This window comes from Marmota flaviventris, chromosome 10 (assembly GCF_047511675.1).
Source record: "Marmota flaviventris isolate mMarFla1 chromosome 10, mMarFla1.hap1, whole genome shotgun sequence".
NCBI lineage: Eukaryota > Metazoa > Chordata > Mammalia > Rodentia > Sciuridae > Marmota > Marmota flaviventris.
In genome coordinates, this window is record NC_092507.1 from 108,611,271 (window position 1) to 109,187,986 (window position 576,716).

At 37.7% G+C, this 576,716-nt stretch overlaps 3 protein-coding genes and 1 long non-coding RNA gene across 6 annotated transcripts; 2 read left to right on the plus strand and 2 right to left on the minus strand.

Moving 5' to 3' along the window:
* Nucleotides 1-118,967: 118,967 nt before the first annotated feature.
* On the minus strand, nt 118,968-172,851 carry Gdap2 (ganglioside induced differentiation associated protein 2). 3 transcript variants are annotated; one of them, XM_027940294.2, is made up of 14 exons: nt 172,658-172,851; nt 162,565-162,807; nt 161,236-161,375; nt 152,674-152,827; nt 152,186-152,274; nt 149,995-150,071; nt 147,095-147,254; nt 145,091-145,247; nt 137,570-137,646; nt 136,772-136,848; nt 134,005-134,144; nt 132,317-132,371; nt 123,232-123,375; nt 118,968-119,428 (listed from the first exon to the last, which is right to left on the minus strand). In XM_027940294.2, exons 2-14 carry the CDS (start codon nt 162,738-162,740, stop codon nt 119,381-119,383), a joined length of 1,494 nt encoding a protein of 497 aa, XP_027796095.1. In that variant the 5' UTR covers nt 162,741-162,807; nt 172,658-172,851; the 3' UTR covers nt 118,968-119,380. The 3 variants fall into 3 exon arrangements, with proteins under 3 accessions (XP_027796095.1, XP_071474332.1, XP_027796096.1); XM_071618231.1 differs by lacking the exon at nt 172,658-172,851 and adding an exon at nt 172,519-172,602; XM_027940295.2 differs by lacking the exon at nt 172,658-172,851 and adding an exon at nt 167,392-167,449.
* Nucleotides 172,852-172,904: 53 nt separating this feature from the next.
* On the plus strand, nt 172,905-199,342 carry Wdr3 (WD repeat domain 3). The gene is made up of 27 exons (XM_027940301.2): nt 172,905-172,982; nt 175,499-175,701; nt 176,670-176,879; nt 178,811-178,929; nt 180,448-180,526; nt 181,380-181,475; nt 182,262-182,375; nt 182,554-182,655; nt 183,079-183,176; nt 184,150-184,257; nt 184,774-185,004; nt 185,845-185,938; nt 187,540-187,641; nt 189,383-189,468; nt 189,634-189,769; nt 190,466-190,522; nt 191,292-191,392; nt 191,610-191,721; nt 191,858-191,992; nt 192,253-192,303; nt 192,722-192,787; nt 193,241-193,333; nt 193,826-193,873; nt 195,310-195,353; nt 196,627-196,755; nt 198,173-198,266; nt 198,570-199,342. The coding sequence occupies exons 2-27, from the start codon at nt 175,531-175,533 to the stop codon at nt 198,723-198,725; spliced, it is 2,832 nt and encodes a 943-aa protein (XP_027796102.2). The 5' UTR covers nt 172,905-172,982; nt 175,499-175,530; the 3' UTR covers nt 198,726-199,342.
* A 4,201-nt stretch (nt 199,343-203,543) lies between these two features.
* Spag17 (sperm associated antigen 17) lies at nt 203,544-415,927 on the minus strand. The gene is made up of 49 exons (XM_027940326.2): nt 415,841-415,927; nt 382,556-382,696; nt 381,872-381,958; nt 352,266-352,397; nt 340,286-340,472; nt 338,571-338,765; nt 336,640-336,821; nt 332,916-333,074; nt 331,804-331,867; nt 331,480-331,592; nt 326,117-326,254; nt 325,913-326,026; nt 325,208-325,358; nt 322,567-322,794; nt 322,289-322,468; nt 315,945-316,006; nt 315,242-315,355; nt 310,077-310,231; nt 292,323-292,495; nt 288,115-288,242; nt 284,500-284,742; nt 283,232-283,343; nt 282,153-282,308; nt 278,697-278,810; nt 276,058-276,233; nt 275,945-275,947; nt 272,776-272,893; nt 269,727-269,905; nt 267,881-268,040; nt 261,874-262,091; nt 260,553-260,697; nt 257,677-257,831; nt 254,195-254,377; nt 236,374-236,519; nt 236,140-236,270; nt 234,277-234,404; nt 232,183-232,365; nt 231,158-231,271; nt 230,574-230,619; nt 228,436-228,535; nt 227,836-227,883; nt 225,308-225,407; nt 224,302-224,407; nt 222,580-222,702; nt 217,264-217,400; nt 215,687-215,871; nt 208,286-208,346; nt 205,167-205,311; nt 203,544-203,683 (listed from the first exon to the last, which is right to left on the minus strand). Exons 1-49 carry the CDS (start codon nt 415,925-415,927, stop codon nt 203,544-203,546), a joined length of 6,645 nt encoding a protein of 2,214 aa, XP_027796127.2.
* A 193-nt stretch (nt 415,928-416,120) lies between these two features.
* On the plus strand, nt 416,121-421,734 carry LOC139707478 (uncharacterized). Its single transcript, XR_011709040.1, has 3 exons — nt 416,121-416,186; nt 420,499-420,546; nt 421,526-421,734. It is a non-coding gene; the product is annotated as an uncharacterized lncRNA (long non-coding RNA).
* Nucleotides 421,735-576,716: the final 154,982 nt, after the last annotated feature.

The window sequence follows — 576,716 nt, forward strand, 5'->3', positions numbered from 1 at the left end:
TTCCCAGCACCTGTTGGAGGATCTGAAAAGTATTTGCGAATTAAGTCAAGGAGGGATAGAAGAGAAAACTGAGGCTACCTATAGACTCTTATTCAGCTCGGGCAATGACTTAGAATTGATTAATTTCTATTGGCATAATGATACATGTTACTGGGAGTTACTGTGATAGATTCATACATGCACATAACATAATTTGGTCCATTTCATTCCCCAGGACCCCCCCCCTTTCCTTCCTTTCTCTGTTCCCTTGATCCCCATTCTCCACCCTTCCAATAATCTCTCTTCTATTTTCATGAAATTCACCCCCATTGGGTTTTCTTTATTTTTTCTCTTCTCTAGCTTCCATATGAGAGAAAACATGTGGTTCTCAACTTTCCTAGAGATGGCTAATTCCTAAAGAAATGGCTTATTTCACTCAATAAAATGTTCTCTAGTTCCATCCATTTTCCTGCAAAATGACAGGATTTTGTAATCTCGTCAACAGATGAATGGATACAGAAAATGTGAAGTGTCTTCTCAGTGGAGTTTTACTCAGGTATAAAGGAGACTGAAATGACGTCATTCACATGGTTCTCAAATCCCTTCTCCAACTCTCCTGCTTTTCTTTCCAATTGTTTGTCCCAGGTCACAGACTTCCTTAGGTGGTCACCCCTGTGAGAAGGAAGAGGGAGTAAAGGTTGGGAGAGGGCCCCCTACTCCTGAGCAGGATGACCAACCCTCCCCGTATGCCTGGGACTCGACTGGCTTTACCCCTGAAAATCCCATGACCTGGGAAACCTGTCGGTCCCTGGATGAAATGGGAAAGTTGGTCATTCTACTTAGTGGATTTGTTCTTGGACATCCTCATCTCTTCAAGGGAGTAACAGAGACTTGGACTGGTTTGGAAGGATCCCTGGATTAGAGACCGGACACCTCAGTTTGAGTCCCAGCTCTGTTCCTCACTGGCCTTGTTATTCTGTGGAAGCTGTATTTTTTTAATCTCTGTAGTGACCTTATCTTCTTATTTTTCTGTGTGGTTTAAGGCCTCGGGGCCCTTGAGAGACTTCTCCCAGAGATAGCTAATTCCTAGAGATAGCAGATGATTCTCCACCTGGGAGCATGCTTTTAATATGCAAACCAACCAATCCAAATTCCACACCCCCAACTATCCCCTTTATGAAACTCCCACACCAAACCCAGACTCTCCCTGCTTGGGGGGAATCAAGCACCCCGGACCCACTGCAGTTATTCAGACTACTCCATCCTAGATTTAATCAATGCACCTCACCATTCCCTCCCCAAGGAACCCCAAGGAAGGCTCTGGGTCAGTCATGCTCTCCTCTCCTCTGCTTTACCTCTTGACCAACCCTGGTACTTCCAAGTGACCTACAGAGTGCACCATGCCTGCTGTTTCTAAGGATCTGTGTCTAAACTTCTTCCTTTGTGACAGTTTTTTTTTTTTTTTTCTTTTTTTACCATTCCTGATTGAAACAAACCCCAGGTCCACTTTAACACATGCCTTTTTCTTATCAGGGCTCCAAGCTTCACATGGTTGGTGCAGAGCCTAATGAGATAACGTCTATAAAAATGCTTTATAAGCTTTAAAGTAGAAGATATTTTTATTATCGTTCTTTTTTGGACCATCTAGGTCTGGAAGGATACAGGAGAGCTGTTCCCGGGAGGCTGCTCCAGGTCACTGCTCTTGGCCTCTGCTGTGAGTGGCTGGCCTGCCAGGCAGCAGTAGCCAAGGCCCATTTGGACAGCAGCCTCTTGGACTCCTGGTCTGGTTGTCTCCTGTCCAGCTTGCACCTCCTTTTCCTTTCAGTGGGGGGAACAAACACATTTGGAGTTGAGAGGAATGAAGCCACTCTATAAAATGCTGGTGTGAGGAAGCAAGTTTCCCATTCCTTTAGAGAGCATGCACCCCACAGAGGAGGGCTTGCAGGGTGCTTCTCCAAGAAAAACACATGTGAGCTGTTAAAGCCAGAGGCAAGCACATTGGGCGGGACCCTCCTTGTAAAAGCAGGAGCCTGCATCTTCTCTTCTAAATCTCTTCCTGGAAAACCAGCCTTTTCTTTTCCAACCCGGGTTGTTGACTCTGGTTTACCTCCCAACAGGGTGGTTCATATCCACATAGCCAACACAAGAGCCATGTGGACCTGTGACCACCTCTCAGGCACCCAGGCTGTGAAATAACACTCTGAGCAGGTTGGGGGCCGTTTTGGGGGCTCTGTGGTTTCAAGGACTACTAAGTGGGCATGTCAGCAGCTGGTAGGGTCTTGGGACAGCATTGCCAGATAAAACACAGGGTACCCAAATATTGCATGGGATATACTTACGTGAAAAAAGTATTTATTGTCTATCTGAACTTCAAATTCAGCTGGACATCTTGAGTTTTTATTTGCTAAATCTGGTAGCCCTTACTTGAGATCCTATTTCTGAATCTCTTTTATTTTCTCAGTTCCTGGGTAGAATAGGTCTGTGACTTTCATTTCCTGTGGAGATTTCTGGGTCCAGCCTTTTGTTCCTGTCTCCTGATGCATAAGTCAGTTGACTTCCAAGCATCATCAGGTGGGCTCCAGAAGTAACCTGCTCTGAGGTTTGTAACTCATTAGTCCTATCTTAATGAGCAGGTGAGAGCTGAATGTGAGATTGGAAAGCAATCAAGCTGGTGCGTCCTTGTGAGGTCTTGAAGGGAACACTAGTAGACACAAAAAATGTGGTTGTGGTTGGGTTAAGTGATTTCCAAGGAAATTTATGCCAAAGGGCCCTTGTCTGGGTGGCGGCCTGTCACTGTGACACCGGTCCAGGGTTCAACACCACTACTTCTGCAACTTTTCTTTTGGCACTGGGGTCTTGGCTCTTACCACGTGCAGACTTATGTATCTATTTGTATACAGGAATGTGCAAGGTCCCAGGGAGAAAAGGTGTTGGTTTTCCCTGACTGAAAAGAATTAAAGCTTCTGTGGTAAACTAGGTAGGCTTGGCTGAGGACAGAGAGTAGAAAAAGCAATGGCGGACCCCACAAGGAAACACTACACAAAGGAAGGAGCTGGGAAGAAACAGGCCTAGTGATGGAGAGAGCCACTCTGAGACTGTGTGTGAACCATTTTGACCACGGCCGAATTGAGGGGCTTGGGGAAGGGAGGGAAGAAAACTACATGTATTGACAAAGAGCTGCTCATTATGAGTTGTGATTAAGGCCCAAGCAGCTCTTCATTAGGCTTCCTCATTGAAGGCTGTCTTTTCTCATTCCTTGAGGAACACCAAGACCGGGTGGACAGATTGGCATAACCCACACAGGCAGGTGTGGGGTAGCAAGCTGGGCCCGCGGATATGCTGGATACGCCCTTGTCTCTGGAGATTGGCCAAGACACTGGCACACTCTCAACCATACCTGTCGGTTGGAAGCTAAGATGGAGTCAGGGTTGTTTGGAGCTCAGTGGTCCATGCCCTTATGTCTGAGTTCCTTCTCTCCCAGTAGGTGACAGCAGGAAAGCAAAGAGAAGGACCGAGGTGGGGGTGAAGGGCACAAATGGTGTATGTGTGTGTGTGTCTGTGTGTGAGAGAGAGAGAAAGAGAGAGAGAGAGAGAGAGAGAGAATTTGTGTGTTTGTGAATGTGTGTGCACACATGCGCGCATGCATGTGTTGGGTGTGTGTATGTGTGTTTTAGGATCATTTGGGGAGGATAATGTGGGCAAATTACTGAGCTTCTCCAATTGGGCAGTTGGAGGCTCCAAGTTATTAGTTTGGTGATTAAAAGAAATAGGTCTTTATTTTGTCGACAAAGGGTTGGTGAGGTCAAGTCTTTTGGGAGATACGTGTTTCATTTGGCTACAAATTGACACCAGATTGGACTTCTTTTGATGAAATTTCTTCCAACACTATATTAAACTTCTCCCAAATGGAAGAACTTGCTCAATTTTGTCAGTTCTTATCGTGCATGAATGCTCAGTTCATGGAGAGGTAGGAAAGGGGAATAGGGTCAGGAGCTGTTTTCCAGACACTTATTTCTCTGAGTGGATGTGACTCTAACTAGTTTGGGAAAATGGAGTGTGCAGGCTGGATCTCAGCCCCTGCTGCCTCAGATGTGTGCCCCAGCACAATCTTGCAGAAATTCTTAAGAGAATGTTCTGGAATATGGATACCATTGGCCTATGGTGGCATTGTTATAAGAAGGGAATTAGTAAATACTTAAAGATGTTCCACTTGATCCTCCTACAGCTGTCTACAGACAAGAAGCAAAGCAACCTGCAAAGTAACCCAGCAATGATGGGCTTGAGTTTATTCTCCTATCCACCTGTTGTCCTGCTAGACATGCAAAGACTGACTGCAGCAGAGCAGGGCAAATGGGAAAAGTGGGGGCCAAAAATAAGAAAGGAGAGGTTCATAAGGAAATTCAAGCAAGGCAAGGAGACAACAAGGAGCGATGCGGAGCTTTGAGGGAAACTGGCAAAACGTGCGCCCTGAAGCCCTTGTTAGCAGAGATAAACAGGGAACCTGTTAGCACTGAGCTTTTTGTAATCATCAGGAAGAAGGAAATCAAAACCCCTTGATTTTGAAAATGAAGCATTTGCAAAAGTCCCTGTGTCTATAAGGCATAAAGTTCAAGAATCTGGGGAGAGGTCTGATTATTTGAGGAGCTCAAAGAAAAGGCAATTGTTTCAGCCCGTCTTTGAACAGGAGTTTAGGAGTTTCTGGAGCAGTGGAAACATCGTGGGGGACCTGTGGGAACGCAGTGGGATGCTGTGACACCCGTTCTCATGCAGGGGCTGTTTATAAATGATGGGCTCCTGCCTCAGGAATTACCTGCATTAACAGTGACTTCATCACATTCCCAAATATCAAGGCAGACAAGTCATTGTAAATGCACTCACGCTGGGAAGCAGCAGAGTGGTTATTGGATGTCACCCTTTTCTCCTGCAGAACCTGAGAATTTTCTTGGAACCAACCCCATCTAAAAGGAATTTCTCACTTACTCACGGGAGTTCGACAAAGACTCTGCCTCTCTTACTTTCATTCTCTCTCTCCAAGACTTAGAGGAACACAAGGCTTGAAATCAGATATTAGGCGGCTCTGACTGATGTAAAGAGGGACTATTATTATAAGTATAAAACTGCTTATAAAATTCTTATGGTAATTGGAAAGAAATTGGAAACATTAACCGCCAAATCCCAGTTCAGCTAACACTTTATTAAATAAAGAAATCCTTCAAACATGATCATCATTCAAAGAGAACCTTACTCAGCACGGTTGAGTAGAACCAAACTGAAGACCAGAAGGAAGGAAGCAGATGGCCTCGGATCCATAAAAGTCCCCGAAGCTCCATAATCAGGCTTGTATTTTCACCAAATAGAATCCAAAAATCTAAACAGAGCCCCTTAAACTGACTGCCTGAAGCTAACCCGACTGCGAGTCTGCCACAATCTGGCTGCACCTTTGGTCCTCGCATACCCCTTCTCTCCTTTGGGACCCACAACCACCCAGGGGGTTAGGTTGCTAAGTAGAGTTTTCCCTGTTTTATGGTTCAGAGCACAGGCTTAGAGAGAGAATGGAAATTGCAGACCTTGCAAGTGACCCTCTTGGGAACAAAGGAGCCTTTGGTCTCCTGGGCTCTCACACTCTACCTTCTGACCTCTGATCTCCCTGATGACATGATCTTCAGGACGTACTCCACCCCCCAAAAGTCCTATGATGGCAAAAGAGATGCCAAGTACCAACTGGGCCCTGCTCCACATCTCCTAGTGGCCCTGCTTCCTCGATGGTGAGGATGAAGAAGGTTATAACACCGCCAGGTCGAGTCTTTGCAATCTCCTCTATGACGCTCCACGCCAAGCACCCACTTGTGAGCTGTCCCAGGCCATGTCTTTCAGCTCTTTCCTCCTCTTCTGCCATGGCATTGATGCATCTGGGAGGTCTCACTCCCATCTGCACATGTGGGGACCCAGAGGCCTGCTACCGAGAGGCACCTGAAAACTCCAACTATCAGCCTCCTGCTGATCACCTTTGTGGAAGCTTCCCTGACTTTTCCAGGATCAAAGAAGGGAGATAATGTAAAAATAGCATCCAGAACTCTTCCTAGCATGTTAATTTGGAGTGATCCTGCTGCCCCTTTTACTTATTTATTCAGCTATCCATTAATTTGGCAATTTTTGTTGAGCACCTGTTATGTGCCAAACATTGTTCTTGGTCATGGGGATACAGCAGTGGAAAAAACAGATAAAAATTTCTACCTTTAAGGAGCTTACATGTGGGGGCAGATGTAGCTAATTTAAAAAAGAAAAACAAATAAAATAAGGAACTGTAGTGTGTAATAAATATAATGAAGAAAAAATTAGGTGATATGATAGACAATGGATGATCCTGGACACCCTCTCCGAAGAGGTGGCACTTTAACTGTGATCTGGACAATGGGAATAGACAGCGATGCAATGAACCTGGAGGTGATCTCACCAGGCACAGGCACTGCAGGTGCTGGGCCCAGGGTGAGAAGGACCTTAAACTTTGGAGCCATGGATGGTGAGTGTGGTTGAAGTAAGCCAGGGTGTAAGTGCCAGGAGACAGGGGTTAGGGACAAAAGCAGAAGCCAGATCCTGCAAGCCTCAGAGGATATACCCTCAAGAAAAAAGAAAAGAAAATGTTAAAAAAAAAAAAAAAGCAGCAGCTATCTAAACTGCAAGAAGAAATGGATAAGCCAAAAAACATACTTGAAGATTTTAACATGTTCCTTTCAGAAATCAATTTAAAGAAAAACATAGAAATTGTAAGCAATACAGAAACAGAGATCTGAAAATTATAAATATGTAGACATAAATGCACATACAAACACGTTATGTGTACATGAATTCTTTTTTGGTAGATACATTGGTTTTGAGTTAATGTGAAACATTTATAAAGCTATCCATGTACTAAGTTATTAAGGAAACCTTAATAAGGCAAAGGAATCAATATCATTCAGGCTGTCCTCTCTAGCATATGAAAGAAAATTAGAAGTAATAAAAGCATTTCATTTTTCTTTGTTTTTAAAATACTCCAATATCTGTTAATTTTCTCTGATTAAACCGACTCATTTCTCTATGTTTTCTTAAAGTTTGGATAGTTTCCTTCAAACAGCTATTCTTAAATTCTCTGTCTGGAGTTTGTACATATCGATGGCTTTATGGTCAGTTTCTGGAACATTATTTTTTTTTGTTAGGTGAGGATGTGGTTCCCTAAAAGTTCCTGATGCTTGTTGACATATGACAACATCTGCGCACCAAAAGACTAAGTATTGATCCCAGCCTTTGCAATCTGGCTTTGTGCCTGTCCTTACTGAAATTCTAAGCAGGTGGCTTATTTTCTCTGAACTGTGGCCATTGCCACTCTCTCAGCAGTAGATGGTGCTCCCAGTCCGGGTTTGCTGCTGGTCTGAGGTTGGTGTGTTAGCCTTGTTTGAGCACCAGAGGGTACTCCAAGTCTGAATTTGTCGCAAACCTGCAGTTGGAGTTTTCAGGATGGACTGGCAGGGTGCCTAAAAAGGGCAGTCGGTGTGTGCAAGCGTCAGTCCAGAGCTGGGGCAGGCCCAGATATCACCTCCATAGTTACCAGTCTGTGGTCAGGCACCGCGGGATTCTGCCCAGCACTGGTCCTCACTGTGGAGGAGTGGACCTTGGGTTCCTAAGTTCTGATTGGTGTCTACCTCCCTCTTCTTTCCCAAGCAGGCAAAGAGTCTCTCTGTGATGTGCTGCCTGGGGCTGTGGGAGGGATGGAGTGGGCAAAGCTGCTTAGGATCCCCCTTCCAGATCCTTCCTCAGTTTCTTCAGCCCTGCTGTGTTCTGGGAGGCTCATCTCAACGGGTGGCCACTCCCGGGTTCCTTTGCCCTCTGTCTTCCCTTTGGGCTCAGTTGGAGGTTCCAGCAGCAGACAGGAGAACAGAAGAGGACAGTGCATTCAGTGTCTTGCTGTAGTTGCAGCCCTACTGTGTTCCTCTATGCTCACATGTTCTGTCAGGCAGCCCCTTTTTCCCCTGGCATTAGCTCTCACGGGCTCATCAATCATTCTTCCCTCTTTTTGCCCCTTCAGGCCTGAGGAAGTTGATAGCCCTTCCTGCTGCTGGTCCCTAGGTATTTCCTGTGTCCACTGCTGTCTCTTACCAGTCTCCTTTGAGGGTGCCATCCATTTCTGACAGATCTTGGATACAAGGCCAAGGCATGAAGGTACTCCTATCTTTATTCAGGTGTTGAAAAATGTGAGGTAAGTGGAGGCAAGGAGAGAGAGAGAGCAAAAAAGAGAAGCAGCAGACAGGTAAAGAGCCACCTGTAAAATCTGTTGCGGTCTGACCAGAGAAGGAAGAGTCACGACTTCTCCATGACCTAGGTGTCTTCTCGCCTTGGAGTGGGGAGAATGCTCCATTTTCCGAGTGCAGAAAAGACTCAGATCAATGCTGAGAGGTGAGGAGGTTGCAAAGACCAAGCTCCCCAGCAGAAGGCCCAGGGGACAGGTAAAGATAGGCCTTACTCTTGGGCTCAGAGTGTTCTTGGAAACTACTAACCTATGGCAGAGTTGCTCAAGTTTTCCACAAGAGCAAAAAGGGCTTTTGTGTTCTTGCCAAGGACAGATCAACACATGGACCATTGATAAGGAAAATAAAAAATCATTGATGAGATTAGCCATGCATTCTGTCAGTAAGTCTCCAATTACAAGCCTTCCTATGGGACGGGACGCTCTTGGTAGTAAACGCCTTCTGTTGATTCAGCATGCCACTTTGGATTGTGTGCCGGATGGGAGTGGGGAGTCCAAGTTCAGGGTCTCAGCTCTGTCATGTGATGGACGAGGAAATCTATATCCCTCTATTTACCAAGTGAGGAGCCCAAAGGCCATTTCTGTCATCCTCACACGGCTTGCCCTGGTTCTTTTTCTAGCTTCTTCGAAGGAAGCCCACGGGCCCAGTCACAGGGCCAGACCTAAGAGCCGGGGTTAACTGTCATGGGGTGTTCATCGCCACCATTATGTCTCCCACTTGTCCAGTGGGGCAGCAGACCTAGCACCCAGGGGCTCTGACCTGAGCCCTGGACCTCTTTATCCCTCTCCCTGCCCCCATATAGGTACCCCCGGAGCAAGGCGTATGTGATTGAAATTGGGTGGACCTGATTGTCCAAAGTTAACTGCTTGCCTCTGAGCCTCAGCCTCCCGACCAATAAAAACAGAGGCATTATAGCTGCTCCGAGGCTTGCTCTGAAGTGCTGCTAGATGTCTGGCATCCAGAAGAAAATCCATGAGGAGTGCGTCTGTTCCTCTACCTTGGGCTTCCACTGCTGTCAAGAGGCCTGAGCGCCAGGCCCTCCCCCAGAATGAATATGCATGAGCGCTCCACTGCTGGGGCAGGCACTGGGGATGATGCCTTCACTGGATAGTCTCTGGTTGTCCCTGCCTCCCTCCTTTCAGCCCAAACCCGTCTGAATCACAGTATCTTTGAAGTCCAGAATTCCACATTTTTTTTGTTCATAGGAGATGATGCAACTCTGCTTTGGGACCCATAAAATAAAGGCAAATATTCTGTACTCATTGGTAGCCGAGGGTATCAGAGGGTGGGATGCCTAATGTCATATGAAATTATATATATACGTGGGATCGAAGGATGCAGTTTTATGCTGATACTGTTGACCTGAAATTAATACACCAGCTAGAATAACCTTTATTCCAATGTCTAATAAATAGTTATTTTTGTTGGATGCATTAAAATATTAAAAGATGTTTGGATGAGATTTGGATGATTCAGACCTCTTTAAAAAGCTATCCAAGGAGGTTTGATTTGTTTTCATTTGATAATATTTCCTGGCAGTAAATAGAGGCATTGAATATCATACCTAGCTCTGCACCAGAGTTAGTTCACAGAAACTGCCCTCTAGGAGAGGGGTTCAAAGAGGAAGAGTGGGGAGCAGCATTCCACACTCAGTGTTCACTTGGGACTGTTTGTAGGAGCTAACTTTACTTTTTTTTTTTAATTAATCTCCTTGAATGAAGTAAGTGTCATCAGTGATATTTTCAATCTCTTGCTAGTTTCCTGTTTTTGAAAACATTATAAATGCTGTCTGTATTTTTTAGTTTGTTAAGATATAATGATCAATAAGATGTTCGTATTTGATGGACTTTAACATATGGGTATACCTAGAAAACCATCCACGATCAGGACAATGATTCCGGCTCCCCGCAACCCCATCACCTCTCACGATCCAAATGGCTGCTCATCTGCTTTCTGACTATGATGACTTTGCATTTTCTAGAATTCAATGTGAACGGAACCAGACAATATACACTCTTTTGTATGCCATCTTTTACTTGGAATAATTATTTTCAGGTTCATCCATGTTGTTGAATGTATCACGGTTCATTTCTTTTTATGGTTGAAGAGAATTCCATTTTAGGAATATACCATCTTTGTTTCCACTTGGAGTTTTTAAAGGCTAGTACAAATAAAGCTGCTATGAGCATTTGTCTACAAGTCTTTTTGTAGACATTCTCTAGAGTAAATACGTAGGAATGGCATGGCCAGATCAGACGGAGTCAGCTTACCAACTGGACTTGCTTCAATGTTGTTTGTCTAATCCACTGTCACCAAGATTTTCTTGTTCTGGAAGTTTAATAATTTTAGGTTTAGCTTTTGGTATTTTAGATAATTTAAATCTTAAACTAATTTTCAGTTAATTTCGAATATGGTGTGACTATGGATTGAAGTTCTTTTTGTGGTTGTTAAATAAATAATGGATTGTTTCAGCACCAATTGTTGAGAGGATATCCTTTCTCTACTGGATTGTCTTTGCATATTAGTTGAAAGTCAGTTAACCACACATATAAGTTGTCCCTTAATATTTCCAGAGGTTTGGTTCCAGGACACTCTAGTGAATACTAAAATCGTTGAATGCTCGAGTCCCTTATCCAAGTCTGCGAACAGAGAACCTATGGATATAGAGGGCTGACTGTATACAGGGCAAATGGCATTTCTGGACTCCTTGTTGGGTTCCATGGATCTAATCATATATCTTCATGTCAGTACCACACTGTTTTGATGACTATAGCTTTATAATAAATCTTCAATTTAGGAATGTAAGCCTTCCAACTTTGTTTTGGTTACCTTAAGTCCTCTGTACTTTCATACAAATTTTATGCTTGTTAATTTTTACAAAATAAAGTCTAGAGCCTAATAGGATTTTGATTTGGGTGATGTTAAATTTATAAATTCAAGGATAAATTTTATTTCTAAAAACCTTATAAAATACTTTATTGCTAAAAAAAAAATGTTAACAATCATCTGAGCCTTCAGCTATTCACAGTTTTTTTTTCCTAATGGAGAGTTTTACCAATTTCTTAAATGAATTTCTTAAATTCAATGAAATTTGCTTCATCTGACTTCCTCTTATGAAAAATTTCTCTGTAGCATGTGATGCTGTTTGATATTGTTTTACCCACAGTAGGATTTCTTTCAAAACTGCCGTCAGTGCTCTCCGCCCTGCCCCTGCTCTTGCTTTATCAACTGAGAGCACAGGATAGTCCAGATCTTCTGTTGCCATTTCAACAGCTCACAGCGTCTTCCCCAGGGGTAGTTTCCATCTCAGGAAATCACTTTCTTTGCTTGTCCATGAAGTAACTCCTCCCCTATGAACGTCTTTATCATGAGGTTACAGCAATTCAGTTCCATCTTCAGAATCCACTTCTCAGTCTGTTAAAAAAAAAAAAAAAAAAAGAACTGTGACTTGTGAAGGCTCAGATGATTGTTAACATGTAATTCCCACCACACTTGAAATTACTGCCCCCACTGAAGCCTTGAACCCATCAAAGATATCTATGGAGTCTAAAATTGACTTTTTTTCCCCCAAATTCCTCTTAGTGTTAATATTTTGATTTCCTTCCACAAGTCACAAATGTCCTTAATGACATAAAGAATCTGAATCCTGCCAGGTGTGGTGGCGCACACCTGTAATCCTAGTGGTGTGGGATGCTGAGGCAGGAGGATCGTGAGTTCAAAGCCAGCCTCAGAAACTTAGCAAGGCCCTAAGCAACTCAGTGAGACAGTGTTTTTCTACATAAAATACATAAAAGGGCGGGAGAGGTGGTTCAGTGGCTAGGCGCCCCTTGAGTTCAATTCCTGGTTCAAAATAATAATAATAATAATAATAATAAATGTGAATCCTTTCCAGAAGGTTTTCAAATTACTTTGCCCAGATCTGTCAGAGAAATCACTGTATAGCAGCTATAGCTGTGTGAAATGGATTTGTAAAATAATAAGACTTGAAAGTCAAAATTACTCCTTGATCCGTGGGCTGCAGAATGGATATTGTGTGAGGCATTAAAATAACATTAATCTTACTGTACATCTCCATCAGAGCTCTTGGGTGGCCAGATGTGCTGTCAGGGAGCAGTAGTATTCTGAAAGGAATCATTTTCTGAGCAGTAGGTCTCAGGAGTGGACTTAACATATTCAGTAACCCATGACTTATGTTGGGGTTACATTCTGATAAACCCATCATGGGTTGAAAAAAATTGTACAAAGATAATGCATTTAACAGATAATGCATCTAACACACCCAAGATCATAGTTTAGCAGCACAGCACACTGCAGAGAACCAGTTGTTTACCCTCAGGACTATGTGGCTGATGGGGAGCTGCTGTTCCCTGCCACTGCCCAGCATCTCAAGAGAATATCATGATGCCTACTGCTAACTCAGGAAATGACTAAAATTAAAAGTACAGGTTTTACTAGGTGCATATTACTTTTCCATTTTCATGAAGTTTGAAGATTGCAAGTCCTGTCTGTAATTATCAAATTCATTTGCTTTAATTTCCTTTAGAGATTTTACATGTGTTTTTCAATGGATATTTTGTGTACTTTTTTTGTTATAGTTACTGATTTTTAGGCAAGTTTGATACAAGCGTGTTTTGAGAGTGTCACTGACACCCATAAAATTCAAGACCTGAGGTTTATCTCAATGTTTCGTGTCATTTTATGTCTAAAATCACACAGATAAAGAAAAATAGGGAGAAAATTTATCAAATTTTAATAGTAATTTCTCCTGGATAAAACTAATGGTCCTGAGACACTTGAAAAAGTCTTCCAATAGGAAAGATATGAAAAAAAGAAAAAAATAGAAAATGGGATTTTAGAGTAAGTCGGCTGGAGAAAATAAGCTTTTAAGAAGTTCTAATTAATGCTCTCAAAATTATTTGAGAATATATTCCAACCAGTTCAAAAGATCAAAATCAAGTGAAAAACAAGCAATCACGGAACTTAGAGAAGATTATCCTAATCTTGTAGTGGCCAAATAATTGAAAGTAGGCATAATTTAATCTAAAGTAGGTATATAAGCCCTCCAGCGCTGTGGTAACAGACTGAGTTGCTTAAAGAAGGGATATTTATTTTTTAAGGTTCTGGCGGCTGGAAGTCTAAGATGAAGGTATCTGCAGGTTCGGGTTCTCCTGAAGTCTCCTTTTTGACAGCCATTATTTCCACTGTGACTGCACACGGCCTTTCTTCTGAGCATGCACATCCCAGAGTCATTTCCTCTTCCTATATGGACAGATGTCCTAATGGATTAAGTTCCCGTCTTTATATAATTACCTCTTTAAAGGCCTTATCCCCAAAGATGGTCACATTAGGAGATGGGCTTCAGGATGTCGTTTGGTGGAGATAAAATTCTGTTCATAACCGTGGGCCATTGAAAAGAAGTCTAGAGTGAACGAAAAAAAAAAAAAAATAAAGTCATGGATACTTAATCAAGGAACTTAATCAAGGAACTAGAAATACTGACTTCACACCGTTGGAAGAGCTAGATAGGCAAATGCGGAGGTAGAGACTTAAATCTCACCTAAGAAAGAAGAAGTAGATGGGTGTTATTCTGAATCAGTAAGTTAAGGAATTATGATAGAAGCAGTTTATATATTCAGAATACAACAGTTAAAAGATTTAAAAGTGATTATCCCTGGAAGTGCCAGATAAAGGGAGCAGTATATTGTTTTTTCATTAGGAGTCTCCCCTTAATATTTTAGTCATGCTCAAGTGTTTGCTTAAAATCTAGGGAAAGAAAAACAAACCTCTCACAGAGCCATCTGCTGTTTTCTGTGCCCCTCTGTTAAGCTCTTCTTCTTCATACAGGGACCACTTTTGAGACTCAGGACTGGGAATGGTAAGCTGAACTCTATCTAGTTCAGCCTTAGCAGTTTTGTCTCTCCAATGGTTGGAATGTGTCCTCTCCTCTGCAAAAGGTGCCTGTTTGAAATGTGATCCAAAGCACCCATGTTGGGAGGTGGGGCCTAAGGGAAGGTGTCTAGTTCACCAGGGCAGGACGAATGCCCGATTACAAAAGGAAGCTGAGTTAAGCCTTTTGCTCTGTACTCTCTCACTGGTCCCCTTCTTCCTCTCTCATCCTCTGCCATGTGATTACACAGCAAAGAAAGCTCTTATCCAATGCCAGCACCTTGATGCTAGACTCCCCCACTTCTAGAATGGTGATAAATAAACCTCTGTTCTTTATAAATTACCCCATCTCTGTTACTCTGTCGTAAAAGCACAAGCCAGACTAACACATTCTATTCATTTTGGGTTTTATTTTTGTGCACATTTATTTCTACAACAGATTGTATGGCTCTTTGAAGACTCACCTGTGGTTCCTCTCCAATGACCTGAACAATAACTTGGCACATGTAGAGGCTCAGAGAATATTTGCATTTAAAAATACTGATCGTGTTAGCCCTCCGGAGAGGAATTCTGCTCAGCATTTTGGCATCAGTTCTATTCCAACCCTGGGAACTAATGCAGCAACTCATTAGGATCATTTAAAGGCAAAACACTTAATCTTCCTTATGCATGTAAGAATGTGAGTCCAGCAAATGCTGTTGGGAATGCCTGGGATAACGCTTTCCCCATTTCTGAAGCATGAGGCTTTAAAATTTTACGTGTATTTTCTGTTTCACTCATTGATTCATCAATTTGTGCTTAATGGGCCCTATTATGTGTAAAGCTCTATATAAATGCATAATTTTATAAATTATGTCCCTGTCCTCAGGATATTACAAATTGACCTCAAATGTGAAAGTCAAGATTGTTACATATATTAGTCAACGTTCTCCAGAGAAATAGAACCAATAGAAAAAATACATACACATAATAATTATAAAAGGGGATTTATTAGGTTGGCTTACACAGTCAGAGGCTGACTAGTCCCACAGTGGCCATCTGCAGGCTGGAAAGCCAAGGAAAATGGTAGCTCCTCAGTTAAAGGAACTGGCAGCCTCAGGACAAGAGAGAGAGAGGTCAATGACACAGCTCCAGTCCAAGGCCAGAGTCCTGAAAGCCCCCTGGAGAGACATTGGTTCAAGTCTTCATTCAAAGGCTGAGGAATCTAAAATCCTGTGTCTACTTGCAACATCAGCACCATAAAAACGTACCTGTCCAAGAAGGATTAGTGTGCAGGGTCAAAAAACTTGCTGAAAACTAAGCCAGATTTTTTTTTTTTTTAGTCCCTCATTGCTTAATACTGTCTCCTAGGAGTGCTTCTGCACCCAGGCTTCCAATATCCAGACGCTCAGATTCCTGGGCTATTTCCAGAGTTTCCTGGGGGCCAGATCAGGATGGTGGACAAGACCGAAGGATTCTCTCCAATGTCCTGAGTTAGCTCTGAGACCCCTATTCAAAAGATATTTATTGAGAACTAACACAGACTTTTAGGAAACTTCAAAGCCAATCTTCTTTTTATTTCCAAAGACATCAACTCTGCTGGTGAATGTCTAGCTTTAGACAAACATAGAGATGCATATCTAGAAAGCATTGTCTTCCAAGCAATGGGATAAGCATGAGATTTAGAAGCAGCCCATTAGAAAGAATGAGTGATTCTGTTTGTGTTGATTGGGTAAAGCAGGGGAGATCAGGTCTGTCTAGGTTTCTAAAGAATGAATAGAAGTTTGTAAAATAAATAAGGCAGAAAAAAATTCTAGACAGTGGGAACAGTCTGTAATAATAAAGATGGTTGTGACCTTGTGAGTTTTAAGGAATATCTGTTGTCTTTCACCAGATCTAATACATATACCTGTGTCATGGTTTGGGTGCGAGATGTTCCCCAAAAGCTCACGTGTGAGACAATGCAAGAAGGTTCAGAGGAGAAATGATTGGGTTGTGAGAGTCTTAACCCAATCAATGACTTAGTCCCCTGATAGGAATTAACTCAGTGGCAACTGAAGTGGTAGGGTGTGGCTGGAGGAGGTGGGAATTAGGGCGTGGCTTTGGGTTACATATTTGTATCTGAAGAATGGACTCTCTGCTTTCTCTTCTCTCTGCCACACTGTTCTATCATGATGTTCAGCCTCACCTCAAGCCCCAAGAAGTGGAGCGGGCCTTCTATGGACTAAGACCTTTGAAACTGTGAGCCCTCAAATAAACTTTTCCTCCCCTAAAATTGTGCTGGTCAGATCCTTAAGTCACAGCAGTGAAAAAGCTGACCAAAACAACTTGTGTCTGCATACATTTTATTATATTTTCAATTTACTTTTAAGGTGGAATGAGTATGCCTTAAGGAAACTGAGAGCTTTCTTCTAATATTGAGTTTTTCATCATTCACATGAAATATCTGTTCACTCATTTGGATCTTCTTTATTGTCTTTTAGTACATTTATATATTTTTTCCTACATGTTTGGGTGCCTTCTGTTTCTGGCTGTTGTGGGTGCTGCCATTTTAGGTATTAACTTTTAAAGAATTATTATTGGACTAGAGTAGGTAAATGCAAAAGACTTTTGTATAGTGTTCTTATATCTGACCACCCTGTTAAACATTCTAGTAATTAGAAAATTACTGTCCGTTTTATAAGTAGACAACTATGTCATCTTCATGTAATGATGAAATTTTTCTTCCTTTAAAATTCTCACACCTTTAATTTATCTTTCTTGCACTGTTTTACTGGTTAGGACCTGCAATATGATAGTAAATTGATGCAGTATTAGTAGGCATTTATGTCTCATTCCCAATTTTAAAAGGCCCCATTCGTTTTCTACCACCTCATAAATCACTTCTCTGAAATCACTCTTACAAAGGCTACCAGTGACCTCTATGTTGCTGAATTCAAAAGACATTTGGAGTGAAAGTTTTGTTGGACTCTGTTGCACTTGACATTATCCATCTCCTCTATTATTGAAATATTCTCTTCTTTTGGCTCCATAATGTCAGACTCTCCTTCTGTGGTCTCATTACTTCTTCTCAGGTATTGTTTTCTTACCATCCACTAAATGCTGAAGCTTCCCAGGGCTCCATCCTGGGTCTTCCTCTCACTTGGCACTCTTCTTCATTGAGGTTACCCCTTCCAGGCCTCTATGTGACATCTGTTTGAGAACACACACATGCACTTGCCATCTTAACAGGTTTTCCAGATGTTTCATGAACATCTTAAACTTAACATGTTCAAAACTAAGCTCTTCATCCTCTCACCTCCAGTGTAATCCTCAGTAGTCTTCCCATCTCGGCAAGTGCAAAAACTTCCACCGCTCAGTTTCTCAAGCCGTAAATTTAGGAGTCACCTCCTTCCTCTCTTTCATTCCCGACCTCCAACCTATTGCCAAGAATTGTTCATTCAGACTCCAAGATGTGTCTCCTTCTCCGTTTGCTCCTCCAGTGCTCCTGGTCTGAACCGCCATCCTTTCTTGCCCATGCTACAGTGAGAGTCTTCTAACCAGTAACGTTTGACTCTTGTTTCCTTACAGTTCCTTTGACAAAGCAGTGAAATGGTGTGTAAGAAGTATAACTGGATCATGTTACTACTTAGGGTAAGAACCTAAGTTCAACCTAAGTGGCACTGAAGTGCCACTGCACTAAGGAAAATCCAGATCCTCAGCATGGCGCACGAATGCCTCTGCCTTCCTCTCCAGCTTTGTCTCACGTTGCTCATCTCTACACTCACTGTCCTCTAGCTACTTGGATCTCCTCGTGGTCCTCTCAGCAGCCCCATTTTTTCCAGCTTGTGATCTTTATAAACTCCAAGGAGTCAGGTCTGTGACTTTCTTGTACCCAGTGATATACCCAGGTCTAGTCATGAACAAGTAGTCATCACCTTTGCTATATTTCAAGAAACAGATGAATGAAATGCTTGATAAATCTATGAAGGAATGAATGGGGTTTCCCCTACTTCGAATATACTGTCCCCACTTACTACCTGGCTACATACTCTTTGTTTTTTTGTCTCATGTCACTTTAAATGCCACTTCCTTAAAGAAGTCTTATACCACCCCTCACCCTACCCTTCCTTCTTGAGACAACTGCCCTGATAGCTGCAGGAGAAGGTGCTAATCCCCAGGCTGGACAGTTTCACAGTCTCCTCTTCCTCTGATCAACCAAAGTCCTCTCCTCAGGCTGTCCAATCAGGAAGCGGAAAGGGAGATCGACCCTCTTGTCCTTAGCCAGGATGCTGCACAGAACACGTGGGTCATGTTCTCTGATATGTGGAGAAAATGTCTCTGAAGTAGGAGAGAACGAAGCCAACTCATAGAGATGAAGAACAAAGGCAGGCAGAGAGCTCTGAGAGTGTGCCAGTCTCTGGATCTCATCACCCACCCTGGAAGCCGTCTCAAAGCCTGGGTCATCAACCCTTCCTTGCTTCTATGAGCTGCCTCAGTGTTTTTTTTTTTTTTCTTTTCCAGAAAATTCCTCCTTGTTCAAATGTGTTTTCTGTTATTTGTGATCAAAAGATTTCCGACTGATAAACTATATTCTTTGACCTCCCAATCTAAATTAGGTCCTTCTTATAGACTCCTTAAAATGCCCACACTTTTCCTTCCTAACATTGATCAGTATGTGTAAGAATGCACACATTCGTAGGTTTATTTGTTTAATGGTGGTCTCCTCATGGATGATAGAGACCATCTTTATTTTTGTTCTCTAATTTTTTATCCAACACACAGGATAGTGCTTTACCTATACCAAGCACTCAATAAATACTTGTCAGATTAATGAGTCAATGAATGATTTCGTGGTTGACGAGATATGAAGGGGGGCCAAAAAGGGAGGAGGTGCATGATGACTTGACCTCCTGGCTTTGCCAAGAGGGTGGGGGATGATATCATTAACTTGTATCAGGAACATATGAAGAGGAGCCAACGTGGGAGAGGAAGAATGTGAGCTAAGTTTTGGGCATGAGTTTGGGGTACTCATAGTACTTTCCAGCATGTAGAGGGTCTGCCTATGTCCAGCACACAAAAAAGAGGAATGGGTTGGAGATCTGATTAGGATCAGAAGCCTCGGGAGCAGATGAGATCCTCCCAGAAGATGAATCTTGGGACAGAAATGATGACTGAGGAGAAGGCCCGGAGGAAAAACCCCTCAGGCTGGTCTAGATCCAGCCCGGTCCAGGGATCCTGAGGCTCTCCTTAATTCCTGTTTTCCAACTAGGCCAGAAGAGTCACTGGCCAAAAAGTCGAGTCCTGGGTTGGGGGAGTCTCAGAGAAGAAAGTGGTGTAAAGCCATGTCCAGCATCCTAGAACCCTCTGGCTAACAGATACCCTCTGCAGCAGGACAGAGCTTCCTCAAGACAGAGCCTCTGGCTGTCTGCTCAGAACTGGACATCAAAAATTCACCAAAGATCTGTCTTAGGGCATCTGACACGTGCCAGGGACTCGCCCACTCTTCCATATGTGATCTAATTTGATCTTTTACCTTCTGAGATACAAACTACAATCATGTCCATTTTAAAGAAGATAGAGCAGAGATTTGGGAAGGTAAAAACCTTGCCCTCGATCTGACATCTGGCGAGGGTTAGGCCAGAATTCCAATGCCATGATCTTTCCAATGCAGGTTTTCTCTTCACCTCAGCTTTGTGCCATAGGGGAGGAGAGAGTAGATCTGCCTCATGGGAGCTTTGGGAATAAAAGGTCCAAGAGGGCAGAGTCAGCAGCCTGAGCTTTAGCCGAATGCCAACTCTTGTCAAGCCTACTTCTTGGAGGAGAGTGAGGTCAAAGCCACAAATCCACCTCATGCTGGAATCTCTCTTTTAGAGGCCACTAGCTAGATCTGTGTGATAATTCCTAGAGGCCCTTGTCTTAGGGAAGATCCCCTGACCATACCTGTCTTCCCTGTAGCTTTCTAGGCTTTTCTCTTCCCATTGACAGGAGATGATTCTTAAGGAGTCTTCTTGTTTTCCCCGGGGAATATCATGCAAACTGAGATCCAGCCTTCTGAACTGAACTGCACTTGGGATTCTTTTCCTAACTCCGAGAATGGAATCATTCATCAGGAGAGGTAAAGTTTCTGGAAATTTAAAATTTTAAGACACCCCTAAGAAAATCCTCTTGAAAGCAAAAAAACAAAGTTTTGGGAAAGTGTGCGTGACTTCAAGTACTTTTCAGATGCAATTGCTGATTCAAAGCCAAAACGTGAGGTTAGAGTCATTAAAGCACAGTAAAACTCAGCTTACTCCCAAAAATCGTCACATTTGGTATCTCTGGAGACAAAAACTTCTGGGGCAGGGGAGTACCATGGAAAAAATACAGGGGAGAAAAGGGATTCCCATATATCCCACTGAGTTTTCCAAGAAAACAGAATTTATTCTCAGAAGAAATCCTCCAACCTTCATATTTTCCCAACTTTTGCTGTGACCCAGAAAAAAATATGCTCAAAAAAGCTATCTCTCTTGGTCAGTATCCACCATATATTTCCATGCTGGAGGGAAACAGACCATTAACCACATTTTCCTTCCCCCCCATCCCCCCAACCCCACCCCATGAAGGCTGACCAGGCTAAGGGAGCCTCTCTGCTTATCTAGAACAGCCACGCCCCAACCCCAACCAATGCCTGGATAGGACTCACAATCTAAGTTTCTAGCTAAGACATAAATCTCCTGGGGAAGCTTTTATCCCTGTTTTATATATTCATAATCCAACAACTATTTCCCAAGTTTCTTTCAGGCTAGGAGTCAAAGAGGGAATGGAGGTATAAAGGTAATACTAATGTTTTCCCAGAAAGTTCTCATAGCCTAATGGAAGGAACTAACAAATAGAGAGTTTTGGTGCAATATGGTGAATGCAAAGATAGAGATGTACACAGGAGGCTCACCACCTGCATGTGAACCTGGCTGAGGGGTAGGGGCCAGGAGAAAGGTCTGTCTGAGTTGTGTCTTATTGGTTAAAAAAAAAAAAAAAATCCCAAACAGAGAGGGCAGAAGGACATTATGGGTAGAGGAAATAGCATGTGAAAAAAAATCATGTGAGGGGGGAAAAAGAGTAAAAGAGAGGATTTGGCATTCTTTTTGGAGCTATAAATAGTCAAGTATACCTCGAACCATCAGAGTGAGACAGAAAAAGCAGCTTACTCCATAATGAAAAGTTTGGATCATTGGAATTTAATTAATTTTTCTGTAAAGGGGCAAACAATATATATTTTAGGTTTCTTTAGCCCTATGGTCTCTGCCACAACTGCTCAACTTTGCTACCGTAGCACAAAAGTAGCCAGAGCAAAAATGGAACTCAGAGAGTGTGCATATGTTTCAACAAAGCTATGTGTATAATACCAGGCAACGAGGTGGATTGGCTGTAGGAGGTAGTCTGCAGGCCCCTGCTGTAAATTATACTGCCCAGAAATAAGCTGACAGACTCATCCTGATTTAGCCAAGGCCTCTTCAATTTTTAACACCTAAAGTCCCAAACCCTGGGAAGCCCCTCAGTGTCCCAGGTAACCTGTGTGGTTGATCATCTTACCTAGAAAGCTCGCTAAAAAAATACAGGCTTCTGTTCTGGCTTCTGACTCCATGAATTAAAATCTTGGGCTGGGAGAGCTACAGGTGATTGGGCGCCATCTATGGGCAAGAGAATGATAAGGTCAGTCAGGAATATGCACCCAAATACCACCACCCCAGAGCAGAGTCAGGGTGGCCCTGGAGTCAGCTGGGCAGCAGCACCCGAGCTGAGGTTGAATATTAACGGGTTTGTGCAAAACGTTGTCCTAAGCAATCACGGTTCCCTAGAGATAGAGGGTTCGCAGAATCCACTGTGGGGCCCTTGGCCAGGCACCAGGAGGGGAAGGGGCAGAGGAACTTCCCTCCTTCCTTTGCCTCACTGTTCATCTAGAGGAAATGAAGAAATGAAGAGGGCTACAACCTGGAATGAAGCCCCAAGCTATGTTTCCAGCTAAGGCACACATGCAGATAAAGAAAAGGAGCAGAGGGGAAAGTAAACTTTTGGGCCCAGATGTCAAGTTTTGGAAGTTTTTCATGGTCAGCCCTTATCAATAATAGCTCAGCAAAGCCAGGTCTGAAATTTTCCTTTCTGAAGCAACAGGTGTTTGACTTCTGTTCAGAAATGGCAACTGTTTGGCTCAGGCAAACAAAGAGTTGGCACTAAAAGGACTAAGAGTACTTTCCTTAATCAGCCCCTTTTTAATTTAACTTTGTAGTCATGGGGGAATTTTCCACTTAATTACAAACAGTGTTTCCTATCTGCTGGAGGGCTTATTTCCAAAGCAGGTGGGTCTTGTGCTAAGAATGTTAATAGACGAAAACTCATACTCACCGTACAGATAAGGTGAATTACATAAAAATTCTTAATGCTTAAAATAGATTCTCCCTGTTTATGAACCATTAAGCCCATTAGCCACTTGGCCCACATCTCTACCTATTGCCAAATGTGAAACAATCAGAAATGAAGATAAAACTCATTTTAAAGTAATGGAGGAATAAGTAGCCTTGTGGTGTTGGGCAGTAGAACTTGGTGGCCAGATGAAATGGTTCTTGAGTCAAACTGCCACTGGATGCCGCAGGATGCTGTGCTCCCCACTGGATGTGTGACTGTGAGCACATGAATCCATCTCCCTAAATCTCATTTTCTTCATCTGTGAACTGGCAATACTAATAATACTTCTTCTCCCATCAGACTCTTATACGGGCTATATAAAGTTGATGTAAAGTGCGTAGCATAGTAATCGCACAATGTTAATGGTCAGTATGACCCATGTTAGATGAGTTATTTCATCTCTATAGGCCTATTTTTTTTCTTACTAGTGAAATGAAGAAGTTGACCTGTGGAGTTTCTTTGATAGTTACCAATTCTCCACTTCCTGTAGAAAAAACAAGAAGGGAGGGCTGGGCTATAAGGATACCAAGATGTCACGCCCCAGGACAGCCTCTGAAAATCAGTAGGGACTTAGGAGACCATCAATGTGAGGATAGAACATTAACTCAATAGTGAAGAAGGAAGAAATAGGAGAGGTATTGTAGAGGGAGGATGGACCTAGATGACCATTTCCTAGTTCCACACAGAGGCCAGCTCAGAAGCTGGGGCAGTAGACGAGGTCCCGACCCATTGTGAACCTCTCCTTCTGCTAGGAGATGGTCTGGTAGGTGTAGATCCTACTTCACTGGCATTTTTATCATGTTGAGAATGAATGTATTAACAGAGCTGATCATATGTTGATCTTCATTTTCACCATCAAAGAGGAACAGGTTGGGTGCTGTAAAAATGTGAGGAACTTTGGGAAAAAAAATGGCTCTGTCAACTTCCCAAGTTATAATCACAAAAGACAGGTATCCCGTGTCTGTATCAGGGAGTATTCCAGACAGTGATGATTTTCAAAATGAAATTCTTCAACCACCAATTATACTCATTAAGAAAATAGCAGGCATGGTGTTGGTGGTATAAATTTACTCCAAGTGTTATTAAACACTTACGACCTTCTATGCTACATAGGGGAACACAGAAAATTTTTTTTAAAAAGTCCCTTGTCCTGAAGGAGGCTGCCAGGCTCACAGAGGATGACCATCAAGTGTGCAATTTCAATATAGTTTTATTTCTGCTAAGATAGAAACACGCACAGATTGCTATGGAAAACTTCTGACAGGTACCTAGTCAGATTGAGAAGGATCAGAGAAAGCTTTCAGGGGACAGCTTAGCTGTGTGTTTTTCCCCCTCCCCCTCCCCTTTCTCTCTCTCTCTCTCTCTCTCTCTCTCTCTCTCTCTCTCTCTTTCCTTTCAGCACTGGGAATTGAACCCTAGGGTGCTCAACCACTGAGTTATATGCCCAGACCTTCTTACTTTTTTAAATTTTGAGACAGGGTCTCACTGAGTGGTCTCGAACTTGCAATCCTCCTGCCTCAGCCTCCCAAGTTGCTGGGATTACAGGCTTATACCCATGTCAGGCCCGAGCAGAGTTTTGAAGTATACATGGAAGTTACCCAGTTACCAAGGAGGTTCCATTCAGAAAAATAAAAGAATGTGTGAAAGAGATCACTGTGGGAATTGGAAGCAAATTATCATTTCTCTGAGACTAAATTCAAATTCAAGAATGAAAGATGATGAGGTTGGAGAGGTAGAGAGTGGATCAAGTGATGGTCTTGTATAAAGAGAGGCTTTATGTTAAGAATCTTGCTAATGAGCTGCATGTTATTCTGTAGGCACAGGATACCACAAAGAAGTGCAAATTGGGGACACAGTACAGTCTAATTTGTCTTTTAGATCTGTGGTATTGAATGGGATGACTTTGATAGAATTGAGTGGTGAAGGGGAGGCAGAAATAGAAAAGAGATGAGACATAAATCAGGGAGTGACAAGAGGATGGAGAAGAAAGAATGGATTTGGGTGGTTTGAGGAGGTGGGACCAAGATGGCTTCACTATGGATTGAATGCAGGAGGAAGTAAGTGAAAGGGGTCTAGTGGAATTTCTAATGATGACAAAAAACATACTGCCAGTAGAAAGTACTATTTATCTACTACTAGTAGATAGTGCCACTAGAAGAGAGTAGGTGGGGTGGCCCAGGAAGGGCAGGTGGGACAACATGGATCCAACCAAGAGCCAACCAAGAAGGCAGTTGAGAGGAAGTAGCCAAAGAAGGAAGAAGCAAACCATAGAGTGGTCATGAGAAATCAGAACAGGAGAGAGTTTCCAGTAAGAAGCACACGGTGGCTAAGTTTTGGACTTTGCAATACAGAAGGAGTTTGGATCTAGTCAAGAGCAGTGTCAGGGGAGTAGTGGGGACATAAGTGGATGGCAGTGGGCTGAGGCAGGTCAGGGAGGAGAGGAGGTAAAGGCAGAACATAAGGTGCTCTCTCAAGGGACTTGACTGTGAAGGAAGGACAGATGGAAAGAGACGCTGGATGGGGAAGAAACTTTTTAAGGTCATGGAGAGATCTGTGCATAGTTACGTGGTGAGGGGAGGAGCCAGTAGAGAGGGAGAGGTTGAAGACAGAGGCTGGATGTGAGGGAGCTCTCTCTGGCAATGGCCACCCTGCGTCTCAATGGGATGAGTTCCATGTCAGAGATGCTAGAGGAAGGACTCATCATTTGATCATCCTAGATGAATACGATGGCACCTTCTAACTCTAAGATTCTCCAGTGTGATGTTGATTTATTGATCTTTCATCACTTGTATTATTGTATGCTAGCCCAGGGGATGTTCAGATAAATGGAGACTACATCATGGATTGACTCTTCCAGTTCTGAAGAAGGGGCTGTTGACAACTTGGCCGCCCCAGTCCCCTCTGATCCAGAAATTCAATGACTGAACTCAGGAGACCTTCACCATAGTTAGAGGTGATGGTCAGGCCAGTCATCTCCTTAGCCACCTTCCCATGTCTCCTGTGGGCTAAAGCCAGGACAACCCACTTCTCCAACTTCTAAGGCAATATGTGGCTCTGAACTTTGTCACTTTAACTTAACTCAATGCCATTCAAAGGGATTAAATGTCCATGGAGTGCATTCTCTGCTCTAGGCTGCACAATGATAGGAACACAGTTTCTGCCCCTAAGAAACTCAGTCTTTCCCCAGTCATCCATCTCTTCTGGGAACTGGAGAGAAGGGGAAGAGGAGCTGATATAACAACCACATTTGTGTTTTTAAAACTATGTTTAAAGAACCCTTGGTTCCAAGAAGGAGTTCCCTGACCTAGGAGGGGGACAGAGATAGGAGAAAGACGGGGTCCAGGCCTCCCCATCCAGCTACAGCTCAAGTAGCTCTACTTTCATCTGTTTTATATATTTGGGTAATCATGGGGTCTTTGTTTGAACTAAGGCTTTCATTTCACTGCCAAGAGAAGCTTTTGCTGATCAAAATCAATGAAGGAATAAACATTAATTCGGAGTTACTAAAAAACAAGATGAAAATAATTGAATTAATTTGCTCTTCCAAAAATCTTTTCATGAATCAATTCAAAAATACAAAGAAACAAAACAACCAACCAACCAACAACAAAAAACAGATGGCAGACTGGCACTGGACAGTCTGTGGTTGGGCATTGGTGAAACAGGTAAAGAAAACTTGGTTTCTGCTTCAAGGACCTCACAGGGGAACGGAAGGGGGGAATGATCCCCCTCTGGGATGGCAAGCATAATGGTCAAGATGTGGATAAAGGACAGTGAGGAGAAAAATGTGGGGAGGACCAGCATTGTTGGAGAGTTGGGAGAGAGAGGATGCACTGGAAAGGGCTACTCAGGACACATTCTTGAGTCTGAAAGGACGACCAGATGCTGGGGCTTCGTGGATGTGTGGGGACAAGCAGAGTGAGCAAAGTGGGCAGCTTCCTCCTTTGACTGAACCCGGGCATCTCTGAGGCCAAAATACTTTTCAGTCCCTTGTGTCCTGCAGGGGCTCCACAGGGCCGTGTCCTTCTGTGCACTGCCACCTAGTGGCCACATTCAATTTCCACATCTTCCCTGGAGAGCCCAGAGTCATCTGTCTCCCCATTCATTGACTTTACAACTATGAACACATAGCAGAGGACGGTGACTTCTCCAGTGGCATTCGGTTGGGATAGAGCCTTGCTCCTCCTGTAGCTTCACACCAGGTCCTGCATGGTCTCTGTTGCTTCCTGCCACAAGCTGGCTCTGGCAGGCTGATCCAGAAAGTCAAAGGAGACTCAATTGGGTGACTGCCCCTGAAGCTTGTTTAAAATTCCCATCCCAGGCTTTGGAGGGGTGGGGACACTTTCAGAGAAAAGAAATGGGGAGTAAATGGCTACGTTAGAGAGAAAAGAAGAGGACATAGTCTTCCCATCCCATTCCCATTGGTGTAGCCCTAAAAGCTGTATCTCAACATGAGAAAAGATGACTAGATAGTTCTGGGGGTGGGTAGAGGCTGTGCACTTGAGGCTATGGATGGTCCATGGCTTGAGAGGAGGGAAGAGGACTTTACAGTCATCTCCTTTCTGCCCATGGCTCAGGCAAAGGCAAATAACTCCAGAGGCTGGAGGCTTCTAAAAATACCTGCCAGATGTTGAATGTCCAAAAAAAAAAAAAAAAAAATGCATTCAAATATGATTCTCTGTTCAAGCTGAAAATTTACATGCAATATGTTTCGGGAGCCCATCTGGTGTTACAAAATCCACTGTGGTTTCCACCTGTTCATGCAATCAACCATCCTGGGTAAAACCTCACACGCCACTGAGTGCCTGTGTGGACATACTGCACGGGGCTTGCATAGATTCTGTGTTTTGCAAATATATTGTACATAAATATACATGATTGTTTTATGCCTAGCAGTTAGTGCAGAATAGATTTTAAAGACTTTACAATTAAAAAAAAAAATCTCAGGCACAATAAGGCTAATAGGATTGGCACAGTCCAGAGAAAACTGAAGTAGATTGGTTAAGAAGGTGGGAGAAAATCTATGCATTAAACAACAATAACTTTGGACATAGGAGGAAAATAAGATCAAGCCTAGCCCTCATCAGCCTGGGAGAGAAAAGCCCTGCCATTCCTTTAGCCCCGAAAGAGCAGGCGTTTCATATATTATTGCATAACATTCTACCAGGTAGGCCTCTTCATCTTCATTTTATAGAGGAGAAAACAGAGGGTCATAATAGTTATTTGATTTTTCTGAAGTCATGAAGCTTTTATATGATAAAGGCAATTTGTCAAATGGCAGAATCCTAAATTATTTCACTGGCACCTTGATATGTTTATCTTCCCAAAACTAACTGTTTCTACCCACCCCCACCCCCACCTTGTTCTTCTTTTTTTCAAGCATTCCCAACTTGAAGGCTTCTGGCACAAAGAAAATTTTCTGGCTGGGAGCAGGAAGAGTTGGCTTAGGCAATAGTTCATGGAGGGCCCTGGCCAAGGTGCATCCACATGGGAACGTCCCTCTCCATCTCCCAAATGAAAAATTCCCTGAGTTGTTTCTGAATGTCCCCAACTTGGGCAGTGTGGCCGTGGATCAGAGCGCTGGAACCTCTCCTCGTACCCATCAAGCTGAATTCATAGCAGGGAGAAGAAGGGAGGAGAGGCTGGGTGTGGGAAGCCATCCTGACACGTGACTGGGCGACTCCCGTTAAGGGTCTGAGGCTTCTGGCTGTGTCGGAATTTTCCCGGCCCTTTCCTGATGAGAGAACCCGTCCGTGTGGGGGTGTGACTGACCACTGACCCCGGGGGCCCAATCACTGACCCTGACCTTGGAGTGCAGTCCCCCCTCAACCTTCATTGGATGGAATTATCCCCTGAATTTCTTGTTCCCCAATAAAAGGCGTGTTCACTCTCTCTCTCTCCTGCTAGCCCTGAGTAATCCTTGCTGCCCTGCTGGGCGGTTAGAGGTCGGAGCCAGAGAGGGGAGCCGTCTCGGACCTAGCAATAGAAATAAGGTAACTGTGTCTGTGTGTTTTATTTCGATCTCTTCTAACTAACTTTATGCCTAGAACCTCATTAATGAAACCATTGCGCAGGCCGCGTGGTAGAGCTGGGGGCTGCTTCTGATTAGCCTGCATCCTCTGCCAAAGTGAGATGTCCTTTCTCTGTGGATAATTAACTGTTTCTCACAGACCCACCATCTGGGCTCAGCAAAGTGGGGAGCGGCTGCTCTTCCTTCTCTCCACCCTACCCCACTTCTGACTCAGGGGCCAGCCAGCAAGGGTCAGAAAAATCTAACCCTTTCTCCCCGTTCCCAGGATGTTGCTGCATACTCAATCCTCTGGTTCTCCATCTCTCAGGAGGTCAAGCCACATTGGGGCCACAATCCTCTAGTGGTCCTGAAAAAAGTCAGGGAGCCACCATGGTCACTGTGCTAGACCTTGGGTAGGGGCCGGTAGCCTCCCAAATTAAAGCAACATCAACTTCCCCAGTCACTTACAGGGGAGAAGTTCTTGGAGAAGAGAAAGACTGGCTCAGCCAAAGCTTGCAGATCAAACACGTGTCTTGCTGCTGTGGTTCACTATTATTAAGTGGACCAATGTGTGGTGGAGGCCAGCAGTGGCAGGTGGCGACAAAACCAGGCTAAATAAAAGAAATTCAGTTGGGGAAAGAATGCATGCCTTCTTTGCCTTGTTTTCTCAGGCCTCATCTTCTGCACCTGTACCCTTCAGGCCCATCCATTTGCAAATACTCACTTTGCTTACGTACTGTGTGCCAGGCACTGAGCTAGGCACCAACCCAGTCTGCTTGTCTCTTGGCCAGGAGACAGTGCAGGAACCTGTTATCAAGGGTGCTATAAAAATACAGAAGGAAGTATGAGAAAGACCTCCGAGCCAGGTCTTGAAGGATGCAGAGGATTTTTTTTTTTTTTTTTTTTTTTTTTTGCTCAGAGGGGAGAAAGAAGCACAAGAGATGTGCTTTTATATTTTATGTATATGCTTTTGTTTTACACAACGCTTTCTTCTAAATAATCTCATTAGTCTTCAAAACAATTCTTGTAAGTAGAAAGGAAAGAAGAGATTATAGTCCTGGCCCATAGACGATACTTCACCAAAATACACATTTTGAAATGATTAACACAATCAAGCTAATTAACACTTCTGTTACCCCGTACAGTTACCATTTTTGGCGGGGGCACTGAAGAACACTGAAGATATACTCTCAGCAAACTTCAAGTACACAATACAGTATTAACAACTATAATCACCATGCTATACAATCTCCAGAACAAATTCACCCTGCCTAACTGAAAGCTTGTAGCTTTTGGCCCCATTTCTCCAACCCAGACCCTGGCAACCACCATTCCCCTCTCTACTCATATGAGTTTGACTTTTTTAGATTCCTCATGTAAATGAGACCAATTCAGTATTTGTCTTTCTGTATCTGGTTTATTTCATTTAGCATCATGTTCTGGTTCATCCATGTTGTTCCAAATGGCAGATGGCAGGATTTTCTTCTTATTTAAGACAGAATAATATCTCCCCCCACCCGCCTCATGTGTGTATGGGTACATTTATATCCATTCATCCATCAATAAACACTTTTCTTACCATATCTTGGCTATTGTGACTCATGCTTGCCATGATCATGGGCGTACATGTATTTCTTCAAAATAATGACTTTATTTCTTTTGAGTATATAACTAGAAATGGGATTGCTGGATCATGTGATAGTCCTATTTTTATTTTTTGTTGAATTTCCATATTGTTTTTCATCATAGTCGTACCACTTTACATTCCCATCCACAGTGTAAAGGCTTTTCTTTTCTTCACATCTTCCTAACACTTGTTATCATATTACCGTCTTTCTAATAATAGCCATTCTAGGAGGTATGAGGTAATGTGACATTTTGCTGTGGCTTGTATTTCCCTGATTAATGAGGCTGAACACCTTTTCATTTTCCTGTTAGCCATTGGCATGTCTTCTTTGAGATATGTATATTAAGATCCTTTGCCCCCTTTTTTAAATCAAGCTTTTTATTTTTGTTACTAAATTATTTGTATTCTTTCTATATTTTGAATATTAACCCTGTATCAGATGTTTGGTTTACAAATATTTTCTCCCACTCTATTAAATTTTCTCTTCATTCTTTTGATTGTTTTCTTTGCTGTACAGGAACATTCCAGTTTGATACAAAAATACTAGTCTATTTTGGTTTTGTAGCTTGTGCTTTGGGATTATATTTTTAAATCATTTCTTAAACCAATGTTGGGAAGCATTTCCCCCATTTTCTTCTAGTAGTTTCAGAGTTTAAGTCTTACCTTTAAGTCTTTAATCCATTTTGATTTGATTCTAGTATGTAGTGTAGAATATGGTTTGTGGGTGTTTGGAGGGAATTTCTTTTTTTTTAAATCTTTTATTGATTTTATTTTTTTAAATACATGACAGCAGTGGAATGCATTACAATTCTTATTACACATATAGAGCACAATTTTTCATATCTCTCTATATAAAGTATGTTCACGCAATTCATGTCTTTATACATGTACTTTGCTTTTTTTTTGCATTACAATTCTTTTTTTTAATATTTATTTTTTAGTTTTCGGTGGACACAACATCTTTATTTTATTTTTATGTGGTGCTGAGGATCGAACCCAGCACCCCGAGCATGCCAGGCGAGCACGCTACTGCTTGAGCCACATCCCCAGCCCTGCATTACAATTCTTAATACACATATATAGCACAATTTTTCACATCTCTGTTGACACCCAATTCAAATCTTCATACATATACTTTGTATAATGATGCACATCACATTCCACCATCCTTGTTAATCCCTTGTCTCCTCCCTTCCCCTCCCTCCCCCTTCCCTATCTAGAATTTATCTGTTCCTTCCTTGCCATCTAGAATTCATCTATTCCTCCCTCCCTACCCGACTGTGAGTCAGCCTCCTTATATCAGAGAAAACATTCAGCATTTGTTGTTTGGGGATTGGCTAACTTCAGTTAGCATTATCTTCTCCAACACCATCCATTTACCTGAAAATGCCATGATTTTGTTCTTTTTAAATGCTGAGTAAAATTCCATTGTGTATATATGCCACATTTTTTTAATCCATTCATCCACTGAAGGACATCTAGGTTGGTGGAGGGAATTTCTGCATGTACTTTCATCAGAGATATTGACCTATAATTTTCTTCTCTTTCCTTATCTGACTCTGATATCGGGATGATGCTGACCTCATAAAATGAATTTGAAAGTACTTCTTTCTCTCCAGTTGTTTGGAAAAGGGTGAGAAGGATTAGCATTAATTCTTCAATTGTTTGAAACCATTGGTCTTGGGGGTCTCTTTGTTGGGAATTTTTTTTTATTACTGATTCAATCTCTGTAATCATTATCAGTTTGTTCAGGACTTTTGCTCCTTCATGGTTTCAGTCTTGGTAGGTTGAATACTTTTAGGAATTTATATAGGTTATCCAATTTGTTGATGTATAATCATTCATAGCAGTATTTTCTGGTACTTTGTATTTCTGTTATTTTCATTGGAATGTCTTCTCTTTTCATTCCTGATTTTATTGGTTTCTTTTTTCTGTGTGGTTTAGCTAAATATTTGTTAATCTTTATGTTATCTTAAAAAAATAACTCTCAGTGTCACTGATATTTTCTATTGTGTTTTTTTCCTATTTGATTTATTTCTACTGCACTCTTATTATTTCTTTCCTTCTCCTAAGAGTTTAATTTGCTTCTTTTTTCAAAGTTTTTGATGTTCAAAATAAGATTGTTTGTTTGAGATCTTTCTTAATCTCAATGTAGACATTTAATTGTTGTACACTTCTCTTTTAGAACTGCTTTTACTGAATTCCATAAGTTTTTGTATGTTGGGTCTCCATTTTTGTTTGTCTAATACATTTTTTATTTCCCTTTTGATTGATTTAACCTGTTGCTTATTCATTTTTAGATTTCTGCATATTTGTGAATTTTCCTCTTGTTTCATTTTTATAGTACCGTATTATTGTGGTTGGAAACGATACTTCTTATAATTCCAACCTTTTAAAATTTGTTCATACTTGTTTTGTGGCTTAAGATATGATCTGTACTGGAGAGTGTTCTGTGTGCCCTTGAGAAGAATGTGTGTTTTGCTGCTATTGGATGAAATATTCTGTGTATATCTTTCTTGTCCATTTGGTCTTTAGTGTTGTTCAAATCTGCTGTTTCTGTATTGATTTTATGTCTGGATGATCTATTCATTGTTGAAAATGTGTCATTGAACTTCCCTTCATTATATTGTCGTCTGTTTTCCCCTATGGTTGTGTTAATATTTGTTTTACCTATTTAGGTACCTGATGTTGGGTGCATATATACTCACAGATGTTGTATCTTCTTGATGAAATGAGCTTTATAAAGACATAGTTTGTCTCATATGATAGTTTTTGACTTACAGTCTATTTTGTCTGATGTAGGTATGATCACTCTTGCTCTCTTTTATTTGCATGAACTTTTTCCAGTTCTTCACTTTCAGACCAGGCATATCCCTAAATCTAAAATGAGTCTCTCATAAAGAGTATATTTTTATGTACTACAGACCTTTTCTTTGTGATTACCATAAGGCTTACATAAGACATTATATAGTTATCATAGTCTATTCTAAGCTGTTTAACTTCAAGTACATACAAAACTACACTTGTACTTCCCCCAACATTTTTTGCTATTGATAACCCAATCTATTATCTTTCTATATTATGTATCCATTAATAAATTATTATAGATATAGTTATTTTAATAATTAGTCAATCACTTTTATACTAGAGTTTAAAGCAATTTATGTACCAGCATTACAGTATTAAGTATTTTGAATTTGACTATATACTTACCTTTACCAATGAATTGTATACTTTCATGTTAATTAGTGACCTTTCATTTTAACTTGAAGACCTGCCTTTAGTATTTCTTAGAAGGCAGATCTTGTAGTGATGAACACTCTTAGCTATTGTCTGTCTTATCTATTAGTCAGTTTCTTGTTACTATAACAAAATTCTTGAGGCTGGGTAACTCTGTAAACAAAAACAGTATATTTTGGCTCACAGTTTCTTCCAAGATCAGAGGGACACATCTAACATTGGCCTTTTTGCTGATAAAGTCCTGAAGTGGTTCAGGGTATCACTTTGCATTTGTGTATTTCTGTCTTCTCTGGTCTCTTTCTCTCTTATAAAGCTGTTAATATTCAATAAAAGGATTCCACACTGTTGATCTTATCCTAATTGCCTCCAATGAGCCAATCTTTAAACATAATAATCAGATTAATTTTTCACACTTTTAATACCTCATGAAGGATTAAATGTCAACACATGAATCGTGGGGAACACCAAAATCCTATCTAAACCATAGAATCTGGGGATGCTTCTGTTTCTCCTCACTTTTGAAGCACAGATTTTCTGAATATATTTATTGGTTTATTCTTGATTGGCAGATTTTTTTTCTCTTAGCACTTCGAATGGATCATCCCAATTTCTCCTGGCATGCAAGCTTTCTGATGAAAAATTTTCTGATAAGTTTCATTGTGTTTCCCTTGTATTGTATGAGTCATCTTTCTCACATTGGTTTCAAATTTCTTTTTGTCTTTGGCTTTTGACAGCTTGATTATAATGTGTATGTCTGTGAAGATCTCCAGATGTTCAGTTTATTTAGGGTTCTCCAGCATCATGGACCTGGGTGTTTATTTCCTCCCCTATATATCTGAAGTTTTTGGTCATTATGTATCTAAGCTTTCTGCTGCTTCCTCATTATCTATTTCTTCTGGAACTCTCGTAATGCATACGTTGGTTCTCTTGATGGTGTCACATACATCACACAAGCTTTCTCCACTTTTTTTCCCTCTAATTAGAAAATCTCAAATGACCAGTCTTTAGTTAATGATTTCTTCTTCTACATGTCAGTCTGATGTTGAAGCTGTCTACTGAATTTTTCAGTTCAGTCATTGTATTCTTCAATTACAGGATTTCCATTTGTTCGTCAGGTTTGCCTGATTCTTCATGATCTGTGTAACTTCACATTGGTGTCTATGAATTTGAAGGTGCCTGTACCTTCTAGTGTTTATGGAATGGTATTGGGAAGTTAAAGACATTTTCCTGCTGGGTCCCTGGACTGATGGGACTTCCTTGGTGATCATGGTTGAGTAAGACCAGAGCCAAGTCTCATGGCTACTGCTGGGTCTACAGTTAGATCTTAGGTTGTAAGGCCTGCTACCAGGGACATGATGAGGTGTTGCTCCTGTAGGTTCTTGGGTGCTCTTGTTGGATGGATGGGGTGGTCTTTGGATGAGCTAGACTACCTCCAAATGGCAGTAGAGCAGGGTTGAAGCAGGGTTGAAGCAGGGTCACAGGGATGATTCAGTGAGTGCATTTGAATCTGAGATTCTATTGCCTGGAGTGCTTGTGGGTGTGGCTTCCATCAGGCCCCTGGGCAGTTTCCTGGGTAGGCAAGACTGCCTTGTACCATGCTAGAGTGTGGCTGAAGTCAGGTTATGGTACTGCCTAGAGCACATAGTTGGATCTGAGGTTGGCAGTCATGTTCTGGGGGACATGGATAGGCATGTCTTCTCTGGGATGCTTGGTAGAAGCTGTGGGTGGTAATACTGAGGACAAGTGAAGCTGAAGCTGAGTTTCACGGGGTTGGGGGAGGGAGAGGGTCCTTCATCCCTATAACTGAGACCTTGATCTTGGAATTTTCCAGGGTTTTGCAACTTCCTATCTGGATTCTTAAGGTCGCACAAAGGCGCTTTGGTGCTTGGATAGATGCAAAATATTTAATTCTGTGTTGGGGGTTTGTAGCTTGAGGATCTCCTATTGTGCCGTCTTGCTTATGTAATTCAGTTTATCTTTTAAGATAACTCCGAATGCTATGCGAAAAATGGATTTGGAAGAGTGAAAAGAATGAAAGTGGGAAGGCCCAGCTAGATTGCAAGGATCTAGGCAAAATAAACTTACCATGATTCTTGGAAAGCATATTTTCAGGGCCCTTCCCTAGCACCAATCCTTCATACAGACCCTAGGAGGGAGCCCATCAGTGTGTTCTAAAGCTCAAAGGTTTTGCAGAATTTATGAAAGATAAAACTGAAGTCTGTTTCAACTCTAATTCACTCTCTGTCACACTTGCTCTCATGACAAATCACACTGGCATGACCTGAAGGCTTTTGGAGTCTGGCTAAATGAAAGCTGGATTGGGAAAACATTCAGTGTGGGTTTGGTGGAGTGTATTTACATAGTTCTGTGATGTTCTGCCAGTGAGAGTATAAGCAATGAGAGAGTCTCCAAACCATCTTCTTTCTTGTCTTTATTTTTCTTTATGCTTACTGTATATCTCTCTGCCACCTCTGTGGTTATGTCTGAATTTTTCTAACATCCTCTTAACTAGTCTTTTTTTTTTCTAGTTTTGGCCCATTTCAAGTCATCCTTCACATTTCCCCCAGAGAAAACTTTCTGAAAAAAAAAATTGATTGGATATCATCACCACTCTGATTAAAAACCTTGGTGACCACTGTTCAAGGCTCACAGGGGAATGTTCAACTTCTATGACCTATTTTATTTTTTTTACTGCTTTTTAAAAATCTCCTTTTGGCATCAAGTGTTAATTACCCACTATTTTCAACTTAACCACATGTGGTTTTACAAAACTGTTGTTATAATTTGGATATAAGATGCCCTCCAAAAGCTCCTGGGTTAATTCAGGAAAATTCAGAGGTGAAATGATTGGATTATGAGAGATACGACCTAAACAGTGCATCCTACTTTGAATGAATTAACTGGGTGGTAATTGTAGGCAGATGGGTTGTCAGGGACATGCCCTGGAAGGGCACATCTTTCCTGCAGCCACTTTTCTCTGCTTCCTGGGCACCCTGAGTGGAGCAGCCTCCCCCTGCCATACCTTTCCACAATGTTGTTCTGCTTTACCTTGGACCCAGAACAATGGAGTTGGCTGACCATGGACTAACTCTCTGAAAATATGAGCCACAAATCAACTCTTCCTCTTCTAAGTTGTGCTTGTCGGTTATTTTGGTCACAGCCACCCAAAGCTGATTAACACAATGGATAACAAATTACAGTCCAAGGACAATGTTGACTCTTTTTCCATATAGTCACTTCTGGGCTTGCTACTCTTGTGTCTCTATGGTGTCACTCTGGGAAGTGTCTTTTTCACACCCCGCACCCCATTCACTTCCAGTGTAGGAGTGGGAGGTGATATCGACTGGTCATTGGTTCTTTTGGGTCACCCCTATGTTGGGAGCAGTGTTATCTAATTGGTTTGATAAAGAGTTATCACTGCAGAAGGTTCTGCCAAGAAGGGGTTAAAGCCTGTTTTGAGTGCTGCAGCTGCTTTTTGGGAAAGAGCAAAAAACTGTGTCTGGGCTGGCAGGAAAAGAGTGGGAAAGTACGGCCATTAAAAATTACCAGGTAGTCTGACTGAGGCTCAACAGGTTCAAAGTTTTCTGTTTTTTTTTTTTTTTTTTTTTTTTTGCTTGTTTGTTTGTTTTATGAATATATTGATAATGTTCATGGTACTCAAGTATAAGAAAGAGAACAACCCAACAGAAGGGTACAATTATAGCTCAACCAATCAAGAAATTTAGAAGACACAAATGACTAATCTAAAAAAAAAATAAATAACTTAAACAGTCTTATATGTACTGGAAAAAAATGGAATTTGTAGTTAAAAACCTTTTCATAAAAACTCAAGGCCAAGGTGGCTTTATTGTGGAAATTCAATTAAACATTTTAAGAATACTAATTAAAAATATTAATTCTATCCCGTATTGTATTGGAGGTTCCAAACAATGCAACAAGGCAAGAAAAGAGAAAAAAAAACAGAAAGAAAGTACATCTAGATTATCTTTATTTGCAGATGACAGGGTTGTCTAGGTGGAATAAATTAATCAGTTTATCAGGTACATAAGATACAATATTAATATAAAAATATCAATTGTATTTCTGAATCCCAGAAACTAACAAGTAATTGAATTTTTAAAAATGAACACTTAAAACACAATAAAAGAAATATTAAATATTTAGTGATAAATCTAATAAGATGTATAAACTGAAAGCTAAAAATCATTGCTGGGAGAAATTAAGATCTAAATTAATGCAGAGAGATGCTGCATTTTTAATCAAAAAATTTAATATTGTTTAGATGTCAGTTTACCCCCAAATAAATCTGCAACTCCAAAGCAAGCCCAATCAAAATCCTGGCAGTCTTTTTGTTTATTTTATTTTTTTAGTAAAATTTGATATGGTTGATTTCAAAATTCATTTGGAAATGCAAATGCACTGGAATTTTTTTTTAAACTTTGAAAAAGAATAAAGTTGGAAGACTAGCACTACCTGGCTTCCAGTCTTATAAAGTTTATGGTAATTAAGACAGTATGGTGTTGGCATCAAAATAAATTATCAAGGGAAAGAATGGAGTCCAGAAATACACTCACATGCATATGGTTAATTGAGTTTCCACAAAGATGGGAAGGAATTCAGTAGAAGGAAAATAATCTTTTCAACAAATTTTGGAATAGTTGGATATCCATATGCCAAAAAATAATATTTATTCATGCCTAAACACTGTATACAGAATTAAGAAAACATAATGAGAGGTTTTGTGATCTGGGTAAAGCAAAGATTTCTTAAATAAAATGCTAAAAGAAGATAAATAATTGATTAATTGAGTTTCATTGAAATTAAGAATTTGCTCTTCAAAAGCCACTTTTAAGAGGCTGAAAAGACAAACCACAGATGGTGGGAGGGGGAGTGGATAGATCTATAATATCTCCTATCTAAAAAAGCACTTGATTCAGAATATATGAAGGTCTCTCAAAACTCAATAATGACAAGAAAAAATGGGCCAAAGATTTGAGCAGACACATCACTAAAGTATAAAGATGCCAAATAAGCACACGAAAATAACATTAATATAGCTAATGGTTAGAAAAATGCACATTAAAAATCACAATGAGATACCATTGCTCTCCTACCAAAATGGTCAAAAATTAACAGTCTAATTGTACCAAGGGTTAGTGAGGGTGTGGAGTAACTGGAGCTCTTACATATTGCTATTTGGAATGTCAAATGGTACGACAACTTTGGAAAACATTTTAATAGTTTCTTAAAGATACATGTCTGCATGGCAGTCATCCAATCCATGCCTCAGTATTTACCCAAGAGAAATAAAATCACATGTTCATGTAAAAACTTGTACAGATTTTCATATCAGCATTATTTGTAAGAGCAAAAACCTGGAAATGACTAAAATGTCCATTAACAGTGCATAGATAATCAAATTAAGAAATACCACTCAGCAATAAAAAAAAGCTTTGATAACCGATGCATGCAAAAATGCAGATGATTTCTATTAATGCTGAATTTAAGATGCCAGGCAAATAAAATAATGCATATTATATGTTTCCATTTGTATAAAATTATAGGAAACAGAAACTAACATTATAACAGAAAACAGAGGTTGCCCACTGATAGGTGAGAGGTAGGGAAAGGTGGGATGGAGGGATTACCAAGGGACACAAGGGTACTTCTGGGGATAATAATGTGTTTGTTATCTTGATTAGAGCAATGAGATATATCAAAAATAGTAAAATTTTAATTTTAATTCTAAGTAGCTGATATATGTCATTTGTAACTTTGTAAAACAGTTTAACAAAACTTGAATGTAGCAAATATCTTATTTTTTCCTTTAAAGTGTCTTAGCCCCTCTTACAAAAATCTCCATAAGTGGACCATATTTTTTTTAAATAAACAGTGACCACCACATAAGTTAAACTCTTATTTCCAGTCACATTGGCTATTGGTCCAGCTGGATTTACAACACTGGATAACCCACATGGCTGCCTGACTGATCATTTGTTGGGGAAACCACCTATGTGGTTCAGCATTATTAGAAATCATCCATATTTTTGCATGCATAGGTTGTTGAAGCTTTCGTTTTATTGATCAGGGGTATTTCCCAATTTGTTTATCTACGCCCCATTAATAACATTAACCTGCTGTTCTCCAGATCAGTAGTTTTCAACATTTAGTGTGCACATACATTTCACTAGAGCTCTGCTATTTAAATTTAAATTAATTAAAATGAAATGAAATAGAAAGACAATTCTCTAGAGGCTGGGAAACCCAGGATTTCAAACATGCTAAGTAAGCACTCTTTTACTGAGCTAAATCCTCAGCCCATAAAAAGTTAGTTCTCAAGTGTCATCTGGTATTCAATAGTCACACAAGAGAGTGACCACTTTATTGGGCAGTGCAAAATAAAGAACATTTCCATCTTTGCAGGAAGTGCTATTGGACACTGCTACTTTGGAGTTTTGCATTACAAATGTGTGGTCCATGGACTAACCTTGGTATCACCTGGAAACTTGGTACAAATGCAGTTTCCCCTCCTGAGTCGGGGATTACACACATGAAAGTGTGAGAAACCCTAATCTAGAAACGATGGATTTTAAGGTAGAGAGGGATTCTGTGTTGCACATTTTCTTGATTTTTGTTTGTTTCAGTGATGTTGGAACCAGGGACATAGGCCTTTCCTCTGAGCTGCCAATTTAGAGTTGGGTAAAACCCAAAGAATGCTTATGAATTCAGGCTGGGTACTGGATGGAGCTAGAACACTGTGGGTCAAGTATGGGACACAAGAAATTCAAGTTTGATCACAGATGACTAGCCACTTAGCTGAGGGTGGGAGTATGAGTGGCGGCTCCAGGAAGGGAGGTGGATGCTCCACAAGTCAATTTTCATGGGAAGGGATGGGGCAGGCCTAGGCCCCAGAGCAGAAGCATGACAGTTTGCTTAAATACCTCGAAGCTCCTGTCTTGACTTTTTTTCTCCAATCACAGACACCGCAAATATCAAAGCTGGTTGGGCCCTTAGCAGAAATCCTCGCCCCGTTTTCTCACCTTGATTACAGATTTGCTAAGAACACCACAGGGCTTCTTGCATTTGTCCTCCAGTCACTGAGCACCTCCCATGTATCAGGCCCTATGTAGGTGACGGGACTTCAAACATTCTAGAAGTCTGACCCAGGAGGCCCAGATGTGCACCATTAGGTCTTGAGTGCTCTGGATATGTATAAAAAAGTCCAAATGGTACACTCCTACCTCTTTCCTCCCCCCTCTAAAACTGAATATATGGGTCAGTTATCATTTCACATTTGTTGAACCACGGCCACCTGTTGACCAACCTCAGTACCGAACTTCTGTTCTGCTGGGCTTCCTCGTTGTCCCGCTGCTATTAAATATTATTTACCCCCTGGGGCTGCTTTTGGCCACCTTTATTCCCCACTCTATTCCTCCGACCGCCCCACTCAACCTTGGAGAGGTATTATGTTTTGGTTTAAGATCATTTTCCTGGGCCACTTCAACCGAAGCTATTCCAGCTCCCTTTCCCAGCCCCTGTTGGGTAACCTTGCTGCTTGATGTGAGTGCTTGTCTCTCCTTGCTTTTCACATTTTCTTGACATTTGTTTGTTCCTGCTTTCAAATCATTAGCAAGGATTTTAAATAAAACCAGACGGGACCCTGCTCTCTGGGGAAGTGCCCTCAGCCCCCCACTCCTCTTGCTGGAGCCGACCCTGGAGGCTTACATCATTCTCCTTTATTTATGACCTCCCAGCCTGCTGTTGAGTCCATGTGACCACATTCTCTTCCAAAGTGATGTGAGCTGGCTTTGGAGTAGAAATGGCGTGGCAGGCTGAACATCACCCTTTACCCAAGTTCCAAATCCTTGGCTACAGACCTGGCTTTGCTCTGTTTTTCTTGTCTATGGAGTTTCTTGAACTCACTTCTTTCCATAAATCCTTGGTGTCTTTATCCTTTCCAGATGTTGATGGATTGTTCACTGCTAGCATCTGTTCTATTACTGTCCAATTTACTAGCCAGTGATTTCCACAATTAGCTTTCTTTTGCTTTCCTTTCTGAACATTAACACCATTAACACGGTATTAATGGCCTCTTCTCATACTCTGCCCTTGCTTTTCAGCTCCCTTATTAATTCTCCAATAATTTTTAAAAATTGTTCATACCTTACCTCAATATAGTGCTGCTCACATCTCTACCTTCTTGCGGTCCGATTTAGGCATCAACAGACATAGAGCATTATCTGAATTCAGAGCTATCCATCCATATTGCCAGTTAGTTAACCAGGGTTTTTAAAATAAGTACTTTTATCCTCACTCAGATAAAGAAAAAATCATTGTAGTTATGATATTAGTAGTAATTCTACTTATCCAGAAGACACTAATATAGTCACTTAGATATCTAGCAAAAAAAAAAAGGAAAAAAAAAACCACACACACACACAAATCAAAAAGTAGAAAAGAGGAGAAAACCCATAAAGAAGCCAAAAAGATGACCCAGATCTTTTCTACACCATTTGAGTTCCTGGCTATTATCCTAGCAGTTTTCCTGTATCCTCTACGTACAGCAAGAGGAGGGGTCTCTAGTTTGCAGACGCATTGCCTCTTGCAGCACGGGGGTGAGCAGGTGATTACTGTCTTTCAAGCCAATGTAGTGCAAAGACCTATGATCAGAGACTCGGGACCTCAGGATTCTGACAAAGGAAGAAGTCTCTGGTGGAATATTAGCCATTCAGAGTAACCCATTCTAGTGAAAGCATTGTTCGCACCGTTGGTAATTTAAAACAAAACAAAACAAAACAACTCCTGGAATTATCTTCCTGTCTCTACTTAGATCATTTGATTCAAGTCACATCAGGACAAAAGAAAGAATCAAAAGTGGGGTGTGGGGGGGCACAGTGGTACATGCCTGTAATCTCAGCATCTCAGGAGGTTGAGGCAGGAGGGTCACAAGTTCAAAGCCAGTTTCAGCAGCTTAGTGAGACCTGTCTTAAAATAAAAAAGGGTTGGGGATGTGGCTCAGTGGTTAAGCATCCCTGGATTCAATCTGTAATACAAAAGAAAAAAAAGTGTGTGTGGGGTGGTTGCTATGAGCACTCATTGATTACTATGAAAATTGATAGCTGTGAGGGAACAGATAGAAAAATTTAAAACGTAAGCAAAACCCCAAATCTCTAGAGGCCAAGCAGTTTTTGAGCCACTGAGTGTAGGAGAAAATAACTATACAACTTTAATATCTATTGGAATTATGCTATTTAGGAGCAAGATAATAATATTTACAATGACCTTGATTCACAAAGAAAAGCTAAGCTAGGTTCAACAACAATGTTAAAGGAAGAAGGAAGGGTATCATCAATTTAAAATCAATATGTAATAGATATATATGGTTCAAAATTCTAAAGTATAAAAGTGCACATAGTAAGAAGTTTGTTTTCTTCCACCTCCTATTCTAATCTCTTTTGGACTTTCCCATAGATATTCTAAATGTCTTTAGAAAAAGTATGTTTTTGTAAATCATTTAATTTTTTTAGATTCTAATGAGTAAGCTCCAGTGGCTTGGAAAATTCACTTTAGATGGAATGAATATTTCCCAACAATTTGGGAACAATTAAGCATCATTTAGTGTGAGTTTAATTTCCTATTTTTTTTTCAATTTTAGATTATTGGAACAAAAAAGCCATTGCAGACCTTAGGAAGACTATGGGAGATGTATCATCTTTCCCTGGATTGGGAGAGATTCTGTTACCCTTATTGTTACAGGAACCCAACTCTTTTCCCCTATGCTTTTAAAAATCTTACTAGGTGCACCAATGCACATACAGGGTGGTTGCGGGGACTTTCAGGGCAGGATGAAATTCAAATAAGAAGCTATGATCCCTGTACTTGGCATCTCATTTTTAAAGAGTTTGGATGCACACACTGCTATAATAAAAGACAAAGTATTTACTGCAAGAGAACTTAGAAGACTAGCAGAAGACAGATTCCTTGGAACACAGAAAGGCTTGGTGAAAGAAACTGCTGTTGGGTGAAAAGTAGGAATTCTTTACAGGGAAATGGATGGCATTAGAGCAGATTATGCTAAGTGAAGCTAGCCAATCCCTAAAAAACAAATGCCAAATGTCTTCTTTGATATAAGGAGAGTAACTAAGATCAGAGTAGGGACGAAGAGCAGGAGAAGAAGATTAACATTAAACAGGGATGAGAGGTGGGAGGGAAAGGGAGAGAGAAGGGAAATTGCATGGAAATGGAAGGAGACCCTCAGGGTTATACAGTGGAGGGGGTAGAGAGAGAGGAGGGGAGGGGAGGGGAGAGGTGGGGAGGGGGGAGGGTGGAGGATGGGAAAGGCAGCGGAGCACAACAGACACTAGTATGGCAATAGGTAAATCAATGGATGTGTAACTGATGTGATTCTGCAATCTGTGTATGGGGTGAAGGTGGGAGTTCATAACCCACTTGAATCAAAGTGTGGAATATGATATGTCAAGAAATTTGTAATGTTTTGAACAACCCACAATAAAAAAATTAAAAAAAAGAAAAGTAGGAATTCTATAGGAGAGAAAGCAGAGAACGTCCCAGGAAGAAGAGAAGGCAATGAGTAAAGACGTGGAGGCCACACAAAAGCACTCTGGGCAAGGAGTTGATGGGGATGATTTGGGGCCCACGTCCTTCAAGCCTGCACCCAGAAAGGAAAGCCAACTGGCACCCCCATCCTGACTGCAGCAAGGCTTCTCTTGGGGACAGATGCCTCTCTGCTGGCCTACTGTGCCTAAACTACGAGTCTAGGAAGAACTCCTTGTTTTCCTGGAATGGCCCCTGTTTCTGTGGTAATCGCTGGAGGAATATGCGTAGAATGTTCCCAGAAAGCCAAACTATCTGCTCCCTCTAGCTTGGGTCGCCTCACAGCTGCCTCACTCTCCTGAAGCAGAGGATTCCTGAGGCAGCCATCCAGGGCTAGGGCAAGGGGACAATGCCAAAAGGTGAACTTACCTGGAAGTGGGTTTGCTGCATTTTCGAACCCAGCCTCTTCCAAGCCTTCCTGGGAGTGAGGATGACCTGAGAGCATGTGTTTGATATTTTCCCCTTGGCAGAGACCCACAAGAGCTCTCATGTTCAAGACGGATCTGATTAATGAGGGAGACAGGCAAATTTGTTTGTTTTAGGCTGGGGGGGGGCGCTTTTTATAGGTGTTGGGGTCCTTTCTTCTTTTGTATTCAGTCTACCATTGCCAAGCCCCCGACAGAGAGGGCATGAAAAAAAAAACAAAAAAAAAATTTTCCTTATTAGAAGACAAAGGGGGTTTTGTTGGTTTGTGGTCCTGGAATCCTAAACTGGTGGGCTGTCAGAATGGAACTCTGAGTTCTCCAGTTCCAATCTCCACTCTGGGCAGAAATTCCCAGTGTCGACTTGTGAGGACAGAGACCTTATGACTTATTTATCAGTGTATTCCCAGTGTCTGGTTTGTGGTGGGTGTTCTGTGGATAGGTGCTGAGTGAAGACAATCCCGTCTCTTTTGAATCCTTCCAGGGACTGGGTTCAGTCTCTCAGATTACTGAGAGGACAGCTCATTCTGTGTTTTAAAATTCCTTCTTCATGATGAATGTATTTGGAAACTTCTGGACTGATCTCTTTCATTGATAGTCACCTTTAGTCATGTTTCCCCGGACCACTCTTATGGTTCCATGGAAAGGAGGGGGTCAAGTGCTACCTTGAGGAGGAGGGAAATTTCATACAGCTATTTTCTCTATTATACAGAAGCAAAAAATGATCATGAAAGGAAAAAAAAAAACCCCAACAACTACAATAAACGTTGTGGTCTAGACTGGGGGTGGGGGTGGGTGAAAGAAAATAGCACTGAATATTTTTGAATAAGTTTGTCAGCTTCTGCAAGTCCTGCTGGGATTATGTTTGGGGTGATGTGGAATTTTATAGATTGGGTCAGGAGAATCGATGTCTTCCTGATGTCGAGTTTTTCAATCCATGATCATGTAATATCTCTTCATTTATGTATACTTTAAATTTTGCTCAGCAATGCTTTATAGTTTTAAAGTGTACAAATATGGACATTTGGTCAAATTTGAGTATTTCATATTTTTGATGCTATTTTAAATGATATTTGGTCTAAATTTTTGTTCTTACTAATAGTATATATAGAAATAAAACTTCTATTATAAATTAATAAATTTATATTAATAAATTGATGTTTTCAATAATAATTGATATTATATTAATAAATTGATATTTTATTATCATAAATTAATAAATTAAGCTTTGTAAGATTGCTAGCCTTATTAATTCCAGTAGCTTTATTTAGATTCCTTAGGCTTTCATACATGAATGATGGTGTAATTTCAGAATAAAAACAGTTTACATCTTTCTTTCCAACTTTGTGCAGTTTAATTCTTTTTTCTTCTCTTATAGAACTGGCCAGCACCCACCCACACTACTGTGTTGAAGAGACCAGGTGAGAGTGGAAATTTTTATCTTTCTCCTGATTTAACAAGAGAAGCACTGTATATCACAAGTATTGTGTTTTGTTGTAAGTTCTTATAGATGGCCCTTATCATGATGAGAAAGTTCTCTGAGGTTTTTAGTTGGCCAGAGTTTTCATTATAGATGGATGTTAAAATTGTTTTAATTGCATCCTCTCCATCTATTGACATAAACATACCGGTTTGTTTTACTCTATTAATTCAGTGAATTGTATCGAGTGTTTTTCAAATGCTACACCAACCTTGAAATACTGGCATCAACCCCACGTTGCCACTTATTGTGATCATTTTCATATGTTGTTGCTAACATTTTTTAAAGCATTTTCCATCTGTTTTCACAAGGGGTATCGGTATGTAAGTTTCTTAGAAAGTCTTTTACTGGTTTTCTATAAGAGTGATGCTAGTCTTGTAATCTGAAGTAGGAAATATTCCCATCTCTCCTACTTTCTGAAAGAATTTGTATAAAATTGGCATTACTTCTCCCTTAATTATTTGGAAGAATTCATTAATAAAGCCATCTGAACCGTGTGTGTGTGTGTGTGTGTGTGTGTGTGTGTGTGTGTTTTCCATCTGCTTTTAATATTTTTTTTTTTTTACTTTTGGTTTGCAGAAGATTGATTATGTGACGTTTAGATGTGGATTCATTTGTATTTATGCTACTAACCATTTTAATGAGTTTTTTCATATCTGAGTGTTAATGAATTGCCTAAATTTGGGGGAATTCTCGACTGCTTTCTCTTCAAGTATTTCTTCTGCCTCCTTATGGCTCTGTCTCTGAATCTCACATTTTCTTTCTCTGTCCGTAATTACATTTTTATAACATTTGATGTGATCTCACTGGTGTGGGAGGCTCTGTTCTTGATATATGCTTTCCTCAGTCTTTTTTAGTTCTGTTGATTTACATTGACCTTTCACTTCAATAACTCTTTTATCAGATTTTCCCAGTCCACTGTTAAGTCCAGCAAATTAATTCTTTATTTAAGATACTATATTTTTCAGTTCTACAATTTCCACTTGTTTCTCTTTTGGGTTTCTTACAACCCATCATTTTCTCATTGCCTTTGTGTATCTCTTCCTCTTCATTTTATGTATACTTATAAAAGTTATGTTAATGTTCATGCCTGATCATCCCAAGGTCTAGGTCGTTTGTGAGCCTGCTTTATTTAACTCCATTCTCTTGATTATATATCGTATCATTCTGCTTCTTTGTCTGTTAAATTTTATGCAGAAGCTACACGAGGAGCAATAGTAGAGACAGAAGTAGATCATATCACCCCCAGAGAAGATTTGCCCTTTCTTTTTATAGGCAGGTAGTATGTTGGGCTTATCTCTTCTATTTAATTGGGAATTGAGTTGGGTTGATGTTAGATGGTTACTTTAGTTCATTTCAGTTCCTCTTGTTTTAAATGTCAGGTCTTTGAGATCTAAATCCTACAAAACTATGAAATCTTTCTTGTTTTTTTCCACATCTGGGCCCAGTTTCATCACTGCTCACTCAACAGAAAACTTGGAATGGAGACACCACTTACCCAGTTATCTCACTCCTCAGTCTATACCCAAAGGACTTAAAATCAGCAGCCACATCAATGTTTATAGCAGCTCAATTCACAATAGCTAAACTGTGGAACCAACCTAGATGTCCTTTAGTAGATGAATGTATAAAGAAACTGTGCTATATATACACAGTGGAATATTACTCAGCTTTAAACAAGAATAAAATTGTGGCCTTTGCAGGTAAATGGATGGAACTGGTGAATATCATTCTAAGCAAAATAAGCCAATCCCCCAAAACCAAAGGACAAATGTTTTCTCTGACAAGTGGATGCTGATTCATCCACTTGTCAGATTCCTCCATTTTCCCCTTGATATTGGAGATCAAGGGGAAAATGGAGGAATTTTGGATTGAGCAGAGGGGAGTGAGGGGGGGGGGAAGGCAGCATGGGGTAGGAAAGATAATGCAATGAGAGAGACATCATTACTCTAGGTACATGTATGTTTGCACAAATGGTGTTACTCTACATTGTGTACAACCAGAGAAATGAAAATTTGTACTCCATTTGTATACAATGGATCAAAATGTGTTCTGCTGCCACGTATGACTAATTAGAACAAATAAAATTAAAACATTTAAAAAAATCAGTTGGCTATAGATGCATGGGGTTATTTTAGTGCTCTCTATTCTGTTCTATTGGTCTGTATATCTGGTTTTATGCCCAAACTAGGCTGTTTTAATCACAATAGCTTTATAATATATTTTGGGGTGTGTTAGTGAGATTCTTCCAGTTTACTTCTTTTTTTATTCATTCTTTTTAGATACACATGACAGTAGAATGTATTTTGATATATTGTACATACATGAAGTATAACTTATTCTAATTAGGAGCCCATTCTTGTGGTTGTGCATGATGTGGAGTTTCACTGGTGGTGTATTCATATATGAACATAGGAAAGCTATGTCTGATTCATTCTGCTCTCTTTACTTCTTTTTGCTCAAGATGGCTCATGGTCTTGTGGATCCATATGAATTTTAAGATTGTTTTTTTCTAATTCTGTGTCATTGATATTTTGGAATTGGTATTTTGATGGAATAGTATTGAATCTGAAGATCAATTTGAGTATTGTGGGCATTTAAACAATATTGATTCTTCTAATCCAGGATCATAGGATATCCTTTTTGTGTTTATTTGCATACTCTTTGATTTCTTTCATCGATGTTCTATAGTATTTATTGTAGAGAGCTTTCACTTCCTTGGTTAAATTTATTTCAAGATATTTTACTTTTCATAGCTCTTGTAAAAGGGATTGGTCTCTTGATTTTTTTAAAAAAAGTATTTTTAGTTGTAGATGGCCACTACTTTTACTTCATTTATTTATTTTTATGTAGTGCTGAGGACCAAACCCTGTGCCTCACACATACAAGGCAAGTGCTCTACCACTGAGCTACAACCTCAGATAGCTCACAATTAACCTATGGGACTTCTATTGATTTTTGTGTATTGATTTTGTATCTATAACTTTGCTAAATTTGTTCATTAGTTTCAACAGTTTTGTTTTGCTTTTTGGCTCTTTAAGGTTTTCTAAATAAAGAATCATGTCATCACAAACAAGAACAGTTTGATTTCCTCCTTTCCAATTTGGATGCCCTTTAATTTATTTTTCTTGCTTGATTGCTTTGGCTAGGACTCCCAGTACTATGTTGAAAAAGTGGTGAAAGCTGGCATCTTGTCTTGTTTTGGATCTTAGAGGAAAAGCTTTCAATTTTTCCCCATTTAATAGGAATAGATTTTGTCATATATGGCCTTTATTTTGTCGAGGCCCATTCCTCCTACATCTAATTTGTTGAGAGTTTTTAATCATAAAGAGATATTGAAGTGATCATGTGGTTTTTATGCTTGATTCTGTTAATGTGCTATGTCAGGTTTAATGATTTGCGTCTGTTGAAAAATCCTTGCATCAAAGGATGAATCCCATTTCATCATATTGAGTGATTTTTTAATGTACTGCTGAATTTGGAATTGGTTTGATAATAATTTGTTGAGGGATATTGGTTTCCAGTTTTGTTGTTTTTGTTGAGTCCTTATCTAGTTTTGGTATTGGAGTACAATTGCCCTCATAGAATGAATTTAGGGTTACCACTCTTTAATTTTGTTAAATAATTTGAGAAGTATTTATACTAGTTTTTATTTACCCCTTTGATAGAATCCTGCAATGAAGCTATCAGGAGCTTTTCTTTGATTAAAGACTTTTTTGGGGGGTAGGAGTATGAGGGATTGAACTCAGGGGCACTCAAACATATTTTGTATTTTATTTAGAAATAAGGTCTCACTCATTTGCTTAGTGCCTTGCTTTTGCTGAGGCTGGCTTTGAACTTGAGATCCTCCTGCCTCAACTTCCCAAGCCTCTTGGATTACAGGTGTGCACCACCCTGCCTGGCGGATTAAAGATTTTCATTACTGATTCAATCTCATTATTCATTACTGGTCCATTCAGGTTTTCTGCTTCTTCATGATTCAATTTTGGTAATTTGTATGTGTGTAGTAATTTATCCATTTTTTCTAGATTTTCCAAGTTTTTGGTTTATAGTTGTTCATAATAGTTTCTAATGATCTTTTGTATTTCTTGTGGTATCAGCAGTAATGTGTACATTTTCATTTTTGATTTTACTTAATGAAGTCCTCGCTCTCTTATTCTTCATTCAGCTGACTTATTTCCCATTAATCTTTTATTTATTCACTCTGCTTCCATCACACTGGCCTCTTTGCTTTCCTCAGACATACCAGCAGGCTTCTGTTTGGGCTTTGAATTTATTCTTCCCTTTGGCCAGAACCCTTCCTTTCATCAGCTAAGCATGTGATTCAGCTTCTCACTTTCTTCAAGCGTTTGCACAATTTTCTCCTTGAAGTGAAGCTTTCTTGGGCCATCCTCTCTAAAATTTAGCACACACATACACATGCACTTACAAGCACATACAAGAGTCTCCCTTGTACATCCCTATTTTACTTTCACTCACCCTCTAATATATTATGTATTTCAGTTATTTATTTTATATATTGTCTTTTCCCCTCTAATACAATATAAGCTTCTTGAGGACAGATCATGGGTGAGTGACTGAATGGTAGATATCACACAATCATTTCAGTCAGTGCTTGAAGAATTGTTTTTTATATTCAGAAATGAATAGATTCCCTGAAGACTATTTTCTATTGTGCCACCATACATATAACATGAAGTTTACCATTTTTACCATTTCCATCATATTTAAGTGCACCGTTCAGTGTCTTAAATACTTCCATATTGTTGTGCAACTACAACTCCCGCTCATCTCCATTGTTCTTCTTCTGGAAAGGCTGAAAGCCTGTACACATTAAGGACTATGTCTTCATTCTCCCTTCCTATCTGCCTCTGGAAACCATCATTCTACTTTCTGTCCCCATGAATTTGATGACTCTAAGTACTCATAAAGGGAGTTATATTACATTTCTTTCTTTTATATCTGACTTCTTTTAGCATAATTTTTTTCAGGGCTTATCCATCATGAAGTATTTTTCAGAATTTCCATCTTCATTTAAGCCTGAATAATATTTCATTGTATGTATACATATTTTTTTAATCCATTCATTCTTTGACAGTCACTTGGGTTGCTTTCACCTTTAGGTTTTGTGGGTACAAATATCTGTTTGAGTCCCTGCTTTCAATTATTTGTGGTATATGCCCAGAAGTGGAATTACTGGGTTATATGGTAATTATATCTTTAATTATTTTGTTTTTTTGGTACCAGGGATTGAACTTAGGGCACTCAGCCATTAAGCCACATCCCCAGCCCTATTTTATGTTTTCTTTAGAGACAGGGTGAGTCTCACTGAGTTGCTTAGCACCTCACCATTGCTGAGGCTGGCTTTGAACTCCTGCCTCAGCCTCCTGAGCTGCTGGAATTTCAGGCATGCACCGCCACCACAACCGGCATTGTATCTTTAATTTTTTTAAGGAAACATTGTACATGTTTCCCACAGAATCTGCATCATTTTATACTTCATACCTTCCAGCAATGATCAAAAGTTCTAATTTCTCCACATTTTTTCCAACCACTTGTCATTTTCAGTTTAAAAAAAAAATAATAACCATAAGTGGTATCTGATGATAGTTTTGATTTGCACTTCCCTAGTAAAAAGGTATGTTGAAAATCTTTTCATGTGCCTATTGATCATCTGTATGTATCTTCTTTGGAGCAATGTCTATTCAAATCCGTGATGATTAATTTTATGTTCACTTGACTGAGCTTAAGGTTGTTATGATATCTAATAAGACATTATTTCTGGATGTGTCTGTGAAGATGTTTCCAGAAGAAATTTAGCATTTGAATTGGCAGTCCAAATACAAATCATATTCACCAATGTGGGTAGGCATTCTCCAATCTTATGGGCACCTGAAGAGAACAAAGAGGTGGTGGAAGAGTGAATTTGCTCTCTGGTTCCCTGCTTGAGCTGGGACATCTGTGTTCTCCTGTCCTAAGAAAACAAAGCTCTTGGTTCTTGAATCTTTGGACTGGGGTTTACATCATTGACTTTCCTGTCTATCAGGCCTACAGGTCTACTCCAGCTTGCAGACAGCAAATGGTAAGATTTCTCAGCCTCCATAACAGCATAAGGCAGTCACTCAAAAAAAAAAAAAATCTCTTTCTTTTCATAGCTACTTATCCTGTTGTTCATATTTCTGTGCAGAATGCCAGCTAATACAAAAGTTCTTGGTCCATTTTTTCAACTGGGTTCTTTGTTGTTGAGTTGTAGGTGTTCTTTATATATTTGAATATTTATTCCTTATCAGATATATGATTTAAAAATATCTCTCCCATTCTGTTGGGAGTGTCCTTCAATGCTCAAAAGTTTTAACTTTTGATGAAATTCAATTTATTTTTCCTTTTGTTGCCTATACTTCTAATGTCATATCCAACAAATCATTGCCAAACCAGTGTCATATCCAAGAAATCATTGCCAGTTTGCCCCCCCCCCCTTTTTTTTCCTAAGAGTTTTCTAGTTTTACATCTTACATTTAAGTGTTGGATGTGTTTAGAGTTAACTTTTGTTTGTGGTATAATAAAGTGCCCAGCTTCATCCTTTAGCAAAGAGATACTCAGTTTTCTCAACACCATTTGTTGAGCTATTAAAATCTTGGATTGCATGTTTCGCCTCATTAGGAGCACACAATACCTCATTAAGGATGCAGGGTGTTTACATTACAATCTGTATCCTTTGTGTATAAATTTGGTTACCAAATCTAAGAACTGCTCAGTCCTGGAAATAGTCAGTTTCATCTTTTCTATGAGACGAGCTTCTGATAAACCAAAGAGCGACATAAGAATTCAGAAGACCTGGCAGTGAGACGCGGTCTGCTTGGCTTAGAGGTACAGAGTCTGAACATAAAGACAGGATGTCATAAACTGCAAACAGATTTTGAATGAGCCTTGGAAGAACACTGATTTAAAGGCGTAGTCTGAGGGTGGGAGGGCCTGGTTCTGACTCCCACTTATGGGAGCCCTGGAGGTGGTTTCAGAGGTTGGGATAAAACAGAGAGATGTTAGAGGAGCACCAAGAAGAGGTTTAAAGTGATGAAAGAAGGTGCAGAAGAGTGGAATGGGAAGATCTGGAATTCAGTTCCATAGTAGCAGGAGGCCCAGAAGAAAAGAACAGTTTGGCTGAATGTGAATAGAGAAGAGATGGCCCCCTGGAGATGCATGTGGGCAGTAACCAGAATGAGGGAAAAAGAACAGAGAAGGAGACCAGGAACATCAAAATAGAATTAACCCTCTGTAGGGAAGGTTTCTATTTTGATGACATAAAGGTGATAGGACAGGTACAGGAAAAAATTAAATAATAATGAAATAATTATTCATCCTTGCTGAAATCAAGATGCTCTGTCACTGGTCAACAAAGATGAAAGTTAATAAAACAGCAGTAGACTTCTCAGTGCTAATGAGCAGAGCTGGTGCTTCGGGAATTGAGGGGGCACAAGGAGCTAGAAAAGTTTGTCATCAGGCACTGTGTGTTTGCTGGTAGGTTCCTGCGGCCAGTATAGGAAGCTGAAGTCGGGTGTCCACAGAGAGGCCTAATAGCTACACTTCTTTCTTCCTCTGAATTAGACAGATTTATGCACCTGGTCACTGACACAGAGTCTTCCTTCTTGGGGACAGGGTCCTTACTGTACAGCAGAAGAGAATATCTGAATGTTACCTTTTTACCAGCCTACAGATCTGGAGAGGGGTCTTACAAGAGATAAAGTCACCTTACTTAGAACCATTTCTCAAATTCATCTTTAAGATAAGTCAATTTTCCTCCTTAGGGGGAAAAGAAGATTTACCCTAATGGAAATTCTTCTGCATTACAGTGGAGGAGTGGGGAGGTGGTATTTCCCCTGAACAAGGGTAAATCAGTGAAATAAATGCATTAGAATGAAATCATGACATTAAAGTTCATTCAGGAATGAATCATCTCCCAATTTAAACAAGCAAAATACAACTGGGAAATCTAATAAAGGCATAATAGTGCAGAGGAAGATTGTTGCTGTCCTATTAATGGTATTTAGCAATCTGAGGTAAGAAGGATCACCAGGAGTCTAGACAAAGCACAGAATCTAGACAAAGAGGAGATAAAAGCTGTGTGCTGTTGCGTCTCCAGCATTCAGTCTCCCGGGCGATGGGGACGGATACAGCATTATGATTCTCCACTCACTCCATGGCTCAGATTCTGCGCTTGTCAAATAGTTCTCTGATGATAATCTTGCTATCCATGTGACTTTCCAACAAAGTAGAGATTATGCTGACCAGCTAACATGGATAGTCCTATTTTCTCACAGAGACACTGGTATCTGGCTATTATCAATTGCTTGTTATAATAATATAATACATACATACATACAAATGAAATATCAATGTATATGTTATTTATATATATATATATTCCTCCTGAACACAATCGCCTCTGGGAAGAACCAAAAAGTTTGAGTGTGTGAGTTCTGGACCTGGCAAAACTAAGGACTAGATCTGGGTTGCAGTTATCTCAGAAAAGATTGAAGGTTTTCTCCAGGATATTTTGATTTTTCACTTTGGACATCCATGTGTATCCTAGTCCAGGAAGAGATTCAATACTTAATAGGTTTGTGCCAAGCCTTTGTATTTAAATTTGATGATGTCATAGTAAATTGTGAAAAATAATGACCATCATCCTATTTTCTACGGTAGGGCACCTACCAACAAATGAAATGAAAGCCAGCAGCAGCTAGAATTTTCGAAGCCAGTACTACTATATTCCTTGGCCTTTCTAAGATCACAAAAGCAGCTTCCTTCTCCCTTCTCCTAGTCTCTTTGCTTCCCTTTCAGCCTTTCTGTCTCTCAACTTCAATGAGCCTTTCTTAACATGAAATGCCTTTAAGCCCTTCAATAGAAGAGATTAAATTTGGCCTTGAGGAATTAAACTGCCAGACAAGTCACAAAACTTCCTAAGTGTTCTTAGCTGGTGTTTCTGTAAACATGCCACATTCAAAAAAAGTAGTGCAAACGTCTCATAGACTGAAATATAATATCGAAATGTGGTAATAATTTTGCCTGTTAAGCATGAGGGTGAAATTTATAAAAGAAATTATACATTTATAACCACAAAAACTTGAAGAAGAAGGAGGAGGAGGAGGAGGAGGATAAAAAAATAAGAGTTGGTTAATTTAGCATATGCCTGAGAAATTTGCTTCAGGATCTAATTTCGGGTTGGGGGCCATAGCTTGTTGGTGGTGCCTCTGCTGAGAGAGGACCTCTCACCCCACTCCCCACATAGCTAGCTGCAGCTCTATGCTCAGGATCAATAGTTCCAGCAGGATTGCTGCATGGAAAAGCCTTTCTTGGCCCCATAAGAAGCTCATCCAGGGAAGCTATCCTGAGAGCTGACCAAATGCATAATAGAAAAACCACTAATAAGATCCAGTTGGAACAAGCAGCCTCTATTTATTTTAAGCAATCAATGCTATGTCATCATGGCATGTATCAAACCTTAGCATTTCCGACTGGACTGACCAGATCCGTGAGCTGTGATTCCAACCCTGGATGGTTCTTCTGCTGGAGAATGGATTTAGCTGGTTTCTTGGTCCCACTTCCAGTGTGCCTTGCATTAAGTAACCGTGTTACCTAGAACATCAAACTTCAAATACCAGAAATTTAGTCAGGCTGCTTATTTTACACAGAAAGAGGCCAGAACCAAAGGAATTGTTGAGATGTGACAAAGCATGAGTTTAATGCCAAATGATATGGGCTTTTTGAAATAATAGTAATTATTCATCCTAAGGAGGGAGGGATCCGCATTTCAAGGAGAAGAACCCCGTACAACCTAAGCAAATGAGACATTTCTGTACTCTCGATCTGAGAAAATATGACAGGAAATAAAGAGAGGCTATGTAAGGCTAGTGCCACAAAGAGGAAAGGACTGAAAGACAACTGTGTTACGAATGTCATGAAATACACTGCCTTGTTATGAAGGGGGCAAGATCCCCTGCAGGGTGAGTACGATTCTGCCCCAGCCATGTCCAGCAGGATAGCTGGTCACCACAGTACTTTCTGCACTCTTCCAGGGTGGATGGAGCCTGTGGGGTAACTGTACACTTGTGACCTGCAGATCAAAAGGGACTCAAACATGTGCTCCTTTGAACCACTCAGTGACTTTAAAAACTGAGCCATGCCAAAACTACAGATTTCATGCCCACACACATAGACACAAGTTCAGATTTCTAGTTTCTCTTGAAAGTTGAAAAATGAGCAGCTAAAACTGAATTCATATTCCACACAACACCAATTGGCTGGAGTTCTGTGGCTGACACTGCGTTACAGAACCAAGGTCATGCTTCCGTGCGGTAGCACGACGGGGTGATGGCAGGACTCTGGAGCAGCCTGCCTGGGTCCGTTGTCCCACTCCACCTCTTGCTACCTGTGTGAACTTGGACCCCATAGCTAACTGTTCTGTGCCTTCGTTTATTCATGGGTAAAATGTGGCTAATAATTATGCTTATTTCATAGGTCATTGAAAAGATTAAACAAATTAATAATAAGGGTCCTATATTTTCACTATTGCTGACTAGTGACTATAAATAGTATTAATAACCTTTAACTATTATAGTAATGTAGTACTTATTAACTCTTCTTTTAAATTTACTTACGCCAACTCTACAGTGTAGGTTCTATTATCCAGATTTTATGGGTGAAGTAAACAAGGCTTGGAGCGATTAGGAAACTTGCCTAGCCTTGTTACATAGCTAGTAAGTGATGGAACCTGCTCTGGGGTCTGTGATCTCAGCCCCCAAGCTACAGAAGCTACCTGCAGGTGTGATGCACACTCTCCTGTTGGCCACAGCCAACATTTACATGTGTACCATTTACATGTGTACACCTATGAATGTGCACATTGCTCTTCTTCTCCCCACCTCCCACCCAAACCTCCTGTGGGTGATCTCCTGGCCTCGGCATGCATTTGAGCTTGGAACCCCTCATCTATTGGTGTGGATGTGCAGGATAACTGGTTGTGCTATTTGTAGAGCATCTCTCCCAATTAGGCTTTTATGAAGAGCTAAGGAGAAGACAAATTGTGTCTATTGTAGTGAGGGTTATCTGCGATAGTGAAGTGTAGTCCCCAGATTAGCAGCATCCAACTGCTTAGAAATAAGCCAATAAAAAGGAAAACCCAACTTGAGAGTTTGCAGCCTTAGTGGGAAGGGTTCAGGGAAGATTCAGCCTGCTGGTGGCAGAGGGAACGGGGAGGGGACATACTGTACAAGTTTGAGGCCTGGTCATGGACCAGGTTCTCACTGGTTGGTAAAACAGTCATTAGATTTCGATTGCCCCGACTCAATGTTGTTCCTCTAATCATCCTAAAATAGACATTTATAGACCCTGCCATGGTCCTTTGGTCCTTTGTGTAAGGAGAGCCATTATCACAGGATCTACTGTCAGCCAAATTCATCTGGAGGGGAAGAATACCCAGATCTAGACAGCATTCTGCCCTGGCACTGTGGGAGAGCTGGGAGAGTGACAGCAAGTGCCACTTCCTTCTCTCAGATTAACACCACCCAACAAGTGAGTTCCCTCCTCCCTTCCTAAAGTGTGTGTGTGGCCTAAAGAGCTTTTAATTCGTTTGAAATTTGTAGGCAGGCCAAGGGATATTTAACTCAGAGGATCCAATTGCTCACCTGCAGCTTCATGTTAAGGAAATTGAACTTCATCCCAAGGGCAGTGGGAAACACTGAATGGTTTTAAGAAGAGGAACGGCATAACCAGACTCAAGTTTTAGAAAAATCAACTCTGGTTGCTGTGTGGAGATTACAATCATTGTAGCATTCAAGGCAACAGTTGATGGTGGCCTGAAAAGTCTTTTGAAAAATCATTATTTTAAACAGATTCTTTTTCCCCTTATAAAATATCAGCATAGTAAACCTGGTCCTATAATTTGTTAAACTTGTATGAAACTCAGTTGAAATCTCAGACAAGCTAATGATTTAGAGCAGGCAACTGTCAATTTTCTCAAAAAATAATAGGGAATGCCTTTGTTCCTTAGAGTTGGATTCAAACTCATGGAGTTAATTAAAATTAAATGATAGGAATCAGAACCCATAAGTTCATGGTTTTTAGTAGCACTAGTATTTATTAGTTTATTTAAACAAGTGACTTATGTAAGGCAGAGCTATAATGGGTCCAGACAATGGCTCTAGAACTTTAGCTAAGACAAACAAGCTTCTCAGGCATAGACTTATAGCTATAGTTTCATGGCTTTTCTCAACCAGAATAATGCCTTAAGTATGTGTTATTAACTGTCTATCAGTTAACTGTTACCTTCTGCACATTTTTATTATACCTAGGATGCAAAAAAACAAACTATATAGAAATATTTAAATTAGAGAGTTCTCTTTTACCAGTTAGCTCATCAAAGCAGAGGGTTTTTGTTTGCTTTTCCTTGGGTTTCCTAGTTTTCTTGTCGAATCAGGAACTGGGAGATTAAGGTCTTAATTACCCAAGAAGGGAACAGAGAAGGCTGGACCCAGTTTATCAACAGATCCTTTGCAAGAGAAAAAGAGAAAGACTTCTAAAGAAATAAAGTGAAAAAATCAAGTAAGTGGGAAAGAAAGCCATGATATATCCTACAAAAATTGAAAGTGTAACAGAATAGAGAATGCGGAAATAAACCTACAGCTCCACAGCCAACTGATTCTCCATAAAGGTATCAAAGGCATATATTAGAGAAAGGACAGCCTCTTTAACAAATGGAGCCGGGAAAACAGGATACAGAAGAGTTAAGTTTGACCCCTATATCTCACCTTGTACAAATATCAACTCAAAGTGGGTCAAAGACTTTAATGTAAGACCAGAAACTCTGAAAATTAGAAGAAAACATAAAGGAAGCAGTTCAAGATTTTGGTACAGAAAGTGATTTTTCTGTACAGAACCTCAAAAGCACAGGAAATAAAAGCAAACTTTGACAAGTAGGATTACATCAAACTTAAAAGCTTCTGCACAGCAAAGGGAACAATCAATAGAATAAAGAGACAATCTATAGAATGGGAGAAAATGTCAGCTATTTATCTGATAGACAGTTAATATCCATAATATATAAAGAACTCAAAAAAATTAACAATGCATTGGGTGACGTGATGCATGCCTGTAAGCCCAGCAACTGGGGAGGCTGAGGCAAGAGGATAGAAAGTTTAAGGCCACTCTCAGCAACCTCAGCAGAGACTATCTTAAAATTTAGAAAAAACATAAAAGAAGGGTAGGTCAGTGATTAAAACACCTCTGAGTTTATTCCTAGTACTAAATAATAATAATAATAATAATAATAATAATAATAGCAGCAATTCAATTTTAAAAATAAGCAAATGATCTGAACAGGCACTCCTCAAAAGAAGATATACAAATGGCCAATAAATATATGAAAATGCCCAATATAATCAGTCATCAGGGAAATACAATCAAAACTACAGTGAGATACCATCTCAACCCCCCCCCCCCCCCCCCCCCCCCGTTAGAATGACTATTACCAAAAGGATAAAAAGTAACAAATGCTGGCAAGAATGTGAGAACAAGAACTCTTATTTACTGTTGGTGGGAACATAAATTAGGATAGCCAAAATGGAGAGCAGTATGGAAAGTCCTCAAAAAACAACAAAACAAATAGAACTATCATATGATCCAGCTATCCCCCTCCTCAGGATATAGCCAAAGAAAGGAAATCAGCATAGAAAAGGCACTGCATGCCCCATGTTTGTGTAGGCACTACTCACAATAGCTGAGTATGAAATCAGCCTAGGTGTTTATTATAGTTTGGAGCTTAAATTTCCCCCAAAGAGCATGTACTGAAGGCTTGGATGCCAGCCTGTGGTGTGATGGGAAGGTGATGAAACCTTTGGGGGGGTCTACTGGAAGGAAGAGAGGTCACTGGGGGAATGCCCTGGAAGTGGGTGCTAGAACCTTGACCCTTGCTCCCCGCGAAAATAGAAATCCTGAAATTTGTAGCAAAAGGGTTGGCACTGGAGAACATCATGTCAAGTGAAATTATCCCAAAACAAAAAGGCAAGTACTTCATGTCAGCTCTCTCTCTATGGAATCTCAAGAAACAAGTCTGTCTGAAAGTAGAATAGTGATGACTAGGGGCTGCGAAGGGTGTAGGTAGGGTTGGGGGAGGAAGATGGGAAGGTGCAAGAAGGTTGGTTGGACATGATCGATGCGTATTGTATGCACAGATGCAAAGGTTACACTGAATCACCTTAATCTGTACAATTAATATTATTAATAAAGTAAGTGATACTAGTAACAAGAGAGAAAATAATATCAAGGTGGTATATGTGTAAGGAATGTTTCTGTCTTTAGGAGGCGACTGCTTTGCTGGGACATCTAAGCCAGCTGCAGCAGTGAGCAGAGCAGGCTCACTGCATCCTTGCCAGGTTGAGGTCATGGTCCTAATTAAATGGGTTCTGACCTTTTCAAAAGTTTCTAAATCAAGTCCTTCAGAAATCTGGCAGTGAGATTTTCTTCCTGCTCTTACCTCTCAGTGGTTGTAACGTCAGGGATTCCCAGACCTTCCTCTTCAGCTGAGTTCTCTTGAGGGGATTTGCACAATTCTTCTTTCTGTTTCTATTTATGAAAATTCCTTACTCCCCCAAGACATCTGTGTCCCTTCTTTACCCAAGGAGAGAACCCTTGTTCTCCACCCACACTCAAATATGCAAGGGACAGGTTCATGGCAGGACAACTGCCTGATTGGTTTTGTAATTCAAATTACTAGGTACTCAAATTAAAATTAGACCGATGCAATACAAAACATGCTCTCGTGTTTGGAATTATATAAGTTTGTGTTATCACAGAATTTTGATTCTTGCAGAATGGCATAAGCCACATAAGCAGAGGACTTAAAATCAAAGCCATCTTGTCTTGTTTGAGGTCATAAAGTGGCACTGATGGGTCCATCAGACCAGCAAGGAGTGGCCACTAAGGTCCTCAGGGATGAGCTCATATGTGGTCTCACCAAGTAGCATGCAAATGATGCTCACATGATGCTAAACTGGACTTGTATTCATTTCAAAGCCAGCGGCCCTCAAATAGACCATCCTCATGGCAAGTCTGTGATTTCCTGTCCTGGAGAATGAAGAAGCTTCTTTTCAGACATTTATGAGCTGCATAAAATTTCAATTTGCTTTCCCAAGTGAATCATCATATCTCTGGATGGGAAAGATTAGTTAAGGGACATGAAAATATCCCCAGTCAATATTAATTAAAAAGAAATAGACATATATCACTTTGGCTAGAAGGAAATTGCATTCCTATTCTAATATATGGCAGGGCCTGACAAGTCCCATTGGAAAGGGGGACTAATTTGACTCAGAAAGGCTTAATCAGAGAGGTATCCACTCCCCCTGAGCTGAATCAGACTTAAAAGAAAATAGCGTGGAAGAGTAAGAGTTAAGGTGAAAATCATCTCCGAGAAGCTTCCTGAGGCCAGCACTATCATGCTGAAGACTGAAATCCACCCTAAGGAGAAGTCAAGATTGTTGAGGACTGGCTTACCCAGAAGACTGCAATGACATAGTAACAGTAGTAAGAGAAAAAAATCAATATATTGTTCAATTCTTAGAAAGGATCTATTGGATGATATGCTGTCTTACTAAGAACTTCAAGATATAAGGAGTGGGTCTGGGCCTGGTGGCACATGCCTGTAATTCCAGGGCTCAGGAGGCTGTGGCAGGAGGATTGCAAGGTCAAAGCCAGTCTTAGCAACTTACCAAGGCACTTAGCAACTCATTGAGGCCCTGTCTCCAAAATATAAAAAAGGTCAGGGGATGTGGCTCAATGGTTAAGCACCTCTGGGTTCAATCACAGTACCAAAAAAAGACAGAAGGAGTGGGAAAAATGTGCTGACTCAAATCCTTTTCAGGAGCAACTCAACAGGTTAATGGATACACAAAATGCAACGTACCCAAATATGTATCCATACAGTGGGATACATCCTCATATTATTCAGCCTAAATAAGGAAGAAAATTTTGACACATGCTGTAATATGAATGAATCTTGGGGACATTACACTAAGTGAAATAAGCTAGTCACAAAAAGACAAATGTGGTATGATTCCATTTATGTGGGGTATCTAGAATAGTCAATCACAGAAAGTAGAATCATCATTGCAAGGGTCTGGGGAAGAAAGAAATGGGAATTTGTTGTTCAATAGGTAGAGTTTTAGTTTTGCAAGATGAGAAGAGTTCTGGAGATTGGTTGCACAGTGATGTGAGTGTACTTCACATTATTGAACTGTACTTAAAAATTGTTAAGATGGTAAATTTTATGCTGTGTGTATTTTATCACTCTTAAATTTTTTAAAAAACATATAAAATTGTACACTATATATATGTGCAGTTTACTAGATATCAGTTGTACCTCAATAAAGCTGTCTTTTAAAAAACAAAACAAAACAAAAACCAATTCCAGATGGCCCAGATGGGATCAGCAAGAATGAGCTCATTTTGTCTGCAGAGTCAGAGCACGCTGTACACATGATGTACCTCAGCTCCCTGGGGACAAAAGGACTAAAGAAGCTGACCATGGCAGACTTAATACTAATATTATTTCCTGAGCTCAACTCCTCATTTGTCTTACCCATGGTTTTTCAATAGTTTCCTAAACTGCTTCCCTAAGTACAAATGTCAATGAATTTGATGAATAGTGTCCTTTGAAAAAACAATTTCAGTAGAGGTGGTAGGACATAGATTTTAAGACTGAAGAATCATCATTAGAATGTATGGAGTTAAGAGTTTTACTTGTCTCTTTTCACTTAACCTTGGTAAGAATCCTGCAAAATTGTTTATATTTTTTGGATTAACAGTCTGGTGTTCAGAATAGTTAAGTAACTCAACCAAGGTCCCCAGCTGTTGTGTGAGATAGGGTCTTAGCAGAGATAGAATTTCACTCGGATGTTGAAATGAAATAGAGTTGAATGAGTGGGCCTTTTCCAGAGGTGGGGGCAAGGTTAAAGATACCAGAAGGAATGTCAAGGCTCCCAGGGTCTGATGTAACTGAGAAAGCATTGCTATCCTGATATGAGAAGTAGCAAAGTCAGAGTTGGCTAGTTATAGGATTAAGATCACATGAGAAGGCTTGTGAGTGTAGGGGAAGGAATATTAGAAAGAGACAGCTTAAAGAAGGGATATAACTAAGAGGGTATGGACTAGAGAAAGAAGGAAGGGGAAAGAACACAAGTGGAGGAGTTAGCATGGGGAAGAAAGAACATCTCTTTCCCTGAGACCATAGAGTGCTAGGAGAGGAATGAAGGAACACTGCAGTGGTTTGTAAAGTTGATGGTGAGACTGTCATCCAGGAGAAGAGAGCTTGAACTGGTATAGGATCCAGAGAAGAACTGACATAATAACATGGTACTGGGGGTCACACAGATGTCCATGCAACCCAAGTTTGCCACGTATTCAGCCATCAATGTCACCGGCAAAGAGACAGATCAACTGTTATTGATTTTATTCTTTCCTTAAGAAAATGTTGTGAATAACAGGGTTGAAATGATTAAAATATCATTTAAAAGACTTTTATATCTGGAATTATGACTACTAATATTCGAACATAGCATTTACATGGAATAACAAGTTCTTGGAGTAAATGCATTCTTAGTGATATGGCAGAGCTCTCAGGAAGGAAGGGAGGTCTTCCAAGGGCTTTCTCTCCACTCAAAAATGCCAATTGTAGCTTTGACAGACAGGTCTGGGGTTGCCCTAAGGACAATGACAATAGCTGCACCAATATTAAGATATTGATATTGTAGTCATGGTAAAACAAAGGAGGCATATAAACCATATATTTTACAGGATAAAAATGTGAAGATGGAATTAATAAATCTTTCATCAAATAAATGTTAACACATCTCTCAAATATTATGTTAACACATATCAACTAAACATAGTAATATAGATGATCTAAACAAAATTAATGAGCTTGATCTAACATATGGATCATATACAGAACTTTGCTCTCCAATATTAGAGAATCAACTTCTTCCCAACATTCCTCAAAATTGATCATACTCTTATAAAGTAAGTTGCAGCGAATTTAAAACCTGGTATATAAAGACCACTTTCTTTGACAAGAATAAAATTATAAAAAGATGGAAAATCCATATGCATTGGAAACATTTAAAACATCTTTGTAAGTAAATCATAGGTCAAAGAGAAAATTATACTGGTTATTTAATTATTTATATCAGAATAACAATAAGAACAATACGTATTAAAACTTATGGCACACAGCTAAAGTAGAACTTGGAAGGTAATTTATAGCTTTAAATGTTTACTTTGGAAAAGAATAAACCTGAAATGTAATGAGCTTAAAAAATTAGAAACAGGTCAAGAGAATGCACTCAAAGAAAGAAAAGATATGAGGAAGATAAGAATATAGATTAATAAAATAGAAAACAAATATACAATAGGAAGAATCAAGAAACGGGAAAGTTAAATCTTTGAAAAAGCTAATAAAATAGCTAAATTTCTGGCAATATTTATGAAGAATAAAAAGTAAAGCGCACAAATAAACAATATTACGTGTGGCAATGATTAAAAAGAAAAATATTATAAACAAATTTGTGTCATTTAATTTGAAAATAGAAACAAAATGGACAAATTTTTAGAACTTAAAACTGACTCTAAAAGAAATAAAAAGCCTTAACAATCCTATTCTTGCAAAATAAATTGAAGCATATTTAAAATGGTTCCCTACCCACTCCAAAAGCAGCATAGTCTAGAATTGTACAAGTGAATTCTACCAAATTTTAAAGAAATGGATCACTCCAATTTTGGAGAATCTGTTTATAAAGTAGAAGAAAAAGGAATATTCTCAATGTATCCTGTGAGGCAGAATCATCTCAATACCAAAACTAGACAAGAACAATACAAGAAGTATAATTACAGTACAAAACCACGTACAAGTGCACACACAAAAACATTAGCAAACAAAATATCATATTGTATAAGAAAAGAAACACAAAGGGATTGACTGCAAAGGGGTCTGAGGGAATTTTTAGGGTGATGATAATAACCTATGTATGCTTATAATAGAGGTACATCAAATGTATGTTTGTCAAAATTACTGAACTGTACAGTCTAAAATGTGAATTTATTTAAATTACACACCAATAAATCTATTTGTTAAAATAATAGATTTTTATAGAGTTCTTCATGCATTTCATGACAAAAATTCTTTAAAAATTACATGAATAAAAGGAAATATTCTTATTGTAATCTATCTGAAATTTACATCAGGCATCATTCTTTTGTTGTTTTAAAACTTTATTTTATTTATTTTTATGTGGTGTTGAGGATGGAACCCAATGCCTCACATGTGCTAGGTAAGCACTCTCTCACTGAGCCACAACCCCAGCTCCTCAGGTGTCATTCTTAATATGGATCTTAGAATCATTAAAATTAGAAAAAAGATAAAGATGTCCACTCTGAAAGCTTTCATTCAACCATGCGTTGAAGATTCTAGCCACTTGGCAAAACAACAAAAAGCAACCAGAAAATAAGAATGGATAATTCCAGATAATAGATTTGAATATATCAAAAAATCTAAACAAAAGAATTAGAACGATACTAGAATTTAGCAAGCTGACTGGCTAAAAAAAGCAAGATGATAGATATAGTTGTTTATGTGCCAATAAGAAGCAAAACAATTTTAAGACAGGAAATAATTTGTAATAACAAAAAAATGAGATGCTTAAGACTACAAATAATGTATAAGATTTACATGGAGAACTTTTTAAGATTGTATTAGAAGAAAGGAAAGAACAAATGGAGAGATTCTCTTAGTTCATGAATAGAAAGATTCAACATCATAAATATGTCAAGGATCTTCAAGTTAATTGATTCCAGGCAGTTTCAGCCATACTTTTACTGGTTTAGAACTCATCAGGCTGATTCTAGCAACTATGTATAAGATGGGAGGAATAAGATCTTAGAAAAGTGTATCTGAATCCTTGTCCTACCCATTTCAAGGCTTATAAAGCTGCCAGATGTGGTGGTGCCTGCCTGTAATTCCAGTGATTTGATTGTAAGTTTGAGGCCAGCCTCAGCAAGTCAGCAAGACCCTGTCTCAAAGTTAAAAAAAAAGGACTGGAATGTGGCTCAGTGGTAGAGCACTCCTGGGTTCAATCCCAAGTACCAGGGAAAAAATGATTTATAAAGCTTTGAAAATAGACAGATTCCTAGATAAAAACAGAGAACCCAGAAATCAATCAATCTATCTGTCTATCTATCTATCTATCTATCTATCTATCTATGTGTGTGTGTGTACATGGAAATTTGATACATGATATAGATGACTTCACAAATCACTTAGGGAAAGAAACGACTATTCAACAAATAATCTGGAAAAATTGATTATTTATATAGAAATATCTACTTCATTCATAAAATCAATTCTAGGTGTATTATGAAATGAAATGTGAAGATGAGACTTTAAAAATAATCAATAACATGTGGAGAAAGTCTTTCTAATCGGGATAAGAAAATAATGTCTTAAGACAAAACACATCTTTACCATAAAAGTAAAGGAAAAAAAAAAGTTAAAAACTTCTCTTCTTCAAAAGGCATTAAAAAGTAAGGAGAAACACAAGCCACAGGCCGTGGGAGTGCAGAACGATACAAGCACTCTGAAGAACCATCTGGCTCCTCTCATTAGCCTGAACTCATTTATCCTGTGGTCTGACAATTCCACGCCCAGGTATGGGAACTCTTGCTTTCCTGTGCTGGGAGACAAGGAAAAGAACGTTCAGGGCTGCAACATTTCTAAAAAGGAACAACCAGCAACCTCCTGTCACTTAGGAAAGGGGCTGGACTTATTTAGGGTATCTCTACGGGGCCTAACTTGGTTTGGTAAAAGGAATCTTCTGGAAGGCAGATTTTTCTTTCAGGGAAAAGAAGCAAACTTTCTAACCATCAAAAACATCCAACAGCTGAGTAGCCTGCCTCTCTCAGCAGTGAGCTCCCATAACTGGAAGTGATCGAGCCGTTCTGGGTGTTGCAGGGAGAATTCCAGCACTGGGTGGAAGATTTTAGCAGAAGACCCTGGAGATCTCTACCAGCTGTTAAGGTTCAGGAATTCCACACCTACTCCTCACAAGAATGCTCAGCCATGCTACCAAGACACCCCCGCAGCTGAAACACCTTATTTGGGTATCAGTGGACTCCAGGCATCCATCTTAAAAGGACAGTTGCTTCTGGGCAGTGAGCTTTAAGCAATTAGCTCATAACCCTGACCTAATTTATCAAAGATTGGCAAAATGGTAGACTAAAAAAATCTGGAAGAAAAGAGAGGGAAATAAAAACAACATTACTTTTATTAACAAAACATGATCATAATAACTGTAAAGGAATTTTTACGGCAGGAAAAGTCACCCTTATCCCATTGTTTTAAAACTGATCCCACTTTGACATGACTCCTGCCTGCATTTGTCTCTCTGCATGCTGGGGCTTTTCTTTTGAATATAACGGTAGCCAGAAATATTTTGACTGGAGAAGGCTTGAGGAATAGGTTTAGGGTCAGCGTACTGGCTCAATGTGGATGGAATATTGCTGAAGGACTTTTAGAGCAAAAGAGTTCTAAGACCATCAAAAGCAAAAGGGTAGACAGGCTGCAGGAAAGAAGAATTGGCTGGGTAGGCAGACGACAGGGCGAAGTTCCTACTCCTGGGTGGTGATTCCCTCCTTGCTGGCCTTAACTAGTAGCGGGGCTACTCCTGCCTTAGGTAGAAGCCACATGTCCCCTGCCTCTGATGTTCTTGCACCCTCTCCACCACTCTGCCTCCTGGATCTCTTCCTGCAGGGAAACCCAGCCAAGCGAGCCTCCTTTTATTGCAATATGTTCAGACGCGCTCCCAGTTCCAGATGTTGCTGGCATCAGTTGAACAAACCTCATGAAAACCATAAAGCCAAGCACAAACCCCAGATTAACTATTTTAGATGTTTTCTCTTCCTGAGAACTAGGACAGGGGTCTTCAATCTTCTTCGTGCTTCTCCCAGTTAAAGTTACGTAGGGACAAATAAAAGTCACAATTCTCAACCAGCTGTTAATCATGATTGTGTAAGAATGGTATCAGGCCCAGGACAGCATAGTGAACTTTACCAATGCTCGGTGGCCTCTAGCTAAAGCAGACTATCCCCTCACTGCTATGAGCCAGTAGTACCCTGAGCACCTAGAAAGGTGACAGAAAGGCATGTCAAGATCTGTTTCCCTACCTTATGATAACAAAACTCATCAGCAGCTATCTCTCAGCTAATGGGAAGGCCAACCCAGGCCAAGAGGACAACTGTCACCCATGATGCTAGGCTCTTGGCAGACCTCGAAGTCCTGGGCACTAGAGGTATAGCTGCATACCCCATCCATTAGGGAAGACAGAGATATACCACTTTTTCATCCCACAACTCTCTCTTAGGCCTCTAGGCCAATGTGTACACTACTCTTTTGCCTAAAATTCCACCTCTATCCAAAATCCCTTTGCCTGGCTCCTATTTAATTTTTTTTCCATATATTTTACTGGTACATAATAGTTGTACATAATGGTGGGATTCATTGTCACACATGCACACAATATAACAATATAATCCTGTTCATCTTTTTTTGAACAAAGAAAGGAGTCATACTGGGATTCTGAGGAGCAGCATCAAGAGACAAGATGTTCTAAAGATAGTTTGTCATCAGAAAGGGGTAGTGCAGCTCCTCTCAGGAACCTGGGATCAACAGTTCCATAGAGGTCAAGGATGAGGAAGAGAACCATCCTGGAGCTCAGAGACCATCACAGTATTAGAATTGAATATGCAGAGTAGTGTAGTTGTTCAGAGGCAACTTCTAGAGCAATGATGGTTAAGATCTGCTTTAATTCATGATGTCACCTCCACACAACATTGAAAGGGGACCCTTGAGATATCTGAACACGACAGTGTCTCAGGGACGCTTGCAGAGAAGGACCAACAGGAGCCCCAGTTTACCTATGTTCTGTTGCTAGATGCATGGGAGCATCCAACCAAACATGGGGACATTCCCTGTGGTGGGGGGTAGGACCTGAAATAAAAAAGCAATGGTGGAATCAGGCACTCTTTTGCATCAACCAAGCTCTCATATCTGAGGTGATCTACATAATTCCTGACAGAATAAGGAACACATTGTGTTTCAGTATGTCAGAGAAAGAAAGGTGCTAGCAATACATTTCTTACACCACTATTAATGAAACTGTTAAGCCCCAAATTATGATGACCCTAATGCTATGCAGACAATTAGGTGTGGATAGAAGTGTTGATTGTTAATGGCCTAAATAGTTTTATTGTGAGATGAAAAGGACAGGGACAAGTGGAAGCCATGAACATCATTCTGAACTTGATCTGCAAAGGACTGTGGGAATTTTTCATTTTATCAGTCAGTCTGACCCATTTCAGAAAGAAGTTCCAGAGATTTGTATGAAAGGGTTACTGATCAGTTTCCATTGTACTTTTGCTACTGTTTAACTAGAGTACTAAGAGGCTCTCACTGAGCAGAATGGTGAGAATATTACCTTCGTCATGGGGAATTGTTGACACACTCCTACCAGCCTTTGCTCTCTCTCTTTCTCTCTCCTCTTGCTCTCTCTTAGAGCAACAAAGATCCTGTCACTACAGGGGTGACTGTTGCTTTGTGGGTGCAAGAAAGCAACTGTGTTGGTGGGATTGTAAATAAGTACAACCACTATGGAAATCAGTATGGCAGCTCCTCAAAAGACTAGGAGAGGAACCACCATATGACCCAGCTATATAACTCCTTGGTATTTATCCTAAAGAATCAAAGTCATCATACTTTAGTGTTACATGCATACCCATGTCTATAGCAGAATAATTCATAATAGCCAACTATGGAACTAGCCTAAGTATTTATCAATGGATGAATGGATGAAGAAAATGCGGTATATATACACAGTGGAGTTTTATTCAGCCACAAAGACTCAGCAACTTCTGAAGAAAACATCCAGGAACCTCTTTCACATAGTAGATCTATGGTAGCCAAGGCAGGGAATATTCTAGGTCACAGGTTGGATTTTTTTTGGTTTTGTTTTTCTGTAAATAGCCAGAGAGTGAATATTTTAGGCTTTTTTACAGGCCATGAGGTCTTTATCACAGCTACTCAACTCTGCCAATGTAGCATGAAAACAGCCATGGGCAGTCTGTAAGTGAATGTGGTTGTATTTCAGTAAAATTTTATTGGGCCATAGCTTGCTGACTCCTGAGTTAGATCAACAAAAGGCTCTCTTTACTGAACTGGTACTTCTGCATTACGATGGGTTAACAGAGGGTTCTGGGCCCCTCTGGGGAACAGTGATGAGCGTGGCTGAGCAGGAGGGCAGTAATCAACAGGAGGTCAACAGCCCCGGCCTGGTTGATGCTCTGCAGGACACTCTGCCAAAGCAGCAGAGACTGGTCAGGAGAATGGGAGGAGCAGGAAGAGGGAATATTAGAATGCACGGTGAGGAAGGTGTCTCTGTGTCCCTTGTCCCTTGGATTTGAGAGAATGGGACACAGAAGGGGACTGGGGAGAAGTAGAATAGGGAGGGTTATGACCATGAGTGAATGGCAATTTCTGCTTTAGTAACCCCCTTTTCCTGGGACTTGGACTGGAACAAAGTTGCCTCTCCCAGCAGCTGCTATCAATCCTCCAACAGCTACATTTGGGCCAACCCTAAACTGATCCATAATCTTATGAACTAAAGGCCTGGTCCATTCTCTATGCCATCTCAGTTCATGAATTTCCTTCTCCCTAAAACTGCAGAATTCCCTTCATCTGGACTCAATCAAGTAGATGATACACTCAGAGGAATCATAGGGCAGATCCTCTTGCCCCAGGCCTGGTCTCCACTGTTGCAGACACAATCTTTAGGAGTATTGAGTTCCTAATCTTGTCATGTTCTCCCTGCGGGGTGGGAGGGAACACGCAGTAATTTTTTTCCCCCTCTCTTATGCTTCTGCTTCTTCCTCTTCACTGAGGATTCTACTCTGTTTGCTGCTGACAGATGCCAAGTAATTAAAGGTTAGGTCACAGGATGACTTCAGATATGGCAACCAGCTCGATGACAAAGAAAGTCCTTCTGAGGATATTTGTATCATGCAAAGCCTACATCTTGCCTGCATGGGAACTTGGGGTGAAAGGACACACAGGGCATGTGTCACTGCAGTTAAGATTTCTGAGGAAATACTACACAAAAGGGAGCCTATAGGTGACTGAGGGGCATTGGGGGATCCTTCTCTTCCCATTCCTGATTTGCTGTGGTATAAAAATTTTTTTCCCCATAAAATTCACATGTTGAAATTCCAACCCTCAATGTGATAGTATTCGTATTGGGTGGTGCCTTTGTGAGGTGATTAAATTATAAGGGAATTAGTGCCTTTATAAAAAGGACTTCACAGAATGGTCTTTCCCCTTCCACTATGTGAGGACCAGTGCAAGGGGACATCTATGAACTAGAAAATGGGCTGTCACCAGGATACTAACTGCCAGTGCTTTGTTCTCAGACTGCCCAGCCTCTTAAATTATAAGAAATAAATTTCTATTGTTTATAAGGTATTTTGGTGTAGCAGACCACATGGACTAAGATACCAGTCAAAGTGGTTTTTACATAGACGTAGTATAGAATGGCAGGTGCTTAAGGAGGTAGTTTCTAGTGTATGACAACTTGGGTCCTAAGTCCCTGTGCTGACACATACTCACTCACCCTCAGTGACTTTGGACAAATTATTTAACCCCATGTGAGCTGTAGCTCTCTCATCTTTAAAATGAGTATATTCATAATATCTAACTTAAAGGATTGATGTGAGAATTAATTGAAATAATCTGTGAATTGCTTAAGATAACACATTTTTTTTCGTATCTTCTCCTTCTTATTATTATCACATGGTCATGAATAAAAGGATGCAGATAAAGTCCTATAAAAACTCAGACCTCCTCCTCTGAGCCTATTTTAGCTGCATGATTTCTACCCCTGGAGATTCCCTTGGAATAAATGTCAATTCCTCTGGAGATAGAACAAGATATATTATCAGCCATTTATCTCTCAAGGAGAGTAAATGTGTCTCTCTACATGCATTATTCACTTTAACAAGCACATTCACATACTTCAGCATATTCAGAACTTGGGCAGTTTGGAGAAAAGTAAACTCGGGAGGGATTATTCTTTTTGATTTTCAAAAGGAAAAAATGAGTCATGGAGTCTCAGTCATTCTGTGGGAACCTGGACAAAAACCAAGTGCTTGTTGTGCTGAAGGCAGTGTTCCTCAGAGTGTGGGCCAAGGATGCCCCCTACTCCAGAATAATTTGGGGGGCTTGCTCAAACTACACATTCCTTGGTCACATCCATCTCAGACCTGCTGAGTCGGGCTGACCCAAGGTGGAGCTGGGGAATCTGTATTCTTAGCACCTTCTTCATGTAATTCTGACACGTTACAGTTTTGAAAATCATTGCTCTTGAGTCTAAACCAGTGAGTGGTTCTCAACCACTGGTAAACATCTCAATTACCTGTGGGGGATTCACTCAAAAAATATTCAAGCATCCCTGGGCCCCATTCCTCAGAATTCTGATTCAGAAGTGTTAGAGTGGATCCCTGGCATCCACAGTGATTCTGATTCCTACCCAGAGTTGAAAGTTACTGGTCTAATCATCAGTGCTAAAACTCTGCTGCAGATTAAAATTACCTGTACATACTGCACTCCAGTCCAATGAAATCAGAACCTCTGGGGATGGAAGTTAGCCATCAGTAATTTTGAAATAGCTCCCAGAGTTTCCTAATGTATAATCATTGTTGAAAAACAGTGGTCGAGATTTGGGATCAGCCAATTCTTTTTAAAGGTCTAGATAATAAATATTTTAGGCTTTATGGGCCATGTGGTCTCTGATACAGCTCAGTGCTGCTGTTGTAGCATGAAAGCAACCATGGACAATACATAAATGAATGGGCACAGCTGTGTTTCAATACAATTTTGCTTACAAAATTTAGTTCGTGCTCTAGACTTGGCCCGTAGGTCATAATACACTGACCTCTGGTCTAGTCAGCGTTTTTCAGACTATCTGTGATACTGGATCTTTTGTTGTTGTTGTTGTTCTGTTTTAAACTCCAATCTGTGGCAGACTGATTCTTTTGTAAAATATAATAAAAATGAGTTATGAGAAAAGAGAAATAAAAAAGATTAAGCTGTGAGCCCACTGATTATGTAAGTGAATGTCACAGCAACATCAGATTGCTATAAAAGTTTCTAAATGCTTACACTCATTTTTTTTCTACTTTTTCATGAACTGTTAAAAATCCTCTCAGATTAGACCTGTCTAAGGAGGACACTTTGGGTAGTACTGGTATAATTAAAGCAGGCAGCCTCCTGTCTAAGGGATGAAGTTGATCACAATCAATGTTTTGACAAATTCACGTAGTGGAATCAGTTGGCATAAACTTCATGGAAAAAAGTACCTTTGAATCCAACTTTGAAAGAGATGATGGACCTCAATTGGTGAAGAAGAAATGACAAGGCATCTTGGCATAATACATGTCACTTAAAAACTCCTCAATAAAGTTGTCTGGTATTGTTACTAGAGAGCTGTGAGGGACAGCTGAAAGAATTCAGTCAACTTCAACGCCAGGCACACCCCGGTACAGATTCTGCCTCTACTGCTTGTATGACATTGGGCCATTTAACCTCAGTAATTCTCAATGTTTTCATCTGTAAAACAGAGACATTAATACATGTCTTTTAGGTTGAAGTAAGGATTGGAGATTGCTGAAATATGGTTACATGCAAAAGAAGTAGTAGCTATTGAAGTGGTAGCTATTGCTTTTTTTTCTCATAGTTTTTAATTGACGTAATTCACATATAAAATCCACTCTTTTTAAAATGAACATTTCAGAAGTCTTTTGTGTATCCACAAAGTTATTCAGCCATTACCACTATCTATTGTTTTAAAACCAATTTAACTCAATAACTCCGAGGTTAGCCTCTGCCCTCCCACACCCCAAAATCCTCACTGAGGCTTGATAAGGGAGAAATCACACTGCACAGCTCTTAGCAACATTTCTTGATGGTCTCTTTCTAAAGTCCTACACTATACTGTGGCTGCTCCAATCTACTTCTCCTAAAGTGGTTCTCCTCCTCACCCTCTTCACCTTCTCTCAGGGATTTTATAATCTGGACACCCTCTAAGCTCCATGTCTTTTCTCAGGCAGAGAAATGTAGCCCATTCCCTGCCAATCATCATTTCCCTGTATCAGAGACAGCTAGCTGCTTTTCTGAGATCTGTGCTATGTTTTCATAAGAAGTAGTTCTTGCAGAGGGCTCTCTAACCAGCAGCTACATTCTCAAGTCCCCTTGTACATGGGTATAGCCACATGGGCTAGGGAGACTAATCCCCATTACTGGGAGGTGAGCAGAAATGATGTGGGCAATTTCCAGGCTAAAATGATTAAGAAGTGAGTTTGTCTCCTATATCTTCTTATTCCTTGTCTTCTAGCTAAAAGCAATGCACTCTGAGACCTTGGATGCCCCTGATCCATGACTAATCACACAGGAGGCCACCAATTCATGCTTGATTGGATAAACATGAGCAATTAATAACACTGTTCTGTATATGCCATTGAACTGTAGGATTTGTTTGTTACAGAGGGTTAGTCTTGCCTTATATCTGGTCAGCCTTTAGAAAACAACACCTTTCCTATCCTCAAAAGCCTTCAGAGGGAGAATAGTTATAAATAATTAACCTCTAATAGATTTTTTGTCATATTTTTATTACTCTTATTATACATCCCCATTCCATTTAGACAGAGACTTGCCAGGGTAACGTTAAGAAGTCTTTGTTGACAAAAGTATCGAGTTGTTCCTCAAGTGGGAGAAGTGCTCCTGCAGCAGCTAATGAGCTCCCATGGAACTCTCCATCCATGGGACTCGTGAATCTGGAAGTCAGAAGTGGGTGGCTGGTATGTACACTCGTGGAGAAGACAACAGGAGTGAGGAGCTGCCTCCAGGTAGAGAGGCCTTCACACTGACTCGGGAGTAACCAAGGCTGCTGGCTACCGGGTCTGTTGCCTTAGCACAATTGTCTCTGCCTCAAGCTTGAAAAGGTCTCATACTGAGGATTGGATGGTGACCTGTGAAGTGACTCAGAAAGACAGAGGGTTGGTAGTGGAGAAATGGGGCCCCCAGCAGGTGGATCTTGGAAAGGTCCAAGAGCCCAAGCTTATCCATGGAAAACCCTTGGTCAAGTTCCTATGCCCTGCAGCCATAGCAGCAGGATGGAGAGGGGCCATAGCCCATCTTCCTTGTGCTCACTTTCCCTTGACGAGCCCTGTCAGGACCTCTTTTCTTCTCCTGAGGCTGCCTTTCAATCTTCTGTATCCTTATATCACTGTCGTGTTGGGTGTTGTGTGAGTAGGCCGAGGGTGTTCCCAGAGTTGAGGGTATTGATATCCTACCCTCCACTTTCTACCATGGGGACTAAATACTCTAATTCAGCACCCTGACTCAGTTGGTTGGTGGTAATAAACACATTCCTTTGTTCATGCATGTGCTTGCTTATTTGCCAGACATCTTCTAAGACCTTCCTTTGTAATCAGTACTACACTGGGTGCCATGGGGGCATGGAGGAATGATGAGGTCCTGATCCTGGTCCTTGAAGAGGAGAACACGGAGACAGAGAGAGGAGAGTCACAGTTTGTAATGAATTCAGTGCCAAAGTCGGTGGCAGCCACCCTTTGGCAGTGTTCCAGGGAGGCCTGTGGATTTGGTGGGACCTATGGGCTGGCGGCCCTGGGATGCTGTGAGGACTGTGGTTAGGAAAGATGAAGCCTTTGGCAGTAGCTTCGTTGTCTTCAAGGCTAGGGTGGAGCTGATTGGCAGAGTGTTAAAGCATAATGAGAAGGAGATGCCAGAGTTCAGCTGGCTGCTCCAAAGCACTAGGGAGTGGGCTCTGGCTGACTTTAAACAGAGACAACACCTCTTTCTCCGAAGTTGGTCAGAACAGTCCCAGAAAAGAGCAGAAGAACCTTCCTTGGAGACAGATACCCAGGCTGAACTTCAGGCGTCAGGTTTGGCTCTCTCTGTGTTCTGCTTCTTTTGTCCTTGGCTCAGTGCCCTTGGTCCAACAATGCAGGTTGAACACTAATCAGACTCGCACAAAACTGCTGTGTCAGAGAAACCTCCATAGTGTCACTCAAGGGGAGGTCCATGCAGCTGTCTCCAGCATTAGATAATACATCTGTGTGGCGAGTACAGTGGGAGGTCACCTGCCACTTAGTAGGAATCCTCTGACACAGAGGATCAGGTTGGGTTTTCAGGTCACTTTACCTCTTCCTTTTTTCTTGAGAAGGGGAGTGAAGAGGACCATGTGTTCCCTAGCTGCCCAGTGAGAAGGCAGGACCAGCCCAAATTCCTCCTGGGATCTAATCCTGGGGCAATTCTGAGGCCAAGCAGCCTAGGGGCTTGGGTCAAAGCTCACAATTACACAGGGAAACATCTAGTGTTACTTTCTTTCATAAAGAGAGAGTCACGTGTAATCCCAGTGACTTGGAAGGCTGAGGCAGGGGGATCACAAGTTTGAAGCCAGCCTCAGAAACTCAAATGAGGCCCTAAACAACTTAGTGATACCCTGTCTCAAAAAAAAAAAAAAAAAAACAAATAAGGGATGGGGATGTAACTCAGTGGTAAAGTTCCCTTGAGTTCAATACCCTGTACCAAAAATAAATAAATAAATAAATAAAAAACAGAGTGAGAAGAGAGAATACTGGAAGATGGGTTGAAGGAGCAAAATCCCAATTCCATCCAGTCTCTTAGGTGGTCTTACAAGCAGGATTAAAGTACCCAGACCCATTGGCTGGCAGATTCCCAACCTATGAGACAGGTTCTGTGGACATAAATGCGTCCCCATAATCTTAAATTAGAACAGTTATTTTTTCCAGCTCAACTGACCCTCTGAGAATGGTTCCAGTGTTTTCCTTAGTCTGCTTTTGAGACCAGAGATTACAGAGCATATTACCTAAATATCTCTGCCATAGGAACTCAGATAGTTCCCACAGGGGGTCAGCTCAAGGCTCATCAGTCAGATGTCTGTCATCAATCTCTTTTCCATCCTGCCCAGGTCTAGACAGAGGGTTCTTTTGTGCCCTGTGACAAAATAGAATTTTCTGGGCCCTCCATACTGGATCACCATGATCCATGCCATGCGTTGGCCCTCAGTTTTGTGGGTCTGGAACTTATTTCCATCTGTTTCTCGGATAAGCAGGCCATCTGGAGCTGATTCTCTAAATAATACCTTTATTAACAAATGTGATCCAGACTCATCAATGAGTGGTATCAGGTAGGATCATTGATGCCCAGCCTTTCCTCAGAGGAATCCTCAGAATAATCCCACCTGGGATGCTCAGACATAAAGGAGATGTTCTTAGACAAGAGCACAGCACAGTTTCAAGAGCATTCTTGTTCATAAGGCAATGTCATCCTGCTGGAATACTGGGATGAACTATCCTTCTGCATTCTGGAGACATTTCTGGATAAAAATGTCTGATTCTCAGATCAGGGCCTGGCATAGTACTTGAGAAGCACCAACCAGTGTTGTGTGAATTTGTAGACCATCTCCCTTGGTGATGCCCAGTTGCCTCCAATGTAATTGGTACAGTTGAGTGGATGGCAACTTTCTTTTTAAACCAGGGTTTCCCAGCTTTTTGAACCTCATGCACCCCTGAAACAAGACTTGTAAGAACTGACAGACGGACTCCAGCCATTCCAGGTTGTTCTGCAACCCTGAAGTCTGAAGGAAGCAAAAATTCCCACATATCTCTGACTCATTGATGCCCATCCATAGGTCTTACTTAGTACATCTGTTGGAAAGCTCTGGAACATACCAGGTCCTCCCCCATTGGATTTGGGAGTCTTTAGTCGAATTGGTAAACTCTAGTCTTACTAGCAACAGATTTGTTATGATCTGATTCTTCTGATGTTGGGTCTTGGGTGTTTTTTTTTTGGGCTTTAATTTCAACAGGTGGATTTTCCTACTCTCCTCTCCGATCAAGAATGACTTCCATAAAGAATCCTTTCATATTCTGTTCCCCATTTCAGGGTTGATGCATCCAGCTACCAGCTGCTGATGGCTCACAGCTGTGTCCCTTTCCTAGGCAGTGGCCTTGGCAGAGAACTCCCTGGCCCCAGACTACAGCCCTCTAGAGGTTGGCTTATAGCCAAGGACTGACTAATGCAAGGATGCAAAGGTCAGGTCCCCTTGCACTACTGGAAATAATTTCAAAGGCTCATCTCAGCTCCAGAGCTCCCGGTAGAATTTGCTAAATCCCCAATTATAACAATATTGGTGGTCAGTTTCTCCCTCTTACCAGCCCCCATGGAGGTATCTCTTGAAACACACAAAGTAAACCTTTTGCATGCAATTTTCAGTCACCAAGAACACAATCTAAAGCACACCGTCTCTGAGATCTCTTTAGCATTTTGTACGCTCAGAGTCATACACTTTTTACTTTATAAAGTGACCAGATTTATATAAACACATAGAGTAAATTGTTAAAACTTAACAAGCTAGTGAGCAAGCAGTCAGAATGGGGAAAGATAATAGTTCAAACGAAAAATCTGACCTTTCCTGTGGGAAGGGAGGGAGAACCCAGAGATACGAAAGTTACCTATTCTTGGTGTTCTAGGACACGTCTTCTTGATTGTCTGGGCCTAACTTTCTTTGTCTGTTGTATGAGCCAATGAACACTGACCACCCACCTAAGACTTTCTACATTCTACATGCCCCTGTTTCTATAAGGCAGTGGTTCCCAACCATGAGCCTGGCAGAACATCTTCAAAGGTGTTTTAGAAACACATATCCCTAGGCTGGGCACAGTGGTGTTTGCCTGTAATCCCCGCAATTCAGGGGGCTGAGGCAGGAGAATTGCACATGAGAGGCCAGTCTCAGCAATTTAGTGAGGCCCTAAGCAACTTAGTCAGATTCTGTCTCAAAATTAAAAATAAAAAAGACTGGGGCTGGAGATGTAGCTCAGTGGGAAAGCACCCCTGGGTTAAATCCCCAGTACCCTCCCCACCTACACACACATATTTCTGGGCCACACTCCTACAGTTTCTCATTCAGTTGGTCGGCAGTAGGCTCCTAGAATTTGCAGCTAACAATTTCCAGGTGATGCAGATGGTAGTATTTTTGGTCTGGGGTTCACACTGTAAGAACCATAGTTCTAATGTTATCAAGGGGGTAAGGGTTATGAAAGAAAGACCATTTAAAACATTGTAACAGCATTGATATTATTACTCGGGTGGTTTCAAAGAGTTAATTCGACTACTTGATTTGCTTAGTGAGAAACTCTCTGTTAAGGAGGAGGGTTCCCAGCCTACTTGAGACCTATCTATCTAAAACTAAATCTTATATGAAAACGAAGTCATTTTTTCCAGAGGAGGCTGCAAAGATTACAAACTAAATAGATTTTGATTCATGGCATGATCCTCAAAGCAGAAAGGGAGGGAGGGAGGGAGGGAGGAAAGAGACTGTCTTTTAGAGAAGATCTTTTTGAAGACCCTGGCCACCTGAACGTGATGTGGGAAGCTGACAGGGTCTGAGGCTGAGCCTCACTGTGCACTAGAGCTCAGGCATCAGCCCACAAGGATTTCAGGGCAAGTGCTATCCCCTTCGAGGCATGCTCAGTGATAGCCGGAGTCCTTTGCACAGGGCTGCACGGCTGGAAGCACTCTCCCTTCTCTGGCCCAGGGCCTCGCCACCCAGTGTGTTTTTACTGGACATCACTGAGGTCTGAGAGCCCAGGCGTCAGGGCACTTCCCTCTAAAGAGTGTAGTGTCTGGGATGCTGAACCCAGGCCTGCCAGTTCCCATGCTCGCCTCCAGGCCATGACGTAGCCCCACTGGCTGGAGAAAGGCAGGCTTTGCCTGTTCTCACCAAACATTTGGTTGGATAATGCCCTGGACTATCCTCTGGAAGCACCCGGGCACTATGTGGAGCAGGAAAATCTTCAAAGAAATCTTTCCCTTTGTCTCAAAGGCAGTTTACCCATCTTTCAGGCATTGAAGGATGTCAGGACCCAGGGACCTTGAGAGGCTATCCAATCCAGCTCTTTCTCTTTAATAATCATTAGCATCCTAGACATAAGAATGATGCTAATATTTTATAGTTAATGAAGTTTATGAAGTGCTTTCATATATATTACGTTTTCCCTCACATACTGTTCTAAATCTGTTTGGAAGCCCTATTGACTCTTCCTGAAATGTGTGTCCCATGGATCTGTCCACCTCTCATCTTTCCTGCTTCCGGCCTAGCTATAAAACCTCTCTTACCTGTGTCCCCGTAGTATGCTGTTTTTACGAAAAAGCAAATGCCGAATGCTTTCTCTGATATAAGAAGCCTGATTTATAGTGGGGTAGGGAGAGGGAGTATGGGAGGAATAGACAAATTCTGGATAGGGTGGGAGGGGGGTGGGAGAGGGCAGGGGGTTAGAAATGATGGTGGAATGAGATGGACATCATTATCCAAAGTACATGTATGAAGACACGATTTGGTCTGAACATACTTTGTATACAACCAGAGATATGAAAAATTGTGCACTATATGTATAATATGGACTGTAATGCATTCCTTTGTCATAAAAAATTAAACAAAACCAAAAACAATCCTCCCTTAACCTGGACACAGCATCATCCTCTAAATTTGTTTCTTTTTTTGTGCTCTTGATCCCCACTGTTTTTAATTCACTGGGGGCTCTAACAAAAATACCACAAACCCGGTGGCAACAAGAGAAATTTTTATTTCCCACAGTTCTGGAAGCTGGCACAAAGACCAAGGTGGCAGCAGAAACAGTATTCTGTTTCCCGGTTCAAGGTGGAGACTTCTCTGGGTCCTCACATTGTGGAAGAATAAGACAGCTCTTTGGGGCCCCTTTTATATAGATGCTAATTCCTTTCAAGATGATTCTTGGCCTAACCACATCCCAAAGGCCCATCTCATAATTCCATCACATTAGGGGTCAAGGTTTTAACATACAGATTTGGAGGGGAGCACACAAACTTTCAGACCATAGCCCCCACCATCCATTTTCCTCATGGCAGTCAGAATGATCATTTTTTTTTAAAATAAATAAATTGGTGGGTGCTACACAATATTGTGAGTATGCAAAGTGTCACTATAAGGTTGAAAGTGGCTATTTGTGTTATGGGAATATGGCCTTGATTTAAAATATCTGTACATATGTACATGTCTATTTTTCCCTCCCCCATCAATCTAGAGAGGAGAGACCATATTATGTTCTGGCAAAACAAAAAACAACAACAACAACAACAAAAACCTCTTCAATAATTTTTCATTGTACTTAGAATAAAATAAAAATCCTCTATGTGAATATGTGAATATTAGACCGATGCGATGAAGCCCTTGCAACATTTCCTACCTCTTCTCCTACCACCTCTCTCACCTGCTCTGTTCCCAGGCACTCTGATTTCCTCTCTGCCCAAGCACACTGAACTCATTCCTAACTAGAGACCTCTGTCTGCAATACGCTTTAGATCCTAGATCTAAAGATGTTTCTGCGCAGTCATTATCAGCATCCCATTTTACTCATATCAGTACCTGATGTCGCTATTTTTGCATTTATTGTCTGACTCCCTCCCCTAAGAATATTTGTTCCCTGAGAGACCTTGTCTCTCTCAGTACCACATCTCCAGGGCTTAGAGATGTCTTACTCATAGGAGGTGCTTAGGGTTCTTCAGAGCAATAGAACCAATAACATGCGTGTATATTGCAAGAGATTTGTTATAAAGGGTTGGTTTGTGGGCTGGCAAGTCCAGACTCTGCAGTGTGGGTCAGCCAGCAGAGCCCAGGAGAGCTGAATGTCACATGAAGTCTGAAGGCAGCCTGCTGGACCCCTGCTTGGAAGTCCAGTCTTTTTGTTCTATTCAGGCCTTCAATTGACACACATTTTAGGGCCATCTACTTTGATTCAGAGTTCACAGATTTAAATGTTATCATCCAAAAACATCCTCCAAGTTGACACATAAAATCAGCCATGAGAGTAGGTATTCTTTACGTGTTTGTGAGCTGAATTGTGTAATTTGACCTTTGGACGTCCCATGAGGTAGGGATTGCTATAGTCCCACTTCACAGGTGTCTCTAGAGCAAGGCGGTGAGCTGGTTTAATTCACAGCTGGGGACCTGCGAAGGGGAAGTCATACACACTCTCACCACCAAGTCCAGAGCTTGCTTCAGTAGTTGGCAGTGTACTTTGCAGACATGTCATCTCATTTGTTATGAGTGAAGAGTTTCAAACCTTTTCCTCTAGAACTTCTTCCTTATGCCTCCCAAAACCTTCCTTTTAGGACAGTGGGCAAGAAGAATCAAGTCTGAATGACCAGTCATAGGGTTCTTCCCTAGGACTCTAAGCTTTTTGTATTTTTGTGTCTTTGGTTCCCAGTTTTCTTCAACCAAGTAAATCAACAATACATGCAAGAAAAAAAAAATCCACATTCTCACTCTAGACCATCATTTACTAAAATAGCTACCATGTATTAGACATCTACTGTAAGTCAAGTGGCTCTAATGAGTAGATAGTATTACCTCCATTTTGTAGTTGAGAAAGTGGAGATTCAGAGGCTTACACTTTGTGGAGGCTTATAATTTGTAAGCAGCAAAGCAGATTCAAATACAGTCTGCCTCCAAAATTAGTCTTTTCTTTTTACTCCAGGGTCTCTTGACAGAAGACAAATTCAGGACTGTACTATTTATTCATTCCATGTGAACCCCTTCCCCATTCCTTTTCTATTTCTCTGCCAAACTGAAGCAGTATGGTGTGGTGGTAGAATATAGGTCCTGGAGAGAGAAGCCCAGGACGCCTTCTGGGATGCCTGAGCAAGTCATTTGCTCTATTATTCCACAGTTTATTCATGAAGAATAAAGAAAAGGAAAAATGACCATCATTCAGATGAAAAGAGATGCCGTCTGGGATGTCTCTGAGGACTTGAAAGTAGCATATGTGTTAGCTGATATTGTAACACTCCAGATACATCACTTCTTCCTAAATCTGAAACAGAAACTTGCAGAAATTCTTTTCTGATTAATACAAACCCACTTAATCACTCATGTGATTTGTTTGCCTTGAGCATTAGCAAGTAATTATGAATTCATTTAAAAATGAATTCAGTGTTTGCCTTGTCTCTTCAAATGGATTGTTCAACTGGGCAGGGATTGAATTTTCTATTTCTTTTGTATTCTCTTATCATGCCCAATGCAGGGATCTTCATTTAACAGGATCTCAATAGAATCAGGTTGAAGGACTGACTCAAGAATGAGAAATTGTGGGAGATGACAAGAAGTCATTCTGGTCCTGGGGTGTCAGCCATTTGGTGAAGGCAACGATGGTGAATCCAGAGAATACAAATTGAGCTGGGAAGGCAGACAGGTTCCTAAGAGAATTAGCAAGGAGTCTTGGGAACATTGAGAGGGGTGAAATCCTGACGACCCGATGCTTCACACATTTTGAGAGGACAGGGATTGGTTAATTCTGTTTTGGGGCTGGCATGATACAGCGTAAAAATTGCCAAAGGAAGAAGCAAAAATCCTGGGCTGCCCTTTAACATTTGCAATTTATTTGACATCCTTAGATCAGTTTTTAAGTTTGGAACATGATAGTACTGAACTAGATTATTATAAGGTTATTATTTCCAGCTCAAAAATGTGATGACACCACACAGACAAATCAACTTTTAAAAATGCCAGAAGGGTGGGGTGGGGTGGTGGGGGAAGAAACCAGAGAGGTAAAGGGTAACAGAAGCAGAAGCAGCCAACTTACAGGGGAAAAAAAATGGTATATATACAATTATACATACCGAAAAACATTTACAGAAAAAAAACGTAAAGATATTCTTAAACAAAAAGAGCAATTCAAATTAAAACTATAAAGAAATTGGACATTTTCAACAGTCAGATTGAAAGTCATCAAAGAGTTCCACAACACATTGTACAGCTGAGAGACTGAAGAAGTCAATACTCTCAAAAATTCGTGGGGATAGATGTTGGCATGTCCCCTAGGGAGAACAATTTGGTGATTACTACTAAAACAAGAAGTTCACATTCCCTTTGCTGCAGCAATTCCACTGCTACGCGTTGATCTATAGGAAATGCACGTACATGAGAAGGGACCTGAGTACAAGGGCATTTTCTATAGCATTAGTTGTTATAGCAACATTTGAAATGACCTAAATGTCCATTGACATATTATTATTTAAATAAGTTATGATATACTCTGTCGCTACACAATGCAGTGATAACAACCTCTAAAAAGTTTGAGCCATCCTGAGAAAAGGGGAATCCTGAGAAAGGAAATCTACCAAATGATGCTGTGTCTATGTCTGAATACGCCATAATGAACCCTACCCATATATATAGTTGTAATGCACTAATTAACATAATAATAATAATAGTAACAATGATAAAAGGGATATCAGTGGGGTAGAGCAAGTAGATCATGGGGAGGGGTGAGAAGAGGGACAGAGAATGTACTAGGGAACGAGATTGATCAAAAGATATCATGTGCATGTATGAATATAATGCACCAATAAAAATATAGAAATGAAAATAAAAGAATGAAACATCACTTCATGTTTTAACATGGACAGAGCTTCAAGATATAGATTTAAAAAGCAAGAAACAAGACAGTGTGTATTGTACCAAGACAATAGTACCAAGACAGTTGGTACTATTTGAGTTACTAAAAAAAAAAAAAAAAAAAAAGCATTGCATGCTATTTAGTATGTCTATTATTTTTGTATATTAAATTACATGATTAATAAATTCTAACTTTAAAGAGATTTAGAATAGTATTAAAGTTATAAAATAGTATAAAAATGCCCCTTACCCGGATTTATTCATTTCTATCATTTTTATCCCATTGGCTTGATCAATGGTTTCAATCTGTCTGGAAACCTCATAAGAAACTTATAACAATGGCTGCCTCAAAGGGAACTGAAGCCAGGCACAGTGGTGTATACCTGTAATCCCAGTGATTTGGGAGGCTGAAGCAGGAGGATTTCAAGTTGAAGGCCAGTCTCAGCAATTTTAGAAGGCCCCAAGCAATTTAGGGAGACCCTGTCTCTAAATAAAATATAAAAAAGTGCTGGGGATGTGGCTTAGTAGTTAAGCATCTCTGGTTTCAATCACCTGTTACCCCCCCACTCCGCCCCACCACCAAAAAAAAGGGAGGGGGGGACTGGGTGGGGACAGGGGAGGAAGGTATTTTACTCTATGCCCTATTAAAACATTTGAATTTTATATTATTTACAAAAAATTTAAAAATTATATGAACATCTCTGTAAAAATTCTGGGGTCTGGACCTTTAGAGAAAATATTACAATTCCAGAGAAGGAAGTTTGTTATCTGAAAGGATAAAAGGGTAAGAATGAAAGTCAAAATGTAGCAAAGAGTGAATAAATGGTGACGAGGGATAGTTTCTTTTTTACAAAAATATTCAAGCTGATAAACAAAGAAAGAACAATAGAGTTCGTTTTTCTGCATTTGCAATCCCTAATGTCTGGATCAGTGGATCTGGGCATAGTCACCTAAAGCTAGTAACACCAAAAAATACATTTATATTTATATGCTCCCCGATGGAAGTACATAAAACTGCCTCTAAAGGTTTCATGCCAGAATAACTGATCCTGAATCGGATCAGCTTCTAGATCTATTTATCCATTAAAGAATGTACAGCAATCAGAGGGGACTGTTAAATGACATTGCCTGTCCCTAGGCAACTGCCACAGATGCAGAAAAAAATATTTAAATTCAATAATGCACAAAATTAGAATAAGAAAGGGAAAGTAACCATAAATACAGGAGAGATTTGAAATTAAAAAAATGTAGCACATGATTTGATGCCAATAGTCTGAAAATCTCAGTAGAGGATTTTCTTGGAAAACACAGATAACCAAAATTAATCCAAGAATTACGAGAAAAATTGATAATTAAAATTCTGAAGAAAGGGTCTGGGTTCAGGTGGGGTGCTAACCAGTTTACTACCCCATGCATCCTCTGCTGTAGGACTCTTGGGAGGCTTCCCTCTGCAGGCCCTGTTCCCTAGGCTCCTGGGTCAGCTGGCTTCTAGTAGATTCAGGCAGGGAGAGGTACCTGGAGAAGGGTGGTGGTGGGACAGGAGAGATGCCAAGGGCTTTTGGTCTAGTCTGCTCTGGCTGGTGGCGTCTCCCACGCTGGTTCTCTCTTTTCTGAGGTTTTAGCTTCTTCTAGGTATGAACCAGAACGTGATTCTAGTTCCATGTCATGGCTTTGCCTTTGGACTACAGTAACACCACCTCCTCCTACCGTTCCCCCCCTGGTTAGGAGTGGGAGCCGCGTGCTGTTAGTGCTACTTTCATTTGGTTGGCTTTTCTGCCCCTTTCATTAACTAATTAATTCCCTATGTCAAGTTAATTCCCTGTATAATTAATTCCCGATGTTAAGTTTCCTCATTTTGAACATACAAGGTTGTTTCTGTTTTCTAGATTGGACACTGACCTATACAGGTGGCTTCACAGGTTCAGTATTTCCAACTTTAAAAAGAACATATAGGGCTGAGGATGTGGCCCAAGCGGTAACGCGCTCGCCTGGCATGTGCAGGGTGCTGGGTTCAATCCTCAGCACCACATAAAAAATGAAATAAAAAGATGTTGTGTCCACCGAAAACTGAAAAATAATTATTAAAAAATTCTCTCTCTCTCTTTCTCTCTAAAAAAACAACAAAAAAAGAACATATAATTCCTGAAGTATGTATGTTTCAGAGCATAGAAAAGAGACCTCCAGGACTCATATTTTATGATATTTACATAATATGGATATGAAATGTGTAATGCCTGGCAAAACAAATAACTATAAAGACAGCATAATAAATGATTTTCCTTGGTCACCTGATTTGTGGCAAAGGTGCCATTGAAATTCACTGCAAGAAAAAAACTGGCCTTTTCAATAAATGATGTTGAGTCAATTAGAGTTCATTAAAATGAAAAGAATCATTGATTCTCTGCTTCACATTGTTATCAAAAAAATTGTGATGGCTTATATATGAAAACAAAGGCAATACGGCTTCTAGGAAAAGAGAACACAGGATAGTATCTTCCATTGCTTTAACCTGCTTTAGGCTTTAGGTGGGGTAGATTAAAAAAATTTTAAATGAGATATTAGAAGCACCAAACAAGAGAAATGCTAAATAAATTTGATCTCTTTAAAATTAAGAACTACTATTGGGTGCAGTTTTGTACATCTGTAATCCCAGCTACTTGGGAGGCTGAGACAGGATGATCGTAAGTTCAAGGCCAACTTCAGCAACTTAGCAAGAACCTGTCTCAAAATAAAATATAAAAAGGGCTGGGGATCAGTGGTAGAGCACACTTGGGTTCCATACCCAGTGCTAAATTAATTAATTAAGTAATTAGTAAAAATTAAGAACTATTCAAAAAAAGGGCAAAGGAGTGAAGAGGCATGGCACAGAATGAGAAATTTCCCCATCTGTTTTATGGGACTCTACTTCACAATATGAACTACAAATCAAAAGAATTCAGAAAAAAAGGGGAAAAGACTTGAAACAGGCACTTACAGAAGAGAAAATAAAAACAGTTGATGAGTATATGAAAAGGTGGTTGACATCATTAGACATTAGGAAAATGCAAATAAAAATCATAATGTGACATCATTACACTACCACCCAGTGGTTAAAACTAAAAGGACCGACCGAAACCAAATGTTGGCAAAGGCGGGGTAGGTCACTAGATTTCTCATACATTGCTGATAGGAGTGGACATTGGTTCAGCACTTTGGAAAACAGTTCAGCAGTTTTCTTATTTTTAATATCTTTGAGGTATAATTCAGTTATAATAAATTACACATTTTAATGTTCACAATTTGATAAGTTTGGATATAAGTATATACCCGTGAAAACATTACCCTATCAAGAAATTCAAAGTGTCCACCTCCTCAGAAGTTTGCTCACACTTTTTGGAATCCATCCCATCTTTTCCACCCCATCCCACTCCCTCTCCCTGATCCCGGAAAAGTAATTTCTAGTTCTAGGGGTCAGTTTGCATTTTCTAGAATTTTATATACCTGGAGTCACAGAGGGATAGAGTATGTGTACTTTTGTGTCTAGTCTCCTTTACTCAATTGAGATTCATCCATGCTGTTTATATCAGTAGTTGGTGTTTTTTGTTTGTGACTTTTTTTGGTTTTTGCTGAATAGTATTCCATTGTATGACCATAACTTATCTATTCACTTGTTGATGACAACATTTTGGTTGTTCCTGTTTTTTTTTTTTTTTTTTTGCCATTTATTACAAATAAACCTTCTGCAAATATTAGCATACAAGTCCTTGTGTGGTCATATGATTTGTTTTCTCTTGGATAAATATCTGGAATGGGATGGCTGAATCAGAGGTAGTTATATGTAGAACTTTTAAAGAACTTGCAGCAATTTATATAAAACGGAACATATTTATTCTCTATGATTCAGCAAGCTCCATCCCTGGGTATATTACCAACAGAAATAAATGTGTACATCCATGCATTAGTGTTCATAGCAGCTTCATTTATAATAGCCTCAAATGGGTTACCCATCCAAGTGGCCATCAATGGTGGCCAGGAATCCTCTGCCATGTTGCTCCTGAGGCAATTGGAGGCATTTTGTCACTCAGGAAATCTGACGGTTTTAATCACTCCATTATATACATTTTCAGTTCCCTTGCCTCTTTCTCCTTTCATGGCCCTTGACTGTAAAATCCCCACCTTCACAGAGTTTTGCCTACTCCTTGCCAACATCTGAGCAGCTGAGAGTGACTAAAGAAAATGATGCACCCTTGTAACTGGTGTCCCTGTGGTTTTTCAATCAGAAATGGTTCAGTTCCCAGGGGTATTTGGATGATAGCAAGGGTAGAGGGGCACCACCATGAGCCAGGGACACTAAATGCCAGGCAACATGCCTGCCCCAAACAACAGTAGTATCCCTGCTGAAATACACTAGGCCACGAACCTCTGGTGGTCACGGCTGTATGTAATCATACCCTTAACCTTTCCTTTTCCCACTCTCCTAAACAATTTTTCTCTCTGCTTCTTTTTTTTTTTTAATATATATCTTAGTTGCAGGTGGACACAATACCTTTATTTTATTTATTTTTATGTGGTGCTGAGGATTGAATCCAGTTCCTCACACATGCTAGGCAAGTGCTCTGCCACTGAGCCACACCCCCAGCCCTACTTCCTCTTTTTAAATCTCTAAGGTGTTTCCTCCTGCTCCTTTTAAGTTTCTTATTTAAGAGAAAAAGAGAAGTTCAGAAGAAAACTTCCAGGTGCTCTTGGTATCTACCCACCTACCTCCCTCTCCACCCACATCCTCAGTCTCCCACTGTCACTCTGGGTAAACTGCTCAGAGTATTTTCCAAGTCTTCTGTTTGTCTCTGGATCCTCCTCCTCTCGCCCATTCAGTTTTCTCCCTCAGCTCTATCACTCCCATCAGCATGTATGCAATTCACACTATTTCATAACCTAAAAATATTCTCCCTTGGCATCATATTTACCTCCACATTTTAGAAAGTGGTAATTTGCAGGGAAGCAGGTGACCTGACTCTGGCCCCCCTCTCACCCAATGACCTTGGGTGGCTGGCCTCAGCCCCTCTTAGTTTTCTGATGTATACAATGAAAAGGTGACACTTGTTAATCTCTAAGGTCCCTTTCATGGTTAACACTTGGCTGTCTATGACATGCTGCGTCATGATATCCGTATCTGGCAAGGCACAGAGCCAAAGGTAGGCTGCATAGGAAAGAACGTCAGTCAAGCTAAGCAAGAAATGAATAAGACACACAGTTTCCCACCTATGGGATGGTAGGGAACCCAAGACAGAAACACAAATGACTCTTCTTTAAGGGGGATTAAGGATGAAGGTCTAAAATAAGGATCCGGTTCAGACAAGGGGAGATCAATGCGATTAGGAGAATTGGGGACGTTCTCCTGGAGGTTAATATTTATGATAGATCTCAAAGGATACTCCAAGGAACAGAGCAAATTAAAAGGGATAGAGAGACTGTGGGAAAGGTTCACCCCAATTTAGAGGTAAAGGAAAAGAAAGTATGGAAAGGAAATGAGGCTGCAAAAGGTGATGGGAGTCATATTGCTGCGGACTTGAAGGTCAAGAGTGAAAGTTGTATTCTTCACCTGAAATGTGGAAATCAGCACTGGGCAAACTCAGGCTGATAGAAACCAATAGGTGTTGTAATGCAAGCTTGAGCCCTGCAGGGTATTTTTGTTTTTGTTTTTGTTTTTACCTTCCACACAAAATTGTGTAACCAAGGGTTCATGTCTCTCAAGGAGTGAGTGGGGATGAAGCAAACAGAAAGACATCTTTCTGTTTTATTTGGTCAAACTGCATCTGGGAATTATCAGAAGAGAATAAATAAATAAACCCCAAGTGTTATTGTAAAATATATTGTTTTTCTGACTGTGACTTTCACATTGAATTCTGAATCCTCGTTTCTCCTTATCAAGAACATTCCTTTCCAAGTTAGCACAAGGGAATGGCTGCTTCATCCAGGGCCATGCAGTTGTTTGGACGATGGCCACAAGGAGTTTTGTCATTAAAAAGGGCAGACATGACACGATAGAACAAAATACTCACAGTTCTATGATCCAATATACATTCCCATATAATTGCTAGCACATTCCTGGTTGCTTGGTGTAAGGCTTAACATTAAAGACTTCAAAGCCTAGCAACCAATGGGTTTGTAGCAGGGAGCCCTTGGTGAATTCTACAAAGCCCTTTGGGAGCCTGAGGGCTGGAATTCCCAATGCTTCCCCTGCCAATTCATAGGGTCTCCGTAGGGAAGTAAACAGCTATCCCTGTGACACACAAGAACTGGAGACCTCAAAGCTGGTTTAAATTTTGACCCTGCCACTTTTGTGATTCTCGGTCTTAATTCCCTTTGTACCTCTACATCCTCCTCTATAAAGTGGGATGGGAAAAATTCTAGTCTGATAGGATTGTTGCGAGACTCAAATGTGTTTATATATTTTAAGTGATGTTTGGAACATGCTGAGAGATGGTAAGTATTGGCTCGTATTATTCTCACCGCACTCAGCCTCTCCCTGAGGGTCTCCCTGCTTACTAATGATCGGATATACAAAAGGCAGGGAAAACACACAGGACCGTCCTGCAGAATTTAGGATGCTCAGAAATAACTTACACCTTCACATCTCACAGACTCACTGTTGTTTATCCTGTGAGCAGAGACCCCCTGGAAAGGAAAAGAGAAATTCTGTCAGGATTTCTTGCTTGAAGTAGTGTTACTCATTCTCTGATAGCATGTTCTTCCGGGTGACTTCCCCCCACCACCAACACCACTATGTCACTCATTCCCTCTGCCTTTTTCAATTTCTTATTCTTTCACCCTTCTTTTTACTTTGGTTGGCTTATTGACCTCAGGTTTTTTTTTTTCTCTTTCCTTGATAGCCCATTTTCAAATGTGCTTATGCCTATAAGATCAACAGGTCAAATGTGCCAAAGGTCAAACCCTGAGAAATTGGTTTAGAACATCTCTCTTTCTTATTACAGCTTGAGGGAAAAAAAAAAGTGCAGAGACTCTTGGTCTACTCAGTTACAGAAAGTGCTTTCTGGAACCATGCAGTTCCCTGAACTCAGAAGATTTTTGTCAACTATATTTTCCCATGAAAAATATGGGGAATATTAATTTCTGGTTCTTGTGTGCCTTCCTCACATCTGAAGCTAAGGTAGTTAAAAATTCAACTCGGGAGTACTCATGGGAATGCTCTTAGACATGTTAAAAATAAACTCAAGTTAAGCATACCTCCAAATCTGAGTTCCTTCAGGAAAATTATCGCAAAGCCCCACCTCACTAGAACCAGGCCCAAACAAGGACATCCTATGTAGAACGATTACGGGCAATCTACCTGGCATAGCCTCAAATTCAAAGAAAGTTCTAGTCTTCTCAAATATCTTTGCAACTCTTATGCCACATGCGCATAATTTGTACTTGGAAAGTGTTATAAGACAAGAAAGTGGATTCCTGTCCATAGATCACCCAGAATATTATGCATGGAACAAAGGTTCAGACTAGCAATTCTCTGCTGGAATGTGTTTGCTTTCAACACTTCACTGTCAAATCAGGTTCTTTAAATAAGAAAGCAACAATCTGGTGCAGAGACAGTCAGATATCCTGGCCTTTATCACTGAACACATTGTCCTAGACTGCTCCGTCTTGTTCCATTCATCCCATATCTGCTTGAGGAATCTTGACTTTATTGTCACTTCTTTTCTCAGTCTCCCACTACTAAGGTTGGCTGCCAATCCTTGCTAACACTGCAACAGGATGTAATCATTGACTAAGACGCTCAGGACTTTGTGAACTGCTTCTGAAGCACTGTGTTCTTTTAAGGAATTTGCCTTGGCAACGTCCTTGCATTTATTATATTACATTTGGGCAGACAGAGGCCATTCCTAAATGATATAATTCTGGTTAATCCTTAAAACGTCTAGGGTGAAGGGATTGGTCTTCGTTTACCAAGGATGGGATGATATTTTACTAGTTGGAAATAGTGCTTTGTAGTTTACACTTTCCTTTGGCTACATTTTGAGGGGGGATAAATTGTAATTACAGGAAAAGAGTAAGACCTGGAGATAAAGGGCACATAAGCAAGAACACTGAGCAGATGGCATCTTCTGATGCCACGTTCTCTCTTCCATCCTTAAAGGTTGGTAAAACTCCTCTTACTACTGCAGCAATGAAAAGAAGAGACTCTACCAAGGTGATTACTATAAACAAACAAGAAGCAGCAGCAGAAGAAAAAGAATATTTAACCCTTAAAACAGAGCACAATATTATGGCATTTTAAAAATAAGCTGGGACAAGAATGCTCTCACTTACCAAATAATGCATTTTAGGGAAAATGTCCACACTTGTCTCTTCTTTAAAAAGAACCCATCTAATGTCCAAAGTTACATTAATGCCTCTTCTTGATATTTAGACAAAGGGAAGACATTGAATTTTTTTGTTTTCTTTTTTTTAAAAAATATTTTTTTAGTTTTTGATGGACCTTTATTTTATTTATTTGTATGTGGTGCTGAGAATCAAACCCAGTGCCTCACGCACGCTAGGCAAGCGCACTACCACTGAGCCACAACCCCAGACCCCTTGCCTTCTTTTCTTCCTACTTTCCCAACAATACCCACCCCAAGTTGTAAAACATAGCTTTGTAATGTATGGCTTAGATATTTTTCATGATAAATTCATAATTTATATTATAAAGCAGAGAAAAACAAAATTATGTGGGATACAGTTAAATATCATTCACCCATTCACAGGCAATAAGTAAGCCAATTTACAAAGTGTAGTGTAATCAAGGAGTATATATTTATAATGTCTTTATCGGAAGTAACTATAAAGGGCAGGGCTTCCAATCAGCTAGTGAAAAAATATGTATTAAGTGCCAACATTGTGCTCAGTGCTGTAGATACAGTGTGTTCAAAATAGATATTGCATAGTTCGCCTTATTGGATGTGGGTGGGAAGACGTCTTGTCTTTCATCAAAACCTACCTGGAAGGTTAGTAGAACTCCTCTGTTACTGCAGCAGTGGGAAGAAGATATTTTGTGGTATAACCCACAGCCCTATTTCCAGGCTGGGAGAAGACTGGCCAATCTGATGACTACAGGGATTGCCCAAGTAGCAAATAGGTAGAGAAATGCCTGCAGCAATAGAAATAATATTGCTAAAGATTCTGTACTTTGAAGGCTAAACTTTTAGGAACCTCTCACAGGGACAAATACCAGTCTCCAGCCAACCTGAGGGGTCCCACACCAATCTGGATCATACGAGCAGATGGGTGGTGTAGACCAGCAAGATGAAAGAGAGAGGATCTAAGTAAAAACTGGGCTCACATAAATCATGTGTTAGGCTCCTGATGGTGACAATCTGCTGGAAAGGGGCTGAGTGAGGCGGGACTGGATGATCATAAATACAGGGGAGGAGTTGGTGGCTTCTCTTCTGAAAATGAGCATATGGTCTCAAAACAAGTTCAGAAGGACAACATTTGTATTAAGATGACAGAGTACAACACGGGAAGTTCTGGATAAGGATGCCTTTCAGATCATATGGAAAGGCAGAAAAATGCACAAGAGAGCGTAGAATCCTGGCCTTGCATGTTTTGATGATGTATTGATGTTCAACTCAACAGCTCTATAATTAATGACCAAACAAAACTTGTCTGACAAAGCTTAGCTATTCTTAGCTATTCTGGGTGACTCTGTCTCTACCACCACAGGAGGATGCCCAAAGCTCATCAAGATTACCTCATCCCCTGAAACACCTCCAGGCTTTGTTGGCTTAAAGTATAATATGACTAGTGTCCATTTCCAGGTCTAGTATTTCGTTACCAATTTGGGACCTGGAACCCAATTTTGGCTTACAACACCTTGCCTGAAAAACTAAAGTATTAAGAGTTAATGCCATGAGTTAAAGCTGCTAACCAAAGAAAAAATCTTATTTGTCTTCTATAAAAAAATAATAACTTAATCCCTAGGTCTTCCCTGCTTTCCTGACTGAGTGGTTCTCCTGATTCACATCTCACGTTTTTGGTACCATGTGCATAGATGCACTTCATTTCTTCCTTCAATAATTATTTGAGAGTCTACTGTCTGCTAAAGACAGTTCGAGGAGACATTGGGGATGATGCACTGAACAAAACAAAGAAGTCTATGCCCCTTGCCACTCAGTGTGTGTGGTGATAAATGTGAAATATAAGCTGGTATGGCGCTGGCACTGACCAATCAGAAATGATACCGGTGGTTGTCTTGGAGTGGGATCCTCGAAGGACATGAGGTGCTAACTCTGTCAGTGCTGGAAGGTAGAGAGATCCATGGAATCTGGAAGGAAGGGTGGGGTCGTGAAGGCACTGGAGGGCTTAGGACAGAGAGCCGCTCTTTATCAACTGACGTAGTAGTATTTCAATGATTCTAAAAATTGATGTGGCTGAATATGAGCTGGTAATAAATGTCATGGAGAAAAATTAAATGGCATAACATAACCAAATTATGAATACAGTGACTTGTCCTAGCAACAATGAAAGAAAATACTCAGGTTCTGAAATAGAGCTTAACGAGATGCAGTGAAAGAGGGGGAAAGCAGTGGATGACATACGAAGTGCCTTCATGTTTTCAAGCAACAGATTTTGTTTTGACACCATCTGTGAACACAGAACACCCTTGATCCTACTGTTGACTTGGAATGAGTCATGATCTCAAGGTCCTGATGTAAATGACAAAAGCATAAAATAACAGATGCTTAATAGGAGAAAATAAAATTCAGTAACATTGGAACTTAGGAATGTCAAGTTATTAATAACCCTTCCCATTGACTTACCATGAGGTCATGGGTAGAAAATAAATCTTTAAGTGATTGACAAGAGGCAGAAGCAGCAGTAGGTCTCTTCTGCATAGCACACTAGATTCACACTTGGTTGTTCTCCAGGCAATGAAGATTGGGTGCTTCCCTAACAGCTCTATTTTTGAAGACAAAAAAATTGCATGCTAATCTGAATGGGCTGTGGATCTCACTTTTCATTCTGAAGCATCTTGGATTCAATGAAAGTCATTTTTCAGTAATAATTCTTGAGGAAATGACTTTTAAGGGAATCGAGAGTTTTAAAAAGTATGCTTAGGAGCTGTAAAGCAGACTGTAGAGGGAAAAATTAGGCCTTAATCTCTAGGATATATAAGGAACTCAAAAAACTTAACACCAAAAACAACAACAACAAAAAAAAACAAACCCAAAAAATCTAATTAATAAATGGGTTAAGAAACTGAACAGACACTTCACAGAAGAAACACTATCAATCAACAAATATATAAAAAAACCTCCAACATCTCTAGCAATTAGAGAAATGCAAATCTACTCTAAGATTTCATCTCACTCCTGTCAGAATGGCAATTGTCAAAAATGCAGTCAACTATAAATGTTGGTGAGGATGTGGGGGGAAAGGTACACATTGCTGGGCGACTGCAAATTGGTGCAACCACTATGGAAAGCAGTATGGAGATTCCACAGAAAAGTTGGAATGGAACCACCAATTGAACCAGCTATCACACTCCTCGGTTCGTACCTAAAGGACTTAAAATGTGCATACTACAGGGACACGGCCACATCAATGTTTATAGCATCTCAATTCACAATAGCTAGACTATGGAACCAACCTAGGTGCCCTTCAGCAGATGAATGGATAAAGAACATGTGGTATACATACACAAAGAAATATTACTCAGCTTTAAACAAGAATGAAATTGTGGCATTTTCAGGTAAATGAATGGATTTGGAGAATACCAACTCCATTCATTTACCTGCAAATGGTGGAGAAAAGCTATTTACCTAATGGTGGCCATGAAGCAGAGAGAGAGGAAGAGTAGGGAAGTGGGGGGGGGGGCAGACGAGGCATAATCCCCAAGGGCACACCCCCAGTGACACATCTCCTCTAGCCATACCACACTTGCCTACAGTTACCATGCAGTACGGTAATCCTTTTGAATCATTATCCCAGCAAATGGATTAATTCTAAGCTTTAAGTTGATTTCTCTAGGCATTGAGAAGTCTGAATGCATGGGAGTATCCATACACATTTGTATGGGATTATATATACACATTTTGACTTGGGTAGAGAAAAGATTTTCCTCTCCATTTGTAAAGTTGCCATTGATTTTAACATGGCATAATTCAACAATTCTACTACATTGAGTGCCCTGTGGCTGTGTGAACTCAAATGTGAATGGTGCCTGCCTTACTCCTTTCCTTGAGAGAAAGCCATTAGGATGCCTTCCCCTTTCTCTCCCAGGTTTAAAGAATCTGATGAGCCTAAAGTCAACCAACCCAAATACCTGTGAACATACCTTAATTAAACTGGGACGTTAATAAATTACAATTTACTTTAAGAGAAAGAGGTGTCAGCCTAGTAAGCTGATGCTGGGGAGATTCTCCCGAGTCCCAGGTTGTCTTTGTAAAGCAGTAAAGATTCGGCCCTCTCTCTGAGAACTTCCTACACTGACCACATAGAAGGAAGAGAAACAGTGTGAAATGATGAGCCTGAAGCACTGAAAGAGCTGGATGTGCTTCTAAAGCATTACATAAAACAAACTTTAATCTTATTTTTAAGTGACTTTCACAGTTTGCTTTTTTTAAAAATTTGTTCTAATTAGTTATACATGACAGTAGAATGCATTTTGACACATCATACATTATTGGAGTATAACTTCTTCTCCTGGTTGTACATGATGTAGAATCGCACTGGTCATGTAATCATATATGTACATAGGGTAATGATGACCAATTCATTCTATTATCCTTCCTACCCACACCCTTACCCTCTCTTCACTCCCCTCTGCCTAATCCAAAGTGCTTGTATTTTTTCCCCTGGCCATGCCTCCTTATTATGAATTAGCATCCTCATCTGAGAGAAAACATTTAGCCTTTGTTTTTTGGGGATTGGCTTATTTCACTCAGCATAGTATTCTCCAACTCTATTTACCTGCAAATACCACAATTTCATTCTTGTTTAAAGCTGAGTAATATTCCATTGTGTATGTATACCACATGTTCTTTATCCATTCATCTGCTAAAGGGCACCTAGGTTGGTTTCATAGTCTAGCTATTGTGAATTGAGCTGCTATAAACATTGATGTGGCTGTGTCACTGTAGTTATGCACATTTTAAATCCTTTGGGAATAAACCGAGGAGTGGGATAGCTGGTTCAATTGGTGGTTCCATTCCAACTTTTCTGAGGAATCTCCTTACTGCTTTCCATAGTGGTTGCACCAATTTGCAGTCCCACCAGCAATGTGTACCTTTTCCCCCACATCCTCACCAACATTTATAGTTGCCTATGTTCTCGACAACTGCCATTCGGACAGGAGTGAGATGAAATCTTAGAGTAGATTTGCATTTCTCTAATTGCTAGAGTTGTTGAAGATTTTTTTTTTATATATTTGTTGAATGATAGTGTTTTTTCTTCTGTGAAGTGTCTATTTAGTTCCTTAGCTCATTTATTGATTGGGTTATTTGTTATTTTGGTGTTACATTTTTTAGTTATTTATATATCCTGGGGATTAATACTCTATCTGGGGTGCTTGTGGTAAAGATTTTCTCCCATTCTGTGGGCTCTCTCTTTATGTTATTGATTGTTTCCTTTCCTGAGAAGAAGCTTTTTAGTTTAAATCCATCTCATTTATTGATTCTTGATTTTACTTTTTGCACTTTAGGAGTCTTGTTAAGGAAGTCAGTTCCTAAGCCAACATGGTGAAGATTTGGGTCTACTTTTTCTTCTATTAGGTTCAGGGTCTCTGTTCTAGTGCCTAATCTTTGATCTACTTTGAGTTGAGTTTTGTGCAGGGTGAGAGATAGGGGTTTAATTTCATTTTGTTACATACGGGTTTCCAGTTTTCCCAGGACTGTTTGTTGAAGAGGCTATCTTTTCCCCAATAAATATTTTTTGTGCCTTTGTCTAGTATGAGATAACTATATTTATGAGGGTGTGTCTCTATATCTTCTATTCTGTATCATCTTCATGTCTGTTTTTGTGCCAATACCATGCCATTTTTGTTACTATGGTTCTGTAGTATAGTTTAAGTTCCTGTACTGTGATGCCTCCTACTTCACTTTTATTTCTAAGGATTGATTTGTCTATTCTGGGTTTCTTATTTTTCCAAATGAATTCATAATTGCTTTTTTTTATTTCTATGAAGAATGTCACTTGGAATTTTAATAAGAATTGCATTAAATCTGTATAATGCTTTTGGTAGTATGGCCATTTTGACAATGTTAATTCTGCCTATCCAAGAGCATGAGAGATTTATCCATCTTCAAAGGTCTCCTTCAATTTCTTTCTTTAGTGTCTGTAGTTTTCATTGTAGAGGTCTTTCACCCTTTTGTTAGATTGATTCCCAATTAGTATTATTTTGGAGGCTATTGTAAATGGGATAGTTTCCTAATTTCTCTTTCATGGATTCATCACTGATGTATAGGAACACATTTGATTTATGGGTGTTGATTTTATATTCTGCTACTTTGCTAAATTGTTAGTTTTAGAAGTTTTCTGGTAGAAATTTCTGGATCTTCTAAATATAGAATCATGTTGTGGGCAAATAGTGATAGTTTGAGTTCTTCTTTTCCTATTTGTATCCCTTTAATTTCTTTTATCTGTCTAATTTCTCTGGCTAGAGTTTCTAAGACTATGTTGAATAAGTGGTGATAGAAGGCATCCTTGTCTTGTTCCAGTTTTTACAGGGAATGCTTTCAATTTTTCTCCACTTAGAATGATGTTGGCCTTGGGGTTAGCATGCATAGCTTTTATAATGTTGAGGTATGTTCCTATTCACCCTAGTTATTCTGGTGTTTTGAACATGCAGGGGTGCTACATATTGTCAAATGCTTTTTCAACATATATTGAGATGATCAATTATTTTCTTTAAGTCTATTGATGTGATGAATCACATTTACTTAGTTCCGTATGTTGAACCAACATTGCATCCTATCGTTTTAATATGTTTTTGTATGGGATGTGCCAAAATTTTATTGAGAATTTCTGCATCTATGTTTATCAGAGATATTGGTCTGAAGTTTTCTTTCCTTGATGTGTCTTTGTCTGGTTTTGATATCAGGGTGATACTAGCCTCATAAAATCAGTTTGGAAAGGTTCCTTTCTTTTCTATTTCATGAAATAATTTGAGGAGTACTGGTGTTATTTCTTTGAAGGTCCTTATAGAACTTGGCTGAGAATCCATCTGGTTCTGGGCTTTTCTAGGTTGGTAGGGTTTTGATGGCATCTTCTTTTTCATTGCTTAAAATTGATCTGTTTAAATTGTGTATGTCCTCCTGATTCATTTTGGGTAGGTCATATGTCTCTAGAAATTTGTCAATGTCTTTCAGAATATTTTCTTTTATTGGAATATAAATTTTCAAATAGTTTCTAATTATCTTCTGTATTTCAGTAGTGTCCGTGGTGATATTTCCTTTTTCCTCACAAATATTAGTAATTTATTAGAATTTCTCTTCATTAGCGTGGCTAAGGGTTTATCAGTATCATTTTTTCAAAGAATTAACTTTTTGTTTTTGTCAATTTTTTTTAATTTTTTGTTTCAATTTTATTCATTTCAGCTTTTAATGTTTTCCAGTCCTCTACTTTTTAAATTAAAAATCAATTTTTTTGTAGATGTAGATGGACAGATGATTTGTTTATAAAAATAAAATTCATGCTAAAGCTCAAACCCAGGGCCTCACACATGTTAGCAAGCACTATGCCACTGAGCAACAGTCCCAGGCCTTCTACTGCTTTTGGTGTTGATTTGTTCTTCTTTTTCTAGGGCTTTGAGATGTAATGTTAGGTCATTTATTTGTCAACTTTCTAGTCTTTCCATGAATGGGCTCAATGCTATGAACTTTTCATCTTAGCACTGACTTCAGGGTCCCAGAGATTTTGATATGTTGTATTGGTGTTCTTTGTTTACCTCTATGCATTTTTTAAATTTCATCCCTGATTTCTTCTCCTATCCATTCCTCATCCAATAATGTATTATTTAGTCTCCAGGAATTGGAGTAGCTTCTATTTTTAATTTTTATTTTTTATTTTGTCATTGATTTCTAATTTCATTCCATTATGATCTGTTAGAATGCAGAGTAGTATCTCTATTGTGTGTGTGTGTGTGTGTTGCTAAGAATTGCTTTATGACATAAGATACGGTCTATTTTAGAGAAGGATCCATGTGCTGCTGAGAAGAAAGTGTATTCACTCTGATGGATGAAATATTCTATGTGTCCGTTAAGTCCAAATTATTGATTGTATTATTTAGTTCTATAGTTTGTTTAGTTTTTGTTTGGAAGATCTATCCAGTAGTGAGAGAGTGTGTTAAAAGTCACCCAGTATTATTGTGTTTTAATGTATTCGATTCTTGAATTTGGGGTGGGTTTGTTTGATGTACATAGATGCTCCATTGTTTGGGGCGGTTGTTATGTCTTGTTGATGTATAATTTCCTTAAGCACTATGAAATGTCCTTTTCTTTTTTTATATATTTATTTTTAAGTTTTCGGTGGACACAACATCTTTATTTTATTTTTATGTGGTGCTGAGGATCGAACCCAGCGCCCCGCGCATGCCAGGCAAGTGCGCTATCGCTTGAGCCACATCCCCAGCCCAAATGTCCTTTTCTTTAAATAATTTTTTAATTGTAGATGAACACATAATATCTTTGTTTATTAATTTATTTTTTATGTGGTGCTGAGGATAGAACCAGTGCCTCACACATGCTAGGCAAGAGCTCTGCCATTGAGCTCTAGCCCCAGCCCCCTGCAATCTCCTTCTTTGTACCTTCTAACTACCTCTGACTTGAAGTTCCACTTTATCTCATACGAGGATGGAAACCAATGCTTGTTTACATGGTCCATATGAGCAATAACAAACATTAATCTTTTTTCTAAATTATTTTTAGTAGTAGTTGGACACACAATACCTTTATTTTATTTATTTATTTTTATGTGGTGCTGAGGATTAAACCCAGTGCCTCGCATGTGCTAGGTGAATGCTCTGCCACTGAGCCACAACCCCAGTCCCCCCAAATTAACATTAAATATATATGTTTATTAAATGAGGCACAAAGATTATAATATTATAGCTCTTTTCAAGAAGGTAGAAAACCAGGTTGTTTTCTGGTTGCACAAAATTATCAGGTCTATTATTATCCTGTTGCCTATTTCTGTTAATCAAAGGGTACTACATATATGAATATAGTCCATTAAATAGTTAGTATCCCTCAAGGCTCAGCAAATTAGGTTGTTTCTGTGTACATTTTAAAGTTTATAACTTGATAATTCATTGATTGAAGTTATGGTGCTGTCTATATTAGGGCTTATTCAGACAAATGCCATTTGCTAACTATGGAAAAGCTTACTTTTCCTGTGTTTACTCATCTCCAGAGAACAAAGGCTAAACCATATAAATTACATTCCTCCCTACCATTTCAATAGGCTAAAATTAGGTGTAAATAATGGTAAGGGTTAAATAAGAATGAGTTCGAATAGCTACATTTAAAAAAGCTGCATCTTCTAGATAGGATCAAGTGCTCATATTTACATTTGATGTGAGACATTGATGTGTGCACATCTTCTGGCTGTACAAGGGGAATACCTTAATTTTCTGGGAACAGCCTTTCTTGCTAATATTTTAGTAGAAGAAATCTGATAATGAACTCTCTTTGAAACATCATGCTTGGTGAATTCTGTTGCTTTATGTATCACTTAAAATTGAGCATTATAGAAATATAATATTTCAGTTTTAACTGCCAATATGTCTATCTAGATAGTCCTATTACCTTTTCTGTCTTCAGTGAAATTTCTGTCCCCAAGTAAGGCAGGATTACAATTTATAATGGTTTCCTAACAGATTGAGTTGGTGTAGTACATTCTTGGTCATCAGAAATACCCATGTTGCTGTGAGATTTTGAGTTGGTAGCTATTCCTGATGTATAGAAAAGCATGATATATATACACTATGATCTCAATCACACAAAATGGGATATTATGTATATATATATGAAGGGCCTAGGGCACACTCAACTAAGATGGTCATGACCAGGACCACTGTGTTCTTTGCTTCTTGTATTTTTCTGTTTCCTGTAATGTACATAATAACTTTTTTTTTCCTTTGGTACCAGGAATTGAACACAGGGCATGTAACCACTGAGACACATCCACAGATATTTTTATTTTTTATTTTGAGACAGGGTCTTGCTAAGTTGCTTAAAGCCTCACTAAGTTTATCCTGAGGCTGGCTTTGAACTTTTGATCCTTCTGCCTCAGTCTCCTGAGTCACTAGAGTTATTTATGAGCCAGGTACATATTAGCTTAAAAAAAAACCTTTAAAAAAACCAAAAAGGAAAAGAAAAAAAGCTGATCTCCTTACAGTTATTTTAAAAAGTACTCACCATGTGAAAAAATCCAATGCTTAATTATTAGGTGTTATTCAACATTTGTATAAACATTATCTCTAGAAGATACCCAAATGCTCAATGACTTGGCCATACCCATTTTATAGATGAAGTGGAAACAGAAGATTAAGGAATTTACCATGACATTGCTAGTACGTGCTAGAGCTAGGATGCCACTGATGACTCTCAAATTTTGATGAGGATGCAAATCACCTAGAGGACCTTTGAAAAAAATGCATTGTCTGATTCTGTGGCTCTGAGGTGGAGCCTAAGAGTCTGCATTCCTAAAAAGTCAAAGCTCCTGATTCATAGACCTTAAATAGTAAGATATTACAAGATTCAGTAAAGGGTATGTAGATGACCCTTTATTGTTTGCTATAGAGTATATGCACATTTGATGACAGGGATTCTGAAAATGGAAGCTTCAGTTTACAGACATCCTGAGTAATGTCATTGAATATTGTTCAAGGTAAACCTGTGATCAGATGCCAGTGTCCTTCTCTGGGAAATAATGTGGTCTCTAATAAACTGTTTCTTTTATTGTTAATTTGTTTCTACTTGGCTGGAATATATCTTTCATAAAAGTTTTGTTTCTAGCCCCTAGCAGATTGCCTGGATTATGGCAGAAAGCTGGGCAACAAACTATTCTCCTGGACTCCCAGACACATTCCCTACTTCCCAACTGCTGCGAGCCATAGCCGAGTCGGAATGACGCATGGGCTTGCTGGTGTCACCTCTCAACCACTCCATTCTGGCAAAAATGCCATGCGTCATTCCTACTCGGCTATGGCTCTCAGCACCCAACCTTGCAGTGAGATGTAGCCATGTTATCAAGTTCAACACAATGGAATATGAATGCAAGTGGTGTCAATTCCTGTTTTTGCACATAAAACCCTTGAGTGCAAGTCCTTCATGTTCTCCCCTGTCTGCTAGTTGAAGCAGAAAAGCACAGATTTTTTTGGAGACTCTCATTGAAAGATGGTGGAACCACAATATTGAAGGAGCTTACGTCTCTGAATAAGGACTGGGAGAAGAGCTGCTTGTTCACAAGCAAGTATTTAGATCCTGTGTGAGAAATACATTTCTATTGAGTTTAAGTCATTATGCAATTTTACTTTGTTACAATAACTAGTGTTACTTTTACCTAATATATAGAATCTTAGTAACTATTTGCTGAATGTATGGAAAAAGTCTAGCGTCTGTAATGTGATCTTATTTATTTCATCCAAGAACAATTTAAAAAGAGAACTTTCTTTTTCTGGCATAAAACCCATGATGAGAGCCAAGGATCCAAGAGGGCGGAGTAGAGGAGATACCATTTCTGGCTGCCCTGTGCATGAATCCAAGAAAGCAGTCAGGCGGCTTCTCCATGGGGGTCTCTCCTAGATGGAATACAACATCTCAGAGCGTGGGACAGGACCCCTCTACAGTGGATTTTCGCAGAATCCACCAGATCTGCGAACTCCGAGCAGAACTCAGAGCCTCTGTGTTCTGGTAAGACTCCAGACTCTGGTCCCAAAGCCTGCAGTTTGAGCACAAGCGCGCCAGGCTCTCAAGAGGCGGAGCAGAGACACCAAATCTGCCTCTGTAGAGCTGCAGAACTCCAAACAGCGCTCTGCTCTCACGCAGGTCACCAGACCACGTTCTAGCCACAGCACAAGGACATCCCAGTTCCCTCCACCTCACTGGACACCCTGGTGCTGGAAACAGATGGACTCCATCTTGGAAAACCTTAATCGCCATTTTTTAGTGGGCGTGGCTATCAGCCTGGATCTGCGGATCTGCGACTGAACAGGTACCTGGTTTCCAACTCCCCCTCCCTGCAGCTGCCATAACTCGGCACAGTGACTACCCAACACAAAAACTGTTCTCAGTTGAACAGGAGCACAGTGCGACAAGGGCAACGCCCACCTGGTGCGAGCTTGTGGCTGAGAAGTCCCCCCACGTTGAGACCTGATAAGCAAGAGAGGGGAGGTGAGGGGTCTAAAAACCTGGAGCAAGTCAGAGAGACCAAGATAAGGGAAGCTCCAGGCAGGAGAGGGAGAGGATACCAGGAGCTCAAGTCTTTTCACACTGGTTACCTACACCACCCTGAGGGCAGAGACTCAAGCTTGGAATAGACAACTCCACCTACTGGAAAGAAGAGAAGGAAATGGAATTCTAAGAGTATTTTTTTTTTTCTCTTCCATTATCATTTTTCTTTCTCCTCCACCCTTCTGTCCTCTGGTCCTCACAACCCCTACATATGTGAAACTAAGAACTTTGCATGAAATAGAATTTTGAGAACTGAGTCACCAGAATAATATAATATAGATGAAATGCATAAGCCCCCCACTTTTTTCCCTGTCTTTTTTCTCTTTCTTTCCTCTTTTCTACCTTCCTTTCTTCCTCTTTCAACCTCCTAATTTTACTATTTTTACTTCTTGTAATTTTCTAAATACATATATGTGTTTGTTTTCACGTACTCTACTGTCCTCCCATGTAATTGTCTACCCTAAATTACCTCCTGTCTATTCCCCTGCTACTAACCCTCTTCACTAGAGTTCTCCTCCAAATTTCCTAAGTTATATTAACCCCATACCCTCACATCTTTCCCCCTAACCATAATGTCCCATGCCTGACCCCCAGTTCTCTGTCTACCCCCAGAAACTGTACACCTTGTATGAGACTACTGATTATATTTTAAATAATAATTGAATCCAACATTTCTGAACACTGAGACTAACTATAAATGTCTTAATAACAATCATTAGTTCATAGGTGATGTATTGTTGATATTGGGATCTGTTAACATTGTCCTTCTCCACAAAGGAGGGATCTTGGAACCATACAAAAGCACTACAAATCTATAGGGTAAAAACAATAACACACCAGACCCACAGAGCTGGAAATAAAGAAACGCAAGCAACATGAAAAGACAAGGGAAGAAAGTACCACAAACAATTCAAGACAACACATCATTAGAAGAATTAACAGCTACAGCAGACAAAATTACAAAGAAAGATTTCAGAATATACATAATTAAAATATTTTCGAATCTCAAAGAAGACATTAGAGAACAAATACAGGCAGTGAAAGATCACTTTGACAATGAGCTACATAAACAAATCCAAGAAGCAAAAGATTACCTCTACAGGGAGATAGAGGTTATAAAAAAACAAACAAACAGAAATCCTTGAAATGAAAGAAATGATAAACCAAATTAAAAACTCAAATGAGAACATCACCAACAGAGTAGACCACTTAGAAGATAGGACATCAGACAACAAAGACAAAGTATATCATCTTGAAAAGAATGTAGACAGCACAGTGAAAATGACAAGAAACCACAAGCAGAATATCTAAGAAATATGGCATAGCATAAAAAGACCAAATTTCAGAGTTATTGGAATACAGGAAGGAATAGAGGTCCAAACCAAAGGAATGAGCAATCTGTTCAATGAAAAAAAATATCAGAAAAACATTCCAGATATGACAAATGAAATGGAAATCCAAATCCAAGAAGCTACAGGATGCCGAATGGGCAAAATCACAATAGATCCACACCAAGACACATTATAATGAAAATGCCCAACATACAGAATAAGGAGAAAATTTTAAAAGCCACAAGAGAAAGAAATCAGATTACATATAGGGGTAAACCAATTAAGATAATGGCATATTTTTCAACACAGACCCTGAAAGATAGAAGATCCTAGAACAATATATATCAAACTCTGAAAGATAATGGGTGCCAACCAAGAATCTTCTATCCAGCAAAATTAAGCTTCAGATTTGAAGATGAAATAAAAACCTTCCACGATAAACAAAAGTTAAAAGAATTTCTCCTCTGAACTTTCTTGCATTGTCTTACTGGCACTACAAAACATCCTTGGCAAAATATTTCATGAAGAGGAAATGAAAAACAACAATGAAAACCAGCAGAGGGAGGTAGTACACTAAAAGAAAAACTAATCAAAGAGGAAACCAAGTCAAGTTAAATAACAAAAATAAACAAATATGGCTGGAAAAACAAGCCATGTATCAATAGTGTAACCCTAAATGTTAATGGCTTAAACTCACCAATCAAAAGACATATGCTAGCAGATTGGACTAAAAAAAAGATCCAACAATATGCTGCCTACAGGAGACTCATTTGATAGGAAAAGACATACACAGACTGAAGGTGGGAAAAATCGTACCACTCACATGGACTGTGGAAGCAAGCAGGGGTTTCCATACTTATATCAATAAAGTAGACTTCAAGTTAATCAAAAGGGATAAAGATGGACATTACTTACTGCTCAAGGGAACCATACACAAACACGACAAAACAATCATAAATATATATGCCCCAAACAATGGTGTAGCTATGTTCACTAAACTCTTCTCAAGTTCAAGAGTGAAATTGACCACAACACAATAATCTTGGGTAACTTTAACACACCTCTCTCACCACTGGACAGATCTTCCAAACAAAAGTTGAATAAGGAAGCTATAGAGCTCAATAACACAATTAATAACTCAGACTTAACTGACATATATAGAATATATCAACCAGCATCAAGCGGATACACTTTCTTCTAAGCAGCACATGGATCCTTCTCAAAGTCAGACCATATACTATGCCACAGGGCAACTCTTAGCAAATACAAAGGAGTAGAGATACTACCATGCATTTTATCAGATCATAATGGAATGAAATTGGAAATCAATGAGAAAATAAAGAATAAAAATTTCTGCATCACATGGAGACTGAATGGGTTAAATAAAACATCAAGGTGGAGATTAAAAAATTCTTAGAGGTGAATGAGAACACAGACATATTGAAATGTCTGGGACACTATGAAAGCAGTACTAAGAGGAAAATTCATTGCATGTAGTTCATTCCTTAAAAGAAGAAAAAGTCAACAAATAAATGACCTCACATTATATCTCAAAGCCCTAGAAAAAGAACAAATCAGCAGCAAAAGCAAAGGAAGGCAAGAAATAATTAAAATCAGGCTGAAATCAATGAAATGGAAACAAAAGAAACAACTGAAAAAACTGACAAAACTAAAAGTTGGTTCTTTGAATAAATAAATAAAATTGACAGACCCTTAGCCATGCTAATGAAGAGAAGGAGAGAGAGAACTCAAATTACCAGCATGCATGATGAAAAAGGCAATATCACAATAGACACTACAGAAATACAGATGATAATTAGAAATTATTTTGAAACCTTATACTCTAATAAAATAGAAGACAGTGAAGGCATCAATAAATTCCTTAAGTCATATGATCTGCCCAGATTGAGTCAGGAAGATATACACAACTTAATCAGACCAATATCCAGGGAGGAAATAGAAGAAGCCATCAAAAGATTACCAACCAAGAAAAGCACAGGACTGGATGGATACACAGCCGAGTTCTACAAGACCTTTAAAGAAGAACTAATACCAATACTCTTCAATTTATTTCAGGAAATAGAAAAAGAGGGAGCACTTCCAAACTCATTCTATAAGGCCAATATCACCCTGATTCCAAAACCAGACAAAGACACTTCAGAGAAAGAAAACTTCAGACCATATCTCTAATGAACATAGAAGCAAAAACCTCAATAAAATTCTGGCAAATCGAATACAAAAACATATCAAAGATTGTGCACCATGATCAGGTGGGATTCATCCCAGGGATGCAAGGTTGGTTTAACATATGGAAATCAATAAATGTAATTCATCACATCAATAGACTTAAAGATAAGAATTATATGATCATCTCAATAGACACAGAAAAAGCACTGTACAAAATACAGTACCCCTTTATGTTCAAAACACTAGAAAAACTAGGGATAACAGGAACATATCTCAACATTGTAAAGGCTATCTACACTAAGCCTCAGGCCAATATCATTCTAAACAGAGAAAAATTGAAGGCATTCACTCTAAAAACTGGAACAAGACAGGGATGCCCTCTATCACCACTTTTATTTAACATAATTCTTGAAATACTTTCCAGAGCAATTAGATAGACAAAAGAAATTAAAGGGATAAGTATAGGAAAAGAAGAACTTAAACTAGAACTATTTGCTGACGATATGATTCTATTCCTAGAAGACACAAAAAACTCTACCAGAAAACTTCTAGAACTAGTAAATGAATTCAGCAAAGTAGCAGGATATAAAATCAACACCCACAATTCAAAGGCATTTCTGTATATCAGTGACAAATCCTCTGTGAAGGAAATGAGGAAAACTACCCGTTCACAATATTCTGGGAAAAAAAAAAAACCTGAAAACTACAGAACCCTAAAGAAAGAAATCAAAGAAGACCTTAGAAGATGGAAAAATCTAAATTGCTCATGGATAGGCAGAATTAATATTATCAAAATGACCATACTTCAAAAGCACTATACAGGTTTAATGCAATTCCGATTAAAATACCAATGGCATTCCTCATAGAAATAGAAAAAGCAATCATGAAATTCATCTGGAAAAATAAAAGACCCAGAATAGCTAAAGCAATTCTAAGCAGGAAGAGTGAAGCAGGTGGTATTCTATACCAGACCTTAAACTATACTACAGAGCAATAGTAACAAAAACAGCATGGTATTGGCACCAAAACAGGCAGATAGACCAATGGTACAGAATAGAGGACACAGAGACTAACCCACAAGATTACAAATATCTTATATTAGACAAAGTTGCCAAAAACATTCACTGGAAAAAAAGATAGCATCTTCAACAAATGGTGCTGGGAAAAGTGGAAATCCATATGCAACAAAATGAAATTAAACCTCTATCTCTAACCATGCACAAAACTTAACTCAAAATGGATCAAGGACCTAGGATATAAACCAGAAACTCTGCATCTAATATAAGAAAAACTAGGCTCTAATCTTCATCATGTGAGATTAGGCCCCAACTTCCTTAATAAGACTCCTATAGCACAAGAATTAAAATCAAGAATCAATAAATGGGATGGAATTAAACTAAAAAGTTTTTTCTCAGCAAAAGAAACAATCTGTGAGGTGAACAGAGAGCCTACATCCTGGGAGAAAATTTTTACCCCTCACACATCAAATAGAGCACTAATCTCTAGGATATATAAAGAACCCAAAAAGCTAAACACCAAAAAAACAAAACAAAACAAACAAACAAACGAAAAAAACAAATAACAAATGGGCCAAGGACCTGAACAGACACTTCTCAGGAGAGGAAATATAATCAATCAACAAATATATGAAAAAATGCTCATCATCTATAGCAATCAGAGAAATGCAAATCAAAACTCTCTAAGATACCATCTCACTCCAATCAGAATGGCAGCTATTATGAAGACAAACAACAAGTGTTGGCGAGGATGTGGGGAAAAAGGTACATTCATACATTGCTGGTGGGACTGTAAATTGGTGCAGCCAATTTGGAAAGTAGTATGGAGATTCCTTGGAAATCTGGGAATGGAACCACCATTTGACCCAGCTATTCCTCTCCTTGGACTATACCCAAAGGACTTAAAACAGCATACTACAGGGACACAGCCACATCATGTTTACAGTAGCACAATTCGTAATAGATAAACTGTGGAGCCAACCTAAATGTTCTTCAGTGGATAAATGAATAAAAAATGTGGCATATATACACAATGGAATTTTACTCAGCATTAAAAAGGAACAAAATCATGGCATTTGCGGGTAAAAGGATGACATTGGAGAAGATAATGCTAAATGAGGTTAGCCAATCCCCAAAAAACAAATACTGAATGTTTTCTGATATAAGGGGGGTGACTCATATTCGGGTAGGGAGGGAGAGCATGGGAGAATTAGATTAATTCTAGATAGGGAAGAGGGGTGGGAAGAAAAGGGAGGGGGCAGGGGATTAGCAAGGATGGTGGAATGTGAAGGGCATCATTATACAAAGTACATGTATGAAGACTTGATTTGGGTGTCAACATTCTTTATATACAAACAGAGATATTAAAAATTGTGGTATATATGTATATTATGAATTGTAATGCAAAAAATAAAACACAAAGAACATGTATAAAGGCCAAAAAAAAAAAAAAAAGAAACCCATGATGAGTTTTATGGCTAATAATAATAATTTAGTTTCTCCTATGGAAGCAAGAGCTTCCATAGTTTCATTTTAGAGCCTCTCCTGAAGTACATTTGGTGCTTGAGAGGGCACACTTGCCTAAGGTAGCGTAGGTTTCTTTGTGGTATAAGTTCATCATATTCAGATTATCATTTAAAAATATTATTTAAAAAGTAATCACCAAGCAGATGGTTTAAGATGCCACCTTCTCCTCTGACTTTGCTGTAAGGGGATATTTTTCTTTAAGGGGTGGGACAGTGAATGAACATTTGGGTAAAAATTAAAATCCCAAATGTTTAAAGGTAAATTAACATTAGCCACTGCCTCAAAACACTTTCACAGTCCTTGAACAACTCTGCAGCTAGTTCCTAAATTCTGCTCTTTCCTTGGAACCTGGCTGAGGAAGCACAAGGTATATAAAAAATAAACAACATGTTTAAAAAACAGATGTGCAAACATAGCTATAACAATGAGCTCTATAGATGCAGTCATCCTAGTCTAGTTAGTATCTATGTGATGTGGCTATTAGTCCAACCTGTCTTTGGGGCCTGCATTTCTTTATCCATAAAATAGGAGGGTTCAGTGGTTCTGTAGTTTGAGAACCAATGTCCCTTCCTTTCATAATATTTCTTCATACCTACTTAATTATAATAAGTATAATTCATGGATAGCATAACTCATCTACACATCGATTAAAAACATATATAATAATTTATAATAGGCATTTCAAAATATAAAGGCCAATGTTTTGAATTAGAAGATATAATGAAATTGTCAAAAGCTTTCTGTAGCTATTAATAAAGAATTATTTGGAATTTAAAGAGGCAAAAGATCAAAAATATTCCATCCAAGTAGTAAAGGAAAAGTTATAAAAAATAATACAGTCTCATTTGTATTCAATAAATGAAAGAGGAAAATAACTTTAACTGAAGAAGGATTCCCAACTCAGTTTGAATAACAGACTGATGAAATGAAGAAAGCCAAGAACTGAGCCTTATCTATAAAAATGATGCCAGTCAGTGAGGCTGTGATAGAAAATCCATCTTCTCTCTTGATAAACCACACATATGGAAAAGCATGAATTCACTGAATTTAAAGACCTGGCAGAGAAGGAAAAGAGGCTGGGTAGAAAAAGAAATTAATTACCTGCACAGCAATATTATTATGATGTCACTACTTAAGATATAGGGAAATAAAACAGGAAATATTTTAAAGCTTCCTGAATTAACAAAATTCAATGATAGCATTATATTTCATGTGCCTCCACTACTTTAACAATTTGTGCAAATATGTTTTTAGTAAGTAGGGGAAGAATCTGAATTTGACACATGTCATCTTTGTTAATAAATAATTTAACTCTGTTACAACTCTCTCCTGGTATTTTCTACCATCACCAAATACCAGAAAAAAGCAAAAAAAAAAAAAAAAAAAAAAAAAAGAAAAAAATATCAACCTAGCCTGCAGGTAAGTAGGTTTGTTCAGTTTTCAGAAATCCAGAATTTATTTTAGAAAATTAGAAAGAAAGATAGAATACTACTAGAATACTACCAGAAACTACTTTAAAGGACAGTTAGAACAATTTTTTAGATGCTTCAGAGATGAAAATTAAGAAGCATGTATACTTAGAAGCATGCATTCATAGAATTGGCATGGGATATCAGAATAGTACTTGTGGGAGAAATTCCATGAAAAAGCTATTTTGCAAGTCAGGGAGAATATCATGTTATCTCATAAAATAATTTCATGTAACCAAAAAAGTACAAGAGCACAATAATGCACAATTTGAACCTAATGGTCATAATAGCAATAGTGTACCATGGCCTAGCGTGATAGTCTTTAAATGAAATTTATTTTTTGTTATTATAAGTATTAGCACATCACACGATCATTAAAAGGAAGGAACCATTTCCTCTCTACAGAAACATTGATTTTATATAAATATTTTTAAGAAAATAATTTAAGATAAAAACTTTTAAAATAAGCAACTCACATTGATATTCTATATTTATGAAAGCATGAGATTTGGTATCAGATTTGGATTTGAATATTGATGCTACAACTCAATAGTTAAGAAATACACACACATATTCACATACATATATATGTATATGTATGTGTGTATATATATATATATATATATATATATATATATATATATATACATACATACATACATACATACATATGTGGGGGGGGAGAGAAGTGGGGTAGAGAGAACGCTTAACAAAATTTGAGGCAAACAGCAAATCCTCAATGTTAAGCTAATATTATTTCTAATCCAAGAAGTGGTAACTGCCATTTATAAACAGTATGCTTAAGGGCCATTATTGCATTTATTTCTCCTAATCACTGAGTAAGTATTACCACCCCTGTTTAATACATGAAAATGCTGAGGTTCAGAGACGTTGAGAAACATGCTAAAATTCTGAACTTGGGCATGTGAGAAATCAAAGCACCAAAGCTACTAACCACTAAATTATTGCTTCTTAAAGTGAAAGCTATTAAAAATCCTTGTGGAGTGTGTTTGTGTGCATGTTGGGGGTGGAGTACCCATGATTTGACTATGAGAATTATATATTTTTCATGTTGATGAAACACTTAAAATAATCAATATTCATTTCCTGAATTATCTGGATAATTGTCTTAAAACCAAATATTGCCAAAATATTTCAGTGCCTAGGCTTGCATTTGTATTTACTTCCACATTAAAGAAAGCACAGTTCTGCGTTAGTTGTGGAAGCATATGTAGAACATTGCCTGACATAATAGGGAAATGATGCGCTCCTTCTAGAAGAAGACCAAATAACATTACTATGTGCTGAACACATGTAGTTTTAAAGAGGGAAAAGGGAGAGAACCAAGTTACTCACAACACATGGCAGGACATGCATGCTCAAGTGAACCGGTACTGTAGTATTCAGTGCTATAACCATTTTAGGAGTGATGTGGCAAAACAAACCATCCATCACATTTAATGAACACTCTTAAATTTGACTAGTTTTTATAGTTTTGCCTATTTCTAATTTGCAAACTTGTTTTGGTTTTATACTTGTGCATTTATGCCTAGTTTATACCTACCTATGTTAATACACATAATTAAGATAATAGATATAACAAATGGAAACTGAGGAGTTAAGAGATTTTCCCTTTTATTAAAAGGGGATTACATTATACAAGTTTGAGAAACACTGCTCTATGCTGCATTTCTTGTACATGTAGTCTTCAGCAGGTCACTTTAACTTCCATTACTACCTCACTCTCAGGACTTGCAGGAGTACTCAAAGAAATGAGTGTGAAAGTGCCTGGCCTACAGAAGGTATTAAAATGATAGTTCTGTCTCCTTTCTCTGAAATGGGGAAAATAATATGGAAGTTAAAGGCTTTTACTCTAAGTGTGGGCTGGGGAGTATCAATTTTACCTGAGAGCTTATTAGAAACAGAGAATCTGCAATTTAACAATCCCCCTAAGCTGACTTAATATCTGCACATTGAAGTTTTAAGGAGCACTAGTGTAGATTTCTATGGAGAATGTTGACAATAAAATTCAGTGTGTTCTGTACAACTCTTTAGGTTAACTTTGGTGATTAGAGAAAGGTCTAGTGTAAATAGCCCAAACAGAATGTCCTTCCTTGGTTTCAGAATAAATAGTATTTTCACTATTGGCTCTTTTTTTTTTTTTAATCTTTTTATTTTTTAGTTTTCGGCAGGCACAACATCCTCGTTTGTATGTAGTGCTGAGGATCGAACACAGGCTGCACGCATGCCAGGTGAGCGCGCTACCGCTTGAGCCACATCCCCAGCCCCACTATTGGCTCTTTATAGGCTTTATTTGCATACAGTGGAGCTCTCTTTGAAAGGGATCTAATTTCAAATCTACTTAGACAAAATTTCTTTTTAAATATAAAGTATTCATAAAAGCTTTCTGGATTTTGAATAAACAAATTTTAGGATCCTGACAATTAAGACATATTTAGGTTTCCTTTAACCAACAGCAATTCAAATAATTGATACATGTTAAGCTCTTAAATGTTTTAGCACATATGATATCTGGTCTAACAGAGTCGTGGCTCAGCTTATAACTATGTGCTTACATTAACAAAATATATTATAAAAAGTGTGATTGTGTATACAAAATATTAGCTTTACTGTTTGACAAAATATTATATTCAGCAGTTATGATTTTGTTAGTGAAATTCACCTAAAGAATACTATGATTTTGTTCCTGAATCCAGTGGCCCTATACATTTAAAACAAGTTGGACTTAAAAGATTCAAAGATGCTAGTCTTGCTAATGTAGAAAATACTTTTCATGAGAGCCACTAATGTCTAAACTAATCTTGATAATGTTTAGGAGTTAGTTTGGTAAGAATCAAAGCTTGAACTGTTTTATTTATTGCTCTATATCTTCACATATTGACTACAGATGTCATATTCAAAGACTGTAAAGCAAAGCAGCTCATGTATATGTATGTGTGTGCATATGTAAATATCTATGTTCAGGCCTACTAAGTGATCTTTATCATCTCTGGGTTTATAATATGATCCAGACTCTAGGTGTGTTGTGGCTTGAATATTTGTGTCCTGCCCCATTGTCCCATTCATCTGTTGAAGCTCTAATTCCCAGTGATGGATCTGGAAGTAGGGCCTTTGGTATGTCATGGGGCAAAGCCCTCATAAATGGAATTAGTATCTTTAAAAGAAGAGATAGGCAAGTGATGATCTCTTTCTCTGCCACATAAAGGTACAGGAAGGAGACTATCTGCAAACCAGGAAGAGGGCCCTCTTTGGGAGCTAAATTGAATGGTACTCTGACCCTAAGATTTCCTAACCTCCAAGTACATGTCTGTTGTTTAAGCCACCCAGTTTATGGTATTCACCCAAAGTGACAAAGACAAAGTAGGATCTCTTTTCTCCTGAAGGAGATCTCAGGTAATCACAAACCAAGAGTTAGTCATAAGCTATGAGGCTGCATTAGTGTGTGCAACTAAAACACTCTATTACCTATTGGTTATGATGATGACAAATTAAGAGAATTCCAATAGGAAGCTTACCTGACCCACTTCAATTTTAGAGGCATTTAGAGGTTATCTTATAGTGCTTTATGTCTTTAATATAATTAATCCACTGTTCCTAGAACTATATTCTTCTTCTGTACCCTGTATTTCAAATTGTAATTTCTATTCATATATTAAGCAATTTCTATTCTGTAAACATATAAACACAGACAATGTATTAGGGGAACACTATGTGATTTTTACCTCATGCTGAATACTACATTTTATTACTCTTCTATTAACTGTCGAAAGGTAAAGACTAAACTGTTACCTATAGTTCAAATTCATTAAACAATATCTAAGCAAATGAAAAAAAAAACAGGAAGAAACAGTTTATGTTTTTATACTAGAGTGATTATATATATATATATATATATATATATATATATCTTATTCCTTTAAGACTTCTGAAATTTGATTTAAAAAATCTATATGCAGAAGGTGGGGAATAACTCAGTGGTAAAGCACACAGCACTTGTCTGTCATGCTTGAAGCTCTGGGTTTGATCCCCAGCACCATTAAAAAAAAAAAAAAAGAATCTATATCCACTTTTTCCACCAAAAATACTCTATAAATACCTGTTGATTACTCTCAAAACACTATGGATTCCTTTGAAAAAGGAAATGTAATAAAGTATCAATAAAATAAGTTATATATTAAAGGAAAGAAAGTCTTTAAAAATCAGAATCACTTGCCCATAAGAGTCTGATAAGGACTATGCTCAAGAGATCATTTTCAGAATCATTTTCAGATCCAGAAACTTGGATGTGGGTGAATTAAGAACTCAAATATATACTGATGCAAGAAATATACTTGTTTCAAAAATTGTATTATGCCTTATAATTAATAAATTAGTATTTTGTAAGTTGTGTCTTCAGCAATTCAACTAGCTTCTGGCATGACCAAAGCATAATTGAACTAAGATTTTGGTGGTAGTTTGGATTAACCTCAGATGCTAGTGGTCATCTCCACTCAGTCACCCCTTTTTCCTCGAAGATGTCCTTGAAAATGACATGTGTAGTCCAGGCTATCCAACTTTTTGACAAAAGCATACACACACACACACACACAAAATGTTAATCATTTCAGTATCAAGGTCACTGTGTTTACCCTATAGGAAACAATTTCATTATATATAAGTGTTATAACACTTTCGACAACTATAAAAGAATGAACTTGGTCCCATGAGACCATAATTCCACTGAGAAGAGGTGGCCCTTATGTTTCTTTAGTCATAATCATTAAATTATGAAATACTGTTGATACATGTAGTCCCTTTATAGCTTAATATATCAACTACACTAGAATCTCAGCAGAGAATCTTGCGTTGCTAAACACTAATACACTGGTATAAATAAAGCAAAGGAAAGTTCTTTCAGAATTACTGCCTACAACAAATTGTATATATAAATTTGCTTCCTTTCAAATGGCAAATTAGCTGCAATCTGTACTATTTATAGCAACAATCATCTAGGCCAGTTTTAAGAAAGAAAAGTTGGCATTTTTTATAGCTGCTTCCAGTGAAAAGGATACTTCAGATATATCCAATAGTTGACTATGAAATATAAAGTAAGAATTCCAGATTTTAAGGCTCAAGGGGTTAAAAGAATACTGTTGGAGAGGAAGCTTAACATCAGAATTCTGACTGCCTTTTTGGAGCTAATGACCTAGGGAACATTCTAGGAAGTCCTTAACATAAAGTATATATGAGGAACAAGTAGATTTGATGTCTGACACAAAGCAAATGTGTCCAGTACATGCAAAAGATTGTTTATCCAAGAAATGTGAAGCCCCTTGTTGTTTACATGGGAAACACAGGATTGGAATAACACAAATATAGGGGATTTTCATATCATAATGAAGTGTGTTTCTGTTATCTCCACTGAAGTAAGTCTGGGTACAGGGGAATGGAATGTTTAGAAGCACTGATTCTGAACACATTGGAACAGATGAGTTCTACTTTGTCTTCTCTGAACTGCAAATATACATACAAATGGGGCGAGGGAGATGAGGTGGGTGGGTGTAGGAATCAAAAGGAGTATGAAGACACCCAGATGGAAATGAAAATGGTTTGACCTTAATTCAAGAAGAAATCCTTACAATGGCTAACAGATGTCTCCAATTAAAGTGCAGCACTGGGGAAGGAGAAGGCCAGAGGAAATTCTGGAAAAAGCAGGAAGGTGCTCATCAGGGCTGCACTAACTGTTCTTGCCCCCCATGAAAAAAATATCATTCCAAAGGTGATGAAGACAAGAGTGCCTTGTAACATTCACTCAAGTATATTTATTCCCATTTAAAAACTAGCTGAAGGCACCCCATCACACAAACTCCCTCAGACATTTTTCATCCAAAGTCTCCAAGTTCTTTCTAAATACTACCTTTTTCATACCTAGGTGAGGGAGGTAGCATATCCTTTTACTAATAAGTTAAGGCACAAATAAAGTGCAACTCAAGAGACACTGAGCCAAACAAAATCCTTCATGACTCTGGAAGACAGCACGCTCCTGAGGGATGAGTGATGAAGTCTTGGGATATGCTCGTAAGACTGCTAGCAGGTGCACTCTTATTGAATAAGATCAAATCATCCTCGATTGTCAGAAGAAGACTGAAGATATAGTCTTCTTGTTTCTCTACACTGTTAAAACAGTGGCAATCTTACTAAATTGTATGATCTTAAATCCTAGTCTCAACTTATGTAGTCAATTTGCAAGTCCTACATTTTGCTACTGATGTTTATGTTTTTCATTAGACATATTTCTACATTTTTGGTCCCAGATAATTTTCTTACAACTAGGTTATCTGTATAAAATATAATGGTATTATCAGCAGGATCTAAAGCAGACAATGCATCCAGTCAGCATACATTGGTTATATATATTTCAAGAAATATTTAAATACACAAAGGAAGCGTGCAATGTTTGAGAGAAGACATGAACATTGTTGGTGGCTTATGCAATGGAGAATCCAGTGTCCTTCAGGAAACTGAAGATACTCAAAGGTTGCTCCCCAATTCCTATTATCAACACTCTAAAAATGAACATTTCCATTTGATACAAATATACAAATTTAAAATGTGTGCAGTTCAGAATGGCCTACCATTTTTAGATTGCTTATGTGCCAGAAAATATAGTCAATAAAAAAATACCAGAGAGGTGGGGACAAAAGGCTCTCTGGATCTGTACAGCAAAAATGAACATCACTTTAATAGGTAGTGATTTGTGGAAGAAGTGGCATCCTTGGAATCAAGAAGCACTAGAAGATGGCAGGTCACAAATCTGGTGATGGGGGGTAAGATGTGTAGTAAGGCCCATTTTCCTGTGGAAAGAAAAACAGACAAGAACAATAAGTAACAAGACCAATTTCAAATGTGAAAGAAAGGAATGTATAGTCAACAAGGTAGGGTGTGTAAAATGTCTAGTACATGTCTGGCACTGAGAAGCTCTCAGCTGTTAGAGTAGTTTCAGGGCAGTGAGTCAGAGTTCATGTAAAATAAATAGAAGCAATAAAATGATAATATGCTTTGACAATGCCACTTACTGAATATTCCATATGCGAGACATGGTTTTTCACTATCATTTTAAATCCCCATATAATTCCATGCAGTAGGCAACATCCTCATTTCACACAAGAGGAAAATGATCACACATATCACATAATTCACCTAGTCACCTGCCAGTATCCAGCAAAGCCTGGATCTAAACCCAAATCTACTTGAATATAACATGCAGATTCTTTTCTGTTAGAATGTGTTGTCTCACTGTGTCCCAAATCTTAATATAGTTATGAAACAATAACAAAATTATCTCTGAGGAATGTAATAACTATAACTCTGGGCAGAAGTGAGTCTTCTTCATGACATACCCAAGTGGCAAAGCTTATAACAATTATAGTTCTAAAGGAATTTATTTCCAGCTCAAAATGGAGAATTAAATGCCATAACTTTAATGTCAAATGTAGAAAGCAACAAATCAGAGTAAGGAGAAAATGTCTGGCCCATACTTTGGCTGATTTTATCTTAATAAAAGCCAAGACAAGTTAATTTTATGGTAGGAGGATCCTAGATGGGATTTAATGAGACTTAAGTTTTCTCATTTTTAAGAAAGTTTCTTATTTTTAAGAAAAGTATTTCTTTGACAATGAACTTATTTTCAATAAAACATAAACAAAATGTTTGGCATTAATGTATAACAATAATTAGAAATGAACAATGAGAAGTAAAATGAAAATAGATTGCTTCATAGTATATTTACGTTATAATTATGGAATAGGAGTTGACACTGGTGCTATAACCAGGAAAACAAGTAGGGAAACTTATTTCTGATTATAAATATGCCAAGATATTAAAAAAATGGCTTAGATAGAAACACCCTAGGACTAGCTACATATCTAGAAACTTGAAATAAAACCTTTTTCATTTTAGCACTTCCTATCAGGATCTGTCAGTAGCCAATCCTGATTCTTCAATATACATGGAAGCTATGACAAAGAAACATTCCCTGAAGAGAGAAATCTTTTCTGAAGTTCATCTGAAAAGAAATAGTTTTACTTCCTTAGGTTTCTCATATCCATGTTGAACTGCCGTAAATTAAGAAGGTCAACTTTATATGTAAGGCCACAAATTAGGACTCACATTAATCTCACAAGGGACTGTGAAACAATCAAATATTTTTTCTATTTCTGGAAATAATCATAGAAATTTTTAAAAAATTGTTGCCAGGTAAGATTGTATACTCTCTGACTATATTTATAAAATTACTGACTAGCCCCCTTTCTGAAGTGGCTTCAGTATAATTTTTACCTAGATAAAAAATATCTTTTAAATACCTTGAAAGGTCTCTTTCAATCCTATAGAATTTATGTCACTCTTCAAAGTCATAAAAATCCCAGACAGGGGATTTTTCTAAACCTACATCCACCATGACTTCACTGCTTCACCCAATAATAAACCTACTAAGTGCAAGGCACAATTGAACATGGTAATAAAATAAATTGACTCCATACTTGTTTCTTTTCTTCAGTCCTATTTTTAATTCTTCCCATGCACTAAAGGAACACGTTTCCTTACAAGTCAACATCCAACCCCCTTCTGGTATCTCATCTCTATGTCCCACAGGGCACATCAAACCTAATGTGTTATAGAGTAACATACTGCCTGTCCCTTCCACCCAGTCTCCCAGTGCTTTTCCTTCATATTGATTCTCTGGGGTAATGGCAGCACCACACATCAAATCTCCTAAAGCATTTACTTTCTGCTTCATCTGTAGTGACTACTTACTTACCAAATCCTGCAGATTTTATTTCCTAGTGTCTATTTCTAAATATTTCTAAAATATTTGAATCTCCTCTGACTATATTTATAAAATTACTGACTAATTCCTCTTCTGAAGTGGCTTCAGTATCAAGTGCATCTTACCACAGTCACTATCACTGCCTTTACTCTAGTTTTATTTTTCCTCTGGCTTCACTAATAGACTCAAATCTCGTTGCCTATCTCCCTCTCGATTCATTCTCTCTACTGTTTCTGTACTTATCTTTTTAAACAGGAATGCAACAGCAGTTTTTCTTTGCAGAACACTCTCCAGTGACTAAGCCAAGACCTGCAACATAATGTGTAAAGTTCCAGGATCTAGTGATCTGCCTGCCCTTTCCTCATCATCTCCTGATGCCCTGTTTGGCTTCTTCCCCATTTTATGCATCTCTCTGGCTTCAATATACATATGACCTAATAAGTCAATTAATAGTTTGGAGGTTATTATATTTAATTTTAATTAATTATATTATATCTGTATTACATATACCAAAAAATAACAAGAAAGCTCAACAAGCATCCAAAACAAACCAGAAAAACACCAAATCTGAGTGTGGTGGAGTTTTAACTAATATTTAATAAAAGCTTACTTTACAGACCCTTAAGAATAAAGAAAATGCTTAGGCCTTAAATAAACAGTCCTTAAGGTTTTCTAACCAATTACTCAACTTATATATTTTTACCCCAGAAAATAAATTATAAATTCAGACACTAGCTTTGAATTGTCATTCCAACTTGTTGGTATTAAAATGTTCCTTGGTGCCTTCATATTTATTGTGATTAAGAACACTGAGTGCAGTTCAAAGCATAACAATAAGGCCACTTTTTACTCCAACAATCCGCAGTAAATAAAAAGTGATAATTTTTTTTTTCCTACCATATATTCAACAATCTTTGTATTTATGATCCAGCTGTTCCAATTACAAATCCTCTCTTTGCAACAGCCAAACATGAAATTTTATTAACTATTAGAACATATTAAACACTCTGCTCTTCACATAAGGGGAACAGAAATCACAGCTGAAGTTAGAGAAATGTTGGATAGAAAATGTGTTACAGGATTTTTATTTGACTATATGCATGTTACACAATAATTAGGGGAGAATAATTCATTTCAAACTTAATATAACTATCAAATACATTCTTTGGTTCATGTATAAAGACATGTAATCAGCAATAGTTAAACGATGAGCTTGCTGAGCTTCTGGCCAAGCATGTTACTTTTTTTTTTTTTTAAATTACTGAGGTGATCTTGTGAATTAATACAATGGAATAGAATTTTGGTGAAATTCAAGAGTAGTCCTTTAGTGGTTGAGTAACAGATCTATAAATGTACCTATAAATAATGGCAATATAATTGGTTGATGGTCTTAAAAACATTACACCAAGTGTAGGAAAATAAAAGTTTTAGCAAGGGTAAAGACTATTAAGATAGGCTGATTATATTATTGCTGAAAGTGGACAAAACTAATTCTGACTGGTTATATAGCTGAAAAGTCATTCAATCTAAAGAAAATTAGGCAGAGGTACTTGTCTCAAATGTGGTAGAAAACTGACAAAAGTACCAAGGGGTGCTTCAAACTCAGAGCAGAAAAATCTCACATTGAAATGTTTATCTGGAAAAAAATCCTCTTAGGACAAAGACTTTTCCTCAAATTATTGTAGGAAAAGAATATTAGTAATATTATCAAGCTTATTAAAACACACTATGCTACATCAGTATCTTCTAATGGTAGAATGTTGTGATCACAGAAACAGCTGTATAGATATTTACTATACTACACAAAGAGTGAGATTGAGAGGTACTTACCCTGGCATCATATTCAAGGACAAAGGGAGGAAAGTCAATTTGTTCCGGTGATATGGCAGAAAATAGCTGGTGTAGGCTGTCCACATGGTGGATTTTATCCTTCAGTCCTGAGACAGAAAAGGTGGTGAAAAACCATGTTGATACCTGATTAACAGAAGAGAAAAATATTTTAAGCTAATAGCCATAAAACCCATAAAACATGATTTTGAAAATTTATACTAGATAAAAACTGTATTTCAAAATCTTCTAGTAACTGGCATTTTCCAAAGTGCAGTTTGTAATTCATCAGTGTGATATGCAATCACTTTAAAAGATTATGAACAACACTAGAAACAGAAGAAAGTAGAATAACAATTAGTATGGACTGAAGTAAGGATAAGTTTTATTTCCATAACTTTTTGTTTCATTATATGTATATACACTCCTGTGTGTGTAGTATGCTTCTTCTGTGGGTGGCTGTGAAATCCACTGCATTATTTGCAATCACTGGTGCTCTGGTACTCTGAAAATGGTTAATATCTCCAAATCTTAAAAACCCCTTTTATATCTCCAAATGAGACTGAAAAGGAAACTTTTGCCAATATTGTAGGACAAATATATTTTTGGTTGACACTTGATATGTGGTCTCTTTCTTGAAGTAAATTAAAGTGAATCACCTAGAGAAGCAGAGCCACTTTGTTCATTTCACTGTACAATATATAAGTCTACATATGCTCCCCAAAAAGGAAAAATAAAGCGGGGGGGTGTGGGGGGAGACTTCTCCTAGCAAGGATTGACTTAAGGTACATGATAGCTAGAACTTAACACCTACTCTTGGTTACCTATTTAAATCAGCAATCATAAATTAGCTCACATTTACTAACAGTACTATGAGGTAGGTGATATAGTTGCTACCCCCATTTTATTAAGAAGTTGGTAACATGCATATGAACTTTCAGGGTACTGGAAAAACATACCGTGAATAGGTAGAAACTGGGTACATTATAAATACATGTCACTTTGGGTGCTTACCATGGATGCCAATCATTTGGTTCATTTCTTTTTGGCACTCTATATATTCTTCAGTGGTTGTTCCCAAAGCTTTTACATATCCTAGGCCCCTGACATGACATATGTCTTCATACTTACTTGTAAGAAGAGGCATAGAATAACAGAGAAAACACTAAACCTAGTTATTGCTATCAGAATCCTATTCGAACTTCCGAATCAGTACAAATCTCATCCTACCATTATTTCTCCCTTACCAATCCAAAGGGATTTTCCCTCGGCTATAATCATTTCTATAATCTCCCTGGTACCTAGCAGACGATCCTAGAAGGATAGTTTTATGAGGTACAGAAAGAGCCATGAGTTCACAAGTATTTGTTAAAGAATGAATGAAGATAAGGTCTATTTTACAGTGGTGTCTATGGCCTGGGTCACTTTTCTACATTAGATATACCATCAATGATCGATAAAGGGCTTCAAATACTAGCAGTATCCTCTGTACTCTCTCCCCTCCCATTTTACCAAGTTTATTTGAAGGGAGGCAATGGGCAGGTGCTAAAGGAAGTATTTGGCTTCACCAGAACCAAGTGAGTTTAACAAGTCACTGAATAACATGACAAAATCAGTTTGTTTTAACACATCTATTATATACTTTATTGCTATAATTTTTTTTTTTCAGATTAGATGAGTTGAAAATTCCAGATTAGGAGCTCCATAATTCATCACAGAAGACACTATTGCGAGTTTTGAGATTCTAGAAAGAGCAAGAAAATCAAAGATCATAGGGGTAGAACAGGGAAGAAACCTCAAGGATGTGTTAGGAGGTACTGTTGTGCAATGAGATAAACATCCACAGGTGTGTCCTAAGAACTGACCTGGGGTTGTATGTGACAGGATAACTCACATGTCTTTTCCTTTAAAGAGAGCTAAGATTCTAATAGAGCAGCTAGATCATTAATAACTAACAATCTAATCTTAACTACCTAAGGCAAAGCTTGCTACATGTGATGAATGGTCCAAAGGAAACATGTGAATACTTATTATATGCAAATACCTCTGCTACTTGGAAAAGATCTAAAATATGGAGCTAAGAAGCTATGCAGGGAATTTCTGTGTCATGATTTCTTACCTTGGGATATTTTTACATGCTTTTCATTTAGCCCTTGATACTTTTCCCTTCAATTCTTTGCCTGGCTAATTGTCCTTGAGAATTCATAACAAAATTTGTCTCCATGAGGAAGCTTTCTTTGACCACCCTCTATCCAAAGCTGGCAAGGAATCTTCATTCTAAGTGTCCTGACAAAGCTGTCTTTACTCATATTACTGTGTAATGAACACTGTGTATTGTATTAGCTAATCTCTAAATAGACTGTAAGCTTCCCAATACGGGGACTGCCTTATTCAATGTCATATTCCTATATACTCGTAAGAACTAATACACAACATCAAAGGAATTTAGTGTTTTTTGAATCAAAGAATAGATTTATAGGAGTCTCTGGCCTTACTATTTAGGAATGCTATAATATTCCTTCATTTTACAAGAGTAAATTACACTTTAGTCTGGGCTTAGTTTCTCCATCTATAAAATGAAGAAGTTCCACATAGTGATTTTTAAGGTCTCCCTTAAGTAATACAATTCTTTAAGAGGACTCTTACATATTTAAAAAACAACAACAACACTATACTGATATGGTGGGGTGGTGGTGGTGGAAGAGAGAGAGAGATTGGGTTGGGGAAGAACAGACACTGCTCTTAGGAATACAGTTTTTGAAAGAGGAACAATTCTCCCTGACATTTTCTCCCATTACATCTTTTACATACTCCAGGTATTGGTAGGAGAAAATTTCTCAAAAATATAAGTGGAAAGTCAGTTAAAAGTTTTCAGGGAGACCCAATAGCATTGTCTTTACCTTTTTTTTTTTTTTTTTAGTTTTTGAGTTTTATATAGCTTAACTTTAAATTTTCAGTATGTTTATAATGTAAACTAACAGACATTAATTTAAGTAAACTTTCACTACTTAGTATCTACTACTTTAAAAGTCAAGAAAATTTAAAATTTGGGAAAGGATTATTGATATATTTTGTGAGTTCTATGGATTCTTTCACTCAACTATTCAAAAATGCAAAACCAAAAATGCAGAATCACAAAACAATCAATATAAGCTATGAAAAGACAGTACACATGTGTGTCCTCAGATAATCTGCTAAGGCCAGAATCAATGGTGGGTTTAAATTCTATTAGTAAACTACAAAGAAGAAAAAGGGGAGTGATTTATACAAGCTGTCAATTTAATACCTCTTAGGGTGGAGTGGCCTAGAAAAGATCTGAACTATATGGAAATCATAATAGTGTGATTTGATGGTTTTATTATATATTAATTTCATCTCCTAATTGCAAACACTCCATTTGTAGCTTTGAGTTACTATAAAATAATGGTGGGTCTTATTACACATGGGTCTTATTCTCTCATTTTCTCCATTTCCCAAAATTATTTATCTATCCCTATATCCATCTATCAATTCATCTTATTTTTCTGCTATATTTCCAAGTACAAACTGCAGATATCAGCAAACTTTCCCCAAATACAGTACTTATGTCTTTAATTACAGTTTAATATTGTTAAGTTTCTTTGCTATAAATTTTCAGTCAATGAAATGAAAAGTGTACTTTTGCTGTCAAGCAGATATACAAGACTCTATAAACAAAACTACTATTAAGGTCAAAAACATTGTCCTCACCCCAGAAAGTTCCATCATGGCCCTTTTCTTCATTCTCCATACCCTAGAAGTAAACCCATGATTTTTTTTTCTATCACAGATTAGTTTTGTCTGCTTTAGAACCTCAAAGCATGAATGGAATCACACAGCTTGACTGTTACGTAACATTTCTTTAAGTTTATATAAGATTCATCCATACTGTTGTGTGTTATCAGTAGTAAATGTTTTTTTATTGCTAAGTAATTTTCCATTACAAGAATATACCAGAGTTTAATTATTCATGATCCTATTGACAAACACTAAAGTTGTTTCTAGACTTTGGGTATTATAAAAATGCTGCTATAAACACTGCTGTAGAAGTTTTTTGTGGGTATAGGTTTGCACTTCACCTGGGCATGTACCTAGCACTGAAATTGCCAGGGGATAGACTGGGTATATGATTTGTTCATAAGAAACTGCCATAGTTTTCTGCGCAGTGGTTGCACAAATTTCTCACTTCCACTTGTGATACAGGGAATTCCAGCTGCTCCAAGACACTGGCAATGTTTGGTATTGTCAACCCCTAATTTTAGCCATTCTGCTGGCAGTGTAGTGGCATTTTATTGTAGTTTTACTGAGATACCACTGCAATGTACAATTTAAGTTTTGACAAACACATACAAACCCCCACTCCCTTGAAACCATTATTATGACTAATAAAATGAACATATCCATCATTCCCAAATATATGGAACCATACAGTATGTACTCCATTTTGGTCTGGCTTCTTTTACTAACACATTTCTGAGATTCATCTATGTTGTTGTACATATCAAGTTTGTGGTTTTTATTGCTGAGTACTATTCTAGTGTATAGATATACCAGACTTTGGTTATAAATTCTCCCAGTGAAGGGTATTTGAGTTGTTATAGTTTTCACTATCACAAATGAAGATGTTGTTAAGTATTTGTGTATAGTCAGTTCTTATATGAATGTTTTCACTTGGCTTGGGTAAATGCCTAGAAGTGGGATGGCTGTATCACATAGTAGATGATGTTTTAGTTCTTTAAACAGACTTCCAAGTTGTTTGCCAAAGTACCTATAGCATTTTAAATTTTGATCAGCACTGTGAGAGTGTAATAATAGGAGTGTAATGATACCTCAATGGAGTTTAATTTGTATTTCTTAATGACTAATTAGGTTGAACATGTGCTTATGTGCCTATATGAATATCATATTTGGTAAAGTATTTATACAATCTTTGCCTATTTCTAAACTGAGTTTTTTCCTAATTATTTTTTTTAAGTTTCATTTTTTTCCATATTTTTATTGGGGCAATATAGTTGTAAATAATGGTGGGATTTGCTGTTATATATTCATACAAGCACGCAATATAACAATACAATTTGGCCAATCATTCCCCAGTATTTCCCCTTTATCTCCCCTTCTCTCTTTCCTCTATTCTACTGTGATCTTCCTTTGATTTTCATGAACCACTCCCTACCTTTTTTTTTCTTCTCTAGCTTCCACAAATGAGAGAGAACATATGACCCTTGACCTTCCAAGCTCTCACTTAACATAATATTTTCAAGTTCTACCCATTTTCCTGCAAATTACCAGTTAATCTGTTGATAGACACCTAGCCTGATTCCATAGTTTGACTATTCTCATTTTTCTTTATGGCTGAATAAAACTTAATATATATACCACACTTTTGTGTGTATATATACATACATACATATATATATGTATATATATATAGTATATATACCACACTTTACCAGTTAATCTGTTGATAGACACCTAGCCTGATTCCATAGTTTGACTATTGTAAATTATGCTGTTTTAAACATGGGTATGCATGTATTACTGTAGTATAATGGCTTTAATTCTTTAGGATAAATACCAAGGAGTAATACAGTTGGGTCGTATAGTGGTCCCATTCCTAGATTTTTGAGGAACCTCCATATTGATTTCCATAGTGTTTGCACCAATTTACAGCCTTACCAACAATGTATGTGTTCCTTTTTCTCCACATTGTCTTCCTAATTACTGGTTGTGAGACTTCTTTATGTCTTAGATACAATCCTTATCAGGTATATGGTGTACGCTGATTTTTCTCTTAGGCTGCAACTTGTCTTTTTATTCTCCGAACAGTGTCTATTAGAGGGCAAACACCCGGTTCTTTTTTTTTTTTTTAATGGATTATGTTTTTGGTATTATATTTAAGAAATATTTGCCTAACTCAAGGTCACAAAGATTTTCCTTCTATAATTTCTTCTGCAATTTAAAGTTTAAAATTTTACAGTTAGGTCTTTCTTTATTCTGTTCCATTGATTTGTCTATTTTTGTGCCATTGTATCACCATCTCATGTACTGTAGCTACAGAATAAGCTTTCAAAGCAGGTAGTGTTAGTTCTCTAACTTTGTGTTTCTTTTCCAAATGGTTGACTACCTTAAATTCCTAGCATTTTCCCATGAATGTCAGAGTTAATTGGTCAATTTCTACCAATATACTTACTTAAATTTTGGTTGGGATTGGAACTAGATTTACATGTTTATCAAGAAATAATAATATTAAGTTTTCCAATTCACAAATACAGTACAGGTTTTCATTTATTTAGGTCTGCAGTTTCTCCATTGGTGTTCTATAGCATATAAAACTATACAGAATGTAAGTCTTTTACATTGTCAAATTTATCTCTATGTACTTACTTAATATTTTATCCTCATATAAATGATATGTTTTTTAAATTTCAATTTGATCATCAGTTGCTAATAAATACATTTTATTTGTGTGCTGAGGATTGAACCTAGGGGCACTTAACCACTGAGAAAAATCCCCAATCCTTTTTTATTTTGAGACAGTGACTCACTAAGATGCTTAGGGACTTAGAAAATTGCTACTTTGAACATTACTAAGCATATCATGTTCCCTCATGTGATACCTACATGAAGGCCTAGATGAAGGCACCTAATGAGCAGTTCAATGCACAGATCTAGAGCCTAGAAATGATGATAACAGCTAACTTTATTGAGGGAACATGATTTGCTAAGTAATGTTCAAAGCATTTTACATGTAATAACTCACTTCATTTTCCCAATGACCTATGACCCTATTATTACCTCCATTTCATACAGGATGAAAGTAAAACACAGAAAGATTACACTATGTGCCTAAGATGATAAACTGGTGGTTGGTAGAGCAAGGATTAGAACTCAGGTCATCTCAAACCATGTTTCTAAACATTAGGATTCCTCATCATGTAATTGGGGATTGCATATAATTTGAAGGGTTTCTGAAAACACAGAGATGACAAAAAGATACAGAATGAAAGGTGAGGGCAGAGGTCTTGGGAACATTAGTGTTCAAAGGATGAGTAGAGAAAGAAGGTCCACAAAAGTGACTGAGAAGGAGCAGCTAGAAGCGGGGAGAACCAGGTGAGGTAAGTTTCAAAGAAGCCAAGATAAACTGTTTCATAGAAGAAGTGATCAGCCATTTAAGGCTGTAGGGAAAGCAGGTAACATAAAGACAGAAAAGCATTTACTGGATATAGTAACACTGATTATCAGTGATTTTTGTGTGAACAGCTTTAGCTGGCACAATGGGATCAGAACAGATCAGAGTAATTTAAAGTGTATGAAAAATGGAGATGGTGACTACAAATCATAGATTAACTAATAAGTTCTGGCTGTCAAGGGGAACAGACTAACAGATGCTGTGGCATGTTTAAGAGTTGGTGATTTAGATCTGGCAAAGTGAAAGAGGAGAAAGACGCTAATTGCTGAAGAGATATTTCCAAAGAAATGGAAACAAACACTCTGTAGTTAAGAGTGTAGAGGCTGGGCACAGTGGCACATGCCTGTAATCCCAGCGGCTCTGGGATGCTGAGGCAGTGGGATTGGAAGTTCAAAGCCAGCCTCAGCAACAGTGAGGCGCTAAGCAACTCAGCATGAACCTGTCTCTAAAAAAATACAAAATAGGGCTGGGGATGCGGCTCAGTGATTGAGTACAACATCAACAACAACAAAAGAGTGTATACTCTTAGATTAAAATGCCTAGATTCAAATTCAGCCAGTATTTGCTACTACTCATTGTTGGTCACCTTGTGGGCCTTGTGGGAATCTCATAATATAAATATTAATTCCCTTTTGTGTAAAATGGGAATTCTACCACTCTCTATTTTCTAGAAACATTGTACGGCTTAAACAAGATAATGCATGGAAAGAACTGGCAGATAGTAAGTGCTCAAAAAAACCAGCTAAAGTTATTACTATGGGAGCCAGAGCACACAGCACAGCAGTATCCATTGTTAAGAAGGAGCACATTTTTTTTTTTTTTTTTTTGGTGAAAGGGAAAAGGGAGGCAATGATAGAAACAGATGGCAGGTGAGTTTGAGTTGGGAGGAAGAAGGCAGAAAGTTATCTATGATGGTTTCAATTTCTTGATTGAGAATGAGGGAAAGCTACCTGTTGGGAATACGGAAAAGCTGGTAGGACGGGACTTGAGGAGATGAAATATTCTGTCCAGTGAAACACCAAAATACCTCTACCAGTGAAAGCAACTCTGAGTCTGTCAAGACTGCAACTCCTCATGCTGTGTGATTTCTCCACCAGTGTTCTTCAACTCAGGCGGAGAAGTAAAGAAAGCAGAGCAATGGATTAGGTCAAGCTGAGGTTTCATGGGCAGGTGTGACAAAAGAGTAAGAGGTCACAGGTTAGTTTAGGCATTGATAACAGAGTCTGAAGTGATGCAAGGTGTTTTAGGATAGATAGGGAAGAATAAAAAGCAAGAAGGATGGCATTTTCAGAAAAAGTAAAAGGACCAAGGGACTAAATGTCTTGATGAAGTTAAGGTGTCAGATCAGATACTAGGAATAAAACTGTGAGCAAGACAGCTATATTCTAGGACACATGGATCTTGCAAGCTAACATAAGGCAGAGAATTAAATAGTCAGAACAAAAGCATAACAATGATAGAAGACTATGGGACTTTAAGGGATATGATGCAGGAGTATTTATTACCTATAGGATTAATCAAGGCAGGCTCTGTGTAGACAATAACTATTGAACCAAGATCTTAAGGAAAGCAGAATTCAGCCATAAGCAGAGGAGTAAGTATATTCCATATTGACAGCATGAGCAAAGTCCAGATGAACAAAGAGCAACAAGAGGCACAGGTTGAGAAGTTAAAGGCTTAAAAGGTTGCTCCAAAAGATACTAACATCACACACAACCAAAACATTAGGACCACAACTTGGGATCAATTAAAAAGGAAGGGCAAACAAACAATTAGCAGTTACAAAGGTGGCAGCAATAAGTAAAATGCTGAAACTTTTTACCTTAATATTCAGAGCATGCAGTGCATTTAGAAGTTAGCCCAAAAAGAAAAATACCATACCTTTGAACGAAATGTTGGATGAACAAAATAAACAGCCTTCAAATTCCTCTTGTATCTAACCAAAACAAACAAACAAAAGGGTCAATATAAGTCATTCCTAAAACTAGTCACTATTACAGAAATTAACTCTTATATATATAAATATATTCAGGGAGGTTAAAAATATTTTAGAAGCAACTCTGTGTATTGAATTTTAGGTGAAATTCTGAGAATATTTCATCACTTAAAATGTCTGTTTTACAGAAAACACCAAGTTTCTGTGGGCTGTGAGAGAGACCCTACCACCTAAAGGTAAACACAAAATTAAATAAACTTATGTTTAACACATTTATCATGTGCTGTTTTTTATATAGTGATAGAATCACTTGGAATCAGATATAAGAATTAAATAACATTAAAACCACTTAAAATTACAGCAAAAATTAGAAACTAGAAGTTTCCATGGTCATATTTCAACGGAGTTTACGATATCCCACATATAGTATAATGGCTTTCTTTCTTAATACTTGTAATAATTCTGTGAGATGAGTACTATTATTGCCTGTTTTAACCCTCTTAAAGTCATGCAGCCATCCAATGGTAAAGCCAGGAAATAAGCCCTGGCCATACTGCTCCAGAATCATACTTATCCACTATTTCATCTAGCTTTTCTAAAAGGTGTGCGTGAGATTTTTTTCCCAACAGTTCAACAATTATTATTGAGTCACATGAGGCTATTGGTAAGAACTTCAGAGAAATAGTATAAACTGTTCCTTTTATATCTGAGGCCTATTCCAAGTTAAAGAGCTGGTTAGTGGCAGAAGGACAAAGAGAGCAGCATTAAGTTTCCATTTATATACATATATGCGCACACACACACCCCTCACATTCAGAGCAGGTTAAGACTGCATTTATTAGATAATGAAAACATTAATATTGTTAATTAATCTGAGATTTAATGGGAGGAGCAAAACAGCTATAAATTTATGGTAATTTTCCTTCTTTGTACCCTAATTGTAAAATATAATCCATGAAGACACTGTGATGCTAAAAATAACAAAATAGTTACTAGGAGCGTAAAGTGCCATTTTTATTTGGAAATACATTAATGAGAAAAGTTTAAAACATTACATTTGATCTTGCTGTAGAGGGGTGATATATATTTTCCATTAAATTTTCAATTGTCATTTCATGGGTAATATGGTTTAACATAAATAAATTTTCCAGCTCCAAGTTAGTAGGTAGTTAAGTCCAAACTCTGCATTTACTATTGTGAGTCCTTGGACAGCACACTTCACCTTTCAGAATGTCAATATTCTCCTATCTTTCAAATGCAGAAAGCATTTCTCCTAACAATCTCATGGATCATTAGATCAAATCAAATAATGTTTACATAAGTATATATTGGTAAGTATGATACACCATAAAAATAAACAGTAAGTTTTTATTACTTACACAAAGATTGGCCCAATCGTCTTTAAGGTATTTAAAAGTGGGAAAATAATACATATAAATCTAATTAATTTATTTAATTCATTTAATCAATTAATGCAAAATAAATCTGTTAAAGAGGGCCTATAACTAATTTATATGATAAAAATATTTCATATGAATACCCTTTCATAGAATACATTAGAATGTTTGCTATTGCTTCAAACTAGAAAATAAAGAAACTACATCTCCCTTTATAATTTACAAAAATAACTAACTTGACATCAACAACATCGTAGAGTTTCTTCAGGAAGTCAGAGTCCAGGTGATTGTATTCGCTGGTCAGTGTGTGAAAATATACTAGCACATATTCTTTCACAGCAATGTGATCCATTACATGGATAAAATATAAGAGAGCCTGGAAGAAAAAGGAGGAGTAATGATCATTTTGCACAGTAGTCTATTTACAGAGGCCGAGAGAGGGAAAAACCCAAAGACTAATCTATGCCCCAGTCATTGCAGATGAACAGGCCAGGGTGATGAGCATCAATTTTCTTTAAAAATATCTTCAGGAAAATGAATCATCCCAGAATTTAGTAATTCTTACAAAAGCTATGGTACAATCCCCCAATAGAAGAGAATAAACAGTCTATGTCTTGTGAAATAACTTCTCATATGTTGAAAAAAATTTATTTTTATTTTTTTAATTCTCTTTTAGTTGTAGATGGACACAGTGCCTCACATGTGCTAGGCAAGCACTCTACCACTGAGCCACAACCCCAACCCCTGGAAAGAATTTTTGAGTCAACTACCAGGTTTCTTCTCTTTTGAATAAAGATATCAGAATCTTTAGAAGTAGAATTTCTAGACTTTTAACAATTCTTGAACTTTCTGCCTGGATTTGATCAAATTCCTTGTAGTCTCTACTCAGATATAGACTCATGGCTCTGATGTAACCAAAGGATTACTATAAAAGAATATAATTAGTGCTTTATGTGACTCACTTTAAGGGCTAATTTCTTAGCATTTTTAATGCTGATCTAAATGAGAAAATTGGAACAAGTTTCGATGGTAGGTAGCAAGAGGTTGGGTAGCATTTCTAGTGCTCAAAAAGACTAAAATTTTGTTTGACACAGTTTGAAAAGAGAAAGGTATTCCACTACAAGAAATGTAAGAAAACACTAAAAACAAAAACAGAGACCCAATATGAGCAGGGCTGGTATGACACAGTGGTTTAACTGTAAACAATTATAAGGAGGAAGGTAAGAGGTAACAACCAAAAGGATTACCATAGAACAGGCTGGTTTCCAATTCCTCCTCAGATGAGACCTTGGCTTTAACATGGAATAGGATCCAACTGCTATCAGAGCCGACAGAGATGGGCATTAAGAAAATACAGTATCTTTCTAGTTGTTGCCTGGTTTGGACCTTACAATGTATCTATTATGTATATGAAATTTATATAATATCCAGGCTACCATGCAAGTACACACCAAAATCAAACAGAGGGATTTAAATTTTAATTGGTATTAGTCACATTATTTTCAAGAATGTGTGTCATACTCTTTAATAAGTACACAAAACAAATAGTTGTAAATAGAAATTAAATAATGTAGTTTTCAGCAGTTGGGCCTTTTCTCTGTGTGTGTATATATTTTTAAAGTTCTACTTCTCCTCTTACTAGACTTCCTCTTTGTATTTTTTCTGTCCACTTTTTACTCCCAAACCAGCACTATTAGGATACCTCTCTTTGCTTTCAAATTCCCCATCTTTAGCTTTTTTGTCATTATAAAAAGGTATGATGAAAAAATCTATAAGATAAATTCTCTCCCAAACAGCAAAATCCATTTTGAGATATTTACTTCCAGTTTTTACCTTAATGCTTAAAAAAAACAAAGAAACAAAAACAAAAACTCAATATCAGTTTAGATACAATTTACTGCACACTCTCTCCTACTGATATTATGTTGTAAACCTTTCTCTATTGTACTCCCCTCTATGACCATTCAGTTTGAGAGTTATAGAATATTCCATTTCTGAATGTGTCACAATAATCCATTAGATAATTAATTATAATTTAAATTCAAATTTATAACTTTTTGCTATAAATGGACCTTTGAATAATATTCCAGGTTCAATACTTTCACATTTTTTTCTCCCTTCAAACACCAGTGATGAAGAATTTGAGGGCTTAGCTGAAATACTTATTAGCTTTTGCAAAAGTGAATTTTATTTTACAATTATATATAATTTTGTATTTTTAGGTATATAATTTTTGTGTGGTTAATACTTATTGATCAGTTAAAGTTATTTTTCTCCTTTGTAGTTTCTAATAAAACTGATGTTCTAAGAAAATCTATATATTTATCTCATACATTTAATCATACCTTACCTGAATATTCCACTTTCGGCAATTTTAGGGCTTACACTTACTTCCGTACTTTAAATTATTTTCCTAGTACAATTTCTCATAAATGGAATTACTGGGTCAATAGGTGTGATCACTTTTATGTGTTGATTCATCTTTAATGACATTATTATTTACAAGTTTTGACTAATTTTCAAAAGGACAAAAGATATTTTGACTCACTTCTTTTGGACTACTAATCAGTTTGAGTATCTTATTTTTATTTATCAGTTGTCAGCTATTTTTTCTTTTAGGAATCATCTGTTTCTGTTCCTTGACCTCCAATGAATGGATTATGAAATTATGCTACCTTGGGTAAACTGTTTTTGTTTTATTCTCTTTTAGACAGCCAAGTATTAATTTTCTTTTTTCAAAAGAGTCTAAATTTGATTTTACCATTACAATACAGAATGGTCCAACCAAACACTTGCCAGTTATATCCAAAACAGAGCAGTCATGCTTTTGGAGATCATATTTCAGTTTTCCAGTACTTTAATACAGCTCACTCACAGAACCAGGGCTGCTTCCCTGATACACAGTTCAGCCTCACCATGTTTTTAGCCTTGATTCCCAATTCATATCCTACTTCTTTTAAAAATCAACACTATTTATGAACGAGAACCTCTTTTACAGCTTACCTTGTCCATATCAATCAATGTTACAGGAATGTTTCTTCCGACTACCACCATCACTGTTCGACCACAGTTATCCACACCTAGAAACAGACAATGTAATCAGCACCCAGAAACTTCATTATTGTCCTGGCTCTGACTACATAAAAAATATTCCACACATATTTAAAAGAATGACAACCAAGAAATCTGAGTTTCTCAAATTTCATCTTTAGATTTCTCTTACTGTAAACAAAACAACATTTTTTCTCTTTCTTTCCTTCTTTAGCTTTATGTGGTTTTGATCACTGCACTGACTTTTAAGATAAGACCTCTTAAAAATTTTAAATCAGGGATAGTCTATGATATTTTTATAAATAACATTTTGTTCAAGCTTACCACAACTTTAAACAACATCAGTGATCTAGGAAAAACTAAACAGTGATCAAATCTGAAAATTAATGAGTACTGTCAGAAAAAGAAATATAATTAAGAAAGAAAGGAAATCTGGAAGCTTTTGCTGTTGTCATTATATATTTATGTAAGGTCTGAATTTTGTAATAGCAAGTATGTATAAGATACTTATAAAAGCATTTTTTTTTTTTTTAAAGAAAAAGGACAATAGGAAGAAATAAAGTTGGCAATATAGGACCATAAGTTGAAAATGTTATAGGTTGGTACATTATTTTTAAGATCTAGATAAAGGCCATAGACTATCTGCATTAGCACTAAAGAAATAGAGAAAAATCAACTCTCAAATAGCAAGCTAGGTAGGATTCCTAATTCATGAAAAGAATAAGTCATCATATAAGTAATTACGCTTACCTGTTTGGTATAAGGCTTTCAAAGAAGCAATATCAGACAGATCCTCAGATCTTGCTTGACATAGCCAGCGATTATAACTACACAAATAAAAGAGAAAATGATTAAAATAAATTTTTGCAAATTGATTTGCAAATGGGACCAGTTTTTACTATATTTCCCTGATCCCCCAAATTAATGTTTTATTAAAATGAGGAAGGAGTTAAAGAGGCCATTGTATCATGCAGAATTGTATGTTAATTGTGAGTTAGAGAGAAAACAAGGTGTTCAGACTACACAACTGAAAGAATCCTTATGATCAAATAAAGACTACACGGATAAATGGCTAAGCTATCAAGAACCTGAACTAACACTGTTTAAAAATACTATTATTTTCCTTTACTACAAAAATTCAAATAGAGAAAGCCTGAAACAATGCCAGATCTCTAAAACTGATGTTCACTCATTCAATAAAGTTTTATGAGTGTTTACTTTACTGAGAATATTATAGTTAAGAGATAATAGGATCCCTGCCCTGAGGAGTTCATTTTTGAGAAAAACAGGCAAGTGCTACACATGTAATGTGGGACGACAAGAGAGCCAGGTAGTTTTGTGTAGGGAAGTCAAGGCTTATTTAATGATTGGTTAATCAAACTAATTGTATGGATACAAGATCATATGGATCACATTTGGTTTTGGCCTGGAGGATTTTAAAGCTAGAAGAAACAGTAAAGGTCTCAGAGGGAGAAGACTTGCAAAAGATTAATGGTCAAGTCAGTCTTAGAGTTGTGGCCAGTTCATGTTGCAGTTAAATTTGAAGTTGAATTTGGGTCTCTAGATTTCTAGAAAGCTCAGTTCCCCACCCCCTCCAAACTGTAGCTTTCAAGGTACCAAAATGTATCAAAACAATTTTGAAATGTCTGGGTCACAGATGGCAATATCCAATAACAAACAAAAAGAGCTCAACTGGGAGAGAGGAGACCTTAATTTTAATCCTATTGCTTTAGTGTAGTGTTACTGAAGTCCTTTTACCTCTACAGATCTCAATTTCCTCATCTGAAAAAAATGTTGCTTATGTGATACACCTTTCAGCTATAAACTACAATCACACAATTATGGATAGTTAACAGGAAGACTATTACATATAGATTATAATTAATAAGTAATTATGCCTGCTAGTTTTATATTATTTTTGAAAAACACACTTAGTATTGCATTAGTTCTACTGACTCCCTTCTTAAATTTAGTGACTTGCCAATCTATGGAAATTGAAGTCAAAAACAATAATTTTAAATTTTGGTTTAAAATATAACTGAAAAAATATATAATTTGAAAGTCAAGAAAAGACCTATGTTTATGTAATTCTCCCTAATTCATATGAACTATTCCATATTTTCATATTAATTTCCTAGGTTACACACATTAAGTCTTCAATTCCACTATTCTTTCTCCTTTTCAAAAACTTTATATTCTTTTTTTTTTAAAGAGAGAGACAGAATTTTTTTAATATTTATTTTTTAGTTTTCGGTGGACACAACATCTTTATTTTTTATTTTTATGTGGTGCAGAGGATTGAACCCAGCGCCTCGCGCACGCCAGGCGAGCATTACCGCTTTAGCCACATCCCCAGCCCATATTCTTTAATTGATAAAAATTGTACATATTTATGGTGTACAATATTATGTTTTGATATATGTGTGCATTGTAGAATGATGAAAACAAGATAATTAGCATATCTACTGCCTCACATACTTGTTATTCATTTTTTTGTGCGTGACAAGAACACGTAAAATTCTACTCTCAACCATTTTCAAGTATATAATGCATGGCTCTTAGTAATAGTCACTATATAGTACAATAGATCTCTTGAACTCATTCTTCTTGCCTCAGAGAAATTTTGTAACTTTTGATCAACATTTCTCCCCAGCTCCACTCCCCATCCTCAGCCCCTGGTAACTACCCTTTTACTCTCTGCTTTTATGGGTACAACGTTTTTAGATTGACATATAAGTGAGATCATGTGGTATGTATCTTTCTTTGCCTGGCTTATTTTGCTTAATATAATGTCTTATATCTTTAATATAAAGGTTAAAGAACAAAATTACTAGCAGCTACATTAATCTGTTAAGGGATACACAATATCAAAACATGGCAATCATGATATCAAAAAACATGAGAGAATAACAGCATAGAGTTTTTTTTAAAAAAAGAATAATTCTACCATTTTCTAGTTGGTTTATGATTAAATCATCTCCATAAGCCTAAAGAGAAAAATATATCTACATTTATTAAATATTTTATGGGTACCAAAGGTCCTAGTTCAAAGTATATAATCATTCTTGGGTATCAAGGGCCTACTTCAACAGCTGAATGTGGTAGATGCTAAAGACCCTCATATAACATACTGTAGTATGTGCATATATCCTATAAATAACCTCTTGTATACTTTAAATTATCTCTAAATTACTTATAATACAATGTAAATGCTATGTAAGTAGTTGCTGTACTGTATTTTTATTTGTCTTACTTTTTATTATATTGTATACTTTTTATTGTATTACTTTTTATTGTTGTATTGTTATTTTAACTTTTTTTTCCTTGAACATTTTCTATCTGTGGTTGGTTGAACCTGAAAATGTGGAACTCATGGATACAAGAAGGGACTCAATCTTTGCTGAATGAAATAACAGACATGACTATTACGCAACTATTTTTGAGGCTTGAGATGAAAAAAGACTCTTGGCTTCAGAGAGTTTAATGACGAATATATGAGACACATATTACAAAGACAATTGTGTAATAAGACAGAATGAGACAAGCAACCCAAAAGAAGTCTAGACTCTATCAATCAAATATGTATGCTGAGAAAGAAACCAGGGGTGGTGGGAGGTGGGGTAAGGAGTACAGGCCTGTCCCTCGTAGCTTTGCAGAAATAACTACATCCTTTTTTGTATTCCCCAAATTTCTCTGCTTGTCAATACAAGAGTTACTTACTTTTTACAATGTCTGCTTCCATTCTAATATATTCCCATAAGATAGGAATATATCTTACTTGTCTCTACAGTATTAAAAACAATAAAAAACCTATTATGTAATGAAAACTTTATCATGAAAAAAGCTGTGTTTAAGGAAAAGAACTATATTCTTAATTTTTATAAATCTCTTTAATTTCTGCTAGATTCTCTTATCTGTTTCAGCATTTAATTTATTGCCTACATTACAGGTTAAGCAGCCTCCAGAAAATGTCACTGAAACTGAATGAGACTGAAAAGGGAAAGTAAGTTTAGTAATAAGAAAATAGTTTGAACTCACAGACCTCCTCACATTTTTGAGAAGCACTGTTTATTTTACTGTTAAAGCAAAATGAGCAGGTCATTGCCTTGGGTTTGTTTCTGTACCAGGAACCCTTACACAGGCACACCCACACTTAATTAAGAGGTCTTCCTTTATCTGATTAATTTTGGGAGAAACAACCACCACCACCATCACCATCACTACCACCAAATTGAACTTCAGCCAATCACAACCTGCCAACTAGATGGATCATATCCAAATAAGGCGACAGTTAAGTAACTGACTTTGCTTCTGCATTGGGCCTATAAAAGCTCGTTGCTCACACAGCTAGAGAAAAGCTCTCTGAACCTCTTCTGGTTTTGAGTGTTGCCTGAGTCATGAATCCTTCTTTGCTAGAATGAACAAATCTCTTTCGTCTCAAGTTTTTATTTTAACATCAGTTATAAGTATTCTGCATTACAGATATAAGACAAGACCTCATCTTCAATCATCACACACATAAATATGAAATCAGAAATTGCTTGATTCAGGTATTGCATATCACTCAAGGGAACTGAATGGCAAAGGTGCTCTGTCTTTGTTTTCTGCTCTAAGGCTTTTGGATCCACAGGCTGTGCTACAACTATGTGCTAACTTACATGCACAACTCTGATGGCTGTTCAGAACGTCTGCCTCAAAGTGTCTTAAAGCCACTGGCATCTGAAGGTAGGTGTGGGTGACTCAAATGTTCAGAAATCAGGGACTACCTTATTTAAGTCTGTACCTAGAATATTATCTTAAAGAATAAGTGGCCAATGTCTCCCAGAACCAAATGGAAAAAGTCACTATGTAACACATTTGCCCCTCCAGATCAAGGCCCTCCACCCGCACAAAGGGCAATGTTTTATAGAATATGTATTTCTTCCTAGAAGTTATCTCTTTTCTAGGGACTCCTTTCCAGGAAGTGTGAACTCAGTAAATATATATTCATTTTAATAGTGGCTTCCTTTATCTGATTAATTTTGAAACAAATCAACTCTTTAGAAAAAAAAAAGATAAGAAACCAGCTCAAAGGTTATTTGTACCACTTTATGAAGAAATAAAAAAGGTATGTGATATGTAATTATGTGAGAGAGAAAATATGTTGACTGATTTGAGAAAGGTAACTATGTAGTTCTTTCTTTCTGAATAGAAAAACAAAATAAAACAAAACAATATAACAAAAACAGAAAAAATCTTTAGTCTTTTAAAACCCTGAACTTTATGTAAATGGGTTAAAGAAGGTAATAGAGAAGGGAGGTATGCTACAAATGGCCACTTTGAAGGCTCTTCCTCAATCAGCTGTACCTATGGTCAGCCATCTGTTGGGTCAGTTTACTCCATGTAAAGGGGTCACACAAGATCAATGATTTTGGATACAAGGTAATAAGAAGCTGCAAAAGGAAGATTTTTGAGTCCTTCTCATAAAGGTTCTGATTCAGGAGTTTTGGTGTGGGGTCCATGGACTTTTAACAAGCACCTCTGATGATTCTTACAGTTGACTATGAATTCAACTGTACCAGATGCTTCCCCAAATTCTTTCCAACTACAAAGTACTGGTGAGACCACAAACCAGGAAAGTGTGTTTTCAGATGGGTCTGAAGATGCTGAAGGACATCATAAGCAAGTTGCAAAGTTAAAACTATTTTCATAACAATACTAACACATTATTTCCATTTTCACTGTGCTGATGTTAGCACTGTCAATGCAAAAGCAACTGTTGGGTAAAAATGGCTGGTAACAACCTTGCACAAATCAAGGCAGTGGCACCAAACTATAGTGGCAGCCACTGGATTCTTCAATGCTAAATATTCATGGGGGGAAAAGCCATTTTCATATACGAATGTCTTTGATAAAAAGTAAAAGTTAATAATTTTATTAAATCAACTGCAGAGAACATCTTTTTAATATTAATGTGTGACAGAATGGGAAGAACACATAAAGCACTTCTGGATACTGAAGTATGTGGATGTCTTGAAGAAAAGCACTATGTGGTTATCTGAGCCGCAAGTTGAACTAGCTACTTTTTTTCATGGAATATCACTGACTTCAAAGACTGGCTGACAAACTGGTCATACAACATGAATTGTTGCCTCAAAAATGAATAAAACAATCCTGTTATTTCAAGAAAAATAACCAGCAGTTTTTGATGACAATGATAAGACTCATGGTTACACAAAATACACATATATACACAGACACACACAGACACACAGACACACACACACACAAAATACCCTGGAAAATCTGTATTGGCATGCTTGACAGTTCTTAATAAAGTCCTCAATAATTTCTAATGAGGCTGGTGCTGATACTAGCAAATATATTTTGATATTATATAATGAAATGTGTCAATATTAGAAGATCTGAATATTTCAGCGAATCAATATTTTCTAAATGACTTATGTATTATGTCATAAAGTCATGCTATAAATTCCTACTTTAAAATCTGTCCAAAGTACAGTATAGAACAACATATTTTAATCATAGTACAAATATTCATGGATAGGGCTTGGATCTCACAACTGAACTTTAAGAAACTACCATTTGTCAAATTCTAGTGCAGTGTCAAAGAAATATATTCCCGTTTGTGTGAAAAGATTATTAAAATACTCTTTGTCCTTTTCCAAGTATATACTTAGGTGAAGTCAGATTATCTTCATATACTTTTATCTAAAACAACTTATTGTAATAGTTTGAATGCTAATATGAGAATCCAGATGTTTTTTATTATGTCAAACACCAAAATATTTGTAAGATTAAAAAAAAAAAAAAAAAAAAGAAATCCAAAACAGTGGTATGCTCACTAGATGAAAAAGTTATTTTTCAAAAAATTATAGGTTATAGGTTAGTTTCTAATGGATCAATAAATCATTTCTGACACAATAAATATTGACAGATACAACCCATGTAGACAAAAGCTCTGTGGGAGTCCTCAACAATTTGTAAGAGTGCAAAGGGAATCTGAGATCAAAAAGATCCATTAGCAATGCATAAAGCATGATTGATGTGAACATGTTTTAAAATATACATAGGTCACAGTCATGTGAGGGGAAATACAGTCTCTGGATTTAAAGAAAACTATCTGCCAGATGATTCTTACAGAACCAACTTTAGAAACCATAGAATTATTTGATCCTGACTGTGTCCTTTGGAAAAGCTATTCACTGCTGCCCCCTAGTGGCAAATTTGCTTTTGTTTTTTAAAGATAAAATTGGAAAAATACTTGGGACTAAGGAGACATAAAATTTTAATTATGTAAGGGTCTCCAGGGATCGTTGAGTTCAACTCCCATTTTATACACTGAGGATAACAACATCCATACATCATTACAAAACAGTATAATAAATACTATGCTATGCTTTGGGTAAGCGTAAGTATAAGCTATGAAAAAGCATACAGGAGGAGACATCTATTCCAGACTTTAAAGTTTCCAGAGGCAGCTGCTTCTGAACTAAAGCCTGGCAAATGGACAGGATTCTGAAGGATGAGAGTAGTCCAGTAGCAAAGCTCAAAGGAAAAATATACCATGACTTGTTCAGTATTGAAGAGAATAGCAGTGACCAATTTTAAGAGCCTGACAAATACTAGGTACTGCATTAAACTCATTATATTATCTTATTTAATGCTCTCTAAGTTTGTGAAATGTTACCCTATAAGGTAATGAACTGTAGTTATTTATAGTTTATTATTTTTTTCTTTTAAATTTTTCAAAAAGCAGCTAGCTTTACTAAGACTATTAATCTTTGAAAAAGCTTAAAAGTACAAAAGTTGCATCTAGTTTTAGAAATATGTGGAACAATGGAATATGCTAGATGTTTGTAAGATCCTTGGGATAAGCTGGGGAGAAATAAAACTCTTATTAAGTTCAACAGAACTTTAATTAAAAGGAAGTAGAGTAAAAAATTTTGCAACTGCCTTTCTCTTCCTAATTTCTATTTTTAGACTATAACGTCACATGCAGGCATTACAATTAGTGCAGGTGGAGCAGGAGCTCTGAAATCAGAAATGCAATTGACCACTGGCTTCACCACATGTTAACTGTGACCAATGATAAATTACTTAACACTCAGCTCTGCATCTACAAAATGGGATAGTATCTTCCTCACTGAACTGTCAGGAAGAATAAGGAGAACACATTATATACGAATATAAACCTTTCAGCAGATGTCAGGTCCCTTTCTTGTTTCTCATCTCCTCATGTGTCTAACAGTCCAGAGAGGTTTGCCTTACTTTCTTTGATGCTGCTTCTGCAGGGCTGCTTCAGATAATTGTCCCTGAAGGATCAGTTTTCTTTGCTTATCAATATCTCCTTCCATTCGAGCGAAAGCATGAGAGCCAATGAAAGACAGATCGACTCCCAAGCCTTCATCCTCCTCTTCTTGGTTGTCTGTAACAAAAATCCTACTATCAACAGAGAGCCAAGGACAAAACTAGACAGTAAATGAAACAGACTGAATGCCGTGATTGGAATAACTGTTAGGGAACTCAAAAAATGGCTTAATGTTAGTTTTTGAGAATGAAACTGAAGTAAGATTTAGGCATTTGTGGAACTGAAATAATGAAATGGAATATGTGAAATCAAATCAAGATGAGTGTAGAAAGTGATCATAAGCAAAAAGAAGTAATTAGACTCTATTTGGCTTCAAAGATAGTTTATGCCAAAGCATCAAAAGGTAGACATATTTGACTGACTGGCACATAATCCCCACCCTTTTGTAAGCTAACACTCTAACAAAGATGGATGAACAGGATCACAGGATATGATCCATATTCATTAAGAAATATTACAGTTGTAATTTAGTATCAGTTGTAATTTCTATGCTGGTCATACCAAAATAATGATTTTTGCTTTTAGGAGTTATAATTCTTACTACAAATTAATAAGCAAACTTTCTGATCTATCTATGTGATCCTTATGAATTTGGCTAGTAGAAGCCACTCACTAAAGAACAATCATCTCTTGGTGTGGTGGCCACTGTCTTACTAGACCTGTTAATAACAAAAACAGATCAATACACCTTGGATCAATACAATTTCCCAAGGTAATGCCACCACTTGAATCTCAGCTTGGTAGACTATCAGCTGGGACTTCTCTACTTCCCCTTCACTGCTATTCAAACTGTGACTGGTCAACAACTTAGAAGAAAGGGCCTACTTTAATTAAAACTTACCCAAAATTAATCTTTCTTCAACTCCTCAAATACAGTCAGATACATATATGTGTGAAACCCATCTAACAATGTAATTAAAAAATATTTATGAACACTAAGGCCTCTTCTATAAAGTAAAAATATTTTCTAAGATATAAGTGCAAATTAAACCTCTTTGAGATGGGAACCTTTTGGCTAATGAGTTACTCTAATCTACTATTCAGACATGCCATTTCAAATTGGTTTTGCTGTTCCCTACTCCTTATCTCACTATATGCATTTTATGGAAGAAAAATTATATGCTATAGTGGTGGATGAGGATTTCTAAATGACTCTGGCCTTACTTCAAAGATCTACTCTTATTAGTGGGTCCTCCAAAGTGCATAGCTACTTGTCCAGCAAAGCTTGTGATTTGAGGCCACTTGTAATTCCCTCCACTTGATGTAATAATGTGATAAAAAGGAGCTGAGAAGCTTTCTACAGATTCTAACTTGGTGTTTATATTGTTTTTACAAAATTGTTCATGGTAGGTATCTTACAGTAATCCCCTAAGCTGCTGTTTCTTAAGATCAGGTCCCAGCATTGAAATGTGTAGAGCATATCTTCATACAATGCATTTATGACCTTTTGTACATATGAGCTGTCAGTACTGAATATTCGGAAGGGCTCCCATCCCAACATGCTCTACCTATTACTACTTGAGCACAAAACCTGACAACACAAAATAAATGATTATAGTAGTCCTGTCTTATTATTTATCATTACATATGAAATGTAGGGACACTATTAAAGCTGTTGAAAATTTTTAGATGTTAATGGTTAATGTACTTCACTGTCTCACCAATGTCCTTAATGAGACTATAAACTTTGTTAGTCTGAGAATGTTTGGGGTAAATTTAAAGAATGAATTTCTTTAACTAAAAATAAGACTGGAAACTTCAAAACTGGTCTTGATCTTAGGGTCATGCTAATAGAGAGTTTCCCAAAGGTCAAACTGGACTTCCTACCTCTTTGGTGGTTGGTGCTTCATTAGTACACAACTTCCTTAAGAAGGAAAGTGAAAAGATAGAACTCTAGAACTTACCTTCTGGAGCACCAGGTTTTTCACTTATTCTAATTTGCCGTTCAGGTACCACAGGCTCCCCTTCTGCATTTCCAATATCTGCAGGAAGGTATGGCAATGATCGACTCTCTTCCTTTAGTGACCTTGGGAAGTACAGAGGTAGCAGCTTTTGGTAAGTAGCCTGCATCAGAAAAGGAAAGCATTCTGTAAAAAATAATGAAGTAATGAAGAAACCTGAGCAATGCTTAGTGCTGTCTGTATGTGGTGAAGACAGTCTTCATCAAGGATAAAGACCTTGGGGCTGGGATTGTGGCTCAGCGGTAGAGCACTCGCTTATTATGGGCGTGACCCGGGTTCGATTCTCAGCACCACATAAAAATAAAGGCATTGTGTTGTGTCCATCTACCAAAAAAAAAAAAAAAAAAAAATCTCTCTCTCTTAAAAAAAAAAAAAAAAAACAAGGTTAAAGACCTTACAACTTCTGAGCTCACAATGCATGTGGTCTAGGACCCTCAATCACTTCTTGTATTAGATAGAACAACTGTTAGCCAGTGGGCAATTCTAGGCCATCAAACCTGCAATGTATAAGTCCCACCATTCGTGTCCTCACCTCCACCTTCATTTCTAGAGATAAGTGTCTTTCAAAACTCAGCTGAGATGCTACTTCCTTAAGTTCAGTATGCTTCAGGCTCCAGGGGACCCAGGTATAGTTTCTGAGAGGGGTGTGTGTGTGTGTGTGTGTGTGTGTGTGTAATACTTCTAACTATTTGTAAAAGTCTGTTATTTCATAATTTTTATTCTTTTTTAGTTTTTAAAACTTCTTATTTAAAAAAGAAATGGAATAAAATTCATCCTACTTTGTAATTTCCATATGGGTTGGTCCACTGCACTCAATTTAAACCCACAGTACCTTACAGGCATTGATGTTCTTATTTTTCTTATATCTTGAAGCATCTTGCTTTTTTATCACCCTAGGAATTATTTTATCATTGCTCAGTATTATTCATCAATTATTCCTAACTATATTTAAAAAGAATAATTCAAGTAGTAAGAAAATAAATGATGGCATAGCCTAAGGAACAATGAAATCATTCAAAAAATCATCTTTTGGTTTGCTTATTGTGCTGCACATAGGACATCATCTTTTAAATAAGCAAGTAAGAGGACTAGGAATACCAGTTTTATATGCTTTTCATTTAAAAAAAATAGATATAATCGACATACCATAAAAGTAACCCTTGAAAAATATATAATTCAGCACTGATATATTCACAAAGTTATATAATTACTACCACCAAATTTAATTTAATTACAGTATCACCACCCCCAAAATCCATTAGCAATTACTTCCCATTCTTCCTTTCCCCAATCCCTAGCAACTACTAATCTTTTTGTCTGTATAGATTTGCCTATTTTGAACATTTCAAACAAATGGAATACAGTATATGGCTGTTTGTATCTTGTTTCTTTCATTTAGCACAATATTTTCAAGGTTTATTCCTTTTTATGACAGAAAAACATTTTATGTATTTACTACATTTTGTTTATTAACTCAAGATGTGAATTTTTACTTTTTTGGCTATTATGAATAATAGTGCTATGAGTATTTGTATATAAAATTTTGTGTGGATATATTTGTAGTACTGGAGATTGAATCTAGTGATGCTCTTACCACTGAGCCATACTTCTAGCCCTTTTTGTTTTTTATTTTGAGAAAGGATCTCACCAAGTTGCCGAGGCTGGCCTTAAACTTATTGACCCTCCTGCCTCAGCCTCCTAAGTAATTTTGAATTTAAAGGTGTACACCTCCATTTCTATCTGGATCTGTGTTTCTAATTCTCTTCTCTATATAATGAAGAGAGGATTAGTGGCATTATATGGTAAATCTATGTTTAACTTTTAAAGGAACTATCAGTCTATTTTTTCAAAGCGGTGATACCATTTTTACATTTCTAGTAGCCATCTTTGAGAATTACAATTTCTACATCTTTGCCAGCACTTGTTATCATCTGTCTTCATAATTATAACCATATTAATGAGTGTGAAGTTACATTTCACTCTGGTTTTTATTTGCTCTTGCCTAAAGGTTAATGTCACAGAGAATTTTTACACTACTTACTGGTAATTTGTACATCTTCTTTGAAAAATGAGTATTAACCATGTTTGTTTATTTTGTTTTTGTTTTTTATATTTTATGATGTTTTCACATCTTAAAAAGCTTGTTGGCTGGGTAAGACTGCCCCTCCCATGGGAAGCTAATTCTTAAAATAGTAAACAACTTACTTGTATGTAACACATCTTGTATGTGCAAACCAACCAATAGTATTCCTATTTTTTTCCTTTCTTATTTTACCAAAGCACTGAGAGGCACAGTAACTTGCCTGAAGAAACAAAACTGAGAAATATTAGAAGCCGAATTAGACAGCTAAATAAAGTTTAATACGACAAAGATTTGATTTGCCCAATCAGTTCTGAATTAAACTGAAACACACTAAATCTAACTACATTCAATAAAACATAAAAATCTCACAACTTAATGCCAGCCACCACACCAGGCTGTAACCTGTTTCCAGGCCAGGACACACCAGAGCCTCACCAGCACAGCAGTAGTTTTCCAGCTATGCTGCCTAGGCATCCAATGCTCAGGTAACAAAGCAGTGTCCTGAAAGCCAACAGAGGCAGCAAACAGAACAGCACCAGCTGTGAAGTTTGCCCTCACAGTGAAAAATACAAACAAAAAGCTCCTCTTGACTTACTTTAGTTTCCAACATAATCTTCAATAAATGATGGTAAGTCCCATTGACCAGTATCTACACAATTAGGATTTATCTGCTGAAAATTCAGTAAATAAACAATGACAAGACAAAGGCAAATGCAAGTACAAATAAGATTTAAACAATGCAAAATAATTAGCAAACTACCTCTTCCAGTTCAGAGACAGCGAATACTACTTTTTCAATAGTTTCTCCATGAATCTCCAGAAACCGCCTTACAGTGCCTAATAAGAGAAAAAGAAAGATTATTCAATAAGAAATTATCTGTGCATAAATAAAAAGTAAACTCTTCAAAGTTTTATTTTTATAAGGGATTCTCCTTACTTAATTCAGTCTGCTCGGTGACCCCTTACCAGAGAAGCCTGCCTGGACTGCCCTTCATAAAAACTTTTCTGATTTGTGTTTTTCCAGAGGCATTTTATGGAGGTCCTTGCTTACTGTATATCCTCTCTGCCCTCAATCATTGTCCACCAGGATGAAAACTCCATAACAGCATACCTCCTTACTGCTCTTCTTGCAGTGTCTGTAACAGTGCCTGGCCAGGGAAGATGCCAACTCCAGACAATTCTACCTTATGCAGCATAGTTCTCTTATTCCCTGGGGCCTCTCTCTTTGATCAGAATGATCTAGCACAAGTGGAAAGTACAAGTGTCCTTCCATTCATTCAGTCACAGTATCAGATGCCATATTTAGTTCTTTATCTCTTCACAAAACAAAAGCTAAATTTTTTTCTTAATTTTGTGTTATACTGATGTTTCTCTATCAACTTTCTAATAACAAGACATAATGGCCTTTTTCAGCTTTTCATTTACTGAAGAACAAGATTTTATTCTTTAATCCCCATGCCCTACAGAATACTTTTTACAACATTATTTTCTTGATATACATATTCTCCTCAACTCACTATTTATTGGTTAGGTTTACCTCAGGTGCTGATGGCTCCCAAATCTTCAGATTCTGTTATTTGAACAAAAGAATCTGAATTACCTATGGCTTATTAGATATATCTGCCCCAATAACCCACAGATATCTCAAACTTGGTGTGTCCAAATCTTGACTTCTGCCTTCTCCCTGTATTCCTTATCTGAGTTACACATCAAAAACCAACTAGAATCCTCTGCCTTCTCCCTGTATTCCTTATCTGAGTTACACATCAACAACCAACTAGAATCCTGAATTTGTTTGACATTTCCTTCACTTCTTTCCTCATCCTGCATTTTCAAATGGTTCACATGATCATGAAATTCTATTTACTTCTAATATTTCTAATACCTACACCTTCTCCATTTTAACTGCTTTCAGGCTCTTAATGCTCAGCAGATGTTTTGGCAAATAAGCTCCTAAATGTTCACTTTGTTTTTCATTTCTAAAACTATACATTCACAGTTGCCTGAGTTATGCTAACTTCTTATTAAACACTTGTGATGGGTCTGTGCTGCTTATGGATTAAGATTCAAAGTGCCTAGCTGTGACCCTTGGAGCCGACACTGGTGGCATCCTCTGCCTTGATTAGCTGCTAACACTAAAACAGACTTTCTCAGCTGCCCAGGCCTGCATGCAGCATAAGCAGACCCTACCCACTACCAGAAGCAGAGAATTAAGTTTCATCTCAAGCTCTGGTATTACCATTGAGCTATACCCGAGGCCAACACAATATTTTTATAGCATATGTATTACATTTTGGCTCATATTGATTGGACCCATTCTTTCTTTTTTTGGTGGTGGTGGTGGGGGGCTTACAGGGAATTGAACTCAGGGGCACACAACCACTGAGCCACATCCCCAGCCCTATTTTGTATTTTATTTAGAGACAGGGTCTCAATGAGTTGCTTAGAGCCTCGCTTTTGCTGAACCTGGCTTTGAAATCATAATCCTCCTGTCTCAGCCTCCCAAGCTGCTGGGATTACAGGTATGCGCCACTATGCTTGGTGGGATCCATTCTCTTTTAAATCTAAATGCAGGGTTTTATATTTCAATAGCACACTCAAATGCTACTGTTTAAATTGCAAAGTGCTATACAAATATGAAGTATTTTGAATTCATTGTTGCAGCCTGCCTGTTAAGATTATTCTGAATCTGATTCAAACCCAAAGCGTCGGTCATATTTCCTAATTTGGTATCACTTTTGAATTTAATAAGTGAGTTTTCTGGGCTTTTATTCAAATGGATAAAAATGTTACTGAGAAAGTAAATTGAGAACTCCACAACCTGTCAATAAAAACTTTCTTCTAGGGTGCCACAATCATTTAATCAACTAAACTCCTTTGGCTGTAACTAGTTAAACAGTGATAAAAATATTTTAAGACTTGATTTATGTAGACTATCCAATATTACTCACGAAGTGCTATGTGTGTTGCATCCTCTAAAGGATAACCTCGTTTTGCAGAATTGATGACACAGAATCCAACAGAAGACATTGACTGCTCTCTGCAATCAAACAGAAAACACAAAAGTTGCATTACAAGCATTTATAATACGTTACAATTCATAACTAATTTCAAAATGCAAATCAATTTCTTCTTTCCTACCTTCTCACAAATTTACTGTAATAATTAACCCAATTGTACTATTCAATAATATATAATTTAATCACTCTCCTTGGGGGCTACACAATTCAAGTACAGACTGAATAAAATGGGAATAGGTTAAATTCCCAAGTCACTCAAATTTGCCCCATTTATCCTGCTGTTTCAAAAGATCTATCTTCAAGTCCTCCTAAATTATCAAAGTCCTTCAAAGTTTGATTTCGATAATTAGGTTCATCTTCAAATCCATGGCTTTTAAAACTGCATGGCATGCTATGTCCAGGAAATGAGTAGACTATACTTTGCCAGCTGAAGTACATTTCTGTAGCAGCTGTACAAGGAACTTTCAGCTGCTGTGCGATAGCGGCTCTTGTACTTAGGTCCCACTGTGTGAATGATGAACCGGGCAGCTAGATTAAATCCTTTTGTCAATTTTGCTTCGCCTGTTCGGCAACCTGGGAACAATGGAAATATACTTAAGTCAGGAGGTATTAGGGAAAACAATAAACCAAAGCATAAAAGAGAGAAAGTAACAAGAACTTTGAGAAATTTCAGTCAAAAATATGGATCAAAAATAAGCATTTACCTCTGTTCCTTCGGACAGTGAAGTAATACAATAAGTATAAGCACTAAGGAAATGGAGAGAACATGAAGCAGAGAAGCATCATCAAAATTTTAAGCAATAATAACAAAAACAGCATGGGATTGGCACCAAAACAGGCTGGTAGACCAATGGTACAGAATAGAGGACACAGAGACTAACCCAAAAAATTACAATTATCTTATATTAGACAAAGGTGCCAAAAACATGCATTGGAGAAAAGATAGCCTATTCAACAAATGGTGCTGGGAAAACTGAAAATCCATATGCAATAAAATCTCACCATGCATAAAACTCAACTCAAAATAGATCAAGGACTTAGAAATACAACCAGAGACCCTGCATCTAATAGAAGAAAAAGTAGGCCCTAATCTCCATCATGTGGAATTAGGCCCCAACTTCCTTAATAAGACTCCTTTGGTGAAAGAATTAAAATAAAAAAATCAATAAATGGGATGGACTCAAATTAAAAAGTTTCTTCTCAGCAAAAGAGACATTCTGGGAGGTGAATAGACAGCCTACATCTTGGGAGCAAATCTTTATCTCTCACACATCAGATAGAGCACTAATCTCTAGGCTATATAAAGAACTCAAAAAGTTAAACACTGAAAAACCAAATAACCAAACCAATAAATGGGCCAAGGACCTGAAGAGACACTTCTCAGAAGGGGATATACAATCAATCAACAAATATATGAAAAAAAATGTTCATCATTGCTAGAAATTGGAGAAATAAAAATCAAAACTACTCTAAGATACCATCTCACTCCAATTAGAATGGCAGCTATTATGAAGACCAACAACAATAAGTGTAGGCAAGGATGTGGGGAAAAAGGTACATTCATACACTGCTGGTGGGAATGCAAATTGGTGCAGCCAATATGGAAAGCAGTATGGAGATTCCTTGGAGATCTGGGAATGAAACCACCATTTGACCCAGCTATCCCTCTCCTTGGTCTATACTCAAAGGACTTAAAAACAGCATACTACAGGGACACACTCACATCAATGTTTATAGCAGCACAATTCACAATATCTAAACTGTGGAACCAACCTAGATGTCCTTCAATAGATGAATGGATAAAAAAAATGTGGCATATATACATAATGGAATATTATTTAGCAATAAAAGAGAATAAAATCATGGCATTTGCAGGTAAATGGATGGAGTTAGAGAAGACAATACTAAGTAAAATTAGCCAATTCCAAATAACCAAGTGTTTTCTCTGATATAAGGAGGCTGATTCATAGTGGGATAGGGACAGGGAGCAAGGGAGGAACAGATGAACTCTAGAAAGGGCAGAGGCGTGGGAGGGAAAGGGAGGGGACATGGGGTTAGAAATGATGGTGGAATGTGATGGACATTATTATCCAAAGTACATGTATAAAGACACGAATTGGTGTGAATATACTTTGTATACAACCAGAGATATGAAAATTTGTGTTCTAATAATAAGAATTGTAATGCATTCCACTGTCAAATATAAATTAAAAAATTTTTTAAAGGGCAGAGTCAATGGACTAGGAATGACTGACTGACTTACATAGAGAAACCTAATAATGGGGTAACCAATATGAAGCAAAGCAGATCTGTACAGAAAAGCAATACTGGATTCAAGATAGATTGCTGTGATTTAAATCCTGAGTCCATGATGTTTCTATTGTTAACAGTGAGCAGGTGCTTGACTCATCATTTCTTATTTAAGGGAGATATTAGTAGTATTTCACAGGATTGAGTTAATATATTTCAAGTGCATGCAAGCAGTAGCTATTACTAGTCTTGTTATTACCAGAGAACAGTAGAAAGATTCAAAAGGAGGAGGCCCTACATACTTTTATAGACTATGCATTGAAGTGGGACCAAAAAGACATTAGGGTTAGAGGTTTGCATAAAATCAGTAAAATCTCCAACAAACCCTCTCCTCCAACAGCACAGCAAGGCAATGATTTTGTTACCAACATGGCAGCAGGGAGAGAGTTTATTCTCTGGAGATGCTAAACTAGAGAGTTTCTGGGTTCCAGAACCTCAAGCACAGTTAAAAAGCGGAAATGTAAAATGTAATACTTATTAGTATTAGTAAAATGTCAAGGCCTCTGCCCCTGTTTTCTAAAAGTTAACACTCAGGCTTGTAATCCCTTGAGCATTCTTTTCTGGGAAATTATGAGGCCTAACCTAAAGGACTCAGAGATTGTGATAATTGAAGAATGTACCCCAATAAAACCATATGGCTTCTGCTCTATCACTTGCTTCAAGATTCCTTAAAAATAATCATTGTCCACTGTGATACTCAATGCTACTATACCCTCAAAACTCATATGTTGAAACCCTATCCCCTAATGTGATAGTATTGGGAGATGAAGTCTTTGGGAGGTAATTAGATGTGATCATGAGGGTCGAGCCCTCATAATAAAATTTGTATCCTTCAAAAGTATTCAGAGATCTTGCTTCCTCTTTTCATCACATGAAGATGCAAAGAGAAGTCTGCAATCTCAATACAGAAGAGCTCTCCACCAGAGCCTGAATTGCCGGCACCCTGAACTCAGATCTTCAGCCTCTAGAAATGGTGAAAAATAAATATCTGCTGTTTATGAGTCATCCCTCTGTGATACTTTGTTAAACCAGCTTGAACACATTAAGACGTTCTTGCACAAAAACTTCCCATTAGCCTTTTAGTTAGCCTTTAGCCTTTGGTAGCTCAACAAAGAAGTGAGGACAGCCTCTAAGTAAAACAGAAGGGGTACAAAACAAAGTAATGCCCAAGAAATTCATAAAGCAGGAAAGGAAACTTAAAAAACAACCCCTAAATCTTATACCATGAATACTACTCTCAAAGAGGTAAAGGAAGATACAGTACCTCTGAATCAAAAACAGAATCCTATAAAAAAAGAATCAGAAAATATGATAGGATTGACATAACTTTTATAGCAAGTGAAAACTGTGATAACAGAAAAAGCTAAAACTGAAGTTCAGGGAATTATTCAGGAATTAACAAAAAAAAATGGAATAATGGATAACAAAACTAGAAGATAAAATAAGAAATAACATCTAACAGGATTTCTTCAGAGAACAGAGCACAGAAGAAATTAATAAAGAAATAAAGCAGATATTTCTCAGAACCAAAAGACATGAAATTTTAAACTTAAAGAACCCACTGAATACCCAAACCAAATGAAGGCACATCACTGTAAAATTTCAGCATGTCAAAAATAAAGATGAGATCACAGAGCTTTCAGAAAGAAACGGATAACATACAAAGAATCAGGAATATCATATAAGATTTCTGAACAGAAATAGCCAAAATAGAAAACAAGAGAGTAAATGCCTTCAAAATTCAGGAAAATAATTTCCGAATTAGAATTCTATTTCCAGCCAAATTACCAATTAAGTCTGAAGGTAGATCTCAGCAATTCTGCCCTATTGCAATCTTCTCAGAAATCTGGCAGACTTACTGACAAAAATGAAGGAGTGCATTAAAGTAGGAAAGGGCAAGAGATCTAGGAAATGAAGGATTCAATCCATTAAACAGAAGAAAGGATTTCCTAGGATGAGGGTAAACACAGTTCCAGGACAGTAAGCATGGAGCAGGGATAGAGAGCAGTTTAAAGAGGAGAGGGGAGAATGGAGGGTTCGAAAAAGGACCCTGTCAAGACAAAAATGGACTGAAAGAAAAATTCAAGTGTTTGACTTTATTGAGAGGAGGTTTCTGCTTGTATTGAATGTTTGGGGTTCAGTCAGTGGCTCAATAATAATAAATAATAAGTAACTAAAATAATAAACAATCTTCAATTATTTACATAAAAATCAATCCATTAATAACCTAAAGGAAAAAGAAGTTGAATAAAAAGAATACTAATCTGTTTTCTAATCAGTTCTGAACAACTGTGTACATTAAAATTTGGTAAGATGGTGGTAATGGGGAAGAGAATCTGTATTATATGTATACATAAAAGGGGGCACGAAAAGGGACAGTTTAATCGTTCACTCCCACAATGAGAAACCCACTGATAATGAAATAAATCAACACTGTGGTTTTAACAGACAATTAGAAGGTAAATAACATAAGGCATTTAAAGGGTTGAAAGTATTTATCCCTGGAGAATAGGAATTGAGATAGGCAAGGGCAGAGCAAATGAGTGGCTTTTGTTCATATGGAACACAAACTTCACTGACTTTTAAAACTATATATGTTGATCAATGAAAAGCTGTTGGCATAAAATGATACTCAAAATTTAAGATAAAGCCAGTTTGAAAAACTCATTTGTCATCATTTGAAGCGGTTATTGAACTAATCCTTTATTTTTCAAATTGATAATTAAAAGAACCAAACATTTATCCTCTCTCTCTAACACAAATTGTAACTCAAGAGTAATCAAATAATACTGGTTAGTGAGGAAAAGCTCTACTTTATAGAATACCAGGTAGTAAACATGGATGAAATGATTGAAAACAAAACTTCATGGGCTTAATAAGTATTGATTCAGACAAAACTTATCAATTTGGTACTAAAACCAACAGGTGATTATATGATGGGGAAATGAACAATCGTAGAGTCTAAAGGCCACATCTGCCCTGCCCTTGCCTATCTCAATTCCTATTTTCCAGGAATAAATACTTTCAACCTTTTAAGTGCCTTATGATATTTATCTATGTTTCCAGGTGCATGTAGAAACTACAGTGTTGATTTTATTTCATTACCAGTTGACTTCTTATTGTGGAAGTGAAAGATTAAACTGTCCTTTGTCCACTAGTTTTCAGTAACCGAGGTAAAAGGTAAGTGCACAAATGTAAGGATCAAACTGCTATCACCCCAATCCAGATAGCAACTTTAGTATTAGTGAAGGATCATTAACAGGTCAATCAGGATTTACATGTCTTCTAATATCATCCAACATTAAGTACACAACACAACATCACCTATGAAATGCTTGACTCCATTAGATATGAATTTCAATTTATAGGATATACAAACTAAGTGATACCTCAAGTAAATCTGACAAATCTAAAAGGCAGGATATTTTGGAAAACAATTGGCCCAGTTCACTCAACAAGTCAGTGACATAAAAAGGGGACTGTTGAATTAAACACACACATACAAATTAATGGGCATAACAAAAAGATGCAATATGTGGTGCTGTACTGAATACTAGTTTGGCTCTGGATTAAAAACAGCTGCAGAGGACATTTTTTTGATCAATTAGAAATTTCTGAAATTAAAAGGTGGAATTCATTTGCTGAAGAAGATGAATTGTACATAATTCTTACTTTGAGAACAGTATACATAAAATCATTTTACTTTGGTTACTAAATACAAGGTATGTATACACCCACACCTACATGTAGAAAAACCTAGAAGGATCTGCACTAAAGTGTTAGTGAGGTTATCTCTGTTGGTGTAAATGTGGAGATTTTAGTTATTTTTAGCTTGTATGCATACAATTTACATAATACTATTTGCATAACTAGAAAATGATAATTAAAATAAGTAATAGGAATGTATTATTTTGTTTAAAAAATAGCAAGTAAGCACTGAAACACTGGAACACTCAGTTTGGTGAGTCAGTCCTGGAAATCTCAGATCAGAGCTCAGAAAGAGAAGTTTTAAGTGTCATGAATATTTTGGCTTGGAATCACACTTTTCCTCTTGAAATCTTTAATAATTGTTAGCAGAAACTCTGGACCCTGAATTATGGTAAGTCCTGCTACATTGCTTCCCCAGCTTTCACCTTTTCTTTCTAGTCCCAATTTTTTCTAATCCTAAAGCTTGAATTTTAAACATCACTATAAACATTTAAAACACAGTCCTGAAAGTATTCTTAATTCTTGTAAAATAAATATAAATCCACTAAATAACTTTACCTGGGGCCATAACTCTGCCCAGCATGCTGTCCTTGTCTATGTAGTGCTGAGGAACAGTGGTACAATGACAAGTTGAGTATCTGAGTATTAAAGATTAGCAGTGACATTTCACTTGTTTCTCTCCAAATTCTAGCTCATATACGAAGCAATATGTTATAGTTTGGATCTAGAATGTCCTACTGAGGTAAAAGGTAAGTGCACATTTGTAAGGATCAAACTGCACAAATGTAAGGATCAAAATGTAAGGACCAAGGTTCATGTGTTGAAAGCTTGGTCCCCAGTGTAGTAATTAATGTTTAGTGATGGGGCTTTTGCGAAGTGATTGGATCATGAGGATCTGATTTCATCAATGGGTTAATCTACTGATGTTTTCTCTCATCTACAAATTTTGGTTGAGTTATATTCTATAATCATTTATTTATTAATAAAAATGTAAAAAGGGAACAGAATTAAGTATTCAACCCTTCAGTGCATTACTGATACCTCTCCTCAGGTTTGCACTGATTTATTAAACAAGTCAATTGAGACCTAACAGCCAACAGGAACAATGATACTTGTTGAACATTTAGGATGTACACTCCTAGCTTTTAACATCCATTATTTCATTTAGTCTTCGTGATGTTAATTTTTATACTCCCAAATATTAATTAAGCTCTTGCTGTATGAGGCAGAAATACTATTATTATCCCTATTTTAGACATGAGAAAATTCAGACTTAGCAGTGAAGTAATTGGTCTTAAGTCATGCAATAAAGGGCAGAGTTATCATATGAATGCCAGCTTAAAGACTCCCAAACGCACTCAATTAAATATTGAGGCTTTATTTGTATACCTGAACAATAAATTAAATATTGTAACTATATTAACTTTTCTCATTTTCTTTATTATCTGTAAGTTTAGTTCTAAGTGTATGTGTACACACACATGCACATACATATTGCTAGGAATTATTCCAGATCAGCTTCTGTTACTTTTAGCAAAGAACATATTATTATTATCTTTAATATCCTTTCTAATTTCTACATGTTCTTTATGACATTGTGTTTCATCATTTAATTAAGATTTTTTTTTCATCCTCTGCTTTCACAGTTAAGATTCACTTTCTTGATCAGATAATACAATTATTTTTTTTTAAATTACTTTTTTCATGGAACCAACATTATAAGAAATCCTGTTCAAATTCTAATATTGTTACTGTATCAAAAAACAGTTGTCACTGTTAAAGGATAGACATCAAGGAAAGCAAGATTTTATATAGGTAGGATTTGCTGTTTACATTTTAATAATTATTGCTGTATTTCAAAAACACTTTTTATAAAATGGGTAGACAGAATTTCATTCAAGTTGGACTCAAGTAATATTTTTTAAAGAAGGGCTTTTAGGGTGGCAATTAAAAAAATTAATGCAGTTCAGGTGTGGTGGAGCATTCCTATAATCCCAGCTGCTCAGGAAGCTGAGGCAGGAGGATTGTGAGTTCAAAGGCAGCTTCAGCAATGGCGAGGCACTAAGCAACTCAGTGAGACCCTGTCTCTAAATAAAATACAAAATAGGGCTGAGGTTGTGGTCTAGTGGTTGAGTGTTCCTGAGTTCAATCCCTGATACTCCCTTGCCCGCCCCAAAAAGAAATTAATGCAAACAAGGTCAAATGAGTTTCTGAAAAAATACAGCTACTCCTATTCCTATTTCCAAAGAAATATTTACAGAAGCATGTTCTAGTAAAAACAAAAGTATCAAATACAAATTAAGTGAGAATATATGTGCTCTTGCCATAGACTTTGATTTTATCACTAAGTAAATTTTCATTTTGGAAATGTAATGCTCTATGCTCTGTATCTAAAATGTATGTAAGAAATTTTCAGCTGGGCATTGTGGCATACATCTGTAATCCCAGTGACTCAGGAGACTGAAGCAGGAGGATGGTAAGTTCAAAGCTAGCTTCAGCAACTTAGCAAGGCCCTAAGAAACTTAGTGAGACTGTCTCACAATAAAATATAACAAAGAGCTGGGATGTGACTCAGTGGTTAAGTACCCCTGGTTTCAATCCCCGGTATAAAAGAAAAAAAAATTCTTTATTGATATCAAATAATGATAAAAAAAATTTTCAGTTCAGGATAGTTGTTTTATAAGAACCATCAATGCAAGAAAATATATAACCAGGAAACTGCTACCAAAGATCTAATTAGCTATAGTGATTATCATTTAAAAATTCACTGACAAGACAGAGAAATTTGGTAGTAAAATCTCTAGGTCCTGCTTAATATATTTTGAGACTTTCAAAAGCTTTTTATTTAGTTCTATGAAATTTTCTCATTTAAACACTAAACACGCTTCAAGATAGAAGGAAATAAAAATAAATGTTTCCTTATTAGCAAATTCTATGCCTTAGACAATTCACTCACCACTCACCTTTAAGTTTCTGTAGGTCCTCTTTCAAATCAGGCCCTGCAAGCATGAAGATACTTTCTGACACAGGATTCTTATCTGTGAGACTTTCATTGCTGGTATTCACAATGGCTGTACAGTTCAGTAATGCTACATCTCCTTTCCTGAGGAAATAAAAAAGCAAAAGGGGGAAGAAGAGAGAGCTTAAGAGATCTAGTTTCTTATTATCTTGAAACATTCTATCTTTGCTCACTTTTCAAAAATGTTTTTGCTAGCCCACAAACTGAACAGTATTAAAAAAGAAATGGATGGCTCAAAAAATTAACTGGAATTTAACCAAAATTAATCAAAAAATGTATAGCCATACAATATTATTCAGCCACAAATAAGAAATGAGGTACTAATTTGTACTACATTGAAAACAGTATGCTAAGTCACAAAAAAAAGCCCACATATTATTATATTGATTCCACCTTTATCAAATGTCCAAAATAAGTAGAGAGTAAATCAGTGGTTGCTTAAAATTGAGATATTGAGAGAGCGCTTTGGGCTAATAAAAAACTATCTAGATGAAGGTGGTACATCTCCATAAATATACTAAAAATCACTAGATTATATAATTTAAATTGGTGAATTATATGGCATTGAACTGTGTTTCAATAAAGGTTTTTTAAAGCAATTAACTAATACTAATATATGTGCCGACCTACCTAAACTTAAAAATAATTATGCTGAATGAAAGAAGTCAGTTCAAAAAAACACATGGTTACATTTATACAAAACTCTATAACATTCAAACTAAAATATGATAGGAAGATCACTAACTATGCAAGGGTGTACAGACAGGGATGGGCATGATTACAAAGGAACAAAAAAACAACTTTTTAAGTTGATGGGTATATCTGCTATCTTAATTGTGGTGATATTTTCACAGATGCACATGTCAAAACTTATTAAACTGTAAACTTTATTTATGTGTTTATTTATCTTTGGGTACTAGGGATTGAACTGAGGGGGCACCTAACCACTGAGCCACATCCCCAGCTCTGTTCTGTATTTTATTTAGAGATAGGATCTCAATGAATTGCTTAGTGCTTCATATTACTGAGGCTGGCTTTGAACTCATGATCCTCCTGCCTCAGCCTCCCAAGCCACTGGGATTATAGATGTGTACCACCATGCATGACTGTAAACTTTAAATATGTGCAGTTTATTATACATCAATTTTATCAATAAAGCTGCATATGTATATGTAAGGCAATACTTTAATGCTAGAGCTTACTTAAAAGGAGTTTAGAAGAAATTATGAGAAAGTATTAATCACAGTATAATATGATATAATCAAAGAATTACCAAAGAACCACTTTTCCATTGATATTCTTATTATAAAGAAAAGGTGACCTAATACTATCTTCCTGAAATGTTTCAGCTGTAATATCAGAAGAATTTAATTCATCTTCATATGAGTCGCCCCAACTTAGTAGTGTATCCACATCCACAAACTGGGAAGGTGCTCCCAAAGGATCCATGGAATGGGAACTTCGGCTTGTCTTTTCCCAAATTCCTCAGCGATTCAATATTCCCTGGAGACTTCAGCTTAAGAGAAAAGAAAGAATCATTTTAATAGAAGATATTACTTTAATTCTACTAAGTCAGAACACAAAACTCTACTATGAACTGCTGTAATAATACATGATGTAATTATAGTCACTTAATGGTCAACAAAGAATTGCTACCGCTTTTCTAAAAACAGGAATGAAAGAATTATAGCCATTAAAATAATTATATGGCCTACAAGTTCTACTTTCCAGAAACAGAACTATTGATTCTACATTCACTGAGTGCTTACTATTTTTAAAAAAGTGCTAGATGCTACAAGAAATACCAAGATAAATAATATGTATAGTTTTAAAGAGTTCATCTTGATAATAATGTGGAAGACATATTTAAAATGACATGCTGGGAGGTTTCTATAATGAAGTAGTAAGATAACAAAGGTTTCAACTAGGCAGCAAAGAAGATAGAGGAGGCATGGATTTAAAAGGCAACATGCAAAGGAAGAATGAGCAGTATTTGACAATTTATAGGATATGCTGTATAACACAGTGACATGGCATAGGGTTGGCTGTATAGACATACAATATTAAAGGTGGGGGTTACAAAAGTATCAAGTACTGGAGAGAGGTCATGGGAGATTCTGCCAGAGAAAGATATTTAACTTGTTATTAAGTCTGACAGCTGTTTCAGTAAAATGGTTGATTGATTCATGCAATAATCTTTGTATACATCTGTTATGTGTTAGGTACTATTTCAGACACTGGGGATACACTGGTGAATAAGAGAAAAGTCCCTGCCCTTAGGGAGCTTGTTTCAGTGGAAAAGAGATGAGAGATGATAAAGAAACAAGTAGGTCTATTGTACCTTATAGTCTATTTGTATTTCATTAAATATTTATTAAAAGAAAAAAAAGAAACAGGTATCTAACAGAATGACTGGATGTAATAAGCTTTGTGAAAGAAAAGATGATATCTGAACAGAGAATTAATGTGAGAGAATAAGCCATATGAAGCTCTGCAGAGTGTCTCAGGTAGAGAAAATAGCAAGTGCAAAAGCTGACAGGGCAGGTAGGAGTGCGCTGTATTCCAGGAAGAGCCAGGAGGTCAGTCTGGCTACTGTAGAAAAGTGAGGTAATGAGAGGTAAGTGAAGAGGTTGGTAGGAGAGGAAAAGATCAGATGATAGTCTGTAAACTGTGGTAAGAAGTTTAAGACTTATTCTAAATATGAGGGGAAGCCTTTGGTGGATAATCAAGATAATTACTAAGAATAAATAATATTTGAAAAGATTACTCTAGTTACAATGAAATAAGAGGGGGAAAGTAGAAAGTAGAAGTAGAGGCCAAGTAGAAAACAACTGCAGTAATCTAGGTGAAGTGGCAGAGATGAATAATGCTAGACTTGGAATGTCATTTGAAGGTAGAGCCAACAAGACTTGCTAAATGAAGGTAGAAGTGAGGGGGTGGAGAGCAGAATCAAAGATAACTCCTAGATTATCTGTTGCATCAACTGTGTGGATGATAATACTATTTTCAGAGAAGACAAGAGAAAGTTGCCCAGTAGAGTGCTAATCAAGTGACTCCCCGCTAACCCCCACCTTTTTTCTTTTCCCCTTTTTGATGATACTGGGGATTGAATCTGAAGAGTTCTACCACTAAGCCACATCCCTAGCCTTTTTTGTTTTTTTTCTATAATATATATAGAAAAAAATATTTTTTTCTATAATATATATATTAAAGAGAGAGAGAGAGGAGAGAGAGAGAGAGAGAGAGAGAGAAAATTTTAATATTTATTTTTTAGTTATTGGCGGACACAACATCGTTGTTTGTATGTGGTGCTGAGGATCGAACCCGGGCCGCACACATGCCAGGAGAGCGCGCTACTGCTTGAGCCACATCCCCAGCCCACCTTTTTTGTTTTTAAGATGGGGTTTTGCTAACATGCCAAGGTTTGTCTCAAAATTGGGATACTCCTGCCTCAGCCTCTGGAGTTGTTGGGATTACATACATTCACTGCTGTGCCTGGCACTTTAAGTTTTTTTTGGACTTGTTAAGTTTGAGATTCTCATTATGTGGTCAAGTGTTTATGTCAAACATCCAATTAACTGTATAAGGCTAGAGCTCAGAGAAGAGGTTGAGCTAAAGGTATAAATCTGGAAGCGTAAGCAAATGCAATGGTATATAAAGCTGAAGGAACTAAATGAGATTGTCTACAGAGTAAATTCAAATAGGGAAAAAGAGCTCTTAAGACTAATTCCATTCAATTACACCATAGATTATGCTATGGTAAATTTGAGACTATTTTTGTTTGATACTAAAGACATATTTGAAATTATTTTGATATAAAGAAACTTATTTTATCTAGCAAAAATTAGAAATTAAAAGGAAAACAAGTCAGAAAGTGAGACAGAGGGGAAAAAAAAGAGTTAGAAAGAAAGGAAAACCAGAAAAAGTTTGGTAGCCCAAGGCTAAGTGAAGCAAGCATTCCAAGGAGTAGTACTGGAGGAAGATCAGCTAGAGTTAAATACTACTAAAAGGTTGAGCAATAGGACCAAGAACTGATTAGTGGGTCTAGAAAATTGGAGGTTGCTGGTAACTTGAACATACACTAGAGCACACAGATACTGAGGGGGAGAAAAGTGTATGTGTCTGTGATCCTACAGGGACACTCCCTGTAACCCTTCAAAGTAAAGACTTTTTATAAGGCACAACATTTTTAAAGTTTTTCATTATGATCCCAATGTTTGTTGTCTGAATCTGGGAAAACAAATGTGCCCTTTCACAGTTAATTTGGTGGTGTTTGTTGCTGAGACATGGGATACAAACTGGAAAGTTAGTGCAATATGCTAATTCCATATCAACATTATGGTATAGGAAGTGTGATCGTTTATGTAGTTGCAATTTTTTGTAGATTATACTATGGTAAATTTGAGACTATTTTTTGTTTGATACTAAATACATCTTTCAAATTACTTTGATATAAAGAAACTTATTTTATCCAGAAGTTGGTGTTCAGTTCATCTACTCAGCCTTTAAAACCAGAGGCAACCAAATTTTGCTGATCTAGCTACAAGTATTCAAACTTTATATGCACAAACTGAACTGAACTAAAACTGGACAAAAGGAGACTACACTCACTTATCATAGTTGAACTGCTCCAATCTCAAGGGAATGAGTCCTTGCTGAAATTCAAAATTTCAAAAAATATGCAAACTTTTGATGACCAGGACATGTGCTGAAAGTTTGTAACCATAATATTAAAAAATGCCATTAAATACAGTTTTCAGTTTACAAACTTGAATATCAACCTTCAGGATGGAATTGCTTCTTTAAAATAACCTTTCTTTCTAAGTAGAACCTGTTTGTAGAATATCTGAAAAGTACTAAAATATTAGAGATGGAAGAAATCTCTCAAATTTTGATGTAGTTTCTGTTTCTGTGATAGGTAAAATAACATTGTATGCACAATCTAAATCCAGCTTCTGTAGTATTTTAAGTTGAGTATCTCCACATTCAATTACATAGTGAAGCAGAGGTAGGAAAATATAACTTAAAAGCTCAGGTTCTGATATCAGATGGCCTGAGTTTGCATCCAGGACTTTAATATTTGTGTTATTTCTTGATTGTACCCAGAATTTATTCTTAAAATAAGGTTAATTAACTCCTTGGGTTGTGATGATTAAATGAGATAATCTGTGTCAAAATCATATAGCAGAGCAACAGGCACAAAGCAAAGCACACCAAAAGTTACTGGTTATAACTTTCTCAGAGCCAATGTAAGTTTCCTGCACCAGAGTTAAGATGAAGTTACATCTCTAAAAGCACATGCTTTTGACAAAGACTCTACCAGGCACCAAACAAAACAAACACAAATTGCTGAATTTAGACATATTTTTCCATATTTCAATGTCATGACTTTCCATTGTAATGACTTGTTAATTCCTAGATAAATCCAACATCTGTTTTCTCTGATTCTGTTCCTGTGCCACGAAGGGGGAAAAAAATCATGTAATCAGCAGTACTGACTGCTGCCAAAGCAAATGAATGTTTTCCTACATAAGCCAGATCATCCATCAACACTATTCAGCAATTGTCTTAATCATTCCTGGTCTACTCCCTGTAATTCCACACAGCATCAGTGGTAGACAGTCTCTAGGATGTCCTTCAATGAACCTGGCTCCTGGTATTCATGCCCCTGTGCTACTGCCTTCCACAACAGGGCTAGTCTACATAAACACAAGGACACTGCAGAAACAACAGTGTGTAACTTCCAAGTATGAGTTACAGAAGATTTTGCAGCTTCTACCTTGTTCTCTTAAACTGTTAGCTCTGAAAAAGCTAGGCCCCATGACATCAGGACATCAATGCAGCACATGGGAGTGTCAACCTGGGAAGAAATTGAGAGTTCCTGCCAATAACCAGCATCAACTGAGAGATATATAAATGAACCATGGTGGAAGTAGATCCTTCAGATTCAGCTGGACTTAAAATGACTTTAGCTCTTGCTGTCATTTTCACTATGACCTTAAGGAAAACACTGAATCAAAACCATGCAACTATGCATTTCTGAATTCCTGACATAGAGTTACACAGTAAAGCAGAGGATAATAAATGCTTATTTACTTACTATGTCCCATACAATGTCCCAGCATTCACTATTCAGGCACTGTTAGGTGCTGGCTTTTTGTCAGTAGAAGAGACAGAGGTACAAAAAAAGAAAAACAAAAACAAAAACATATAATCACAGAAATAAATACACAATTAAAGTAGGTGAAAATGTGCTATAGTAAGAACAATTACACATTCTGTCTTTTCTTCTCCTATTTATTCAAGCTATTGCAGTTTTGCTTCTGCTCCCCCCCAAATGATAAATTGCTCTTTCAACAATAACTTCCCAGAAGTCAGCTAATTTAGATTGGAGAAGCAGAGAATGTGTATTCCTGAAAGTGACAATATCAAAAATAGAAGGGTTTTACACACAGATGTCAAAGTAAACCTAGGAGCCTTAAGGTGGAAAATAGACACTAAAGAAGCACAGAAACACCACTGTGACAGGGACAGTAAGTCATAGAGTATTAGACATGTTACAAATATGTTCTTTAATCCTTGCAGAAAATCCATGAAGTACTTTTATTTCACAGTGAGGGCAGTAAGACCCAGAGGTTCAAGAAACATAAACAGAAAACATAACTAGTAAACATAAACATGTTATTCTCAATGCTCTTTGTTTTTTCTGATGTTCATAGTTCAAGTTACTTGTAAACTCTATTTTCATTCACTTTTTCCAAGTAATTTTAGTGTATATTCTGCATGTTTAAGCCAGTCCGATGGCCTTAATTTAAGCATTTACTCCATTAATTTGATTAGTTCTTCTTTAAAAGAATGTAATAACATCAATTCTCCCTTCATAACATCTCTTTTTATTGTTGTTGTTATTGGTGGTGGTGGTGGTACTGGGGATTGAACCCAGGAACATTCAACCATTGAGCCACATCTCTAGACCTTTTCATATTTTATTTAGAGACAAAGTCTCCCTAAATTGCGGAAGTTGGCTTTGAATTTGCAATCCTCCTGCCTTAGCCTCCGGAGCCACTGGGATTACAAGCATGCACCATCACACCTGGCTTCCCTTCATAACATCTCTCCTTCCTCTCATCCTCTTATTCTCAAAAATATTCCATTTCTTTTTCAGAGCAAAGTGCTATTTTTCACCACTTTTAAAAATATACGTATGTATAACTTTTTCCTTCCTCCCTCCCTCCCTCTCTCCCCCTCTCTCTCTCTTTCTTTCTTTCTTCCTGGTGTGTGTATGGTTCTGAGAAAGAAACCAAAGGGTGCTCTACCACTGAGCTACTTCCTCAGCCCTTTTTATTTTTTAAGACAAGGTCTCACAAAGTTGATGAAGCTGGCTTTGAACTTACTATCCTCCTGTCTCAGCCTCCCCAGTCACTGGTATCACAGATGTGCGCCACCATCTAGGCTACCCATTAACTTCTTAAGAATAATTTTTACTACTGGGCTCTTTTCTCCTATTTATTCAACATATTGTAGTTTTGTTTCCACTCTCCAGAAATGCTAAAATTTCTCTTTCAAGGTCAACAATAACTTCACAAAAGTCAAAGCCAAGAGTTAATCAAATTTTAGTCACATTTACAATTGATCACTTCCCTTCTTGAAATTCTATTATCTTCTTTGATATACACTAATAGTTCTCTTATATCTCCAATCATAGTTTGTTAGTACAATTTGTTGGATTTTCCTCTCAGTTCTTAAAAGTCCTCGTGACCCACAAGACAATGAGTCTTAAATGAGTAATATAATGCTCATAGTTCTCACTATAGGGCAAAATTTAACGAAATTTATGGAAAGGCCATTACATTTATGTCATAGTATTTAACAAAGTTTAAATTCTTTTTTATGGGTATTGATTTTTTTAATTTGTTTTAATTAGTTACACATGACAGTACAATGATCTTGACCTATCATACATTTGAATCAGATGGGATATAATTTCTCATTTTTCTGAGTGTACAGGTTGCAGAATTACATTGGTCATGCAGTCATGTATATACCCACAGCAATAACAAAGTTTGAATTCTTTTGAAGCACCATCTCCTAGCAGAAATTGATCTTTCTCATTAAAAAAAAAAAAAAAAAGATTTAAACTTCCCGTTCCCCTACACACACACACACACACACACACACACACACAGTAGCAATGAAGCAAAAAGAGTAGCAAACCCAAAGTAGGCAGCAAAATCTGACTTAGGAACAGTAGTTCTTAACATTCTCAAGGCCATAGACCTTGAACCACATGAAACATGAAGACCCTTTTACCCCCAAAATATGTTTGCGAGAACTCATACAATCACAGATCCGCAAATAAATTTGAGAGAGTTCTCAGATTAAAAATTCCAGTGATCAAAAAGAATGCAAACAGTGCTCAGGTGAGGGAGGGAGCAGGGAAAGACCACAATAATCTCCAGCTACAGCCAGAATTTTGGATAACATTAATGGGGAGCAAGATTTTCTGGTGAAAATCAAATGATCAATTTTGTTGTTTGAACAAGTTCATAAGCAAACACTAAGCGTTAATAGAACAGGTTTCTGAAGCATATTAATGTCCTCAGACCAAAAAGTCTACATAAGACAAAAATCAGAAGATTCCAGAATGGATCAGATCTATTTCCCTAGCCATACTTTCTTTGTATCTTAGTGGAACAGAAAGAACTTAAATATAAAGAGCATTATGTATACTACCTGTTCTTTATATTTAAAACGATCTAGTGTAAACAGTTCTCATTACACTGCAGCTCTTTCTCCCCTGCCCAAATCCTGTCATCTTTTAATTTAAGAAGTTCTCTAATTATTGTCTTATATGAATAACTGAGTTGGCTAGAGAAATTAAGAGTTTACAGTTAAAGAATGAGCAGGAAAAAAAAAAAGATGGGACAGAATCACGCAGAATATCCTGATCACTGTCTCAAAAACCTGATATTTTTCTAGACAAAAAGAAAATGGCATTGAAGAGAAAAATGAGAACTTCTATTTATTTGTCGTTCAAAATACTTACATTGATTAGACAAGTGTGGATAAAAGAACAAAGAGAGTTGGTCCATACACCTGACCTTCAATAATTACCACACTTATTTCACTGGTTTTGCATAAATTACAAGATTACCATGTCTTTGTATTTCAATATTTACAAATTCAGGGCATATTAGGATATTTGTACAGACCACCTCTATCCCAACACTAAATCTATTGTACTTGAGAATCATTTTATGCAAATAGAAGGAACATTTTTAAGTTGCTCATATAAAAACTAACTAGTCAAATGTATCAACAATAAATACAATAAAACATTTCTAAGTCCCATCAATGGGCCCATTTCAAAACACCATCATTAAAAAAAAAAAAATGCAAAAAGCACATGCCCTAATAGTGAATTAGCAGCACCACTTTCATATCAAACAAATCATGCCATGTTTCAATTGTAAGTATTAATACATTGAGCAATTCAAAATCTGAATATGAAAGTAGGGTTATAACCTGGATATAGTGTAAAGGAATTTTATAAGATCTGTTATCTTAGCACTCACAGTTGTTCTGATATCATTCTTACTAAAACTCTTTCTTCTGTAGTTACCCCTTCCCTTAATTTTTAATGGTAAGAGAACTTTTTTTCTTTTTGTTTTTGGTACCAGGGACTGAACTCAGTGGCACTTGACCACCTAGCCACACCCCCAGCCCTATTTTGTATTTTATTTAGAGACAGGGTCTTGGTGAGTTGCTTAGCATCTTGCTCTTTGTTGAGGCTGGCTTTTAACTTGAGATCTTCCTGTCTCAGCCTCCAGAGCTGTTGGGATTATAGGCATGAACCATTGTGCCCAGCATGAGCACTTTTTTTTTTTCTAAAGTAAAATTATGACTTATTTTTTTGAGAGAGAGAGAGAATTTTTAATATTTATTTTTCAGTTTTCGGTGGACACAACATCTTTATTTTATTTTTATGTGGTGCTGAGGATCGAACCCAGTGCCCTGTGCATGCCAGGCGAGCGCGCTAAGGCTTGAGCCACATCCCCAGCCCAAATCATGACTCTTTAAAATATCAAAATGGACACATATTCAAGATTTTATTTGCTTCAAAAGGAGCTAGACTGATGGCAGATAAAGTGAATATCAGAATTAGATCCATTAACAAATTAGTAATACTGAAATGAATATGCAAAAGGTGGCAAAATTTCCAATGAACCTCTAAGAGACAGGAGAGAACTTGCATGTCTACAGACAAATAAATTATTTATCATTAATATTATCTGCAGTTTACACAGTTGTAAAATAGCTTCCTCAGAGTCAGATAATCCAAGGGGTATCTTTAGGTAGAATTTAAACTATGTAGTTTGTTACTGAAGCACATACTTTGCCTCTATAAGAATGTGTAGCATCTATAGGAGATATTAACAATATACATCCATCTGAACTCTCCTTACAGACTTCTTGAAATAAGTCTAATGCCACCATTTCCTGCCTTCTCATTCATATAATTCACATAAATCTTGTTTCAAAACACCCATTTCTATGGCGATCCAGTATCCAATGTCATCTCATGTATTCTTACTGCTTTAATTTTCTTAAAAACACGAAGACAATCATATAAAAGTTCAATTTCCAGGTTGATTATAGATGTCTTCTTGTTCAATAAGCGATGGCAGGGGCTTACTTTAGTATATTATATGTTGGGTTTCATCTTGCACAGCTATAGATGTCAGAGTTAATTTTTAAAACTTCTATGCAGCACAAGAATAAAAATGGGCAGAACTGACAAAGAGAAAAACTAATTTTCACCTGGCAACAGAGCACCAAAGCCTCAGTCAGCAAACAAGGAGGAGCCAGCCCTGGTCACTTCCCTCGCAAATGGCCAGAGAGCGGAAACACAAAGCCAGACCAATGTCACTTAGGGATTGCGTGGACCTAGACAACTCAACATCCTGGGCTCAGCGTCTATCCACTCTTAACCTGAGCAGCTCTCACGTGGTGGAACGCCCAGCACACAGGGACGACGAGACGGACGAGACCTTGGACCTACAACCCGCAGAGCTCCCGGACGCCCAATTCTGTCTGCATCCCAGGACGCACACCTCCTTGGCTACCGCAGCACGGTCCGGGTCTGTGTACCCTCTTCTAATCACCACAACGACCCTGACAGCGCCTCGGCTGAGAACCTAACCAATAGTCGGGAAAGAAGTAGTACCACGCTCATTCTTGTCAAAGCCGGAGGAGGTAACCCCGCCGCACTGCACTCGCCTCAGGGGCCCGGTCCCGTGAGCCGCCGGCCGCACCCCCGCCCTCCCCACCCCGCCTTCACTCCCGGCCTCCGTCCCGCCTCTCACAGAACTCCGGCGGTCCCATCCGGGCGGCGGCGGGACGGGTTAAACTCCTCGTAGAAGGCTGCCAAGCGACATCTCCTGACAACCCTCGGCAGGAACGCGGTGGTTAACACCAAAGTCTCCCGAAGCTGGAATGACCAGCTGCAAATGCTCTGGGCTGCGAAACACCGGCTTCCGCTCACAGCACTGCCGCCCAATCAAGTGCCGCTCTCCCGTCACTTCCGCCTAGAAGGTGAGGGGAAGATTGGGCGGAAGAGGCTCCCGACCTGCCCGGAAGAGGCGGATCCCGGGGGCGGGTGCTGATGGCCGGAGCCTCGTGGAGGTTGAGGTGAGTCCTAGGGATGCACGGGGACTGCAGTTCACCTTTCTTAGGCGCTGTTGTTGGGTGGAACTTGGCGGAGGCCTTCGTGGTGTCAGGAGAGTTGTGCGGGGGAATTGGCGGCGGATCGCAAAGATGGGGCAAACGGGTTACTGCCGGGGTCCGCACAGCTGTACTTGGAGGCCTCTCTGCTACCTTCGCGGCTGGCGCGAGCAGAGTAGACCTGCCTGGCCACGCGTGTGCACGGGCTTGCCCGAAGATGCTGAGCCGTGTTGGTTCGGTGTGCGGAATCCCCACACTTTAATCCTGGTTTTCGGGACGTGACGAGTCCGTTCCCACAGACCACGCCTTAAATGCATTACAGAAACAGCGTGTTTGGGAGAGCTGTAAGATAGGAAGTGGTGATGGTGTAGTTTTGGAAGAAGATAAGGTCGTGAAGTCTCTCCAGAAGGAGGTGAGATCTGAGTACGCGAAACGAAAGTGACCAGTGCCAAGTTGCATGGAATGTTGTTTAAATATAGACTCCATAGAAGAGGCTGCAAGAATAGGGCTTGCCGGGAAAGAAGTGGGTGTTAGAGGATAATCTAAGTAAAATGGGTAGACAGGAGAATGCATGTTGTTGTAGGTGAGAAGATAATAGGAAAAAAAGCAATGTCACAAAAGGAAACCAGTCCTACAAGAGAGAAGGTTGAGAGAGAAAGTAGACTGAATAGGATGTTATTGGAAATTGGAAAACGACTTAGCCCTTTCAAAGGCTTTGAAGTAGGGACAGTGCATTTGAAAAAGATTAGTCTGGTAATATTGCTTTTGAAAGAAAATAATGAAAAACATGGAAGTGGAGGTGCTAGTTGAAAAACTGTGCAGTGATAAAAAACTGGAACTGAAAGTGCCAGAAAGAGAAAAAAGAATTTTTACTTCAGGAAATCGATCAGGTTGAGTTGACAGATATGAGAGGAGAAAAGTGTTTTAGTGTAGTGGTTTAAGGCAAAAATTTTGGAGTTAAGACTTGCTGAATTGGAATATGAACTCTGTAATTAGTATTCATGTAGGTAGACAGGACTGGAAATAAAAATAATCCTTTGGCCTAGGCATGCTATATGAATTCTCCATATGATAGAAGGAGGTGGTAGATGGATTAACCCGAGGAGCTATAGTTAAGAGGCTTTAGGAGTAAGAGGAATTGGGAAAGAATTAATCAAATGGCTAGGCCAAAATCATTATCACCATATCAATATTTTCTTGACTTTTTTTTTTTTTTTTTTTTGGTTGGGGATACTGGGGATTGAACCCAGCCTCATTCCCAGCCATTTTTATTATATTTCTTATTTTGAATCAGGTTCTTGCTAAGTTGCTTAGAGCCTTGCTAACTTGTTGAGGCTGGCTTTGAACTCCTGATCCTCCTGCCTCAGCTTCCCAAGTTGCTGGGTACAGGCATGGGCCACCACACCCAGCTTTTTCTATACTTTTAATTGGCTTTGTTTTAGTGTCTGTGAGTAGAGCCTTGAGGCCAGTAGATGAATACTAACAAATATTAGTAGAGTTTGGAATTGGGTATTTTTCTTTTAAAGTAGATTAATATGTTGATTCTAATCAGAAAGAGACACTTGTAGAGTTAAACCAAACAAAAAACAAAAACAAGAAACAGCTCCTGAAAAAGAGTATAACCTCTGTGGGTTGTTTTTTTTTTTTTTTTTTTAAGTTGTGTGGGTGTTTGGGGAACACTTTTGAATCTTCCATTGGAGAACAGAAATGATTGACTTACCCACTTTTCTTTTTGTACCTTTTATTCACAACCAGCATTTTTATGCATTTGCAGGAATCTTTCAAAAATTGTGTGCCAAGTTGCTCCACCATTTTTGTGTCAAGGGAGGTGCCTGTTCTGATTTTTGAAATCAAGGACAAACCTGCATTTAGTAGGACAGTAATTCTAAAAATGTGGTCCAGGACCACAATAGCAGAAGTACTTGGAAACTTCTTAGAAATGAAATCTTAGACACCACTCCACACATAATGAGTAAGAAACAGGTGCCAGGAGTTGGGGTGAAGTAGTTCTCAGCAGTTTTTCTGTAAAACCTCCAGATGACTTGGGTGAATACTATTTTGAGAACTGCCATGCTAGAAGGTAAGTACCATGGGGTCAGGGCTTTTGTCTTGTTCAGCACCATATTTCTGGTGCCTAGAATAGTGCCTATCTAATTAGTAGGTTTACAGTAAATACTCATTGATAAATACGTTCAATCTCAAGCTGCCAATCATAGTGTCAAAACTTTGTAATTCAAGGGGCAGAAGTGAATTGTTTAGATGCACTGAGGCATTGTGTCAGATATTTGGTATGAGGTTGATCTGACAGTTTAAACAATTTAAAGCTTAAAGCATGAAAGATCGCGTATCCTTAGTGGATTTAAAAATAATGATTTATTCAGTCTAAATAAAGGTTAAGAAACCACAAGTTATATGCTTTTAACTACATGATAAACAGAACCAAGCAACCTAAAGAACTGAGTTTTCTTTGTTTATATGCACAGATTACCTCCCCTGCAGTATCAGACATCATAACATGGGGCTTACCAAGCAATACCTACGTTATGTTGCTAGTGCGGTCTTTGGCCTGATCGGAAGCCAAAAAGGTAATATTGTCTTTGTGACACTTCGTGGTGAGAAAGGACGCTATGTGGCAGTACCAGCCTGTGAACATGTTTTCATCTGGGACTTAAGAAAAGGAGAGAAGGTGAGTCAAAAATCAACTAGGTTGATAATGATTTGTGGGTATTTGAAGATGGATACGTAGAAGTGGGAGAGCTGTGATTTATTTATCATCTATTGATTTTTTGTGTGTGTATGTGTCTTTAGTAAAAATGTCTTTTACCTTTGGATCTAGATAAACTGGCCATCAAATTTTGTTGTGTTCTTCACCAAATTCTGAAAATCATAACCAAATAGGATCTTACTTCTTAGATGTCTGGTAGTGATATTTGTAGGTCATTATTTGTGGTCTTTATTTATTCCTAGCATTCTTTGCATTTCTCTACCAGTTTCTCTGTTTTCCAAGTTCTACTTGCTCTTACAGTAAGTTATAAAATATTAGACATTTAAATGGTGTATTACTGTGTTATGTTGCTAACCATCTTTTTGTTAGTTATACAGATGAGTCTCAAGGGATTTTAAACCAGGCTTTGACTTTGTGTAACACTAAATTCCTTAAGCTTACCACTTCTTCCAAATCAAATATAGGAATTTTATTTTTGTCCATTCACTATCTGACTCCCAAGAGGTTATTATTTTGATACTCTTGCCACCCAGGGTTTCTTGGGATAAAACCACATGATAAACAGTTTGTTATACTACATGACCAGGCAGATTTATTTCTCATAAAATGGGGCTCAGTTAAAGCAAAGAGGAGTTTATAACCCTTTATTAAATATCATTTGGATGAAACTTATGAATTTATTACATTGCCCACGTAATTTTTGTATGTTATACCAGTGCACAGCTTTAGACAAAATAATTTTATTTTTTCTTAAATATTTTATTGCCTAGTACAAATAATAATTTCTACATTAAATAACTTTAAATGAATTACAGAGTTTTATCATTTATAAGAGCGATTTGGAATTATAGATTTTCAGTTATTTCTACAGTTTTACCTTGATAATATGCTTAATTTTTCTACCTTGTTTTTGATTTTTATGATTTCAGATCCTCATCCTTCAAGGGCTTAAGCAAGAAGTCACTTGCTTGTGCCCTTCCCCAGATGGGCTGCACTTAGCTGTTGGCTATGAGGATGGGTCTGTTAGAATCTTCAGTCTCCTGAGTGGGGAAGGAAATGTGACCTTTAATGGACACAAAGCAGCCATCACTATCTTGAAGTATGATCAGCTAGGTGGCAGACTGGTTTCTGGATCCAAGGTGAGACTTTGAAGCAGGTGCTCAGACTTTGATACTTTAAAGGCCTTATAATTTATGCTAAAGCAGGCTTTTCACAAAAATCGTTGGTTGAAATTATAGACTTTCAATGTTCAAAATCCTATACAAATGGTAGAAATACAATGAGAAGAATGAATGTGAATTGGGAGATCCATTTTTTTTTTCCTGTTATACTTTCTAATAAAAGACTGAAATTCAGGAATAAGACAGATACCCATGGCAACCATAACAGAACATCATGGTAGAGTACCACCCAAAACCATAAAACAAGAAAAAGAAAACAAAGACTGGAAAAGAAGAGACTGTGATGATTATTTGCCAATGAGTTCTGCAAAATTGGTAGCTTAGATTTCATTCCCAATAAAATGTTGAATAACATAAAAATACCATGAAACTTTACTGAAGAAAATAATAGAATCCTTTTTTGGGAAACAATTCATATTTTTGAATAGGAAGAGAATATATTGAGAAAATGTTAGTTTTTTTTTTTAATTAATTTCCATAAAGTAATTTAAATATCTCAAAGGTTTTTGTTTAGAACTTGACCAAAGTTTAAAAGCTTGTATGGAAAAATGAATGAATTGTTAACAACAAAATTTGTGGAAAGGAGAATAATAAAAGGGACATTTTAAAATATATTATAAAAACCATAATTTCAAAAGTGTCTTATCGATTTGTTACCAATGCAAAATAGGTTATTGCCATCAAATGGAAATCCTATGACCAAATCCACTTCTATATTTCTAATTAGTATATTTTCAAGATAATATTTCTGATAAGTGTAAAGACAATGGATTACTTATAAAATTGTATTTAGATAATTAACTAAGAATTTTCAATTAAGTCTTTACCTCATGACATATACAAAAATGAGTTGTACATTGAAGACTTAAACGTGAGAAAGTAGTATTTTAAGTAAACCAGAAAGTAAATATTTATCTGATATCAAGGTGGCAAAGGACTTCAAATGTGTTAGTAAAGAAAAAATTAAAGGAGAAGATTGATAAGTTTGATAAATTTAAAGACAAGAGACAAAGAGAAATAATATTTTTAAAGGATTAATGTATATCTATTAATAATTTACAAACGGTCAAGTAAAAGATGAAACCTGAAGCAAATTAGATGAAAGACATGAATTGGCAATTCTAAAGAGATGCAGTGGTCACTTGTTACCTACCATGGTGCATGTAGAAAAATTCTCAGTATTCAGATAATAAATGTTTTGACTGAGCATTTTTTATTTATGAAATTGGCAGTGGTTTTTGAGAAAATTAATAATACTCAAGAGTTAATCACATGAGAACTGGCCTTGTCATATGTATCACTATTGGTTCTATAGGTCAGTGCATTCTGGAGATTATTTCAGTACTGTGAATCAAAAACTTTAAAAATGAGCATAAGTTTTAATCCAAGAATTTCCCATTTTAATGTTTATCCTAATAGGTATATGTATAAAGATGTGTACAAAAGTATTCATTTCTGCATCTGTATAGTGATAGAAAATTTAAAACTATCTAAATATCTAAATTTGAAAAAATGTTAAATATGGTATATCCTTAGGAGTAATTATTATGTGAATACAAATAATGAGAACACTTTGGAATGATATGGAAATATTAAATGAAAAATGGTTATAAACTGGTCTCTGTTTTATAATAGGAAAATAGCAGAAACATAAATGTAAATATACATATTATGTACATGTAGGAATGAATAAGTGGAACAAAATAAAACGAAGTGTCTGCTGATTATCCCTGGGTGATAGGATTAAGGATGATGTTTATTCCTCTGTACTTTCTATGTGTTTTTCCAATTTTCTAGAAAGACTATATTTTGCTTTGTAGTACTTAAATACCATTGTTTTGTTGGAGTAAAGGAAATTATTTTTCTTCTGTACTATTCCATCCCTTTAGGATACAGATGTGATTGTGTGGGATGTGATCAATGAAAGCGGCCTCTACCGCCTAAAGGGCCACAAGGATGCCGTTACACAAGCATTGTTCCTACGAGAAAAGAATCTGCTAGTTACTAGGTAAAGAAATAATGGTTTTTATTTCTAATTTGTTTTCTTACTTTCTCAGCACCATGGTCATGCTTATTCACTAGGCTCTTTTGTGCTCTGCTTTTCTCTCTCCTCACCCTTCCCAAATAGTATCATGGAGCCATCTAAAATTATAGCACTTTAAAATTCTTTTTTCTGATTTCTCATTCATTTCTTTGATATTAACTTTTCTATGTTCCTTAATCTTTTGATACAACTTTTATGGAGGGAGCTTTGTTTACTTTCTAGAACTCTAGAAAGTCCGAAAAGCAAAATATGAAGCATTGGGCAGATATGAATACCAGGTGTTTAATTTAGCGTACCTTTTGAGAGAAGTGCTTCATAAGCCTTCTGAACATCTATAAGGTTGAACCATTTGAAATTTCCATTTTTGTACGTCAAAATGTTCAAATAGCAATTTCATATGTGGTTCAATCTCATTTAATAATAGTCTAATAATTATTACTCCTAAGAAATGACCAATCAGGAAAGACTGAGGTCTTAGTTTGCCTGGCAGTAACTATAAAAACTTTAGTAATGACTCAGGAAGAGTGAAAAAAACAACACTAAATGCTGCCCCAGTGGTGAAGTTGTTGCTATAGGACAGGATCCAGGTGTATTAGGATGTCTTGTTCATATAAGAGGTTCTGTGAGAGAGTGACACTAACAAGTAGGATTATATGCTGTGTACGTAAGTCGAATTTTTTGTGAAGTGCTTCCACTCCTCATGAAGGAGGATTTTATTTGGTTTATGTTGATGAGGAAATTGGAAAGAGGCATCTAAGCAAAAGAGTAGAACCATTGGGTATTACTTCTTTGGTAGGAAAGAATTGTTTTAGGAGGTTAAGAGCCAGTTATAGGTGGTTTTGAAAGTGATGCTAATGAGCCTGATTTTGATTCTGCAGAGATCATTGAGTAGGTATAAATTTTAAAAAATGAGATTATCTGACAGTGGTATAGTGGGCGGGATGAGAGACCAGCAATGGATGTAGACATCAGATGAGTGGCTGTTAAAAATAATTCAGGTAGCAGGACTGAAATTCAGATTTTTTATATCACATTGGATGGGAAGGTGTCTAGAGACTTCACAGAGATGTTTTAAGGACATAGTAGCTAACTAAACACAGGAGAGAAGTACAGGGATGGTCTAAGATGTCTGTTTCCGTGTTAGACGGTCTGAGAATGTGAATGTTATGGTGATGGAAATGGTGGGAGGAAGGCATGATGGATTTGATTTTTATATTCTTAAAGAACATAGAAGAGTACTAAATACTCTGAATTCAATTCATTTTTTGTGCTTACAGTAGGTGAAACATCTTAATCTTTTATATAAGAATAACCACAGGGACAGTTAGGATTTTTTGCTTTTCAGAAGAAGGGTCAGATAGAATAGAAACTTTAGACACAGTTGCTATACATTTTCTTTTTATAGCAGTAAGTGAGTCCTTTATTTCCATGTTAGTTTAGTGATTCTTTCTAAATAATTTTTTTTCCTGTTTCTTCTTTTAGTGGGAAAGATACCATGGTGAAATGGTGGGACCTTGATACTCAGCACTGTTTCAAAACATTGGTTGGCCACCGAACTGAGGTACATGTTGGGTCATGGACCCAGAGAAAGAATGGGAAGAAGGTGTTTTGTCTCTGGCTCTATTTCTTTCTTTTTACTGCTCATTCTTTCTAATCATCATATGCTGAATGGTATTTTTTTGTGTGTGTGTGATGGTAGTAATCATATGCGGTGCCAGCCATTGGAGCAGATATAGCAACTCTGGCATTTAATAAAAATTGACCTTGAATGTTTTTTAATCTTGAGTTTTATTATTTCTGACTAACAGTCCACATTTGATTCTACAGAGTTCTAATGATGCCTGGTGCAGCAACATGTAGATATTGTAACTATTGTGGCTTGATCTGTTCAATCAAGTACTGGCAGTAATTACATATCTTCACATCCTTTTCAGTGCTGTGTTTATATCAGGCTTTCAAAACCATAATACCTTGAATTACTGAGGAAAAGCAGATTTTGCAACACTATTATTATTTTCACTGTTTGATTCTTGGACTTAGAAGTCAAAAATTTTGCAATAAAGATTAATGGGGCACTTTTTACTTGCTAGATACTGCTGAAATCAAAGATGTTTAAGACTAGAATCATCATTTGAATGGATTACAGTTAAGATTTGTGTTGAACAGCCATTATTTAAATTTGGAAATACGAAGTTGATGAGAAACTACCTAGTATTGTGTAAGCAACAGTTCTACAGTGGGCCTCTGTTTTTTTTTTTTTTTTTCTCTGTAGAAGTTGCCTTAATATGCCTTTTCTGAGACTTCAAAAGGCCAGGCCAAAGAGATTTTACTTATAGTATTCTTAGATTTTGGAATGTCATATTTTACAACCTAGAATCTTTTTAAAATCATATGCATCTTCTTATACCCTACAGGTATGGGGGTTGGTTCTGGTTTCAGAAGAAAAACGACTTATCACTGGCGCTTCAGACAGTGAATTGAGAGCTTGGGACATCGTGTATCTGCAAGAGGTTAATTACTCTTTTGGGGGGGTGGGATTATGGGCAATTTCATAGGCTCATTGAATCAGGTAATTAATTAAGAAATTCTATCACATTGATAAGCTACAACCTCTAAACAAAGATGTTTCTTCATTATATATATATTTTTGCCTTGTTTATTTGAGCTCTGAAGAAAAATATCTTTAAACTTATAGCTTGTGATAATGCTAGTTTTAGATTATGGCATTCTTAGCCTGATATTCCTGGACCTTTGGTTGTCCATGGATGTATTTCAGGATATCGGAACCTTTTCCCTCAAACAAAAATCTATTAACTTTATGTATGTTTATAAATATATATTCTAGTTTATAACTGTTTCTTAAATACTCAAAGAATTTGTATGAAGGGGAAAGGTTATAGACGTTAGGTTTAGATGAAGTTAGAAATATGGTGGCATAGCCACCATAGAACCCATTTAGGGTTCTACATACATTAGCATACAAGGTTTATGGTCTCCTAAGAACAGAGAATGCTTTGAAGTAGATGAGGAGTGTTGTGATTTTGCACTATTGTTTGCTAACTAGTTGTCCTTACACTATAGGAAGTTATTGACTATGGTACAGTGAATAACATTTTGCTATATATGATGTAATCAGTCTTTAAAGTAAATTCTGGTCCAAGTCCTGCTGTTGAAGTTTGATCAGAGTTCATTAGTCAAGCTATTAGTGACCATAGGAAAGACTTCTACAATATTAAGGCTAAGTATCACCACCTGAAAGACATTTCAGCTTTTATTTTCCCAATTTTATAAAACAGGTTGAAGACCTGGAAGAACCCAAGCCCAAGAAAGTCAAAGAGTCTTCTCCTAGAATGCAGGACTCACTTGTAGCAGAGGATGATGCCCTCGAGCTGGATGAAACTCCTGAAGATGTAATTCATTTTGGTTTCTTTCATTGAGTGTGAGACAAATAAGAACTGCAGAGTTTTAAGTCTATAACTTTTGTCATCTTTTAAGGAATATTTTTATCATCTGCATTTGTCATAATCATATCTTTTCAGAGGTTCAGCAGAACTTACATTTAACCTTCATTTCTTGCTTCTTCTGTAGCGCATCCTTTCATGCAGAAAAGCTGGTTCCATAATGCGGGAAGGAAGGGACAGAGTTGTGAATCTTGCAGTGGACAAGACAGGCAGGATTCTTGCTTGCCACGTGAGTACCAGGCTTAAAGGAGAAAGTAACGGGCTATACTGTTCCTTTCAGGTACTTCTGTTCTTTCACCTTTGGTGTAGAGATGGGTTTTTTTCTTTTTGTAATGTTAATAATCATTGGTGGTACTTTGTGGATCTATAATCCTTATTTTGTATTTGCATAACAATACTATAATTATTTTTGTTAGCAATCATTTATTAAATGTTGACTTTTCTAAGCAATATTAAAACACATACCTTTTTTCTAGTCTTCAAAGCAGTGCTATAAGTAGGAAATGGTATTCTCACTTTAGAGATGAGACACACAGAGATTTTGTTCAACATAATTAGTAGGGGGAAAAATATTACTGTTTAGATCTTACTGTGAATAGTTAAATTACAGACTGCCTCTCCTGGACTCACAACAACCTTTTTTCCTTTCTAGGGAACTGACTCTGTGCTAGAAGTGTTTTGTATCCTGTCTAAAGAGGAAGTTCAGAAGAAAATGGAGAAGAAGATGAAGAAAGCTAGAAAGAAAGCAAAGTATGTTTTCTTAAGTTTTTTTCAACAACTTTGTGAGAAATCATTTATAAACAACAGAACTCACTCACTCTTCTACTTTTTAAATTTGTATTGGTGCATTATAATTATACATAATAGTAGGATTTATTATGTTATATTTGTACATGCACATAGCATTATTTGATCAGTCTCATTCCCCAGCATCTTCCTTTAAGTATCCTGGGTAAGCCACATATTACTGAGAAAAATCATGGCTTCTTTAAGGAACAACTTTATTACTAATTACTTTATTACTAATTACTGTTAAAAGCTAGAGAAGAATTTGTGAGTCTGAGTCCATGTTGAATTTTTTTGGGGGTAGGGGGTGCATCTTGAACACATTTCTGAGTCTTGGACTGAGAGAGAGAACTAGAAAGAGATTGCAGAGTTTTTAAAACAATTTTTAAACTATTTAAACTCAAAGGCTAGCAGTTTGCTTTTAATGACAGTAGCCTATAAGGAAGGAAGGTGGATTGTGTAATGTGCTGAGAAGAAAGACTGGACTTTTATAGAATTGAATTTTGAGGGAAATAAAACTTTGAAATAGGTCATTATAGTCATAGAAATCCATTCTCTGATGGTTAAAATTTAGCACATCTTCTGAGACCTTTTCTGGTTTATATGACATGATTAGACTGTTGAGTACAGGACAATGAGTTTTTTTTTTTTTTTTAAAGTCTTAAAGTTAGAAAAGTGTATTAGAAAGACTTCAGTGGAAATTTTTATCATCCCAGGAAATTTTATGAGCTCTTGCATCCAGAATGTATTTTTGAGGTTACCCATTAAGTGGAATAATAGTTTACATTGATTAATACTCATGGTAATCATGTGTAGTTAAGTAACTTGCCCAGAATCTATATAGCTTGTTTTCCAATGGGCAGGATTTTGGACTGGTAGAGTAGGGCTGCTTCTAGAAACGTGATAGTTGATACTCTTTTTTTTCTCCCCCCTCTAGGTTAAATTCTTGCAAGGGGGAGGAGGAGGACCTTGAAATCAGTGTTGAAATGACTCTGCGAGATGAAATCCAACGAGTGACTAATATCAAAACTTCTGCCAAAATCAAGTGAGTAAAAATATGGTATCTGAAGTTATAATAGAATGGTAAGCCACAAAGTATTATTGGGTTTTTTTTGTGTGTTTGCATGCTGTCTATATAAGTTATATTTTTTGAGACCGGGATCAATCACTCTGTCAAACGTCAAACTCTGTTACTATTGCCCGCATCTTGGGCCCACCTATTCATGTCATATTTGCATTATTATAGCTGTTTGTTAACTTTCTTTTCGTGTTTCCAATTTAAAAAAAAAGTATTGTCTCATGTTCAGAAAGGATTTTAAATGACTTATGAAAAATATATACACAAAAATAAGATACACTTCAGAACCAAAACCTGAGCCCAGGATTTTTTATTTAAAACACTGTACTTGACTACTATTCAAGACTCTGAGCACTCTTATTTGTAAAATTCTTTATGTTTCTTCATATAAACTGAAGACATTGCAGAGATTTCCCCCTATACAAAGTTAAGTTTGTGAACTGAAGAAGTAGCTAAAACTTTTATGATTGTTTTCCCATGCAGATCTTTTGACATGATTCATTCACCCCAAGGGGAGTTAAAGGCTGTGTTCCTGCTACAAAACAATCTGGTGGAATTATATTCACTGAATGCATCTTTGCCTACTCCTCAGCCCATCAGGACGAGCAGAATCACCATCGGGGGTCATCGCAGTGATGTGCGGACTTTGTCATTCAGCTCAGACAATATTGCTGTACTTTCAGCAGCAGCTGATTCCATTAAGATATGGAACAGGTTTGTGAAATATCTTTCATATATCTTTATTCAGTAGAATTTCTTTTTCTTTTTTTTTTTTTTTGGTATTCTTGACAGTGATTATTTGTTTCTTAAGGCACTGTGTACATTTCTCTTAAAATATATGTTCAGTGCATCTTGACCATAGGACTATGGAGCTTACACAAGAAAAAGTTGCCTTTTTATGTTTGGTTCATTTTGTTCATTTAGTAAATGGCTGTTGAATGTAATGACACATTTGATTTCTACAGCTATGCATCACTTAACAAAAGGGACACATTCTGAGAAAAGCACACAGTAGGTTTTTATACATCAGCACCAACACAAACATGAGTAATGCATTACACTTAATATTGCAACAGTATCAATGTCACTAAGCAATAGGAATTTTTTTCCATTAATCTTATGGGATCATCTCATATGCAGTCTCTTATTGATCAAAATGTGGCATATGACTGGTAGATGAACATGATCCTATAAAATGAACTTTTCTTGTAGTGAACGGTCTGGATGCTAATTCAACTTGTATTACTTATGCTTACTTATTTCCTGGTAATGATAGAATAGGTTCTGTGAAGCCCAACAGATACTTTCCCTACCCTGCTTTTTCTATTATCTCTGTTCCTTAAGATTATGAGGTTTCTGCAAAGAAAATTAAAATTTGGTATAATGTAATATATTCTTTCTTGAGTATAACTGGGTTTGAGCCAAGATTATTAAGACTTGTCTTCTCTCATGTTGATCTCTGTGTGGCTAAATGTATATCAAATTGTATATACCAACATTTAAGATGTGTGAACAGGGTTGCCTTACTAAGAGTTCTTTTTTCCTTTCTCATAGGTCTACACTGCAGTGTATTCGCACAATGAACTGTGAATATGCACTTTGCTCATTCTTTGTACCTGGTGATAGGCAGGTGGTCATAGGAACAAAGGTAAACTGGGACTTTGCTTTGAATTTATGGGGACTTTTTTATTCAATATCTTAAAATTATTTGAAAAATGTGGTTTTTTTAAGCAAATGGTAAATATATTAGAGCTAGATAATATGGAAGGATGTTTATTGTCCTTTTTGGGGGGCATTTTTAAAAATCAAAAATCTTTTCTTGATTTATCATAAAAAATATGTCAAATTATGAAGAAAAAAATTGAAATCATGATCCTGAGATGGCTGCTATTTATATTTGGTAATCATTCTTTCATGCATCTTTTTATGAACATATATGTAATTGTTTTAATTGGTGACAAAATGTATTAAGATTAATGATAAATTAAATTAAATAACTGGTATCATGTTTGACAGATAAAGGCAATAAAATAAAAACAAACTTCTCAAGTACTCATTCTTAGATGCTAATCAGTTTGAGCCTAAGCAGACATGGATTCGAATTCAGATTCTCTGTATACAAAATGGGTAATTTGAAGCAAGTCTCACAACTTGGAATATTCCTTCATCTATATAACAGGAGGGTGACATTTGCATTTAAATCCTGGCTCTGTCATTTATTAGATATTTGAGCAAGTTACCCTAACTTTGTTAGCCTTGATTTTTCACAGGTGCAGTGATATTAACAACACACTTCACAGGGATGCAGTATTACTTAGCATAGAGACTGGCCCACAGTAAATAACTAGTAGATAATAGAGTTGGTAGCAGAAGTAGCAGTAGTGGTAGTGATAGTAGTGGTGAGAATAAAATTGAATAATGTATGTGGGGTGTTTTGAAGCTGCTTTGTAAATATTTGTCATCATTATTCTCTTAAACCTGTGCCTTATTTGTGTGAATTTTATTAGAAAAAAATCTGTGTATTATTAAATGGACATTTTTACCATGTGAAAAATATGATACATTAGAAAGATTTTAGATTGAATATCAGAGAAACAGCATTAACATTTGAATTAAAAGTTTCTTATTTTTTATTTTTTCTTTCAACAAATGGCCACCTAATATTTGCTATTTGGAAAGCATTTTGTGAATTGGTTGGAGCACTGTGTATATAAGTAGCATGCAGTCCCAGACCTGGTCCCTATGGTCGTTAGGTATCTGTCACAACATTTGAGAGATATTGCGGATATAGTCTCCATTTTACAGATGATAAAAACAGGTTCATGGTGATGAATTCTCTGGTGGTCACAGAATTAGGAAGAGGCAGACAAGGGACTCAAGTCTTTCAGCTTACCTTTACCACCACATTGTGCAGAAGCTCATCACATAGCCAGGCTTTGCCTTTGTGAGTATGTTACATACTGGCTCTGTGATGGAGTCACAGAAAGTTGTGGTACCAATGACAGTGACAGGATTACCACAAGGTTGTACTATGCATTGTTGTGCAGTATGGTGCCAAGGTTAATTCAACATGTCAGTAGGGTATTTGAAAGCATTTATTCAGATGGGGAATACAGAGCATGGGATACATTTTCTTAGGCGTTTCACATTGTTCCTGGTTGGTTGTGAAATCTTTTCTAAATTGTAAAAGCATGAATCATGGGTTGTAGAAGTGCTCATTAGAACTGTGTGCATTTTGTGTCTTTCCAGGCAGGGAAACTGCAGCTTTATGACTTGGCCTCAGGAAATCTGTTAGAGACAATAGATGCCCATGATGGAGCTTTGTGGTCCATGTGTCTCTCTCCAGATCAGGTAATTGAACTAGATTTTAAAGCTGTGGACTTCAGCTCTATGGTTGCATTTCCCAATTTTTATATCAAGTTTAATATCTGTTCTCTTGAGTTTTCTTTAAAGAAGAAAACTTTAAAGGAAAAGTGAGCCTAATCTTCAGAATTCTTGTATGATACCATCTCATATATCTGGTAATGTGATTAGCTGTCATTATGAAATGAATTCTGGTTCAGTTGCTCTTGACCATCAGCAACATGGCATCAAATTACTTATCCTTACAATTTTTCATACCAATGGTTTTTAATCCTTGAGGTAAAATGTTCTCTTAAGCAGCACAATGCAGAGGGTAGATTTCTGTTTCTTTTTTAGTAGAAATACTTTGGCTATATAAGTCTAGCGTTTTCAGAAAATCTATAATCCTAAGCCTTTATGAGTCAATAAAAGTTGGAGTTACCCTGAAGACCTATATATTCATTCTAGTGATGGTGCTGGTTGCCCTAAAGATTTTGGCATCATGTTTTTTGACTATACCTTAAAAAGAGATTTTGGCCTATTCATTTAAATATTCAAGAAAATAATCTAGAGTTTAGAGTGACAAATGTCATTTGAGATAAAAACAAAACAGCTGTGAATTTAAAGTATTAACAGCACCTTGCATATGTGCCGCAGTCTGGCTGGGCACAAAATCACGAACCACTCACAGCCTTGTAGATTCAAACAGCAAGTCTTCATTCCGGACCTCTCACCGACACTCTACACGCAGGTTCTGGGGCAAATCCTTTACCGGGCTCTGCATCCCAAATACTCTCTGAATCCCGGGAGAACTCAACGGGAACTCAAGGAGCGGGCGGGCGCCTGAGGCAGCAGGATACTCACTATTCCCAGCAGGATACACCCTAAACCTGGAACCGCCCTAATCCAGCAGGATCCTCCCTAAACCCGGATCCACCCTGGTCCTTGAGCAGGGTCACCTTTCTCAAACATTTATGCAATGTCACTGCAAATGACCTGGGTCCAAGGCAAGCCCATTTCCACAATGGAGAGTCCTTCCTCTAAGCAACATGGGGTAGGCTGACAAAGAAATTGCCATGCATCATTCCTACTTGGCAATGGCTCAGCACATATGTAGCATTCTCTTTTCCTTTAAATGATGTGAATTTTTGGTATAACAAAGTGAAGGTTCATGGAAATGTTGTTTCTTAGGTTATAAATCTGTGAGACAGCACAATAGACAACTGAGATTCAGTGATCTGACTCCTTATTTTGTGTGCTTTACACCAACTTTATGCTGTAATGGGGCTGGTTTCTTGGAAAAACATTTCAAACAGATGCATTACAAGGATAAATTTATACCTTCTCAGGTGAAATACTTTTAATGAAATTAGTTAGATTGCCATTCTATATACATTTGTCAAACTAGTTTTAATTACTTCTTTATAGCAAATTCTTTTGATTATTTCATTCTTGTGAGCAAAAATTCCCACAGTGTTCATTAAGGATTTTTCTTCCCAATGCAAACAAAAATATAACTAGGACTTTTCCTTAGTTATTACCTCTGTCTTTTGTGGGTCTGTGCTAGGAGTTCTCAAATAAGGTCTATAGCAGCAGCCCCAAAAGAGACAATAGAAAAGGTTTGGGAGAAACACATTTTTCTGAATTCTTGTGTTTTTAAATAAAAAGCTTTTTCATTATTTTGATGTGTCTTCTTTGCAGAGTTTCTATGCTAAAATAGTCTATTACTGAAATGTCATTTAATTTCCAGCGAGGCTTTGTGACAGGTGGTGCAGATAAATCTGTCAAGTTCTGGGATTTTGAGTTGGTGAAAGATGAGAAAAGCACCCAAAAGAGGTAAATGTGCATTTTTTGTGTCCATTTTTTTTGGAGTGAAAAACGGGGAGCCATTGAATAACCTTTTGACATATGTAGCTGTGTTGTACTCTAAAACTGGGAATTTTCTGATTGTGGAGTACTTATATATGTATATTTTTTTCTTGACGCTTTCTGTGGTGCTAGACTTTCTGTGAAGCAGACCCGAATGTTACAACTAGATGAAGATGTTCTCTGTGTCCGTTACTCTCCCAATCAAAAGCTGTTGGCTGTGTCTTTGCTGGACTGCACTGTGAAAATTTTCTATGTTGACACATTAAAGGTATATTGGTTTTGCCTGGGAATATTTTCTAATTCTGATATTCACAATTTGGCTTGAGATTCTAAAGAGGTAATTTTGACTACACCCAGCAGTAGTATATTTCTAAAAACGTGTGTGAATCAAAATATTGTAAGTGCAAAGGGAAGAGTTTTAAAAGAGTTCTATTATTCATAAACTTCATGTAAATCGAGTAATGTATGGTGCACATGTTCAGGAAATCTTTCAGATAGAAAATTCTACTATAACCAGTAGAATTTTAAGAGCATTTCTAGATGTCCTAGTCAGTAATTGCACACTTGGCTATACATTACCATCATTTATTTATTACTGGACCCCATGCCAAGAGTGCTGTTAGGCCAGAATAAGGAAATATTTTTGTGAAACAAATGTCCCAGTCTTTTCAGCTAAGAGATCCAAAGAACATCTCTGTGCTACATTCTAACTGAGGCAGTAGGCTTCAGGGGGCTCCTTGCCTTCACTGTATTGTTGTACTCCTGGCAAGTGCATGTAAGCTCTGATGGACTCAAGTAATCATAACTAGCTATCTTCAGTGTCTTGTCTCTGAGAATATATGTAAACAATCCAGAAATGCCTTTAGTTATTTGAAATTTGTATTTCAGATGCACATGTAATAAATGATACCTATGTTTTATAGACAGATATAAATTATTTATATTCTTTTTCTCCTGTATTTAGTTTTTTCTTTCATTATATGGACACAAACTACCTGTTATATGCATGGACATCTCTTATGTAAGTAAAGCTTAAGTTGTGTCTCAGTAATAAGTTAACTTATTGTCTAAATTTCTGTAGTTGGTAGAGTACCCTGAAAATGAAACACTAAAAAGCCATACTCCTTTGTTTTGTGAAGAAGGAACTTGGCTTAATATTTGGATATTATAGTTAATTTTCCATTATGTGTATTTTAGTCTCTCAGCCAGAATCTCATATTTTTCCAGTACCTTGTTATGATTAATAGTGAGAATATATATTTAAAAAACAGGGTCTATTCTGTGTGAAAGGGGAAGGAATTGACCTCATAGCTGTCTGATTTGTACATTAACAGAAACATTTGTACACTGAGAAAGGAAAGATAAGAGGAAGTAATGACAGAGGATTATAGGATTCAAGGCTAGGTCATAAACATTTTAGTGGATTCTTTTCCAGTCTCTTTTCTCCTCTATCCTCTTCTACTCTTCGTCCAAATCCCATTGCAGAAATTAGAGATTCTTTTTCCTATTTAACAAAGCAAATAGGTATTCCTATATCAAAGCACAGCACTCCACTGTGGCAGTACAAAAATATTGAAGCTACAGAGTTCATGCTTTCCCCTAACAAGCTTTTTAAGTATAAGTATCTCTGTAGGTAAAAATAAAGAATTAGGTATTTCTGGTAGAGAAGAAAATTAATTTTTTGGCTTTACTGGTTTTGAAAGAAATGAGTTAAATGTTCTGGTTAGCTTTTATCTATCTAACTTGCAAAATTAAAATACTAAGTAATGTTTTATTTCTCTTTCATATAGGATGGAGCACTAATAGCAACTGGCTCTGCTGATAGGAATGTGAAGATCTGGGGTTTGGATTTTGGGGACTGCCACAAGTCTCTCTTTGCACATGATGACAGGTAGGTATAATCTTCTCAAAGGCTTCCCTTTGAGTCACCTGTAAGTGTCCTTTCCCTAGAGCATCTGTGTCTGTTATTCAGTGTTCTCCAATAGTGATAAATTGGAAGTTTAATGTTGTCAGACACTCTAAAGCTAGCTGGTCAGAAGCCATTCTTGTATATAGGACTCATATATAATCTCTTCTTATGACACTTGAATACTTTTCTCTCTTTTCAGTGTGATGTACCTACAGTTTGTACCTAAGTCTCACCTCTTTTTTACCGCTGGGAAAGATCATAAGATTAAGCAGTGGGATGCAGACAAATTTGAACACATACAAACTCTGGAGGTAATCTTACCTATACTGTTTGATCAGTACGTAAGAACTGTTTTTCAAATATTTACATCACCCACTAATATAAACATATAGTGTTCTATGATGAGTTATTCTTAAAATTTGAGTTCTTCTGGTTTTCTTTCTCCAGGGGCACCACCAGGAAATTTGGTGCTTAGCAGTCAGCCCCAGTGGAGATTATGTTGTTTCATCATCCCATGACAAATCTCTGAGACTTTGGGAGAGAACAAGGGAACCTCTTATTCTTGAAGAAGAAAGGGAGATGGTAAGAACTTTAGGCTTGATTCAGATATGCTGGTGGGTAACTGACAGACTGACACAGCTTAAGTTTTCTCTTTAGTGTAGTCATATGTCTTTCAAGAACCTTGTTTCCAAGATGGTTGTCGTCCATTTCAGAAACCAGGGATAGTCAAAGATGTCATAGGGGAATTATGTTTTGAAAGAAGCAATGTCGGCCTGTTTTATTTCTCTTTATGTAGAGACCATGTTTTTTTCTCTCAAATTAACATATCTGTCTCATGGCAGCAAAGGGAAGCAGAATATGAGGAGAGTGTGGCCAAGGAAGACCAACCAGCAGTAAGTAAATCTTTCAAAACCCTGAAATTTTTGATAATTTTAAGAATTCCTAATGGAATTAGAATTAGGGATAGATGCCACAGTCATCACTAGCTGATTTAAGTATCTGTGTAGTGCTTTTTATTCAATTTTTTGTCCCAATTTTGTGAGACAAGTCATTGACCAAATTTGGTATTGAATAATTGTCACTTTTTTTTTTAAGTGAAGGTGAGAATTATTTAGAACAAAAATAAAAATAAAAGAACTTTGAGAAATCGAACACTATTTTTAATGCATATATAATACTGAGCCTAGTGACTGGCACTTACTAAACAACTATAGTATCTGATAACTATGTTAACATTTTTATAAAATAATGTCCTTACTGTTTTTATTGACCCTTTAACTTCTGTCAGTGATATATTTTTGTTTTTGGCAGGTTCCAGGAGAGGCTCAAGGTGAAAGTTATTTTACTGGAAGGAAAACTATTGAAACAGTCAAAGCAGTAAGTTGATCTAGAATGTAGTATCTTGTTTTTTAATAGGATCCCAACTGTTTAGCAAAAGTCTTATTTTGTATCAACCACATTGTAGCCCTTTTGTGGCAAAGAGGAAATTGAAGATGGGGAGCATAACCTCTGTTTTCTTCCTTGTAACCAAGGACAGGAGTAGTCCTGTGTCAGGACCTGGATTATAGCAAGGAAATCTTCTGAATGTGGCACCTTTTAGGTGCTCCTGGGAACTGCCCTACTCATGGTGTCCAGACATGATCTTACCTGAGTTCCTGACACTTCTCCTCTTCTTTAATACATTAAAGAAAAAAGAAAACCAAAGACATCTTAAAAGTGCTATTTGGCACTCTATTGGCACATCTTTATTAGTCAGGCTTTCTAGTTTCACTGTCCTGTGATGGTGGAGTGTGTTGTGATAGTTTCTCTCCTTTGTCATCATCTGTGTAGGCTGAAAGGATCATGGAGGCCATTGAGCTATACCGAGAAGAAACTGCAAAAATGAAAGAACACCAAGCCATTTGTAAAGCTGCAGGGAAAGAGGTGAGATAGTCCATTAAACTAAGCACTGAGAAATATTATAAATACTATTACTGAAAAAAACATCATTTCAGGATTTATTAACTCTGATTAGGATATAAAATAAATGCAATAAGATATTTTTGAATTCAAAAATTAGAAGAAATGGAGTAACTATTGGAGGAAGGAAGCTTAGTTTTAATAAAAAGGGGAGGCTAGGAAATTATAGACTGAGGTGATTAGCATACTGAGCAGAAACATATTGAGTTCCTACATTTGTTTGGAAAGCAGGGTAACCATTTCACATTTTTAGATGAAATGTATTTCCTAAACTCATTTAAAAGTACTTAGAAACTAAAAAGCCTGACAATTCTTTTATGCTTATCCAGCAATTTCAATTTTTAGGGTCTCTTTTCTCTGTTTGAAATTGTAAAATACTATTATTACTCTGTAATATGGCAAGTACCATCAAAGTCTCACTTTAATTAATGACTTGATTTAATAATTTCTTCATAGGTTCCTCTTCCCATCAACCCCATCTTGATGGCTTATGGCAATATTTCAGTGAGTAGAAGAATGTCTAAGAGTTTCCCATTGGTTATTCAAACATTGCTTTCAGAGGAAATGAGAAGGCATCATAATTTGAAAATGGATGTGACAGGAAATCTTTTTTTTTTTTTTTTCCTGATTTGTGTTTCCTTTATTGCTAAGCATGTTGAACATTTTTCATATATTTTGGCCATATGTATTTCTTCTTTTGGAAAATGTCTATTTAGATCACTTGCAGGTTTATTTGGGGGGTTATTTGGGGTTTTTTTGTTGTTGTTGTTGTTGTTGTTAAGGTTTTTAGTTGTTTATATATTCTGGATATTTCCCTTATTAAAAGAGCTGCTAGGAATGATTTCGCACATTCTGTAGACCCTCTTTTCATGCTCTTCATTCCTTTGCTGTGCAGAAACTTTTTTTTTAATTTTTTTTATTATTAGTTGTTCAAAACATTACAAAGCTCTTGACATATCATATTTCATACATTTGATTCAAGTGGATTATGAACTCCCATTTTTACCCCATATACATATTGCAGAATCACATCGGTTACACATCCACTTTTTTACATACTGCCATACTAGTGTCTGTTGTATTCTGCTGCCTTTCCTATCCTCTACTATCCCCCCTCCCCTCTTCTCTCTCTACCCCATCTACTGTAATTCATTTCTCTCTCTTGTTTTTTTTCCCCTTTCCCCTCACTTCCTCTTATATGTAATTTTGTATAACAATGAGGGTCTCCTTCCTTTACCATGCAATTTCCCTTCTCTCTCCCTTTCCCTCCCCACCTCTCGTCCCTGTTTAATGGTGATCTTTTTATCATGCTCTTCCTCTCTGCTCTGTTCTTAGTTGCTCTCCTTATATCAAAGATGGTTTGTGTTTAAAAATCTTTTTTTGAATGTTGGCATCCTCTTGGGTATTTTGTATTTCAAAAGGACCATTTTATTGTGACTTCTGAAGTCAACCTCTTCAGTTGTACTGGACTGACATTCTTCTATTTTCTAGTCCTATGTATCTCAGTGTTGGAAATCCTCAAAAGATTGTGTTTATTTAAATGAATTTTGAAATAAATCTTTGGAGGAGAAATTGACATAAATCAGAGAGAAAGAGAAAGGGAGGGTAATGAGAAAACATGCTTATCCAGCAATCATGAATTACTATGTATATTACCTTCATGTTTCATCCATCGCAAAAATCTTGTGAGTCAGAGTACTTTGTTTTATAAAGAAACTGACCTATTTATGATAATGTGGTTGGTAAGGAACAGAGCTTAATTGTGAACCCAAATCCAACTAAGTGTAAACCCATTCCATGTTGCCATTATAGAACACTATCAAGTGAGAGAAGGCTCTATGTTTTATTTTTGTTGTTGTTGTTTTCAGGAAATTGAAAATATTGGGCTTTAGTAGGAACCAATAAAGAATATCACTAATGGTATTATCCTTCCTTTATAGCCTTCAGCATATGTATTAGAGATTTTTAAAGGGATCAAATCAAGGTGAGTCCTAGGGTACAGTTACTAATGATTGTCAGGTAACAAAATTTATTGAATGCTTATCTGAAAATGAAATAGAGATTACACTTGATGGTTATTTTCCTTATAAGATTATGTCAAAATTTTCATGGAAAATAATTCATTACAATCTTTTTGAAATGTGAGAGCTAGGAGGTTCCTCCTAAAGTATGAAGGGAGATGCTTTTGAGAACAAGTGAAGGATAGTAGTTATAATTCAATCAGAAGTGCCAACTATGAACATTTTTCTTAAGAGTTCATAACTGATCAGTCGGCATGAGATTTTTTTTCAGGTTTCTGTTGTTGAATTACTTTCCCGAGTCTTTGAGTTGGTTTTTACCAAGCTTTTAAAGTTTTTTTTTTTTTTTTTAACAAGTTTGAGAAGCAAAAGCTGACATATTCACTTCTTTTGATTACTAACAAAAGTAATATTTCATCATGTTTATTGACCATTATTTTTTTTCCTGTGAATTTTTTAATTGCTTTTTGTTTTTGTTGTTGGTTCTTGTACTGTTTTTCAGACTTTTTAAGTTTCCTTTGTCATACATTTTTGGAATAATATTTTCCAGGATTTCTCTTTTGGTTTTAAGTTTGACCCACTGAAGGTTATTTTCATAACAAATCACAATATCTACATATGAGCCTTACTAAACATTAATAGGACTATCTAAAGATAATGATGAAACTTTACTAAAGAAATGTAAAAGAAAATTGATTAATGGAGGTAAAAGACAAACCAAGATGAGAAGATTTGGTTTTCTTTAGTTAGTAGATTTTTTATCCCATTGAAATATTCTTGAGATTTTTAGTTAGAATTGATGATATAATACTAGAGCTAGTACTAGAGGGAGCAAGCCTCTGAAAAAGCAAAACTAAAATAATGTCAGAATTAATCATTATTGTAGACTGAAAAGTCCTGGAACACACACATAGAAGAACTCGATATATGGTAAAATAAATATAATATAAAAATAGAATATTCAACAAAAGTCTTTGGGGACATCCATCTAGAAAAAGAAAACTTTCAGATTTTCCTACCTATCATGCCACCTTCCTATATGCATTCCAACTAGATTAAAAAATATAAAAATCAAAACAGTGAAGAGAGAATCATCCAGAATATAAATGAATATTTAATTAAACACAGAATGGGCACTATCAATTCTGGTATAAAAGCAGTAGAAAAATAGTTAAGGAAGAGAATTAAAAATTGACCATGTTAAAAAATGTGATATCTTCAATATTTTTTCTTCTTCAGTGAACTGGAAGAGTCCCTACTTGTGCTGCCTTTTTCTTATGTTCCAGACATTCTTAAGCTCTTTAATGAATTCATCCAGCTGGGCTCTGATGTTGAACTTTTATGTAGGTGCCTCTTCTTTCTCCTCAGGTAATATCTTTTTCCAAAAAATACCATGTCTTCTCAGCAGAACAGCTGTTAACTGACATCTTTGATACTTTGGGATTAAAAATCTTATGTTTCTGTTTCAGAAACTGTTACAGAAATTGTCTTCTGACATAGCATATTTCTGACCCTTTGGAATCATTTTTCCTTTTGTAGTGTTAAGGCATTGCTGAGGAAAGCTTAACCAGTGATAGATCTTCAAAGTGCAGTCTTAGTGGCTTTGGTGTCAGGTACTAAATAGCCAGTATATTTATTTGTTGTTTCTTTTAAACCATTTAGTTTAAGCTGTTTTTTTTTTTTTTCCTCATAATGTTTTAAATAGTTAGTTTATATCTCCCATCTATATATGTGAAAATGGAAATGTGGGAGCATATATGGAGAGAAACTTTGAACATACAGAGCATATGTTCAATAGGCTATATTCTTAAATGTGAAGAATTCTCTGCAAATATGTAGTTGAGAAGAATATATTTTGAAAGACTTAAGACTCTTAAGTTATTCTGCTCCTCTATTCTCTGAACCTCACTCTCAGGCAGTTAGCAGAAGTCAAGAATAGGGACAAAAATTGAATATTCCTTAAAATAACTGCTAGGGGGAAAAAAAAAAAAAAAAAAAAAACCTGGTCGGGCAATACCAAACAGTTAAACAGAGATAGTAATTGACTAGAATCAAATTTGGTGAATTGGCATGTTTAACTCTCTATTCATTATATTCAGGATAGTAACAAGAGAAAACGGTCCTAGAACACATACATAGAAGTTACTGTTACTGTTTATATTATTCTTTTGTGATTGTTATGATTTGGGTATGTTTTGAAGAGAGAAACTCATATTTAATAATCTTTTATAGCTATGGCATGTATACTATTGAATCAGAGTGAAATCAGAGTTAACTGGTTCTATGAGAAACACTGAATACTTATAACTGTTCAGAAAGTTGTAGGTGAGTACTACCTGGCGGATTGTCAGAGCAGGACTGACCATTTAGGGCATCTTGGTACTCTAGATCAGAATTTGACTGTCTGATGAGTGACTCTCCTTTTTGCTCTGCCTTTATTAGTAATGTTAACATTTTTTAGAAGGCACATTCTGTCTCTGAGATTTTCATAATATACCACCAACAAAATCTGTGGCCACTGGGTAGATTGCTGGGAAAAGAAACAGCTTGCAAATAAGTGTGGTAAGGTTTAGTACAGTATTTTTTAAATTGTTATCAAGTTGAGTTGAACTGTCTGAGCAATAAACTGTTTTAGCTTTTTTTGCTAGAAGCATTTCTGTACTCCCATTTGGTGAAGTGAATCTGTATTTTGTTGTTGCTTTAATATTGTATCTTTTTGTTATTTCTAGAAAGATTGGACCAGAACTTTTCTTTGCAACGTGACTCTTTTTTGTTTTCCTATTAGAATTCACTTTGGACAGATCACTAGCAACCAAATGCTTGTGCCAGTGATAGAGAAATTAAAGGAAACAACTATTTCAAAAGTCAGACAAGTACAGGTAAGTTTTTTTGTATAGAATTATAAGAATCAGGCAAATCTCAACATATATGTGACTTAGAGATGTGGAGTATGTTGTGCCTTAACTTTAGCAATACCAACCACATATAAATCTGAGATAGTTTTTGTTGGTATTGGTAGGAGTAGACTTTAAAAGGAAACAAATGAAAATCCCTAAAAACTCCTCAGGGAAGGAAGGATATGTAACCATATCTAAAGCTATGGTTCCCCTAGCTCACATATGCTGCTATATTAAACTGAAGTGTCAGAAAGCTTGTTTCATCTTTCTTTTGTTCCTCTCTAGGATGTTATCGGCTTCAATATGGCAGGTCTTGATTATCTCAAAAGGGAATGTGAGGCAAAAAGTGAAGTTATGTTTTTTGCTGAGGCTACTACCCAATTGGAAGAAAAGAAAAGGAAGAGGAAAAAAAGAGAGAAGCTAATTTTAACATTGACTTAGAACTGAAATGTGGTGTCTTTTCTACTGTTTCCTTAAAAGAACTTCTAAACTAAGCAGTAGTAGCATGGCGTCATCTTAAAAATGCCAAATAATAGAAGATTGTGTTGCGGAAGATCTCAGAATATGGCTCCCAGCTTTGCCTGAGGGAATTTCAACATGAGTCTATGATCTGGCTCCACTTGTTGGACTTGAAAGTGTGACTAGCTTAAAAATCTTTGTGCTTGCAGCAGATTAAGTCCCACAGGAATTGCCTCCTTTTTATTTTCTAGCAGGGAACAAAGAATTTTTAAAATTAATTATTTATTTTGCTGCAGTTGGAATTAAAATTTCAAAAGGGTTTTTAAAAAAATATTTCTTATGGCAGATAATTTGTTGTATGCTACCTTCATACTAGGTTTTACCTCCTTTTAAGACAATCAGGTGCATAATTGATTTTCATTTGCCCATTATGCAGTGTCATGGACTCATGAAGCTGAAAAGGACCACAAAAATTATCTAGAAAGGTCTCCTTAAATGTAACTTCTTACAGGTTGTTATGTCTGTATATAAGATCTTAATTGCTCTTTATACATTTCTGAATAAAATAGTTGTTTCTCATTAAAGAGTAGTCAAGCTAAGATGCCTTGCTGGGCTTCTGAGTGATTGATGCTCTGTGTTTATGTTCATGTACATGTTTATGTTCATGTTCATGTACATACATGGTATATTTGGGGAGGTGGGAATGTTCTAGATAGAGATTGACACGAATACCTTTGGACCTGGGCTTTTCTTTGGGGAAGTTTTTATATTACTAATTAAGATTCTTTGTTACAGCTTGTATTCAGATTTTTTATACATTCTTGAGGTAGTTTCACTTTTTATATTTCTATAACTTTGTCCATTTCATTTAAATTTCTGTGTTTTGGTAGTACAGTTTTCTTCCCAGGCTCAGAGTTGCAGGTCTTGTGGCTTGGAGATTTATGTCCCAAACCATGAATCTGTTAATTAAGCGTAACACTAAAGTGTTATGAAATGAGAGAAAGGATATAGTGGTGTAATTTGTTGGGCAGTATAATAATAAAGAATGAATTTTGGCTTAAGAGTTTTAAAGGCCTAACTATGGAAAGGCAAGAGAATAGAAAATATGCAGTCTAAGTGCTGCTTTTCCATAGCTTTACCACCATCTATGATTGACTAGTCTCTTGGACAGAAGTAGATAATTTAAAGGTATCTCTGTCTGATAAGTGTTATCCTAATCAAAAAGAAATGGAACCTGAAATAGAATGATGAGTACAATAAGTAGCTAAGTTATAACTTTGGTCAAGGTACTCAAAACTCCATAAAAACCCTAAAGACTACTGCCAGACCCTATACAAGGGTTGGGAATACTCAGTTGCCCTTATCTAATCCCTTGCCCTTGAGTATGCCTTAGGCCTAATGATAGGTTTTTGATGAACTGAGTACAACAAATGTAATGGATATCTCACCCAAGATTAGATTACAAAATACTGAACTCTGCCTTTCCCACATTTTCTTAGGGTCTTCTTGCTTGCTTTATGTATTATGAGTTAAAATGCCCTAAAGAGAGGCCTACATGCAAGGAACTGCAGGGGAACTACAGACAATATCTAGTGAGGAAATGAAGCCCTCAGTCTTAAGAGCCTGCAAGAAACTGAATTCACTGTATTTACTTGAGTAAGCTTGAAGGCAGATTCACCCCAGTTGAGCCAAAGCATCCCAACTGCAGGGATCTGGATTCTTTACTTACAGAAGCTGTGTGATATAAATAATTCCTGTTTTGAGCCATTAAGTTTTGGGTAATTTGTTAAGTAGTAACAGACAACTAATACAGCTTCTGTAGAGCAAACTATCTTTTTGTTACTTTATGAAGTGGGTTTAATAGTGCCTACTCAAGAGTTTTTGAGAGGTACTTAAAGGAAACAATGTCACTGTTGTTACTGCATCATTTTAATCACATTAACTGTTAATATACACAAAGTAGCATTAAGGCATAAGATATTTCTTCCTTTAGGAGTATTCATGAAATTACTTTTAAGTTCCTGCCAATAGAACTTTTGAATCTTTTTATTTGAAAGCTGTTCAACAGAATAAGACTTATCCAGCTAGAGATGCTAACTTTACTGCTTTATTTTTGGGCTAACTGCTGAAAGTCATAGACCACAATTGAAATCAACCATGCCTTAATTCTTTGGTTCCCATAGTGAAGGCCAAGACTACAGTATTAAACTGTGTACTGGGTTGAATAATGTCCTCTGGACACTTGTGTCCACCTCAGTCCTATGAATGTGACCATATTGGGATATAAGGTCCTTACAAATGTAATTAGTTAAGATGAGATCAGACTAGATTAGAGAAAATGGCTCCTTAAATTCAGTGACTCCTCATAAGAATGCCATGTGAAGATATAGAGGGAGGAGATGATGTGATAGTGGAAGAGTTTGGGATTGGAATGATGTAATCATAAGCCAAGGAGCACCAAAGATTGCTGACTACTATTAGAAGCTAGGAGAGACTTAGAACAAATTCTCCCTCAGAACCTTTAGAAGGAACCAACCCTGCCAAAGCCTTGTTTCTGACCTCTAGCCCAAACTGCAAGAGAATAGGATCTGTTGTTTTAAACTATCCAGTTTGTGGTCATTTGTTAATGTAGCGCAAGGAAAGTGCAGATTTTGCTACCAGGAAGTGGAATGCTGCTGCATAACAAATACCTAAAAATAGTGAAGTGACTTTGGAGTTTGTTCCTGGGTAAGAGCTAGAAGAATTCTGAGTGACATGGTACAAAAAAAATCTGGATGGCCTTACAAGAGCCTTTTGGTAGTAATATGGACACCAAGGGCAATTCTGGTGAGATCTCTAAAGGAGGTGAGTACTGTAGAAAACAATCATCTTGGATTCGTATGTTGTTATGAATAATGTTGGTAAAAATATGAACATCATAGGTGCTTCTGATGAGACCTCAGCCAAAAATAGGGAACATGGTATTGGATTGAATACTGAAGGAAAGGTGATCCTTACTGGAAAGTGACAGAAAACAGCCAAATTCAGTGTTCTACTGTTGGCTAGAAAATAGAACTTACAAATGAATTTGGATATTTAGCTGAAATTCACAAGCAAAATATGGAAGGTGTGACCTGATTTCTTGCCTCTTGTGTAAAAATAAAGGGGACAACTGTTCAGCAGAAAGGGATCAGAATATGATTATTTGGAAAATTCATAGCCTCTCCCTTTCCATATTGCAAAAGATGCAATGGTATATTCTGGAGAAATCACTAGACACGGGGATGAAAAACCTGCTGTAGAAAGTAGGCATTTGACCATGGATCCAATCAACCAACTCAGCAGAATCCAGGAATAGAAACTAGGAATAGAGATCTGTTAGGGTCTGTAAACAAGTCAAGATGGTGCCTGGCATTTTGCAGAGGGAGTGGTTTGTGAAGTAATGCCAGGGAGCCATTAAGTGTGGAGATTCCTTATTGGTTGACTGCTGTATCTAGTTTATGTTAATTAGATAAGCTGTGTGGAATGTATATATACCCCTCCTGTCCTACAATAAACGGCTCCCACTCCTGCTGTATCAATCTACACAAGTTGCTTGTCACTCCCCGGTTATTTTGCTGCAGCCGGACTGCGGCAGAGATCATCCAGGAAGAATCTGGAGAACTGTGATGTCTTACTTGGTATAGACCCCTTGATATTCATGGAAGACTGCTGGTTTGGGGGATATTTTATATCGGCATAAACTGATGTAACAGTTCTTAAGGAGACAGAGATGGGACAAAGTGAAGAAAAGCTATTCAGCTTCTCTAATTCTGTGAGCAGGAAGCAGGCTGCCCATAGAGTAGAACTGCTGCCAAGGGCCAAGAGGGCAGATCTCATGGAGAATCCTGGAGGATGGCATTGTTGGAGCCTCCATTGGCACAGAGGGCAGGTAGTGCCACAGGTGTCCTTGAAACCTAATGAATTTTTCCCTACTGGATCGCAAAATTGCTTTAGACCATTTTCTCTCTTGGTATGGGGATGTCTATCTTATGCTTGTCTCATACCATTGTAATTTGGAAGCTGGAAATTTGATTCCTAGTTTTACTGGAAAGGTATGAGGTAGAGTTTTCCAGAGGCTTTATGGTGTGATATGGTAACAGACTGAATACAATGCAGATGTGAGAATCTGCTATGTTCTATTAAGCCAAATGTTCAAGAGACTTGCAAAATTGTTTAAAAAAAAAAATCCACTCATTTAATCTTTGTTTTGGAGAAGTTATTCTATTAAAAATATGTATTTTAATATACTGGTTTATTTTTTTCTAGTTCTAAATTTTTCCAGTTTTAATCTTAGTTTGGTAAGTATTGTTAGGTTTTACCCACATACAGAAAAGCTTTTTGAAATCCTCAATAGATTTTAAGAATATAAAAAGAATCCTGAGCCTACAAAATTTGAAAATCATTGGCTTAATTGTAAATTCTTGATTCCAAAAAAGGGTGCCTAGCTGCTTTTTGGAAAGTATGATCAACTTATCATATACAATGAATGTAGTACTTACAAGAATGAACTATAGACTCACAAAAAATTGTTAGATTTTTACTTAAGATTATCTGGCCCGTTTCCTCATAAAATAGGAAAAGAAAACCTATCTTATTGAAGATTGAATTTGATAATATATAAAAGGGTAACTATTATAATTATTGAATACAAATATTTTCATTCAATGAGGTTAAGTGGTTTCTTGGTTTGTGGCTATAAGAAGAGGAGAACAAACTGAGGTATGTGGCCTCAAATTTGAATGTTTGACAAATCAAATCCCCACTTATTACTTACTGGACCTAATATGGAGAAACTTTACGAGACATGAAGACACCAAGTGTAGAGGAAGGAATTGTAGAAGTCTTCTGGACCATGGGATTTTCTTTTCCCTGGGGAAAATCTTTTGGTCGATTATCATAGTACTTGCTTGTTACAACTGGTAAAATACTCATTAAGGACTATAATTTTCATGACTAAGTTGTTTTTTTTTGTATATACAAACCCAAATAACATTTTCAAATCATAAGAGTCTTATTTATTTCTAGCAACACCAGCTCAATTTTAGGTACTCTTCTCTCTAGTGCAAATTCTACATGAACATGGTTAGAGGTTAGAGGTTAGAAGATGGATATCAATATTTTAAGAGTGTCTTCTGTTCTCCCCTATGTACACTTCTTGCCAAACTGTGACTGGCCTCTCTGTAAGGTGCCATCACTATAATCATGCTCCAAACAACATCGGCATCCAAATTTCATGCTTTATTTGGCGGGAAGAGGTCTTGGGAAATTGGCTATAAACTATCATTGACTTTGGAAGTAGATAAAAGATCTTAGAAAATCTCCCTATTCCTTCCCCATCGATCTGTGCCTAATTGATAAATGGTTCTACTCTGTAAGCAAGGAAATGGAAAACTTATTAGCATAAATTTCCTTGCTATCATCAGCAATAGCAATTCAGGTACTCAGGATCAGTATTTAATAACCTATGGGGACAGGGTAAGATTTAATTCCCAGAAGGAAAAACCAGTTCTTTAGTTATTTTCCTTCTATCACAATGGAAGAGCCTAATCACTATTAAAGATGGAAAAAAAAAAGAAAAAGAAAAACCAGGCTGGGGCTGTAGCTTAGTGCTAGAGTGCCTGCCTGGCATACGTGAGGCACTGGGTTCCATCCTCAGTACCACATAAAAATAAATAAAATAAAGGTATTATGTCTGTCCACAACTAAAAAATATTTAAAAATAAAACCATCCTATTTTAATTGTAAACCTCTTAACAGTCTCTACTACATCCTAGTTTATATTTTTCTTCACTGTCCTTGTTTGAATCATAGGCCACATTTTACTTTATGTTGAGTATCATCTGTCCTAAGTTACATAAAGGCGAGGATTTCCGCCCTTCTTGTTTGTTGCTATTTGACTTCATTTTTGCTACTGTGTTATATAATTTTAAAAAGTGGGGTACAATTTTCCATTTGTACATAAACTATATGATACTCTGCAAATAATGGGTATTAGGTACTTGTGTGATATTAATGTGGCTAGAGACACCAATATGAAGGAATGCCTGTATGATTCAGTGAAAATCCCACCTGTATATCTTCTGCCCCTGCCCCATGAGATTACGTTGTTTTAGGTGAAAGATTTATTTTGATTGTCTGATATTCCATAGATAGTCAATAACACTGGCATTCATTCAACTTGTAGTTACTTCTAATATACTATATATCAGGTATCCTTTCAATTTGGATGGATCCTTTAAAAAAATGAATGAAGACACAGTCTTTGTCCTAAGAAATTTAACTTATAATTTTATATGTAGAACTAATGAAGATATGGAGACGCATTTTGACATCCATGTCTTCCTCACTCCTATGTAATCTCTACACTATGTATGATTACCCAGATGGATCTTTAAAGGATATTTGCTTCCACAGGTAAGAACAGAACATCATGCTCAGTCATAATCTCAATATTGTGAGAGATGTGTGCTGATCCCTTGGCACCCTCCTCTCCAATAGCCATGGCAAACAGCTCCACCTTCAGCTCTGCCTGCAAACCAGCTGCCACCTATAAGACAAATGTAGCCGTAGCAGTAGACAAACACACGGAGTTCAAATCCTGATTTTTACCTAATTTAGGCAAGTTACTTAAACTCTCATCTTCAATTTTCTTATTTCTAAATTTGGCACTAAATTAATTATAGTGTTCTAAGCATTTAGCAAAATTATTTTCTAGGATTAGGTAGAATTGAGTAAATGGGACCCAGAATAAATTTTTCAGGGGGTAAATTTGGGGAAAAATCATAAGGAAACTAAATGCCAGGGTATTAGAAGTGACACTAAAGGCAAACTTCTGCAATACCCACAATTGTGCTATTTCTTGAATATTAATTGAGAATTTTTTTATTTATTGGCATCCTTGCAGGTGGAGATTAATTTAAGATAACTATAAATGTAATCTTAAGATGAATCTAAGAGAATAGGTGAATTCCCTAACATTCCTACCCAGTGCCTTGGTCCTAGTGTTCCTAATACAGGATGTGTAAAGTGACAAAGCCAGTAGAGGGAGACAGAATTAGTTTAAATGCAAAACTACTTAGATTTGAAAGCTACATGGAGGAGGCTTGTACCAACAGAAAAGAAACCTGATACATAAAGAAGTAGAAACACAGCAAGGCATGGGCTTCTTGCCTTGTTCCTTGAAAAGAATACTAGCCAGGAAAGAAAGAGCTGTTTATGTTTCTAAGCTGCCTCTCCAGGAGGTGAGTTAAAAAGCAGACTTGGGAACAGTTATCTGGAAAAAAATAAATAAATCAGAAACTACCACATGGAAAGCAATTAGATACAAATGGAATTTTTTCAATATAGTTTTATAAATAATAGAATTGAAAAATGTTTCAGTTTTTTCAACAATGTGCATATATGCATACTGGAGGGGATCCAACAGCTCTGTTCCTAAGAATCAGACCCTCAGTTCTCCAAGCCCAAAAATCAAAACAGGGCTGGGTAATGATGAAATTCAGCATGAGGCGAGCTGGAATATTGCCATCACGCAGGTTTACCCAGGCTTTGAGCATACTCATTTAAAGTTGGCGACTAACCAAGCTGAACAGTGGTTAGATTTACATATGGTGAAGTCTATAGATTATATTTTTTGCTAGAGCCAAAACTTACTGTCAAAAAGAAATGAAAAAAAAAAAAAAAACTAGAAAAAAAATCTTAACAGTATAGAGTGAGCTTCAAAGAATACACCCTGGGTTTTTTATTATTTATAAAGGTTGATCCAACAGTCATTTCAGCTTTTGGCATAATTCCTACTTTAGATTAAAATGAGATTTACTAACTTCCCAGAACATGAAAGAGGATTTGCTTTGATTTTTGTTTTGCTTTATGTTGTGAAGATTCTGAAATCTTAACATAATACAGTGGATGAATTATTTCAGAGAGGCACTCATGAATTTGTGGACTTAGTCTCAACACGTACTTTTATTTGGAGTTTCATCCTTTGTAATGCTGTTTTTCTGTTGATTATGAGATAACAGAGGTAGAAGTGGGCTAAGACTGTTCTAAACTTCCTCGTTGACAGATAAGGAAAAGGCTCAGAGCATTAACTGACAACATCAGCATTCTTGGGGGTATAGTCAAGAAGCCAATGGACTTTGCACTATTCCAGACTGACCCATCTCTGTGAGGGAATAACAACTCTGCTGCTTTAAGAGATGGAGACCCAGGGAGCATTGTGTACTTGTTACAGTCCCAGATACCCTTGCTAACTGCTCTTCTGAGCCTAAGTTTATAGTCCCATCTGTGATAAATGGCTCATATATTTACCAGATTTCCTACTTCATTCTATCACTTAATCATATGCACCTTGAGTACCTGCCATGTGCCTGGCTCTGTAAGCTCTCTGTGTGTCTTACTCTTTTTGGGTTTTGTTTTTTTTTTTTTGGTATCAGGGAGGAATTCAGGAACACTTACCACTGAACAACATCCCCAACCTCTTTTTATTTTTATTTATTTTTGTTATTGTTTTTTTAGAAACAGGGTCTTGTTGAGTTGCACAGGGCCTTGCTAAATTGCTGAGGCTGGCTTTGAAGTTGTGATCCTCTTGCCTCAGCCTCCCTAGCCACTGAGATTACAGGAGTGAACCTCAGTTTTAACATCCTCTGCACCTAAGCACTATCAGTGTCATATGGGAGGAGCTCAGTTTGCTGAGTGAGAAGAAAGGGATGTTAAAGCAGCCAAATGATGGACTAACCAACCTGCATGCATGATTTTATTACATTTAGTGATGAACTTTTGTTTACAATATATCATATTTCTGAAATTAGAATTTAAAATAAGTGGGTAGGGATATAGCTCAGTTGGTAGAGTGCTTGCCTTACATGCACAAGGCCCTGGGTTCAATCCCCATCAACCCCCCCCCCAAAAAAAAAGAAGTTAAAATAAGTGACAATATATCATTAATATACTTTTCTTGTCACTAAACATCTCATTTGGGGGAATGTATCAAAGTCAGAATAAGTTATCAAATTCGTTTTTTTCAGAGAACTTTGGAGAACTGAATCCGCTGATGAATAGCTACCCATTTCTTAATATGGCATTAAAAAATATTCCCTGGCAAAAACCAAGAGAGCACACCAGACTTGTGTAAAATAGAATAGAATAATTACTGGTTTTTCTGAAGGATTTTTCACTTTGCAGAAGAATTTAATTTTAAGTTTAACTTTGAAATTAGTCTTCATACATAACTGTACGTAACCATACTCCTTGAGCAAGTGAGGGGAGCTTCAGAAATGTTTCTGTAACTAGAAGTTTAACTCTGCTTAACACAGGATCTTTCCCATGGTGCTTAAAGGAAACAAATGATATCATGCCACATACTTTATCAATAGTAGGAATGTTTTGCTTATAATAGTAGAAAAATTATACCTGGTTAGAACTGAATGGGTAGAATGGTTTAAAAGGTCACTTCACTGGGAACATAGAAATCCACAGGTGCGTGCACACACGTACAACAGATAACACATAATAAGACTTACAGGCCCAGGTTTGTAAGTCACTTTCAGTCCAGTACTGGGTGCGGGCTGCTTCACTCTAAACCTACGAGGAAGAAAGATGGAAATAAATGTATGCTATAATGAAAAATGTGAGCAATTAACTGGGATGTTATACAACCAAGGAGGTGTTAATATTTGTTACACAGGAGCCAGGGGTCCATAGCATTAGAAAAACAACCATAATATTCAGTTGGGAGGAGAATTTGGGGCCCATTTCACAACTGCCTTTCCGGCAGGTTTCATCAACATTCGATGGACTCCAACCTGAGTTTCCACCTTTTGTTATTGTAGCTGATGAGCAGCATGGGCCTGGACAGAGTGTTGTGAGTGTTTGGCTGGTGTGTGCATTTCAGCGTAGCTGCCAGGGTGAGTGCAAATGCTGGCAGCCAGATTGTTAAGCTGAAGAATAAAGGTTCTTTTGGAAAGCAGTGGAGCATGGGAGCAAGTCCTACTCTGTCTTGGAAATAGGGTTTGCATGTTCCAGGAGAGGAGAAACAGAAAGGGCTCAGAAAAGGTTGAGGAACTTGGAAAGCTCTGTGCTCACCAATGGTGCTTATTGATCTCTTTCCTTTCCTGTGGTTTGTGGGTTCCGCATGAAGGTTAAAGATGGGGAGTAAATTAAAACACCTATGGGATCCTGCCTCTACACTGATCCCAACCCCACTTCTGCCAACCACTTTGCTGTCCGTTCCATCATGGCTGAATTTAACAATCTGTGGAATTAAATCTCTAAAACTAAAATTCTGTACTGGAGAGAGGAACTGCATGGATGAGTTTTATTAGTTCAAAGTTAACTCCCCACATACTTTGTTGGCAACAGCCTAACAAACAACAACAGAACACAATAATGTCTGAACTGGTGGCCTGAGTCCCTCATCAGGTTGTTTTCCTAGAAAAGCAAAAATTATTTCTAATATTGGGGATTTGCTTCAACTAAAAGGTGACAGTGATCTTTCAAATTGGATGTCTTCATTATGCTCCTCCATTTGATTTACAATCCTGAATTTAGAATCCCAAACATTCTTAAAGAGCTTTCCATTATAATAATGCTGAAAGTGAAATCTTTATTCAACTTTTATTAAAAAAAAAAAAAAAAACACAACACTCCCCTGTACACTTTATACTTGATTCAAAATAGAGGACATTTTATAACTAGGAGTGATCTTGACACAGATACATGGTGTATTGATGCAATGAAAAGAACTGAAATACCTCGTAAAACTGGTGACGACACCTGTGTTAATAAAGTGGAGTACCTCCGGGAGGTACTGACAGCAATGACCTCATGCTCAGGAGGTCTGAGGTCCAGCCTTCTCTAACCTATAAGACCTTAAAACAAGTTGCTCAGTTTCTTCCTGAGTAATAGTCTCTAAGCTCACTTCAGGTTCTAAGATTCTATTCGTTTTGACCTGGAAATGAAAAACTGACATTTTCTTGTCATCAAATGCCAGGTAGAGTATGTTTTCAGGTGTGTCTGCAGGCTGTGAGTTAGTGATTTGTTATTAATTCTAAGTCAGATCTTTATAACTAAAATGTCCCTAACGATTTGGGTTTTTCCCTTTTTTGCTTCAATTATTCAGAAATAATATAATGAACAAAGTTGATTTTTCAAAGTTGAAGACAGTGTTTTTAAAGGCAGGAAGATAACATTATCAAGTTACATATAAGAAAATTCCCATTAGACTATTGGCAAGTTTCTCAGAAGAAACCCTGTATGCCAAGAAAGAATGGGATGATATATTCATAATGCTGAAAGGAAAAAATCTACCAACCAAGAATACTATTGCCAGCAAATAAGTCCTTAGAAGTAACAGAGAAATGAGTTATTTTATATACATGCAAAATGTGAGGGAATTCATTACCACTGGACCTGCCTTATAAGAATGCTTAAGGAATTTTTTCAAGCAGACACAAAAGGATAAAAAATTACTATCATGATGCAACTATACATATGCAACTATAAAAATTACTGGTAAAGTAAATATATATTATATCCAGAATACTCAGATATTATAATGGTGATATGTAAACTACATAGATCTTTGATATGAAGGTTAAAAGTTAAATTGGTAAAAAATAAAGTACAATGTGTTGTGAAGAAATATATAAGATAAAAATGCAAATTAATTTCAAGAACATGTGGAAAGAAGTTAAAAATCTAGAATTTTTGTATACAACAGAAGTGAAGTTGTAATCATCTTAAAACAGATTATAACTAATGTTTATGCAAGCCTCGTGATAACCACAAAACAAAACAACAACAATAACAAAAAAATCATAGCAGGTGTACAAATGATAAAGGGAAAGAAATCAAAGCTTAACCCTACAGAAATTTACAATCATCATGGCAGACAGCAAGAGAGCAGGAAGGAACAAAAGAGGTACAAAACAACCAGAAAACAAATAATAATAAGATAATAGAAAGTTGCTAGCTATCAGTAATAACCTTGCATGTAAATGGATTAAATTTTCAATTGAAAAGATACAGAATGACTGTGTGGATAAAAAGGAAAAAAATATATAACTAAATGTTATCCTACAAGAACAAGAGACCCACTTAAGCTTTACAGATACAAATAGGCTGAAAGTGGAAGGATGGAGAAAGATATTCCTTGTGAATGGTAAACAAAAGCTGGATGCAGTGACACTTGCCTATAATTTCAGCTACTCAGGAAGCTAAGACAGAAATATCACAAGTTCAAGGGCAACTTCAGCAACTTAGTGAGACCCTGTTTTAAAAATAAAAAGGGCTGGGGATGTAGCTCAGAGGCAAAGTGCCCCTGAGCTCAATCCCCAGCATCCCGACCCCCAACATACACACAAAGAGACAGCAGAGGAGGCTTGGCTTATATTTGATAAAATAGACTTCAAGTCAAAAACTGTCATAAGAGAAAAATAGTCATTTTTTAATAATAAAAGGGTTAATTCATCAACAAGACATAAATAATAATTATAAGTATATTTGCAGCTAACATTGGATCACCTAAATACACAAAGAAAATAATACTAAAATAAGGGAGAAATAAATGGCAATACAATATGAGGGTAATTCAATACCCCACTTTCTACAATAAATAGATCAACCAGGAAGAAAATTAATAAGTAAATTCTGGACTTGAATTAAACTTTCCACCAAAGGGAACTAAACAGATGTTTACTAAAATTTCTATTCAACATAAGACAGATTTTTCTCTTGCACACAGGAACACTCTCCAGGATAGACCACATATTAGGTCACAAAACAAATCTTAACAAATTTAAGATTGAAATAATATCTGTATCACTTCAGATCACAATGGTATGAAACTATAAATCAATAACAGGAGGAATCTTCAAAAATTCACTAATATTTAAATTAAACAATTTGCTCCTGAACAATAAATAAGTCAAAAAAAAATCAAAGAAGAAATTAGAAAACATCTTGAGATAAATGAGAATGGAAGCACAACCTATAAAGTACAGTGAAAAAATTTCTAAGAGGCATCTTTAGCACAATAAATGCCTACATTAAAAAAGAAGGACTCAGGGGCTGGGGATGTGGCTAAGTGGTAAAGTGCTCATCTAGCGCGTGCAAGGCGCTGGGTTTGATCCTCAGCACCACATAAAAATAAATAAAATAAAGGCATAGTGTCCAACTACAACTAAAAAAAAATATTTTTAAAAAAGGAAGGATTCCAAATAAATGGTCTAAAATTACATTTCAAGAACCTAGAAAAAGAACAAACTAAACTCCAAATTAGCAAAGGAAGGAAATAATAAAATCAGAACAGAAATAAGTCAACTAGAGAATAGAAAACAGAATAAAACTAAGAGGTGTGTTTTTGAAAACAATAAGCAAAATTGAAAAACTCTCAACTAGTCAAAGAACAAAAGTGAAAAGAATCAAATTTTTAAAGAAGCAAAGCAAATTATAACAGACATGTTAGAAATAGAGATATTCATGACAGACTATCATGAACAATTATAAGCCAAGAAGTTGGACAACTTACAGGAATTGGATGAATTACTAGAAAATATAACCACCAAAATGGAGTCATCAAGAAATAGATATCCTGAGCAGACCAATAGCAAATAAAGACATTTAATAAATACACAAAAACCTCCCAAGATGGAAAAGCAAGGAAGTAGCTAGCTTCACAGCTAAATCCTACCAGACATTTAAAGTAGAATTAATAGCAATACTTTAAAAACTGTTGAAAAACACAGTTAGAAAGATTGTCTCCAAACATATTTTGTGAAGTATTCATTTCTTTGATCTTAAGCCAGAAAAAGATATCACAAGAAAAGAAAACTAAAGGCCAATTTCTCTAATGAACATTGATGCAAAAATTACTAGTATTTTAAGAATATTAGTAAATTGAATCCAGCAATATATCAAAAATGTTGCATGTCATGACCAAGTGTGATTTGTCCCTGGCATACAAGGTTGGTTTAATGTACACAAATCAATGTGAAATATTCATATTAACAGAATGGAAGAATTTATCATCTCAATTGACACAGATAAAGCATATGACAGATTCCAGCATGCTTTAATTAAAAACTCTGAATAGTTAGATACAGATGAAAACTTCTGCAACATAATAAAGGATGCTTATGAAAAATCCACAGCTAATATTATAATCACCAGGTAAAAATTGCCACTGAGATACAGTACAAGGCAAGAATGTCCACTCATCATTTTTTTAATATTTATTTTTTAGTTTTAGGTGAACACAAAAATATCTTTATTTTGTATTTATGTGGTGCTGAGGATTGACCCCAGTGACTCATGCATGCTAGGCGAGCACTCTACCACTGAGCCACAACCCAGTCCCACTCATCATTGTTATTCAACATAGAACTAAAGGGTACTAGCAATAGCAATCAGACAAGAAAAATAAAGAATAGGCCTCCATGTCCAAAAGAAGTAAAATCTTCTGTTTACAGATGACATTGTCCTATATGTAAAAAAAATTCACCAACGATTCCATAAAAAGCTATAACTAATAAATGAATTCTGTAAAATTTCAGGATACAAAACCAATATGAAAAAATTAACAGAATTTTTATACACAAAATAACAACCTAACTGAAAAAGAAATTAAGAAGACAGTCCTATCTCCACTCCCCCATTCAGAAACAAACCTAGGAATAAATTTAACCAAGGAAATATTGGAACACTGAAAACTATAAAACATTGATGAAAGAAACTGAAGAAGACAAGGAAAGATATCCTGTGCTTATGGTATGGAAGAACTAACATTGATAAAATGTCTATACCACCCAAACTAATACAGAGATTCAGCACAATCCCTATCAAAGTCCCAAAGGCAGTCTTTACAGAAATAGGAAAAAAAAAAAAAACTACACTTTTTAAATGGAATCATTAAAGACTCTGAATAGCCAGCCCAATTCTAAGAAAATAAAATAAAATTAGAGGCACCACATGTTCTGATTTTAAATTAAATCACAGAGCTATAATAATCAAAATTTAAATAAGGTACTGGCATAAAAGCAGACACATAGAACAGTAGGAACAGAATAGAGATCCCATAAACAAATACAAATCTACATGGTTGATTAATTTTTGACAAGAGCATAAAGAGGATACAATGGGGGGAAAGGACAATCTCTTCAATAAACAGTACTAAGAAAACTCAACTTGTACATGCAGAATGAAGTTGGACTCCTGTATGACAATTTATACAAAAGTCAACTCAGATTGGATGGAAGACTTAAATATATGATCTGAAACTCCTTAGAAGAGAACATAAAGGAAAAGCACTGGACATTGAACTTCACAATTATTTATTTATTTATTTACTTACTTATTTACTTATTTATTTATTTAAGATACCACACCAAAAGCCCAAGTTACAAGATGGAAAATAAATAAATGGAACTACATCATACTAAAAAGCTTTTGCACAGCAAATGGAATCAAGAAAATGAAGTGGCATTGGAAATGGATTCTAACAGATTGGGAAGAAATATCTGCAAACCATGCATCCGGTGAGAGATTAATATCCCAAATTAATAGCTCATACAACTCAATAGTGGAAAAAACTAATAACATGATCATAAAACGGGCAAAAGACTTGGATACACATTTTTTAAAGAAGGTACAAAAATAGCCAACCATGAAATGAAAAAAAATGCCCAACTTCATTCATCATCAGGGAAATGCAGATCAAAGCCATTATGAGATTTTACCTCATACCTGTCAGGATGACTATTATCAAAAGGTTGAAAGATAACAAGTGTTAGTGAGGGTGTGGAGAAAAGGAAAATGTTATACCACTGGTGGGAATGCAGACTAGTATAGCCATCGTGAACAGTATGGATGCTGCTAAGGATATTAAAATCAGAGCTACTGGACAACCCAGTAATCCTGCTTCTGGACAAATACCTAAAGCAAATGAAATCACCACCCCATAAACATGGGAATAAACACCTCCACATTCACTACAGCATTATTCACAATAGCTAAGATATAAAAATAACCCAAGTATCCACTGACTAATAACTGTTAAAGAAACAGTGGTACAATGGAATAATATTCAGCCCTAGGAAAGAATGAGATCTTGCAATTTGCCACGACATAGATGAACCAGAGGACATTATGCCAAGTGAAAGAAGTCAGACATAGAAGGAAAAAGAGTACATCATCTCACTTATATTCGGAATCTGGAAAAGAAAAAACACAAATGTACGATGATAGAAAATAAGAGGTTAGCAAGGACTGAAATGAGGGATAAGGGGAGATGTAGGCAGAGGATACAAAGGAGCAGATATGTGGGATTAACAAATCTAGTGATCCAAAGTGCACCATGAGGATTATAGGTAATCATACTATATACAGGATTCATGCTAAATGAGTATATTTTAGTTTCTCTTGCCACAAACCAAAATAAGGGTAACTATGTGAGATAATGGATATGTTAATTTGCTTCACTGTTTTTTTCATTTTACTATTTATATGTGTCCCATAACATTATATTTTTAAATATATACATTTTATATCAAGTGCAAACAAATGTTAACTCACACATTATAGTTGGTGATTAATTTGAGAAATGCAATTTCAAGTTATGCATAGTAGTTATTGAAACACTTGTATAACTTTTTTTTTTTTTTTTTTGGCTAGGGTAGATCAGGACTTGAATTGCTTCCAAGTATGGATAAGGATTAATAGAGGGCAACTACCATGTAGTTGAATCTTGGTAAACACTAATTTGTTGAATGAATGAATGGATGGATGGATGGATAAATTAGTGAGTAAATGATTGAATGAAAACTTCAAGATTCAAGATTCAAGGCACAGTTACAGTTCAATCAATGTTGCCTGATATAGTAAGACAGACAAGTGCCAGCGCAGGGCACTTGGTGCCTTGGCCTCACCTGCAGAAGTCCACGCCAATGTTCTTGAGCTTTACAGTGGTTGCATAGGTGTGTCCTTCTTGAAGCACTCCAAATTTCACTGATGGTGGGAGAAGATGGAACCCAAAAGGGGATGACTTTATATTATTAATGGCAGCAGATGCAATAGAGGATGTATACACTTTTCCTCCAACAGAATCTTGAACCTTTGCAGCAAGGAAAAATTAATAAAATGGTTTTCTCTGGTGTTTCCAAGATTTTTCTTATCCCTGCTACCAGGGGAAAATAACTGCTTTGCTGGGGGAAGAAATGAAGATTTATGGAGGCTCCTAAAATCTTTATAATATCCCTACAAGAATAATTATTTTATTTATTTTTTTTCATAGAACTGAAAGATAATTTGCTCAAGTGTTAAGTGGTGATGTTTTAAACTCAGGTTTGTATGATTTTAAAGTCGGTGATCTTTCCTCTGTGCCAGGCCTAACAAATGTCAGTTCCTCTCAATCTCCTGGTGGACTCATTAAGAAAAATTGTTGACCCCACTCCCAGAGTTTCTCATTCTGTGTGTCTGCAGTGAAATGAAGAATTTGCATTTGTACACATTCGCAGGTGTGGCTAATGTGCTGTTCAGGTAATCGCACAGAGCACCGCTGGTCTATGCCTTGTTAGTTCCCAGATCAACAGCATGACATCTCCTGAGAATCTGTTAGGACTGTAGCATTTCAGGCCCCAAATTAAGATCTAGTGAGTCAGTATCTATATCTTTAACAAGAGCCCCAGGTAATTCATATGCCAACTAAAGTTTGAGAAACTCCTATCAGTTATATACATTGCAATATATTCTGTGATGGCAATGACCATGGTGTGTCATGGAAATAAAGAAATGAAAATTGTTAGAACTTGATTAGTGAGCTGGGGTTGTAGCTCAGTGGTAGAGTGCTTGCCTAGCATGTGTGAAGCATTGGATTCGATCCTCAGTACCACATAAAAATAAATAAATAAAGCAAAGGTATTGTGTCCATCCACCAAAAAAAAAAAAAAAAAAGAAAAGAAAGAAACAAACAAACAAAAAGAACTTGATTAGTAAGGTTAAGGACATCCTATTAGAGCCGGGTGGAAAATTAATCTTACAGGCTGTAAGTAAAGAAGGAGATTGGTGGTTCTAAGAAACCAAGAGAAGTCCATGTGGTGAAGTAAAGTGAATTTGAGGGATTGTGAGGGTAAAGAAGCAAATAGGCCATGCCTTAGTACTCATCTAAGTTATTTGAATTTTATTCTGAGTCACGAGAAGGGTAGCCAATGATCCCTTTAGCCAGCAGTGTGCAGCAAACTGGTTGTCCCCAAAGAGAGTATTCCCAGTACAACTGATTTCAGCTACTAGTAATTTAACAACTGTTTTTTTTTTTTTAACTTGTCTTATGAGAATGTATGAGCCAGATCTAGCAAAACCCTGCCTTAGTTTATGTCTACAACTAATGGTTCTCATGGTAAGATGGAGTACATAGCAGGACACAGTGGCTGAAAGTAACAACTTGAACCAATCAGAATTACCTAAAATGCTGATTGATGCTGGGAAAATGTCCCCGTGTCTGTTTTACCTTTGTAAGAGGTTGAGATTTGGGTTTGGAACTCATCAAATAATGAGGTAACTTCACTTTTTCTTTCCTTGCTTGTCCCGCAGCATCCTGCAGCAATGATTGGGTTGGAATTTTCACAGGTGTATACGATTCTAATTCTGTTAGAGAAGAAGTTTAAATTATGCCACCCAGACATTTCTAAGAATTTGAAGTATATAAGAACGTAAACCAACATTGGAAACTCTTTTTCTTAAATAACTTATTTAAAGAAAGGTTTCTCTTAATTCTTATTACATTTTACATGTATGACTTAACACTGGTCCTCACAACAGCCCCATAAGATAGACATGAAAGATGCTGTTAAGCATCTCTTTTTAAAAATAAAATTCTAAGAAGTCAAGTAACTTGCCTATGAGGAACTAAACTTAAGCCTGGATCTTTGGGGGTCCTTTCAACTAAACCAACAGGCATAGAACAAGAAAAATATCGACTCTGAAAGATTTCTTAAAATCAATGAGTACAAAGTCTTAAGAATTTCTTTGATGCTACTACAGTATTTATAGTTCTAAAAAGTGATGAAGCAATTACAGATAAATTAAGGCAGGAAATTAAATCCTCAGCTCTCTAAATCTGGCAACTTGTTCTTTTCCTCAGTTACAGGAAGGAGTGAGCTAAAGTAGATAATTCACACAGCTGCAGCTGTTTAGATGGCTCCAGCTATTCAGGAGGTTGAAATAAGAATTGGATTTCAGATCATCATTGACCTCATCTTTCCTTCTGGTTTATGGATCTGGAAGTATTGGGATCTTGGGCCTCTAGATCCCTGCCCTATAGGAATGGCCTGTCCTCTGTTGGAAAGAAAAAAGAAAAAAAAATCCAGATGCATAGGGATGGGGTGAGATGGAGGCAGGGAGGAAGTGGAGAGAAAGGGACAATCTGACATATATTCATGAAAAGCCAGAGAGCCCAGGTCCAAACATACATGGTGCTGGCACCAGAGCTACTTTTCTGTAGTTTGCATTGGAGCACCAATAAACCTACCACCAGTCCCCTTTGAGTAAGTGAATTTAAGTTCACTTTAAAATGAAAAAGCTCTAGTTAATACAATAGCAGTATCACTTTTTTAAAGATGAGGGCAACTGAAGGTCAGAGGATTAAATAACTTGTCCCAGAAATGATAATAAAGGTCAGAACTGGACAGTGAATCTCAACGTGGCCCCAAACCTATCTCCACCATCATCTCCTGGGTTGCTTCTAAAAAAATAGATTCCTGGGCCTCAGGCTAGATAGGCCCCAGTTCCCAACCAAAACAGAAGCAGAATCTCTGGGGATGGACCTCAATGGTCAATGTTCTAATGTCTTTATACTTTTTGGTCACCATTGCCTACATAGGCAACCATTCAAACGGCTTGATGTATCTTTAGCGTATTTGTTCTGTACAAAATATGTGTTTCATATTATTTTTTTGTGAATGAATTTTAAAAATCTAATTATTTGCTCACACTATTATTACTAATAGTAGATGCAGATATGAAGTTCATTATTTGTCAAATATTGCTCTAAGCATTTTACATATATTAACTAATTTCATCCTTCAACCCTTTCATGTATATACCCATGTGTATATCATTACTTTCCCAATACAGAAGATGAAATGCGAGAGAGAGAGAGAGAGAGAGAGAGAGAGAGAGAGAAAGAGAGAGAGAGAGAGAGAGAGCGAGAGAGAGCGAGAGAGAGAGCAGTTAAACAGTATGCCCAGTATTGCATAGAAATTATATAAGGAGGCAGGCTTGAATTCAGGTAGAGCCCATACCATAGCCCTGCTCTATATTGTGCTGCCTCCCATAAAGCAGATTGATTATTATTCCACTGAGCCTACTCAGGGCTTCACCAGAGACTGGAAAGATGCAGGGATGGGTATTGAAGCAGTGATTGGTCATTGGCTAATAGAGTTGTTAATAGTTGAACAACTGGCAGGTCCTTGCTAGTCGTGCATATATCATCTGAATACTGATGCAGAGCATGACCCAACTGATGAAGCTGTAGGGTTTCTGTTACCATGTTAAGGCATATTGTATTACTTATGCATAATAATTCACTTCTCTTTGAGCAAGGCTTCCTTATAGGTGAAGTATATTTCTCTGCCCCATTAACTGTGAACTTGGCCAAAGGACTTTTTGCTTTGACCAACAAATGAGTGTGTGGATGGCAGTGTGCCAGTTCTGAGCAGAAGCTGTGAGGGGCAGCACACATTTCTCCTTACCTCTCTAAACTTTGACCCTCTGCTGTGAGGAAGCGTTTCCAAATGGTGGTGGCTCTTTCAATGGGGCACCCTTGGAATATATCTGAACTTCACCTGCAGCCAGTGATGTGCTAAGTGTTTAACAACCATTTCTCTGGGGGACCTGCCTTGTTTTGTACAACTTGCGCATTTGTAGCATTTGCTGATTTCTCACCATGACTGACTCAAGTTTTCAATGTCATAACATACAGCATGTTGTTGGGAAGAGATAACACAATTGACCCTAGGAGCCAGGGAACTGACCCCAGCACACCCTGCCTGCAGCCTGAAGCAGAGCTGCCTCAGAGGTCCACAGGCCCAAAGACTGACTGTTTTCAGACACTTCAGAATTTGGGGACCTTTTCATGAAGTATTATCACAGCCAATATTGATGAACACATATTTTATTTCGCATATTCCAAACTCCTCTGACTTTATTCTACTTTCCAAACACTTATCTTGTACTAGTACCAAATATCAAAAAAAAAAAAAAAAAAATCTCCCATCTACTTAGGCTGATTTCCTGTTCATTGCTGTCTTCAAGCTTTTGAATGCACTCATCTTTTTTTTTTTTTTAACATAATACAGATTTGGCATCTGTAATCCAAAATCTGAAATTCACAATTCTACAAAATCTGGACATTTTTTAGTGCTGACATGACATTCTTTGGTACTTTTTTTCTCTTCCTTGCACATAAAATATAGTATTAAAATAGAGGGAGAATGAGGAGTCCAACCTTCCACAATCAGTCTTTCTTATTTTATTTTTACATTATAATTGCCCCCACTCCTTTGCAATCAAACAGGAACTCTTTCACCTTCCCAATACCAAACCTATCAATCCAAAACATATGTATTTGTCTCTCTCTTATGGACTGTCATTATGGATGAGGTGACCCTATTTATCCAAGGTCAACTCTGCCCCTCAGGGTTTTATCCAGATGCCATGTTCTCTCACCTTCCTTAGGTATCTCCTTCTCCTGCATCATTGACTTCTCCTTTGCTCTCAAGTTATCATTGTACCCTAGTAAGCATATATTTAAAAATTATCTCTTGGTTTCTTTTATGACTTGGATATGAATTGTTCTCCCAAAGATTCGTGTGTTGAATTCTTGGTCCCCAATGCAGCAAAGTTCGGGAGTAGGGCTTTTAGGAAGTGATTGGATCGTGAAGACCCCATCAATGGATTGATCCATTGACAGCTGACTGGATTATTGGGAGGCAGTGGAATCCTGGTTGAAGGAAGTAGGTCACTGGGGGTGTGACCTGGAAAGGTGTTTCTTGATCCCAGTCCTTTCTCTTCCTCGCTCGGCTTCCCAGCTTTCATGACGTGTGCACCTTTTCTCCACCATGCCCTTCCACCATGATTTTCTGCCTAAACTCAGGCCCTCAAAATAGAGCCAGCCGACCAAGGATTGAAAGCTCTGAAGCCATGAGCCAAAATAAATCTTTCCTCTTAAGTTGTTGGTGTCAGATATTTTAACTAACATAGCCTTATAACCGGTTACACAAGTTAACTTAGAAATCAGCCTTGATGTCTAAGTTCTTTTTTCTTATACCCACATCAATTGACCAGAAATCCTACTGGGTCCACCCTCATGATATGTTTCCAATTAATTTGATTCTTACTGTCTGCACCTCAACCCACTTAGTCCAGGTCTTTGGCAATTTTCACCTGTAAGACTTCTGTTGCTTTTCCCCTGCTTCCAACTTTTTCCCACTCTTTCCTTTCCCTGCCCCAAACTTATCCTTCATAAATATCAGAGTGGTCTTTAACATTAGCCACATTACCCCTTGCTCAAAATTTTACAGAGATGTCTGAATAAAATCATGCTTAGAATACAACTGAAAAGCCCCTGTGCAGCATTACATGATCTCATCTTTCTGATTGCACATGTTTCAACTTCCTCCTTTGCTCATTATATTCTAAACATATGTCATTTTTAGTTCCTTCCCCTGTGGTCTTCATATTTGCTGTTCCCCACAATGTTCCTCTTTCCTGACCTTTGCATGGCTTACTCCTTGTTCTTGCCTCTGCTCAAATGTCCCTTCACCCAGATGCCTTCCAATCTCCCAATGGAATTTTGCTCCTCACCCCAAGTCACCCTCCATACATTATACCATTATATTTCGTCATAATATTTATTATAATATGATCTTATCTGACTTATTTGTTTGCTTACTTATTGTTTAGGTTTGCCCATAGTGCATAAGCTCCATAAGACTTTGGCATCTGAGTGTTAAATTTAATGCCTAGAACAAGGCCTGGCATAGAATGCATTGAGAATTATCCACTAAATGAGTAAAACTTACAAAAGTTCAAAGCCAGGAAGGCAAAATTCTCATATTAAAATCTCTTAATTCACCTAAATCTGGCAAAAATACTTTATTCATAAAAGATAACTGAGACCCATATGCAGATTCTCACATTCAGAGAGAAGAATGTCCATAGGAATCAAGCGTTGGCAAAACTATCTCAAAAAGTTAAACTACTCTCTTTCTCTTTCCCTCTTTTGAATAACCATATTTAGTTAACCCCAGTGAAATCAATATAATGTGACTCATTATTTTCTAGTGTTCCGTATTTCAATTTGTGCTCTCCAGTAAGAGACCACATTTTATGATTCTCTTCTAGCACCTGAGGAGTCCCCTCCCCCCACCAAAAAATCAAAATAATAAGTAAACCTATGTCCAAACACCAGGTTACTGGCTACTCAAGAAAAGCTACCAGGTGTTTTGCCCTTAATAAACCACATAAGCTGTCAGAACCATGAGGGACACAATAAAATAAAATGAAGAAATAAAATAACAAATCTAAAAAAAATTATAAATTTCTTCCCTTTGATCTGGGACTTATAGTCATTCTCAAAATATTTTTTTAGATATTTTGATGTGCTAATAAGTCTAATCTTCCTAGCTCCAGGATCCATGACCCTCTGGAACTTTTTCCTATAACTGCCAACCAAACCCCATCCCCCAGCACCATCTGCAATACTCCAAAAAGTTATAATGTTCAGTTTTGAAAAACAATGAGATAATACAAATGACTGCCATACCTTCAGTAGATTTTGTTAAATTTTCAGTTTGGTTCTGGCTAGTTGACTTCGCAGTGTCCTCCAAAATCTCTGATTTTTGTATATTTGGGGATTCCTTTTCTGAGACTGTAGGTGGCTTGGAATCTAAAAAACCCCAAACAAACATTATAAAGTGTTATTTTGGGCAATGATATGATGACTACTATGCTTATATGAATAAACATCCAACAACATGTTTTACCACAAACAGGTTCTATGCCCTCCCTGCACTGAGAAAGACTGAATTTAAGAGGCAGAGATTCTTCCCAGTGTGATTCAACGTTTGCCATTAACAAACAGGATGGTAGTACTGAGTTCACACTCTCTGAGGGCTGGCTAGTTCTTTGTGGACATTAAGACCAAATAGTAGAGTTGTCACCTCCTTGTATTAGGAACAGACCAAGTAATCTGTCTCTACTTTACCTGGTAATCACTATTAGGTAACTTTCAAAAATAGTTTTCTGATAAATCCATTCATTACTTCTGAAAATGTAGTTCTTTATGAAAATAGACATCTTTAAGAAATGGGTGTCATATGAAATAAATTTTGAAGAAATATATCCAGGTCAGGGCAGGCAAACACTCTCTAACTTGTGTGTGTGCCAACCAGGTTGCAGGGTCATGGCTGAAAGGCCTTCCTCAGCCTCTCCTCCTTTCACTGTTTATCCTTCCTCTGATTATCGCCGTTACCTGCCTGGGGTGCAGCAGGTCTGACTGGTAACACAAGTACTATCAACCGGCCATGCCTGACTTGTCCTTGTCACATTTAAAGGTCATTGTTTCAGTCTTAATCTTGGATTTGCAAACTCTGTTTGCAACTAGATGTTTCCTTTAGGCTGTGCAAAACTATCATCTGGGTATTTAAATATACTTAAGTTTATCAAAGAGAAGCATTAAGTTTCATTTCATCCCAAAATTCTTCAGCCTGCATCTCCTGAGAATATGGACATTCTCCTACATATCCACACCTCTGTTACACCTAAGAAATCAATAATAATTTCACAACGACCTCTAAAGTCTCATAGTCAAACTTGTGCAGTTTCTCTAAAATGTCTTTTACAGTATTTTTTTTTTTTTTACAATCAAAGATCCAAAGTTCATGTGTTACATGTACTATTTATTAAGCTAGAATAATTGCCCTTTTCTACAAAGAGCCCAGGTCAATTGTCTTATAGAATATCTACATTCTGGTAGACATTTGTCTGATTGTTTCCTTTTGATTACATTCAAGTTAAGGATTTTCGACATGAATTCCATATGCACTTTATATCACATCACATGAGAAAGCACCTAACGTGAAGTTGTCCCACTATTGGTAGAAATTAGCGTATTTAGTTGAGGTGAAAAATGCCACAACTTCAATTGTAAGGTTATATTTTACTCACTGTAATTAGTATATGTGAGTTGCTGTTTAGTGACCATGTGAATGCCATGTTTCCCAACAATTTTCATTATTCCTTTGTTTTTTTTAAAAATTAGCCAAGTCTTCTAAATACTTTCATATTGATTTGAAATACAGAGAATGAAAACTAAATTTTATTTACATCTTGGTTTCCTTATATAACTCCATCAAATCTGTAATATGCAGGTCCTAGTAGGTTGTGTTCATTACGACCAAGACAAAAGGTGCTATGAACTAACTATGTTCCAAGAGGTATTGTTAAGTAGGGTTTAATATAAATAAGAACTACACTAACGTATTACCTAAATGATGATCAGATGTATCTTGAACAGCTGTTTTGCTTCTATTTTCTTCATCTTTCTTTATAAAATCGGGAAGTTTTTTAGAAAGACTCTCCAGATAATTATACTTCAAGGAAAAACCAAAAGACTTAGTATTGACTCAAATATGCTGAAAGACAACTGCCACAAATATGTTAAACCAATAAGTAATGATGAAAGCATATTTTTAAGGCCCTGAAAATAAAATTTACAAACTAAAAGTTCTTCAAGAGACTGATTAACTGAATTCTAGCTTTGGTTAGTTGGTCATATTTTCTGTAATTTCTTCCCAGACGGTCTCTTGTTTCCAACAGCATCAGGAAATTTTGAGAAATGCTAGGTGTCCTGAACATGTGAAAATATTCACTGTGCCTTAGGTTTCAGCGAACTCCTGGGCATTAAGAGGAAGCCTGGCTCTAAGGCTCAGGTGTGAACTCATATAGAAGAGGAGAGCATTCCGCTTCTGGGGCTTCCAAGAACTCACAGTATTTTAGTGCTATCTTAGCAGTTGGTGGTTGAGAAAATTTTAATGGAAAAAAAAAGAATTTCAAAATGGATTGGTCAGAGGACAATCATTGATAGGGAGACTCAACCTCAAAAAGAACTTTAGGGCTGGGGATATAGCTTGGTGGGTAGAGTACTTGCCTTGAATGTACAAGGCCCTGCGTTCAATCCCCAGCAACACACACACACACACACACACACACACACACACACAAATACACACAAAGAATTTCAATTAGATGGGAAAATGTAATTTATGGCTAGAATAGAAGGCGGGGGTGGGGTGGGGTGGGTAACAGTAATATGTTGGTAGAGTACTTCAACCATTGGAAGAAGACCAGAAACTAATCTTTCCTATCATGTTCTTGCGAGAATATGGAGTTGAAGGGCACAGATTAGCTAGGTTGATGCTGTAGTTTACATATGAGCATATGCAATATATCAATTTTTACAAATACAGTTTTTATTAATTATATTCAATTACCTGAGACTGATATGACTGGCTGAATTCAGATTTGAAATAAGGTGGTATTATTTTGTTCCTGATTTCCATTAAATAATTTTGTGTTTCCTCAGTTTCTTTCCTGGTTGATGTTTCCATAATGATGCAAAAAAAAAAAAAAAGAACATTTGAAAAGTTTATTTGCTTACACTTTTAGCTCTAGATTCCACAGAAAATCAATGCAATCACTGACAAGAAAAACAATAAGAATTAGCTCTTTGGGCATTTTTTGGTCCACTTGTTTTGGTTTATTTTCTACTTCTTCTGCAATCAGTCACACTTCCTGCTTTGGGAATCAAACTCTCATACAAGATAGGGAATAATGATACCAGATGTTAGTTTGACTTCACAGTGATCTCAAATGACTGAAACCCATGTAGTCCTATGATGGTTGAACTTTTGTGGGTTCTCTGAAATTTAAATGACAGCTAGAATCTACTGGTTCTCATAATTTTAGCAGTGGTAATAAAAAAAACAAACCAAACCTGAGGGATGGTTTAAGAATAATGTGGTGAGCAGTTACAAAGTTAAATAAAATCAATCGGGATAATTCTGCTAGTTGCCTTTTTGACACCAGAATCCCTCTAGTGGGGAGGCAGTACCTTGGGAAGACTGATGAGATGTAGACGATCACTGAGCAAGTCTTATGATCCCCATTTTACAGGTCAGAAAATAAAGGTGTAGAGAGGCTCAGTTACCTATTCCAAACCATGTAACTAAGAAAGGGTGGCATTTGAATTAAAACCAAGTTGTTTGTCTCGGCGCCCATGATCTTCGCACTGCAGGTACTCGCTGGCTGTCAGTCACCCAGGGACTGAAAGGAACTTTAGATCTTTGGCAGTGTATCCACGCTCATAGTTTACAGATAAGCAAACTGAATTCCTGAGAAAGTCTTACTGATGTGACACAACCATCCAGCATCATACAGTCTGTAAGTAATCAAACTGTAACTGACTCCAGATACACTGACGCTAAGGCCAGTGCTCTTCTACAAGATGGCATCCCTGGGAACACTGGGCAGGTATGATTGACATATCATCTTATTTAAAGAACTTTATATTAGCTTTAAAAGTGGTTTAGCTCTCTGATCTCACTGGATCTGGCTATTGCTTACCACTGTCTTAAAGCTGTGCTCACAAAAGAAGCAATAAACTCCCACTGGGATAAACCCAAGTTCCTTTTTTAATTTGCACTTTTTTATTCTTCTCCAATTTGCATCAGATATTTGTTGACCACCTTCCATTTCCTTGAAACTGTCTCCTTCCTACACTCAATTATTTCCATGTTGCCCACACTCTTTCCATGACGCTTCTTTAACTGCGTGTTTGCTTTCACTGGCTTGCCACTGCTCACAAATTAAGCTTGAATGTCAAAGTGTTCCAAAAGTTTAAGAAGTGAGGAAACACATGATTGTGGACATAATTCAAAAGGCATCAAATAGTATGTAATAAAGAGGAAGTCTCCATTTCACACTGCCCCCTGACCTCCAGTCTCTTTCCCCATAGGCAGCCACTGCACCAATCTTTTCAAAATGGTCTCAAGGTCATAAAACCTGGATTTTCTGACCTTTCTTTGACGCAGACCATCAGGCTCCTTGTGCCCACAGGCAAGGAGCATCCCTATCTCTGAAGACAGGGACACAGGAATGAAGAGGGTTAGGTAAGTTTCTCCCAGTTTGTTTCCATCAGCTCAGACAGTTGGTCCCACCATACATGCCCAGGGTCCTCCATTCTTCATCAATACTAGCAAGCAAATTCATAGGTTGAACCTTTTCTTTGGGGTCTTCATTTCCTTATGAACGTCCCATGTCATATAAAACTGAAATTTTGCATGCTTTTCTCTGATAAATCTGTCTTTTGTTATAGGGACCTGAGCCATGGACCTAGGATGGGTAGAGCGAAAGACAGTTTTCCTCTATGATACACATGTATGTATACCTTCTAGCTGGACCTTATACCCGGATGTGAGCCAGGAGATTTGAAATCTTGTCATTTCCCCAACACAGTGACATTTTAATGAAGGAGCACATTCATCTTAGGAGTCATTATGAAGAGAAACCTTGCAAGTGTGTCCAATACTGCCACATGTCCTACCCTTATGGCAAGAGATCTGGAGTTAAAATCTTAAGCTGAAATGCAAAGGAAATCAGACCCTATAATGCTTATAGAACATTCCTTGGGTAAATGACAGGGACCCTTGAATATTGGTGACGATGTTCTGCACGGAGTCCCACAATACTTACAAGAGTATTAGAACTGCTGAATGCACAGAGTGCCTTGAGAGCTTTCTAGCTCAGGAGAGGAAGTTCTGAATGGCCACGGGGGCTTCCTCAAAGAGTGTGGCATCACTACATGGAAGCTGAATTCCACCATGGCAGAAATGTTGTAGAAAAGGAGTCAAACAACAGCTGGAGACCTGGCCAGTAGGACCTTGTCGCCTCTCCAACTCTAGGATTCTGTGACCCTGGCCTTTTTTTTCACATGTTTGTATAGACTGTAAGGAATAATTACCTTTTTTGTGCTATCTTTTCTTTCCAGCGTTTTTCTGATTCTGTGTTTCTATGAGAAATGAAGAAAACAAGTATAATTGTTGGGTGTGTGGGAGACTTCCCCTTCTCACCAGAACATCATGGAATCCGTTACCCTTCCCCCTCCTCTCCAAAGGACATCAAGCTGAAGAGCGCCAAATTCAAACGTTTTCTCAACTAGACCCTGCCAATCAGCACCTGCCATGTCACCTATACATCCTTTCTTAGGCCCAAGCTTGTGAGCTCTCCCTCTTTGCCCTCTCCCTCTCTTCCTCTCTGCCCTCTTCCTCTTCTTTCTCTCCTCTTTCTGCTCTCTGCCTCTCCTTTCCTTTGGGCAGCCCCCCAATAAAATCTCTTGGTTGAATCTCCGTCTCAGGTGCCGTCACTCACCTTTCAATAATGACAAGGGATTTACACAGCTTACAAACAATAAAAGAAGAACCAGCACTGTATGAAGAGTTAACACCGGGGCCGACAAAGGGCTGTGATTCATCAACATGTTCACCCATGGCTGTGACCCTTGTCTTTCCATTTCCTCAATCACTGTATGCCTAACACTAGTTAGAAAATATTATTAGCTTACCTCCATTTCTTTCCAAATAAATCTTTACCAAATGTATCCGGTGGACATTTTACAGTAGAAGCCAACGATTGCTTGAATAAATCAGTTAGATGGGCTGCAACTTTAAAAATACATGCATTGAACATTTATTCCTACTTCTCCATAGTACAACACACAATCAGTAGCCAGTTACTAATCTGAGATGTTTTTAAGAAACTATCAAGGATTTACCAAAATTTCCTTGACCAAACTGTGACATAACAGTAAACCAGACTACTTCATTGGAGGGTTGTGGTGGCGAACACTCATCTTTTAGTCAAAATGTTAAATGCAGTGATACCTCGTTTTTTCCACATCATTGGGGAATCTGTGTTCCACTCAACTGAATTCGCTCATGTCTAAAATGGCAAACCTGAAAACAAATTAACCATCATACTGAACTATTTTTCTAAACATGGAACTGCTCCCTGAATATAAGGACCTAAATATAATACAATGGTTGTCGAGTAATTTGGGGAGTGATTGTTTTGAGTTTATTCACATAACACGGTCTTGGGGGGATGTCCACAGGAGAATTAAAAAAAAGTTGCCATGCTCCATGATTCTATGAGCTTAGGAAACACTGACTTATGCAAGGCTAAACATGTTTTGTAGGATTTTTATGCATCCTTAATTAGTTAATGTACATTGTGACTTTCCAAGAAACTAAGATAATATACAACATTATCCAAATTGATTTTATCATAAAACTCATTTTTAGTGGAGCCACCGCATAGACTAGCTTTTAGGAATTACACCAAGTATGCAGGAGGCTGTTTGCCTGTTGGATAAGTTCAAAAAATATATTTAGTTTGTCCCTTGTTATTGGGTGAGTTGTGTGTTTCCTTTTATTTTGCCTGTTCACTTGAGCCAAAGGTTATAAGTTTGAATGCCTGAGGGTAAGTCTGTCAGATAAAGTATAGGGCACCTCATTAAATTTGAATTTCAGATAAATGAAAAATGTTTTTAGTTTAAGTATGTCTCAGGCTATATCAGGGATATACTTATACAAAAAAAATAACTCTTATTTATCTAAAATTTAGTTTTAGTTAGGTCTTTTGTATTTGTATTCACTAAATCTTATAACTCTACTACAGGGCCATCCAGTAAAAAAGGGATGATAAAGTGTAAGGACACAGAGTATTAGGGGTTGTGATGGGTTCTTTTGTGATGGTATTCTGAAGGGACAGTTGGTAATCACCTTCAGCCAAATATAACTATGTTAATATGATGCTTCAAAGAGAGAAAAACCTAGATTAACCAGAACACCATTAAAAATACATATATAGGCCAACACTGTGGATGATACATGAAGCATGTCTGCAGGCTGAATGAGCCTATGTCTGCTAGTTCACACGGGTAAAATCCACAAACAAAAACCAAAACAAAACCAAATCCACGTAATTCTCCACTGCTTGTTTGCTGTGAACTGCGAAACCATACGACCAAATTTGTTGGAGGTTCAAGATGGAGTATTAGGGGAAGTTTGTTCCATGGTCTGGGATTCAAGCAGTGAGAATACTGCTTCTCAGTGAGGGAGGTGCTTGTATTCTACTGGGGCACCAAAAGTTCAAAGCATAGAGACTCCAATGCTGAGCTCACCCCAGAGAAGTAGCAGCACAGCTTGCTCCACACACAAACTAAGCAAATTTGTTGGAGTTTGTGTGTAATACACTTTAAATGGGAAGGCCTTCTAAGAGTAAACTGTTCTTGTGTAGACTAGTACAAGGTTTTGGTAATAATTGTATAGTTGTTCAAAAATTCTGTGCACAGGTATGGGGGTGAGTGGTGGTTGCTGATTGTTTACTTCCTATAATACCTTAGTTATGTTCTAAATAGTTGTGTTTAACAAAAAAGTCAAACAAATGTCAATGTGTTTCATTCAATAGGTGAAAATTACAGATGAATTAGAAGCAATTATGGTTTTCAAAGAGCTCTTAATTCGAGCAGAATAAAACATAACACACAAAAAACATTACAACACAATATGGCCAATGTGGGAACATAGGTGAATGTATGAGACTTTGCTATCAGATGAAAGAATAACTAATAACTGTATTTAAGGTTATTCATCTGAAATTTGTAAATATATCACAGAAAAATATTAAATACTAAGTTACCTTCATCAGCATGACTTTTTGTAGTTTCCTCAATTTTAGGGAAAGACTGAAATGAAGACAGAATTACTTGATGATGATTATATTACATACAAAATTCACTTTGTTTAGAAGCATTATTTTTGAGCTCAAATTGATTTGTTATAGAAATCACTATAAAATAATTTTTTAATACCAATATAAAAATTGATTTTTGGGTCATTTCTTTTACTTAAAAATATTTCTATTTTCATAAATTTGTTTAAGTAAAAGAAATGACCCCAAAATCAATTTTATATTGGTATTAAAAAATTATTTTATAGTGACATAAATTATTTTTTTATTAATCCTTCAGGTTTCATTTATTACTTCATTCAGTGTTTCAATTAATATCTTCAGAGATGTTGATTAGGAAGAACCCAAAATGTATTGGGAAAAATCAATAGATAAAGAATAAGATTTCCACAGAAATAAGGAATTACAAGGAGGAAGCAAATGCTTTACAGAAGTGGTAGAAACAGTATACAGCAATTCTTCATGATGTTTGTCTGGAAGGATCTAATACTGAAAAAGTAATAAAAACATTGGTCTATGAAACATTTTCTCACCATAACTAGCTTGAGGAGATCTGCAGCATTGCCCCTCTCCTCCTCAGTTCTGGAATCCTTGACCGTCATTTCCTGAAGCTCATCTTCTTTCTTTAGAATGTGGTTTATATAGTCCTAAATCAGTAGAATAAAATAAATAGATAAAAATAAGGAATAGGGTAGAGAGAGATACTAACATAGTCAACATCTGCTTGAAATATTACACAAAGATTAACCGTAGATAAATTCACAATGCTTAACAAGCAGTTACTAGTCAAGCAATCTGAAAAGCATTTTTTTTTTAGTAGTTTAATAAGCAGAGACCTACAAGGACCAAGAGAAAAACTTTAAGGATAGGATAGAACTGCATGGTGAGCTCAGAGATGTCCTCTTTTTATCTCTGTGATTTAGTACCCTGGAGCAGATGGGAAGATTTTCAGGTATAATCTTTTAAGATTCTATCTATAAATGTAAGTTGCTTTGTTCATGCCTTTGCTTCCAAGGGAAGTATAATTTACTTTTTCTGTGAATATTTGATCCATTTCTACAAATAATGATCCTCCGCTCCATTGCTGGTGCTGGGCATACAGCCATAAACAAAACACATATGATCTCTGTTCTGAGGGAGTCAGAATAAAGTCAGATGTTAAGGATATGATCATACAATTAATTATATATTTACAAATTCTTAGACCACTTCCAAAGCAACAATCTTTTCCATCCATGGACAAGTACCAGATTAACAGGTGGTTCTTTTTTCCCAGATGTTGCTAGACTAGTTTTCTGTGCAGTAAGAGGACTCTATGTAGCAATCACCTATGAAAGTTTCTTATCTTTTCAATGTCTTTGGGGCCTCTTAATGATTCCTCCACCTTAGGGGAATCATTAAGTATCTGCCTCTCAAACTTCTACTCAGAAGATTGACATTCCGTTGCACTAAATAAATATTGGTAGAATTAGGTAATTTCAGGTTCCTCAGGAAGCCAAGAGGAATGATTACCTTGTTCCTAATTCTTTTTTGGGTCAAATTACCTGGATTATATTACCTTAAGGGAAATCTGCAGCCTCAGTTTCACTTCATCCTTTATAACCTCATGCTGGATGAACTGGCGTATCTGTAGTACATCAGGGACCTTGAGAACAGGTGCTGGGGCACTCATTAGCTGTTTAGACCCAATGCAAAGCCCCTTCCAAATGTGAGTGCCAAAGGGAGGTCCTGGAGTTTTTTTCTGTCAACAAAACAAAAGATTCACCAAAGGGATCAGAATATTTTCACAATAGTTTATATATGTAATTCTTTTAGTTGTAGATGGGTACAATACTTTTCTTTTATTCATTTATTTTTATGTGGTGCTGAGGATTGAACCCAGTGCCTCACATGTGCTAGCAGGAGCTCTACCCTAGCCCAACAATAGTTTTTTTTTTTTTTTTTTTAACTGAGTAATTATCTAGATGTTACACCAGGAGCCACTTGTTAGAAATATGAGGGTGAAAAAAATAAAATAAAGTAAAAACAAACAAAAAAAACTTCTTTCTACAAATAAAAAAGAAACTGATAATAGAACAGGGCAAGGCTTCCTCTTTATGTGTGTTTCCCCAAAAACTATTATTTAAAAATCCTGTTGCTTGGTTCCCACTGGGTAGCATTCAGTCCTGAGCTGTGCTGGACAGGGGAATGCAACAGTGGCCTAGCTCATGACGAATGGATGTGATCTCCTTAATACCCTCAGGGAACCTAAGACACTCAGAATCTTTGACTTTCTGGTTCTGTGTTCATTTTGTACTAGAAGGAGAGAGAAATTGGGCCAGAGACATGGGGCATTTTGAGCTCACTCCGGATTAGGCATGACTTCAGTCTGCTCAGGACTTTTTGAGAAGAAATGTCTACCTTAAACTCCTCTCTATGTGCTCCCAGTGACTCACCTCCAGGAATGGTGTGCTTTACTGTCCTAAGTTCTCAAGGGAGCCTGTTGTGTGTCATTTTAAAAGGCCTAGCTAGTGGCAACCACTCAGGAGCTGAGGTTCTTAGCGCAAGAAGTTTCAGAGGAAGAGAATAAACTTCTTTAATAATCCCAGATGCGGTGTATTCTTTATCACAACATAGTACTTTCAACTTGGATATAGCCTTGGTGAGCTCTTTGGTGTGAATTTTTCACTTTCAGAGAAGGAAATTTAGGTGCAGTGTGATCTGTCTCAAATCCCACACAAATAAGAAGTAGAATCAGAGCCTGAATTCACAGTCACCTTTATCACATCATGTTGATTAATCACCAAGTTAAATGATAGGGTGGGGGAGGGGAAGTCTTTGTTATCTGAAATGCCAGTCACCTGTGTCCTTGCTGGTGTAAGATTGAGTGCAGGACAGCAACAATCACAGCCCTAAGACATTATCCTCCTCTTTTGACACTAGTGTCCTGTTCTGATCATATTATCAGCATGTTCATGGATTTAATAACTTAAAACCTTACAATAATGCTGAATATATTTCATAAATTGTTTGGAAAATTAAATGGAAAAACTTGCAAGATGCAAGACTTCATAATTCTTGTCAAATATTTTCTTTCATTTTTTTTTTGATTTTTTGACTACACACCTTTTTCTTTCATTCTTAAAAAAAAAAATCCAAAACCTTAGGTGAAGTTCTTTAATCTGACACAGAGTATTTACTCTCTAACATGACAATTGCAAAATCCATGTGTATTCCTTTACATTATTCTTACATGCTTGGGTTGTGCATTTTTAATATATGAAGGGGGAAATGGGATGTGTGGAAGGCCAAAAATTCCGTGTTAAAACTAACAAGTAAGCAGTGACAGGAGGGAATGGCATAATACCAGTAATTGCACAACAGGAGAGGTGTTAGAGGTTATTCAGAAAGGATATTCTGATATTGTAGGAAGATGCTCAAGTGTGCAATACAGGATAAAAGAAATAAAACCAAAATTAGCAAGTCAGATGTATTTCTCTAAAGTTCTATTGCCACATCTTCAAGTGTCAAAAGCCCTCAAATAAAAAACCTCTTGAAGATATTAGCAATTTACTGGAGGATGAAAGGTATGAATATGTGGAAGAAGACCTGAGATTATGGTCCACTGATAGATGGACATGCAAATAAAGTGACTTGTGCAGAACATGAATACCTCGACTGAGAGGAAGGTCTCCCACGACCTTGACTGGAGATTAGGAGGAACGATTGTACTTAATTCCTTTTTTATTAGCCACAGTGAAGCTTCATGAAAAGGACGAAGGACTGTGATACTCAGAGAGCCTGGTTCAAAGAGAGTCATCAGAAGATTATAAGATTATTTCTGCATCCAAATTATTTGGATAGATTCAACAGGCATTAACTAAATCCAGCAAACACTTTTTAAAATTTAACTCAGGGGTGCTTAACCACTGAGTCATACCCCTAGTCACGCCCCCCCCCCATTTTTTTTTTTTAATTTTGAGTCAGGTTCTTACTAAGTTGCTTAGGACCTCGCTAAATTGCTAAGGCTGGCCTTGAATTTGTGATCCTCCTGCTTCAGCCTCCCAAGCTGCTGAGATTGCAGGCATGTACCACTGCACCTGGATCAACACACTTTTGAACTGCCTTCTGCACAAAAATTTTAGTGAGGCACTATGATTATGCTTAAGGACCTAACAATCGAGCAAGATGAGGAGGCTGTTAGTCACCATAACACCTAGAAACTTAACTTAGAGCACCTAGAAGTATTCACTAATGCCTCACTGTCTCTTGATAAACATATCCAATTACTGACAGTTCTACCAACAAACTTCCTTGAGTCAATCCACTTCTGCCCTCTCCACAGACCCTACATTACGTCATGTGCCTCAGAACCATCCTGTTCTGGACTATAGGAACAACTAGCCTTTCTACCCATGTGCATTCTAAGTGACCCTCTCCTGCAGTCAGCATGACTGGCTATGTTTATCCATAATTAAAATAATTCTTTGACTTTCATTGCTCCTGAAATAAAATGGTTATATTTTTTTGTCCCCTGCCTCAACTTGCACCATTCGACGTCTCTGTGCTCTAGTCACATTGGCCTTTTTGTTCACCCTGTTATACAATGTGTCATGATTCTTTCTTTGTGTTCTCTTTTCTAAAAAACTTCTCCCTCCTGCCTGAAGTAACCCTACTCATCCACTAGCTCTCGACTCAAGGGTCTTCAGGGAAGATTTCTATACTGCATCAGGTTCCTCCATTAGATGCTGTCATCAAACAACGTTCCTTTCTTTCATAAACTTCAGCCCAATTTATACTTATATGGTTATCTGTATTACTGTGTGATCAATGCCCATCTCTTCCATTAAAATATAAGCTCTGTTGGAAACAGGTTCCATAGCTCACCATTGTATTCCTAGCACTCAGGTGGTATGTGGCTCCTGACAGGTTGCCAAGTGATGCTAGTTGAATAAATGAGTAACAGAGAAATCTGAGACGAATTCTAATTCTCACACAGTTCCACATATGTACTGCATAACCAGTTAGAGACCCCTACTCTCCAGATTCACAACAGACAAGGCATATTACATTACATACACCTGCATCAATATACTAAAATATAAATTCCTTATGAGGATGGCTTATATAACATCTCACATTGGCATTCTAACTCATACATAAAACATATTCTTTTCTTTTACTCAACTCCACCAAATCAAACCTTCCCAATGAACTCCCAAAATGAACTTATAAGAGATGTTTCATTTTTCTTGGTGTTTCCTTACCAGGATGAAATGAACTCATAAACAGGAGCACAGGCATATAAATAAACATACATACAGTTTTGCTTTCAGAAGAGAAATTTGGACTCAGTTTGCATAGGTCAATGCTCAGATATAGCATAATAGCAAAAGAAACTCAAAAAGCTACATAAGTAGTTGACATGGCCAGGTTGAAAGTGCAGTAGAAAGTGAGCAAAGGGGAAATAGTGGAGAGGCTGGCATGGAATGGAGGGAGAGTGCGAGGAGGAGAGCTTCTTCCGTGGCTTCTCTACCTGGCTGTTCCTGCACTGGCTCTTGTAGAACCACAGCAGTTGATTCTCCGTAGGCCAAAGACAAGTATTCTTCTATGTCACTGTCACGAAGAAGTTCCATTCCTGACCCATCAGCATAGATAACAAAAAATCTGTTTGAAGAGATAAAAAGTAATCATGAAATATTCAGTTAAAGACTTCTTCAGTAAGAAATTGAGACTAAACGTTGTGGAACTATTAGTATTAGCTTTTTACCTGGGAACATGTTCACCATAGATTTGCAGAAAATTCTTTTCAAAGTTAATAGATGATAAACTATCATATCCCTCAGTTTCTACATTTAAATCATCTTCCGATTTTTTTTCAGGTAACAAAGTTGACACAGTGCCGTCAGCCATGACCTAAGACACAAAGCATATAAGCAACGAACAGAAAAAAAACGACAAGCTCATATTTCTGCTGATCCAATCTGAGAAAGAAGGTGATCTTTTGGTATACTCAGAAAATCAGGTATATTTATTTATAAGGGATTCTTCGTTTAAGTATAGATTTTATTAATAAAAATGAAAACACAACAGCACGGTTCTTATAAACCACACCTAGAATGTGAAAACAATCTGGAATGCATTTAGAGGAAAGTTAATAGATTTGGGAGGGGCTGAAGGAAAATCTTATCCTGTGAGGTCTTGTTCAAAGAATAGAGAATTTGAAAAGGTGTGTGATGGTTGTATTGAAATAGTGAAGAGGCCATTGCATGAGGAAGCTCACATGCTGAGATTCCAGAATGAGGGCACAAGGGAAGATACACAGGGCAGCAGGTCTACTGTCAAAATGGGAAACTGCACTGGTGCTATTGTTGCTATCTGCAGCTGGCATGCATCTCTCCCTCAAGGAATGTGGTTCAGGCTCACAGACCACTGAAGGGACTGCCCAAGAGGAATGTCAACGCTTTGAGACATGCTTGCCCTGGGCAAGCCACACACTTCAGCCTGGAAGGGTTTGGCTTTACGTTTCCATCTTCTTCTTATTATTATTCTTATTATTTTTGTTAGTTGAAATTTGTCAATTTGAGCTCATGTTGGAAGAGTCTCAGTATTCTAGCAAAGAAAAAATAAACTTAATCAGGGCTTCTCTGCCTATCAAAACAAAGTTAGGGACACCATGATATAAAAGTCCAAATCTAAAAAATAACTTGAGAGCTCCACGTGGTCTGGCGACCCAGAGAGAGGCCTGCCCCAGCACCCCACAGCTTGGTGACCTGGAGAGAGGCCCACCCCATGCCCACACTCATAATTGAGGTTCCTTATCCACCAATGCATGGTTTCATAGCCCAACATCAGGGTACATATAGGCTTGAGGCTGTAGCCACCTCAAATTGAGATATCACTGCTTCTATCAAGGAACAACAATAAGGACCTGGTAAGATGTCACCAAGTTCCCTATGAGCCTGGATGCACCAGAGGTGTCTCTACTAGGGGTGCTAATGGTTATCCTGTTGCTGAAGTAACAGGAAGTCTTGCATGGGGTTGCCTACCTCTTGTTTCTCCTACTAACAGCCAACTTATGATTACTTTTTCACTAGTCATATAATCTAATACCTCTATGTTATCACATCCTACCTCATAAACATTTCAGCCAACCCCCCCCCAGTCCCCCTTTCTACCATTATAATCTATAAACCACTACACAAACATATTGACTATATGGTAAAAGACCACTAAACTCTTCATTTTTGATTATAGTGACAAAACTGTAAATGTAAAAATAGAAGCTAACTGATCTATGGCTGCATGTTGGATACATTGAGTGCTATATTATTGATCTCCCCTTTAAAGATGAGGTATTGGTAACCTGTAGGCACACTATAAGACAATAGGGCAGAAACTTCAATACCTCGGATCTACACTGTAAGAGAGGAAGACACATAGACATCAAGAAAAAACAAAGGAGGAAAGTGCCCCAAACTAACCAAGATACTACAACAATAGAATCCATAGATAGTGCAATAGATGAAATGTCAGTGAAGGAGTTCAGAATATACATAACTAAAATGACCTGGGAATTAAAAAATGATCTAAGTGAGCAGATATAAGCAAAAGTCCATCACTCCAACAAGGAGATAAGAGAACAATTATGGGAAACCATCTATCACACCAACAAAGATATAAGAGAGAAAAATACAGGTTGCAAGAGATTACTTCAAGAAAGAGAAAGAGATTCTGAAAAAAAACCCCAGAAATTCTTCAAATGAAAAAAATAATAAACCAAATAAAAAACTCAATAGAAGGCATCACCAACAGATTAGTTCACTTGGAAGACAGGACCTCAGACAATGAAGACAAAATACACAATGTTTAAAATAAAGTTGATCTCACAGTGAAGATGGTAAGAAACCATAAACAGAATATCCAAAAATTATTGCATACCATCAAAGACCAAATTTAACATTTATTGGGATAGTGGAATGTTAAGAGATTCAAACCAAAGTAATGCACAATCTCTTCAAAGAAATAATATCAGAAAATTTCCCAAGCATGAAGATTGTATTGGAAAAAAAATCAAATAAAAGAGTCCTATAGGAAAACAAATGTACAAAATTACAACAGATTTACACCAAGACACATTAAAATGAAAATGCCTAGCATACAGAATAAGAATAAAATTTTAAAGGCCTCAAGAGAGAAAAAATCAGATTACATATAAGGGAAGACCAATTCGGATCTCAGCAGATTTTTCAACCCAGATCCTCAAAGCCATGAGATCCTGGAACAACATATACTAAGATCTAAAAGATAATGGATGCCAACTAAGAATCTTTATATTCAGCAAAATGAAGCTTCATATTTGATGATGAAATAAAAACCTTCCATGATAAACAAAAGCTAAAAGAATTTACACCAAGAAAGCCTGCACTACAGAATATTCTTAGCAAAATATTCCATGAGGAGTAAATAAAAAAAACAACAATGAAAATCTGCAAAGAGAAGAACTACAATAAGGGAAAAGCTAACCAAAGGAGAAACCAATTCAAGTTAAATACCAAAAATAAACAAAAATGACTGGAAATACAAATCATGTCTCAATAATAACCCTGAATGTTAATGACTTAAACTCACCAATCAAAAGACATAGGCTGGTAGATTGGATTAAAAAAAGAAGACCCAAAAATATGCTTCCTTCAAGAGACTCATCTTATAGCAAAAGACACAGACTGAAGGTGAAATATTGGGATAAAGTATACCATTCACATGGGCTGCGTAAACAAGCAGGGGTTTCCATCCTTGTATCAAATAAAGTAGACTTCAAGTTAAAGTTAATCAAAAGGGATAAAGATGGACATTTCATACAGCTTAAGGGAACCATTCATCAACAAGACATAACAGTTATAAATATATATGCCCCAAATAATGGAGCATCTATATTTATCAATCAAACTCTTCTCAAGTTCAAGAGTCAAATAGACCACAACACAATAAATCTGGGTGACTTTAACACACCTCTGGATAGATCTTCCAAACAAAAGCTAAACAAAGAAACCATAGAACTCAATAGTACAACCAATAACTTAGACTTAACTGACATATATAGAGTATATTATTCATCACCAAGCAAATATATTTTCTTCTCAGCAGCATATGGATCCTTCTCTAAAATAGACCAAATATTATGCCACAAAGCAAATCTTAGTATAATACAAAAAAGTAGAGATACTACCTTGCAATTTTTCAGAGCATATGGAATAAAATTAGAAATCAATGATAAAATAAAAGCTACTCCAACACCTGGAGACTACATAATATGCTACTGAATGAACAATTAGTTGTAAAAGACCTCAAGGAGGAGATTAAAAAATCCTCAGAGGTAAATGAGAACACTGATACAACATATTGAAATCTCTGGACACTATGAAGGCAGTTCTAAGAGGAAATTTCTTTTTTTTTTAATTTTTATTTTTTTTAATTGGTTGTTCAAAACATTACAAAGCTCATGACATATCATCTTCCATACATTTGATTCAAGTGGGTTATGAACTCCCATTTTTTACCCCAAATACAAGTTGCAGAATCACATCGGTTACACATCCACATTTTTACATAATACCATATTAATGACTGTTGTATTCTGCTACCTTTCCTATCCCCTACTATCCCCCCCTCCCCTTCCCTCTCATCTTCCCTCTCTACCCCATCTGCTGTTGTTTAATTCTCTCCCTTGTTTTTTTTTCCCCTTTCCCCTCACAAACTCTTATATGTAATTTTGTGTAACAATGAAGGTCTCCTTCCATTTCCATAGTTTCCCTTCTCTCTCCCTTTCTCTCCCCCCACTCGTCTCTGTTTAATGTTAATCTTTTCCTCATGCTCTTCTTCCCTGTTCTGATCTTAGTTGCTCACTTTATATCAAAGAAGACATTTGGCATTTGTTTTTTAAGGATTGGCTAGCTTCACTTAGCATAATCTGCTCTAATGCCATCCATTTCCCTGCAAAATCCATGATTTTGTCATTTTTTAGTGCTGCGTAATACTCCATTGTGTATAAATGCCACAGTTTTTTAATCCATTCATCTATTGAAGGGCATCTGGATTGATTCCAAAGTCTAGCTATTGTGAATTGTGCTGCCATGATCATTGATGTGGCAGTATCCCTATAGTATGCTCTTTTAAGGTCCTCAGGGAATAGACCGAGAAGGGCGATAGCTGGGTCAAATGGTGGTTCCATTCCCAGCTTTCCTAGGAATCTCCATACTGCTTTCCATATTGGCCGCACCAGTCTGCAGTTCCACCAGCAATGTACAAGTGTACCCTTTTCCCCACATCCTCGCCAGCACTTATTGTTGCTTGACTTCATAATGGCTGCCAATCTTACTGGAGTGAGATGGTATCTTAGGGTGGTTTTGATTTGCATTTCTCTGACTGCTAGAGATGGTGAGCATTTTTTCATGTACTTATTGATAGATTGTATGTCCTCCTCTGAGAAGTGTCTGTTCAGGTCCTTGGCCCATTTGTTGATAGGGTTGTTTGTTATCTTGTTGTTTAATTTTTTGAGTTCTTTGTATATTCTGGATATTAGGGCTCTATCTGAAGTGTGAGGAGTAAAGATTTGTTCCCAGGATGTAGGTTCCCTATTTACCTCTCTTATTGTTTCTCTTGCTGAGAAAAAACTTTTTAGTTTGAGTAAGTCCCATTTGTTGATTCTAGTTATTAACTTTTGTGCTATGGGCGTCCTATTAAGGAATTTGGAGCCCGACCCCACAATGTGTAGATCGGAGCCAACTTTTTCTTCTATCAGGTGCAGAGTCTCTGATTTGATATCTAGCTCCTTGATCCATTTTGAATTAACTTTTGTGCATGGCGAGAGAAAGGGGTTCAGCTTCATTTTGTTGCATATGGATTTCCAGTTTTCCCAGCACCATTTGTTGAAGATGCTATCCTTTCTCCATTGCATGCTTTTAGCGCCTTTATCTAATATAAGAAAGTTGTAATTTTGTGGATTGGTCTCTGTGTCCTCTATTCTGTACCATTGGTCCACCTGCCTGTTTTGGTACCAGTACCATGCTGTTTTTGTTACTATTGCTCTGTAGTACAGTTTGAAATCTGGTATCGCTATACCTCCCGATTCACACTTCCTGCTTAGAATTGCTTTTGCTATTCTGGGTCTTTTGTTTTTCCATATGAATTTCATGATAGCTTTGTCTATTTCTACCAGAAATGCCGTTGGGATTTTGATTGGAATTGCGTTGAACCTGTAGAGAACTTTGGGTAATATCGCCATTTTGATGATGTTGGTTCTGCCTATCCATGAACAGGGTACATTTTTCCATCTTCTAAGATCTTCTTCTATCTCTCTCTTTAGGGTTCTGTAGTTTTCATTGTATAAATCTTTCACCTCTTTTGTTAGGTTGATTCCCAAGTATTTTATTTTTTTTGAGGGTATTGTGAATGGGGTGGTTTTCCTCATTTCCATTTCAGAAGTTTTGTTACTGATATACAGGAATGCCTTTGATTTATGCGTGTTGATTTTATATCCTGCCACTTTGCTGAATTGATTTATTAGTTCTAGTAGTTTCTTTGTAGACCCTTTTGGGTCTTCTAAGTATAGGATCATATCGTCCGCAAATAGTGATATTTTAAGTTCTTCTTTTCCTATTTTTATGCCTTTAATTTCTTTTGTCTGTCTAATTGTTCTGGCTAGTATTTCAAGGACTAAATTAAATAGAAGTGGTGAGAGAGGGCATCCCTGTCTTGTTCCAGATTTTAGCGGGAATGCCTTCAGTTTTTCTCCATTTAGAATGATGCTAGCCTGAGGCTTAGCATATATAGCTTTTACAATGTTGAGGTAAGTTCCTGTTATCCCCAGTTTTTCTAGTGTTTTGAACATAAAAGGATGCTGTACTTTGTCGAATGCTTTTTCTGCATCTATCGAGATGATCATATGGTTCTTATCTTTAAGTCTATTGATGTGGTGAATAATATTTATTGATTTCCGTATATTGAACCAACCTTGCATCCCAGGGATGAATCCTACTTGATCATGGTGCACAATTTTTTTGATATGCTTTTGTATTCAATTCGCCAGGATTTTACTGAGAATTTTTGCATCTATGTTCATTAGAGATATTGGTCTGTAGTTTTCTTTCTTTGAAGTGTCTTTGTCTGGTTTCGGGATCAGGGTGATGTTGGCCTCATAGAATGAATTTGGAAGAGCTCCTTCTTTTTCTATTTCTTGAAATAGCTTGAAAAGTATTGGTATTAATTCTTCTTTGAAGGTTTTGTAAAACTCCGCTGTATACCCATCTGGACCAGGGCTTTTTTTGGTTGGTAGTCTTTTGATGGCTTCTTCTATTTCTTCCTTTGTTATTGGTCTGTTTAAATTGTGTGTGTCTTCCTGACTCAATCTGGGCAGCTCATATGACTTAAGAAATTTATCAATGTCTTCACTGTCTTCTATTTTATTAGAATATAGGGTTTCAAAATACTTTCTAATTATCTTCTGTATTTCTGTAGTGTCTGTTGTGATATTGCCTTTTTCATCCTGTATGTTAGTGATTTGAGTTTTCTCTCTTCTTCTCTTCGTTAGCATGGCTAAGGGTCTGTCGATCTTATTTATTTTTTCAAAGAACCAACTTTTAGTTTTATCAATTTTTTCAATGTTTTTTTTTTGTTTCAATTTCATTGATTTCCGCTCTGATTTTAATTATTTCTTGTCTTCTGCTATATTTGCTATTGTTTTGCTCTTCCTTTTCTAGGGTTTTGAGATGTAGTGTGAGTTTGTTTATTTGTTGGTTTTTTCTTTTTTTGAGGAATGAACTCCAGGAAATGAATTTCCCTCTTAAAACTGCTTTCATTGTGTCCCATAGATTCCGGTATGTTGTGTCTGAATTGTTGTTTATCTCTAAGAATTTTTTGATTTCCTCCTTTATGTCTTCTGTAACCCATTGATCATTCAGTAACATATTGTTTATTTTCCATGTGATGCAGGATTTTTCCTTCCTTCTTTTTTCATTGATTTCCAGTTTCATTCCATTATGATCAGATATGGTGCATGGTATTATCTCCACTCCTTTATATTTACTAAGAGTTGCCCTATGGCATAATATATGATCTATCTTTGAGTACGATCCATGTGCTGCTGAGAAGAACGTGTATCCACTTGATGATGGTTGATATATTCTATATATGTCAGTTAAGTCTAGGTTATTGATTGTGTCATTGAGTTCTATAGTTTCTTTATTCAGCTTTTGTCTGGAGGATCTGTCTAATGGCGAGAGCGGTGTGTTGAAGTCACCCATAATTATTGTGTTGTGGTCAATTTGACTCTTGAACTTGAGGAGAGTTTGTTTTATGAACGTTGCTGCACCATTATTTGGTGCATATAAATTGATAATTGTTATGTCTTGTTGGTGAATAGTTCCTTTTAACACGATATAGTGTCCTTCTTTATCCCTTTTGATTAACTTAGGTTTGAAGTTGATTTTATTCGATATGAGTATGGCCACTCCTGCTTGCTTCCGAGGGCCATGTGAGTGGTATGATTTTTCCCAACCTTTCACCTTCAGCCTATGTATGTCTTTTCCTATCATATGAGTCTCCTGAAGGCAGCATATTGTTGGATTTGTTTTTTTGATCCAGGTTACCAGCCTGTGTCTCTTGATTGGTGAGTTTAGTCCATTAACATTTAAGGTTACAATTGAAATATGATTTGTACTTCCAGTCATGTTTATTTATTTATTTATTTTAGTTTGGCTAGTTTTTACTTTTTGGTTGTTTTCCTCCCCCTTTACTGAGATACCTCCTGCTGTTGGTTTTGGGCACTGTTTTTCCATTCCTCTTCTTGTAGAATTTTGCCCAAAATGCTTTGCAGTGCTGGTTTTCTGGCTGCGAAATCTTTTAGCTTTTGTTTATCGTGAAAGATTTTAATTTCATTGTCAAATCTGAAGCTTAATTTTGCTGGATACAGTATTCTTGGTTGGAATCCATTATTTTTCAGTGTTTGAAATACATTGTTCCAGGATCTTCTCGCTTTCAAAGTCTGTGATGAAAAATCAGCCGTTTACCTAATTGGTTTACCCCTGAATGTAATCTGCCTCCTTTCCCTCGTAGCTTTTAATATTCTCTCCTTGTTCTGTATGTTGGCTATCTTCATAATTATATGTCTTGGAGTTGGCCTATTACAGTTTTGGATGTTTGGGGTCCTGTAGGCTTCCAGGATTTGGCAATCCATTCCATCTTTCATCTCTGGGAAGTTTTCTAGGATTATTTCATTAAATAGGTTGTCCATTCCTTTGGCTTGAATCTCTGTGCCTTCTTCTATCCCAATGACTCTCAAATTTGGTTTTTTGATGAGATCCCATATCTCTTGGATAGATTGCTCATGAGATTTAAGCATCTTTTCAGTATTGACTATATTCTTTTCAAGTTGATAAACTTTGTCTTCATTACCTGATGTTCTGACTTCTACTTGATCTAGTCTATTTGTAATATTCTCGTTAGCATTTTTAATCTGGTTTATGGTTTCTTGCATTTCTAAAATCACTGTTTGGTTTTTTTTTAAGATCTCTATCTCCTGGTAAAGCTCGTTCTTTGCAGTTTGAATTTGTTTGTTTAGTTGGTTTTCGAAATATACTTTCAATTCTTGGATTTGCTGTCTCATGTCTTCTCTAAAATTCCGTTCCATCTGAGTTAGGTATGCCTTGATTTCTTTCCCTGTCCATATTTCTGATGCTTCTAGGTCCTCCTGTAGATTTAAGTTGTCCTGCATTATCTGTACTCCTTTTTTCCCTGGTTTTTTCATGTTGTTCACGTTACTTTCCAGCTCTGTTTGACTGCTTTGTAACTGCTTTCTCCTATACATTTGTTTTGGCTTTGTTTGTATCTGTTGTCTCTCCTTTGTGGTGGGAGATTATGCCTATAGATGTTGGGCTTTATTGTACTTTAGAGCTGATTCATTCAATTTATAAAGGGCTTCCGGATTTTGTATGCATATAGTGATTTGTTTTTTGTTCTTAGGACTTTAGGTTAGGTGCTATGAAGGTATAAGGGTTAGTATGTCTTGGCTACTTTAGAAGATTGCTCTACTGAAGGGGGATGCTAACCGTCAATTGGATCAGGGTGTTGGTAGTAGCTAGGTATTTAGGAGCACTATAGACAGCCTCGAAACATTCACCTGTTTGCATTTAGACAGTTACACGAAATGGAGGACGTAATGCTTGGGATGAAAGTTGGGGGGAAGGGGAAGGAAGGTGCTCTTGAAAAGAAAGAAGGAGGGGGAGTTAGCTAGCCTAGAGGAGAATGGAAAGAACAATAAAACTTGGAAGGGGAGAGAAAGAGGGAAAAAGGGAGAGAAAAAATAAAATAAAATAAGGAATAAAATTAGGCCTTAGAGATCCATTTTCTTCTCTTCCCGTAGGCAAAGCTGTGCCCTCCGTGCTGAGATTTGCCCTGAATGTGTCAACAGCAATCCCTGTAAGGCGGCTCCTGGGAGTCTCTCAATCCTGTTGGTCCAGAGCCGTTTCACTTCTACGGCTCCTCCTCCCCTTCCTCCTGCCAGCCAGCCAGGTCCTGTGCACCGGAGGAGGTTCTCCAAGGATTTGGTTACACTTTCAGCCCCTCTGGGTGCTCTATTTCCCTAACGACTGAGCACTCTCGCTGTCATTCATCTAAGCCCCAGTGCTGTGGAGCTGTGTTCTGGGAGTCAATAGTTTAATTTTTCCGGACCCCTTTGGTGGGCACACCTTCGGAGTCTGGCGGCTAAGACCATTGGTGTCGCCACTGGTGGTAATGGGAGTTGGGGGTCGAGGATCCCCTCTGCTTCCCTCAGCCCCTACAATCACGACCACTCCGCTGGCGGTAGGAGGAGTTGGGGGTCTGGAGTGTCCTCTGTTTCCCTCCGCCCCTAACGTCACGCCCTCTCAGTTGGCGGTTGGGGGAGTTGGGGGTGGGGAGTCTTCTCTGCTTCCCTCCGCCCCTACAGTCACGCCCACGTCACTGGCGGTAGGGGGAGTTGGGGGTCGGGAGTCCTTTGGCCCTTACGGTCACGCCCACGGAGAGATTTCGAAGTTTCCTGGTTGTTTGTATCTGATGCCAGTGGGAGTCACACACCTGCTAAAGTAGATTCCTCTGCCGCCAGCAGAGCCCAGAGGGCGGGGGCCCGTTTGCCGGGTGGGCGGGGCCGTTTGCAGAGCCGGGAGGACACAGGCCGTCTGCTGGGCCAGGCGGGGACCCTTCTCGCTGCGCGGGCCGCTGGGGCCGCCTGCAGAGCCGAGCCTGCACTGGCTGGGGGCGGGGCCGCCAGCAGAGCCGGGAGGGCGGGGGGGGCGTTTGCCGGGTGGGCGGGGCTGTTAGCAGAGCCAGGAGGGCGCAGGCCGTTTGCCAGGCCAGGCGGGGACCCTTCTTGCTGCGCCGGCCGCCGGGGGCTGCTTGTAGAACCTGGTAGGCAGGGGCCTCGTGGCTAAGAGCCGGGCGGGCGGGGTGGCCGAGCGAGCGGGGCCGCCAGGAGAGCCGGGATGGCGGGGGCCGTCTGCCGGGCCAGGCGGGGACCCTTCTCGCTGCCCCGGGCCGCCGGGGGCTGCTTGTGGAGCCGGTTGGGCGGTGGCTGCGGGATTGGACCTCTGCGCCTGCGTGGCCGGCCAAGATTCACTTGTCTGGGGCCAACTGTCACCTCTAATATAACTTACTAATTCCTGGCAGGTCTCCTTTCAGCGGAATTTTGCTAGAAGTTCCTCAGTAGGTAGAATGTAGCTGTTTTAATGGGTGTTTCTGATCCGGTTAATGTGGAGATACTGAAAGTGCTGCTTCCTTGCCGGCCGCCATGTTGGATCCCCCTAAGAGGAAATTTCATTGCATGGAGTTCATTCATTCAAAGAAGAAAAAGTCAACAAATAAATGATCTAATATTACATCTCAAAACCCTAGAAAAAGAAGAACAAATCAACCTCAAAGCAGTAGAAGACAGGAAATAATTAAAATCAGAGCTGAAATCAGTGAACTGAAAAGAAACAATTGTAAAAACTGATCAAACAAAAAGTTGGTTTTTTAAAAAAAATAAATAAAATTGACAAACACTTAGTCTTGCTAACAAAGAGAAGGAGAGAGAAAACTCAAATTACTAACATACATGATGAAAAAGGAAATATCACAATAGACACTACAGAAATACAGAAGACAATTAGAAATTATTTTGAAAACTTGTACTCCAATAAAATAGAAAATATCGAAGGCATCAACAAATTTCTAGAGTCATATTATTTGCGCAAATTGAATCAAGATGATATACACAATTTAAACTGATCAATTTCAAGCAACAGAATAGAAGATGCCATCAGAAGTCTACCAACCAAGAAAAGACCAAGACTGGATGGATACACAGCCGAGTTCTACAAGACCTTTAAAGAAGAACTAATACCAATACTCTTCAATTCATTTCAGGAAATAGAAGGAGGCAGCATATCCAAACTCATTCTATGAGGCCAATATCACCCTGATTCCAAAACCCAGCGAAGATACACACACAAAAACAAACAAACAAACAAACTTCAGACCATAGATTCAAAAATTCTCAACAAAATTCTGGCAAATCGAATACAAAAATATATCAAAATATCATGCACCATGATCAACTGGGTGTCATCCCAGGGATGCAAGGTTGGTTCAACATATGGAAATCAATAAGTGTAATTCATCACATCAATAGACTTAAAGATAAGAATCATATGATTATCTCAATAGATGAAGAGAAAGCATTTGACAAAATACAGCACCCCTTTATGTTCAAAACACTAGAAAAACTAGGGATATCAGGAACATATCTCAACATCATAAAGGTTATCTATGCTAAACCCAAGGCAAACATTATTCTAAATGGAGAGAAATTGAAGGCATTCCCTCTAAAAACTGGAACAAGACAGGGATGCCCTCTTTCACCACTTCTATTTAACATAGTTCTTGAAACGCTGGCCAGAGCAATTAGACAGAAGAAAGAAACCAAAGGGATAAAAATAGGAAAAGAAGAACTCAAATTATCACTATTTGCTGACCCCCAAAATACCTAGGAGACCCAAAAAATTCCACCATAAATTTTCTGGAACTAATAAATGAATTGAGCAAAGTAGCAGGATATAAAATCAACACCCATAATTCAAAGGCTTTTCTGTACATCAGTGACAAATCCGCTGAAAGAGAAACTAGGAAAATCACCCCATTTACAGTAGCCTCAAAAACAAACAAACAAAAAAAAAAACTTGGGTATCAACTTAATGAAAGAGGTGAAAGACCTCTACAATGAAAACTACAGAACACTAAAGAAAGAAATTAAAGAAGACCTTAGAAGATGGAAAAATCTAACTTGTTCTTGAATAGGCAGAATTAATATTGTCAAAATGACCATATTACCAAAAGCACTATATAGATTCAATGCAATCCCAATTAAAATCCAATCCCAATGACATTCCTCATAGAAATAGAAAAATCAACCATGAAATTCATCTGGAAAAATAAGAGACCCAGAATAGCCAAAGCAATCCTCAGCAAGAAGAGTAAAGCTGGTGGCATTACTATTCCAGATCTTAAACTATATTATAGAGCAATAGTACCAAAAGCAGCATGGTATTGGCACCAAAATAGACTTATAGACCAATGGTACAGAATAGAGAACACAGAGACAAACCCACATAATTGCAGTTATCTCATATTAGACAAAGGTGCCAAAAACATATATTGGAGAAAAGATAGTCTCTTCAACAGACGGTGCTGGGAAAACTGGAAATCCATGTAACAAAATGAAATTAAACTGCTATCTCTCACCATGCACAAAACTCAACTCAAAGTGGATCAAGGACCTAGGAATTAAACCAGAGACCTTGTGCCTAATGGAAGAAAAAGCAGGTCCAAATTTCCATCATGTTGAATTAAGCCCTGACATCCCTAATAAGACTTCCATAGTGCAAGAAATAAAATCAAGAATCAATAAATGGATGGATTCAAACTAAATAGCTTTTTCTCAGCAAAAGAAACAATCAGTCAGGTGAATAGAGAGCCTACAGAATGGGAGCAAATGTTTACTACAAGCACATCAGATAGAGCACTAATCTCTAGGATATATAAAGCACTCAAAAACCTTAACATAAAAAAAAAAAATAACCCAATCAATAAATGGGCCAAGGAACTGAACAGACACTTCTCAGAAGAGGAGATACAATTAATCAACAAACATATGAAAAAATGTTCAACATCTCTAGCAATTAGAGAAATACAAATCAAAACTACTCTAAGATTTTATCTCACACTAGTCAGAAGGGCTGTTTTCAAGAATACAAACAACAATAAGTGTTGGCGAGGATGTGGAGGAAAAGGCATACTCATACATTGCTGGTGGGACTGCAAATTGGTGCAGCCAATATGGAAAGCAGTATGGAGATTCCCTGGAAAACTTGGAAGAGAATCACCATTTAACCCAGCTATCCCACTCCTCGGTTTATACCCAAAGGATTTAAAATCAGCACACTGTAGTTATACACTCACATCACTGTTTATAGAAGCACAATTCACAATAGCTAAATTGTGGAACCAAACCAGATGCTCCTTAGTATATGAAAGGATAGGAAAACTTTGGTATATATACACAATGGAATATTACTCAGCATTAAAAGAGAATAAAATCATGTCATTTTCAGGTAAATGGATGGACTGGAGAATATAATGCTAAGTAAAGTAAGCCAGTCCCCTAAAACCAAAGGCCGAATGTTTTCTGTGATAAGAGGATGCTGACTCATAATGGTGATGGGGGTGGGGAGCATGGGAGTAACAGATGAACTTTAGATAGGGCAAAGAGGAGGGAGGGGTAGGGAGGGGGGATGGGAGAAGGAAAGACGGTGGAATGAGACGTCATTACCCTAGGTACGTGTATAAAGACACAAATGGTGTGAAAATACTTAGTGTACAAAAAGTGGCTTGAAATGTTTTGCTCTATATGTGTAATGTGAAATGAATTGCGATCTGTAGTCATATATAACAAATTAGATAAATATATAATTTAATTTTAAATAAAGGATATTAGGATTCCCCCAACACCCGCCTCTCTCTGTCTTTGCTTCCTGGCAGCTCTGTAGTAAATAGGCTTCCTCTGTTAGGTGATCCTGTCATGAGGTACCATGCTGCCCTAGGCCCTTAGGCCCAGAGCAGCAGGGCCAAGCAACCATGGACTGAAAGCTCTGAAATGGAGGCAAAGGAAACATCTCCTCCCTTGAAGTGGCTTTAACTCAAGTATTTTGTCACAGTAATGGAAAGCTAGCTGACACACTTCTTATTGCTATTGCCATTTCCCTTTGCTTGCTAAATCCTTGGGTATTAACAGATATGATTTCTTTTTAAAGTCATCTTTGAAAGAATATTGGGGCTATTTGTTGTAATTGTTTTGTTTTATGGCATATGTTGTATGTTTTCTCATTTGTGACTTTAGTCGTATGAGATTTTACTTTTCTCCAAGTAAATCCAGCTATGAATTTGTAAAAAAAAAAATTTAAAAAATAAATAAAAAATAAATAACTTCACACTCACTAGCCAATGGAGGAAATTCCAATTTTGGGAAAGGAGAGCGAGAGCGAGAGAGAGAACAAAGAAGGAAGGGAGGGAAAAAATGCTTAGAGTAGGGGTTGATGAACCTTTTTGGTCAAGGACCAGAAGTAAATACTTCAGGATTTATAAGCCTTACATTCTCTGTTGCAACTACTCAAATCTTCCATTATTTTAAAAATTTGTTCTAATTAGTTATACATCATAGTAGAATGTATTTTGACATACTATACATATATAGAGTATAATTTCTCATTTCTGGTTATACATAGAATTACACTGGTTGTATAATCATATATGCACATAGGATAGTAATGCCTGATTCATTCTATTATCTGTCCTATTCCCATTTCCCCTTCCTTCCCTTCATTCCTCTTTTTCTAACCCAAAGTACTTCTATTCTTCCCTAACCTTTGCCCCCTTATTGTGAAGTAAGCATACACATATTAGAGAAAACATTCAGTCTTTGGCTTTTGAGGATTGGCTTATTTCACTTAGTATGATAGTTTCCAGTTCCATCCATTTACCAGCAAAAGCCATAATTTCATTCTCTTTTAGACTGAGTAATATTCCATTATGTATATATATCACATTTTCTTTATCCATTCATCTGTTGAAGGGCACCTATGTCAGTTCCACAGTTAACTATTGTGAATTGAGCTGCTATAAACATTGATGTGGCTGTTTCACTGTAGTATGCTGATTTTAAGTCCTTTGGGTATAAACCAAGAAGTGGGATAACTGGGTCAAATGGTGGTTCTGTTCCAAGTTTTCTAAGAAATCTCCATACAGCTTTCCAGAGTGGTCACACCAATTTGCAATCCCACCAGCAATGTATGAGTGAAATCTCCCCCCACATCCTTGCCAACATTTATTGTTGCTTGTATTCTTTTTTGTTTTTTTGGCCAGGAATTCTAATCACTTTCTGCCTTTTATTTGTATATCTTTTCAAATTTTTTATTTATTTATTTTAATTAGGTATATACTACAGCAGAATGCATTTTGATTCATTGTACACAATTGCAGCACAACTTTTCTTTTCTCTGATTGTACACAATGTAGTGTCGTACCATATGTGAGTCATACATGTACCTAGGGTAATAATGTTCATCATAATCCACCATCATTCCTGCCCCCATTCCTCCTTCCTTCCCATTCCTCCCCCTTGCTCAATCAAAGTTCCTCCATTTTTTCCATGCACTGCCCCCCCCCCCCCCCCGCCACCATTATGGATCAGCATCCACTTAGCAGAGAGAACATTTGACCTTTGATTTTTTGGGGGTTGCTTGTATTCTTGATAATTGCCATTCTGGCTAGATGAAATCTCAGTGTAGTTTTAATTTGCATTGCTCTAATTGCTAGAGATGTTGAATATTTTTTCGTATGTTTGTTGACTGATTGTATTTCTTCTTCTGTGAAGTGTCTGCTCAGTTCTTTTGCCCATTTATTGATTGGGTTATTATTATTATTATTATTATTTTTGGTGTTAAGTTTTTTGAGTTCTTTGTATATCCTGGATATCCTGAGGAGCAGGTGGCAAAGATTTTCTCCCATTCTCTGGGCTCTCTCTTCACACTCTTTTTTCCTTTGCTGTGAAGAAGCTTTTTAATTTGATGCCATCCTATTTCTTGCTTCTTGATTTTACATCTTATGCTTTAGCAGTCCTAAGTCAACATGATGTAGATTTGGGTGTACTTTTTCTTCTATTAGGTGCAGGGCTTCTGGTCTAATGCCTAGGTCCTTGAACCACTTTGTCTGCTCTTCCATGATTGAGCAAACACAACCAAAGACAAGTAAGTAAACAGAAGTGTGTCTGTGCTCCAGTGGTTCTTCATGCAACAACACTGAACTTGAATTTCTTATCTTTTTTACATAGATGCAATATTCTTCTTTTGATGTTTTTTTTTACTAAAGTGTAAAAAAAAAAAAAAGCCCAACAAACCATATTTAAGTCATAGGACATACAGATCAAGTGGCCAGGCCTCGCCATGCCTGGACCAGAGGTGAGAGGAGAGTCTCAGAGTCCACAGACAGAAATGGAAGACAGATCACTGCCACAGAATAGCTGAGCACCTATCCCGACTCTCTGTCTCACCATTCTTGGCCTTTCTAGAGACAATTTTCCATGGACTCTCCTAGTCACATACATTTGCCTGCAGCCTTGTGTTTGCTCTCACTTTTACCTGGGTACAGACTATTCTTGTATGGTTCTTCGTGGTGGCATTGTTTTTGTTTGTTTATTATTGGTGCATTATCATGACAGTGGGATTCATTATTCCAGATTCATACCTACACATAATATAATTTGATCAATCTCATTCCCCAGTACCTTCCCTTTCCCTCCCCTCCAATCTCCCCTGATCTCCTTGCTCTACTGTACTGATCTTTCTTCTATTATTATATCAACTAGTACGTCACACACACACACACACACACACACACACACACATATAATTCACTTGCAATATTTGTACATACACATATATAACATAATTCCCTAGTACTTCCCCCATGCCCTCCCCTCATTCCTCCCTCTTGATCCCTTTCCTCTCTATTCTATTGGTCTGTTTTCCTCTCCCTTTTATAATCCCTTTTCCCCACCTCCAGCTTCTGTATATGAGAGAAGACAATCCACTCTTGACTACCTGAGTCTGGCTTATTTCACTTAGTATCATGTTTTTCAATTCTATTCATTTACCCACAAATGACATAATTTCATGTGGTGGAATTATTTTTAAAATGTCTATTAATATTTCTTTATTTCTGTTCTGATTATCTATTGGGTTTTAACACGTCTATTGCCCCAATTGTTGGGGTTGCCATCCCCATCAAAGTACACCTGAAAAATCAAGGAAAAAATAATGGCATTCATCATTGTTTGCCCAAAGCATTGGCAGAAAGTGGCTAACTGAAGCCCAAGATGATGGAGGTAAAATCTACATGGCTATTGATTACATGAAATGTCTTAAAAGCAGAGCCACAGGCTCTCTCTCCATACTGAAGATGTGCTTCACCTGAAAGCTGTTTCCTTCAGGATCCAGGACCTCACAGATAATCGCTGATGTGTGCTTCATGATGTACCTGCTGGATCTCAGGTGCTCACGCTTTTGAAAATGGTAGATAGTACTGGAATCATGGCAGTACGTAGCTGAACAATCCCTATCAATGTAAAGGCAGCCTGTGTTTGCAGGTAGCACCTGAAGGGGGAAAGGCAAGGCAGAGAGTATCCTCAATTTCTTATTGCATTTGAGGTCTTAGAAAATCATGTTAGGAAAAAAAAAATATATGAGTAGGTACTAATCACAAACTGTTATTTCCAGGAAGAAAACATAAACCAAGAAAGACATGACCCTTGGGAAGGACCACTTGATAAGACAAGCTGAATTATTAAGATACAGTTCTTCTGTGTTCTCACATGTTTCCTATCCACTTTAATATTTCTTTTAAGTAATTGCTCTGTGCCCTTTATTTTCTACATTTAATGCATTTTAGCTGGGGTAAACAAAACATGTAGAACCTGTCAGGTTTTTGGATAAAAAGCATCTCTAAAAGGGCCCAAAGCAATGGGATAAATATCAGAAGCTTTTATGGGTTCTCACACCTCTTGTGACCAATGGAGCCCTTAAGTAATAGAGTTTATGTAATGACTTCTAGTTCAGAGAGATTCTTTTCTGAAACATAATTCATGAATTATAAATTCACCATTTAGGACTATTAGGGAATGGGAAAGGGATGGAGAGAGGTGGGAGGGAGAGGAGAATGGAGGATGGACTTGACCAATGTATGATATATATATATATATATGTGTGGGAACATCATAGTGAAACCCAGTGATCTGTAAATTAATGTGTTAACAATAAAAAATTTAAAATAAACAATTATATACTTTAAAAGTGTATACTTCAGTCATTTTTTAGCATGTTCCAAAATTGTGTGGTTATTACTAATTCCAGAACATTTTTATCAGCCCCAAAGGACCCTGATCCCATTAGTAGTCATGTGCATCATTCCTGGCTCTAAGCTCTGGCAACCACTAATCCCCTATCTCTGAATTTACCTGTTCTAGACTTTTCATATAAATGGAAGCATGCACCATGTGGCCTTTCCAGTCTAGCTTCTTTCACTTAGCATCATTCCATTTTATGGGTGAATGATATTTCATTCTATGACTAGCTCACATTTAATGTACCATTCATGAGTTGCTAAACAGTTTTTTTTAAAAAAAAATATCTCAAAGCTCTGCTATAATCATCCATGTATAAGTTTTTGTGTGGGTGTGTGTTTTAATTTTTCTTGGATATATATCTGGGGATAGAATTGCTGAGTCAAATGACAACTATGTTTTCTTTTTGAGGAATTGTCAAGCAGTTTCCCAAAATAATGCAGTATTATTATCCCCACTAGCAATGTGTTCAAGATTCCACTTTTCCCACAATCCTAGCTCACTCTGTGATTGTCCCTCTTGTTGATTACAGTTATTCTAGTGAGTTTTAAGTAGCATCTGATTGTGGTTTGTTTTGCACTTCCTTAAGTGACTAATGATGTTAAGCATGCTTTTCTGGTTTATTCACCATTTGTTTTTTCTTGGAGAAATTGAAATCCTTTGCTCATTTTAAAATTGGATTACTAGTCATTTTATTGTTAAATTGTGGTTCTTTATTTATCCTATGCATTAGATGATCATTATCATATATATAATATGCAAATAGTACCTTCTGTAGTTTATCTTTTGCTTTTCTGGTGTCATCTGAGACAAATTTATTTTTATTCAAAAAATTTTTTATTTTATTTTAAACTTTTGGAACGGTACCAAAGAAACCGTTGCCTAATTCGAGGACATGAACATTTACATCTCTCATGTAAATGTTTTCTTTTATCTCTCACTTTCAGTACTTCCCTCACCCCATGATAATCTACACTGAATGAAGGAGGACGACATTATTGTCAGAAGGGATAAACTGGCTTCAGTAACACAGGTTTGTCAGTGAGATCTTTGTTCATCATGTCTGGATGAGTTCTCAGTACCTTGTGAGGTGGTATGGGGTGCCTTGGCTCCACATTCCATCTCTAGCCAGAAAAAAAATGGTGAAGGCAAATCCTTTCAAGACTACAGGGACTGCAGGATGACACCAGGTAATTGTTTTTTTTTTTTTTTAGCTTTTATTTTTTTTTTAATTTTTTATTGTTGGTTGTTCAAAACATTACAAATTTCTTGACATATCATATTCCACACTTTGATTCAAGTGGGTTATGAACTCCCACCTTCACCCCATACACAGATTTCAGAATCACATCAGTTACACATCCATTGATTTACATATTGCCATACTAGTGTCTGTTGTGCTCCGCTGCCTTTCCCATCCTCCACCAACCCCCCTCCCCTCCTCTCCCCTCCCCTCCCCTCCTCTCTCTCTACCCCCTCCACTGTATAACCCTGAGGGTCTCCTTCCATTTCCATGCAATTTCCCTTCTCTCTCCCTTTCCCTCCCACCTCTCATCCCTGTTTAATGTTAATCTTCTTCTCATGCTCTTCGTCCCTACTCTGTTCTTAGTTACTCTCCTTATATCAAAGAAGACATTTGGCATTTGTTTTTTAGGGATTGGCTAGCTTCACTTAGCATAATCTGCTCTAATGCCATCCATTTCCCTGCAAATTCTATGATTTTGTCATTTTTTAATGCAGAGTAATACTCCATTGACACCAGGTAATTGTGTTTAAGAGGAAAAAGGAGGGAGATGGGAGAGGTGCTAACATACATGCTCCCCCTTGACCTTCCAAGAACAAAACTTTGCGTCAACAAGGCAAACTGCTTTCCCAGGAGTACACAGACGATATGCCCTCAGACAGTGGGGATGGACTGGAGGGAGGGACAGAGAGTTAAGAAGGAGGCTGGAAGCTGGGTATATGCTGCTATTAGCATATGCCTTATAATTCCAAGGGCTTGGGAGGCTGAGGCAGGAGCTTCACAGGCTCAAATCCAGCCTCAGCAATTTAGTGAGGCTGACCTAGGGAGAACTTGGCTCAAAATAGAAATATATTTTTTTAAAGGGCTGAGGATGTAGCTCAGAGGTTAAGGGTCCTTGGGTTCAATCCCTGGTATCAATCAATCAATCAATCAAATAAAAAAAGAACAAAGAAAAAAGAAGCTGGAAATGACTGGAGGGGAAGTTCAGCCGATAGGCAGGGGCCAGATCATCCAAATGCTTCTAACACCCATAACACTAGCATATAGGGGCTCCTTAGCGAATGTTTGGCTTATAATCTAATTCGAAGTTACCAAACCTTTGCAAAACAAGGAGGGCAATGTTTTTCTGGAATAGACTGCAAAAGGAAGATGAGTAAATTAAAGTCCGAGAAGCATATTCTACATTCAGGAGAAAAAAAAAAAATAAGAAGCAGTTTCACTGCAGAAATGTTCACTGCTCTGGGGGAGTAAATTTTCTTAGCAGAATGGACACTTACCTTTGGCACTCCTCATTTTCTAACTAGACCTACCTGGTACGTTCCCTGTGGTTTTGCAATAACAGATGTTCCATCCCCAAAGGTGGCGCAGCAGCTGCTGTCCTCACAGTTGGTGATAACAGTGGCATAATATGAGTTTTCTATCCTCATACACTTCACCTGTCTGGTGATAGTCTGGGGTTCTTCAGCTATGAGCAAATACATGGAAAGCAGACCTGAGATAAGGCAGACACTGAAAAACAGATCCCATCCTGTGGATCTTGGTGCTGTCTCCTGGCTGTCTGGATTCCCATGGAAAGCAGATTCCACAGGGTTGGAGTATGGCCTAGTCTGTCAATTCAGAATAATCCTTCCAGAACAAATTTTCATGCTAAATTTAGTATACTGTATTATTCTCATTATTCTTTTTATTTTGAATGTTTTTCAATTTGAAAAACCAAAAAGCATAACATTTAAATTGACCACCTATGTATTCACCAATCAAAATTTACACATGTTGGGTCTGGGGTTGTGGCTCAGCAGTAGAGCCACAACTGTGTAGCTCACCTAGCACGTGCAAGGCCCTGGATTGGATCCTCAATACCACATAAAAATAAATAAAATAAAGGTATTGTGTCCAACTATAACCAAAAAAAAAATTTTTAAAAATTACACTTGTTACTATTTTGCCATATTTGTTTCAATATTTATAATATGTATATAAAAGAAAAATTATAAAGTTGAAGTTTCTCTCGTGCCTGAATTTAACTACTCCTTACAATCAATTTTTATTGTATAAATATATGTGGCAAAAACAATATGTATATTTTTTCTTTAAATTGACAAGAATTATATATTACTCTATGGAGTTATACGAGTATATACATTACTCCATGTAATTATATGATTACATAATTACTATACCTACCATTCTATACCTGCTTTTTTCTTTTAATGTTGTGTTGAAGCCTTGAGCAGTTTTGATAAGTGTGTGTGTGTGTTTGCGCGCGTGCATGTGTGTGCATGTGTGTGTGTGATATTCCTTAGAACCACTATACAGTGTTCTTTTTGTATAAACATACCATATTTTATTTCCTATTCTGTTATTGATGGATATTTATGTTTTTGCAAAATTTCAATATAATACTCAGTGTTGAAAGTAGTACCTCTGCACCTGTTTCCTTGTGGAATAGAGAAGAGTATCTCTTTCTATATATAAATACATACAAACACAAAAACAAAATTAGTTCATCATATTAAATACATGATTTTACAGAGCAGGAGTGGGGAGATGTGGGTCAAAGGTGCAAACTTGCATATATGCAGAATGAATGTCTAGAGATCTAACATACAGTATTAGGACTGTAATCGATAATATTGTATTATATAATGTAAATATTCTATGAAAGTATATTTTAAGTGTTCTTTACACACACATAATCATTATGTGAGTGATGGACATGTTAGTTTGCCTGACTATAGTAATCATTTTACTATATATAAAGATATCAGAGCATCATGTTACACACCTTAAATATATATATAATAAAAGAAAAACAAGCTCTGGCATTTAGTAAAAGGGTAGTCAGGAAATAATTTTCCTTTAAAAATACTCCTTAAATTCAGGATAGGAAGAGTGACAGGCTCTTTGATTCTTTGAGCAGGTTCCAGTTAATCAGCAGCTGCAGCTTCCTTTGTTCTTACACTACCTTGCTGACAATAAGATATGCTCAGATTTGAAGGAAGACCAATGGAGGTCACCTGTTTATGCAAATTAGATGCCTTCAGGATCAAAGAAAACAGATCTGAGGGCTAATATCCAGGATGAATGGGTCATGATTATTTGTTTTCATTTGACACTAATGTGGAGGTTAGTGTTATAAATGAGAAAGACTATCCATAAGCTAACTCGAACTGTTATCACTCCTGTCTCTGTTGAGTATAAAGAGCATAATAAATGATAGTGATGCACTCCCACCTTCATTGCAGCCATTATCACAGAAGCCAAGATCTGGAATCAATCTAAGTGTCCACCATGGATGAAAAGATAAAGAAATAATGTAAAGCTACACAATGGGAGGCCATTCAGCCTTTAAAAGGAAGGAAATCCTATCATTAGCAGCAACATGAATGAAACTGGAGTATATTATGTTAAGTAAATAAGCCAGGAACAGGAAGAGAAATACTGCAAGATCTTACTTAAATGTGGACTCAAAAAAAGTTAAACTCACACAAGTAGAGAGAAGAATGGTGGCTCTTAAGGGTTATTGGCGGGGGTCACATTTGGGGAGATGTTGGTCAAAGGACACAAAATTTCAGTTAGATAGGAGAACTATGTTCAAGATATCTATTGTAATTTGGTGAGTATAGTAAATAATAATATACTTTATTTTGAATATTACTAAGAGTAGATTCTAAGTGTTCTCGCTACAAAAAAGGATGTGTTGTTAATGCATGTTAATTCAATTGGCTGAGTTATGTTACTGCATATACATTTTCAGTGCATCATGTTACACACGGCAAATAGATATGATTTTAATTTGTCAGTTTATAATAAAATTAAATTAGAAACTAAGACAAATAGCAAAATACTAATAACAACAATAATAATAGCAACACAACACAAGGTTCTAATAGGTCCTGATATGGATTGCATGAGTGTCCTTTGGTTGGTCTAATTTATAAAAAATTATTTTTCTTAGGTGTGTGTTCAACAATCTTTAAGGATTATTTCTATCTTATGCTAATGAGTTATAAAAATACTTGAGGGTTGGGGATGTGGAAGTGGTAGCATGCTCGTCTGGCATGCGTGAGGCACTGGGTTCGATCCTCAGCACCACATAAAAATAAAGATATTGTGTCCACCTAAGAAAACTTAAAAAAGTAAATATAAAAAAAATTTTTAAAAATACTTGAAAAATAAAACTTACTTGTTTCTTGATCTTCTGAATAAATAATATGATCTTCATAAACTTGATAAAAGGTTGTGATTCTGGTACCATCAGCATGATCCACGATCCGAGTACCATCTTTCCTTTGTACAATGACCACTTTATCTTCTCGAGTCGTCATAACCTGAACACGTACAGGCAGTGCACAATCATTGGGCCGAATGGTTAATCCCCAGTGCACTTATTGTTATACTCCACTGAATACCAAGATGATACCATCAAAACATAGTTATTTATTTTCAAGTGAAAGTTCTAGCTTATCTTTCTGATCTACAACTTGCCACAATCTTTCAGGCAGTCAGTTACCCCCAGTTTGCAGATTAGGAAATTTAGGCTTAGAGAAGTTAAGAAACTTGCTCAATGTCACTTAACAAGTAAGTGACAAAGCATATTTGTGAATTACAAGTTAGCATCAGGACTGTGTTGAACCCAGGTCTGTCTGGGAAAATGCCCACAGGTCGTCTCTCCTAGGAAACTACAGAGTTAAATCTGGTGTGTGTGGCTGCCTTTTATCCTGGGGAATCCTCGCTCTGCAGGACTATACTGGATTGGTGAACTAGAAGTTGACTTGCAGGTGTTGGGCCTAATGTCATCAGAGTGGTACATTGAGATTGGTTAGGGCATAGAGGCTACCGCTTCTCTATGTCAAGTTTCCTCATCTGTGTGCTAATATACATGGGTATTGGGACTGAATGAGACAGTGTACACAAAACCCCTGAAGGGAAGCTTGGCACAAGGAAGGTGCTGTTTAATTCAAGAGTTGTGATTTCATACTATAAATAAACATTATTTTCCATACTACTAATTCTTATGGTACACTTAAAATCTTTTGTATAGTTTCTCCTTGGTGTTGAATTCTTGAGTTATTCAATGTGAGCATGTCACATTCTTAAATACACCTTGAGTTCTTTGAAATGAAGGGTCATGAACAAATTTCTACCACTCACTGTGATGGGCACAGACATACATACAAGCATGTTTAATGTTAGGAAATATGTGACATCATTAATCATATATATCTTGAAGTAGTATAGAAAATCCATGACCTTCTTTCATTTCAAAAATTAGTATTTTGTTCTGATCTGGTAACTCATGTACACACACAAAGTTAGCATACAATATGTTTGTCAAATATACCCATATAATGTTTTTAGAGTGGAGAAGATCCATCCATCCATCCATCTGCCAATCCACTACTAAAAACTATTTAAAATTTATTATTTGCTAGACACTCTTCAGTATGTTGTTTCAGGGCTTTAATGGTTTAAACAATTTTGCAATAAGCAGTAGTTTGCCATACCGTTCCATTGATAGGATCTGTGGACTCAAAGGATAAAAACGGGGCCAAGCCCACTATTCTTTCTAAGCCTTTGGTGCCAATCCGATTGCCTTCAGGTGTGGTTGTAAACCAGGTGCCCATGTGAACCTCCACAGGAGTTACTGTTTGAATTACTTCTGGTTGAGGTTCATGGGTTTCACTCTTTTGTGCCATTGATGACTGATTTTTGTGACCTTTTCCTGTGGAAATTAAAGTAGAATACAACACAACATAACATAGTTTATTCACATCATAAGTTTTGAAGCCATATAAACTACCTCAGATATCAAGACATAGACATTGCTAAGTGGTCTTTGCCAGTTATGTTATTTATTAATAGGGGGAAAATATCAGGCTATGAATATCTTCGTTCTGGCTTTGAGCCTTGGCTGGATCCCCATCACCTTCTCTAAAATATACACAACTTGCTGTCTGCTGCACAAAAGCTATTCAGTTAATTTCTGTACACTTTTATATCTTGCTTAAACCTCCTTGGATCCCAGACTTGGAGTTCTTTACTCTGGATTTTAAAGTCTACCTTTTCTCTTGCGTATCTGTCAAATGTGAAGATTCCTTCTTTTGACATTGAACTCTAGGTCACAAGCCAGGTGTACCTTTGGACTCTCATTAGGAGAGATGAATTTGTACCACTTAAGTACCACACTGACAAACATCTGATTCATTCCCCCATTTCCATTGTTCCCAGCTGACATCCACTGGGATCAGAAAGACAGAAATGAAGGTATCCTCATAGAACTCTGAGATCAATATCTGTTTAGTACATCTACACATAGTCCAGATTGTAAATTCCACATAGCTCACTGATTCTTACAGAATGCTTTTGTTGATCCATATTGTATATCCATATCTAAGGATGCAATTCAACCATGCTTTGACAATTTTCTGTGCTAATTCAACAGAGCTATAAGTACACATAAACATGACACCTTTGATTTTAATTTGCCTTATTAACATTTTCTCCATCACTTTCTTAAGTCTATACAAATCAACAGAGCAGTAAATTGAGCCCCAATTAGAAGCATTTTCCATTTTTCGTGTGTGAATCCTCCAGTATGGTCATTTCACGTCACCTGTGTGGTGCTGCTGAAGAGGTACATGGTGGCACATCACCATATGATGTCTCTACCACTCAGGTACAGTTAGTATAAGATGATAGTCAAATGTAGGAATAAGGCAATAATGCACTTCAGATGCTTATTACTTTTGTTTTTAATATAATTTGATTTTTAATAATGGTTGTATTTAACAACCAGCTTTCATATTTACTAAAACACTTAATAATTGGCTCTTGTGAGCCAGTTCAAGCACAACACTGAACCCATCAGAATAAAAAGATGCCCAGTACCAAGTGAACTCCCATGACCTGACAGCTCAATTCCTAGATATGTGCCCAACAGAAACATGCATAAGAATGTTCACCAAAGACATACATAAGAATGTTCACATGAGATCCGTATCTCAATCACTCTCTCAGGGCAGATTTACTCCATTTCCATGAATAACAATGAGTAATTTGTAGGTAAGATTTGACAGTATTACAAGCCTCAATGATGACATAAACCCACAACTAGAAATAAATTGCATACAAAGATAGTAAAGGATTGGTAGTTCCAGAAGATTTTCCAGGTTCAGACAAGGAAATGTATATCAGGGCATGAATCTCCATCTAACTAATTAGGATTCAATAAATGGGGGCAACCAAAGAAAACAGACACATGGAGTTAATCCCTTCCATTGCTCTAAGATTTAACTGACCTATTTACACTTTTAGAATGTTATTGGCAATTTAAAATGTCATTTTCAGAATGGGTAGAGAAGATCCTCCAGAAATGGTAGCAAATACTTTAGGTATTAGCTTTTCTTCTACTGCTTCACATTTCTTCTTCATCCTCTGCCTTGTCCTATTATTTTCTTATCAAAGGAGGTAATCTACGGAAAAGTCATTCCAGCCTGAGGAATATGAGAAAGGGAATGGGTTGCGCAATAGCATGGTATGTTCAGACAACTACTAACAGGCCAACTACTAGGAGAGGATAAATTTCAAGAAGATTTTGGTTGATGAAAGAGACTGGAGAGGAGGTAAAGTGCACCTTTTGCAATATGTTGAAAATAACCGAATTTTTCCTTTAGGTGATATTTAGTAATTGAAGAGTTTGAAGACGGATAGCAATGTGGTCAAAAGATTAGTTAGATGCCTTTGGAAGGAATTTGGAGAACTATTTAATCAAAGTAGGAAAAGCAGTCTAGAGGTTTTAAATAGGTAGAGAATAAAAGACAAGAGATAAACAAGTACAATTTTAATTGGACAAATTTGGATATGAAGGGATAGGATGGATATGAGAGGTGAGACAACACAAAGAATTGAGCATTACATGCAGATTCTGAAACTTCATCAACTAATCTTCCAGTATTAAGAACTGAAATCAATAAAGTGAAGCAAACTGGCTAAAGATCAGACTGAAAGCAAGAGAAAAGGATCAGGCATGGCTGGGATTCCATTTTCAGGAGCATCAGAGACTTGATACCAAGAATTCCGCCAAAAATGACTCAACTCCCAGAGAACATTTTTTAATCCAAAGTGTCTGTGAGCTGGTAACGACAGTAAGGTCAACACATGCCAAGGTCTGAGTAAAAGTGAGACCCCAGAAAGGTAAAAATAGCACTTACGTGGCGTTTTGCCCTGTGGGTCTGTCAAACTGCTAGACCTTGGGTATTTGCTTTCTTAGTGTTGTACGACTTGGGGAGGAATGGAAGGGAGCCTACTCAGTCTAGAGTGGGGTGAGTTTAATATGAGATGTCTCCCAAACTCTGAGACCTAAAGGCCTATATTCTCCAAAAGAGAAGTCATGTCAAAAAAATGTAATAGCTGAAGTTTAAAAAAATTAACATGCATGTTTTCCAGGAGATAGAACAGTTTCAAAGAGAGCTGAAAGAGATCTAAAACAATTATTCAGAATGAAGCTGAGAGGGCCAAAGCAACAGAAGTCATGAAAGACATAAAAAGGCTTTTAACATATGTTTGATAGAAATTACAGAAAAATATAAGAAAGAAATTATCAAAAACAATATTTGAATGGATAGTTATGAAGAAATTTGCAGAATTAATGAAAGATGCTCATCTACAGATTCAAGAAGCCCAAGGCACCGCACTTCCTCATAAATGAATAGAAATTCACACTTAGCCAGATCATATTGAAATTGTAATAAAAGCCTAATATTTCAAAGGCAGATTTTCTTTAAAGCAACAACAATTAGACTGACAGTCAACTCTTAAATCAGCAACATCAGAAGCAAGGAGTGTGGAAGATTACTCTGAATGTACTAGGGGAAAATAGCTGTTTATTTAGAACTCTACATACAGTGGATTTTCTTTCAAGAATGATGAAAAAGTAAAGACATTTCAGAAAATATCAGTTATACAGTAAATGGGCTAAAATCTCTAAAGACAAAAAAAATTCCAATTTAATTTTTAAATAGCTAGTTACATGCTGCTCCTAAGAGACGCATTGAAACATAAGCCACAGGAAGTAAAATGTAAGTGTGGAAAAAGTTATATTGGTAAAGTATTAAACAACAGCTGGTGAGGTCTGAAGCTGCTGTGCTTTCTTGCAATGACTATTCCTTTGTTTCTCAGAACAAAGGAGGGATAACATGGTATCTCTCCTTTGCCCTGTGGATCTGTCAAATCAACAGACCCACAGTATCAATGTGCACATTCCACAACTCTGTTATAACATGGTTGCCACTCTATACTATAAAAACAGAATGCCCAATCAGAATGTGTATTATCTTATATGGGAGACAAAAAGCTATCAAGGGCAGAGTAACTATTATAAAGAGTTATATAAGACAAGGCCCTGCTGTGCTTTGGGCTAAGCCTTTGGATACCGAATCTGTTCGGCCAGTACCAGACCAATAAAATGGGCACCAATAAAACACTGTTTCTTGCTGAATGTTCCACTGCCCTGTCTCTTTGCATGAGAATCCCACAATACTATGATAATCTAAGCACTGTGAACATTAGAGGGAAGAACGAGTCCTAGGATAAAAAGCATTGCAAAATGATGAAAGATTAAATTTACCAAGAATGTATAGCAATTCTAAAGTTGTAAATATCTAAAATTATATCTTCAAAACATGTGAAGGAAAATCTGACAGTCATTAAAAAAGACAAATTTATTTTTCAAGTAAAGAAATAAAGATTAAATTATAAGGAGTACAGCTTGGAAGAGATTATTCTATCCTTCCAGGAACTTTAAACATAATTTTGCTGAATAAATTGATATAGTAAATTTAAAAATATGTAAAGATACAGGAAAATTTTGACCTGTGGGACAAATAAGACCTGATGTCTGTTTTGTATAGTTTATGAGGTGATTATTTTTAAAGAAATTTCTAAATAGATAAAAAAAATTAAAAGGATAACATTTTATGACACTTGAAAATTATATGAACTTCAAGTTTTAGTGACCATACTTTTATTGGAACAGAGCTGAGCCAAGGCTTATTTAATAATGTATTATCCAGGGCTATGATTATGCTCCAATGGCAAAGTGAAGTAATTATGACAGTGACCATATGGCTCACAAAGTCTAAAATATTTACTATCTTGTTCTTTACAGACAAGTTTACTGAAATCAGATACAGATCTGGACAACGCAACTAACAAGTTTTATCTAATAAATATAGAGAACACTGTAATAACTATAGGATACTTGTTATTTTCAAGCACAGAATTTTTTAAAACCTTGACTGTATATGAGGCTTTAAATTACATTTCAATACCTTTAAAACAATTAGTTTAAAATCAATTATATATATATATGGTGCAATGCTACATCGTGTACAACCATACAAATGTAAAGTTATGCTGTGATTGTGTACAATGAATCAGAATACATTCTGCTCTCAAATATCCCTAGTTAAAATAAATAACTAAATTTAAAAAAATAAAATCAATTATAAAAGCAAACTAGAAACAGATTTGGAAAGGTTGGAAGAAGTTTAAATAAGTTGAAAGTCAAAGGAAGAGCTATAATAGAAATTAGGTAATACTTAGACCTAAAAAATAATTAAAATACTAAATATTTGTGAAAAGTCACAAAATAAATGAAAACCCAACAAGCATCTCTAAATGTTTAACCTTACTGGTAATCAAATAAATGCAGATTAGCATAATGATTAAATACATTGATTATTAGTAAGGTTGAGTGAGGTTAAAATGATGATAATATCTATCATTGCAAGGATATGAGGAAGTAGATATTTCCCTATTATCCTTGTGGTAGGCACATACATGAGGAATACTTGTCAGGACAGCTATCTTGTGATTTCAATTATGTCAGACTTGGTGGCTTACTCAACAGTTATCTACCTTCTTTTCCCCCATTTTAGTCATGCTCTTCTCCTGACACAAGGGCAAAAAATGTCAGACACTTTTTTTCTCGCTCTAGATCCACAGCTAGGTCTAGTCAATGAAATGCAAGAGGAGGTCTACTGGGCATCAGGTGGTCTGGAAATATTTTCCTCTATAATGAAGAGAGACATTATGAAGGGAGTGCATGTATTCACTCTCTCTTCTACCTGGAAGTTGCCATATGAGGACTTTATGCTGGAACTGCTGTGCCATCTTGTGATGATGAGGAAAGGCAAAGAGCAAACCAGAATTTTGACACCCCTGACCTTCTCAATCAACCCTTAAGTAGCAGCCCAGGTGGTATCGCTAATGTTGTGTATGAGTATATAATGGCATAGGAAAAAGTTCATTTTTTATTATTAAGAGAAAAGAGCAGTTCATGAAACTATATATAATTCTGCTATTACAATAAAAATTAACTGTATGTATATGTATATATGTGAATATATTCATAGCAAAGGTAAGAATTATTATGCTAATGATATTGAACACTTATTAAACATCTTCAGACTATATTAAAACCAGTATCAATTGAGAAGCTTTTATTGTCACCTTTCTTTGTGATGGCAATCTCAAAGGGAGGTATTTCTGATTTTTGTTGAGAAGGTGATTCCCTCAACTCTCCATTATGAAGGCTGGTAGGCATTTCAGGAGAAGAATAAACACGACCTGAATCAGGACTACTGCACACTGTGCCATCTGCAAAGAGGATCTGAAGGGAGAACGAGAGTGCTCAGCATTCTCAGAAGCAAAAAAGAGGTTAGTTAGCAATAAACACTCTGTGTCCAACTGAAATAGGTTCAAAATAATCCAAAGAAGAAAGGCTGATGATACGCCTCCAGACTCAGCATCACAAAGAATGTTACAAAACGGTAGGTTTAGAGCTCCAAGATAACAGCTTAATAATCAGCATGATAATAGGATTTTCTATTTTCCATTTACCTTCCGGTTGGTTTCTTTTCACTTTCCATTTTTTGTTGATTTAGGTTTTTTTGCCCTATTCTTCACTCTTTCCCTATACATCTCAAATTTTCAAGTGAGTATATTTAAAGATATATATGTACTTACATGTGTAGTTTTTACTAATATCTACTTAGTATGTATGATATTTCTAGGGTACTACAGATACATCTTTCTATCAGTATCAGTATGGATAGCCTCCCAATGAATATGACAAGAAAATCAAATGTGTATCAGGTTCTTATTTTTTTTAATAGGTAACTGGTTCCCTTCAGGAGGTTTTAAAGCTTTTCTTTCTGTGCAGTCTTAAAATTGCATGATGACATATTTATGATCTTTTAAAGATTGATTAGTGTCAGTCCTGATTGGCACTTGGTGGATCTATGTAAACTGAAGTATTTTTTTAAGTGTTGGGGAAATTTCTAATGTTGTTTTTTTTTTCATTATTTCCCCCCTTTATTCTATTTTTTTCTTCTAGAAATTCTACTACATATATCCCTTTTCCACATCTTTTTTTCCCAATCTTCCTCATAACCCACCCCTTACTCCTTGATCTTTCACAATTATTTTTCATTTATAAGCACTCTTTTTATCCCCGTAGGATTTTTAAGTTGCTATTTTGTTGAGAAATTATTATTCTCTCAAGTCTCTGCCTATGTTAATTAATTTTTGTTGTTTAAGTATTTATTCTTATATTTGGGTGATTTTATAAATTATTGAAATTTATGCTTTATTTTCATGAGGTTGGTTTCCCTCCAGGTTGATAATTCCTAGGTATACGGTCTCAGTTCTCATTGGAAATCACTTGTCAATTCTTGGTGGGGTAATGTTTGTTTTCAGGAACTCCACCCTTGTGATCACTGTGGTAGGGCGGGACAGGGATCATGGCTTCTTAGTCTCATGTTCCCAACCTCCAGATAGTAATAAGTGCCTTGACTGGTAACCTGCAGAACTGCCCTGATTTTCTGAATCCAGAGGTAGAATATATGCTCGAACTCTCATGTTGATTTTTACAGTTTTTCTCTCGTACATGCTTTAAACTTGGTTCTTGTTTCTCCATCAATCTGATCTGATCTGACTTGCATTTTCTAGGAATTTTCCAAATATTCTGATCTAATGGTGATACATTTTGTTATTCTTTAATACTTTCATGGATTTATTACCTAAAAGCATTTTTCCATTACTTTCAGTTGACTTGAGAGGGAAAGGAGGTACACACTATGTTCAGTCTGCAATCTTAGATCATGCACAGAAATGGCAAGTGTACTTGTCGATTGTTTTGTCTAGATGGTGTTTTCTTCCTTGAACTAATCTACTATTTATTTCTTGTTTTAAGGTGTCATTCTATTCTATTTGTTCTCTTCCCTGCTAGAGTACTTTTCCTTACTTGTAGTCTTTGACTTTGCAGTAGAATAGTTTGTACAATATATTCTTTTACCTGTGTGGATCCATCCAACATATACTTGACAACCGTGCCTTGACTGGTGATAACTCTTGATACCTCCTGGTCCACAGGTGGCATCACTGTCCTGTAGAACTGAGAGTGCTTCAACTTCTCTGGGTAACTCTGACGGATCATGATGTTCCAGGTGGGCTCCTCAGCTACAACATGCTGATCTTTAAAAAACAAAAAGAAAGAAAAATAAAAAGATTAAAAGCTACTCTGCAAACTGGGCAATGCTGGGAGGCTAGGAGTTATTTTCTTACTTAACTGTTTTCATTCTTTTGTCTGCATCTGAATAATAGTGCAGTTTCCATTTCGTGACAGATGGCCCAGAGAACTGGTTCCTCAGTGACCTTGTTGCACTTAATTGTAGTGAATAAGGTCATCTGTAAATGCGTGATAGGTACCTTCTCTGTGAATAAGCCATTCTCTGTAAGGAAGCCCAGAACATCTCAGGGCAAAATTATGAAGGAAGGAGAGTTTTGCTATATTGGGCGTTTTCATTTTCTCTCTTTTGGTGCTTTTCTTTCTCCTTTGAGTAAATACACAGTGGGTACACACTGCTACCATGGTGTTGCCTGGTTGCTCAGAAGCCCAGGGAAGTCCCTCACTCATGTCCTTCCCAAGTCACCCATCATCTTTCAAATTTAACACAATCCCCTCACCTTTCACCAGACCCAGGTTCCTCTCAGTGTTCTGCTGTTGGCTAATAAGGAGGAAAGCACCTAATATGCTTTTTCAAAAAGAAAGTACTAGCTGGGCACAGTGGTGCACACCTGTAACCCCACTGGCTCTGGAGGCTGAGGCAAAGTTCAAAGACCTCAGCAACTTACTAAGGTCCTAAGCAATTTAGTGAGAACTGTCTCAAAATAGAAAATAAAAAGGGCTGGGGATGTGACTCAGTGGTTAAGTGTCCCTGGATTCAATCCCTGGGGCTACTATGGAGAAATTCTGGCATATAGTGCCTTTTCTGCTTTTGCTAATTTAATAATTTCCTTTAAATTTATAATATGGTTTACTGCAGGAGTTAAGATGTAGTGATGAGATTTTAAGAACTCTATCAGGATAGTGGGGAATTATTTCACAATGAGGGCCCTTTATGACATCCCTCAAATTATAGAAGTAGTAATAGTGATAAAATAAAATATTAATTCATATTTATATATGCCAGGTGCTTGGTATTTGTGTCTTATTCAGTCCACCTCAGCAACCTTTTAGACACTTTCATTTCTCAGAGTTTTCAAGTAAAGAAATAGAGCTTGGAGAGGTTATAAGTTTTTTTTTTTTTGGGGGGGGGGGCATGAGGGATTAAACCCAGGGGTGTTTAACCACTGAGCCACATTCCTACTCCTTCTTATTTTTGATTTTGAGACAGGGTCTTGCTAAGTTGCTTAGGGCCTTGCTAAGTTGCTGAGGCTGACTTTGAACTTGTGATCCTCCTGCCTCAGCTTCCAGAGCAGCTCTGTACTCAGTTGAATAATTTCTTATACAGTAGAAACAACCACCACTACCACAAAACAACAATAACAACAACAACAAACTCTACTAACATTCAACACCCTATTTGACTTTGGAAATAATTTCTCACTGAATTCCAAAATCACCCAGGAGAGAACTCAAACCTAGGCTTTTCCTTCTGATATTCAAAGCCTGACCTTAAAGATATTGCTACTTTGGTATTTATGTTAGAGATATGTTCATACTTGAAATAGGATGTTCATGATACATGGAAGATTTTTTAAAAGATGGCATGTTCCAGGCAGAGTTAATAACCACATGCTCTATCTTGACATGAAGCTGAGCAAACAGGGTAAATACTAAAAGTAATACAAAAGACAGATGTGACAGGCATAAAGCTGGGATTTTATAATAGGATCAAGCAAAGAAACACACCCTGGAACTTAGAAATGATATCCTTCCCAGTATACTTATTATATCTCAGACTGTGGAAGACCCACTGAGCCCAGTGGGTCCCATCTTGGAAAATCTGCACCACGAGGGATTCTTAGAAATAGATCAGGGTTACATGGTCTATTTTTAATAACTCAGAAGGCCTAATGAAAAGCAAAATTAAGACAAATTAGATTAACTACGTATAACTAAATATATTTTTGGTTGGTGAAACAAATAAAACATTACATTTAAAAAAAATAAGTTGATGTTTTTCTTTGATAGATATACTTTGCAAATGTGTTGTACCAAAAGGAATTAAAATTAAAGAGAATGTGTGGCTGTGAAAAAATAAATAAGCATTGGTATAATCTAATGTTTATCAGATGAAGAAACATGGTTCAGAGACAGTAAGTGATTTAAATAATCATGTAGTGAGTTCATGCCAGGGCCAGCTTTGGAACTCAAGTCCTAGTTTGGTGCAGCCTTTGCTGAATCTCCTACTTCTACAGCAGTGGTTCTCCATTTAAATTATATTCAAAATCAATTGCCAGTGTGTTACCCCATCAGGTTAATTAAAGAAATCCTACTTGTACTTAGTTGCTCATCTGAATAGGTGAGAAGCCATGTATAGAACCAACAGAAATAACAGAATATATAAATTATATTCTGATACTTGGGAATCAAGCCTGGTTTTCTTCATTGATTTAATGTGCACCCATCTCAATCTACTTTGTGTTCACTGTCCTTTGTTTTGGTGAACTACAATGTGCTGTACCTATGGCCCTCTGGGGAGGCATAAAATCAGGTCCTCCTAGGAGCTGTTAGGAGCACTGGCTTTGCCACCTAGAAATTGGGCAAGTTACGGATCCTCCTAAATCCTCAATGCCTTTATTTTGTAAAATGGAGTTATTAGTACCTAGATCATAATATTTGTATTTTTCCATATATATTTCAAATACTCAGGCAGAATTCAGTCATAGTAAATGTTTGAAAATGATCATCATTATTATTCTCATTATTTAAAAATATTAATCTATTGCTCATTTGCAACAAAAGGTAGTGATAGTAAAATAGACACTTTTAAATGCTAATATGTTTTCTATAAGATGCTGGCTCCCTGCCTCCGTGCCCCACCCCAGCTAGCACTTACCTGTAGTCTCTTGCCCAATGAAGGTCAGTAGGAGCCCACTGGGACAAGACACATTTAGGTTTTGGAAGACAGGAACATAAGGAGTCTCTTGTACAACAGGTTCTGGTTCTACTTCTTCCTGCAAATAATTTTGCATGTAAATAATTGCCTGTCATTCTTTAAATGAGCTATTACTTGTTTTGATTAAGAAAGGTCTTGGTGAGTGCTTATGACATAACTTGTGAACAGCTACCTAGACCCTGCAATAGATCTTGAAAGGATACTGAGTCATTGCCAAGGTGAAGTTTATGTTCTTCTTGTAGAATGGCAAATAGACAGATGAGAAAATGATATGATGGTACCAAATGGCTGGCATGTCTTTCCTCGGGAAAGGGAGATATTAAAGTTAATGAAAATAATCGGGAAAGGATTTGTTATGAGTTGGACCTGGAATGTCTCTGAACAGCTCATGTGTTCAAGGCTTGGTACCCCATGCAGCGATATTCAGATGTGGGGTTTTCAAGGAGTGATTGGATCAGGAGTCCTTTGATATCATCAATTGATTGGTCTGTTGATAGGTTCATAACTGAATGGACTATTGGGAGGTGGTGAAAACTGTAGGAGGTGAGGCCTGGTTGGAGGAAGTAGGTCAATGAGGGTATACCCTGGAAGGATTTGTCTTGTCCCTGTCCTATTCCCCACTGCTTCAGGGCTGCCATGAGCTGAGAAGCTTTCTTATTCCATGTCATTTTCCCCTGATGTTCTGCTTCATGTCAGATCCAAAGCATTGACCAATTGAAAACTCTTGAAACTGTGAGCCAAAATAAATGTTTCCTCCTTTAAGTTTATTTTCCCCCCAGATATTCTGTGACAGTGATGAAAAGCTAATACAGGATTCATGGAGGAAATGGGGCTAGAAAAAGGCCTTGAATAATGCCTCCACTTGGATGTACAAGGTGTAAGGGGAATGCTATGGTCTGAATGCTGGTGTCCCTTCAAAATTTACATGTTGGAATGTAATACTCAAAGTGCAGGCCCACCATGGAGACAGGCCTTTTGGGAAATAAAGCCTTCAGGGTTCTGCCTTCAGACTGGGATTAGTATCCTTATAAAAGAGGGTGAACAGAGTACCCCTCACCCTTTCTGCCAAGTGAGGACACATAGAAGGTGCCATCTATGGGACATCAAGTCTGCCCCACCTTGGTCTTGGATTTCTCAGCCTCTAGATCTCAAGCAATAAATTTCTATTATTTGTAAAATAACTCAGTCTAACATATTTTATAATAGCAGCTCAAAAAGACAAAGACAGGTGGAATGTGCAGGAACCAGCATACCTTCTGTATTTTTTAGTGTGATTTTTATAATTAGGTGCTAAAGTTATTATGCTAATACAGTGTTTGCATTTATCTTTTTATAATGAACATGCATTGCTTTTGTAGCAAGTGAAAACACTACAAGGAAAAAAAAAGATAATAAAAAGTGATTTATAAGTTAATGAGAGTTTGGGTATATGCCCTTTAAAATTCTGATAGATTCTTGGGCAGAATGTCTGAATTCTTGCTTGAGTAAATGTACAACTCCTAATGATAATCATTTCAGCTTTTCAGTTGGTTCTCTAAATACTATCTAATTGCTGGATCCATCTTTTCTAAATAGTTTTCTATTGTAGATCATTTAGATTTTTCTCTTTGTTTCTAATAAAGGAAAAAATATGCATGATTACCTAAAAATTAATTAAAAACTGAAAGCAAAATTAAGAGGAAAAAGGCTTATGAAATTCTGTAGAATGAATGGCAAAACACAGACCTGCCATGTCAAATTTATCATCACTCACAAACTCAGTAATGATCTTCTCTAACCCTTCCATTATCATCAATTTTTATAAATAATGAGTGAACAGATATGTGTGCTACCAAGTTTCTTTGGATTAAATTAATTTTGAATGAATTATCTGTGGTTATTCTGTTCAAAAATTGAGCTCTTTATTTAAAAAAAAGGTCAAGTCACCTGGAATGAGAAAACACATTTGGTATAGCTATGTAAAAATGGTGCAAAGGCAAATTAACATTTAAACCTTAAAAATTTTAAAGGGTCAGACTATGATATCTAGATCTTGAGCATTTTTCACACTTTTTTTCCTTCTAATAAGTTGATTTTTTGTATTTTTAGTGGTAAATATAAAGAATTAAGTAGTTTTCTTGTTGTCCCTCTTTTATGACTCTCTTTTGAGAGAATTTTGGTCTGTATTCCATTAGCAAAATGTTTAAAATTAAAGCCTATGTGTGTGTTTATGTGTGTGTGCGTGTGTGTGTGTGTGTGTTTGTGTGTGTGTGTGTGCGTGCATGTGTGTCCTATGATGAAGGGCTGGGGTTGGAAGGTCGGCTACCCTTTAACCAGCAATGGGCTGTCCCTTAGTCTGGATGAATTCTCAGCACACCAGTGTCTAAGTCCAAGTCTAACAAATGGAATTGTTTCTGTTGCTTAGTTACAGATCTGTGTCTTCTGATTGTTATTTATCTCCAAAGAGCTATATAAAGTAATATATGTAGGAAACAGAAGGAATTTATCTAACAAAAGCAAAGACCACAGTGAGGAAAAGACTGAGTTAAGTTGTTCAGAGCTCAGAATTAAGAATCCGAGTCAGTTTTTGTAGGAGAATGTCTCCTAAAGTGAGACTACTAGTAAGGTGAATGGCTACCCGTCCCAACTTTTGTGGCAAATTCTTCTAGTTGAAACTATGAGGAATAACAATGTGTCTCTCCAATAAAAAGTATACATACTATGTTTTAGTCATCTTTTTAATTGCTGTGACCAGAAGACCTGACAAGCACAATGTAGCGGGAAAAAAGTTTATTTTGGCTCATGGTATCAGAGGTCTCTGTCCGTCCATGGCTGACTCTACAGCTTTGGGCCCAAGGTGAGGCAGAACATCATAAGTGAAAGAACATGGCATAGGAAAGCAGTTCAGGACATGTCAACCAGGAAGCAGAGACAGCTTTGCTCATCAGAGACAAAATATAAACCCCAGAGGCATGCCCACCTCCTCCAGGCACACACAACCTGCTCACAGTTACTACCCAGTGAATCTGTATTGATGGATTAATCCATGGGTTAGGTCACACCTCTCAATGTAATCAGTTCACCTCTGGAAATTCTTGCAATGTCTCAGACATGAGCTTTTGGGGGACACCTCCTACGCAAACCATAACACACTATGATAACACCACTGACAGAAGTAAGGGTTTTAAAAAAGTTAACATTGAGGCCGAAACAATTTGGGAATCTGTGCCAAGATTCATTTACCTTTTTCTCTTCTTCTTTTGGGTGCTCTTCCTCCTTAATGGATTCTCTGACTTTTTCCTTGGTTTTTGCTTTCCCTTTTACTTTACCCTGAGGAATGTTTATTGTAACAGGAATCACCGTTGTAGTGAGTGCTGAAGGGATATTCAACATTATATCCAAATTGGGATCCTTTTCTTCTATAAACAGGAAAAGCAAAAAAAAAAAAAAAAAAAAAAAAAAAAAAAAACCCAAAATAATTGAACATTCATATTTGATATGCTTGTTAAATTTTAACACATCTAAAAATTTTACACAAGTTGGCAGCAATTTTTGCCTTTTTAGTTGTATGTATTTCATAGGGGTGATATTCACTTAAAAATCAGGATTATAGTTAGAAAATTAGAAAGATTTTATGCTTTAGTATGCTTGATTGAGCCATTATTTCTTGCTCTCACATCTACAGCATAAACTCTTTAATGATACAGCACTACACTTTCATTCATTTATTTGATAAATGAAGCACACTAAGTTCTTGTTAGTCAGCTTTTTGTCACTGTGACCAAAATAACTGAAAAGGACAACATAAAAGAGGAAAAACTTGGAGCTCATGGTTTCAGAGGCTGAGTCCATGTCTGGCTGACCCCATTGCTCTGGGCCTGAGGTGAGGCAGAACATCATGGCGGAAGGGCATGACTGAGGGAAGCTGGTCAGGTCATAGCAGCCAGGAAGCAGACAGAAAAAGAGAGGAATAGGCCAGGTGTAGATATAGTCCAGGTGATGCCCCCATGAGCTACTTCTCCCAGCCACGCCCCACCTGCCTACAGTTACCATCCAGTGGCTCACTTGAATTATCAATCCACCAAGTGGATTAATTCAACGATGAGATTGCAGCTCTCATAATCTAATCATTTCACCTCTGAACGTTGTTGCATTGCCTGACATATGGGCTTTTGGGGGACGTTGCTAGATCCAAACCATAACAGATCTGAACTCAAATAGCAGAATATAAGGACATATTAAATAGGAATATAATAAATGGTACAAACAAGGGAATCCAGAAAAGAAATGGATTATTTCTGGCTGAGACGATAAATGAAGTTTTCTTGCACTAGATCTATTTTTTCTGTGTTTTAAGAGATTGTTGTTAGGGGGCTGGGGTTGTGGCTCAGTGGTAGAGTGCTCGCCTAGCATGCATGGGGCACTGAGTTCCATCCTCAGCGCCCCATAAAGATAAAATACAGATATTGTGTCCACCTAAAATTAAAAGTAAATAAATTTTTTAAAAAAGAGACTGTTGTAATCCTGAAATGAGAACTGCTGAAGAATCCTGTGTGGAGCTCCAGAGCATTCGTTTCATCCTGAACTCTGTTCTTTTCTAGGTTCCAGGACACCACTCCCTAGATCTTGCACTTCTTTGTCAATTTTTCCTCAGTCTTCTTTACTGACTCTTCCTTTTTGTCAACCCTTTAAATGTTTTTAGGTCCTAAGATTTATTATGTTCTCAACTCTGGCAGCTCATAATAATTAATTACTTATGAAATTTTTAAAAAAGATGCTAAGACCCTACTTGACCTACTGAACCACACTCAGAAAATTAGGCCCAAGTAATTCTATTTGTGAAGCATTACATGTGATTGTGATACGCAGCCGGTGATGACAGCTTTCATTATATATATTAAATATGTATGATTTTATTCACCACTGGGGCTCCAAGTGCCGTCTACATGATATTGACTCCAGAATTTCTATCTCAAAGCATAACCTTCATTCCCAGTTCCAGATCCACATTCCTAGCTGCTTTTAGACATCTCCTGGTCATGGCATTAGAGACATTTCAAATTCCATCAACAAACAAGATTAGAATGATCCCTGGGAATGTTGTCCCTACAGAAAAATAACTACATAGTAAGGTGCATGGCTATCTGTCCTAACACATAGTTTTAAGGCTATATAAAATAGGAATTAGCTCTTGATTCTGTAATGCTTTTTAAAAAATATGTTGCGGTTAGATCCCTTTAAAATGCATGAAAACCCACAGATTTCCTAATTGGTTCTTGTAAAATGACATGCCATTTTGTGGTTTGAAAGGAAATAGTTTCCAGTTGGAGAATTTGTTTATTGAAAGTAGGGAAGAGAAATCCTTCAAGATGTCCAATGAATGACTCCTTTAAGACTAATGTCCTGAAACACACTGAGCAGCTCCACAGCACAGGATTCATAAAAAATATTATTCTGTAGAAACCAAGAGGATTCCTTGGGAAATCATGCTTTTTTTGGCACCAACTAATAGAAGTATTTTCATGGGCTAGTTAACAAAGATAATTGGAATATGTGAATGTGTGTGTGTGTGTGTGTGTGTGTACGTATAATCTTACATGTATATTCATGATTATATGAAAGATTATACACACAATAAATGGTATTTAAAAGCCCAAACATTGTTATTTGCTATAGATGAAAGATTATATATGTACGCATATACTTATGTATACCTACACATATACGTATATAATGCACACATACACAACTATATCTCCACCTTGAGCAAAACTATGAGGAAGCATTAAATCAGAGCAGATTTATTGGCAAATGTGCAATCTGAGGGTGGGAAGGGATCCCTGACCATGGGGCACATATCCCTTCTGTTATATTTATTTCACCTGGTGCCATTCCACTTGATCCATAGTAACTTATTGAGAGGCAGATTCCATTTTCTAAGGTGGCAGAAAAGGATCCGAACTTGCTGACAGCCATATTCTCTTTCCGTGATACTTCTAAAAGGCAAAATAAAATGAAGGACATTTTCATTTTATTCAAGAAATGTAAGCAAAACACAGCAGGAAGCCTGGGGATGGAGGTCTTAACTATTCTACCCACAGTCAGCTTAAAAATAGTTGGGATAGCCCCTACCTTGTACTAAGGATGTCAGAGGAAAACAAGGTTATGAGGATGAGAACAGGACACTCTTGTTTTAAGGACTCTAGGTTAAAATGAAAAGAGAATATAAACTGATTAATGGCATAGCCATAAGAATTTTATTGATCCAGGGAAATCTCTGTAATTTCTGCTCAATTTTGCTATGAACTGAAAACTGTTCTTTAAAAAAATATATATTTTAAAAAGATCATGCTTAGTGTCAATCAGGGTACAGGGAAATAGGCATTTGCATGTAGTATTAATAAGATGTATTGGTAGAGACCTGAGGACAAGTGCTTTAAAACAAACCATTTTGGAGAACTAAGGGAAAGAGACAGGAATATTGGTCATTAAAAAAAATGAACAGAACACATACTCAGTAAAATATAAATTATGGAAGTAGTAAACATTTGAATTTTTTAAACACATGACGATATTTTTAAAATCATTTTTTGGAATTTAAAACATGCTGCCCCAATCAAACCATTCAGTGTTTGGTGGATGAGTTGAAGGGGAGGATGGTCATTTTTGAGATTCAACTGAGTTTCTTAGGAAATTGAGTGAAAAGAGTATCTGAGAGCCCAGAACAACAACCATTCAAACAGAAGGAAGTCGTGAAGAAGACATAGGTGTCATAGAGGATAAAGTTTTGCAAATCGTGCATTACGAAAGGAAAACAGGAACAAAGGAAGGAGAAAGCAATTAAATTAAAAACCAAAGAACACTGCCCTTGCCTGAAGCAGGAGCTTGATTCTCAGGTTACAAGGACTATCAAATTCTAATCCAGAAGTTAGTTACAAGACAGCACAGGAGCAACCCAGAATGATAAGGAGAGAAGAATGAGAACCCCTGTGAGCATCCAAGATATCACTGGAGATGCCCAGGGAGAAAGAAGCATTGAGAGGGGTGCTCCTGCGTGCCTTCTGAGGAAAAGACCAAACAATCAGTCAATCAATCAATCAATCAATTAAAAAAACCCAAATAATAACTAAACCTTTATAAAATGGAAAAGAAGAAAGCAAGCAGTGGTGAGCAATTGCCACTATTCTTCAGCCCCGCCCCATGTTCCTCCCTGTCTGCTGTTGGACAGTTTCATCTAGATTAGACAGCAACAAATTTTTTTCTGAAAATGGCCAGACAGTAAATATTTTAGATTTTGTGGGCTACACAGAGTCTTTATCACACATTCTTTCCTTTTTTGGTATGTTCTTTTTTGGGGGGGGTGGGGGTAGGGGTATTGAAGATTGAACCCAGGGGCTCTTAACCACTGAGACATATCCCCAGCCCTTTTCTTTCTTTTCTTTCTTTTTTAATTTCAAGACGGGGGTCTCACTAAGTTGCTTACGGTCTTACTAAATTGCTGAGGCTGGCTTTGAATTTGAGATCCTCCTGCCTCAGCCTCCTGAGCTACGGGGATTACAGGCATGTACCAGCACACCTGGCTCTGTACATTCATTTTTGTAACAACACTTTACAAATGTAGAAACTATTCTTAGTTCATAGGCCACATAAAAACAGATTGTGGGTCAAATATGGGCCAAAGACTCTAGAAAAGAATTAAAGCTTTTTTTTTTTTTTGAAGTGCAAAAAGATAATCTCAGAATGGAATGTTTAATATTAGAACTAAAAATTGGATATTATTTAAGTATGCAAAAAATGATTAAATTTATATGAATGCATGTACAAATATATTTATTTATTTTGATAGAAATCTGATGATATGTAAAACATGAAAATGCTTAAATAAACTATATGTGTATACCAAGGAAATATTATTAAATCACTAAAGAATCTTGTTTTCAAAGACTATTCAGTGAATAGGAAAATGCTCATGATGATAAAATAAGAGAGAAATACATTATGAACAGTGGCTATCACTGTGGTGGCAGAATTATACACAACTCTCATCAACATATTTTATATCAGCTAAGACAAAGGAAAATAATTTTTAAAATTTTAAAAATGTGTTCTTATCTTGGGTTTAGAAAATGTCATTATAAGAAAACTTAAAAGCAAGATTTAGTAACTGATACCATCACTAATTGGACTTGAAAACATTTTAATAATGAATTTATCTCCTTTTTCAGGTATGATCCACATTACTTTGGAAAAGAAGTGATTAATTTCCCCAGGTGGGAGAGCCTGGAGATGTTAAATGATGCAACCAGGAAGTTTCATGATGTTTAGTTAGTGAACATCCACCTGTACCTCTCATTCCAAGTACATAATGACTCTCATGACTAAATTTGATTTTTCCCTTGTCCTTGAAACTTAGGAAATTTGGTAGTATTAGAGAGAACTAAGTGATAGAACATAAAAAGCAACTCCATTGTTTCCAGTGAATCCTGGAGAGAAGGCAACCTCGGTAGAAGTCAATCAGTGAGGACCTGAGTCCTAGAGGCTGCACTTGCTGCAAGTGCACAAACCAAAATTAAGGACAGAATGGGCAAGGTAGCCAGCCTGGGTAGATGCTGCAGGAGGACTGGATCAAGAGCTGGCTTTGCTAAGGCAGGGGAACCTAATAAGAAGCCCAGTGTAGGCAGGCTGTGTATACAACTGTTGAGAGCCATCTGTGGACTTCACTGCACACCACAGCCTAGTAAATTGGATAAACTGGTGTCTGGGAATTTCCAGTGGACATTTCCTCTGGTTGATGGCCCAGAGACATTGTGAGCCCTGTTCTGCTCAGCCTATTCCACACAGCACCAGAGATGGAGTGACCTGCTACAACCACTAGCCACACAGCCCTCTGAGGTGTGTGACCTGCCAAGATGCCCATCAACCTGCTGACTGCAATACATCACGAAGCAAGACTCCACCCTTGAAAGCTTATCCCCTGCCTTTGATGTACCCCCTTAAATAAACCAGGTTCTAATTGTTTAGCTCTAGCTCCTGGGTGAACAGCCCCCTATCAGGGGCTCCAACTTTTGAAACTATACTTTCTGACTCTTTGACTTTTGTTCTTCACTAATTATTCTAGACTTTAATTTTGCAGGAGGCTTAACCCTCTGAGCAGGAAAGAATTCCCTGGCGAGGTGCTGGCCATCCCACGATATACAATGAATATACACATTACATCAGGGGAAAATATATATAAACAGAATGGCAAAACACCTTAGATATTATCTGGTAATGCTCTGTGTTTCGATCAGGGGGTCTCAAGGATAAACTTGCACTGTTACAAAGATGCCACTGCTTACTTGTTCCCAAACTTTGTTCCTCATCTTTTTCTTCTTTCTCTTCTGAAAAATGATCCTCTTCTTGCTTTTGCTCTTTTTGAATTTCCTTCGGGTCTTTTAAATGGATTATAAAATTGTGCTTGTCCTTTATCACTTTCACTTTGATAAAAGTTGGGCCTAAGGAAGAACCACAGGACAGATTTAGGATGCCACACGAAGCTCCTTGACAAGAGGTTCAACCAGGGAGTGGAAACACCTGGGGACATCACAGTAAGAAGATGCCTAAAGGAGATCACTTCTCATATCAAATTAGAGAACAAAAACTAAGTTGGCCGAAAAAATGGATGCCTATAATGGACTTTATGATCCATCAAATGAGGTAATTAATATGAAATGGTATTGTACCTTACAAAAGTTATGAGTGTTAGTTATAGTTGCTGTTTTATAGTAGTTACAAGAATTCTCCCAACCACCCATTCTCTCTTGGTGTTCTTGATTCATTTATCTTCATCTCTCTGTTTTTTTTTTTTTTTCTTTTGTAATCCAGCCTTTCTTTTCAACTTTGATTGAGCCATCTCTCAAAATTGGTAGGGTTAGGATGAAAATATTGTATTCACTATGAACCATCTGGTATTTTTATGCATTGTATGAATATGCAAATTTTAGTAAGAGCTAAAGGATCAGCACCAGACCCCCAAGCTCTGTGTTCCACAGCCCAGACCAGAAAAATGCTGTGAATTCACAATATGTGCTTGGTTTCTGAGAAAAAAAAGTGTGCTGTAATTAATATTATTAATCACCTATTTGCTTACCGAAGTGACTAATATGCTATTTACTAATCATGTGGAAGTATTTTAATATTCTAACAAGCAGGAATGGTCATATCAATGTATCTGAACCAAATTCTTGGCTGGCCTATGCCTTGCAGAGTCAATTATGATGGAAGAATGTAACATCTGAAAATGTGGAATGCGGTGCACTCATGAACTACAACAGATATGTCAACACTTTCTCCCATCACACTCGGAGGTGCAAGCCCATGATTGTTTGAAATGAATTAACATCTTTCAAGCCAGTAACCATCTGCTTTCAAAATGTACCTTTTTCAAACACTGTCTTTTCTACTTCAATCTGTCCTCCATCAGAAGGATATAGATAGTAGTTTGTCCCTGATATTTGGACAGGTATATCTCCCATATTGTATCCATGAAACTAGAAAAGAAAACATCACGGTTTGAGTGTAGAATTGCAATTGATTGACAACACACCTTATCTGTGTTAGCCAACTAAAGTTTCCATAAGCTTAATTTCTGCTAAACAACATATTTGTCACTCTGTAGACTCAGAGGCCAGGGTCCATATACTCTTTAGAAACTTGCGTGGTGTTATAATGACAGGTGAATTAAAAGAAGCCTGTGGTTTTAAACTGTATCCACTGGAGCATTATCATCACCTAGTCCTGGTCAAATCACTTTATTCTTGCCAGTGCAATATGAGCAGAAATCTAGTCCTCATAACCTGGTTAATTTTCTGTTTAAAGTGGACTGATTTGCTGAGAAATATTAACATTCAACACTTTAGAAGGTCAGATGCCTAAGATCTTTTTAATTAAATGTTGTCACTAAAGCTCCAGGTGATTTTGATACATGCTAAAAATCTGAGACTAATTGGTTTAGTATAAAATCTACAAATAACAGAGGCTGTTACATTTTTTTACCTTTTTTATCTCACCAGGTTTTCTGAATAAATAGCCACTTGAAGGGGAGTTAGCAAGGAGAAGGTTTTGTAAAAGCCTACAACCCAGAACAGTGGGTGCCTGCAGAAAGGCGACTGCATGTGCTCAGCAAGTCCTCTCCTCTGAGACAAAGCCAGCCTTTATGTGGCCTCAGCCTAGTTGCTTATTTGCATACACCTAGATAGACACTCTGTGTCAGATTGCCATCTTTACTGCCCTTATGAATCTAGCTTCATGATACTCAAGAAAAACTGGCAGCCCCAGGGTCTTCCTATCTTGGTGACGGCTGCAAAGAAGGTTCTAGATATAAGAAGGTGAAATACAGGTTTAAGCTCATAGTTATGAAAGAAACCTTGCCCTAGAACAATTAGAAATACTCCAAACAGACTTTGTAGAGAATTGATTTTACTAGTGGTGTGTGCCTACAATCCGAGCTACTCAGGGGGCTGAGGCAGAAGGATTGCAAGTTCAAGGCCAGCCTAGGCAATTTAGTGAGACCTCATCTCAAAATTGAAAATAAAATAAAATAAAAAGATCTGGGGGTGTGGTTTAGTGATAGAGTGTCCCTGGGTTCAATCCCCAGGACTGCCAGAAAAAATAAAAATAAAAAAAGATCGAGAAAATTGATTTTACCAGGTAAACTCTCTCAGGTTTTGGCTCCTGGATGGGCTCCTCTGGTTCTTCTATGACACTTGTTTTTTCTTCTTTAACTTTGTCCTTGAGAGACGGTTGTTTCTTCAAAGACTTACTACTTTCATCCTTCTCTAATTTTTCCTTGCCTTTCTTTTTACCGGCTTCTTTACTCTTCTTTTCTGCTTTCTTTTCTTCCTTTAAGCGCTCCTCTTCTGCTAATCGATCTTGTTCTTCTTTCCATGCCTGAAAATATATATTTTTTAAAAATGTAACAGAATTTTTGAGACAAATGAAATATGGGTTATATTAGGGTTCATTTTGGAGAAAACTCAGCATCAATTTTGTAAGTCATGGCTCTAGTCAATCAAACCATTGAGCTAGACACCTTGAAGTTATCCTTGATTCTATTTTCTATTTGCACTTGACTTCTGTAATACTAAATCCTGTAAAAGTTCTCTCTTCATGTCACCTTGTTCTCTCATCCTCTGTCATAATTTCCTTATTTCAGATCAGTACTATCTTTAGCCTGGACTGTTGCAGTAGCCTCTTAGCTGGTCTTCCTATCTCCTATTCTTTGCCACATGAGACCAAATCCTCCATTTAGGTCCTAAAGACGGTTCATCTGCCACATGGCAGTCTCGATGTTCTCCTGGCACACAATATTTAAAAAACAACTGATACAACAATTTAAAAAGCATTGTAAGGCATATTGAGGCTGCCAGAAAAGTGAAGGACAAGAACAAGCCCTCATTCAGTGAGGTAGGTGAGAACTGAAGACAAATTTTCCCATCCCTAACAGCCTAGAACTTGGGTTTTAATGGATCTTGGAGACTAGAGACAAAACCTGGAAGATCAGATCAGAGATCTCTGGATAAAGCTGGTATTTAAAAAGTATATATCACCTTCACTGGGTGAACTAGAAGAATTACTAGAAGACTGTGAGAAATTCTAGCCTGCCTCCTTGGCCCCAGGATTAAGCAGGGGTGGGGTGGGAGTCTTCTTAGAGAACTCCTGTCCATGAGCCTGTCCTCACAGATTGGTGGCCAAAGTGTAGATTGCCATTACACTTCATTTTTTAAAAAGTCGATTATGAGATCACAAATGAAAATCACAAAACATGAGGAAATAAGCCACTTTGGGTTTGATGAGTCTGAAGAAACAAGCTGTGAAAGTGTAGTGTATCTACAAAGACTACCCTCACTAGAATTGTAAGAGAATATAAGTTTTTAGTATGCTTAAATTAATAACAAAAAGTGTCAAAAGTAAAGTAAGAAAGGGAGCATCAAAGATGGCAAGCTGAGTGTGCCAGTCTCTTAGAAATGGAATAGAGCTTTGGAGGAGGTAGTCTCTGAACAGAGAGTAGCTGAGGGGCTTCAGAATAGATGAAAGACATTCATCTCGACATTCAGGAAGGTCAGTGAATCAAAAGCAGGAAATAACAGTGGTGGGCTCAACCTGGCTCATATTGACTTGAAAGATTTTGCTGTTACATTTTTAGGAACTTTATGAGTCAGTTTCACCATAGCCATTATCAAAAAATAAATTATAGAAATGCACAGTTAACTTAAAAGAGCAAAGGCCATAAATACTCAAAACTCACCTCTTCATTATATATATATATATATATATATATATATATATATTTTTTTTTTTTTTTTTTAATTTTACATTTCTCTATTATCTATGCTCTCAAGGTCATTTATGTCACTGGCATCTGTCTGTATCATGAAACACTATACTGTACGTGGTGTGCTACTCCATTGGGCTCAGCATTCAGTGAAGCCATATTGGTAGCCTCTGTGGTGGATATTTGCACTATAGATATCAGCAAATGCTACAAATTAAGGATTGATTGATTATCTATATTGAAGAAAATGATGGAGAGAATGTAGATTAAACTTAAAAGCACGTGGTACCTGTAGCTATTATACTATAACAAGCACAAAAAATTTGAGAAAATAGTCTTCTATTATTCTAAACTATTACTTGATTCACAAGAGGTTGCTTGCATCCTGTTATTAACAAATGAGTGAGATATGCCCCTTTGTTATTTCACTTTTGTCTTGTTAACCTAAATGAAGCTATTAATCAACATTCATACTGGAATTACACTTGCTTGTCATTTGTAACCATAGGCTAGCTAAGGATACAAGAATTTAAGAAAAATCAATGAAAGTGTTCTAGAAGAATCAACTGGCTATACTGGATTTACAATAGAATATGGAATGATTTATTACTGGTAAATTGTGTGCTTTATATACAACACAACAGTAACATGTACAATAAGCTTATATATTCACAAAAAGGCACACTTTTGTTTTTCTAGAGAGTGACTGTTAAACATTTGCCAGCATACCAACATAAGTGTTTTCAAAGCAGCTAGAGAGAAAAGATGCACTGTTTATAAAAGAATGTCAAATTAAATCAAAATCAATTTATTAAGAGCCACAAAGTCAGCAAGGAAAATGTGGAACAATATCTTCAAAGTGTTAACAATATCTTGTAGAAAAAAGTTGCCCAGAATTTTATAAATGAAAACTACATTTAATGAATAGGGTCAAAATAAAGCCATTTCCCCCAGATATGTGAAAGCTGAGTTTAACAGAAAATGTGATATTATGATATAATAAGAAACAGATATTAGTTCTTCAATCCTGGATCTTGGTGTCAAGCTTTACATCCCTGAGTATTTTGGGAGTGTTAGGAGCATCTTTTATTCTAATGAGGCAACTCTTGGTGAACTCTTGAATAATTTCAGGACTGGGTGGGAGCTGGTCACCAAAAAGATCAAACCCTGGTTAAAAGCTTAGAATGTTCACATCTCATCTTTTGACCTTCAGGGAAAAGAGATAAGCTGAAATTTGAGAAAACTTCCATGAAAAGCCCTAAACCACAGGGCATCGGGGTCTTGTGAGCTGGTGAATATATTACCATGCCAGGAGGGTGACATACCACAGCTCCAGAAGGACAGAGCCCAAACTAAACCAAACCTAACCTATAAACAAACAAAAATCCTCAGTATATTAATGTAAATGAGCTTGCAGAGCATAGAACACACCAAAACTTCCTTATCTCAGGGGCTTATGATATAAGTCAAGGTACTTTTGAATTATTGCAAAAGCCTATATGACTTATGTAATCAAAAATTACATAAGTAATTTAGAGCTCATAAACAAATTTAGCAAAGTAGCAGGATATAAAATTAATACCCATAAATAAACTGCATTCCTATACACCAATGAATCAGCTGAAAGAGAAACCAGGAAAACTAACCCATCCACAATAGCCTCAAAAAAAAAAAGAAAAGATAAAATACTTGGGAATCAATAAAATAAAAATATTAAAACAAAAAACAAACACCTTCAACAAAAAATAAGGAGTATACCGACTACAATCAAGGCACTGCCCTGGATTGTGATTATACAAAAATAAAGGTGACACAGATTCTCTGACAGGCTCCTCTGCTGGAGGAGAGACAATCCTTTCATTCAAATTTTAATTATTCTTGAGGGTTTAGCAACAGGGATCATTTTGTATGACTCCACACTAACTCTCCACCACAGGATAATTTTGGATTGGTGATTAATTAGTGTTGCTTATCTTTGTTTAGATTACCTTGAGAGAACCTTCTAAAATGAAAGGAATCTTTTCCTTCTCTTTCTCTTTCTCTTTTTCCTTTTCTTTTTCTTTTTCCTTTTCCTTTTCTTGATCTAGTATCTCTGTTTTGCTGAGCATTTTGTTACCTATAATTAGAGAAAAAGTAAACTTTTTAGTAAATCCCTTAAATAATCATAGAAGACAAGTCTCTGGGTTGGAGGTGATCTCCAATGTCATCCAATTCAACTCTCCATTCATTCATCTCAATACTCTTTCTTGCCATCTTCAGGAAGGGACATCTGAAGTGGTACAGAAATACCTGGGTGATAGAGTTAAAGCAGGTTGCAACAGGTTAGTTCAACATATGGAATCCAATAAACATAATTCATCACATCAATAGACTTAAATACAGGAATCACATGATAAAACACAAAATGAAGAAAAAGCATTTGACAAAATTTAGCATCCACGCAAGCTCAAAACATTAGAAAAACTAGGGATAGTAAGAACACACCTCAATATTGTAAAGGTATATGCTAAACCCCAGGCCAACATCATTCTACATGGAGAAAAATTGAAAACATTTCTTCTAAAAACTGGAAAACCCACCTGTTTTCCACTTTTTGCCCATCCCATAAAGCATTTCCTAGGCCATCACGTATGTATGCAGAAAGGAGAGAGATAAGGGGAAGAGGGCAGAACAACTTCTATTCAACATAGTTCTTGAATCCCTAGCCAGAGCAATTAGACAAAAGAAAGAAATTAAAGGGATACTTATAGGAAAAGAAGAGCTCAAACTATCCCTATTTGCTGACAACATGATTCTATATTTGGAAGACACAAAAAACTCCACCAGAAAACTTCTAGAACTCATAAACAAATTTAGCAAAATAGCAGGATATAAAATTAATACCCATAAATAAATTGCACTTCTTTACACCAATGAATCAGCAGAAAGAAAAACCAAGAAAACTAACCCATTCACAATAGCCTCAAAAAAAAAAAAAAGATAAAATACAAAATACTTGGGAATCAATCTAACAAAAGAGATGAAAGACCTCTATAATGAAAAATACAGAATACTAAAGAAAGAAATTGAAAAAGGCCTTAGAAGATGGAAAGATCTCCCATTGAAGCCAGAATTAGGCAGTCAGCATAGATAGGTAAATCAAGTCAGGTCCAATCAAGGAGGGCTAATTTTGAGTGAGTCTGGGAAGTTGGAGACTGTCCCCTGAAGGATTGAAATGTTAATTCCTTCAGAGCCCTTCCTCCACCCTTACCAAGAACCTGCCCCTGATCCAACCTGTTGCCAAGGTAACCTGTCCCGGGAATTGCCCCTCCCTACAGGGAGCTATAAGGTTGTTAATGTGTCCTTGGCTGCACCATCCTGCCCTTCCCCCTTCAGCCCACCTATTTTCCACTTTTTGGCCATCCTATAAAGCATTTCCTAGGCCTAGTCACGTATGCAAGAAAGGAAAGAGATAAGGGGAAGAGAGCAGAATAAAGAAAGCCTAGGATTTATAAAGGGCAGAACACCTCACTTCTTGGGATACCAGGATACCAGCTATGGCCCCCTTCTCCCTCCCAGGAGAAGTCTATGTTACCCCTTTTTAAATAAACCCTGCTTTATATGCTTGCCTTGGTGTGCTTCTCTAATGTTATACTTCAATGTGTGAGGAAGCAGAACTTTTCACTGGATAACCAGCGTTATCACCATGTTCTTGGATAGGAAGAATTAATGTTGTCAAAATGGCCAACTACCAAAAGTGCTATACAGGTTTAATGCAATTCCTATTAAAATTCCAATGATGTTCTTCATAAAAGTAGAAAAAGCAGTCATGGAATTAATTTGGAAAAATGAGGCCCAGAATAGCCAAAGCAATCCTTAGCAAGAAAAGTGATGGAGGAGGCATCACAATACCAGACATTAAATTATTCTACAGAACTATAATAATAAAAACAGCATGGCATTGGCACAAAAACAGACATGAAGACCAATGATACAAAATAGAAGACACAGAGACATACCCACATAAGCATAGTTATCTCATACTAGACAAAAACTCCATAAACATACACTGGAGTAAAGATAGCCTCTTCAACTAATGGTGCTGGGAAAACTGGACATTCATATGTAGTAGAATGATATACAGCCTCTTTCTCTCACCCTGCACAAAACTGAACTCAAAGTGGATCAAAGACCTAAGCATTATACGAGAGACCCTGTGCCAACTAGAAGAAAAAGTAGGCCAAATTCTCCATGATGTCAACTTAAGAACTGACTTCCTCAATAAGACTCCTAAAGCACAATAAGTAAAATCAAGACTCAATCAATGAGATGGTGTCAAACTAAAAAGCTTCTTAGCAAAGAAAATAATCAAGAACTTGAAGAGAGAGCCTACAGACTGGGAGAAAATCTTTGCCACCTGCACCTCAGATAGAACATTAATCTCCAGGATATACAAAGAACTAAAAAACTTAACACCAAAAAATCAAATATCCCAATCAATAAATGGACAAAGGAAGTGAACAGGCACTTCACAGAAGAAGAAATATGAATGGTCAAAAAATATATAAAAAAATGTTCAACATCACTAACAATTAGAGAAATGCAAATTAAAACTACACGAAGATTCCATCTCACTCCAGTCAGAATGGCAATTATCAAGAATACAAGTAACAATAAGTATTGACAAGGATGTTGGGGAAAAAGTATATTCATACTTTGCTGGTGAGAATGCAAATTGGTGCAACCATGATGGAAAGTAGTATGGTGATTCCTTAGAAAACTTGGAATGGGACCACCATTTGACCCAGCTATCCCACTCCTCAGTTTATACACTAAGGACTTAAAATCAGCATGCTACAGTGATGCAGCCACATCAATGTGTATAGTAGCTCAATTCATAATACCTGAGGTATGGAACCAACCTAGGTGCCCTTCAACAGATGAATGGATAAAGAGAATGTAAATATACACAATGGAATATTACTCTGACATAAAGAAGAATGAGATTATGACATTTGCCAGTAAATGGTTGGAACTGGAGACTGTCATACTGAATGAAATAAGCCAGTCCCCAAAACTCAAAGGCTGAGTGTTCTCTCTGATATGTGGATGGGACATATCACAATAAGGACATATCACAATAAGGGAGGAGGAGGGAAGGACAGAAGTTCACTAGATCAGACAAAGGGGAATGAAGGGAATGGAGGAATGGGAATAGTATAGACAATAGAATGAACTGGGCATAACTGTCCTATATTTATATGTGAATACAGGACCAGTGTAACTCCACACCATGTACCACCACAAGAATGGGATCCTAATTAGAATAAGTTACACACCAGGTATGTATGTCAAATGCACTCTACTCTCATGTATATCTTAAAAGAACAAATAAAAAATTTTTAAAAAGAAGTTACAACTTTTTTTGAAAATTATATAGCATTTTTTTTGCTTCTTTGTGAGAAATAATTCTCAACTTTGGCTCTCATAAATAATTAATACTTTTAATAGGAAGTTCATTTTTTTTTGCACAAATTCGGTGAAGTATCTTTATTTTTCAGATGAATTGCCCTCTGGTATTGTTTTTTATTTATTGTCTTTCTGAAATTGAACTTCATTCCTCTGTCACCCTCCTCTCCACCCACCATGGAAATTAACAAAAACAAATGATACGTATTGATCCAAGATCTTGTCAGGTCCTTGCCACAGGCCTCCAAGAATCTCCCTTCTTTCTATCTCTCCAGGTAGTCTTGGGATTCTTATGTTTGTTGTTTTAAGGAGAGTCGTGATGTAATCTCACCGTTGGAATCCATGATTATTCTAATAGAGACCCCCTGATTGTGAATTTGCTTCATATATTGTCAATAGATTCAGATAGCTTAACCCACAATTCTTACCAGTAAAGACATCTGGCATTGCCCTAACATCTAACATTTGATCTGCACCACAGATTTGATTAAAAGAGTTTAATCTTCCACATTTGACAGGAAGTGGAGTGAATACAGACAAATATTCCATTGTCTCACTCAGGAGATAGATACCCCAATGTCTCATCATATCTGGAATGTAGTTATTCTATTTATTAGAGATAGTGATGAGTCATAGGAATTTTGAGGGCAAGTCTTTTTAATCTTGAAATATTTAGTCTTGATTAAACTAGGACATAGAAGGAAATCTTTGGAGTGTATTCCAGATATGAAATGAAGTTGTTACTTACTTTTAGATTTTTTGGAAGTAGGAATTTTACTGGCAGACATCATGGCAGAAGATTTCAATTCTATTTCAGCCTTGGTCTTATTGATTTCCTCAGCCATTTTAAGTTCCTGATATATAACTTCTTCTTTTGTGATCCAATCTTGAATGGATTTTGCAACAAGTTCCAAGTAATTCCTAAACAGGCAAAGAAGAGCAGATGGCAAATGAGTTATTATTAAAGTCAATCAATACTTGAGGTACTGACAATATAAATGAACTTTTCAAAAATGAACTGATGCTAAACTGTCCAAGTGACAGATACATTGGAGTTGGACATAACTCTAGATGTATTTTCTTCAAAGTGGTCAAATACAAATATCCAGCCAGCTGATGAAAAATTCCCAACTTCATTCACAAAGACACGTAAATTTAAAAATGAAGTCTTTTCACCCAAGGGTTAAGGAGTTTCATAACATCAAGAGTTGATGGCAGTTCAGAGAAGCTGTCACTCTCAAATCTGTTGATTGGAGAGTAATCTAGTATAATGCTTTTTTTTTTGAGAACTTCAATAGCACATTGGACTCTCTTAATTGACCACCAGCTGATCAACTCCCTGGGTTAACTAAAATGTTCTAGTCCTAGCCTTGGAAGTTTGAACATGGTAAGTGCTCTTCCCTAAGCTGTACGTTTATGCCCCTCCCATCAGCAAGTTATTGCATACCAAGAGTCTGCCATTTTTGTTCTCAAATCCATTCATGCTATTTGTATTGATTAGTGTTCACATTTTTAAATTGAATATTACATACACTTATAACATATGAATGTCCAAAGAGGGTTGTTTCTGAGGAAATAAGTTGAAATGTTTAGGTGTGACAATAAAGATTAACTATTGCTTTAGTGAAGCCTAAACTTTTGAAAAGATGAAGCTAGGTGCATCATACATTCAGCTCACTGCACGATATTCTTTAAATCTTGCTCCTTTTGAAAGAAGTAAAGTAAACATTGTAGACTATGAATTATGGGTACTCAACATCTTCACTTTCAAGGTAATACATTTATGAAGCTCAACATGTCCCCAAATGAATTCCTGATGAAATTCAACTCCAAATTGCTGCATCAAAGTTCTTTGCTATTTTATCTGATGGAAAGTCTATATTTCCAGGTGAGGAGGTCAAATACCCTAAAGTTATCCCTAAAGCTTTTTATTTTTATATTCATTTTCCAATTTGTTTAGGAAATGAAAATGATTTTAAAAAATAATTCAAAAATAATACTTTAAAAATAATCTTTGGTAATATCTATTTATAATATGTTTAAAATCTGATCTTGTCCCACACTCTTCGTCTAGCTTATTACTGTCTATGGTTAGGATGGCTGCAATAGCCTACAGCTAGTCTCCTAGCTCCTGCACTGGGCCCTTGAAGTTTATTCTCAAGTTAGCAAATAGAGTGAACTTTTTAAATTCTTAAGTCAGATCATGTCTTTCTTCTGCTCAGGATCTTGAAATAAATATTTTAAATAAAAATCAGAATTCTTGCAAGTGATTCTCAAGGAGGAAACATAGCCTTTTGAGGAAAGCAAAACTAGTTTTCAAATAAGAGAACAAAATGAAGAATGAGCATGCCATGCTTCAGGAAGACTACCACCCAAAGATGCTTTCTGAATGAATTACTCACAAATGCATTCCAATTGCATTAAAAGAAACAAGAGAAAGAAAATATTGTATGTAAGCCAAAGAGTCAAAAAATAAAGCAGTTTGATTTACAGTAAATTGTAAATAACCATGTTATTTATTTGCAACTCAGAATCTTTACAATTGGAAACAAAGAATTTAAATTTGAATTTTAAAGAAATTTATCCATTCACTTTTAGTTTTATTGTTAATATGTTTGGTTTTAAAATGGGAAAAAGGGGGTTTATTGGAAGTGAACCGCACTGTATGTTAAAATTTTTAATATTTTTATGAAATAATATTAATACTAATATTGGCTCCAGATAGGACATAAAGTGTTTAAATATGTATTTTGAAAAGGTATATATAATTACTAGAAAGATATAAATAGAATTCATGACTTTTAAAAGCAACACTAAGAATGAAAAAAGAAAATTGAATCTAGCTAGTATATGCCTATAATCCCAGTGGCTCTGGAAGCTGAGGCAGGAGGATTGCAAGTTCAAAGACAGCCTCAGCGACTTAGGAGGCCCTAAGCAACTGTCTCTAAATAAAATTCAAAAAAAGGGCTGGGAATGTGGCTCAGTGGTTCAGTGCCCCTGGGTTCAATCCATGGTAAAAAAAAAGAAAAGAAATTCTAATGTTTCTAAAATAAAAACATTTATAAGATTAAATGATAAGAAAACCCAACATATTATCAATAAAAATAATAGCAAATAGATGAAATTCTTTAAAATTCAATATCTTTAAAATTTAATATTAATTATTATTAAGCTCCTTTAAAAGATGGCTTTCAGGGTGATTAACAGCACAAGCTGCTCTTTAAAAGAAATGTACCCACAGGAGAAAAAAAAATGATGCAGAAAGATGCAAGGGAGCAGATGGTTGACTAAGAAAACAGAAGCCTGGGTCTCTGGTGACTTTTGTGAGTAGCTATCTACCATCTCTGAGGCACTGACCAAGCACAGATTTCTTCCTACAGGAGAAAAATAATCCCTTTATTATTTTAAGTGTTAGAGTCAATTTTCCCTTAATATCATGAAATGCAAGTACATGGAAAAGGTCTGGGAAACTTATACCAGCAAATTCTTACATAATGAGAGACTGCCCAACAATATTAACATCAAATATGGTTAAATACAAAGTGAGAAACATTAAGGAGAAAACAGAGGGACATTTTATCATGTTGCTAAGAGTCACAATCCATTAAGGAAGATATGTCTAAAAACACAGATTAAAAAATGAATACACACACACACAAAAACACGCACACACTTTTATATTCTCTCTCTCTCTCCCTCTCTCTCTCCCTCTCTCTCTCTCTCTCTCTCTCTCTCTCTCTGGCATATAAAACCAAAAGAAAGGAAAATAGATGAATCTATAATTTAAAAAAAGGTATTAATACATCCCTTTTAGAAATGGGTATTTATCATATACTGTTTAACTTTAAGCTCGAAATAAACTGGAAACAATATGTTATTCATAATTCCCAAGAAAAATAGAAATTACTCAAGTCAATTGAAGAATTAGAAAACCTGAAGATTATCTTTAGAAGAATTGAAAGGTTTTAGGAAGACCCTTTGCACTACCATCTCTCTCCTTTGACTGGGTCATTCAGCCTAAGGATCCAGTCACTGGCTCTAAAAGGTTTTCCATGTGAAGTGTTATCATCCTTCTCAGAACAGATAATGTGCTATACTATATAAAGAATTATGTGTGCAAATAAGGGTTAGCAATACGTCTGGGCTTATCTTGTGAAGAGCTGGCAACAGTGCCTTGGAAAACGGTCTTGTAGTCCAACTTCTGACAGTATTGCTTTTCTTTTTTTAAAACTATGGAGTTAAGACAAATTTGGAGTGTCTTGACTGCCTTGTGTTCTGTGAAACTCCATAACTGTGGATTGGCAGCTCAGTAAGGCAGCTGTCTCGGTGGGAAACAGAGGCTGCAGCATGTCTCTGTGGATGGGCCCAGACAGTACCTTGTCATTCATCTTCCACAGCTATACACAACCAGTGTGGGAGAAAGAAGGTATGTGCAGGGTGGCTGCTGACCTGCTGGGGAGATGAGATGCGGGTTCTGCTTTACATCCTGCTCACTATTCTTTTATAAAGCTAAGTAAACATGGGATTAGATTAAAGGCTATTGCATTGTGAGAGTGTGGTTGGGAATTTGTATGCATTCACATACACACACAAGAAAAAGGACTGTGAAAACCCATGAATTATTACCAGTTTATTCCACAAGGCCACCATAAGACAGATATAACTCTAAGTGATATTTGAGAAGATATTATGAAAAATACTGAGAGATAAATTATAGAATATGTCTTACAAAATAGATAACTGAAAGATTGAAAATTTTATTGATGTAAGTAATTTATTTCAATAAGTTATAGAGCAAGGTAATTTTCTTATTTAATTTATGGTAACACAAAGCAGGATATAGTTAAAAATTTTATTTATAATGTGAGGAGTGGGAAAGTGGGAAAGGATGTATATACCAATTTGAACCCTAAGGAAATGCAAATCAAAACTACACTGAGATCTCATCTTACACTTGTCAGAATGGCAGTCATCAAGAACTCAAACAATTATAAATGCTGGAGAGTATGTGGAAAAAAAGGAACTTGTACACTGTTGGTGGGATTGTGAATTAGTACAACCTCTATGGAATTTGGTAGGGAGGTTCCTCAAAGACTAGGCATGGAACCACCATATGACCCAGCTATGCCACTCCTCAGTATTTACACTGAAGAATGATAAAGTCATCACCCTACAGAGGTACATGCATAACCATGTCGATAGCAGCACGATTCACAATAGCCAGACAATGGAACCAGCCTAGGTGTCCATCAACAGATGAATAAAGAAAATGGGGTCCACACCCACACACATAGGATGGAGTTTTATTCAGCTATAAATAAAAGTGAAGTTACGTCATTTGCAGGAAATGGATGAAACTTGAGAATATCTTGTTTAGTGAAATAAGCCAAATTCAGAAGGTGAGGTGTCCTATATTTTCTCTCATATGTGGAAGCTAAAAAGCAAAAAGGAAAAGAAAGATGGTGGGATGGGTTGTTGGTGGGGGTGGATCTCAGGAAAATGAAAGGGAGGTCAGTAGAGGAAAGAGACCAGGGGGTGGGAGGGGGGCAGGGAGCTGGAAAGTGCTGGGGAGTAATTCCCGTCAAATTGTATTGTTATATTGTGTGCAGGTACAGAATGGAACAGCAAATCCCTCCACAACTGGAATGCAGTAACAAAAATATGGAAAAACAGTTAAACACTAGGGGTTTGATTTTTCTGCGTACTCTAGTTTTTGTTTCTGTTGTCAATTGTGTCTTTTTTTTTTTCATTTTTCAAACATTATAATTTCTAACAATTTCTTATAAAGCACAAAAATTAAGAAATATGGTCTCAAGGTAATTTCTCTCACTGTTTCACAATTTTTCCTGTGAATCTCTGAGGTTTTCCTGGCTAGATAATAATTTCAACTGTCAAAAATAACTTTTTTCATTTCTTCCTTTTTAGTTCTTATGCTTTTGAATTACTTCCATCAGTTTGTTGTTCTGATTTAGAATTTCATGAAGTGTTGTTTAGAATAGGTGACAGAGGTCTTTTCTGCTTTGTTTATGAGTTTACAAAGCATACTTCCAACATTTCTCATGCAGAATGATGAGAAATTTACCTCTTAACAGCCTCAAAGGCATTCAAAAAGCATTGGTATAATTTTCTTCAATGTGCTTGAGAGAAGAATTTCACTTGTCAATCAAGAACTACGTACCAAACAAAATTGCCTTTCATAAACAGGTCAAAATGCAGACATTTTTGTTAAACAAAACCCTGATTTTATCATCAAATATTTTCACTGTAGGAATTTTAAAAGCCCTGACTTCAGGAAGAAGAGGAAATAAAATGATAAATGTGTTAATTTATGCAAACATTGATTGTAAAAACAAAACAAAATAAAAACCTCTGAAGTCCTAGACTACAGGAATATAAAATTTGGAATAAGAATACTGTATATGAAATTAAAGCATTCTATAGTGCATATAATATTTAGATGGATGGTAAAGACATTGACTTTAGATTTTGTTATGTTAAAAATGCACGCTTGTCTACTTTTGGTTTTGTTGTGTTTCTAGCCTCAAATCCAAGAAATAGTTACACTACCCATGTCAAGGTGTTGTATTTAAGTCTTCAATTCATTTGAGTTGATTTTTACATATGGTGAAAGTAAGATGGGAATCTCATTTACTTTTTCTTTTTTTTTTTTGGTACCAGGGATTGAATACAGGGGTGCTCAACTACTGAGGCACATCCCCAGACCTTTTTATGTTTTTTTATTTTGAAACAGAGTCTTCCTAAGTTGCTTAGAGCCTCACTAAGATGCTGAGGCTGGCTTTGAACTTTCAATCCTCCCACCTCAACCTCCTAAGTGGCTGGAATTATAGGCTCATTTACCCTTTTTTTTTTGGGGGGGGGGTACTAGTGGCACTCGACTACTGAGCCACATCCCCAGCCCAATTTTGTATTTTATCTAGAGACAGGGTCTCACTGAGTTGCTTAGTGCCTTGCTTTTGCTGAGTATGGCTTTGAACTCACAATCCTCCTGCCTCAGTTTTCCAAGATGCTGGGATTTCAGGTGTGCACACGGTGCTCAGCTAGGCTCATTTACTTTTCTAAATTTATTTTTTTAACTGACAAAATTATGTATATCATGTACAACATTGTTTTGAGATATGTATACATTATGAAATGACTAAATTCAGCTAATTAGTAAATGCACTATTTCCCATACTTAATATGTTTTTGTGGTGAAACTCTTTTTTTATTGATTTTATTTTTTAAATACATGACAGCGGAATGCATTACAATTCTTATTACACATATAGAGCACAATTTTTCATATAAAGTATGTTCACACCAATTCATGTCTTTATACATGTACTTTGGTTTTTTTTTGCATTACAATTCTTATTAGACATATATACCACAATTTTTCATATCTCTGTTTGTATATAAAGTACTTTGAGGACTGAGGTTGTGGCTCAGCTGTAAAGCGCTTGCCTCGCACGTGTGAGACCCTGGGTTCGATCCTCAACACCACATAAAAAATAAATAAATAAACAAAATAAAAATATTGTTCCTATGTATAACTAAAAAAATAATAAAGAAAAAAGTAGGTTGACACCCAATTCGTGTCTTCATACATGTACTTTGGATATTGATGTCCATCACATTCCACCATCCTTGCTAATCCCCTGCCTCCTCCCATTCCCTCTCTCCCCCCTCTTTTCTATCTGGAATTCATCTATTCCTCCCATGTTCCCCCCTCCATACCCCACTATGAGTCAGCCTCCTTATATCAGAGAAAACATTCAGCATTTTTTGGGGGGATTGGCTAACTTCACTTAGCATTATCTTCTCCAACGCCATCCATTTACTTGCAAATGCCATGATTTTATTCTCTTTTATTGCTGAGTAAAATTCCATTGTGTATATATACCACATTTTTTTTTAATTCATTCATCCACTGAAGGGCATCTAGGTTGGCTTCAGAGTTTAGCTATTGTGAATTGTGCTGCTATAAACATTGATGTGGCTGTGTCCCTGTAGTATGCTGTTTTTTTTTTTTTTGTTTGTTTGTTTTTTTAAACTGGAAATGCAGGCTTCATTTAATAATCAATGTAACCCATGATATTAACACTCCAAAGAAAAACACATTATTACATCCAGTGATGCAGAAAAGGCATCTGACAAAATTCAACACCCGTTTGAGATAAAAATGACACTGACACAAGCAACAACTTGGATAAAACTCGAAGACAGGATATCAGGTGAAAAGCTCAAAGTGTTACATACTATGATTCCATTTCCATGACATTCTGAAAGATACTGAACCACTGTGAAGAGAACCAAGTGCTTGGTAAGAGTTAGGGTTGGAAGGAGGGATGGAAAGTAGCAACCTGAGAGAGTGCTGGGGGTTTGAGGAGCAATTCCAAATTCTGATAATACATAAATCTAAACATACATTAATTTTTTTTTTAATTTTTTATTGTTGGCTGTTCAAAACATTACATAGTTCTTGATATATCATATTTCACAATTTGATTCAAGTGGGTTATGAGCTCCCATTTTTACCCCATATACAGATTGCAGAATCACATCAGTTACACATCCATTGATTTACATATTGCCATACTAGTGTCTGTTGTATTCTGCTGTCTTTCCTATCCTCTACTATCCCCCCTCCCCTCCCCTCCCCTCCCCTCCCCTCCCCTCTTCTCTCTCTGCCCCCTTTACTGACATTCGTTTGTCCCCCTTGTATTATTTTTCCCCTTCCCCTCACTTCCTCTTGTATGTACTTTTGTATAACTCTGAGGGTCTCCTTCCATTTCCATGCATTTTCCCTTCTCTCTCCCTTTCCCTCCCACCTCTCATCCCTGTTTAATGTTAATCTTCTTCTCATGCTCTTCGACCCTACTCTGTTCTTAGTTACTCTCCTTATATCAAAGAAGACATTTGACATTTGTTTTTTAGGGATTGGCTAGCTTCACTTAGCATAATCTGCTCTAATGCCATCCATTTCCCTGTAAATTCTATGATTTTGTCATTTTTTAATGCAGAGTAATACTCCATTGTGTATAAATGCCACATTTTTTTTATCCATTCATCCATTGAAGGGCATCTAGGTTGGTTCCACAGTCTAGCTATTGTGAATTGTGCTGCTATGAACATCGATGTAGCAGTGTCCCTGTAGCATGCTCTTTTTAGGTCTTTAGGGAATAGACCGAGAAGGGGAATAGCTGGGTCAAATGGTGGCTCCATTCCCAGCTTTCCAAGAAATCTCCATACTGCTTTCCAAATTGGCTGCACCAATTTGCAGTCCCACCAGCAATGTACAAGTGTACCCTTTTCCCCACATCCTCGCCAGCACTTGTTGTTGTTTGACTTCATAATGGCTGCCAATCAAACTGGAGTGAGATGGTATCTTAGGGTGGTTTTGATTTGCATTTCTCTGACTGCTAGAGATGGTGAGCATTTTTTCATGTACTTGTTGATTGACTGTATGTCCTCCTCTGAGAAGTGTCTGTTCAGGTCCTTGGCCCATTTGTTGATTGGGTTGTTTGTTCTCTTATTGTCTAATTTTTTGAGCTCTTTGTATACTCTGGATATTAGGGCTCTATCTGAAGTGTGAGGAGTAAAGATTTGTTCCCAGGATGTAGGCTCTCTATTTACCTCTCTTATTGTATCTTTTGCTGAGAAAAAACTTTTTAGTTTGAGTAAGTCCCATTTGTTGATTCTAGTTATTAACTTTTGTGCTATGGGTGTCCTATTGAGGAATTTGGAGCCCGACCCCACCGACTGTAGATCGTAGCCAACTTTTTCTTCTATCAGACGGCGCGTCTCTGATTTGATATCAAGCTCCTTGATCCATTTTGAATTCACTTTTGTGCATGGCGAGAGAAAGGGATTCAGTTTCATTTTGTTGCATATGGATTTCCAGTTTTCCCAGCACCATTTGTTGAAGATGCTATCCTTCCTCCATTGCATGCTTTTAGCCCCTTTATCAAATATAAGATAGTTGTAGTTTTGTGGATTGGTTTCTGTGTCCTCTATTCTGTACCATTGGTCCACCCGCCTGTTTTGGTACCAGTACCATGCTGTTTTTGTTACTATTGCTCTGTAGTATAGTTTGAAGTCTGGTATCGCTATACCGCCTGATTCACACTTCCTGCTTAGCATTGTTTTTGCTATTCTGGGTCGTTTATTTTTCCATATGAATTTCATGATTGCTTTCTCTGTTTCTACAAGAAATGCCGTTGGGATTTTGATTGGCATTGCATTAAACCTATAGAGAACTTTTGGTAATATCGCCATTTTGATGATGTTAGTTCTGCCTATCCATGAACAGGGTATATTTTTCCATCTTCTAAGATCTTCTTCTATTTCTCTCTTTAGGGTTCTGTAGTTTTCATTGTATAAGTCTTTCACCTCTTTTGTTAGGTTGATTCCCAAGTATTTTATTTTTTTTGAAGATATTGTGAATGGAGTGGTTGTCCTCATTTCCATTTCAGAGGATTTGTCACTGATATACAGGAATGCCTTTGATTTATGCGTGTTGATTTTATATCCTGCCACTTTGCTGAATTCATTTATTAGCTCTAATAGTTTCTTTGTAGACCCTTTTGGGTCTGCTAGGTATAGAATCATGTCATCTGCAAATAGTGATAATTTAAGTTCTTCTTTTCCTATTTTGATGCCTTTAATTTCTTTCGTCTGTCTAATTGCTCTGGCCAGTGTTTCGAGAACTATGTTGAACAGAAGTGGTGAGAGAGGGCATCCCTGTCTTGTTCCAGATTTTAGAGGGAATGCCTTCAATTTTTCTCCATTCAGAATGATGCTAGCCTGAGGCTTAGCATAGATTGCTTTTACAATATTGAGGTATGTTCCTGTTATCCCTAGTTTTTCTAGAGTTTTGAACATAAAGGGATGCTGTACTTTGTCGAATGCTTTTTCCGCATCTATCGAGATGATCATATGGTTCTTATTTTTAAGTCTATTGATGTGGTGAATAACATTTATTGATTTCCTTATATTGAACCAGCCTTGCATCCCAGGGATGAATCCTACTTGATCATGGTGCACAATTTTTTTGATGTGCCTTTGTATCCGAGTGGCCAGAATTTTATTGAGGATTTTTGCATCTAGGTTCATTAGAGATATTGGTCTGTAGTTTTCTTTCTTTGAAGTGTCTTTGTCTGGTTTAGGTATCAGGGTGATGTTGGCCTCGTAGAATGAATTTGGAAGTTCTCCCTCTTTTTCTATTTCCCGAAGTAGCTTGAAAAGTATTGGTATTAGTTCCTCTTTAAAGGTTTTGTAAAACTCTGCTGTATACCCATCCGGTCCTGGGCTTTTCTTAGTTGGTAGTCTTTTGATGGTTTCTTCTATTTCCTCAATTGATATTGGTCTGTTTAGGTTGTCTATATCCTCCTGACTCAATCTGGGCAGATCATATGACTTAAGAAATTTATCTATGCCTTCACTATCTTCTAATTTATTGGAGTATAAGGATTCAAAATAATTTTTGATTATCTTCTGTATTTCTGAAGTGTCTGTTGTGATATTGCCTCTTTCATCCCGTATGTTAGTGATTTGAGTTCTCTCTCTTCTTCTCTTCGCTAGCATGGCTAAGGGTCTGTCGATTTTGTTTATTTTTTCAAAGAACCAACTTTTAGTTTTGTCAATTTTTTCAATTGTTTCTTTTGTTTCGATTTCATTAATTTCAGCTCTGATTTTAATTATTTCTTGCCTTCTACTTCTTTTGCTGTTGTTTTGCTCTTCTTTTTCTAGGATTTTGAGATGAAGTATGAGATCATTTATTTGTTGGTTTTTTCTTTTTTTAAGGAATGAACTCCAAGCAATGAATTTTCCTCTTAGAACTGCTTTCAATGTGTCCCATAGATTCCGATATGTTGTGTCTGTGTTTTCATTAATCTCTAAGAATTTTTTAATTTCCTCCTTGATGTCTTCTATAACCCATTGATCATTCAGTAACCTATTGTTCATTCTCCAAGTGATATATTCTTTTTCCTTCCTTCTTTTATCGTTGATTTTCAGTTCCATTCCATTATGATCAGATAGGATGCATGGTATTATCTCTACTCCTTTGTATTGTCTAAGAGTTTCCCTGTGGCATAATATATGATCTATTTTTGAGAAGGATCCATGTGCTGCTGAGAAAAAAGTGTAACTGTTTGATGTTGGGTGGTATATTCTATATATGTCAATTAAGTCTAGGTTATTAATTGTGTTATTGAGTTCTATAGTTTCCTTATTCAACTTTTGTTTGGAAGATCTGTCCAGTGGTGAGAGAGGTGTGTTGAAGTCTCCCATGATTATTGTATGGTGGTCTATTAGACTCTTGAACTTGAGAAGAGTTTGTTTGAGGAACATAGCTGCACCATTGTTTGGGGCATATATATTTATGATTGTTATGTCTTGTTGGTGTATGGTTCCCTTGAGCAGTATGTAGTGTCCCTCTTTATCCCTTTTGATTAACTTTGGCTTAAAATCTATTTTATTTGATATGAGTATGGATACTCCTGCTTGTTTCCGAAGTCCATATGAGTGATATGATTTTTCCCAACCTTTCACCTTCAGCCTATGTATGTCTTTTCCTATCAAATGCGTCTCCTGTAGGCAGCATATTGTTGGGTCTTGTTTTGTGATCCATTCTACTAGCCTGTGTCTCTTGATTGGTGAGTTTAAGCCATTAACATTTAGGGTTATTATTGAGATATGGGTTGTTCTTCCAGCCATATTTGTTTATTTATGTTACTAAACATGGTTTGTTTTCCACTTTGATTATTTTCCCCCCTTTAGTGTCCTACCTCCCACTGTTGGTTTTCATTGTTATTTTCCATTTCCTCTTCCTGTAATGTTTTGCCAAGGATGTTTTGAAGAGATGGTTTTCTAGCTGCAAATTCTTTTAACTTTTGTTTATCGTGGAAGGTTTTAATTTCATCTTCCATCCTGAAGCTTAATTTCGCTGGAAACACAATTCTTGGTTGGAACCCATTTTCTTTCAGTGTTTGAAATATGTTATTCCAGGATCTTCTAGCTTTCAGAGTCTGTGTTGAAAGATCAGCTGTTATCCTGATTGGCTTACCCCTAAATGTGATCTGCTTCCTTTCTCTTGTAGCTTTTAAAATTCTCTCCTTATTCTGTATGTTGGGCATCTTCATTATAATGTGTCTAGGTGTGGGTCTCTTATGATTTTGCACATTCGGCGTCCTGTAGGCTTCTAGGATTTGGGGTTCTGTCTCATTCTTCAAGTCTGGGAAGTTTTCTCGAATTATTTCATTGAATAGATTGCTCATTCCTTTGGTTTGAAACTCTGTTCCTTCCTGTATCCCAATGACTCTTAAATTTGGTCTCTTGATGTTATCCCATATTTCTTGGATGTTCTGCTCATGGTTTCTTAACAGTCTTGCTGAGCTGTCTATGTTCTTTTCAAGTTGAAATACTTTATCTTCATTGTCTGATGTTCTGTCTTCTAAGTGTTCTACTCTGCTGGTAGTATTCTCAATTGAGTTTTTAAGTTGGCTTATTGCTTCCTGCATTTCTAGGATTTCTGTTTGTTTGTTTTTTATAACCTCTATTTCCCTGTATAGTTGATCTTTTGCTTCTTGGATTTGTTTATGTAATTCATTGTTGAAGTGATCTTTCATTGTCTGATTTTGCTGTCTGATGTCTTCCTTGAGACTCCAGATCATCTGAAGCATGTATATCCTGAATTCTTTATCTGACATTCCATCAGCTGCAGCTATTACCTCTTCTAAAGTTGAGTTGACCTGCAATGCTTGTGGTCCTTTCTTTCCTTGTCTCTTCATACTGTTCGCGTTCCTTTCTTCTTGGTGAAACTGTTGTGCTATTGAATTTTCCCCCTATATATTTATATTGGTCTTGTATAGTTGCAAAGTCTCCCTCGCAGGCGCGGGCGGCGGCTCTGCCCCTCCGCCAATTGGGGCAATGTGCCTACCACGCCGGCAGGCCGCTGGGCCTGCTCTGCCAGTCGGTAGCAGGTCCGCCGTCCTTGCAGGCGCGGGCGGCGGCTCTGTCCCTCTGCGGGCCGCTAGGCTTGTTCTGTCGGTGGTCGCAGTTCTGCCTACTTTGCAGGCGCAGGCAGCGGCACTGCCCCTCTGCAGGCCTCTGGGGCTGTATTGCCAGTGGGTCGCAGGTCCGCCTACTTTGCAGGCGTGGGGGGGGGGGGCGGCTCTACCCTTCCTCAGGCCACTGGGCCTGTTCTGTCTCTCGGTTGCAGGTCTGACCTGTTCTGATGGTGGTCTCAGTTCCGACTACCTTGCAGGCGCGGGGGGGAGGGGGCGGCTCTGCCTCTCAGCAGGCCGCTGCTCCTCTTCTGCCGGTGGGTCGCAGGCCCGCCTACCTTGCAGGAGTGATTGGAAGCTCTGTCCCGCCCTGGGCCACTGGGCCTTTTCTGTCGGTGGTCACCCTTCCCCTACCTGGCAGGCGAGGGGGGTGGGGGGCGGCTCTGCCCCTCAGCAGGCCGCTGGGCCTGCTCTGTGATTGGTCCCAGTTCCCTCTACTATGCCGGCGCAGGGGGAGGGGGCGGCTCAGCCTCTCAGCAGGCGGCTGCTCCTCTTCTGCCGGTGGGTCGCAGGCCCGCCTACCTTGCAGGAATGATTGGAAGCTCTGTCCCGCCCTGGGCCACTGGGCCTTTTCTGTCGGTGGTCACCCTTCCCCTACCTGGCAGGCGAGGGGGGTGGGGGGCGGCTCTGCCCCTCAGCAGGCCGCTGGGCCTGCTCTGTGTTTGGTCCCAGTTCCCTCTACTATCTAGTATGCTGTTTTTAAGTCCTTTGGGTATAGTCCGAGGAAAGGGATAACTGGGTCAAATGGTGGTTCCATTCTCAGATTTCCAAGGAATCTCCATACTGCTTTCCATATTGACTGTACCAATTTGCAGTCTCACCAACAATGTAAGAGTGTATCTTTTCCCCCACATCCTCACCCACACTTATTGTTGTCTTCATAATAGCTTCTATTCTGACTAGAATGAGATGATATCTTACAGTAGTTTTGATTGGCATTTCTCTGATTGCTAGAGATGATGAGGTTTTTTTTTTTTTATATATTTGTTGATTGATTGTATGTCCTCTTCTGAGAAGTGTCTGTTCAGCGCCTTTGCCCATTTGTTTATTGGGTTATTTGTTTTTTTTGTTGTTTAGTTTTTTGAGTTCTTTATATATCCTAGAGATTAGTGCTCTGATGTGTGAGGGGTAAAGATTTGCTCCCAGGATGTAGGCTCTCTGTTCACCTCACAGATTGTTTCTTTTGCTGAGAAAAAATTTTTCAGTTTGATTCCATCCCATTTATTGATTCTTGGTTTTAATTCTTGTGCTATAGGAGTCTTATTAAGGAAGTTAGGGCCTAATCCCAAATGATGAAGATTAGGGCCTATTTTTTCTTCTATTAAATGAAGAGTCTCTGGTTTAATTCCTAGGTCCTTGATCCACTTTGAGTTTTGTGCATGATGAGAGATATGGGTTTAACTTCATTTTGTGGCGTATGGATTTCCAGTTTTCCCAGCACCATTTGTTGAAAATGCTATCTTTTCTCCAGTGCATGTTTTTGTCTAATATAAGATAATTGTAATTTTGTGGGTTAGTCTTTGTGTCCTCTCTTCTGTACCATTTGTCTACCAGTCTGTTTTGGTGCCAATACCATGCTGTTTTCATTACTATAGCTCTGCAGTATAGTTTAAGGCCTGGTATAGTGATGCCACCTGCTTCACTCTTCCTGCTAAGGATTGCTTTAGCTATTCTGGGTCTCTTATTTTTCCAGATGAATTTCATGATTGCTTTTTCTATTTCAATGTGGAATGCCATTGGGATTTTGATCAGAATTGCATTGAATCTGTATAGTGCTTTTGGTAGTATGGTCATTTTGATAATATTAATTCTGCCTATCCAAGAGCAAGGTAGATCTTTTCATCTTCTAAGGTCTTCTTTGATTTCTCTCTTCAGGGTTCTGTAGTTTTTATTGTATAGATCTTTCATTTCTTTTGTTAAGTTGATTCCCAAGTATCTTTTTTTTTTTAGGCTATTGTGATTGGGGTGGTTTTCCTCATTTCCTTCTCAGAGGCTTTGTCACTGATATAAAGAAATACCTCTGATTTATGGGAAATCAATGACAAAATAAAAATAAAAATTTCTCCATTACCTGGAAACTAAACAATGTGGTGAAACTCTTAAAATGAGGAATTCAATTTTGTTCTTTTGCAGATGAATACTCGGATTTCTCAACATCAATTTTTTGAAGAGATTATCTTTTCACCATTTTATGTTCTTGATACCCATTTTTCCAGTTCTATTAATATCTGTGAGCCCTAATATAACATTAACAACTTTTAATTGCTATATTCTTTTAATGAATTGATCCCTTTATAATTACAGAGTATCCTTTTTTTATCTCTTGTGAAAGTTTTTTACTTAAACTCTATTTTGTCTGATAAAAGTACAGACACCTCTTTTCTCTTTTAGCTATCACTTGAATGGAATGTTTATTTCCACCCTTTTGCTATCAGCTATGTATGCTCTAGGTCAAAGTGAGTCTCTTTCAAGCAGAATATGGTTGGCTCTTGCTTTTATTTTCCATCCTTCTATCCACTTTACACTTTAATCTTTTAATTGAATAATTCAATCCATTTACAATTAAAACAATTATTGACAGGTAATTACCAGCAAATCATCTGTTGTTTGTGATGTTCCTGCAAATCTTGAAAATATCTTTGTTACTCCTATCTTGGTGCCTCCAGTCTTGGATTAGTAATTAAATATCTCCCTAGGCCTAGGGCTTTTTATCTGCAAGTTGTACCAAACACCAAAATAAACAATGTCTTAATCTTCCACAAATTCTTTCAGAAAATAAAAAAAAGTAGAAAAAAAAAAGGGAGAGCATTCTGCAGTTAATTTATGAATATTCTATAATCTCAATACTAAAACTAGACAAGAACATTTACAGAAGGAAAAATCACAGCTGAACGTTGTCCATGAATATAGATGCAAATATCTCCAAAGATGTATTATCAAAACAAATTCAATAATTTATAAAAAAGATAACATAATAGGCAGATTTGGTTTACCCCAGGAAGGCAAGTTTTATTCAACCTTAGAATATTTCTTAATAAAATTTAGCCATTTTACAGATTAAAAGAAAAATATGAATACCTATGTTGATGCAGAAATTTCATTTATTTGATATTACTTAATTAATTTATATTATTTTATATTAACCAGTATTGAAAAAATAATAAAATGCCTTTGTTATTAATGAGGAGAGAGCAGAATTTTAAGAGAGTAAAGAAAAGAAATAAATAGAAACTTGGAATTAAAAAGTGATTCTCTAGGGCTGGGGTTGTGGCTCAGTGGCAGAGCGCTTGCCTGGCACATGCGGGCACTGGGTTCAATCCTCAGCACCACATAAAAATAAATAAACAAAATAAAGATATTGTGTCAAGGGGGGTGACTCAAAATGGGATAGGGAGGAAGAGCATGAGAAGAAGACTACCACTAAATAGGGAAGAGAGGTGGGAGGGAAAAAGAGGGAGAAGGGAAGTTGCACAGAAGGATGGGAGGAGAACCTCATTGTTATACAGAAGACATATATGATGTTGTAATGAGAAAAAGAAAAAAAAGTGTGTCACAATAGATTGGATATAGAGAAAGGATGGGAGAGGAGGGGAGGAGTACGGAGGATAGGAAGGGCAGCAGAATAGAATAGACATTATGATTGATGTATGTACATTCCATGTATGTATTATATATCAAAATGCATTCTACTGTCATGTATGACTAAAAAAATAAATAAAAATTAAAAAAAGATATTGTGTCCATATATAACTAAAAATATTAAAAAAAAAAAAGAAAGCGATTCACTAGTTGGGTGCAGTGGCGCATGCCTGTAATCCCAGCAGCTCAGGAGGCTGAGACAGGAGGTTCGCTAATTCAAAACCATCCTCAGCAGCTGTGAGGCGCTAAGCAACTCAGTGAGACCCTGTTTCTAAATAAAATACAAAATAAGGCTGGGGATGTGGCTCTGTTGGTTGAGTGCCACTGAGTTCAATCTCTGGTATTGCCCCTCCTCCCCCTTGATTGCCATTTGCTGGAAGCCCAACTGGTTGCTTTGGTGGACATTCAGTTGCTTGGCTCCTGAATCTTTGCCAGGTCAACAGGAGTTACCCAAACCAGCAAGCAGAAAGTCATGTATATAGTGACTGCTTTCAGAGGCAATCATTGGAGTCTAAGGGAACCCAGTATAATTTGCTAGCATGCCCACCAGGCTCTATGATGTGGAGAGTAATGGTGCTTTGTCTTCTTGAGTGATGCAGACTGCACACCTGTCACAGCCTTGATTTGAGGGAGATATTCAATTCAAGGAGCTGAATTGAGACTGTGGCACTACACAATGTTTTCATTGAGTTGAACCACCTAATTAAGAGACTACAATCTAAGTAACTAAATTGCTAACAAGCTAAATCAATTCAATTAACTGTATAATTAACTAAATTGTCTAAATTGGTCACCTGAATCCAACATTGGAGTGAAGCGCAACGTGCCACTCTTCATGGTGCAGACGTTGCACATTCATTGGATTATGAAAAACTAAAAGCAAAGAGTTGTCTTGGGTGTGGTAATAAGAATCAATACACCGATACTGCTGGTGGGCTTCTTGAAGAACCTGAAAAATCAAAATAATCACGTTGTCCAGTCTTTTTCTCAAGAGAAGTTTCTCCCACAAAGGCAAATCTTCCCCCCACCTTCTGCCTCCCCTAATTTCCATTATTTTAAAGTCAAATTCGGATTCTCAGAGGATTCTTTCTGAACTTAGAGAAAGTGGGAGCATAAAAGATATATATTTTGTGAAGCTTTTCAACGACTCTTGTAAAAAAAAAAAAAAAAACCAAAAACCAAACCAAAACAAAACCGAAACAAATAGTAGGCTCCAGGCATTTGCTAAAAGTGTTTTTGATTAAGGTTGGTAGATAATAATTATTTCCCTTGCCTTCATTTGGATCATCTCATTTTATCATCATTAAACTTAAAAACTTCATATAAATAGGTGCTGTGGACTAAGCTGTGAGCACCCTGCTCCAAATTTATATGTTGAAGCTCTAAGCCTTAGTGGGATGACCTTTGGAGGTGGGGGATCTGGGGAAGTGATTAGGTATAGATGATATCATGAGGGTGGGTATCTCATGTTAGGATAAGAACCCTTAAAAGCAGAGGCACTAGAGACCACTCCCCCGCCCCGCCCTGCCTCTGCTGGCCGCCACCACATGGAACCTCAGTGAGAAGGGGCCATCTGCAAGCCAGGAAGTGAATCTTCACTGGAACCCAACCAGGCTGGCCTCTGTAACTTGGTCTCCTAGCCATTCTGTCATGTTGTTATGGTGCCTAAGAAGACTAAGACAGTAGCTAAGGTTATTTTTTCCCATCCCAAAGTATTAGAGCTCTCATTTTTCAGCATAAATTGGGAGCTGGGAGAGAACAGGGGACTTGTCCAGGAAGAACACATAGTTTGTAAATTCTTGTGCCAAGGCTCACACCAGTCATTCAGCTCCGTCACCCTTTCACACTCCCAGCAGTACTCTGGACTGTATCATGCTGCATTATAGTGAGGTGGGGTGAGCCATCCTTCTGACACATGTCATTTCCATTGGCTCTCCAGCTCTGGTCTTTCCTAAAATATATCACCCTCAGCATGCACTGCAATGGCAGCTACCGACAGAGGGACACAATGGGCAGCTGCTTTGTCCTGCCAATCCATGATAAGGAAATTTTCCATAGAGAGGTATACTAAAGAGTTATGGGCTTTTTTTGTTGTTGTTGTTTTCGATATTACTCTAACGTAGGCAGCTTTTGGTTCTCTACTATTTGGACTATCTGAAGGCATGGAATTGCACGTTACATTATGAGAGAGCTGATTTGCTTTTGCTTTCATTTCTAAACTGGTAGCATAACCAGAATAATACATTTCCGTCCCCAGTTTAGTCCCCTATATTTAGTCTTTATGGAGTGACACTTAAATTTTTACATCTGTTCCCTGGGAACCATCACAAAAAACATGCATGTGGTGAATATCTTTGCAACTAAAAAAAATTGCTATATAGAGTACTATCCATTACTTACCAACTTTTTATGAAAAGCAAATTCCTTTAAGACTATAAAACCCAGAAAAATAAATGATGAAGATATATCCTTACTTCTGTTAAATAAAAGACCTGCAAACATGGTGTTTTTATATTTGCTTTGGTGCTAGGAAATACAGCACTGAGTTTCTCAGAGTTATAGTCCTCAATGTTTGAAAAGTGTTTACATCTTCTCCTTTTCACTAATTGGCTTTTGCCCTTTATTCTCCACTAATATTGTTGGTCTCAGTAATCAGTACTCATTGTGTGCCAGGTACTGTGTATCGACAAAACAAACATGAACAAGATAGATAAAAATGTCCTCTTAAATTTGGCTAAGACTTTTGTAGATCTGGAGTTCAGGTGAAAATGATGAAATATCTGATGTATAGGGAACAGATCAGAGGAGTGCAAAGTGGAAGCTGACTAACAATGAGGAGAATATTTCACTAGAATGAGAGGATGACAATCAGATGAAAGAGGTGAAAATGCAAAGACGGATTTAAAGTCTCCTTTAGAAGTGGTGAGGCCCCCACAGTTCCCCTTGACAATTTAGAGAGCCACACTGCTGTCCATTTCCACCTCCTGCAGAAAGGAGGATGCTTATCTATAGAAGTAAACCAATTGGTTCTAAGATTGGGGACCTGGCCACTAATGAAGGGGGAAGAACATTCTAGTAAAAAAGGGAGTTTGAGAAAGTCTAAATCATTTTTTTCCAATAGCAACATAAGGTGAGCCACAAATGTGAGCCACGTTTATAATTCTAAATTTTATATTTGCTACATTTTTTAAAAGGGAGAGAAACTGGTAGAATTAATGTTAGTGGCATATTTTATTTAGCTCAATATATAAAAAATTACCATTTAAACATACAGTTAATATGAAAACTACTAATGGGTTAATGCAGGTCTAGAATACTGAATGTAAGAAACCTAACTTCCTTCTCTTACCACTCATCTCTCAAAACCCTGACGGACAGGATTTATGTCTTTTGGGTAAATTAGGTTTATTTTTCCTAGATAATCTAAACATCCCCAAAGAATAGACCTGATATAACAACACTGATGGATTTCCCAAGGAAACCACAGCCAAATAACCCAACTATGAAGCCACAGTTATTGACACTCCTCATAGAGTACCTGTGTGTATTTTTGTAATATTTTCAGTGTTTGATTGTTATTATGAGCAAAAGAAAAAGCATTAACTATTACCCCTAACATGAAAAATGGAGACAAAGAAAATGAAAACCTCCTCTACCAACAATAAGAAGAGGAAGGAAGGAAGAAGAAAAGAAACTTGGAGGGGAATAAAAGAGGTAATTCAGGGAGAGAGCGACTTCATGGAAGTACTGTATAGAGAAAAGAGAAGATATTGAATCGGAAATGTGAAATTCATTCTATTTATACTTTTAATTATGTAGAGACCTTTAGGCACTTAAAATCATGGTTTCAGGAACAGAAGGCTTATAGTAAGGATTGAATGGAAGCCGAGTAATATCTCCAGAACCAAAAGACAAAATAGAAATGTTGGAAACTGGGAAAGAAAAGATAAAGGAATTGGAAGCTCCATCCAAGAAGTCCAATACCAGAATAATGGGAGTTCTAGGAAGAGAGATGAGAGAAAATGGAAGTGGAGGATTGTCAAAGAATGTCTCTAGGTTGACTTCCCAGGATGTAAACACAGGATTTTCTGGGTTGTACTGGGTTCACCAGAACAATACATAGACCCTCACCACCACAAATCAGCAGGAAATTCAGAACACTGGAACAAAGAGAAGATCTTCTAACCCTCCAGGGAGAAGAAAAAATTCATTCAAACAACTGACTGGGACTATGGAGAACTTCATTCTGTTTCTCTTTAGACCAATCTGGGAAGCCACAAGACTATTGAGGAATGCCTTTAAAAAATTTTTTTAAAAGTCTTCTACTTCTGTTTTTTTTTTTTTTTTTTTTCTCCCATTCCTGGGCGGGCATTGAGGGGAAATTCTTTTCAACTCTGCATTTTATATAAAGCCAAACTGTCAGTCACTGTAAGGATAGAATTAAGATGTTTTCAAATATCCAATGCCTCAAAAACTTGCCTGTTATGTATCTTAACTAAGGAAGCTAGTGAAAGAGGTGGTCCTCCACCAGAAAAGAGAGTAATGCAAGAGAGTAGACAATGTGAGATGAAGGACGCATAGTATCTAACTGGAAGAAGAGGCAAAGGTGTGTCCCGGGGGAATCACGGGCCATTACTCTCTAGCAAGCTTAGAGTGTATGGGTGAGATATCACTAAGACAATAAAATTGATAGAATGTCTATTATGCTTGAATATATTAAGAGATTTACTCTACAGTAGAGAATTTAAGGTTGAATTAATGATAAATGCATAGTAAATTAAATAATTGGGGAAAAATAATTATCAACTTCAGGAAAATAAAGAGAAATGCTCACATAGAATAATGCACAGTTCAGTTGTGAATAGTATTCACATAACTTAAATAGGAGAAATATCAAATATCAATTTAACCAAAAGTTATGATATAACAGTATCAGCAAATGAAGAAGTGCTAGAATGAATGTAGGTGTGTGTGTGTGTGTGTGTGTGTGTGTGTGTGTGTGTTGAATGGGGTAGACAGAGCTTGATCTCAAACAGGAGTCAATTAATAATGATGGCCCCAAATAAAAGTAAAACTGACTGTTTCTTAGAGCTGACAAAGTATCAAAAGAAATGGGTAAATGCACTGAAGATTTTTGTCTCTGGGAACTGAAGTATGGTGGCGAGGGTAAGAGGCTATTCTTTTCCATAGCAAGAGTCTATAGAACCTTCTGAGTTTGATGATATGTGAATGTGAAGCTTTGATAAAAAATAAAATACAAATTAAACAGACAAAACCAAAAGTACAAGTTTTTAATCTAAAATATAAATCAGTAAAAAGAGTTGATTTTAGGATCATTCTTATTTGGCACAGTGGTTAAAAGCACAAGTTCTGGAGTCAGATTTCCTGGGTTTATATCCTACTTCTCACTTATCAGTCATGTAACCTTGGGTAAAAGTCGCTACTGGTCAAAATGCCTCAGTTTCTAGTATTTAAATAGTTTCTGCATCATAAGGTTATTGTGAAGAACGAATGAGCCAAATAATGTACTAGTCATTACCTAGCACATGATAAGCGCTCAGTAAATGCTAGCTATCATACGTTCTACTGACTTATTAATCAAAGCAGAAAATACTGTGAAATGTAATGAAAGGTAAATGAAATGGACAGTAACATGGGGAAAATGGGGCTGTCTCCCAAGAAAACGTTACTCTTTTTTCTAGAAAACAATTGCAGCAGTCTTATATATTTTCTTTTTTCTTAAAAGATGTTATAAAAAAATCCCTTCAGAAAGTGTATTTTAAAAGATTTCCTGGGAATGCTCAGCCCAATCTGAGAATAAATTCATTTTATAGCTCAAGTAAATGAGAATATTGATCTGAACTAGATCTGAGTGACCCAGAAGTGAACTGCTCTAAATCACAGCGCAGATCTCCAGACCTATCTGACCATCTCCTGGAGAATCACAGCCCATAAATACCTGAAGCAGTACTTTTGGTTTAAAATGTTCAGTAAAACTCCAGTCCATTAGACTGCGCTGCTGCGTTTTCTTTATATCCTCTAAATCTGCTTCCACCATCATCTTCTTGGGTTTCTAAAAATTATAGGAACACAATTTCAGCTATAATTTGTTTTAAGTCCAAATGGAGCCCTCTTGGACTCTGTCAACTAACCAGCATGCGCTCCATCTAATTGGGGAAATCTGCATATGTATAAATCCATATGGCAACATTTTAGAAGAGTTGCTGCCAGAAAGAGTATGCCTTTGGCTTTTTTTTTTTTATGGGCAACATAATCTAAATATTTTTATTGTTAGGTTATACTCTTCTGAGTCCTGTTAGCAATTACAGGCAGGTTTTCTGAACTCACTTCAAGACAACGTTAGTGCTACATGGCTGTATGGTCAGCAGGTGTTTGTGAGGTTGCCAAGCCACACTGTCTGGAGAGGAGCAAGGAGCTGGGAAGCTTTGCTTAAGCGGGCTAGCTAGCAGAATTAACTCCTTTCTCTCCAGTTGCAGCTGGTCTGAGGATGTCTGAATAACCCTTCTCCTCTAGTATCAGTATTTTCCTTTTAAGTATCTCTCTCTCTCTCTCTCCTTTTTCAAATGTTTCTCAATATGGGTCACAGTTTTCTCAGATCATCTAACTTGTCATCTACACTGTTAGGAAAAATAATTCCTTACCTTTTCAAGAGAATCAGCCTTTGTGACCGCTTCATCTTTGATCTCATTGTTCGTGGTCTGCTCTGTAAATCAAAGACACCAACATCCAGTTGTGTTCGGGCTTTGTTCTTGCCTTTGGTCAGGGATGCGCTTTTTTGTTGCCCATATGATCTATGTTTCTGTGCTGAAAAGGTAATTCCTGAAAGGCATGTTTCGTGCCTCCCAAAAGTGTTTGTGTCAATAATTCTAAATCCATGCCTACCTAGAAGAGTTGTACTGAACTCTTGGAAAGGAGCCCTGTTTTTTATCTGATGTGTACTAAATCATATCAGATACTCTGATTTGAGGCTATCAATCATTTCAAACAACTTACCTTCACCTTTACAAACTGCAAATATTTACTGATTAAATTAAATTGACGGCTTAGTACACATCATGAGTCTTGTGCTGGTGACAATCACAAAGCCTTTTGAAATTTCTGTGGCTCCTACCTGGACAGATTGGGACCAGGGCAAGAGATGTATGGAGAGGAGAACTTGGTAGCTGGAAAGTTATACTATTTTTATGGAGCTTGTTTCCGTTCACCATTTATTAATTTTAAAACTATTTAATGAGCATCTTCAGGTTTACAGATAAAGTTTAACAAGTTAAATAAATGGGTAGATGGACTCCATAGCACCTGCTCATGAACTAATATGAGTCGTGGACATTTGCTCTCCTAGTGACACTTAGATGATTGGGATTATAATATCATCCTTGGCTGTGAAATAGTCATCTGAATGAACTGGAAAGGAACAGATTCATGCTGTTGATTTCTGCATCACCGGAAAATTCATGTTCCATGATAAATAAGCTTAACATAGATAAACAGACATCTTTACTGTGACTGTCTCTGAACTTGTAACATGCCCTTGTGATTGTGAATCTCCAATAGAGAAATGGAAAAACTCTATGCTGTACCTTCTTCCAAATTTGACCAAAGATATAGAGTATATATGGCAAGGTGGGTCTTGTGGGAACACAGTTTGATGCTGATGAACAACTGAGTCAACCTGACTTCTTGTCACCCTTAGAATAATTGCAAACGATGTTCTATAAAGCTGTACTTAAATGCTGTAGGCTAACTCTCCAAATGTGTCTCCTTCACTGCCTTTTGCTCTTTCACTGCAGACAGGCCAGCTTGCTGTGTCTTGAGGATTTGGCCCTCATTTCTATAGATAAGTCTATCGTGCTCAGTTTGTAGATATCCGCCTGTTTCAAACCCTTGTTACCTTCTCAAGAGCCTTCTGGCTGTTACTCTGCTTTATTATTGGCCCCATCATTTATCAGTGCTTGATACTATCTATTTGTTTATGGTCTGTCTCTCTGATTTGAACGTAGATTCCTGGAGAACAGAAACTTAAGATAAAGTTCCTCACTGCACCCTGTAGGAACTCAGAGCCCTGTAGGAACTCAGTAATTTTTTTTTTTTTTTTTTTTGACAGACTGAGGGGCATCCACATCATTTATTTAAACTAGAAATGATTGTTGAGCCACTTAGAGAGAAGGAAACCTGTAACAAAGGCTTACTTTGGCATCAATATAAAATTTACCTTTTTGTTGTATAGCAAAGAGAACCATATTTGGGCTTCTAGAGGGAGTAGTTAATTATGTCTATCGAGGACAAGCCAATGCTTTTCCTTCTTTCAGGAGCCCAGCTACTTACATTTTTTTTCTTTTTTTGCTACTAGTTCCATTGGGCTGGTGAAGGTTGCGGCATGAATGTTCCATTTTGATTTAGAGGAAAACTATAAAGCTAATTTATCTCAGTATTTACATAAATATATCCATTCAAGAGAAAATTCAGGCCAACCATAACTCTAAATAGACCATGCTGTCCCTTGTGTCCTTGAAGCAATTGATATGAAATCTGTGGAATAAAAATTATTCTATTCTGTGGTCTGCCAGATTTCCGGGAGATTTGATATTCCCTCTTGTGTCTAAGGATCCAGAAGAAAAAAAAAATTCTCCAGTTTAGAAAATATGTTCGAAAAAAAATATGCATCAGCTATTTTGTCAAAAGAAAGAACATTCTAATACTAATCTGAACTCTTTATTTAATAGAAGAGTAAAAATCATTTTCTTTTCTTCCTGTCTGATTTCTGCCTTCAACCGCATAATCCTTTGACAGTGTGATTCAGTAGTTTTTGACACATCTGGAAGTGGATGCTTTCTCATCCCTTTGAAAAACAGCTTTCCTAATCTGTTTTACTTTAGAGATAACAAGATCCCTCTGCAAAGCAGTTACTTTATTAAAAAAACACCCAACAAGCATAAAGGGCACATCTAAACCTACAGCCTCACGGTTATCAACTCTCAGGTTTTTCATAAATATCCAATAGGCCCTGTCAAGTTCAAAAACAGTCTCAGATGGAAATCCAGGGTTTGGTTAAGAAAAGCACAAATATTCAGCCCTTCATGTCCAGGAACAGACACATAAGTGTATTTGATGCTAAGTTGGTTGTGCAGGAAATACATGAATGGTTTCAGCGTTGTTTAAAGAGAATTAAAGTGCCTGCTTTTGAAGTGTGAGTCAGAGCTAGGGGGACAATGTGAGAGCAGCAACAGCACCCCCCTGCCACACACACAGGACAGCCACCATGTGCACCAAGGCCCAGCAGCCCTCTTCCCATGGCCCCTGGGTGCAGGGCAACATTCACCATGCAGCTCTGAGGGTTGTAGGATCTGCCCTAGGATTTTTCTCAGACTCTAGAATACACTATTCACCATGGTATTTTCAGCCCTGAGATTTTAGGAAGTTACTATAATCATCTACTTTCCACCAGGATCCAGAACACCAGCTTATGTGGTTTGACCACCAGGTGGCAAAAGTTGCCTGAGGAAAAAACTATACGAGCTGCTTTCAAGAAAAACAACAGAAGAAAACAAAACAAAGGGGGGGGGGGGAACCCTCAGGCTTTACTACGCTCCTGGTTTATTCCGATTCCATATTAACTCAAATAGACTTCTCTGTCATGTGTTTGTATTCCCACAGGATGTATTAATGCCATAACAACTCAGGTTCACTTATTTGGTCTTTTTTATTTATATATACATATTTTTTGTGAACTAGGCTAATGGGGAGGTAAGGTTAGCATACTTATGACAGAGAAATAGGAAATTTACTCTATTGGGATGGAAGAGGAACAAAAAAAGCAACAAAATCATGATAAGAACCAGCATGAAGAAGGGACTATGAATACAGCCAAACTACTAGATGCATCACAAGAAGTTTCTGGGACCCAGGAAACTGCAAGACAGCATGGTGGAAGCACTGTTGGGCAGCCTGCCTGTCCTGACTTCCTAGGTGTACGTGGCTGAACAAGTGACTTGACCTCTCTCATTCTTGGTTTCCTCATCTACAGAACTAAGGTAACAGAATCTTGCTCATAGGCCTGATGTTTATGTAGAATATTAATTAATGAATGTAAAAGCGTAGAGTGGCTGGATGGAGCAGGACACTTAGTACATTAGTGTAATCTTCCCCTTCTGTCCCTGTCGCTTGTCTACTTTACCAATAGGCAGGAGGCTTTTCCCTAACTGTGGTCCACTGATTACTTCCTCTTCTACTTTCACTGAGATAAAAGACAGTGGGAAGATAATGATCATTAGTCAGTACTGAGTTAATACCGATTCTCTTGTGGCACCTACCACCTATTTTTCTAAGTGTTCTTTAAAATGATGAAATGTAACACACACTGAAAATTGGGTAAGACATAAACATTTGATATAATGAATACTTACAAAGAAAAGTCCCAGCTCTTCAAACATCTGATGTGTATTCTTTAACAACTACCACCTCTCCTCAATAAGCTTTCATATTAATTCTATTTCTTTTTGCACATTGTTTTGTGTCTTCTACATACACAGTATTTATAAATAATGACCATTTTGTTTTTTTCCTCTTGAAACTCGACACTCGTGTTTCCTTTTCTTGCCTCACTGAATGAGTGGGTGAGGATTTCCAATCAGTATTGAATAAAAGTGTTTATGGTGGACATCCTCCTGATCACAAAGGAGAGTCGTTTGACTTTTCATCTGGATATATAATGTTTATTGTCATCATTTAAAAAAATCACCCTTGTAAGACTGAGGAATTTTATTTTTATTGCTAGTTTGCTAAGGTTTTCTTTTCCCCCATAAATTGCTATGGACATTTTCTGCCTCTATGGAACTAATTATGTCATTTTTTTTGTGCTAATGTGTCATAGATTTTACAATGTGCATATTTGCCTTCTATTCCTGTTATAAATATAACTTGTTTGTGAGGTATTATTATTATTGAGCATATTGCTGGGTCAATTTTCCTATATTTTATTTTGGATTTTTGCATCTTCATTCCTGAATGAGCTTGTTGTATAATTTCATTTGTTGCACTATCCTTGTGAATTTTATTACAAAATTTATGCTAACTCCATAAAATGACTATGTAAGAATACTATTTTTTTTGTTTTCTGAAATAATTTTCATTGAGAAAATTAAAATTATTTCTTTCTGAGAATTTGGAATCACTTGTCAATGAGATCATTTAGACTTGGTGTGTCCTATTTGGGATGACTTTCAAATGATTAAATCATTTATTTAATTGATTCTAAGACTGTTCAGGTTTTCTATTTCTTCTTGGGTCATTATTGGTAAGTTGTAGATTTCCTGTAATTTTTCCATTTCATTTTCAAATTTAGTGGGATAAAGGTGTTTATATCCTCTTTATATTTTTTTAATTTCTCTAGGATCTGGGGGAAGTCCATTTCTTTATTTCTGATATGACTTTTACTTCTAATATAACTTTATTTCTGATAGGGTTATTTGTATCTTCTCTTTTTTTGTGATCAGCCTTGTATAAAATAATTACCAATTTTGTAAGTCTTTTCAAATCACCAAACTTTCTATGTATTTTTCTGTTCTTCCTTATTTCATCTATATTTGCTATTTCATTGATTTACTTATTTTTATTGTTTTATTTTTTCTGCTTTATTTATATTTATTTTGCTCATCCTTATCTAATTTGAGTTTGACGTTTAGATAGTTGATCTTTAGACTTCTTATAAAATATATTTGTTTAATGTTGTAAACTTCTCTTGGAGTTTTCTTGCTTTAGCTGCACTCTGTGTGCTTTGATGTTCAATGTTTTCATTATCATTTAGTTTGAAATATTTCCTAATTTCCATTGTCACTTTTTCTTTGACCCAGGTGTTACATATAAGTGTATTTCTTAGTTTTGAGACATTTGATGATTTTCTTATTATCTTTTTATAATCGATGTCCTCCATAATTTCACTATATTATGAGAACATATTCTATATGATTTGTATCCTTGAAAATGTATTGAGATCTGCTTTATAGCTGAGTATATGGTTAATTAAAAAAACCACATACTATGACCTCTAAGAAGCTATGGTATTATGAAGATCTTAGTGTAGGTATATAAGTAATTGTAATAAGAAGTAAGAAATGACAACTAATGCCATAAAGGTAGAGCCTATGAATTATGAGCATGGGAATAGTCAAGAGAAGAATTTCCACATGGGCATACCTAGCAAAAGATACTTTGAAACCTAATCATAATAAAAAGAAAGTCAGAACTCTTGGTGGAGAGTATCGTGGGTGAAGAGGCACTGAGATTGGAAAGAGCAGACATCGTAAAGGAAATAGGGCCTACTTCTGTTTGGCAAGGGCACAGAATGAATGAGTGAAGAAAAGGGCAATGGTGGAAAGAAGTTTGGGGCAAACTAATTTAGTATTGTTGGAGAAACATGTAGAAAGATTTGAGTTTTATTTTGAAAGTAGTAAAGAGACGTTGAAGGTTGTAAGCAGGGAAATAAGAGCTATGTTTTAGGTAGATTAATCTGACAGCCTGGTGTAAGGTAGCTCAGTACAAATCTAGCCTGATATTCTTTTACATTTCTAGACCTCCCAGGATGTGCTATTTATAATGATCCAGAACCTGAGAGAAAAGGGGGAGAGGAAGCGAGGTGATACTCGCAGAGCATTAAATTTTGTACCAAACTCTCTTCTAAGCATTTCATTATGTTATTATAATTTTAAAAATTTGCATACACTCACAGTAACCCTGTGAAACACCAATGATGAAAATTTCAATTATGTCCACTGCACTGAATTTACTAAAGGAAGAGAAGGCTAAGAGGCATTAAGATGTTCAAAAAGCAAAGGTTGAACTTATTGAATAATAACAAAAGTAACCTAATAACTTAAATAGTTTGCCAATTGAAATGAACAGGCATTTAAATTGAAGCAATATATCTCGAAACTTCTTTTCTTGGTCATGTATTTTATGAGAGGGGCTACACACACGTTTTGTTACTTACCCAAGGACTCTGCTTGGGGCTTCTCTGACAGCTCTCTATTATAATCAAGGTCTGAGTACTTCATTGTGTTGGAGTCAGAATGTTGACTACGGTATGAGAGTTCTCCACTGCTCTGATCACCTTGCACAGATGTTGACCAATTCTGATCCTCATATATTTTTCTGTCTTTGATTTCGGTAGCTAGCCAGTGTGAAGAGCATTTGTTAGATACAACACTAGAAAAAAGATTGACAATCATAAAATGCAAGAATGCTTTTCATTCTTTCCAGGCAATGTACCTGTTTCCTGTTGGGCGTCTTGGGCATTCATTTTCAGGATATGTTGCTGCCTTATCTGCTTAGCAAATCTGGCAGGGTTGTCCCATGGTATGTTGAACTTCTCAACATCTGTCCCCCACGCCATCCCAGAAGGCTTCAGTTTCCCTGCTTCGTCAACCTCAGAGAGCTTCAGGCTCTCAAAAGTAAACACCTTGAAGGCTCGTTCTACTTCACTCCAGCTCAAGACTTCTGTAAGAAAGCAGGACCCGTGCTTCTAGGAGTGCCCTTTATAGTACATAGTACAGCATTGGCAGAGAGACACAAATATATACCGGTCTGATTAGGGGAGCCATGCCATGAGGGCACTGACCTAACTTAAAACCGGGCTCCACAAATCTGCATCAAATATCAAAGGTGCCTAGTGATAAGAAAACTGAACAGTCAAGGTCTAATTAATCAAGGTAATACTACCAAAATGCTTCTTTAGATGGTTCATAATGTGTGGACTTTTCAGGGTACCATATTGGTTGAATGGGTTTACAACTCATTTATTTATTTATTTATTTTGCAAAAGTACCCTTTGATGCTGTTGTAATTTCAGCCAGAGAAATCATTCACTCATGTCTAATATAGGCTATTACAGTCAGTAAGATTTCTTGTTATTTTAGATTCTGGAAGGGTCTCCTCCCACCCATATGAATAGCTACTTTCCATAATTGCCCTTCAAAGTTTATCAACTTTCAATTGGCGTTAGTCATTGTGTATTTATTCCTTTATGGCACGTGTTCATCCATTTTCTCAACTGGTTATTGTATACTGGGGAGCCTTGCCATAGGTGCCTAATATTCACAGAAGAACATGATTTTGTTCTCTCACTTTAAAAGTTCAAGACAGAAGGCTGGGAGGAAGGAATTAAGAATGGACAGAATTCAGTGAGGAAAAATTCATTATTGTGGTAGATAAGTGTTTCAGAGGTTGCCTTCATTTTCTTCCCAACAGAGATGAAGACAGGGGCAGGGGTCCTTTTCAAAAACATGGCATGCATGGGGTGGGCTGGCAGTTTAAAGAGAGGCAAAAGAGTTACTGAATAAAGGAGAATTTGCTCATTCATTATTTCGTAAATATTTTTGAGCACCTTCCAGATGTCAGTAACTAATAAAAGCTGGTGAACAAAGGTGATGAACTCAAACACTACAGTGAATCTCACCAGTATGCATATCCATAGGCACTAATTAAAAAAAATAACCTATAAGTAAATAGAAAGATTGGTACAGTAGAGGGAAGGGAGGAGGGGAGGGAGAAGGCTAGGAAAAGGGGACTGGACTAGAGCAAAATTTTATTTCATGTTTTTATAATTATGTCAAAATGAATCCCGATGTTACATGTAACTAAAAATGACCAATGGGAAAAAAAAAGGAGGTGGTAGGCAGTTCAGATTTTACTCTTGAGGGGGCAGGGGGTGGAGTGGGGGGAGGAGGGGGGAGATGCACAAGAAAATTGATGAAAATTGAATCACAATGATGAGAGAGAGATTTCCTTTCAAAAAAGCCTCTCCTACTTCCTGTGTTCTCCCCCTCTGACATCAATCACCTTTTAACCTTTCAACTAGTGAAGAAGCAGCCAGTTTCTGATGGAGTACTGTGCTCCTATCATGTGGCCAGCTAGTCATGTGATTAAATGAAGAGATAAATGGGGATGCAAACTTCAACATTAGCAATCAAATGGAGAGGGCATAGTTTCCACTTAAGAGGTGGGGACCCAACTGAAGTGCTGTTTCTTCCTCTTTGCTCTTCATGTCTTCATGTCAGGGCATGGTTATAGTCTCACTGTGAATTTTCTAAATCTACTACATAGGATCATTCAGTTGTTACCTTTTGCACTGGAATACACTGCTTTTATATTTTAATCTTAATATATATAATCTAATGCCGCACACACACATATATAGTCTAATGTTACATCTGATCTATTGATTAGACTAGATATAAGGAGTTTCTTGATGAAATGAAATTAGAAACTTCAAGTTTCCTTTGAGTACAAAAATTTTTCATTAATTGTGGGTGGCTGCAACCAGAGAATATGAGAATTCAAAGATGGATAACTCTCTTTTGGGGCAAAGTTGCATGGTCAGGCTCGCCCTGCCCACTTGCCAATAACTACAATGCTATTGTAATCTTTTTTGTGGTTTGCAATGATGATAAAGGGGTGCCACATTGAGAAAGTGAAGGCAAGGATGGCATTCTCCCAGGACAGGAATGTGGTTATCTTACGATGGGAGGTTTTTGTTTATTTTAAAAATTTCAAAAATATGTGAACTGTCATTTAAGTAGGATGGGATTACTACATCATCTCAATGACATCAACAGAGAGATGGGGGAAGGAGTCAGGGAAGAGGAAGGAAAGATGTGAATTACTCTGGTTAAGGACACACAGTGGAAAGAAAACCTGGTGCATCAAATTGCAGAATGTTTTTCACCATGGCTGTGTTACCATTGCTACTGAGGATATTCAAAGTGAAAAAGTTGTAGTCCATCAAAATATTCATCTTAGCCCCTGAAAGATCTTTAAATGATCAAAATACATTTTGCAAATAAGGATGTAATTTGTAGAGGCACATAGGACCACTAATTAAGATGAAGTTAAGAAGAAACAATGTACTCACCACTTGTGCAGAAGTGCATAAGTTCATGGATGGTAGCTAGGCGTTTAGTGCTGTTCCAGGGTGGAGGCAGAGGGAACTGAAGGAATTCCCACTGTGGCAACTTGGATTGCATCTCCTCCTCAATTTGAACTGGGTCAATACCCTTTTGGTCCTGCCCCCCCCCCCCAAAAAAAAAAAAACATGACAGAAGGCATTAAAATAAGCCATCAAGTGCCTTATGCATATGGAGAAGGCTAAACATGATACCTTCACTCTCGTTTATTTGGGAACAAGGGAAATCAGTGGTAATTGGGGAAGACAAACTTGGTATTTTGCTGAAGGTCACAAAAACTAGTTCTCACTTTGCCAGAAGTTCCCGGTACACAGAAATGACTGATCTGCATTTGCAGTGACAAACTGCCCAAGCCTCATATATATTCATCTCTCTCTTCTGAGATCCTTTTCTGGCTTCCACTGTTTTTCATACCAGCAGATATTTAAAGAAAATAACTATGAGGTTTTAATGCAATTTCGGTGGTAGTCATAATCAATTCAACAGTTAATAATATTAATCTTTCTTTGATGATTTCTCCCTTACCCATCTTTCTTTTCTGACATTCATACCTCACCTATTACCTAGCTTTGATGAGGTTATCTAATTGATTCCTTCAGCTGGTGAATTTCAGGTGCACTTTTCAATCACCCTCTGGGCCACCTGATCCTTACCTTCAGTGCATACTTCCGGTGAGCGTAAGCATCGTGATAGTTCAGTAGGAGAGGGCCTTTGGGCACTGCTTTTGTTTCTCTTTCTTCTTCAGATAAGAATATTTCGTGGAGATTCTATTTAAATTGAAATATATACTCATTTAAGGAGAGACTATATACTTTCCCATCATGTAAAAACTCGTTGGCTAATTCATGCCATCTGACCTTTTTCTCCCTCTCGGAGAGGCAGAGAGAGGGCAGCATAGACACGATGTGAGCTGCGATCCGGTTGTCTAACCCATCTGCTCTCGGGGGTGGCCTCACCAGACTGGGAGGAACAAGATCCTTTTCAGTTGCCACGACCTATAGGAAAGAACCATTGGGAGGGATTGGCTGAACGGTCAACTCTTTACTGATACTCCTGAATTTCCATTGCTCTTAGTAAGAGGAGGACTGTTCCTCACACTAAAGTACTAGTGACAACAGCAGGAAAGTGTCAGCGATTAACACAGTAAAAGGAAAAATGTTTACAGTCTATGCATTTAAGTTGACATGATATTAATACTTGCATTAAAATAGATAACACAAAACACAAATGGTAAACACTAAACTTCAGCAGGAGTCAAAATAACAACAAAAATATTCATTCTTTCTCTTAAAGCACTGAAAACAGGACTAGTGCAACTTTGGATTTAATATTTAAATCCAAACTAACTGCCTGCCACATACTGCGCGGTAGGGCATCTTCATATCCATTAATTCAATTAACCCTCATAGCAATCTTGGTTAGATACTATCTTCTATTTTATAGAGAACAAAAGTAAGGAGAGTGAAGTTAGATGACTGGTCCAAGTCTAGGGCTATTGAATAGAGGAATTGGGGTTCAGGCCAAGTCCTCATTATTTCTTCAAGAATAAAAAAGTGTAAGAAGATGAGATCAGTAATGGATATTAGTCTCCTTTATGTGGGGAGAGTGAGGTCTAGACAGATTAAATGCCTTATTCAGTTTTACATGGCAATCAGGTAAGAGGTTGAAATGTACTCAAGATAGGTAGCTAATGTATAGTCTCTTCACTATAATAATAAAAAAATAATAAAATTATTCTCATGATTTTACACCCCTTCTAAGATTTCTCACTCAACCTTGGCAGTAGAGACTGGATAATTGGACTACATAATTATTATGGGGGCTGTCATGTGCCCTATAGAATATGTAGCAGCATGGCTGGCCTCTACCCCTCTGATGCAAGTAGCACCCCATTGTGCTGGCAAATCTCCAGACATTTCCAAATGTCCTGTGGGAGACAAAAATAACTCCCTATTGAGTTTTGTTAGTCTACTCTAGGATAACAAAATAGTCTCAGTATTCTATTTTATTTTATTTTTATTTTTAATACTAGAGATTGAACCCAGGAGCACTTAACCACTGAACCACATCCCCAGATTTTTTTTTTTTTTTACAAGGTCTCAGTAAGTTGCTTAGGGCATTGCTTGCTAAGTAACTGAAACTGACCTTGAACTTGTGATCCTTCTGCCTCAAACTCCCCAGTTGCTGGGATTATAGGCATGTGCCATTGCACCTGGTTCAGTATTCTTTACTAATTATAAACACTTTACTTTCAAGAATCACTATTTCCAGTCTCTATCTTCCACCTATCTTGTGGACCTGATGCAACTTCGAAAGACCAATCAGAACTGTTCCACTTCCAAAATGGTAAAATCTAATGTCTGTTTCTGTAAAATGGCAATCTCCACGCTCTTATACTTCAACCTTTTCATTCTCTATTAAGAAGGCTTTACTCATTCGACACGAACCTAGTACCTACTGGGAGCCTTCCACGTGTTAGTAACTGAGCTCATTATCTTTCCTCTGGGTTATCGGGAACATAGTAATATTGAATACAACAACAATGACTATGGTGGGGCTGGGGTTGTGGCTCAGTGGTAGAGCGCTTGCCTAGCAAGTGCAAGGTGTTGGGTTCAGTCTTCAGCACCACTAAAAATAAATAAGTAAAATAAAGGTATAAAAAAAAGCTTTCAAAATATTTTTTCAAAAAGAAAAGAATGACTATGGTAAATGAAACTATGATACTGTGAGCTCTTCAGAGTATTTTTTAATAAATTTATTGACATAATAAAACTGTAGTCTTACAAAAAAACATTATGGGGTGACAAAGGCAAATATTAGTGTGATTGATTAGAAAAGTAAGGTAGTCAATAAACAGAAAACTGTATAGTAGAGGTGACAACAGTGACAGGGTCTGAAAAGACTTTAAAATAAACATGGAACTAAGAATAAGCCTGGAAGACTGTGCAAAAAATTAGAGAATTTACAAGTTAGAAATCTTATTCCTCAAACAAAACTTCAATAGCAGACCCGAAATTAAGGTAGGAAATAAGTAGGAAGTTAAGGTAGATTTCCAAAAGGATATATTGAAAGAAAATTTAATGAGAATAATTCTAATATCCCAACATCTATCCAGTTATAATTAGGGTAAGTAGGAGAAACAATATTTGAAGGTACAATGGAAGGTTTATTTTCAGCATCCACTCACTAATTCAACAACCCATACTCAGTGCCGACTAGGAATTAAGTGTGGTTATTGTGTGCTGGGCACACAGCAATGACTGAGACCACACTAGGCTCCTGCTGACATGGAGCGTGCATTCTATTGGGAGGAAAGCGGCAAGAAACAGGTTAATAAATAGATATTTTAAAAGGCTAATAAATACATTTTAATTACAATAGTTTAAATAAAACAAAGTACTGCGATGGAGAGTGCTGTGTGTGTGTGTGTGTGTGTGTGTGTATGTATATATATGGTGGAACTTCTTTAAATCAGGTGCTCCAGTGTCACTTCCACCAGACAGAGAAGTTGGGGTAAAAGGTTAAGGAAAAATTAAGTAATACATTTGAGGAAATCCCCAAAGACCTACATTGATGAAAAATTGTGTGTGTGCGTGCCCATGTATGTATGTGTATGTGTGTTCATGTGGCATGCATGTGTTTGTGTGTCAGAGAAAGAGACATGGAGCAGGAAATGAGAAGAAGCTACAATGCAGAAACTAATTTTAAGGCCTTTATAGGATACTGTAAGAAATTGAATTTCACTTAGGATGTGATTAAAAAACAATTTATAATTCCTTTAGATCATGTTGACAGGATGAAAAAACAAACAAAACCATAGTTTTTACTATTGTTTGGATGTGGTTTGTCCAAATGTGTGTGTGTTACAGGCTTGGTTCTCAAGGTGATGGGACCTTAACAGGCGGAGCCTATTGGGCGGTCCCTGGACATACTGACTTTGGAAGGGACTGAAAGGTAGTTCTCATGGGAGCCTGAGTCCCTTCTCTTTCTTGGCTTCCTGTCTTGCCATGTGATCTCTCCCCTTCACACATGCTGTAGACATGATGCCATCTGCCATGATGAGACCTAGATAAGAGGCCCTCACCAGAGATCAAATCTATGAGGATGTCTGGTCTTGGACATTCAGCCTCCCCAAACTGTGAGCTAAATAAATCTCTTCTCTTTAAAAAGTTATCCACTCTCGGGGATTTTGTTGTAGAAACAGAAAACACACTAATACACCTGGACATAGTCTTTTGTTATCAAATATAGAGAGCTGCAAAAGAAATAAAGAAAGAAGAAAGAAAAGAAAGATTAATTTTGGACATGCACCCGACTTCTCCCAGCAAATTAGAAGGAAGAAGAAAATGGAGCAATGCCATTAAAATACTTTCCCATGCAGGTTGACTAGGTTCAAAAGTCATTTCTGCCACTTACGACTTGAACAAGCCACTGAACCTTATTATGGTTCCGTTTTCTGATCTGTAAAATGGGTGATAAAAATAGTTCCTGCATCATAGTATTGTTTTTAAAATTAAATGACTTCATATATTGAAAGCATGTAGAGCAGTGCCTGGTGGATATAAGTGCTATGCATATGTGGCTACTATGAATAACAATTTTTTTCGAATATACATAGAACAGTCACAAGAATTGACTGTGTACATCAAGTCACTGAAGTCACAGGAAATTTTAACTTTGTTAACTTGCAGATCAGGTTCATAGATCATAAAGCAATAAAATTAAAAATCAGTAATAAATTGTAGAAATAAAATTATTCATGGGAGAAATAAGTATATAAAAGATTAAGAACTGAATACATTGAAAATATCAACATGCAGCCAAAGAAATGCTCAAGAGGAAACATAAACCTAAGTAAGGCAAAAAAGACTGAAAATAAATGAAGATTTTAATTAAAGCCAAATACAAAATAAGCCCCAAAAAAGGATAGGGAAGAAAATAATGAAGATAAAGGAAGAAGTTAATAAACTCAAAAGTAAAAAGGAGTTGGCCAATGAAACAAAATGCTCTTTCTTTGGAAAGACCAATACAATAGATAGCAATGATTAGCAACCATATTAGCCAGCTTTTTGTTTGTGCAACCACAATATCCAACAAAAACAACTTAGAGGAGGAAAAGTTTATTTCAGCTCACAGTTTTGGAGTTTTAGTTCATGATGGGCCAAGTCCATTTCTCTGGGTCCAAGCAGAGGCTGAACATCATGGAGGATGGGTGTGATGGAAGACCCCCCCATGGCAGCCAGGCAATGGAGAGAGGGCAGGGGGAGGGAGCCACAGGGAAGATGAACCTTTCCAGGACCCCCACCCCACACACACAGTGAAAGTTACCACCCAGTCAGTCCATTCAAGCTAGGATGGACTGAGAAAGCTACAGCTCTCCTGATGGAATCATTTCACGCCTGAATATTCCTACATTAGCGCAGGAGGTTTTATGGGACATCTCAATATCCAAACCATACAGCAACCAAGATCAAGGAAAGAGAGGGTACAAATAAATAACAACATCAGTCATGAGAAGGGAACATCACCAGATGTTATGTTACTAGTGTGGCTGGTCTTTACTTTGCACGGGTAGGCTGGGAACACTGATTTTCCTCATGGTCCTGGCTCATGCCTTAATATGTCTATTTGACCTCCATATCTTTGCCTCTTTCTTGATAATGTCACTATGTCCCTTTCCCCATCAGGCTTTCCATCGGGCAATTCACTCAGCCTTTAGCACACTACTAACATTACATTAGTATACAGAGGAACGTAAAAACACATGCAAGTGAATAATACATACAGCTTGTACCATATCAAAAATCCAAATTAAATGGACACATTTATGTGAAAAACACTAGTAACTAATATTGTCATCAAGAGTAGAAATGTCTAATTAAATCTATAGGTTCAAAATAACATTTAAAGATAGCTGAAGACCACTACCCACCCCACCTATCCTTGTCCTCTTCTTCCATTAAAACAATACTAGCAAAAGAGAGTTTTAAGGATATGTTCTCTCAAAACTTAGGGGAGTATTAAGTGGAATTCCAGAGCATAGCAAAAGAAAGAGGATTAAAGCTGCTAATGAAAGCCAACTTTGGTTTTATGAAAAAATCTTTGTAACTGAGAATACATTCAGGTATTATGAGTATAATTTTAAAATAGTGTTAAAAGTGGAAATAAAGAGAGATGAAGGGGCTCACTCAAGGCTACCCTCTGGAAAAAGTCCACCCACCTGTTCTAGAATACAATGCAGTATCAGGGGTACAGACATGAATTCCTCTGGGATCGGATTCAGCAAATCATTGTAATATCTCATGTCTACCTCAGTTGTGGTGACGAATGTTGCTGTAAAATACACAAAACTTTATTGCTCCATTAAGATGTGCTTTCCATTTCTTCCATTAAAATTTCACGCATAAATTCAAACAATGACCTTGTACTAATAACATAGGAACTGTCAGTGGAAAGGTAGCTGAAGACATTAAGAAAGATAGTCATTACTCTTTAAAGTGCCCTCTCATGATGTTGATCCTCCAGCCACAGATTTCATACATGCCTGGTGGTGGAGCGGGTGGTTCTTCACTTTGTGCTTTCTTCTTTCCAGGGGTAGAGTGTGGAGTCTGTGTGAAAAATAATGAAAAAGACACACTGAGATATCCAGCTGAGAGGTGCTTTCATTGAATGCTGCTATGATATCAATAGGATTCTGGGATAAAATCATCTAATATGATAGAAGGAAAAGGACTTGTCTGAAGAAGGAAAGAAGGAGTGGAATGGGTGTGGATCCTCGTCAGTTTTTCCTAACAGCCCACTGAGCAACTTCAGGGAAGGTGATAGGCTGATGGTGCACTGAGAGTACAAAATATTTTCTTCCCTGGGTGACATGGAGTCACGCCATCCTCTCCCTTCCAATCAATCCTCCAGTGCTTCTCCACTGCCTTCAGGATAAAACCTAACCAAACTCATTATTAATTCAGCACTAAAGGACTTTCCTGATCTGCCTCCCACCTCTGCAGCTTTATTATACTGTTGGTCTCCCTGTTGCATAGGCAGCCTGGAAATACTGAACTTCTTGTGGCCTGGGCTCCTGAAATTTTACTTTGTTCCTGTGACTTTGTACCTTGTACCTCTTTGTCTCTTTCTTGAGAATGTCATGTGTACCTTTCCATCACCAGGCAATTTGCTCAGCTCAGAATTCACATTACCAACCCTCCTCTCCACCCTACTCCTCTTCACACCAGGTGAGATGCCATTTCTCTTTGCTTCTGCTGTGGTCTGAGTTGACAGCTCCTGGCATTCATCATGCCATGTTGCAATGGCAGTGGCCTCTGACTTCCATGAGAACAGGGAGTGAGTCTTCACTGTTGTGTTGCCAACACCTTTCACAGTGTTAGTAGGCACTAAATAAGTGTTGTGATTACTTTCTCAATATCCCTCTCCTTGCTCTACATGTTGATCATCACTCCACGTGTTGACCAGTGGGTTCCATCCACATCTTTGTGAGGGTCAGAGACCCCACCACTCAGCTCTTCAACATTGTGCCTAGGGGGCTTTTCCTTGTACCCAAACTTAAATGTTAAATTCCAACCAGCTAGTATTACCTCGACACAAGTTTTTATGTCATCTTTCCTTCGGACGCTTGACAAAAGACTTTTGAACCATGCCTACCTCAGAAATCACAGGTTCTAGGAGAGTTTTCTCAGTCACTGCCAGCGGGACATTGATAAGGTTCATGCTTTCCAAGTAGTGCTGGTGTTGCCTTTTCCAGTCCAAGCTGTCATACATCAGGCAGGCAATATTTTCAAAAATTTCGGTGCCCAATTCCATCTACAGGTGAGAAGATGAATGGCAATTGGCTGTTAGTTTCATACCAGCTACAGGTGAGACGATGAATGACACTTGGTGGTTCGTTTCATACTATTGTAAACAGGTGCGTGTTTGTGTCCCCCTTGCCAACTAAATCTATCAATAATTTATAGAAAAAAAAATCCTTGAATCCCTGAGTCACACTGGATTCCAGTTCTGGTGACCAAATCTGTATCCCTGAACCCTTCTTTTCTTTTTTTTTTTTAACTAAATAAATACAATCTGGTCAGTAGTTTCTACAGAGTGACTGTTAAACTTTTGTTATCTCAGTTCCTTAAACATGTTAGTTAATTTGGATATCCTTAGCCAAAGACAAGTGATAGATGATTTCTTACCTGTCTGTGCAGGTAGCACAATGGAACTGCTTGCTCAGCTTTCTGTATCATCCACTCCAGGATGCTACAGTGTGTGTGCAAATGATATTTTTTTCTTTCCTCCATGTTTACCTTCTTTCCTTTAACCTGGGCTAACTTTAAGGAAAAGCACTAAAATTCCAAGTACATTATTGCTTCTATAAGGTCCACAAGTTTTATGGGTCCACAAGCAAGTTATAGGTCAGGTGCTCTTATTACTTGTGCTTTCATTTCCAGGAGTAATTTCCCAGGAGTAGGGGATCTCTGTGATTGTTGTGTCTGCTTGGAAGCCAAGAAGGAGTAAATAGGCTCCACCTATTTCTGAGTTGAAGAGGTAAGGTAGAACGAGAGCTTCCTGTGGAGACGGGGAATCATAGTCTGGCAGAAGCCCAGGGAAGTGCACAGCTCTGCTCATCATAACACACCGATTCATTTGGATTCATGTGCTCATGCTAAGATAGAGATGTTTTTTGATTAGGCTTCAACCTGGCATTCCTTGCCTAAATACATAGAAATACATTTTCGTTTGTATTTCTAGGAAATGTTGTAATGCATCTGCCCAGTGATCCCTTAGCTTAACCTAGTTAGTTCATTTTAAAATCAAGCACCAAATGATATGCTAAAGGCCAGCAAATTATTTCAGCAATCGGGGTTTAACTTGAGATATTGCAGATGTTGTACATGAGCAGTTAGCACATCTTGATGGGCATTTATTTGATGTAAAGCTTTCGTTACCTTGGCTGAGCAGAAATACAGCCTGCTTGTTTTCAGCCAAGGTTACAAATACTTTCCTCCATCCAGAGAGGAAGAAGGACTCCTTGGCTGGCTCCTATGTTGGCTATGAGGCTGTTATCAACTTATAGATAGATCTGAGAGTGCAACACAATATAAGTGGTCTGCTTCTACTAGAAGTAGATTCTATTTTTTTATGTTTATCATGTGGTCCTAAGTTTAAAACAAACTTTTATCTTCACTACTAAGTCCAATGGCCTTCTGAAGTCCAACTTTATTGTTGAGTATTATTCAAGACTCTTCCTTTCCCGTCATCCTGAATAGTGGACCTTTCACTCACAAACTATGAAGTACACCTTGACTCTAAAACCTTACTGCAACTGGATTCACACCAAAGCGCTGGCATGAATGTGATACTCAAAATTACTTGCAAATCGACTTATAGCAGTGAGTGTGACCAGCTGGGCAGCACAGCCTTAAAGGGCTTTCTAGAGAGCTCAATATCATTGATGCCAGTTGCCCTCATGACTCAAATGTACATATGGGACATTAAACTGCTAAATCGAAGTCAGGAATGCTTTGTCATAATTAGTAAGCTGATAATACCTTTTCGACAAAAAATATTTTTTTTTCCCAAATTTTAATTGTCCTTTAAACTCTTCTCTATAATTGGTATAAAAGAAAATACAGCCACTATCACATTCTTTAAAATTAAATGGTTAAACTTCTTAATGAATAGAAAGTTGTGAACACTTGGGAGTAGGAGGCAGGATTTCAGGAAGGGTGCTGGGCCTTTTGAAGTTGTGTTTATATGTCACTGTATTCATATCCATGTCCCTATGATGCAATGGAATGCACTCTCTTTTGAGTTCAATATATTTCAGCTTTTCTCAGTCTGTGCCTGGGTAGTAAAAAAGATTCACAGAAGAGAGCTCTCCCTAGTGAAGGAACAAAAGGTACTTGATTGGAGGCTGCCTTAGCATCAATTCCCCAGTTCTTGGTGGGGCAGATGACAGTAGGTCCTTTTCTGAGCTCAGCATTGGGAAGCAGAGAGTAAAAGGGAAGGCAGGAAGACTCTCCACCTCTAGATGAAGGGGCAGAAAGGGGCAAAGGCAAAGTCCAGAGTAACCAGTTTTCCTAAAACTGACTCTGTCACCAGCTACAGCTTTTTTACATCCAGCTTCATTTTGCACCTATAGCCCAAGGCTAATGTTTACTCTGGCTGTTGACAAGTGACTCAAGCATTCTGCTTCTGCATAGTGACATCTAATGCTGTATGTTGAGAGTCTTTGCAAGTCAAACACAGTTAACCAAGGCTACTTACTCAAGTCAGAAGCTCCTATTCCCCAGCCTATCGTCACTGCTCTTTGGCTGTTACAGGTTTTGATCTCACTCCTCTCCTAGATAGTGGGCTTTTTTTTATGTTCCCTGTTTTCAGTCACTGTAGTAGACACCCATCTACCATCTCTACCCACTTTGCCCTGTTCCTTTCAGAGCACTGGCTGCCTGTGGTCCCTCCCTAACATTCTGCTTCAGTTCCACTCCTTTGATGCTGAAATATATAGCCTGTTTGTTGGGACTGGGGGTTGAGCAGAAAGTGGCAGGAGAAGTTTTCTGCTTCTATCTTTGTTTTAATAATGGAGGGATGCCTGAACACCTTCCATAGCATCCTTGAAAAGTAGTTACTTGAACTTGTTAAGGGGGGAAAAAAAAACAAAACTCTCATGCATTTGGGATTTGCTACATTTCCAAGTATCTGATTTTTCCCTTTTCTGAATTGTCGGAAAACTAGAGTGTGCTTCATATAACTCATGGATCTATGACTAGATCTATGACTCCTGGATCACTGCTTCTCTGGTTCATGGTTTTAGTTTTGCCTCCCTGCAAGTTCCTCAATAGCAGGGGTCAATAGATGTCCTCAGAAAATTTTACCTGTTAATTGTTGGGCCAGAGGTCAAGTCATCCTATTAGGAAAGAGCTTATTGGTCAAATAAGGTAAAAAATATAATTTTGGCGATAAAAGCAAGGGTTTAGAAAAACAATGTTTGAACTAATATATCTCTGATATATGAGAGAGGTAATACAATTAACTATACAATTTACTACTTTCACAATAAATATATATTAACATTTTAATTACTGCCTAGAACATTATTGAGATATGAAACAAAGCCATGTACCACTAAATAAAAGAAACACCTAATATTTATCTTCATCTTATTCTACATCTTATTCTTTATCACTAGTTTATATGCTAAAAGCTACGGAATCAGATTATAATTGCAACTGGGCATTTAATGTTATCCTTGTCCTGAAAATGAAGGAGCCTATCACAACATGTTGCATAGGTGCTCAGTAAATATCAACAGAATGAGTGAATGGGGCAAATGGACCAGGGTCACATACCAAACCCACACACCCTCACTGACAAGTATACTAACCATCATCTTGTTGTCTGACCAGTCAGAAGGAAAATTGGCTTCTTTGACCGTGTATTCAAGTCTGGCGACATCAAAGAGATTTGTTTCAGGTTTCTCGTTATTCAGGATTGGTTCCAAGTACTTCCAAAAAATTTTGAGTTCTTTTGTGGTGTTTTCTTTCTTCAAATTTTCAGCTTCTTTATCTAATAATAGCAACATGTTTTACTACAAAATGAGAGTACTGAATTTCTTCTCACTTTAACAGGAAAAGTGAGTCATGGGCATTGCAAGATATCTATACTATATCAAGAAAAAGAAAAAAATGTAATTTGGGGAAGTTTTTGAAACCGGACAATATAATTATGAAATCAGAATATTTTACTTTTGAGGTTGATATTAAAGTGAGCTTATTCACCTTGATTTTATAGTTGAGGCCCAGAAAGATTATGATGAGGACACACATTTTGGAAGCTAAATATGCTCAGTATTCTTATCACTTTGAGATTGCGTCTATACAGGACCAGTTTTTCTGGCAAATCACTTTTTGACCATATTTGGGTCTGCTATGTAACTGTTAAAAACATAGTTGATTCACTTCTCCTTCTCACATGGCTAAACAAACTGGATGAGTGATTTGTGCTTTAGTTAACTGTTTGGTCACATTAAAACAGCTACAGACTCTTTTTCAGGCATTTGTACCCTGACTGGAACATAATGACAGATTTTGATAAAGTTACACACGAACATTTGTCTAAAACATTTATGCTTGTTATATCTGTAATTGAATAGTAGGTTTTTCTACCACTGAGGACTCATTATTCCATTATAAAGTCTATTTTTATGTTAATTTATTTTTATTCATTAAACATTTATGGAAAGACTATATTTGGTACTTATGCGACATTTTTTTTTTCACCAGCTTCACTGAGAAATTATTTAATGTAACTAGCCTTTGAGATGGTCAGCAGTAACCTGGGATTGAATCTCAATTCTTTTATTTAATAGCTACCTCTAGTTTGAGAGTCCTTTTTGGTGAGATGGAAATAATAAAACGTACTTCCTCAGGATGTTGAGCAAGTGCATGAATCAATGCACTTAATAAAGCCGTTAGTGCTAAGCCTTGTCCTAAGACCTGTGCCCAGTAATGATAGCTATTATAATCAGGGGTAGTGATTTCTAACGTTGAAAAGCAATTGAAAAAAAAAAAAACATAGTGTTACAGAAATTGTGGTTGTATAAGTTAGAAAGCTCTGTGCAAATATTATTAATAAACAGCAGTGAAAGCAACACATATGGCAGAAAGAGCTGGGATTTCTGGAAACACAGGCTTGCACTGAATCCCCATTCTGCTGTTGAAAGTACACAGTAGCTTTCTGTTTCTTTCCCACAGAGGTGGTCTAGCACAATTCGCTGAGTTGAAGACCCAAAGGCTCAAAATGACTGAATGGCAATATGGTTGGGATCTTATCCCATAAGTTTGAATTCTCAGGACAGGATGGTAAAGTGCCCCCTCTGACTTATCGCAATAAACCAGTAGCAGAGTAGGGCAAGAATCCAAGGCTGGGACCTCACTTGGGTCATTTGGTGACTTGTGGTTTTTACAAGAACATTATCAACAGCAGTCCACCCAGAGTATACTTTGGGTAAAAGTTAGAGATCAAAAGTTCCTGAGAACTGTAGTTGCATAACCAAATTTTCTGACTTGCAGTCTGGGTTTTTTTTTTTTTTTTTTTTTATGGCTACAAAGGGGTATAAACACAGGGTATGATTTTAATTTGCAAAATTTACGACTCTTGGCTGATACAGGCAGAATCAATAGCAAATCAAAGCCTTGAAAAGATTTAATAATGTATGTATTATAGGACTATGTTTTGGACAGCAGATTGCATTTGTACTTTAAGGACAGCGGGTAATGTCGAAAGACTCAGTAAGTTGTGTAGCAGACTGCATACCTTCTGGCTGAAGAAAAACTTCCTGCTGCTGGCTAACTGTTGCCAGGTGTGTCTGCAGAGGTTCATAATTCTCTGAAGATATTTTAATCACGCTGGTTATGGGAATGCCAAGCTCAGTCATAATGGCTAATAGCTGAGGATTGTTGAAGCCAACAACAATAATGTAATGTTGGGCACCATCATCTGGCTCATCGTCTGTTCAAAATACCATAAAGAAGAGCAGCCGTCATTGTAAAAGAGAACAGGTTTTGCTCAGCCAGTTCAATGGCTATATATATTATGCATGCATTTATAATCCCTCCCGCTTGCCAAAAAATCGGTTTTGTTGGCTGGAATGCAGTAGTGTTGACTGTTTTTCATTACTGCCTTTCCAGTAAGAAGATTGTGGCCATTTTACAAAATATTAAATCACTTTTTCAAATGAGACATAGGTGTAATAGGAGGACAAACATACGTGAGGCCTGTGGTCATGAAAAACGTGTGCTTGTGTTTTGCCAGAGTTTAGCCTATAGTAACTTCTTCTTTTTTTTGGGTTCTAATCTCTTTGGAGCAACATCTGGCTTTACTCCTGAATTACAAGTAGCTGCAGTTTTGTGGTATTTTATAGGTAGAGGTGTTTACAGGAGAGGGAAATATTGAATATGGACGTGTTTTCTACCAAAGTTATGTCAGTGATTGTGAATTCTGAGGATTGGTTGTGTAGCAACTATACATTATTTTTTAAAAAATACACATTTTCTCTATTTTTTCCTAGATATAAGATTCATATTAACAAATGAGCTTATCTGAGAATGTGATATTCTGGGGGGTGAGAATCATTGTCATACTTTAATACTGATAATGCATGGCACATAAAAACATTACATTCTACAAGAGCCCATCAAGACCAGTTTATGAATAGTACAACAGATGCACAGCTTTCCTTTTTTTTTTTTTATGTAATGATTTTTCTTCTGTCACTCAACAAGTCAGTGCTGATTTTACCCATGAACTCTGTATCATTGCTTCTTCGTCTAGGGTACGTAGAAGAGAGCCACGGGAGATAACTGATAATGGATATGAAAGTTTACTGCCCCCTCCTTTAAATATGATGCAGACTTAAAACTGTTCAAAAATAAATCTATTAATTAAAATAAGTAAATAAATAAATAAAATGCAGATAATAACAAGTAGCTCCTTGTGGGTTCAGGGGAGGCAGCAATGAATCACTATTACCTGCCCAGGATAAACCATTTTTATGTTGATAATTTAAGATTAAAGAAAATTCTAGATGCTCTAATTAGGAAAAAGTGATAATGGGAGAAGTTGGAGTCAGGAAGTTCAAATTAAGTGGCCTGATTTCATTTCCACTGTTTTTGACCCTCCACAACACTCACTTTTCACTTTGTTTTACTTTCCTTTATGTTCCCAAGAAGATCATCTGCTCCTTGGTGGCACAATCAGCTCACTATCTCACTCCTCATCTGTGCTATATAAATGTGCCCAGTGAGACCCATGCTACATAATATATTTGCTAAAAACATAAATGAATTGCAAATAGAAAAACTTTCCTCTTAAAGTGTCATGGAAAGTTAAGTGATTTATGGTTTTATCAAGAATGAAAAGGCTGGAAAAGATTGAGCATAATTATCCGAATGATCTCTCGAGTATGTCATACGTGGTAAAACAAGAATCCAAAGGCAAAAGGCAACCAATAGAAGCAGCGCCTTACTGACCGATGTAGCGGCTGGTTTCCTCCTCTTCTCCCCTCCGCTTCAGCTCCGTGGTCTTCTTCACTGTCGTGTTGACCTCGGGCTGATCCTTGCCCTTTCCTTTAGCAACCTTGGCATTTGGGGGCTTCTTCTCCTTGGGAGATTTGGCTTTCCCTTTGTCCTTTTCAATCTTAACTTTGTCATCTGTTACCTGAAAAGAGAGAATACTTTTTTTTTTTTTTTCTTTTAACTCCAAATCATACAGTGAGCAAGCGATTCAATATCAGGTGAATTAATCCTTTATTTCAATCCATCATTATTTATTCTTTTCTCTCTCTCTCTCTTTTTTTTTTCATTCTTCAAGCCAGGATAGTGGGGATTCCAGTTTGAACCTAGGGTGTGATGAGGCACATCTATGCATGAAGGACTGGAGGGGTGGGTGCCAGGAAGTTGCTCAAAGAGCCTGGAGGGAGAGAGTTCATCCTACCAGAGACTGTGGCCTAAGAAGCCACTTCAGATGTTTGGAGGCAGAGCCAGGAGGATGGCACTGAGTATGTTGTGGTGTGGGGAATTTAGGTTCATCTTCTAGCCCAACCCTGGGGAGCCCCTGCCTGAGTTTCAGAGAGAATTGAGTTTGGTCATAAAATACAAACACAATAAAAACTAAAAATGCAACAGGGAAACATAAAGAGTAGAAGAGTAGTTACTTTTTTTTTCTAAAATCTCCTTGACAATGTTTTTCACAGTTTAAGTAACGTATTGCCCATTTTTAAAGGCGAAAAGATTCTTTTGGAAACCTAGCACTAACAGATTGTTTTTATTATAATCCTACTTAAACATACAGATATAACTTAATGGCTGCTTTTTGATACATTCAAAGATGGGATCAGCATAAAACATCAGTTGGTTGTTTGCAATGTTCTTAGATCATGTTGTGAAGACACAATTTTCCCACCATTTTTTTTTCTTTTCAAACAATTGCCAAAAAATTTATGCAGTATTGAATGATATAATTATGCTTCCAATGCACAAGTTTATAAATACAAAGCATTTATTATCATTAAAATAATAAGGCAGAACCAGATCATAAGATGGCTATTCAGAAGATCCAGAATATTATTATTTTTTCCACACTCAACTAAACTGAAAATAAAAATAATTAAAATTATTGTATCAATGTCTTGGACTCTGATGTCTGTTTCTCTAAGGTCATGAAAACTAAGTCTGAAAAACTAAAAGACGTGAGAGATGGGGAAAGGAGAAGATGTGGAGCTTTGGCAACCAGTTAACAGAATGTGACAGAGAAGACAGGGGAGAAGATGTCCTCCTATCCAGGTTGTTTCTGGCTGTCAAGGGTTCCAGAGCACCTGGTTCATCTTTGGTACCAGAAGTGATGTTGGTGGTGCCCATGAGTCTCTGTGTGTGCCTAGCACCTTGGCTCCTGTGGTGGCACAACTCCACTGTCCCAGTACCTGCTCCTCAGCATCAAGAGGAGGCATCTGAAGAGGCTGCAGGTGTCACTCACAGCTTTGGCTAGGAGCAGGTATACGCTAGGAAAGGGCCCCATCATTTCTGGTAAATGAAGAGAAGTTCAATGTGGATCTAATAGTGACTCACAGTAAGGTGTTGGCATGGTGGAGGATAGATTTCATATACATTTTGCATGTTGAAAATGCAGGGTTTGAAAGATTAGGTAGGAGCATGAGTAAGCTGGCACATTAAAGATAATTCCCTGGATTTTAGTTTGAGCTACTAGGTGGTCGATGGTGCCACTTACAGAGATAGAGAAGATTACGTGAGAAATGGGTTTAACTGAAAGTGGGAAGACTGTTAAGAGTGATCAAGTTACATAGGAGATGCCCCTTTGATCTGAAGGAAGAAATTGAAAACACACATTTAGAGATATTTGGCCAGAGTTGCAAATTCAGGAGTGGGCAGTGCATAGGTAGAAGTGTGAAGACATGGATGGCCTTGGGTGAGTGTTCTTGAGAAATACAGGAACTGAACCTGGGATCCTGTTGGAAGCTCTAACACAAATAGGAGGAAATGCCGGCAGAAGAGACAGAGAAGTAGCTAAAAGGCAGGTGAGGAATATATAGTGTGAAAACAGAGAACCACAGGACCAAGAAGGACAAAAAGATGAGTGGTGGAAGTTGTGGATAACATTGTGGAGTGTGGAGACATGGTAGGGTGTGGAGGTAGTTAAAAAGGAGGCAGCAACAATAGGGAGCCCACAGGGCACAACTGTTTTGAGAAGTTTGCTCATGGAGGGAACCAGGCTCTGTGTCACCCAATAGAAAAGTGAATGGAAGGCGTTTGAGGTCAAGGTGTGTATTTCTTTGTGTGTGTGTGTGTGTGTGTGTGTGTGTGTGTGTGTAAACAGAATATGCTATGTTTGCCAGCTGATGGAATGATCCAGTAGAGAGACCCTGAAGATCTGGGGAAAAAGAAAATTCTTGAGGTGGGCAGATGGAATGAGACCAAGAGAATGTCTAAATAACTGGACATTGAGAGGAGGAGAGACAATTTTCTAGTTTAAAAAGAGCAGCAAGGAGAGGATGGCTGGCGGAGTGTGGATGCCAGAAAGGGAGAGGTTTTGATGGTGTTGAGAGAATGTTTCAGTTTTTCAAATAAAACCACAAGGTGAAGTCAGCAACTGGGATGAGGCAGGTTTAAAGGTAGATGGTTTGAATAGGAAGGTAGTGTAAGAGTCATCTCAGAGAGGGGGTTGCAAGTGTATTAAAGAAATGCAGCAGAACTCTGCCAGTCTTGAGACCGTCCTGAAAATTTTGAGTTTGCAAATTTAAGGTGAAACTAGTTTGCTGAGTGACATGAACGCCTGCAGTTACTTCTAGCTTCTTGAGTACAGGCGTGAAAATCATGGATCATTGAGTTGGTCCTGGGAGAAGTTTTGCAAAATGATTGTGACAGAAGTTGAGAAGAGCAAGGGAACTGGAAGTTTGTAAAGGAATTGTTACACTGGACCGTGGAGCCTAAACTGAACAAATAGCCGAGGTGACAATGGACAGGTCTGGTGGGATCCATGGATGAGAAGTTAAGATGTGGCTGAAGAAATTTTGTGGGGCAGATATTGGGTCACAGAAAGAGGAAAGGAGAGGAAATTTCCAAGGTTGGAGAATGGGAGATTTCAAGACTTCGGTGATGACAAGTCTCACAGTATGTCCATGGAAGTAAATGGCCTGGGTGGAATGAAGGCAGTGACCTTTTGTCACAATTTAAAAAAACACTAGAAAAGAAGAGCCAGATAGGAAGAGAATGGCAGTGATCATTCAAATGTGTCCAGGGCAGACGATATCCTGATAGACTGATAGGAGGGTTTGGGAAACCCGGGAGGTACCCTATGGTCTGGGGAGTGCATTGGGATGTTAGAGCTATAAAGGATTGTTATCTCCTCTAGTTTAGACTGGAGGTTCTTGACATAACTCTCTGAACTTGACTTCCTATAACTTGTCTATAGGGAAAAAACTTACAATTAAGACTAAGGCGTATGTCCTATAAAACTGACCGTAGTATTCATAGCAGTACATTAGCAAAGAGCTAGTCACGACTTTCATTGTCGTTATTATCATTGTTGCATTGCTGTTTACAGAGTTCTTATATTATAGATATTGCATCTTATTAAGTCTTTACAACAGCCAAAATGAGTAGAGCATTATTCTTATTTTACAGAGGAGGAAACTCAGGCTTAGTGCAGGCAAGTAATAGTTGAATCTAAAAGCTCATTTTCAATAGGTCCATAGAGCATGAACTGGCTCCCCTGAGTTGGATTATCCTGTAGGCACTGATGAGATCCCTGCAGGATACTCTAGTGGTAAATCCTGGGGGGTTACATACTCTAAGGTGCCCTGTGTAGCTCCCTGGGAGGTAGCTGGCCTTGCCACAGAGAAGTCCTGACATCAACATCAAAATTCACCAGAAATTTTGACAACTGCAATTTTAAATAAAATCTCAGAGTGATCTTTTGCTCTGAGAAGAAGAAACCATTGTAGGTTAAATTATTTTAAACTTCACCTGTAAGAATAAAGATGTATTCATTTTATGCACTAATGCTTGCTTTTCGTCACCTCACATAGTTAAGGAGCTCTCTGGGTCTTTTCTCATCTGAGCCTTCTTGGGATTCTAGGGAAAGGAGGACTGACCATAACCAAAACTTCAAAGTAAGTGGTAAACGTTAGCAGCATAGTCTGGTGATGCTCTATGAGAAGGGCTTTCCAGACATTGTCTTTTTAATTAAAAAGACAAAGCAACCTCTAAGACATATAACTTTATTTCCATTGTATAAATTAAGACAAACAGTCTGTCCTAACATGCACAGTTCTGGTAGAGACTGGTTTGACTCCAGACCCTCAACTCATCTTGTTCTAATGCTTTCTCGGCCTGTCTCAGCTTCTGATATGCTCTCCCAACTTCTTTTTCCTGCTTGTCTATCTTCCCTCTCTCCGGTCTCTGCAGCGTACTTTTCCGAATGTCACCTACTCTTCCTGTTCATTGCCTTCTTCTTCTTCCTCTTTTTCAGCCTTTGCATTTCTTAGCAAGGTCAAACTTGGAAAACTGAAGAAAAGTATCTTTAAACTAATTTCCATCAACACTGAGATGCTATCAATTTCCCAGAGTTCATAAAAGTATTTTTAAATCTTAGAAATCTTGATTTGCTTCTTTCAATGTCTTTGTTATAAAAATAACCTTATTACAATTAGAAAAAAATAGAAAGAATTTAAAAATCAAAATTTCTGTCAGCTAGAAAGATGAATGATGAAGATATTTGATGAATTCTTTCAAATTCATTTTCTGCATAATTGTCATCATTCTTTCTATACAACTTACTGTCTAGTGTTTCCTATTTACAATGATGAGTTTTCAATTGGTGAAATTTCAAGAAATCTTTCACAGAAATTGTACAGAAGAGAACAGGAGCAGACAGAAACACCTGGGTCTTTCTGACTTCAGGTCCAGGCAGAGATGTGGTAGATATTCTGAACATTTTCCTTGTCCTACATGGTCCTTTCTGTCCTCTCCTGGATGACCTCAGTGGCATTCTATTTACTCTTTTATACCCATTCTGTTCCTCATTTCTCTCACCCTCCACATTCAAACTGACCCAGTCATGGCCCCTCTGGCTGCGGGCACTGATAGACTCACCCCTAAAATTCTATGTCGGTCCTTCTCTATTGCCTTCCCTTTCTGTTTCATTCCGGGTAAGCCCCTCCCATCTTTGTGTTCAAGTCTTGGGATTTGGGGGTCGGGAAGGTTAGAACCTTTAGGCAAGTGTTCAGCAAAGCTGACCCCTAAATCATAGACTAAAGTTTGTTCACACAAGCTCTTCCTCTGGCCTTTCTTGCTTCTGGAGAACATGGAATACATGCTCCCATCCTATGGTCATCTGCTCACAACTTAAGAATCGCAGAGAAAATTCTTGCCAATTCAAGGCAAAAATAGGAGAAGGGAGTATCCCCAAATGTCCTTCTCTCCACCATGTTTGGGGAACACATGTTCCCAGCAAATGAAGGGAGGGTCAAGTTCATTACAGAATACATTTTCTTTAAAACGCAACATGTAAGAAAGCATCTGGATGCCTCCTACTGTGAGAAGGCTTTGGATAGGCACACCACTCAAGCTAACCAGCAGATGTGGTGTCTTGTATTAGCAATGACTAAAAATAGGGTCAGCATTTCACATACTTAGTTGAGCATCAAATGACATCTACCTAGAATCTTCTCAAATTAATATAGAAAAATAATTCTCCTTTGTAATAAAGCAGAGGAACCCAGTTACTTGGCACTTATGTCAAAATTCAAGTATAACTGATTGATAGAGATTAATTCTCCCATTCCTCACTATGAATAGGAAGCTAATGATAAAAGTCAATTGAACTGATGATAAAGAGCTATACTTCATCTTATTCTTATAGTTAATAATGAACTTACATATTTATGCATAACTATCATATGTGATCTATAATACAACTTCCTTACAAAAATATTATTAAGAATATGGATAAGAAGACATCTTCATGGAAGCTGCAACAAATTCCATGACAGACTGGGTCCTGAGTGCTCCTACAGTTCTCTTTCAAGATATCATTCTCTCTCATAAACAGCTATTCTACTGGTCCCAGATGATAGGGCCCCAAAATATGGTCTTAGAGAATATGTGTGGAATTAAATAAGTTTGGGAGACAGGTTAAACAATATCAGACAGATTTATTTTCACAAAATTCTCCAATTTTAATCAGCTACTGTGTAGTTAAATCTCCAAGATTGTATATAATACACAGCGATTTCCAAGTTCATTTGCTCAGGGTGTTTTTTTTTTTTTTTTTTTAAATAGAGAATTGGGTCTAAATGGTCAAGAGCCTACTTTGGAAACACAAGGTAATGGGAACATTTTTGGGGTCTAATTAATCCATTTCTAAAAACCTATACTAAGGAAATGTTTGGAAATATTGAGATTTACATACCACAGAGCACATTGTTTATTCTAAAAATATGTAAATAACTTAAATGTTCAACAATAGAGGCATAATTGAGAAAAGTATGGCAATCTCTGGAATGCCCCACAGCAAATAGTGATAGATGTGGTATGTGAATGAGTACAAATTGTGACGTGTTTCAACTGTAAAAATATGGATTAAAATATTTTTATAAATATTACAACTATGCAAAGAAACAGGTCCATAGAAGGAAGCATACCAAAATGTCAACATTAATATCAATAGGATTATGACATTGTGAATGTTATGTATTTTCTTTTTATTCTGTTACCTATCTTCTTACCCCCCTCATTTTCTGTTCCATGCCTCCACTGAATAGAAAATATAATGCATGAAGTTTAAGAATTTGCTTCTCCAGAGAGATGTTATGGTATAGTAAATATAAGCTTAGGCAGTTATTGGCTTCATGTGACGAAACAATATAATCTTTAGAACCCCAGAAAATGTTCTGAGATTCTTTACTTGCCATCTTCAGGGTGCAGTTCCTAATTCAAAGATTGAGAACATGGCCCTAACTGTGGTGGTGGTGGTGGTGGTGGTGGTGGTGGTGAGGGGGTCTGATGTCTATCTGATGTCTGCTTCCTGTGGATCCCATGTGGCTCTGAGAGGTGTTAATGCCAGGTCAGCCGGTGCTATCCATCTCACCATCCAGAAGGGGAGGGAGAAGATATGAGGGCATCTGAATTAATTTCAAAAAGTCTCCTTCTAAGTGGTTCTCTAGAGACTGGGTCATTTCCGGGCAAGGAGGGTGGAAATGGAAATTAAGTCAGAATTGCCTTGGGCATTGGTGGTTGGTTAGCTCAGTGGCTTTCATCTTTGTTGAGTTTGCTCCTTTTCCTTGACTACTGTCTCTACATTTTACCTCAGTCTGTTGTGTGCAATGTTAATTAATGGGACCAGATAGTTGTTGGTAGGTGGCTAGGCAAAGCCATCTGTCCCATGGGGAAACATCTCTTGGGCTTCATTCAACTGCCTGTGAGCCCAGAGAGCCATTTCATCATTACTGAGACACGCTTGGGAGAGGTATGCACATTAGTTAAGTTTGCAGTCTGAAAATTTTGGGTCTGAATCCCAACTCCATCTCTGGGAGTACTTGTTTGGCCTTGGGAAATTACTAAGCTTTTCACACCCTTGATTTCACCATCTGCAGATTGGGAGTAATTCTCATAAAATTATTTAAAGGATTAAATGATACAACATGTGTCAAAAGCTTAATACGGTGCCAAACAATCAATAACAGTAGCTAACTTTTGTTATTAGCTACTGGGACTTAAAAATACTACTCTATTTAAAATATGTGTTTCTTTAAATTTTTCTAAAAGTCCATAAAATGTTTTTATTAATAAAAATCAAAATTAGGAGAGCACTACTCTCTTTTACAGATAAGCCAGCCAGGGAGTCATTTATTATTTCCTGTGAACGACTGGGTTTTGAAACTCCTTAGATCCAACATTCATGTTGGTAGTATCTGCATTTTGGTAATCCAGCCCCCAAGAATTCCATCCAGTTAGTGAGGCAAGTTATTCCTTTCCTGAAACCATGCGGGTCCCTCTAAACTGAGTTCCTGCTCTTCCTCTGTTTGATTTCTTAAAATAGTTCCTGAAGATTTTAACCACAACTGAATCAAAACTAACCAGCCTGTAATTTCCTGGTATGTCCCTATGGCCTTTCTTTTCAAACAAAACACACGCAAAATATGGCATTGAGTTGGCTGATTTCCAGCGTTTCAGGGTTTGACTGGAGTAAGCTGGAAAATGTCTGTGAAAGCTACTCTCATTTGTCTTCCTTACTCTGTTGAGGAGGCTCTGAGTTACTTGTAGCTATGTTATGTTGTATTATCAAACTTATTTATCAGGTAATTTTAATTTTGAATAGTTTTAAAAAAAGTTTACCAAATACTTTCTGTTCATAATTCTTTATATCCTCTTCCTCTTCAATTTTTGTACAAAAGGACACGAGACAACTCTATGACACATACAAGCTATAAAGAGAGAGCTGTTCTTTTATATAAAAGGTGTGCTTTCTAAAAATTTCAAGAGAATATGGGCTGAGTATTTGAATTTATAAATTAAAACACAATATATTTGGATTTTTTTTTTTTTTTTTTGTAAAACCAACGCAAACATTCTGAACTCAACTCAGAGGCATAAAACTAGTTTGGCCAATTATTTACATGATGAATGATTTTTTGTATTACAGTCATTTTTCTTCTACTTTTAAAAATGAATAGATGTTTTCTTTAGCTAAATTCTCAATGTGTTTTGTTTTTAAATAAATGTTCATAATTGATACGTAACATAAAAGTTGGAGTTAAAAGAAACAAAAATGTGAGTGAAAATGAAAATTCCAATAAGTAATTAAAATGTGATTCAGAATAGAAACTAAGCAATTTATCTTAAAACCATGATGAACATTCTGAGAATATGTGTGCCCATTACATTGTTACTCTAAATGTTTGTTTCAATAAATGTTTGTTGAATTAATGAGTTGAGAACAGATTAGTAATGATAAAACTAAAACGGCAAAATAAATGTTCAGATAATGATGTAAGGAAAATTCATTCCTAAGCAAACTGCTCTCTTATTAAAAAACAAATAATAAAATCTAATTTGAGATTTTCATTCCAAAGCAAAACACCCTTATTAAAATTTTAAGAAATAATAAAAAATCTAACTAATTTAGGATTATTTTACAAGAGGCAGATTCAGAAATTCTGAAATAATAAAATATATTTACAGAATATGATATACATATTTGGAAGTAAGTGATGGGGAGTTATATTATATCAAGTAGATAAATGTTTTCAAATAGATTGAACTTATTTCCTATTAGAGGCTGGCATTTGTGTCCTCCAAATTCCCATGCTAAAGGCTTTGAAACTGTTCTCAAAAGTCTCTTTCCTTGTATTTTTTAAAATATTAATTAGCCAGCAAGCTTTCTCGCAAAGCAGAAAGCAAAAGCAATGCTAAGCATACGCCAGAGTAAAGTGTTCTAAGTTATTCAACTTACTGGAGTCTAAAATAACATCTTCACCGTATTTGGCAATTGAAACTATTATTTGTCATAGTTTTAAGAAAAGTTTTTATCTATTAAAACAGGATCAAATATATAGTGATGTATCACATTTGTTCTTCTGGGGAAAAAGAATAGGAAGCTACTTATATTAGATATTTTTGTCCTTGCCTTCTCCCTAACAGTTTCTATAATTGTCACTATGGATACTTTTAATGCATTTATTCTTAAAAATTCAATTCTGAAAATTAAACCCAGAAGATAGAAAACAATCTCTGTTTGTGCAAAAGTAAGCAATATGATGTGATTAGCATTTGAAAGGAAAAACCTATATAACCTTCTTGTTGTGATTCAAAAGCCCAAGCTTCAGTTCCTTGCCTTGGAGGAATCACAGAATCTTGTCCTAGGCTCAGGAAAGAGGAAGAGGTTGAGTAAAGTCTTCTTTCCTTTTCCCTTTCTTTATTCATTTTCTAATGTACAGCATGATATCAGTTTTACATACTTTATTTTTCTTTCTGCCAAACCCAGGGCTGATAAGCATTAACCTCAATTGTTCCAACTGACCTCTTAGGCAGAGTTGTTGAAATGAACATAGATTACATCATTTTGCAAACAAGTCCTTTCATCTCTCCTTTCTAAGAGTACTTTCTGGAGAGTATTCTATTCCAATCAGTTTTCATCAATTTATTTAGCACCTACTCATATGGTTTTGACTCAGAGATTTGGGGGCTGGTGCATTGGGGACCCAAAGTTAACGAAGATGTTAAATTGGATTATGTAATTGTTGGCTCTTAATTGCTTAGAGTTCTCTTACTAGGTCTAATACATTTTTCCTTCAATATTTGGAGTACAAGCCCCAATTCCTTGTGACTTGCATATTTTCAACAAATGAATTAATATTATTTCCCTACCATTAGAATCTCATAACAGTATTATTATAGCTCACAATTCAAAGACTTGCTGAACAAAATAATAGTGCAAGAATATTATTATATCATTGCATGCTTTAAAAATTTTCCTAAGCAACCAAAATATTGTTTATTGTTACTTAAAGTTTGTTAGCCAAAATCAGTAAACTACTCCTATAAAAAATAATTATTGACTTAAAATCGGTGGCAAACAAGTAAATTGACACTTTTTAGCATGCTATTTATAGGTACTGTGGGAAAGTACAAAACACATAGAAAATGCAGCAATTTTCACAAGACTTGCAGTCTACTTTTTGTAATTCAGATTTCCATATGACATTGGAATTTAAATAGATGTTACTGTACTAGTTTCAGATTTTCCAATTTTTCTTCTGCCAAGTCTTAACTTTCCTGAGTATTTCTTAAGGTACATATCTTTTGTACATGATGGAAAGAGCTTCAATAGATGGAAAAGTATAACATTGACTGTATTCATATGAGCAAAATTTTCCTGGAGATAGAATGTGCTACACTAATGGAGGCTATATGGGGAATATCTTTGAAAAACTTAAAATCCTTACATTGCAAACAGAAAGTGGTATTATTACTATTATTGCTGTCTACAATTATCCTGTCAAGAGCCCAATTCAAATAGGAAACCCAGATGAGGGGGTCTTGTAAAGGTGAAGAAGGTATTATTGGGGTGTATTCACTTTTTTCTTTTTCTGTTAATTGATTCTGCATCTTCCACTTAAGATCACAAAGAAATGACATGCAAATTCATTTCCTATACATATGTGCATGCACACAAACACATACACATTGCACATGTATATACAGAAGAATTTGGCTTTCCAAAAATAGTTCAGCCTCACTTGGAAAATTAAGAAAAGCATTTTTATTTTGAGAAATAATCATTGCAAATAGATTTGAACCTGGCATCACTTTGTTAAAAGTATCTTAGAATATTTTCAGATGCAAATGTGAATTTTTAAAAAACCATCGCTTTCTGTAGGCAAATTAAATTTAAAAAATCCACATGTGAATAAATTATCAGATGTTTGATATGAAAATTGACAGTCACTTTATTATGAAGGTGCAGACATGCCTACTATTTTAATAGGCATTCCTCAAATCAGAATTAACTATTTAAATTATTTTATATGATACTCAATAGGATATTCAATAGGATATCATATAAAATAATTTAAATGGTTAGATTCTGACTTGATAGTTTTTTTCCCCTTTTATACATTTCCTTCTCCTAACTCCCATTTCCTGAATTCCTTCCTTGCTGCAATTATATAAATATACTAGCACAAAAACAATCCTTAGCATTTGTTCTTGATACTGTCATTTTCATACGTAGGGGGGATTTATTTTTAATGGATTCAACCTAATTCCTCTAATAGAACTGTGGATCGCCTTTCCCCTAAGAAGTAGAAGTGACAGCTGAATTTGCCTGGTAACACTTAATGGTGGCTTAAGAAGAAAGGAAGTGCTTCTGTAAAAACCTGGCTCAGTTTCATTCACTGCTTGTCCTCTGTAGATGACCTACCGTGCCATACGGTACCTTCTTTTCATTTTCCCGTCTCTGTTGGTCTTTTAATTTAATCTGGAGAAGTTGGAATTTCAAGAGTTTTCCTACCAGTGGTAGGGTTAAATTTTCTCCACTGTCCATAATTGTTTTCGCTGCCACTAATACCTATGAAGAAATATAATTATTAGGAAAAGTGACATTTTATAACCTTTGCCACAGTCTGTTGATTAAAAGAAAAAGGGTATTTTATGTTTTGTAATATTCATCTTACTGCTAAGATAGGTGCCTTAATAATAACCAAAAAAAAAAAATAGACAAGAAAAGAAAAAAGAAAAAAAAATACCAAATGCCATCGAGAGGGGCATTTACCCTCTACTTTAAATAGATTGGGCAGCCTGAATATCAACCTTTCCCCCCAATAACGTAGAGTGCTTCCCACAGTGGTGTTAGACTCAAGACTGACTTCCAAAGAAGGTCAGGGTTAAGACAGACATCCATTTTGGGATGACTGACGGGTCACTTTCAGGGTACAGAAAGTCTTTTGTTGTTTGGCATAGCCAGTAGTCCAAACTGTCAGACTTTGACTTATTAGGACATTATAAATTAAACAGGGTTTTTATAAAAGTGGAAATGACTATGTTAGCAGTCTTTTATTTCTCGGTGACCAAATTCAAATGAAAGATAAAAGCTGCTTGACACAGAGGTGCCTTACGAATGCTGCTCCCCCCTTGGAACTTAATGTTGATCCTGTTGGTATGCAGCCTAATTGGGGTGAAACAAGGTTATTGAGTTTTCTTTGGGTGACGACAGCCACTAGGAACATACAGCTGTATTGTCCAGATGTGGGCCACTGACAGCCTGTTTTATGAGTGTGTTTTTTACAGCTTGTTTCCCCTAAATTTCACACAACTCTCTAACATCTGGGCCCTTTTCCTTGGAGCCCTATAACCACTTTATTTACTGCAAAAAAAATAAAATCACGTAAAATATACCATAAAAGTTGTTACGTGTTTCTCTTTATTCATGTTGTCTCCCTAATAAAGTTCACCTCTGCCTGAAGGACTGTCACAGGAATAATCTAGTTAGAGTATTTTTCAGCTTTTGTTTTTAAGCGAGCATCATATTTATTTATAACCTTGGGATGAATTAGGTGTTACTAAAATGTTCTGACATGGTCCCCCCACCCCCGCCCCCAGCAGTCACTCCTTGGGGCGCATATGGTGTCAATTTCAGGCCCAGAGTCTCAGACAATGACCGCGTGCACTGCATCTTTCGGGCTGTGTCTTGTCTGAGGTTTCCACTGGTTCTTGGTCAGGGCTTTCTATGACTGGTCCAGTTCCTTTGACTTTCCCCTTTGCCAAGGGAAATAGCGGAAAGAGGGAGGTGTGTATTTCGTTTCTAACTGCAGAAGGCCCTGTGGATTATCATGTGCCAAAATGTAACTGGACCTCTCAGAGACCACAAAGGGGTTTCCCAAATTGCATAGCAGAATAGGAAGGCAAGGGGAAGGATTCCTTCAAAACCACCTTTGCTAAAAACCAGAGGAACAAACCAAGAGTCAGAAAGCTTTGTGTGTGTCTAAGTCGGCACTCTGCAGAAAGCACAGTGCTTTGCTTTCATGGCACTTCTGTGTCTGCTAACAGGATTTAGGGAAAGGGACATGATATCTGTGATTTCTGTGAGGGGGAAAACTAACAGGACACCTGCAGAACCCCACCATTTAATGGCAACCAGATTCAAGGTGGAAGGGAATCCTAAGGGGACCACATGTCAGGCACTCACTGCAAAATAAAGTCTCTGTGGCTTGATCCAACCCCGAGAGTAGACATCAATATTTGGTTTGAAATGGAATTTTTTAATACCAGCTAAACAGCATGCTGACAATCAGGCTGCTTTGTGACATCTGGTCCTGAATATTCAAATTTGAGTTCTGAAAGCTCATGGCAGCCTAGCATGGAGTGATTCCCTATACCACAAAGTTAATGACAGTGTTGAAGGGAAGTCAACCCTGGAGTGGGGTACCCAAGAGAAGTTGTGGAGTCTTTTCTTCTGATGATCTGTGAAAACAGGATATTCACCTGTGCTGGGGGAACGGGAGCTTGGGTGAAGGCTGCCTGCAGTCATGGTGATGGATGGGATGTCTTTGGAGGTGTTTTCTATCCCCTTGTGTCCAGGAGTCTATGCATGTTACCTGACTGAGTTAAAATGCATTCAAAGTATGACAAAACATACCCACAGAAAGGTATTTTATAGGCCAGAGAAGCTATTTCTTGTCTGTTAGTGTTGATCAGAACAGAACTGGGATGGTTTAAAAGTAACAGTGACATCCTGCCATGATCTGGGGACATAGGCTATGGAGAATGTCACTGGTATTGTGGGAACCTGTGTTGTCCTGATGTGTGGACACAGAGGGATTGCAGGGGGCAGGGTGAGGTAGCAGTGAGGAGGGCGTGGAGAGACTCTTCTTCCTCTCAGATAGCCAGGGCAGCCCACATGGAGGCCAGCTTGCCCATTAGCAATGGCAGAGGCTCGGAAAACCTGTCCTCCCCATGGCTGCGCCAGTGAGACTTGACACCCACAAATGCCACTTTTTAAAAAAATTTTAATTTTATTTGTTTATTTTCACAAATGCCACTTTTGATGCTGCAATGTTGAGATAACTAACAAAAATGAAAGTCTGGACTGAACTAAAATCTGAGACTGGAAATGTCCATGATGCATGGATCATATTCAGGAGAGGCAGACAAAGAAAGAGGTGTTCAAATTAATTTCCATTGAAAATATTTTCATCTCACACCCCATAATTCATAATTCCACCTGGTCAGTAGTTTGGTCTCAGATGAAAAAAATACAAATTCTCAGGGGGACCTTCGCAAACGATGTCTTTAAGGGAATTAAAAATTGAAGAAGAGATGGAATTTAAGAGTAAATGTACCTTCTCACACAACATTCCAGAAGAACTTTCCCTCCCTGGGCTTACTTGTATTAATAAAAGGAAAACAATCAGACCTTCAACCTGCCAGCATTGGTAGATTGTCCAGTGTTTATAGTCAATGTGCCTGAGTGAGTGTGTGCACATGTGTGCAGTACATGCAGCAAGCTTCCAAAGGCGAGAGGTGGGGGAAGAAGGGCACACGGGAAAATGGTGAGCTGGCAGTGGGTGGGGACTAACTGGACAAAAATCTGTTTCCCTAATTAGGCAGAAATACCATCTTAAGTGGGTTAAAGCCTGGATACTCGTCGGGCTAAAATATCTAGTAAGTGTGCCTGGCTTGAGTTAGAGACTAAAAAAACAAAAACAAAAATAAAACCCCCACTAGTCTTATGGGCATATGGGACTCATTAAAATGGTGAAAACTTGCCAGGTAAAGCCTGAGAGTCCCTGGACCTCCTCAGGTCAGGGAACCGGGCGGAAGGGCCTGCCAGGACTGGGGAGGTTCTGGGCCTAGTGACCAAAGGTGGTCTGTTCTGAGAAAGATGGCTGCAGGAAAAAATTAAGTCTCAAAGAGCGTAGTTGGGGAAGAAAGACCTGTTTATTGTGTGAAGATATTTGTTTTGTAGGTATTCTCTTTCTCTTAGAATGTTTGTGATTCAGAGTACACTAAAAATGATTTCCTTGGCTGGGGTTCCAGTCTACCCACACACACTAGTACCTTCTCCTTCCCCTTTAAACCAATCCTTCTCCCATTAGTAAGCACAAATGTCTGCCTACCCGGTGCTTAGACATTCTTCACACAGAACTTCTATTCATCTTGCTCCCCTTACTGTGGGTTAACATCTGCACATCAGAGAGAACTTTCAACTTTCTTGGGGCGGGATTGGCTTATTTCATTGAGCACTTTCGTTTCTGGATCCATCAATTTACTGGCTAATGTCATAAAGTTATTCTTTGTATGACTGAGTAGTATTCCATTGTATCTATATACAACATTTTCTTTATCCATTCATCTGTTGAAAGGCACCTAGACTGGCTCCATAGTTTAGCTGTTGTGAATTGAGCTGTTATAATAGAACAGATAAACGGGAATGAAGGGAAGGGAGGAGGAATAGGAATAGGAAAGACAGTGGAATGAACTGCACACAACTTTCCTATGTACATACATGAATACACCACAATAAATCTCCACATCATGTACAACCACAAGAATGGGATCCCAATTAGGATAAAATGTACTACATGTTTGTGTTATTATGTTAAATTGTACTCTACTGTCATGTTTATCTAAAAAGAATAAATTTTTAAAAAGAGAAATGCTTCACACATTCCCATGAAAACCAATGGATGGATGGATGGATGTGTAAATGGATGGAAAGAATGGATTCCTAGGAGGATTTCTGCCTGATTTTCCTGGTATGCTTGTAAGGAAATAGGGAACAGTCTCAATCATTGCTTAATTTGCTGCACATTCAATTCCAGGTGAGTTCTGAGGATGTACAAAGACCTGCATGTCTCTTGTGGAATAGGCTTTGGTGATGGAGAAAGCAAAGTGTACCTGTGTGAACTAAACAGGGGAAGGTGATAGAAGAGCAATAGTCTGGGAGAAGATTTCCCTCCAGGAACTCCAAGTAGCCACCAGTTCCCCTAAAAGAACCTTTTAGATTCAGAGCCTTCCTTGAATCCCACTGGCCTACTGGGGTTTGTTGCAGTTAACTGTAATAATTCCCAAAGTCTGACTCCATATTTAACCCATTTTCTTTGGGTTAATGACTTTGGATTGGCTTGGATACATAAAGACCTCAGCAAACAGGAGCAGAATCCATAATCTAGAGCTGATTCAGTCCAGACTAGCACAGGGTGCAGCAAATCAGCTTTGACACAGAGAAAATGACTTCTGCTTTTTTTTTTTTTTTTTTTTAGTCATATTCTTTTAGGGAGCTCATCTCCTTAATACATTATTGATTTAATAAAGGAGGAGTGTTCTCATTTTTCATTAGTGAAAAGAAAGTATACCCCAACTCCTTCCACTATCCCTCTTCCTAGAAATCATCCATCAGTGTTCACCAATTCTTGTGCACTCTTCCACAATTCCCCACACATGCCTAAGCATATGTATGTACATCCTTTTTATGTTTTGTACTAATGGGATGATGCTATTCATATTGTCGAATGATTTGTGGCTTGTGCTTTTACATAAAAACATAACCAGCACAGCTTTCTGCTGGTGGGTTTTGTTAAGTAGTTATTCTGTAGTAGACAGGAGAGTCTTCTCTTGTGTGGGTGTTTGGCCATTTATTTAACTAGTTCCTGTTGACATATAGGCTATTTTGCTTTCTATTAAGTGCATACATATTTTTGTTGATAGCTGTTTTGTCCTCACCAACATTAATGAAAATGTCTGCTTCCCCATCCGCTGATCCACATTGGGCATTCTCTAGCTTCATTCTGTATTGGTGCTGATAGATTTTTCAGTGAGGGTGGAAATTTTCTTTATCTATACTGTAAATATGGTAGCGACTGACCCTGATCACAGGTGTCTATTGAGTAGTTGAATATTGCTAGTGAGACTGAGGAACTGAATATGTCTTCTTTTTTTTTTTTTTAAATTGATTAAGATTTAAACGCTACTAGTTGCTGTTTTGGTCAGGGTAGAGTCTACATGATGGTGTAAAGTTTTTTTTTTAAAAAAAGTATTTTATTTAAAATTAGGTTTATGTAATAGTCCCATTATGTTGTCCCTTTAATTTTACCCCCAAACTGAAAGCACCATCCTTGGCAAATTTTATCATGGCAGGAGATGTTTGTACACATTTATTAAGACTCAGATTCATATAAGTGCTCAAAGTGAGAAGCAATGAGAATCTATGGCTCGCAGGCTAGGATCATTGCTTCTGGTCACTCAAGAAATCTGCTCTTGAATGAAGGTAACTAATGGGAGTATGGGGCAAAAATAGAAGAATGCAAAGTTTTCTCTGTACACCTCTGTATACCCCTTCTAGCTGCCCAATGCCATTTGTTTTCTAAATCCCTCTTGCCAGTAAAATGGAAAAGATTTAACTTGATGACACACTTTGAATGAAGTTTATACCAGTGGGTTAGCTGTATTTCAAGATTTTGTTCTTACTGTAGAATAAGAGGGACAAGTGACTGATGAAATTATTTTAAGCAATAAGTAATAGATGTGGTAGTTTAAAATTTAGAGTAGGAGGTAGCTCTTCTCTCTAACATATAACTTAACTGCACTGGAGTCCAGCTGTGAGGGTGAACATAGTTCTGGTTTTTGTGGTGCCTTGGTTTCACTGCCTGGAGTTGCCATCATATATATGCCAGAACTAAGTTTTTCAGGGAAAAGACACTTAACAGAAACTGGAAGCCTCCTTTCAGCCAGAGTCAGAGGAGCTCAAGACCAGAGAAAGTGTGTGGGTGGCTAGGGCAGACTCTTCCGTCTGTGAGAAAAAAGTAAGAAAACTTGCTGCAGGGTGTAAGAACCGGGGCCTGTCTGTGCATGATGTGTGTGACCTGTGGAGGTGTGATGGATCACATGTGGATATAGGTTTCTACATGCATGTGTGTGCATGTGCATATGTGTGCACAAAATTTATGTTTGTGTGCAAAGCTGCCCTCAGGGATAATTAAAAATTTTAAGATGCTCTAAATCTAAAAATACTGTCAAAACCTGATATTTGTGCCTGTTGAGGAATTAATTAAAAAAAGAAGAAAACTAAGATTTTTCCATTAGCACTTTTAAAATAAATACAGATGACTATTTACCACTTCTATCTCTCTGGAGAACATAAGGTATAATGTTTATCATTCAATATTCATCAGGTTAAATGTGCACAGTATTCATTATTGTAAACCAGGTCTGTAGCCCACCTTCAAAGTTCATGGCTTAGGTAGTGTGATTGTTTGCTTATGCACTTTGCTTTTGCCTTATACTTGTTATATCTGCTAATGGATTTAAAAGTCAGACTAATTATTGCCCCAATGTGCATGTGTTTCTGTGTGAACAAATTTATCAGTGTTCAGAGTGGAAGGTTACTTTCTGTGGGCCTGATTCTACACATTTGATGAAAAAGGTGATCTGCAAATCATTGAAAAGAGAACATTTTATGTGCGATGTGGGGAATTTTAGTTCCTTTGATACAAGGGGTGATGGGCTAGTTGCTGAAGCCATTAACTGCTTGTGTGCAACTTGGTGCAAGAGTACAGGCTGTGTTTGTACTTCTGTCTTCCCGAACATCACAGGACAGTCTTGGACAAAATATTTAATACTTTAAGCTTCAGCCTTTTAAAAAAGAATCTACAGCAAATCTTCTCAACAGGGGCACTATTGACATTTTGAGTCAGGTAATTTTTTTGTTTGTAATTCTAGGAGCTTTGCAGGATAGTTAGTGCAGTTGTGGTTTCTACTCAGCAGGGATGACTAAAAGCATCTCCAGAAATTGCAAAAGGTTTTCTGGGGGTGGGGGCAAAACTGTCCTTTATTGAGAGCAGAAAGATTTATAGGAAGAGAATATGAATATTGCTAATTTCACAAGAATATATTGAGAATTCAATAAGACTAAATGAAGATTAAGCAGGGTGAATGAATGATATGCATGGTAATCCCTCACTCAAGTTAGCTCTTACTGCTATCCAGACATGCAGGACAGAATTGGAGTCTTTGAAGACCTTCTAGTCCAGGTCTGAAGATGAGAGAAGGTCAATACCCTGAAATGTATACCAGTGGGTTAGCTGTATTTTGAGATTTTTATCCTTTTTATAGAGAAAGAGGGACCAGAGATTGATGAAATTATTTTAATAAGTAATAAGTAATAGATGTGGTAGTTTAGAATTTAGAGGAGGAGGTAGCTCTTTTCTCTAACCTAAAACTTAAAGCACGGAAGCCTGGATCAGTTTTGCAGATGAACCAGTAACTTTACTTTGTTATCAGCTGGTAGGAAGGAACCTGGCTGATACTTTCATTCACCCTTTGTCTAATCAGAGACAAATCAAGATCCATGTAGAGAAGGTAGAGATAAAAAGAGAGGGTGCAAGAAGATATTTTGTTACAGAGCTGTGTACAAGGCAGAGAATGCGAGGAACAGAAATCATGCTATTCTTGATGTCTTCTAAAAGGTGAAACAGGAATTTTATGAAGACCGTTCTGCAATTCCATCCGCCTCCTTTCTGGGTCCCTCTGCTCTCTTCCCTCCTTCATTCCTTCTGCATTTATTAAGTGCCAACTATATTTTAGTTGTTGAATTACTTGATCCTTTATGCGTCTAGTCTATCCAATTCACATTCTTTAAGTAATGAATAATTTCCAATGAGGCTTAATTGGAAAAACAGCTGGGAGGATGAAGGCAGCAGAGAGAGAAGGCAACAGAGGGAAAGAGGAAGGAAAAAAAAAAAAAAGAACATGAATGACTGAAACATATTTTCTCACTCCGAGAAGAGGAAAAGAAAATAATCAAGCAATATTAAACTGTCTCTACATAAATTTAAAGGTGACAGAAGATACAGGTTCCTATAGATCATGATGTCTGTGTAACACAAATGGAACGTTATGAAAGCGTTCGGACCACAGCTTGGTGAGAAGTTCGTAATGATGATAAATATCCATAGCAGGTGACTTCTAGATCATTTTCAGCTGTCCATAATTAAACTGGTATCCATCTCTCCACAATGTCAGGCCTGTAAAATAATTCCAGTCATTGGACCCCTTACATCTGTGCTGAAATGAAATAATATTTGGCAGTAACAAGGAGTCACTGAAACTAAATAAACAACCCCTTTCAAGACTACATAAAAGTTGGTAACATAATAACATTTGACAGGGATTAAGACCTCTTTGGGGCTTTAAGGAAGTTTCAGAAGCAGCAATAACAAATACATGGAAGGTAGAACAGATCTCTGCTGTAACAGACATGTATAATTTGAAATGTAATGAATCTCCCAAGGGAGATGTGTTTTGAACATCTAGTATGTGTGTAGTACATGTCAAAAAGCACAAGCCTGGTTTAGAAGCATTTGTTAGGCTAACTCTAAAAAAGCAAAGCTGACTACTTATTAAGGAGTGTTTTGGGTTTTGTATACCTGCAAAATGTTTAGAGGCACACAAAACCGATATGATGAAATGTACAAGAATGACATACAAAGTGAAGGCCTTTCTTTTGGTGTGGATCAGCAATGCATGAATCTATTACATTATTATGGCGACTTCTCTTTAAGATTGTCATCTTTTCTTTAATCCCCAAATGTTTCCAAACCCTCTGAAATCATTCTTGGTCTTTCAGTTGAAGTGACCATCTCCTCTCTGAACAACCTACTTACTACTTTTTCCTGTTTCCTAAGGGATTTCGATCTCCCTCCCAATGGAATCATTTGTATGCAGGGTTGGTCTTCTCTACTGTCTCAAGGGTCAAGTCCTTTTTCTGATTCATCTTTCTAAATCCTCTCATAGAATATAGTGCTCATGTAGACATAATGTGTATTCAGTCATTCAATAAATCCAAGAATGGTCTTTAGAGTTATTTATTGCTAGGCTTGAGGCGAGTGTTTTCGAATGATCATAGCTACAATTACAAAGCTCTCAGGGTACTGACTGCGAGTAGCAGTGGATTCTCAGACTAACACGAATAATTACTCAGCACACACCACGTGTAAGACAGGGACTGTTGAAAGCACTTGACTTATTCTAACCCATTTAACCCTCCCCTGCCCTCTGAGGTGGGCACTCTCATCACTCCATTTTATTAGGTGAGGAAACCAAGGCCCGGCGAGCACATAGATAATAGTACAGGGGTGATTTTTTTTTTAAGTTCTCTTCCTAATCACTATATGCTGTAGACTCACAACGGGCTTCTTTACCCTATAGCTGGAGCTACTGTGTTCCTGCCAATCTCCAATTTAGCTGCAGGGATTACAGCTTTATAGCCCACATTTTTGTATTTTGTAAGAGTCCTAAAATACTGTTACCACTCTTGTTGCCCATATCTAGTGCTTCAGTTTCAGATCATTTTTTTTTTTTTTTGAGACAGGGTCTTGCTAAGTTGCTTAGGGACTCATTAAGTTGCTGAGGCTGGCTTTGCACTTGCAATCTTTCTGCCTCATTACAGGTGTGCGCTAGTGAGTGCTTCAACCTCAAATCACTGAGTGGCTTCTTTTTTCTTGAGACCTTTCTTCAGGATCCTCAGTTCTGATAGCTCCATCTATCTTTTGCCCTTTATCGTAGAAACTACCCAGGCTGACAGCCACCTCCACTTTCTAGCCTCCTTTTCCTTCTTGTTAAACCCAAATCATTGTTAAAACCCTGCTTTAAGTTTGGGATTGGTGACAGAGACCCTGCTTGTCACCGATGGACCTATGCTGCCACTGAGATATCTGTGTATGGCTGGTTTCTGAACTCCCTGCCCCCAACACTGGCACACTACAGGTGTCACTTGCCATTTGGTTTGGAGAGTATGCCTCCCTCCCCACATTGCAGGTGGCTGGCTGCTCGTCGTCTTGCTCTCTTTCTGCCTAGAAGAATCTGACTTTTCTCAAGGCATTTATCCTCCTTCCACCCAGAAACAGCTAAATGGGTAGAATGGTTTGTACTAAAACATAATACTGACTTCTCTTGTCCTTGACTGGGTCAGGATGTGCATGTGACCTTGTTCAGCAGGGGTGGAGGGTGGTGAAGACTGGCTTTCTGGGGCAGCTGGATCTGGCTTCCTGGGTCCTGACAGAGCTTGGGGGAGAGTCCTGAAGAACGGGATTCCTGCGGCCACCTTTCCTCCATCAGGGAGTTGAAGCCACCTCAAAAATGAAGAGAGGATCAAGGGCACTGCAGGCCAGTTGGGCTGCAGCCCCTGTCTCTGAAGCCTGCTGAGCTGCTAGATGAATAAGCCAGTATATTCTCTTATTATTTAAGCTGGTTTTGATTTCTTTTAGGGCGGGGTCAACTTGGAAGCAAGGTGAGAAAGTAGATATGGATGTGGAGAGATTTATTGCCTGCAAATTAATAGACATTTAAAAAAATTAACCGGTGTGATTCCCAGACCAGCAATGTCAGCATCACCTGGGAACTTGTATAGAAATACAGATTCTTGGGCTGCAGCCCAGAGCTGCTGAATCCCAAACTCTGAGGGAGGGGCCCAGCTGACTTAAATAAGCCCCTAGAAGCATTGCTTTATTCCTGGTTTCTTTTGTGGCCTCTCATAATAATGTATCTAATGCATGTTATCAATTTTATCTGAGTCCCTCTGCTTACTCTCAGTTAACGGACATCTATTTGGCTTTATTATGATAATTATTTTTAGAGTCACCAAACCCTCCATTGGAGGGGACACTCTGGGGTGGGGTGGGATTTCTGCTAATCCTGCGAGGTAAAGCAGATGTGCAGTGTGCCAGTCGCCAGTCCTACTTTCGTATTTTCCTAAGTGCTCTGTTCCTCCACAATTACCAGAGTTGCAGTGTTCTCCACCAGGTGGCGCCCTTCTAGGCTGTGGTCACTGCCTAAGTAAACTATCTGCCTATCAGGAGGGCTTGTTCTTTTGAGTTTCCACGTTCTCCCTAATCTCATTAGTTGGCTACAGGGTACATGCAGGATATGTCTCCTGGCTGCCTAGCGAGGAAGTTCTCTGTGAACACACGGATGCTGCGATTTCTTGTAGGACAGTGATTCTGCAGTGTGCCCTGTGGGCCACCCACCACAGAATCTATGGAGCCATCCTAAAGATATGGATTCCCTGGGATCTACCCCCATAACCCCAAGGTCAATCTATAGAGGTCAGGGCTTAGGAGTGTGACAGTTAATAAGCATTCTAGGAATTCCTAAATAACCCTGGAGTTCAGGAACCAAGGTAGAGGTCATTTACATATCAACAAGAGGGGGTCTAGTTTCAGTGCTAAAACTGGGAAGTCCCTGGCACTCAGGACAAGGGTCACTCTAGGGCAGTAAGTGCTAGGTAAGCCATCTCCAGGCTGTCAGATCTACAGTGAAGGAACATCACCAGCCTGACGGTCCCCTTGCTCTGTTGTCCCCAGTTCTTCCAGCTGTCTGCTGGTGGCCTTCCCAGAGCCTCATGTTCACCCTGGTTTCTGAGCCAATCCTACTGAGGGCAACAGAGGTGGCAATGTTCCTTCTAACGGCTCATCTCTGATTTGGGATCCAGTAACCTGGTAATAAACCTTCTAGTATGATGTGCATTATTTGGTGCATGTTCTTTGCCGGGCACTCTGCCAGATACATTATTTCACTGGGTCAGGGATTAAGGCACGAGCCCAGGGGCATGTGTCAAGTGGACTTTAAATGCAGCACCGTGATTCTAAAGTCTGCTCTTCTAACCAATGTGATTCATGTCTGCCTCTTTTTCCCAACTTCTAGAATTGACTGATATTTTCTCCAGGGAGCTCCTTTCCTAGACTGAAACCCCCAAGGAGCTATGAGCCAGGACACCAGTTTACACAGTTCCTTAGGCTCTCAGTTCCTTGGGTTCAGACTCTGAACCCTACCACTCCAGCTGCCTGGTCGAGGTTTCTGTCCCAGCCCTTTCTGTGGAGTCGAATCAGTTCCTACATGGTCTGACTATATCTCCAGTTGCTTTCCTTTCCTATCACTCCTTTCTAGATGCACTTCCTTCTGGGTGTTCATGAGTATGCTCAGGGCCTTTGCACATGCTCTCTCCTCTTTCCCTCCTTCAGAGTGTGGATCCAAATATCATCTTCTCAGTTTTGCCTTTGTGGATCACTCTACTTAAACCAGTAACCCTCTTCCCACTTCCCACCCTTGTTCCCCTTTTCTCCATAGTCTTGTTACCATCTAACATAACACATTATCTTTTTTATTAGTTTCCTTCCACAATTAAAAAGTAATCCCCTCAAGGACATTAGCTTTTATCTATTAGTTTTTATTATTCTGAATTTAAAACTTAAAACAGAGTAGGTGCTTAGTAAATAATTATTGAATGATTCAACCAGATGGCCATTAATTTTACCAGTTGAATCTCCTCATGAACTTTTTCTTTTTGTCTTTGCAGTCCTGGGGATCAAACCCAGGCCTCATATATGTCAGGCAAACATTCTACCACTGAGCCATGTTCCTAGTCCTTGGATCCCCTCCTGTTGTGATTCAGCCACACCTGGATTTTCTAGCTGGTCTGGATCAATTCTGAGTTACCTGGGGCCCTCTGGAGGGTGCACTGCTGAGCTGCTCACCCTCACACAGAGACTTGTTCTGCAGTTGGACTATCCTCGTGGGGAAATCCTGGTGATGATACAGTCCTGGTCTTATTCCCTTTTTGCCATCTAACTGTTAAGATGGAACCATTCTTGGTTATGAATGAATTTGGTGCATATTTTAAGGATCTGCTTTTTTCTTCATTAATCAGACCTTTACAGAGCACCCATTGCATTCCAAATACTGGAGATTCAGAGACAAAACAAGTAGGCCCTGCCCACAGTGAGCTCTTGATTGAGTGGAGGAAATGGACTACAAGATGCCCAGGACATGTGAGCCGACTGTGCTGTCAAGGGAGGGTGCTGAGCCATGAAAGGTACCTCATTCACACCAGACCAATCAGCAATGTTTTCCTGCAGAAGTTACCCTTCAGGTGAGGTCGAAGGACCAATGGACATGGCTGTGACTGAGGCTAGGTGATGTGACATGAGGGGAGAAGAGGCAAGGGCAGAGTCGTGGGCAGAAGGGTTGAGGCCAGAGTATACATTTAGGAAACTGGAGAGTGGTATGGGTGTGGGATAGGGGTGAGGTTGAGGCTGGAGGGAAATAACCAACCGTGAGACCACTGGGGGCTTGAACAACATGTTAAATTTTGTTTTCATCTTGAAAATCATTTAGAGACTCAGAGAGTTTTGTCAGGTGAGCCACGGATCGGCTATGTGATCTTTTTGTGAGCTTAAGCATCTTACTTATCTTTAGCGACTGCTCATACACAGTCAAAAAACAAAACAACAAACAAACAAAAAAACCCAGGCTCTAACAGATGTGCTGGTAGCCCATGACAAATCTCAAACCCTGGAATATGTACTTCAGAGCTTACAGTCTGGACCTTGCCTTCAGCATTGGCTGTGATGAGTTCCTAGCACCGGAGGCATGCATTTTTAGTACAGATATTGTAATTGGTCCAGAGTTTATAAAACAGAGATGACATGTGCCTCTGGGTAAGCAGGCAGGCAGTGCCTTCAACCTTGACCAGCAGGAAAACTGTTGGGCCCTTCCAAGTGGAGAACGAGAGTTCATTGTAAACAGTGATCTTTTTACTGGCCCAGTGAGCCATATGTCAATACTGTGAGGTTGTATTTCTCTGAGGTTAGGCTCAAAAGAACCTGGGTGCTTACTCAGCCATAAAGAAGGCTGGAATTGTGGCGTTTGCCAGTACATGGGTGGAACTGGAGGCTACCATGCTACGTGAAATAAGCCAGTCCCCCCAAACCAAAGGCCAAATGTTCTCTCTGATATATGGATGCTAACACACAATAAAGGGTTGGGGGAAGGAAAAAAAAATAGAAGTTCATTGAGGAATGAAGAGAAGGGAGGGAGAATGGGAACAGGAAAGAGCAGAATGAATCAGACATCACTTTCCTATGTTCATGTATGAATACACAACCAGTGAAACTCCACACATGCACAACCACAAGAATGGGATCTTATTAGACTACATTACACTCCATGTATGTATAATATTTCAGAACACACGCTACTGTCATGTATATCAAAAAAGAACAAATAAAAAATTTACTCAGCATTTGGAAACAAAACAAAACAAAAACAACAAAAACAATTGGTGCTTGTTCGGAAGATGGAAGATGTATTCTTGGATTCTCCTGAAGACTCTCCTGATCCCTATCAATGGTACTAGAGTCTGGATTCGGCACTTTTAAACAGCCCCAGGTGATTTTGAGGCATACCACTGTAGGACCACAGGCAGGAAGAAAAGAGGAAAGGTTAGAAAAGGGAGGTGCTCACCCTGAAGATTTTCCTGCAGCCACCCTTCCCTGACTCCCTGGTCTGAGATTGCTGTCCCTGGTCCCACTGCCATAGACCCTGTTTACATGTCCCCAAGGTTCCTCCTGCCATGGAGCCTCAATTAGCAGTTCTGCACATGCACCCTTGGGCCCTGGATGATGGCTGGGCCTGTTCTATGACCCTCATGGCACCTGAAGTATGTTTTGAAATTACTTGAGGCAAATGTTACCCATCCTGAATTTTGACAGTAGAGAGTCCCTCCCTTATCAAAAAGAGTCTGAAAACAAAATTACATAATCATTTCACTTTAATAAATTCCATACTCACAGAACATCGCCAATAAAAACACGACTAAATGTCCAACATTATAATTTTTGCTTATCAGGTTGACTATGATTAAAAATACAAAATCAAAGAGGGTGTGGTTAAATTGGAACTGTTAGAAAGAATGTGGATTGGCACAGACTGCCTCCAATGAATTTTGACAATGTATGTCAAGAGTTTTAAAAAGATTTATATCCTTTCAAACAGTAATTCCAGTCCATGAAAATTTTTCATAAGGAAATAATCAGAGTCGTAACTATTGGTAAACAGCTAAATTTAGCAAAAGGGGAGTGGCTAAATATATTATTGAATAGAAACATGCTTTCTATTATATATATATGGAATATATATTTAGAAAAATGCTGACATCACAATATGTGGAAAGGACATGACATAAAACATACAGGATTTCTATTTTGAACAAAGTGGTCCACAATTCTGAGTGGTGGAATATCCCAGATGCTTCTTAAGTACCTGCTTACTACACTGGGCTGGGCTTTCTCTAAATTTTCCAAGTTTCCTATAATTAACATGAATTGTTATTATAATAAAACAGCTAATGGATTCTATTTACAACGTACATGGTGTGCAGCACTTAACTGCTTTTATCAATGCCACCCCTTCCACCTCCACAGAATTCTTCCTGTGCTCTAGTTCCAGCATATTCCTCCCCTGCCCATGGTCCCCCTGTGCTCCCCATGCCTTAAGGATGAAATGAACACTCTTAGCAGGGCACAGCAGGACCCTTTATGACCTTGCCTTGACCCACGTGCCAAGCCTTTCTCCTGGCTGCTCCCTCCTATTCATGGGGGATATGTACCTGGGGAATTTCTTGGTCATTCCATGCCTTGTTATGTTTACTTGACTTTGCCTGGGCTGAGCCCTTTGCCTAGAATTCCTCTCCTCTTTCCTTTCTTCATAAATTTCCCATTCAGCTTTCAAGCCTTTTTTTAAAAAACAAACTAAAAAAAAAAAAAAAAAGAACTTTCCCTTATAGAAAGAGGGTTGGGATCCTCAGCACCACATAAAAATAAAGGCATTTTGTTGTGTTCATCTACACCTAAAAAGATAAATATTAAAAAAAAAAACTTTAGAAAGATGCAGGCATTTCTCTGTGCAACCGCGGCACCTTTCAAAACTTCTTTGTTGCCCTATGGTAAGGTGACTGCTCCTTTCCATCTCTCTGTTTTTCATTAGACTGAAAGCAGGTTGAAGGCTGGAATTAACTTTGTGATTGACACATGGTAAATGGCCAATAAAATATGTGCTGAATAAAATAATTAGCACACAAATCAGATCTTCAGCAATGCTGTGCCTTGTAAAAGGGCACCCCGTGATGGGCAGGTGGGAGCTGACATCCAGCCAACCCTCCCATCCCAAACCAGGCTTGCTGAACGTCTGAGAAAACAAGCGCTGCTAGTTCACTAATTTTAGCAAATGACTGGTGTCATGGGAAGTGTTTACTGTGCCAAAGCTAAAGGGGGACTGAGCTGGAATTACAAGAAAAGTGTGGCTTGTTGGAAAAGTGTGGCTCCATTCCTCCAGGAATGGAGGCCGATGTGTTCGGTCCTGGAGCGAAGCAGATCTGCCTTGACACAGAACTCCCGGAGTTCACAGTCACTTCATAATAATACCCTGATCAGGCCCCACCCCTGCTTTTCATCATCTTTTCTCAAATACCCCTAAGTCCCACATGTTTCTAGAAAATATCTGAAAGTAATTTCTGCCACTTCATATTTTTTCTTTTCTCTAATTTGGTTTATTATTGCATTTTGCAAGTTTATGCAAAGTAGTATTCTAAAAAGAAGTTTTAGACATTTTGTTCTCTCTCTCTCTCTCTCTCTCTCTCTCTCTCTCTCTCTCTCTCCTCCCCCCACCCCTCCCCTCTGTTTCTCTCTCTCTCTCTCTCTCTCTCTCTCTGGCATGGGGAGTCATGTGACTGACTAGTAAAACCCAAACCAAAATTCCTGGGGACAAATAGGTGCAAAAAGAAGCTTGCATTTTGCATTGTGCCTTTAGGGATTTTAAGACATTATTTGATTAATAATACTACTAAAGAAAATTCCTGAGTTTGCTATTTTGTTTAGATGAATGATTTTAAGCAGGTTGAAGTTCATTTTCACCTTTTTTTTGCAGGAATGGTGACTTGGAGAGTTTGAAGTGATAGTGAGGAATGGATTTGGAGTCAAAGTCACCAGTCTCTGCCATTGTTAGCTACAGTCAGTATAGACTGTGAAAAAAATATGTGCAAGATATGCACAAAGAATTCTTTATTTAGAATACTGACCACTTTGCATAAAATTATAAAATATAACCCTAAGCCAAAAAGAAAAAATGTGAACTGGTGGAAATTAATGTGGGATATTCTCTGGAAGCATTTAGGACCTAGGTGTATTTTGAGAAAAGACAAAACTAGTGTGGGGCCTGATCAGGGCATTATGAAGTGACCGTAAACTCTGGGATTTCTGTGTCAAGGCAGATCTGCTTTGCTCCATAGCTGAACACATTGGCCTCCATTCCTCAAGCCCATGAGCCACCAAAGTTTTCTGGTAACTCCAGCTTAGTTCCTCCTTAGCCTTGGCATAGTAAAATCTCTTGGAGACCCTTTCCTCTTTGCTGCATGACAATAGCAACATTTAGGTCTACTTTACAAGGTTGCCTTTGGGATCAAAATATGTCCTAGTATGTGAAACTATTTTGTAGTCTGTTAAAAAAAATGAGGAAAATATCATATTTCAAAAAATCTTGATTCAGAAAAGACTGACAAACTGAGTGAATGGAACAAGTCTGGTTTTAACAAACTGGATCACAGTTGTGCAGCAATTGCTTCTGGTGACTTGCATCATTGCCCCAAGCCTCTGGCCTTTCTACCCCTACCCCACTCTCCCTCTACACATGTACAGGATTCAGTTTTTTATCTCTGACAAATAAATGCATGCTGAAAGGGTAACGGATATAATGGGCTAACACTCTGAAAATGCAGTTTCATTTCATTTAAACCAGGGTTTTATGGACATTGTGCCTGAATTCAACAGGCGGGTGTGGGGGCTATTTTTGGACAGGCAGAACTTCCAGCACCTCTTAAATCACATCACACGGCAATTCCCCGCTCCACCTACACACAGGGCGGGCCTGCATTCATAAAACAGGACGCTGGCCCGGGGTGAGACTGAAAGACTCTTTCCCCATCTGATGACTAATATTTGTCTCTGCCTTCAGAAGGGGAAAGCACTACATGCAAACCTCACCAACAAATTTTCCTTTGCTTGCTCCAAAAAAGGGAAAAGTGTGTGTGTGTGTGTGTGTGTGTGTGTGTGTGTGTGTGTATGTGTGTAATCCTCCAGTGATTGGAGAATCCTGAAATGAACCTCTATAGGAAACCCCTGATGATGTTCTGTGGATGATTTTGCATGGGAAATTGAAACAAGTTGGCAGGAAGAAGAATTCTTTCTGCATAATTCAAAGCAGACATTTTACTAGAAGAAAAGCAAATCAGAAATTTGCTGTCAGTCCTTGAAATTTTATTAGTTACAAAAAAGTAATATATTAGCCCCTTGCATTAAATCCAGACAGAACCTATCCTTTTCTTTCTTTGCCCCTCAGTGGTGTCCTAAAATGAATCTCTGAGCAGTCACATAGGACTAACTCCTCATAAAGGGTGCAGGACTCTCTGGTGGCCTGTGACTGTCACGTGTTACTGCACTCCGCTCTGCTTCACTGCAGCTCCAGGGGTAAATCAAAGGATAATAATAAGATTTGGGAATATCCGAAATGATTAAGAATTTCTGATAAATAGGATGATCTACTTAAATATTTCCTGATGTGAAAGCATCCGTCCAGGTAGATGTTGACTTTTTCATATGAATTCTTGATAAAGGCTAAATCAGGACAACAATAAGCTTTATGGTTTGGGAGTGTTTGGAGCAGCACAGTGTACTCTGCAGAGCATCCTACTGGCCGCGATCGCCATCAGAGTTCTATAGATTCAAACAGTATGAGCACTGTAATCCAAATAAGTAGGAAATTGAAATATGAACTTTAAAGAAGGAGGTTATTGAGAAACTTCAGTTTTTCTGGTTAAGAATTTTCTATGACTGGTTTCCTATTTCAGACTACTTTTATGCATGATTATTTTTTTTGTGTGCATCTCTTGAAAGAATATATAAATCATATTTTAGGCCACTTACATTAACAAAGCTTGAGGATTTTTTAAAGGCCAATCATATTTGTGAAATAGACGAATGAATAGATTTGCATATATTAATATCGATGTGAAATTTACTTCTTCAAATTAGCATGAAGTGCCTCTAATATTCACCATAGTTTTTCAATAAATGTAAATGAATTTCCATCCAATTCTTCCAACTTATATTCACATTCTTACTTTCCTTGCAACCAAAGATTGAGGACAGAGTTAGAATTTCAGAAATAGAGGTCACACCAGAAACATGTAGAAGCATGAAAATTGTTACCATACTTCAATTCTAGCTAAGCTTTTTCTCCTTCTCAGGAAACAAGGCCTTCTATATCTTTGCTGCATCTTTGACTGTTTTGGTAAGTGTTCTTCCCCTCCCTCCTCTTTCCAATATACCCTGTCTGGGGACCATTACCCTTTTGGCTGAAAGTTGTGAACAATAATGAGGTCAGCCACAAAGCTCAATGGAGAACAGACTCAATTATAACCAGGGCTTTTACCTCAGACTTACTATAAGGTATTAACATGTCATGAAACAAGAGAAAACAAATATATTGTTTATAAAATTAGGGACTATGAGTTCTTGAGGACAGAGACCTTGTCTAATCCAATCTTGAGCCCACTTCCTGCCAAATAATAGAAACTTAATAAATGCCCTGAATGATATCTGCTGTATCCAGGGTTAGCTGAGAGACTGGGAGAGGGAAATGCAAAAGGAAGATAATACCCAATAGTTACAGGATTCTAAGACACTATTTTTTCAGACTTTTGTTTAAACATGTATTTACAGCTCCCCCCTCCAAAAAAAAAAAAAAATATACCAGAAGCCACACATGTACCCATACAGTTGAAATTGAGTAAATGTCTTTGCAGACCACTAGGTTATCACCGAGAATTAAAAGCTATTGTATAAAATATGTAACCAATAAAAGGAAAATAGGACCACAACCAGTAGTACCTAGGGATGTACTACTGAATTAGGAAATGGTGCATTATTTACTTTTTGTAGTCGTTAACACTAATTTTCATTAGTACTTAATTATTATGTTAATGCTTTTTGACAACAAATAGTTCTACAATACTTACTATGTATACTAACAGAGAGCCACACTTAGAAAGATACTAAAAATATAACTTCTGACGTCTTCTCTTCAATATCTTTCAGATATACAAGATTTTACCTATGCCAAACTATTCTTCCAAACTTCCTCCCCATTTCATTTTGCTGCCATGTTTTCTGTATCAGAAGATAGTTTTATTCAGTTCCTCGAGGCACAACCGTGGGAGTTAGACCCCTTGTTCTTTCTCTCTCGCCCCTCACATCTCAATTAGCATCATTCTGCCTATTCTTCCTCCTAAATATTTCCTGAATCTGTATGCTCTACACTCTCCACCTCAGTACCCCACAGACCTACATGCCTGCCTCCTTCCCAACGGATCTTCACTCAGCCACCAGAGTAAAACAGAAACAGATGGTACTACTCTCCCTTCCAAAACCCTTGATGGCATCTTCTTTCCTATGAAGTAAAAATGTAAATTCCCTCTTGAGGAGGACCTCCCGGTGGACCTGGCCTCTACACTCTCTCTCTGCACCTTCACACGCAGCAGTCTCTTCTCACGCAGGCACAGCAGCCATCTTTCCACTCCTACTTCAGAGATGTGCACAGGTTGCTCCCTGGGCCTGAATATTCTCCCCTCATGCTTTTCAGTTGGATCTTTGCTTCTTTCAGTTCATCTCTGCTGTGGTTTAGATTCAATCTTTTCCCTTATATAGGTCTATGTACTAAAAGCTTGTGTGGCAATGACGAGACACAGTGGAACCTTCAAGAGGTAGGTCCTAATGGGAGCTGGTTAGATCTTTAAGAGGGATTAAGCTTTTGCCCAGAGGAGTAACTTTTTTGTTCTTGAGGGAAGTCCCTCAAAAACAGGTTGTTACAAGAGAATCTAGTACCTCCTCTGAATCTTGCTTCCTTGGTCACACATGCTCTTTCTGCACATGGCTGGTTCCCTTTCTGCTTTTTGTGGTGCAGCTAGGAGGTCCTCACCACAATAATGCCAGAGTCATGCTTTTTGGACCTTTCAGCCAGCAGAATGAAGGGTCAAATAAAGCTCTTTAGTTTATTTGACCCTTCATTCTGGTGGCTGATCCAGCTGCGGGTATTTTGTTAGAGAAACACTAAATAGACTAAGACAATCTGTTAATATTCATCAGTCTACAATATTTTCCTCTGTGATTCTCTCTGACTTAAAGTAATTACCCCAATTTATAACTGGGTACATTTTTTTTGCTTGTTTAATTTCTATTGATGCTGGCCTCCCCCATTCAAATGGAAACTCTGGGAGGACTTAGAATTATATGTTTTACTCATATAAATTAGGAATAAATCCAACCATATCTTTTTGTATTTAAAGATCATCAAATATTTGTGGGATGCATAAAATTCAACATTTTTAAAACTTTAGTCTTTGTCATGTGATGGTTTTAGCCAAAGCTGTGTACTCCCTATGTTATGAACCTAATATTTATGTCTAAGTTGACTCTAAAACAAATATTAAAAAACAATGTATTCCTATCCCAAGCTACAGAATTAGGGAAGTTGCAAATTAGTTAATTTTACTTCTGATGCATGTTAAAATTAACGTATTTTAATGAAATAAAATTTTTATCCAAAAAATACCTAAAATTATCTTGTGGGAAATAAATTTAATGAGCAAGAACTTTTTAATGAATGAGACCTGCCCTATCCTAATAGCCCAGAGCAAGCCCTGGGCTATTAGGAGAATTGACACAGATTTCACTGGTGACAGTGAACAGATCATTTACATTTCCTGGGTTTCCATTTCTCCATTCACATGATGGAGATAATATTCATATGAAGATTTAATGAGAGGGCTGGGGATGTAGCTCACTGGCAGAGAGCCTGTCCAGCATGTGCAAGGTCCTGGGTTTGCTCCCCAGCAATGAAAGAAAATTCAAGGAGAAAGTGAGTATGAAATGCTCAAGGGTGAAAAAATACTGCTTATACCTTAGGGTGTTCAGTCATATTTACCCTTTAGGTGACATAACAAAGAAGAGTGTATATCATTCTCCACGGTGTCCATGAAAACTAGTGTAACAGAACAGTGCAAATACTCTTTGATCACTCCTTCACCTTTCTTTTCCCCTTACCAAGTTAATTAGATGCTAGCTAATTATACTCTACTTAATGGAAAACCTGCTCATAATTTGCACACTCTGTTCATAGCAAAGAGGAAGAAACAACCTGAATTTTCATCAGTGGATGAATGGATAAACAAAATGTGGATACAATAAACTATTCTTCAGAATTAAAAAGGAAAGGAATTCAGACACATGCTACACCATAGATGAACCTTGATGACACAAAGCTAAGTGAAATAAATCAGTAATAAGAAGATGATTCTGTATGATTCCACTTACATGAAGTACCTAGAGTTATCAATTCATAGAAAAAGAAAGTGGAGTGGAATGGGGGTCACCAGGGCTGGGTGCAGGGTAGAAGAAATGGGGAGGTACTATTTACTGAATATAGAATTTCTGTTTTGCAAGATGAGAACATTGTAGAGACTGGTTTTACAACAAAGTGAATCTATTTAACACCCTGAACTGTACACTTGGACATTGTCAAGATGGAAAACTTTGTGTTATGCATTTTTCACCATAACAAAAATCTTAAAGATTGCTCATCTATTGTTTCTAGTATTTTCATGCTCCCTCAAGTACAAAACTCCAGTAGTCACTGTGACCAAGAAGAGAATGTTTTTACAAAGTGCAAATAACAGCCAGCATTATTGGGCACTTACTCTATGCCAGGTACTAAGAATTTTATATTTACTGTCTATCTCATTTGATCATTGCTACTGCATTGTAGGGTAGAACTATAATTTATCCTGACTTTACAAAGAGAAAAGTAATAAACACATCCCAGAATCAACGAGAGATTTAAAGCTTAATTCTGTTTAATTAACAGTAGCTTGTTTTTAAGACATGTTAAACCACGACAAACACTTCCAGAATTTAAAGTATTTATCTTCAAACTTGTGTGTTATGCAAGTAGAAGGAACAGAGACTCTGAGTCCACAAGTTGTTGTTTTTTTTTTTTTTAACCTGTCTGAGTTCCAGTTCCATCATTTCTAAGTTACCTCCCAGCAGGCTGAGAACAAGGCCAGGTTAGCTGATATACATAAAGCATCCAGAATACAAGACTTATTTTCAATAAATGGTAACTATCATCGTCACTGTATATAAACATGGATTATTGACAATCTTGACTTCAAGAATAAAATGATGCGGTGTTTCTAACTCCTTCCCCAGCATGCTCTCTGATCATGGTGGGTGCTACGGGTAGAACAGAAGGCCAAGACCTAGAGGAGAAGCTGTGGTGTGGAGGCCAGGCTTCATGGGATGAACCTTGCTTTATTCTTGTGGTTGGTCCACCACTTAACCCATGTCTGGAATTCTTGACTTGATTCCTGCTTTTCCCACTGTTCAAGCTTCCCAGCCAATGACCCAGACCTCATGGGTCACTGTTTAATCCCAGGCTCCTTAGCATAGGATTCCATACTCCCTCCCCCCCCCCCCCGCACTTCCTTGCTCCTGGACTTCAGGCTGTTTGCCACAGTGGGCTTGGTCAGCAGCTTGAGCCCCAGGGCATGGTCAGGATTCCCAGCCCTTCACCCCCCAAAGCTTTTGCTTGAGTTGTGCTTTTCTTTGAAAACAGAGCTCCAAGTTACCCATCTGAGAAGCAAACATATTTACACCCTGGGAGCCCATTCCTAAAGCAATGGCATCCTGACCTTCTGCCCTCTCTGAACGTGGCTTTCTCTGCTGGGCTGCTCTGGCCTCCTCCAGAATATGGAGGCTCAGTTGTTCGCACACTCCACTGCTCTTTTCCCCAGCTCGACAGAATTAATTTAGTTGCAACTCTTCATAACCTTTTACTCTGTAACAGTTTCTAGCACTGCTATTTCTCCTGTCTTCCCTTCTTTGGGTGAGAAAGACCTCCGCAGTCCAGATTCTGGCAAAATAACTCTTAGGTTGTTTTTATAGTCCCAGAGTAGTACTTCTTTGTTACAGCCCAATATTCCTAAATTTTGTTCCAAGTCTCATTATTTTTCATTTATAAACATCAGGTTGTATTAATTGGTTCCAGCTTGAAAAATGTTCCATCAGAGGTTATTTTCTGCTATTTTGATAGTGGTTTCCAAACCTGGAGTGCTGAAGCCCCTGGTACAGGCCACATTCTGCAGGCATCCCTGAAGGACTGATGCGCGACGGAAAAGATACGCAGGTTCTGGACTTGGCCATGTGCTTTGAAGACTCTACTGGCCATAATAGCTTCAAAGAATTTCAACAAGTTCCTAAGACATGACCTTCCCTTTCCGAAAACCACGTTGGCCAGGCTTGCCTTAATCAAGCTGTGCTTTTCTAAGCATCCTTTTACTTGATCTCCTGCAGCAGTTTTTAATACTTTCCCTACAAGTGAAGTTAAACTAACTGGCCTGTAATTTCCTGGTGTGTCCCTAAGCTCTATGAAATAACGGCATTAGGTTGGCTACCTTCCAATTCTCCCAGAATTTTTTTGTTTTGTTTTAAAACGTAGGATTGAAAAGGCCAGGGAATGCTTCCTGCCTCCCCACTCCTTCGTTTCTTCCATGACATACTGCTCTTTCTATTCCCAGTAGATCTGCCATTTTAATAACTTCAAACCTCTTAAATGTTTTCACATATTATTTGTTCCTATCTCTGAAGCATGAGTTTTCCATTTTTCATTTTGACAAGGGCCACCCCCTCAAATTTTAAGGGCTTACGATTTTATTGAATAGACTGTTAATTTGAGGTACCATGTAAGAAATGAGTTTCACGTTAGGAATCTGGAAAAGAGCATCAAGCTAGATTACAATTAAATCTGTGCTTTTACTTATGAATTATTATAAATACATGCTGGGAAAGACTGGAAAAAATATATCTACACATCCAGGAAATAGGAACCCCCAAAATGGAACTGATACATCTGAGCATACTAATCCAATGCACTAGCGAGGTGTCTTAAAAATGTGATGAAATGAATAAGATTTGAAGACATCACATTTGTATTGTGCCTCTTTTAAAAAAGCATTTGGTCTATTATTTTTAAACGTAAGAACAGAAAAATCTTTCCATATTTAATGATCTCCCAGTGGACCTATTTGTTGAGATATAAGTTCCTATTTTATACTGATATGAATAAATAAGAAAATTAATAATCATTTGTATTTGCAAAAATGTCTCATATCACATGAACTTTAGAATTGTCCAAGTCCTTTATTGTAGAAAAACTTTGAAAATTGACTGTTTTGAAAAAAGTTAGCCATGAACTAGGGCATGAAAACTTCTTTGTATTCTTTATGGACAATTTTATTTTCAATAGTTTTTAAAAATTTTTTGTTTATTCAGGGATGTAATTTGTCTTTTCTAAGTATGTCAATGACAGGAATATAAACCTCAGCCTGCATGTGGATGGAAGCTCAGATCCAGGTAGGGAGGAGTGGTGATCACCACCATGAAATGAAGGGAAACATGGAGTGGAACCCCAAACATTTAGGACTGGTGGCTCCTATTTCAGATTCATTGGAGAAACAAACAACTGCCCCACGGGTAGCCTTTTCTTTCTAATTTATCAAAGTCACAATGTCAAGTCTGAAATTTGCACACCTATCTTATAGTGCTCATGAACTATGTATCAGATTTAGTCACATGAGGGAGAATCTTTGGATTTATGGTACACAACCTCTTTCATCAGGACGTTTCAATTGGTTTTGAATGACTGTTAAAAGTTTCCTTTTAAATTATGGTCGTAAATCAGTATATCTGTAAATGAGGAGGTCAGTTTCTCCATGTGGGCCATAAAAAAATATTTGTGCATATTTAGCAAGTAAAGTTCAGCCAGGAATTTAAAGCATGAACTTTTTCCAGTGTTTGAAATATTTTCTTATAGATTTCCCACTTTAGGGTTTTCAAGTTATAATTAAAATACGTACAGGATTTATCTTTCCTATTTAGTGCATATTGTACCTTGGAACTACAGGATCTGTACATGTTCATTCAGTCTTCTTCCATTCCCCTGGCTTTGCTTGGTCTGCTCCCTTTTCTTAGCATATCCTCCCCTACATGTAGGTGTTAAAGTGAAATGCTTTGAGAGAGATGAAAGAGAACTGGGTTTATGGTAAAGTGGAAAAACTTGAGACTATGTGTTTAACCATGGTTAAGTCCAAGTACTTTCAATTTCTAACATAACACTTTACCTGTCCCTCAAGGACTTCCCTATTTTACAATGCATTATTCACTCATTTAACAAATATTTATTGGACACCTACTATGTGATAGGATTATGTACATATAGCTTCTCAAGGTTAGAGTCTGTGATATGCATGTTCTTTTCTCTCTCTATTGAATAGACAGTGCTGGGGAAAGCATTACTTGCTAATAGTTGGTAAAACTGGCTAATACATAATGCAGGCAGTGTCTGTACATCCATTTTTACATGTGCTCACATCCTTGGCGAGGACATGTGTGTTGGAAATGGTGCTTAAATGCCAGTGTGGGATCATCCTCATTCATATTATTGAATAATAACAATAAAGTAATAGCTGGCACTTCTGAGAATACACACAAAGGAGAATATTCTCTTCCCATTCCTACCTGAGTGCTCAGAGTAGTTCCTGCTAGAGAAAAACACGGGCTTCAAAAAGGGAAGTTGAGTGAATGAATGAGCTGTAGGGGAGTCTCTGTGGAATTCCATCAGCACGAATCCAAGCAGGTTCTTCAAAGAACGATGGTTTATAAATAGAGACTCTCTCATATATACAATATCATGGCTAGATGAAATTCTAAGGTTTCAGGGGAAATTACACAATTTCAAATGAGGCTGTGTGTACACAACACCAAACCATCCAAATGAAACCTTGAGCGAATCACTCAGGAATGTGGTCTTTGCTAGCCCAGACATTTCGAGTCCTCGATGGAAATGTGTAATATGGTTCTGACATTATTTTACTACTCATGGATAAACCAAACTGTGGTGAAATCTCACTTTAATTGGCGGCTCCTAATCAACCGCAGGCTAGGAGGCCTGGAAGCCAAATTGGTTAATTGTGTTTAAAGTAAGAACAACTAGGCTCTGAATTAAGGCCAATGAGAGTGTCCTACAAGCAGAAGTAATTATAAGCATTTAAGTGCATTGCCTTTATGATATTTTGAAGTCCCCTCTGCCCCCTGCTCCCCGCAAAGCTGGAGGTCTAAAAGGAAACAGGACTCCATGAATTTCCATGTATCAAGCAATTCTGTTAGAGAATCTGTTCTCCCTCCATTGAGGAGTTTCCTTTAGGAGCAAGACGCCCTAAATAGATTTCCGAGGAGTTTACCTGTGTCAGGTATCACATTGGGACACACACATGCAAGACTGTAAACAGAAAGCAGGCTGTGTGCATGGCTTGAAAGCCCAGATGCTCTAAAAGATTTTGCCTTCTGGGGCTCTTGCATGGCCACCATTCATGACAACCCTGGTACTTTGTGGGTATCACCAGTGGCTTTTCAGCTTACCTGGGGTGAGGTACCAGGCAACTGAGTTCTTGGAAAGGTCCTGAGTGTGGAGGGACTGAGGCTGGGAATATGCCCTCTTCCCTAGTTGTCTAGTCTGTTCTCGGCTGGTGCTGAGCAGGAGCCTGTGTTTATTTTTTGTTCTTTATCATTTTTGCTCCAGCGATTGATGTTAAGGAATATCTGGTACACCCAAGTTCCAATCTCTATGGGGCTCCACCCTCCCTTCCCTTTCCTTCTGGAACCATTCAGAAAAGGGTATGTGAGCGGGTGTGGGAGGCTTATTGCCCAAATGCTCCACTGGAAGAGTGTGGGAGAGCCAGATGTGAGAGGGACCTCCCCTGAGTGAAGAATATGCAACCAAGAGTCCCAGCACATATTGGGGAGGAATGATTCTCTAACTTGACTCTGGATTTGTAGCATTGTGCTATCCCACATCCAAGTCAAAATGCCCATCCATATTAAACGTCAAAACTGGCCTGTTATCATCTCTGATTTTTCACTGAGCATCTTTGAAGAAGAAAGAATTCTTTGGGGGGCTAATTGATCCCAGGCCCAAGAATTGGATATGAATGTCTATGGCCACTTCAGAAGAAATATCCCAATATTTTAAACCCAGGTATCACACAAGGTTTCAACTGAAGCACACACATTTAGAACATCGTAACAAAAGATAGAAGGCATGCTATTTGACTCCTACAGCCAAGAGAGTGTTTCCCATGGGAATGGGAGCAATTTAGCAAGAGTTAATGCCATAGAATTCACAGTACCATCAATTGTGAGTAAATATAGTGACACTTGGATAAACTCAGAGAGTGCTCAAGCAATACTAAAGAGCTCATTATAGAATCATCCCAGAGCTGAAAGACATAAAAACTTTATTAGTCATCAACAGGATAAAGTGCAAACAAATTGGTCTCAGAAAGATCCAAAATAATCTTTGTTTTAGGCCCACAGAACCATAAAACAGTGTTTGACAAATTGTGATATTCCAATCAATCACTGGATTTTTATAGTTTCTTGTAAGCTATAAGATAGATGTCAACAAGGCAGGGGAAGAGAAAATCTCATACTGAGCATGAATTCTGAGCACTGTGCCCAAGCCAGACTTTTGAATTGAGTAGCTGCTAGAAATGGGTGGATTTTTTCAACTTGACGAGTATCACAATTTTCACATTGATTAAAGTTGGATGTAAAATGTGCACACGCTGATGGGAAACTGTTTCAGCCATGGCTCTGTCTTACACAGGAAACTCTTGTTTCTTTTGTGAAACCAACACTTAGAATTGCATTTATAATGACTCCCTTTGATACTATCACCTACTTAGTAATCATCCTGAAAAAGTGTGAATCAACAATTTTGTATATAACAGTTTCTAACTTATATGTTTTTAAATTGGACACAGCGATGGCATAAACAATCTGGGACAATTTTATTCCTAAGAAGAATTTTGCTTAAAAGGAGGCAGATTGTTTTGTCTATGTGACTATCAGGAATGGACATCTTCAATTAGGAACAGGAGTTGACTTTCAAAAGACAAAATGAATGAAAAAAGGGTTGCTATCATATCTTTACTTCAATTCTCATTTTCTGAAAATTAGAGAACTCTCTTCAAAACACACTTTAACTTACCTCATAATATAATGGAAGATTACTCACTATAGGCTTTTTTGCCTTTTTAGATGGTATGGTTCCAACAAGTTCATTTATTTCATTGATCTGCAAGAGATTTAAATTTACTTAAAAAGAAAGACTCAGAGAATACTGAGATACATGCAACAACTTTCAAACCTTGGGGTGACTTGAGCAGTTGGAGAACCTTGTAAGAAGGAGGGGCCCTTAATTACCTGGGAAGTTTGCAGCCACCCAAATAAGTTTTTAGTAATTGCATGGGCAAGTGCCACCTGACAGATCTTCTCTGTGGTCAACCTCCTCTGACCTCTGACAGCTATACTCTCTGTTGCCTGGCTTCACTTGCCAGTAAGTCATGGACTTTCTAGGAACTTTATTTAGTCTTTGGTTATTACTGAACCTTTTATTGAATAATTCCTCACAGAACCTAACATGGTGCCTGAAATGGCCTCCGAAATCTTTGCCAAATGAATGTGTTGAGTGGCTGGCCTTAATGAATGGAAATTACTTCTTCCTGATCAAATGCTTCAAATTTATTCTAACTATATGTTTATTTAAAGTGATCCACCCAAACGTACAGAATAGTGCAAGCATATGATCGGTTCATTGATTTTATGATTTTAGCCCTTATTTCAAGTAAAAAGTCTCTGAGGGGTGTCGTGGTGGGAAGGGACGAGGGGGTACCTGCTGGAGGATGTCATGCCAGGACGCCATGCTGAAGAGTCTGCGCTGAGGGGCTTGCACAGCCAAGGTGAGAGCTTCAAGGAGAAGATCATCCTCAATCTGGTTCCCAACCACAAAGGCAATGGAGGCCTTCCAGTCACTCTGTTACAAAATCAGACAGAATTCGATGCTCAATGTTCATGACTGGGTGATTTTGTGTTAAAGGCTTCTGCTGTGAAACGGGATATTTTTTTCTGTAACTCTTTACCTTAAAAGACTGGGTTGACCTTGAGGTGTATGTGGGTCTTTGACCAAAGTAGTCACAAGGGGGCAGTATTGGGCCAAATTTCATGTGACTTTGATTTGAAACCAGTTTTCTGGAGAAACTTTTAATTTTTATTTATTTTTTTATTACTTAAGGAAGATCATTTTATTTCTAAAAAATGACATTTTAACTAGCATGCTGCCCAAGAATAATGTGGTATTGGAAATCAATAGTTCATTTCTTTGTCTCAGAGAGATGTAGTCAGAGAAGCAGGAATGGGTTTTATAACCTGGTACCCTGAAGATTCTAAATAGTGTTAGCAATATAGAAGGAGCTCCAAAAGCAATTGTTAAATGTTGGGTAATAGTGAGTTGCCAAATGAGAAGTGGAGCCCATCTTTTTCTTCTAATGTAACACAAGAATATTTTTGTTAATTCACAAAGGGGTTCTTTCTAACTGGAGGAAAAAGGCTAAAATATTATACTTGGATGTGAAATTTTGTGTCAAATCATTTTTAAAAAGTTACAAAAGACAATGATCTCATTCAGTAATTTCTTTTTTTCCCCTGGTTATTATAATTTTAATTTCTGTTGGGAAGCAATTCCCTGGTACATTAAGAACAGAGTTCAATGAATTACCCACTGTGTGGTGCTGGAAGGCCTGTCATGCTTTTGAATACCAGCAATCTTAAGGGGAGATGGAACACACTGCACATGACAAAGACTTCAGAAAAGAGAACTAACAATAAGGGAGGGCACTCTAGCCTTGTGGTCCCTCTGGGCCTTAGCTTCCCCCCTAGAACAAATGAAAGGTTTGAATGAGGGCAGGGTCTAAGCTTTCCTCTTACTCCTCTCTAGAGATCAGATTTAAACAGAGTAAAACCTACTCTTGATGGATGCCAAAACAATGTCTAAGAAGATTTGAAAAGGTCACACAAATTTAGTGAAATGTCTAATTTTGTGTGGTTCTCTCTGGTTTCTGTCCAGTTCATAATCAGGTTGATGACAGAACGAGAGTATAGGTGGGAGGAAAGACTTCGTGCAAATTCTTTCTTACCACCAAATAGTGGCTGTCCTTAAATGCTTCTTATTTTTTCATGGAAACTTACTACCTAACAAGACCCATCCAGTTTTCAATGATATCACCAAAACATAACCACATGTAGAAGCACAAAATATATACTTTACTTACAAAGCATGGCTATGTATGCATGGGTGTGTGAAGGGAGGTGTTTTGACTCTGAGTTTATTGAGTTCAGAACATTCTTTTTGTTAATTTGCCATAGGATGATCAAGCAGCTTTTTTTTTTTTAACGTTCTGGTTCTAGAAAGTAAGTATGCTATTTATAATGCACTATTTAGAAAAAAAATCTATCATCACAAATGCCCTTTCCTGCATGGCATGGTTTTCTTACCTCTCATCTGCTCCCTCCCTAAATCTGCTTCTATAGTCTTCATTGAAGGAGAAAAACCTCTGTCTTTCTCACAGTAAAGTACACATGGGTCCTTGGAAGGCAATGCCTCAATATTCTGGCAGTTACATTTTCCGACACTGAAGATTTTAACGACTACCTCTATGCCTTCATCCCAGTCCCCGCTGCAAGTTTCCTTGCCAATATTTGAAAGTGGATAGTGACAAGAAGAGGCTGCCTCTCAGCCCTTTTGGAGACAATTCAGAAAGAAGACATTGTAGTCCATCACTACCTATCTGAAACTATCTGGCATCAAAGGCAGGTGTTGACCATTGCAGACAGAAAGAAAAAGAAAAAAAGCAGGGAGGAGGAGGAGGAGGGAAGGAAGAAGGAGCTAACAATTATTGTGAATCTGCCATGTGCCAGGCATATGTTATCTCATTGACTTTCTAAGTAACCCCACTGAATAGATGCACTAACACTTTATAGACAGAAAAACAGAGGTCTGAGGAAGTAAAACAACTTGCTCAAGGTCATTTTGGCAGAACCTCCTGGAAACTACGTGGCTTACAGCTTTGTGATCATTTCAGTAGAGTTTTGGGAGCAAGCTGTTGGGCTCAGAATGGCTTTCCACGATCCTTAGATCGGATCTGACAAACTACTTCACACATATTGCTATCTATCCCATGTTACTGATAGATGAACATTTCCTTTACAAGTTAGTGTGTAGAGCCTTTAAAATGATGAAGCACTTAATTATTAAATCATCATATGGTCACTTTAAAAAAAATGATAGTTTTACAAAAGTTCAGAGGTTAAAGAAATTTCCCAAGTTTCTCTCTCTCTCAGCCCAGTGATCTTGTTTCTTTTGCCCCAGCTGCACCTTAACATGAGATTGTTCCTCCAATTCATGGTGCTATAATGAAACTTGTGGGATCCCCAAAGTCACCTTGAAACAGCTTGCCTCTGCTAGAATAGGTCCAGAATTAATCAGAACTCTCTCTGAGACCCCCTAGGGATCCAGGCCACATGTGTCCGTTTAAAGGGTCCTGAAGGGGTTTCAGGTCAATCTGTCTATTTAAAAGGTTCTGAAGAGTCCTGTGGGGCCCAATTTCCTATCTGTATTCTGTTGACCAAAAAGTGTCTGCTCCAGAAATTGAATCCATTAGGCAAAATAGGACTCATGGAAGAGTTTGTCAGAGCTGCGGTTTGATTTCTAATCACATTGCTACCTAGGTAAGCATGAACTGGAGCACTCAGACAGTAATAATCAAACCAAGAATGCCTGGAGAGCAGGATGCACACACTGCATGCCACAGCAGGGGGCAGCCGGATGCAAGGAAATGCACCAGGGTATAAGAATGAAAAACAAGCCATTTCCCATGTCAAATGGGGAAGAACTGGTAAATAATTATGCTCCCCAAATATAATTTTGGAATCTTTCTCTTGGTATCCTAGGGTGACCGTAGGTTCCAAATTTCTACCAACTGGCAGCAGTTGTAGAAATAGGAAACTGTTTAGAAAAAATAAATAAATAAGTTAGATTTGGTAAAACACTGTTAAAAACACCCCTCTACCCACAGCATTCCAATATGCAGTTAAACGGAGTCCTTAAATTTAAGTTCATGGGGAAGGAAGAGAATTTAGTGTAGAGAAAATAAGTATTGACCATTGGGAAGAGAAATGAAAGTGTAAGGTGTGTAACCCCATTAAAGACATGTGTAAGTACAACAGTGCTCCTATCTGTGGGTGAATTTGTGTGAGACAAGTTGAAGGAGTTTAGGTGTAATGAGCATGCACGGAGAGAAGGAAAAAAGTCATTAAAAAACAACTGCACTGGGTGTATCGCATGGTAGAGGGAGAGGGTTTTAGTCTGGTACACTCAAACACCTTAGGAAATAAAACAAGTTCTCTATTACCTGGAGGCATATATTCTACATGATTATTGCTGAGTCTTGCCCCTGGCAGTTATTGATAAAGTCATTCAAAGGATGGAATGAAGTCATGTATGGACACAATCCATTACCTTTTATTTACTTTACCAGTCTCACCTAATTTGAAGCCTGGCAGGAGGGCGTCTTAACCCAAACACTTACATAGTAGTCTCCTAAGGCAAGAAAGTATTCTGTAAATGCAGAGAACCTGACCGGCTCACACAAGTCTCCTGTCGCAGAGACATTGGGGAGATTTTGAACTATTTTTCTTTCATGTCATACATATTCTCTAGATTTTAATTAGGCATTCCAGGATTCTAATATAATTACAATAAAAAACCTTTTCAAAAACAAGTGAAATGCTGCTTTTGGATAATGGCATTGTGATCTCTTCCTTCTGGTAGCACAAGTAATCTGCTGATCTAGGGAAAGACGATGCCAGCAGCCCAAGCTCCCTTCTGCTGCCTTTGCTAGCACAGGAGGCCTTGATGCCCAAGAGTTCCCCACAGGCCTCCACTCAGGGCTGATTAGGGTCTGAGGAGCACCTGTATTAGGGAAGGCTGTGTAAAAGCCTCAAATAAAATCAAGGCGCAGTTTTAAAAGTTAGGTTTTATTAAAAGCTGCTTAACACTGTACAGATATGCAAACCTGTCCTTTATGTCAATACTCCACTGAAAGGATGACCTTTTTGTTAATTAGATTTATTGCCAAATGGATGGGGACTTGTGAATGTCTTTCTCATACTGCGTTTTTCTTTCAAAAGGAGTCTTGGATCTCCATCAGCAAATGAGTGTTAGTGTGGGCTTTTGGCCAGCAGAAGAAATATTTTTATTACATAGAACTGACTGCTACAACTGTATTTGTTAAAAAGGGATTCTAACTGCAGGCTAAGTTGAATATATATAGGCTAAATAATGGGCACTTGTTGTCATGTAATAAACAAGACCACTGTAAACAATCAGGTTCACACTTACCTAACTCTCCACTAAACAAGTACTTATTATTATAGGCTCGTCTCTGATGGTGTGCTCCTCAGAATTCATCATGAAAATTAGTTTGATGTATCATCATTATACTGTTAAATAAGTCATCCTTATTTAGGAATTGGTTCATGTGACTGTTATATTTTTCAACTAGATTACAAACTCTTTAGGTAAAAAATTATGTTTTATATACTTTGGCACCTTGTGGTGCACAGTAGTGAACAGGAAGTAGAGTAGGGCTCCCTATGTACAGTTCTATTGATTGGTATTTTAAAGCCACAGAGTAAACTTGGACACTGAGGATTTGGCCCTCAGAATCATAAGGCACTGGAATGGAGCATGTCAGGAAGTTGCTATAGTTCATAGCCCTGAGGTTTCTTAGCAGGAGAACACACTGTACCTGATCTAATGGGATTCACACCAGGGTTAGTGACAAGGACTTGGGGGACTGGGCACTGGAGCCATTCCTTTGGAAGATAAGTTTCCCCGGGAGTGACTTAGACAAGCAGCCAGATGAGAGGGGAGAGAGCAGCTCCTTCAGATAGGAGGGGGAAAGCCTAAGACTCATTATCAACCTTCTCTACAGAACCACTCCTCCCTTCTCTTTCCCTCTTTCTGCCTTTCTCTCCCATCTCCCAGCCAAATGGTCTCTGATGGCCTGCTCTCTTCCCTTTCCCTTACCTACTACCAACAGGCTACCCGCTCTGTGATTCTTTCTCTTTCAAGGTGTCTTAGAAATTCTTATGAGCTTAATTCACAATGAAAGAATATTAGGGCGAGAGGAGGGACAAAGAATGAAGGAGCACACAGTCTGACTTGTCTAGGTGCAGACTCTGGGAAAGGGCTCCAGTCCTCATACTGCCCATGGCCCATGCCTCCCCAGTCTTCCGACTTTCATCCAGACTGTGCTGGCATCAACCGCCCACAGCTCTTCCTAACCCTGTTCTGTGAGGCTACCTCAGAGACATGGCCTGCCACACATGGAGGGAGTAGTTAAAACAAAGGGATGTCAAATGCTGGAAATCACAGCATTTACCTGGAAACAGGTTCTTAACCCTTTCCCAGCACCAGCCCAGGGAGAGCTGTAGATTTAAGGTTGACTTGGAGACTTTTGATAGACAAAGCCAGGACTTTTGGTGCACAGTAGTGAACAGGAAGTAGAGCAGGGCTCATATGTAAAGTTCTCTGAGAAAATACTGAGGAGGGCAGAGGAGCTCTCTTCATCTGCTGCACACACATCCCCACTAATACAACTCTGCATCAGGGTGCTGTGTGGATTGTTGGTTAAGGTCTGCTGATGTTGCTTCAGTGATAGCTCAGGCTTAAGCATTATCCTTCCAGATGGGCTCTATGAAAAGCAGGTGACAAGATGAGTACAGAAAGGCTACTCTGAGAGGAGCAGGGGCAATCCACTCCAGGGCTCTTCTTTCCTCTGGATCATTCCTCTATATTTCCACTCAGGTATCTGCACACAGAGGCCATGTGGTATGAAAGGTCCCCAGGCATCCCCTACCTGTGGGTGACAAGATTCTTGCACACTGCTATGACCCTTTGGAAGTCCTTCTGAGCACAGCACCTAGCAATAATCAGAGCTGACATCACGGGTATTATTTGGCAGTAGTGTGTGTGTGTGTGTGTGTGTGTGTAGAGGCGGATTCTGCTCTTATTAGTCATTAGAATAAACACAGTTATTCCATACACATTGCTTCAAGTGTAGAGAACTTATGGTGAACCAAGAAAAAAATATCAAATAGAATATCAACAATTGTGCCATTAAAAAAGCAAATACTGGGGCTGGGGATGTGGCTCAAGCAGTAGCTCTCTCGCTTGGCATGCGCAGGGCTCTGGGTTCGATCCTCAGCACCACATAAAAATAAAATAAAGATGTTGTGTCCACCAAAAACTGAAAAATAAATATTAAAAATTCTCTCTCTCTTTCTCTCTCTTACAAAAGCAAATACTTTGAATAATTGAAAAATAATTTGAATGACTCTCAGTTTGTAAAATAATTTTCTTTGATAATTATAAACTTGTTAACTGACAAGTTCCTAAAATATCTTATGTCCTTGGAGGAGAGGACCAAAATCATGACCACATAATTCATTCAGAACATAAAAAGTAAGGCAAATCTCAAAAGGAAACAAGCTTCTTTGGGTTTTCAAACAAATATTACATATCAGAGACATTCTTCTAAGAGAGGAGACCAAGAAAAGCCAAGAGGAGTCCTGCTAATTGCTCCACAAATGTAAAACTGGAATCAGGGGCTCTCCCCAAATTAAAATTCTCAAAGTATGCAGGGTTTTTTTTTTTTTTTTTTTGAGTTATGGGGAAGAATGTGAAAGTGTGGCAGGAGATAACTTTCAGTCATTTTGTGTCACATGCAAGTCTGTCAGAGACATTAACCCATCCATGATAACCATTCATAACAACCACCAGACCAACTGAAATAAAACAAAATAGCAATCAGAGTCAGATGAAAAGGCACTGAGGTGCATTTTTCTACACTGGCTAAGGAGATGGTAAGCTCTGGGGCAACAAAAAAAGAGACGGGGGAGAACAACCACAAACTAATTTTCAGTAGAGATGTGGATCTGTTTATGAGCATAACGTATCCAAAAATGGATCTGTTTTTTACTATTGGAATTGTAAATATCAACCTGGCTAACTCTGTGGATCTAGATCTAAAACACAGATGTCACACAGGGCTAGTTCTTAAAATAAGAATACAGGAAAATGATATGAAGTTTATTTTTAATAGAGAGCCTTGGTACATCTCTCTCTGCAAATAAGACAAATAAGGCTTCCTCACCTGCAACTCTATTCTAGTTCTCCAGAGCTCCTTACAAACCTTTCCAGAATCCACCATCACTTTCTTCTGAGTAGAATCAAATTTGCCTGTGTACCAGTTATTCAACTCAAGTCTTAATAGTTGATTTGCTAATTAAATAAGTACATATACCTTCAGGCTTTAGTGCCTAGGGCCATTTTAAAGTATTTTTTTCCTCTTCAGGCTACCTGCATTTTCAAAAAAGAATCCTAAGAACTCCTGGACCAGTTTAAGGAGTGTTGGGCTAATAGTGGTATTTCTGACAGTGGACTGGGCTGGTGGAAAAGGTTCTCTTAGAATCAGACATCTGGACAACCTTCTACTTCACCCATGTGTCTGGAACATAGTACCATTCAATAAATGTTTCTTGAACTTAGCAGCCCAAACCACACACTAAAGAGAATTTTTACACATGTTTAATATGGGAAGGCCGACGGAGCGTGTGGCATTTTATCAGCCACTCTCAATACTTTGGAAGGAATCATGCCTCTCAGTCACCAGTCATTTGAATTAGAGAAAGCTCACTCCTTTGATGTTAGACAACATTGTATGTGTCTGATATTCCATTGGTGATACCCAGTAGTCTAGAAACAGCTTTACTATGTGTGTAGATTCCATCTGGCTGATTTTCTTTGTTTTCATAAGTATTAAATGTTATCATTAATTAAAATTATTGATGATCTGGCGTAAAAATGTACATCTCTGAAGTGGTGTCAAATTCTGCCTCTGTGATGTCTTAGCCAAATGAACTTGGACTTATCATTGTAGCTCTTTATTCTTATTTTTTAAAAAAGGATCTAAAATTACAATTTTTAGAAGATTGTTGTGGGCAATCTTCTAAATATACAAATATACCTAGGATCATATTGTCAATTGTAAAGTACCATGGAAAGTAAAATGTTGATATATGCAAGGGAAGTATTCTAATTTCCCACATAAAGTTCTGCAAAAGTAGGTTAAAAGAGGTGATTGCTTCTGAAATTTTGAATCTAGATATGTCTCTTGGATCTTTGGACACTGTAGCTTCTGGCTTATGCTGTTTAGTTGTTTTTCTTTCATTTTTCAGAGAGTCCTTGGCCCATCCCACCAATCTAGCACATGAGCCTAATTCAGTTTTGCTCCATGCATCAGAGAGTTTTAAGACAGCTATTAAAACACCACATGGAAAAGCTTTGCAGGGAATTCTACTCCACAGAGAAACCACAGAAACCACTACACACCTTAACTATCTCCCCACCCCCAACAGTTGGCTAAAATTACAGCTCCATTATGTTAGTATGATCCAACCAGTTTTATTGCTTGGAGCAAAATCTGAGGTCCAAAATGAACTTCAGAACATAAAAAGTAAGGCAAACCTCAAAAGGAAACAAGCTTCTTTGGGTTTTCAAACAAATATTACATATCAGAGACATTCTTCTAAGAGAGGAGACCAAGAAAAGCCAAGAGGAGTCCTGCTAATTGCTCCACAAATGTAAAATTGGAATCAGGGGCTCTCCCCAAAGAAAGGAGATCTCTTTTCATCATCGTATATTAAAAGCTATAACCTTTCATCAACTTCTTTCTCAGACTTGAAACCTTCTTTGACTTGCCTCAAGTTCCTTCAATGTGAGTCACTATCTTTCACATTAAATATTAAGATGGATTTCCAAGACCCAGTATTAGCTGATTACTTACCCTACCATATCCCTTTGTTTCCCCACCTTTCTTCATCTAACGTAAATATAATGAATCCTCTAACCATTGTGGTGTATTCCATGAACTTGTTTTGCCTGGCCACCAAGGCTAAATAACAAAATAACCAACCAACACTCTTTCTACTAACCCATTCATGCCAGGTAGCTGTTGCGTTTGATTTATGAAAAGCTCTTTTTCTTGCAATCAATGCAAATACCCTCATTTATCATTCATTTATTACAAGGCCACTGATAGAGTTTAGTTTCTGGATCTTTCTTAAGTAAACCCAAGGTTGCTTCTGAATAACACAAGGGTACAAACTGTCCTGGTTATAAACTTTATCCTATTGGCCTCATATTTGGTGAAATGCCCAATAAACGACAGCATTTCATCAACAGAGTTACAATCCTTGTATTTTCTCTAAACCTGGGAACAGGACAAAAATCCTTTGCTTTGACTACATGATGTTTAGATTTAAAAATATGGTCTCCAAATTGTGATGTGAAAGAAAAAAAGGGAGGGGGCATACAAAGATGATCCAGGGGCAGTGCCAGATCTTCTAGAGAGCTGAGTTTTATCCTGGTAATGGGGAATGATGGGATCTCTCAACAATTTCCCGGGAGCTGTATCTCAGGAGAATGTATCTCAGGCAGGAAGAGTGTCAAGGAATCTGTTTCCTGTCTCAATTCAACAAAAATGAATTGAGGTTCATCTCAACAGGCATTTATTCATCTGGTTAAATGTGTTTAAAATAACAAACTAAATGTAACAGGAGTTTGAAAGTGAGTAAACCATGCTTCGCTTCTCCTCGTCTGTTGTCCTAGCTGGCTTTTATCAAGGAAGTTAGCATGTGCTGCTCTCCAGGGCTGTGCCATGCATCTATCCTTACTCCACCAGCTGCTCAGGATCCAGGAGTTGTTCAAAGAAAACAAGAGGCAGACCTGTTTCTGAACAAGAAATGGGGTAAGACTCCAAGTAGACAGGTGGAGGGTGAATGTACTATTCAAGACGGATCAGTCTTGGTGGGATGGCCTTTTGGAAAGGTGTTTGGGAGTAAGGTCAGCATCTGAAGTAGTTCCTGGGATCTTTCTGCCTAGAATTCTTGTTAACTTTTTCAGAGTGCCACTCAACTGTCACCTATTCAAGGAAGACTTCCTAGGAGACAGATAAGGAGAGGTGGAAGAGAGCTGGGAGGCAAGGTATGGCTGAAGCCAAAGGAGGAGAGAAGCTCTCCTGTGACCTTGGCAAGAGTAGTTCCACCGAGTGAAACTGCTTCCTGCTCATTCCCCCCTCACATAATCCTGCAGCCCTCATAACTCACATTGCCTGTACAAGGCAAGCCTCATTTAAGGACCATGTGACAAAATAGAGCCTGTTGATGATTATGATAAATTTCAAGCCCCAGATCTGGTTATGGTTCTTAATTTTCTCCAATTACACAGGTACATGGAGTCTATTTATTGGATACATCAGGGTAGTAACTCATAATAATTATTCCTCTCCTATTGATTCCCTAATAGAGTTCTTACAATAGCTCTTTCAATGGTAAAATGAAAAGAGCACTGGATTTAGTATCAGAAAACTTGAATGCTAGTTCTGATTCCAACCACATGGTCTTGGAAAAACTTTTTAAATACTGATGACCTGGACCTTAGTAAACTAATACTACTTAACGCAGAGAGTCATTCATTCATTCAACTAATACTGAGGAGTTACAGACACTGAAAAGGCATAATCACTAACTTTATCACCCTGGGGCAGGGAAGAAATAGACAAAGAAGGCTGAAAATAAGTTATATGTAAAAGCACTTTACAACTAGTTATATATCGCATATATAACCATATAAGCAATGTATATAGTGTTTATTTCATTATATTGTTAATCCTAATGTTTTCACTAATAATTAATACTTACTATGTGGGCATCTATGCTACATCTGCTGTCCTTGAAATGAAGGATGAATAACATAACAGCAATGAAGCAAAACAAACTAAACATGTATATTTCAACTTGGACAGACCTCAAGATATTATGTTAAATAAAAAAATTTTCAGAGTTAGTTGATACGAGATGGAACCATTTTTGTTCTCAGTCATCTTCTTCACAGCCTCCATTTCTAGGGCAATACATGTGACTGACACCCTCATAGAAAATATTAATTATTAGTAAAATCATACAGTATCATGGACATAGATAAATAAATACATGGGCTGAGAGGACATGTATTAAATTTTGTTAGTTCTTGCTTCTGGGAAGGAAGAGAAAGCAATAGAACAGAGAAGGGTGATGAGAACCAAGTGTTCCCATTTTTTATTCTTAGTGTTTATTTCAAAAAAATAGGAAAGAATTTTTTTTTTTAATTTTTGTGAAGGCACACACATGCTTGTTATATTATTCTTTGTGGCTTTTCTGCATTTAAAAAAAGCACTGAAAAATAGTCTGTGCTCTCCAAAGGCCCACAATCTTACAGGGGGACACAGATGTGTGAAGAATTTTAATGTAGGGTGATAAGCAACATCCGAGGCCCCCCCCTCTCTCTACGCATGTCAGGGAAAGCCTCATGGGCAATCATGTCCATGCTTGTCCACCTTCTGTCTACACAGTGGCCATGCTTTGGCCTGCCTCTGGAGCACAGCAAGGGTTTGGTGCCAAGGTTTCCTACCCTTTTCACATTTTTGTCTCCATCTATTCTTCATCAGTCTAAAGAACTTGTTTCTTTTTCTTAGGCTGAGGAAGCTAATACAGGCCCTCCTGTTTGTACTAGGGCACATAACCTCCTCTATGACTTTATTCCTTCTGTTTCTTCCATTTCTCCCTCTGCATATTTCAATCCCTTCCTCTTTCCCATTTACCCTATTTCACACATATCTACTGAGCAATTTTTCCTAATCCTAGTCTCCCTACTACCATTTCCCTTTTGATCTATTCTTCTTAGTCAGATTCCACCAAACAGGGGGCCTATACCTGAAGCTCTCAATCCAGATAAACCACAAGGTTCTTAAAGCCCATATTCTTAAAATTTAATTGATTTTATTTTTTTAAATACATGACAGCAGAATGCATTACAATTCTTATTACACATATAGAGCTCAATTTTCCTATCTTTGTATATAAAATATGTTCACGCCAATTCATGTCTTTATACATGTACTTTTTTTGTATTACAATTCTTATTACACACATATACCACAATTTTTCATATCTGTTTGTATATAAAGTAGGTTGACACCCAATTCATTGCTTCTACTTTTTTTCCTCACAACCAGCAACCCCACACACCTCCTTTGAAATTGTATCCTTTGAGATCTGATGAGTTTCTCATTACCACATACAGCTGTCTTCCTATTCTCTGTTGGTGTCCACAGGTGGGAGATTTGAACACCCATTTCATGAACTTCTCCCTGACCTGACTTCCATGACACCATCCTCTTCTCCTTTTGTCTTTTACTCCTTTGACTGCTCCTTTGCTGGCTACTAGGCACTTTCTCTTCTTCTGTTCCACAAGCAAGGACATTTTAGGTATCTCAGAGAATTCCATTCTCAACCTTCTTCTCTTGGTACACACTCCTTACTGGATGTTTTAGCTACTCCCTTGAGGTCCACTAGCTCTCTCCTCTGACAGTTCTCACATCTGTGTTTCCAACCTCAGTCTGTGAGATAAAATACACATTTTTGACCTTCTGTTCAACATTTCTACTTTGATGTTCTACCATCATCTTAAACTCAGCACGTCTAAAACTAAACTCTTTATTTCTCTCCATACCCTAAAAACATAATGAAACAAACAAAACCTCCCTTATCATAAACAGTAAAAACGATGGCTACTAACTTCACCAGTTTCTAAAATTTTCCATTTCTCTCAGTTATCACAACTTCTAGTCCTTTCCCATTTTCCTCTTGGGTAAGAAGTCACAGTTGTTTTCTGAGACTTTTTTGAATCTGTTTCTTTCCTTTTAATCTCGTGACTATTCTCGTACTTCAACTCATAACTTTCTTGACTTAGGACTATTGAAGATAATTTTTTTTTCAGGGACTATACAAGCTTCTGACTTCTCTACCTCCAACCTATTAATTTTTCTAAGACATTTAATTTATCATTCATTCTCTTTTTTTTTTTTTTACAGAAAGCATCTTAATTTTCTACCTCTTAGATTCTAATAGGATAAGATAGATTCCAAACTCCAGAGACTGAGATTTAAAACCCTACATGTTCTTTTCCTAACATTTTAACATAATATTTCCATTAGTTTTCTACACTCTCATAGCTATCAGGAAAACTGCTTTCTTTAAGTTCTTAAGCCTCTATTTCCTCACATAAATGTGAACACTATTTTGAAGGTGGATGTGACTAAATCATCTTATGAATGTCTAGTTAATTGTTGATTGCGGTTATCTCTAACATGTCACGTGTTTTCTCACCTCTCCTGTTTTGCTCAGCCTGGTCCTTTCATTCAGCCTGCTGTCCTCCTCCCAGCTGAACTTCCTGATTAATTTGTGACTCTTTCCCAGAACATCCCAGCCCAATAGTGTCCACTGCCTGCCAGTGAAATTCATTGTCAGTACTCTATACCAGTAATATGGCATTTACACTGGCATCTCTATGTTAATGTATGCCTGAAATTTTAAAGTGCATGCTTGTTAAAGCAGAAATCACTGAGTTTCACCCTCAGTTTCTGATTCAATAAGTCAAGGATGAGGCCTGATAATCTGCATTTCTTAAAAATTTCCAAGTGATGCTGGAAGCATCAAGGATTACACTTTTAGAACCACTGGTGTCTGTATTGTAAGGTCCTGGATGGCAGGAATTTTTTTTTTCCACTAACCCAGCCCTCTTTTCTGTATGCTCCAAGAAGTGCATAGGACATTAGCTTAACATGGAAGGAAATCATGTTTTTCAATTGAATTTAATTACTTAATGAAACCATGTCAAACTCCCTCTTTTTCCAGTCCAAGCCAAATGAACAGTCTTTCCTACTGGATTAATTTAAAACATTGTGTCAAATACAATTGCTCACTATGTCAAACACTGTTGGTTTCCAGTTGCTTGTTCGTTTGGATGAAAACTTTTACTTGAGCACATTAATTTAGGAGTTTTTAAAGACTCTTCCTCGTAGCTAAAATTTAAAATACAGAGGAAACTTTTAACATTCTTGTTTTGGTTAAAAAAAACAGGCTTTTAGAAAATAAGAGAAGGGTTGGTGATGGTGCCAAAACATAGACCAAGCAAAGGAAAAGATGGTCCCAAAGAAGTGACGTGCAAACATTCAGTGGACCCATCCCTGAGAGGTGAGAGCAACTCTGCGTGGTCTGTGCCATGGAAGATGAGCTGGCTGCCTCAACTGCTCTGCAGGTTGTACCAGGGAGGGAACAAGAGGTCCAGTGCCAATCTGGACTTCAGGTCACCAAAAATTCTGCTTCACAAAGCCAAAATATTTGGTCTCTAGATATGATTGTTCTCAATTATTGAACACAAAAGGGACTAAACCAAAAATTTCCTTAAAACATATATTTCAATTTAAAGATATATTCTTCTGGGTAAAAGTGTCATCATCACAAAGAGTAGTGTGACACATCCATACTTGTTGCCCTAGAAAAGGTTGAAAATATGGCTGTAATAAATCACTTTACTGCACAAACATTTTCTGAAGTTGGTGGCAAATCTGCAAGATATGCATGACAAATTAAACAGAGTATTTTTATGCTTTGTCTTTATAATGACAATAACACATGTAAATAATGAAATCTTTATCCTTGCTCAGCATCCTAAATATTTAATGTGAAGACAGAGGTGGTTGAAGTCAATATTCCTAACCTCAACTAGTTTAGCCAAGAATTTGGGAGGTTTCCTTTCCATTTCTATTCAATATACGCTGCCTGAGAAATTGTACTATTTATTGTCTGTGCCACCCATTGTCTGTGCTACACATTATAACCACATTTCACAGAAAGTGAATAAGAAAAACACAAAGAAAAATTACCGTGAGGATTGAAGACAAGGGAAAGTCGGGAAATAGAATTTACTTAAACATCTAGAAAGCTTTTCATAAGTTTATGTGCCAAAAATATTGAGTCACCATGGAAGTAAAGGAAAGGTTTATTACAGTGAGAGATCTGACATAAAGGCAAAGGGAAGGTTAAAAAGGCCCTTTTCTGTATGGAGAAGTGACAAGAATGAGGAGATCTGGGACCATCCTTGAATGGGACTTCTTAGATATGAAAACGAACTCTATAGAAAAAAATTAAAAGTACAGGGGACAGAATTGGGAGATTTTTTGTTGCCATTTTGTCTAATTATTTTATTTTGCAGATGGGAAAAATAAAAACTATGACAAGGAAACTTGATGAAGGTGACACAGAAAGCAAAAGACATCCCTGACTCACAGGCCACACACTTTCTTCTCCTGAACCTGCCTGCATCAGCAATGTGATGATGACGGCCTGAGGCCAAGGGGACAGGTAAGCAAGGAAAAGGGATGTCACAAAGCTTTTCAGAAAGTAGATCTGTCAGATGAGATTCAGTGTGGGAGGATAAGTGAACACATAGATAAAAACATACTCTAAGCCCTGGTCCTAAGTTTGGGGGCTTTTATTATCAATTATAGGAAATGTACCTATATGCAATGCTTCCCCATGACCATCAGCTAAGTGTGATATAATTCTATGGAAAGGCTTTTGCTCATCATAGTTAGAAAACAGTGAAAGCAAAATAGAAAACATTACCTACCTATAAAAACCAGAGTGTCTTTGCACAGGGAAAGCTGTGCTCAGTTTTGGGCATAAGCCCAAGAAGGGACTGAATGTACAAAATAGCCATTAAATTTGTCATGGGGAAAGAGGAAGTTTAATTGGAGAACTTTAATTGGAGATTTGGGTACAAATAACTTGAAGCACTACTACATTTGTGTTGTCATTCTTCCAATTCAAGTTGACTGAACATATTCCAGGCTCTAAGTTCCAGACAGGATACCCAAAGAGCATATCATTCACCTCTTGTCCATGAAAAGTTCATACTCAAGTGAGGGGACAGGCCCACTGATAACTCTAATAAACCATGGTAATTACCATCACTGGGGTCTCTGTAAATACTATGGGAACATGACAAATTAAGGATGGGAAAAGGAAAGTCAAAGACAGTCTAATGGATTAAGTACATTTGATCTGTAACTTTAAGAGTGGTAAGAAGACCAACAAATGGTGTCAGGGAAGTAATGGTATGCCAAGCACGATATCCTCTGTGTCTCAAAGCACAGCGTTGCTGGTAGCCTTGTGCAATGAGATTACTTGTCTGAATAGGGAAGGGATTGAAAAGGCAGGGATGGTACTAGGAAGATTGTGAAGTGTAAAGTAAATAACAGCAAGACTTGAGACTGGGGCAGGTAGTGCACAATCATATTATTTTTGTAGAAGGACAACCCAGGTGGCCAAGTAGAGAATACCTGGAGAGAAGAGAATGTTGTACAGATAGTCTCTGAGTACCCTTAGGTTGTGCTAAGCTAGCATCAAACTGAAATGCATACTAGTTGGTAAAAGTTGTAAAAATAATTTCGGTAAGTGGTAAAATAAAGAATGTAAAATCTAACATAATCTCATTTGTACAAACTGATCATTATAGCATGTTGCTATGATCAACAACTGACCTCCTGGTATTACATCTGTGAGTCTTGGCTGTGCCATGGTAGGCAGCTACAACATACATCTTTTTTCTACATACTTTTAGCTTCTGAAGGGTCACCAGATAGATACACATCATCATCAATGTATTGCTTCTGCCTTGTTTATTTTTTACTTTTATTTTAATTATGGTGCAATCCAATTCTAGTGTGTGAACTTAGTAGTATACATAAATGTAAATTAAAATATTAAAAATGAAAATTCACAATAAAGCAACTTCAAAACTTCAATATATTTCTTATTGCTTAAATGTCATAAAGAGGTAAATATTCTGAATCTTCAGGGATCGCAGATAAAAAAAATCATAATCTGAGGCATGTTCTCATATTGTGCAAAAATCATTACAACATAAATAATTTCTATTTCTAAAATAAAATGACATAAAACAATAAAATCAACTTAATCTACAAATTCAATTAACTTATTATTGCTAGTGATGTAAATGGTGAATGGAAATGGAGCTTAAAATTTGTGTTGTTAAAAGTTGAATAGTCAAAACACTTTTTAAAAAAATCCAAGTGGCATGTTTCTAATAAATAAATTTTGCAATCATTAACAAAGGAAAGCTTACAGAATACCATAAATCAGTTTTATTCATTAAAGTATTTGAAATAACTTATCAAAGTGTGTCAATAAAATGAAAAACACTTTTAAACATATCACCACAACTTTCAACACAATCGATCATGAAATTAAATATAAGTAAGCATTATTGGACGTGAAACATTAAGAAACCTTTGAGAAGTAATATCCATATGGATATATCATGGCAATGTAGATTTATATAGCCTTGATTTTGGCAAACATTTATCTTCTGAAATGAGAAAGCAGCCTTTTTGAAAAATTGAATCAAAGCAGTGAAATTTGAATTACCACTGATAAAGCTTTAAATATTTCACATAAATGTGTTATAATAATGCCTAATATGCAAAATTCAAGATGCTGAAGATGATTTTTTTGTTGATCTGGTAGAGTTAGATTAGCATCTATATTTCAACCTGTAACATTGATGACCAAGAAAAATAATTTCTATGAGAAATATTTACATGACAACAGCGCCAATGTGGATACATGAGAAAGCTTTGGTGTTTAAGCTCTCGGTTTTAGAAAAAGTTCCAGATGTTTTGTTTCTGTTGTAGTTAATGTAGTCAATGTATCTAGATGGCAAAATGAAAGATGTAAATACATCAACCCCATATAATTTTTTTTTGATAAATTTTCCGTTTAACACCACATATCAAGTAAACACCAGAGATAATTAAATAATACACCTAAAGAGAGGTGGACATTGAACCTTAGAAAATTTTTAGGACCCCTGTGGGCATTCTGTAGAATTATGACTATAAATACAAGTGGAAATCATGCTGAGCCCCGAGTACTCCTTCTAACAAATTGTAAAGTGAGTGTTGCTAAGCATTTAGAAATTGAAATCCTTTCAGGGATTTGGTCTTAATAAAATCTTCTAACAGAAATGTCAATAGTTTGTTTAGTTTTACAAGAAAGAAAATTAAATTTGTTGCCCATATAAAATTAATCAAGCAAACTGTGAAAGAGAAGCAGAGGATATATAAAAAACAGAGAGATAAAAAGTATGATTTGAAACAAGACAAAATATCAATTCTAAGAGAAACATTATTTGTCTAATAAACTCTACAGAAATGAGTTTATTATCTGATGACAAAATTAATATATACAGTGAATTAACCTCTTTCAATTTATTCAGTCCTAAACTTTAATCACATTATGTTTTATAACAAAGTGAATGTAAGGTGATCACAAAGTCATAAAATTAACTATAAGTTACATATTCTAATATTTATAAATTATAAAATTATATTTTATGAAAAATTAAAAGTAACTTATAAAATTTCAGTTAATTAAATATGGAATTTCAAGAAATAGTTTTGTGATTTAACTGAAAATAAAGACAATAAAAGAAATTACATATATAAAATGTCAGTATTATGAGGGCTAGAAAATTCAACATAATTACTAAAAGTTTAGCAAAAGCTGGCACAATTTTCAGTATAATGAGCAATACTGGTGGTACCTGGAGAAATCTCTGTGTACAGAGAACTACCAATTACTATAAATAATTACTATCCATTTAAAACAAAAATGATGGCCAGAGCCTAGAGATGATACCATGTCACATCACACTCAGATAAAGGCATCATTTAGGAAGAAAAAGCCATTCTAGCCAAAAGCTGTACCAATGTTTCTGAAAATCAACAGATGATTTTGAAATTGTAAGAAAAATTTGATGAATGATATGTATTAGAGTCATTAGATGGCAAACATTTTAATAAGATATATATAGTTTAGAGAATATATGTTAATTTAAAATTTTTAAATTTATATGTCAATTGACATAACTGTGATAGTTATTAAAATATTTAAATCTTTATTGCTGGATAAAGGAAAGGAAAGGGAAGAGGTTAGAAAGGCTTTTTTTTTTTTTTTTTGGTACTTGGGATTGAACCAAGTGCGCTTAACCACAGAGCCACATCTTCAGCCCTTTTTATTTTTTATTTTGAGACACACTCTTGCTAAGTTACTCAGGGCTTTGCTAAGTTGCTGAGGCTGGCTTTGAACTTGCCATTCTCCTGCCTCAGCTTCCTAAGCCACTGGGATTACAGGTCTGCACCATCATGCCCAGTGAGAAAGCTATTGTTATGGTGCTAGTTAGACATTATGAATGGTGGAAAGAAAGGTGCAGAAACAGAAGAAGCAGTAGGAATTGCTGATAATTTGATATTGGAAGGGGCGCTTCAAAGATGATTTCTAACTTCATTGAACAGGACAGTACCCATATTGAAGAGCATAAAGGAGGGGGTTTGTCAGGGAGACTAACTCAGTTTTGCGTATGTTGAGTGTAAAGTGTATGTTTGTCACTCACATGAACAATGATAATTATAAATATTTATATTGGGTAAAAGAGTATCCCACACACTTTCATAATACACTTTGATATTCCCACCACTTTATAAATATACTACTGCTAATATGAGCTCCTCCTATTGAAGCATCTATTATTCCTTCATTCAATTAATATATCTGACTTCCTCCATATGCCAGAGACACTTTTATGTGTCTGCAGTATATTAATGAACAAGATAAATCCTAGCTCTTCTGGAGCTTGTGTTCACAGAGAATAATGAGATATCTGTAAATTAGAAGGTCTGGAATCAAGTCAGGGAATATGGATAGAGGGTGGAGCATAGTTCAAACAGTAAAGCTGACATTTGAACAGAACACTCAAAGAATGATGGAGGTAAATCAAATGGCTATCTGAAGAAGGGTTTTTCTAGCAGAAGGCACTGCAAGAGCAAAAACTCTAAGGTGACAACATGATTTCTGATGGATTTGAGTATCAGCAATAAAAGACCAGTGTGGCTCAGAGGGATGAGGGGGTGGATGATTCATAGGAGACACAGGGTGAGGTCAGAGAGGTTGGCAGAGGCCTGGAACATGGAATCTTTTAGGCCATGGTGGAGCATTTGAATTTTAGTCTGTCTTAATATTAAAAGGGGAAGGTGGGGGAGGGGTTTTGGGGTAGGAAAGATGGTAGAATAAGATGGACATCATGACCCTAGGTACAAATATGATTGCATGAATGATGCATCTCTACATAATGTACAACCAGAGAACTGAAATGTTGTGCTCCATTTGTGTACGATAAATTGAAGTACATCTGCTGTCATGTACAACTAAGTAGAATAAGTAAAAAAAATAATTAAAAAAAGAACCATTGCCACTGACATATGGAGACTAGACTCCAAGACAGCAGGAATGGGAGTAAGAAACAAAGTTCTACATCTCCTGAGTTATTTTGTAGCTCAGAAAAGAAATGACTGTGGTCTGGATTAGGGCATAGCAGTGGGAGTGGTAGCAAGAGGTAGATTTTAGACATATTTCAGAGGCAGAGCCAACAGGAATAACTGAAGAATTGATTATGGGCTGTGGATAGGGAGGAAAAGACAACGCATGCAAGATTTTGGGCCGTAGTGACTGTCTTGGTGAATGGTAATATTGTTCAATAAAGTGAAGACTTGATAAAAAGCAAGATTGCAGGGGACATCCAGTTTGGATTTGGATGTATGAAGTTTCAGATACTATGTGCTGGATGCCATTGAGACCTCACAATAATGTTTTTAATAACTGCAAGAGACAGCTATGACCACCACATCTGTTTTATAGATGGAGTAACTAAAGTTTGGAGTTCAATCTTCAACTTGTTACCATGACCAATGGATTGAGACTGATACCAGAGATCAAAAGTGAAGGCAGTCCTGGAGGCTAAGACAGTAACATAACCAGTGGATGAAATCAAGTAGGTCTTTGTTGAGGACCACTACAGGCTTATCTCTATTTGGTACTGTAGCCAGGAAGGAGGAAACTTGAAATAATTAACCTTGCCACCCTGCAGGCATGTGTGGTGCCATAGAGGATGCAGATATAGGAAAGAATGCTGAAATTGTTGGGCAACAGCTCAAAGTAGGTAACAATCGAGGGTAACTATCCTCGAGGTAGTTTAGTGAGAGGAGGAAAGTCAGTGAGGACCAGAGTGGTATGTGGCTTGAGCTGCTTTCTGGAAATATAGGAGAGGATTTTAATAAAAAGGGTTGAATTAATTGCAGGGAGTTCATCAGGCCAAGAAATTACATGGGTGTAGTCTGTATATACCTGGGGATACCCAAGAGAGCATTTGCCTGGAGTCGAGGGAGATAAAAGATGCGTGGGCAGAGAAAGGCCACATGCAGCAGGGCTGTGAAAACTTGCAGAACACCTTGGATTTTATCCTGTGGGAAGTGGGAGCCAACGATGGTTTCTATGGCCAGAGCTGAACCATGGTCAACATTCACCGTTTCTTAACTAACATTTTCCTAGGATGTTGCCAAACTCATATTGGCAACACTTACATTTTACTTATATTTAATATTTTTCACTTGCAATAAAAATGATCACATATAACATCTAGGTGGATATTTTGACATACTAATTCCCTTCAGTTCCAAACTCATTCAAATAATACATTTTTGTCCAAAAAGAGAAATTATAATGTGAGGTTATGAAAAGTCCATTTCCCTCTTAACATTCTTCCTAGCAACTCAGTTGTTTGCATTGGCTTTTATTAAAACAACCTTTGTGTGAACTGGCAATTTGTTTTGTAAATATCAATGAAAGCATATTTCAGAAAATATAGTAATAAAAACCAACCCAATTTCAGAAATATGCTTGCTGCCAGACATCAGTCTTCAGCTCATATTATGAGTATTTCCAGTAAGTCTTAAATACACATTTACATGAGAAATAGCTTACTGTTTAAGATCAAAAAAGCTGAGAAACCCTTCACTGCCTCTCAAAAATTGCTCAAGGGTTCTATCCAATAAAATGCATTTCCCTCTTTGATAAAGTACACTTAAAATGGATTTAAGCACTTCAATTTGACTGAACATTTTCTCCTCAAAACCTAGTTAGACTCAGTTTATTATCATCCTGGTATCTATATATTTAATAACTTTGTTTATTTAAGAGATCTGGGATATTAATATTTCAGCAATACCTATCTTGAACCCATATCCACTTTCCAAACCTTTGTAAGAATTATAAGCTTTGTTCTAAGACTCTAGGAGCCTTTATTACTATTTTCCAAGTGTGCACAACTCAGCTATTGTCACTAAGCTACATTTAATAAGAGAAAAATATTATTCCTCAAGTAAAGGAGAGGCTGCAAACTGAATGTTAAAGAACTTTAACTTGAATGCCTCCTGATTGACAGTTGAAATACTTCTGTGAAGTGAAATAGAATCACTGCATAGTTCTTTTTAAAGCATGCTCACAATATTTTATATCTGCTATAAGGTCTTTTCATATAGATGCTTTCTGTCTTCTTAGAAACTACCTTCTCATCCTTCATATTTCAAGGTAAATCAGAGAATTAGAATTTGTTGAAACCCTATAAACCATGTCTTATAAACCTTCTCATCCTTCATATTTCAAGGTAAATCAGAGAATTATAATTTGTTGAGACCCTTATAAACCATGTCTTTACGGTAAGCTTTCCTAACAACTCTAACCCAAATTTAACCCTCACTTTGGCTTTACATTCATACCATGTACCTGAAATCATGTTAGATATTGTGGGGCACACATCAGGAGTCTAAGATGTGATTTCTAGCAGCCTATGTTCTGCAAAACATGAAATGATAGCAAATAATTCAAGGCATTTTGTAACTGAGTACTAAATTATGTAATAGACCCTAAAGCCAAAGTGAGGGTTAAATTTGGGTTACAGTTGTTAGGAAAGCTTACTGTAAAGACATGGTTTATAAAGGTCTCAACAAATAGATAAGACAAGAAGCAGAAAGGTGATGTCCATGTCCAGGAAGTGGACTAATGTGAATGAAAGCAGGAGGGAAGAATGGAATTCATTTACTGAAGGCATGTTCAATGATCTTGTGCTATCAAGATATTTAGGAAATAAAGTAAGTATCATCTTATATTCACAGCAAGCCTTTGAGGTAGATATTATTATCTCCATCTAACAAAAGGAGCGCATGGCTCAGAAAGGGCAAGAAAGTTGCTCTAGGTCACACATTCTGCAGCTGAGAATCAAGAGGTAATGCCTATATCTGTTTAGCCTCAGAGATGGGCTTTCTCCAGCTGTGCACTGCCTTATTTATGTGTTCATGCAGCAGTAAGGGGGCTGCCTTGTTTGTAGCAATTCAATTTGATGACTGGATGGAGCTGGAGATGGATTAGGGAGGGATATCCAATCCATCAACAAATATATGAAAAAATGTTTATCATTTCTAGCAATTAGAGACATGCAAATCAAAACTATTCTAAGATTTCATCTCACCCCAGTCAGAATGGCAGCAATTATGAATACAAACAACAATAAGTGTTGGTGAGGATGTGGGGAAAAAGGTACACTCCTACACTGCTGTTGGGACTGCAAATTGGTGCAGCCAATTTGGAAAGCAGTATGGAGATTTCTTGGAAAATTGGGAATGGAACCACCATTTGACCCAGCTATTCCTCTCCTCAGTCTATACCCAAAGGACTTAAAAACAACATACTACAGGGACACAGCCACATCAATGTTTATAGCAGAACAATTCACAATAGCTAATTTGTGGAACCAAACTAGATGCCCTTCAATAGATGAATGGTTTAAAAAATGTGGCATGTATACACAATGGAATATTACTCAGCAATAAAAGAGGATAAAATCAGGGCATTTGAAGGTAAATAAATGGAGGTAGAGAAGATAATGCTAAGTGAAGTTAGCCAATCCAAAAAACCAAATGCCAAATGTTTTCTCTGATATAAGGAGGCTGATTCATAGTGGCATAAGGAGGGAGAGGGAGCATGGGAGGAATAGATGAACACTAGATAGGGCAAAGGGGTGGGAGAGGAAGGAAGGGGGCATGGGGTTAGAAATGATGGTGGAATATGATGGACATTATTATCCAAAGTACATGTATGAAGACAAAAATTGGTGTGAATATACTTTGTATACAGAGATATGAAAAATTGTACTCTATACGCATAATAAGAACTGTAATGCGGGCTGGGGATGTGGCTCAAGCGGTAGCGCGCTCGCCTGGCATGCGTGTGGCCCGGGTTCAATCCTCAGCACCACATACAAACAAAGATGTTGTGTCCGCCAAAAAATAAATATTAAAAAAAAAATTTCTCTCTCTCTCTCTCTCTCTCTCTCTCTCTCTTTAAAAAAAAAAGAATTGTAATGCATTCTGCTGTCATACATAAATTAAGAATGTATGAGCAGTGTTTAGAGAAGAAAAGTTTAAAAAAAGGAAAGTGGAAATTTACTATTTGTTGATTCTTTTTAGTTATACATGAAAGTAGAATCCATTTGGACACAGTTTTAAAAGCTTGGAACACGACAGACCCTTAGCCATGCTAGGGAAGAGAAGAAGAGAGAGAACTCAAATCACTAACATACGGGATGAAAGAGGCAATATCACAACAGACACTTCAGAAATACAGAAGATAATCAAAAATTATTTTGAATCCTTATACTCCAATAAATTAGAAGATAGTGAAGGCATAGATAAATTTCTTAAGTCATATGATCTGCCCAGATTGAGTCAGGAGGATATAGACAACCTAAACAGACCAATATCAATTGAGGAAATAGAAGAAACCATCAAAAGACTACCAACTAAGAAAAGCCCAGGACCGGATGGGTATACAGCAGAGTTTTACAAAACCTTTAAAGAGGAACTAATACCAATACTTTTCAAGCTACTTCGGGAAATAGAAAAAGAGGGAGAACTTCCAAATTCATTCTACGAGGCCAACATCACCCTGATACCTAAACCAGACAAAGACACTTCAAAGAAAGAAAACTACAGACCAATATCTCTAATGAACCTAGATGCAAAAATCCTCAATAAAATTCTGGCCACTCGGATACAAAGGCACATCAAAAAAATTGTGCACCATGATCAAGTAGGATTCATCCCTGGGATGCAAGGCTGGTTCAATATAAGGAAATCAATAAATGTTATTCACCACATCAATAGACTTAAAAATAAGAACCATATGATCATCTCGATAGATGCGGAAAAAGCATTCGACAAAGTACAGCATCCCTTTATGTTCAAAACTCTAGAAAAACTAGGGATAACAGGAACATACCTCAATATTGTAAAAGCAATCTATGCTAAGCCTCAGGCTAGCATCATTCTGAATGGAGAAAAATTGAAGGCATTCCCTCTAAAATCTGGAACAAGACAGGGATGCCCTCTCTCACCACTTCTGTTCAACATAGTTCTCGAAACACTGGCCAGAGCAATTAGACAGACGAAAGAAATTAAAGGCATCAAAATAGGAAAAGAAGAACTTAAATTATCACTATTTGCAGATGACATGATTCTATACCTAGCAGACCCAAAAGGGTCTACAAAGAAACTATTAGAGCTAATAAATGAATTCAGCAAAGTGGCAGGATATAAAATCAACACGCATAAATCAAAGGCATTCCTGTATATCAGCGACAAATCCTCTGAAATGGAAATGAGGACAACCACTCCATTCACAATATCTTCAAAAAAAATAAAATACTTGGGAATCAACCTAACAAAAGAGGTGAAAGACTTATACAATGAAAACTACAGAACCCTAAAGAGAGAAATAGAAGAAGATCTTAGAAGATGGAAAAATATACCCTGTTCATGGATAGGCAGAACTAACATCATCAAAATGGCGATATTACCAAAAGTTCTCTATAGGTTTAATGCAATGCCAATCAAAATCCCAACGGCATTTCTTGTAGAAATAGAGAAAGCAATCATGAAATTCATATGGAAAAATAAAAGACCCAGAATAGCAAAAACAATGCTAAGCAGGAAGTGTGAATCAGGCGGTATAGCGATACCAGACTTCAAACTATATTACAGAGCAATAGTAACAAAAACAGCATGGTACTGGTACCAAAACAGGCGGGTGGACCAATGGTACAGAATAGAGGACACAGAAACCAATCCACAAAACTACAACTATCTTATATTTGATAAAGGGTCTAAAAGCATGCAATGGAGGAAGGATAGCATCTTCAACAAATGGTGCTGGGAAAACTGGAAATCCATATGCAACAAAATGAAACTGAATCCCTTTCTCTCGCCATGCACAAAAGTTAATTCAAAATGGATCAAGGAGCTTGATATCAAATCAGAGACACGCCGTCTGATAGAAGAGAAAGTTGGCTACGATCTACAGTCGGTGGGGTCGGGCTCCAAATTCCTCAATAGGACACCCATAGCACAAAAGTTAATAACTAGAATCAACAAATGGGACTTACTCAAACTAAAAAGTTTTTTCTCAGCAAAAGATACAATAAGAGAGGTAAATAGAGAGCCTACATCCTGGGAACAAATCTTTACTCCTCACACCTCAGATAGAGCCCTAATATCCAGAGTATACAAAGAGCTCAAAAAATTAGACAATAAGAGAACAAACAACCCAATCAACAAATGGGCCAAGGACCTGAACAGACACTTCTCAGAGGAGGACATACAGTCAATCAACAAGTACATGAAAAAATGCTCACCATCTCTAGCAGTCAGAGAAATGCAAATCAAAACCACCCTAAGATACCATCTCACTCCAGTTAGATTGGCAGCCATTATGAAGTCAAACAACAACAAGTGCTGGCGAGGATGTGGGGAAAAGGGTACACTTGTACATTGCTGGTGGGACTGCAAATTGGTGCAGCCAATTTGGAAAGCAGTATGGAGATTTCTTGGAAAGCTGGGAATGGAGCCACCATTTGACCCAGCTATTCCCCTTCTCGGTCTATTCCCTAAAGACCTAAAAAGAGCATGCTACAGGGACACTGCTACATCGATGTTCATAGCAGCACAATTCACAATAGCTAGACTGTGGAACCAACCTAGATGCCCTTCAATGGATGAATGGATAAAAAAAATGTGGCATTTATACACAATGGAGTATTACTCTGCATTAAAAAATGACAAAATCATAGAATTTACAGGGAAATGGATGGCATTAGAGCAGATTATGCTAAGTGAAGCTAGCCAATCCCTAAAAAACAAATGTCTAATGTCTTCTTTGATATAAGGAGAGTAGCTAAGAACAGAGTAGGGTCGAAGAGCATGAGAAGAAGATTAACATTAAACAGGGATGAGAGGTGGGAGGGAAAGGGAGAGAGAAGGGAAAATGCATGGAAATGGAAGGAGACCCTCAGAGGTATACAAAAGTACATACAAGAGGAAGTGAGGGGAAGGGGAAAAATAATACAAGGGGGACAAACGAATGTCAGTAAAGGGGGCAGAGAGAGAAGAGGGGAGGGGAGGGGAGGGGAGGGGAGGGGGGATAGTAGAGGATAGGAAAGACAGCAGAATACAACAGACACTAGTATGGCAATATGTAAATCAATGGATGTGTAACTGACGTGATTCTGCAATCTGTATATGGGGTAAAAATGGGAGCTCATAACCCACTTGAATCAAATTGTGAAATATGATATATCAAGAACTATGTAATGTTTTGAACAGCCAACAATAAAAAATTAAAAAAAAAAAAAAAAAAAAGTAGAATTGAATATTATCAAATTAAATTTAAAAAAAAAAAAAAAAAAAAAAAAAAAAGCTTGGAACACATCTTGTTTTAATTCAGACCCTAGTACCTCTCCTTCCCCTTCCCCCCATCCCCCTGTTCTCCTCCCTCTATTAATCTAACATTTATCTATCTTTATTATTTTTAAAAATTAATTTCTTGGTTAATTCTGTGTGGTATATTCATATACAGTAAACACTAGAGCACAGATATCTCTTTGATATACTGATTTCAAATCCTTTGAATATATATTCTGAATGGAATAGTCGAATCATATGGTAAACTCTATTTTTGGCTTTCTTTTTTTCTTTTTAGGGGTCTTCATACTCTTTTCCATAATGCCTGAATTAATTTACAATGTCACCAACACTGTACAGATATTCTTGTCTACACATTCTCCCTAACATGAGTTATCTTTAATCTTTTTGATAACAGTCTATCTAACAGGGGTGAGGTGATTGATCATTGTGGTTTGAATTTGTATTTTTCTGATAATTAGAAATTCTGTGCTTTTTTTATACACCTACTGAGCATTTGCATGTTAGACATTTGAGGAATGTCTATATGAGTCCTTTGTCCAATTTTTATAGGTTTTTTTCTTATTATTGAGTAGTCTGAGTAGTTCATTTATTCGGGATATTATTCACTTATTCATTTCATGATTTGCAAATATTTTCTCCCTTTCTGTGGGTTGTTTCTCCACTCTGTTAATTGTTTACTGTGCAGAAGCTTTATAGTTTGATGTGATCTCATTGACTACTTTGGCTTTCATTACCCAGCACATGCCTCTTCAACACTCATGACAGAGAAATAGCGACTCTAAACAAATACATAAAGCATTGACTTTGAATAAGAGGTATCTGAATGTTTGATATTATTTAAAAAAAGAAAATGGAAGTGGTTTGACAAACAGAAATAGGTAATTTTAAGGTGAGTAGAAGTAAGGGGTATGAGATCAGAAAGGAAGAATTGGAGTGAGAAAATGTTAGAGGACTTAGAGGCAAAATGATGGGGAAGAATAAGCTCATTGAGTTATCAATGAGCTGTAGTGACTGTAAGAATTGCCATGTCAGATAGGGCAGAGGGGTGGGAGGGAAAGGGAGGAGCAGGGGATTAGCAAGGATGGAGGAATGTGATGGACATCATTATCCAAAGTACATATATGAAGACATGAATTGGCATCAACATACTTTATATACAACCAGAGATATGAAAAACTGTGCTGTATACATGTAATAAGAATTGTAATGTATTCTGCTGTCATTTATTTTTTTAAAAATCAATAAAAAATAAAATGAAAAAAAAGAATTATAGTGCCATGGATGGAAGTGGGATTGTTGAGAGACAGAGGTAGCCTGAGACTTTGATGAGCCAAACTTTTGCTAGTATAACTAGAGACTATGGCATACTTCAAGGTAGCAGCAGGATAGTTTTTCTATAATTTTCTTTTTGCAAAGAGGAAAATAACTTTTCCTAATCAAGAATTTATCTATCTCACAGACAGGATATCAGTTATAAACTCAAATATTTCTGTTTGTCATGCTTAGATGACCTTAGAAGTCTGAGTTGAATTTACAAATGTTACAGCCTTTCTTCCTTCTGAATGTGAAAGTGAGAAGAAAAGGGATTTATTAAGAATAATGCTTGATATTTTCAGGTAAAATAAGTATTCTTTTTATGTTTATTTATTGGTATTCAATAAACATTTATTAATACATTCTAGTCTAATAATACTACCTATAGCACTGTTGTTGTGGAGGTTGGCATAAGAGATTAAATAAGTAAAATTTCACTATAAATGGAAAAGTCTACATAAGATTCTATGATTATTACAGCTTATAGTTCTATTAAGGAGAAAGTATGGACTAGTGAGAATATCTAGGTTCTGAAACCTGATGTGCCAAAATATTATATGTCTTTGCATCAGGTCTTGAAACTCTTAAATCTTCAGTTTCATGAAAGGGTCAGATGAGTCTAGAAAACCCTAGGAGTTTCCCTCTCTGAATGAGTATTGGTGAGGACAGTGCCATTACAAATCATAGAACTTTGTGTTTTTCAGTCTCTATAAAATTACATTTGCAAATATTATTACTCAGTTAGAAAGGGGAAAACATACATTAAGAACAAAACTGTGGAAGTGGGTGCAAGAACCGTCTAACAGTAAAGACTTCAATATATTGCAGTAGATATTTTCAAATACTTAAAAATATGTAGCTATTTCTATTGAAGACTTCATCAAGAATAAAACCTTGATAAACATTGGGCAAATGACAATAAAGGTATCTAGTGACTTAAGCTGGATACCAGGGACCTGAAACCATCATTTACAAACTGAAATCAATTAATATTGGACAGTGAGTCTGTCTGGGTTAAGGTATGTATTGTGTATGGGTTGCCACAATTTTTTTTTCTGTGCCTTTAATGTTTTCTATGGTGGGTCACAGTAAGGGGATGGAATAATGACCACATCAGTAGTTAGTCTCACAAGTAAGTTTGTGGTTTTGCTATATATTTCTTAAAATTAGGAGCAAATAAAAAGAAATACTATCCTCAGTAATCTGAAAATATGAAATAAATAATTGATTAAAATTAACAAAAGCCCAAAACAAACTCTACTGGTGGGATACATAAGCCAATTCAAGCAAAATTCCAGGGAATCCTGGTATTCTGAAAGATACATTTGGTGACAAAAAAATACATCCTTTCTGAAAGGAAAGAAGAAAGATTTATGCCTTGTCTGTGGATATTCTCAATACTGATACTAGGGTTTCTTTTTTTTTCCTTGGATTTACACATAAGTTTTGATTATAGCACAACATTCCAATTGAAACATATAGCCCCAGTCACTTTGAAGCCATGTGACATTATTTAAAGACAGGCTTTGTACCATCTGTAAGCTCCTAAAAGGAATGACTATGTTGTTTAAAAAATTCTGGAAATTTTTCTTAAATTGGGTCATGAACAAAGCTCTTCTCCCAGCATCATCTACCATGTGATAAGTTTGGAAGAAATAAATCAGAATTGACTTAAAAATATCTTAGACCATAGTGATATCAGCAAAATTTGTTTAAGGCACATATTTGTCTCTTTACCTAAAATAATTGTCCCTCTTTATTCTACCTGTTAAAATCTGTTAAAATTCTACCTGTATTTTAGGGCCCAGCTGAAGATAAGTTTTTTTGCAAAGTATTTCCTTATAATCCAAGTTCATATTCATTTTCTCAATCTCTAGTCTCTATCTAACCACTTAATATTCACTAGTAGACTGCCTTGTATTATTTGCTATCATTTTATGTTTTAGAAATAACTAAAATGTACTAAAAATTTCCTAATTATTCTAGCCTTAAAGGGAAGTCCAAATAGTGATATAAGGTAAATTCACTGTAACAACATTGTGAACTTATTTATTCTCTTTAAAGCCTAGTGCAGCTGCGCTTGTTGAATTCACCAATGAGGTAATTCTAAAATCTGGCTTATGAAGACTGGAGGTACACACATATATTCACAACACACACTCTAGCACACACACTCAACCACATGTACCTGTTCAGGAGTAACTATAAGGAAAGAAATTCTCTAGGAGCTAAAACAGTAACATTTTGAGCCCTTACTATGTGCAGAGCACTTTGCTAAACACTATGAAAAAAGAATTTATGCATCCACAGTCATCTTTAACCCAAATTCAGAGTCTTTTACACAGAGCATTGGACAGTTGGTTAATATGGGAATTTTCCTTATGAATCAGACACAAAACCAAGCTGACAAAAAATTATGGGAGGAAGTAGAGGGCAATTGTTTTCCTCTTGTAATTACAAAACATGTATTAACCAATGAAGAAAAGTGAATTCACTCTTTGTAGTTAAAACTACATATTACTTTGAGTTCAAATTCTTTCTATTAGTACACAAGATTTATTGAAATTATATTGTTTGAGTAGGATCAAGAAAACTGAATATTATTTCAGGTTTTCAAGCCATAAGAAAAAAAAAATAGTGCCTTTAGGTTTTCCATTCAACTAGGAAAATTATAGCTTCATATTTGCAACTCTAAAGCTAATGCAGTGTCAGCACCTCCATCAAACTCCGTTGTTCAGCAGTTTATAATTCAAGCAGAAATGTTCACTCCAAGCCCAACTTGGCCTACATAATCTCAAAGAAAATGGAGAAAAATTATTTTGGCTAGTTCTGACTTATAAAAGCAAAAGAGAGGGTGCTTTTACAAAGTGCTTTCAAAAACATTTTTTGAGAATTTGAGAATGTAACTGGGGATTCCTGAGTTCACATCTTTTATTCCTAAAGTCATAGAAATGACCCCAAATTCCATGATGTCACATCTGCATCATTAACATCATAACTATTTTTATGAAATTCTTCATCAGGACTAATTTCCAGAGTAGACAGAATTACTGTTCATAGAGAAAATCAATTGAAGTGGAAAATAAGGTAAGATAAATAAGATAGGTAAGATAAATAGGTAAAACTTTCTCATGAGAAAAACACAAAAGATTTTTGATCCATTTTTTTCCCTTAAAGTACAAACTCTCTAAGGCACCATGTTAACACATATAAAATGGAAAAAAAAATGTTTTTTTTTTTTTCTTTTCATTTAAAAAAGTAGTTCACAATGGTAGGCTGGAATTTCCAGAAATGTTTCTCTTTCCAGATGTTTACTTGGACTTAGAAACAATATAGTTGTTTAAGTGGCTTTTTCCAGGGGCAAGTGACAAGAGCTTGGATTCCCCACAGGCTAAAGGCGGGTAAGGGGATCCATTCAGTTCTGGGATCCCATGCAACTCAAAGTCATGTGGCAGATGGGTTGCATATTGCCCAGTGTGTTTGTGACAACCTATGGACGAAGAGCCTTATTGCTCTGGTCTCCTACACTTTCAAAAACACATCAAGGCTTTGATATAATGTTATCAGGACATTACATAAGGCAGTTATCCTTTCCTATCCGTAAGAAGGTTCACTTTATGTATATATTGCTCTCTCCTGCACTCCATGTCTTTTTTCACTCAGCATTAATTAAAGTCCTACTATGGGCCAAACCAGAGATAATTTTGACAACATTCCTGTCAAGAGGAAGCGAGGAGTTTGTGAGTGCAATTCTAGCGTAATTGTGGAGTGCCTTCTGGACTATGCCATTGAAAAGGGTCCTGAAGTTGTCAGAGCGGTGCCTCCTGTCCTCCCCAGCAGGCACCTGTCACCACCCTTTGAAATCCCACTGATTGGCCTGGCGGGAATTCCCTGCCCCCTCTTGACTGAGTGAAAACGACCCGAGAGAGGGGTTCCGACTACGACCCGGTTTTCTTTGGGAGGGCAGCGGTGGCGTCTGGAGGGGAGGGCGAAGTTGGTGCCTGCGAGGGGTCTGACGGGGCTTCCGGCTTTGCTAGGGGCAGAGAGAACTTCAATTAGCGCTCAGGGCTCACCTGGTTGAACTGTGCAGCTATGAGCAAGGGTTCCCACAGCTTAGAAACGGTGTTCACAGTTCCCCCTTTGTCTTTCTTGGGTGCCATGCAGAGGCCTGGAGGAGCATTGGACTCCAAACTGGGCTCAGGCCCTCCCTTAAGCGTCGCGCTGCCTTAGTAACCGAGGCCACGCCCCGTTCCCTCCCCCAAACCTGTCCGGGTCCTCGGGTTAACCGCTTCCGTCGCCGGGACAACGGAGTTTCCAAGTTTCCGCGCGCGCTGCAGTTTGACCGCGGGACTCCCAGGACCCCAGGGTGCATTTGAGGATTTTGCGCCATGGAGGACCGGACTCGGCTGGACTCGGCTGGTCAGGATACTTAACCTTTCCTGGCTTTGACCTTCTGCTTCTTCTGGGAGCCCTCTCTGGTCCGAGGCATTGTCTGGAAACTCATCATTTCTAAAATTCCTACCAGGACTCCTCCACCAATATATCTTCTAGGCCTGCGGTGCCCAGAAAGTGGTACGGACCCTCTCAGGAGGCAGCCCCTGCCATTCTTCAACCCCGAATGCTTCTTTGTATGAGGCCAAATTTATGTTCCCCAGACTGCCACTCTCTGCTCTTAGTTCTGCCTCCCAGGGCCTCACTAAACAAGTCCCATCGCTCTTCTTTCGTTCATCTAGTCGTAGATGGATTAATACTTTTCCTATATCAGTTTCTCTCCCTAAACAGCTCTAGTTCCTTGAAACTTCCATTAGAAATAGAAGCTTTCTTTTTTTTTTTTTTTTCCCCTTTTTGCATCCAACATTCATGGATACCTGAAGCATTCTGGTTAGGCAAAATGATAATGATAATGATAGTACTCACAACTCATGATTCTCCAGCACTAACCAGTGCCATCCTAAGTAAAACTGTGAGAGAAATTCTCCAAAGAAAATTATGAAATCATATTTATTGGGGAATGTGCAACATTGCAATGGAAATTAGCACAACATCATAATGAGAATGTGTATACCACAGTAACCTATGCTTATTTCCAAAGAGAGGAAAAGAAAGTTTTTACAGGCAAAAATGAGAATTATATCAGATATTTTCAAACAGCAATCTTTGACCACAATGATTAATAACAAGAGTGACATCAAAACTGCGTTTGAACAGATAATTGCTCAGTAGATGTCCTTGTGGAAATACTTTTTGTGTAAGGTTGTAGTGGCCTCTGTGCAAGTTCTGGATGTCTTTTGTGATAGTTACTATCAAACGATCATGTGAAAGAATTCTTTCTTCTTTATTTTCTCTGGCTTAATATACTTTTTTTCTTAGGGTTGGCACAAGGGATTCTATTTTAATTCTGACAACTTTCACATTTCTTTCACATTTGCAATTTTTTTTCCTCTTCACAACACTATCTCCAGTCCCAGAGAGGATGGTTGATGGTGCCAGAATTAGAATCCAGGAGTTTCTGAATCCCAAATCCAGGATGCTTAATCTCTCTACTACCACTGTTTTAGGCCAGGCAAAATGGAAGATACACTGTTTTTGAGACTGAATGTACTTAAATTTTCTTTTTCAATGCAACAAATTTGAGAACACCCTCAGGAAGAGCTCAATCAAAATTCAGAATTGTTTTACTATCACTATAGTCCATATGAAATGCAGTGCTGACCAGTGCTTAGCTATTCCCTCCGGTCCCACCCTATGCCTAGAGGTGAGATGCTTCTACTATTGCAGTAGGCCAGGGATGATGCTTATTACCTGCTGCTTAACTTTATTCAATACAACCTGACAGGTAAGTGACCTTCCACAGGGGAAAGGTGCTCTGACTCTTTTCATTGCTTTCTTTGATGAAGAAATTGTGAGGACTGCAGTGGGTAGGGTGGGTAGTTTGGTCTTTAATGTCCTACAAAGCCCCATGTGTTGAAGGTATGGACTCCCTAGTCAACACTTCTATTGGGAGTTGATGGAACATTTTAAGAGGTTTGGCTTAGTGAAAGGCAGTTAGGTTACTGGGGACAAACTATGACAGGGCATAGTAGGACCTGGCCCCTTGCTATTTCTTTTTCTTTTTTGCTTTCAAGCTGCCATGAAGTCAGCAGCTTTGCTGGTATGTGCTCCCCCAATCATGTACTGCCTCACCACAGCCCCAGATAGAATGGGGTCAAGTGACCATGGTCTGAAACTTTTGACACCGTGAGCCAAAATAGACCTTTCCTCTTTATAAGCTGATTATCTGAGGTATTTTGTCATAACGATGGAAAGCTGGATAACAAAATATTGATATCCAGTCACTATAATCATACTTCATTTGATGGGCAGTCTTAAGGATGTTGTTCATCTTTTAATTTATTGTTCATAATTTGAACCAATGAAGGGAGACTTTTCCCTCCTACTAAATTTTTTTCATATGGATTCTGAAGAAAAGGACAATTTTCAGAAATAGTCTTTCACTCACACACACACACACAATTTACCAAAAAAAAAAACAAAAAAAACAAGTTTTCCTTTCTTGTTGCAAGATGTATAATTTATCTTTTCAGAGGGAATAAATCTATGCAGCCTAGCCACAGCTCATATCCACAAACCCTCTCTTCTTACCATAAGAATAAAATGACTGAGGTCTGGTGATGCCAGAGTTACCTTCCAGAAAAGGATTTCTCTTTGTTCATAGCAAACACTGAGGCTGCCACTGATTCATATTCATAGTGTCTTCTTCAGAATTTTATTCTACACTAACATTTTCTTAGCATTATAAGGTGATTGTTTTTGAATTATGGATTAAAATAAAGGTGAATCTTGTACCAAAACTCTGAGAATTATCGATTCCATCATTCTAAACTTTGATAATTCTTTGATAATTCATTGTTTTAAACTGCTTGGGGGAAAAAGGCCTGGGTTTTTATTAGAAAGCCAATAAATAAATTGTGGGCATTTAAAATGTGTTTTTTAAAAAGTATAACTAGATGTTTATGTATGGCATGCTATGTTACTAATTTTCTTTCTTCTTGAATGTGAATGCACACTTCAGAATAAAACCCTGTGCAATCAGTCAAGCCAAATCAGTAGCAGATGATTAATAAAATAGGTTGCAGATAAGAAAGAGAAACAAAGGAGAAAAAATGAAATAAGGACACAAGAGTGAAATTAAATTTTACTTTAAAATTGTAGAGAAAATGTCACTAGCTATTTCTTGCAAGTGACAGCTATCCAACCCTGACTTTGGCAGCAATAAAGTGTTTGTGATATTTATTGTGGCAATAAATATTCTGTCCTGCTTTTCAGAAAACATTTTTTTTTCTTTTTCCTACTGTAAGAGTTAGAAAGCATTCTTAAGCCTTTTTTTTTTATCATTACATGTGTACATGTGACTAAGTTCTGGCCAATGGGACATAAATAAAATTATGTAAAGGCGTGGCCTTTAAAAAGCATCTCCCTCACGTTGTTCCTGCTCTTCCTCTAACTGCCCAGATATTGGGGTAACAACTGAAACTCTTGGATCTCACAGAAATCTTCTCTACCCTGTCCTCCATTCCTGCGCCTTGGGAAATTACATCAAGTATTACCCATTCAATTCCAATCCCACCCTTTGTCTTGTCTTTCAACTGCTTATACAGTACTTTCCTTCACTTCTTTATCCAGTAAATTGATTTCTCACTTTAAACAACTGGATTGCATTAAAGCCTTCTTATGTCATATACACTTAGGAAAATCTTTGCCAATTTCTCAGTAGATGAACTGAAAAATCCATTGTGTGTGTGTGTGTATGTGTGTGTGTGTATGCATATATGTATATATACATATATATTCATATATATGTATATGTGTGTGTGTGTATAAAGAATTTTCCAGTGACTTAAAGGAATTGAACATTTCAAAAGCCCCAAATAAAGATTTTTGGATGGAAGAATGTACTTCTAGTATACTCTTTTATGGTTTCCTTTATAAAGTCCTACCAGAATAAATTTAAGTTTAGAAGTTTTTCCAAAATTGATTTAAGGAATTTAAAATAAAAGTTTCATTACAGAATACCATTTTTTTTTCCAGTTTTGGTCTTTTCAGTATTCTAGGGAAAGTGGTATTCTAGATAATTTATGATTTAAAAGTGGGAAGACATTATATAGTAACCAAATTTATAGGGGATTTCATCATAGAATTGGTCTGTTTAATTTCAGAAAATAGGTGTGAATGACAATGTTCATAGTTTTAAGAAGCAAAAGTCATTCAGCCTAAAAGAGACCTTGCCAAGAGCAGAAAAAAAGCATTACCATCTGTCATACATTTATGCTTTTTTTTTGGTATAATAAATTGTTTCCCCCACTAAATATAAGTTGAAACTTTATAAGCATATACTTTACTACATAAATTTTCCCATATGTCAGTGACTAAAACAAAACTATACTATTTGGAGAATTTTCTTTCTCATTGGCAGGGTTACCCCTGATTTGTTTGATTTAGTATTTCCAGTAAGATTTTGCATTTAATATGTTTAGCTCAAGGACTGTCTACTTTAGGGATACACTGTTTCTTTAGGGGGCTAAGAATACTGAGTAAATTATTCAAGTTTTACACTTTTAGTCACAGTGTTCAGTTAACTCTTACTCAAATGGAAGTCAACTATGTTGTGCCTTCTCATAGATGAAAGGGTCTAGCCAGCTATTGATGCACCCTGTATTTCCACTGTTCACAGGTAACATCAGGAGTTATGGACCAGTTCACATCTGGACTAGCCTTTCAGGTATTCAAAATCCATTTAGCTGCAGCAACCAGCTTGCTTTTGATTAAGAAGACCTCATAGATATCTACTGATCTCTCCAGTTTGCATCCTATTTCCAAGAACAATTTTCACTATAGTTATATCTTGTTTACATTCTGAAATTTGTGTTTCTAACATATATAGAGCTAGTAATATTGCACCATACTATAATGCTGTGCCTTTGGGTCTATATTGTGTGTGATGCAGAGGGCTAGATGTCTTTCAGTTACAAGGCCCAGAACATATGGAGAATATTACACCTATGTCCAGTGGTCAGCAATAGCTTCCTATTCAGTCTTGAGTGCAATTTAAAGTGTTGACTTTAATCTTTAAAGCCCCTCATTGTTTAGAAGCCAGTTACTCCAGATATCACGTCTCTGCCTATGCATCATCATGGCAATTAAAATCAGCTGCAGTGCTTGAAGTTCACAATCCCGAGTGAGTTGTGGGGAGCTTGGGAATAGATCATTTTCTAAAGAACTTCCCTAAGAACTCTGTATATCTGTGATAAAAGCAGTGTTTGGAGTTTACAGTTTTATATTTAAATTTCGTTTTATATAAGTCTCTAGCACCATTGGTAAGGGTTTTTGATTTAATTTTTATGTTATTTATGGCAAGAGTGTTTAGAATACCATATCTATTTTTTAATGAATCAGAAAAATAACCGTTGTACATATTAAAAATAGACAAAGTTAAAATGCATCTGTTTCATATTTGTTAGTGTGGGATTTTTCACTCTAGTGTTCTCTCACTCAAGTTTTTCTTTGAATCTAATTTTAAATATATTCAGTAAAGGGATTTGCCCTTAATCCTTTGGGGACCATTTCAAAATCCATAACTCATGGTAAGTCATTTCTGTAAGTGCTCAGCTAAATGTTTGATTTCTTAATGTTTTATCAGATGTCTGTTACTTATAAATTTTTGCTGTGTTAAATAAAACTTTCTTCTTGTTGTGTTTCAGGTTCACAATCTGTGGTTCAGGTGACCTATTTCTGCTTAACAGACTATACTTCACATTGTGCTAGACTATGGAGCAATCCTTTGGAAAGGAAAGATGATTGATCGTAGAGCTTCAAGGAACTGATAGCACTGTATGTGATGGCTTTTCAACTTCTCTATTCCTCTTACCCAGGCTGACCCTCAACATTCTAAAAAATGCAGTGTGTCCAAATGAGTTCTGGAGAAATGTCTCTGCCAACGACTTTACAAATATTAAATGTAACTGTGCATAATTACCTTTCTCTATCTTGTCATGTATGCCAATTCGTATTTCCATGAGTTAATTTTGCCTTTACTGGTTTCCAATCTTTATGAAACATTCTGGTTTGAAGGGACCCCAGTCAAGGTTATGCATAGGATACTATAGTGTTCCATTTATGAGAAGGAGTATTATTCAGTGGGATAAAATTGTGTTATATCCTCTTATGAATATAAGGAAATGATATGAGAAAATAGAAAACACGTGGAGTCAGACATTAGGAAATGAAGGAATATTATATATCCTCTATGACAAACTCATTTGTCTATCCAACAACTTTCAGATGTTCTTTCTTAGGTTTCTTCTGCCCTCCAAATATGGTATTTTATATCACATTTATCTCCCTATAAGAAAATAAGTTTACCTGATTAAATACAGTTTTTTCATGGTTTATTGGTGCTACCATTTTAGGGATGGGAGTACTAGAAGAAGCTTCTGAGGGTGGGCAGGTGAGGCTTTGGTTTTAGAGAGGTTTAGCGTGTATATCCTTGAGAAATCAATCCATGTCAAGTAGACAATTGGATGCGTGGGCCTGGCACTCAGAGAAGAGTAGACATGAGTGAATCACATGCAGACACCGTATGTAGCAATACTGAGTATGGACGAGTTTGTCTGGAGACCACTGTGCAAGCAGGGGAGCAGGACCTGGGGCTGAGTGTTTAAGAGAGTGTGGCTATGAAGAAGGTGGACCTGTAAGGGATTATGTGGCCAAAAGGGTTGTGTCACTGAGGCCAAAAGACAGGATGAGGGCCTTTCTAGGATGAAGGATTGGCCAGGAATCCTGAATGCTACTGAAATGTGTGGTGAGAAAAATACTTGCTGGATTTAGGTAGAAGAAGTGTACTTCAAAAAGTGTACTTTGAAAAGTGGCAGCTGTGTTCACTTAAATGCAGGACCTAAGTAGGTATTTTTCTTACTGTTCTGGGAGCAAATTACTCGTTAAGAGTAGATTTTCTTTTTAAAAAATTACATTCAAATTGTTTGATATGCAGGAATTTTCTTGAAAAATTATATTTATTATCTAAGACAGTTTTTATTGTATACCTTTTATTATTTCAAAAATTTTTTGCTTTTATTTTAGATATCAGTAGGCATTGGTTTCTGTTGTAAGTATAAAGAAATATTCACAACACTGGTATCTTTTAAGTTCTTAAGAAGTTTAAGAGGAGTTTCATTGAAACATAAAGATTATTTCTAGTAAGAATATATTAGGTAGGAAACCATCTTATTGAAATCTATGTTCTGTGAGGAAATCAATTTAAAATTGGAGGGAGGATTATGCAATCTTAAGGAAATGGCCCTATCCTGCATTTCTGTCCTCTTCTGAATACAACTTTCTCAGAAAAACCTACAACAAAGGTTCTACCTTTTGATTGATAAAAATAAATGTAGGGAAAGAGTATAAGGAAAAAGAAAACACTTGGAGTCAGACATTGGAAAGCAAAGGAAGATTATTAGAGAAGACTCATTGGAAAATAAAGTAATTTCAGCCAATGTGCCAGTCGATCAGCAGTACCCATTTTGCTTCTAAAGGTGATTTTTAGGCTGCTTTCTATGTCTCACTCTATTTCTGAATGAATCTATTCAGGCCTTCCTCCATTCCCTTTGTGGGGGCCAACTGTTTCTAACTTTGCCTACCCAAATAACAGCTTCATTGACTCTTTCTTATATTTCAACTCTCTGTGATATTAAACAAAACAAAACTTCATTCTTTGTTATGCTTTGATTGTCATGTTTTTTTTTCCTCTTGTGAGTGGCAGTGTCCTCCTTATGGACCATAATTCTATTCTCTTAGGCTGGCTATGATATTAGGCTTCTATTTTTATTCACAGTCAGATCCCAAAATTTGCCAAGCATCCACATTTTAAAACTTTTATGATTATTTTTGCATAACAGTACGTGCTTCACCTGAGCCAGCTGTCTTAATCCTTTAGAACATGGCCATTTTCCCCTACTATGCTTTTGGGTAATAACTTTTGCCAATTTATTCTACTAAGTAAATTCCTCATTTTATTGAAATTGTTTTTATAAAGCTTAAGTTACTCATATTTATACCCATAATCTTTTCTCCCTCTTCCTTCACTCTGGTAGAAGTTCAAAACCCTAATAAGCTTTTGGTTATCATAGTTTTCAAAACTTTTTATAACATTAGCTGTTTAACTTACCCCATACTCTTTTTTCAACACAACAGAGCCCTGTTAAAATGCAGGGAATCCAATCTTAGAGCTGAGATACAGTTTCACAGAGCATTCTGTACTAAGGAGATGACAGTATTTCTGATGGGTTCATTTCCCTGTTCCATTCTTGCTGGCTGTGTGATGACCTGGACCAATTCCTTAACCCCTCTTTGCCTTAGCTTCCTTATGAGATGGGGATAATCATGTTTGCATCATAGTGTTGTTGTGAAGATTGATGTGGTTAGTAAATATAACTGCTTAGAATAACTTATGGCACTTGATAAATAGTAGCTTGTATTTTAAAAATAAACTTCATTTTAGAATGCTTTTAGATTTGCAGAAATGTTGCAAAGATGACACAGAGAGTTCCCATATATCCCACACCCAGTTTCCCCTTACATTTTAAATTAGTATGGCACATGGATATCAAAACCAATGGACCAATATTGATATGCTTTTTTTAACTAATAGTTTCTACCTCATGTCCCTTTTTTGTTCCAAGAATCCATCCAAGATACATTACATTTAGATGTCTCCTTGGGATCCTCTAGATTGACAGTTTATCAAACTTTGCTTGCTTTTGATAACCTTGACAATTCTGATATGGCAAGATATCTTGTGTAATGCCCCTCAATATCAGTTTGTCTGATTTTTTTTCTTCTTCTCATTCTTAGACTGTGGTTATGGAATTAGAAAGACCAAAGATATAAAGTGTTTTTCTCATCACATCATATCAAGGGTAACTGCCACCAATATAAAGTGTCACTGATGATGAATGCCACCACCTGACTGAAGTGGTGGTGATTATCACATTTCTCCTCTACAAAGACCTCCCAGCCCCTAAGGGTCACTATGGTCAGCCCATACTGACTGGTATGGGGAGTTACACTCCAGGCTCCTCTAGGGGGCAGTATCTACAGAAATCATTTAGAATTTGTATGGGAAATTTTCTATCTTCTCCATTTATTTTATTCAGTTTTTTATATCAGCAAGGACTCACGGGTTACATATTTTATCCTTTGGTTTATATCTCAAATGTAATCCAGTATTTATTTATTTTTATTGTTCAGATCAGTTGTTCCAGCTTTGACCACTGGGAGCTCTTTCAGTTGGCTCCTGTTGCCCTCTTTATGCATCCCACCATTACTTTGTTTTTCTGTGTGTGTGTTTTTTTCCACTTTATTTTCTGGCATTGCAAGGTGTATATTTTCTGCTGTGGCTCTAAAAGCAGACATTTTTCCAAGGTGCCCTGATTCCTTTTATTGAAAGATGGTATTAAAAATCCAGATCTGGGCAATGAGCATGCACATTGCTACTACAATCTTTTGTTTCTCCATCCTCTCAGTGGAGAGATTTAAAAAATAAGCCATGTACCCACATAGCCACCGGTTATTTCTTTATTTATCTACATCTATACTGACATAGCCTCCCCCCCCTTTTTTTAATACCAGGGGTTGAACTCGGGGGTGCTTAACCACAGAGCTACATCTCCACCCCTTTTTATTTTTTATTTTGAGACAGAGTCTCCCTAAATTGCTTAAGGCCTTGCTAAGTTGCTGACGCTGGCTTTGAACTTGTGGTCCTCCTGCTTCAGCTTCCCAAGTTACTAGGATTATTGGTGTGCGCCACCATACTCCACTGACACAGTCTCTTAATATATAGCCTTTTAAAATTTTATTAACTATTCCACAAATTTTGTGGAGTGTCTATAATATCACAGGCCTGGTGCTTAGCACTGAGGAGTAGAGAACATGGTGGAAACTATCCTTATTCTCATGTTGCTTGGAATTTAGTTTTTATCTTGGATTTTAGTTCTTTGGTATCACCAAAAACCACCACCACTCACAGCAGTCTGTTTCCACATGCCTGTTTTTGCTACCATACTCCATTCTCCTCTTCCAAGACTGCACTACCTGCTGTTGACCATCCATTTCCCCCTCTACTCTCATTTCTCTTCTGTCAACTCTTTGTCCTCTGGGTTTTCATCATTCATTAAAATACTCCAGCAGGATAAGGATAAGCATATTTCCATTCCCAGTCATTTGTCATATTTGAAAGTACTCCCTCATCTCCTTTTTGACCACAGAATTCTTTAAAGAACGATAGGATATTATCAAGGTCCTTTGTCCACGTTGGCATCTTAGGACTGCGACTGGCATGTGTGAATCCCTATGGGATTTGTCATAGAGGAGGACCCACATCGGGTATTTGTCTTCTGCTATATGGAATGGAGGCCATGAGTTACTCTCTCACAAAGATCAACGCTCTCTATGGATGCAAAACTCTATGAGACCTCTGATTTTAATGTTTTTCTTTGCTGCTTACTGAAAAGAAAATCCCTTGATAGGGAAAATCCCTTATATATTATTGCACTTAGCAAATATTTTATTTCCTTTAAATTAAATTCAACTCAGTACTTCTTACCCTTTGAAGGAACATAAGGTTATCTCTATTCATAAGGAAATTCACTTATAATTTTACTTTTCATAATGTTGTAGTTTGGTTTTAATGACAAAATCATCCTAGCTTATAGAATTGGTGGGGCAGTATTTCCTTTTTCTGTTTCCTGAAGGAGTTTGTATCATCTTGAGACTATCAATTCCTAGATTGTTTCAGATACATCATCTATAAAATCTGGTGCTTTTTTTAGTTATTGTTAAATATATTTAACTACTTATACAATTTTCTAAACAATTCTAACACTATTCAGATTTTCTAACTCTTCTTGAGTTAGGTTTTATCAATTACACCTAAGAAGTTTTCAATTTCTCCTGTTTTGAAATTAACAATGTAGAATTGTTATAATATTCTTTGATGGCCATTTTGATTATTAAGGTCTCTAGTTATGTGTCCTTTATTCTGGAGGTTATGTTTGCCTTCTTTCTATTTTCTTGAGAAATCTTTCCAGAGATTTGTCAATCATATTAGTAACAGGCTTTAGGCTTATTTGATCCTCTTTATTGTATGTTTGTTTTCTATTTAATTATTCTTGGTTCTTATTTGGGTCCTCCTTTATTATACTTGATTTTGTTCTTAAATGTATAAAGTTGAATGCTTATCACATTAAATTTAGCCTTTATTTGCTAACATAATCATTTCTTTTTTGACCCATGAGTTACTATCATTGTGATTTTGTTTTCAAATGTGTGGGGTTTCTCCCTCTGTTAGTCAGCTTTTGCCTCACTGTGACTGAAATACCTGAGAAGAACAAGTTAGAGGAGGGTGAGTTAATTTTGGCTCATGGTTCCAGAAGTTCAGTCCATGGTGGGTTGAGGTCACTGCTCTGGGCCCAAGTGAGGCAGAATATTCTGGAAGAAGCCTGGTGGAGGAGCACTATTCATTCATTGCAGTCAGGGAGCAGAGAGATGGGAGCCAGAAAGGGACCCCACAGGAAAGATGCATCCTTCTAGGGCATACCCCCAGTGACCCACCTCCTTCAGCCATGCCCCATCTGCCAGTCAGTCAGTCATTTAAACTAGGATGGATGGATTAGGTTACGGCTCTCATTATCTAATCATTTAACCTTGCATTATTCCTGCATTAACACAGGAGTTTCGGGGGAATACCTCATGTCCAATCTATAACACTCCCAAACTATCACCTTATATATTTATATTTAATTATATTGTGATTAGCTTGTTTGAAGAATGTTAAATTATTAAATTTATTCATACATGCCTATGGCCAATTTGGTGCTAAATTTTGTAAATATTGTATGGGTACTTAAAAGGAATAAGTATTCTTAATGGGTGATAAACAATGTTCTATGAATATACATAAGATTGAACTTATATTTGTTTTTTCAAGATTCTTACTGATCTTTTTCTTGGTTGATATATCAATTATTTAGAAAGCTATGCTTAAATTTCTCACTTTAAAAGGTGAGTTTATATTTCAATTCATCCTTGAAGAATTATCATATTTTGCTTTATATCTCTTAAGTCATATTATTTGGTTTATACACAGTCTGATTTACTATGTTTATGGTCTATGAAACTTTCTATGATTACATCATATTTTTTTTCTTCCAAAGAATGATTTTTTGTCTTAAAGTCTGTTATTAATAAAATCTATTATTAATAAAATTATTCAACCTTTCTTTTGGTAATGTTTTCCTGGTATATCTATTTTCATACTTTTATTTTCACTCCCAATTCTTTCATTTTAGGCATATCTATTATTAGAGCAAATAATTATTTTTAAACTTCAGTCTAGAAACCTTTGTTTACAATTTAGATTTTAGAACAATTGTTATTATCAATTTGTTGCAACCTTCTCAGTATGAACTTTGGTTTCTCTGCTTTTTCTAGTTATCTTTCATGTTTTTTCCCTCATTTATTGCCATCTTACTATTATTAAACTTAATGAGGGCTTTTGTTTATTATTTTATTTTTACTGTTTACTAGTGTGGATATTATTTTTTGTATAATTTTTCATAGGTTACCTTAGAAATTTTAACATGTGTACTTAAATTAACAGTGTTCTCTCCCACCCCTCCCCCAATAATAAAGACTTTAAGCCACTTTAAATACCATCAACCCATACTGGTTTATGTACTACTTTTGGCCAGTATTTAGTTCCATGTTTTCCTTTCCCCAACAAGAGTCAACATTTGTTTAAATGCTTAGGTTATCTGCAATTTGGTCAATCTTTTTCATATGGTTTCTTCTTTGATTTCAGATCTTTCCTCTTAAGTCATTTCCCTTCTTTGTGTAGTTCAACCCTTATAATTTATTTTACTAAAATTTTGTTAGAGCCAAAATATTTTAGTTTTTACTTATGTGAAAGAGTCTTCGTGTTACTAAGCACTTGAACAATAATTTCATTTGACGTGTAATTCTAAGATGACAATTACATTTTTGTTTGCAGCATGATGGAGAAAATTATCCTCCACTTTTCTGGCTTTGACTTCTATTTTTGTTGACAAGTCAACAATACATTTATTTCTTGTTTCTTATTATGTGACTATTATATTCTCTCTGTCTTTATATGAATATTTTCCTTGTCTTTAGTTTTATGCCATATTATTATGATATATCTAGCTACGAATTGCTTTTTAATTTATACTGTTTGGAATTCATTCTGCTTCCTGAAACTGCCAATTAATATCTTTAATAAATCCTGCAAAGTTTCTCTGAAGTTATATCTTCAAATATTTCACTTTATTCATTTGTCCCTATTGTTGTTTTCATTTGGAACTCCAAGATGTATATGTGTTCTTCTCTTTCAGACTTTTCCATATCTGTTTTAAGTACTGACTTTTTGCAATTCATTCAGCTTAATCATCTACTTCACTGATCCTTTCTTCATCCATATCTAATATGCTGCTTAACATTACTTTACTTTTAAAATATCAGCCCTTTTCTATGTTATTCAGTTCTTTTCAAACCTACCTGGTCATTAAAAAAATAATGTCTTAATCCTTTATTTACTTAATATTCTTTTATAATTCTTGGAACATGTTATGGTTTGTGAGGTGTCCCTCAAAGGCTTACGTGTGAGACAATGCAAGAAGGTTCAGAGGAGAAATGATTGGGTTGTGAGAGTCTTGCCAGATACAAATATATTTTACCCCAAACCCACACCCCCAATTCCCACTTCCTCCAGCCACACCCTACCACTTCAGTTACCACTCAGTTAATCCATATCAAGAGATTAATTCACTGATTGGGTTAAAACTCTCACAACCCAATCATTTCACCTCTGAACCTTCTTGCATTGTCTCACATGTGAGCTTTTGGGGGATACCTCACATCCAAACCATAATAAGCCTTGAGGAATGGAGCCTGCTGTCTGTGAATTGGGACCCCTGAAACCGTGAGCCCTCTAATAAACTTTTCCTTCACTATAGTTGTTCGGGTCTTTTAGTCACAGTGGTGAAAAGCTGACTAAAACAGACCATAATAACATACTTTATATTTTTCACCGGATTACATTGATTACATTGGTACATTTGAAGCATTCAGCATCTCTGAAGTTATCTTTGTTGCTTCTATTATATTCCAGGAGCACCGTTTCCTTGTGCATTTTATTATTAGTAGTAGTGGTCTTTTTTATAAATTTATATTAATGAAATAGTTAAGGCTTGGATTGAAGGTATCTTTTTTCATAAATATGCGTACTAAATCTTGAAGTGTTATGGATCACAAAGTATAAACCTGGGGCTTGAATTCTCAGGAAAGATTTATTTTTCACTGTCTTCCAAGTTGAACAAGTAGGAGTCTTTGTTGTTGCCCTCTGTGGAGTAGAATGCGTGTATGCACATACTGGACTTCTCTCTTCTGCTAGGGGCACCCTCCTTTAGGTATCAGCTGCTGTAGATTGCCAATGTGGGAGGGCATGGCATTGCCTCTGCTTTCTCCCCATTGCTCTTGGTTATCAAAGTGGAAACACATGGTCTCTTAGTTGTTCCTGTATCTTTCTGGCTTTCTGCTTTTACTTGTCATTTCCCCCCCCCCCTTTTTTTTGCCTTTCGGGATTTGCCTTATATTCTTGTGAGCTCAATAGTATATTTTAAAATATAATTTTAGTCAGAATCATAAGGTACTTTGTGAGGAGAAGGTTGCTCATTGCATTTAGGATGTCGTACTGCTAGAAACATAAGTTTTACAACCTCTCGCCATTGCTTGGACTGGTTCATTCTCCCAAGTTTCATGGTTAGAAGCTTAGTATCCATGTGGTGATATTGAAATGGTAGAACCTTTAAGAGGAGGGTCCTGGTAGGAGGTAATTAGGTAACAGGGACTCCACCTGCCTGAAAGGATTAATGCTGGTGTGGGGGTGGGTCTCAAAGAACTGGGTTAGTTCCATGAGACCTGGTTCTTATAACAAGAGTGAGACTGGCTCCTCCCCACTCTCTTGCTTCGTTGTTGGTACATGTACCCCTGCTTCTCTGCCGTGCCGTGACATAGCTGGGGCCCTGGCAAGGACATTGATGCTGTTTGGTGCTTCTAGCCACCAGAATCAGGAGCCCAATAAATCTCTCTCTTTTTCTAATACAGTATCAAATATTTTCTTACAGCAACACAAAATGGACTAAAACATCTATTTTCAAATTATTATGTCTAGCCATTGTTAAAAGCAGCTTTAATAATGAAACAATAAAACTATGGTACAGCATGTAACCTCCTTCCTCTTAAATTAATTATCCCCACATTTAAAAATTCCTATGACCAGTTGGTGAAAGCCTTTAATTCCACTACAACATTTGTAGCCACATGTGTTTTTATATCTCCTAGGAAACTAGTATATTTAATGTGAATCAGTTTGCATGGATTCTTTCCCCTTAAATTGATTTTATTATTTGCTTGTATATACTGAAAATGAACTAATTCTGTTCAATGATAGAAACACTTGAATATAAAGGAGAAAACCTATGTACAGTGGTAAAATATCTATAAATTATGACTAAGGTAATAGTCCCAGGAACAGCAAAAGGTAATGTCTTAACCCTAATGTCCCAAAAGACTTGGAAAACTTGCACAAGACAAAAGGCAACAGAAGGATCTTCTGAGACTGAGACTGAATAAATCTTTCCAGCATGGAATAAATGTCACTGGAATCCAAGACATTACCACATGAGAGAGGGAGGCTGAGCACATATGTGAAGCATAGGAAGTTCTCCAGTCAAAGGTCACACATTAATAGGCAACACACTGTACAAAGTCACTTACTGTGGTAACAGCAGAGATATAAAATGCATATTGAATGGAACCACACCCTAGATTTATTCCTTTCTACTGGTGCATAGTGCCCTCCATTGCCCTTGAGAAATAAGCAATACACTAAGAAATACTAAGGAGGAATCTAGTGGGTAAAAAGCAGTGGAGTGGGCTGCTGGAAGAATTATGGCTGTATCAATGGACTTTTATTCAACAATAAAATAGAATAAAATTATGGCATTTACAGGTAAATGGATGATGGCGTTGGAGAAGATAATGCTAAGTGAAGTTAACCAATCCCCAAAACACAAATGCTGAATGTTTTCTCTGATATAAGGAGGCTGACTCATAGTGGGGAGGGAGAGTATGGGAAGAATAGATGAATTCTAGATAGGGCAGAGGGGTGAGAGGGAAAGGGAGGAGACAGGGGATTAGCAAGAATGGTGGAATGTGATAGACATCATTATCCAAAGTACATGTATGAAGACGTGAATTGGTGTCAACACGCTTTATATACAAACAGAGATATGAAAAATTGTGCTCTATATGTGTAATAGAAATTGTAATGCATTCCACTGTCATTTATTTTTTAAAAAAATCAACAATAAAAGAATTATGGCTGTGTTGCATCTTGAAGATTCTGAAGTAGCAGAGAGGTATGAATTACACTTAATTTCAGAGCTGCAGCTTCTTTTCATAATTAAAGTTATGAAAAATGAGATTAAAATATTGGAGCTTAGATTTTCAGAACAGAAAGACTAGTTGTGGCAACCAAATGGAGAGAAGTCTGGAAATCTAATTTGGATTGTCTTAGTTTGATAAGGATAAGCCAAATTTATCTTGATTCAGCACTCTCTTTATAACTGCTTTCTCCTTCTGCATTTATATCCAGTCATAGTGTGAAGTAATGGAAGATTTCTATATTTGACTTCCTGTCAAACTTCCCTAAAAGAAATACTTAGCTTTTCCTCAATGAGTTGCATTTCCAATATCCATTGAAATGCTGAGATAAAAGGATCTGTTATGAAAATGATCTGCTTGGAAACCACATGTATAAGAATGATTGTAATATACTTAATAAGTTTGATTTAGCAGGCCAGGGAAGGAGAAGTCCTGCCAAGATAAAATTCAGAATATTCCTATTTTTTAATATGAGTGTATTTCTTTTTTACTTTATTTTAATTAATTTTAATTGAATGGAGCCTTAATATATATACACTTGTTGAAAAGATAGCATGTACTTTATACAACTTGATTGGAATTCAAGCTGAGATGGATGCTGAAACTGCTTTGCACAAATTTGGAATCCTCAGTCCAGCTAAATTGCCCAGTTGAGAAAGCTGCAGCTCTGAAATTAAGTGTAATAGTTCCTTCTTGTGCATCACATGTTGATAACATGATTATAATTAAAAATATGATTCTGCAGGGCATGATGGCACATGCCTGTGATCCCAGGGGCTCAGGAGACTGAGGCAGGAGGATCACAAGTTCCAAGCCAGCCTCAGCAACTTAGCGAGGTTCTAAGTAATTTAGTGAGATCCTGTCTCAAAATAAAAAGTAAAAAGGTCTGGAGATGAGGCTCAGTGGTTAAGTACCCTTGGGTTGAATCCCTGGTACCAAAACAAATCAAAACAAACAAAAATCTCCCACAAAACATGATTCTGATCATGGTTGGTAGTTACAACAAGGAGACTCTTTTTGTGAGCTTCCAGAGGGGTTTGGTGAGTGGAAAGAATACCAGATTTCTGGTTCTTGCTTCAATAATTATTCCTATGCATTATGTACCCATGAAAAATATTATGTACCCATGGTAGCAAAAACAGAATGTAAGATTTTGGTAAAAATCAGCATTATCACAGTGTTTAGCCCAAATAAATCTCAACAAATGGTAGTGGGTTTAGCTTTCATTTTCATTCTTACTTATTGTCTTTGTGAAGAGATTTCATTAGTAACTTGTAACATGTTTATGCCACTGATAAACCCTAACTCATACATGTAATAAAAGAGCAGGCCATTTTCCCTATTATTTTACTGCAGTCATCCATCATGTATGAAGTATGCTTCATCTGCCATACGAGAGAGAAATCCCCTTATTCTATCTCCTTTTCTGTCTGCTACCCATCACTAGAATTTTTATCTTATTTTCTTCTGCCAATGCTGTCTGAACTTCAGGAACCAGGCTGAAGTCCTTGCTTCAACCCAGGACAGATGGGGCATTTTACAGTTCCAAATTGAAATGTAGAATGAATTTCCCATAGAAACAAAGTCAGTGGCAGCAACTGGAATAACTAACATTTTGACTTGTAAAAAGTTCTGCATGCTCTGAGAATAAAGAAGCAATCAATGACAGAATAGGGTTAAAACTGTCCTCTTTTTTTTTTTTGGTGGTGGTGGTGGGGTACCAGGAATTGAACTCAGGCGTATTCAACCACTGAGCCACATCCTCAGCCCTATTTTGTATTTTATTTAGAGACAGGGTCTTACTGAGTTGCTTAGCATCTTGCTTTTGCTGAGGCTGGCTTTGAACTCGCCATCCTTCTGCCTCAGCCTCCCGAGCCACTGAGATTACAGGTATGCACCACTGTGCCCAGCTTGAAACTGTCCTCTTGCTTGAGAAAAGAAATCTTCAAATTCTGTAAGTTTCAGAAAAGAACTTGGATTAAATAGAGAGAAGCAAAGAGGAAGTGACAATAGTGTGTGTGTGTGTGTGTGTGTGTGTAGTGTGTGTGTGTGTGTGTGTGTGTGTTGGTCAGTTGTTGTGGGGGGTGCACAGAGGAGACCAGTGTGATTGGAATCAAGAATGTGTTAAAATAAAGACAAGGAGAATACAAGGCTGCATAGCCAGTGAGAAGTCAGATCACAGGCGTATGCATCAGGGATGGGTTTGACTCCTGGGTCTGGCCTAAGCTCTACAGAAATGCCCAGTTTCTGCTGAGGTCAGGGGACAGTCCTGCTTTGGGAGCTTGACTCACTTTGCACCCAACTTCCCATCATCCGGCTTTGGCCTGGTTCATTGGTCCTGAGGCTTGCTCCTGTGCCCCTTGTCTGCTCTTTGGGTTTATCTCTCATTTGTCCATTTCTGGGTTCTAATGGTGTCCAGAATTTAAGGAACAACACATTCCACTCATGTTGGGATCCTTGCTTACCCTCAAACTTCTACTGACTTTTACTTTGCTCCTTTTCTCTCATACATAAAATCTAGCTCCTGTCACTGATACTAAAAGTTTTACAGGCATTTTTTTTTTATTCTACTGCTGTCTGCTGTATGGTATCCCATTAACCACCCTGTCCCTGAGGGTGGGTCTTAATATTCCTGTCACCTACTTATTTCTGCTCCATCTGCTGGTTATAAGATTATTCCACTCTGGAGATAAGTTTTTATTTTGTCACTTCCCTGGTCAAGAATCTTTTATAGCTCCCTATTGCCTACTGTGTTCCCAAGTTCCCAAGACTGGGAGCTCCTTACTTAGGAGCTCCTTAGAAGGCACTCTGCAAATTTGTTTAACAGAGATTTTGTTTGATTTCTAGGCCTTCCTCTATAATCTGGGTCCAGTCTCTCCACAACGAGATGATCCCTTCTCTCTAAGTATTTCTTAGATCCCCCTTTTGCCTCCTTTGAGAAAACTTCTTTAACTTTTCTAGCCAACACTGACAGCTTCACCTTCCTGTAATTGCTTCTGTGTCTTAATTGGGTACATGCTGAAGGACAGGATCCTCCAAGTGTTATCTTCTTTCTTTGTTTCCGTGTACCTAGGTCAGTGTTAAGCATGGTAGAACTCTGGGATTACTGTGATGTCAGTAAGCAATGGCTGAGGGCTTCATCCCCAGCACAGAAAAGATAATGTCCGCCCACAGTGGACTTTTGTGAACTCTCTCTCAGGGCTTTGGTCTTTGGTGTTTGTCTTGCTTGGCAGAGTCTGGAGGACCCATGGTAGGGGCCAGAGAATTTGCATTCAAGAGGCCAGTGTTCAAATCCCAGCTCTAGGTATGTGACTTTTTGTAAGCTAATTGGCTTCTGTTAGCCTCAAACAACTTATAAATAATAAGTAATAATAATAACTTCCCTGCAGGGTTGTTGGGAGCATAAGAAGTGATAATGTGTACGAATAGAGTCTCACAAAGTGCTCAGAAGATATTAGTTTTAGAGGTTAAATAATAAGACATGTTTGAATGATTGTGTTGGAGATTTCCTCATCTCATGTTTAGTATACTGATAAAGAGGCTCTGAAGTTCAAGACAAAATGGTTTGACAAGAAAACTCACAGAAGGCCAGATACCTCATCTGTATTTGCTCTGTTCTTTTGTATGTTTCTTTAGAATGTGCTGTTTTCTAAATTTGTTTCTTCATTTTAATTAGTTCATGAAGGGTTTCCCAGCTAGTCCCACCATCTTAATAACATGTAAGACATATTTTACTGTTTTTATCTCTGTTTTTTCTCATGTGGATCATTTTACATGTCTCCCAATCCTAAATGAAGTTCACCACCTTCTAAGGAGTGGCTGCTTAACCATCTGCTTTGCTTCTCCCTCTTCTGATGTGCTATGCAGGTTAAAGGAGCAGGTTAGCTTAGAGGGGGGTCCCCTCCTCACACCTGTCCTTCTGGAACTTTCTGCACCTCCTCTTCCCGGCTGTCATTCCTGTGGTAGGAATTCCAAATGGAAAGGGCCCCTAGGTTGGTGACACCAACTGCTGAACTGCAAATGATAACTCACTCTGGTGTGGTGTTGACAGAGGAGAAAGGCTGAGGGAGGTATGTTCCCTAGCAGCAGGTGGTGGCGCTGGTTCAAGGAGAAGTTATCTGGACAATTTTTGACAACACCACATGCCTGGCTTAGGATTTTCCCCCCCTCCATTTATTATGAGCAGCTCCAAGAATAGGGAAGAACTTGGCATAAAAACCCCTGAGGGCAAGCAAATCAGCATCTCTAATAATTAACTTCTGTGATAGCTCATTTATTTATTTGTTTACTTATTTTTTAGCTACATTGGAATGTGTGAATGGCAGGAATGTTACGTATAAATTGTTCATGTTTTGGTCCAGTGATTTCAATTCTGTGGAAAAAAAAAAAAACCACTACATTTGTTGTCATTCATTAGAGTATGTCTGCAGTAGTTTGAAAAACTTCTAACAATAGGAAATTGATTAATTAATGGTTTATCAATAATGAGATGTTATGCACTCATTAAAATGATGTTCTAGAGTAATATTACATGAAAACTGTTCAAGGTTTATTAACTACAAAAAAATCAAGTTCATAACATAGTTTCTAACATACATCTTGACCTTAAGTTTATGTATGTGAGGCAATGTATCTTTTTTATATTTTAAATTTTTTTTAAATTAGTTATACATGACAGTAGAGGCAGTGTATCTTATGGGCTAAAAGCACACACTCTGGAGCTGGGCTGCCTGGTTCAAATCCCAGTTCTACCACTTAATTTATGTGTAGCCTCGTGTGAGTCAGCCTCTCTCTGTATCTTCATATGTTAAGTGGAGAAACATTGTGCCAATCTCATGACACTGTTCTGATGGTTAATCCTTGTAAAGTACTTAGATCAGTTGGCTCACTATGTTCATGAATTAGATATATTAGCTTCTATATTAGATATATAATAATTATGTATTCATTCATAAAAGTGCTAATTCTGAAATAAGAGTGATTATCTCTACATGCTATGATTATGAGTTATTTCAGTTTTCCTCATTGTGTATATTTATACTTGTAAACCAACAATATATGATACTTTTATAATATGAAGTTGGAATGAAAGTAATAAAAGGCCAGAGGCTAGGAATATATTAAAACATAACATATTGGTTTTGTTTTCTTGCAAGGGCATTTCTATAGAATATGTAAAAAGGTACCCCACAAATAAATTAATCCGATATGCAAAAAGTTCTATTAGGTAATTTTTCTGGGTTTTAAATCCTGTTGAACTTTAAATATGTATGTGGAGTGGGCATTGTTAAGCTATTGCCCTTTAGTAACTCCAGATTCTATTTTTTGCTTGTTTGTTTGTTTTAATTTTTGTCAGCCTAACTCTATTGACTTATAAGGACTCCAATGGACAAATGCAAAGAGGGTGAAGTCCAATGGAGAACTGTAAAAAAAATCCAAGAAGGGAGATACTTGGTGATATGAGCAAAGACAGGTGGGTTGCCTTGAGAGACATGGGGAGACTGAGGGACTTAGTGCCAGAGTGATAAGAGATAGGAGAATAAAAGTAGAGTCACTTCTTTGATGACATGGAGGAGTATCATGGATTGGGCATGGAATGGTGGGAGTCTAGTTTGCAATCAGACACATCTTGGTTCAGTTCTTAACATCTACTCTTATTACCCTTCTTAATTTTCTCCTCCTTCCTCCTCGTTTCTTCCTTTCCTCCCCTCCTTTCTCTTCTTTTTTTCCTTTTCCTTTCCTTCCTTTCTCTTCATCTTCTTATTCTTTTATTCACTTAACAAACTTTTTGAACTCTGCTTTTGTTCTGATATTATGGTAAACTTCAGGAATACAAAGCCACGTAAAATATGTGCTGCAGGCTAGAGACTGGGCTCAATAGACAATCACATTGTGATGGAGTCAGTGTCTGGGTATAGATAATCACAAGATCTTGCAAGAGCAAGAAGAACAGAAATGAAATTTGATATTGTGATGAGGTGGTTGGTGGTGAGGCATATGGGGGCTGGCTTTCTAGAAAAGGAGCCACAAGCTTGAGTATAGTAGAAGTTAGTAGAAGATGAAGATGGGAAGAAGAATAGCACATAGGGTTGAGACAGTAGCTTGAGGAACTACAAGGAATTTTTTATGATAGGAGAGTATGGTGTAAATGGAGGAACAGAAGGAAGGGTGGGCAGGAACCTGACATCAGGCCTGATGGGCTCAGATGAGTGTGTGAGTCAGCTTTCTGTACCTATAACAAAACATCTGAGATAATTAACTTAAAAAGAAAAAAAAGTTGATTTGGTTCACCGTTGCTGAGATTTCAGTCCCTGGTCCATTGGCCACATTACTTTTGGCCTATGGTGGGGTAGCACAACATGGCAGGGATCACATGGTGGAGCAAAGCTGCTCACCTCATGGCTGAAAAGAAAAAGAAAGGGAGTTGAAGAGACCAAGGTCTACCACCTCTTTTGAGGATGCACCCACAGTGATCCCCTCTTGAATCCCCACCTCTTAAAGTTTTCACAGTCTCCCAATACCACCATGCTGGGGAACAAGTCTTTAGCACATTGGCCTTTGGGGGACAGTCCAGATCCAAACTATGACAATGAGGATTCACCTGTAGTATGAAAACACAGAAAGCCACGGGCAGCTTTTGATCCTTCAAAGTCATTGATTTGGGGCTGAAAGCTTCATTATCATTTCTGAGTTTGATTATGTGACCCGGATCAAGTAACCAAATGAGCTCCATTTTCACACAATCCTTAAATCGACTCTAGGAAAGCCTGCCTTTCCAGACTATTGTAGCAATGAGAGAATGTTGACAGTGCTGAGAGACAGTACCTGGGTTTATGCTTATGATAGATGGGTCAAAATCAAAGAACCAGCCCTTGGTAAATCAGATAGAACTTGAAATAAGTTCTGTCATTATACCTCTGTTCTTTGCCTCTATGACCTTGAATATGTTACTTGACTTCTTTGAGTCTTAGTTTGGGATTGACCGTATTGACCTCACAAGACTTAATCAGGATAGTGTCTGTCATAGGTAAGGTCCCCAGTACAAAGTATTTCTTTCTCCTACTTTTTCTTCTTCCTCTCAGTCTTTCATTCTCTTTTTCGTTGTTTTCCTTTGAGCTGCAGGTTTCCTAGTCAACCCTCTGCCTCACGAAGAACACCCTGGAGTGGGCTATCACCCTCTGAAGAATATATCACTGGAACTGTGAGCAGCAAACCAGCATCCTGGAAGCCACATCTGGAAGTCCCGTGCACGCCGGGGGAGTGGAGGAGGAGAGGTGCTGGCTGGCCTGTGAGGGAGCCAGAGCAAGTGTGTGCTCAGAGCATGGCTGGAGCAGGACCCCCCCCCCCCCCCATGCCTGCTGAGCCTTTGCTTGAAGCCTACACAGGTGTAGAACAAATTCAAGGCCTAAATCAAGGAAAAGTATTACCACATGTTCCCACACAGACTGAAGGAGAGAGAGGGCTGCTCCTGGGAGGGGAGGAGGGTGGAGGTGGAAGTGAGGAACCAGGGGAGGAAGGGAGAAAAACAGAAGAGCAGCCAATATAAAGAATTCATTAGAGGAAAGTCATGTTGTGACCTCCACGATGAAGATGAGTGAAAATTCTTGAATGATTTAATATTCGGTGGAAACCTTCCAAGCCACATGCTCTCCATGCCGGCTGCAGACGATTACCTTAATTTCAGGAAAGTCCTACTACCCATTACTCTGCACGTTGCTTATTTGTTCTGTGTTTCTTTGTGATATGCTAGCCAGGGTGTAGATGGACAGGCTTCACTCAGGGTTTGCAATTACAGAAGGCTGGACAGCGTGGAGGAGCTGGAAGCCTGGCCGGCCATCTGTGTGATGAAGGGGAACATCTCAGCAGAGCCTTCTGAGCCAGAGGTGGTCTTACCTCTCAGGACAGATGTGTTAAAAAGTCCACATCATTTTCTGTAGCTCTCTCAGGTAGTCAGAATAGTCCAGTGGTTTCCAAACTTTAAAAATAAAAAAGTAGCAGGAACATTTTCTTTAGAAAATACTTTATGAAGCAATGGCATAAAAACCAAAGATATGAAAAAAATCTATCAGCTCTGGTGAGAAGTCAGGATAGGGTCCTGGAGCCCTGCCCACAAGCTCCTCTGGTCTTATGCAAATCAGTTCCTGAAGGCTATGAGATAGTAGGAACTTGGGGCCAATGTACTCCTCAGCCTTGGCTCACAGCCTGACAGTCATTAAGAGGTCCCACCTTAACTCACAGTTGGTCAGATACCAAATGTGCCTTATGTATCCACCCTCAAACAGCACCATGTGCATTTTTAAAGCCAGGGGCTTTCACTTAACTCACCCGTATCACAGAGCAAAGATGCTTAAGTTAAAGTGCCTGAACGGGTCCAAGTGACCTAAAGCCAATTAGGATCTCTTAAACCCCAGGCCACCCCTGCAAGAAACCCATAAAACCAGCTCCTTCCTTTTGTTTCAGGGAGGCAGCCTGACACTTTCTCATCAGAGCTCTGTCTCCCTCCCAAGTGGAGGCCAGTAAAGACCTGGCCTGTATTTTTATACTCAAATGGCTCAATTTCATTTCTGTCATCATTGAGTCAAATTTCTCAGTGTCCAGCATCAGAAAGTGTGAAAACTATAGTTGTAGTCCTACTTCTTCAAATTTTACGTGAGGAAATGGAGATGCTAGATGTTGAGAGACTTTTCCACATGCCCTGAGTTAATTAAGAGTCATGTTAGGATTGGAGTCACATTCTTCTGATACCCATCTTGGTATGTTTTTCTAGTCCTAGACTCATATTTCTTTTCAGAAGAGAAGCCGTTAAAATGATTCTGTGTTTAATCAGCTTAGAGATATAAGAAAGAGGTGGAGAGTCTGAAGAACCTGGTGCTCCCACCTAAAGGCATGGGGGAGTCTGCACACCTGGCCCTCCTGGGTGCATAATGCACTTCTGTTGAATTGAAATGGAATGCTGCAGTTTGAGGTGAGTGTCCCTGGGAGCCCACACTCTCTCTAGTGGTAGAGGTTCTGTCTCTCAGAGCCCTGGTCTCTGGGGAAGCTGCCTTCTCCCTGAATGCTCTATCTTTCTGGAAGGGAGCTCTGGGCTTTAGACTCTGGCAGACAAACATCCAATTACTAGTGTATTATTTAAGCAAGCTGACTCATAACAACTGCAGTGCTTTGCAAATGTGGCAGGAAGACCAGAGCAAAGCCTTCCTGGGATTTTTGTTGGGCTATAACTCTTTTCTAGTCAAAAGAGAACAATTGGTTTGGCAGATTAATATTTATTAACACAAAATTATTGTTCGAAGAGTCTTGCTGAGCTGCTGATTTTCCTGAGCCACTCAGTCCACTTATTTCCACTTAAGCCCACTGGATCCCCTGAATGTTCTGTGCCCTGAACTGTCAGGAGGCACAGTGCCTGCTGAAATCATCATGGTTTTAATAAAGACAGTGGTACTTACCCGAGATTCCATCTGCTCTCTCACATTTGCCAAATTCATTGTAGTTAGGTGGGGCCATAAGGCTAGTTCTGATCAATGAGATGTGAGCTGAGAAGTTAAAAAGTCCATGTGCAAATCTCCAGGCTCTCCTTCACTGCCACCAACACTTTCCAGATGGTAAAGCCCTCATCAGTCTGGAGTCTTGAGTAACTTTCATAAGCAGAGCATCATACCCCCATGGACCTCTGCCAGACATTCATTGTGGATGAGACATAAACCTCTGTTGCTTTAAGATATAGAGGTCTCAGGGCTAATTTGTTATGCAGCATAACCAAGCTAATCATGACTAATACAGGGCAATTTGGACTAGAAACAAAAAAGCCTGAAGATCTGCTCTGGTAAGAGGTACCTTGAAGGGAGTGTCTCTTTGGAATCAGGCAGTCCCAGGTTTCTAGGTAGCTGTGTGTGGATCTGAATTATATTAGCTTGTGACCCCTGATTTTGCATATCTTTTCCTAATACTGCATTCACCTTGGTAATTTGTCATTGACCAGGGACAGGGAGTATTTATACCAAAGAAATTGGCAAATACTCTGAATCATGGCATCCCTTCTCACAAACTTCTTGTTAAAATATTTATTGAAACATAATTTACCCCATAAATTATGTTTACCCCATAAATTATATTTACCCCATAAATTATATTTACCCCATAAATTATGTTTTTAATATTTATTGAAACATAATTTACCCCATAAATTATGGCCTCAGAAAAATTATGACACAAAGCAAAAATTTACAAGCATATCACTGGTTTCAAGCCTCTTCAGAAAAATTCAAGGCGAGAGTAGAAAATGAGTCAGTAAGATCCTTAGTGGATAATCACCTCCTAAGGTCCTTAATTATTTTATACTTTCTCTAAGGGGAAAATTTGATAGAGAGATAACCTGTTAGATGAGGTTTTATTCCTCCCTCCATATTACAGTCAAAATAATTTTTAATTTAGAAAACAATATTTCCTTGTATTTCTTTCTCCATTATTACCACTCGTTCTTTATAAAAACAACAAAAAATAAGATTAAAATTTGATTTGTTGGAAGTTTAGATATTAAATTCTAAAGCTTAATGAATTATTTTATCAAATCATAGTATCTTTACTTGAGGGCTCCTAAATGAAAGATTTAATTCCTAAATATACTACTATATTTTCACATGTAAAAATAAGTACTACCTGTGAGAAACTCTATGCCTTGCTTACTCATGGAAACCCCCATCCCTGGTGTTCCTTGGGCGTTAGTGACATCCTTACAGTTTGTCATGGCTTAAGAACTTCACAGAGAAGTGACTGAAGCTGTTCAGTGCTCTCCTTACACTCCTCTCTGGAAGCTGGGGGAAAGGTCTTGCTTAGCTACATAGTATCACAAAGTAGGAGACATTTCTAACTGTGGCTCAACTTCTGCTTTCTGGCATTTTCCCTGTTGTTTCAACTATGAAATGTGGTGGATAGAGGAGGCTAACATATGAACTTAAGAAAAATATCTTATAAAAATGTGTCTTATTTTATAAGGAGTTATAAAATAATTTTGATTGACATATTACATTATTTGGCTTGACTATTAAATATCATTGGTGAATAGCTTATGTTTCATTACACTGGCAGCTGATATCTACTAAAAATAAGATAGTGGGATGCCTTTCCAGTTTATGTAATTCCGAGAAGCAGCCTTAACTTGACCTTCTTGACCTCAGTTTCTTCATTTGTAAAATGAGGGTTTTGAAGTGATTTGTGGGGTTCCTCCTAAGCCCACACCTTTGATTCTATAGATATGTCATCCCAGAGACATACAGGGCTGCAAGCATACTCATTTATTGACCCACTATAAACTTAGTACTGTGAGAAGTGTGGTTAATATGAGGCCCATGCCCTCTAAGAACTTATAGTTTAAATGGGGAAGACATGTAAAAAGATAATTTTAACAGCAGGATAAATGTTAAATACTGATATGAATGAGGGACATTGGAGGGGCACCCAACTCATTTTGGGGAAATAAAATAATAGGGATCAGGAAAGAAAGTGATACCACCTATATGTGTAGCTAGGACTAGGGTAAGGCAAGAGAGCATTCGCCTATTCCCGGGCCTGGAGTGTGTCATCTGATATAGTACTCTTGAGTTTAGAAAGAAGATAGAAACTGCTCTTGGCAAAGCAAACAGGATATTCAAAGGCATAGGGGTAAGAAACTTTCTTATGTCTGGATTTTGATGTACAGTTAAGGTCGTAGACCCCTGGCTGTTAAGTATCTTATAGATACTTAGGTCAATGGGTATTCATTTGGGAGTTTTATTTTAGGGAGCAGTGGTATGGCTAGACATGGCTTTTAGGACATTCCCTCTGGCAGCAGAGCTGACATAGAGATAAGGGAAAAAAGACCTTGGAGGTGGGATGGTGGTTTAGAAAGATCAGATGGGTGACAATGGAGGTAAAGATGAAGGGAAGTAAAACCAGGCAGCCTCGAGAAGTGTAGAAGAGTTAGCACTACCTGGAACTGAAGTGTAATTAACACATTGGTGATAAGGAAGAGAAGGGGTGGGGGGTGGGGGTTCTGGCTGGTGCATGTGAGAGAATGGTAGTACTCATCACTGGAACATGTGACCTGCCAGAACAAACAGGGTTGAAAGAAAGATGAGAGCTCAGGCTTTGATCTGTGGAATCTGAACCTCCCAGGGGAGGTGTGTGCTGAAGTAGCTGTATGGACTGTCCCTCAAAAGAGAGATAAGCATAGAGATACAGATGTAGCAATCATCTGCCTATAAGTGATAAAGAAAGCCACAGGAATGGAAGACTTGCCAAGGGAGGGAAGATAGTAAGAAAAGGAGGCCTAGGAGGCATTGAAATCCCCTTGTCAGACCTGAGTAAGACCACTGCAAAACAAGACCCAGCTTCGTTGCCATGTCTGAGATGTGTGGATGACAGGATGAGGAGGAAGGTGGTAGGAGGCATGTCCAGGCCTTCTCCCATACGTGTTTTTTATTGTGCTTACGGCCATGGGTTTCTCAAAGTCGCTGAAGAATTTGTGTTAGTTTGTGGCTACAGATTGTTCACTGCAGCTGGTGATTTTGTATTCTCACTGCCAGAAAGGAGCATGGGGCCCTCTGGCCTTGTGGCTTTGGAGAGTACACCACAGCTCATTCCTAAGGAGAGAGGGAAAGCGGGTAGACTTAAATTTCTCTTTCTAAATTACCAAGGCAAAAAAAAAAAAAAGTGACATTTTTTGGATGCCCCTGTCTAAATGTTCACACTAGAGAGAAAATTGCTTTCTCCAGGAAGTAAGTAATAAATCTCTCTCACCAATGGAAGTGGCTTACAGCCTGAAACAACTACCATCAGCTGAAAAGGAGGAAAAGAAAGCAGCATTCCTTCCCTCCACGAGGCTCTCTTTCTCTAAATATGTGTCCCTATTGGAGGTAGAGAGCACCGTCAGGTAGATATCTCAAAATTCTCTAGGACTTCTCCAGAAACATAATTGGCTGTGACCAAATGACCATGGCAAACTGCCCAGGGTGAGAAAATGTTTAGCCAGGGTCATTGCTGGAGCAGCTCTGCTTGTAAGGCAGGTTGAATGAGCAAACCAGGCCATGCATGCACAGACGTGGCCAACATTTAATGTGAAGTGAGAAGCGGTGTGTATGTGGGGTGTAGGGTGTGAGGTGATATTTGGACATGCACCTTTAAATCTTTTATGTCTTCATTTTGTAGGCTGTGTGTATGCACACATGCATGTGTGTGAAATGGCCAAGCGTGTTTGTTGCTTTTTTTTTCTGTGTTTTGTTGGTATCAGATTTTCTAACTTTTTTTCTGATGCTGGTCTTACTTCCTTCACATCCATCTTTCAAAGTGCCACCAAGATAAAATGCCACCCAAACCTGCAAGGGCTGGCCTGCTCCTGCAGCTGTAGTTTAATATAACCTGAATGCCAAAGGGAGGAAATGCCTGGATCCCAAGAGAACTGGGGATTTAATTTCCTCAGAAAAATGGAAGCTTCTAGAAATTTTACTTTTAACTAAAAGTTCAAGGGGACTTTTTGAATTAATTCCATAATATATCTGTTCTGGTTTTAATAAAAATTATTATTTTAAACTACTTTAAAAATGAATGCTCCAGAATGATACATCACTTTGTCCCATAGGTGTGTATGTTCTAGCTTGAGAAATGATCCTCTGGGAATCAGTCTCAGTTGCTAGTTAGGGATTTATCACCTGGTCTTCTTCTATCTCAAAACCTACCAACTGACCCAGAGCAACTTCATACCCAGAGGAACTACAAGGTGATTAATTTCTGATTAATTGTATCTAATAATATGTGTCTGATTTGTATATGAAAGATTCTCTTTGATGCTGAAATGGTGTTCAGTAGAAGCACAGAAGTTAGGAGAGAACCAGGCAGTCTTGATTCCTTAGTCTCCACATATGTAAAATGAGGATGAGGATGGCATTTTCTTCACATGCAAAGTTTGGAGGATTCAAGGAGATATTTGTAAAATGTACAGTATATGCCTGATATATAGCAATTGCTTGTTTCATATCAACTATGGAACTAATTTTAGGTGATTCAGATATAGTTACAAGCATAATATAATTGGGCTGATTGTATTAGACAATTTGCATCAGCTGAAACTATTTTAAAAAAACTATCTGCATGTACCAATGCTTCAATATTTATGAGGCCTGATGTAAGTTAAGAAATGATATAAATATATGCTTATACATATGTATATATATAATTTTGAAAATCATAGAATAATATCACTTTTGGTTTATTGAGGCAGTTATGTTTAATTCTGGTGAACACACTAGCTTTTTTGACATTCTGTGTAATATAGTTTATTGTACTAATATGTCTTTCCCCAGAGCAGAAGTATCTCAAAGACTTAAGGGAAGAATATAAATAAATAAGAACATCTGGTAGAGAAGTTGAAGCAGATGTGCATGTTGAGGTACATCAAAGAAAAGCCCATTATTATCTTGGTGACTGGCTAGTGCTGCATAATATAAACAACCTAAATAGAAATGGAATTAATCGTCCAGAAATGTCAATTCATATAAAAAGATATCCTAAAAACTGAATCATTTATTGTTACGATAGTATTTATTGCTTTTATATTTATGCTTATATTGATAAAAGCCATCAATAGAAGGTGGGTTTAAGATACAAAAATATCCAGTGTTTGGTTCTGTTTATTGGAGAATGGTTTTCTGAAATGTGGTGATAAGAGCATCTCTTAGATTTCTCACAGTGCACTGCACATGCTGAATGGTTTATTGTCCCTGAACTTAGAGGTTACACGTGGTGACTGGCTGACACTTTAGTGTTATCATGTACATACAACTACTTGTGCACAGATTGCAGTATTAGAATGATTATTTGTCATGCCACTTTTAATGCAGGTAACAATGAAATGACCTTATTTCTAGATTAATTCTGTCTGATGTCACATAAGAAGATAGTCTCCACGTTTGAGGTCAGAGAATTGGACAGAATAATAACTGGACCTTAGATGCATTTATAATAAGCCCAAGTATATTCATTTTGTTTGACACATTACAAGGCAGAAAAGGAAGGTGGGCTTGCTGCTGCAAGTCATTTCTCTAGTATGTCTTATTGATGCCTTTAGGAGATCCTTTCTCAAATACTTATAGTTAAGTTTCACAAATATGTAGGTGTGATAAGTTTCCTCCTGATGATTTTAAAGATCTCAAAAGGCCAGAACTTTGAACTCTGGGTAGTTTGAGAATTAGTTGCAAATGTGCTGAACCTGCACTATATAAGAGAAAAAGAAATTGCCCTTCACTGTGAATCCTGCAAGCTCAGTTGGGGTCAGCAAGCAGTCTGAAACACTTCCTTCCAAAGTCACAATCCAGTCGGTAAGGCCAAACACAGACTAGGAAGTGTGAAAATAAAGTCATAGCCCAAGTAAATTTGGGGTGTCTAGAGAAAAGCCTCAAAAGTATTATGCCATAAAGTATTGAAAAATAATAAGATGATTTTTAATAAAGTTCTCTTGAACAGTTAGCAAAGATAAATTTTCTAATATTTGCAAGCTTTTAAAAACTTTTCTTTCTTTACCAAACTCTAGACCAACTGGCTCTCCTATTGAATTCACCATCACCCGACTCTTTCTCATCTCCTTTCCCCACTTATGAATCTTTTCTTTTATTCTCAGGATATAATAATGCTTTTTGTCATGTAGTCTGCCTTACTTTATTCTCCCTGGTTTCTAGGCTCAGCATTTTGGCTTGTTACTCTGCTCAGCGTAGTATGGGCTCCACAGCCAGGAAGTACAACACAGGATTCTTAGAAGACAAGGGGAGGAAAATGTAGCAAATATGTTTTTTTGAGCTCATCAATACAATCTAAATACTATTCATTAAAGCATTAGAAAAAATTCCAGGTATACATTAACCTATACAGTAGCAGCTAAATGAGTGGCCTGGGCAGTCAATGAGAGAAGCACTGCTTTGCTTTCAGCTAGAGTGACCACGAAAGAACGGATGGGGAAGGTGAGAACAAGCCGGGGTAGGACTTGGGAAGAGAAAAGACCTAGAAGATTTTATAGATAATTAAATATCTGAAGAATGTGTCCCAAGCTTTGAAAATATTAGCCTTTTGAAGGCCAAGGAATTTGAAAAACCTTTTGGCATATACAGAAGTGGAAAATAAATATTTGTGGAATGAATATAATCTTTATTTGTGAAATGATATAATTGTAGAATAAATTGTACATTAATGAGTGTAAATTCTGAATATAATCTTAAAGAAGATCTCATTTCCTCTGAGATAACAGAGTTTTCCAGATTTTGTGGACTACTACCCACAGTGAGAAATGTATTGGTCCTGTGTGTGTGTGTGCGCGCACACACGTACACATGTGTACATACACACATGCACATGCATGAAGCAATCGTTTTAAGTAAGGCTGACTTTTATACCTATGGTGTACTGCTAATTTTTACTCTCTTTTAGATTGTAGAAAATAATGCTGGTCCCATACTATTAAATGGATGTTATAGCCTCTTATGAAAGGTAACTGGCAGTTTAAGAAACTACTCTGGAGCAGAGATCAAAACAAAAACAAAACAAAAATGCACACAGAAACTGAGCAGTTACTATAAATGCATGAATTTACCTGGGTATGATAATAGTTTGCCTGTGGATAAAGTGATGAAATGGATAACTTTTGTAAGGCCACCTTAATATTTGTTAAGAGGAGTGACAAAAATGACAAAGAAAACCAAATGCAAAAATTAATTGCATGGGCTAAATAAAGTTATTCTGGGCCTAACTGACCTATGGTCAGTTGGTTTCTCATTTCTGCTGTAGACAACTTAAATGCAAGAGTTTAATTTTACTGTCACTGAGTCTTCTACTTTCAATGTTTTCTCTCTTTGGGCATATTAACAGAACATTTTCAAGTGATTGAGGAATTTTGACCCTTTAATAAAAGAGATGACTGTATTAATTTTGAGGTAGGATGCACAGATCAATTTGTCCAATTAAAAGTCACCCACTGACAATTTTCCTGTTCACTTGTGTGTATGTGTATGTGTGCTCATATGTTTGGGCATGTCTATAATTGTTGCGGTTGTTATAATATTTTGTGCACAGCACATATTTTAAATTATTTGGAATTTTAATATTCAATTTTTATCACTTTGATATCAAAACATGTTTTCTTTTAATGTTCAATTAGCACTACACATGACCTAATTTTGCTCTCTTGTTCCACATATTCACTCAGGCTATTTTTTATTTTGCACAGAAATATATTTTAACTTACAATAATTTCTACACCTACTTTGTTTAGTTAAAGAAGAGCTACGAAACATTAAATTTAATTTATGAAGCCCTCTATTTGTGTTCCAGTCCTCTGCACATCCACACTGTGTTAATTCTGTGTCTCTATATGCCAACGACATTAAGGTTTCTGGCAAAACTCAATATGTAATCAATTATCACCTGTCATGGATGACTTTTAAGATCCAGCCAGAAATTTTGGAAATAGTGCTTAGCTCCACTGAGAAGGGAAATCTCCCTCTGAAAGTAGTATGGCCCTTATATCCTTAAATCTCTTATTAAAAGGAGTTTGGACAACTTTCAGCTTAGTCAATATAAAATAGAGTGCAGCAACTTACATCTTTAAAAAATAATCTTAGCTATTTAAAAATTGGTTCAAGGGTATGTTTGTTGCTTTGAAAAGAAATGGTAACAAGTCTTCAATCACTTCTTTTCTTTGTAGGGCAGCAAGAATCTTACATGCACCAGTTACAAGCCAGTGCCTGGTTGTTCTTGTTGTTTTTTCCCCTTCCTAATTCACCAATTGAGAAGAACTGGAATCTGCCTCCCAGGATTCCAATAGTGTTGTGCTTTCTTTCCCTTTTCTTTCTTTTTATTGAGTCTCTCAGGAAAAATAAAAATCAATCATCATCCTACCAGCCAGAGAAAATCACTAATATTGAAACATAATGGCTTTTCTAGGCACACATACACATTTTAAGCTTATTGTCTTATCTATAGTAGATGTTGCATAAATGCTATCAAGACATGAATGATCTTCCTCAATGATCTAGATATTAATAGATGATTTAAAGCCACTTTTCCTCAGTTTTAAAAGCCTCAGTAAGTTTCCTGATAATCACATTGCTGGGTGCACCCTTTGAAAATGACTGTGTGAGTCAATTCCTGATGCTCAAACTCCACCATCCTCATCTAAGAAGGGTTAGACTCAAAGGTCAGATGATATATTCCAGCTTTAGCAAATGAAATGCTTCAAGACAGATGCTCTGTCCTGTCTATAAAGGAGAAGGCTTTCTTAAACCTCCAGGGGGCAGCTCCATACTAGTTGTTATGAGGGATAGGATTAGACTGTTGGGAGGAAGAGGGTGGACTCTTTGCCTTTTGCTCAGCCAACAGCAGGTAACTCACATAGAGCTGCTGGCCTGGAAATCTGCTTGATGTATACAGAATGTGTGAGGGAAGTAGGGTGGGTGAGCATGGGGCAAGATGACCCACCTTATTGGTGGCTAACCAGTTAAGCTTACAGCTGTGAGTTTGACACTTAGATATTTTCAGTGAGAATTATAGAAGTACACATTATTTGTGTTCACAAAATGATCATAGGTGAGGATTACTTTACTGTAATCTGTTTTCCAGGATTCAAGGGCATAAACACCAGAGGCAGTCATTGTGTGTGTGTATGTGAGAATGTGTTTTATTAAATATGCACACCTGAAACAATTAACAACATCAAATACCTGCATTTTAAATGTACACCTGCAGTTCTCCCAACTTCTATGGCTCACCTATTCACTCAAGGCCATAGTTTCTCAGGAGCAGATTTTAGAATCTATAGAAGCAAGGGTTTTATAAGGACGCTCAGTTTTGATCATTTTTGGCTCTATGGATGTGCACTCCTATCTTCAGAAAGAACCAGAAAGGATTCTATGATGATAGGCCAACACTAAAGAAGATTAAATTCTAGAAATGTTTATTAAGCATATCCTGTGGAGGTTCTCAAAAAATTAATTAGTCTCTTTTGCTTCCAACAAGGTAATGTTTTCTTCAGAATAGCCAAGAACACACAACAGGGTTTTAAATAACTAACTTCATTTTTCCTTTTTGAAGGGGATGTTGTATGCTGATGAAGTTTGCAGGTGCAGCTACAGGAAGAAAAGCTTACTCTAGAAAACATTGTTTGGAGAAGTAGAAGCATTTCATGTCCTCCTGGTGTTTGGAATACTCCATTCCCAGACATAGGAGGAAAATATGAAGCAGGATATAAAAAATATACATACTAAACACTCCAAAACCAGCTATAAAAGGAAGTAACACTGTGCTTTGCTGATAATTTAAGGTGAGGCAAAGATTAAATTCCTTGCACCTATTTCCCTGAGACATGCCTCCTACAGGGATAGTAGTACAAGTATTGTACAGGCTGCTTGAACAGTAGGATGTCTCACCTGAACACACACAAACACACATTCACAAATTGCAAAAGTGGTTTCACTCAGGGAATTTAATGGAAGGGAAGCACCTGACTGTATGTTACCTTTAAACAACAACTAAGACATTAATTGTCTCATATAGCAAGAAGTTTATAGGGTGGGAGAGTCTAAAGAGAGACCTCTCTTGCAAGCTGCTGCGTAAGAGCAACTTAAATTCTTGTCTTAATAAGTCCCAAGTTACCAAATGCTTCACTGCTGCCTTATCCCAGTTGGGAGCCAATCCAAGCAGCCAGGGGATGTAGAGAAAGTGGCAGCTTAGCAATGTGTTGCCAGGCCCTGATAAAAGAGGTATAAACTCTCAACTTATATCTGTTTCTAAATTTAAAACAGTATCCATATACTTTTAGTAGTGATATGTAACATTCAGTGTTTTGATACTTATTATGCTATTTAACCCTCAGAGCTATGTAACACTGTTATGATGATACAATTAAGTCATTTTTTCAGAGAGTAAACTGGAAGAGAAGGGTGTTTAAATAGCTTGCTCTTGCCTCACAGTTGGAAAGGATACAACCTTACCTTGAACTCAGTACTTTTCACTTTAAATTTCATCTTTTTCGTGCATGATCCTAAGTGCTGATAGGTCTACCTTGGATATCCTTTCCTCCTAAACTGTCTAGATGTTTACATGAACATCAAGCAAAGAGAGGTACCAGTCCGGGGTGGTGGCGCACACCTGTGATCACAGTGACTCAGGAGGCTGAGGATTGCAAGTTTGAGACCTGCCTCAGCAACTCAGCAGATCCTGTCTGAAAAAAATAAAAAGGGTGGGGGAAATAGCTCAGTGGTAAAGATCCCTGGGTTCGGTTTCCACTGCCTCTGGCCCCCTAAAAAGGAGAGGCCATTAGTAACACCTCACAATTCACATTTAAAATTATTCTCACCACACCGTAGTCACACAGACTATAGCTAACACTGCTTGAACCTGCTGGAGGCTTGCAGCTCACCGTCTGTAGGTCAGTGTATGAAACACCCAGGGATTCCGAGGAGGTTATGATGGAGTAGTTCCCTGGGTCCTCCCTCTTTCCCCTGTAGGTTCTCCAGGCCCTGAAAGGTAGCACATTTCTGTACCACCAGCACTGGCTTATAACACCATCCCTGCCACCCCACCCCCTTCTCCTAGTGGGCACTGCCTTCAGGGAGCATCTGGGTGGCAACCACCACACTCTGTGCCCACTCGAACCAGGCTTCTTCTGCCTACCCCATGGAAGGCTCCCATCTTCCACGCCTCTCTCCCCACCCCCCACCAGTATTAGAGATATCCGTATTTATCACTCTTCACATTCTTGTACCTCCATCAGACAGAAGCATAACTCGCTGGTTGTTCCTTGTCACCCCACTCTCTTCTCTTAAGCTGACTCATTTGTACAACTGTCTTCAACCCCAGACACACTCTCTGTAGTCTCTGGAACTCACTGTCTTCAACAACAACAAAAAAATCCCCTCCAGTCCTCACTTCCTTGTTTTAACCAGAGCCTGGGTCTTGCTAGAGGATAGTCTGTCTGTAGTGCTCTCAGGCAGTGTCTGTTTCTGCCCTACACCCCGGGTTCCTGCTGGGTTGCCCTCACTCTTCATTCATTACTCTTGACAGTCACTTCCAGACCATTCTCCCTTCCTCTTTCCTGCCACCTTCCCTCCACCCTGTTTATACTCAGCTCATGATCTCAGGCTGGCTGTTGACTACCCTTCCTTAGAGTGGTCACCTTCAGACCTCCAGGTCTCCTCTTTATTCCTTGAATATTTGAGTAACTTGCTGATGCCTCATTCTTTAAAAAAACACACCTCTAAAAATTTACAACATCTCCAAATCTTTAGGCATCTCCGAGCTCTGAACAATCTGATCTTCCACATCCCCTACTCTTATCACGCCTTCTTAGAGTTATGCTGCAGTGTTGTCATGTCTAACAACTGCAGCTCCTCCAGGTCTCATTTCAATCCTTCCTCTTCATGATTACCATGCCCTCTCTCTCTCTAAAAAAAAAAAAAAAAAAAAAAAAAAAATGTGTATTGGTTCTTTCTAGTTATACATGACAGGAGAATCCATTTTGATAGAATTATATAGGCATGGAATATTCTAATTAGGACTCCGGTCTTACGGAAGCACACAATGGTGGGGTTCACTTTGGTGTGTCCATATATGCACATAGGAAGATCACATCAGATTCCTTCCACTGTCTTTCCTTGTCCTATTCCTCTCCCTTCCCTCCATTCAGCAGTTTTCCAATACCACAGGTGACTATACTCTATTGTCTTGATGTCAGTCATCCTTCATCATCTCCTCTTTTATCTCCTGGTTTTGATTCCATAGTTTATCATTCTCATGACCTTATATATACACTCAATTTGTTTTTCTCTCTTTCCTTCCAACACATTTTTTTCCTAGCAAAATTATAACTTTAATTTAACGCAAGTGTCTGACTACTTCACACCATTCCCAAACAGCTGAATACAACTGGAGAAAACAGACCCAAGCTTGTAAGTTGTTCTCAAGTTAAATCATGGCTGCTAACTTCAGGTGGGCCCTAGTGCTGCCCAGCAATGATACTCAGTCACCTTACCACTCTCCCAGGTGACTGTGATTCCTCTTTTTCTATCTCCTGAACATTCAAACATCTCCTCTAACTTCTCTCAGTCCTTGACTTTGCTGTCCTCAGATATACACTCCAACCATTAAATCTATGAAACTATATTCCTGTATTTTTTATTTCCATCTTGTGGCTATGGATGTGCTAAAACCTTCTACATATGCATTAGAGTCCACCCCTTCTCTCCTACCTAAGGGCATCTATTATGGGTGAATCGCATCTCCCCCAAAATTCACATATTGAAGTCCTCAGAATGTGACAATGTTTGGAGACAATGTCTTTAAAGAGGTAATCAACATTAAATAAGGTCTTGAAGAAGCTCCAATCCAGTGTCTTTATAAGAAGAGGAGATTAGGACCCAGACATGCACAGAGAAAAGAATATTGAAGACAGAAAGAGAAGACAGAGATCTACAACCAAGGTGCAAAAAAGACCAACCCTGATCTTGTGCAGGCCACCAAGCTTGTGGTACTTTGTTTATGGAAACAAATACAGCCAGTTTCCTGAAGTCCTTCATCTCTGTACACTATCAAAATTTTCCCCACTGCCAAGCTATTCATGTCAGCATACAAAGGAACTATAATATTCCATTGCTTAAAATACCCTTCCTTGTCTTGGCGTTGCTATTCAGCTATGCTTCTTTTCATAGGAAAACTTCTTCGAGGATTAGTCTCTGTTCCCCATTTATTTCCTTCTCAGATTCCTCTGAACCAACTCTGTGTGGCTTTCAGCCCTGCTACCCTTTTAAAGTCAACCTTTCCAAATTCATCAGTGACTTCACATCATGAAATTAAGTGGACTCTTCTCAGTCCTCATCCTCTCCACTTATCAGTCCATTTGACATGGTTTCCTTTGAAAACCCCCCACTTGGCATCTGGTACTTGTTTTACTTCTCATTTTGGGTACCTCTTTTTACGTTAGGGTTTCTGGAGCTCCATCCTCCTTAGATTTCTTCTCTGGCTACACTATTCCTAGGTAATTTTATTCCAGAAACATGACTTCAAATGCCATTCCTATACTGATGGATCCCAAATTTAAAGCCCTTACCTACACTAGCTCCTGAAACACACACACACACACACACACACACACACACACACACACACACATATAGACTTTTCTATTTAGAGGTCAATAAGCGATTTCAACTGGACTTGCTCAAGATAGAACTCTCTTTTAAAAATTATTTTTGGTTGTAGATGGATACAATATCTTTGTTTTGTTTATTCATCTTTTTAAATGTGGTGCTGAGGATTGAACCCAGTGCCTCACGCATGCAAGGCAAGCGTACCACCTCTAAGCTACAACCCCAGCCCCAAGATAGAACTCTTAAATTTGTAACTGTCCCATGACCTTGTTCTTTCTATATTTTTTCCCTCCAGTTTCTCAAAACAAAACCTTGAGCTCATGCTTATTTTTTTTCTCTTTTAGTTATATCTCATCTCTACTCTAAAGCAACATCCCACTTCCTCCTCCCCATACAGGTAGGATTTAATTGTCCTTTGTACCTCCAAGTTGTTCCTTCTGGTTTGAACCGTTATCATTTCTCTCTTGGACTGTAAGTCTTCTTGCAGCTTGTCTTGTTTCCACCTCTGTTCCCTAGTAATCAATTTTGTAGGCAAAGTGATACTTTAAAAACTGCAGTCAGCCCCTCCTGTCTCCCACCCCACAAACCCTTAACTAGAGCATCACATCTCACTCAAATTTTTTTTATCATGATTCTAAGGTGCAAAGTGATCTGTTCCCTCACCACCTCTCTGACCTCCCTGTCTTCTTCTTCTTCCCCTTGCCTGCTCTGCTCTTGTTGCATGGAGCCTCTCTTTCTACAACATGCCACAAACTATCTTACCAGAGGGCCTTTGCAGGTGCCAGTTCCCTTCCCTCTAGTGATCTTTCTTTGATTATTTTCACAGGTTTTTTTCTTGCACTTATTCCGGGTCTTTACATTTAAACTCCCTCCTTCAAAGAGAGGTCTACTCTGTCCTCTATGTTTAAAATTACTCCTCCTTCCTCTCTTCCCCCTGCCCCTACTCTTTATGTCCATTACCATTAGTCTTTTTGTATATGTATTTGTTGAATGAATGAAAGACAGACAAGAAATATACAGATGCTATCAAAAATAATTTTGGTCCATTTATTCCAGATGATTTTATTTAATAGTTTTTTTTGGTATTTTTTTTTTTTTTTTGGTAATGTCATTTTCTCTAAGTAAATTGCAGTTGAGAAATTTTTTTCATGGAAGTATGGTACCAATGAACTGCCCAACTTTGGTGAAAGTTTTGCTTTGAAATATAAAGAATATACAGCCCCTTATTTAGGGGGCAAACACCCCCACGCTGAACACTGACTTGAATGACAAGGAATTAGAATCAAAAGTTTATGTTACAGAAATTAGGCTAACTCTAATAACATTCAGGAAACAAGTAAATAGGTTTCTACCATTATTTGGTCAATAGTGAAAAAAAAATTATCAAGTAATGTCTCCTAGGCCTTGTCTTGATGCTCAGGTTACCATTTTTTGTGGATTTGTTTTCTGATGAAACTGTCATGGATTTGTAATGATAGAGAACATATTATAGATAGGTGCTTGTGTTTATTAGGTTTGCTATAGAACAACCTGGAAAGAAATGTAGAAATTGGTGGGAGGAGAAGAAGTAGGACAGGTAAATGTGAGAAATACCACGTTTAAGTCAGTGGCGTGAGCATCATTTTTGCAGGTCTGGTGAAAACCCTTAGCAAATGATTTGCAGGGATATCTTAGATGAAGTTTATAGAAAAGTGAAGAACTCACTAAACAAGGGAGCTGAGCAGTCACTGAGGAAATTAGCATTTGCTAAGAGGAGTTTACTTCTCAAAAATGTTTGTAATGAAAATAAACTCGATGCAGATTTATCAACTTCCTTATCTTTAGAGAATAAGTGTGCATTCTGTATGTCTTTGTTAAATATTAGCAATTAAAAATCTCAGGGAGTTAACTCCTGTGACAAATCACCATCAATTCTCTAATTTTTCTACTGAAAAAAACAAGTTAAAAACTCTTCCAACCACGATTTACTTTTCAAACTTGAAACATTAGGGTGTCATTTGGTATTTCACTAACACCTTAATTACTACCACCAAGGGGTTATTTTATTCCTAGGAATATATGTAGTGTATTTTTTCCTTGTTCTACATAATGTTTTCCCTTTGTTTGAGAACCTTGAATAATTTGAAATTTATATTGTTTCAGATTCATTTATACCAACTCAAGTCACTCAATAAAATAAGTAACATTTAATATCCATATACAAACAGCAATTCACCTTCCCCCCCCCCAAGGATATGCAAACTGGAATGCCAGAATATTTGAAATTCAAAACACATGATATCTGAGTGTATCCTAAGCTTGGAAAAAAAATTGTTTTCTGTACCTCCTACTCTCTTCCTCTTCTCCACACTTGACCCAATACCTTGAAAGTCCTGAGTCTGTTTATTTTGTTAGCTATGATGATGATGATGATGATGTTGAGGGCTTCTTGGGGTATATATTTCTAAGGAAGATAAAATATGACTGTGATATTTTGCTTTTCAACTGCTTTTCAGAGGACAAAGTGAAGTGACTTCAATAGGCAGGTATCTGCCAGGTGTTCTGAGAATACATCTGCTCATTGCCCTGGACCAGCATCCTTCATGGAGAGGAGAAAGGTGTTGCTTCTACAAAACAGCCCAGGCAAGTGAAGTTGAAATTTATTGAAGTAAATTATTCCTAAGCCTGGATTCTTGGCTCCTTTGAAGGTAGGAGTAAATTTGGTTTCCTGCATCCAGGTGGTCCTCAGATGTCCTAAATTAAACATAGTGAGAATGGGATTTTCACAGTGACTCTACCCTGAGTCTTGCAGGGTCTAAGCGCCTGCACTGTGTTTCTGTGCAGCAGACCAAGAAGGTAATGATGGGGTGCATTGTCTTTTCTCTGTGCTGGAAAAAGGCCAAGACTGTGAATGCTAATCGCCCAATTCTTGTAAAAGGTACCACGGGAACCTTAATAACCACAAATGCCTGGGGAATTTGTTTTCCACTTCATCTGTGAGGCTCTGCCAGAGGGAGGAGGCAGGTCTAAATGAATATTTACACAATACTCAAAAATAGACATAGAAAGAGCACCTCAGTTGTTGGTCTCAGAATTGAGACCTGATGAAGACCAGACCAATGGTTTGTCATTACTTTCGAAGTCAAATTAAAAAATCAGACACTTCAGAGGGTAATATTTGTGCTTAAATACCTTCCCTGCCCTATCCTCTCTGCCCTCACACACATTGCTACTCTCGCAGGAAGATAGTCTTTTTCTCTTTCTCACTCCCTGCTGAACCTGAACACATTGATGGCCACAAATACTTAGATCTTCATCCTCTGAGATTAAATTTTCCCAGGTGGGAAAATTATATCAGACTATACATCATACGATGATTATAAGAATCAATTGTCAGAGAGCTAAATGTACTTTGTTAAGTTATAAAGTGCTATATTGATGTAAACTAGTATTATTTAGGCTTCTTCTAGGAAGATATATATTTTAAGGAATATATTCCCTTTCTTTGAATTTCTACAGTGTTATGACCATGAAAGCATTGGGAATTATTAGTGTTAACACAGTACCCAGAGGAACCAAGTAATACCAATCATTTTCTTCACTCCAGGGAGCATTGAATTGCTAGTGAAGGTAAAAATGTTATCATGCCTTAATAAAATAATAAAATAAAATAAAATAATAATAAATAAAATAAAATATTTCATTCAAAAGGAAAAGATGACCCCAATTTCCAAACTTATTAAGGATAGAAAGCCTTTAATAACAAAGAAGAATCAAAGTAAAAATTTTTTCATTATGAAACAGAGCTTTTCAATACTTTACTAAGTTTTTAAAAGAAATTTAGCAAATTTCTTAATATCAAGGGTGGAAAGTCTTAAAACAAGTTTGGATGTAAGGCTATAGACCGAGGGCAGAGACAAATGTTTGGAAGCCTAAGTGAAATAAAGGGGGGAAGAACAGGTTTGAGGATTAGCCACTGCCACCCATGCTTCTTGGGCCTGTTTATTTTAGGATGATGCCTGGTTATTCTTGATTCTATGAGGAGATTCTATTTCATTTCATTTTCTAATCACAGGCACTGCTTAACACCACTTAAGCCAATAACTCTCCAGATCTTACCCCATGGGCCCAACTTCTGTCATAGTTCATACATGACCCTGTTCTATTAGGCATTGGTCATTTTAGCCATTTCAAAGGTTGCAAATGTTTCACAAGTCATTTCTTATTCAGGGATCACAGTTGTTATCATAGGAGAGGAAAAAGAAGAGTTCTGGAAAAGAGTTGATTTGACATTGGATATGGATGAAAAATATAATGTAGACAGAATCATCAATCAAACGAAATTAAAATGGGTTTCAATCTATTTCTCTTTCTTTATGTTCCTATATTCTAGAGAAAGGGCCAAGGAGAATCTTTGTTCAAATAGCAAAGAGGCATCTCTCTTGTGTGCCAGGGAACTATTATTTTCTATTTAAACTCTACTTTTAGTTTCATTAATTCATTCAGCAAGTGCCACTTTTCTGGCATGACACTAAGTGCTGGAAACACAGTGAAAAACAGACACACGATACAGGACCCTGCAGAAATAACCGTTTGTGATGGGTACAGGCATCAGGCAGCTCAGAAACAGTCTCTAGCACGGTCAGCAAAAAGTTGAAAGTAAGAAAACAAGATTCTCCTTGATTTCTCCTGCAGGAACAGCTGTGGTCCCTTGCAAAGCAATTAAGCCTGTGGCTGAGATTCCAATCCATCTCATCTCAACAGCATCACAACTTTGGAACATTCTTGACAGGAGACTCTTAATCGATGGCATTCCTTTGTTTTTGCCTTGGCATCTCAGATGGTGGCATTCCCGAGGTTGATTAGCTCCAAGTTCCTTCCCTGTGAAGTCAAAGCCACCATGTAATTTCCATTAGACCCGAAAATGATCCTGATTTAAAGCTTAGATGGTGCCTGTAAGCCATTGTCTAATGATACTTAAGAATTAACTGGCCCAAGTTCTATTTTTCTTCATTTCTTTAGTAGAAAAATTATTTTTCAAAATAACATGTCGCTCTCTGTGGACTATCAAATAAGCATGATGACAGCCTGGGTTAGAATCGAGTACTGCACTAAAGGGCAGGACTCTGATGCTGACTTACTGTGACTTTGGGTAAGCCGTTTATCTTTCTTTCTCCCACTCCCACCCTGTTTTTTGAGTATCTTTGATGTGCTAGGCTTTACAAAAGTAGACTTGGAGGTGAGGGGTAGAAAGTGAATGGGTGCGGAGGGGAAGGGTCTACAGAGATAAAGGAACACCTGTCCCCTTCTCTGGAAAGGAGCACAGTCTGAGAAAACAGACTCTTAAGGAAGATAATTAGAACTCCACAGGACAGGCTGGTCACTGAAAAGTGCTATGGGGACACACACGAAGGAGACTCATTTCTTTCAGGACACTCTCTGTAGAGGGGTTTAAAAATGCATCCCAGAGGGACTTACCAAGGAGCTTCATTTTGAGAAATGAAGAGGAATTCCCTGAATGGAAAAGAGAAAAAAGCACTCCTGCTTGTTCTACCCTTGAATAGGACAATATTTTTGGACTCTGCTTAGCTCTGCAATATATTTTGAGAGCAAATACATAAAACACAGCAGACATGGGATCCAGCTCTTTCTTCCCTGAATGCCAAAGTACCTCAACCCCAACAGAAAAGTGATGCCACATTAGTCTTCGAGCTTCGATGGCTCTTCTTCTGGTGCCAGGGGATGCTTGCTAATCTTTTTCCTTTGGCAAATGAGTGGAGAGCACCTGCACACAGCCCCCTCTTTATCCTTTCCTGTTTGTGCTGACGCTGGGGTGGATAGAGCTCATGTCAAAATGGCTCTCAGGGCTGCTGTGGGAGAGGCTAGTGCAGTGCAAAGTCACCTTCAAAGTCACCCTCCCAGGAATGAGGCTCAGGACCTCCTTCTTCCACCCATTAAGTGGGGAGGCAGGTTACTCAAAGAAGCAAGGTCAAACTCAGGTGGTCAGTTAGCTCCACACTCTCGACACAGTAATGGTCCTCTCACATCCCCTGAGCTTGTAGCTAACATGACACTAGTTGCCTCCGTATGGGAATAGCTGCCCTGAGGATGGAGGGAACATAGTGCATTGACAGAAAGACATGAGACACTTCTGAAACCATCCAAAGTCTCAGTGTTATAGGGATTTAATGTCTAATGGGTCAATAACAAGAAAGAGAAATATCAGGTAATGACACAGAGGCCCTGCCTCAGAGCTCAAAGTTATTACCCTGAGAACTGGAGTTTCTGTGAAAAGTTCTTCAAAACAAAAATGGGAATACTTGCCATATCACTTCCTGCTTCTGGGTGTCTGTTTCTTCTTCCATGATACAATAGAGGGAGGTAGGACTGAGGTTATATGATTCTTTGGAACCCTGAAAAAAATCCAATAGCCCATGATCCTTGAACTTCGAATTGTAGAAGTCCCTCAGATGGAGCAAAAACTATGTTTATTGTGTGGGAGTGGGGATTTTAAAGAATGATTTAGTAGACTTCTGTGATGGCACTATGCATAAAAGTGTTACGTTTCAATATGCTGCATTTGTGAATACTCTAGTCATTTTCTTCGGTAGTAATGTTAACAATAACAAACTTATTAAATTAGAAAAGAAAGTCATAGGAAGATTGAGTAGGACATGTATTACTTAAAAAGCGGCTTTGAGAATAAGCTTCAAAAAATGTAAGAAGTGATTGAATTGAAAGATATAATTAGTTTATGAGGCAGAAAGGACAGATTTAGTCTCTCCTATTACTTCTGTTTTTGTGACCTAGAGCAATGGTCATGATTTTTAGGGCTCTTATATATATGGTTCTGCTGGTCTGAAGTTGATGACTCAGGGTCAATTTAAGAATAATGACAGGTGTGCACTAGGGATTTCCTGAGAGAGAGGTACATGGGGTGGACCACGACTGACTGGGTGCTGGGGAGGGTCTTCGTGCCTGGCTGTGGTGAGGAATCTGCTCTGTTTGGGTATGGTGGGGACATTTAAGATTCATTGTACAAAATTCACATCCAAAGGGAGTGACTTCCTTTCCTCTGGGCTGTCACCATGACCATGCTGCACGAGGATTCCCAGGGCCTAGGAACTGGACTCAGCTCAGCCTGCCTAGTGAGGGCAGGCTTTCTGAACTTACAGTCTCCTTCTCTCTTCCCCTTTAATTCACCTGTTTATTCATTCAACAAATATTTATTAAGCCCCTTGTATGTGCTAGATACTGCTCTGGGCAGGTGGTTCTTGCTTCACTGGACCATACCTTAGCATGGAGAAGACAGAAAATAAATAAATGATGGTACCATTGCAGATTTAGGTGGGGAGAAGAAAATAATTGAGATGATGTGAGAGAAAGTAACTGAGGAGGTGAACTGTTCCACTTTCAGAGATTCAGACTCTGGATGACTGGGTGGGTCCAGGAATCTGCATTGTTAGCCAGAAGGTCAGGAGATTCCACTGCAGCTGGTCTCTGGACCACGCAAGGGAATGTTCAGAGTGTATGATCTTCAGGGTCATGGTCTCCTTTGTGAGTGCTGGGAGTGTGGTGGGATGGGTTTCAGGGTAAAGGTTAATTGTGCTGTGCAGATTCCCACCTGAAGCTTCCTCTTCTGGTACCTTCTTCAGTCCCAACAGCTGCCTTCTATGCAGGAACAGGCTTTGCCACCTGTTGGCTCTAGCCTCAAATTCAGAGGATTAATATGTTCTTATTTGAAATGACAGAAAAGGGAGGAGGGGGAAGCAAAATTGTTAACATGGTTCTCCATATCTCTCTTCTCCCAGATCCATTTTTGATCCCCTTTCCAGGATCCTCCTCCCTCTCTCTCAAATCTGCTGTGAGCAGCTGCTGGCCCCCTGGCCCGATGGGCCTCCGTGCCAGCTGTCCGACATCACACATCAATCTTCCATCTTTACTGCAAATCTCTAGTGATCAAATTTCACATTTCCAGGACTCTGGCTATAAAGCCTCTTTCTCTGGTATAATTAGTAATTAGAGGAAAAATTTTAGCTAACAGACACCCAATTCCCATCTGTCAAGTGAGGAAATTCCCATTCAAGCAGAGGCCTGACCACTCTCTCTAGGTGATGAATTGGTCACAACCTGCTCTTCTGAATTAAGTGGTTCTAGTGGAAAGGGAGAAGGAGCTATGTTACCAGTGTTGACTGGGCTGCTCACACACCTCACTGTATCTGTATATTTTAATTCTTAATTTAAAAACTCATTTCATCCTTTCTCTTGTCTTCCCTCCCATGCTGCTTCTAATATGAAGTCAGAGGGGACAGTGATATAGGAAGTTCTTCTTCCAAGACCATTTTTCCAGTCCATGGCTGGTGCCCCCTCCTGATTTCCTCCTGGAAGGTCATAACTAAAAACGGGAGGCAGGAAATGTCCCATATGAGGCCTACATGATACTTGCAGATTTTCCTAAGTGGGAACATTGGACTGAGGGCAGTCTTTACTCATCTATTGTTTTTGTTACTCATAAAAGGAGCTCATGAAATATTCCTCAAACTTACACTTTGCTGAGCGTGGTTGTTATTTAGTTAAACATGGGCCAATAGCTCAATATGGATAGCCTAAACACACAAAAAAACACATCAATAAGATCCCCCCTCCTGTCCCTAAAACCTTATGTGTTTCTAGGATGTGGCACTAGTTTGCTGTTCTTAGCATTAGTTGAACCACATAAGGTTGGCTGAATTACTTCTGAGATTTAACTTTAATGAGGATGTGGAATCCACTCAGTGGTTCAGAGGCCAATCATCAAGAAATCAAAAGAATTTCAGAGTTTGTCATTGGAAGAATGGTTGAATATTCATGAAAATAGAGGCTTCAGAAAGAGCATATGAGTTTTTAAAATGTATTTCAAAGGTTTGCATGCCGTAAGAGTTTGGACTCATTCTGTAGCGCCAGAAGTTTACTGGAATGACAATCTAAGCTTGATGTGCTGAGCGCTGGAGTCAGACGTCCTACAGTTGAGTTCTGCTTCTGCCACTTACCAACTATGTGATGGTGTAAGTTTCTTTACCTCTCTATATCTCCATTATTTCATCTATAAAGTGGGGACAATAATTGTACCTGTGGGTATATGAGAATTAAATTGCTTTAGTAGACATATATATCACTGCAATAGAGACTGACAAATAGTTATCATTGGCTATTATATTACTACAAGAATATGTTGTATGATCACTTGGCCAGAAAACTTGGTACATTTAAAAATCTTGTCCACAAAACATGTCTGAAGATGACATGTCGACAGATTGAGCAAAGTGTTCTGAGGATCAAACTGGGTGCAATTCATAATACACTGAACAGTAAAAGAAAGCAAGTTATTTTAGTGTAGCCAACTGTTTCTCATTTATTGTACCATGAGAATGCTTGTTTAGTAGAGAAATATATTGTGAAATATAGTGTTATTTAAAACATATTTGGGGAAAAGCTGAATGATAGAATTGGCCAATCAGTTAGTGGTGCTTGTGGGAGGTGGACTACATTTTGATGGGTTGATTAGATTTGGTTTGTGGAAAGGACTTCTGCTCTGATAAAGTGTCTGAGGAGATCAAGTATTGTTGCATTTAAAACACCAACATCAGCCATGTGGAGGCACCACATACATTACCTCCCCAAAGCTCTCTGCTTTGAAGGCAGGACTTTTCAAAGAGTGATTTGGAGGAAACAGAATGTTTCATCCATTTCACATTCATGGAAAAAATTTTTTGTTTATGCCTGGCCTCATAATAAGCAATGAAGTCCTGAGGAGGACCAAGACATCCCTCTTGTGAGGTGTAGAGTGTGAAAGCAGGAACAGATCTGCAGTGCAGTGTTACCAATTGCCTTAGGGGACCTTTAAAAAATGAAGGCCTATGAGGACAGGGAGGCGGGAAATCTAACTCTGACTGCAGAGAGGAGAGAGATTACTGCAGGTGTCTCCTTTCAGCCCTTCTCTGTGAGCTGAGAAGGGATACATGACATAGGTGGAAACATGGGCCCGGGGAGGACCATCCTTTGAGAATGGAATAACAGGTAGAAGGACGTGGGGGTTGGGGGCAGGAGGAGGATAGAGTGACTCACTATCAAAGACAAGAATGCATCACAAGTGACCCACATTCACAAACTCTTGGGTAAGGGGATCCATAACCAGGAAGCCAGGAGGTTTTGCTTTCATTCCTTTAGAAATCATTTTAACAAATGACACCCTTTTCTGAAGTGTTTGAGTCTTGGGATTCTTTTATAAAATGGAGGGAGGAGGATAGAGTACATTTTTAAGATGCCTTCCTTCCCTGATATGCCTTAATTCCACAACAATTTCTAATCTGGGATTCACAAGGCGATGTGTTCCTATCATAGCCTGGTACCAACCAGACCATTCATCCTAAGCCAGCCACTTTTGTTTCCATAATTATTCGTTCTGAACTCTCCTGACCTCTTTTCATTTTTCTTTTTTATTCCTTATTTTCAAAGCGGGGAGGTTTGAACTCAGAATTCAATGTGTAGCCTACCCTGGGGTGCAGAGATCAAGCATCTTCTATTTACTGGCATGATGATTTGGTCTCCAGCTAATTCTGTTGCCGCAGTATATTACAGATTCATGTGTTTCTGGTTACTTGCTCCCAAATGCATTACTCTGCATTTTTCCAAGCTGAATCTCATTTCATTCTTCTCCACCCATCTTTCTATAATCTCTTAATATCATTCATGTGTTCACTGCCTGCCCACACTGGGGTCTGCTTTTTCTAAGTTGGTACCTTCTGCATGTTCCATTTGGATTTTTTTTGAAGTACACTGGGTCCAGTATTTTCTCCAATGTCACTTTACCTGTGACCTCACAGTTCAACACCTGGTCTTTATGATGGCACTCAGATCCTGGGTCACCCTTGCCTTTGAGTCAGAAACATCACTTTGGAAATGCATTTTAAAATTCTAATTGTTGCTTCTTCATCTTATAACATTTAAGTTTTAAGAATTTTAACTTCTTGTTAAAATGTTGCTGGATGCTACCATTTAAGTAATACAAGTCAACATCCCTATTGTAAAGATGAAGAAACAGGTCCAGAGAAATTGAGTGTGTGACTGGCAGGGGATAGGATGGAGGAAACCAGAACCTAAGGTTCCTGACTTCCAGAATGGAGAGAGTATGTCAAGAGCTGGGCTAACTAGAGAAGCTCTAGAAATGACCAGGAGAGAGGGATGAACTAAAAAAAGACATAATGTTCTAAATTTCCCTGCTCTGATAAAGCTGCAGAATGACAGTGACAATCAAATTGTCAACCTAATGGTCCTATTCCCCTCCAGATGCAGTCGCAGCGTCTATGCCTACTCCCCTTTCATTCTGCGGGAGAATGGGGTTTAACCATCCTCAACAGTTAAAAGAAATTTGTTTGTTGTTTTGTTGGTTTGGGGTATAGTGGATTTAACCCAGGGGAACTTTACCACTGAGCTATATCCCCAGCCCATTTTAATTTTTTTTTTTATTTTGAGTTAGGGTCTCACTAAGCTGCTTAGGTCCTCAGTAAGTTGCTAAGCTGGCCTTGAACTTGTGATCCTCCTGTCTCAATATAGTTACTGAAATTATAGGCCTATGCCACCATGCCCAGCTAAAAGAAGTTTTATGAAAACTTCTGAAAATGAAAAATAATGAAATAATGTAAAAAAAGTAAAAACCCTTTCTTTATTTCTCAGCTTAGTTTAATAGTATTTATTTTATCCTGATTCCCGGGATTCTTCTCCATTCTACACTGGCCTTCAGAAAGTGGTTTCTTCCATATACCTTTTTGCACTCAGATTATACGTAACTTTTTCTGTTCATCTTTGTGTACTCAGAATTTCCAAATACCTACTAAAATGATTCACAGATCATCTCTGTACCATTATCATAGCTTGCTAATTTACTAATCATTTGCCTGAGTTGTGAAAGACGTCTCAGAGTTTAGCTCATTATTATTTCTGTTGCCTGGTCATTACTCACTGTCTTATTTAGAAGAATGACTTTCCTCCAGTGTCTCCTGCATCATGACAATCACAAATGAAAACTCTATTCTTTTTAGACTGTTATGCTAGCATTAAGTCATTCTGTTGTTTTTTTTTTTTTCCTGCCAAGTTTTTCCTCCAAGGCTTGACTGAAGCTGTGTCTACATGACACTAAAACATCTAAATGAAAAAGAAAAATTCAGTTGAACCACTCAGATGTTTCTCCACCAAATCCAGATGTTTGGCAAGTGTGGACAATACCTCTGGATAATGAGTGATTTTTCCTACAGTCAACTTTTTCATCACACTGCTTTAATTAAAATTGTAGTTTTAATAGCCTGACTGTGTGCAGGCTATGAGAATGGTAGATTCTGGTGGACTCAACTCCTGTATAAAGAACCTCTTACTCACTTGATCAACACTAGGGTGAAGATGCTAGTCTTGGGTGGATGCTTCATTGTTACCATGAAGAATTTTGGGTCAGTAAGTGGGCATTTATCCCAACATAAATAAATCCAGATGTAAAAATTCAAGAGGGAAAAAAATCAGGAACTTGAATCTTCTCCGGTTGTAGAATTGTGGTAAATATTTCAAAATATCCACACTATCCAATTCTTTTATTCTGCATAATTTGCCTAACATGTCCCCTAATAGAATTAAATGAAAAACACGTATTTTGCATTCAGACACTAATTGTCATTGTAAAAGATTTGAAACTCTGAACACACGGTGTCTTTCACATTTTTCTCAGTCTTCCAGTCAAGACAGCTTTAATATCTTTATTTATCAAATGACAAGAGAGAGACTTACTTTCACATAAAAGGTACAAAACATTTTGGGAGTAGACCTGAGTCTAGGATCATAGATTTGAAGGACATTAAAGGCACATGCATGTGTGTGCACACATGCACAAGTAATTTACCTAAGAATCTACCTCTCTCTGTGGATTTCATTTGCTGACTGCTGACTTCCCCCACCTAGCCCCACAGAACAAGTCGGGTGGTCTTCTCTATTGGTATAAAGTATTCGCACTGAAATAATTCCTCTTTTACTTCTTGTCACCCACTTCTGAACTGTCAACCAAGACTTCTTTTCTCCATCTATCTCTGTCCCTCTTATTATGAAGTCTTCTCGGAATGTGTTCCAGTATTTGTTCATTTGTGCTTTTTGTGGTGTTGTGGATTGAATCTCAGGCTCTCATGCCTGCTTGGCATGTGTTCTACTACTCAGCTGCATCCCCAGATGTTTTTATTTTGAAAGAAGGTCTTGCTAAGTTGCCCAGACTGGCTTCAAATTTGTTTTCCTCCTGCCTCAGTCTCCCGAGTAGCAGGGATCACACTGTGTGCTACTCTACTACTTTTTTTTTTTCAAGTCCTAAATACAATGGATGTTGTTCCTTTTATAGGTTCCACTCTGTTGAGCTCTGACTCTGTCTGGGTCTGGCAGCTGTCTGTCAAAGTAGGAGAACCCCAGTCTCAGGAATGGGGTGGAGGCACGTTGAGATGGTTTCTGCTCTGGACTCTCTTTTATCTCTGAGTTCATCCTCACTTCAGAGGCCTAGATTTTTTGTCGATAAATAGCAGCTTGAGCAATGTCTCCTTCTAACACAGTTCACTGCTCCTCACAGCAGCATCCACTACCACCCACCTCTGCCTGGCTGGGCTCCAGGACAAGGTGAGGACTCTGAAACTTTTACACAGCACTCTTTAATAGGTTAGGGACTCTGACAGGTAGCCTGGACCACCTAATGATGGAAAGTCTGAACTGGCAGGCAGTTAATTAGCTGCAGTGGCTCTGGAGCTCAGAGTAGAGGAGCAAATTTATATGCTCCCTCATTGTGCTGAGGGATTGCTCTCTCTCTTCTCACCTGAGCTAGGCTGAGGCTTCCACATCTGTAGTCTCTTTACAGGTTCTGGAAGCCATTCTTGAGGCCCCAGTGGGAACCCACCTGGTAAGAACAACTGACTTTGCCTCCCACCTTTCAGCCTTCTTCTTGGTATAGCGTAACATTACCTAGTCCAGAATTTAAACTTCTTTGAATTGTCGTTTGTACCACTAGCACCTTGGGCTTATATAAAAGGGTAAAATTTCTGCCTTGAATTGTGACTATGAAAGCCCTTAACCTAATTTTCCAGTTGAGCCGATTTCAAATTAAATGGCTGCATGTCAGGAACATCAACATCTGGAGGAGACTCTAACAAATCCTGTGATAAATCAGCAGCTGCTGTGGGCTAAAGGTCACTCTAATTCCAGATTCTCTGCCTGGAAAACACTAAGGCAATAAATAAAATTACCACACAGACTCCGTGAACCACAGAAAGGCTTCAGTGGGAGAGTGTAGAGGCAAGCAGGACAGTCCTGCATGGGCAGAGGTGGCAAGATTTGTGGAGTTGAGTGAGTGGATTGAACGGCAAACCAGAGTTAACAGGCAAACCTCTCTTCTCGGCCTGTCCCACTCACAGCAGAACCTTGCCCATCATTATATCCTCCACAAAGAGACCCAGTAAATAACAAAATATTCCCCCTATCCTTGAGGATATGTTCCAGGATCTCCAGTGGATACCTAGAATAGTTCTGAGTGCTTAATACAATCCCTGAAATACCTCAGTGCCATTCTTATAACCCAAACAACAACTAAGTGGTGGATAGGTGGGTAGTATATACAAAGTGGATACTCTGAACAGAGGGATGATTCATGTTCCACCTTGAATGAGTGGAACAAAGTTAGATTTCATCACACTACTTAGAACAGCATGCACATTAAAACTTAAGAATCGTTTATTTCTGGAATTTTTCCACCCAATGTTTTTGAAACTCCATTTGACCACGGACAACTGAATCTTCAGAAAACAAAATCAAGGATAAAGAACGACTTTTGTATTAATAAAGAATTAATAGGAAGATGGTGGGAAAAAAGGTATTTACATCAAAGGCTATATGACACAACATAAAATCCTCCTTAAACACCTCTGTTAATTCTCAAGAATTCCCCTTTTGGTCTTTGCCACGTCATCTTCCCTCTCCAGTTCTCCCCCTCTAGGCCATCTCTTAGGTCTTCCTTTCAACTCTGGCTTTTGCTCTCTGCTGAGGCTCCAGGCCTATCCCAGACCATCTCAGGTTTCGCTCCATCTCTTTCCTTTTACAGAATTTTGTGGTACCCTCTCAGCCTATAATTAGCAGTTCAACGCTCGTGACCCCACTAGGCAACCCAAGTAGTCTCTTTAGGCTCTCCACTTGTCCTAGATAGGAAAAATGGGACTGGGGGAAGTTTGTCACATTTTTTTCCTAAGCACTGGTAAATTATTTAGGACTGTATCTAGTACATAGTCTATGTACCAAAACAATAGCTTTTAGCATTATTATTAAATAATTATATTGCAATATATTGAATGTTTATATCTCCCCCAAAACTAATATGTTGAAATCCTAACACCCCAGGTGATCTTACTGAAGGGTAGGATGGTTTGGGATATGATTAAGACATGGGGATTGAACTCATAAACAAAATTAGAGACTCCCAGTGAGTTTCCTACTCTCTTCCACCATGTGAATTTATAGTGAGAAAAAAAATCTTCTATCACCAGAAACTAAATATGCTGGCACTTTGAACTTTTCAGCCCCCAGAATTGTGACAAATAAATTTCTGTTGTTTGTTTATAAATTACACAGTCAATAATATTTTGTTGTAGTGATCAGAATTAAGACAGATGTTATTTTAGAGAGAGATGAAAAGCTCTAATATTTATCTGTTTATTTCATAATATTAGTTGACACTGTTCTCATCAGTTGACATGGTTGATTTTCAGATATAGGGTTTTAAGTGTTTCCCAAACTTTGGCAAGTGAAAGAATAATCTATAAGGAACTCACAAAGTTTCTTGCAAGATTCTAATTCCAACACCATGTGAGGACCCAGGAATCTGTATTTTCACTAGCTCTGCAGGTGATTCAAATGTAAGTGGTCTATTGTCCCCCTTTGAGGAGTCCTGTCTTAGGACTCCCAATTTCTTTTCATTATGAACATAGCCCTTTCTTCCATCCCACTGCCAGATCAGTTTCCTTGAAGCCCAATTCTGATGCTTTCCATTTCCCCAATCCTGTGTGCTCTCCATTTTCACTCCATTGTATCATGGCCAGCCTAATCTCTATCATGTCTCGCTTGAATCATCCTAAATCTCTTCCTAACTGCTCTTGATGCTCTTGCCCTTCCCTCCCTGTAGTGAATGCTTAAAACAGTGACCAGAGGCATTTGCTAGTAATAAAATATAGGTGTTTCTGCTCTTCTGAAAATTCCCCAGTGATGTCTCAGCTCATTCAGAGTGAAAATCCTTACAATCATCTCCCAGGCCACAGTACTCTGGTCCCAGTCATCGTCCCAGTCTCCTTTCTTACCATTCTCCCTCATCCACTGTGCTATTGCCATAAAAGCCATGCTAGGGCCTCTGTACTTTCTGTTCCCTCTTTCTTTCAGAGAGGGGAAGAAAGATGTGCTAGCAAGAATGAGAACCTTGGAAGTGGAGCATCATGAGTGTCTGAGAAGGGTATGGAAAGGCTATGTCAAGGCAAGACCTCACCCCAGATACAGATGTATGGCCTCCAGGGCCTTGACTGAGATTCTCCCCTGGCCCTACTAGACTTGAGTTTTCTAAGATTGACACATGCACCTGGTTCTTCTGTGCACCATTACCCTCTCTTCCCCTGTTTATACACCATATAAGATCTCAGTAAAAGTTTGTTGGGGAAAGTAATAATTGTATTGCTATATGAAGAGATCACTTTATTCTTCTGCCACTTGGTAGAGGCCTGTTATCTTTGTCCCGTCTTCTGGACGGCACCTCTTGGTTCCATGCCTTGAGGCCCATTTGGCCCCAGGATTCAGAGTGAGAGTGTCACTGGATTAGCACAAGCCCATTCCAACTAAGGAAGAAGAAATAAAGATGATTTCAGCATATTCTACTGTTCTCTCGCTCCTGGAAACACTTATTCCTGGCTGACACCGAGTAGCAGCTTCAGAAATGTTTGTTGGGCCTGAAGTTGCAAGAGCAGGAGAAAAGCATTGCTCTCTACAGCAGCTCCTCACTACGTGGATGTTCACCCTAACGTCAGATTTGTATGGGGCTCAGGGATCAGCTGTTTAGTTTCTTACATTCTTACATTTTGTTTCCATGTTATTGAGAACAGGGGTGTCTACATCATGGAGGAGACTTCATAGAATGCACTGAGTACAATTTTCTTAGAGCACAGAGAGGGAAACACTCCCCTTGAGCAATTGGTTTATTCTCATCTTACAGACATCACAATTTCAAAAATTGATTTCTCCACACACCTGGCTCTTTTTTTTGGATTCTAGGACCCTTTCAGTTCACCTGCCACAAATATAGAGGAAATTATAGCCTTCAGGTTTGGCATCAATCAATTTCTATGTTCATTATCAATCATCTTAATGTTCTACACCTATTTTTTTTTAAATTTTCATTAATGGTTTTACTTTATTCCCTCCATGTCTTTTGAAATCTTTCTAAAATTCTTTTAAAATAGGGCAGAGTTTAAATAAATAATAATCTTTTGCTCTAACAGGTATTCCCACTGTGCTTTGATTCCAGTTACTATCTGCAAAGAATCCAGAAAATTTCAAGGCCTCAGAGATGCAGGATTCCCCTTCTAAAGGAACAAAGGAAAAGACCAACGCATTTCTTCAAACTGTAGCTAACAAGTGGTACTAATGCTCAGAAGCCCACCCAGAAGCCTGAGAAATGTGGATAGACTTCCCAGGGATACAACTACTTAAAGCAAAATTAGTAATCAGTACAATAAGTCCCACCCTTGCTTGGGTGTTTTCATTCTGCAGATGTAGTTAAGATCTCAGTCGGTTCCCAACTGGCACAGCTGTCCCCAGCTGTGGGCTTGAGTACCACATAAGCCAGCAGCTGCAGAGAAGGATGCACTGTAGCTTGACTGTCTTTTTCTTTTTTGTACTGTTAGTATTAAACATCTCTTTGGTAGATGGTCTTCATTCATTCATTGGCTCTTACCATGAGTCAGACATTGTGTGATAGAAAAAGTCTAAGGTATGCCAACATGGGGAGGTACATATTTCAAGGAAAGGTGAGCAAAATAAGTCTGGTATATAAATAGCCCAAATGTAAGGTGAAAAGTGTTCAGTGCCAAAAAGAAATATAGGTAAATTGGTATGGGAATTGTAAAAAAGGAAGCATTCCTTGCCCTAAAAAAAAAAAATCAGAGAAAATTTTAGAATTTGAATTGAATCCTGAAATGGGAAAAATTCAGGCATTGCAGGCAGAGGAAGCGGGTAACAGCAAAGATATGAATATATTTAAGTGCAGGTTATGTTTGGAGAAAAGTAATTAAATCAGTCTCCTTTTTTTTTTTTTTCAATGGCCTGTTGTTATTTTACTGAAGCAGATTTGGATGGATGTGGATGATCTCCACATTTTATTTTCAGAATCTACCATGGTTGTTCTCTTTTAGCAGTACATGAAAAGCACGGCTAATGAACAGATTTCACACACTGGTAAAGCCTGAAGGACACTAGTGATGATCTGTCTTGTTTTCTGACTCTTTCTAGCTGCAACATAACTAATACCCTGTTTCCCAGGAGAACACTCAAGATGCTTTTTGATAAATCAAACTTCCCTTGGACATGGGTTGCTCTACTCATGTGGCCAAGATCTCCTTTGGTTTTAGAAGAGAAGTTTTCGTTGCTACTGTCCTGTCTAGCCTGTTGATGTGTCAACCAGTCAGGCCACAGATGGTGCCATAATATAAGGGTTGCTCAAAACTACTAGACAATGACAGAGAGTATCTGGAGTTAGTGGGAACATGGAAAATCACTGGTTGGGTGTACCTGAAAAATGTGCACAAAATATTGCTCGGTCATAGGGTATGGAGAGAACAGTTGGAGCTTATTTATTTATTTGTTTTTTGTTTCAGTGGTTTTGTTTTTAATTGTAGGACACAAGTCTATGCCTGCTTATTTAATCATTTGGTAATAGTTTTACATTTTACAGTAAACCCTTTCAGCAGCATTAAGATACGGAAGTTCAAGTTTAAAGAAATTGATTAAATTTATGACTCAAGAAATGAACATAGAACTTGCAAAAATGTTTGTCAGCATTTACTGTCCAGCATGGGGGATGGCGAGCCATGAAAACCAGAAAACAAACTTACTGAAGAAGCATCAACATTGGCTTCGAAAGTTTGCTGTTAGTTTTAAAAGATTGTGCCCTTATGGTCTAAAAAGCCGAGCTTTCCAGAGTTAGACATAAGTCCTATTGTATGAGGTGAGCACCCCCATAACTGTATCCCCTATATTGCTCATTTCCAGTAAGGCAGCTAGAGAACTGCTATTGCAATTAAGGACAGGTACATATAATAGCAATTCTATATTATTCTATGAAATGTGAGTTTTCACTTAGATCAAACAATTCCTCTAAATTAATGTCATTCATTTTTGTTCCTGAATCGCCTTTTACATATGGAAGAAATAAAATGATAGCTTCTCAGATATGAGTAGATGTCCTTTGCTACATGACTCCTTGCTCAGGTATGGAAAGTGTCATCTCTGTTGTCCTCTTTTTGCTCATTCATGTTATAATTGTAGGTACCATTCTCAAACCCAAGTGTCTTTGTAAGACACATTTTTTAAGCCACTATTCACCTTAGAAAAATTGGTTGAGAGAAAAATAGGTATTTAATTTGTTCATGCGACTAAACCAGACCTGATTAAACTGCCATCAGTTGACAGGGTACTGAGGATGCTGCAGTCATCACACCAGGGTGTGTGTGTTAACTGTGACTAGCAGACATTCAGCTTGAGCAAGGGTATTGTATCAAACTATTGATGGGGATATCTTAACTATGGGTGGGGCCTTTTTTCAGTTTTGTTGATATTATTTTTTAAAAATACATGACAGCAGAATGCATTACAGTTCTTATTACACATATAAAGTACAATTTTTCATATCTTTACATATAGAGTATGTTCACACCAATTTATGCCTTTATACATGTACTTTTTTTGCATTACAATTCTTATTACACATATATAACTCAATTTTTCATATCTGTTTATATATAAAGTATGCTGACACCAAATTTGAGTCTTCATACATGTGCTTTGGATAATGATGTCCATCACATTCCACCGCCCTTGCTAATCACCTGCCTCCTCCCTTTTTAAGGTAATAAATATCAAACCTTTTACATAAATAGCAAATATCATGATAAATTTTAATGCTTTCCACTTTGGTGACCTCCATAACAGATGATTTCTATCTGCTTGGTTCTGAGATCAGATTACACTAAAACAAGTAAAAGTGTAAACTTAAGTGAAATGACTCCGTTGTCACTATGGTTCTTTGCCTATAAAATGGGCATAGTATTAGGCACCAATCTCATAGTGCTTTGTAAGGATTTAATGAGTTAATATACATAAAATGTTTAGAAGACTCCCTTGAACTCAGTAAATAGCAAGGTTTGCATTTGCTGCAGCTGTTGTTATTATTACTTAGCATGTCTTTACTGAAATATCTATACTAAGTTCCGAAGAAACACAGATGAAAATTAGGATTTTATGAATTAAGAAAGGCCCACTAAGAAATGACTATGGTGTCCTCTTGCTGTATGAGAGGATCAATCATATTTTCACTTTTTACAATCTGTAGAAGGCTGGGCTGAGGAGAGCAGATGGAAAAGCTCTGGGTCCTGAGAATGCTGCCGAACTGGGTATTGTTCCTGGCTTAGCCACCAACTAAACTAAATTTGCTCATCTAATACAATGGGGATAACAGTGCCTGCTCTGCAAGATGATTGGGAGGAAATTATATCAGATCCTGGATATAAAAAGTGACATAGAGCCTAGAAGATCTAGGTGCAAAACATTTGAGAATTTTTGAACCTATGAAGTCCGTTTGTCTCCCAACTAGACAAAACTAGTGTGATCATTTCTAACGTGGTTGGGCTCTTTGGCAGGAATAGCTGAGAGAGCAGTAAGGCTAGGTAGAGCCCTTGACTCAGGATGGAGGTGACTCCAGACAGATTTCTCAAGTTGCCACAGCACCATGGGTTAAAGGAAGAAAAATATTGATGTTTTATTGAATTACTCCTATAGGTCAGATCATGTATCACTGCTGTGATCTAAACAATGAGCCGGTGCAAGAGGAATGCACAGCTGAGACTGATGAGATAAACCTTCCACAGCCTTGACTCCTCCAAGACCCAGTAAATTGCTTCCTTTATTTAATTACAAATTAATTGAAAACACTCCCATGCTGATAAAACAATACTAGTCCCCTATTTGTTGATAATAGCTAATCCTCCTGTAATAGTCCCATAGACACCATTGCATGATTATGTCATCAATTTTACACTTACAGGGTCTGGATAAACATGGCTGCCTGAGGTTCAGGAAAAGGATAAACACACAGAGAGGTATGTGTTAGGAAGGATAATTTAAAGGTAAGTTTGGTGTCAGATGGTCCTTGGTGGATTTCCAGTTTTGCCAGTCACTAGCTAGGAGGCATCTTGGAGCCCTGGAGTACTTAAGGACAAGTATATGCTTGTCCCAGAGTGAAGAAATGAAGGATTCATTAAAATTAATGAATTTTTTTGTTTCTCTCTTTCTCTCTCTCTCTCAATTCTTTTTTATGCAGTTAAGGAAGTTCATGCTTTGCTATATAACTTATAAGTTCAGAAACTTATTGTAGTCCCCAGGGGTAGTAACTATAATGACACCTTTTCCAGCATCAAGAGCCCTTTATCAATCTGGTTGTCTGCACCCACCATCCAACCCATGGCCATTCTTTCCTGCTTACAATAAGTTTGCTTTTGCTGAATCTCCATGCTTTCATGCCTTTCCAGAGTAGGACATGGATCTCATTGTATCAGGTGAGCACCCTCATAATTGTATCCCCTCTATTGATCATTTCTGAGTGAGATAGCTACAGAATTACTATTGCAATTAAGAACAGGTACATAAAATAGCAAGTGAAGGAGCACCTCAAAACATGAGACTCACTTAAAGGAGCAAGTAAGAATCAGTTATTGTTGGGGTTGAAGGATTTTGGAGGCCAGCTACTTACTATGACAGGTTATATAAAACACACATATATAATATGAACAAATGTATATGTATAATATATAATTATGTATTAATTACATGATGTACAATATATAATTATATTAATATATAATATAATTATATATTGTACACATATATTAATATAATTATATATTGTATATATTATATATTCTCTTCTGACAACCATTATAATTGTCAGAATGAAAAGATTTTACTTATAGGAAGAACAGATTTCTCTTATATAATTTTAGATAGAACAAAAAGTAGATGCTCTACTTTTTTTCCAATGGTTAAAAGTTTGAAAACAGGGCAGAAGAAAACTGGTGTGGCCTACATTAAAGTAAAGGATAGACTGGTTTCTCATAATTTTTCACCTAAAAAGGGAAAAGGGGCATGGCATGTCCATAAAGCAGAATACATTTCTATGAGATTAGTCCAGCAAACACCAAAGATCCATAATCTCAGCCCGCTTCCTACTCTCTTACCAGTTCCCACCTCTCTGTTTCCAGAAGAAGCCCCCACAGGGAGAAAGGAAGGTGCTCTTTTTCAAATGGAATGTAGTCTTCTTGAAGTATTTAATCCATTTTTTTCCAGAAGTCATTTTTGAGATTGGCTAGGAAAAAAAAATCTATTTAAAAGACATGGTGAAAGACTAACCAAGTGTGAAAAGATGGACAATGTTTGAGGAAACCCTTGCCCAAATTGAAAGCATCTTAAAGCAGGAGTCAATGGACTTAAAGAAAGGATAAAGAATGACTTGCTTCTTCCTCCTCTGCAGTGCTGGGCTTATGTTCCCCATGGCACATCTGACTCTTCTTCAGGCCATGAGGGAAGGTTGTGAGTCTTCTTCACCTTTCAATTTCCTTTTCCGTGTGCATGCCTGTCACGGCAAAAAATTAGTTAATATTTTGCTCCATGGGGGGAGGGAAGGGGTTGGGGGGAGAGAGAGAGAGAGAGGAGAAGAAGCTGGAGAACCAAAAAAAAATCTTTCAATCATAAAAATATGTTAGCTTCAAATTTAATCAGAAAGGAAAAGCTGATTCTGAATGTACCATAGGAAAGATAAAATGTTTTTGGATTTGAAAGTTGATAAGTCAGCATCACCTCATAAAACTATTTAAGCTATGTGTAGACATCACTAGAATCAAAGTCACAACAACTTGCAGCAGAATGCAAACAATGGTGTCACCAAGGTAAAGATAAAGTAAACTTCTCAAATTTAAAGCATGCTTAGGCCGAACCTGTCTTTATCATCCTGAGTGACTAATTTGCTACATTGAATAAGATCATCCAGTTGGTAAAGGCAGGACAAAATACTGATGACAGAATTCAGCAATAGAGATGTTTTGTTAGATCTCACTAAAATCAGAGAGGGCATCAGATGAGTTTTTTATTTGTCTTGCTGATAATATCAAATAGTAAGAATAGTGTGCCAAAATCAATGAGAAGACTCAGTCCAAAATATCGTTCTGATCAATCAAAAGGAATTTGTTTATATTAATTACAATGTGCCCAACCACAAGCATGCATTCTAATGCCTGTCTGTTGGAAATGAGAAAAGCTACCCCTTACAATAGCCTCAAAATAAATAAATAAATAAATAAGTAGATAAATAAATAAATAAAATACTTGGGAATCAACTTAATGAAAGAGGTGAAAGATCTTTTTTTTTAAACAACTAAAAAATATGTATATATATTTTTATTTTATTTATTTATTTTTTATTTCTTACATACATGACAATAGTGGAATGCATTACATTCATAAATATCCATTCACACAATTTTTTGTAACTCTGTATATAAAGTATGTTCACACCAAATTATGCCATTATACATGAGCTCTCTTATTTTTGGGGGGCATTACAATTCTTAATACATCTTTATACCACAATTTATCATATGAAAGATCTATATAATGAAATGACAGAAACCTAAAGAAAGAAGTCAACAAAGACCTTAGAAGATGGAAAGATCTACCTTGCTCTTGGATAGGCAGAATTAATATTATCAAAATGACCATATTTCCAAAAGCACTATACAGATTTAATGCAATTCTGATTAAAATTCCAATGACATTCCTCATAGAAATAGAAAAAGCAATCATGAAATTCGTCTGGAAAAATAAGAGACTCAGAATAGCTAAAGCAATCCTTAGCAGGAAGAGTGAAGCAGGTGGTATCACTATACGAGACCTAAAACTATACTACAGAGCAATAGTAACAAAAACAGCATAGTATTGGCACCAAAACAGACTGGCAGACCAATGGTACAAAATAGAGGACACAGAGACTACATGACAAAATTACAATTATGGACACAGAGACTAACCCACAAAATTACAATTATCTTATATTTGACAAAGTTGCCAAAAACATGCATTGGAGAAAAGATAGCCTCTTCAACAAATGGTGCTGGGAAAACTGGAAATCCATATTCAACAAAATGAAATTAAACCCCTTTCTCTCACCATGCACAAAACTCAACTCAAAGTGGATCAAGGACCTAGGAATTAAACCAGAGTCACTGTGTTGATGAGAAGAAAAAGTAGGCCCTAATCTCCATCATGTGGGATTAGGCCTCAACTTCCTTAATAAGACTCCTATAGCATTAGAATTAATGTCAAGAATTAGTAAATGGGATGGATTCAAACTAAAAAGCTTCTTCTCAGCAAAAGAAACAATCAGTGAGGTGAATAAAGATCCTACTAATTTGGAACAAATTCTTACCACACACATTTCAGATAGAGCACTAATCTCTAGGATATATAAAAAACTCAAAAATCTTAACATCAGAAAAACGAATAACCCAATTAATAAATCGGCCAAGGAACTGAACAGACACTTCTCAAAAGAAGCTATATAATCAATCAACAAATATATGAAAAAAAGTTCAACATATCAGCAATTAGAGAAATACAAATAAAAACTACTCTGATTTCATCTCACTCCAGTCAGAATGGCAGCTTTTATGAAGACAAACAACAATAAGTGTTGGCGAGGATGTGGAGAAAAAGGCACACTCATACATTGCTGGAGGGACTGCAAATTGGTGCAGCCAATATGGAAAGCAGTATGGAGGTTCCTTGGAAAATTGAGAATGGAATCACCATTTGACCTAGCTATCCCTATCCTCTGTCTATACCCAAAGAACTTAAAAACAGCATACTACAGGGACTCAGCCACATCAATGTTTACGGCAGCACAACTCACAATAGTTAAACTATGAAACTAATCTAGATGCCTTTCAGTAAGTGAATGGATTAAAAAAATGTAGCATATATACACAATGGAATATTATTCAGCATTAAAAGAGAATAAAATCATGTCATTTGCAGGTAAATGTATGGAGCTGGAGAATATAATGCTAAGTGAAATTAGTCAATCCAAAAAAAACCAAATGCTGAATGATTTCTCTGATTTAAGGATGCTGATTTATAATATGTTGTGAGGGGATGGAAGGATTCAATGAACTCTAGGTAGGGCAAAGGGGAAAAGGGGAGGGAGGGGAAAGAGGGGTGCATAGGGATAGGAAAGACGGTGGAATGCTATGGTCATCATTACCTTAAATACATGTATGAAGACGAAGGATGTGACCCTACTTTGTGAACAACCAGAGATACGAAAAATTGTGCTTATATGTATTGTAATGCATTCTGTTGTCATATATAACAAATTAAAATTTAAAAAAATGTAAAAAAAAACTATTTTAATAACAATATAGCCTTTTATCCTGGAAAAAACAAAACAAAAGAAGACCCATTAGGTCATAAGTGGAAGATCAAAAATAAGGCAGAATTCAGATTTGCTTCATTCAATGGCTCTATGTCGCCAACAATAATTTCTGGGCTTTTCTCATGGCTGTTGGCCATGTCAGTTTAATCCTGAGTTACTTTTTTTCATGCAACTACTGTCGACAATTGGGGCTATTTTCCTTTGCACAGCAAATTGCAGAGAGAGAAAAAGCCCTCTTTTGGTTTTCTTTAAAGATGAAGGAAGGGCTGGGGATGTGGCTCAAGCGGTAGCGTGCTCGCCTGGCATGCGTGCGGCCCGGGTTCGATCCTCAGCACCACATACAAACAAAGATGTTGTGTCCGCCAAAAACTAAAAGAAATAAATATTAAAAAAGTTCTCTCTCTCTCTCTCTCCATCACTCTCTCTCTAAAAAAAAAAAAAAAAAAAAGATGAAGGAAAACTTTCCACCGAAGCTCCAACAAATCTCTCCCCATATTTCATTGGAAACAATTAGGTTAAGTATAAATATCTGGGTTAATCACTGGCAAGAGGGATGGGATTTCTTTAAAACTCATCATGCCCACTCTTGTTGCCGAGGGAGGAGGCTGCCTACCCTGAATTTTATGGGCAGCATGCAAGAAAGGAAAGACCTAACTTGGTGATATTATGTTTACAAAAGATAAAAGAATGGGGGGGGGGGTGGAGTAGAATGCTGAGATGGCAGAACCCATGAAAGGAAGAGCTTCATCAAATGCATATTCTGACTGAAAAAAAATTTTTTTGGTAGTAGTGGGAATTGAACCCAGGGGCACTCTACTAATGAGCTAGCTACCCAATCCTTTTAATTTTATTTTGAGATGAGGTCTCACTAAATTCCCCAGGTTAGCCTCAGCCTCACTGCCAGCCTCACTGTTGAGGTTATAGGAGTGCACCACTACATCTGGCTCTCTGAAAATTTTTTACATTAAAAAGTATTTATAAAATCATTTGGGTAACGACAGTGGCCTACCATCTTTCTGTATCAGTCTGCGAATCAATTGCATGATGTTGTGCTGTATTTTTTTTTTAATACCCCTTAGGAGGGTGTGAACAAAGTATCTTATGCCTGTGATTCCTTATTTGCTTCACCTTGTTTCATTATCAATGACAATTATGACATTTTCCAATCTATAACTGTTTCTTCAACTCTATTTACTATGCTAGCTGTGTGAGACCCAACAATCTCCTGGCAGCAGACTAAAGCAATAGTATAGCTATTTAATCCACCATTCAATCAAATGTTAAATAAGACTTGTGTTTGCTTTTGCAAACTGCGTGAAAATTATTATGAAAGGTGCTACCCCTTTATCATGAAATTAGAGTTTTGTTTGACTAATATGTCAGATTTTCTTGAACATACGGATGGATTAAATAACAGACATATTAGTTACACAGAATGATAAGTTTTACTATGTCATATTTATATACACATATAACGAAATTTTTTGGCAGATCAGATCATAGGAACTCTGAACCATTACTTGCAAGATGGTGCTGCCAGTGGTACTGATGGCCTACTAGGCCACCAAGAGAGTTTCCAGGCCACAGTGTGAAGACAGAAAACCCACTTGGAGGTCAACAGTCTCCTGAAAGGAAGAGACAGAAAGGAGTCCAAGGAGATCAAAGAAACTCCAAAGTTGGAATCAACAAGAACTCCAGGTTCAGTTTGTTTCATGGGAGAGATTTCATGCGTTATGTCCCTGACTTCAGCTTTTTCTTCTCCCGAGTTTTTCTATAACCATATTCAAAGTTTATCACTTGATTTAGATAAATAGAATTCCCAGATACCCGACCTTGGCTGTTTTCAATTAAATTATTTCTTTAATACGTGTTCGAATTCTGCATTCATCTCATCCTCTTGATCTCCTTGGTCACCATTGCAAGCACATTTTTAATGTCATTATATTTAGTTTGGGCAAGAACTCTAGGACAATTTCATTAAATTGTGAATTTGTCTCATACTTTCTCTGGTTCTTTAGCTGCAACTTTAAAGACAGAAACCTTAAAAATCCAGAAAGAATAATTTCTAGACAAGAGCACATTGCAAGTGCCTATTATCTTCTACTTTGGCAAATGCAGTCTTTCAGAAGGGACACACAGTCCTTACTGTACATTATGTAAGAACAATACTCCTGTTGGTTCTTCTGTTTCCCTCCGTGGAAGAAGGTTGTTGATGTCAGACAATTCTGTCAGTTCACCAAAAGACAATTCCCTAAAGACCAATTTGCCAAATGGCTAATTCACAGAAATTGTAATTCACCAGATTGACTTGTCTTTAAAACAATATTCGTAATGTTGATCTATAATGCTTTTTGAAGATTTTTGTGAAGATTTTTTTTTTTTGTGTGTGTGTGTTCATGTCAGTGTACTGAGCGATTTGTCTCTGGCCCCGTCCCTGTGGCTATAACTGAAGGGAGCTGGGAAACATTAAAGGGATTCCCAACAGGGAAAAAGGACTGGGATGAGAGCCAGCACACAGTGCAGACTGGGCTGTCAATCCTAGAGATAGAGGTGGCTGAGGGAGACCATGGGGCAGGGAAAAGGGAAGACAGAGGGACTATTGTTAAACATACCTTGGAAATACCCAGGAATATGTTAGTTTTTCATTTTTCAGCTTACTGAGGTATGATAAACATATAATAAGCTGCATGTATTTAAAATATTTACTCAGGAGGCTGAGGCCAGAGGATCATGAGTTCAAGGCCAGGCTGGGCAACACAGCAATACTCCATCTCAAAAAAAAAAGTTCCATTTGAATATTAACTAAGATTGTGAGATTATTCACCATCCCCCAACTTTTTTAGTGCCCTAATTACATGTTTATCAAGTCATTTGAAGTTGTCTCACAGATCACTGATGTTCTGTTCATTTTTTCTGTCTGTTTTCTTTCTGAGTTTCCTTCTTGTTAATTGATGGTTATGTACTCAGGTTCACTGTACTCTTTTGAAGTATCTAATCTGCTGTTAATACCATCAGATCTATTTTTCATTTCAGACATTTTATTTTTTCATCTCAGGAAGTTTCATTTCAGCTTTTTAAAATATATATCTTTCATCTCTATATAATCTTTTGAACATATATAAAATAGTTATAATAGTTGATTTTAAATCCTCTGCTCATGTTAATCTCTGTGTAATTCTGGTTGATTTTTCTACTTCTTTATATATCAGGAAGTTTTTAATAAGATGTAAGATCTTGTGAATTTTATCTTATTAGTTGTTGCATGCCTTTATAGTCCCCATAAATATTCTTGAACTTTCTTTTTTTATTGATTGTTCAAAACATTACATAGCTCTTGACATCTCATATTTCATACTTTAGATTCAAGTGGGTTATGAACTTCCATTATTACCCCGTATACAGATTGCAGAATCACATCGGTTACACATCCACATTTTTACATAATGCCATATTAGTAACTGTTGTATTCTTCTACCTTTCCTATCCTCTACTATCCCCCTCCCCTCCCCTCCCATCTTCTCTCTCTATCCCATCTGCTGTAATTTAATTCTCTCCCTTGTTTTTTTTTTTTTCCTTTCCCCTCACAACCTCTTTCTTGAACTTTCCTCTTGGAAAATTATGTTATTTGCAAACAGTTTGATCCTTTTAAGGTTTGCTTTTAAATCTGGTTTGTGCAGAGACAGCATTTTTTTGTGTGTGTGTGACAATAACCTCATGGGTGCCCTACCTAACGCTTGTGAATTATGACATTTTTCTCTTCTGGCTAGTGGGAATATGAATCATTCCTAGCTCTTTATAACCTCCAATGCTTTTCCCCTCTGCTCCTTTTGGGTGATTCCTTGATCTTAGTTTCCTCACACACATGCCAATCAATTGAAGGCTTGCAGGGTCCTACTTCAGTTCTCAGAGCTCCCTTTCCATGCCGATACCTCCTCTCTAGTATCTGTGCCATAAACTCTAGTTGCTTTGACCTCCTTGTACTCCTATTTCTGTCTTTTCAATTCAGGAGAATTTGGCTTCCAACTGCGTTTCCTGTGCCTATACTATGGCCTGAAAATTCTCCCAGAACTTGTTTCCAATCTCTTAGTGATTACTGTGCTACGTGGTTTGATGTTCACGGTTCACTCCATGTGTGCTAGATGTGACACTGAACATGAGTAGTGTTTATCACTCATGGCAACTACAAAGTTGAAGAATGCTATCAATAAGAAAGCCAAAATAATTATACATTTTTGAATATGGAAGACTATAGAACGGTGGTAGAATTAGGAGAAATTTGAAGTCGAGTATACCAGGTACATGGGCTGTGGTTGTAGTTCAGTGATAGAGTGCTTGCCTAGCACATGCGAGGCACTGAGTTTGATCCTCAGCACCACATAAAAATAAATAAATGAAATGAAGGTTCTGTGTCTATCTACAACTAAAAAAAAATTTAAAAAAGAGTGCCAGGTCCAGATGATGACCTACATAATAAACTTATTTTCAGAAAGATTGAGTTAAAGAAGCATCTCAGCACATCCAGTCCCATCACAGAGATCAGAGTTAGAGTCTGACTTGGGTCAACCAAGACCAAGGATGTCAGGAAGGTCAAACAGGACAAAACAGGCCTTAAATCTTGGGGTCAACCATATAGTTAGAGGACACTAGATTTATGGAAGATGTTTTATAATTTATAGCTCCAAAAAATGTGAGAATGACACACATGAAAGAAGATACAATTAAATGAGGAAGGAAGGGGCTTTGGAGCCAGGTGCACAACGGTGCTTGTGCCAGCTGAGGTGTCACCAGAAGTCCAGGCTCTTTTCCTATGTTGTCCTCACTTGCCCACTGTGTCACTTTAAACAAGTTTCTTAACCTCTGATGTTCACTTTCTTCATTTAGAAGTTGGAACCCAAAACGGCTAATCATAAAGTTATTGTGAATATTAGTTGAGGTGAACAAGTATAATCATTATTTTGGACAAGCTTGGCTTCTGAGGTATGGAATTATAGAGCAGTTTTTCCCACCTTATTTCCTCCCATCCCTTTAATTTTAGTCAATGAAGTAGAACTTGAACAAGTCCCATATATTAGTTTATTATTTCTTCAGTAATAACTTGCCACAGATTTGGTGACAGAAATATATTGTCTTACAGTTCTGGAGGTCAGAAAGCCTATAATATATATATATATATATATATATATATATTACTTCTGGAAGCTCTAGGGGAAATCTGTTTCCTTGCCTTTTCTATCTTCTAGGGATTGCCTAACTTCCTTGGCTTGTGGTCTCATCCTTTATCTTTGAAGAAGCTGGAAGCATAGCATCTTCCAATCTCTTCTTGCCCTCTGCTTGTGTAATTATATTGCCTTGTGTGTCTGTGCCAATCTTGTATACCTGGCCAATCTGGAAAATCCAAAATATTCTCCCCATTTCCCTTTTACCATTCAAGAAACATTCACAGGTTCTAAGCAGTAGGATATGGGCATATTTGTGGGGGGTATCGCTCAGCCTACCATATCCCATTACTTTTCTGGTCACTTTTAGGTAAGATATGTTCTACATCCTTTAAAATCACAAATATAGTTCCAACTTATGAATATGGTGCTAATTTTATTTAAGCTTCATGCTTCTACCCTTCTGCCTCTTGGAACTCTTTGAGCAGGAAATATGCAGTCAATTCAGGAAGGGAGGTATAACTGAATTTTTACCTTTCCTCAGATAGCCTTCTTCTCCTTCTCCTACCATTTCTTCTGATTTCCCCAGGGTTACAGCAGGTAGAGAAAGGGAGAAGTAAGGGGAGGAGGAAAATTGGAATATTCCAGAGTCAGTAGTCTGAGAATCTGGCAGATTTTTGAATGATTCCACCCTTTCTGGATGTTTTTGGGAGTTTTCTAGTGACCTTATTCTTAGCCACTACAGGGGTTCTTTCACATAAAGTTTCTAGGTGTTATTTGACTTCTGGAATAACATCTAGGTAACCAGTTATGTATCTCCAGCTTTCCTGTTGCTGAGGTCTGCCTTTCCTACCAAGCAGTCTTCTCCAATCATCTGGCTCATAGAAAATGTCCAAATCCCTTGTCCTGGGGTAAGAAATACAGTTAATCCCCATGCCAAAGCCCACTGTTCTGTTTTAGCTAGCCTCTACTCATCTACATTCATCAGCTATGGCTCAATAACCAAGAAGTTGCCCACAGTTCAAAGGACTTCTATTAGAAATCCATGTTGATCACTCCAAAACTCCTCTCTGGAATTGAGCTGGGGAGAAAGTATTCTCACACCTCTCCCCACTGGAGGGGTAGGGTGGGAGACATGGCACAGCTCTCTCCAGACAAATTTTCTTCAAATATATACCTCTTGACCTTTTACATCAAGTGTATATCTCTTGGGGCTGGGGTTGAAGCTCAGTGATATAGCGTTTGCCTAGCATCTGAGGCCTGGGTTTTATTCTCAGCACTGCATATCAATAAATAAAATAAAAGTCCATTGACAACTAAAAAAAACATTTAAAAATGTATATCTCCTGACATTTTACTTCAAATATATATCTCTTGACCTTTCACATCCTTATAGCAGGTGAATAATTAAGTCCTGTAAGAGATTCTTGATATTTATTTTGTAAATTATAACCAGTTGTTTCTTTTGTAAACGGAATTATTTCTTGGTATCTATGATGGTTAATTTGGGGGATAACTTGACTGGGACTTGGGGTGTCCAGATTAAACATTGTGTCTGTGAGAATGTTTCTGGACATGATTAGCTTTGAATTGGTGGGCTGAGTAAAGCAGATGGCCCTCCCCCTGGGTAGCTGGGCATTGTTCAATCTATGGGGGGGCCTGAGTAGAACAGACAGAGGAAATGGAAGTTTACTCTCTGCCTAAGTGCGTGAGCCAGAACACCAATATTCTCCTAAACTCAATTGAGACTGACACTATTGATGTTCAGAGGGTTCTCAGAGCTCACCACCAGATTTCCTGGGTCTCTAGCTTACAGATGGCAGGTTGTGGGACTTCTCAGCCTCCACAATTGTGTGTCAGTTTCTTATGCTAAATTGTGTGTGTGTGTGTGTGTGTATCCTACAGGTTCTGTTTTTCTGGATAAGGCTTACTAATACGGTGTTTTTATATCAATTTCCATTTAAGCATTATATTACACTTTTCAAACAGGTATCATAGTGTTCGGTATAAGGGAAACACTTAAAAGTCTTCACTTCCGTCTGTATGAAATCAAGTACAAGAACATAATTCCAGATATATAATTAAATTAGTCAAATTTTTTGAGATTTTCCAGCTGGGAAGCCCTTAGAAGATATAAAAGACTATTATTAGAGAAATTTTCATCTTCTCTCTTCATTTTGGGCAGCTGACAGACCTCTTTCTCAGATGGCTGACACTTTCTAATGTGCCTTTCCCCGGGACCATTTTATTCTGACAGGAAAACACTGTTCAAGTTTATTTAGAGCTATAAAACTCACTTTTGTCCAGGCAACATGAACATCAAACTGACCACCCTGGCTCCTCTGTACCTCCTAATATTTTAGAAGCACAGTGAGTAAACTAATTTGAAGGGTATACCATTGATGCCATTCACTAGAAAACTTAGTCTATCATTATACTTATGTTGTGCTATGATTTCATTGACCCCAGATGCATAGATTACATAAATCTACAACCACTCTATGATAGGAAATCATAAAGCATTGGGTAGCTGATTGGTTCATCTAAGTTTGTAGTCAGATGTCTGATATATGATCTAAAGCCTGATTATTTTGCTCACCTGATGTTAGAATTGGATGGATCAGTCAGGACTTGTTAGCTATTTATCAAATGTCAATCCTTTAGCTTGCTTGTCATTCAAGAGCAACTGGATCCTATGATAAGCTGCCCACAACCACCTCAAAGGTCTTCTTGTTTCCACACCAAATAGAAAGCATAAAAGAAAAGATTGGTCAACCAACTAGGTTTCCCTACCTGAGGATTCTTTTCTATACAAGTCAGCAGCATTTCTTCTATAGAATTTTAACAGTTGCTCACCAAGATTTTCACAAACTTTAACTTCATAATTTACATAAGCATATAATTCAGTAAATTTATAAATGGGGAGACTGCCTCTTATTGTCTACTGTAAGAAGGAGGAATGGGAAACAGAACCTGGGAAAGAGGTGGGAAGAGGGAAAATGGGTGAAAAGGAGATCTGGGGAGAAATGGTGCAGGACACACTAGCAAAATATGATCAATCAGGTGGCAGCCATTCCTCTGTTAAACCCATAGGCCACTGTTTATATGGGTTGTGGAGGCAGAATACAGCTCAGTCTCCACTATAAAACCATATTGGTGAGCTATCTCTCTTCATGCCATTACCTCCCCATTTCTCCTTCCACCAAAACTCTGAGTTTTCCTGCATTTACAGATGCCAGACAGAAGGCTGAACATTCTGCAACTTCCCCCCCGCCAAAGAATCTTGGAATTAGTGCCTACTTTGTGCTTGTAAACAAGAGACCAGAATATTTATCCTGTGGAGGTTTCCGTTCAGATGTCACAACAAAACAAACATTTTCATTGTATGTTAGAAGGTGGTAAGTATTCTAGAGAAAAATAAAGCTCAAAAGAGCTATGGGGTGAAGGATGGGAAGTGATAGTTACTTTTTAAAGAGCGTTTAGGGAAGGCCAGACTTGAAGGAAATTAGGAAAGTCCTGATATCCTAGGTTTCTTTTTTGTTTGCTCTCCTCTCCTATCTCTAAAATCTCTCCTTCAGTGACAATTTCTACTTTCCAGTCATTTCCAATATCAGTAGTATATGTACAGATGACCCTTAAGTTTGTGTCTGTAGCCTTGACCTTTTCTCCAAACTCTAGCCTGGCTTAACAATTGCCTGGTGGATGCTGCCATCAAAAAATACAACATGTGCACGCGTACACACACACACACACACACACACACACAGCCCTTGAAATTTTCAACTCTCTTATACATAAAAGTGAAATTTTCTGTTGTTTACCTTTCTCCCCAGAGGGTGGGTAGGGGGACAGTGGGGCATACAGAGGTGAGCCAATCTGGTTCCAACACTTATAGAGCTTAGGGGTTGGTGGAAAGAGGACACAAGTCCATAAAGACCCCCTGATCACTGTGATAAATAGTCTGATGGAGAAGAACACATTGGAGTGGGTATTGTGATGAATTCTAAAGTGGGTCAGTCAGGAAAACTTTCACAGAAGGATTGACATGAAGTTAGGCCTTTTCCTTAGAGTAGTAAGGAAATGGTTGTGTACACCCTAATTTGCTTATGGCATAGGCATGTGATAATTATGTAGGGGTAAGATCCTGAAATCCAATGACTTTATAATTTTAAAAGATAGTATTTGCTGGCAGGCATTTCCCTAGGATACAGAAAGCATTATCAGCAATATTTGATACTAACTGCATGCAACTGATTTGAACAAACTGATAAATTGATCTTGAGACTTTTTTCTGCCTCTCCTTACTCCTCTCTTCTACCGCAAAATCACTCCAGGACCAAGAATGGGATTGAACCTCTGTTTTTACAGGCTAGATTTATTTCCCTGTTTGTGTGGGTGCTAGAGATACAGTTTTAGACTGAAGTCAGTGCAGTGAAGCAGAATTGATTTTATTTTATTTTACATATCCCTCTTAAAGATCACTCAATTTTAAATCCCCCTTCCCCAGGGAAAAACCTTGTCCTACCCCATTACACACCCAGCTCCTACTGCTTTGTCTTTCACTCAGGAGGTACCCAAAAGTGCTAGAAGATTACCACCATTGAAACTCACTCTTAGTAGGCGAGCTGTCAATCACACTTCCCCAGCAGATGAACCTGACCTCTCGCCCTTGAGCCTGTGGCCCTGGGCCAGAAAGGTTCTACTGTGCTGTTGTCAAGTTTTCCACTGTGTCCTCAGCTCAGCCCCAAATGGCTGGAATTGCTGTCCTCACACTATTTTTAGTCATAGATCAGTTATCCCTGACACGCAGTGATGGGGATTAACAAAATGCACCCATATGCATCTCTGAAGGATAAGCATGTGTGTCCCCTGCCCAAAGTAGTCTTGTGTAGTTCTGGGTAGGATTAGCAGGATTAAGTTTTTTTTTTTATTGTCTCCCTCTACTCTTGGCAGAGGGAGAGATGGATCAGAACCACCCTAATTTGCTTATGGAATTTGGCACAATGCTTTTCTAAACCAGGCACAGACCTTGGGTTTTGCTGCATTCAATTCTCTGCAGCTACTGAAGTTTGGGAAGGCTTTTATTCTTTTGATGGAAAGGCAACTAACTGTTGAACTCCAAGCTGGCTTTTATGAGAACACAGAGTAATAGGTCATTCTGTGGGGATGTCCCCACCAATCTCTCATGTGGTGAAGGTTCCACATGCCAGAGGGAGGGAATTTCATAATGCCCAGTGCCAACTGGGAAGGCTCTCCATGACAGGGTGAACACCATCGTAATCACATCATGTTCTGAAACTTCAGCCCTGATTACTCTGATCTCTATCCTCTTTTGACCTGAGTTGAATGCAAGGAATGGTCTTTAAATGACTCTTGTTTTCAAACTCCAGTACAGTGTTTGATATGGACTTTCTCTGTGCCAGCAATTTCATACCAAGTGACTCAGACTCGCTTGACTTACTTATTTAATTATTTTAATTTGTGTGTGGAGGTCTCTTCACTTCAAGATTTGACTTGATTCTTATTATAGGGAGGTAAAACCAGGGCAGTCAAGACTTTTTCTGAACTGTTGTTGAATCAGTTGTCTTCTTTGAGAAATCCCTCCTGCTCTGTGCTTAACGTATTTGTATTTATTCCATAGCCTTGTGTTCTCTGCAGAAATTTTTTTATCGGCTTGAAAACTCTGAGCTTGGGGACAGGAGCTTGAAGTCATCCTCCAAGTGGATATTAATATCGATATCAGTTCATAGTCATTATTCAAATAGCTACAATTTCTTGGGAGGTCTCAAAAATTGATCCACTACCGTCCTATTTGTGCAATGCCTAATTTACTGTTTCTCTAATGTTTCCAGAAGGGAGGCAGTTGCAGTCAATAGCTTTGGCTCTACTCAGGATCTCTCTTTTACTGTCCTCCTACCATCTCATTCTTGCCTCCCTCTTTGACTTTTCTCTGTGACATGATTGCAAAACTTCAGGGAAATACCCCTTACCAACACATAAACAGTGACTATAACTACCAAACAAAATGAAACCAAACCAACCCAAACACCAAAACCCTCTTTTGGGCTAATTATGAAATACCTACTTATTGTGTACCTAGTATATGATTAGCAATAATGGCTTGCCTGCCTCCCGGCCAAATGTAACTATTTTCCCACTTGGGAATTTACGTGTAGACAAAGCCCTGCTGCATATTTAGGTCAAATTCTGGCTGGGAATTAAGGAGTTACTAGAACTTGCTTTGGTAGGTTTCTTCTCTACCCTTAAATAGGGGAAAGGGAACTATGGTGTACCAACTGCTGTGGACCAACTTCCACAACAGCCAGGGTGCTTCTTTGACAGCATTGAGTCCATCTCATCTTGGCCTCATGCTGCCCTTATCCACCAGGTCCCCAGTGCCTGATGCTGTATTTTCTCTCTTGTTTGCTATGGTAAGAGCATCTTCTGCCTGGGTAGGATCCCTCCCATATCTCTGCTTGCAGAGTTTGAAATGCTCTTCTACCTTGACTCCTGTTTCTTCCTTCTGATCTCCATTATCTTCTGGGAATTGGTTTCCCATTTGTGTGTCAATGGATTAACACATTCTTGGCCTTGCACACCTTCAGATCCACCTGTAGCTTTGCTTCTTGTTTCCTGTTTAATCTCTGCCCATGTCATCATACCACCATGATCTGTGAGGCCCATTTAAAAAGTTAAGATGAGCTTCTTTACTCAAGGTTTTGTGACCTGGAAGGAGAGGCCCAATAATCCTGAATGAAGATTTCCCAGGACAAATGAGTACAAAACTTTAATTTCTGCCTTCCATCAGAGCCCAAAAGATTAAGAAGTTGCTGAGAACGAAAGAAATATAAACAGATTCAAGGAGCTGCATGGAAAGAGAGGAGGAGGAAAGAGGTGTTTTTGACATATGGATCAAGGAGCTTGATATCAAATCAGAGACACACCGTCTGATAGAAGAAAAAGTTGGCTACGATCTACATACTGTGGGGTCGGGCTCCAAATTCCTCAATAGGACACCCATAGCACAAAAGTTAATAACTAGAATCAACAAATGGGACTTACTCAAACTAAAAAGTTTTTTCCCAGCAAAAGATACAATAAGAGAGGTAAATAGAGAGCCTACATCCTGGGAACAAATCTTTACTCCTCACACTTCAGATAGAGCCCTAATATCCAGAGTATACAAAGAACTCAAAAAATTAGACAATAAGAGAACAAACAACCCAATCAACAAATGGGCCAAGGACCTGAACAGACACTTCTCAGAGGAGGACATACAATCAATCAACAAGTACATGAAAAAATGCTCACCATCTCTAGCAGTCAGAGAAATGCAAATCAAAACCACCCTAAGATACCATCTCACTCCAGTTAGATTGGCAGCCATTATGAAGTCAAACAACAACAAGTGCTGGCGAGGATGTGGGGAAAAGGGTACACTTGTACATTGCTGGTGGGACTGCAAATTGGTGCAGCCAATTTGGAAAGCAGTATGGAGATTTCTTGGAAAGCTGGGAATGGAGCCACCATTTGACCCAGCTATTCCCCTTCTAGGTCTATTCCCTAAAGACCTAAATAGAGCATGCTACAGGGACACTGCTACATCGATGTTCATAGCAGCACAATTCACAATAGCTAGACTGTGGAACCAACCTAGATGCCCTTCAATGGATGAATGGATAAAAAAAATGTGGCATTTATACACAATGGAGTATTACTCTGCATTAAAAAATGACAAAATCATAGAATTTACAGGGAAATGGATGGCATTAGAGCAGATTATGCTAAGTGAAGCTAGCCAATCCCTAAAAAACAAATGCCAAATGTCTTCTTTGATATAAGGAGAGTAACTAAGAACAGAGTAGGGTCGAAGAGCATGAGAAGAAGATTAACATTAAACAGGGATGAGAGGTGGGAGGGAAAGGGAGAGAGAAGGGAAAATGCATGGAAATGGAAGGAGACCCTCAGAGTTATACAAAAGTACATACAAGAGGAAGTGAGGGGAAGGGGAAAAATAATACAAGGGGGATAAACGAATGTCAGTAGAGGGGGCAGAGAGAGAAGAGGGGAGGGGAGGGGAGGGGAGGGGGGATAGTAGAGGATAGGAAAGGCAGCAGAATACAACAGACACTAGTATGGCAATATGTAAATCAATGGATGTGTAACTGATGTGATTCTGCAATCTGTATATGGGGTAAAAATGGGAGTTCATAACCCACTTGAATCAAATTGTGAAATATGATATATCAAGTACTATGTAATGTTTTGAACAGCCAACAATAAAAAATTAAAAAAAAAAAAAAAAAAAGAACAACATAGGCTGAATACTAGAGAGGCAGGGGAGGAAGGGGCTATACAGGACACGTGAACGACGGACCTGACTGGAGTGTGGAGGGAGGACCAGTGTCACCGGTACCAGGTCAGGTTCTTACAGATCTCACCTGGAGATGAGAGACGGTGCCTGGTTTTGCTCATTAGACTCTCCAAGCAGAAGGAAATGCTGCGTAGCACAGCTTTCTTTCTGGTTCTCACATTGGTTTCCTGTGACCAGGCAGTACGACAATACATTCTTGGAGAATTGTCTGTGAGACCCAGGAGCCAGTGAGACCCAAAGCCAAAGATGGATTCCACAAACACTGATTGGGGGTTCTTGTGTATTCACTCTCCCTGTGAACTCACAAGTTATTGCCTTGGTGTGTGTGTGTGAGAGAGAGAGAGAGAGAGAGAGAGAGAGAGAGACAGGGGTGGGGGGGGGGGCAGAGAAAGGCTACTATTCCATAGTAGAGAAATGTTGAGTCAGTTTTGATTCTCTACACAATATAATACTTTGCTGCCACCAAAATAAAATCTAACCGAAATTTTAAAACACACGTGATATTTTCTATGTTTAGTGAAAGAAACAAGATTCAAATTTGCACATATGCTCTCATCTCATCCTGTAAATATTTATATAGACAATATACACAGCAGGATGGATCAAAATCAACTATGCCTGACAGATTCCTCCTTCTGGAGGAAGAAAGAAAGTGGGAGAGGAGATCTTGGAAGAAGATATGCCTATAGGAGGACTCCGGAGATCTCAGGTGAGAAAGGGGAGCAGAGACTGTTTCTGTGGCTCATGCAGGCCAACAATCCCTGGAGTCAAGGGCTTAAAGGAGAAAGGATACCTCATCCTAGGCTGAGGTGTGATGGTAAAAGCCACCAGGTTTTGATACACAGGTGGCCAGCATGGAACTGATGGGACTATTTGGTGGGTGCTGGGGACCCCCATGGAATGTTGAAATTACCAAGTTATGATGGAGCAGCCAGGGCTGACTTGCTTTCTGAAGTGTCACTGTGCAGAGGAGCTTCCGCCAGCGCTGTCAGCCAGGTTATGTCCTGGACTGGAGATGGCCCTCCAGCTCTGGACAGCATGCAAGTTCCATAAATCAGTGCTAAGTCACTCAGATGTCTCCATGGTGTTTGCACGTTATCATTCCAGGAATCCAGGGCTTTCATTTACCTCATGTCCTAGCCCAGGATTTCCCTGTAGGCCGTGATGGATTTGGTTTGCCAAAGAGCTGGGTCTTACGGCCGCTTCTCCCCTGTGAATTTTGGAGATGTTATCATTCTCATCATTTCCTTTTATTGAGAGCTACTGTATGTGAGGTGCTTCACAGATATGATTTTTAATCTGTTCAGGAATCCTATTGGATAGGCATCATTGTCCCAATTTTATAGACAATGGAATTGAAGGAAAACGTTATCTAATAATAGAACCAGAGACAAAATTATTTTATTTCTCAAATGTTTCTCCCTAAGAACATCCAAAAGATACTTTTATCTTAATTCTTATAATTGTCTTTGTCAAAAAGAAAGCCCGAGCCAGGAATGGAAAATGGACTGAAAAACAATTATAATTTTCAAAACTAAAAATTTGACAAGAAGTCAGAACGAGTTTTCATACTCAGGATGACAAAACATCCTATTCAAGTTAGGAGTGGCTTGAAGTTAATGTTAAAGGTACAAACAAACTTCAAGTATCTCACTTGGTGCTTGCTGGAGCTCTGTCATGGTGCTTCTCTGGGATGCAGAGCACCTGCACTTGGTATTAGCCTCTCAGGCCCATAACCTGAAAAAATGGCTGACTTTGTTCCCATCTAGGCTGTGCCATCGTGTATACAGTGAGGCTGTGTCCTTCCTCCTTCAATAAATATACATCTCAAGCCAGACACTGTGCTAGGGAGCAGAAATAAATAATTCACAGGACAATTCTGGTCCCAGCTATCACTGTGTGGAATGTGGGGAAACAGCTTAAAAGTTCGATTAAGTTAGTGTGGTAAGTTGCTGTGGCGCAAGAAAGCAGAGGGTACTGAGGGGGAAGGTGAGAAAAGACTTCCTTGACTGAAATGCATCTACACTGAGACCCAAGGAGGAGTTGGCAATAGCCAGGTGTGGACAATCTATGAAAGGCTGAGGAGGGAGCAATCTCTGCAAAGCTTAGCTGCCTGACTCATTCCTGTTGGCCTCATACTGAGTGTAGCAGTGAGTGCTGGGATTTCTACTTTTCAAATTAAACACAATCAGATTCAAGAGACTATCTGAGTTCCTGTGGACCCTCCGAATTTTACAATAACACAGACAGTGGGGAATTCCATGGAATTCCGTTGGGAAAAGATATCCTGGGGAAGTGGAATACCAGTTTTCTGGAAAGGGTTTGGGCCTGTGAGGGAGAGACTGTGTAGTGAAGTTTTATAACTTTATTGGGCTGCTCTTTTCCTGCAATCCAGCCTAAGCACTCATGGCATGCTGGGCTGAGTCTAATTCAGGGCTGTGACTATGACGTCTGTCACAGAAGATGACTGAAAAAATAGCCATGGGTTGACCTTGGTGGTAAGAGTAGCACTGACTCAGGCACGGACTCAGATTTAGCTCATGACAGCTCACTTTAGCCACTTACCATCATAAAGAAATCTCAGTTCAGGATCCATATTCCTCAAAGGCAGCACCCGAGGCTTAAAAACACCAAATGTTTGAGCCGAAAGTCTAATTCCAGGGGTGGTGACAGAATGAGGCTGCCCAACTTTAGGTTTTATCAAGATTTCAAATGAGCAGCCTGTTGCTGAGAGTCTAATTATATAAGAAATCCAGTATTAACATAAGGGTCAAGGTTAATTGGCAGGGCTTCAAAAACAATGTTATTAAGAACTCTTTTCTAATTATATCAGTTCACCGGTTCATGAATTTCTTTTCCTTTTTAGTAATAGCACATAAAAACATATCACAGAAATTGAGTGCTTAATGTTTGTCAGACATTATAACAAGAGCTAAGTACTCTATATGTAATTTGCATAACTATAAAGATTTTATTTCACTGATTTTAGAGATGAGGGGATTTACAAAGGATTATTAAAATATTCACTAAATGGTCACACGACTAGTCACACAGGTGACATTTTCTGAACTGGGATTTAGATCTATTCTTTTTTTTTTTTTTTCCTGAATGCAAATCTCTGCTCTTAGTATCTGTGGTTCAATAAAATACAGGTTCTGACTATGCTGTTTGCAGTCCTCCCATGCACCTCCTCCATGAGAAGATGGGTCCAAGTATTTAAGTTCTTCTATTCACCAAAAGCACTAAGTGCAATCTGTGTCCTGCTCTAGGATGTCAATAAGTGCTTGGCTGTGCGGCACACACCAAGGAGGTGTGTGTGGTCTAAATTTAGCCCTGCCACACAAATTGCAAGATTTTGCATCACTCTGCAGCTCATCTTATGAGGGCAGCTCTCATGTTTGCCTAAGGCCTGGGCACCCATCGGAGAGCACCACTCCCCGTCATTGTGACAGTGGGAAGCAAGGGAAAGGAAAGCCATAAATTAGGCCAGGGGAAGGAGGCAGAGGAAAATAGATACAGACTGCTGACAAGATTAATATGCAGTTGACGGGGAGCGCTTTCACACCAGAGCGCCAACAAATAAACACAATTCAGAAAGCTCATCCCTGCCTTACCAGAGGAGGAAGATTCCTGAGCCAAAGAAAGGGAGCGAATGAGCAAGAGAAAGAAAAAGAGAGGCCAGCATGTGCATGGGGCCTTGTTTGCCAGGAATTCCTCCAACAGGGTCAGATGGCTGGGGGATGACATAAGCAGCAGGCCTTGCTGACTTATAAGGTTTTCTGACCAAAAACAGGGACAGGGGAAGAAGCCCGGACAGGCACTGCAGGGGAGGTGGGCTCTGAGGATACTGCGTGAAAGCTGAGCTGAGGTCAGTGGCTTCCCTAAGCATGGGCATGGCATGCCCGGGGCTGCCCGCAGAGACGTGGATCATCTTCTGACAGGAGTCAGCAGAACCGGCCTGGCCCTTTGGGCTGGACCCCTTCTGATGGGCTCCTCTGCTCCCTGCTGTAATGAATGAGACCTCAGCAGGCTCAGGTTAGCTACTTCACAAGGAAGAACTGATTCTTCTACATTTATTTAGTTTGAAACATTCAAAATTGTCATCTTTGTGGGTTTAAGGTAGTGACAACATTGGAGATTTCATAAGGTTCAGGATAACCGAAGAGGCAGAGAGATAGTTTCAAATCCAGAAATTGGTGCCAAAATTAAAACTGTTAACCATTATACTATATTCTTTGCCAGTGATGTACCATGAACCTGTGCATAAATCTTGACCTCGAGCTTGACCTAATAGAATTTCCAGGATCCAATCTTGGCTTAACTGGCTAGCTTCTTTCTCCATAACGACACTAAAATTCCTCTGTATCATTGCTATCACAAAATACCTAAAGCTGAATACTATATAAAGAAAGAAAATAGGTTTATTGGGTTCTCAGTTTGGGAGGCTGAAAGTCCAAGATTTTGTGGCTCCATTGACTTGACCCCTGGTTAAGACACTCTTGGTGGATGGCACTTTGGCAAGAACACATGCAAGAGAGAGAGAAAGACCATATAGGGGACAGGAGGTCAGAGAGACTGAGGAAAGGCAGTTCAGTCTTCCTCTGATATAACAACTTTCTCATGAGGATTGGGGTCCCATGAGAACTGTGTGAATTCTTTCTGAAAACAGCACTCCCAAGAACCTTTCCCAAGGCTTTACCTCTTGAAAGTTCTAGCACATTTCACATCTCAAGACTGGGAACCAAGCTTCTAGCACATGAGTCCTTGGGGACAACCTTATCCATAACAGCAAACATTACTTCAAGTTATTGATCTTTTGCCCAAATGCTTTCCTCTTCTTGGAATATACTTCTTTTCTTCTGCTATAACATTTCATTCTTCAGATCTTTGCCATCATTACACTTATGATGCTGGGTTGGAATCTTCCTGAAGTGAGGAATGTCGGTCTTGCACCCTGTTGGTTGGCAACCAGTTGAATGTCTGATGCATGAGTGGGCAGACAAATGGATGAATGAAGAAAGTATTTTTCCACCTCAACACACACGGATTCTATGGTTAATTTGCTACTCCAAATTAAATAATTCTTTCTTATCACACAGATATTCAATTTCAGGACAATCCTTTGAATTTTGGCTAGAGCCCTGCTACAGAGGTTGGTAATCCATAGAATGTAAAGCAAAAGCACAAGTTAAAAACTCGAAAAGAATTTTCTCACATACTTCGAGAACGAGTTTGATTGTTGGTTTCCATTTAATAAGGTAAGTGTCTCTGTCTCTCTCTCTCTCTCTCTGTCTCTCTCTCTCTCTTATATTTTTCTCCTGTGGGCCTTGGATTTCATTGGAAGAATTTTCCAACAGTACCACTAATATAAACAAATAAAGCTTTTTGGAGAAAGATATCAGAACTAGCTACAGATTCAGATGCCAATGAAAGATGATAAGATCCTTATTGCTGGTGGCTGGAGAAGCTCAAATTAGTTTATTAGTTTTACTTAGCTGGATTTATATAACACCTTTCCCTTGAAAGAATGTTACTGAAGAAAAGTTGTGGAAGAAATAGCTTCTTAGCAATTAATCATGTCTAAGGATCAAATGTGACTGATCCTTCCACTAAATCAAGTTGACATAGTTACTTTCTATGTAGACGGAATATTCTGCAAACTACATGTGCTGTGCAGTCTTTCCCTAGAAGTGAGCAAAGGTGGTGTTAATGAATTCTCTGACAGTAGAAGCCCATGATCAGACGCTGGGTATTCTGTCAGGGATAGTGTGATGACCACTTCTGGACTAAAACACTAGGAAGGGCCTAACTATGAGATTTTGTGATTTTATCATCATAGATTCTAATTGGCATGGTATATAATATGGAATATAAAAGCACATTTGCTTATTTAAATAGAATCATACTTACATTGCTGTTTGTAAACTATTGTAATCACAGCAATGTTTCATGAGAGTATTTCCATGTCAATCTATTTTTCCAGAGGCTTCTTTTTTTTGATAGACTTATAACGTTCCAATGTATTCTGTAGTTTATTTAATCAAGATCTTGATCTTTACTGGCAGGACTTCCCCCTCTGATTTTTTTTTTTTGTACTGGGTATTGAACTCAGGGGCACTCAGTCACTGAGCCATAACCCCATTCCTATTTTGTATTTTATTTAGAGACAGGATCTCACTGAGTTGCTTAGCATCTCGATTTTGCTGATGCTGGCTTTGAACTTGAGATCCTCCTGCCTCAGCCTCCTGAGCTGCTGGGATTATAGGCACACACCACCGCGCCTGGCCCTCCTTTGCTTTTGATATTACAAACACCTCCAATGAATATTTCCATCTAAATTTCTGTGAAAATTCTTACAACTTTTAATTTTTATTTAGATAACTATTGAGAAATTGCCTTTCAGAGAGATTGTATAATTTATATTCCTCCAGGAGTCTGTTATAATTTTGAGAATTCTTTCTGGCTCACAACTTTCTGGTAACAGAAATCTGCCACTTGAGAACTTCTAAGGGATTGAGATTACCTATGCAAACCCTCTCCAGAACAGCTTCTCCTCCCACAGTGGAAGAAAATTAAATAAAGGAGGAAGTACACTCATTAAGTATGTGGACATAGGGGTTAGAATTTCGTTCAGATTTTGACTCCTTAATTTAGTAAGGAGTTTAGAAACTGTGGGCAAGTTACTTAACCTCTCAACTGTTTTCCTCACCTGTAACATTACTGGTTCTACCAGATTTTTAATTTTTTTTTTGTGTGTGTGTGTGTAAAGATGATTTATTTATAGAAAGGGCTTCAGAGCACCAAACACAGGACAACCATTTTTGAACCCATAGCCAATATTTTTTTATCACACTATGTCCAGACATTTACTTGCAGCTACTTTTTTTTCACTGTGGATGAAAGCATGAGGTGGAGCGGGAAGGGAGAAAGGGAGATAGAGGACTTAGGCTATTTCAGAAAGAGCTTTTATGGTGGGGAATTAAGTTCTTGGGCAGCCCCTACCCTCTGAACACTACCTTTCCCTTTAGAATTTGCAGTGATCAGGGAAGGCCTTCCACCTGCCAGAGCCTCTTGAGTTCCACTGGTCTTGTGAGCCTTCTGCTTCTCGCCTCTCCTCCCTCCGAAGGCAACTCTGCTGACCTTGAGGGTCCAGGACATAGTGTTGATCTCAGGAAAGACAGTAATAGTTTTGTTGACAGATACTTTTCAACAGCTGTAGGCTGTCTGGGAGGCTGCTGGAAGATGAGGTGGGAGGAGAGTGACTCAGGGTTAACTCATTCTTGACCTTGACAGAATTTCCTTTGCAAGAACCTTCGTATAAATATCATTCTTTTGGTCTTTGAGAGATGGATTATTTTTTTAAAGTAAACCTTCATCATTTTTTTTTTACAAAAGCAACGTAGCATTTAAGATTCTGAAGCACAAGTTACAAAATGAAAAAAAAAAAAAAGAGTTTCAAAGCTCTGTGTTTGGAAGAATACAGAATAAATGATCACTTTGGCAATAAGAGGATCCTGAACTGCCTTGGGATTCTATCATGTTGCATCTTCGTTGGCACAATAGACCTGCTGAAGATGAGAGAGGATTCTTTAAATTGGGAAGAAAGAACAGAATTTATTTTGTTAAATTTCATTCTAGTTTTCATAGTAGATATTATTTACATATAGTTTTATAGTTATTTTCCTATTTATTAATCATAATATATGTGGTATCATAGCCAAGCACTATTTAATAAAATTATTAAAGTGCTTTAAATGCATGACATTTGAAGTGCTAATCCTGCAGGACCTTTTATAATGCTGGTGTTGAGGGATAGGACGGACATGTACTTCCAAGCTGACTCTCGTCTCAGTCTTTGATTTTTGGCTTTGTTATATTTTGAGGACAAACATATAAAGAATCTCTGATTCCTTGTATTAAATAAGACATATAATAATGAGCTTTCCTAGAAGAATAGTTAGTATTGAATTTCTTAGCAAAATTCATTGTGGGGGCTATATTCACTTATTTTTATGAATATTCACTAATGAAAATTGTGAGCAATGAAAAACTTAAGCATTCTAGGAAATATTAAATACTAATGACCTGTTAGGATCCCTGCCCCCGAAAAACTGCAACCCAGAGAATTGAAAGAGTTCAAAACATTTGAATTAATTCTAATACAAGGTGGAAAGATGTGATGATTTTCAAATAAATAAAGAGCAATGGGTCTTAGGGGATTGAGGTGGTAAAGAGGGAATGTTACTATAATGCAGGCTTTGTTGTTAAGATTTGGGTTCGATTCCATGCTCTGTGTCTTATTTATACACTGCACTTAATCTTTCTGAGTTTTATTTCCCCTTATCAGAAAAATGGGCAGACATAACTCATAGTGTATTTGCAAAATAGAGTGTGTAAAACTTTTAGTAGAGTGCAGGGAATACTTAATAAGTGGTAGCTAACAATGGTAGATACAATAAAAGAAGGGTATGTGGTATAGAGGTACTTGGTGAGATGATAAAGGCTTTGGAGAAATGTGAGATTTGAGCTGCACCAGATATGGGGAAAGGACATTCCAGATATCAAGGATGGCCCTGCTAATGGTGTGAAATGGAGGGAGAAAATGCTGGCCATCTTCAGAAACTGAGATTTGGACTGAGGGGCTGGAATGGAGAGTATGCAGGTAGTCTTCCAAGCAAAAATTGTCCAATAGTGCTCCAATTGTTTTAACCTAGATTGTCAGATTAGGAAGATGGGAATTTATTTGGTTGGCAATGGGGAACCTACCTGTGATTTAGGGGATTACTCCAAGAGCATGGAGATGGGATCATGAGTAGAAGAAAATAAAGAATTTCAACTCCCTAGGCAGAAGGGAAGCCCAAGGCTCACTATTTTACAGTGGAATGATAAGAATAGCCTTTGGTTTTAAGGGGTCTCTTTTGAAGATGACCATTAATACGTTTTGTGTCATTTGCTCTTTTTTCCCTGACTGGATCAGTCCTCCAGAGTTAGGTTGATTTCTCCTTCTGCCTTTCATACATCCTTCCACAGATAACTGCCTGTTTGTATTCTCATTGCATAACTTTGCTGTACTGAGAACAATACCAAGGGCAAACTCTTAAGTCATTGGATCTGATGGTTCAACATGGCTTATTAGAAATGCAGGAATGGGGGCAGGAACGATGGTGGAATGAGATGGACATCATTACCCTAGGTACATGTATGACTGCACATATGGTGTGAAGTTACATTGTGTACAACCAGAAAAATGAAAAGCTGGGCTCCATTTGCATACAATGAAACAAAATGCATTCTGCTGTTATATATACCTAATTAGAATAAATAAATAAGGGAATAAATAAATAAAATGTAGAAGACTGAAAACTCTGTTTTGATAGGTCTGAGACGAATCCAGAAAACTCTTCTTTCATTGAAAGTTCCCCAGATGACTCCATGATCAGCCACATTTGAGAGCTATTGTGCTAGACTTTAAACTCATTGAGGAAGCCTATGTCTTACACAATTTTTAATCTACAGGACCTTTATCACATTATCTGGTCCAAGACAAGTATTCATGAATGTTTCGTAAAAAAGAATTAAACTTTCATAACAGGAGCAGAGAGGAACATCAAACTTTAGGAAAATAATAGGTGCATAATGCCTACTGTGAACCCAGAGCATTTTGTGAGAAGAACAATTTCTGCTTCTGTTCTAGCAGGGGGCAGGGCTGGAAGTCCAGCTTAGTACGTCTCTTGATTGATTACCCTGTAACTTGAGGCCTGACTTTGACCGGAGGTCAGAGCATTGGGTTTACTAAGTTGCAAATTATTAAAATACAGTTAAAGAAAATGAAGGCATTATCAGAGAACTTCATTTTTATAGTGAGAGGTTCTTGCCTAATTTCCAAAATTAGGTTAGTATATCCTCATTAGCAGCAAAATGAAAAGAAAAAATGGAAGTAAAAGCAAAGATACTTTTTAAGTTAGTTAAAAAAAAGTTAAATGTTAGAAAATAAGGCTATTTATTTAGCCTTTGACAAAATTACACCGACCCAATGATTTTGGAAAGCAATCTTGTATTTTACACCAAAATCTCTAAATTGTTCATTTGACCCAGTGATTTGTCTTGGTGATTTATGCCTCTAAATCTATCCTAAGAATTAGCCAAATATGGAAAAAGGCAACTGTACAAAGATTTTAATTTCAGAGTAATTTATAAATTTGAACCAACTAGAATTCCTACGATAAGGGAATAATCAAGTATATAAAGTGAGGATACTTTAGAAGAGTCCTTAAAAATTATAGCTGTGAGGTTTGGGTATCAACTTAGGAGAAAAGCTTATGATGTAATGAAAATGAAATAAAATAAAATGGAAGTGAAATACAAAATGAAAATTGTTACATACTTAAAAAATTGTAACTCTGTATATAATAAGTGTAATTTTAAAAGACTTGAGGAACATGTACAAACATAACTCCTGAGTTCATTTAGTGGAATCTTTCCTCTTTTTACTAAAGTGTATGAGTAAAATCTATAATACTTTAAATCAAAAACAATTAAAATACACACACACACTCACAAATGCACACTCAACAGGTGACTGGGCCATCGTTAATGAGCCAGGAAAAAAAAAAATGGAGGCAAGGATCTTGATGTACCTTCACAGTATAATCCTCTTCCTTCCTCCCTCAGCTACCATTACATGATTTTTATTAAAGAGTGGCATTTTATCTTTACTATACAGACTCCTTCAATATTTAAAAATAACAAAACAATTGACAAGAAAAAAAATTTCCCTCACAACCTGATTCACCTCCCACTCCTTTCCACAGGGTTCTGTCAGGATTATTTTGTGGTGTCCTTTAAAGAACCCTTTCTGCCTTCTGTAAAAAGTGACTCAGGTATCTATACCACTCAGATTCATTTCTAGATCTTGGGAGGCTTTCAAAGTCATCTAGGAGAAAGATGCTGATGGGGTAAGTGTGTGATGTTAAATAAGGTCAGCTTGCTGTTGGTGATGGCACCCACATGACAGGGCACTATTTTTAGTGGAGACAATTGGTGAATGACTCAGGAAGACCTTCCAGAGCCAAATGGCAACTTGGAGGAATAGAACTTGCTATTAACTGAGGAGAAAATAACTAATGCAGTCAGCTGAAACCGATCATTTTCTGCTTCCAGTATATCTGGCAAACACACAATGCTCCAGTAAACCCAGTTAAAAACGCCTCACTCTGGTACAGATAAAAGGAGGCTGCCAGCTGATTGTTTTCCTTCTTGTGTAGGAAATAATTTCTTTGGAAAATAATTTTAGAAAGTGCTGAACAATAAGTACTAAGTACCCCTTTGGAATGTCCACAGAATCAATTGGTACGAGAAAGATGTTTCCAAAGGGATTTCAAAATATTACTTTGGTAGAGGTGGAAGGGGGGGTAGGGAAGCAAAATCTGTAGAATGAATACTCCCAGGAACACTCTTTACGATATGCTGATCCAATGTGGTGCCATCATCTTACCAGTGAATAAAAGGGAGACGTGGGCAAGTTTGATAATTTGTCTGGGAGCACCTTGCTACGGAATGGAAGAACTGGGATTAGAATCCCAGCTCTAGGTTTTCCATGCTCCAGATTGTGCTTGACCTTCAACTTATAGAGTCTAAAATCAACGGATCATTAATGTAGTTACTCTGGTTTTGAATCTGATTTTCTAGTTAAAATCATTAGTCTTCTTTGTTCTCAAATGACCTAGATGCCACAAATCTATCTGCTGTTCTTTGAACTGAAGGAACTTCATACAGACTTCTGGTTTTATTATTATTAAGGCCTGGTGCAACATAGTCCTGAGACTTAAGATGCAACATTTATTCCTACACAAAGCTGCCTTTTTATACTGATATTTTTATTTTCTTTTTGTTTTGTAGGCGGGGCGGGGGGAGGGGAGGCAGTTCCAGGGATTGAACCCAGGATACTCAACCACTGAGCCACATCCCTAGATCTTTTTATTTTTTATTTAGAAGCAGGGTCTCTAAGTTACTCAGGGCCTCACTAAATTTCTGAGGCTAGCTTTCAACTTGTGATCCTCCTGCCTCAGCCTCCTGAGCCCCTGGGATTACAGGTGTGCGGCACTGTGCCCAGCTTTTAAGACAGATTTTTAAAGGACGGAACCCCTTGGTGGTAAAGAAGGAAATATCAGGCTGGAGTTGGCCAGGGGAAGAGACCTGTTTCTCCTAAGCCTGGGTGAAGTGATTCAATGAAGAGGAAGGGAAAGGGCCATACTTCTTGCTTCACATTTAAGTTTAAGAAGTTTACTTTGTGCAATTCAAATGACTGCTTTAAATACCTAAGGCACACCCCTGGGGAGCCAGGTGCAAGATCCTTCATCTGGAACACTGTCCTTTTTCCAGCCCCATTAAATCCATATTGTGTCTCTTTTCTTTAAAGTCCCTGTCAGTGTGGTAGAGGGCACAGGTCTGAGGGTGTTGTTGAAATTAAGCAGCACATCCATTTCTCGTTGCTTGTGCTTTTTAAGAGACAGTTGCAAGGACAACCTCAATGGCACAGTGTTCCAGCAACAGGTTTGGGTTAGGGGCTGAGGAAGGTCACAAGTCTTGCTTTCAGAGGAGGAAACACACACACACACACACACACACACACACCCCTGAAAAGCAGGTCAATAGCTCTAGTTGTATGGAGAGTAGCTGCTTCCAGCCAGTGAGTTGTAAGGGCTGGGGTGAATGGGGGTGGGGAGAGCTCTTAATTTAGGTCTAGAGTCATCGTTATGTATTAAGTGCCTGTAGACTTTTGTCTAAATTTTAATAAGCTACCTATATGTTTGGCTGGGTTGATTGAATCCACCTGAATAATTTCCTGCCTATTTCAGCAGCATTAATCATAGGTACTGTTTCCTGACACTTTTACTAATGTGGTATAGGACATGGACTAGCACTCAGTTTCATTCTTTTTGCTGTGTCTAAAATATCCATATGTACTCATATGGATGATGGGCACTTGAAATAGAGAGTATGTATTTCTATTTCAAATGGCTAGGATATGTAGGTGAGCTCTACTAGGAAGCATGTGGGGAAAAGGACTGAGTAAAAGAGATAAATGAGAGTAATCCAAATCAATGCCTCAGCCCTCTTAAAAAACATTGAGGGCTGGGGATGTGGCTCAAGCGGTAGCGCACTCCCCTGGCATGCATGCGGCCCGGGTTCAATCCTCAGCACCACATACAAACAAAGATGTTGTGGCTGCCGAAAAACTAAAAAAATAAATATTAACACATTCTCTCTCTCTCTCTCTCTCTCTCTCTCTCTCTCTCTCTCTCTCTTTAAAAAAAAAAAACATATTGAGGTCACAGTGTGGAGCATTTGGAAGATGAATAAATAGTTTGAACTTAAAGAGACTAAATACTTTTTCTCCAGGTCACACGAATAATAATGGTGCCTTCAAAATTCAAATCCAGGTCTAATTTTTTTTTTCCTCATGACACCAAGTTGTATAAAAGTGAAACTTTCCAGACAGTGTTTTTATCTTTTAGTGAAGATTCTATTGGCACGTCACAATTGCTCAAGGCCTCAATTACCCTAAACAGAAAGTATTATATTGTAGATGTATTTGCACATATCTATATGATAACATATTGCATTATTTTATCCTTATAGAATAAAGCTGCCTGTTAGTGTTTTCATTTAATAGAAAGTTGTGCTACAAAGAGTTTCAGCATGAAGAAAATTCTGGACTACTCACCCCAATACTAACTCAAAATTTGATAGTCTTTAAAAGTCACTGTGAGACCCTTGCCTTCATTTGTAAGGTTAGGATAACAATATTTGATCCTATTTGTGATGTCCATATTCAGGGATGTTATAAAAGTATTTGAAGCTCATATGAAAATAAAACAAAACTGTTGTGGTAAAAAGCATCCCATAACTTTGTCAAGGGACTAGTTTTTGCAAATTTCCCAACCTGGTAAACTTCTTAGGAGTCATGAAAAATGCATATAAAAAAAAAGGGGGATTAACATTTTGAATGTGCCTGTAGAAATACTTCATATGGGAAAACGTCTTAGTGGTTTTATTGTACTGAATAAAACCAAAGAAGGATTATTTTTACATAAAATCTCTCACCTAACTAGGACCACCTGGTGTACAATCGTGTCCCATAAACCAGTGATGTCCCAAATCCCCTTCCAAAACAAAAGTCACGCTGCTGAGGTTCCTTCTGCTCTAACTAGAAGGTGCATTCAGTTCTCCTTTCATACTCTGGGGGGCTGCATGCTGCAATCTTTAAAATGCGCAGGCTCAGCCACTGCTTGGCCAACTAGCTTTCCCACTATCTTTCTTTCCTGCCTCATAAAGCTATCATTTAAATATCTTACCAATGTGTTGAGCTTCTCTAGGAACTGTCTTGCACGTGTTGACACCTAATGTTTGTAACTGGTGAAAGGGTTTCAAATTTACCAAAGGACTTCTGGGAGCTGCTGTGAATTTCTTGTCACAGAGAGCCTTGAGCATTACTAGATGACAAATCAGAGGGTTGTCTGAGGTTACTCTTAATAAGCAGAATACTCAATTAGACCATTCTTAAGGTGGTTTGAAAATCTCTTCATTTCATTTGTACATTTGGTGGAAACTGTGCATATTCTACCAGGAAAAAAATTATGTATGTTTGTTACATTTTCAGGGGGTTCTTAGACTTTCAAAAGCCCATCACTCCAGAGACTGTTTTACACTCTCAAACCTAGCTTCTAAGCAAATGACACAATTGTACATAACCTCAGTATCATTATCATACTTAAAAAAATGTTGCCTTTTTAAATTTCTTCAATCGTCTCAAGAATGCCTTTTGTAGTTATTTTTCCTAAATTCCAGAATCCAATCAGGGATGACATATAGTGTTTAGCTGTCACATCTGTTTGATTTCCTTTAAGTTAGAAGCAGTCCCTGTTAGCTTTGTCTTTCATGACACTGACATTTTTGAAGGCACCAGACAAGTTGTCTTTTAGAATGTCCACATTCCTTGTGATTTGATTCAGGTTAAATCTTTTCTGGCAAGAATACTGCATAAGTGATGTGAGAGCTCACTGTTCAACACAGCTCTTGCTGTTTTTGGAGAGCTCACAATGAACATACTATCGAGTTCCTCACCCTTTAGGCACTCGTGAGCTCAGACAACATTAATCACACATACAAAATCACACACTCAAGCACACAGTTTCAAAGATCAGATTTTGTGAAAAATGTATCTATTTTTAAGACTGCACAGGCATCTCCTGAGGGTAATTTGAAAGAAAGTACGATCCATTATTTCACTGTGAAGGGTTCAGGAAGAGGATTAAAGTGTCTGCAGGCTCAGGACCTCAGGGATGGAAAACTTGAAATTTGTAGGGGACCATGTGAGCTGAGAGAAGGGACAGGGACCAGGGTGGAATGACAGAAGTCTAATTCAATGACTCTGACACATGGTGTTTAGCAAACCTTCTGGCAGTCTACTGATGTTTACCTGTATTGTTTCTAAGAAATAAAATAATTAAAAAAAAAAAAAAAGGGAAGAGAAGATCTTGAGAAACGTTTTAGAAAATAGCACTGAGAGAAACAATATTTTGATGAGTTAGTGCTAAATGAATTAGAAACATGTGGACTGAATTTCCCTTGAAATACAAATAGATTGAATAATTAATGGAAAAAGCACTTGGCAAAATGTACTTGAGGTTTTTATTGAACCCAAACCAAAACATTTGAAAATATTTTGAAATATGTGAAAAGTACAATATACATCTGGATTTGCCCAACCCTAGTAAGGATACAGGAAATATTATTTTTATTTAACATTTATATGATAGCTGCAGTGCACCTCAATCCTAAAGTATTTCTTACAACAGCCCTGTGGTCTAGGTCATAATTATTATTTTCATTTGGGGAAAGAAATTTACCAGCACTCACACAGTGGTCTTCAAGTAGAAGCTTCTATTAGTCTGTGTTCCTTAGAGAGTTTTATTGGTAGGAACATTGGACCAGCAGACACAAACTTTGGTCCAAGTCTTGAATTTAATTCTTAATAGACAATCACAGTGTGTAAACCTTTTGGTAGATTGTATCATTTTGCAGGTTCTCTGTTTTCCCTATGAAACATATTTTGATTTAAATACATTTTATAAAATATTACTCTTAGCACACCAGCTTCTCTTGGGTGACTCTTTACCAAATATGTCTGTGGCAGGCAGAATAAAGACTGCAGGAAGATGTTTACATCCTAAACCCCAGCACCGACGGATATGTTATATGTTAATACGGCAGAGGGAAATTAAGGTAGCATGCAGAATGAAGGTTGATAATTAGATCATCTTAAACTAGGGAGATTATACTGGGCAATATAAGCAAAAGGACCTTTAAAAGTACAAGAGGGAGGAAGGAGACAGAGAAAGAGGGGATGACAGAAGCAAGTTTGAAATTACGTGATCCTGAAGGACTCAACTTGTGCTGCTGCCTTCGAAGGTGGGAGAATGAGGGTCACAAGCCCAGAATGTGGGGAGCCTTCAGAAGCTGGAGAAAGCCTCCAGAAAAATAAATGCAAATGCAAGTCTTGCTGACACCTTGATTTTAGCTCAGTGAGATCTGTGTTGGACTTCCAAGGTACAGAACTGAATACAGTAAATTTGTTCTGTTTTAAGCTTCTACATTGTGATGATTTGCCACGATAGGGAAGAAAACTAGTCTATATTTTAATCCTTTCTTTCGAAGCAATTCTTGTATCTACCGTGTTTCCTTGTAAATAGCATTTAGCTTGTGAATTAAAACCAATTTCATCATTTTGTCTTTTAGTGTATGTGTAACCCATTCATATATTCTGTGATTTTTGACCTGTTTGAATGATTTCGGCCTTATTTTTTTAAATTCTATTTAATGTCTTCTTTTCTGCTTTTTTTATTGTTAAATAACATTTAAAAAATATTTTTAGTTGAAGATGGACACAATGCCTTTATTTTATTTATTTTTATGTGATGATGAGGATAGAACCCAGTGCCTCACACGTGTGGGGTAAGCACTCTACCACTGAGCTACAACGACCCCAGCCCCTGTTGAATAACATTTTTATTTTCTTTTGTGCCTCTACTGACTTTTGAAATACATGATTTATTTGTATTATTTTGTTCATAAGTTTACATTAAAAATAAACTTTGTATTTAAGTGTAACACAGAAAAATGCACATCATAATTAGAGAGCTGTATGAATAATTATAAAATGAATATAACCATGTAGCAGTAACCTGGTTGAAAAATAGAATATTACTTTCATCCCAGAGCCCCCTTCATATTCTTCCGTGTCATTAATCATTCCTCCTCCCCAGAGATAACAATATTATGATTTCTAACAAACCAATAAACTAATTTCTAGTTTTAATTCCTTTCAAAAATATAGGTTCAAGATGAAAATGTGTTCAACATCTTTATCAATCAGGGAAATACAAATTGAAACTACACCAAGATTTCATCTTACTCTAATCAGAATGGCAATGATCAAGAATATGAACAATAATATATGCTGGTGATACAGGGGTAGCAGAAGGTGGACTTGTACATTGTTGGTGGGACTGCAGATGAGTACAATCACTCTGGAATGCAATATGGAGATTCCTCAAAACACTGGGGATAGATCCATCATATGACCCAGATATCCAACTTTTTAGTATTTTCCCCAAAGATCTGAAGTTGGCATACTATAGCAATACAGTCACCTCAATGTTTATAGCAGCATAATTTATCATAGTTAAATTATGGAATCAACCCAGGTGCCCATCAATAGATGAATGGATTAAGATATTGTAGTGTGTGGGTATGTGTGTGTGTCTGTGTATAATGGAGTTTTACTCAACCATAAAAAAAAGAATGAAATTATGGCATTTGCTGGCAAATGGATCAAAATGGAGAATATCATGCTACCGAAATAAGCCAAACTCAGAAACTCAAAGATCAAGTGTTTTTTCTCATATGTGGATGCTAGAGTGAAATAAAAGAAAAGTGGTGGCAGGATAGGATAGCAAAGATAAACTAATGTAGAAAAGATCAGTAATGTAGAAGAATACTGAAAGGCAAAGTGGAGGATGTGTAAGAGGAGGCAATGCAGAATGAATTCTTTTTAAAAAATCATGTTATTTGTGTATATAAAAATACCACGGGAAATTTAACCTTTATGCATAAGTAAAAAGAACCAATCACATAAAATAAATAGATGAGTGAAAGGAAGTCTAGTAGAGGAAGGAGAATAGGAGAGGGAGGGAGAATAGGAGGGAAAAGGAAGATATCATGAACTGTAATCGATTTCCATGCATGTATGAGTTTGTCAGGATGAACCCGCATCTATGTGTAACTATAAAGCTCTAATGAAATAAAAATTTAAAAAAATGGGTTCATAGAGTGCATATTAATCTGTTATTATCAATATAGCTGCATTCATTTCCACTGCTACATAATATTCTATATCCAGAGACACGCATAGGAGTGTCCATACAATATAATATTATTTATGACACCTTCAATCTGGAAACAACCTAAAATGTCTATCAACAATAGAATGGATATGTGAATATTGGTACAGTTGTACATTTACATTTTTAATATGCAGAATTAACAAAGTTTAAAGTTAACCAATATCTTCGTGTATTTCTAAACGATGTTATGATGTTATTTGCATTCCAGGAGCAAACAACATCACTGACAAGAAACAAAAATGAAGAGTTAAACTTTAGCAGTTTAACTCTTTGATGTCATTTTTTGCCTGAAATTGAATTCCAAATTTATTTAAACCCATTCCTCATTGGTCGTTGTAAGTTTTTAACAGGTACCAAATATTTAGATTTAACAATATGTTTACCCCCCCCCCTTTTTTTTTTGCTTAGCTACACACCTTGGTTTTTATTCTTTCTTTCCAGATTAAATTTTTACATTTTTTCCTTTTTTTCTTTATATTTTCTTTCTTTTGTGTGTTGGGGGAGTGGGTACGGGAGTGGGGGACCTCACGCATGCTAGGTAAGTGCTCTATCACTTTGCTACATCTCCAGCCCTAAATTTTCTCTTTGTTAAAGTACATTCTTTTAAAATCCTCTTAGTAAGGAACTGACAATAGTAACACAGTCTTTTTTTATGTCTGAAAATGTAATTTTTGTTCTTAGACCTTAAGGATGTGTTGTCTATTTATTGAATTTTAGGTGGACAATTATTTTTTTTTCCTCAGCCCTTTAACAGTATTCCTGAGAATTTGCTTTTCTCCACATCCTTATCAGAATTTGTTATTTTTCGTCTTTTTGATAATAGTCATTCTAACTGGAGTGAAATCATATCTCATTGTAGTTTTGATTTGCAGTTCTTTGAGTGGAGCATTTTTCATAAATTTAAATTTCTTCTTCCATTTGAATTTATTTTTCTGAGACGTGTCTATTCATTTCCTTTGCCTATTTTTAGTGGAAATTTTTTATTATTGGGTATTTTAAACGTTCCTTTATATTATGGATATTAGTCCTTTGTCAGATGAACAGTCTGCAGTTTTTCCCCAGTCTGTATATGGTCTCTCACTCTGTTGCTTCATTCGCTTTTCAGAAGCACCTTAGTTTCTTATAACCCCATTTGTCTATTTTTGCTTTTGTTTTCTGTGCTTTTGGAGTCTTATAAAAAAATTAGTTGTCGTATCTATATCATGAACTGTTTTCTCATATCTTCTTCTGTACTTTCATAGTTTCAGATTTTAAATTTAAGTCTTTCCACCATTTTCTGAGTTTATTTTTGTGTAGGATGATAGGGATCAAATTTCAGTCTTCTGCATGGATGTCCGATTTTCCCTCTACCATTTATGGTCTTTTCTCCAATACATATTTCTAGCAACTTACTCCATAGCCAGTCAGCTCTAAATCTATAGGTTTATTTCTGGGCACTCTAATCTGTTGCATTTTTATGCCAAAGACATACTGTTTTTGATTACTATTGCTTTGTAATACATTTTGAAGTCAAGTAGTATGACAATTCTGGCTTTACTATTTGCTCAAGATTGCTTGGGATATTTGGGGTCTTTTGTGCTTCCATATGAATTTTATAATTGTATTTTTTCTAGTTACTTGAAGAATATCATTAGTATGTTGAAAGAGATTCATTTAGAATCTACAAGTTGCTTTAGAGAGTGTGAATTTTTAAACAACGGAAATTATTCTACTCTATGAATATAGGCGGTCTTTCTATTGATCGTGTCTTTTTCAAATTTTTCATCAATGATACGTAATAATTTTGTTGTACAGTTCTCTCACTTTCTTGCTTAATTTATTCATATATAGGTCTGTTATTCTATTATAAATGGAGCTACTTTTATGATTTCCCTTATAGCAAGTTAATTATCAATATATAAAACTTACAAAGCTTCTACTGTTTTTGCTATGTTGATTTTGTATCCTGTAACTTTAATGAGTTGGTTTTTCAGTTCCAATAGTCTTTTAGTGGAATTTCTAGGTTTTTCTCTATATATAATCACATGATGTGCAAACAGGGATAATTAGATTTCCTCCCTTCCTCTTTGCATGCTCTATTTCCTTTCTCTTGACTAATTGCTCCAGCTAAGACTTCCAGTGCTGTGTTGAATAAACCTTGTCAGGGAAAGCATTCTTGTCTTGTTCCAGATTCAGCTTGAAAGTGGCTATGGGTTTGTTATATATTAGGTTGAAGTATGTTCCTTTTTCGTTTAATTTGTTCAGGTTTTATCATCAAGGGATTTTGAATTTTATTGAAAGACCTTGCATGTATTGAGATAATTTTGTCCTTTGTTTTGTCGATGTGATACGTTGTATTTACTAATTTGCTGATTTGTTGAACCATCCTTGCATCCCTTTCGTAAGTCCCTCTTGTTCATAATGAATGATCTTCTTGATATGCTTTTGGATTTTATTTGCTAGTATTTTGTTGAGCATTTTTGCATCTTTGTTCATGAAAGATGTTGTTCTATGGTTTTTGTTGTTTTTGTGTCTTTTCCTGGTTTCAACATCAGGGCAATACTGGCCCTGTAGAATGAATTTGGAAGAGTGTTTTTTTTTTTTAATTCTTTCAAATTTTTTGGAATAGTTTGAGAAGAATTGGTACTAGTTGTTGCTTGAAAATTTGGTAGAATTCAGCAATGATGTCATTTGGTCCTGGACTTTTCTTTTGTTGAAAGACAGTCAATTACAAATTCAATGTCACCCATTACTGGTGTGTTAGGGTTTTCTAGGACTTTGTGATTCACATTTGGTAGGTTATGTGTGTCTAATTTCTTTTAGTTTTACCAATATGTTGATATCTAATAACAAAAGATAGTCTGATTCTTTGTGTTTTTGTGGTGTAGATTGTAATGTCTCCCTTTTATCTTTAATTTATTTATCTTTACTCTTTTTCCCTTAGTCTAGCTAAAGGTTTGTTGATTTTGTTTATGTTTTAAAAAGCAAACCTTTGTTTCTTTAGTGTGTTTTCATCTCTATTCTATTTATTTCTCCTCTGATCTTTAATTGCTTCTTTCTATCTACTCATTTTCGGTTTGGTTTGCTCTTGCTTTTCTAGATTCTTGCATATTTGAACTATTTCTGATATATGTTTAATAATTGCTTTTATTATATTCCATAAATTTTGGTATACTGCATTTCCATTTTCATTGTTTCAAGAAATTAAAATTTTTACATTGATTTCTTTAATGATCTATAGTTTGTTCAGTAGAATGTTGTTAGGTATCTATGAATTTGTAAAATTTCTGAAGTTTCCTTTGTTGTTAACTTCTAGTTTTATTTTATGTTAGTCAGAAAAAAAATACATGATATGATTGGATTGTTTAGAATTTGTTGAGATTGTTTTGTGGCCTAATATATGGTTTATTCTAGAGAAAGTTCTATGTGCTGATGAAAAGAATGTGTGTCTGCAGCCATTTGATGAAATATTCTGAAATATCTGTTAGGTCCATTTGATTTATAGTATAGTTTAAATTTGACTATTTTTTTTTTGATGGTACTAGGGATTGATCCCAGGGACTATCTACAACTGAGCTACATCTCCAGCCCTTTTTATTTTGAGACAGGGTCTTTCTAAGGTGACGAGGCTGGCATCAAACTTGCTGTACTCCTACCTCAGCCTTCTGAGCCTCCGAGATTACAGTTGTGAGTCACTGTGCCTGGCTTCTTTATTGATTTTTTTTTGTCTTGGTGATCTGTCCATCAATCAAAGTGGTGTTTTGAAGTTTCATAATTTTATTTTATTAGATACTCCATTTTAATCTAATAGTATTTGTTTTATAAAAAATGGATACTCCAGCCTTAGGTGCATACACATTTATAACTGTTACATCTTCTACAACAACTGATCCCTTGGTCATTATACAGTGACTGCCTCTATCTCTTTTACAGTTTTTGTCTTAATATCTATTCTTTCAGACATTATTATAATTTGTAACGACTTCTGTTCTCTTTTCATTTACATTTACATGAAATATCTATTTCCATTCTTCCACTTTCAATCATGTGTGTATTTTCTGGTGAGGCGAGTTTCTTATAGGCAATATATCATTGGTATTGTTTTTGTATCCATTCAGGAAATCAGTACTTTTTATATATATCCAATGTTATTATTAATAATGAATTACTTCTGTGATTTTGTTAAATTTCTTTTGTTCTATTATCTCTGGTAAATATCTTCTGTCTCTTCTGAAAATTGATTCATTTGACCATAAAATTTGTATGTGCTGTTTTTTATAACATCACCTTCAGCACAAAATACTTTCTGTTGGAGTTCTATGTATTTTGGGGGTTATGGGAATATTCCTACATTCAATATTCTTTAGGAATCCTTTGATTTTTTCTGGATTCATTCCAGATTTCAAATTAATTTCTCAGTTTTGAGTAACTCTAGCCATATGGGTATGTTGGACTCACATCCACATACTGCATAAGCCTGGATTTCCGGTTCTCATATATTTTTCCATTTATAGCTCCAAGTGGGTTCTTGACTTCCTTGTTGCTCACCTCCTCCACATCTCACATGTGACAGACTCCTAGACTCTCCTGTGTGGGCATTAAAACTATAGCTTTCTAATATCCCTGGGAGCCCCTCAGCATTTTGATTCAAGAAAATCAAGGCATTCTCTTCTTTTGTTGGGCATCTGGGCATTCTTTATTTCTTGAGCTTGACGTTGTATTTAATTATAAGTGCTGTGTTTTGGGAAAGGAGGATTTTATGTGTTCAACATAGGAGAGGAGATTTTCTTATAATCTCAGTTTGACTGGATGATGAGAAGATTAATATCTCACATAACCTCTCTGAATATTACATTTTTTCAAAGGCATAATAGAGTAGATAATTCATATCTCACATAATTCTTGTATATTTACAGATACAATAATCTAATCCTTGAAAAGATGCCAAAAATAAACATAGGAGAAAAGACAGTCTTTTTGACTGTTAGGAAAGCTGGTTATCCATACATAGAAGGATGAGACTAGATCCTTATCTCTCACCCCGCATAAAAACCAACTCAAAATTGATCAAAGATCTAGGAATAATCCAGAAACTATGCCAATTCTAGAAGAAAGTGTAAGGTCAACCCTTCAGCATATAGGCTCAGGCAAAGACTTTCTCAATAAGACCCCTGGAGTTCAGGAAATAATACAAGAGTTAATATATGGGATGACATCAAACTAAACAACTACTACACAGCAAAAGAAACAAGAATGTGAAGAAAGGACTTAAAGAATGGGAGAAAAATCTTTGCTAGATACTCTTTTGAGAGAGGATTAATATATAGAATATATGAGGAACTCAAACAAATTGATTTTTATACCAAAAAAATCAATTAACCCAATTAATAAATGGGAAAATGAAACAGACCCTTCTCAAAAGAAGAAATACAAATGTTCACAAATATATGAAAAAATGTCCAACATTATTAGCAATTTGGAAAATGCAAATCAAAACTACTCTGAGATTTCATCTCACACCAGTCAGAATGGCAATCGTCAAGAATACCAACAAAAATAAATGCTGGAGAGGATGTGGAGACAGAGGAACACTATTACATTGTTGGTGAGATTGTAAAATAGTACAACCCCCATGGAATTCAGGATGGAGTTTCCTCAAAGGCTAGGAATGGAACCACCACCATAGGACACAACTATACCATGCCTTGGTGTTTATGATAAAGAATTAAAGTTATTATAGTATAGCTATATATGTATACCTATGTATATAGCAGCACAATTCATAAGAGCCAAACTATGGAACCAGCATAGGTGTCCATCAACAGATGAATGGATTAGAAAATGTGGTATATATACACAATGGAGTTTTATCTAGCCACAAAGAAAAATAAAATCATGTCATTTTCAGGAAAAAAATGGTTGGAACTTGAGAACATTATGTTAAGAGAAATAAGTCAAACTCAAAAGGACAAGGTTCATATGTTTTCTCTTGTTTGTGAAAGTTAGAGAGGAATAAGGAAAAGAAAAGGTGGGAAGAATCTCATAAAAATTGAAGGGAGATCAGTAGAATATAGGAAAGTGTCCAGGAGGAGAGAGAAGGGAAGGGAAAGAGGAAATACTGGAGAGTAATATCGACCAAATTATATTATCATATTGTGTGCGTGTGTGAATGTGTAATAGTAAATCTCACCATTATGTACAGCTATAACTCCCCAATAAGAAAGTGGGGGAAAAAGAATTCTTGTGTATTTAAAATAAAACTACATATTCAAAAATTTTAGTTTCTTTCTCTATTGTTAAACGTTATACAGATATGTTATGAAATTAAATGATATGCCAGAAAGTTCAGGCTTTTTGTACTATTACTTTGGATAGTGGGAATCAAAAAGTGTATGATTATTCTGCATTGAGGAAATTACTCGGTGAAAGTGTCTTTGAGGTAGGCAATTAGAGAGGATCCTTTCACAGAATGTTGCCACGATTAGGATTATTTCTGTAGTGGCATGCCAAACAAACAGAAAAGCTCATCATCATCTTTTACCCGAGAAAAAGTCCATTACAGAATGTAGCAAGAAAGGGTGGAAGAATGGCTGGACTGAGGGAAAATCGAGTGTGGTTTATGTGTACCTGAGGAGACTCCAAGGAACAGCTCAGCTGTGACTCCTGCTGGAGAGACCACCCTCTACCCAGGACATACCCAGAAATCACAGGGCTGGGCTGTGTCTTTAAGGAGCAGAGCAAAATGGAAACTTGGCCCTTCCTGGTAGCCATCATAGTTCAGCAACATTGCAGGGTCGTGAAGATGAGGAGGTAGGTATGAGGAGATGGAGACTTGGCAGTCACACTTGGGCTTTGCCTCCCTTTCAGAGGTGGGAAAACAGCTTAAGAAAAGGTAGATGGTTGCGTCAAGTTGACTGAAGGTATTATCTGTTTTGCTATGATCCAACATCTTCAGGTATTTTGAAACGATTGTATCCTGGGGAAAATGTCCCTTCTGTTATTATATTTATCTCAATTCATATAAAATGTTGGTTAAGTAAATGTCAATGGGCTAGACACTTTGTACATTTCTGATCCCACTGACAGATGAAGGATTAAAGCTTCAGACTAGTTTCTGATGGAAACAGTCCAGATACCATTGTCCTCAGAGCATAATCCTGGGTAGACCCAGGTGCAGAGGGTTGGTGACTTGCATAGGAACCCACGGTCATAAGAAGGTGCAGAAATTATTAAGAATACAAGTAACAATAAATTTTGGTAAGGATGTGGAGAAAAAGGTTCACTCATACATTGCTCGTGGAACTGCAAATTGGTGCTCTATGGAGAGCGGTATAGAGATTCCTAAAAAAACTTGGAATGGAATTCACCATTTGACCCAGTCATCCCACTCCTAGGTTTATACCCAAAGGACTTAACATCAAAACACTACAGTGATGCAGCCATATCAATGTTTATAGCAGTTCATTTTACAATAGCAAAGCTATGGAACCAACTTAGGCGCCCTTCAACAGATGAATGGATAAATAAAATGTGGTATACATACACAATGGAATATTACTCAGATATAAGTTGGCTCATAAATTGATGGAACTGGAGGTAATCATGCTAAGTGAAATAAGCCAGTCCCCAAAAAACAAAACACAAATATTCTCTCTGATATGTAAATGCAAACATACAATAAGACAATAAGAGGAGGGCAGAGAAGAGAAGTTAATTGGATTAGATAAAGGGGAAAGAAAGAAATAGAGGGGGTGGGAATAGGAAAGATAGTAGAATGAATCAGACATAACTTCTCTATGTTCGTATATGAATATATGACCAATGAAACTCCACATTATGTTCGACCATAAGAATGGGATCCTAATTAGAATAAGATATACCCCATGTATGTACAGTATGTCAAAATACATTCTACTGTCACGTATACCTAAAAAGAACAAATAAAAAATAAGAGGGGCAGAGCTGGAAGCTATTCTGTGGCCCTTTCTCACTGATGCCCTTTCCACTATAAACTGATATAACTTTTGCCCTTAATTTCTGTGCTGTTTCTTGCACAGACTAATACCAAGTCTGGGATTTAAAAAAACATGTTCTAGGAAACCATTATGTTTCTGATCCAGCTTGGACCAAACTTTCTGCCTCATTATGTATTCTTATTTTTAAAATTATATTTTGCATCATTGCAATTAGTCTCTTTTTTTTAATACACAATGTTTCCAAGATGGTGGTGTCTATTGTACTGACCCCTCTACCTTTTAACAACATTCGATTCACATGTTCAGTAGGATGATGTTTACTCCCCAGCAAAGGTTACAGCCTCCATACATTTTATGTCATTTTCATAGCTGTTTGCCATTGAGAGATATTGGAAGCTTCCTGCAGGTTATTTTTGCTCTATTAAAACACATTATCACTTGATGTTACATGTGTTTTCCTCATAACATGTATGTATATGTAAATTTTATGTTATGTGTATTTTCATGTAACAAATACATATATAATACATAAGTTATTTGCATTTTATAAGAATTAAATATTTTTAAAAAGCAGAAGAGCTTTTAGGAATTTTTTTCAAAAGTTTGACTTTCTGTTAACCCTCTGTCTTCTTCTAGATCCTGAGTGTCTCTGGTTCAAAGAAAACTGCTATATTCTTTATTACTGTCAGCTTCTTGTCCTTCTAAATGTTTTTGCTCCAGAGACAACTGAAGGAATTAACTTATTAAAATAATAAAGTTTGAAAAAAACACATTAATCATAATCATAAGCTAAACTTCAGAACAGGGTTCAAATCCTAACTAGCTATCTTAATAGCTACAGGACCATGGGGAAGTTGTTTATGCTTTCTGTGCCTCAGCATCATCATCTCTACAATGGAAATAAGAGTAACTGTGTATATATAGGGCTAGTATGAGAATGAGTTAGTATTTGTAAGTCACAAGAATGCTGCTGGCTAGGTAGGTATTTATTAAATACAATAAGTGAAAACTTAACCATTTTAGACTTCAGCTGCCAGATCTGTTAAAGGCAGAACTGGTTTGGTAAGCTCTAAGATCCTCCTGAGGTTTGACATGCCACTCTCTTTTGCTTAAGACCATACCTGGTCTGAATGACTGTCCAGACTGATCATCTAGCTTTTTCACAGATAATCATGACTGTGTCCCTTAATAACATGCTTTAAACTCAGTCTTCTGAAGATTCTGGTAAATATATCTTGCAATTGTGGGTGTGAATAAGACCATGCATTGCTTAACGACTGATGTGTTCTGAGAGAAGCATCCTTACGTGAATTCAACATTTGTAGATTCTCTGTTGAAGGAACTGCTGAGCTAGAGCCAGTCTTTGAATTCAACATTTGTAAACATCAACGAGTGTGCTTATGCAAACCTCAATGGCACAGGTCAGTCACTTGATGTGTACTGACATAATCAAGAGATGTGGTAACAATAGCCAAGCTATGAAACCCCCCTAGGTGCCCTTCAACAGATGGATAAAGACAATATAACACATATATTCAATGGGATTTTGCTTAGCCATAAAGAAGAATGGAATAATGGCATTTGATAACAAATGGATGGAACTGGAGAATATCTAAGTGAAATAAAACAAGCCCCCCAAACCAAAGGTTGAATGTTCTCTCTGAATTGTGGATACTAACCCCAAAAAAGGAAGGTTGGGGAAGCGAATAATAGAAATCCATTGGATTAGATAAAGGGAAACCAAGGGAAGGGAGGGGTGAGGGTAATAGAAAAGAACAGCATTAATGGGACATAACTTACCCAGCCTTGTGTTTGAATACACAATCAGGGTAACTCCCTATCATGTACAACCACAAGAGTGGGATTCTAAATAGAATAAGCTATAATCTATGTATGTATAATTTGCCAAGATACATTCTACTGTCATGTATAACTAAAAAGAACAAATCAAAAAAAGTACTGGGACATGAGAGAGAGAGAGAAACAATATCATGAAGCTGCTGTCTGCATAACATGGCATACTGGTTTAGAGTAAGCTATATTTTTAAAATAAGGTGTGCTAGAATATGTGCTAGAATAATATAAAAACTACAGGATAGGGTTGGGTTTGTAACTCAGTGGTAGAGCACTCACCTAACATGTGCAAGGCCCTGCATACAATCCTTAGCACTTGAAAAAAGAGTATAGTATAATAAATGCATAAATCAGCAATGAAGTCATTTATTATCATCATTAAGTATTATATACTGTAATATGTGCTATATATTTACATGACTGGCAGCACAGTAGGCTTAATCCCAGCATCACCATGAACATATGAGAATGCTTGTGCTACAATGTTGTGATGGCCATGACATCACCAGGCAATTGGAATTTTTCAGTTCAATTATAATCTTACAGGTCCACCTTTGTATTTGTGGTTCATGGCTGTAGTTGATGTTGGAGAGAATTCATTTGAATTTTCCTTCCAAAAAAGAAGTGTAGATATTGTGTAGTCATAGTCTAAGTGCTTTTCTACTATATTGTTAATTATATTTTAAGTGATTGTAGTATGTGTTTTAATCTTTGAGATTAGAATAAAATTTAGATAATATGGCATTCCATTGTCTGGAAACAGGCCAAATGATTTGTTCTCCCCGTATGTGAGACCACAGCAGACTGCTAGAGCTAAGGTGAGCCTTGGGACCATTTTGCCTAATCAGCTTGTTTTACAACCAGGTAAAGAAGGACCAGAGGAGAATGGCTTGCCTAAGTTATTCACTCCGTGGTTAAGGTAGGTTACAACTCTGATCTTCTGATTGTCAAGATGGTGCTTTATCTACTAGCCAGAGAGAAAGCAACTAAAAGTCACAATGATCATAATAGTGGCTTTGAGATACCACCGTATCCCAGATTAATTTTTAGTGCAATTTGGGTATTAACAGTATTCACTGTATTGTGATTTCCTGAAAATTATTCACACACACACACACACACACACACACACAGACATTGCAATAAGTATATGCATATGAATTTCTTTTATGTAGTACAAATACTTAATCAGAACATTTTGTTCTGGTAACTCTGGAATAGAGCATTTTTTATAAAAGTTTTGATTTTTGGAAATGATATTAAAGGCTAACATTAGCATATAAAAGTTGTATTCTTAATTACTATTGATTTTGACTAGCTATTTTAAGTATATATACTATTTCTTGAGTATACAGAATAGTTTAAAGTTTCATATTACATGCTTAACTTGAGACCTCTTCCTTTAAGGGAGGAGTGAATAAGTAAAAAACATTAATTATTATTATTATTATTAAATTGAGATGAATTCATAGAATGGTAAGCTCAGAGGAAACAAGTGTGTCTTACTCCTTCCTGCCAATTTCACAGAAAATGCAGAGAAAAGAAACTTTGGGCTGGTAATTATGCATTATAATAATGGGAAGTACTTTAATGGATGTGGAATATGAGGCTATTCAGCTGCACAGAGTAATAGTAAATAGATGATTTATAAGTAATTCAGAATCTTTTTCTTTGGTCCTATCCCAATCTAGATGACAGTTACTTTTTTCTGTTCATCAAGAGTCTCTCTCTGGTGTCCTAATTATTTCTCATTATCTCTAACTTCCTTTAGAATTTGGTGGATGAAGCAAACAAATGAACAATATTATCACAGAAATTAAATTTGCATTTGTTTAGGCATTATGAAAATAATGCAATTCCTTTTATCCTGCTTAGAAAGAAAATGGATTGTAAAATTATACCATCACTTCCCTTCACTGTCCATTCACTGTCAAAGCCTTTAAGAGTTAGAATAGTCACAGGCAGGATAAGCTAGCTGTTCTTGAAGAAATTGCAGCCAGCTGTCTCTGGAAAAAATGCCCACCCTTGTCCCTCCATTTTTTATTTTGGAAGAGAAGCAAGACTTAATGTTCTTCTTCTGCAAATTGTTCTTCCGGGGTTCTGGATATGGAGTCAGTGGAAACCCGCATGGCTAGGAGGGGGTTTGTGTTGCTTAGCAATAATTCAAATTCTGGAAATAGAACCATTGACAACTACAGAACACCAAGAAGCATCAACCACCACTACTGGTCTGGTCTTTCCAAAGTCAGTGAATCAGAGTTTACTGTTCTAGTGTGAAAGAGTAAACAGTATCAGTTTCTTCCCACTCCCAGACAGTCTGACAGTCATCTGACTTTTCCGAGGCCACGATTTACTGCTGGGGAGTCTCCTGGAATGCTCATGGGAGTCTTGCCAACAACTGGATCACACTTCTCAGATGCTGCTTCTGGAGAGCAGGGCAGGCACACTGGCAGTATTTGTACTTTTTCAGCTATGTCTGAGACTCTGGAAGTGAAAAGGAAACTCAGAGGTGATGCCAGGTGTGCACCTGCAAAGTGTGCCCTGGGGAACACTGACACTCCAGCCAGAAGTACTTGCCCCAAACTGCAGTTGTTGGCAAGAGCAAACAACAACAGTGATGTATTTGTCTCAACATTTGAGTGAGAAGACAAGTTGAAATGCTTCTGTTTGAATTATAAGGCTGTTAGTATTATGTAGGATTGTTCTATGTAGATCTCCTTACACCTCCATCCACCTGTTGGACAAGACTCGTTACTTCTGCTCTATCTCTTGGCTCATTCTTGGACCCTACAATTCCTCACCCTTCTAACTAGACCTTTCCAGCTTCAAGGCTTATCTTTGCACTGCCTGGCTTGTGCTATGGTACATGGGCCCTGCACACCTAAGACAGCAGGTGCATGGTCATTATTGAAAGAGGATGTGTAATGATGTGCTGTGTTCCTGTCAGTGATGATAATAGCATGTGAACTTCTTTTCCAGTATTTGGTCCAAAGCCTCCTCCTATCTATGATATTAAACTCCTGAAATACCTGAGGTGAGGCCTAAAGGCAGATAAGAATGTCTGTCTTTAAGGTCCAAATATAGTAGTATATCATGTTAAATATATATACATATAAAATTATATGTCGATGTCAATTCTTAATAATAGAATGTATAATCATTTGCCAATGGTGTGACTGTGAGCAAGTTGTTTAAGGTCTCTGTGTTTTGATTTTCTCTTATCTGAAATGGGACCAACAATAGGGTATGCTTCATGTTGTTGCTCTTTGGTCCAAGCTGGGAATGACTTGATGTATGTACAAAATGGTTTAGAATATCCAGAATGTAGTAAACATTTACTAAGTGTTAGCTTTTTATCCTTTTATTATTTCCTTAAATTCATGGATACTTCTACATTTCTCAGCATTCTAAATTTGAAGAACTGCATTTTATTTAACTATCTTTAATGTTCAAAGTGAAAAGGAGAAAATAGAAAGTTCTTGCCTTGGTCACTATGCTTAAGAAAAGGTGTGTTCTTAAGGGAACAACTATTCTCACAGTTGGGTCAGAAAACATAATTATCTGCCAGGATCTATGAGCAAGGCCTTCTGTAGAATATATTTTTTTAATCATGGCATTTGCAGGTAAATGGATGGCATTGGAGAAGATAATGCTAAGTGAAGTTAGCCAATCCCCAAAAAACAAATGCCAAATGTTTTCTCTGATATAAGGAGGCTGACTCATAGTGGGGTGGGGAGGGGGAGCATGGGAGGAATAGATGAATTCTAGATAAGGTAGGGGGTAGGAGGGAAAGGGAGGGAGCAGGGGATTAGCAAGGATGGTGGAATGTGATGGACATCATTATCCAAAGTACATGTATGAAGACATGAATTGTATGTCAACACACTTTGTATACAACCAGAGATATGAAAAATTGTCCTGTATATGTGTAATAAGAATTGTAGTGCATTCCGCTGTCATTTGTTTTTTTAAAAATCAATTAATTTTTTTCATGTTTTACTTGTACCCTGTATTTTTTAAATATATCACTTATATGCTCGGTCTCCAAAGCATTTATTTCCCCTGTTAGTCTACTTTATTATATTTTTCTCACCTAAAGAAGGTTTGGAATTCCATGAGCAGAGATCTGGGTTGCATTTTGCTCAGAGATGGGTGAAATAGAAAATTACCTTTGAAATGCAAACTCTTTTGCAAGCAAAATGAAGGATCAAGTGAGGGAGTTTATCAGCTCAGTTATAGCTTGGAGATTGCTACTAGAGGACTGTGACATGTGTATGTGTGGGTGTGTGAGGGGTTGTGGAACTGGGGAGGAAGCTGCAAATAGAGAAAGAGCATAAAATGAAGAATGAACAGCACTAAGGTGAGAGCTCCAGCCTCCTGATCCAAGGCAGCAAACCTCAATTCTGTGGTCTTTTCCAACAGTGCCCCTTGCCCCACAGTGGTAAGGCTGGAAGACTTTTCTATTGGAAGCATGGTGTAGATGCTTTGGGGACCACTCCATCTTACCTGACTTGAGAATAATACATTAGTGGCCAATAGTGCAAGCTGCTCTTAGTTCACATTTCCATCAGCTTTGGAAGTATTTGTTTCCCCCCCCCCCACAATCTCACTAGCATTGCTTATTATCATGTAAGACTGCTTTTATTAACTTGTTAGGGGAAACTGATACTTATTGTTTCAACTTGCATTTCTTTAATTCCTTGTGAGAGTGAACATTTTTAGGGTGCCTATTTATCATTTTTATTTCTTGTTTTTGACTTGTCAATTCATATGCTTACACATTTTTTTCTCAGCATGTCATGATATTTTTTTTTTCATGTCCAAATAAGGCTTTGTTTTGCTTGGTAGTTTCTTGCTTGCCAAATGTAAAGTTGCTCTGTCACAAAAAGCTCTACCTATTGTCAGAAAAATCATCCAATAGGAAATAATAGCCTCCCAGTTACAGGGGATCCTTTCAGGTACGGCAGGGTGTCACTTTCTATTGATTGTCTATTTTACAACTACTAAGAGCAAAAGTTACTATTAGATTTTTGTTCAGGAGAGATGAAAATAATTCCTGTCTGGTCAAACATAACCCAATGTTCTATGTAACCTGTTTTTGTAGTTAACCCATCAATCTATTAAATTGCTTATATATACCCTGCTGGAGTTTAGTACCCGTTTTGAGATTTTTTTTTTTTCTGATTCCCTGACTAAGTAATGCGTTAAACAAAATATTTGACATTTGTTCCTTTTTTATTTGCCTGAGATTCATGACTTTACCTTCTCAGAAACTAGACTTTAATGTTATTGGCTTCAAAGATTTCTTCCCAACTCTGCTGCCGTTCATTACTTTTAGTGTGTACCATGGAGTCCTAAAATTAGGAAGGACAGAGGTTGACCCTTTCCATTCATTCTCTGCTCAATTCTTTCACGTTATGGTTGAAATCTCACACCACTAAGACAAGAAAGAATACACCGAATCAAAAGAATCCAGTTCTTGGTCTCTCCTTTTGTCCTGAAAGCACACAGCTCCTTCCCATGCAGCCTGCCAGGACTCACACGCCTAGCATTTCTGTTTCCAGGTGGCTGCGGTGGGGTTTTTATGGCTCCACTTTCCATCTCACTCAGCTTAATTTTAATGGCTGCCTCTTTCCGGGGGTCTTAGTGAACGGTTCCAGGAAGGGTTATAACCTACATTAAATAATAATCATTAAAAAGGAAAGATAGAGAAAATAAATTCCTCCTGTTTACACATCCAAACCAAAGGTTGTTGTGAACAGGGTTGTTGGCTGACTTGAGAAAGGCATTGGCCTCATAATTTCTCGCCTAGGTTTCTGTAACTGCCTTCTAAATACTCTCTCAATCTCACATTCCACTCCTCCCGTACCCCACAAAAACCCACAGGTATATTCTCCATATACCATTGAAATGATTTTACTCAGAAATGAAGATATTTGTTCCATTCTCCTAATTGAAGCCCTCAGTGGCGCCCTCCCTCTGTGTAACTGTGTAACTGGGCAGACCCTTTAGTTCTGACATCTCTGTTATGTTTCAGACCCACTATGTGTGCTATCCCCACACTCGTTTTTCTTTTCACCTGTTTTGACCACACAGTCCTTGAATGCCCACATTCTCCAACTCCTCCATGCCATGGAGGATGCCATCTTGGCTCTAAAAGGTCCTTCCCCTTTTCTCCAGTAAACTTTGCTTGTCTGCTAAGACCCAGCTCCAAACCCCACCTCCTCTCTTAGGCACATCCTGAGACCCTCCCAGGCTGAGGGAACTGGGATTTTTTTTTGGGGGGGGGCGGGAGTTTCCTCTGGCAGTACCCAATGGTAGCACTTCATGCACTGCTTTATAATCACTGTTTTTATTCTGTGATATTCTCAGGAAATATTGATAGGGCAGAAGCCAAGTTTCATCCCTTTTTTTGTCCCCAGGGATCCTTCTATTATCTTAACACAGGGAAAGTCTAATAAATGTTAAGTGAGCGATCTCATCTTATGACTTACATCCTTTTGCAACAAAGAAATTTATTGAGACTACATAGGAAACTTCAGAAATGTTTTAAATGCCCTAAATTACTATCAAACAGATTTCAAATGTTAAGAACTTTAACAACACTATTATTTAAAAATTCTATGCATATTTAATAAGTTTGTCATTGTGTGTAGTGCTTAAAATCATAGGGTAGAGATACAGAATAGTCATCAAATCCGGGTGAAGTTTCAGAGAAGAGGATATTTCGGACTTCTCTTAAATTCCCTACAGGATCTAATATATGACTAGCCATTCACAAAAAGCTCAGTAAATACTTGTTGTTTGATTGACTGGTTGAAATATATACAGTCAGTGCTGCCAAGAAACTACCAATCTAATTTATTAAGTGGTGACAAGTTAGTGATGCAGCAGGGAAATTTGGGGATTATATCATAAAAGTGTAGCATGGTAATTTGGGAAGCATCTTTTGGGTGGTCATCTTATCCATAGCCTTTGCGTTAGAGAGAACGGGGTCAATTCATCTACTTCATTTACACAGTAATATTCACTGCCAGAGTTTTAAATCTCTTTTTATTCTTTTGGTCTTTTTTCCACCTGGCCTTCCATAGCTTCACACTTGGTTATATAACAGTGACTCACACTTCCATATCTCCAGCCTTCATCTGTCTCTAAACGGCAGATGATGTTTCCAACTGCAGAACCTCTAGACTTCAGCAAATAACTGGTACTCCATGAGCCCAGATCTGAGCTGGCTGTCTGATATTTCTTCACCATCCTCTTTTATTGACCAACTAGTCTGTCATTTACAATTAGTGACTGTTGCTAAACCACTTTGGTTCTGTAAGCTTTACCATTTCTGACTTTTAAAGTTGTATAATACTACTAAGTTTTTATGTGTATGGTTGTTGGTTTTAAATGAGCTACTGAATAGAGAGCCCTTAGAGTGGCTCCTGACATATTCTTTCGGTGAGTAATGGCTGGTATTATTTTTCTCACTCAGGATGATTACTTTGAAATCTGAGTTGCTCTCACTGCCACCCTCTTCTTCAACCTCCATATCCATGGTCATTGATTCTCATCCGTTCACCTCTGTATTGATTATCTCTTTCATATCAGTTCTCCTTATTGCTCAGTCAGGAATACAGACACTACTCCAATTTCCTGAATTACATCCCCTCTTATCTAACGGAGGGGATGTAATTCAGGAAATTGGTTTAAGTAGGTGATGGAGCTGAAAAGGAGAATGGGCACTATTCAGCCAAAGAAGGAAGCCATTACCTCTTCTAGGTCCAGAAGGACAATCGGACAACCCTGGCTTTCTCATCCTCTTACTCTCCAGTCTTCTTTCGGTGCTTTTTCCTGCTCAAATTTGTATGGAATCTAGTCAACAATGGAGACCAGGAGAAAAATTAGTTCTTATAGTAAAAAGCAGAGTAGAGAAGGGGACTATCGTTGGAGATCATGTAGCTCACTCTTTGTCTCTCCCCCCACCCTCCTGTACTTGTTCAGGCTGTTGCTGCCTCATGTTTATACTGTTACAACTGGTTCCTCACCAAACCTGCCTGGAAGGTTTGGTTTCTTCTCCATATTTCCCCCGGAGTTATCTTATAGAAAACTGCTTTAGTCAGCTCCTTCCTTGTTGTGACCAAAAGACTCGACAAGAACAATTAGAGGAGAAAACACTTATTTGGGGGCTCAGGATTTCAGAAGTTTCAGTCCACAGATGGCAGACTCCATTCCTCAGGGACCAAGTTGAAGCAGAACACCATGGTGGAAAAGTGTGTGGTACAGGAAGGCAACTCAGAACATGGACAATAAGGAAGTAGAGAAAGAGAGCTCTGTTCAACAAGGGCAAAATATAATCCCCAAAGGCACACCCCAGGGACCCACCTCCTCCAGCAACACCCTATCTGCCTACAGGTACCATTCAGTTAATCCCTAGCAGTGGATTAATGCATCAACTGGTTCAGTTAAAACTCCCATAACCCCATTATTTCACCTCTATGCTTTCTTGCATTGTCTTACAATTAAGCTTTTGGGGGACACTTTAATCTAAATCATAACACAAACTAAGGCATGCCACCCTGACTTAAAACCTTGGGTTTGTTCCTCATTTCCCGAAGGATAAACTCCAGCGCCTATAGCACGTTCAGACCAGATCGTTCATTCTCAAAATCCAGGTGACTTCAGGTCAGAAGTGGACGAATATCGGCTATTTCTTACGGTTTCTCCTAAAACCTCTTCTGTGGTATCTGCCATCATTTAGGCAACTAGAAATTTGGAGCAGGCCTCTTCACGCTCTTCAGTCTGTCTGGAAAGCTCACATGTTCTGTTTGAGAAGTGTCACCTTTGAAGAGTTGCCTTGGGCCTCTCAATTTATTGCCCCTTCCCTCTGTGCTTTCCCTGCATTAATATCTACATGTATTCTGGCACTTTTTCTGTTGCATCAAATTGTCTGCTTTCCTACCTGTTTATTCTGTTTCCTCCAGGCACATTCTTCCTGAGCATATTGAACAGAACTTGGTGGGATCAGAATGTTCAATAAACGATTAGCACTAGATACAGTCTATGTGACGGGATTTCCCTGACAATGATTTTATGTGGGTTCCAGCTGAGGGTCTGTGAAAATTGCTATATGAGAAACACAATCTTTCTGTCAGACCCCATGAATGGGTGGACAGACTTATTTTACCAGATCCTCTGATCAACAGGACCTGTATATTGTGAACAGAGATTCATTTTGAAGAATTATCTTGTGTCCATCGTGGAAGTCTCCTCTTTTGCATCTTTTTCAATATTTTTTATGACCCATGAATTTTTCAAGATACTCCCGGCTGTGGAATCTTGGTGGCCACATGCTGGGGTGTCCTAGGCCCTTGTATGATGAATCTAGAATATTTTTGGTATGATGCTCTCCAAGGAGCAGGAAATTTCTTTGATATGGTAACTGCAGTCTAAAATCAGTTCCACCTCCTTGGCTTCTATCATTTAGCCAGAATTGTCTTAAGTAAGAATGTTCATGCTGCTAGGGCATTTGGCACTGACTTTTCTTTTTCAAAAGAGGAGCTCACAGTTCTCCCAAAGGAATATGGACTGTCTCTCAATAATTCTGTACTAGCTTGCTATGCCTAGTTTACATATAGCAACCCAAACTTGCAGAATGGTTTTATTCATCTTTTTGTTTAAGATGTATATAATCTCAGCAGACATATAAGGTTCCTTGTGTTTTTAAAGCATTTTTTTAAGAGATATCATTTAATAGTGGATTGACTTACAAAGAACAATTCGTTGGGTCATGTAGTGAAAGAATGCGTGCACATTTTAGGTTCAAAAGAGTTCTGAAATTCTACTTCCAGAATTCTGTATAAAAGAAGAGCCCACTTTGCTCCTATCCCTGATCATGACCATAGGTTTTGAATACCACTTGGTCAGAGCTACAGTGGAGCCACAGTCAAGCAAAAAGGGAAGAGCAAACTTGACTCTGTTCAGTAGAGTTGGGGACAGGAGAAGAAGGGGTGCGCAAGTCAAATGAGACTGCCATTAAGATATCCATCACATTAAGAATTTGGGAAATCGCATCATTTTTTTTAACAGGGATAAAAATGATGAGGTGATTTTCTTGTGATTTGCCTGGATGGCTGCTTCCTTTATTTCTCCTTGTTCCACCTATGACTATCCCAAGTCAAGAATGGAAATGAACACTGGAATCCATATCCCATTTTAAAAATAGAACTTTATCTACATAAGTGCTTCTCAATCCTTTTTATATTGAAGCACAGAGAGAAAATAATTGAATATATCTAGGTTGAACTACCAGGATGAAGGAGATTGATGTTTCAGCACCCCTGGAACCAAGTCCAGAAAGGGTTGGAAGTTCCGCTATATTCAGTTGCTTCATGCAGTGTGATATATTCAGACTTGTGGCCAGCAATTAATCAGTTCTTCACACAAAAGGCAAGTTAAGCTGCTAAGTTTAAAGTAAGTAGCATAAATTTTTCACTGAAATACCAGTTGCTCACCAGTTGGTGAGCAAACCCAATCAATCATGATTGAACAAATGTTAATTGTTATTAAATGCAATCATCCATTTGGGATATGGAGTGCAGTTTGGATGATGCTATTTATGGATTAGGTCTTTACCCACAAATGTTTATTAACCTCTAGGTTTATCATGATCAAAGGCTAATATTTATTACATTTTTATGGCATAGATGGAAATTTCTGTACTTGGTATTAACCATGAGAAAGCAAAGAAAGTCATAGTTTTACTATGATGTATGCCTAGTCAATTAAAACAAAAAGCACTTGCCATTTTTAACTAGTAATATTATATTAGGATACACAAATTCATTCTATAAGTTTAAAAATTTATTATAAAACATTAAGTTACTTGGTTATTCATTCTAATATAAATGGAGTCAAACATTTACTAAGTCTCTTAATTTTGTGTTTGTCAAGGTAAAAAGAGTATTTCAAAGTATTTGTATGGTTAAGTACTGCATAAATAATGTTAACAAAATCTCTCTAAAAATTACATAGCTAGAAAATGGCCCCAAATCATAATTTTCCAGCTCCAAAGTGTATGGTTTTATAGGGCTACACCAATGTCTATTCGCAAATAAAATATTTTATTTTATTATTTTGATTAATTTACTTAGTACTCAACAAACATATCATGTGTTTATTATTAGCAAGACTCCATACTAACTTATTTGGAGACAAAGATGAAATGCCATGGGTCCTTCTAAGAGCAGATTCAAATTTCTTGACGTCTGAAGCTTATTTCATTTGGGTGACTTCTTAAAAAAAAAGAAGTAGAGAACTAACATTCAAAGCAAATGGTAATCATTTTGATGTAGATACATAAAATGTGTGATGACAAATTAGGAGAAGGGGGCTCTTGGAGAAACTCAGAAATTTTCACATACAGATCAATTTTGAAGACTAAATGGAGCCTGGCTAGATGTAGAAATATAGAAGTCCATTTCAGCCAAGGAAACTACATGCAGAGTCTCAGAAATCTGGCCAAGGGAAGACAGCATCACTGAAGTATCAGACAATTCCCTGTGTATCATGCTGAAAATGTGTGTGTCTAGAGAAAAGGAGGTAGAATGACGAGAAGCCAGACTCCATAGGAGTCAGACAGGGACTAGACAGTGGTGCTCTATTAAGACGTTTTTTGGTGATATTTTAGGACATTGGAATATGACTGAAGATTTTGGACCAAGGCACCCAGTTTTCATTTTGAAGTACCCTGTGGTCAGGTTAAGGATTAAGTAGAGTGAGCTAGGGGTTAGAATAAGAGAAATAGGTAGGAGAGAAACAATGACAACTTGAATTCAAGAATTGAGAAGAGGGAATGGAAAAGAGAAGTTAGAGGAGACTAAACTTCTTGTCTGGATTGATTAGCTATGACAGGAAAGAAAAGAGAGATGTGAGAGGACTCCTGTTTCTGGCTTGGGCAATGCTTGGATTCCAGAGCTGCTATAAGAGAGCAAAGGAGGTATTCAGGGAAGATAAGATCTTCTAAGTGTGAGGGCTGCTGAATGTGAGTGCTAAGTGTAAGGGCTTGGAGGACTTCCAGAGAGAGAGAAGTCTAGTGGCAGTTGGAGAGATGTGATTCCAAAGATCTGGGGGAAAGATCTGGCCTAGAAACTTCAATTAGAAAGTAGCAGGCTGCCTTTGGAAAGTAGCAGCCCGCTTGGAAACAGAATGTTACTGTGCCCCGAATTCCCCTGGGAGCAAGACAGATGAGAACAGAACCTTCTGAGGAACATGGGGAGACAACAGGGTTTAAAGACTAGGTTGGGAAGAAAACACTTTCCAAAGTCTGATATATTCTCTTTCTAAACTATTACCTTAGTTTATTAGTATCTGAACAATCCCCCCCAAAATTTCAAATTTTAACCTTGAGAATCTCTTCTTCACCTCTGTTCTGTCAAGGCTTCTCTCCTTGCTCCAAATATATTTGGATCTGTTTCCTTCTTTATCTACACTTATTTGGTGGCTCTCAATCCTGCTTAATCCTTAAAATTATGAAGACAATTTAAACAAATATTAGATCATTTAAACAACCTGTAGGTTATAATTCTGATTTTTTTTTTTTTTTGAATCCCGGTGGCCCTACTACAATTACAATTCTTCAGACCTTTTAAAGGGCATTTTAATTGGCAATTGGGACTGGGAAAAGTTGCCTGAGATAATGATTCCAATCGGAAGATATTGAATGACAGCCGTAGACCGAGGATTCCTACTTTTGTACTTCTAGTTTTGACTGCTTCTCTGAGCTCCAACAAATATACAATTCCTGTTTGATATTTTCACTTATAATATGTATTTCAAACATGACACATTCAAAACATAGTTTTCTCCTCTCAAACTTATTTTTTTACCCAGGGCTCCCTTCTTAGTCAATGCCATCAACATTTATGTACTCAGGCCTCCAAACTAGGAATTATACTTAATCCCTTTTTACCCTTCACATTCTATGTCTAATCTATCAGCAACACTGATTGTTTAACCCTCCAAATCATTTCCAAATCCATTCACTTCTCACCATGTCAAACACCATAATCCATTTCCAAGTCATTGCTTCTTGCCTAGATGACAAGGCTTAACCTTCTTGCCTTCATACTTCTTCCTTAAAGTCAATTATTGACACATCTGATAAATCTTTGTGGCCCCATTTATTACACAGTGGAACCCAGGATTCATGGGACACAATTTGAACACACCACTGGCTAGACATGGTAGAAGCAAGGTGGCAGAAGAAGATCTCATCTTCATGCATCCAGAGACATGAGGCCTTTTACGTTCATCTGACAGTCCTTCTTCCGGCTGTTTCACCTCATGGTACCTTTAAAATCAGTTCCATGGCTTCATATCTGACATACTCCCTGACAATTTCAAACTTCTAACTTTCCCTCATATATTTGTACCTGCCTCTGATAGTCTCACCACTCTGGAAAAGGACTTGAGACTCCCCTTTGGGTCTTGCTTAAACTTTTAGCCCCTCAGTTGTTTCAAACTCTTCCTTCTGCTTTCTGTCTGGTTTCAGAGTACTCCAAGGCTGACCTAACTAAATTACGCAGTAGCCGAAGCTGAATTATTCAAAAGTCATTTGGTAAGGTCTCTTAATTGAAGATGTGTTTCTGGCCCACCTACTCTGCTACCTGAAATTTCCAAATAAAGTCTTGTGGGGGAGAGGTTGAAGGAAGGGGGAATTAATGGATATTCAAAGGAGTATTCTTCAGGGTTCTCCATAGAAACAAAACCAAGACACTGATAAAGAAAGAGAAACAGAGACAGGGAGAGATTGATTTACTTTAAGGAGGCTGGAAAATCCAAAACCTGCAAAGTAGGTTGGCAGGCTGGAGACTCAGGGAAATGGTGATAATGCAGTTCAGATCCAAAGGCAGTCTGCTGGGGAAATTTTTTTTTTTCTATTAAAACATTCAACTGATTGGGTGAACTCCACTGGCATTATTGGAAGTATTCTGCCTTGTTCAAAGTTTGCTGACTTAAAATTTGATCTCATCAAAAACACTTTTAGAGAAACATCTAGAATAGTGAATAGTGTTTGACTAAATATCTGGGTACCATGCCCTAACCAAACTGACCCATTCACACAACCACCCATCACAAAATTCAAGTGTCATTTGGAAAGAGTAAAAATCTTATCAAGCAAATATGAGTTGTATATTAAATTATATCCTATCCATCCCAGTCAGTAAGTGCTTTTCTAGTATTTTCTCATATATATTGCTTTTTATTTACCTCAAAGATGTTCTTTATTGTCTCATGTGTAGGTAAGTTATAAAGAGCTCTGATTGACAGATAAATAGTTCATGGTTCCTAAGTGAATCTCAGAGTAGATAATTTAAAGCAAAGGTTAAAATTCCATTCCAGAAATTAATTTTAGGGTATTCAGGTAATTTGCTATAAAAAGCTCCTCAGAAAGAAGTTGCTGAAGGTTGAGGGAGATATTGTGGAGGTTTGCTAACCTGCAAGGAACAGTAAATCCAGAATCATGCCTATCTTACCATGAACTCTAGCACGGGCTCCAGTCCCTTGTGGATGTTCAATAAACATTTGTAGAAGGAATAAGTGGTCCCATTTGTTCTCAATTAAAACTACTCTTATCTTTTTTTTTAAATTCTATATACAGAGCCTCTTTAGGACCACAAAGTGTTCTAACTCTTAAGATATTGTTATGATTTGGATTTCAAATGTCTCCCCAAAGCTCCTGGGTCATTGCAGGAATATGCAACGATTAGATTGTGAGAGCTGTGATCTAATCAGTGCACCCTAGTTTAAATGGAATGACTGGGTGGTAACTGTAGGTTGGTGGAGCATGGCTAGCGGAGGTGGGTCACTGGGTGTGTGCCCTGGTAGATTTCATCTTCCCGATGGTCCTTTGCTCTTTCTTTTTTTTTTCTTTGCTTCCTGGCCACCATGAGGTGAGGACCACTCCCCCACCACCCTTCTGCCATGATGTTCTGCCTCACCTCAGGCCTGAAGTGTTGGAGTTGGCTGATCCTGGACTGAATCTCTGAAACTGTGAGCCCAGAGTAAACTTTTTCTCCTCTAAGTAGGTCTTGTCAGGTATTTTGATCACAATGACATAAAGATATTATTTGGCTTCTTTTTTTAAAAAAAATAAGTTTAGGGTTTTTGAGGAGAGGATAGTACAGGGTACATCATGCAGAGGAGCTGGACTATCTAGGGTCACACACTGGTCAACAATTACTCTGTCTAATTCTGACCAAATTACCTAACTTCTCTGTAATTCGATTTCTTTTTTTTTTTTTTAAATTTTTTATTGTTGGCTGTTCAAAACATTACATAGTACTTGATATATCATATTTTGTAATTCGATTTCTTTATGCGCAAAATTCAGCTAACGATAATACTTTTTTAGTACTTAGTTGTTGGGAGGACTCAGTGAGAATTCATGTAAAGTGCTTGGTAGAACATTTTATGCATAGAAAATTTTTTATGTCTTATTTTATCATAACCTCATAACCATCATCATCACTCTCATCACTGCTGTCATAGTAATAATAGTAACAATAGTGGTAAAAGTTATAATGCTTCTATTTCTGTCTAATTGAGTGGTTATTCAAACAGATAATCCATAAAGATGTATCTCATTGCTTTGGGGGAAAACTATCGGTTCAGTGAATTACTTCTCATGTAAAGAGTCTTCAAGACTGACATAATGGTGAGATACCCACCCTTGTGGCTTTGGACCATACCCACAATTGCATACATCAGATGCTTCTTTAGATTGGGATTCTCCTCTAATGTCATGAAGGAAGCCAGGCTAGCCACCTTGGCCATTTTTCACATCTTCTCTGTTACCTCAGTGATGTTTCTATTTCTTCAAAGATGACATTAGCAAAGCTTAGCAGGTGTAAGGTGAGATGCCCTTAATTTCTATAATATTTTACTTTTATTCCCCTATGTTATTTGGAGTTAGTCTTAGGAGGACATTTCTTGGTGCCTAGGGACTAGTGGAGCTTAGAGCTAGGCTGTTGGTGGTCACCAGGACCCATGATTTCTAGGGAAAGAAAGGGTGTAAACCAGGTGTCTTGGACAACTTCCAAGTTTGGCTCAGTGAATTTTACCTCCTGAAATTCCCCCCTGTCCTTTCAATTGGATATGGTATTCTTCTTGGCTTCCTGTCCCAAGCTGAGGTCCATGGGACCGTAGTACGGCTGCAGAACAGCTGCTGCATTCCACCACGGAGGTGTTGTGCATGGATTCCAGTGGTAGATGAAGCAAAAGGCTTATGCACAGCTTGGACAAGGTATCAGCTTGCAAAATATTTGGGGACTCTCTGGGATGAAGGACTTTGGGCAGAGCAGAGATGCTGTGGTGGTGACGTGCAATTGATTCATTGCTATCTCCTGGAATGTCATGGGCTTTAGCAGTGTGCACCAGAGCCCATGAGGTTACATGTTCTGCCAGCCTGAAAGTCTGTGTGAGAGGAATGGCTGCATGGTGTTCACAGCAGGATGCTGTGATTGACAGGATTGGGAAGCCCCAGGGGTGAATTTCAGCTGCTGGGTCTGGCCAGATGGGAAAGGCCTCCCATGTGTGCTGGGATGGGGACAGGGGTTTCTAGTATATTTAGACCACTGAATTACCTTGCATTTCAGAATTTATATTTTTTGGTGGAATGCTAATGGCCCATAACCAGAAGGAATGTGATAAACACAGTAATGACAACAATGAAATCCTACACACTGACAGTGAAATCAAAACACTTCCCTGGTGTGAGCCTTCCATGGCTACATATAAGGAAGGATAAAAAGAAAAGAAAATATTTGAAATATCTAATTGTGTGCAACAGCCAGGGCTCTGCTTATCAAAATAAAAAAAATACTTGAAAATATCATTTTCAAATCATAGAAATAATTTTAGTCCATTTTGGATCTCCCGGAGATCTCAGACCTTGAAATTCTGCAGGGAATCTCTCCTCCCGCACAGTTTCACACATTTTTGAATTTAGCCTCAGAGTTCAAGATGAAGGTCCCAGTGGCTGTGGAAGAAATGATCCGGTGATTACTTGTCATCCATATGACCATGGAGACTAAGTTTGGGAAACTAGACCTAATTTGTTCCAATGAAGTCAGGCAATGACTTGAACTTGAACCACAAATCTATGAAAAGTCCTGGAACTGTGTATATTTTCTCTCTTCTTTCAGTATTCTTTTCCCCCTATAGCTTTCCCAGCTTCCTTTGTTTTCTGAGTGTGCTCTCACATTTTTTTTCCTCCATGCACTTTCTTTCACCCCAATCCCATTCTTGAAGAAGCTGAAAACAATGATTCAGAAAGACAGGGAACTAGAAAAGGCTCTGCTCTTTGCCTCCACATCAACTCTACAGGAATGACAGGAGACGAAAGGAAGATGCGTGTTAGAAACTGACTTACAAACTTTTAGAAATCCCTGGGGAGATGACCCTAAGGGACAGAGAAGCCTTGGGAAATGGAACCAAAACAGACAACTGGGGGAATAAGTCCAATCTCTTCTTGGCACTCCCTAGTATTGTTTTGAGAGAATGCCTGCCCCACCCGCTCAGAATCAGTATCCCTGAATCAATGAGGAAATTCAAACCAGTGCGAACAGCCCTACTGGTGAGAGAGCCCATTGAGAACAGACATTCACTTCTATCTCTTCTTCCTCTCCAAACCTCCAGGTTGTAAGGTTAATATCCCAAGAGACCACTGTTTCCAGCACTGCTTCTTGTGCCCATCCCCATAAATCCAACCACATGCCTCTTTGACCCCAAATTCTTTGCCTTATAATTTTTCATCTTGCTCTTTTCAGACTCTGAACCAACCACTGAAACCCTTTGTCACAGCTCAAAATAGATGAAAAGATATACTGAAGGCCACTTCTCCTTCCATCAGAATGAACCATCAAGTGCAGAGCGTGGGGGTTTCTCTTTTGCTATTATTTTTTGAGTGATTCCCCTGCATACAGATAACATATGGCCAGTTGTTCATTTTTGATGTTATGCCAACTCACTGGTGGGCCCCAAATTTTCCTGTATTTTTCAATTACGTGTGTGTGGGGATCTGCGTCACCAGCTACCGTGAGGTCATGGTTGAGGAAGAGGAATCTCTGGGGTCACAGGAGTCTGAACTACTTTTCATGCAGTTTACCTGCACCTTCCTTCTGGACCTTTTCAGGCCCAATGCTGGATATACCACTTCCATTATACAATGGAGTGCTTCTCTCTTGATCATGTAACTTGGTGGATCTGAGAATGCCTAGGTTGTGACAAAATGCCCTGGTCACAGTCACCTGCTCTCTCATGGATAGGCTCTTGTTCTCTACGAGGGCCCATAGCAGTTTATCAAGTGGAGGATAATAATCTGTTGCTTAAGATGTGAATTTGTTTTAGAATTCCAGGAGTCTGTCCTGAATTTCTCCTAGTATAGATTGCAAGAGGCTCCATAGAACCTCCTTGTCTAGTACCTTAACCACCTCAAATATCTCTAGGTCTTTCATCCCCGCTGGAGCATATAGCCAAAGACTTAAGGAGCCTGCTATGGATCTTTTTTTGATTCTGCATCTCCTACTGAAAACAGACATCCCTCTGAGTCACCTGATAAATGGGCTAAAGCGTTATTCCAACTCTGATTTATGTAAGGTTCAAATTTAAAGGAGAACTATCAAACATTGGGCCTCTTTCTTGGTGGTAGAGGGTGCCCAAGTGAAATAACTTGTGCCTTACACTACAGAGGATTTCTTAGCATGCCCTATATGACAGCTCCCCTAAAACCTCATCAATGCAGAGGTCTCTGGAATTCTCATGAGGTTGTCCCCCACCCTCTGGCCTGAATGTGTCTCATTGGGTCATCCAGGGCACATTTTGCTTCTCATTGTATCCAGTGTTTAGCCTCGTAGTGATCAGGCAAATGCATATAAAATCAAATAAGTTTTCCCACCTATAATGTTGGAAAAATTTACAAAATTATTTAATGATTTATATTTTTTGAGTTTTCTAGGATTTAGAAAATCATTGTTCAAAACATTGATGGAATAGAAATTGGTAAATTTCTGTACGAAGTATGATAATATCTATTCCTGATGTATAAAATCTGCACACATAAACACATTTAGAAATATTTACAGTACCCATATATGATATGTATGTGTATTTGTATATAACATAAATGTAAAATCTAACAACTTCTGATCAAACAATCACATTTCTTTGCCTGTATTGTAAAAGAAAATTAAGGAAAAGAATTGCATACAAAGAGATTTTCTTATGGCATTTTATATGAGATGAAAAAGGATTCACTGAATGTCTTGTAATAATGACTTTCAAGGAAACTATAATACATAATTTCATACCATGAAATATGCAACTATCAAAAATCATGTTGTAGAATTATTTTGAGGTGCTGTAAAGTAAAATAATTTTACAAAAACAAAGAAATCATTTCCTTGGGAAGTCCCTAGAGCTTTAGATTGGCAGGGAATTTCCTTATGATAATATTAACTCCTCTTCAAAACTCTTGTTGTCTCCCTTTCTCTGCTTTTAGTGAACTGCAGGAGGATGGGACCATAACCATGTTCATACCTGAGTCCTAATTGTTAGATCAGTGCATAATAGATTTCATGAAAGGGATGTCACTTTAACAACAGATTCCCATTCATTCGTATGTTTGAGTGTATTTGTACACATAGAAAGATGTCTAGGAGAATGCTCTCTTCAATGAAAGGTAGGCCAACTCTGGGTGGAAAGTTTGGGGCCATCACTACTTTCTTCTCTATGCTCTTTAGTGGTGTAGGAACCTTTAAAATTAGTATCAGGCATTTCTCAAAAATAGAAGTCTTTCATTATCTTTTATGTAGGACTCAGTGTTTTTGATGTTATTGATGATAATGCCTTTCCCACACTAAAATATATTTACTGTTATCCAACATTTATTATAAACTTACATATTATTCTTTCTTCTTTCCCCAATACATGTAGCTACTTGATAACAGACCAAAATAATGACAGGAGGAAACAGCACGTTTTGTTACATTACTCCTTTTCTTCTGTCATTGTCACAGCTGGCTTGGTTTAAGCCATGCTGAGTTGGCTGCTGAGCCAGGGAGGGAGTGGGCAGACCATTCGAGATGGGGTTCTTGCTTGAAGTACCCTGCCTTGAGATTCCAACAAAAACACAACCAGGAGCTCTGCCCCTTTCTTCTGCTTGTTCTACATGCACACCTGTGAAGTAGAACTTAGTCTGATGAGGTTGTAGTGATGATTCCAAAATCCCAATGGTGGGAAGCCACAAAGGCTTATTTCTCCTTCTCAGCACACATCTGTTATGCATTGTTTAGGACTCTGAGACATTCTCACTTCAGGACAAGAAAGAGGGAGCAACCTCTGTCTGGAATGTTGTTTTCCACCCACAGGAAAGGGTAAGGGAAAGGTTGGTATATGATGCCCCAGCTCTTAAAAACCCTGCCTGGAAGTAACGTCATTCTACTTTAGTTTCACTAGTCAAATTCTCTGTGTACTAGAAGAGAGAACCAAAAACATTTATTTCTGGCAGTAATAACAACCACAATAGCATACGCCAAACTAACTTTAGCTCAATTAATGACTCATTCATTGAAATAGTTTTCTGAATATCTATGTGGCTTATGGCTGCATTATTTGCTGTACATATGGGGCTTGCTAGCTGCGTTGTCTTTAATAATTCTTGCTTTATCACCTTGGATCAAGAGACTTCGCACGTATTTCTAAAGCAATTGAGAACAGTAGAAAGTTATAATTGTAGAGAGTTATAAAAGAAATCTAAAAGCTTCTGCTTTCTGTTGAAAGTGAAACTGCCAAGGGAATAAACCAAGGTGTAGAGCAAAGAGGTCTGAGTCAGAATGACACTTATCAACACTGCAACACAGAGCCCAGTGCCAAAAAGTCTATTTCAAGCAGATGTGTGTAATGGGGCAAAAGATATGCTCTTCTTGGTAGTAGCCCCCCCCCCCCCCATGTTGTCATTGGAGCTGGAAAACAGTCTGTTCATCTTTTGTGCATCTGGAGAATGAAATGAAGAAGTTGAGGAACCACGTTCTGGTTGAAATCTTGAGGGATGAAAGCTGAGAAAATGGTTGAACATTTTTTTTTTTTTTTTTTTTTTTTGCTGGCCCACACCATAGATTTTCCATGGTGACTGTTGGAGGGGAAGTTCCACTCTACCTTTAAAGTGGCCATGTTTTCAGCCTGAGAATATGCTGTTGTCCAAATGGATGTTTATACCTGGACAATGAGTAAATCCCTATGTACGTTCAGGAGAAGGCTTTTTTTTTTTCCCCCAAAAAAATGTTGGTACAAATTTTCTGCTAGGAGTGGGGTGGGTAGGAGGTATGGTAAGAAGTATAGGGTTTCTTCAGGCAAGGTAATCAGATCTGCTGAGTCAATTTACGGTTTATTTGAGTACTTGATATGTGGCCAGTTTTGCCACCCGGTGTTTATGGACCCCAGGAGAGGCTGTGGTGGAAGCTGTGTGGCACAGGAATAGGGATTAAACCCCAGTGCTTGGCCCTGATTCACTTCATAAGTAATGTCACTCGATTCGTCACCATCAGAAGGCTCATATCTAAATTCACAAATGTTTGCATAGCTTTGCGTCTTGATAAGAATAAACAACTGTCATTTCTTAAGGACAAAAGTTCCCCTCTCTCAAACCGCATGAGAAGGAACTGCCGACGGCTGCTCTGGGATTTCCAACGGGGACAGTAAACTCTGTAATTATTCTTCTGGACCACTGTCACCCACCCTCTCAATTGCCAAGTTGACAAAAGGTCACCTACTTTTTCTTCATTAAAACATGAACTACCCCGGGAAAGATGAAATTGTTGCTAAATGAAAACCAGTCAAAAAGCAGAGGCCAAAAATTGTTGGCAAACTTCATGCTGAATTATGCAGTCTGCACATTGCAGGCAGCCTGTGGGTCCTGAGGCTGTCACAAATAACCGGGGAATGTGACTCTCCATCCCAACAGGAAGGGCCCCTGCCCAGTGGTCTGGGCCCTGGGCCATGAATGAACATTACTGCCACTCCCAAGGAAGGCTTTCTGTTTCACCCACAGATGAAACTCTTACACGATGTTGAGAGTAAACATTTACTTAATTAGTTTTTGTAAGCATGAAGCAGCCTGGCTCCTCACCAGCCTGTGAATTGTATCTTTTTCTTTTCTTTTTACCCTTTCAAATAGAAGTTTATTAAATAATAAAAAAAAGGCATTCTACTAGGTTCTGTTTCCCATACTTATCACATGAAAAAACTCAAATTAGAATTCAGAGTGGGAAGACTGCTGTGGGTGCCACTCCTCTCTCCTTCTTCCCCAAGAACTACCAGGTGTCCAGTATTTACATGCTGCCAGGGCCACTAGGCTCTTCCTCAGGGTCTTTGGGCAGAGCTTCCCTGTAGAGGTACCTACCCTCTGTAACTTTCCATTCCCTTTTCCACTTGTACGTATGATGGCCTTGGTCTATGAGTGAAGAAACCTGCCATGAGCCATGATTATGAGTTAGTTAGATCTTTATTGTGCCTTAGGTATTAATCAAATCTGAATGCTCAAAGTGAGTAATGGCTTACCTTAGTGGTAAATCTGCATTGTAATATAGTTCTTCAATACTTTAATGCCAAACAGTGACTTACAGGAATTCTGGGGTAAGGGATGTGTAGATATCTTAGGTTTGGGAGGGGGCAGAACAGCCTCCGTGACCCCTAGTTAAGTCAAAAAAGATGGCTGCCTTTTGTAACATTGATGAAATCGAGCTGTGCATTCCAAGGAACACTTTTCCCCATCACGAGCACCTTTCTTCATGCTTTGCTTTATTTGATTGATCCACATATTATATTCCACACTGTCTCAGAGTAGCCATTTGGGCCATGCTATGGCTCTTCCCCTGCACTGACTATTGTGGAAGGATCTTTATGATTTTACATAGTTTAAGAAAGGAATAAGACATTTCCTGAATCAAGAAGGTTTAGGTGGACATAATAGTATTTTCTTTTTCATGTGACTGTCCACAAACCATTCCTTTTGGTCTGTATAATGCTAGGTCCAGGGAATATTTCCTTATGAAGGTACAGGACAGTCTCAGTTATACTCAAGGAAGTCTTTTCCATTTCTTATTTTTTTAAAAAATATATTCAGGGGAAACATTACTTCTTCTTTTTTTTAATATTTATTTTTTAGTTTTCGGTGGACACAACATCTTTGTTTGTATGTGGTGCTGAGGATTGAACCCGGGCTGCACGCATGCCAGGCGAACGTGCTACCGCTTGAGCCACATCCCCAGCCCTCTTATTTTTTTTTCTTTTAAAATATTTTGAGTTGTAACCCAATTTCATACAAGAATCAACATCAATATGTAATATTATTAAAAAAACCCTCAAAATTTGCTGGGACTTTATACTCAATTTATGTTTGAGGTACAGATTGACTTTGATAATGTAAGCATTTATATGGCTGGATTAAAAACTCCTAAATAATTAGCCAAGCTTATCATGGGACAGTGAGATACAGAGACATAGATCTTCTTTATATTCATCTCTATTTCCATATATTCCAGAAGAGTTTAATGTCAAGGAAGAGAAGAAATGATTTTTTTCCTTTATTTATTTATTTACTTAATTTATATATAACAGCGGAATGCATTACAATTCTTATTACACATATAGAGCTCAATTTTCCATATCTCTGGTTGTATACATAGTATACTTACACCAATTCGTGTCTTCATACATGTACTTTGGATAATAGTGACTTTAAAGATGAAAAGCACTGATTCTGGAATTATGAGAGCTTCAATCTATGTTTTTAAAATTAATAGTAATAAATATGACACATGTTGATTTCCATCAACTCTAAGGGTCAAGTGAGACAATGGGCACAAAAGCACTATAAAAATATAGGTCTTATGTTGGGGGGAGGGTTAAAATACCCACAAAGCACATGGCAGTAAAGTCAGACATGACTCCTGCACTTACCCAGTTGCCATGATTAGGAGCATTTGATAGGTATTGAGTACCCGAGTAAAGCAGGAGTCTATTTGGTAGCACTAGACGGCAAGACCAGAGCAGAAAACCCAAAATTTACTTGGGGATGAATTTCTTGATCTCTTACTTTTTCTCTGTACCAGAGAATGGAGACATGGTGAAATTAAAAAAAAAAAAGAAAAAGAAAAAGAAAAAAAAATTCTCAGCTTATAAGACTGAAATATTATGGGCAATAAGGCCTTTAAAAGGTAGGTCATTACAGATTTCCCTATAATATTCCATAAGTGATTTTTAGCTTACCAGGAATCTCAGAGACAATTTGAACCATGTTTCAGGAGGTGGCTCTGCCTTTAAGTTTGTGGGATAGAGAACCATTGGCTATGATAAATGTACCTCGGCAGTCCTCTTAGACAGTGGAATCCCAGGGGCAGGAGCAGCAGGCGCAGCAGGTGTACAGATGATCCCGGGATCAAGCCAAGCAAAGGATCCACCTGGTAGTTTTTCATCATTCAGGCAGAAAAAAAAAAAAATCCAAAACAACAAAACTCTAATGAGAAAAATCAAAACAAGCTGGAGGGCTGTGGTTCGTGAGGCAGGATTCCCTAAATTGAAGCCCAGTTTGAGAAGCAATGCAGTGGCAGATTATAAAAACAACGGCTTCAACTGTAGGTCAAGGCAAGGCCTCACCGGACACAGTAAGAAAAGTAAAGCCTCCCTTCATTAACTCAGCTCGTTTGCTCCAGTGCTTAGCGATGCTATCAGCAGTGGAAATACCAACTTCAAAGTTCACGGAGGGAAGGAAGAATACTTCCCCAGACTTATTTTGGTTGTAAAAGACTAGGACATGTTCAAACTGCTCCAGACAAAGGAATTTTTCTTGTAAAATGTCAACATTCCCTAGAAGTTAAGAACCTCAGAGCTTCATGAGAAGTCTAATCAGAATAAGAAAAAAAAATGGTCGCTCAATTCATCATGGCATCCATATTTCTTGCTATCCTCTGCTATATCATTATACCAATATGCTACCCTGGCTTAGTCCTTAATTAGGACTTCAAATGTGAACTTGAACTCAGCTTGGAATTATTATCAGAGCCTCTTGGGATGTGGGTAGAGTAGATTTGTTTAGGAGTGTGACCAGGACAGTTGATAACTAGTTGCAGGTTTTGTTCATTAAACATTGAAATCTGCAATGGAAAACTGTTAGTGTCAGGTGACTGTAGAATCCAAAAGGAAAGTACTGTCCCATCTTATCCATCACTGTATTCACATGCCTAAAAATAGCAACTAAATGAGTAAATGGAGTGTCTTAGATAGAAGGCATTGAGTGCATCACCATAACAGAGAGATGAAATGAAGGAATGACTTAGAGCCATCTGAGTTATATTCAAGGATGTTTGAATTCCTTAAAGCACAAAGAAAAAACACTGTGAAAAATACTGAACAGAACTTTGTTTACTTACAAAGAAATTTCAAGTGGTTAGACATACAGTTAATCAGATTAGATGAGGAGGAGAGATTGGGGAAAAAGACATATTGAAGTAAATGTGCCTGAATTTTTCCAAATTTGTTGAGAACTGTCAGACACAAATATAAGAGTTAAAACAGTTCCCAAGCAGCAGACATGCAATAACCATACTTATATATCACTGTCAAAAAGCTAAAAATAAAAAGCAAAAAAGTAAACGTATTCCCTCCCAAAAGGATACTTTACAAACAGACCAGAAGCAAATAAACAAATGAACAACAACAACAAAACAGTAAAATAAATGACGGCTAAAAGAAGCACATTTCATTATTTAGAAGAAAGAATTAAAGCCAAAGGGCAATGGAAGGACAACCCTGATATGGTTAAAAGCTTGGAATTCTACATCCAGTGAAAATATCCTTAAAAATTAAAGTGAAACAAAGATATACTCATGAGTAAATGCTGAGAGAATTTGTGGCCAACAGTACTATGCTACAAGATCTATTAAAGGAAGTTATTTAGAGTAAGCAAATGATATTAAATGGAAACTCAGATCTATATTTAAAAAAAAACACTTCTCAAATGGTAAACATTTAGATAAGTCTAAAATAACTTCATGTTTGTTAATTTCCTTGAAACATAATTGGATGATTAGAGAAAAATAATCCAATATGCTGGTATTTAATGTACAACAGTAAAGTGCATTAAATCTCTTTTGCTTAATACTAATATAGTCATTCCAGTTTCCTGGTTATTAGATTTTTTGGTGTACATTTTTTACTCATTTTACTATTTACAGCAATAATAAAAAAGATGGGAGAGGATATATATATAAAATGTAGTATATGTTGTAGGTTATTACATGTGAAATGATATGATATTAATTAAAAATAGACTGCTATTAGATAAAAATATATATTATAACTTTCAAGTCAAACATTAAAAGAGGTCTAAATAAAAAGCTAATAGAAGATATAAAATAGTTTACTAAACTGCTCAATTAGCAGAAAGGGCAGGGAAACATAGAAGAATGATAAAGAGTCAAGATAAACTAAAGGCACAGTAAAGTTAGTAGATCCAAAGCCAACAATAAAAATAGTTACATTAAAAAAATGTAAATGGACTAAACGTGTAACAGAAGGGCAGAGACTGTTAGGCTGGATAAAGAAGCAAGACCTACCTGCACACTGTTTAAAAACATTGCACTTCAAATAAAAAGGCACATAGGTTAAAGGAAAAAAGAGTAAAAATAAACACCATAAAATTCTAATAATCAAGAAACAGGAGTGACTATATTAATACTAACAAAGCAGACTTCAGGAAAAGAATATTATCCAAAACAAAGAAAGATGATGATAAAAAGCTTAAGTCACCAAAAATATGCCACAAACCTAAATGTCTGCACAACTATGGAGTTTCAAAACACTTGTTGTAAAAATTGATGGAACCAATGAATAAAATATCCAAATTTGCAATTAGAGCTCAAAATTTTAACTTTATTTTCTAGGATTGATGGACAAGAAATCAGAATTCAGTAAGGACATGGAAGATTTAAACATTATTGCAAATGACTTGATACTAACAGAATGTTAGAACACAACATGGGGGGAAAATTGTTTTAAAATGCCCATGGAATGTTAAACAAGTTGGTCTGTATTCTAGGCCAAATCTCAGTAAATTCAAAACAACTGAAGGGTACATTTTCTGACAGTAATGATATTAAAATACAAATCAACATCTATCAACAATCAACAATACAACTTCAAACAACCATTAACAATAAAATTTTTTGGAAAGTGGCCAAATACGAAGCAACACATTTGTTGATTGTCTATGAGTAAAAGAAATAAGAATGAAAGAAATAAAAATATTTTCATCTGAAGGACAATTAAAATACAATGTATCAAAAGTTGTGCAATGCAACTAAAGCAGTGATTAGAGGTAAATTTGTACAGCTTTAACAACTTACATTTTTAAAAAGGAGAAAAAGATTTGCAATAATTATCTACACTTCTCCATTAAAAAGCAAGTTTTTTCTACACTGAGATTACATCTCATTCCAGTCAGAATGTCAATTATCAAGAATACAAGTAACAATACACATTGGCAAGGATGTGCAGAGAAAGGTTCACTTATACATTGCTGGGAGACTGAAAATTGGTGCAACCACTCTGGAAAGCCGTATAGAGATTCCTCAGAAAACGTGAAATGGAATCACCATTTGATCCAGTTATCCCACTCCTTGGGATATACCCAAAGGACTTACAATCAGCTTACTACAGTTATGCAACCACATCAATGTTTATAGCAGCTCAATTCAAAATAGCCAATCTCTGGAACAAACCCAGGTACCCTTCAACAGATGAATGAATAAAGAAAATGTGGCATATATACACAATGGAATATTACTCAGCCATAAAGAAGAATGAAATTACAGTGTTTGCTGGTATAAATTTGTGGAACTGGAAACTATCGTGCTAAGTGAAATAAGCCAGTCACAAAAATCCAAAGGCCGAATGCTCTCTCTGATAGGTGGATGCTAACCCACAACAAGAAGAGAAGGGAAGATTAGAAATTCATTGGATTAGACAAAGGGGAATGAAGGGAAGGAAGGATGGATGGGAATAGGAAAGAGAGTAGAATGAATTGGACATACTTTCCTATCCTTATATGTGAATACATGACCAGTGAAACTTCACATCATATATACCACAAGAATGGGATCCTAATTAGACTAAGCTATACTCCATGAATGTATAATATGTCCAAATATACTCTGCTGTCATATACCTCTAAGAAGAACAAATAAAAAATAAAAAAGCAAGGCTTTTGTTTTTTGTTTGTTTGTTTTGGTTTTTCTACTAGAGATTGAAACCAGGAGCACCTCATCCCCAGCACTATTTTTTAATATTTTATCTAGAGACAGGGTCTTGCTGAGTTGCTTAGTGCCTCACTAAGTTACTAAGGTTGGCTTTGTAGTCACTATTCTCCTGCTTCAGCCTTCAGAGCTGTGAGATTCTAGGCATGTGCCCCCACAGCCAACAAAAAACAAGTTTAAAAAAAGCCAATTTAACCAAGTATGAATATAAAGAAGAGAATAAAAAAAAAGATAATAAAGGACAGTTGTAATACAAAAATGGGCAAACAATAGAGATAACCATTGTTAACAACAAAAACTACAACAACAAAAAAAACCTAGTTCTTTTTAAAGATTAATAGAATTAACAAAATTCTCATTAGACTGATCATGAAATTAAAGGAAGAAGACACAGATTACCTATATTAGTAATGGAAGCGAAGAGCATAAAAAAGATGATAAAACAATGTTATGAATAATTTTATGCTAATATGATTGACAACTTAAAAGAAAAGAAAAAGTCTCTGCAAGACAAATGATCAAAACTAAAAAAAAAGAAATAGAAAACCCTGATTAGACTTGTAACTATTACAAATTGTATTAATAATTAAATTTTTCTTATATACACTTGAAAAGTTGAACTGATGACTTCTGTCAACATTTATCTAAGAGATAAATAGAATATAATCCATTCATTATTTATTCAATTAAGTCAATTATTCAATCAATTCAACATTACCCTTTCTCCCGTACCAAACAAAAATATTAAAGACCAATGTACTTCATTATAACATATTAAAACCTTATAAAATGTAACAAAGTCACCAGATTAATAAATAAATTTAGCAAGATCACAGGATAAAATATAATAAATTGAAATCAATGATTTTTTTGTCTTGTACTGTTAATAAACATTTTAAATACTTCCCTCCAAGGGACAAACAAACCCATTAAAAATGTATTTAAAGTATTGAATAGGTACTTCACAAAGGGAGATGTAGAAATAGCCAGAGTGTAAAAAGTACTCCTTATTATTAGTCAAAAGGGAATGCAAATTCAAACAAAATATTACCACAAACCCAGAGAATAGGTAAAGTGAAAAAGATTTACAACATCCAATATTGAAATGTCTGTAGAAAAAGAACTCTTACACATTGCCAAAGGCAGTGGAACAATGGTACCAGTCACTTTGGAAAAGGGAGGGCAGTTTCTTATGTAAGCTAAATATACACCAACCTTAAGACTCAACAATTCCACTTGTAGGTATTTACACAAATGAAATAAAAACACATGACCACAAAAGGTCTTGTATGAGCATGTCCTAGCAGCTTTATCCATGATAGCCAACTGGAAACCGCCCAGATGTCTATCAACAGCAGGATATGTAAGCGAACGATGGTATATTCATTCAGTGAAATACTACTCAGCAAGAAAACACAAGAAACATACAGCACAATACAATAAAATGACTAACTCTCAAAACCTCTAGACTAAAAGAAAGGAGCCAAAGAGCAATACTGTATGATTCCATTTTGTACACAACTTTTAAAAAGGCCCAACTAATACATGGTAAAAGAGATTAGAACAGTGACTGCCTCTTGCAAGTCAGAATTGAAAGAAGGAAATTTCAGGGTGATTGAAATTGAACTTGGGGTGATTGAAACATTGCATCATTCCATTTTCTGGTGGAGAGTGGGTTATGTGGATATAAGCATCTGCCAATATTTGAACTCATAACTTAAGGTAGGTGCACTCCAGTGGATGCTCCAGTATTTTTTTTTAAACTATACTTAAAAAAAAACAACAAGTGAACGATCTCCTGCTTAATTATGTGCTGTATTATTTTTCTTTTTAAAAGAAATATTTGATTTATATTTTTGATATTATAATATTTAGGCATATACAAATATACATATAAATATAAATATTATATAAATATAATACATATATAATACATAACAATAATATATAGTATACATGAAAAATACATATATGTACAGGGGGAAGAGGGAAAGAGCACTCAAGACATATATCTTATATATACCCATACATACTTACATATATATATATATATATACACACACACACACACACACACACACATTTGTGTGGGGGGAGATGTATTCTTAATGTATTGGCCCTGCTTTTTTTTTTTTTTGGTACTAAGAATTGAACGCAAGAGTGCTCAGCCACTGAGCCACATCCCTAGCACCGACCCCCCTTTTTAATTGTATTTTTTATTTTGAGACAGGGTCTTGCTAATTGCTCAGGCCCTCACTAAATTGTTGAGGCTGGCTTTAAACTTGCGATCCTCCTGCCTCAGCCTCCCTAGTCACTGTGAATATAGGCGTGTGCCACACTGTACCCAGCAAATTTGTCCTTTTATTATTATTAAATGTACCTCTTTTTTCCTACTAATCCTTCTGACCCTGCAAACAAAATCTACATGCAATATTTTATAAACTTTCATTCTAGTGCTTACATATTTTTATTTTCTATTCTTTTCTTCTTATTTTTTTTTCTGTATTGTTATTGTGATGACATGTTACATCCTGTTGCAGAGTGTGTGGCAGAGAAGTCCTGTTCACTTCATGATTTCAGGGAAGCAAAGAGAGAGAAGGCAGCCAGGGACCCAGTGTTTCCTTCAAGGACGTACCCACAAAGACCTAATATCTTTTCACTAGACCCCACTCCCTAATGGTTCCACCAGCTCCCAATAGCTCCATGGACCTTTGAGAACACTCAAGATCTAAAATATAATGGTATTTATGGGCCTTTTGCTATTACTCAATACCCAAAATACAAGCTGGCATTCTGAGGGTAGTGGTGATGAGATCTTCACTGAAGTCAGCCTATGATGGGGAAGACTTCAGTACCCAGAGAGCGGAACCCACACACCAGTCCAGTCCTCTTAGGTGACAGAACCATTAAAAAGAGTACATCGATCAGACCTTCAGTGAGCTTAGAACCCCAAGGAGAGGAAAGCCAAGTGTCTCCTTCTCTATACCTGGATGGCTCCCTATTCGCTTGGCCATTTGAAGAGCTGAGTGCAAACTGAATGGGACCTGTTTGATAAAGCTGACCTTCATTTTCCTCCACCTCCTTCATTTCCTCCTTGGAACCTCAAGAGAACAACAGCCTGGCTGCCATCCTGGGAAAGAGAGATCACATCTTGTTGACTTAGTTCCACAGGTGGGAGGACCCAAGCTACTCCCATAGTGCACTGAGGCTTCTGTCCACTCTTAGGCTTCCAAGTCCACGTCTCTGGAGGTTTTATTTATTCCCTAATTAAAAAAATATATATGCTCAAGAAAAACAAGCATAAATGAATACTTGACCAAGAATAGAAAACTTTACAGGCAAAAAAAAAAAGAAGGTAAAAAGTAAAAATATGATGTCTTTTTAACGAATAGACAGTTTCTTTGGAATCTAACACTGACTCACAATCGGACGTTAAAAATTCCATTTCAGGAAATAGGGTTGTGGCTCAGTGGTAGAGTGCCTGCCTAGCACGTGCGAGGAACTGGGTTTGATTCTCAGTGCCATATATAAATAAATCAAATTAAAGTCCATCAGGAACTAAAAAAAAAAAAAAAATTCATTTCCTATTCTGACTATAACTGCGAATTGATCTGAAATTTCTTTTTCCAAACATTTTCCTGTGGCTTGGCCTCAACCTTTGCCTGTCCTTTGCTCCATTCTCTTGGCCTCCTCCTTTGCTCTTCAGACTGCAAATTTCCTTTGGTTGGTTGTTTTTCCTTCAGGTCAGATTTTGCTGAATACCCAAGAGACTGCTGTAATTCTGAGCAGTGTTGATAGATTGAATGAAGTCACTAATCATTAAGAAAAAGTTATCCCAGACAAAGGAGGAAGGGGAGTTGAGAGGAAAGATGGGACCTGGGATGAAGGGGATTTTCTGACTCTTGAACTTGGCAAATTTCAGACAAAAACAGTTGTAAGTAAAACATGGGTGTTGATGGACTATAGTAATTGCTGTCATCGAGGTATACTGCATGGAGTACTGGACAGTTGTTGGCAGTTCCGGTATGTAAATTATCAGAGGAATCTTCTGTTAGCAAGAAAAGACAAGCACTAATTTTAATGTTACATGAAGGTCAGACTTCAGAATAATGCTAGAGACAACAAGTGTCTATTTTACTTTTATCTCTACTGTCTATCTGTACCACAGACTTCTGACTCTTTCATTACCCTATTGAGGAAGCACCAGTGGAGGATGCCTGCTTCTTTATTTCCTTAGTCTGACTTTCTAAGGATCACATTTTTTGGTGTCAAGTAACACTGACCATGATTTAACAACCGAGTCTTAAAATCATGGGTGTTCACTTTATTATCCACTCACCCTAGATTAATAGTTAAATATTGTTGGATTTGAATGCAGATTAAAATTGCTTTTCTCATTTTTTTTGAAACACACAGAGTATACTTCTAAAAATTGACCATGTACTCTTCTATTAAGTCAGTTTCAACAATCTCTAAGAATGAGTACCTTACAGATCTCATAAGCACCATTTGATTAAGTTAAAAATCGATGACATTGTGATTTTTTTTGGCATACAATTAAAACAGTAATTAGAGGAAGATGAATAGCTTTAATATTAATGCTTATATTAGAAAATAAAAAAGTGATGTGTTAACATATAACTTTAAAAGGAGAAATGGAAGAACAATATCAAAAATAGTTGAAAAGGTAATAAAGAACCTAAGTCAATGGGATAGAAAACAAAGGAATCGTAAATAAATAAAACCATAGCTGATTCTTTAAAAGAATAAACACATTACAAGTGCCTGGTGAGATTGATCAAGAAAACTAAGATAAAACACAGGTAAACATTATTTAGATAAAAAAGGACACACTATACATATGACATAAATTAAATATATCATGAGAAGTTAATTTGATCCTTTCAAGTTTTGATTTAAAGATCTTTTAAAGATGATGTGGAACAAGTTTGATTTGTGGGTGTTGATTTTATATCCTGCTACTTTGCTGAATTCATTTATTAGTTCTAGAAGTTTTCTGGTGGACTTTTTTTGGATCTTCTAAGTATAGAATCATGTCGTTGGCAAATAGTGATAGTTTGAGTCCTTCTTTGCCAGTAAATGGATGGAGCTGGAGAATATCATGCTAAGTAAAATAATCCAATCCCAAAGAACCATCTAATATGCGGATGCTAATTCACAATGAGGGGGGTGGGAAGTTGCTAGGGAAAAATAGAAGTATTTTGGATTAGTTAGAGAGGAGTGAGGGGAGGGGAGGTGGTACACAGATAGGAAGGATAGTAGAATGAATTGGACATTATGACCCAATGTGCATATATGATTACACAACCTGTGTAACTCTACATCATGTACAACCAGATAAATGAGAAGTTATACTCCATTTATGTACTATGTGTCAAAATGCATTCTACTGTCATGTGTAACTATTTAGAACAAATTAAAAAAAAAAAAAGATTTGGAGTGGGCTTTGTTCAAGGGCAATTTAGTCCCAAAGAAGGCATTGCCTTTCTGCCATCTCTGCTGAAAACTCCAAATATTCACTCAGGCCTCTCAACAACAGCTGGCTGAGGATGGGACTCAAATGATTATCATCGCAAATGGAGTTCTGGAATTGTTAATTTTACACTTTTCTGCCACTTCTTCTTCTTTCCTTGGAAGTTCTTCCTAAATTGCCGTGGGGCATTTCAGTTTATGAGAGCAGATTGGTACTTAGCCACATTCTCAAGAGAATCCCTCTGAAGACTTCTAGAAACTTTTTTCTCAGTAGATTCATCTTCTTGAGTATTTTTCCCCAAACACTAACTTACCTAACATTCTTGAACTTTGTTTTCTGTCTTTTCAATTTAACAGGATTGTTGGGTTCTATCCGTATGATCATTGGTTTTTAGTTACTCTTCAGTACTTTACAAAGTTGGTTTTTATATTTTATTCAGAGTTTATAATTGATATTAGTAGAAAGGTTAATCTGACACAAGTTACTACAGGTTATACCTGTTGTTGGTAGGAAGGTTAGTCTGATATAATGTGTAATTATAAAATAATTAGGTTCAAAACTCATTATTAAATCTGAAGCCAGTTCTTGGTGCTTGACACACTCAGAAACTGTTATATTTCCAACAGATATTTATTTATTTTAAGAAAAAGGGAAAAGAAGATTTATTGCTTTGCCAGCAGAGAAGAAACATGGGGATTCCTGTCCCAGAGGCTGTGATTCTCCCTATCAGCACAAACAAAGAGTATTTAAAGAGGTGGTTCAAAGGCCACATTTTGCTGGGCCCTTATGGTATTTGGTGGGGGTTCAGGGTACAGTGGATTTTTAAATAAATTCCTTAGGTAAAAGAGCAATCTTGTTGCACTGTATTTAGTGCTTATAACATTAGGGATGTTTAATAATACTTTCAAATCTAGATGTCTCTGCTGAAATCCTATCATTGTTTCCAAAACCCTATCAATTTGCTGGGCATCCTGTTTCACATCTGTAATTCCAAAGGCTCGGGAGGCTGAGACAGGAGGATCTTGAGTTCAGAGCCAGCCTCAGCAAAAGCAAGGGACTAAGCAACTCAATGAGACCTTGTCTCTAAAGAAAATACAAAATAGGGCTGGGGATGTGGCTCAGTGGTCAAATGCCCCCGAGTTCAATCTCTGGTAAATCCCCCCCTCAAAAAAAATCTTATTAATTTAGTATCTCTTACACGAAATATATCTGATTTCTAAAAAGCAATTCACTAGGCACGAATGAGTGTTTTATAGACATTATTTTTCTCGAGAATCACAATAACCTAAAAGGGAAGTAGTGTCTCAATCCTTTTATTACAGCTGAAGGTAACTCAGATGAAATAATGTGTCCAGCATAGAGTTTAGAAACAAAGAAATCTGGGATTTGAGCTAACTCTTCTGTATATATTTCTGGACATTATGCTGTTGCCTCTGGGCATAATTCCCCCACCAGAAGCAATCTCTCTTTCTCTAAATTCCCTTGAGAGCCAATCCTTTTGGCCATCACTCACATCGTACTTCATTATTGAAGCGTGTTTCTATTCTACTCCAGGTCTTGAAGCCATAGACCATATTTCATTCACGACTTTGACTAAGAAGTTGTAAAACAGACTTGGATTCAAATCTTCTGCTCTCATTTCCTGGTTGGCCTTGGACAAAGTCATATTCTCTCTTTCTTTACTCCCAGAGAGGGAGACCACTGCATTACATGTGGTCATTGTAAAAATTAATTAAGATAATGTACTAGACTCAGTAAGCAACAGTCAAGTGACAGCCTCTATGATTAAAACTCCTTGAATCCCTTAGCTTGTTGTTAGATGTATGTCATCTAGCATCCATTTTATGACCATCACTACCACAAACCCTTTAGCATCCCCATTTTCTCCAGAAGGGAAGACTGGAGCTTTGCAGGAGCCACAGACTCTCAGTAACTGCTATTGACCAAAAGACTCAGCATGGCCACAGATTCTTGTGCTAATAAGGATCCCTTGCCTACCTTCCCCTTACACCGGGGCAAGGTGAAAGGTTGGGTAGCAGCTCTCAAATCAATCTTAGAAAGCGAAAGCGGCTGACCCTTTGCCAGCATTCTCTGGTCTAATTGACTTCCCGCAGTGAAACCTTTATTTTGAAACAAGACTCCAGAGTTACCACTGGTTAAAAAGACAAAAATAATGTCATTAACTCTGTTTGTTTTGCTTGGGATAAAGTGTCCTGAACTCACAACAAATGTCCTCTTGTTAGCAAATGGAAAAGGATCATTAAGACGGCTTTTCCACCAGTTTTAATGAGCTTCCTCTCTGCCTCACTTTCTCATTTTTTTTTAATGAGATACCAATTTCCTCTTGCCCAGTACTCACAGATACTTTAAGCAATAAAGCAGACAGCTTTGATTTCCATCATAGCGTGAAGTTGGGGGTATTACTTTATTCATCTGCGACTTGTGTCATGCTTTTCTCATGCTAAGTGGCCTGTTCATCTTTAAAAAAATCAATAAGATATCTCAGGTCAAATAAATGAAAGAGGGAAAAACAGAGAGAGAGAGAGAGAGAGAGAGAGAGAGAGAGAGAGAGAGAGAGAGAGAGAGAGAGAGAGGCGGGGGAGGGAGAGAAAATGAGAATATGGTGGTTGGGGGAGAAAAGAAGGAAAGAAGGTTTCTACTGGGTAGCACAGAACTGCTGCCTTCAACTTCAGCATCCTCTGGAATCCCAGGTCCACCAGGAGGACTTGTTCCTGGTTCTCCACACTTTTCCTCCAATCAGGATCCAAATGTAACCACGTTGGACCAGAATGCAAGCTTTTTGGGTCTGGCTGATGTAAACAGATCCCGCATGGAGCCGGGAGCAGTAACTCACTCCTGGAACATGCACAGTTGGTGTTGGGCAGTGAAGGGTCCTTCTGAAGACCCCCGGATCAGACCAATCCTGTTGCTTCCAACCACCTGGAGAAAGGCAACCTTAGCAGACTTGGGTGACAAACTGCTTTCTTATGAAAGTAAGAATTTTTTTTTTTTTTAAATCTAATAGTTCATTAAGACTTTCTGAGTTCTCCGGGGTGGAATATAAAGATTATTTAAATTTGCATTCAGCCAACAAATCCCTACATTTTCTTCAGTACTTTTTGTCTCTTTTTACCAAAGACCTCACCTCAGTAGTGACATTTGGAAACCAGGTGACCCCTGTTAAGTGCAGTGAACTGCTTCCAACACAGAGTGTACTTAATCCCACCTTTACCTGTGAGTGCACTTTCTCCTCTGCTTGGACCCCTTCTTCAGTCTCCATCGTCATCATTTAGCTTTACTTTTTAAAAACATAGTTATTGAGACATATGACTCACATTCCATATAACTTAGTCATTTGTTGCTTAATTCAAAGGTTCTAAGGTATCTGGAGAGCTGTGCAAACATTATCATGATTTAAGCTTAGAACATTGTCTTCATCTTAAAAAGAAAACCCTGATCCATGAGCAGTCAGTCCTCATTTCCCTCGTACTCACTACCCTAGCCCCAGGTAACTACGAATCTCTTTTCTGTCTCCACATATTGGATTATTCTAGGATGTGTCATATAAATTGAATCTTATGGTCTTTGGTTGGTGGCTTTTTTCATTTAGCAGATGTTTTCAGATTTTATCCACGCTATAGCCTGCATGGGGACTTCATTCTTTTTTAAGGTCAAATGATGTGTCATCATCTAAGTATTTCACTTTTACTTCTCTATTCATCAGGTTTTTTTGTTAACTTTTATACCATTACGAATAAAGCTGCATGAACATTCAAGTTTTTTTGTGTGTGAGAATAAGTTTTCAGGTATTTTGTGGGTAGAGTTGCTGGGACCTTTGGTAGATCTATGTTCATCATTTCAAGGAACTGCTTTGCCTGTTTTATATTCCCACCATCAATGTCTCAAGATCCCAGATTTTCCACATCCTTTCAACATGTGTTATTATCCATTATCTGTCTTTATAATCATACTTATCCTGGTGTGCGTGAAATCTCATTGTGTCTTTGATTTGCCTTTCTCTAATAGCTAATGATGTTGGCCTTTTTTTTTTTTCTATGAATGTGTTCATTGGTCATCTGCATATCTTCTTTGGTGAGCTGCTTACTCATAGCAACTACTTGCTTTTTAAAATTAAGGGGTTTTGTTTGTTTGAACTGTAAGAGTTTCTTCTGTCCCAGGGTTAGGAGATTGGTGGGGAACTGAAGATAGAACCCAGGGCTTCATACAGGCTAAGTATGCACTCTCCTACTGAACTACATACAATCTCAGCCTCAAGAGTTCTTTTTACCTTTTTTAAAAATTTATTTGTTCCTTTTAGATATACATGACAGTAGAGTGTATTTGATATATTTTACCTACATGTAGTATAACTTCCCATTCTTGTGGTTGTACATGATGTGGAGTTACACTGGTTTTGTGTATTCATATATGAACATAGGAAAGTTATGTCTGATTCATTTTACTGTCTTTCCTATTGCCATCCCCATCCCTTCCTCTCCTTCCCCTTTGTCTAACACAATGAAGTTCTTCTCATCTCCCCTTCTGCTTCCCACCCTTATTGTTGTTAGCATCCACATATCAGAGAGAATATTCAGCCTTTGGCTTTTGGGAATTGGCTTATTTCACTTAGCATGATAGTCTCAAGTTCCATCCATTTACTGGCTGTCAAGAATTCTTTATGCATTCTGGATAGCAGTCCCTTACCAGATATGTGAGTTATAAATATTTTCTCTTCTGTGGGTTCTCATTTTACTTTCTGGATGGTATCATTTGTAGCACAAAAGTCCATTTATCTATGTTTTCTTTTGTTGCTTATTACTTTGGTGACATTTAATTATCCAGTCAAAGGTTATGGAGTTATTCTTATGTTTTCTTCTATGTTTTCACTCTCAAATTTAGGTCTATGGCCAATTTTGTGCTCATTTTTATGTACACTTACCCTTCTATGTCTCCAGGTTTCATATTCTCGGATATAACCCATTGTGGGTCAGAAAAAATTGAAAAAAAATTACTACTCTACTGAACATATATGGACTTTTTCTTGTTATTCTCTACACAATACCATGGGACAATCACTTACATAGAATTTACATTATGTTAGTTATTATGAGTAATCTAGAGATAATTTTAAAGTTTATGGGGGAAATTGTACATTGGGGATATGCAATATTATACAACACTTTGCATAAGAGACTTGAGCATCCACAGATTTAGGGATCTGCAGGATGTCCTGGAACTAATCTTTTACAGGTACCAAAAAAAAAAAAAAAAAAAAAAAAACTACCTTGTTAGGTTGGCAGCCAACTTTAAGCTTTCATATGGGGAAATCTTGTTGTCCCAATACCTTTTATTGAAAAGACCATTGTTTGGATTATGTTGGCACCCTTGTTGAAAATCAATTGATTATAAACAGAAAGTTCAGGACTCAGTTCTGTCCTATTGATCCATATATCCATCTTTATGCTAGTGCCACGTGGTCCTCATTACTGCAGCTGCAGAAAAGTTTTGAAATAAGGAAGTATAAGTCCTCCAACTGTTTTCTTCTTTCTAGTTTGACTACTCCAGGGTTCTTGAATTTCCAAATAAAATTTTGGGATCAGTTTGCCGAAAATATGAGGTTTTGACAGAGATCCCACTGAATCTGTGGTTCTATCTATACCTTAACCCTATTAGGTCTTCTAATCTGTAAACATAGGATTCTTCAATTTATTCAGTTTGGTAATTTTTAGAATGCATCTTTCCTTAAATGTATTTCTAAGTATTTTCTCTTTTTTGGTCATTATAAATGGGATTGTTAATTTTCATTTTTGAATTGCTTGTTGCTTGTATATGGTAATACAACTGATTTTAGTGTAATGACATAGTATCCTATTACCTTGTTGAAATAAGTTCTAACAGGTTTTTTTTTTTTAAGTGAAATCATAAGATTTTCTATATGGAAGATCATGTCATCTACAAATAATGATAATTTTACTTTTCCCTATCCAATGTATATGTCCTTTGCTCTGGTTATCCTGGCTGGAACATCCAGTAAAATGCTGAATAAAGGTGGTGAGAGCAGATATCTTGTCTTGTTCTTGATCTGCTGTAGGTTTTGTATAGTTACCCTTTATCATGTTGAGGAAGTCCCTTATGTTTGAACTTTATTGAGTGTTCCTACAATGAAGGATTGTGGTAAGTGCTTTTTCTACATTTGTTGAGTTGACCACAAGATTTTTATTTTCCCCCTAAAACATGGTGTATTGCATTGCATATTTTTTGCATCTTGACCATCTTTGCATTCTTGGATAAATCATGGTGCATAATGCCTTTTGAATGATGCTGGATTTGATTTTCTGGTTTTATTTTCTATGATATTTTTGTCTGGTTTTAATTATCAAGCCTAATAAAGTGATTTGAGAAGTATTACTAGTTCTTCTATTTTGAAAGTTGTGAATGATTGAATTTGTTCTTCTTTAAATGTTTCATAGAACTCAACAGTAAAGTAAGTCTGAGCCTAGGCTTTTTTTAATGAGATCTTTTTAATTTCTAGTTAAGTCTCTTCACTTTATATAGATCTATCTATATTTTCTATTTCTTTCTGAATCAGTTTTGATTATTTATATCTCTTAAAATTTTCTCTTTCATCTAAGTTATTTAACTTGTGGGTAATTTATGGTATATCCTCAGAATCTTTTTTATTACTTCTTTCATTCATATTACTTCTTTCATTACTGATTTTAGTGTTTTGATCCTTTCTTCTTTTTTCCCTTGGTCAGTTTAACAATTAGGTTGAACATTTTAAAAAGCAAATTTTGTTTTTCCTTGTTTTCTCTATTGTTTTAAATTATTCTTTATTTTTATCATTGGTACTTTTTAGTTTAACACATACGTTTTTATACCTTGCCTTTTCCAACTGTTCCCATGAGAATGAGAGCTTGCCTTCATCCCATCTGTCTTCTTTAATATATCTCTTTAGAGATATCCTGCAGTTACTCAATGAAGTGTTGGGTACAATAGCAAACAGGTCTCATTCCTTGACAAAAGAACCACACAGGTTAACAGCACTGATTGAAAGAGAAGAAAGAACAAAGTGACAAGTGAGGAAGATAGAATCTAAATCTTGAAAAAGTGCTTAAGGCTACATTTCTGGTCAGTTTTTCTTTGTCCCTTGCTCCATGACTCCCAGTAGTGCTTTCTCTGTCTTATTGCTTAACTTTGTGCTTTGAATCATTTATATGATGAACTAATTCTACTGCTGACAATTACTGGGGATGCCAGATACTTGACCTGTGTATCATCATGACCTTACTGTCCCTTGCCAAGAAAAGACATAAATCATCAATTTATCCAATCCTTTTCGCTAAGGTCAGATGTGGACTTAAAATTCTTCTCAACACAGGACTCGAAAAGATTCCCACCAACACCTGTGGCCCATCACGTAATCCTAAACATTTACATGTCTACATGCATGTACTAGAATCTTCAGATCAACTCTATTCATGACAGTCAAAACATAAAACTACTGAATACTCATCAAGAGAGGACTAAATAAAAATCACAGCATCTTTACACAGCAATGGGAGTACAATGAGAATGAACTCTCAATATCTACTTTGAATAATGCAGATGATGTTTACAAATGCAACGTTGAACAAAAGAAGTCAAATTAAGAAGTGTGAGACTCCATTTATATACAGTTTGAAAACAAACAAAAATAATCTATGCCATTAGAAGTCAAGAAATGGTTGCCTCTAGGAATAAACTGCAAGGAAACATGAAGATGGTATCTGGGGGGCGAGGAATATTCTGCTAGTCAAATCAAAGCTACACTGAGCTTGTGAGAGCCTACAGTCTTAGATACAAGCATTTCTCTGTATGTATATTATAGTTCAATATTACATTGTTTTTATCTTTATTTTTAGTTCATTACAGTTATATACATTAAGATTCATTTCGACCTATTCATAAATGCACATGACATAGTTCTCTCCATTTTAATCCCCACTACATCTTTTCCCCTCCCATCTTTCTTCCCCACCATCCATTTTCTCTACTGAATTTTCTTCTATTTCTTTTTAATTGATGCATTATACAAAATTGGACTGCACTGTGGTATATTTATACATGCACCTAGCATATTTTGGTCAATTTCAATCCCTAGTTCTTCACCTTTCCCTCCCTTTGTCCATCCTTCTTGATCCCCCACTTCTACTCTACTGATCTTTCTACTTTTGCAATATCCACATATTTTTTGTTCCTTTTTTAAAAAAATATTGTTTAGTTGTTGATGGACCTTTATTTATTTATTTATTTATTTATTTATTTATATGTAGTGCTTGGAAGAAAACTCAGTGCCTCAAATGTGCTGGGCAAGCACTCGACTGCTGAGCTACAACTCCAGCCCTCCTTTTTCTAATAATGTATGTTTAACAGTTTGATTTAGATATTCTCACAAGGAAATTGTGAATACCTCCAGATTGGGGACTGCATTTTATTTCATGAAATGCTCTTGGATGTTGACCAGTCATAGGAACATAACAGAAATATGTTTGGTGTACTTATTTCTTATTCCTGTCCTACCCTTCAAAATTCCAGTCCCTGCTGAAATCCTACTTCATTGAGTGCCCAATTCTGTAATTAACCTCTGGCCACAGGATCCATCATTCCTAGAAAATGCTGAAACTCATTCCAACTCAGTCTTACTCCACTGTATCATTCACATTCTAGTTTCTATTTCTGATACCTCAAATCCCACCCTCTGCCACAAGACCCTGACAAAGTAGGGTTAGGAATGTTCCTGTCATCTCCATTGGGCAAACTGACTTAGAATACATGAAAGAAAAGAGTTTGTTAGCACAGGATCTTGTGGTGTATCCAGAAATCACTACTTGCATATGTTGTGCATCCCTAAAACAGGAAACTTCTGAAGAACTCTCCAGTGCTGCATAAACTCTCCATTTATGTGAAGGAGAGGGTCATTCTCAGTACCTTTAAGATTAAGATTATCAAAGTCTGAGAGCTATGCATTTTCTTGGAAGTAGATATAAGTATACATAAGTTTAGACCAAGTGCTAGGAGGCCATTTGGATCAGAGAATATAGATTAAACTATGCCATAGTGACAATAATTTATTTCTTGCTCAAACTATACCCACTGCAGATCAGCTATGGCTCTTCTCCACCTTTTATTAACTAAAGTTAAAGGGACGTTTTTTTCAAGATTATTCCTAGTCTCAAGGCAGAGAGAAAAGAACATTGTGTGATGGCTTTAAAAAGTTTTGCTTTAAATGGCACACATACCTTCTGCTCATATTTAATTAGCCAGAGTAAGTCACACAGCCAAGTTTAGATTAACAGGGCAAGAATATATCATCGTTTATGTGCAGGAACACTTGAGTGTTATAATCATAACAATCTACCATAATAACGAGGCTAAATGGAAGACAGGGATATGGTCCCTTCCTCCATTATCTTTTAAACATGTGGGGACAATAATTCACACCCCACATTCTTCTAGTCACAATTTAACTCCTGATGTTTTTACCCTGAACACTTAGGGTAAGAAGCAAGATGTCAGTTCACAAAAACTATCTTTGCAGTTACTTAGCCTTAGCCTTTCCAGTCATATCCATGGAAAATGAAGCCTGGAATGTATTCAAAAATGTACCTGTATCCATTTGTGGAGCTATTTTCATCCAGGATAGGTGTGTAGCCTGAAGAATAAGAATGATAGGAGAAGACATACCCTTTCAGGGCCATTCTGAACTTGTCTTTAAGGGTAGTGAATGAGTGAGATACTACTACTTTCTGAAAATCTAATGGTTTACTTTGGGAAGAGATACTGAAATCTCTTGCTAATCCTTGAAAAACATGTGCAGAAAAGCTACAAAATATCCAGAGACATGCACCCCAAGTCAGAGGTGCCTTTTACCAACAAGAGGAGTCCTCTGGCCTGTCGTAACAGAACTGGTCAGTCCTGTAGTGTTCTCCAGGGAGTGCTGTGGAATGTAGATCATTGGACGGATAACCATAATTTAGTACACAGATATTCAGGTGGTTTGAGCAGATGAACTGAGTTGCTATGGTCCTAAATAAACAGATCATTCTCTACCCCAAAATGGCAGACACGGCCAGGTGTCTAGGCTGAAGGGTGCTGAGTGAATCAGTTAGATTTACTTACCCCTTTGATTCCAAGCACAGGAAAAGTCTGTCACTGGCTGGTCAGCGTTTATGGATAGAAAACAGAGGGTGGGGTTGAAGAAGGAAAAAGGAGGCAATACAGCACACAGCCCATCCTTAAATTCCTCTGAAAGGAGGGTGGCGAATGAAGAGATGTGGGGTGGGGGGGAGGATTACAAAAACAAATGTGTGCCCAAGATCCATCTGGAAGCCAGATACTCAGTGTGTGGGCAAAAACTCTCTTGTGTTCCAGGTGCCGTCTCTGGTGGCTGTGTGGCTCAGTCTGCCCCTCCCTCTTACCAGACCACAAGCCATGTTGCTTCTCTGCAATTCCCTTAGGGCACGTTGTTTACTGTCTGTAAAAAGAACCCTAGGAAAACCAACTGATACCAGTATTTTTCCCCAACTATAGTCTTACTAACAAGATAATACATCATGTAATCATGAATTGTTGGAACTTAAATGGACTTTAGAGAGTCAGAGTAATAGAGAGAGATAATGGGCAGAGATACAGGTTTCTATTCTGATTCCCATTCAAGAGTGAAGTCAGCAAATTATTTAATTTTGTCCAAACTCTGTTTTCCTAATCTATAAAAGATAAGGGAATGTTAACCCTACACTAGACACCCTGCTAAGAGGAGGGCATAGGGTAGAGAACCAATCAGCCGTGGTTCTTGGCTTCATGGAGCTTGTATTCTCTGTGCTGGGAGATCAGACATTAATAATCACTCTAATAAAAATATCTGCATGTTGTAATAAGTGACATTAAGTAAAAAGGATTTCTGGGTAGCATTGCACTGAGATATAAAGAATGAGAAAGAATTAGTAGAATGAAGGGAGGGAGAATGGCAATTGTACAGAATTTAGGGCGGGGGAATAATACATCTGGTAGTGCTGAAGAATGACTGAGTCTGTTGCTCAGATATTTGGAGTCACACGGCCTTTAGGAAGGGTCACACTGCAAACAAGCATATTGAATATGTGGATTTCCTTGATACAGTTTGAAAAAAAAAATCAAAGGATGCAATTTATTTATTTAGAAGAAAGAACATCATTGAATTTTAGGAGAAAAATTACAAATTTTTAGTTCAGAAAAATAGTCAAGTGAACTAGAAAGATTTTAAATCTTTTAAAGAAACCAAAATTAATTAGCAAAAAAAATCCTCCCCTCAAAACAACATAACAACAACAAACAACTAAGTTTCAAGGAACAAACACTGCTATGAAGAACATGAACAAAATGAAAATAATACCACCAGGTAAGATGGAGAAAAGGAAGACAAAGATGCCAGATGCTGCACAGCCACCTGGACCACTTTGTGGATGTTGTGCTTTATCTAAAGTGAAGGAGAAGCCAAAAAAAGGGCTTTAAGCAAGGAAATGACTACTAAGTAGATGATGTGTGTAAAACATCACTTTCTTAACAGATGTTAAATTTTTTTTAAATGGGAAAAAGCTCATCAATAGTCTGACCCCTTCATTTCTAAGACAAAACGTCCTGAAACCTATGATATGATTTTTATCAAAAAGAAAATGAATATGATAATGCAGAGTCCTAAACAAAAGTTTTTCTTTAGTTGGATTGATTTAAAATTAATGTCCTGTGGTTTAAATAATTGGTGGTTTTTAAGAAAAGATTATCTGATTGTGAATGTAAAAACATTCTCCTTCATAACAGAGGCCATACATTAGATCTGTGGAGAAAATATCATCCTTGCATATAAAATTGTTTTGTAGACTACTTGCCAGAAAAAATACAGATATCCAGTTAAATGTGAATTTCAGATAAATGACAACCTTTTAGTATAAGTATGTCCCAAATATTTCAGGTAACATACTTTAAATTAAAAAATTGTTTGTTGTTTTCTCTGAAATATAAATTTATCTGGTCAACCTGTATTTTTATTTGCTATATCTGGTAACTGTTGTTAAAGGGAAAAATAGTCACATACTCATACTCATATTATTTGTTGGTTTTCAACTGATTTATAGGCACAATACTAATATTGTATTTTATAGATGAGGATGTAAATTTAACCACTTTGCAATGTATGAGTAAAGTAAGGGATGGAGGGCCAAAGGCAGGTAGAGGAATGCTAAGGGCAACTGTGTCTGTATTTTAAGAGAGGAGAGTTGAGATTTTCATAAATGTTGCTGGGTATGGCATGATCCACTGAGTCCACCATTCTTTTTGCCAGAAAAAAAAAAAAAAAGAAAAAAACAAAAAACCTTCAGAGTTGGTATTTTCATACCACACTTAAGTCATAGATACCATTTCGCTTCAGAAACATTCTATCTCATCACCTGAGTTTTTCCCCCAAATTCTTTCAAAGTTCAGTCTGTACCACCTAAAGAAATGAGGAGCACTCCCAATTTTATTAACTTATAAAGTAGTTCACTAAAAGTCATTTTTTTCCCCAAATACAATTGGAAACAGTAGTTACTCTGGTGATCAAAAAGACCCAGTTAAAGTGAGAAATCATAAAAAAAATGATACTTACACACCTTATGCATTTTATTTTAATTTAAAACATATGAATGACCATGTATATGCCAATCTTTTGATCTAAGCCCAAGGCTTTTTCTTTGAGTACAGGTCCCCAAGTGTGAGTTCTCTGTCAGTGTAAAGCAGCATCTCTTATTTCCATTTATAGTTTCTATAAAATACAGTGAGAATTTAAGAACACTTTTAAAATAACCCAAGTGTAAAAGCTTCTGTGCTTTTCCAGAAACTCCCTCATGTTTCACATGTCTGGCCTGCAACAATGTTTTGTATCTTAATTTTATCAAATCTTTCCTAAGCATTCAATATAAGTTCTTTTTAAAAAACATTTTTTTGCTCATATTCTATTCACTTTAATCCTATTTTATTATATCATATAATTTATAAACAGTAAATTGGGATACATTGGATCAACTGTCATAGTAGCATAAAATTATCTACTTCATTTTTTTCCCAATTAATGTGAAATTCACATTCTGCTTCATCTGTTTACCTAAAGGTAGTGGCTATAAAACAAGTTTTTCAAGTATTTAGGCAATTAAGTCTCACAGGCTTTGCTAGTGGAAAGCAAAAAACTAGAATAAATAATTTCTGATGCCTAGTTTCACCCAAAATTTGCATCATTCTGTGTACACTGATATCTAATTTAGTTTCTTAAAATATAAGATTTTTATTCCCCTACAATAATGCTGCCTTCATAGAAGGCTTTTATATTTCTTTTGCAGCTGATTATTTCTGCTTTTCTTAATGCCCTTCGGTGTTGGCATTGCAGGAAAGAGTGATAATATATTTATTGAGGAGCCCAAGAAAGTCCATAGGAAGACAAGTGATATATTATGTTGGGGTTAAATTCTCAAATAACTTATTATATTCTCAATCCCTGCAATAAATCTATATTTATGAATATGTAATCTCACTTTCCATGCTATATCCAGGTAGAGAATATTACAATAAAGACATAACCACATTAATTAATTTTTTTCTATTTAATTTTTCTTCACAAAATTGCAGTTATCCTTGCCTTATCTCCTCCTTTCTCAAACAAGAAGGTTCATGTTTTAAAGTATGAAAGCCCTTTTTGCCTTCACTATTAAATTATAGCATCTCCAATTTTGCTTCTTCATAAATATAAAACCTTCCATTAATTTCTAGAACTAAAGGTTAAATTGATCTGTTTTCCTTATGACTAATTTTCAGGAAAGCCAGATTTTTCAAGTTATAGTCTTTTTTTTTTTTTTTTTTTAAGTTGTTTATATGGACTTTCTGTTTTTAAATGTTCCTTTACAACAAGAAAAGAGATTCATTGTTGGAATGATGGATTTTGCTTTTTGTTAAAAAAGACAGAGCGCTCACGGTGGGGTCTGGCCATTTCCTGCCCCAAAACACAACTGTAAAGATCAGTCACGTTAAAGGTCCAAACAACCTGACAAGATCGCTTTAACCACAACAGCAAATAAAAGTGATTCCCAGTAGGGGGCTTAAGGAGAGGTGGCTGGGTTTAATTCGCCCTTAATGAACAGTTTCTCCAACTGGTAAGGTGCCTCAATAGAGGAACCATCAGAGAAGTCCAAGGCACTTAGGAGAGCATGTTTCCTTGGGTAAGATAAATGGATCTTGGTATAGATTTACAGGGCTCTACTTCTGAAATCTTACCCTTCCTTAGACCCAGGTTAAAAGGCTACCTCCTCTCTCATTGAACACATCTGAGGTGATTTTCCCCTATGTGAGCTTCCGTTACATTGGTTTTTCTACTGATTTTCATTCACTTAGATTACACTGTAAATTTTTACCGATTATTTATTTATTTACCAATCTGACCTCCCCATTAGCTTATAGGTAGTTTGAGCCAAGGATTCTATCCATAGTATCTCCAAGGACTTTCTGATTTTAAATGTTCCTTTACAGGAACATTTAAACTCCGAACAAGGTATACAGAATAAGATGAATTTTTTCTTGATAACAAAATACAATACGGAACACTAATCTGTAAATAAAAGTTTGCAATGTAATTTGTTGATGGTTCACTAAAAGTGGATACAAGGCAATATGGAGACAAAGAAGAACACATTTTGTCTACAGAATTAGCAGAACATTAAAAAATAAATATCATGTACACCACACACACACACATACTTGAATGAGCGCATGTATACACATATACACATACACACATGCACACCTCATCTAAACAAACTGCATGAATTTCTAGTCCTAGGACTTACCTATATGAATACACAAATTTGTAACACAAGTTTTTAGTTGTTTTCAGTGTGTTCTGCTATTATTCTCTGAAAGCAATACTTTAGGCCATAATTATAATTATTTGACATGATCTATTGGCCATAGATGATTAGCCCATGAGTAGAATTTGTCTCAAGTTGTGCCAACCCAACACTGAGTGTTCAATGTTGAGGTACCTCAGATCCATCATATTTAAAAGAGTTCTAAAGCTTTTCTGGGAACATAGTGGGTGATGCTATTCTCTTCAAGAGTTCTCAGGCTGGAGGTCAGCAAATAGTCTTTATAACTGTTCTGAGTAAAATTCACTTGGCAATAAACTTGATAAGTAAATTGGGATCAATATAAAAATTTATTAAAGCAGTCCTTATTGACCAGCTATTGTATGTCAGTGTCTGTTAAGCTAGCTGAACAAGGTATGGTTCACTTCATTGGGACAGGCATGAGAAGTAATTACAACACATGAGTTAATTTTGAGACAGGGTCTTATTAAATTGCTGAGGCTGGTCTTGACCTTGTGATACTCCTACTTTAGGCTTCTGAGTTGGTAGGATTACAGGCTTGTGCCACCATGCCTGGATAGGAAGCATTTTTAAATTTTTTTTATTTTTATTTTTTTGGCACCAGGGATTAAACCCTGGGGCACTAAACCACTACGCCACATCCCCAACCTATTTTATATTTTATTTAGAGACAGGGAGTTGCTGAGGCTGGATTTGAACTTGCTACCCTCCTACGTAAACCTCCCAAGTCATTGGGATCATAGGTTTGCACCATTGCATCTGGAGCTAGGAAGCATTTTAAAATAAAGATATTGTATTTTCTCCCTCACTAAAGTGTAGTTTTAAAGAATCTGCTTAATGAAAATTTAAGTTAAAGTCCATAGTCAAGTTTACCATTACTTATCTTCATGAATTGGCTTTTCCCTTCTTCATTTCTGGTTGCTGAGCAGAAGCAGAATAACTTCTGCCGGTTTTTCATATGGAATCCATGTCCTTGTGGGCTGCCAACTTCGGGGACTGATCTTCAACATGAAAACATTCGGAGGGAGTGGCATCATCCTTTGAAAGTTCCCAAAGTGGGAAATTCAGGAATGGCAGGGAATTCTTTTCGGTCTCTGTTCCTTCATTTGCTCTGTTTTGCTGGAACATGAGCCTCACTGAGGCAGCTGGGGTATGTGTGTTAGCAGCTAATAGGGGCAAAAGCTGGCACTGAAAGGAGCTACTTCCAAAGAGGAGATCCTGTTTCCACCATTACCACTTTCCTAGGACTTATTCAGCACCCTGGCTCCAGGAAGATTTATGAGCTGCTTAAAACATTCATGTTTGCTTACTGCTGATCATTGGAAATTCAAGGGTGAGAACTGGATTGTTAGCAGTCAGGGAACCCTCTGTTCAGGCCCAAGAAGCTCTGGACATCCTTTTAGATTGAGTTCTCTATACCTCCCTCACAGCTTCCCCTGAGGCACACGTAACGTATTTCCTCCTGGGATTCATTTCATTTTGCCAAAATTCATTAAGTGTGCAAAAGACTGGGAGGGTTAGAAATAACCATGTAACCTTTACAAGAACTCATATTTGTGAAGTAGTTCATAATTTACAAGGTACTTTCACATACATTAGCACCTGGTTCATTTATTCATTCATCCAATCTTGTACTCACGTACCATGTACCTTTCTGATATCCAATGCGTGCCAGGACTGGGACTTGTCCTAAGAATTTTAAAAACAGGGAATATTGCTTAATTTCTGTAGACCTGTATTTAATTTTGTAAAATCTATTTATTTAACATTTTGGAAACACCTAGGCTTTGAAAAGCATTATAAGTAGATTGTGCAGGGAATATCAAAATTAGCAAATTGAGAAAAAGATAAAAAAGTTCTTAAGATCTAATGAGGGAAACAGATTTGTACACAAATCAAGCAAGAAAACGAATTGGGGTAAGAAGAAGGAATGAGAGTAAATGAAGAATTCCAAGTCCTAGATTCCAAAATGGAACAAAGCCAGATACTGAGTTGTGGTAGGATCTCTTTTCAATTCTGGTTAGGAAGCACAGACATCATTAATCTTAACCAAAGCCAGTGGAAAGGGGGTTATGCAAAATTCAGAAATCCATGCAACCCAGAAGTATCTTGATTTGCTGCTGTGGCACACTAAAGGAGATTCCCCCTACCACAGACATATTGAACTTCAGAAGTAAGTTTAAGTTTGAATAAAAGATTCTAAAGTTAAAAAAATAAAGGGGGGGGAGAAGGAGAGACAAAATGTGAGTGAGCACAGAGCAAAGAAAAGACGATAGAAAATAATAACAAATATAAATTAAAAGCTTCTGGACTAGTTGGTCTTTAATACTGGTTTAAGTAGCAGAATTAGAGAAAGATTGTTAAGACTATTACTCCATCCTTGGACTATCTAGATTTTAATGAGGAAAAAAATAACGTGAAGAAAAATTCTGTAATAAAATTCCACATGCTATATATAACACTAGAGCAGATATGGGAATAAGGAGAGTGATTGCAGACAGCTTCAAATACTTGAAACATCCAGTCCTAATGCCCAAATGTATTTAATCTGGGTCCCAGTTTTAATCACTTGAAAAGTTTTTAATATTATCAAGATAGGGTAAGATATACCTTATCTGGACTTGGAATGGAGCTTTGACTCCTGAATTTCAAACTGTCTTAAATCATCTACTTTGTTCAATATATTCAGAAGTATTGGAGACCTCCGATCCCCTCTCTCCATAGTTGAATTACCCATGCAGTTTCTGCATCCAGGGACCCTGCAAGCTAAGAGTCATGGGAAGGCAGGCTCTCACGATGGCTGCCCACACACCCTGGCCTTCCTGTTACTGCCCCATGGACCTCTAAGCCACATGGTCTAGGGCAGCCTTCCCTGAGAAAGCACAGGTGGGAGGTCTTACATGTATGCAGGGGATTTCAAGACCTCTTTCACAGTTAACCTAGACTCAGAGACTTAGGACTGTGAGCTGATTACCAGCTGGTGAGCTCAGGCCTGCCCTTTCTAGAAACAAAATAGAAGCTACACTATAAATATGGACCCTGTAGAGTTGTAAGCACAGCCTTCCTATTCCTCTCTCAGGTATTCTAGGCCAAGGAATGAGAAGCCCCAGACGCACTTATTTCTTTTATTCAGAGGAAATGCTTACTCTCTGACTCCAGATTCCCCAGAGTCTTCTTGGCCTCATTTTCTTGTGTTCTCCATGCTTTTTCTAGGGAAAGTTTTGTACATTGTGGCTTCAGCTACATTCTGAATCCCTGACAACCAACAGACATTTTCATGCAGATTGCCTGAAAGTGTACAAATTTGGAAGTTGGAAATGAACATAATATCTACTCTTTCATAACCCAAACTTCTTTTCACTTCCATTAAGAGACCAAATATCAGTCTCTAGTGCTAGAAACTTCTTCCTTCTCCCCACCATGGCCCCTGTCTTTAGTCACTTATGACTTGTAGAATCTACCGCAAACATGTTCTGAAATCTCTTTTTGGACACCAAAGAAATTGGATAAGACCCAGCCCTTTTTATTCATAGTCATGTGAGTACTGAGGTGTGAGACATATAGTAACCAATCCAGTGTGAAAGAGAGCTTAATAGAAGTAGGCATAGTGCACAATGGGAATGCAGAGGAGGGCCCATCTGTTTTATGTTTTGTTTTTTCCTGGTAGCAATCTCAGAATATCATGGATGTTCAACAAGTACTCACTGAATCCAATTAAACTGAAGCGGTGATGAATATTTAAGGCCTTTTTTTTTTTTTAAATCTTTTTCTTTCTGTGAACTGTGCTCTGACTCCTCAGTAATAAAATCCCAGCACAAGGAGAGGCAGACTCTCTATAGAAGGAAAAACATTCAAATAGGAATATGCATATCCCCAACCAGCACTGTTCAACTGAAAGAAATTTCAGGGACATGAGGAGACAGAAGACGACAGTGGAAAAATAGAGCAGAAAGAGATTCAAGGGTTATGGTCCCTTAAATACCCTGTCTTACACTGCCTTTGTGGCTTCAGTTATTGAAATTGAAGGCAGCGTCTGTGTTCTGTGAACCTCAGCTTCAGATCCTCTTGTTCTTGGTCTTGAAGGATGCGTTTGTCAAGTAGACAACTGAAGGGTTCCCATCTAGGCTAGGGAAACAATATGTGCAAACACAAAGAAGCAGGAATTAAGTGAGACAGCAAGATCAGTAATGCACTGGAGGCGAAGTGGGCTGGAGAATAGACAGGGTCTTGTGTTTCTTTTTGACAGGCTTGAACTTTAAGGCAAGGGGACACCATATAATAATTTTAAACATGGAACAAACTGACCAAATTAGTCTTGGGGAGGGAGGATGCTGAAATGAACTAGGATTTCAAAGAGGTGGTGTTCAGGAGAATTTACAAGGCAGTCTCATTTAGATATTGGTGGAAAAAGAGGATGGAGTGGTGACGAGTAACAAAGAAAGACTGAAGGAGGAGTTTGGAGGAGACTCTTGAGTTTCTAACCTGGACACCTAAGTCAGGGGTTCCCTGCCCGAGGGCATGCCCTGCTCTTTGATAACATGGTCATAATCCTCTAACTGTTCTCTGACAAGATTTTCTCTTGGCTACATTTCACCTAGGATAACAGGTAATAAGTTCCAGAGTTTAGAAAGGATATTTAGGGGTCTAGAGTGAACAGAATTTCCTCAAATTAATGTTACAGATGGGGACCGCTTAGCATGATCAAGGAGTTGACTGGGAAGCAGGCTTCGTATTCCTTAAGTCTACAAGAGGATGTCAGTTATCCCTCCATATCTGTGAGTTCTGCATCTGGGAAAATTCAAACTGTGGTTGGAAAACATTTTTAAA

Excerpts from the sequence above, each read along its gene's own strand:
- Spag17 (XM_027940326.2), bottom strand. The coding sequence starts at position 415,927 with ATGGCACCCAAGAAAGACAAAGGGGGAACTGTGAACACCGTTTCTAAG. Across the intron at positions 331,593-331,803 it reads ACCACCCGCTCCACCACCAG|CAACATTCGTCACCACAACT; the intron begins GCATGTATGAAA and ends TGTATTTTACAG. Across the intron at positions 260,698-261,873 it reads CAGATCCTATCAATGGAACG|GTTATGACGACTCGAGAAGA; the intron begins GTATGGCAAACT and ends GTACGTGTTCAG.
- Wdr3 (XM_027940301.2), top strand. The coding sequence starts at position 175,531 with ATGGGGCTTACCAAGCAATACCTACGTTATGTTGCTAGTGCGGTCTTT. Across the intron at positions 192,304-192,721 it reads CCAAGGAAGACCAACCAGCA|GTTCCAGGAGAGGCTCAAGG; the intron begins GTAAGTAAATCT and ends TGTTTTTGGCAG. Across the intron at positions 198,267-198,569 it reads CAAAAGTCAGACAAGTACAG|GATGTTATCGGCTTCAATAT; the intron begins GTAAGTTTTTTT and ends GTTCCTCTCTAG.
- Gdap2 (XM_027940294.2), bottom strand. The coding sequence starts at position 162,740 with ATGGATCCTTTGGGAGCACCTTCCCAGTTTGTGGATGTGGATACACTA. Across the intron at positions 137,647-145,090 it reads CAGAAGCAGCATCAAAGAAA|TTATAATCGCTGGCTATGTC; the intron begins GTAAGGCAAACC and ends TTATTTGTGTAG. Across the intron at positions 119,429-123,231 it reads TCCTTGAATATGATGCCAGG|GAAAATGGGCCTTACTACAC; the intron begins GTAAGTACCTCT and ends TTCTTTCCACAG.